This window comes from Rhinatrema bivittatum, chromosome 1, assembly GCF_901001135.1.
Source record: "Rhinatrema bivittatum chromosome 1, aRhiBiv1.1, whole genome shotgun sequence".
NCBI classification, from domain to species: domain Eukaryota; kingdom Metazoa; phylum Chordata; class Amphibia; order Gymnophiona; family Rhinatrematidae; genus Rhinatrema; species Rhinatrema bivittatum.
This window is the reverse complement of record NC_042615.1, coordinates 704,271,718-704,759,304: the sequence shown is the minus strand read 5'-3', so window position 1 is coordinate 704,759,304 and position 487,587 is coordinate 704,271,718. Positions and strand designations below refer to the sequence as shown.

Below are 487,587 nucleotides of genomic sequence, written 5' to 3'. Positions count from 1 at the left end.
TTGGCAGAAGTGACTACGTTAATACAATCCAAGCAGCCCTGGAGGTAGCAGCTCCATGCACGTTAGAGCCGTTTAAGATGTACTGAGTAAAATCATACTCAAATATTTCTTTTCTTGCGCTAAATGCTACTGCAGTAGAAGATTCACTGACTTATGTGTTGAAATTAAATCCTCCCCAAGGACATATAGCTTCTTGAGAAGCTTTAAATATTTATGTGCGTCTGCAGATTAAAGTTCGGGCTCACGGGAGCCTGCAGCCCTTAGGGATCCCTCCGCGACGGCGGGGAGCGCTCTTTCCTCAGACTCATTCATTGCTACTAACCGTCCCTAGAGCGAGCTGCTGGTGAGAAGGCTAGTAGGAGAGCAGGCGAGTTTGACTTTAGCCCACCGCCTCCGCGACGCTCTTTCTCTCTCTCTCTGCCTCGGTGGCTGCACGCGGCCCCGGGAGGTCGCCGTTGCTGTGACGTTGTAGCGCGCTCGCGCTGCTTCCCTTCGGTTGAGGAGCTGCTGCCGCCGCCGCCATGAGCCTCGCCGGTAGCGGCCTGGCTTTAGGCTTAGGCTTGGGCTTCAACCCCAGCCCCACCACTGTCATTCAGGTGACGAATCTGTCGGCTGCGGTTACCAGCGAGCAGATGAACACTCTCTTCAGCTTCCTGGGAGATATCGAGGAGCTGCGGCTCTATCCGCCGGAGTAAGTGAGGGCGGTGGGGACAGGCCTAGTTTCAGCGGCCTTGGGGGAGGTGGGTACGGGCCACAGCCGCGCCAGAGGAGAGGAGGAGAATGGGGTCTGTACTCCGAGAGAGCTGTTGGCTGTGGACATGGCTGTTACTTCTCTCATGAATTGGGGGTGGGGAATGTTTCTCCTTTTTCATTAGGGGTTGATACTGCTCGTGTTACTGTAGGACGGCTGACTGTAATCAGATAACTTTTTTCATGCTATCAGTCTGTTTCTGTCTTGGTTTTGAAGATTTTGATCTGACTTCCCCCCTCCCCCCAAGTTGTTTTTCCTTTTGTTTTGTCTAGTTTATTTGTTGTGTTGTACAATTTGGACCAAAACGTATGCCTGTCTTCTGCTGACCACATTACCATCTTTCAAGAAAGTTCCTTTCCCTTGTCTTTTTCAGCAGTATGTGCTGTGTTTATAATACCTTAGGCATCTGCCTCTTATTTTAAAATCTTGTGATAGCTGAAGAGCGGAAACTTTTAAAACTTTCGTGTTAATGCAGTCTCAGCAATGAAATAAAAAGTAGAATTAAAAAGACAGATTTTAGTGTTTCAGCTATTAATTGGTAACTGAACTATGGAAAATCTTTGTTATTGCTGTAATGGGAACTCGCATGAAAATCTTGACGTTTTAAAGGGGATAGTAAAGTTTTCAGTAACCAAGCAAAGGGACAGGATGGAGTTTGCTCTGAGATTCTTTGGTTAGCATCTGAAGTGAGGACATTTTATTTGGGTTGTTTTGGTTGGAAGAACAGAAGTCCGTGTTTGGACCTATTGAATATTTTAATGTATGATCTGGGTGAAAGAAGACAATCTTCAGATAGGGCATTAATTGTCAATGTGTTAGGTAAGTTATTAATAATTTAATGCTTTTCAGACTGATAATAGCTACCTTCAAAGTATAAACATTTAGAGTAAATAATTTGAGACATAAGGCACCATATGTGGTAGCTTGGGTAGAAAGAAAGAAGGGAAACCAGCATTTAAAGTGACTAGGAGTAGTTTAGCTAGATCTCAGGTCAGATAGTCTTCTAGGGTCCTGGACCTCAAGACAGACCTAGCCAGTTAGGTTTTTGGGTTACCCACATATGTTATATTTGCATGTATTGCCTCCATTATATGCAAATATCTTTATATGCAAATCTCTTTCATTTATATTCATTGTGGATATCCCAAAAACCTGACTGGCTAGGTATGTCCTGAGGATAAATATCCTGTTCTGTGGGGCTAGGGTGTCACTTGATGGGCACAATAGGTAAGCAGCATATGATGTTGAGTCTCAGGAGTTGCATATTTAAAGTGAACATAAGAAATTGCCATACTGGATCAGACCAAGGGTCAATCAAGCCCAGCATCCTGTTTCCAACATTGGCCAATCCAGGCTGCAAGTACCCAAAAACTAAGTATATCCCATGCTACTGATGCTAGTAATAGCACTGGCTATTTTCTAAGTCAACTTGATTAATAACAGGTAATGGACTTCTTCAGGAACTTATCCAAACCCTTTTTAAACCCAGCTACACTAACTGCACTAACCACATTCCTTGGCAACGAATTCCAGAGTTTAATTGTGTGTTGAGTGAAAAAGAATTTTGTGTTTGAAAACATTTTCTACATATAGAATAATCTATAATCCGAGTCCATGCTTTCCTGTGGCAGATTTTTCAAGATTCTGCAACAAGAGTTGGCAAGTTCTGTTGCAGACTGCTCAAAATTATCAACGATTATGTAGTAAATTTGCATACTTTTGCATATATTTGCAATTTAAAATACTTTTTTACTTTATAAAGTCATTGGCTGACATTTGTGTCTAATTTATTTGATTCTTAAGAATGAGGCGATACTATAAAATACTCATAAAATAATATGCAAACATAATATACAACAAACAAAAAAAAACAAAACTCCTAATAAACAGATGTTAAAGGCATTATGCTGGGAAAAAGAGAACAATAAATCAAGATGGAATAAGCAGCATACCTAAATTGATTCATGAAAAGCACATTTATCAGTGAGCTTAAGAACATAAGAATTGCTATACTTGGTTAGACATCAAGCCCAATAACCTATTTCCAACAGTGGCCAATCCAGGTCACAAGTACCTGGCAAGCTCACAGTAAATATGTTTCTATTATGCAGTGATTAGTGGCTATTCTTTAAGTCTACTTAATAACAGTTTATGGAGTTCTTCTTCAGGAGCTTTTCCAAACCATTTTTAAACCCAGCTACACTAACTGCCTTAACTGCATCCTCCAACAATGAATTGCAGAGCTTAATTGTGCATTGAGTGAAAAAGAATGTTCTCCAATTTGTTTTGAATGTGCTACTTACTAACTTCATGGCATGTCCCCAAGCCTTTGTTTTTTTTTTGGTTTTTTTTTTTGGGAAGACTAAATAACAGATTTATATTTACTTGTTCTATTCCACTCATGATTTTATAGATCTCTGTTAGCCATCTTTTCTCCAAGCTGAACAGACCTAACCTCTTTATTTTTACCTCATAAGGGAGCCATTATCATTTTGGTCACCCTTCTCTGTACCTTTTCTAATGCAGTTATATCTGTTTTTGAAATGTGGTTTAGGTAATTATCAGCTAGTCCCGAAAGCGTATTTAAAAAAAAATATTACTAGATAATAAACCTACAGGTTCAGGAAGAGCATTCTATGTAATAGGTTCTGCTACAGAAAACCCACATTCATGCACTTAGATAAATGTGCTGTCTTTAATGAAAGGACCTCGAGTAACCCTTTATTGATATCAAAGATCTGGATGGCTTATAGAGGTGTAGGACTGATTTGATCCACATTGAGATCTTTCAGATTGTGGTTTGGGAAGATAGAAGTGTGAAGATCCGCCAACGGGGAGAGAGGATATCTCGGAAAGGGGACCACAGAAGAGGGAAATGGAATCTTAGGCAGGAGGGGTAGAGGAGGATAGGTGATTCAGAGAGGATAAGGAGAGGGAATGAGAAGGGAAGAGTTGGGAAGAAGGATCAGGGAATGGGGGAAAATGGGAAGAAAGGGACCATTGGGGATGAGACAGGAAGAGGAGACACATGTTGGTGTTCATAGTGGGGGTGGAAGCAAGGAACAAGCAGAATCACAGTAGTCTGAGAGATAAAACAGTATGTACTATGTAAAGTAGCACATTTAAAAAACATTTTATAGATTTTATGAAGCCTATAGTGGGACATAGATCAGAAATATGGGCACTGAGACTGATTCCAGGATCAATAGTCACTGCAGGACGTTGCACAAAATCAAACACAAAAAGGCCAGGAGGAGCAACATGGGTAGATGCTGGGAAGACCAGGACCTCATCTTTGGAAAGATCAGCACACAGAATGAAATAACAGAAATACAGGAAGAAACCAAAGAATGAATGGGAAGTACATCCCAAAGAAGAGCTTGATGACTCCAGTGGCTTAGTGTAGACAGAGAAAAACAGTGGGCTCAGGATGGGACACAAGTATATGGGGTACAGTGGACCCTCGAGTTACAAGCTACCTGACATACGAACAACTTGGGTTACAACTGAAATTTTAGTTTCGAGTTACAACCAAAGTCTTGAGTTACAACCTGAATGCTGACCAAGGCCGTGTGTATCCACTAGTGCGTGCGGTTGCTTCTAATTGGGCATTTTTTCCTGTCAATCGCATTTTTTTGGGCTTGGTGGGTGGGACTTCTGCTCTGCTGTTGCAGTGATTGGCTGCTGCTGCCGATGAGGCCTGTCCATCTCAGGTGTACCCAGAGCTGCAAATGTTCACAGGAACACGTAGGCAGATCCGGCACGGCATTGCAGCAAGCAGCATCACTGGTGACCAAGGAATCTTCTGTGCAGCAGAAAGGGAGTGTAGCACTCAGCTGGCTACAGCATGGTATCAGGAGGGGAGTAATGAGTTTGCTGGGAGGGGGAAATGAGTGTTTGGAGGCCAGAGATGTGCTCTGAGGGGGTGGGGAGGGGGGGAATCCTCCCTTCCTGCAAGCCAAAGATGTCAAAGTGAATGGCGAGTACAGTATGAAATTGTTTCTGGTAGGCTAGGCACATTTTATAACTTTTTGGTGAGTACACTAGGACAATTATTGGTGTTTCTGGTAAATTAGATATATTGTTCAACCCTTTTTAATTATGAAAAGGTTAGGAAAGGGGTGCTTTGGGAGGTTCGGAATGCACTATGGGTATTTCCATTATTTCTTATGGGAAAAATAGTCTTGGCTTACAACCAACTTTACAACTAGCCCTTGCGAACTAATTGAGATCGTAAGTCAAGGGTCCACTGTAACATGTATTGCCCAGATCCCTGAAGGACTAGTTAAAGAAGAGAAGACCCAGGTAAAGGGTATACCAGATCTAGCTAAACCTTAAAAGTTCCTTATAGCATCTAAACCATCTAACTGCTTTAAGGGAATTAAGTATATTTGTTAGTCCTCCAGTTTCTTCACTTTGAATTCTCTGGAAATCCTTAGCATATATTTTTCCATCTTCTCTGCTGCTCTCTTACTCCACTTCTCTACTCATTCTGGCTCCTGATTGTGTTTCAAGCATTGAGTTTCTTTTCTTCACCTTGTGTGAAATGTCATTTGTTTTGTTTTTTCATTATCTGTTTTCATTTGCTGTATGCTACTTTGCTTTCTGAATTCCAATTTTTTTTTAATTTATTCAGTATTTATTTATTTATTTATTTTGGAACACTCTGGCATTAAACTGGCCACCTCTCACTTTTGCATTTTCTTCTTCTTGGCATTCTTCACTTGGCATAAACTCCCTTTCACTATCCAAATTTGTGGTCAAAATAAACAATCCATCAACGGAAACAGGCTTATTCTGGTACCTGATTTCCCAGTTGTCCTGTTTTGGTTCATTATGAGTGACAAAACCAACATTTATCCAAGGAAAGTCTTGCCTCACTTATCTGCTACATTTGTTTGAAGATGTGAATAAACATGGATAAAGGTGAACCAGTTGATGTAGTATATCTGTATTTTCAGAACACCATTTGACAAAATAGCTCATGAAAGACACTTACGGAAAAGAAAATCATGGGATGGGAAGCAATGTTCAATTGTGTATTGAGAATTGATTAAAAGGTAGAAAACAGAGAACTGTCAGGGCACAGTTGCCAGTTAAGTTAACTCCCAGAACAGGAGCAGGCTGAACTCAGGAACAGGGTTGGTCAAATATCAGGGACTTCTGCCTGTGCCAGCCATCTCCCTTTTGGGTTGAGCTGTTAAGTTCTTGTGGCTGGCAGGACTTAAGCTGGAGGTACACTGAAGAACAAGGGTAGAGGAGGGCACTTACAAGGGCAGCAAGGGTACAGAAAGGTGCTCACAAACAAACAAAACTGACATGTAAGACAAGTGCACCACAAACAAGATGCAAACAGGACAAACAAAACAGGAGGCCTCAACACCAAGGCCAAACGGACAAGGAAACTAAATAAAAAAACCCAAAACAAAATAACAGACAGAAAGCCAAATAAGGATTGAGACGAATGCAGAGCTAGAATGACCATAATGTAAAATACAGGAGACTCAAAGTTGAAGCAGGGAGTGGCTAGTGAGTCAGGCTTATATGGGATATACAGCAGGATCTCCAAGCCATAGTAGCTAGGAGGACTAAGTCAGCATGGACATAGCCTACTGAGGGGCCCATGCTTGTTGGAGGACAGCACTGCAGAGACAGTCCTCACAAAAGCAGGTCTAAATGGTCAGTTTTCTCAATGGTGAATAGTGAAGTGCTGCAGGGACCACTGCTTTTTAACATATTTATATATGACCTAGAAAAAGGAAAGAGTGAGGTGATCATATTTGCGGAGGATACAAAATTATTCAAAGTTGTTAAATCACAAGAGGATTGTGAGTAATTGCAAGAGGACCTTGCAATACTGGAAGGCTGGGCATCCAAATGGCAGATGACATTTAATGTGGACAAATGCAAAGTGTTGCACATATGTAAGAGCAACCCAAATTGTAGCTACATAATGCAAAGTACTACCCTGGAAAAGGATCTAGGTGAGCCTGATTTCAGTGCTGGGAACAATTGTGGAAACTATTATAAAGAATAAAATCACAAAACATTTAGATGGACATAGATTTATGGGACACAGCCAACATGGATTTTCCCAAGGGAAGTCTTGCCTCACAAATCTCCTACATTTTTTTGAAGGGGTGAATAAACGTGGACAAAGGTGAACGGGTAGATGTGGTGTATTTGGATTTTCAGAAGGTGTTCGACAAGGTCCTGCATGACAGGCCTCTAAGAAAACTAAAAAGTCATGGGATAGGAGGTGATGTCCTTTTGGGGATTGCAAGTTGGTTAAAAGACAAGAAACAGAGAGTGGGATTAAATGGTCGGTTTTCACAGTTGAGTGCCTCAGGGATCTGTACTTGGACGGGTGCTTTTTAATATATTTATAAATGATCTGGAAAGGGGTACAAGTGAGGTGATCAGATTTGTGGATGACACAATTTATGCAGAGTAGTTAAATCTCAAGTGGATTGTGATGAATTGCAGGAGGACCTTGTGAGACTGGAAGATTGGGCTTCCAAATGGAAGATGAAATTTAATATGGACAAGTGCTAAGTGATGCATATAGGGAAAAATAACCCTTGCTGTGGTTACACAATGTTAGATTCTATCTTAGGAGTTACCACCTAGGAAAGAGATCCAGGTGTCATAGTGGATAATACATTGAAATCATCGGCTCAGTGTGCTGTGGCAATCAGAAAAGCAAACAGAATGTTAGGAATTTTTTGGAAGGGAATGGCAAATAAAACGGAAAATGTCGTCATGCCTCTGTATTGCTCCATGGTGAGACCGCATCTTGAATACTGTGCAATTCTGGTCACCGCATCTCAAAAAGAATACAGCTGCACTGGAGAAAGAGCAGAGAAGGGCGACCAAAATAAGATGCATGGAACGGCTGCCCTATGAGGAAAGGCTAAAGAAGTTAGGGCTGTTCAGTTTAGAGAAGAGATGACTGAGGGGGGGGGGGGGGGGGGATATGATAGAAGTCTACAAAATCATGAAAGAACTTGAACAAGTCAATGTAAATTGGTTATTTACTCTCTCAGATAATAGGACCATTGGGCACTCCATGAAGTTAGCAAGTAGCTCATTTAAAACAGAAGAAAATTCTTTTTCACTCAGTGCATAGTTAAGTTCTGGAATTCAATGCCTGAGGATGTGATTACAGCAGTTAGTGGATTTAAAAAAGGTTTGGATAAGTTCCTAGAGGAAAAATCCATAAACTGCTAGTACTGTAGCTAATAAGTAGCTTGTGATCTATCAAATGTTTGGGTACTTGCCAGGTACTTGTGACTTGAATTGTCCACTGTTGGAAACAGGATACTGGGCTTGATGGACCATTGGTCTGACCCTGTATGACATATCTTATGTTCTTATGTGTCATTGTGGATATGTTAAAATCCTTTTCTTGGTGCATGGAAGCATCCAAGAAAGCAAATGGAATGCTAGGAATTATTAGGAAAGGAAGGGAGAATATGTCATCTTGAGCATTGTGTGCAGTTCTGGTCACCACATCTCAAAAAGATATAGCGGAGTTAGAAAAAGTACAAAGAAGGGCAACCGGGGGGTCACGTGATATGGTGAGCTGAGTAGATGTGTCTCCCTGCTCCAGGCACCATCCTCTCAAGATCGCAGAAAATCATCGGCATCCAACAATAATATCCTGAAACCGAATAGATGAAATGCATGTCTGTCGACAAATTTATGCTGAAAAACGCAAGTACTATGCCCTTGAAAAGGGGGGGAAAAGGAACGGGAAAAGGCAAAAGAATCTGCTGACAAAATGGCGACTCCCGGGTGCAACCCACCCTCCCCCCCCTTACACTGACCCGCATAACGATCTAACTACTAAACACACCAATGCAGTAGTCAACGCTTTAGATGTCCGGTTCACAGATCTCTCTTCCCATTTTCAAGAACTAAAAATACTCTTGAGGAGCTTCACCCATGCATTGACCATGCGGAGGGCCGCATCACGTGTTTAGAAGACAAGAATCTGTCGCTTACTAGGAAACTAGCAGCGCTTGAAAAAACAGCGACTGAACAAGTAGAAATGCTTGATGATTTGGAGAACCGGGCATGGCGCAGTAACATCAGAATCGCGGGTTTTTCCGAATCTGTGGAGGATAAAAACTTAGAGACCTTTCTCGAAAAATGGATGCCTGAGGCCTTGGTGCTGCTGGAAATAGAGGGCAAGCTCCGCATTGAACGAGCGCACCGGTTGGGCAAAAAGAAAGAAAATGATAAAAGGCCACGCATCACGCATAGTCATAGCAAAATTTCTGAATTGGTCTCATAAACAGTGCTTAATAAGAACATAAGAAATTGCCATGCTGGGTCAGACCAAGGGTCCATCAAGCCCAGCATCCTGTTTCCAACAGAGGCCAAAACCAGGCCACAAGAACCTGGCAATTATCCAAACAGGCTTTCCACTCGCAACCTCAACTTATATACCAATCCGTGGAAATTCTCCTATTCCAGGACTTCTCTACACAGCTGATGCAACAGTGGAAATTGATCAACCCACTCTGCTCCGAACTCTTTAAAAGAAACCATCCATTTCCAACTTCAATACCCGGCGAACCTAAAGGTTTGGCATGCAGGCAAAGAACTTCTCTTCTCTGAACTGGACAAAGCCAAAGATTTTCTATGGAATATCCAAGGGAACTGAAGGTCCTACAGGTCTTTTCATCTTCTAACTCTGGTAATTGGTGTCTTTTATGCACACACTTAGAAGGGAGAGAAATGGTCCTTTTACTACCGTTCACAAGTATATACTTTGTTTGGAAACACTGGCTATTTAGGGCACATGTTAAAGTTCCCTCTAAGCTGGGCACGTGTATCCTTCCATGTTTCGACAATATCCATGGCTCCTATTGCAGAGGCTGGACTGACCATGCTAGGTCAAGAAGGGAGACAGCAGACTGGAGCCATGCCGGAGGTGGCAGAGTATGTCACTTGACATAACTGGCAAACACAATGACTGCTTTCACTATTTCAAGTCCTTACTACAAAACTGGAATGGAAGGAAAAGAAGATGCTTCACATTATGGAGCCACATTGCACTTATAGTGCAGAACAAATTTAGATTACTGCCAGCCTTTTACCAAACTTGGGCTCGGCAGATTCCTTGCTATTTCCGTTTTGAGACTTCTGAGATTCCTACCATACATTTCAGAAACAGAATTATATCGAATTTGCTTATTCTGATCCTCCTTCATTTTCAGTTTCCGTTACCCTATACAGGTTGCTACTTTTGGTTTCGGGTATATCGCCTAAATGTAATTAGCAGTTACCCTTGAGGTTCTGACTTGTCTCTGTCCTTTAGCACTCAAAATGCATGCACACAAAAATCTTTATTTTTCGATGCTGATGTAATTATGGTACCGAAGCACATCAGGAACGTACTTCCTCTTACGTCTTCTAATGTCACGAGGAAGTAAAAAATGGGAGAGATCCCAAAGGTTGGATAAAGAGGGTCGGGGGGGTGGGGGTGGTGGTGGGGTTAATGGGTTTTCCTTTCCAAACAATATCCATAGTAGCATTGAGAGAGACTTAATTACAGTAATCCCTCGGAGACAGGTCACCAAGCGCTATAGTGTCTTATCGGTGCTGGTAGTCCAGACTCGGGTCTGCAAACTCAGGCTGAGAAGTTTTCAACCTCTATTCCAAGAAAAATCTTTCAGGTTCATATTTAACCTACTTCAAACTTTAGGCCTATATGCGAATAGCTAGTCTAAATGTCAATGGTTTGGGGAACCCTATCAAGTGCTCTAAGATCCTACAAGCGTTTGAGATCTAAAGTAGATATGGCATGCTTGCAGGAAACTCATTTAACATCTGAAGAAAGCAAAAAGTTGAAATGGGATTGGGTAGGATCCCTTTATTACTCTCCGGCAATGGGGAAAAAAGCTGGGGTGGCGATACTTCTAAATAGAAACCTCTCCTTCCAACTCACCCGAGAGATCTCAGATCCAGAAGGTAGATACATCATAATTGTGGGGAAAGTAAATGGCAAAGATGTTACTATCTGTAATCTCTATGGGCCTAACACACACGACCCAACTTTTTAAAAAAAATTAGAAAATCTTCTAACTTTACATAGAAATGGGTGGCTTATTGTAGCAGGAGATTTCAACTGTGTATATGACCTTTTGATGGACCGATCCTTCAATCTCCCAAGATGTTTTCCGCGAACCCAGAAATCCTGTTTACCTGCTCTATGTAAAACTTTACAACTCTTAGATTTGTGGAGAGTTTAGCATCCTGATGAACGAGAGTTCACCCATGTGTCTAAAGCTCACAATACTCTATCCCATATTGATTACATACTGGGCTTGTCTAACATCTTTCCCTACACCTCAACAGCTTCAATAGGATCTGCTAGTGTTTTGGACCATGCTCTTATCTGGGTTGGTTTTAATTTGGAAGGTCAACCACCCCAGGAAAATGGTGGAAATTTCCTTCTTATTTAAAACAAGATCGAGAGTTCCAGGAATTTCTCCAAACTAAATGGAATCTCTTTAAAGAAGCAAAAGCTCAGCATGTAGATGCCCCCAGTCTTTTCTGGGAAACCGGTAAAGTAGTCCTCAGAGGGGAAATAATATCATTCCTCAGGCATCGGAACAAGAAATTAAATACCCAAATTTTAGAGCTGGAAGATAAATTGCTAAAGGCTAAGAGAGTTATGATCTCTAGACCTTCTTTGGAAAATTCCACCAATTACCACACGATACTTCAAACCCTACAGGCCTATCATCACCAACGTACATCTAAGCACTTTCAAAATGCAGATCACTCCTATTTTAGATATGGGAACAAATTGGGGAAATTATTAGTGAACCTAATACGAGTCCGCCAAAGCAAAACACATATAGAAAAACTGAACACCCCCCAAAACACCTGGGCAATTAGAGGAGAAGATATCGAGGAAGTGATGCAAGTATTTTATGACCAACTATATACAGAGCACAAGTCGGGGGGGGGGGGGGGGAGACCAGTGGAGGAAGATGTTTTTTTTCAAAAAAAAAAAAAACTATTTCCCTACCCCAGGTTACAGCTCAACAGCTAGCCTATTTAAATTCCCCCATCACTGTCATGGAGATACGAAATGCTATAAAGTCTAGTAAGCTGGGGAAAGCGCCAGGACCGGATGGTTTCTCCTATGACTATTATGAAATCCTAAGCGAACAAGTGGCTACTCCGCTGGACCAATTTTATAAAGACATTTTAGAAAAAAATTCCTTCCCAGAGGAGTTTAATAAAGCATATATTACAGTGTTGCCCAAACCTGGTAAAGATCCGTCTTTACCTGCCTCCTACAGACCGATCTCGTTATTAAATTGTGATCTTAGCTAATGTACTAGCCCTATGATTAAGTTTCGTACTTCCATCACTTATATCACTTAACCAAGTAGGTTTCATTAAAGGCCGCTCAGCTAGTACGCATATCTCTAAGCTCATAATGGCCATAGCCTATTGCAAATTCCAAAAAATCTCCACACTGGCAGTAAGCTTTGATTTGGAAAAGCTTTTGATAGGGTATCATGGTACTATCTATTCTCAGTTCTCCAACGCTTTGGTCTATCAGGCAACCTAGTTAATTATATTTACTTACTATACCAAAATCCAACTTCTCACATTTTAACTAACGGGAGCAAATCCAGGGCTTTTATCCCACAACGGGGAGTCCGTCAAGGATCCCCGTTGTCCCCGTCGCTTTACATTCTCTCTATAGACCCCCTTCTTCGGACCATAGTTGACGATAAGCACATCTCGGGCCCAGAGGTTGGACACATGTCCTTTTAAAATTGCAACGTTCGCTGATGACATTCATTTTCTTAACTGTCCCACAAATTTCATTACCAAAAGTTCTAGAGTATCAAACTCTGTTCGGTTTATTTTCAGGCCTTAAAATCAACCGGGAAACGTCTGAAGCAATGGAGGTCTATGGGAATCTTAAATTAAATTGGGGAACAACTTTTCCATTGCATTGGACAGACACTTATATTAAGTACCTAGGGGTTTTGATACCATCTGAGATAAACATTTATCACCTTAACATATGCCCCAGGATACGAAAGTTACACGTATGAAACATTGGTCCAACCTGCCGCTTTCTCTTACGGGCAGAATCCACATATTTAAAATGACAGAACTCCCCAAATGGTTATATTTGTTACAAATGCTTCCCATATGGCTAAAAAAAGCAGATATAACAGCCATCAACCGAGCTCTCAGTTCATTTGGAGGGGAAAGAAGGCAAGGTTGGCATTACAACACCTGTGCCATCCAGTCCAGAATGGAAGACTAGCTTGTCCTGACTTTCAAAAATACAGCTTAGTTTGTATGATGCGTCACCTGAGAGATTGGATGTTGGGCTCCTCCTACTTCTCGCCGACCACCTATCTACAATGTCTGTTCGCTAGTCATTCCTTATCGGCCTTGGTCCAACTTAATCCTTCACAACTTCCTGACTACGCTAAACATTTCCTAATTTTAACTTCCAGGAGACAAGCCTGGTCTTACCTGTGCAAAATACTTAAAATGGGGTCATCTCTCACCCCTATATGTGGCAACCCATAGTTTCCACTGGGGATTGAGAATAAAGTGTTTCGGAACTGAGCGGATAAGGGTTTAACACACATCTGTCAAGTGTTTTCTCACGATACCAATATATTATATAGCTTTCAAGAGTTACAACAACTATACTCTCTGCCCAGATCAGAGTTTTTTGCTTATTTGCAACTCAGACATTATATACTTTCCTCACAACTAAAAGTTTTCCCTCACTCTAAAAAAAACATTTACTGAAAAAGTTCTTTTTGGACCATCGTACAGTAAAGATCTCTTGTTCCAACTTTTCCAAATTGTTAACCCTAAACTTAAATAATGAAGATTTCCTTGCTTTACAACACTGTTGGTCTAAATATCCTACTCTGACATTATCTTCTGCGGACATAAAATATTATCTTCACCATATAGCCCAGATCTCTGAAAATTTAAGCTTGAGAGAACTACAACTGAAATTTATATAGCAACTATATTATTCCAAGACCAAAGCTTACACAGCAAAAATATGCTCAACACCTTTATGTTCCAAATGTGGCCTTTATGAAGGAGACTTCTTACACTGCATCTGGAATTGTCCAAAGCTTATGGCAATCTGGTCCCAGGGGAGGTCCTATTGTTCCAGAGTGTGTGCTAGCAATGCTCTAGAAGACCCAAAAATTTGGCTGTTTGGTATATACACACCACAATGCAAAATAAAATTACTAATTCGCAGAGGGCATTCCTAGACAAAGCTAGCTTGATGGTTAAACAAGCTATCTTAACAGTTTGGACCACTCCAGAGATCCCCACTCTTTGTCACTGGCTAAGTATTGTTTTTATCTCCCTTGTTAACAATTTCCATGTTTATTATTGTTCAATGTTTTGACAAAGGAAAAGCTTGATTTCCTGCATTTTTTGTTGGAATGTAAACCGATGTGATATGTAAAATCGAACACCGGTATATAAAAATAAATAAATAAAATTGGTTACCATGGAGTATATGTCAGCCAAAGAATATGCTCCTAGGAAACGGGAAATGACTATTGAGATTTGGTCACCCTTTCTCCAACTTCAATCTGCGGAGATAAGAAATACTGTAGAGACTTTGCTTTCTTAGGGGAGGGACCTGGGGAGGGGGGTCATTCTCCCCCTGGCTCTCACCACAAAAGTATTAATCCCTACCAGACACAACTCCATGTAAATCAATCAAAGCAAATGCTTGAAGGCAATCTCCTTCCTGGTACCTTTCTGAACTCTTGGTATATCTGAAATTTTAATGGATTAGAATTGACTTCCTGATATATTGGCGCTGGTCCCTAAGTTTCTGTGGTTGAATTAAAAAATACTCTCTCAATGCTTATTGGGGAGGGAGGGAAAAAGAGGCTGAAAACAAATCTACTTTCTTACTCGCATATTATAATACCTGGTTGTAACATTTAATCATACCAAGTGTTTTAATTGTATTTACCATTACCTTTTGTCCAGATGCCTTTGTTGCTTAGCATGTTTAGCATTGTAAAACTGATTCAAGTTCACGAATGTTTGGAATAACACTGACTTTCATATTAATGTATAAAGCTGCAAGACAAATGTTCATGCTATGGTTACTGTTTTCTTTGTCTAATCTCTTTTTTTTTTTTAATTATCATTGTAAGAGTTGTTGTAAAACCAATAAAAAGGAAAAGAAAAAAGGGCAACCAAAATGATAAAAGGGATGGAATAATTTCATTGTGGGGAAAGATTAGAGGTTAGGGATCTTCAGTTTGGAGAAGACACAGCTGAGCAGAGATATGGTAGAGGTCTCTAACATGAGTGGAGAGGAACGGGTAAATGCAAATCGATTGTTTACTCTTTAAAAAAAGTGTAAAGACCAGGGGACATGCAATGAAGTTACCAATTTAAGACAAATAGGAGAAAATATATTTTTTATTTAATGCAGAGTTAAATTCTGGAATTCGTTGCCGGAGGATGTGGTAAAAACTGTTAGTGTAACTGGGTTTAAAAAAGCCTTTCAGTACAGAGTCATAAGAACATAAGATTTGCCATACTGGCTAAGATCAAATGTCCATCAAGCCCAGTATCCTGTTTGCAACAGTGACCAATTCAAGTCACAAATATCTGGCACGATCCCATAAGTTTGATAGATTCCATGCTGCTTATTCCAGGGATAAGCAGTGGATATCCCCAAGTCCATCTTAATCATGGTTTATGGACTTTTCTTCCAGGAACTTGTCCAAACCTTTTATTTTGTTGTCACTTGTTAAAAAGTGCTTCCTTACCTTTTTGCTAAACCAGTTGTTATTTATGGGGATTTTCCCCTCCCCAGCTGCTGGAGACAGAGGATACCATTTTTTTCCCATGTGACACCAGGTGTAGCTATAAGGGAGGTGGTGGTCTAGGCAGTTGTTGGTAGTCTGTCACCAGCAGCTGCGGACTAGTGAGGCAGTTAAGTTATTTCCCATGGTCCTGGTTGGTCCTCAGCCTGGTTGAGCCTACTGGCTTCGGGGGCAGCAGTCCTTAGGGATTGTTTCCCCCCCAGTAGAATCCCACTCTGAGTTAAAAAAAAAAACAAAACAGGATTTTTCCTCTCTGGTTGAGTTGTTCCCCTAGGGCAGTGGTTCTCAACTGGTGTGTCGCCAAGAACACGCAGGTGTGTCGCCACACTCCCCGGTCCTCCTCCGCCCGGGCTTAAAATGCTGTCAGCCCGGGCGGAATGCGGCAGGACAGCTGGAGTCAGCGGCATCGGCATGGTCTCTTCTTCCCGCCGCCAGCCCCCCCCCCCCCCCCCGCGGCCCGGAAGAAGACGTGGTGAGCATTGGGTGCGTACGCGGGAAGAAGAGACCATGCTAGTGAGGTCAGAATCGGTCCGAGGAACAGAAGAGAGGTGCGGTCTGAAAAATGTGCAGCGCGGCTCGGAGGAAAATGAAGAAGAGCGTCAACCCCCACGGCCGATGGGACTCCTTGATCCGCGAGGCCTGAAAATGAAGGAGGTTAGGGTTGGGAGGAGGCTGCTGCTGCCGTTTAGTTCCGGGGAGGGAGGGAGGGAGTGAGAGTGAATGAGCAAGCATGTGTGTTTGAGATCCTGTGTGTTTTTGTGTGAGTGAGTGAGATAGCATGTATGTAAATGACTGAGAGCCATATATGTGAAAGAGAGTATATCTGTGATTGAGAGCCTGCCTGTGAGAGAGAGAGCATGAATGTAAGTTTACGATTGGGAACCTGTATGTGTAAGTTTGTGATTGAAAACCTGTTTGTGTGAAAGAGTATGTGTGTATGATTGAAATCCTTTGTGTGTGAGAGAGATCATGTGTATGTATGATTAAGAGCCTGTGTGTATAAGAGAGAGAGCATGTGTGTCTGTGTGTGATTGAGAGCTGGTTTAGGTGAGGGAGTATGTGAGTATGAGATTGAGAGCCTGTGTGTAAATGAGAGAGCATGTTTGTAAGCATGTGAATGAGAGTCTGTGTGTGAGACAGCATGTGTGTATGTGATTGAAAGTCTGTGTGTGTAAGCATGAAAAGATAGACAGCGTGTGTGTAAATGTGTAATTAAGAGCCTATATAAGTGAGAGAGAAAAAGCATGTATATATGTGAGCGATTGAGAGTTAGTGTGTGAGAGAGAGAGAGGAGAAAGTTGCAAGCAAACCATCCCTCCTCCTGCTAATTCAAAACAATTTCAGGTCACCTGGATATCAAACGTTCTCAAGAATACAGAGCAAAACATTTTTGTATCCTTATTATTTTTCATTACTGGGTCTTTGTGTCTGCTATTTTGAAATATTTTATTGGTATCTAGTTTTTAATTATTGGATATTCCACTTATCCGTTGTTTTGAAATAATCTGTTCTTTTTGTTAGTATGGTTTTACTGCTACTGATTTTATATTTCTTGATTTGTTTTATAAGGATGTGTGATGTTTCTTTTTTCCTTTATTACACTGCATACAGAGACTCTGGCTTGTTGCAGTTTCCAATTCAGTTTTTTCTGCATGCTTCTGCATTTTGGTCTCTTTATTCTTTGTTAGGTGAGGGTCAGCACGTGATTTAGGTGAGGTTTTCTGCTGGCGTGTAGTTTCTGTGTAGGGCTCTATTGCAGCCTGACATGGTCCGTTTTCCTAATAGGAGATGTATTGGTGTCTTAAGGCCTGGTGTAATATTTCAGTGTTGCCTTTTCTTAAGTAAGGTGGTTACTGTTTAAGTGCTGGAAATTGGTGCTGTTTTGGTGTGGGATGTTTACTATTTATGCAATTTCTGTTTAGACAGAATATTTATCTTTTCCTTGTGTCATTTTAAACAAAAATAATTACCAGACCTTTACTTTTTATTTCCGCCGTGAATTGTAATGAGCAGTGTGTCACACATGTGAGCGTGGCCTGTCAGGTGTGTCACGATGGGAAAAAGGGTTGAGAACCACTGCCCTAGGGGACAGATCATGCATTCCTGGCAGGGATTTCCCTGTCCTTAGTAAGCCAGGGGAACGGGAGTGAATTGCAAGAGCTGGCGGAAGCACTCTGGAGTTCACCTTCAGACAAAGCCCTCAGGCTCTCTAGATGATGTTGAGAAAGGCCGGGTTGTCCTGCAGCGATTTTGTAATCATGACTGTGGTGTTAGGGAAGTCTGCAGCTTTCTGTCTGTCCTGTGGGTGAAGTAACCTGTGGGTAGCTTGAGATGCTCAACGCTCTCTCCAATCTGGCTGTCGATAAGCGTTTTGAGTGGCAGCAGCTTAAAAAAATAAATAGGAGAGAGTTGTCTGGTGACCATGAACAGAGATCACAGGTATGCAGCCTGCTGCACAAGGAGACTCAACGGTAGCAGGCTCTTCTGTCTCTTTTGCGATAAGAACATGGAGCAAATAATTGAGGTAGCTATCACAGGTGCCCTCCCAGGAAGAATAGAGTGAAAGAAGTGGTGCATGCTTGAGTACAGCTTTGGAGCTAAGGATGTGGAGGCAGAAAGCCTCCAGATCTCATTTGCTCATTCCCTCTGCTCTCTCTTATGAGGCCTCATCAGCAGCTGGGTACTAAACCCTGGCCTGCTCTTAACATTGTTCCACTGGTCCTTTTAGGGGACTGCCACTGGGCTACTGGGGGCATTATCTCCAAAATTTATGGTCCTCCTGCATCAGGCATTACTATCATCCAAAATGCCTCCTGACTGAGTTTCCATTCCTCAGGGTCTATCCTGTTTCTACTCAGGAAATCAGCTTGAACATTCTTGATTCACCACAAAGTGAGACAGGAGATGTAGGTTTAGATTTAGATTTAGGGGAGCCTATAGGTCATTTCTTGGAAGGGCCAGGTGAAAAGGGAACTGGTCCCATACCAGACCTTTGTATAGAGCAAAATGTTTTAATTGTAAACCGGTATGACCTTCGGAATAGCAGTTGAAAAATATTCTATAAATTAAATAGATACAGGGGACTATCAGCAGTGGACTTGATGGTAACCTGAGCAAATACTGCTGGTCGGGTTTTTCAGTTGTCTGAAGGAACCAGGCTCCGGCAGGATAGATGCCTTGATAAGGCCTTGGCTGAAAGACTGTGTGTTCCCACCATGGCCCTTGGTAGGAAAGAGACTAAAGAAAATAGAAGATCATCCTTCCGTGGTAATTCTGATAGTTCTGGACTGTCCATGGGGACCATGGTATGCAGATATAAGGCTATTAGTGGGAGACCAAGTTCATCTCTCTAGGACTCAAGGGCTATTAGGGCAAGGCCCAATATCGATGGAAGACCTGTCTCCATTTTGCCCTTCAAAAGGCATGCCTACGTAGGAAGGGCTACTCATCCACAGTCATCTCGACTGTGTTGAGGGCACAAAAGTACTCGCTCGCCTATATTCACATTTGGCACCTGTTGGAGAATTTGCCAGAACTCATACAGGCTCCCTCTGGAAGGCAGGCATTGCTTGCATTCTGGACTTCATCCAAAAAGGACTAGACAAAGGCTTATTGCATAGCTCCTTGAAAGTACACCTGGCAGCTGTATCTTGCTACAGAGGGCCAATTAAGGAACTGCAAGTAGCTGCACTTCCGGACATAACCCATTTCCTCAGCATATTTGGCACCCCTTTAGGACCCTGGTCCCACAATTGGACCTTAATCTAATTCTTAAGGCACTAATGGCTCCACCTTTTAAGTCTATAAGTCTTCTGTAAATGATCTCTCATTAAAGATGGCCCTTTTGGTAGTTATATGTTCAGCTAGGCATATCTTGGTGATACAAGCTGTCATGTAGGGACCACTATTTAGTATTTGTGCCAGATTCGATTTCCTCCTGAGTGGTTCCATCATTTTTACCTAAAGAAATGTCCCCATTTCACCTGAATCAGATGATGTCTTCCAGCCTTTAAGGACAGCAAGTCACAAAATAAAAAATCAGAACTTCACATATTTAGATGTTCTGAGCACAAACTCCTTTTGGAGGATGGATAGACTGTTTATACTGCATGGAGACCCTCCAAGGCTATGACAGCCAGATGAATCAAGGAGGCCATATACACAGCAAACCCACGTAGGAGTAAGCAGGCATCAGACATACTTCTTGTGCGTTCCACTAGAGTGCAAGTAGCGTCCTGTGTAGAAATATCGGTGGCCCCAGAAGCCATTTATAGGGCAGCTAGTTGGTTGTCCTTGCATTCTTTTACTGAACATTACAGACTGGACACTTAAGCCAAGACAGATTGCTGTGGGTGTCCTGAGGCAGCTCTGTCTTCTTCCACCCAGGGGAAGTAACAGCTTAGGTATTTCCCAAGTTTAAAGACTGGTCTAGCAGCAAGAAAAGGAAGGTGAAATTTAATCTTTCTTGTTAATTTCCTTTCCTTGAATCCTGCTAGATCAGTCCAAACCCCACCAGAAATCAATGCAGCCTAAAAGCTAGGTGCTATTTGTTTATCTTTCTACTTTCAGTTCCTATCCCCACTGTGGTGGGGTAGAAACTTCTGCTTCTCTTTAAACAAAAATAGATATTGTCCAGTGTAGCAGGGAAGTGTAAGGAGAGGGAATGAGAGAATCTTTCCCTCCTGCTCCTTTATGTCTGACTAAAATAGGATAGGGTGATTAGTTCATTTTCATTCTGACAGAAGGTAATTGGCATCTGCCTAGGACCACATATCTGGTGTCTAAAGGGGGAAAAATAAGATGTGTCCTCAGTCTCCATCAGCTGTGCAGGGGGAAAATCCCATGTCTAAGGACTGGACTAGTAGGACTCAAGAAACGGAAATTAATAGGTAAAATTAATTTTCACCTTTTAGTTTAGGGTATCATTAAAAACTACCAATAGTGCTTTTACATTGTGATAACCTTTCATGGTGGTAATGAGAATTTTCTTTTAACAGCAGTACCTCATTCAAATCTGGCTAAATCTGAATGAGACTCAACTTTATGGTGTTCTGTCTCTTCGGCTTAATAATTTAGCGGAGGGGAGGTTTCAAGATATATTACAGATGTGCTGAGTAGAATCGGGTAGAATCATGGTAGCGCCAGTCCTTAAGAGAAACAAAAATGAAAAGTAATTTTAAAAAGCTGAGGTGAGAAGAAGTTGAAACTGTTTCTCCGTTGACAAGCTGGCATGAATTTGTCGTGATGTGGGTGACATCTGGCAGCACTGCTTACTTTCTTTGCTGGTAGAGCTTTTGCTCTTGGAGGAGAAGTCCATTACCTGCTATTAAGTTCACTTAGAGAATAGCCACTGCCATTAGCAATGGTTACATGGAATAGACTTAGTTTTTGGGTACTTGCCAGGTTCTTATGGCCTGGATTGGCCACTGTTGGAAACAGGATGCTGGGCTTGATGGACCCTTGGTCTGACCCAGTATGGCATTTTCTTATGTTCTTATGCTCTGAGCATGTGCTGGAATTCCCACACGGGCATTGCCTCATGAGCCCCCTGAGTCTTGTTTTGTCAGGGCACCAGCATGGGCATATTCTCTGTCTAATTATTTTTGTAAATTCTTCATATTTTTCCTCTTAAAAATAGACTTGCTGCCTCAGCAGCCCACAAACAACACTTTTCAGTGTTACCTTTGAAAAGAAAAAAATGTTCCTTCAGGATGACCAAGAAGAAAGCTATCTTGAGTGGCTTTAAGGACTGTATTTGTGGTAGAAAAATGACTTATCACTGATGGATATGACCTGTGCTAGTGCTGTTTGGGACTGGATCACGACCAGGCCAAATGTCCCTGCATTTCCAAATGTTGAGGACCTGGAAAATGGAGGGAACTCATTTCTCTTTTCCCTTTTCCTATTTTCTTTTATTTATTTAAAAGTGTTTATATACCGCACCCTTGGGCATTTACATGTCCGTCTAGGCGGTTTACAAATTTACATACATAATAAAACAACTTTACAATCTAAAAATATTGAATCAAAGAATTTGGATTAAATTAATTAGCAGTATAGAGGGGTATCAGTTATTGAGTTTGTAAGCATCATTAAACAGGTAGGTTTTTAACATTTTTTAAAATTCTTTGCGATTAGAAGTCGTTCGGATATAGTCAGGAATGGAGTTCCACAAAGTCGGACCTATAACCGAGAAGGCCCTTTTCCTTGTTAAGGCTAAACTGGTTGTTCTAACCGAGGGAATCTCTAGTAGACATTTGTTTATAGATCTTAGCTGTCTATATATGTAACATTATTCAGATCCATATAGAATTGGGGTTGTAGAGTAGGTTATGAATGGTATTCAAGATTTTATATTTGATACGATGGGTTATAGGGAGCCAGTGTAAGTGTTGTAATATGGGGGTGATGTGTTCTTTTCTTGGTAAATTAAAAATCATTCTTGCAGTTGCATTTTGAATTAGCTGTAACGGATGTAATGTGGATAAAGGTAGTCCTATAGTGCATTACAGTAATCTAAATTTGATAATATTAAAGCTTGAGTAACAGTTCGAAAATCAGATGGTAGTAGTGGTTTCAGTTTTTTGAGCATGTGTATTTTGAAGAATGATTTTTTAACAGTTTCAGAGAAGTGTTTGGTTAGTGATAATTTAGAATCAAGTTATACCTAAATTTCTTGCGTGATTTTTTATGATTATAGATTGTCCATCAAAAGTAAACGTATTTGGAGGACGTTGAGCAGAGTCAGGAACAGATTATAAATAAATTAATTCAGTTTTTGCTGCATTTAGTTTCAATCTGTTGTGGGATAACCAGGTTTTTATTGTTTCAAGGTAAATTTGGAGTAATGGGAATGTATTTTTCCAGGAATCAGTACTTGGTACTTATTCGCTCTTTTCTCCTTGATCTCCCTCTTTTTCCTTCTTTACATTTGAGGCATGCTTAGATTTTTTGCATATTTACTTTTTATATTTGTGTTATATTTTTTGCATACCTCAATTTTTCTGTAACAAGGAATTCTTGTTTATTTGAAATGCATGAAAAAATAAAATAAAAAAAAGGAAAATGGAGAGAACTGCATATATCTTGGAGAAGCCACAGTTGTTCCTTTTGCCGAAGCATAGTTTAATCTGCCTCCCAGAGAACAGAGTTGAGCAGGAGCTCCTCCAAAACTTCTCCGCCTTAGCTAAATCCTTGGGGGTCAAGTGGTCTACAATGTCCTATTTGGGTGCAGGTTGCCATATTAAACTCTTAGTACAAACAATTTTTATTGATTTTCACAGCAAACACAACATTGAGGAGGGCTGGTTCCTTAACCCAACCTCAAAACAAGCAAACTACAGGTGGATAATTATTTACAAGCCAATCCTTTATGCTGTCAACCCCCCCGCCCTAAATCCCTCCCCCCCCATTCCCTGGCTCCGTGTGCAAGGTATGAAAGAAATAGTATCAAACACATAATAAGAGTACAGAAAAAAGATCTGTGAGACAACCAAGAATGACCAAGAACACAAGTGCTTAATCATTAAGTACTAGACTCCGAGCGCGATGGGGGAGTCGTTGCAGATAAGGATTCCAACCTCCAGGAAAAAGCGGCGCCTGCGTGGTCCTTCTCGGGATGCTAAGTGTTCCTTATTCATCATGGCATGGAAGCCGTTCCTCCAGGCCCAAAAAGAGGGTGGGTCCTCAGAGCACCACACAGAATCATTTTTTTTCCTACTAAGCAAGCTTTTTGCAATAATAAGCGATAGCCAGGATCCCTAATCCGAATAGGGGAGATACAGCCAAACAAAATCCACAGTGGGGACACTGGGAAGGCCACATCCAATACATCTGCCATATAATCCGCCACTTTCCGCCAAAAGCGGTATATTGATGGGCAGGACCAAAACACATGCGAGAGAGTACCAATAGTGTTACAGCGGTTACACATTGCGGATAGGGTTATATTTTGTTGGTGGGCCACCTGAGGTGATACGTAGGTGTGGCAGAGAAATTTGAATTGCAGCTCCCTATAATACATGTTGTTAGAGATCCTGGCTATATGCCTGAAACAAATTCTCAGAATAAAAGGGGTAACAACAAATTCCCCATCTTTGTTCCACCGAGCCTCCAAGATAGAGCAGATGTCAATCCGCCTCCTAATTCGTAAAACTTTGTGGTATTCCGACAGAGAAGTGTCCTAAATGTGTGATCCCTTTTGCCTCCCACTGTTGAAATGCGCTAGAGTGGGACCCCGGTGTAAACTCGGCGTTCCCGTGTATGGGGAGAAAAAAGGAACATAGTATAGGTATGTGTATTTGTTTGGCTAACCACAGCCAAGTTTTACGTAATGGTTTATATTAAACTCTTAAATTTGTTACTGTATGCTCCAGATGAACTTGGTTAGAAAACAAAATTGATTCTTGAATTACTAAACACGTAAAGCTATAAAGTTTTATATTGTTTCCAGTGTTTATATTTTGTATTAATAGATCTTAATTAAAATCCTTGCACATATTTTTAATTTAGATATTATAGGCTAACTAATTCCTAATTAAAAATAACTTTAGAACTTAGTATAATTTTAGAAGTTAACATGTTTCTCACCACGTTGATATATCAGCAGTTGTAGGAGCTGGGAGGATAAACATTGCTAACAATTTTGTAATGGATTTGACAGCTGCTTAGTAAGGATTGTATTTATTGCTACCTTTAACATATGGCTTGGGGGTAACCTGCAAGGAGCAATAGTTACTACATGGGAAGCTTGCTGGGCAGACTGGATGGGCCATTTGGTCTTTTTCTGCCATCATTACTATGTTGTGTTATGTAGGTTTCTCTTTGCTTGCAAAGCAGTCTGCTGGTCTGGAATGTAGTTACGGAATTTCAGGTCATTTTTTTTGTAGATCAGGCAGGGATGCAGCAAACTCTGTGTAGGAATCTCAGCAGTGGTGCTGCTGTTAGTCCTTAAGGTGTCTGCTGTTTGTAATGTGTCCTATCTAGTAGCCAGATTGTCATAGTGCATATCATTGGAAGACACCTTTGTGCTGTTTTTTTGTAAAAGCAAAGAGTTCATCTTTGCATCAATGAGTGCATAGTCTCAGAAATGTTGAGAGAAGTAGCAAGCCAAATAGTGTCTGAGCTGTTTTCTTTTTTTCTTTAGACAAGGCCAACAATCTAACAGCAGTGCCAAGAGGTTTTTTTGGTTACCAAGGCAGCTTTTCTTTTTCTCAGTCTTAAAACATAGAGCAGAATATCCAGTTTCCTTTGTTGCTCTTCCATCTTTGATTCAGAGGGAGCAGGTTACTTTAGCACATACTTTCTGGCAAGTGTGGTCTGAATTGTGGCTACAGTGTGCATGGGAATAATGCTTAGTACACTGGGCCTTTAGCGGCCAACAAACAAATAACAGGTGATAACTTTTTACTGGACTAACTCAGTGGTTGGCAGCATCTTTTGGAATAGTGCCAAAACCTCATTACATCTAATAGATTTTGTTCAGGAAGGGTGGGGGGAGAATGTTCCCCCTTTCCTTAAATGAATCTGCCATATTAGGGTAGGGATGTCCATGCAAAATGAACCAAGGAAGAGGATGATCGAGATGTTGAAAGTAGATTTCAAAACTATCCAGGAACAAAACATGGGAAATGAAAATGATCAAATGCTTCAAAACAGATAGAAAGGAACTTAATTTTTGAACTCATTTCCAGTCTTTCTAAATTCTGCTGTTTATCTGTTTCCCACAACTTTCTCATTGTTTTCTAAACATGTTACTTCCCTTAGCCTTTTAGTAACACCTTTTTGGCTTTGAAAACACATTGATGTTGTAATATAATCTACAGTTTACTTTTATATTTAAGTAATATTTTGTTTTATATTATACTGGCATAATGAAGGGAGCATAGTGCTTAATGGCTAGTTGGTAATGTATTGATTTTATCCTGTAAAAACGTATCACCTACTACTTGCGTGTTTGTCCTTATTTCTAAGAAAGAAATATTTAGAGAATTGATTCTGTTTAATGTAGGTTTTTATTCATTAAATATTATAACATAGGCATACTGGCTTCCTGTCCATCTTCTCCCTCTCAGTTAAGAAACACATTAGAGATTTAAATGGTATTTAAAGGTTGCAGCTTGCTTTTATTACAAAAAGTTGTATTTACATTCGCAAAACTGTACCCCGAGCCAAGCGTTATCCTTGTGGTTCAGCTGCTCTCTGTGGATAAGCTGTGTAGTCTGCGTCTCTCACTGATCCTGCCATCATAATAGCTAGGCTGGCTAGAATCTGGTTACCTGCCATCTACTATGTTTTTCAAGCAAAGTGCCCCTCCACCCCCCTCCCATCCCAGTGTGGCTGACCCCCAGCAAATGTCAGTGGCTGGGGCTTTCCTTATGTGGCTATACCAGTCATGTCTATGGCTGTTGGAGACGGGGCACACCTCTTTCATGGCCTCATTCTGGGGTATTTGTGGGGGGGGATCCTGGCCCAATACCAGTAGCCTCTGACTCTGGTAACACGAAGACATGAAGGATGTAACTCTGACAGGCTGATACAGTACAGTGCACTCCGGAGCGCACTGTTAGCCTGCTATTGGACGCACGTTTTCCCTTACCCCTTATTCAGTAAGGGGAGGAAAATGTGCGTCCAACCCACGGCACCTAATAGCGCCCTCAACATGCAAATGTATGTTGATGGCCCTATTAGGTATGTGCGCGCGATTCAGAAAGTAAAATGTGCAGCCAAACTGCACATTTTACTTTCAGAAATTAGCGCTGACCCAAAAGTCAGCGCTAATTTCTTCTGGCACCGGGAAAGTGCACAGAAAAGCAGTAAAAACTGCTTTTCTGTGCACCCTCCAACTTAATATCATAGCGATATTAAGTCAGAGGTCCCGAAGAGCGAAAAAAGTAAATAAATAAATAAATTCGGCCCGCAGCTGTCGGGCCGAAAACCGGACGCTCAATTTTGCCGGCGTCCGGTTTCCGAGCCCGTGGCAGTCAGCAGACTCGAGAACCAACGCCGGCAAAATTGAGTGTTGGCTGTCAAACCCACTGACAGCCGCTGCTCCTGTCAAAAAGGAGGCGCTAGGGACGCGCTAGTGTCCCTAGCACCTCCTTTTGCCCGTTTCTACCGCCGGGCCTAATTAGCATACAGAATCGCGTGCACTGGCGAGTGGCAGACTTTACTGTATTGGCCCATTAGTTAGGACACTGCCCTGTCCTAGTTAAGTCCTTCTTGCTCCTAGGTTGTTAACCTCTAAGGGTTGATTTCCCCCCCCCCCCCCCCCCCCCCCCCCAGTGGGAGCATTCTTCTAGAGCCTACCCTGGTAGAAACCTGATGGCTACTCCTGTACCCTGAGGGTCTGTGGAGCCTCCAGGCAATGTCAGTTCTCCCATGTACCCTTAGGGTCTATGGAGCCCCTAGAGAAGAGTTCCTGGATCCTCAAGAATCCAGCAGCCCATTTGAGGAAAAATAATGAATGGACTGGCAGGGCTGTCTCTTTGTCTGCCCCTCCCCTTCCCCCTCCTCTTTATTGCCCCAGCAAAGGAACAGAGAAATAATTGAAGCCAGGGCTGATTAGCAGCAGGTACTGGCTCTCTGGAGGTGGTGAGTAAGCAGCTGTACCATTTGTTTGCAGTGGTGCTGGCTGGTATTTTGTTTGATTGCAGCTTGGGGGTGCACGCAACTGAGAGAGATAAACAACTGAATGTGCTTATTCACTGTGGGCAGGGGAAGCTCAGCTCCCCACGATCGTACTGCTCTCCTGGTTGTTTCTGGGGCATTGCAGTTATGCATGTGTAACCTTGTAATATATATTTGTGTATAGTTCCCCATAGTATATTACCACGATGGATGTTACCTTGTTCAGGCTGTGCAAAGATAGTACTGTAAACACCAGCAGTTCAACGTAACTCAGCTGCAATAGTGAGATGGTTCAACTCGCTATTATACCATAGACATACTGCTGAAAGAGACAATACTTAAATGGTAAGTTTTAAACAGTCACGCAGGTGTACACACATACACGTATGCTGGCTTGTACGAATGGACGTGGACATTTTCTGACATAAGTACATATATGCACACATGCTATAAAATTGACTGTTCGTGCGTACATTTGAACACAATTTTATATGGACGCGCACTTGTGTGTACAGATGCCAGCGGATTTTAAAAACATGTGCCAAGGCAATAGCCTTTTTTTCCAGTTTGCCTAATTAATGGATTGGACTTCCTATCCCCCTCCCTGTTATTGTACTCCGTCCTGAACATAGGAAGGGCGGGTAGCAAATGTTTTAAAATAAATATTTAGTTATACTTTTACCTCTGACCCTTAAAACCCTGCTGAGTCACCTAGTTTTTTTTGTTTTATTTTAATGCTTACATGCTGTTCATAACAAAAGTAAAGTTACACAGTAGGGGACTCTTGACTCACAGCTGTGAGCCATGCACTATATTTAATGGATGGGGCCCATTCTTCTCTTCTTATAATCCCTCCTGCCCTTGTGAGCCATGGTGGAAATTTTCCCATTGCAGCTCAGTTAGTCCAGGCCAGGATAGAGAAACATTAGATGGGCCACAGGCAATATGTTTGTGTCCCTTTCATCCATGGGTAAGTTGCCTTATGAATAGTTATAGAAAGTTAGAAATGCATCATTAATCCAAGTAGGCAAGTTCCATGGGAAGGCAAGTGTAATGGGGGGGGGAAGAGCTCAGCAAGGTTTCTGTTTTCAAAAAAGGCAATACAAAGAGCTGAGAGAATTCTTATAAATATATAATTATCTCTGTATATAAGGATAGGTAGCATAACAAAAGGTCAAGTTGACTAAGTGGGGAACATTTCAGCGATATAAAATTCAAACAAGAATCTCTCAAAGCAGAAAATAGGGCAGATTACAAGGAAGCAGTATAAAGGAATAGCACAAGCTTCTAGGGACATAATCAGAAATGCTTAGGTCCAATGTGTGATACAGTTGAAAGGGGCACAAAAGGTAATAAAGTATTCTATAAATATCTTAGAGATCTGAAGTGAACCAAGGAAAGAGTAGACCTCTTAGTGCATGGAGAGGAAAATCAAATAACAGATACTGAAAAGCAGGGGAGAAAAATTGAGGAGATTTAAATGCAGTCCAAAAATTTTAGGAGCGAGGAAATTTTTCCTTATTTTCTCTTATTTTTTGCTGTTTTGTGATTATTTTGATTTGTTTTGTTAGGGGGATTTTTCTTAACTTTTTTTTTGTCTTATATTTTATGTATTTTTAATTTGGGGTTTTTTTTTTTTGCTGCTTTACTTTTTTTTTTCTTTTCCTGTTCCCTTCCAGGCACTTTTTACACTATTTACACTTCTTCAGCTTCTTCCTTTTCCTCCAACCCTTCCCCAGCTTCTTTACCCACCCCAGCCACTCTTCCCCCATCTTCCTCATCCATTTCCTTCAGGCATACTCCTGCTCTTCACTTACCTCCTTTCCAGTTTTGTTTTTTTTGTGTTTAGAAAATTTTTATTGGAACAGAAATTGCATAACGTAACAATAGATAAAGCCATGTCAGGTTAAACAGATTCTACACACAAGCATAAAACAGGGAATAACATAAAAACCATCCGTTCCAGTTTTAACAAATAGAAAATGTGCCCTGCAACCCTCCCACCCACCCAACAGCAAGTATCTGATCAGAGAAAAAAAAAATAGTATGGAAATACATGAAGATGGAAATAAAGGGGTAAGGTATAAGCTCGAACACCAGGAGATATATTATATATGAATCAGCAGATACAACATACAATTCTATGATTCATTATCTGATCCGCAACATCCCCTATCAGCTACCTCTGAGAATCCAACCATCGGGTATATGGGTCCCATACCGTATGAAAAGTACTCAGTCTGTTTTGGTGAACAGCAGTGAGCCTCCCCAACTGATAACCATGATAAACTCTAGATTGTACTTTGGCTAAATTAGGAGGCTGTTTCTGCTTCCAATGTAAGGCAAGTTCCATGCGACCAGCAATAAAAGCCTGCTGCACAAAATGTAGTTGTCCTTTGTTTTAATGTCTCTAGTGGTGATAATAAAAGAATATGCCAAGGTTCGACAGTGACTTTAACCTGTAAAATACTGGACACCCAAGCAACAATCCAGGACCAATATGGAGTAATGTGCGGGCATTGCCACCAGATATGAAAATAAGTGCCAAGGCTCCTGCAGCCTCTCCAACAAGTATTCGGTACAGAAGAGCAAAGCGGTGCAACCTATCAGGAGGATAATGCCATCTATATAGATCTTATTATAACAGTTTGTCTGTAGACTGGAGGAAATAGAACATTTTTTCTCCCGCGCCCAGCAACACGGCTATTTTCTAACTCGTCGTATTCCTTTCCAGATAATTTATAAATATATTGAAAAGCACAGGTCCCAGTACAGATCCCAGAGGCATTCCACTGCCCACTCCCCTCCACTGAGAAAATTGTCTATTTAATCCTACTCTTTCCTGTCTTTTAGCCAGTTTGTAATCCACAAAAGGACATTGCCACCTATCCCATGACTCTCTTACTTTTCCTAGAAGCCTCTCATGAGGAACTATGTCAAATGCCTTATGAAAATCCAAATACACTAACTACATTTACTGGTTCACCTTTATCCATATGTTTATCAACCCCTTCAAAAAAGTGAAGCAAATTTGTGAGGCAAGACTTGCCTTGGGTAAAGCCATGCTGACTTTGTTCCATTAAACCATGTCTTTCTATATGTTCTGTGATTTTGATATTTAGAGCACTTTCTACTATTTTTCCTGGAACTGAAGTCAGGCTAACTGGTCTGTAGCTTCCAGGATCGCCCCTGGAGCCCCTTTTAAATATTGGGGTTACATTAGGCACCCTCCAGTCTTCAGGTACAATGGATGATTTTAATGATAGGTTACAAATTTTTACTAATAGATCTGAAATTTCATTTTTGAGTTCCTTCAGAACCCCGGGGTGTATACCCATCCGGTTCAGGTGATTTACTACTCTTTAGTTTGTCAATTAGGCCTACCACATCTTCTAGGTTCACCGTGATTTGGCTCAGTCCATCTGAATCGTTACCTATGAAAACCTTCTCTGGAATGGGTATCTCTCCAACATCCTCTTCAGTAAACACCGAAGCAAAGAAATCATTTAATCTTTCCGCGATGGCCTTATCTTCTCTAAGTGCCCCTTTAACCCCTCGACATAGTGAAAGCATTCTTCACAACTCACCGGGAACACCAGGTGTTCCAGGTTTACAGTTTGCTTATTCCACACATTCTCTGCTTACTACCCTGCCACACTCTTTGCCTAGAATCATACTGTGGTGCCACCCTTTTCACATCTGTCAGCATTGTCGTAGAACATTGCATCACTGACCTGAAGGAGGCGCAAACATAGGTCCGCCCACCCCACATTGACCATCTTTTCTGCCATCTGCTCCTTTGTCACCCCATGCACCCTCACTCTAGTCATGTGCTGGCCCTTTGCTAGGGTAGTCCCCAAGTAGTTCCATGGGAATACCTTCAGCTCCATCTCCAATACCACCAGATCATACCTCTTTCTGGAAGATTTCTCCTATTCAAAATTTCTGGAAAAGATGGGGATGCCTTTGAACATCCATGTATGAAAAGACCTGCATCCCGGGCAGACATGATGAACATTCTTCACATCTTATTTGTCCCCTCTGAACCAGTAGCCCTACCCACCCTTTTGCTCCTAGACACTATGTAGATGAAAATATGGGAGCCAACCTCTTCCACTTTGACAGCAGCTAGAAAATTAGACCTTCAATTTCTTATGCAGAAATCTCTGGGCTACAGCATAGGCCAGTTACCCCAACAGTCAGTAGTAGTCAAATCGACTCTTAAGGAAGCTAAAGAGGCTTTATTCAAACTCTTTACCAGGAAAAGACAGGTGAAGAGATAATTTGAAATGAAGTTGGCAGTAGAGGCAAAGGCTCATAACGAAAACTTTAAAAAATATATCCGTAGCAAGAAACCTGCGAGGGAGTCGATTGGACTGTTGGATGACTAAGGGTTTAAAGGGGCTCTTAGGGAAGATAAGGCCATTGCAGAAAGACTAAATTAATTCTTTGCTTCTGTGTTTACTACTGAGGATGTTGGGGAGATACCAGTTCTGGAGATGGTTTTCAAGGGTGATGAGTCAGATGGAACTGAACCAAATCACTGTGAACCTGGAAAATATGGTAGGCCAGATTGACAAACTGAAGAGTAGCAAATCACTGGACTGGATGGTATGCATCCTAGGGGTCTGAAGGAACTAAAAAATGAAATTTCAGATCTATTAGTTAAAATTTGTAACCTATCATTAAAGTCATCCATTGTACCTGAAGACTGGAGGGTGGCCAACATAACCCCAATATTTGAGGGGGGCTCTGGGGGCGATCCAGGAAACTGTAGACCGGTGAGTCTGACTTCAGTGCCAGGAAAAGTAGTGGAAACTATTCTAACAATCAAAATCACAGAGCATATAGAGAGACATGGTTTGGAACACTGTCAACATGGATTTACCCAAGGGAAGTCTCGCCTCACAATCTGCTTGCTTTTTTTGAAGGGGTTAATAAACATGTGAATAAGGATGAATTGGTGGATGTGCTGTAATTGGATTTTCGGAAGGTGTTTTGACAAAGTCCCTCATGGGAGGATTCTGGGAAAGCTGAAGGGTCAGTGGATGGGAGGCGATGTCCTTTCGTGGATTGCAGACTGGTTAGAAGACAGGTAATAGAGAATGGGATTAAATAGTCAATTTTCTCAGTGGAAGTTGGTGGGCAGTGGAGTGCCTCAGGGATCTGTGCTTGGACCAGTGCTTTTCAGTATATTTATAAATGATCTGGAAAGGAATATGATGAGTGAGATGATCAAATTTGTGGATGATACAAAATTATTTAGAGTGGTTAAATCACAGGCGGATTATGATAAATTGCAGGAGGACCTTGCGAGACTGGATTAGAGCATCCAAACGGCAGATGAAATTTAATGTGGACAAATGCAAGGTGTTGCATATAGGGAAAAGTAACCCATGCAGTAGTTAAACGATGGTAGGTTCCATATTAGGAACTACCACCCAGGAAAAAGATCTAGGCATCATAGTGGATAAAACATTGAAATTGTTGGCTCAATGTGCTGCAGGAGTAAAAAAAAACAAACCCCAAAAACAAACAATGTGAGGAATTATTAGGAAGGGAATGGTGAATAAGACAGAATGTCATAATGCCTCTCTATCGCTCCATGGTGAGACTGCGCCTTGAGTACTGTGTACAGTTCTGGTCACCGCATCTCAAAGATATAGTTGTACTGGAGAAGGTGCTGAGAACAGGGACCAAAATGATAGAGGGGATGGAATGGCTCCCCTATGATGAAAGGCTAGAGAGGTTGGGGCTGTCAACTTGGAGAGGAGACTGCTGAGGAGGGATGTAATAGAGGTCTTTAAATTCATGAGAGGTCTTGAGCGAGTGGATGTGAATCGGTTATTTACACTTTTGGATGGTAGAGGGCCTAGGGGTCACTCCATAAGGTTAGCAAATGCCACATTTGGGACTAGTCGGAGAGGGTTTTTCCCACTTAATGTGTGATTGGGCTCTGGAGTTTGTTGCCAGATGTTGTGGTTAGTGCAGTTAGTATAGCTGGGTTTAAAAAAGGTTTGGATAAGTTCTTGGAGGAGAAGTCCATTAACTGTTATTAAGCAAGTTGACTTAGGGAATGGCCTCTGCTATTACTGGCATCAATAGCATAGGATCTTCATAGTGTTTGGGTACTTGCCAGGTTCTTGTGGCCTGGTTTGACCTCTGTTGGAAACAGGATGCTGGGCTTGATGGATCCTTGGTCTGACCCAGCATGGCAATTTCTTATGTTTTTACGTTCCTTCAGCAAGAAAGTGTTTCAAGAAACCATGCTAGTATCCTGCATTGTCCACCATGAATTCTAAATGGTGCAGTATATACATAACCACTTATAAGATCTAAAGCCCTTCATTAAAATGGACTCGGGGAGCTTTTGTCTCCATAACCTCTGCTCAGTCTCAAGGAGGCAGTTTGCCATTCTTGAGGGCAGTATATTTAAGTCCTTTGATACCTTAGCCAGAAGATGCCTTTAGAATGGAATGGCTATAAGCCAGTTCCATTAGGGAAGATGTTTACGAAAAATTAGCCATGTCTCAGAACTTATTTGGTGTAAATCTACAAGAAAGTTTCACAAATTAAAGAACAGAGTGTGGCAGTTCAATTATTCCCCACACCCGACTAGCAGAATCAGCACAGGTGTCTATATTTCGCCTTTAAAAGACATTATCCACGTCAGGCTTATAGACCGCTGTAATATTATCGGCTACCGCCTCTGCAATTTCAGAGACAACAGTCGGAACTGCCATCTTGCGAGGATTCAGATGAAGACCACATAATAATCCCAACCAAAACTGGTCCAGAGTTTTTAGTATATCTGATTCTGGAAAACTTCAAAAGAGTAGGGAGCAGAATACAATCTCAATTGAAGGCTTGGAGGTCGATTGCCAAGGATTAGTGGGTTCTCTCAATTAAATTTCTCCAGAAACTCAGACCACCTGCACCGCATCTTGGAGATGGTCAATTTGCCTCAGCAAGAACAACTGCAGTCAGAAGTTCAAAATTTATTCTTTCAGTGGGTGATCAAGAGACTTCCCCCAGAAGATTTGGAATCTTACTCCCAATACTTCCTCATCCCAAAAAAGATGGTTGGTCTGTGCTCAGGTCTCGATCTCAGAATTCTGAATACCTGTCTTCCACAAGAAAAATTCAATATGAACTCCCTCAGCACTGTTTTGCTGTACATACAGAAGGGAGAGTGAATGGGCTCCCTGGATCTTCAGGATGCATAAGCTCACATTCCCATTCATATCTCCTGGTGGTACTTCAGGTTTCAAGTGGGACAAATCCACTACCAGTACAGTGTGCTCCCTTTTGGACTCTCAGCCATCCCCAGAGTGTTTACCAAATGTCTGGTGATAATAGCGTCTTCCCATACCTAGACAATTGGTTGATAATAGCATTCTTGATACAGAAGTGCTTCAGTCCCTATGTAAGACAATCTAGCTTCTCCAGAATCTGGGTTTTCTCATCAGTTTTGAAAAGTCACACCTAACCCCAACTGATACCCTGCAGTTTATAGGGAATATCACCCTCCAAGTCAGAGCATTCCTACCGCATGACAGGCAGTTAAACCTTTGTTGCCATGTTCTGGAGTTACTACCCAAGTGAACCACAACAGCCCATTAAGTTTTGGTGGCCCTAGGTCATATATAGGCTATAATACATGTAGTCCCCCACACATGACTTCATATGAACTGTCTACAGTGGGGACTTAAGTTGCAGTGGGATCAACTACTTCAATTACTCCATACCTTGGTGACCATATCACCAGAAATGAAAGAAGAATTACATTGGTTACAACCACAAATTTAGTTAGGAGTGCTACTCTATCCTACACCTTACCAAATAACAACATTGGTGACTGTTATCTCCACAGAAGGTTGGGGGAGTGGGGCACATGTCCTTCCTCATCAAACCCAAGGAACCTGATTTCCATATGAACAGAAGCTTCAAATCAATTTACTCAAATTCAGAGCAATCAAAAATGCTGTATGTACATTTTCCCATCTCTTCAAGGGAAAGAGCATCTTGATGCAGAAATTCAAGTCTGTGTTTTATGTCAACAAACAGAGGGAGACAGGCTCATGTGTCAAGTGAACCTCCAAATTTGGCACTGGGCAATTGACCATCAAGAGACCCTACAAGCAACGTATATGTGGCACGCACAATTCAAAACTGTCACCTGCATTTCTAAGGTCCTTCATGGGTTACCTTGCTTTTCTTCCTCTATTCAGATATACTAGCTGGCTCGTAGTCACTGCTCTTTCTCCCAGCATTTACTAGAAACCCTCCTCTTTTAAACAAGCATGGCTATCGGCATCTTTATAAGCACATTTTTTTTTTATTCTGGATCCAGCCCTATGGAATATCCTGCTGGAAATCTGAGCAGAAAAGGACCTGCTTCGCCTTTTGTTTACCCTGGCTTTCCCTGACTGATGTGATTCCTTTCTGCCTCCTGCCTTTCAGGTTTCCTGTAGCTTTTGCTCCTTAATTGCTAGTGCTGCTTAATATTTAATTGTCTGATTTTTATTTTGCATGTTTTTTGTACTCTGCTGAGATTTGTGGATCAGTGTAATAGAAGTTTGTATAAAAGAGAGAGAGAAATCTTCCTGGTCTGGCCAACATGGTAGCAGACGGCCTCAGCATATTCCCACCACATGAATGGTCTCTTAGACAATCCACTGCTGACAGACTCTTCGGATTATGGGGCCATTCGAAGATAGGTCTTTTTGCAACAGAATCTGTCAAACTAGATTGATTCTGTTCAGTCCTTCTGAGCCCATTAAGAGTTGCTCAAGAATCATTTCTGCTTGATTGGGCACCAGACATAGAAACATAGAAATGATGGCAGAAAAAGACCAATTGGCCCATCCAGTCTGCCCAGCAGGCTTCCACACATATTTTAAGGGATATAGCTAGTATGCAATTATGTGAAGAATAATGACTAGCTATGTAGAATATGTCCTGGAGGGAAGGCCTGTTCATAATCTTGGCCCTACAAGGAGCCAAGATGCCGCCGCCACCCCCCCCCCCCCCCCCCCCCCCCCCCCCAATTGTGCCAGCTCCCTGGTCTGCCACAGGGCTGGGATTGAGCAAGGCATGGAAGATGGTGCCAGAGAAGTTGCTGGTGACTGTCTAAGTATGTAAATGATCCCCTCTGAAGAAACCAGCACTGTCTGCGTAGCACAGGTGCTTTTGTCCTTTGTAGTGCAGAAGATTCCTTTTTTTTAAATTTAAAAACATTTATTATCCGCCCTTCCTACGTTCAGAGTAGGGTACAATATAGAACATTTAGATGTTCAGAGTGGGGTACAATGTAACAGATATACAGACAAAGAGAGAAGGGGAAGAGCAATTCAAAATCTTAGGGGGGGGGGAGAGAGCATATAAGCACCAAGGAAGTGAGTTTGATTGTGTTAGGGGGTTAGAGGAGAGGGGTGTGGAAGACTAGGTAGCATCAACTGAAGGGGGATGAGTTGGGGGAGGTAATCTGTTGTCATCTAGGTTGAGGAATGCTCTCTTGAAGAGGAAAATGTTTAGGGCTTTTTTGAAGAAGGATTTTTCTCAGACATCTTATTGTCTCTGGTAGGCTGTTCCACTGGAGTGGTCCTGCAGAGAAGAATGCACGGTCTCTGGTTTCCTCAAGATGGGTGAGCTTTGTAGGCGGAGAAACTAGTAGCATTTGGTTGGACGATCTGAGTTGGGAGGGGGCGTGGATTTTTATTGTTGAGACCCAATGGAAGTTTGTTATGGATCGAGGAGTGGATGATCATTGCAAGCTTATATTGTATTCGGTAGGAGATGGGGAGCTAACGAAGAGATATGAGTACAGGGGAGATGTGATTGTGCATGGGAGTGCTGGTAAGTACTCTTGCTGCTGAGTTTTGTAGCGGCTGAGTGGTGCATAGAGAGGTAGGCCTGTCAGGAGGGAGTTGCAGTAATCTATACCTGAAGAGATTGAAGGACCAACCTGAAGTCCACATATTCGACAAGGGGCTCTCGTTATGGAGTATCAGTCCACTGCATTCTACAATTGCTGTTGGCAGTGACGAGCAACCATCCAGATACCATTAATTAGCTTACAGGCATCTGTTTTTTCAGAGACACCCTTTCCACCTTTTCAACATTATCAGGCTTCTCCTACTCTGCTGCAGCAGCTGCCCACTAGAGTTCTGCAAAAGGAAAGGTGTTGGCCAAAGGCTCAACAACTGTCTCAGCCTATATCTGGGGCTAGTTTTATTTCACTGAGACCTAACTCCGTGCTTTCTCTGGTGGGTGAAAGTCAGTCCTTTCTTCAGGAGTAGATCTGCATCACCAGGGATAAGTGGGTCCTGAGAATTGTGGTGTATAGTTATCACTTGTGCTTCTCTTCATCCTCTTCCATCTCAGTGGAGATCACTTCTCAATCTTCTGTCTTTAATTCAGACTCTTCTCATTTTGCTCAACAGCAGCTGGAAGTAATCTCTCTCCTTCAGCAGAAGGCAATAAAGCTGGTTCTGCCTAGGAATGTGGCCGTGGATTCCACTCCTCGTACTTCTTAATCCCCAGGAAGTCAGAGGGGTTGAGACCCATCCTGGATTCGCAAAAACTAAACAGATTGATCCAAGAGAAGTTCAAATGAATTTCCTGCAGAATTTTCTGCCTTTTATTCAGCCGATGGAAGTATTTAATTTTGAGCTGGTGGATATACTGTATCTGGATTTTCAGAAGGTGTTTGAAAAGTCTTTCATGAGAGAATCCTGAAAAAAAATTAAAAAGACATAGGATAGGAGGCAATGTCATATTGCGGATTGCGAGCTGGTTGTTACCTCACGACGCGCGGCGGCAAGGAGAGCCCCGGCGTCCATGCCTCCCTGCCGAGGTCTTCCGGCAGCAACGCGACCCGAAGCAAGCTCCGCCCACCACGGCGCGTCTTACTTCAAACCGGAAGTTCCTGCGTTTGCACGGGAACTTCAACTATTTAAAGAACTGAGCCCAGCACAATCTTGCCTCAGCTACAGGCTTGCTTGTGCTGGTGCTCCTGTGGGAATCTATTTGCCTTTGTTCTGACCTGGAGTGTTTCCCTGGACTTCCCTGTTTGCTGCCTGCCCTGATACCGGACTGGACCTGGACTTCCCTTTTTGCTTCCTGCCCTGATACAGGATTGGATTTGGACTGTGTTTGCTGTCTGTCTCCCGACTGTTCGGGGACTAGAGAGACGTCGCTCACTAACAACGCTACCTTGGTCTACCATTCCATGAAGGTAAGGCCACGGTCTACTGTGGATTCACATCCAAAATCATAACACTGGTTAAAAGACAGGAAATATACATGGTCAGTTTTTTCCTCAATGGAAGAATTTAAATAATGGCTTGCCACAGGGAGCTGTACTGCGATAGGACTTTTTTTTTTTAAACATATTTATAAACGATCTGAAAAGGAAACTGAGGTGATCAAATTTGCAGATGATACAAAATTATTACAATTTATTAAATCACAAGCAGATTGTGAGAAATTGCAGGAGTACTGTATGAAACTGAGAGGCTGGGCATCCAAATGGCAGATGAAATTTAATGTGGACGATGCAAAGTGATGACATAAGAAAAATGAATCCAAACTGTAGTTACACAATGTTAGGTTCCATAATGGGAGTCTCCACCTAGGAAAAGGATCTAGGAATAGTCATGCACAATACATTGAAATCCTTGGCCCAATGTGTAGTGGTGGTCAGAAAAGCAAACATTGTTAGGAATTGGTAAAGAAATGGAGAATATTTCTCATCGTTCAATGGTGCTACTGTATCTAGAATACTGTTTGCAGTTCTGGTTGCTGCATCTCATAAGATATAGCAGAACTAGAAAAGGTTCAAAGAAGTACAAAAAATGATAAAGGGGATGGAATGGATCTCCTGTGAAGAACAGCTAAGAGGTTTGGGCTCTTCAGTTTGGAGAAGATAGCAAAGTGAAGATATGATAGGTCTATAAAATCGAGTGGTGTGGAAAACGTAAATGCAAATTGGTTGTTTACTCTTTCAAAAAAAATAAAAAGACTCTGGGCATCCCATGAAGTTACTAAGTAGCACATTTAAATAAATTGGTGAAAATATTTTTTTTTCGTTCAAAGCACATTTAAGTTTGGGAGTTCATTGCTGGAGATGTGGTAACGACAGTTTAACTGGGTTTGAAAGTACTTTGGACAAGTTCCTGAAGGAAAGTCCATAAATTGTTATTCACCAGGTAGACTTTGGAAAAACTATTACTTATCACTGTGCGTTAGCAGTATGGGATCTATATGCTATTTGGGATCCTGTTAGGTACTTGTGTCCTGGATTGGCCATTCTTGGAAATCAGATACTGGTCTTGATGGATCCTGGCTCTGACCTAGTATGGCAGTTCCCATGTTCTTATGGATGTGTTCCCTGGATCTGAAGGATGCTTATGTGCACAATCCAGTTCACCCCACCTATCAGAAGTTCCTCAGGTTCATGGTGGAGGGTATGCACTACCTGTACTAGGTGCTTCCATTTGGCCTATTGGCTCTAAGAGCATTTATGAAGCATCTTGCAGTAGTTGCACAACTTCATTAGCAGGGAATCTGTGTTCCCATATCTGAATAATTGGTTGGTGATGGGCCCATCTCTAGAGGGTGTTCTTAGGTCCCTCAGCATGGAAGTCCAGCTACTGTAATCAGTGGGATTCCTGGTCAACTTTGCAAAATCCAGTTTGAACCAGTCCCAAAAGATTCATTTCATCAGAACATGGATAGACTTGTTTTAGAAGGTGTTTCTTCCTATTTTACAAGCTACAGTTTTGATGAGTCTTGTGAGTTACCTTCTGTGACAGGACCAGATGTCAGTGAGATCAATTGCTTTTGGGCAAGAGAATCTTGGTCTAGGTGGACAACCAAGTGGCTATTCTGTATAAATAAGCAAGAAGGCATGGGCTTATAAGCAATTTAAGAGGAGGGTCTCTACATCTGGTCATGGGCCAGTCATCATAATGTACATCGCCAAGCGACATACCTTTTGGGAATCCAGAATACATTGATGGATCGTCTAAACAGTCAACTGCATGAGTGATCCTTGGATCCAGAGGTCATGAATGGCTTGTTCAGTTGCTAGACATACTGATAATCGACCTTATCTCAGAGGACAATAGGAAGGTAGAGTTCTGCTCCATGCATTTTTGCAGCTACAGATCAGCGCCTGATACTTTCATGCTAGACTGGAGTGTCAGTCTACCCTGTGCATGTTTGTCAATCCTCCTCATTTATTTATTTAAAATAATTTAATTGCTCACACATAGTATCATGACAGTTTACAATATTAAAACAAACCTAGAAATAAATTACATAAAACAGCTGTACTTCAACAATTCTATTATAAATAATCTTCCTCATTGTCAGGACTGTACAGAACATTGTCAGAACAAAGCAAGAATAATCCTCATAACTGGCCTGGCCACGAAGTGTGAATATCCCCAAGGGAATCAGTCTCTGATTCCCTTGGGGATATTCAACTACTGTTGAACATGCAATAGTATGGTTCTTACTCCTTCCTAAGGCAGTAGAGGGTGTACTGATTTCAACCAGAAAGCCTTCAGATTAAATCCTACAAAGGGGAGGGGGGCAGCTCCAGTTCTCAAGAACCACAAACAGGCCAGACATTCCAGTGGGAGCACTGAGGAGAGGATCACCTTGCTGGTTGCTGAAAGGAATCAGTACGTTTTTGCTTGGGACATTGTCTTTAAAAGTATTGGGGCAAAGTTAACTATTTGGGAATATCATTTAGTGTGTTTGTGCTTTTAATAGTCAGTAAGGTAGTGAATAAACAAGTTAGACTGTTTGTATTTTTAAATAGTAAGGCAGCTAGTAAGCAGTAGTTAGTGTGTTTATTTTTAAAAGTCTGTAAGGCAGCTAATAAGCAGAACTGAGTGTTTCTATTTAAAAAAACAAAACGTAGTCAGAAGCTAGAAATAAGCTAGGAGCAGTGTATACCTAAGTAAAAAGGTTGAAAAGTTGTTTAGTTACTCACCTTAGAAAGGTGTTGAGTAGTGTGATTTGGTTTGAATAGGTACCAACATTTGTTAATCAAGAGAGCAGTGAGTCATTCTGGCTGACTAACTGAAGTTAGACTGTTTGGATTTTCCAACCCACCCACCCCTAGCTCGTCCTTTAATTTATAGGCAGGTGCCACTTTCACAAAAAATAAAAAAACAACAAAAACTTTGAGAGTTTGATCAGTCCCCTGTAGGCCACTACCAGACATATAGTGAATTCACTAATACATTTAAAGGACATTAATTAGACACATTCCTACTCCCATAGCAACCTAAAACTTAACTAGGAACTGAACAAAATTGAGATGAAGGGAGCAGTCCAGCAGCAAGAGGGGGTCTTCCCAGTCTTTTGCATCGAGTGTCACATGTATGATTTTTTTACCCGTTGGTGAAAAGTTGTAATGTACATGTGCATGCGATGCAAAGAGCTCCTGGCTCTCAGAGAACGAGTCCGATCTCTGGAGGCTAGAGTGGCAGAACTGGAGGAGCTGAGGCAGACAGAGAGGTATATAGATGAGACCTTCAGGGACATGGTAGCCAAGTTCCAACTTCAGACTGGCATACCTGGTGCTGCCTTGGAGGAAGAAGGTCTCATGATTGGAGAACATCAACCTGGTGAAGCAGGAAAGGATCCTGTAGCAAGGACCTGCTCTCCAGGTGATGCACTGTCCTTTTGCACCAAGGATATCTCCCCAAGGCCTACAGCCCAGGAGGGAAGGGTTAGGTCGGCCGTCATAGTTGGTGATTCGATTATTAGGAATGTAGACAGCTGGGTGGCTGGTGGGCGTGAGGATCGCCTGGTAACATGCCTACCGGGTGCGAAGGTGGCGGACCTCACGTGTCACCTAGATAGGATTTTAGACAGTGCTGGGGAGGAGCCAGCTGTTGTGGTACATGTGGGCACCAACGACATAGGAGAATGTGGGAGGGAGGTTCTGGAAGCCAAATTTAGGCTCTTAGGTAGAAAACTTAAATCCAGAACCTCCAGGGTAGCATTCTCTGAAATGCTCCCTGTTCCACGCGCAGGTCACCAGAGGCAGGCAGAGCTCCGGAGTCTCAATGCGTGGATGAGATGATGATGCAAGGAAGAGGGATTCAGCTTTGTTAGGAACTGGGGAACCTTTTGGGGAAGGGGGAGTCTCTTCAGAAGAGTTGGACTCCACCTTAATTAGGGTGGAACCAGACTGCTGGCACTAACCTTCAAAAAGGAGAGAGAGCAGCTTTTAAACTAGAACAAAGGGGAAAGCCGACAGTCGCTCAGAAGCGCATGGTTCGAAGAGAGGTATCTTCAAAGGATACTAATGATGCATTAGAATTAGGGCATCCCGACAGTGAGGTTCCAATAATAAGAAAAGTAGTCCAAGTGCCTGTAACAAAAAACTCACCTGAGCTAAAAAGTTCTAACTTATCCCTATCAATTAAAAAGCAGAATGAAAATACAAACAAAAAACAAACTTTGAAATGTTTGTATGCTAATGCCAGAAGTCTAAGAAGTAAGATGGGAGAATTAGAATGTATAGCAGTGAATGATGACATAGACTTAATTGGCATCTCAGAGACATGGTGGAAGGAGGACAACCAATGGGACAGCTAACCAAATTGGTAGTGCGGTAATAATGAGAGACTTCAATTACCCCGATATTGACTGGGTAAATGTATCATCGGGATACGCTAGAGCAGGGGTCGGGAACCTTTTTGGCTGAGAGAGCCATGAACGCAACATATTTTAAAATGTAATTCCGTGAGAGCCATACAAGACCTACCAAATTAATTTACTACAACCCCCTACTCTCCTGACGCCCCCCAAGACCTGCCAAAAGTCCTTGGTGGTCCAGCGGGGGTCCAGGGCTCGCAGACAAACCTTTAATAAAAAAGTAAAAATCTAACAAAACCCCCACCCTCCTGATGCCCCCCAATACCTCCAAAATTAATTTACTACAATCCCCCCACCCTCCTGACCCCCCCAAGACCTGCCAAAAGTCCCTGGTGGTCCAGCGGGGGTCCGGGAGTGATCTCCTGGACTTGGGCTGTCAGCTGCCAATAGTCAAAATGGCGCTGACGGCCCTTTGCCCTCACTATGTCACTGGGGTCTACCAATGGCAGCGGTAGCCCCTGTGACATAGTAAGGGCAAAGGGCCGTCGACGCCATTTTGATTACTGGCAGCCGACGGCCCTTTGCCCTTACTATGTCACAGGGGCTACCGCCGCCATTGGTCAACCCCAGTGACATAGTGAGGTAAAGGGCCGTCGGAGCCATTTTAACTACTGGCAGCTGACAACCCAAGTCCAGGAGATCGCTCCCGGACTGCTTTTGGACCCCCGCTGGACCACCAGGGACTTTTGGTAGGTCTTGGGGGGGGGGGGGGTCAGGAGGGTGGGGGGTTGTAGTAAATTAGTTTTGGAGGTCTTGGGGGGCGTCAGGAGGGTGGGGGTTTTTATTAGATTTTTTTTTTTTTTTTATTAAAGATTTGTCTGCGAGCCAGATGCAGCCATCAAAAGAGCCACATCTGGCTCGCGAGCCATTTGTTCCCGACCCCTGCGCTAGAGAGATACAGTTCCTGGATGGAACCGAGAGATACAGTTCCTGGATCAGAAACCGACAAGAGAGGGAGTAATTTTAGATCTAATTCTCAGTGGAGCACAAGATTTGGGGAGAGAGGTAACTGTGGTGAGGCCGCTTTGCAATAGTGATCATAATATGATCAAATTTGAATTAATGACTGGAAGGGAGGGGGGGGGGACAGTAAGCAAATCCACGGCTCTCGTGCTAAACTTTCAAAAGGGAAACTTTGATAAAATGAGAAAAATAACAAAAGTAAAAAGTGTGCAAGAGGCATGGTCATTGTTAAAAAAAAAAAACAAAAAAACCCCACATTCTAGATGCACAGTCCAGATATATTCCATACATTAAGAAAGGTGGAAAGAAGGCAAAACGATTACCGGCATGGTTAAAAGGGGAGGTGAAAGAAGCTATTTTAGCCAAAAGATTTTCATTCAAAAATTGGAAGACGGATCCAACAGAAGAAAATAGGATAATGCATAAACGCTGGCAAGTTAAATGTAAGACATTGATAACACAGGCTAAGAGAGAATTTGAAAAGTAGTTGGCCGTAGAGGCAAAACTCACAGTAAAAACTTTAAAAAATATATCCGAAGCAGAAAGCCTGTGAGGACCGTTAGATGATCGAGGGGTTAAAGGGGCACTTAGAGAAGATAAGGCCATCGCGGAAAAATTAAATGATTTCTTTGCTTCGGTGTTTACTGAAGAGGATGTTGGGGAGATACCAGTACTGGAGAATGTTTTCATGGGTAATGATTCAGATGGACAGAACCAAATCACGGTGAACCTCGAAGATGTGGTAGGCCTGGTTGACAAACTGAAGAGTAGTAAAACACCTGGACCGGATGGTATACACCCCAGAGTTCTGATGGAACAAAAAATTAAATTTCAGACCTATTAGTAAAAATTTGTAACCTATCATTAAAATCATCCATTGTACCTGCAGACTGGAGGATAGCTAATGCAACCCCAATATTTAAAAAGGGCTCCAGGGGCGATCCGGGAAACTACAGACCGGTTAGTCTGACTTCAGTGCCAGGAAAAATAGTGGAAAGTGTTCTAAACATCAAAATCACAGAACATATAGAAAGACATGGTTTAATGGAACAAAATCAGCATGGCTTTACACAAGGCAAGTCTTGCCTCACAAATCTGCTTCACATTTTTGAAGGAGTTAATAAACATGTAGATAAAGGTGAACCGGTAGATGTAGTGTACTTGGATTTTCAGAAGGCGTTTGACAAAGTTCCTCATGAGAGGCTTCTATGAAAAGTAAAAAGTCATGGGATAGGTGGCGATGTCCTTTCGTGGATTACAAACTGGCTAAAAGACAGGAAACAGAGTATGATTAAATGGACAATTTTCTCAGTGGAAGGGAGTGGGCCGTGGAGTGCCTCAGGGATCTGTATTGGGACCCTTACTTTTCAATATATTTATAAATGATCTGGAAAGAAATACGAGTGAGGTAATCAAATTTGCAGATGATACAATTGTTCAGAATAGTTACATCACAAGCAGATTATGATAAATTACAAGAAGACCTTGTGAGACTGGAAAATTGGGCATCAAAATGGCAGATGAAATTTAATGTGGATAAGTGCAAGGTGATGCATATAGGGAAAAATAACCCATGCCATAGTTACACAATGTTAGGTTCCATATTAGGTGCTACTATCCAAGAAAGAGATCTAGGCGTCCTAGTCGATAACACATTGAAATCGTCTGTTCAGTGTGCTGTGGCAGTCAAAAAAGCAAACAGAATGTTGGGAATTATTAGAAAGGGAATGGTGAATAAAACGGAAAATGTCAATGCCTCTGTATCGCTCCATGGTGAGACCGCACCTTGAATACTGTGTACAGTTCTGGTCGCCGCATCTCAAAAAAGATATAATTGCAATGGAGAATGTACAGAGAAGGGCTACCAAAATGATAAGGGGAATGGAACAGCTCCCCTGTGAAGAAAGACTAAAGAGGTTAGGACTTTTCAGCTTGGGGGAATATGATAGAGGTGTATAAAATCATGAGAGGTCTAGAACAGGTAGATGTGAATCGGTTATTTATGCTTTCGGATAATAAAAAGACTAGGGGGCACTCCATGAAGTTAGCATGTGGCACATTTAAAACTAATCGGAGAAAGTTCTTTTTCACTCAATGCACAATTAAACTCTGGAATTTGTTGCCAGAGGATCTGGTTAGTGCAGTTAGTATAGCTGTGTTTAAAAAAAAGGATTTGATAAGTTCTTGGATGAAAAGTCCATTACCTGCTATTAATTAAGTTGACTTAAAAATTAGCTATTGCTATTACTAGCAACGGTAACATGGAATAGACTTAGTTTTTGGGTACTTGCCAGGTTCGTGTGGCCTGGATTGGCCACTGTTGGAAACGGGATGCTGGGCTTGATGGACCCTTAGTCTGACCCAGTATGGCATGTTCTTATGTTTTCAGGATATCCATAACGAATATACATGAGATAGATGTGCATGCACTGTCTCCATTATATGCACATCTATCACATGCATATTCATTGTGGATATCCTGAAAACCTGGCCCGTTTGTGGCTCTCGAGGACTAAAATTGGCCATCCCATTCCTACCGTTTCAAGTGGAAGAAGTACTGTAAATGGTGTAGGGCAAGTAAGCTGGATCCCTTCTCTTGTGGCCTGAAGGACTTACTTCATTATCAGTTTTTCTTCTCGTTGTCAGGCCTCTGCACCTCTTCAGCTAAAATTCATCTTTATGCCTTTGAGCTGTATCTTCAGTGGTTGAAAGAGGCTCCAATATCTTTCCAACCTTTTAGAGTCAAAATTCATGAAAGGATTATGGTATTCCAAGTCTCCGGTAAATAAATCTGTAGTATCGTGGGAATTTAAAGTAGTCCTTGCTCAACTTATGAAATCTCCTTTCCAACCTTTTGTTTTAGTGAATATGAAATTTCTTGCCTGGAAAGTATTTTCTTGTAGCCATCACTTAGGGTTGAAGAGTAAAGGGTGAATTTTAAAAGCCCTACACATGGCCAATCCAGGAGAAACACGCATGACTGGGATGCCTGCATCCATGCGCTATCTTCCAGTTCGCGAATACTGAAGGTTTTGCAAAAAAGGGGTGGTCCAGGCAGGGCATGGGCAGGCGGGGACAGCGCCAGCAAGTCAGTGTCGTGCAGAAACACTTGCTGGGATTAGATGACCGTGTAACCTGCTGCTACGGACTGCAAGTAAGCATTAAATCAAAAAAATCTAGGGTAGTCAGTGGGGTTTTAGGGGTCAGGGCTGGTAGGGTAAAAGGGAGGCAAGTTAAATAGAGGGTTTAGGAAGTTCGCTCCTTTACAGGGACAAACAAGGAAATGGGGCTATGCGTTGCCGCTCGTACCTACTAAAATCCCCCTCCATGCAATCGAGGCAGGATTTGCGAAATTGTGTGCTCATGAGCACGCGGATAGCCGATTTTATAGCACGCACACATAAACGCACACTTTATAAAACCAGTGCACACATGCGCGTGCCAGCAAATGCACACACATGCGCCTGCGTGCGACTTTTAAAATGTGAATTGCAGGCCCTGTTTTCATATTTCTCCTAGGACAAGCAGGATGGTAGTCCTCACATGTGGGTGGCATCATCAGATGGAGCCTGGCACGGAAAACCTCTGCCCAGCATGTCAACATCCTCTTCAGTCTTCTTTTCCGCGAATGCTATCGCCTTGCAGACGTGGAGCTCGTGCTTTTTTTCTTCAGAAAACTGTTTTTTCAAGTCCATCTCTTGTTCTTTTCCCACACCGGGTGCCTTGATCCTTTCCCGGCCCTAGTTAGAAGTATCTTGGTAAGTACAACGTTCTTTGCAGTTGATTACCGACTGTGCCATCTCCTGGTGGCTGCTGGCCATTGACCGCTCAATGGTTGCTATTTTCCATGGCATCCTCTGGTTTCTGCCGCTGCCCCTGCCCCTGGACCATGTCCATCACAGACTCCCATGAAGTCTGCATTTTGTGCCTTGGGGCCTCGCATGATTTTCATGGCTGCTTTTTTTTTGTTCAGATGGACCCCCAAGGGTCGCCGAGCACGCCTGGACTAGATGGACAAACCTTTTGGGGCCAGGAAGTCCGAACCCTCCACATAGGTGTCGGGGGCATCGACACCTCATGGTAAAGAGGACCCTGGAGGTACTGACCCTGTCTTGTCTTCTCCTCTGCTGATTTTCCCAGCTGGAAGTAGTTGCTGGGGATCAGCCCCTGTCCATCTCTTCCCTCTCTAGGTCTGGATTGTCGCAAATGTCCTTGGCATAGGGGAAAGACCGGCCCGAGCATCGGGAGAAATCGAGGAAGCACAGTCATGAATCACCTTCCTCCCATAGCTCCAAGCTCAGCAAGGCGCCGGCATCTTCTGCAACACCACCGAAGTGGGCCCTGTGTCGACGAGGCATTGACACCCGTCTAGGCCCAAGGTCTAAGGCAGTCCCCACAGATAGTGTCGGGAGCCAGTTACGTCACTGCCACCTCATGCTGTACTGTCAGACAGCATTTGAGGAGGAGTTGGAGTGTGCTTGGTGGTGGGACAAGCCCTGCAGGGCATCAAGCTGCTGGCCTCCTCAGGGCCTCCGCCACCATTGGAGCTTGCACCATCCATGCTGGTGCTGTTGCTGGAGTGCACGGTTCTGCTCCTCCATGCACTGCCACCGCAACCCACGCCAGTGCCTCGGGAGCAGTCGCTGCCATGTGGGGCACCGGTGAGGTCATGATCAGAGACCATCCCCATCAGAAATTCCTCCGATGAGGAAGGGCCTCTGGCTCCGGTGCTGCATCCCCCGACCAGTTCTGTAGCTGCCGAGCCTTGAGTTACTGGGTCCTTCAACCCCGTTGATGCCCCCCAGGACCCTTGGTGCCTCAGGGCTCTCTGTGTCCTTGGCGCCCCAACCCAGGACCGTTCCTTATGCTCCCCTGCCAGTGTTGCCAGGGAGCAAGACCAATGCCCCTTACAACCTGTGAGAAGATGAGCCTTTTGTCTCTTCCTCTGAGAAACTAATTTCGGAGCACTCCCCTCCAGAGGATCTGACATTTGCAGGCTTTGTATGAGCAATGGCAGAATCAGTCCCCTTGCAGCTCCTGACTGAGTAAGACTCCAGGCACAAGATGCTGGAGATCCGACGGTTCTTGGATGCTCCTAAGGAGATTGTTGCAGTTCCGGTCCATGATATCTTCAAGGACTTGATAGTCCAACTCTGGAAGCATCTAATCTCAGTCTCTCCCTCTCCCCCCGTGTAGTGTACCTAGTACAACCAACTATTGGATTTGAGCGGCATCATCTACCCCACCAGTCTGTGGTGGTGGAGTCAGCCCTTAAGAAAGCAAAGAGGTCTCGCACCCATGCCTTGGCTCCACCAGGCTGTGAGCATAGGGCCCCAGTTGCACTGGGCCGCGAGGTCTTCCAGGGATCTATGTTGGCATCCCACATTGCCTTTTACAATTATATATGAGCCAGTATTCCAGAACCCTTTGGAAGCATGTTCAGGAATTGGATAGACTACCCCTTCGACAAATCCAGGAAGACTTCCTGAAAGTTGTGCAGCAGGGATTGGAATGCGACAAACATAAGGTTAGGTCTGCATATGATGTCTTTGAGTCAGCGGCAAGGGTAGCCACGGTGGGCATTGGGGCTTGTCGTATGGCTTGGCTTCGAGCTTCCGATCTCCGACCCGAAGTACCAGGCCATATTGCTGACCTGCCTTGTACTGGAGAGAATCTCTTCGGCGACAAGATCAAGGAAGCAGTAGCACAACTCAAAGATCATCATGAGACCCTGCAGCATCTCTCAGCTAGCACCTCGGACCCACAGTCCTTGGGTAAGAAATCCTCAAGGCAGGGACCGCGATGCCCTTTTTACCGGCTGAGAAATTACTACCCCCTGCAAGTAGGGCACGGTCTCAGTGAGCCGGACTGAGGGCTCGTCCTAGGCAACAGCATGTCCCCAGAACTCAGCCAGCCCCCCAGCAGACTTCTGCCACAGGCTTTTGACTGGCTGCGAGAGAGTCCAAGCCTGCTACCAATGCGATGGACCTTCCAGTCGGATGTCAGCTCATATCCTTCATGGACTGTTGGACGTCCGTTACCTCTGATCAGTGGGTCCTCTCTATCATCCGCCAGGGGTACCAGTTAAATTTCTAAGAGGTTCCCTAGACTCTTCCCCCATGCCCCTCTTGGGGGGTCCTCAGCAGATCAGGAAATACTACTCAAGGAGTTCTCTGTCCTCACAATGGCAAAGGCAGTTGAACCCATTCCTCCCAGTCAGCGGGGAAGCAGCTTCTACTCCCAAAGAGGATAGGAGGCCTTCATCCGATTTTGGACTTAAGGGCCTTGAACAAATTCCTCACGTGGGAGAAGTTCAAGATGGTCTTGCTGAGTGCCCTTATTCCTCTCCTGCACCAGGGAGACTGGCTTTGCTCCCTCGAACTACAAGAGGCAAAAAACTCATAATAAAAACTTTTTAAAATATATCCAAAGCAAGGAACCTGTGAGGGAGTCGGTTGAACCATTAGATGACAGAGGAGTTAAAGGGGCTCTTAGGGAAGATAAGGCCATTGCAGAAAGAATAAATGAATTCTTTGCCTCCGTGTTTACTAATGAGGATGTTGGGGAGATACCAGTTCCAGAGATGGTTTTCAGGGGTGATGAGTCAGACGAACTGAACGAAATCACTGTGAACCTGGAAGATGTAGTAGGCCAGATTGACAAACTAAAGAGTAGCAAATCACCTGGACCGGATGGTATGCATCCTAGGGTTCTGAAGGAACTCAAAAATGAAATTTCTGATCTATTAGTTAACATTTGTAACCTATCATTAAAATCATCCATTGTACCTGAAGACTGGAGGGTGGCCAATGTAACCCCAATATTTAAAAAAGGCTCCAGGGGCGATCCGGGTAATTATAGACCAGTGAGCCTGACTTCAGTGTCGGGAAAAATAGTGGAAACTATTCTCAAAATCAAAATCGTAGAGCATATAGAAAGACATGATTTAATGGGACACAGTCAACATGGATTTACCCAAGGGAAGTCTTGCCTAACAAATCTGCTTCATTTTTTTTGAAGGGGTTAATAAACATGGATAAAGGTGAACTGGTAGATGTAGTGTATTTGGGTTTTCAGAAGGCGTTTGACAAAGTCCCTCATGAGAGGCTTCTTCGAAAACTAAAAAGTCATGGGATAGGAGGCAATGTCCTTTCGTGGATTACAAAGTGGTTAAAAGACAGGAAACAGAGAGTAGGATTAAATGGTCAATTTTCTCAATGGAAAAGGGTAAACAGTGGAGTGCCTATGGGATCTGTACTTGGACCTGTGCTTTTCAATATATATATAAATGATCTGGAAAGGAATACGACGAGTGAGGTTATCAAATTTGCGGATGATACAAAATTAGTCAGAGTAGTTAAATCACAAGCAGACTGTGATACATTACAGGAGGACCTTGCAAGACTGGAAGATTGGGCATCCAAATGGCAGATGAAATTTAATGTGGACAAGTGCAAGGTGTTGCATATAGGGAAAAATAACCCTTGCTGTAGTTACACGATGTTAGGTTCCATATTAGGAGCTACCACCCAGGAAAAAGATCTAGGCATCATATTGGATAATACTTTAAAATCATCAGCTCAGTGTGCTGCAGCAGTCAAAAAAGGAAATAGAATGTTAAGAATTATTAAGAAGGGAATGGTTAATAGAATGGAAAATGTCATAATGCCTCTGTATCGCTCCATGGTGAGACCGCACCTTGAATACTGTGTACAATTCTGGTCACCGCATCTCAAAAAAATATCGTTGCGATGGAGAAGGTACAGAGAAGGGCAACCAAAATGATAAAGGGGATGGAACAGCTTCCCTATGAAGAAAGGCTGAAGAGGTTAGGGCTGTTCAGCTTGGAGAAGAGACAGCTGAGGGGGGATATGATAAGAGGTCTTTAAGATCATGAGAGGTCTTGAACGAGTAGATGTGACTCTGTTATTTACACTTTCGAATAATAGAAGGACTAGGAAGCATTCCATGAAGTTAGCAAGTAGCACATTTAAGACTAACCGGAGACATTTTTTTCACTCAACGCACAATAAAGCTCTGGAATTTGTTGCCAGAGGATGTGGTTAGTGCAGTTAGTGTAGCTGGGTTCAAAAAAGGTTTGGATAAGTTCTTGGAGGAGAAGTCCATTAATGGCTATTAATCAATTTTACTTAGGGAATAGCCTATGCTATTAATTGCATCAGTAGCATGGGTTCTTCTTAGTGTTTGGGTAATTGCCAGGTTCTTGTGGCCTTGTTTTGGTCTCTGTTGGAAACAGGATGCTGGGCTTGATGGACCCTTGGTCTGACCCAGCATGGCAATTTCTTATGTTATGTTCTTATGTTCTATGCTCACATAGGAATTGCCCACGCCCATCGAGGTACCTCTTGTTTGTGGTGGGCGAACACCATTTTCAGTACAGGGTGCTGTCCTTCGGTCTGGCTTCGGTACCCTGCGTCTTCACAAAGTGCCTTGCAGTAATGGCCATGTATCTGAGCAGGCGGCGAAGGAAGGTTTTTCCCTTCCTGGACAACTGGCTTGTCAAGGGCGCGTCCAGGCAGGGAGTGCTGCAGTCCTTGCAAGTCTCCATTCGGATCTTGGAGACATTGGAGTTTCTAATCAGTTACACCAAGTCCCAAATGGTCTCGTCCTCACACCTGAACTTTATAGGTGTCAGGCTTGATACGGCTCTGGCTCAGACATTTTTGCTTAGGGATCGGGCAGTCAGCTTGGCGTCTTTTGGAGGGCGCAATCTCGCGGAGCCACCAGATCTCTGTGCATAGCATGTTACATTTGCTAGGACACATGGCCGCGACTGTCCATGTCACTCCCTTTGCTTACCTTCACAATGGCAGGACGCAGTGGACCCTACGATCTCAGTGGCACCAGGCCACTCAGGACCTTTGGGCGTGCATTCGAGTCACTCCTCCGCTTCAGGACTCCATCATGGAGAATGTCTCTTCCCAACTTAGAGGTGGGGGGGGGGGTCCCATTCCATGTTTCTCTCACTCAAGTTGTAGTCACCACTGATGCCTCCCACCTGGGTTGGGGGGCACATGTGGGAGGCGCTGCGGGCGGTCTGGTATGATCTTTGGATGTTTCGAGATCTTCTGACCAGCAAGGTCGTGCTTGTCCAGACTGACAATCAGGTAGCCATGTCGTACTTCAACAAGCAGGAAGAAATGGGATCGTTCCTGCTTTGTCAGGAGGCAGTCCAGATCTGGTAATGGGTTCTGTCCCAGAACATCCTTTTGCGAGCCAGGTACCTGCCGGGACAGGCGAATGCGCTGGCGGACGACCTAAGTTCCTTCTGGCTGCACAAGTGGTTCCTGAAGCAGGAGGTACTGGATCAGATCTTCCGTCCCTGGGGGACTCCGGATGTGGACCTCTTTGCTTCCCCTTGCAACTGGAAAGTAGGCCAGTTCTGCTCCCCAGCCGGGGGGAATGGCAGGACGGTGTAGGACGCCTTTGCTCGCCACTAGGGCAAGGGCCTCTTATATGTGTATCCTCCGCGCCCACTGGTGTCCAAGACAGTTCTAAAGCTCCAGCAGGACTGGGGGACCATGATTCTCATCACTCCTTATTGGCCCCGGCAGATCTGGTTCCCACTCCTGCAGGATCTTTCCCTGTGGGAATCGATCCATCTGGGAACGTCCCTGGACCTCCTGATGCAACATCAGAGGAGTCTGTGCCATCCCAACCTCCAGCCCTTGTTCCTCACAGCCTGGATGTTGAAAGGGTGACCTTGCAGCCCCTGAATCTCTCAGAGGGAGTTTCCTGGGTCCTATTGGAGTCCAGAAAGCCTTCTGCTAGGAAGTCTTATGGCCTGAAGTAGAAGAGATTTTCAGCGTGGTGTGGCAGCCAAGGGTTGAACCTGTTCTCCTGTTTCACCTCCAAGCTGTTGGATTACCTCTGCACCTCTCGGGCGCTGGCTTGAAAACCGCCTCTGTGAGAGTGCACCTCAGTGCAATTAGAGCCTACCACCAAGGGGGTGGATGGATCACTCATCTCGGCACAGCTTGTTGTGGGTCGTTTCATGTGAGGTCTCTTCCAGCTTCAAACCGCCTCTCAGACCCCGTATGGTTTCCTGGGACCTCAACATGGTCTTGGCCCACCTGATGAAGGCTCCCTTTGAGCCTTTGCGCTCATGTGACCTGAAGTACCTGACCTGGAATATCAATTTTTTTGGTAGCAGTCACCTCTGCAAGCAAGATCAGCGAACTTCAGTTGTTGGTGTCATATCTACCCTACACAAAGTTCTTCCATGATAGGGTGGTTCTTTGCACACACCTGAAGTTCCTACCAAAGGTGGTGACTGATTTCCACATTAATCAGTCCATTGTCTTACCAACCTTCTTTCCTAAGCGTCATTCGCACCGGAGTAAGCGAACTCTGCGTAGCCTAGATTGCAAAAGGGCCCTAGTCTTCTACTCAGAACGAACAGCAGGCCACAGACAATCTATGCAACTCTTCATTTCTTTCGACAAAAATAGATTGGGTGTTGCTGTATCGAAGCAAACCTTGTCCAACTGGCTTGCAGACTTCATCTCTTTCTGCTATGCGCAGGCAGATCAACAGCTGGGGGATTGTTACAAGGCTCACGCCATACAGGCCATGGCAGCTTCGGTGGCCCACTTGATTACAGTCCCTTGGATGAAATTTGCAGAGCTGCAACATGGAGTTCCTTCCATACTTGTGCTTCTCAATTACTGTTTGGACAGAGAAGGTCGACGTGACAGCCATTTCGGTCAGTCGGTCCTACAAAACCTTTTCAGTAACTAAACCCAACTCTTCTGACCTTATACCCCTTGTTCAGGCTGACTCCCTCTGTTGCCACCAGCACTAGTTTGTTGTGCCCGTTGACACCTAGTTAAGTGCTGTGTGTCCCTTGCACATATGGGAACAGCCTGAAACTAGGTATTTCTCCCACATGTGAGGACTACCATCCTGTTTGTCCTAGGAGAAAGCAGAGTTGCTTACCTGTAACAGGTGTTCTCCTAGGACAGCAGAATGTTTGGAGAAACCCAGCTCCATGGGGTGGTGGGCTGGTTTCCTGAGGACAATGTTTGTTTTATTTTTTCGTAAATTCTGTTACAAGACTGAAAAGGGACCCCGTGTAGATAGTGGCACGCTGGGCATGCTCAGTGAGCCTAGTCAAAGTTCTACAAACTTTGACAGAAGTTTTCCAAGCCGGGCTCCATCTGATGTCACCCACATGTGAAGACTAACATCCTGCTGTCCCAGAAGAACACCAGATACAGATATGCAACTCTGTTTTACCATACCTGCATTTTTTTCACAATAGTATTGTTCTGCAAACTTGCCCTAAGTTCCTTCTAAAAGTGGAGTCTGCATTCTGGATTAACCAAATTATTGTGCTGCCATTGTTCTTTCCAAGATTGCATGTGCAGAAAGAACGCTGTTTGGATTGTACGGAGCCCTGGAATACTACCTAAGGAGGACTCTAATTCACCATCAATCTTCTTAATTGTTTGTGTCCTTTGATACCAGTAAATTGGGAAGGGCATTTGCCAGTCACTCTATCCAGTTGGTTAGTGGACAGTATTGCACATTATTATTCACTGGCTGGCGTACAGATTGCAGAATGTCAAGACTCAAGTGAGAACCATGGTGACTTCAGTTGTTCATTTTCAGGCCATTTCCACTGAAGACATATGCAAAGCTGCTACCTGTTCATACCTTCACGCCTTGATACTGTCTCAGCAGTTCTGTGCAATTTGTTCACTAGTTCTCTCCTTGTGGGGATGTTTGGAGTATTGCTCTGCAATGCAACGTTCAGCTGCAGACTCCACACACATGGCTGATTTATACCTGCTGCTTGATGGAGAAAACAAGTTTGCTTACCTGTAAACAGGATTCTTCATAGACAGCAGGATGAATCATCCATTAGAAATGTGGTGAAGAAAAAAATTGTTTCATCCATTCATTTTGTGGGGATTCCAATTCAGTTTAGTTTAGTTTAGTTCCAATTTAGTTTTAAAAAAAAGTATTCATTTTTTTCATTTGATTTGTTTTTCATTTGCCATTAAAGTCAGTGGGGAAAGCATTATGGGAAGATATCAGAAGGAGAAAAGAACTCTACGCTTCCTAGATTGTGGCAAAGTGGCACTAACACTGGCATGAAGAGCCTAGTGCTCCATAAATGGGCAAAGGGGTACCAGCATTGGCAGTTCTCCAAGGCATCATCAGAGGAGCAAAGAAGAAAGCTAGTATGGCAAGAACACGCTAAGGCTCCAAAAGAGGGCACCAGTAACAGTGACATGAACTCTTGATGGCATCATGAGAGGCTAACCTGCACCAAAAGTGGCAGCAGCATCTTAAGGCACCATGAAAGGGGGGGGGGGGGGGAACAAAGCAGGAGAGGTGACAGGTTACAGCAACCTTTGCACAGAACATATTGTAGTCAGTCTTCAAGATCACTGTTACTCCCAGGCCTTTTGTTAACATAGAAACATAGAAGTGACAGCAGAAAAGGAACCAAATGGTCCATCCAGTCTGCCCAGCAAGCGTATGGTAGCATCTGCCGCTCCATATAGGTCATCCCAAACTTATCAGTTTCCCAGACTATCAAAGTCAGGGCCCTTGTTGGTTGAAGTCTGAGTCCATTCCCCGTTTCCTCTTGCCGTTGAAATAGAGAAGAGCAGTGATGGAGTTGCAACCAAAGTATCAGGCTTATTGGTTAAGAGTAGTATTGGCCGCATCAGCAAGTTACCCCATGCTTATTTGTTTTCCTAGACCATAAAATTCAGTGTCCTTGTTGGTTGCTGTCTGAATCTAATTACCCTTTTCCTCTTTTTCCCCCTGCCATTGAAGTAGAGAGCAGTAATGGAGTTGCATCAACAGTATGAAAGCTTTTTGGTAAAAGGCAGTAATCATCACAGCAAGTTACCCCCCATGCACTCTTTTCTTCATTTCCATCCTTTAGCCTTTAGGGATCCACACTGTATATCCCATGCCCCTTTGAAATCTTTCACTGTTTTTTGTCTTCACCTCCTCCTTTGGAAGGGCATTCCAGGCATCCACCACCCTCTCCGTGAAGAAATATTTCCTGACGTTGGTTCTGAGTCATCCTCCCTGGAATTTCATTATATGACCCCTAGTTCTACTGATTTTATTTCCAACGAAAAAGGTTTGTCGATTGTGCATCATTAAAACCTTTGTTATGCGCTTAAAACGCTTAGTATCTGAAGGTCTGAATCATATCACTCGTGCAAATCCTCTCTTCTAGGGTATACGTATTTAGGTCTTTCAACCTCTCCTCATAAGTCATTTGATGGAGACTCCCCTGTCATTTTGGTAGTAATATTAAAAATCAAAACCAAAGAGACTCAAATCCATAACAAAATTACTTCTAACACTTTTTATAGGGTGAGCAGCCTTCGTGATAATTCAGACAATGCTGCTCAAATGTGCTTTACTTTTGGACTTGGCCATAGAAGCAGTCCTGTGCTTTTCCCCTAATGTCTGCATATTAAAACCCTGGACAATAAAAGTCAGGGCCCAGTGTTAGCTGTTATCTGAATCTTATTCCCCTTTTTTCCTCCCGCCATCTGAGCGGAGAGCAATATTGCAGTTCCGTCAAAATCATGAAAGCTATTTGGTTAAGGGTAGTAATTCCCATGTCTTCTGTTAAGGGAAGTAGCTGCTGCTCCATGCAGGTTACTCCCATGCACCTTTTCCTTCATTTCCATCTCTAGCCTTTAGGGATCCACAGTGTTTATCACATGCCTTTTTGAATTCATTTACTGTTTTCAGCTTCACTACCTCTTCCGGAAGTGCATTCCAGGCATATACCAATCTCTCTGTGAAAAAATATTTCCTGATGTTGGTTCAGAGTTATCCCCCCCTGGAGTTTAATTTCGTGATCCCTATTTCTGCTGTTAGCTTTCCAACGGAAAAGGTTAGAGGACCATATATCATTAAAAACTTTCAGGCATCTGAAGGTGTATATTATATCTTCATTGCACCTCTTCTCTTCCAGATTATACATATTCAGATCCTTCAGCCTCTTTTCATAAGTCTTCCAATACAGATGCCACATCATTTTGGTCACCCTTCTCTGGATCGCCTCCGTCCTCCAGATAAAGTTTCACCAATGACCTGTACAAGGGCATTATTGCCTTTTTCTTACTGATTTCCTTTCTCTGTGCAGCCCAATATTCTTCTGGTTTTAGAAATCACCTTGTCACATTGCTTTGCTGCCTTCAGATCGCAAGACACAGTCACTCCAAGGCCCTTCTCCCAGTCCATGTACATTAATCTTTCACCCCCCATCACATACAGCTCTTTTGGATTACTGCACCCCAGATCAATGAATGACTCTGCACTTTAGTGTTGAATCCCAGCTGCCAAACCTTTGACCACTCTCTAAGCTTTCTTAAATCACATTTCATTCTCTCTACTCCTTCAGCATGTACACACTCGCAGATCTTAGTATCATCCGCAAATAGACAAACTTTACTTTCTATCCTTTCTGCAATGTCACTCACAAAGGTATTGAAAGAATCGGTCCCAAAACCGATCCTTATGGTACTCCACTTAACACTGTTCTGTCTTCAGAATTGGTTCCATTTACCTTTACATGCTGACTCCTGTTAATCATTGTTTGTTTGTAACCCACTCCAGCACCTTGGCGCTGAGTCCCAAGCTTCTTATTGTATTCATGAGCCTCTTATGCGGGACTGTATCAAAAGCTTTGCTGACATCCAAGTAAATCACATTGAACACTCTTCCTAGATCCTATTCTTTAGTCACCCAATCAAAAAAAACGTATTCTGATTTCTTACAGAACCTTCCCCTAGAGTATCCATGCTGCTTTCGGTCCAGCAACACACCAGTGTGTAGATAATTCACTATCCTTTCCTTCAGCAGATTTTCTATTAATATTACCCCATCAAGGTGAGGCTAAGCAGCCTACAGTTTCCAGCCTCTTCTCTGCTAACACTCTTGTGTTAGCAGAGAGGCTCTTCTTCAGTCATGTGGCATCACTCCTGTTTCTAGGGTTCTCTTGAACAGTTTTTTCAGTGGAACTGCCAGCACATCTCTGAGCTCCCTCGGTATCCTAGGATGTACCTCATCTGGCCCCATGGCCTTGACCACTTTGTTTCCCATAGATTCTCTTCTGTCTACTGCACCATTATCTATGGTCTTCTCAACCAACCAGCAATGGTCCTGCACCAGGGTTTTCTTTAGTGAACACCTAAAGTATTTAATATTTCTGCCATTTCTTCATCTCTCTCCACACATTGTTCCTTGTCACCTTTCAAATTCTCTGTACCCTTTCAGGCCTCCCTTCTTTCTCTGATATATCTGAAAAATATTTTGTCACCTCACTTTACCTCTTTGACGATCTTTTCTTCCGCTTGACCTTTTGCTTTCCTGATTTCTTTCTTGGTTTCCCTAAGTTTCATCCGGTTTTCTTCCCTGTGTTCTTTTTTTTTTTGGGATCCTTTATACATCTTCAACACTGTTTTTTTGGCCTTAATTTTTTCTGCCATCTCCTTTGAGAAACAGATTGGTTTTTTTTTCCCCTCTTATTTTTGTTTACTTTTCTAATGTAAAGATTTGTTGCCTTTGTATTAGCTCCTTTTAATTTAATCCACTGTTCCACCTAATCCATTTTCTCCCAGTCTTTTAGTTCTTCCTCCAGAAACATCCTCATTTGGACAAATTCCATGTTTTTTTAAACTCTTTATTTTTCGTTTTTATATTTTTCCACCATACGTTACAGTGATAGCACATTTTCTATATTACGTTACTATGCAGAAATCGTACAAATGTTAAACATCCTGTTTAGTCATAATCACAACTACTAAATCTCCCTAATAAACGTTCCCTTCTTAATTCCCCCTCCCCTTTTTGTAACTTATCCTCAACTTATTCCTCTAGCTCTTTTTACCACCACACCCAATATGGACCCCATAGAGTCTCATTTCTGTCTAGCTTATCTTTTAGTATAAAAGTCAATTTCTCCATCACTGCGATTTCAGCCATCTTAGCCCTCCACTCATGCACCTTTGGTTTAATTTTCCAACAGTGTGCGATCGTCAAACGAGCCGCATCAAGATGTCCTGCCAGCTCCTGTAGCCTCTCATTATTCTTCTTTGGGGCCAGCAACCCAACAAATATAATTCCGGACTCTCTTCCATGTGTTGGCTGCTGATTCGCTTGATACACTCAGTCATTTCAGTCCAGAAAAATTGCACCTCCTTACATCCCAACCACATATGTGTATAGGTCCCAACCTACCCACATCCTCTCCAGCAAATATTATTGTTGTTAAATTTAGCGAAAAACACCAGTGTATGGTACATGGGTACTTTCTATGTAAAAGCTTGTATAATAGCTCATAACATTTTATTACATATTGTAACTTTGAGACCATAACCATATTTATTTCCAGTCTCTCTAATCACACATCTCCCCCCCCCCCCCCCAAAAAAAAACCCAAAAAACCCACTACATTCCATTTATGAATCAAATCATTTCCAATTTCTGTCCCATAAACAGTTGATCTAATCAAATCAAATGTCTAGTTCTGGATTTACAGCTGATTATCCCCTCACTCTCTTCCAGTGATTCTGCTAGTGCAATCATAGGGCCAGAGCTCTTTTTAACTGAACATATAAATACTTAGTACTTGCAGGTATATTGAATTCCCTCATTAATTCAGTAAATTTGTTAAATCTTCCATCCGTCTAGACCTGCCCCAGAAAATGTAAATTATTAACCTCCCATTAGCCCATATCAGGAGAGAATGTGCATGGAGAAAGATGTGGATTCCACAGTAAAGATGTTAAATATGTACCCGATTCTTCCCCTGTGCACCACAAGTGCTGTGCCTGTCTCCATACCCATATGGAGTACACTACTATGGGGTGATTGAGAGATCATCCTCACATGAGTCTCCCTTGGCATATTTAGCACCTCTTCCAGAGTAACCCACGATTGCTCTGTATCTACTCCCAACCATTTCTGCAAGCAAGTTAATCTTCATGCCCAATAATACTATTGTAAATAAGGGAGACCCAACCCTCCCACATCTTAGTTTAATCAGTGTATCATATTTGACACTAGGTGTCTTTCCTTTCCAAATAAAATTGACAACTGTGCCTCGCAGAGCATTCAGTGTTGATACTGGGCCATTGCATGGTAAGTGCATAAAGGGATATACCATTCTAGGTAATATAGCCATCTTTACCAGATTCACTCTACCCATCAATGAAATGGGCAGAGAAGACAACTTTCAGCTCAATCTTTATTTTTTTAATACTGGGATTATAGTTATTGTTATATAAACTGAGGTAATTTTTGAAAATCCAGATACCTAAATATTTAAATCCCTGTCTAGCCCTCTGAAACTGCTCAACTTCTTGCGGAATTTTCCTGGGAAGACCTACCAACATCAGTTCTGATTTTGAGTAATTAACATACCCAGAAATTTTCCCGAATCTGCCAATTAACTCCATCAGGGCAGGCAATGATTTTGTTAGCAGTCAGGTATATGAATGTCACCCGCATATGACACCTTGTGATGACTACTTTATATCCTCAGAACATCTGATTGCATGAGCCAGTGGCTCCATGGCAACATCGAACAACAGAGGAGACAAGGGGCACCCTTGTCTGGTCCCCCTTCCGATCACTAATGGGGCAGATACAATCTCATTTGATTCCACCCTTGCCAGTGGCACTGAATATATATAGCCCTCAACCATTCAATAAAACTCTCTGGTAGATCAGTGTTGCAAAATAGAGAACAAATAAGGCCATGGTACCCTGTCAAGGGCCTTGTCTGCATCTATTGAAATTACCGCTCCTGCAGTAGCATTTTTAGTGGCTAAATGCATTAAATTTAGTAACCACCGAGTGTTCACAGAGGAGCACCCCTTTTATAAATCCCGTTTGGTCAAGATGGACCGAATGGGGCATAGCATCCTTGAGCCTGAACAGCAAAACCTTTGCTAATATCTTCATGTCCATATTTATAAGGGAGATGGGCCTGTATGAAGCATATTCCAGAGGATCTTTACCAAGTTCTGGTATAAGCACTATCTTGGCCTCAAAAAAAGGTTCCTGTTCTGGCTCCTGGAGAACGAAAGTAATTAAACAGAACATAACTGTGAGACCAACTTTTCTAAAAAGGCCTTATAATACTTCAGTAGAAAACATCTGGTCCTGGAGTCTTCCCCCAGCCAAAGATTTAATTACTCTTATTACTTCCTCTGTCACATCCTCTGGAAAAAATAAAATCAAAACCCCCTTCTCTTCCAGTTTAGGTAGGTTCAAGGGATCCAGAAATGCATTCATCTGTTTCTCCTCCAGCTCTTAACTGTGCCTGATGGAACTTAGCAAAGTGTGTTGCAAACAGTCCATTAATGTTAGATGGGATTCTTTTGAGGTCTCCCTTCTCGTCTCTGATGCCATAAATTGCAGTCTACCCTTTTTTAACCTTTATCTCTTTTGCCATTAATGACTTTGCTCCCCCCCCGATAATACTTTTGCTTCATAAACCACATTGGCTTTTCTATATTACAAATTTGCAATTCCTTTAGTTTAACCCTAGTTAGACTATGTTTATTCTCTAATTGAGTAATTTGTTTTTCTAACTGTTTAGTCCGTCTTTCTCTATTTTGATGGCTGGCATACAAAATCGTGTGCCTTCTAACCACCACCTTCATAGCTTCCCACATTAATGAAGAATTATATTCAGAGGGAGGATTGTGTACCTGAAAATCATTGATCACCTCAGCAATCCTTTCTCTGAAGGCCGCCTGCCCCAACAATGCTCCATTTAAACTCCAACCCCTGTCAGACCTTACCCCTCCACTTAGACTAAAATGTGCCATCACCTCATGATGGTCTGAGATGGTACTGGTTAGAATATCTGTATCTACAGATATCCCCTAGTTACATACAAAATAGTCTAGCCGACTGTAAGTCTAATGTCGAGGTGAGAAATACGTATAATTTCTACCTGTTGGGTTTCTAGTTCTCAGCACATCCTCCAAATTAGAGTAGCATTATGTTCCGGAATCCTCCTCCCTGATCCCCCTGATAACCTGTGTTTCTCAATCTATCCATTCTAGGACCTGGGCTAAAATTCCAATCACCTCCCACACTGAGTCTAGTGCCATCATATCCAGCCAGGACTCCACTTAGCTTATTAAAAAAAAAGTAGACTGTCCTATATTGGGACTATACACATTGACCAATGTAATTTGCTGTCCATATAAAATACATAACGTCCCTCAGGATCACAACATATTCTATTAACCTGGAATGGCAAAGTCTCTTATGAATTAAAATGCATACACCTCTACATTTACAAATACCATTTAAAAAACATACCTCTACCAGACCTATCAGAGAGTCCTACAGAGATTCACTACAGGTTCCACCTGCCAAAACCTTTCACCATACGACGCTCAGAGACAGGGCTTTCTCTGCTGCAGGACCTACTTTGTGGAACTCCATCCCACCAGAACTGAGACAGGAACCCTGCCTTCCTACATTTAGAAAAAGACTCAAAACCTGGTTATTTATGAAAGCCTTTCCAGACACAAATTGAACTTTCTCTCAACCAAATCAACTTAGACCTCCCCTCAGGGTAAACATAAACTTTGACAACTCCATAATGTTATTTCTCATTTAAATGGGCAGGTTTTATTTTGCTTTTATTATATTTGCTTTTATTATATTACCTTGTTACTCTTTTATCTCATTGTTAATTTTCTATCGCTTTCATTACATTCCAAGTTGCATTATGTCCCTGTTTTATTGTAACTGCTATTTCTTCTTTTTATCACATGTTAATGTTCAAAGTTTTTTTCGCCTCTTGTCACACCCTGTTAATTGTAAACCGACATGATGCGACTCCCATCGCGAATGCCGGTATATAAAAAATTAAAATAATAATAATAATACATTTAGATGAAAAAGATGCACTCAGCTGCTTTTTAATTTATCATGTTCCTGAGGTATCAAGTGTGTTTCCTGCAGGAGGCAATTGCTGCATCCTTCTTTAAATATTTAATTATTTTGGTCTTCCTTACCAGTGTAGATGTCCTCTGCACGTTTAAAGAAACAATTTGCAAGACAGCCATTTGCTCACTTTATTAAAATCAATGAACAAGATGTTATGTGTAACATACATAACATAGTAATGATGGCAGAAAAAGACCAAAATAGTCGGATGGCACTACTGCAAAGCTCCCTGCTTGTACATTCCAATTCACTCCTGTTTTGTCACCTCGACCTTTCCATTTTCTGATATCTTTGTTTATCACAACCCCAACCACCCGTCTGCCCCTTAAGCTTTCCTTCCATTTAACCTCCCCCTCCTTTCCCTACTAAACCATCAACTCTCTCTTCCAGTCCCACTCCCTACCTTCCCCCACACCTCTTTTCTCCCACACTCTACAGCTCTAGATAGCATGGATTATCCTCCAACACTCCCAAGTATTTCAACTTTCTCTGCAGAACTCAAGCTGCAGTCTCCAGAGAGCAACAATCTGTCCAGAGAAGCAACTTTCATCTGGAGCTAATATACAACCAAAGCAACAATAAAAACAACCCCCCCTCTCCCGAAAATCAAAATATATAAAAAAAACAAACCCCCAAGTACATTAAATACAAACAAGATTAGCACATTCCTGTGCAGGATCTGGGAATCTTCCTGCGTAGTTTGGTTGCTTAAAACAAGATGGTAAAATGTTAAGCGCCAAACACGCTTATGGCGCTTCTCTATGGTCACAAGAATACTATACTTAGATTTTGTAGAAAGTGTAATTTTTTTATTGAGCAATATAAGTATTCTTGGGAGCTGCTGGCTGCCAGTTCTGACAAACTGACCAACCAGTATCTCATCTGTATACATGAATTGATCCTTCTTTTATAGGTAAAATACAATACAGTACTAGGTCAGAAATTCTTAAGTTGCATGATCATCTGGAGTATCATTTACATAGGTTGCCATGTCAACAGTATGATAAATTATCCCTAAATTACCCTGGCCAGTTCTCCAAGTTGGGGCCCATTTACCATCACTCTTTAGATAATCCTTTGTTCTGTTAAAATCTTGCTCAGGGCAATCTTCATATCTTAGGCTGTGTTTACAGATGCCCCTGTAATCGACATTCTAGTCTGAGGTTCTGATCGTTGCCTTCTGCTCTTGTGACCCTATAATTAGACATAACAAATTGTCGCCAGCTTCAAATGCTGTCCAAATGTCCTTGGAATTTCTCCAGGTCAGGCTCAGTAGGGCATTTAAATTTCACATAGCCAGAAAGGCTAAGATAGCAGAGGATTCTGGGTCAGTTTCCGTCTCCATCTATCCCATCTGTTCATTGCACTCCAATACTGTGGTGTACTCGCACTGCAGAACGATACCTTTGTATATCAAAAAATGTTTTAAATTGGATATGTCTGTGATCCAGGTTATTAACCCTTAACTGAGATGCTCAGAGATGCAGGACTCCCTCAGCGCCCATCAGCAAGCTCCAACTCCGACATCCTGGTACATCTTTCAATATTGGGGGAAAAAACATACGCAGGTCCTGAAAAAAAAAAAAAAGGCAAGTCCGAAAAATAAAACATTGCCAACAAGTAATTTCTTATGTAAATTAAATCTTGGTCCATTTTGCTTCCTGGTGATCACCCTCCATATCTCAGAATGGCCTCCTGCTTCCAAAATATTGGTCAGCTTGTGACCAATATTTTTAAGGATTAGGCAGACCCTTTACTGCTTCCACTGTCTCAAGATATGTAGCGTTTTACCTCTAGTGAACCTGAGATGAGCAGGGTATAACATTACATATGGCATATTTCTTTCCCTCAGCGCGTGCTTTACTTCCTGAAATGTTGCTCTTTGTTTTTGCACAGTCTGAGAGAAATTCTGGAAAATGAAGATTCCTTTCCCCTTATGGAGAATTTCTCTTTGCTGTCGAGCCTTTTCCATGATCTGTGCTTTATCTATTTAATTTTTATTTATTTTAGATGTATATTTCACTTTTCACACTTTTTTCAGCGCTTCAAAGTGGATTACATTCAGGTACTATAGGAATTTTCTTATCCCCAGAGGGCTTACAGTCTAAGTTTGTTCCTACTTATCTGTGCAGCTAGATTACCGCATGTGGCCTCCTGGTGCCGGTGGGGCCACCAAGGCTTGATGAGCCCACTCAGTTTTTACAAGGCTTTTCTTATACTCCTTTCCTAGTATCTCTGGCAGCCATTTTGAGAAGAACTGTACCAGATCCTTCCCCTTCTTTGTCTTCTGAAAACTGACAATTCTAATATTTTTTTCTCCACCCATGATTTTCTACGTTGTCCAGCTTCTCCATTAAGACTTCATACTTCCTCTCTAGTGCTTCTGTTTTCACTCACGATTTCGTTGCTGGCATCTCGATTGTCATTATCTGGTCCTCCACCTCTGATCTGTATTGCATTTTCATTAACTGAGGATACCAATGTTGCCACTTTTTTGACAACCACCACTAACTTCGTGGTAATATCTGCCCATAATTCTTTTTGAAAACTGTTCAAACATTTCCTGTACTGAATTCTAGAACTCGGCAGGGCAGGCCACTCTTCCTCTGAGTCTGTTTCTCCTGCAGGCTCTCCTTTATGTTCCAGTTTTTGCTGCTGTTCTTTGCTTTTTTTCATTTTTATCTGCACAGGAATTGATTTCTTGGACATTCTCCTCTTAAGTCACTTCCTTTAGTGCGGGAAACCAAATTTATTTAACCAAATATAATTATCGCGGAGGGAGCTTGTCACCACTAAGTCTTTCTATCGTCAGCGCATCACGTGACTCTGAAATTCCATATTTTTCAAATTAAAAAATCTGGTAGACGTGATTTATCTGTATCTTGTGATATTAAAGCATACCATCTGATCACCGGAGTTCATATGGGCATCTCTAATATATGTAGAGAAATTATCCCCGTTTCTGAGCACTAGGTCATGAGTTCTATTACCATTTGTTTGAGCAAGCTCCTTAAAGGGCATACTGTGGTTTTCTTGACATAGCTCAATGCCTCATATATGACTCACTGGGAAGGCTGGCCACTAACTTTCTAGTTAGTAACAATTACTAATACCTTCTCCCCATTGGTTTCTATGGGCCATAAACTTTAATGACCCATAGAAATGAATAGGGAAGAAAACAAATAAGATTTGTTTAATTTTGGGGGACCTCCTCCATTTGTTTCAGAGACCCCTGAAAAAAATGATTGAGGTCTTATTCATTTTGGAAAGCCCATTTGTTTTAAAAGAATACACATCCCTTACAGCCATACTTAGTTCCCATCTCTTGACTACCTTGCTAAAGCTTTAGCTCTGGAAGAGACTGCAGCTCTCATGAGTCAGTGTGCATGTGCGACCTCACATGTGCTCAGCAAGACCTTGTTGGTGCCATTAGACTCCATCAGAGTCATAAAACTTTGTTGGTGCCATCAGATAACATTACCTAGGCATTATGGATCATTCATCCTGCTGTCTAGAGAGAGCCCTTTTAGAAGTAAGCATGCTTGCTTTATATGTAAAATCCATATTTCCTGTCAGATGAAAGGATCAGTAAATGGAGATCACTGTTGTCTTTTCAAAACTTAAATGTCAAAGTACTGTTTCCGTTATCTCTTTCCTCTGGTATATGTGCTTATTTTTCATTGTACTCATCTTTTCATGACGAGTAGTCTCTCTTGTGTCCTTAGTATGTCAGAACTTAGAAATGCAATTTTTGCAGAAATGGTCAAAACTATTAACTCAATTAATTCATATATATATATTATTTTCACCAGTGATAATGTGTTCACATTAGTTAAATTGATTTGGCAGAAGCTACTTTGATACACAATGTAATTTGTGTCAGCAAAGAATATTTGAGGACTTCCACTATATAGCAGTTTGACCTGCTCTAGTTTTTGTATTAAGCTCATTAGATATGCCTAGCGCTTTACCTGCAGACTTATAGCTTCTCACTTGAGATTGTACGGTTTATTATACTCATGAGAAAAACTGCAAGAGCTCAACCTGCTAACAGTGGATGTCTTAAACTATTGCCTGTGTATCAGGAAAGGACTTTTTGTGAATGAATGCAAACTGAAAACATGTTCCCAAGACTAATTGTTCTTCCTTTTATCTTGCAGCAACGCACCTCTTGCATTTTCCTCCAAAGTATGTTATATTAAGTATCGTGATCCTGCGAGTGTTGGTGTGGCCCAGCATCTAACTAACACGGTTTTTATTGACAGAGCTCTGATAGTTGTGCCCTGTGCAGAAGGTTGGTATTTCAGTCATTCTTCCGTAATGTTAATCTCTGTCCTGTTCAATTACTTATTAGCTTTCACTGAAGCTGGCAAGTGTTTGATCTCTTTATTTTTTGCAAGTTTTGAATGTGTGTGTATCTGTGTGGGAGACAGCTCTCTATGGAAAGTTTAAAAACTTGTGCAGGACACTTTTTTATAACTTGTCTTGGATTCAAAACTAGGGAATAATACAAAATACATCAGAATTAGTTTGACACTGGCATCTCAAATTTAGTATTTAGTCGCCTGTCCTTCATGGACAAGGTTTGTTGCAGGTCCCAGGATTACATTCTAAAGTGTTCCTAGTAACCAGTTTAATGGACTTATTTGGAAAGGTTCAGTGGGTAACTGGAATTGGATAATTCAGGGTTTATGGTCATGCAAGGCATAAATCTTGAACATCACAGTGTATCTGCCTTAAATTCCATTTGTATTTTATGACAATCCCTAGTTAATTTCTTAATTACTGTGACAGTTACATAAATCTGTCCATGTCGATAGGATTTGGGTTGTAGAATTGCAAAAGTGCACTCAGTAGTTGCCAGATAACAGGCATAACTTGAGATTACTCAAAGAATATACAAACTAACACTGTTCTAAAGGTTTGAGTATCATGAAAACTGATTGGTTTCTAAAGCTCAAGTGCCAGAATAATTTCTCTGGGGTTTAACTGAATGCACTTTAGCAATTTAGGGTTCAGATACACGATAAAGCTGAAAATATTAAATACTTTATGTGAAGACAAAATATGTGAATCAATATTAGAAACTTTCCGTTTAAATCAATTTATTACAGACTTTATGTGGGAATGTTATATCTAAATACGAGGATATGTATTTTATTATTTCTTATGCTTAGCGTAAGACTGCCCATAAGATTATATTATTTATGCCACAATGGAACCAAAAATTGTAAAGCTAGCATTAATTAGCTTCCCTGGAGACAAGGAGGTTCACCAGCCTTATAAGAGGGTCATGTGACCTTGGATGGCAATGAGTAGACTGAACTTGTCAGAGCTTTTTGGCAAAGACTGGCATTATTTACTTCGCATGCATAGGTCGTCTTGCAATACTGTGATTTCATAGCCACTCTGTTTCCCTTTTTCGGCAGTTCAGTGGTATGATTTCCTAGCAGACTGTTTCTTTAGTGTTCATGCTATTTTTTTCCTGGCCTCAGCCAATAATTTTTTTTTTGTTTTCCTTCATAGTTTCCTATTTAAGCTTTCAGCCTTCATTAATCTTTGTCACCTTTAATGTTGCTGAATTGCCCCTGATATTTTTCAGCAGGATATGGAGTGTTGGTCGGGCAGAGGTCTTTTTCTCTCAGTTTTTCACCATGTCAGAGAAGTAGGTCATTGGCTTCATATTAGTCTCAGTTGCATGTGAAAAATGTCCATCACTCAAAGGCACAAAGAATGTCACACCTTATTTGGGAAGGACCATGGCAATGATGGCTATGAAATCTGCTCCAGGATGCTACCTAGAGCAATTAGGTTCATTAGAAGCTCTATCCTTCTGGGACCAAAGTCCACTTCCAAGAAGCTGGTCTCGAAAGCTCATCATACAACACAGAAATTTGACTACAGTCATGCTGGTGGCACATCTTTGCACAAGAGCTCTTCAACTTCTCCCTTGCTTCATTTCAAGAGTAGACCTGAGAGTGAAGCCAAGACTTGGTCTCTCCTGTTGTTCAGCAAGGTCTCCAAAAATTCATGCCAAGTACTGATTACAGCAAGCATCAAGCGGAGGCTCCAATGCATCAGTGCAGCGTCATAGTGGATAACACATTGAAATCGTCGGTTCAGTGTGCTGCGGCAGTCAAAAAAGCAAACAGAATGTTGGGAATTATTAGAAAGGGAATGATGAATAAAACGGAAAATGTCATAATGCCTCTGTATCGCTCCATGGTGAGACCGCACCTTGAATACTGTGTACAATTCTGGTCGCCGCATCTCAAAAAAGATATAATTGCTATGGAGAAGGAACAGAGAAGGGCTACCAAAATAAGGGGAATGGAACAACTCCCCTATGAGGAAAGACTAAAGAGGTTAGGACTTTTCAGCTTGGAGAAGAGACGGCTGAGGGGGGGGGGGGGGGATATGATAGAGATGTTTAAAATTATGAGAGGTCTAGAACGGGTAGATGTGAATCTGTTATTTACTCTTTCGGATAGTAGACTAGGGGGCACTCCATGAAGTTAGCATGGGGCACATTTAAAACTAATGGATAAGTTCTTGGAGGAGAAGTCCATTACCTGCTATTAAGTTCACTTAGAAAATAGCCACTGCCATTAGCAATGGTAACATGGAATAGACTTAGTTTTTGGGTACTTGCCAGGTTCTTATGGCCTGGATTGGCCAGTGTTGGAAACAGGATGCTGGGCTTGATGGAACCTTGGTCTGACCCAGTATGGCATTTTCTTATGTTCTTATGTTCAATGAATGGCTTCGAGAGATCTGTTCTGACAGAAGTTCCACATGTTATGAAGCAGGTACCCCTGGAGGTTACCTCATTTTCCTGTGCCAAGGCTGCTCTGTTATAGGCTCCCCAGGATAAACCCAATGCCTTCTAGAGGGCCAGTGAGGGTATACATTTTTCTAATTCCATCATTCTTTTTGTTCAATATGGAGTTGGAAAGGAGAATCTTTCTCAAATTTAAGTGACATGTCATCCGTGCCAAGGTTCAATTACTGAGTTCCTCAACCCCAATAGGTGCATTAAACAATACATTTTGGAAGATGCTCCAAAATTCGTTGATACTCTTAACTCTAGAGAGGTAAAAAGAATTTCACAGCCTTATGAAGCTAGCCAAATGTGAAAAAGCCACCTATTTCAGATGATCTGATGATTTTTTTGAAATGGCATTAGGAGCCTCTGCAATGACCATAGACCAATGAATCTCAACTTTTCATGACTGTTCTATCCCTTTCCAAAGTTCGAGATATCTTGATTAACCCTAGCATTGCAAAAAATTCATATTCACAGAAAATGCTATTTTTATAGTTCAGTATAATATTTGGGTTTGTTTTTCAATTGGCATTTAACTGCCAAACATACATAGAAACATAGAAAATGATGGCAGAAAAGGACCAAACGGTCCATCTAGTCTGTCTAACAAGCTTATGGTAGCATCTGCTGCACCATACAAGTCACCCCCTTACTTAGTTTCCCAAACCATCAGTCAGGGCCCTTGTTGGTTGCTGTCTGAGTCCAATTCCCTGTTGCTGTTGAAGCAGAGAGCAATTTTGGAGTTGCATCCAAAATATCAGGCATGTTAAGGGTAGTAACTGCCACAGCAGCAAGTTATTCCCATGCTTATTTGTTTTCCAAGACTGTAAAATTCAATGTCCTTATTGGTTGCTTCTGAATCTAATTCCCCTTTTCCTCTTTTTTCCCCCTGCCGTAAAAGAGAGCAATAATGGAGTTGCATCAACAGTATGAAGGCTTATTGGTTAAGGGTAGTTCTTTTCCATCCTCTAGCCTTTAGCGATCCACAGTGTTTATCCCATGCCCCTTTTAAAACTTTCACCATTTTTGTCTTCACCTCCTCCAGAAGGGCATTCCAGACATCCATCACCCTCTTCGTGAAGAAATATTTCCTGACGTTGCTTCTGAGTTGTCCTCCCTGGAATTTCATATAACCTGAATTCACACCAAATCTAAAAGAAAGTGACATCAATATGATGGAGCTGAAGTAGCTAGAGGGTACATTCCTTGAGGTGCTTTATTTCTTTTTGACAAATTGGTGCCAGTTTGAAGCTTGTGGGAAGAGCTGTGACAGGGAAGGGAGTGTCAGATAACCTTTAACTGGGCCATCTCACTTGTGTAACTGGTGAACCTACTCGTCTTCAGAGAAATCAAAGTTTCTTACCCTTTAAAGGTGTTCTCTGATACAGCAGTTTATCAATCACACAAACCCTCCCTTGTCACCCGAGTGATATTCTTTCCCTTCTATAAGCCTTGGCTTCCTAAATCTGTTCTGGTGATATTCCAGCCAATTAGGTTTTCAGGTTAGGGTTTTCAGGAAGGACTAAGGGGCATTCCATGAAGGTAGCAAGTAGCACATTTAAAACTAATCGGAGAAAATTATTTTTCACTCAACGCACAATTAAGCTCTGCAATTTGTTGCCATAGGATGTGGTTAGTGTAGCTGGGTTCAAAAAAGGTTTGGATAAGTTCTTGGAGAAGTCCATTAACTGCTATTAATCAAGTTTACTTAGGGAATAGCCACTTCTATTAATTGCATCAGTAGCATGGGATGTTCTTGGTGTTTGGGTAATTGCCAGGTTCTTGTGGCCTGGTTTGGCCTCTGTTGGAAACAGGATGCTGGGCTTGATGGACCTTGTTCTGACCCAGCATGGCAATTTCTTATGTTCTTATGTAAATTTGCATATGCTGGGCCTCCAGTGTTTGTAAATTTATTTCATGCATGACGTAGATATCTTGAAAATCTGACTTGCTCTTGGCCACCAGGACAAGTTTGGAAGCCCTATTACAAGCTTGGCTAAATAGGACCTGAGAGAATAGAACAGTTTAGGAAATCCCCTGCATAAGCTGTAAGGTTTAGTCTTTTTACCAGAAAGCTCTGGAAAGTTTGTTCCACTCAGCACCACATATGTTCTTGTGACCCATTTGTGTGACTGGTGAACAGCTATTTTTGGAGAACACCCATTGCAGGTAAGCAATTTTGCTTTCTCAGTACAAAGGTGCATGTGATCTACACAGGTTACAAATAAACAGTTTGAATGGTGGACGTTGAAAATCATCCCCCAAAGAAAAAAAACAATGTTTAGAACTTGCCTTCATGATTACTGATTCCTTGGAAATATTGCTACCCATACTGATTGTAACTTAAAACAAAATATAAATTTTATGGGGCTCCTTCAGGGCTCTAAACCACAGTGTAATACTTATGCTATGTCTTAAGGTTATGTTTTGTAATCAAGGTTTCACTAAGCAACTGGATTTTTCTAAACCACTATTTTCCCCTAGTGCAATAACTGCTATGTGGTAACCAGAGTAAGCCCACAAAATGTCACTTGAGCTGTATGTTAAATTGGTTAGGTACTGGGCGGGGTATACACAGTTGGTACTTGATAATGCTGCTGCCAAAGTTTGATGGAATTGAAAAAAAGATTTTGAACTAATCTATTTTTCATTTGGGCTACTTCTGTACCTCTATATTCTGAGGAACTGTTAGCTTTGAAAATAGATCATTTATATACAGATTCCTCCTTTACATTTCAAGTAGCACTAAAAGAACCTAATACTACAATATTATTTAAGTAAAACTAAAGCAGCTGTATTGATCAGTATTCAATTCCATCTTACAGGGCTGTGGTAAACAATTTTTTTTACCCCTTTCAGTCAAAATGGGAGAGAGCCCATATTGTGTAGGTATCACAGTGTATAAGTTTGTCTGTTTCTTTTCCCTCATTTCTCTATTGCTTTCCCAAACCTTTTTACTCTGGTGAGGGGGAAGGGCCAAAACAATAAAGGCGGCACCTTAGCCATCACTTCTAACTTTTTTTTTTCTGTCCACATTTGCTGGTAGCTGGAGTTTAACTATTAATTTGGTTTTATATGTTCTCTCTGTGTGATATGTGCATTATTAGATGACTAGACTGGCCCAGGCAGACCTGTTACACTTGCCTGAGTAAGGCATTGTTTGCCATGCCACTAAACCTGCCGTGCAGTGACACCTTCATGGGGAAATGAGATCGGAGTCTGGCCGCTGAAGATGGACGCCTGTCTCTGTTCTTATTTTATTTTACTTTCTTTTCTCTTTTATTTTGTCCCTTTTTGTTTCATTTTTTTACTTTTTTTTTTTTTTTTTTATTCTCACCTTAATTTGAACTGGATTTCCAGTTCTGTATATCGATGATCTGTAATAATTTGCAAATCTGTTTTGCATTACATGAAAATAGAGAGGCGAGGGTTAGCTGTATTTAAAGAAAAAATGAGGAACACTGAAGTTTAATCAAAGGACCAGGAACAGGCCCAAAAAATCCCCCAAAATCTGAAAGGTCTGTCAAATTGAGCATTTACAAAAAAAAAAAAAAAAAAAATCACAAAACCCAGTCAACATAAAAATGGGAATAAAGAAAATTGATTGCTCAGGAGACTGGCATGGATTTATAGAGCTTTTCACTTCTAGGTCAATGGTTAAAATCATGCCTGTGCAAAATGATTTGGCGCTCTCCATCCAGGTGCCTGTAGACTGGTATCCACAGCTCTCTAGATTAAGGCACATTAGCAGGGCAATGTAAGGAAACTTGTGCTGCTGTATCCTGTGTTGTCCCTGTACCGTGGATTCAGTGAGGGATTTTGACTTCTGACGCTTTATGAACCTTCATAAGCAATTAGATACACTAGAAAGAATTAAAGCTGACAACTGCCTGTAAAGGCTCAGAAAAAAAGTATGCAAAAATCCCATCACCACACTTGGCATAACAGAAATCAACAAAACATGAAATGGAATGTCATAAGAATAGTCCAAAATTTGAAAAAGACTGCTTTGCCTAGTAAATATGGTAGTGAAAAAAATTGCACATTCCAGCTGTTAAATGTCATCTGTCTCAAACAGATTCAAGAACTTGCTTTATTCAAAGTATGAAGAAAAGCTGCTCATATAACTCCCAGGAGTATTGCCGTACTTCAGTAATTAATTTCTGTATGGAGATTACACTATCTCCCATCTTTTATGCATTTCTGTTGTGCTCAGTGTAGTAGGAAGATTTTTGCATACTTTCTTTCTGTATATTTGTGGTAAACTTTTAGTTTTTTTAAAATTGATGTTTGTGTTTTATTTTTTAAATTGTCACTCCTGATTCAGTGAACCTTTCTGATTGTGCCATACATTTAGCAGAACTATATTCTGGGCTGTTCATTTTTTGTTTTGTCTATATTAGTAAAGTATTGCATAGTATAGGGGCATTGGGACTTGACTTTGTTAGATAAGACCTTCCATTTTACATCCAAGTTCACTTGTCTCAGAAAATGCTGACTCAAATTCATTGTTTAATGCCAGATCTGAAGCTGCCAAGATGGTGGCCAGGAATCCATTCCTGCTAATGTAGTGTCAAGAGTATTTATCAGAATTGCAACTGATTAATACAGTGAATTTCTTTCAGTACAGAGACAATTTTTATTTCTACTTTTAGTGTGAACTTTGAGATGAGACACTTCAAAACAAGTATGTGAGAATCTAATAACATGCTCTCTTTCCTCAGTTCCTATCAACTCTTACATAGTATATCATAGTTTAGAAACTGAGGACTGCACCATATGGAGTAATTTTCAAAAGGATTTATGTCCATAAAAATATACATTTATAGCAATTTTCAAAAGCTCATTTAAGTGGTTAAAGTGCATTTTATGCATGTAAACCCCAGTTTCAAGCTCTCAAATCCTTTTGAAAATTACCCCATATGTACAAATTATTTTTTTTTCCCTGTCGCATTTGATGTGACTGTAGTCCTTGGGAAGCACTACTTGTAAAACATCCTTTGCATTGCACTTCTACCTAGTGAAGGGCTATTTTCATTAAGCTGATTAAAAGTATAAAACTTTTTCAAAATTTCTTCCTTCATCAAACTTTAATTTTAGTAATTTTATACTAGAAAAACAAATACACTTTGTCTAAGTCCCAGTCACTTTTCATGTCTGATCTGAACAGGGCCACAACATTTGCACAAATATATTGGTTCATTTTGATAATAATGCTGTTCTTGCAGAATCATTTAAATGGTTCCGAAAAAGAATTCATAGCAGTACTTATTGTAATGATCCTTAGACAGCAAATTCTTACTCTGATTGCTGCCGGTCCCTTACTTCAGTTTAAAGAGTAATCTAAATTATTCTGTGCTTTATCTAAGAACAGCTTTAGAATAAGGGAGTTTTGTTCAACTAGGAGAATGAGCCTGCCATGATGATGGGAAATTTTTAGATTCAACTAGATATTCATGAAGAAGGGATTCTTAATGCTACTGAGGTATCTGTGTTGCCATTAGCAGCAAAACTGTCAGTGATGTCAATTCCCCTCTTTTTTTTTTTTTTTTTTACAATAGAAAAGGACAGATCCATGACATTGTGCTACTATTTTTGGTATAAAATGGATGCTCCAAGGAGCAGCAGGAACTTGCTAAGATAGAATTTGCTGTGTTTCCTTGCAGGCACATTGACTTGATTGTACAATAAGCATTTCATCATGCAAAATTACTGTGAAAATAAGCTACTCACATTAGTTCAATCTTTTTTTTTTTTTTTAAGAATTTAAAAACACAACAATCCTCGGAGAGCAAAATAGGGTAAACAACATTTTTTTTTAAGGATAATATTGATAAGTTAAAATCGAATCAGACTTTTTACCAATAAATATTCAGGAATTTTATTGTATGAGAGCCATTTTGTACCTTTTCTTTTTTTAGAAGTTTGTAAAGTTAATGTATTTAAAGGTTCTCCTGTGCATCTCGTTCCTTTTTGTTCAATAAAATCAAAGGAAAAGATCTCGTGAGACATTTGAGGGTTAGAGGGTTTTTTTGTATTTTTAATAACATGGTATTTATCTTTTTTTTTTAATATGCTATAAGATGAGGCTTCCACTGCTGCTGTCACATGTTTTCAGTTTGTCAGAAAGATATTGGCGGGTTTGAGGATGCTTATGCTTTAATGCTATTGGATGATTTTTGATAGGAGTGTTACTATCCATGATCTGTCAGCAGATTTTTAAAAAATCTATTACCTGAAACCATGGGAGAGGAGAATAATTCGAAATAAAGATAAGAACAATGAGAATAGCCAGGCCCTGAAATAATTTGTAAGAAATGAGTAAATAGTGAAAGAGAGAACAGCAGTAGACTGGTTTTGGGTGGGTGGGGTTTGAAGATGTCCAGTATACTAGAAATGAGAAATCAAATTTTATTTGCCTAAGAAGTTTGTGCATAACTTACTGAAATGAATGAAAATGAATGCACATCCCTGTTTATAAATACTAAAGCACTTACAGTTCAAGTCATCCCCTAGGAGATGATCCTCATGTACACATTCTTAGAATTTTACAAGTAGCCCATGTCAGCAACTGGTCTCCTTTTAGAAAGCATTTTTCATATTTTTAACACTTTAAAAAAAAAAGTCAGCACCTATGAATAAGGATGAGATTGAAAATATAAAGGATTATAATGTTCTGGATGGCTTCCTTTCCCAGTGCATCTTATTGTGAATCTAAGCTAACATATAATGTAATTGTTTGGGTAGATATGAAACTTCAGTAACCTTAATTGTCATTTATAAGATCTGAGAGCATTCATTCAATGGCAGATAGCTTGTATAAATAGTGCCCATAATAACGTTTAATTCAACTGCACCTTTAGATACATTTTATTTTAGGAAAAGGATTGATCCCGTGCTAATGTGCGTGCACTTGACCATCATTATTCATCTTTTTCTGTATGATAGTGCTGTAGTATTCTCAGCCACAAAGCAAATGTAAATACTTGTGGCACAGAAAAAGGTGCAGTGAAAACCTTAAGTGTAAAACATAAAAATTCTACCATTTGTGTTTTGGATATCCAACAAAAAGCAAAATAGGTTCTTTATAGTTGTAGCAAAAAGACCCTTGCACGAGTCGTTTTTTTTTCATCTGAGAATGAGTTGTTTACAACATACAGCTAACTGAACCATGCAGTTAGTTTATTGCCGCCCCCCCCCCCCCCCCCCCCTCCGATAGTTCTTTTTAAGGACTTAGTGATTTTGCTTTATGTTTGAAAACATTTACTGGTTCCACTTGAAAGAGGGATCTAGAAGTGTTTAGTAGTTTTATCGTACATTAATGAGTTTTTTTGGAGGCTTCAGTCCCAATTTAATTTGTACCACAATTAAATGAATTTGAATGTTAGCTCAAGTCATCTTCTAGGAGATGCTTGAATACACAAAACCACCACACAATTGGCTTAATTAACAATAGGGGATAGCTACAGTGACTATATTGAAAATATATACAGAAACTTCCAAAGATCTAATGTGTACCACAAATGAATTTGTCTAGTGCTATTGATAACCTATAAACAAGCACTGGATTCATCTTCATATTACAAGAAAAAAGTGAAGTCTAGTTTGAGAGCCAATGATTATGCTTGAATATCCACTAGATAGATTTGGTAGGAGGAACGTAGCTGAATAACACAAGATGCTGGTGAAGAGACAGTTCAAGCAGCGCGTTTTTTTTTTTTTTTCTTTCACAAATTTGGTTATTTGCCATTTCTGGGGATTAAACTTTAAAAAATGTTCTTCTTTTCTGTATCTGATGTTCTGTGTGCTATTAGTGATGCAGCCAACACGAACGGTTGTCATGTGTAACACAACTTTCGATCACCGTGAAAACACCGCCCTGGGAAAGCGTCCATGCTTGATATCGTTTGGTTCATGAACATTAAGTTTCCAGTACAGGTGACCCATAGCTCAAAGTGTTAAATAATTGTCTACATTATTCAGTTTTTAAAATAATATTGCTAGTCTTTGAAGTTTTGATCACTTTTATTTTCCTCGTAGTGCAGGGTAAAAAAAAATAGAGGAAGAGTTAAGTTTTTGTTTTTTAAATTTTTAAGGCTCTGGTAGTGTTTATTTTTTCTTTTAAAGTGCAAGGGTAATTATGTTAGAGAGAGAAATTAAGGTGATGTATGTATTTGCCATAATGCTGGCTCTTTGCCTCTGCAGGTAAAATTCCAGAGGAAGCTAAAGCCCTGTCGTTGCTGGCACCTGCTCCTACCTTGACAAGCTTGCTTCCTGGTGCAGGCTTGCTTCCTATACCAACTCCAACTCCAACCCAGTCTTCTACTCCTGCTCCTCTAACTTCAGTAGGTGGTGGTTAATCTCAGAATGTACAGTCAGTGCTTAACAAAAGCTGTCATTGGTCACCTAGTGGGAACTTTCTATAATACAACAAGGTGGATTGCTATGGTTGAGACCAATTACAAACTTTTTGAAAAAGTATATATGTAGTATAGGCCAGCCAGTGCTTTGCTAACATTTTTCATTGAATTTGCTCAATTATATTTTGGTTTGCCAGTTCGTTGCACTGTACTATTAAGTTTGGAGATGGAGGGAGAGAATGATTTATATAACATACCTTCTTATGAGATAAATATTTTTTAAAACCCTCTTTTCTAAGAACTTAAAACAGCTGCCAGAAGCAAGGAAGACCAGAATTGAGGCATTCATCACCATGCTTAAAAGCCTGTACTTAATTCTGGATTTAGGCATCATGCGCCAGACATTGAAGGCTAAGTCTGTCGTGCAGAATTTGTTTGAGGTGTAGAATCCAGCTCCACAAGTAGCTGGATCCTTCTGGGCCCATTGCTTTTTGTCCCGGGTTGGCCCATAGAAAAATTGTAAAATGGAAAAAGGCTGGTTTCAAAAAAAAAAAAAGTTTATGCTTATTGGCACTTGTTCCTCCCTTTTCATTTGGGGCAGCATGTAGCTAGGGATTACCCACATGTGAGGACTGCCATCCTGCTTATCCTTTAGATAAAGCAAAGTTGCTTACATGTAACAGTTACGCTCCTGGAACAGCAGGATTACAGTTATGAAACCAACCTACCTCCCCTTGGAGTTGGGTTGGTGCAGAGTATAGTAGCAGCTCAATTAAATTTTGATATAAGGGTTATGGGCCGGGATTCATTAGATGTTGCCCTATGAGTGAGGACTGATATCCTGCTGTCTTTGGAAAATACCTATTACAGGTAAGCAACTCTGCTTTATTGAAAGGTGTTTTTCTTTGAGAAATCTTAATGCATGCCTGTGGATGCAAATACAGTTTCTGTATCCGTATGATAAAGTTAGATTCCAGCTGAAACCTTTCCAAGATCCTGAATAAGTAGAACCAATTGACCGATCAAAGGCCTTTTTTTTTTTTTTGCCAACAAAACTGCTGGCTTACCCTGCTTTTTCGCTCACCACATCAGATTGAGAAATCTGAGAAAATTGTCTGAGGCAAGTCTTCCTGGTACAAACCCTGACTGTGGATCAAGGTCTGAGCAACCAAGCCCAATGTATTAGCTAATACCTTGGCCAATATCTTCAAATCTCTATAAGGGAAATAAGGCAATATGACCCACACAGCAATGCATCCTGACCCACCTTAGCTGTAATTGTAATACCTGCTACATTCGCATTGGAAGAATTTATTCCTTCACTACTGAGAGAATTAAACACCGCAACCATTCGGCCTATCAGGACAGTCTGAATTTAGCTGTACAGCGTCTAATCCGGGGGATTTGCCCAGCTTCATATCTTTAATAACTTGCATTTCCTAGTGTGTAGCCAGATGGACTCGGGATCATGGGATTATATGCTCCCCTGCTAGCAGATGGAGACGGAATCAGGTTTCAAAGCTGATGTCACCTTAGCAGTGACCTCAGCCCCTTCAATATCTCTACGTCTCCTAGCAGATGTGGACGTGCTTTCCTTATCAGGATCACTGTACTATTTTTAGAAGAAGAAATTCTACCTTTAAATTGGAGAAAGATTGAGTCCCGGTCTCATGCGGTGATACTTAAAGGTCCCTTCCCCAGTTGAGAATTCCTGTGGCGATTTCTGAGATCCCTCAGAGGTGTGCCTTGGTCTGGTAGCTGGTTCCCGCCATGTATGTTGCTGCTGAAGTAGCTGAAAGGCAGTGGGTGCAGGAAGCCGAGCGCAGCGGTGATGACCAAAGTGCTCTCCCCCGCAGCCGGAGACTGTCTCTGTACTCAGCCAGTAAGTGCTGAGCCCAGGTAAGTTTAAAAAAAAAAGAAAAAAAAAAAAGAGGGGTTTCGGTAAGACTTCCTTCAGTCTCCTTGCTCGCGTGCCATACCATGCTCTTTGCCCGGAGCTCCGCTGCGGCCACTGCTGCTGGGAACACAAGGAGGAGAGGCCTGCGCGATCGGCGCCCGGACCCGTCTGGGTAAGACCTTCCTAATCCCCTTGCCCCCAGCGAGTCCAGCCCCCGATCGTGCCGCCAGTCATCCGCTCCGAGACCCGCCCACAAACCTGGAGACAGCCAAATAGCATCCAGAGAGGGGATTTTAAACTTGCTGTCCTGCAGGCGCCGCGCCTCTTTGCCCGGAGCTCCGCTGCTGCCGCCGCCGCCACCGCTGCTGGGAACACAAGGAGGAGAGGCCTGCGCGATCGGCGCCCGGACCCGTCGGGGTAAGGCCTTCCTAATCCCCTTGCCCCCGGCGAGTCCAGCCCCCGATCGCGCCGCCAGTCATCCGCTCTGAGACCCGCCCACAAACCTGGAGACAGCCAATAGCATCCAGAGAGGGGATTTTAAACTTGCTGTCCTGCAGGCGCCATGCGCCTGCGTCACGTGCCGAAGGAGCGCGACAAAGGGGCTGGCCCCTTTGTGCGCCCCTTCGTGCAGCCACTGAGATTAAAAGAAATATAACGGAAACCTCTACATACACCTCACCAAGTCCATCAACTATCCTCGGATCACACTCAACCTCAGCTGCCATATTGACCTCGCTCATCCTCCTGCTACAACTCGGACCACACTCATCCTCCAGCAACCACCACTCGGCCCTCCTTCAGCCTCATTCAACTTCATGTATCTCATTTCTCACACACTGGTAGGACCCCTGAGAAAAAAGATAGCAGCTACATACAGCCACTGAGTTCTAGAAGCAAAAAAAAAAAAAAATCCTACAGAACAACTTCCACCATCCACCTTTCGGACTGCACTCAACCTCCAGCATCCACCACCAGGACTGCACTCAACCTCCAGCATCCACCACTCGGACCTTTCAGTCTTTTTCAACTTCCTGTTCTCTTCTCCCGTTTTTCCTCTCTTCCTCTCCCTCACCCAATCAGAGATGGTGACATTCAACAACCCTCATCTACAAAATAGACACAGCCACCTTATAAACATCCCCCTATTGAAGAACAACAAAAACTTACTTTGTCTCACCTTCCTTCTCATCAACGCTCAGTCCTTGTCCAAAAAACACATGTTAATTTCCGACATACTACAAGAAAACAATCCTGACTTCTTTGCCATAACTGAATCCTGGTTAAAAAACACCGACCAAGTAATTCTGAACCAATTTACCCACAATGACTACGATACCTTTTCAATTCCCCGTAATTACAAAAGAGGAGGAGGCCTGCTACTCATTATAAGAAAACCCTTTTCTATGAAAATAATCCCACATAACCTCCCAAAACAATTTGAAGTTACTCTCTTCGACTCCCAATATCTACAAATCTGCCTTGTATATTGCCCACCCAAACTCCTAGACAGCAACATCTCCCCGCTCATTGAATTTCTTATTTCAAACATCAACACAAAAAAACCTTCTATCATCCTTGGAGACTTCAACCTACACACAGATGCGAAACCCTACTAGACATGCTGTCAAGTCTAAACTTCATCCTTCAGGTGAACAACCCTACTCACAAAGCAGGTCACACACTCGACCTGATTTTCACCAATAACTTCTTCACGAACACTTCCATTTCTCACATTCCAGTTCCATGGTCTGACCACCATCTCTTACGCTGCAAGTCTCAAACTACAACAACACAACAAATAATAATTCTACAAAAAAATCCTTCAAATTCCGTCCTCCGTTTCAAACTAATCTTCTCCTTCAAGAGCTAGGACTTCAACTAGCGAATCTAGATTTATCAAACATAAACAACGCTATCCATTCCTGGTCTGCAATCACTGAAACAACCGCTAACATCATTAACCCGGAGAAGATCAAACATCTAAAGAACAAAAACGAAACTCAAAACCCCTGGTTTAACACCACCTTAAAAAACATGAAATCAGCTCTCAGGAAAACAGAGAAAGAATGGCAAAAAAATAAGCTACCTGCTACACAACAAAAATACCGTACACAATTAGCGGCCTACAAAAAATCAATCCAAAACACAAAACGGAACTACTACGGCTTTAAAATTATTAATTCCTCTAACCAAACCCAAATCCTTGTTCAACTTTGTAAATAACCTCATTTCTGATACCTCCACCTCCAACGCAACCATCACCAATAAAAACCTAAGCCAAGATTTAGCCTTCTTCTTTAAGGACAAAATCTCCAAAATTACAGATACCTTTAACTCCACTTCAAGCTTCAATTTTCAATCATCAACAATCAACATTCATCCGTGGCTCGATTTCAGACCTATCTCCATCATAGAAACAGAAAAAATGCTGAAGAAAATCAACCCTGCACGACACGAACTTGACACCATTCCCACCCGAGTACTTAAAGAAATCGCTATCCTTTAGCTCCAACAATTTCAGCAATCATCAGCAAGTCACTCGAGGAAGGAGAGCTGCCTCCCAAGTTAAAAATCGCCACCATCACACCTTTATTAAAGAAAAAAAACCTCAACCCAGACGACCTAAACAACTACCGCCCAATTTCCAACTTACCCTTCTTCGCCAAAATGATAGAGAAAGCAGCTTTGAAACAACTCAACGAACATCTAGACGATAACAAAATTCTCTTTCCCTCCCAATTCGGCTTCAGAAAAAACCACAGCACTGAAACCCTCCTACTTAACCTCTCCAATACCATCCTAAGAGGACTTGACAACAAAAAAGGATACCTTCTGATTCTTTTAGACCTCTCTGCAGCCTTTGACACAGTGGATCATAAAATTCTTATTTCCTGTCTAGAATCCATAGGACTAGCTGGCAAGACTCTTAGTTGGTTTACATCCTTCCTCAATAATAGACACTTCAAAGTTTCTCACAATTGCTCATCGAACCCCATCCCCCTCGAAACAGGTGTACCACAAGGATCAGCACTTTCACCCATCTTATTCAACATTTACCTGACCCCTCTTTGCCATCTCCTCTCAAGACTCGACATAACATATTACATGTATGCCGATGATATACAATTCCTCATACCAATTTCCTCCTCGATAGAAGATGCTATGTCTAAAGCAGCCTCACACCTGGACACAATCAGAAACATGCTAATTCATCTTAAACTATGTCTAAATACCATCAAAACTGAATGTATCCTAATCTCCAAAAATAATCCTGATCATAAAACAATTCCACCCTTCCTCTTTGACAAGACCCTCGTACATCTTAAAGAGAGCGTTAAAGACCTGGGATTTTGGTTAGACATCGACCTAAACGTCAAGAAACACATCGCTACAAAAATAAAAGAAGGCTTCTACAAACTTCAAATTTTAAAACATCTAAAACCTCTGCTTCACCCCCATGATTTCAAAACTGTCCTACAAGCCCTCCTGTTTTCCAGTTTAGACTACTGCAACTCCCTTTTGATTGGCCTTCCAAAATCTTCTTTGAGACCCTTGCAGCTCCTTCAGAACGCTGCAGCCAGAATACTAACAGGTAAAAGAAAGACCGATCATATTACACCTGTCCTCAATCAATTACAGTGGCTCCCTATTGAAAAAAGAGTAGAATTCAAAGTTCTCTCTATTCTTCACAATGCAATATATAAAGCCGAATACTCCGCCCTTGCTGACATCATTCATTTACATAGCTCTCACCGAACAACAAGATCTACTAGTAAAATTCAACTAGTAATTCCCTCACTTCCACAGGCCAAATTATCCTCCACCAGAAGCAGAGCCCTTTTCATTGTTGGCCCAAAACTCTGGAATTCATTACCTCATTTCCTCACCAATCAAGAAAACTTAAAATCCTTCAAAAAAGACCTAAAATCCTGGCTACTCAGCCAATCTTTTAAAGACTGAACTCTATGACTTAAAGTATATTAACATAGCCTGCTATCTTTCATTATCCCCCTCATTCAAATTCCCTGTTTCATGATGCAGATGTCCTCTGTCTTTGATGTTCCCAGATATCTGTCCACCTACCCAGGGTTTCCACCCTGTGTTATCCTGTAATATTCATTCTCTTGTTATGTTTTTTTGCTCATTACTGTTAACTTTTGAAATTTTTTAAATTTCAAACATCGTTCAATGTATCATGTTGTTTTTTGTATGTAAACCGGAGTGAAGGCAACTCTGCTATACCTCGGTATATAAAAAATGCTAAATAAATAAATAAATACCAACGTCATTCCCGATCCGTTGGTATAAAGGGAAGTGGGCATCAGAGTGAGTTGAGTGGCCACACAGTGGGCTAGGCCCCACTTCAGGCTTAGTCGGCACATCGTGTGGTAGGCTGCATTTGCACCATCTTACGTGCGTTTTTGTGCACCTTGCATTGCCCTCCATACAGCGTCTGTATGTGGGGCACATACCGGCTCTGTGCATGTCACATGCATACGTACGCGCACAACTTCTTAGATGCAGAATTCTCAAGCGCACGGGCTATGCATGTGCCTTGCCGCAGCCCGCTTAGGTGCCCAAAATCTGTGCGCACAAAAATCTTCAAGAGTCAGCCGGCTGAATTCACAACTGTCGTCTCTAATGGCTCCGGCAACAAAGAGACGTAAGCACCATGCGCTGCTTGTCATATTAGGGCTACTCAGTCTAACCTGGATTTTTACTTATGTCAGCACTGTGAGGAGGCCCAGGGAGAGTTGGCCTCCCCAGACTTTACCAAACCCAGTTCTTCCCATTCTGAGGATGGGTCAGCCACAACCTTAACTGGAAGTACCCCAGATCTGAATAATCCCAGGGCTGGGTCTTCCGAAGGAGAGGGAAATTCAACAGCACCTACTCCTGTTCTTCCTGGGCTGGGTATAGACCCGGCGGCCTTTTCATGGGTGGATTTTTTTCAAGGCCTTCAAGCCTTCATACGAGCACAGTCTATTTCACTTGCCCCAGTCCGGATGAAACCACAGCTGGTAAGTCCTCCCTCTCCCAGTCCTTTGCCATGCTGGGCTTGATGGACCCTTGGTCTGACCCAGCATGGCAATTTCTTATGTTCCTTATGTTCTTTTGGCAGACCTCGAGACATGCCTTGCCTCACCAAGGGTGTTCCTGGCAGGGACTTGGACAGCACGGATGAAGAAGGGGATCCAGATTCCTTGGAAAATGGAGAAATCGCTCCAGGTTTAGAACCATATTGGACCATGTTACGTTTTTTCCATAGAGATGAATTGCTGGTCCTGGTTTCCCAGACTCTGAAGATGCTGGGAGTTCCTGGGGCGGACTCCATGACGGAACCTAAAAAGAATCCCATTCTGGTGTCTCTACAGAAAGCCTCTTGCAATTTTCCGGTACTGGAAGCCATCCAGGAGTTGATTGACCTGAAATGGGACGCCCCTGAAGTGAGTTTTAAAGGTGGTCGAGCATTAGAGGCTCTATACCCACTGGATCTGGCAGCGAGAGAACGCCTGCGCTTCCCTAAAGTGGATGCGCTGGTCTGCTGTTTCCAAGTGAACTATCCCAGTGGAAGGAGGAGCGGCCTTAAAGGATGCGCATGATAGGCGGATAGAGTCTATCTTTAAGCAAGCCTTTGACGCGACAGCAATGACCTTACAGATTGCTTCCTGTTGTGCCCTGGTAGCTCGCTCATGCCTCCTCCTCTCCAGAAAGATGGATGACTCAGGGGCATATTCCAGAGAAGCTATGGAGCCTGAAGCTGCCATTTTAGCTGACGCGGGCTCTGACCTAGTCCATATCTTTTGGCCAGAGGCGTGGCCTCAGTGATAGCGGCCAGAAGACAGCTATGGCAGAGAAATTGGTCAGCAGACGCGACCTCTAAAGCAAACTTCACAAAGAAGCCCTTTAAGGGATCTCTTCTCTTCGGAAGCGAATTGGAAAAGCAGGCCAGTAAGTGGGGTGAGTCTCCATTGTCCCGGCTACCGGAAGATAAGAGAAAGCAGTCACAGCACCCCTTATCTATGAGGGGGTTGATCCAGGGGTGCCCAGTGCTTTCAGCCCTACAGAAACTCTGCATTCCAGAGGCCTCTGTCCTCTGGGAGGTCTGTCCTTTCAAAACAGCCCAAGAGACAAGCCGGATCAGTTTCGGCCTGAACTCCCCAATGAAGTTTTGCCGACCCAACCACGGAACGAGGATATAGGGGGTCAGATATCCTTTTACCAGTAGTGGGCCAAGATCACGTAGGACAAATGGGGACTGAATGTCATATGAGAAGGATTTGCACTGGAGTTTTGCAGCACTCACTGGGACATGTTCATGATGTCTCCTTGTCACTCCCAGCACAAGAAGCAGGTAGTGGAGTCTACCTTGATAAGGCTCCTCAGAATGAGGGATATAATTCCAGTACCTGCACCCCTGAAAATACAGGGCATTGTTCAATCTATTTCATCATACCCAAGAAGGAGGGTTCCTTTTGACCCATCCTGGAAATGAATTATACCGATGGGTAATTCATTTCCATATGGAAACTCTGCACTCCGTGATAATGGCCATACAACCAGGAGAGTTCTTTACCTCCCTGGACCTCTCCGAGGCCTACCTTCGTATTCCAATCCGACAAGAACATCAGCATGTCCTACACTTTGTGGTACTGGGCCACATTATTAGTTCTGGGCGCTGCCCTTCGGCCTGGCCACCGCCCCCAGAACATTTTCCAAGATTATGGTGGTCGTAGCGGTGGCAATGAGGAAAGAGGGAATCCCTGCATCATCAGTACTTGGACGATTGGTTGATCCGGGCAAAGTCCATGGAAGAGAGTCTCCAGATGATCAACAGGGTGATGTCCCTGCTTCAAAAGCTTGGTTGGGTCGTAAATATGGACAACAGCAGCCTCAAGCGTTCCCAGTCCTTGGAATATCTGGGAGTCTGTTTCGATATCAAGCAGGGCAAGGCTTCCTCCTGCCTTTGCGAATAAGGAAGTTGATATCCCGTGCATAGGTTCATGAACACGATATGCCCCAAGGTGTGGCGCTGTCTTTAGGTCCTCTGTTTGGCATCAACCCTGGAGGTAGTTCCGAGGGCGAGGACACACATGTGGCCACTTCAGTGCTCCCTGCTGTCACGTTGGAACGTGCTGTCTCAAGACTATTCGATTCGCCTCCACCTACGGATGGAAGTATGTTCTCGGCTCTAGTGGTGGCTGCAGGAAGGCTCCCCTAGGCAAGGGTGTAAGCCTGTCCTTGCTGAACTGGCTGGTCCTCACGACAGACGCGAGCCTTCGGGATTGGGGAGCTCACTGTCAGGAACTGACGGCGCAGGGGCGCATTGGACCAAGGAAGAAGTGCCCTGGAACATAAACCGCCTGGAACCTCGGGCAGTCAGATTGGCTCATCTACAGTTCAGCCACTTATTCCAGGGTCAGGCGGTTCGTGTGATGTTTGACAACGCTGCAATGGTAGCCTACATCAACCGCCAGGGGGATCTGAGAGCCAGCAAGTGTGTCTGGAGATAGATTTCCTTATGGACTGGGCGGAGTTGAATCTACTGATGATCTCTGCCTCCCACATCTCAGGAAAAGACATCATCAGAGCAGACTTTCTAAGCAGGGAGATTCTGGTTCCAGGAGAATGGGTGTTGTCGGCCAGAGCCTTTCAGCTGCTGGTAGCTCGCTGGGGGCCTCCCATCCATTGACCTACTGGCCTCATCTCACAATGCGAAGGTTTCCTGATTCTTCAGTCGCAGAAGAGATCAGTGGTCCCTGGAGATTGACGCCCTTGTTAAGGCTAGGCCAGAAGAAGACTTATTATTTGCTTTCCCTCTGTGGCCCCTGCTGGGTAGGGTCATTCGCAGGATTGAGTGCCATAGGGGAGTTGTCCTTCTAGTGGCTCCGGATTGGCCTAGGCGCCCGTGGTATGCAGACATGCGGAGACGCCCCCCCCCCCCCCCCGTGCCTCCCACCGCACAGGGACCTGCTCCAACAAGGTCCGGTCCTTCAAGAGGATTCGACTCTATTTTTGTCTTACGGTTTGGCCCTTGAGAGAGTACTTGCCTCATGAAGCGTGGATATTCGGTGGCAGTAATTACCACCTTGCTCCGTGTGAGGAAGTTCTCGATGTCCTTAGTTTATATGTGGGTCTGGAGAGTATTTGAGGCCTGATGCGAGGATCATGGTGTTGCCCTCACTGTCAAAATCCCTCTGGGTCTGGAATTTTTACAGGACAGCATGAATAAAGGGTTGTCCTTAGGTCCAGGTAGCGGCGCTCTCCTGTTTCAGAGGCGAGGTGAATGGAACCTGCCTGTCGGTGCATCCATTTTCTAAAAGGGGTAAAGCACCTCTAGCCACCCCTTTGGTGGCTGGTTCCCTTGTGGAATCTTAATCTATTATTGGAGTTTTTGGCAGGGCCCTCCTTTCGGCCACTGCGCAGTCTGCCTTTATGCCTGTTATCCTTGAAAACGATTTTCCTGGTGGCGATATGTTTGGCTCGTTGCATCTCTGAACTAAAGGCATTGACCTGTCAGGAACCGTTCCTCCAGATGACCCCAGGAGCATTAAAATTTCGTACAGTTCCATCCTTCTTGTCCAAGGTACTCTTGGCATTTCATGTGAATCAGTGCATTTCCTTGCATTTCCTAGTTAGGCACAAGGACACGGAAGGATACTGTCTCTTCCACCATTGAAACGTCAGTAGGATTTTGGTGCGGTATCTGGAACTTTCAGAACCGGTGCACAAGACTTGTTCTTCATGGTGGAAGGAGATAGGGCAAACCAGCTTCAAGGGCTACCATAGCTCGCTGGATCCAGGAGGTGGTCGTGGGAACTTGTGATTAGGCAGGAAAGCCATTAACCTTTCAGGTTAAAGCTCATTCCACTATGACTCAGACAGTATCTCGGGAGGAAGCTAAATTGCTGTCTCCCATCAACATTTGCCAAGCAGCAACGTGGTCATCCTTGTACACCTTCTCCAAATTCTATCGCCTAGGCGTTCAGGCCCGAGAGGACGCAACCTTTGCAAGGGTGGTGCTAACCAGAATGCGGGCAGCCTCCCGCCCCGATCAGGAGTAGTTTTTATACATCCCATTGGTCCTGAGTTCATCTGGCTACATGCTAGGAAATGGAGAAATTACTTACTTGATAATTTCATTTTCCATAAAGTAGACAGATGGACTCTGCATCCTGCCCACGACTGCCCAAGAACGGTTGCCAAGGAATCGTCCTTGAAATGAATATCTATTTCAAGTGCTTATGGGGTAAGCTGTCACCCAATCCCTAGATCAGGGCATCTATAATCTTGCTGGGATTCAGCGTTTGTTTGGTTGAATACAGTTAGTTATCCATTTTCAGTCAAGTTTTAATCAAGGTTTTTCAATAGTATGTCCACAATGGCTTTTGAAGAGAATACTGAAGGCTGAGGTCACTGCAGGGGTGTATTTTGTTCCTTCCGCAGCAGCGGAAGGAACAAAAAGGAAAGGGAACCGGTGAGCCCTTTAAAGGGCTGAAACTGCTCCTGCCGCGCCCTTTCTCCCCCTGCACCGCCATCCGGCTCTTCCCCCTCGGCCCAGGTCGGCCCTCCCCGCGCGGTCGGCGTCGGGCCATCGAGGCCAGGGGAGGTGGACCTGGGACCAGCCTCTCGCGAGGCCCCGAGGTGATCTCTTTAAAAGGAAAAAAAAATAAAAAAGCGGCCCTTGAAATCGGGATGGCGGCAGCGGAAGGAACAAAAAGAAAAAAGGAAAGGGAACCGGTAAGCCCTCCCCGGAAGCCCTGACGCCTCCCCAGAGCCCTTTAAAGGGCTGAAACGGCTCCTGCCGCGCCCTTTCTCCCCCTGCACTGCCATCCGGCTCTTCCCCCTCGGCCCAGGTCGGCCCTCCCCGCGCGGTCGGCGTCGGCCCATCGGGGCCAGGGGAGGTGGACCGGGACCAGCCTCTCGCGAGGCCCCGAGGGGATCTCTTTAAAAGGAAAAAAAAAAAAAAAAAAAAAAGCGGCCCTTGAAATCGGGACGGCAGCAGCGAAAGGAACAAAAAGAAAAAAGGAAAGGGAACCGGTAAGCCCTCCCCGGAAGCCCCGACGCCTCCCCTGAGCCCTTTAAAGGGCTGAAACGGCTCCAGGCGTCGCGCTCCTTAGGCGACAAAGGGGCCTGCCCCTTTGTGCGCCCCTTCGTGCGCTCCAGCACATAGAACCAAAAGCCGCCCACGCTATTCTCCTTCGGCTATTCCCACCTGCTCCTTATTATAAGCACCCTACATCCTTTCTCGTCAAGCATACATCCCTGCCACTCCGGCACCCAGCATTCGTCCAGCCACTCCAACATCCAGCAACCGTCCAGGCACTCCAGCATCCAGCAACCGTCCAGGCACTCCTGCAATCTTCCAACGATCCTCACTGCCAGCAATCACTCCAGCACCCAACGTCTCCTGCACCCCACACTCACATCACTCAATTCCTCCAGCAGCTATATTTCCCCCCACAATCTTAACCGTCCTCCACTTTCTTCAAATAAAACATGATTCAAACCTACCCCATACCGATTATCCCTCGCTCACTCCCCAATAGAGCGAATTCACCCCTGCTCAATACACGCTCAAAGAGATCCCTGATTCCAATCATGATCTCCCCACTAACACAATTCCTAGGTTTATCTTTAATCACCTTAACCCTTCTCAACTCGCAGTCGCTCTCAAAAAAATCTCACATGCTCAACGACTACCTCATGGACACCCAACCGGACATCTGTGCTATTACCGAAACATGGCTGAAAAACACCGATACTGCCACAATTAACCAACTACCAATACAACAATACGACATCGTCTCTATCCCCAGACCTAAAAAAAAGAGGGGGGTGGGGTGGGAATAATGTTAATTGCAAAAAAAGAACTGAGGATATCCCAGCAAGCCTTCAAATCGATGACCAAACTTGAAATCGGACTATTCAAATCCTCTCAGCTTCAAATCTGCCTTATTTACGCCCCCCCCCCCCCCCCCGGGGCTCCTAGAAGCTGACCCTTCTCCCCTCATCGAAGTCATAGCCAAACACCTCAACATTAACGCACCTGCTATCATTTTAGGAGATTTCAACATCCATGTTGATTCCCCCTCTCCATCATCCAACTGTGAAGCCCTTCTCTCCTCCCTCTAAGCGATGGGCTTCAAACAAATTATAAACAATCCCACACACAAGGCAGGCCACACGCTTGACCTGATATTCACGAATGAAACCATCTCGCCCATCTCCCCACCTTCTTGCACCCCCATCCCTTGGTCAGATCACTCGCTAATAGTGACAGAATTAACTATAAAACAAAAAAAGACTCCCATTGCTAAGAACTCCTCAATCCAATTCAGGAAATCTTGTTCCATGGACACTCTCAACAACAGCCTTGCCAAAGACCTAACCAAACTGGACCTCTCTGATGCTGACACCGCTATTAACTCCTGGCAAACCATCACACACTCAGTAGCTAATTTAATCTGCCCTTTATCTTCAAAAGTTATCAACCCTGCCCGCACGAACAAAAAACCGTGGTTCTCTACTGAATTAAGAAAACTAAAACAAGACCTACAACACAAAGAACAATGCTGGCGAAAAGATCCCTCCCCTACCTCACTGGCTTCTTACAAAACAGCAATGAACTTTTATAGGACATCCATTACTCGCACTAAACGAGATTTCTACGCCAAAAAAATACATGGCTTCCTATACGACCCAAAAATTCTGTTCTCATATGTTGCAGCCCTCACCACCCCTATACCCCCTACCTTCCCAGAAGAAGCAGCCCAAAGCAAATCCACAGAGTTGGCAATCTTCTTTGACAACAAAATCAAAAATCTTCTTGCCCCGCTGGCAACATCCAACACTTCATCAACTCTCTCGCTCCCACCAAGCCAAAATCATTCACCAATCATCCACGAACAGACACTAGAATCTCTTTAACCTACATCAGCCCTGGAAATCGAATCAATCATCAAGAAAATGAAACCTCCTTCATACCAATTGGACCAAATACCGACCAAACTACTTCTCACCATTCCTAACACCATTGCTAAACCTCTGGCTGACATTATAAATTGTTCCCTCAATCAAGGATCCGTCCCTGACTCTTTAAAAATTGCTTCCCTGAAACCCCTACTAAAAAAAACTCAACCTGGACCCAACTAACCCTGTAAATTTCCGCCCCATTGCAAACCTACCTTTTATAGCCAAGCAAATGGAAAAGCTGGTCAACATCCGACTCACAGACTACCTTGACTCTCACAGCATTCTCTACCCTTCTCAATTCGGTTTCAGGAAACGCCTTAACACAGAATCCCTCCTTCTTTCTTTAACGGACAACATCCTGATGGGCCTTGACAAGGGACAATCATACCTGCTAGCCCTACTCGACATCTCCGCGGCATTCGACACTGTTAACCATTCTATCCTTATCAACCGTCTAAAGGAAATAGGCATCTCTGGCTCTGCACTGCTCTGGTTCAAATCTTTTCTGAACAACAGGCACTACAAAGTTTAAAATTAATGACAAAGAATCCTACCCCATACCTTCAAAACAAGGAGTACCACAGGGTTCTTCACTTTCCCCTACCCTGTTCAATATATATCTACTCCCTCTATGCCAGCTACTAAACAGCCTCAACCTTACCCATTTTATTTACGCGGACGATGTGCAAATCATAATCCCCATCTCGGACCCCATCTCCTCTACTCTAAATTTTTGGAACAGCTGCCTACACGCCATCAACCTTCTTCTCTCGAGTCTCAACCTGGTCCTTAATACCTTCAAAACGGAACTCCTGATTATCTCTCCTAACGATGACAACCCCTTCGCCAATAATACAATTATTCCACTAGCTAGCCAGGTTAGAGACCTTGGGGCCACCCTTGACTCTAGAATGAATTTCAAAAAGTTCATTAACGCTACAACTAAAGAATGCTTCTTTAAGCTACAGGTCCTGAAGAAGCTAAGACTGCTCTTACACTTCCAGGATTTCCGTTCAGTGCTGCAAGCCATACTGTTTTCAAAGATCAACTATTGCAACGCTCTACTACTCGGTCTTCCCGCCTCTTCTACTAAACCTCTACAAATGCTGCAAAACGCAGCAGCCAGGATCCTTACAAACACACGTCATAAGGACCACATCACACCTATTTTAAAAATCCTTCATTGGCTACCCATCCAATATAGAAATCTATTCAAGACTCTCACCATCATCCACAAATCCGTATACCAGCAATCCACACTCCAACTCTCCATCCCTCTCGAACTACATACTTCCGTAAGACCGATCAGATCCGCCTACAAAGGTTCTCTCATGGCCCCCCCTAACAAATCCTCGGTCCACAACTCCATTCATAAGCGAGCACTTTCGACTGCGGGTCCGCTCCATTGGAATTCGCTTACCCCAGATATACGCCAGGAACAATGCCATCTCGCCTTCAGAAAAAAACTGAAAACCTGGCTGTTCACTCAAGCTTACCATTGAAGGAACCTTTTATCAACCACATTGACTCTCACCCTGACCGCTTCCCTAACTCCCCCTCCCCGTCCCTGCCCCGCCACCTCCCCCCTACTTACCTCTCCATGTTTCCCCCGTCCACAAGATTTATGAACAATTGTGAATAATTGCCTAAGATTAACCTACAGCCAAGCTTAATCTAGCTGATTAGGTATCGCTTTCTTTTGTTTTTCATTGTTTTCAATGACCATTTTACCACTCTTCAGTTATCATTTTAAAATATCTTTCCTGTCCTCCAGCTCCCTGTTTGATGTAACTTTTACCTTCTATATAGTTGTTAATTGGTTTCCCCTGTTCTATTGTAAACCGGTACGATAAGACCGCGTCTTGAGTATCTGTATAGTAAAAGAATTTAAATAAAATAAATAAATATTTAAGATGGCGTCAGCTTTGAAACCTGACTCCGTCTCCATATGCTGGCAGGGGAGCATATAGCCCATTGATCTTGAGTCTATCTGGCTACACTAAGGAAAATGAAATTATCAGCAAGCCGATACAGTACAGTGCACTCCGATGGAGCGCACTGATAGCCTGCTCTTGGACGCGCGTTTTCCCTTACCCCTTATTCAGTAAGGGGAGGAAAACGCGCTTCCAACCCACAGCACCTAATAGCGCCCTCAACATGCAAATGCATGTTGAGGGCCCTATTAGGTATGCGCAGGGGATACAGAAAGTAAAATGTGCAGCCAAGCCGTACCTTTTACTTTCAGAAATTAGCGCCGACCCAAAGGTAGGCGCTAATTTCTTCTGGCACCGGGAAAGTGCACAGAAAAGCAGTAAAAACTGCTTTTCTATGCACCCTCCGACTTAATAATCATGGTGATATTAAGTCGGAGGTCCCGAAGAGTAAAAAAAAAGTTAAAAAAAAAATAAAAAAATTTGAATTCGGCCCGCGGCTGTCGGGCCGAAAATCGGACGCTCAATTTTGCCGGCGTCCGGTTTCTGAGCCCGTGGCTGTCAGTGGGCTCGAGAACCGACACCGGCAAAATTGAGCATCTCCTGTCAAACCCGCTGACAGCCGCCGCTCCTGTCAAAAAGGAGGCGCTAGGGACGCGCTAGTGTCCCTAGCGCCTCCTTTATCCCATTTTTACCACCGGGCCTAATTTAAATACTGAATCGCGCGCACCCGCAGACTTTACTATATTGGCCTGTAAGTAAGTAATTTCTCCAGTATTTCCTCGGCCCTTATGTTGTTATTAGGCAAGCCTCTGCACTCCTTTAGGGCCGGTAAAGGAATTTCCTTGAGAACATAAGAACATGCCATACTGGGTCAGACCAAGGGTCCATCAAGCCCAGCATCCTGTTTCCAACAGTGGCCAATCCAGGCCATAAGAACCTGGCAAGTACCCAAAAACTGTCTATTCCATGTTACCGGTGCTAGTAATAGCAGTGGCTATTTTCTAAGTCAATTTAATTAATAGCAGGTAATGGACTTCTCCTCCAAGAATTTATCAATCCTTTTTTAAACACAGCTATACTAACTGCACTAACCACATCCTCTGGCAACAAATTCCAGAGTTTAATTGTGCGTTGAGTAAAAAAGAACTTTCTCCGATTAGTTTCAAATGTGCCACATGCTAACTTCATGGAGTGCCCCCTAGTCTTTTTATTATCCGAAAGAGTAAATAACTGATTCACATCTACCTGTTCTAGACCTCTCATGATTTTAAACACCTATCCTCCAGTCTTCAGGTACAATGGATGATTTTAATTATAGGTTACAAATTTTTACTAATAGGTCTGAAATTTTTTACTTTTGTAGCTGCTCCTTTCAGTTTTTTTCTGACAATTTTTCTCATTTTATCAAAGTTTCCTTTTTGAAAGTTTAGCACGAGAGCCGTAGATTTGCATACTGTTCCTCTTCCAGTCATTAATTCAAATTTGATCGTATTATGATCACTATTGCCAAGCGGCCCCACCACCATTACCTCTCACCAAATCCTGTGCTCCACTGAGAATTAGATCTAAAATTGCGCCCTCTCTCTGTTCCTGAACCAATTGCTCCATAAAGCTATCATTTATTCCATCCAGGAACGTTATCTCTCTAGCATGTCCCGATCATACATTTACCCAGTCAATATTGGGGTAATTGAAGTCTAGCTAAATCAAAAAGAGTCAGTGGTAAACCACACAATGTATATTCACCAAAAAATAGTGGAAACCAAAAAGTAATTTTTAATATAGCCTAGAAGGTGTTAGCAAGCCAGGCGTTGTGAAACTTAAAAAGTAACCAACCGGTCTACTAATCATCCACCTTCAAAAAATCTTTTTCATGAAATCGTATTTTTTAAAGTTTTTTTTAAATTTTCTTAAAATGTCCTCAATTTTTCAAGACGAGATTACAGTGAGAGACTCTTCAACATTCATTTTCAACGAGCCAAACACGGCCCGTGTTTCGCTGTGTAGCTTCTCAGGGGCTTGCATTGGTATGAATAATATAGAGTCGCATCACTTCTACCTAAAAACAGCGTGATCAATATTAGTATCATGTTTCATCAAAAGGATAAGAATAAAAAGTACTTATCTGAACATAGATCAGGCTACCATTCTGGAACGGACGTAACGTCTCAGTGCCTCTTCGCCAGAAACAGAGGAAACGAAGCCGAGGCTTATGCCTCTTTAAATAGGAAGTCATCAAATGACGTCATTAGAATGCGAAACTTCATTGACAGTCCTTTTGCACAGCTGGTATCCAGTAAGCAAATTTTGATAAACATAATAAAAGATATCAGCATACATGTGAACACCATACCATTATCCAAGAAAAACATATAGATCAAGTTCAGTATTTAGCCCACCCGGGGCAACAGTATTGAGTTTATAAATCCATCGCTGTTCTTTCTGTAGCAAGAGTGACTCACGGTTACCACCGTGCCAATGCTCAGGAACATGATAAATAGCACAGAACAAAGGGTTATCAAAATTGTGTCCAAAATCCAAGCAGTGCATCACCAATGGTTCATCTACTCTGGAGTTTTTAATATTTGATCTGTGCTCAATCATTCGAGTTTTCAAAAGGCCTCTGCTTCGTTTCCTCAGTTTCTGGCGAAGAGGCACTGAGACGTTATGTCTGTTCCAGAATGGTAGCCTGATCTATGTTCAGATAAGTACTTTTTATTCTTATCCTTTTGATGAAACATGATACTAATATTGATCACGCTGTTTTTAGGTAGAAGTGATGCGACTCTATATTATTCATACCAATGCATGCCCCTGAAGAAGCTACACAGCGAAACACGGGCCGTGTTTGGCTCGTTGAAAATGAATGTTGAAGAGTCTCTCACTGTAATCGCGTCTTGAAAAATTGAGGACATTTTAAGAAAATTTTAAAAAAAACTTTAAAAAATACGATTTCATTAAAAAGATTTTTTGAAGGTGGATGATTAGTAGACCAGTTGGTTACTTTTTAAGTTTCACAACGCCTGGCTATATTAAAAATTACTTTTTGGTTTCCACTATGTTTTGGTGGGTAATTGATGTCTCCCATTATTACCGCACTACCAATTTGGTTAGCTTCCCTGATTTCTCTTAGCATTTCACTGTCCGTCTCACCATCTTGACCAGGTGGACAGTAGTATACTCCGATCACTATAGTCTTCGCCGACACACAAGGGATTTCTACCAATAAAGATTCAATTTTGCATTTAGTCTCATGCAGGATGTTTATCCTGTTGGACTCTATGCCATCCTGGACATAAAGCGCCACACCACCTCCCGGGTGCTCCTCTCTGTCATTGCGATATCATTTGTACCCCGGTATAGCACTGTCGCATTGGTTGTCCTCCTTCCACCATGTCTCTGAGATGCCAATTAAGTCTGTCATTCACTGCTATACATTCTAATTCTCCCATATTACTTCTTAGACTTCTGGCATTAGCATACAAACATTTCAAAGTTTTTTTGTTTGTATTTTCATTCTGCTTTTAATTGATAGGGATAAGTTAGAATTTTTTAGCTCAGGTGAGTTTTTAGTTACAGGCACTTGGACTACTTTTCTTATTGGAACTTCACTGTCGGGATGCCCTAATTCTAATGCATCATTAGTATCCTTTGAAGATACCTCTCTCCGAAACATGCGCTGCTGAGCGACTGTCAGCTTTCCCCTTTGTTCTAGTTTAAAAGCTGCTCTATCTCCTTTTTAAAGGTTAGCGCCAGCAGTCTGATTCCACCCTGGTTAAGGTGGAACCCATTCCTTTGGAAGAGTCTCCCCCTTCCCCAAATGGTTCCCCCGTTCCTAACAAAACGTCTCATCCACGCATTGAGACTCCGGAGATCTGCCTGCCTCTGGTGACCTGCGCGTGGAACAGGAAGCATTTAAGAGAAACTCTTCCATCCCTACTTCATCCATTACTCTTCCATCCCTACGTCATCCATTACATTTTCATTGGTGTATAACTCCTCCTAGAATCTAGCAAAATGCAGTCCAGTGCTTTTGGAGTTAAACAAGAGTTTCCCATCTTTAATTTTTGTAACATGATTGAGTAGCTCTCTCCTTTAATCTCCTGGCAGTAATTGCCCTCATTTGTTTCCAAATTAAAAAAAAAGACTTGTTTGGATAAATCTAATTGATGATCAATCTTAGCAAGCTGCAATGATCGCAATTCCTGTCTCGCCTGTTCCAGTTTGCCCCATATATTTTGATCTAAAGATCTCTTATGTAATTCCCATTTGGCTATTTTTTTGTAATAATTCCAGATGAGCTCCCTCTTTTTCTTTCTTGACAAATGTGGTTCTAGATATCAATTTATCTCTAACCACGGCTATCATACATTCCCACAAAGTAACCAGACTTCAGTCCCCAGTCTCATTCTTTAAAAAATATTCCTTTATCTCTTTCGCTAGCTGTTCCACGTATGTTATATCAACTATTAAACTGTCATTCAGACGCAGAATTTCCTACCTTCACCATCCTGGGAGATACCAAAGGAAACCCAAATAGGAGCATGGTCTGACCATGTAATACTTCCCATACCCACATTCACACTGTCCTGTCTACCAATGTTTTGTCAATTAAAAAATAATCCAATGTGGAATAGGACAGGTCAAATTTAGAGAAGATGTATAGTTGTGAACTGTAGGATATTTGAGACACCAGATATCCATCTACCCTCTGTCAGACATCATATGTTTAAGGGCTGAATGACAAATCTGGGATCCCATTGCCTCTCTTAGAATTATTAAAAATGGTAATGAGTAAGGTTAAAATCCTCACCGATGATCAAATGACCCTCTGTCAATTCAGACACCATCCCTGAGATCTTTCTCAAAAAGGAAACATGCCCTGTATTGGGGGCATAAATATTCACCATAGTAAGAGTATTACGAGCAATCAGCTTAGCCGCTATAAATCTCCCCTCCATATCTTTCAAGGTTGCCTTAACGTCCACCACCAAATGTTTTGAAAAATAAGATTCCCACCCTACAATATTTGTGGTGTACCTTTGCAGAAGCTAAGTATTGCTTAGGGAACTGCTGAGACCTAAGTACCCCTTCATTGCGCTCTCTAAGGTAAGTCTCCTAGCAAAAGACTACAGAGGCCTTTAAATGTTCCAGTTCCTGGAAAAATAGTTGCCTCTTACCAGAAGAATTCAACCCTTTAGCAAAACAATTCTTAATGTACCCATATTGAAAACCAATCCTCAAACCTGCAGTGCATAGAGAAGCACTAATGCCCCTCTCTCCCCTATACTAATACTAGTTCTAATTTCGATATAGACTCACCCAGTTTCAAAATTTCCTCACACTGCACCCCCTCTACAGTATCACCCCAGCCAAATCTCTCCATTCTCCCCCTCCATCCCACCACTTCCTGTAGTGGCTAATTTACTGTATAAGGAATAACATCATCCGGGTCTGCCATTCCCATCTAACCCCAACCACCAAAACAGAATAATAATTCACAATCTGAATCATGCTTATGATCAACATCCCCAGTGAAATAGCCCAAGCAACAGCTTCAAAAATAAAAAAAATAAATAAATCGGCTGAAACCTTAAGGCAAGCTAACAGCCATATAAACGGCCTTTATAGACACACATTCATTCAAACTGGGCTCTCTTGTGAAGAAGACAGCTGAGGAGTAGACAGTCCACTCGATTGGTACTTTAGCCACTTTCTTCCAGTTGCCAGTCTCTGCCATCTGGAAGGCATCATCCCTACTTGCACAGTTCTGGTTTCACGTTGACTGGACACTACCTTAGAAATTTCTAACCCTGCAGCCTTCATGATCTCCCCGTTCAGACACCGTGCAAAACGTGGAGGTGATCCCCTCAATAGTGAAGCTTAGAACAAATCGGAAAAGCCAACGATAGTGCATATTTCTGTTATGTAGCTCTTAAGGACTTCGTTAAAGTCTCTCCTCTTGCATATGGTGATAGAAAAGAGATCCTGGAAAACCTCAACTTTGTCCTCTCTAATTAATGGGATCATGTTGCTGTGCTGCCATCAGCATCTTTTCCTTTATGGGAAATTCATGAAAGCAAGCTACAATGTTTCTAGGCAAGGTACCATGAGGAGATCTCAAGACCCGATGAGCCCTTTCCAGCGGCACCTTAAATGGAGCAGCATCTTGTTCCTCCAGGCCCAAAAGCATCATGCAAATGCTGTCTACCATCTGAAAGTAATCTCCAAACTCTGAAACTTCAGTGACTCCCAAAATCTTAAATTGACTCTTATGTGATTTTCTTTTTTTTTTTTTTAATTTATCTATTTATTTGAATTTTTCAAATTATACAGAACAAAATTCAGAAATAACATTATAGATGAGGTTTTACCTAGGAAATTTTTGGATTATAATAAAGAAAACATACAATCCCCATTCTATATATGTACAATAATACAGGTAATTGAGAGGGGACAAATGTCTAAGCAGAATTACAGGAAATATAATAAACTTATACAACACGTGCTTCAGAATGACTAGTGTTACTTATACTCTGTCAACTTCCCCTTAAAGATTAATCAGAGTGAGAGTCGAGAAACACACAACTGTTCTGGCTCTCCAAATCTATATCTTGAATTTCTATATACTATTGTACACAAACATTGAAATTGCAGTGTATACTTAGCTCCTTCCCTCATTTCTAAAAATGTTTTCCTTTTGATTTGAGTAGCCTTTACAATATCAGGAAAACTTTTTATAGGGTAGCCATAAAATTTCAACGATTGATTATGGAAGAATGTTCTTAAAATTAAATCTCTTTCAGCGGATGTTGCTAGTTGTACAAATAATGTCGCTCTATCTTCCACTACTAATTCGTGGGATTTTTCCAGGATAGATGATAAATCAAACGTGACTTCTTCCTTCTCTTTCTGTTCTCCAGGATGTCTTATTCCAGTTGGTTAAGGGAAATACATTTTTTCAATCTTTGGTAAATCTTGTTCTGGAAGTTTTAATACATTAAGAAGATAGCTTCTAAAGAGCTCCCGATGTGCAAGTAATCTCATTTTAGGAAAATTAAGAATCCTTATTATTTCTTCTGATTAAATTCTTAAGGTTTTCCATCTTCGCCATTTGAATATTCTCTGACTTTATCAGATTAGCTTGAATCTTTTCCATTTCCACAATTTTCTTTTTCATTCCATCCACAGCAAATTCAGTTTTTTCAATTCTTCCTTTCAGAAGTTGATTCTTAGAGATACTTTCTTTAACCATAGCTGTTAGGGATATTATTGCTTTTTCCATAGAAGAAATAGCCTTCAGAATGTCCTCTATTGTTGTGTTTGAAGGCATAGATTTGGGAGCTCCACAAATCACGTGTATCTCTCCCTCTCTTCCCTCTCTCTTCAGGGGATCAGCTCCCATGATAGCTCGCTGCAATGCTTCATCGGCTAGGCCTCTGGAGCCTGATGACTCAGTGCTCACCAAGGGTAATGCCTCACGTTCACTCCCTCTCTGAGATCCTACCTCTAGCAGTGTTGGTGTTTTCCCTTCCAGCAAGGTAGATATTATCGGTTCAAATTCTTTCCCCTCAGACGGGGGAGCTGGAACAGTTGGCGCGCCGGGGTTCAGCAATGTTTTCAAGGCCAGGGGGCTTAGCGTCTGCTCATCGCTAACTCCTCCAGCGGCCCCCTCCTTCCGGCGTCGACAACGCTAGTCTGGCAAATGCTTCCTCAATCCGGGGTTGCCGCGATAGTGAAACTGGAGATGAGGTAATGTCTTTCAGCTTTGCTTTTCGTTTCGTGTGCGGCATTTCGACAAGGAAATAGTTAAGTTTCAGGCGATATCTAGCAAAGCAAAAAATTCACCTCGGGAGCTCAGCATTTTACCGTCCTTCCTCGGCAGTCATTTTGTCCCCTCTTCCCTCATTTGATTTTCTAAATCTTTGAGACTGTCATGGAGCCCTGTGTAGCAGTCACCTTATCGCATGCCTCATGAAACTGCATCACCTCATCTGCACGGTCATCTGACCTTATCTCGGACTCTTCCACTCGTCTCCCCCAACTCCAGCAAGTCAGTTTTCATTCTCAGCCGTGGAGCTTACAATTTCCTCTCTTATCACCAACATATCATTGCGCAGCTCTGTAAACCACTGCTAAAATCCTTGTCTGGAGGGAGCCTCTCCTGCATCGGTAGATGATGCTCCAATCTCTGCTTCCTGTGTCTTGCAGACAATGAGCGCCTCACTATCTAGGCCCTCTGCCCCGTGCATCGGCATACTGGCATATGAAAACTGCTTCAAATTTTTTTTTCGTTTACTGGGATGCCATTGCAGCGATCAGCAAACTCTCTCCTCACACCAGCTGCTGAAGGTATTCTAATCAGATTGCTCTAGATCATGGATGATTGTAGATTTGGTCAGGAGCTACCACCTGAAGCAGCCATTACGCATGGTAACGTCACTTCCAAGGGTGGTGATCTTTCTTGAAAAATCAGACAATGCTGCTTGACGTGCTTTGCTTATGGACTTGGTTGTAGAATCCTGTACTTTTTCCCTTATTTCTGTGTATCAGTATTCCATACTGTAGAGGTCAGGGCCCTCTTGGTTGTTGTCAGAATCCATTTCCCCTTTTCCCCCTGTCGAAGTGGGGAGCAATGTGGCAGTTGCATTAAAAGCATCAAGATGCATTGGTTTAGGGTGGTAGTCTCCATGCCTTCTGCTATGGGTAATAACTGCCACACCAGCAAGTTACCCCCCACACCCACACTTCATTTCTGTCCTCTGTCCTTTAGAGATCCACAGTGTTTATCGCATGCTCTTTTGAATTCTTTGACTGTTTTTGTCTACACCACATCCTCTGGAAGAGCATTCCATGCATCCACCACCCTTTTCTTGAAGAAATATTTCCCCACGTCTGAATCTTCATGTCTGGAGTTTTATTTTGTGACCCCTAGTTCTATTGTTCTTTCCAATGGAAAAGGTTTGAATTTCGTGCATCATTAAAACCTTTTAGGTATCTATCTCCACTGTACCATCTCTTTTGTAGGATATACATTTAGGATCTTTCAGCTTCTCATAAGCCTTCTGATATACTCCCCACACCATTTTGGTCTCTCTTCTCTGGCTGCCTCCTTCTTGTCTCTATCCTTTTTGAGATACGGGCTCCAGAATTGAATCCAGTACTCCAGGTGAGGCCTCACCAAAGACCTGTACCAAAGGCATTATCACCACCTTTTTCTTACTGGTTATTCCTCTCTATGTAGCCCAGCATTCTTCTGGCTTTAACTATCGCTTTGTCATTGCTTTGCCACCTTCAGATTGCCAGACACTATCACTCCAAGGTCCCTCTCCCAGTCTGTGCACATTAGTCTTTCACCCCCATCACATACAGCTCTTTTGGATTACTGCACCCCAGATGAATAAGAACATAAGAAATTGCCATGCTGGGTCAGACCAAGGGTCAATCAAGCCCAGCATCCTGTTTCCAACAGAGGTCAAACCAGGCAATTACTCAAACACCAAGAAGATCGCATGCTACTAATGCAATTAATAGCAGTGGCTATTCCCTAAGTAAACTTGATTCTCCTCCAAGAACTTATCCAATCCTTTTTTGAACCCAGCTACACTAACTGCACTAACCACATCCTCTGGCAACAAATTCCAGAGCTTTATTGTGCGATGAGTGAAAAAGAATTTTCTCCGATTAGTCTTAAATGTGCTACTTGCTAACTTCATGGAATGCCCCCTAGTCCTTCTATTATCCGAAAGTGTAAATAACCAATTCACATCTACTCGTTCAAGACCTCTCATGATCTTAAGACCTCTATCATATCCCCCCTCAGCCGTTTCTTCTCCAAGCTGAACAGCCCTAACCTCTTTAGCCTTTCCTCATAGGGGAGCTGTTCCATCCTCTTTATCATTTTGGTTGCCCTTCTCTGTACCTTCTCCATCGCAACTATATCCTTTTTGAGATGCATGACTGTGCTTCTTGGTGTCTAATTCTAGGTGCAAAACCTTTGACTACTCTTCAAGCTTTCTTAAATCACTTTTCATTCTCTTTACTCCTTCAGGCATATCCACTCTGTTGCAGATATTGATATCATCTGTATCCCTTCCGCAGTGTCACTCACAAAGATGTTAAACAGAACTGGTCCCAAAACCAAACCCTGTGGCACTCCTCTAAATATTGTTCTCTCTAGTGGATAAAATTGTCGGCTCCATATGCTGCAGCAGTCAAAAAAGCATACAGAATGTTAGGAATTATTAGGAAAGGAATGGTTAATAAAACGGAAAATGAAAGTAAAATAGCCACTATTAGACATGAAAGAAGCTTTTTTGAAAGTAAAATAGCCACTATTAGCCATGGTAAGACCGCACCTGGAATACTGTGTAAAATTCTGGTTGCCGCATCTCAAAAAAGATATAGTTGTGATGGAGAAGGTACAGAGAAGGGCAACCAAAGTGATAAAGGGGATGGAACAACTCCCCTATGAGGAAAGACTAAAGAGGTTAGGGCTGTTCAGCTTGGAGAAGAGACGGCTGAGGGGGGATACGATAGAGGTCTTTAAGACCATGAGGGGTCTTGAACGAGTAGATGTGAATTGGTTATTTACACTTAAGACTAATCGGAGAAAATTGTTTTTCACGCAACGCACAATAAAGCTCTGGAATTTGTTGCCAGAGAATGTGGTTAGTGCAGTTAGTGTAGCTGGGTTCAAAAAAGGTTTGGATAAGTTCTTGGAGGAGAGGTCCATTAATGGCTATTAATCAATTTTACTTAGGGAATAGCCATTGCTATTAATTGCATCAGTAGCATGGGATCTTCTTAGTGTTTGGGAAATTGCCAGGTTCTTGTGGCCTGGTTTGGCCTCTGTTGGAAACAGGATGCTGGGCTTGATAGACCCTTGGTCTGACCCAGCATGGCAGTTTCTTATGTTCTTCGATCCAATTCTCTTGTCACACAATCCAAAAAAAAAAAAAAAAAATCAGATTTGTCTTAACAGAACCTTCCCCTAATGCATCCATGTTGCCTCTGGTCCAGCAACCGATTGATTGTAGATAGTTCACTATCCTTTCCTGCAGCAGGGTCTCCCTTAATTTTCTCATCACCAAGGTGAGGCTATCCGGCCTGTGGTTTCCAGTCTTCTCTCTGCTACCACTTTTGTGAAGTGGGACCACCACTGCTTTTCTCCAGTCCTGTGGCACCATTCCTGTTTCCAGGGATCTATTGAACAGGTCTTTCAGCAGACCTACCAGCACATCTCTGAGCTCCCTCAGCATCCTGGGATGTATCTCATCCAGCTCCATGGCCTTTTCCGCTTTCACTACCTAGCTTTTCCCATACATTCTCTTTTTTTTAAACGGAGTTTTGTCAATCCCATCCTCATCTATGGTCTTGTCAACTATCAATGTTCCTTCTCCAGGGTCTTTAATGAACATTGAACTGAAGTATTTGTTTAATATTTCTGCCATTTATTTCTTCATTTCTCTCAATATATTGCTCCTCTTCACCTTTCAATTTCAAAGTACCACTTCTGGCGTCCCTTCTTTCTCTGATTATATCTGAAAATTGTTTTGTCATCTCACTTTACCTGTTTGGCAGTCTTTTCTTCTACTTGATCTTTTGCTTTCCTTATTTTTCTTTGTCTCCTTAAATTTTAAAAGATATTCTTCCCTGTTTCCTTTTTTGGGATCCTTTTATACTTCTTAAACAATGTTCTTTTTGCCTTAATTTTTTAGCCACCTCAGTTTCTTTTCCTTTTACTCTTGTTTACTTTTCTAATATATCTATCTGTTGTCTTTTTAATAATGCCTTTTAATTTGGCCCACTGTTGATTCACTTCACCCATTTTATTCCAGTCTCCAGTTCTTCCTCCAGGTACGTCCCCATTTTGATGAAGTCTGTATTTGTGAAATTTAAAACTTGGGTGGTCTTGTGACTTCTCTGTATCCTATTCATTAAATCAAACCATGCCATCTGATGATCTCTGCTGGTCAGGTGAACCTCTACTTAAACATTAGAGACATTATCACCATTAGTGAGCATTAGATGCAGTATCACACTCTCCCTCGTGGGTTTCATTTCCATTTGTTTGAGCAGAGCCTCTTGAAGGGCATCCACGATCTATCTATCTACTTGTAGATTCTGCAGATAGGATGCTTCTGTCCATATTAGGCAAGTTAAAATCTCAAATGAGCAACACTTCTCCCTTCTTTCCTACCTTTGGGATGTCTTCAGTGAGTTCTCTGCCTAGTTATTCTGTTTGAATCGGTGGCCTATAGATCACATCAGTAAAAACGGAAGCAGCATTTTTTTTTTTTTTTTTTTTTTTTTTAAGATCCATAATGCTTCTTCTCGACCCCACGTCCCTTGCAGTTCAGTTGTTTTTGACATAAAGAGCTATTCCTGCCCCTTTTCTGTCCTTTCTTAACAAGCTCTAGCCTGGGATGGCTGTATCCCAATCATGAGAATCTGTGAACCATGTCTCCATAACAGCAACAACATCCAAGTCTGCCTCCATCATTAGAGCCTGCAGGTCTGGGATTTTGTTGGTCAGACTATAAGCATTTGTAGTCATAGCTTTCCAGCTGTTCTTCCTAGTTGCCTTTTCTACTTTTTTTGAACTGATTGATTTTGTTACTTTTTCTTCCCTCTTCCTGTTTTGCTTGAGGGTGACATGCTAAATTCACTGGCCACCTCCTGCCACCCCTGCTCCCTAGCTTAAATGCCTGATAATGTATGATCTGATTTTTTCACTTAGCATCATCTTTTTTTACCATAGACAAATATAGGCCATCCTTACCATATAACCTTTTATTGCTCTTTACTCACCCCAGCCTCCAATGTATCTAAAGCTACTTTCCTTACACGAGCAGAAGTAAAGCAAAATATATTGGGCTAACAAAGAATATTTATATTAAATTAGACCATTAAACTTGGCCAAACAGGAACCAGGTAAGCTGTGCAACCCTCAACCAGACCACGTGCTAATATTACTATGTTTCAATTTAGTAGCTTTGGGCTTGATATTCATTGCTGTGCAACTGATTACACCACACCCAGGTGATCTAGTCGGTTGAATCCTGTGTTCCCTTCACAAAGGGATTTTAAAAATAACTAGAAAGATAATACCTGGTGGATTGCCAGGAAATTGGACCTTAAATACAGAGCAATAGTTTCCAGGGTTTGGCGTTGATTAACTACCGCACCAGTTAGTGGTTGTAGAGTCTGCATTGAAATGATCAAAAAGATAGAATTCTTTCCAACACCCTCTTCCCGCTCCCCCCAAGTAAAGACCCTGGGCTATTTAACAACTTCAAGAAGGAAGTCTTTCAGAGCTCGATGCTCAATACCTGTATTATAGCCCACCAACTATACATTGTACAATACTTGCACGACTATTGAGAAGCTGAAATCTCTGATAGACTTTTTCATCAGAGGAGCAGGAAAGCTATCAGCAGGTGCTGCTGGATGTAGAAGAATGCAAGCATCATATCCTACAGTCATTGTATGAATCTTTTGATACCGCAGCAAAATTGTCTGCGGCAGCAGTTGGAACATGCTGAATGGATTGCTTGAGAGCCACCAGCCTACATGAGGTTGTGCATGAAAGGTTGGCTGATATCCCGTGTTCAGGAGACAAGGTCTGAGAAACTGTCTTATATTAAAGAGCAGCATATGGCCATTCAGTCATTATCAGTGGGAACCAAGCAGCCTTCTTCGTTTAGATGTTCTTACTTTACTTATAAGTGTTCCAGAGATGCCTTTTCCACCAATTCCAGTGGTATTGCACCACTTATGTTATACTGCAATGACAGCTTCCGGCACAAGAGCATTCTTGTGAGAGACCTTATCCTTAAGTATCATAACAGGCCCAGTCTAAAACTAAGTTGCATTTTTGATGAGTCTCTGTCTTCAAATGACTCCTCTATTGTGAGGAAGGATGCCTCCTGTTTCTCGAAGAGTGGCAGTAGGTCACCATGGATCATTGGGTCCTTAAATATTGAATCTGGGCTTAGATTGCTCTTCTCACGATTCTCACCACTTCACTGTTTGGCCTTCAAACCGGATCCGTCTCACTATACCCAGCTCCGTCTCAAGGTAGAGTCACATCAGCCAGTGAGCAATAGAACCTTTCCCTCTGAAAGATCTGGCAAGAATCTTTCACTCACTATTTCCTTATCCCCAAGAAGCCTGTGAGATTGAGACCCATCCTCGGTTTACAAAGACTAAACTAGAGCATATTATGGGAGACGTTCAAAATGAATTCCCTCCACACTATCCAGCCCTTCAAGCTGAAGATTGGATATGCACTTTGGATCTGAAAGATGCATATGCTCACATTCCCATTCATCATTCTCCTTGGAAATACCTCAGGTTCATAGGAGATTGTTCTTATTACCAATACAAGACCCTGAGGGTCTTCATGAAATCCCTAGCAGTAGCAGCGGCACACCTTTGTCACCAGAGAATTTGTCTCTTCCCTTACCTGGATGACTGACTGGTGATAGGACCTTCCCAAGCAGGTGTGTTGGACCACCTACATAAGATAATCCAGCTCTTTCAAAGGCTAGGCTTCATTATCAACTTTGCCAAGTCTAACCTCATCCCTACCCAGAGAATGTTGTTCGGGGCATGGATAGTCTCATTGGAGGAGAAAGCCTTTCTCTCATCGGATCAGGTGTTTTGTCCTTGAACTCTGGTCCAGAACTTACTACAGTGGGATCAAGTCTTGGCTCAAGTAATTCTGGTTGTCCTCTGTCATATGGCAACAGTGATGTATGTGGTCCCCATGACATGCCTCAACATGAGTTACCCAGTGGCATCTCCATACTCAGTGGGATCAACTGCTTTAGCTCTTGTCACACCCTGTTTAAGGTTACCACAGAGATGAAAATGTCTTTCCTTTGGTGGCTGGGTCCTGGAGGAAGGTGCTCCTTTCTAAATTCTACCTCACCAAATAATTTTGGTGACATATGTCTACCAGGGAGCAGAGAGCACATGGGTTCATTCTGAATTCAGGGGATCTGTTTGATGACAGAATATCTGTTTCAAATCAACATCTTGGAGCTACAAACCATTCAACATGCACTAAAGGTATTCTTTAATCTCCAGGGAAAGAGAATTCTGATCCAAATCGACATCCGAGTGGCAATTTATATATAGCAAAGGGGTGCAGGGTTCTGGATCGTTTGCCAGGAATCTGAAAAATTTTGCCCCCACGAGAGGTCCCTGGATCATGGTTTGGCAGATGGGCTGTTTGAACAGAAGGGTCACCAAATCGGCCTCTTCACATCAGAAGACAACCGGAAAGCTGACAGCTTTTGATCCCTTCTTCAAAGCAAGTTCAGATCTCTTTTGGATGCTGTTCTGCTCAAGTGAGATGCAGATCTTATGTATGCCTTTCCTCTGCTTCTGTTGGTGATGAGGTCAGTAGTGAAGGTACACAGAGGCTGGGCACATCTTATCCTTATTATTCTAGCTTGGCCCAGGCAAACATGGTTCTTTTACCTGGTTATCAATCTGCCTGCTGATTCTGCCTCCAGGATGCAATCCAGCTTTACTGACTAGGAGGAGAATCATCTGTCACCCAAATTTCCCTTTTTTCTACTTGAAGGTATGGATGTTGAGCCCTCGATAGCCTCATCATTGCCACTATCTAAGGAGGTTGAGAACATTATTTCAACCAGGAATCAGTCTTCCAGAAAATTGTATAGTTTTAAATGGAAGTTTTTCATCTTGGTGTCGGGCAGGCTCTTTGAACCCATTTGCCTGTGTTCCAAAAGATCTGCTTCAATACTTGTTCTCCTTCTCATCTTCGAGTCTCAACAGTGTCATCGCTGCTTACCATCCTCAAGTGCATGGAAAGATTATCTCTATCCATTCTCTGGCATTGAAGTTCATCATGGCACAACTGATGAGTCCTCTCCCTATGAGCTATTTGAATCGATGTCATTAAAGATTCTTACTTGGAAAATGGAGTTTCTAGTCACTATCACTTCAGATAGTAGAGTTGACGAGCTCCAGGCATTGGTTCATTACCTACAATTTTTCCAAAACAGTCTGGTGCTCTGCACTCACCCTAAGTTCCCGCCAAAAGTGTTTTTGGCTGCTTATTTGAATCAAGCCATTGGTTTTCCCATGCCTAAGACCTCATGCACATAAAGGGGAGCAGGCCATTCGTTCACTGGACTGTAAAAGGACTTTGTCCTGTTTATCTGAAGAAAACACAACCATGCTGACAGGCTTCTCAACTTTTTGTCTCCTATGATCCCAATAAACTGGGAACAGCTGTTGTCAACTGTCTGGCACAGGGGTCGGGAACCTATGGCTCGCGAGCCAGATGTGGCTCTTTTGATGGCTGCATCTGGCTCGCGGCCAAATCTTTAATAAAAAAGTAAAAATCTAACAAAGCCTCCCACCCTCCTGACGCCCCCCCCCCCAAGACCTCCAAAATTAATTTACTACAACCCCCCACCCTCCTGACCCCCCCAAGACCTGCCAAAAGTCCCTGGTGGTCCAGTGGGGATCCGGGAGCGATCTCCTGGACTTGGGCTGTCGGCTGCCAGTAGTCAAAATGGCGCCGACGGCCCTTTGCCCTCACTATGTCACTGGAGTCGACCAATGGCGGCGATAGCCCCTGTGACATAGTAAGGGCAAAGGGCCGTCGGCTGCCAGTAATCAAAATGGCGTCGACGGCCCCTTGCCCTTACTATGTCACAGGGACTACCGCCGCCATTGGTCGACTCCAGTGACATAGTGAGGGCAAAGGGCCGTCGGTGCCATTTTGACTACTGGCAGCCGACAGCCCGTCCAGGAGATCGCTCCTGGACCCCTGCTGGACCACCAGGGACTTTTGGCAGGTCTTGGGAGGGGGGGTCAGGAGGGAGGGGGGTTGTAGTAAATTGATTTGGTAGGTCTTGGGGGGCATTGTAGTTAGTATGGCTCTCACAGAATTACATTTTAAAATATGTGGCGTTCATGGCTCTCTCAGCCAAAAAGGTTCCCGACCCCTGGTCTAGCATATCATATCGTACATTGCTATACTCTGGCCGCCACAAACTGTGATCCGTGGCCACCTCACTGGCTGACATAAGAACTGTGTCCATTGAATATACCTGCAAAGCTGAAACTTGCTCATCCATACCACTTTCACATCTCATTACTGTTTAGACAATCTCTCTAGATGTGACAGTATCTTTGGGTAAGAGGTTTTGTACAGCTTTGTTTCTCTTTGGGGCATCCGGATTGCTTTTTAAAGTGATCTGCTTATAACCTTCAGCATGGGACTTCTATGCATCATGGCTAATTCAGCCCTGCTTGTCAACAGAGAAAGCAAGTTTGCTTACTGGAAAGAGGGTTCTCCATAGACAGCAGGATGAATTAGCCATGTTTAATTCTCGGTGTTGCCCTGGAGAGTAGACTACCAAACTAAAAGTAAGCTCTACAATCATCTTCAGAGTGTGCATGTTCAGTAGTAAAAATTTAACTGAGCTAGAGAGATGGGTCTGTTTGGCACCATCTGATGAAGTCACCCATGTGTCATGGTTATTCCTTCTGCTGTCTATGGAGAATCCTGTTTATAGTGAGCAAACTTGCTGTACTAGAGAAAACGAGTTTAATGGCTTGTAATGCCTTTTAGAAAATTGGCAAAAAAGAAACATAGTGCGGAGCTTTCAAGACCTCACAGGTCCCTTCTTTAGATGTCATGTTGCATCAAGAAATGTTTTGTTAAACCAGTGCTTTTCAACCTAGTCCTTAGGGCACCCCTAGTCAGAAAGATTTTCAGGATATTCTCAGTGAATATGCATGAGATAGATTTGCATGCATTGCATCCACTTTATACAAATCTGTTTTGTGCATGTCATTATGGATATCCTGAAAACCTGACCAGTTAGGAGTGCCCCGAGGACTGGGTTGAGAAGCACTGTGTTTAGATGACAATGTTTAAGAAACTGTACTTACTGAATAGGCATTGAAAATCTGACTGTATCTGGCATGGAGCTGGGTAAATCGGAACTTTTATCATCTGTGTCTTAAGAGAATGTAATGTTTTTGTTTTTGCAGCTGAGTGTCACATTTAGCACTTTGGGAGCAGCTTTGCCAGCGACTCTGGACCCTAACCTTGCAGCCCTGGGAGACATTCCTCAACCGCCACTTATGGGAAATGTGGATCCTTCTAAGGTTGATGAAATTAGGAGAACAATTTATGTTGGGAATTTGAATTCTCAGGTAACTAATTTCACCTTCATAGTGAAAGTGTAAAAAATAGATGTTTACTACTTGCCTAGAAGACAATGGTTATAGTAATTCCATAAGAGGAAGTTGGAAGGTAGAAACCCAAAACTTAAATATACTTCAAAAAATTTAAAACTGATTTCATAGTTTTATTTTCCTGCTTTGATAAATACAGTTTTCATTATCTCTTTTGTATATTTTTATAACATAGATTTCTATCTCTTTTTAGACTACAACAGCCGAACAGTTGCTTGAATTTTTTAAGCAAGTTGGTGAGGTGAAGTTTGTGCGTATGGCTGGTGATGAGACACAACCAACACGATTCGCATTTGTGGAGTTTGCAGACCAAAATTGCGTGCCTCGTGCCCTAGCTTTTAATGGGGTTATGTTTGGAGATCGGCCATTGAAGTAAGTGGTTGTATGGAAGATCTTGAGAGAATGCCATGTAGACTTCAAGGTGTTCATTGCTAATCTGTCATGCTATAATGAAGTTATGTCTGGAGCTGATTTTAAGAGTAAGTTTCAAGGCATTGATGAGTCATGGAGTTTATTCCTAGTTGTCTGACAGTAAACGGCTCTAATGGAGATGCATATTTAGAGTGCCTGACCTGTATCTTGTATTTTCGGAGAATCGTGTATAGCTTTTAGAAAAACTGTGTTCATGTGCAGCAGAAGAGATGGGTGACCAGTGGACCAACGGTTATACCCTTCTGTATTTGTCTCACATCTAAAAGGTGCCTCCTTACCCTCTTCCACCTCAGTGTCAGTGCCTTGAGATTAACTCTATCACCTATCTAGGGCGCAAGCCAAATTAGTCTTTGAAGTCCAAACTCATGCTTTTGGCACTGTAGGGGTAACCAGTATTAAGAGTTAAATTCTGAGTTATCGATAAGAATTTACTGCAATCAGAACAAGTATTCATATGCTTATCAAATGTCAGATTTTAATTAGGGTTTTTATCCTTTAAACATAACAGATTAATAATAGCAATTGCTTGAACAGAACATATACAGTTGTGCTCATAAGTTTACATACCCCTGGCAGAATTTGTAAGATGTGTAGCATTTTAAGAAAACATGAGTGATCAGACAAAATGTATCTTATTCTTAGAATTTCAAATTAAACTATTATGCATTACAGAATAGCACGATCATAAAAAAGAAAAGAAAAAACCATAGCAATAACGGAAATAATAAAATGGTCCTGTTCAAAAGTTTGCATACCCTTAGTTCTTAATATTGTGTATTGCCCCCTGTTGCATCACTGACTGCTTGCAATCTTTGGTGATAGTTGTGAATGAGGCCCTTTATTTTCTCATGTGGTAAAGCTGCCCATTCCTCTTGACAAAAAAGCTTCTAGATCCTGTAAATTCTTTGATTGTCTAGCATGAATTGCATATTTGAGTTCTCACCAGAGAGGTTCAATAATGTTGAGGTCAGGAGACTGTGATGGCCACGCCAGAACCTTCACTTTCTTCTGTTGCAGCCACTGAAGAGTTCGATGTGATCTTATGTTTCGGATCATTATCATGTTGGAAACTCCAGGTGCGCCCCATGCGTAGCTTCCTATATGATGAATGCAAATTTTTGTCTCCAGCATTTTCTGATAAGATATTGCATTCATCCTGCCATCAATTCTGTGAAACTCTCTGTGCCACTGGAGCTCACACATCCCCAAAACGGTAGAGATTCACCTCCAGGCTTCACAGTAGGGATGGTGTGCTTCTCTTCGTAGTCCTTATTGACTCCTCTCCAAACATAGCGTTTATGGTTGTGACCTTAAAGTTCAGTTTTGGTCTGGAACAAAGTAATTTGGAGTGCTGAGAAGTTTGGATGCTTCTCTAGGTGCTGTTTGGCGTATTGTAAGCGGGCTGTTTTGTGGCATTAGTGCAGCAATGGCTTTTTTCTAGCAACTCTACCATGCAGCCATTATTTTTCAAGTATCTCTTTATTGTGCATGCTGAAACACCCACACCACTTGGCTTCAGAGAAGCCTGTATTTCAGTAGAAGTTACTTGTGGGTTTTTCTTTGCATCCTGACAAATTTTCCTCACAGTTGTCTGAAATCTTTCTTGGTCTATCTGACCGTGGCTTGGTATTAACAGAACCCATAACTTTCCACTTCTTGATCAGAGCTTGAACAGTACTGACTGGCATTTTCAAATCTTTGGATATCTTTTTATATCCTTTTCATGATTTATAAAGTTGAACTACTTTTACTGGAGATCCTTTGTCAGGTCTTGTACTTTCCCATGTTTCATTAACTACCAAAGTCAGTGCAGTCCTGGATAAAATGCACAAGGGTCTCTCAAGAGGTAAGAAACTCATTGACTATTTATTCATAGACACTAATTACAATTAAACAAGGCACAGGTGTGGATACCTACCCCTTCATTGCCATATCAACGTGTATGTGTCAACTTGAGGGTATATTTTCAGCCCAAACATTCAAGGGTTTATAAACTTTTGTACAGGACCATTTTATTATTTCACTTATTGCTATGTTTTGTTTAATGATTGTGCTATTCTGTGATGCATAATAGTTTAATTTGAAACATTAAAAATAACACGTTTTGTCTGATCTAATGTTTTCTTAAAATGTTACACATCTTAAAAATTCTGCCAGGGTAATGTACATTTATAATCACAACTGTATATAGTGCCTTGAAAAATCCTTCACAGCCTTGTATGTTTTTCACATTGTGTCTAAAAAAAAAAAAAAATCCAAATAAAAATTCATTAAAGGAGTTTGTCATCGATTTAAACATCATATGCTACTCTTTCATTGTGAAAGAACAATTACAGGAATATTCCAAAACTAATTAAGAATAAAAACAAATCTTGATGATATAAATCTTCATACACTCAATACATGATGAAAGCATCTTTTGTAGCAATAACAGCTGAGCTGTTTAGGGTAAGTGTTAATCAACATTGCACAACAGGATGGAGACATTTTAATTTTACCTGTTAATTTCCTTTCCTTGAATTATTCTATACCAGCTCAGATGTGTGGGCTTATGCCCCCCCCTGCCAGTAGATGGAGACAGAGGTGCCTTGCTGTGGGGAGAATAATTTTGGAGATGAGGTCAAGGGAAGTGGTGGCTCAAATGAAAGTCCACTGCTTCAGACCCTATCCACTGCCACTCCTGACCTGCCCTCTTCATCCAGGAGGGATTCAAATGGAGCACTGAGAAGACCTTTTTATCTGCTGAGGAGATGATATCATTTCCATCAGCAGCAGGGACCTTGCTTTTGTCACAGATAGCAGAGGGCCCAAAATCCCAGCCAGATTGCCAGCCAAAACCTGGGACAGGATTTTCACTGGATCGAACTAGGTATAGCCAGAATTCCAGTGTCTGTGCTGGAGAATCTTCCTGTTGGGAAGGCTGAGGTTTTACTTGAACCATTGGCCCTGAATAATCTCAGATACTTGGTTCTCAGCATAGTCAAGAATGGATCTAGATTGCATCTGTTAGAAAATTCACCAAATTACCCACCGAGAAGCTGTTGGTCTACTTCTAAGTGTCAGGATCTGCTACAAAAGGAGCTCTTCCCTTTTAGAGGCTAATGCAGTTAGCCTCTAAAAGGGAAAACCCTGCCCTGCTAATGCAGTTAGCCTCTAAAAGGGAAAACCCTGCCCTGCTAATGCAGTTAGCCTCTAAAAGGGAAAACCCTGCCCTGTTTTCATTAGCGAAAACAGGGCAGGGTTTTTATTCCAGGTGTTTCCTGATCCGAAAGAGAGCAGGGGTACTCCATTTCATCCTAGACTTAAGGGCTTTGAACCAATTCCTAGTAGAAGAATAGTTAAAGATGGTTTCTCTGGTCACCTTAATCCCTTTTCTAGACTGACTGTGCTTCCTGGATCCAAAGGATGCTTTCATCCACATAGACAGGTCACAGATTTGTAATAGGAAAGTATTACTTCCTATATTGTGTGCTGCCCCTTGGCCTGGCATCAGCACCACGTGTGTTCATGAAACGTCTTCTGGTGGGCTGTGCATCTATGCAAACTGGGGATGCATGTATTTCCCTACCAGAATGATTAGCTAGTCAAGAGCAGATCTCAAGGATGTGCTATAGAATCAATGAGCAAAATTGCCTGGGTTGATGGAGTTGCTGGGGTCATAAATTACACCGTCTCACTTGATCCCATCATATCAGTTGAAATTTATAGGTGCTCTGCTACCGGTAGATATGATTCCGGTAAAAGCTTTTCTTCCACAGGAGAGGATCATTACATTGATAGTCACAGTGGAGGGGGGATACAAATGAGTTAGTATGGGACATGTTCAGAATGTTGGGCCTCAAGGCATCAACAGTACATGTCACTTTCCTAGCACATCTTCATATGAGATAGGCTTAATGAGCTTTGAGGTTACAGTGAGTTCAGGTTACTCAGGATCAAAAAGACAGCATCCACATAACCCAGCAATTCAGGGATTATATTATGGTTGCTGATTCAATCAAATTGGGCCAAAAAGAATATCCTTTCAAATTCATCTAGTGCAAATTATCCAAACCATGGATGCGTCCAACCTGGGCTGAGGAGTTCATGTAGAGGAGCTTCTTTCTCAGGCCTTCGGTCTGTTTGTGAAAATTGAATTAGATAATCTTCCAAGAGACGAGGGTTATATGATGCATTCTGAAGGCTTTCAGAGATTAGCTGGCCAACAAAATTGTCCTCATTCTACTTGAACAAGCAGGGAGAAGCAAGCTCATACCTCTTGTGTCAGGAAACTTCAGATGTGGAACTGGGCTATTTCTCAGGAATGGTCAGGAAGGCTACATTTTCCTAGCGTGTAGCAGATGGACTCAAAACAAGTGGGAATAGTGTGCTCGTGCTAGCAGTTGGAGACGGATCTGACGTCAGCCCGGGTACATATACCCCCACAGGAAGTGCAGCAATTCAGTAATTTCCGTCTCCAAAGCAGTTTGGAGCTTCCCACGCTCGCTGAGCGTTTTTCCAAATTCTAACGACTAAATTCTTAGAAGAAACCTACCTGAAGGTGATACCATTCGGTCACTCCCCCAGTTGAGTTTCCAGAGGTGAATTCCGTGGTCCCTCGGAGGTGAGTGCCTCGGTCCGGTGGCTGGTTCGCGGCAGGGACCTAGCCCCTGAGTGAGAAGGGCTCGGGCGCGGCTTGGCCCCCGAATGAGACGAGTTCGGGCGTGGCCTAGAGGCAGCCTCGGTCCCGGCGTGGACTTGGCCCCCGAGCGAGACGAATTCGGGCGCGGCCTAGAGGCAGCGGGTGCACCTCCTCGAGCGCGGCGGTGACGGTAATCACCCTCTCCCCCCGCAGCTGTAGACCGCCCAGGTCGCAGCCGGGAAGCGCCGAAGACAAGGTAAGGCATACATTTTCTTGTTGGTCTCCGAGGAACCGAGGAGTAGCAGAGTCTGCCTACATGGCAACCCGCCAAGGGGGTCGCCATTTTGCCTGTCTGCTTGCCGACGCCTTCTGTCCTGGTTCGCAATAAGCACACATACTGTTAGGCGCCCGTCGCTTAGCACATACTGTTAGGCGCCCGCTGCTATGAGCATAGGCGCCAGTTGCTAAGCGCGCGTTGAGAGGCGCACATCTTTCGCGCATATTACAAAGCGCAGACTCTAGCTGGGTTAATAGACGAGATGGAGTGTAAGAGAGCCCATGCGTCAGCGGAGCCGGCACCTCCAGAATCAGGCATAAGCCTCTGCTCTGCATGCAACCTCAGAGCCACACAGTGCGAGGAAGCAGACTCCCTATGTGCCCAATGTGAAGAGGCCCTGGGAGCTCCAGGCCAGGACTGGTCGCAACCCAGCGTACTTGCCAGTTCCTCAGGGAACACCCTGGACCTAGCAGGCAGCGGGGAGCTGCCAGGGACCTCGAGAGACCTGGTGCCCCTAAGGCCAGATTCGGCCTCACTTTCCTGGGTGGAATTATTTAAGGGGATTCATGCCTTTGTCACAATGCAGGCTGCGCCCCGAACGGGTCCATATGTACCGGATGACCCGGCCCCTGGACCCTCAAGGCCTAGGCACGGCCGCTCGCCACCTGGAAGCCCCACTTATGGGGATTCAGATTGCCCTGAGGAAGACGAAGAGCCCCCCGAGATGGGAGAATTTCCCTCAGGGATTGAACCATATCGAACCATGAGGCGCTTCTTTCTGAAAGCGGAACTTCCAGGCCTGATCTCTCAATGCCTGTCGGAACTGGCTCTTCCGGGCCATGACACCCCGGGGGAACCGAGAATGAACCCCCTGTTAGAGGGCCTGCGTCAAATGACTCACCATTTTCCCCTCCTACAAGCAGCACAGCAGCTAATCGATCTGGAATGGAATGCACTGTAGGTCTCATTCAAAGGGGGTCGGGCCTTGGTTGGCATGTACCCCTTAGACCTTGCAGCTAAGGAAATGCTGGCGTGCCCTCAGGTAGACGCCATAGTAAGCGCAATTGTGAAGCGCACCACCATTCCAGTGGAAGGGGGGACGGCCCTCAAGGATACACATGACCGGCGCATGGACGCCATTTTGAAACAAGCCTTTGAGGTGGCAGCCATGTCCCTACGAATTGCGACCTGCTGCACCGTGGTGACGCGTTCCTGTTTATCACAGGCCAGGAACAACACCCCGGGAGAAGAGATTGAATCAGCTCTCTCGTTTTTCACTGACGCAGTGTCCGATCTAGTCCGTACGGCAGCCAAGGGAGTATCATCCGCAGTGGCAGCCAGGAGGCAGCTCTGGCTACGTAATTGGTCGGCCTACTCCTCTTACAAGACACGTCTCACGAGAATGCCCTTTAAGGGATCCCTCCTGTTCGGCAGCGACCTCGAGAAACTGGCCAATAAATGGGGCGCTTCTCCATTACCCCGTCTACCAGAAGACAGGCCAAGGAGGAGCCAGTGCCCGTTTCCTAGACCATCCAGAGGTAGAAACTCGCAGCGCTTTCAACCCATACAGGACTCGCTACCAAGCACCCCGTCCACAGGCCAGGAACCAGTCTTTTCAGACTAAGCGCAACAAGAGGGGAACCGACTCTGGTTCGGGTCCCGGCCGCACCCCACAATGACAATCAGCCGACCCATCCGGGGGTAGCAGCCATAGGGGGCAGGCTAACCCTCTTCTACCACAGGTGGGTCGAGATTACCTCGGACCAGTGGGTCCTCGCCATCATCCGAGAAGGGTACTACCTGGACTTTCTTCGGCTCCCACCAGACAAGTTTGTGGAATCTCCTTGTTCACCCCTCAAGAGGACGGCACTAGAAGTTACCTTGCAGAGGCTCCTGTCCCTAAAAGCCATAATCCCAGTGCCTGCAGGGGAGATACATTCTGGGCATTATTCCATTTATTTCATAGTGCCCAAGAAGGAGGGCACTTTCAGGCCTGTCCTGGACCTCAAGTCAGTCAACCGACACCTACGGGTCCCCAGCTTTCGCATGGAAACCCTACGGTCTGTCAAGAATGCAGTACAGCCAGGGGCTTTTCTCACATCCCTAGATCTGTCTGAAGCCTACTTGCATATCCCAATCCATCGGGATCACCAGCGCTATTTACGCTTCAAAGTCCTGAATCAACACTTCCAGTTCCGAGCTTTACCCTTCGGGTTAGCCACCGCGCCGCGAACCTTTACCAAGGTCATAGTAGTAGTGGCGGCGTCACTCAGGAAGGAATCCTCATCCATCCCTACCTGGACGATTGGCTGATCAGGGCAAAGTCCCCGGAGGAGAGCCACCAGGCAACCAACAGAGTTATTTATTTATTTATTTATTAAGGCTTTTATATACCGACTTTCTTGATACAAATCAAATCAACTCGGTTTACAATGAACTAAGCAGAAAATATAATTAACCAATCAACAAGAGATAAAGGAGCATAAAGTTACATTATAACAAGGATGCCTTAACTTGGAGTAGGAAATAAAGAGGGGGTGTTATATCTCTTCTTAAAGAGGGTGTTAAATAAAGAGTTATATCTCTTCTGGAAAGCCTAGGATGGGTAGTAAACTTGAACAAGAGTTCCCTACAGCCTTCTCAGTTGCTGGAATACCTAGGAGTCCGATTCGACACCCAGGAAGACAAGGTCAGTCTGACCGCCAAGAGGAGAGCAAAGCTCCGGAATCGTCTGCAGGCCCTGCTGAGCGCCACCAGGCCCACAGCTTGGGATTACCTACAGGTCCTCGGCCTTATGGCATCCACTCTGGAGGTGATACCATGGGCGCGGGCTCACATTGAGACCATTACAACGCGCCCTCCTATCTCTGTGGAGCCCACGGTCACAGAGCTACACCGTACACTTACCTCTACCAGCCAGAGTGCGGAATCAGATACGGTGGTGGTTGCAGCCCGGCCACATGAGCTGGGGGTCAAGAATGTCCTCCCCAACCTGGACCCTGCTCACTACAGATGCCAGCCTGAACGGATGGGGAGCACATTGCGAAGAACGCACCGCCCAAGGGCGGTGGAACAGAGAAGAGTCGGGGTGGAACATCAACCGACTAGAGGCACGGGCAGTCAGGCTAGCGTGCCTGCGATTTGCCCACAGACTTCGCAACAGAGCGGTGAGAGTGATGTCAGACAACGCCACCACGGTGGCATACATCAACCGACAGGGCGGAACCAGAAGCCAACAGGTATCCCTAGAAATAGCCCCCCTGATGACTTGGGCGGAAGCAAATCTCCAGGACATCTCCGCCGTTCACATCGCCGGGAAGGACAACACCACGGCAGACTTCCTCAGCAGAGAAATCCTAAATCCAGGGGAATGGCAGCGGTCGCCCACAGCTTTCCAGATGATTGTGGATCAGTGGGGGACGCCGGGCATGGACCTACTAGCAGACAGGTCCAACGCTCAAGTACCCAGGTATTTCAGCCCCAGGCGGGATCCGCTATCCCAGGGGATCGATGCCCTGGTACAGCCATGGCCTCAGGGGATCCTACTATATGCCTTTCCTCCATGGCCCCTGCTGGGCGTCATTGTTCACAAGATTCAGCGGCACAGAGGCCTAGTTCTTCTTCTTTGATCCAGCGAGCGATCCGCTGGATCAAAGAAGTTATCAAGGCAGCCTACGTAGAAGCAGGGAAACCACCGCCTCTACGGGTCAAGGCTCACTACCAGAGCGCAAGCAGCCTCTTGGGCAGAAACTAGGATGCTGTCGCCTGCAGAGATATGTAAAGCGGCGACGTGGTCCTCCCTCCATACCTTCTCCAGATTCTACCGTCTGGACATCCAGGCCAGGGAGGACACAGCATTTGCGAGGGCAATCCTGAACGGACCTCGGGCAGCCTCCCGCCCAGTCCGGGAGTAGCTTTTGTACTTGTTTTGAGTCCATCTGCTACACGCTAGGAAATGTTGAGATTACTTACCTGATAATCTCCTTTTCCTTAGTGTATGCAGATGGACTCAGCATCCCGCCCAGCTGCCGGTATACATGGGGATTCACCGACTCACGGTAAGCCATGTTTTCTTATAATAGGGCATCCACCCTGCCAGGTGTCGACGCCTTCCGGTTGAGAACACTGGCGGTCTCCAGCTGCTATCAATCGGTCAGGGTAATCCTGTTCATTTAATCGATTGGTCAGCTACAGCTTTTTGCAAGGAAGATTACTGAATTGCTGCACTTCCTGCGGGGGTATATGTACCCGTGCTGACGTCAGATCCGTCTCCAACTGCTAGCACGAGCACACTATACCCACTTGTTTTGAGTCCATCTGAATACACTAAGGAAAAGGAGATTATCAGGTAAGTAATCTCAACAATCTGGCAGGCGAAGAGAATGTCCTGGCAGACAAATTAAGTTGGTTCCTGGAACCTCATGAATGGTTGCTGGACACGAGTAGCAAACCAGCTATTCCACAAGTGGGGACAATAGTAGTAGATGTTTTAATCTGAGCAGAAAGGTCCAAAGATGCTTCTGAAGAGAGATGGAAGTCAAGCTAGCCTCTAAAGTCATCTTCCTAAGTTGGGGAGAGGATCTTCTGTATGCTTATCCTCTAATTTCTCTGGTAGCAAGAACCCTCCTAAAACTCAGAAAGACAGGGGTGTGATTTTCATTGTTCCTTGTTGGCTGAGACAAATTTTGTTTCCATGCCTATGGGAGAGTTTAATCATAAATCTTATCAGGGTGGGGACTTACCCATTTCTCATCACTCAGAATCAGGGATTGCTGTGTCATCCCAGTGTCAGATTTGTAGCTCTCACAGCCTGGATGTTGAGAGAGTAGCATTCCCTTAACCTTTCTGAAGATGTGTATCGTATTCTTCTATCTTTTTGGAAGAATTCCACAAAAATTCTAGGTTAAAATGGGGGTTTGCCCTTTTGGTTTTTTTTTTTTTTAATTTTCTCACAGAACAAGCAGGATGGTAGTCTTCACATATGGGTGACATCATCAGGATGGAGCCCAATCACGGAAAACTTCTGTCAAAGTTTCCAGAACTTTGACTGGCCCCTACTGGGCATGCCCAGCATGGCACTCACCCTGCAGCCAGCAGGGGTCCCCCTTCAGTCTTCTTTTTTCCACGCAGCAGTAGCCTCGCGGTTTAGGAGCTCTGAAGAGATTCCTGACAGGAATTTTCCTCACGGAGTTAATTAAAATTAAATTGCCCCACAGGGGTCCCTCCTCTAACTTTTCTCAGGCCGCGGTACTCCGGTAAGGTTTTCACTGTTTTTCGTCGATTACCATCGAGTTTGGCCCTCGCGGCCTACTGGCTGTCGACCGTACCGCGGCTCGATTTTTCTATGGCCATGGCGTCGGTGCCCGGACTGTACTCGCACCATGTCTTATCACAGACCCTCATGGAGTCTGTGTAATGTGTTTAGGCCGTGAGCATGATGTCCTGACTTGCACCAAATGTGCCCTCGTGACACCAAAAGGTCGCAAAGCCAGAATGGAGAAGATGGGACTCCTTTTCCGTGCTCACACCCAGACGCCGTCCATTGCATCGACGTCATTGGAACTGGCACCGTCGAAGTCTCACCAGCATCGACATCCGTCCGGTGACCGCCCGCCATAGACGTCTTCACGGCCATCGACTCCTGTTTCTCCCCCTCAAGATCGAGGGGATCGTAGGGAGAAACATCGCCATCGGCATCGTAAGTCTCGGACCGTTGAGGGAGTGAAATCATCGACTTCGCCACCGTCCTAGCCACCATCGAAGAAGCCCTGTCCAGGAATGGCACCGACCACTCATGTGACCGGGACATCGAGGCCACCCTCACCCGATCGGGGTTTGGGAGTAGCGATTCCGCCTGTAAAGGTGGTCCCTCCGACTGTGCCTCAGCCCTCCCTCTTCCGTCACGGAGCCAGGGCTGATTGCCCCAGGTCTCCGGGAAGAACTGGACCGGCTGGTCCAGGAGGCCATCAACAAGGCGATGCAATGACCAGGTTCCTCCGGCACCGAGAGTGGAACCGGTCACTGACCCGATTCCAGCAGTGCTGGCACCGCTGCTCTCCCGGATGGAGGCGCTCATGACTGCCCTTCCACCGGTGATTCCCGGGTCTCCGATGGCTCCGTTGCACTCCCCGATGACAGCTTCATCGGGAGGAGAAACACCGTTCCGCATTCCTCCTTCGGGGGTATTGCCTCAGCCATCGATGCCATGTCGTCCCTCGCCACCGATTCATTCATCAGGGGCGAAATGCACATTGGCGCCATTGATGCCTTCGATGCCGGCACCGATACCCCCCCAGGGCGTCCACGGTGCCCCTGGTAATTCCTTTGATTTTCTCGGAGCCTCAGCCGGACCCTTCGGGTATCCAACCCCCTTCTCGTCCTACAGGTCAGCCTGCTGATCCTTAGGACACCTGGGGTGATGATACTTCCACAGACACCGATGACTTACCTTCACCTCCCTCTCCTACTGAAAGTAGAAAGCGTTCTCCTCCAGAGGACCTATATTTCATTAATTTTGTGAAGGAAATGTCGGAATTGGTCCCTTTTCAGCTTCAGACTGAGCAAGATGATGGAGCTTCTCCAGTTCCTGGATGCCCCTAAAGTTAACACTTCTATTCCCATTCATCAAGTTCTTCTTGACCTCCTCAAAAAGATCTGGGAAAACCCTGGATCCATTGCCCCAGTACACAGAAAGGCTGACACTACCTATCTAGTACAGTCAGCCCCTGGCTTTCAAAAATCTCAGCTCGACCACCACTCAGTTGTGGTAGAATCAGCTCAAAAGAAAGCAAAAAGGACGAAGCCTCACTCCTCTACCCCTCCTGTCAAGGAACACAAGTTCCTAGACAATATTGGTCGACGAGTGTTCCAAGGGGCCATGCTCATCTCCACAATTGCTTCTTACCAGCTGTACATGACCCAATACAACAGGGTCATTTTCAAGCAAATACAGGACTTCTCCGAAACCCTGCCTGACCAATTCCAAGAACATCTTCAAATCCTTCTCAACAAGGGGTTTGAGGCAGGAAAGCATGAGATAAGAACAGCTTACGATATTTTCGACACCATTTCGGCAAGATGCTGGGCCTGGCTCAAGTCTTCTGACCTTCGCCCAGAAATACAAGACAGGCTCTCTGACCTACCCTGTATAGGAGATAATCTGTTCGGTGAACAGATTCAGCAAATAGTGGCTGAATTAAAGGACCATCATGAGACCCTCAAACAGCTCTCATCGATACCTTCTGACTTCCCTTCTAGACAGCCCTTCAAGAAGGACTCTAAGAAGTCATTCTTCTCCCAAGGAAGTACTGTCCTCCACCAACAAGGTCCCGAGTTACGAGGCCTTATCAAAAATCTCAGCCTCGCCAGCCCCAGAAGCAAAAGTCACAAGCAGCTCCCCAGCCGGGGCCTGCTTCAGGTTTTTGACTTAGCCTTGGAGAGCAGCAGCCTGTTCCTCTGCCAGGCATACCAGTGGGAGGTCGATTGTGCCACTTTCACGGCAGGTGGCAATAAATCACTACCGATCAATGGGTGCTAGCAATCATTGCTCAGGGTTACCACCTGAACTTTCTTGCTCTTCCACCGGAATCACCACCTCTACAAGCGTGGAGAGTAACCAACCACTCTGTCCTTCTGGAGCAGGAGGTTTCCCTTCTACTCCAGTTAAGGGCATAGAACCCGTTCCTCTTTCGCAAAAAGGCCTAGGGTTCTATTCCCGGTACTTTTTGATCCCCAAAAAATCCGGGAGGCTTCGTCCAATTCTGGACCTACGTGCCCTCAACAAGTACCTTCACCGGGAAAAGTTCAAGATGGTAACCCTGGGCTCGCTTCTACCTCTTCTACCAAGAGGAGACCGGCTCTGCTCTCTGGACCTACAGGACGCATACACCCACATTGCGATAGCTCCAGCTCATCGCAAGTACCTCAGGTTTTTAGTAGGCCCAAGGCACTGTCAATACCGGGTGCTTCCATTCGGCCTAGCATCGGCACCACGAGTCTTTACCAAATGTCTCGTAGTTGTCGCAGCCTTTCTCAGGAAAGAAGGTGTTCACGTCTTCCCCTGTCTAGACAACTGGTTAATCAGGGCCCCAACCCAGCAAGCCGCTCGATCGTCCCTGGATTTGACCCTACACACTCTAATTTCTCTAGGATTTCTAGTCAATTACGAGAAATCCTATTTAGTCCCATCTCAAACCTTGTCGTTCATTGGGGCAGACTTGGACACCTTACAGGCAAAAGCCTTTCTACCTCAACAACGAGTGCAAACCCTCGTGTCCCTCGCTCACTAATTCCAGTCTCAGTATACAGCAACAACTCGGAAATTCCTTGTCCTTCTCGGACACATGGTGTCCTCAGTCCATCTCACACCAATGACCCACCTAGCCATGAGAGTCATGCATTGGACTCTGAGGTCACAATGGATTCAAGCGACTCAGCCTCTGTCAACCATTGTCCACATCATCGACGCACTCAGTCTGTCTCTCGCCTGGTGGAAAGATCAGAACAATCTCCTCCAGGGACTGCCTTTTCACCTGCCAGATCCTCAACTCATTCTCACCACCGACGCTTCCAGCCTCGGATGGGGAGCTCATGTGAACGATCTACAATCATAAGGATTTTGGTCTCCAGAGGAAGCCAAACACCATATAAATTTCCTGGAGCTTCGAGCAATGCGATATGCTCTCAGAGCTTTTCAGGATTGCTTATCGAATCACATCATCCTGATTCAGACGGACAACCAGGTGGCCATGTGGTACATCAACAAGCAGGGAGGCACAGGCTCCTTCCTTCTGTGTCAGGAAGCTGCGCAGATTTGGGCGGAAGCGCTCTCCCACTCGATGTACCTCAGGACCACCTATTTGCCGGGAGTGCACAATGTCTTGGCAGACAAACTGAGTCGTGTGCTCCAACCGCACGTGTGGTCTCTCAGTCCCTCGGTAGCGACCTCTCTCTTCCAGCAATGGGGTCATCTCCAAATAGACCTCTTTGCGTCCCCTCAGAACCACAAAGTGGACAATTGCTGCTCCCTCATTCAGAGCGAGCGCTCTCAGCCGAGAGGTGCATTCTCCCTCTCGTGGGCAACCGGTCTGCTTTATGCATTCCCTCCACTTCCTCTTCTCTCGAAGACGCTCGTGAAGCTCCGTCAGGACAAGGGAACCATGATCCTGATAGCACCTCACTGGCCATGCCAAGTGTGGTTTCCCATACTCCAGGATCTCTCCATCCGCAGGCACATTCCCTTGGGAACGCACCCGCTTCTAATCACTCAGAATGACGGATGTCTACGCCATCCCAATCTTCAGGCCTTGTCCCTGACAGCATGGATGTTGAAAGGTTAATCCTTCAACCACTTAACCTTTCAGATTCAGTTTCTTGTGTCCTGATTGCTTCACGGAAGCCTTCCACAAGAAAGTCTTATTCCTATAAATGGAAAAGGTATACATCATGGTGTTCTTCGCAATCCCTTGATCCCTTTTTCCTGTCCAATCCCAAGGTTTTTGGAATATCTCTGGCACTTATCGGAATCAGGTCTAAAGACCTCTTCCATCAGAATGCATGTCAGTGCGGTAGCCGCCTTCCATAAAGGTGTCGGGGATGTCCCTATATCGGTTCAACCCCTCGTAACACGTTTTCTTAAAGGCTGCCTCCAATTCAAGCCACCTTTACGTCCTCCGACCCCTTCTTGGGACCTTAATCTGGTTCTCGGGCGGCTCATGAAACCACCATTCGAGCCTCTTCACTCCTGTGACCTAAAATATCTCACATGGAAAGTGATTTTCCTTTTGGCTATCACTTCAGCTCGCAGGGTTAGTGAGTTACAGGCCCTAGTTACCTATCCGCCTTACACTAAACTCCTGCAGGACCGGGTGGTACTCCGCACTCACCCTAAGTTTTTGCCTGAGGTAGTTTCGAAGTTTCACATTAATCAATCCATATCTTCTTTCCCAGGCCCCACTCCAACCCAGGGGAACAGGCTCTGCATACCCATGACTGTAAACGGGCTCTAGCGTTCTACCTAGACCGTACAGTTGCCCACAGGAAGAGCACTCAGTTATTTGTCTCTTTCCATCCTAACAAATTAGGGCAACCTGTGGGTAAGCAGACTCTCTCCTCCTGGTTGGCGGACTGCATATCTTTTTGCTATCAGCAAGCAGGCATTCCTTTCCAAGACCGTGTTAAAGCACAGTCTGTAAGGGCCATGGCGACTTCAGTAGCACACCTAAGATCGGTGCCGCTTCCTGACATTTGCAGGGCTGCCACCTGGAGTTCTCTCCACACTTTCGTAGCTCACTATTGCTTGGACAAAGCCGGAAGACAGGATTCCATCTTCAGCCAATCTGTCCTGCTTAACCTATTTCCAACGTGACGTACCAACACCCTTCTGCCTGCCCAGTGGGGTTTAGGATGCCCTCTCCCAAATTCCACCCTAGTTGTTGTGCCTGTTGCACGCCGTTGGGTACATTTGGTGCATGTTCGGACATCCTCAGCTCGGTACTCGCCCATATGTGAGGACTACCATCTTGCTTGTCCTGTGAGAAAGCAAGTGTTGCTTACCTGTAACAGGTGTTCTCACAGGACAGCAGGATGTTAGTCCTCATGAAACCCGCCCGCCGCCCCACGGTGTTGGGTTTGTAACGTTTTGCTGTTTTATTTTTTCGGCACTGCCTGTAGCTATCAAATAAGACTGAAGGGGGACCCCTGCTGGCTGCAGGGTTAGTGCCATGCTGGGCATGCCCAGTAGGGGCCAGTCAAAGTTCTGGAAACTTTGACAGAAGTTTTCCGTGATTGGGCTCCATCCTGATGATGTCACCCATATGTGAGGACTAACATCCTGCTGTCCTGTGAGAACACCTGTTACAGGTAAGCAACACTTGCTAAATGTAGCTAATGCTTTTCCATTTGTAGCTGAAGGCAAGTATATTCAGATACAGTAGATATTTTCCTGTCTTTAAAATGGCTTACAATCTCAGGTGAATTTTCAAAGGAGTTATTCATGTAAATGTGACATACTGTTGTAGCAATTTTCAAAAGCCATTTATCCACATTAAGTGTACTTAATGCAGGTAAAACCTATTGCCAATTCAATGGCATATATTGTAGCAATTTTCAAAAGCCCACTTATACAGTGGAAGTGCATTTACAGATGTAAAATCCAGTTTTAAGAGTGTAAATGCTTTTGAAAATCAGACCTTTTGTTTGTATGTGAAGTGAAGGAAAGACATTAAAACCTTACTCCTGTTTCATAGAAACATTGCTTGAATACCTTCTACATTTTTTAGTCTAGTCTGAAGACTAAATCCATTAGTTCGCCTCACTGCAGTTGGCACTCATCACTGCCATTTAGCAGGTAAATTCATCTCTTTGCAGCCTTTAGTTCGATTTATACGGTGCTTGATTTGGTTGAAGCTTCCCATCAAGCCTTCTCTTTTGGGAAATGATGCAACATCAGAAAATCAAGAAAGGGAAGAGACTGTTTAGCTACAAAATCTGGGGAAAACTTCCTTAGTAAAGCAAATGGCACAAATTACCAGGAAAGCCACACTGAGGGGAGACTACTGATTGTGACTAAAGTTTTAATCTTAAAGCAAATTTTACAAGAAACCCAAAATATCACCCAGCAGCAAGATCAAGTTCAAGTAGGGAATGAAATAAAAGCTTATGTCACAAAAAATGATACGGACAGATGTACTAAATCTGACAAGGATCAAATGCTTCCACAGAAAGACAGACATCTCCCATGCCATTCTGCCTTGCTGATATACTGCTTATCCCCTTATCCTTCACCTTAGGTGTCCTCCTTCCAATTAGCAGTGTTTGCTGCTGCTGCTGCTTTGCTTACCTGCCATGTCCCTGATATATTACTTGGGGGTCATGATGTTGTTATCCCTATCTGCCGTGCCTATTAGGTATTAGCATGGGAATTTTTATGTCTCTGTCAGGTCTATCCAGTACCGAGCGGTAGGAAGAGCTGCGTTAGTGCGGCGGCACCCGCGGTTGCCGCACGCACAGTGCAGCACATCTACCGCTCGATCCTGAACACTAATTTTATGTAAATGTAAACCGCGTCTAAGAAGGGCCCGTGAAGCCTTAGGCCCGCGCAACCCATTTTACTGGATAGAGCGCCTATACAGTATCCTGGGTGCGCGGGCCTAACGCTTCACGCCACGCTGGTATCTGTCATTTCAAATGTCATTTGAAATGACAGATACCAGGAAGTCGGGACTGCCAATCCCCCCTCCCCTCCTCCCGAAGCAGGGCGCGAAAAGCAGCCTTGCTCCGGGAGGAGGGGAGAACCTGACAGCGGCGAAGCAAAAAAAAAAAAAAAGCGAAAAACCAAAAGCAAAAAGTAAGTCACTTCGCTTCTTCCCTGCTCCGGGAGGAGGGGAGAAGCGGCGAAGCAACTTATCTTTGCATCCCCGATCGGACTTACTTTTTTTGCAGCCGTCCGGCCATCTGAAGAAGGTATCTTCCCCTCCCCGGGGAAGATGGATGCCAGCACGGGGGAAAGCGGCCCCTGTGCATTCAATTGGCTGCTCAAGACGTGACGTTACATGCCGTGACGCCAAACGTCGTGACGTCACGTCTTCAGCAGCCAATTGAATGCACAGGGGCCGCTTTCCCCCGTGCTGGCATCCATCTTCCCCGGGGAGGGTAAGATACCTTCTTCAGATGGACCGGACGGCTGCAAAAAAAGTAAGTTTAGGCAGGAGAAGTCCGATCGGGGATGCAAAAGTAAGTTGCTTCGCCGCTTCTCCCCTCCTCCCGGAGCAGGGCGCGAAAAGCAGCCTTGCTCCGGGAGGAGGGAAGAAGCGAAGCAACTTACTTTTTGCTTTTAGTTTTTTTCGCTTTTTTTTTTTTTTGTGCTTCGCCGCTGTCAGTTCTCCCCTCCTCCCGGAGCAAGGCTGCTTTTCGCGCCCTGCTCCGGGAGGAGGGGAGAAGTGACAGCGGCGAAGCGACTTACTTTTTGCTTTTGGTTTTTTCGCTTTTTTTTGCTTCGGGAGGAGGGAGAGGACTGGGGCTGCCCCGGAGACCGGCACCCATGATCGCGGCCGGGGCAGGTGAGCGGGGGCTGGGGGAAAGCTTGCCACCTACCCTTACCCCTGCCTCTACTGCAGGGGTCAGGTAGGCGGTAAGTTTGCAGGTTAAACGCGCGATAAAACGGCAGGGAAAGATAGCGATAGTCGGGGCACGGGTTACGGGATGCTAGGGAATAGCTAATTTGCTCGTTTGCATGCAATATCCATGCCGCGTGCGGAAGGGGTTGGCCGGGGATTTTAGGACGCGGTAGGAGTAGGTTAAAGTGGATTCGGGATCGCAGGAAGGGATAACGCGGCCGGAAAGTGAGTAAAACGCGGCTTAGGAGCAGGGTAAACGCGGCCGCACTTTACAGGATAGACCTGTGTGTTAGCTGTTTGGATTTTGGATTGAGAACTGGTTAAAAGAAAGAAAACAGAATGTGGCTAAATGGTCAATTTTCTCAGTGGAGAAAGGTAAATAGTGAAGTGCCCCAGGAATCTATTCTAGGACCACTACTTTTTAACATATAAATGACCTAGAGATGGGAACGCTTGAGATGAACAAATTTGCTGAAAATACAAAATTATTCAAAATTATAAAATTACAGGAGGATTTGTGAGAAATTGCAAGAAGGACCTAGCCTCATTGGGACAGGCCCTATCATCCTTCATGGTGCAGAAGATTCCTATGGCATAATCATTTGTTTTGTCCAGACCCAGGGTCAACCAGGGTGCTCGCTATGTAGTGCAGAGCTTGCACTCTACAGCAAAGTCGGCTGACTTTGTGTGGCATGCCAAGATGCCGTCAGTTGGAGCAAAGCACTTCGCATAAGTCCTGGTGTTCCATTGCTGAGGCTAGAGTGCAGCAAGAGGTGCAGCCAGCACTTCCATGGTCCAAAGGGCCATTCAACAAGAGGTGTCTGCAACTGGTGTAGAGTGTCTTTGAGCCAGCCCTTGGCATGATGGATGCAGCTGCCACTGTGCAGAGTTCCTCCATGGCTGTACAGAGAGCCCTTAGTGATAATGAACCGATTTGGGTTTCTGAAGATAGTGTATCTCTTCCAACTCCAATGCAGAGGTTTCTCATCTTGTTGGGGGCCCAATTGTTGGAGCTAGTGAAGAATTTCTATGCCATCTTAAGCCCTGGATACCAGAGAGACAAATTAGAACCTCTCCTGTCCATGAAGTCAGAAATTTTCCCACATAGTGGGACCGGCCAATATCTTATACCAGTGCATTCCTTTCTTCAAGAGCTTCCATAATTGGAAGTAAGTCCATACCATAGGTGGTGGATTTTCTTCATCCAGGGCAATTCCCTCAAGAGTCAAATAGAGATGCAGTGGACTCCATTTTGAGTTTTTACCAGATGTTTACCCCTCTGATAAGAGGATGTCTCCTTCTCAGTTTGCCCTGATCTCTTTGAGGGTTTGGCTGTGTTCCCCAGTAGTCAGGAGAGGAGGAAGATTCTCTGGGGATTCCTTCAGACCCCTTACCATACTTAACTCAGCATACTCCTCTACCAGAGGAGCTCTCCTATTCCAGGTTTTTGGATAAGTGGGCAAAGATGCTATCTAGATGCTATCTATCTGTCAGGAAGAGAAAGAATGGATGACTTTGGTTGACTTCAATTTCTTCACCCTCCACCGGATTTCACAATCTCCTTAAGGATCTCCGGATGAGGATGTAGCAGATGTTGACATTGTGCCTGCTGATTAACTGGAAACTGGATTTACAATGCAAGTTCCAAGCTTCCCTATGTTTTGAGGTTACCCAAATGCCATACCACTCAGTAGTGGTGGAATCATCGTTGAAACATGCTAAATGCACTCATGATCACTTAACACACCACCTGGGAAGGCCCCAAAGGCATTGAACCTGTTTGGGAATGTCGTCCAGTGGTTCATTCTGAGTGCCTGGTGCAACTCATCAGCTCTACTTGGTGCAATATCTACACAATGTGTGCAAATGTTAGTCTCTGGCAGATTAATGAAATAACTGTATATAAATAAAATAAAGATTCTGCAAGCCCAGAGCAAGTGGACTTCTACCATGTAGTAGAGGAATGTGAGAAGCACATCATCTATTCTATTTATGAAGCTTTTCATATTGCAGCCAGGACTTGGACTGCGCCTGTAGGACCCTGAAATTTGCATGGTTGGAACAGAGTGACCTCCAAGAGGATGTGCATGCACGTATTGCAAATGTGTCTTATAGAGGGGACAGTTTGTTTGGGGACAATGTTCAGGTGACATTGGCTCTTTTTTTTTTTTAAACTTATTTAAAGAAACATAGAAAAAAAACAAAGTATGACTACAAAGTTCAGACTCTGATACATCTCAAGGTACAATAAGGATGCAATTAACAGTACAAAAGAATACAGAAAAGCATTCCCACAGAGAAAACAGAATATGTACATAGAAATAAAAATGTTAATGTTAAGAGCCTGTACGCTGCCTCCAGCTCCAGTATGTGCCCCATACTGCATTATATTGTATAATCTTGTCTCAATGTGTATATGTAATCTTATCCATCAAAGCAATTTCCACTAGTGTAGAATACCAATGGGAGAGTTGCGGGCACCCCATCCAAAAGAAAGCAATAGTGAGTTGAGCAGCATGTAAACAAAGTCCCTCCAACCTCTGTTTATTCTTGTCCAAGTCCAAAGGACTCCAATATCCCAAAAGGCAAAATTGTGGAAGTAAATCAAAAGGGGAACCAATAATATCTTGAATAATCACATATATTTCTCCCCAGAATTGTTGTACATTAGCACATTCCCACTACACGTGAATATAAGTTCCAAGAACCCCACACTGCCACCAACAATGAAGGCCAGGGGAACTAAACTTGGAAAACTTGGAAAAGAACCTTTGTTCTATGTAATAATTTATATAAAAGCTCCTGACTCTTATTAAAAATGGAGATTTTTCTACAGATCCTCATATTAATTGCCAATCATTTTCATCTAGTTCTAGTTGGAGATCACGATTCCATTGTGCAATAAGCAGTGGATTATTATCCAGATCACCATCGCCATATGCAAGGTAGCGATATAATTTTTTAATACCCTTGGACAGAGGCGTTTTCTGAGTCAATATTTTTTCAATAACCTTTCTTTCTCATAGATGCCCCCCCCCCCAGCCCTCTCAAAAGTCAATTTGCATGTATGCAGATAAATGAGTACGTACTCGTAAACTAAATTTACTCCGAATATCCTCTAATGTAGTGAAAGAGCCCACCCATAATTGATCTAAAAATCTTAAGCCCTGTTTAAACCATATTTCCATATCAGGTACAAAAGTAACGGGCAAACAGAGAAAATACTGGAGAGAAGGTCTCTTCCAGTCTATTTAACTTTTTTTTTTTTTTTTTTTAAGACCTGTCTATCTTAAGAGAATGAGCAATAAAAGGGTGCCCCCTACCAATTTTATTAAGACTATTCACCCCAGGTGGATAAAATAATAGGCTAGCCAAGTTATGATTTAAAGTTTGACTATGTTCCAAATCAGACCACACAGAGAACACTCCTCTGGTCCAAACCATCCTCTAAGACCCTTCAAACTGGCAGCAAGGTAATAAAGGAAAATGTCAGGAGCCTCAAGCCCACCACAATCCCTGGGCAACTGTAAAGTCTCCATTTTAATTCTTGCAACCCGTTTATTCCAAATGAATGAAGAAAGATAACCACGTAACAATGTAATAAACTTGTGAGGCACATCACAAGGAAGTTGTTGAAATAAATTTTGGTAAGATGGTCATCTTAATCAAATTAACCTTTCCCAATAAAGAAATAGGCACCTATCCAAATCAGATCGAATCTTCTGTTAAAGAGGTTCATAATTCAATTTAAGTCTTGAGCATTGTCAGCCTGTCCTCCATTAGGGCCATACACAGGCATAAAAGTAACAAGGTGCTGTAAAGTGTACCTACAACAATTACATATCGTCCCTCCAGATCTGAAAGTTTGTGGCACAGTGAAAGGAAAAGATTTATGTAAAAGAATGCATATCCCCCCTACTACGTGAAGTATATGGAGCAGAGACCACAGTGCCCACCCATTCTGTTTGTAGAATGAGATGTTCCTCCCTGGATAGATGGGTCTCCTGAAGGTAAGTAAGCTAGGCATTATTTTTATGCAAGAACTGTAAAATTCTGGTGGTTTTGATTGGTGACTACCCCAAACATTTAGAAATGGGTTATGGGAATGGGTTATGGCATTGGTTATGGGTTATAATACGATAAGAAAGAGACAAATTTCAAGGAAACCGAAAATATTCCAACCATCGTATCAAAGCAAACACAATAAGAATTATATCATGTTTATAACTTTCTTTTAAAAACCAAAACCACTGCAATGCCCTGCACCATCCAATTCCCATAACCCATTTCCAATCAAATAATCACCCATATCCAAGAGCAAATCCACTCTCCCAACCAAAAACCAGGCGATAAGATTCCTTTGAATAATAAAGAAATTCTTCCGACAACCCAGTTGCAATATGTGTAACAAATGTTCCCGCCCTCCCTTCCTCCCAGTTGTACCAGGCTGAGCTAACTAACCCAACAGGCTTGGAATTTGCACAGAATTATCAAGAAAGAAAAAAATAAATTGAAAACACAAACAATACAGAAAGATTAAATAAAGAATTCTGGTAATAAGTAATTGCTGCACAGAAAATATCTGATAGAACAAAAAGAATAAAAAAGGAACAAGCCAGATAGACCAGCCAGCATTGTCTCCAAATTATGCAAGTCTTTGCAAAAGGTATCACAAAAACTGAGTCCCAGTGTATCAAATAATAATCTTGGGGAAGAAAAAGATGAATATCCATCCCCTCAAATGACATGACAATGCAGTCGAGGGCACTAGCCATTCAGCAAATACGCATAACCGAAAACACTGTGAACAGTATCCAAGAACAAACCAAAGAATACCTGAATAATCAAAATTTTTCTGCCATGGAAAAAATAATAAAAGAAAAACAATCCATGGGAGGGCCAGGACACACCATTGCAGTGTCCTACCCATGCCAGAAGAGGCACAAAGCAAGCCATTAATCATGGGGCCCTACCACCCCCACCATGTTAGGAAAATTTTTAAGGAAAAAAAGTTTTTAAATCTCGAGTTTTCTGGAGCCATATTGCTTCAGGTAATCCACTTTCCAGCTGCATGTGGTCCCTCCTGTAAAACGTTTAGCACATCAGAAGAGTCAGAGAAGCAAGATTTCCTATTATGAATAATTTTCAATCTAGCATGGTACAACATTGCATATTGCACCCCTCTCTCTCTCTCACACAACTGCTTTTTGTTACCTCGCGGCGCCGGGTGGGGAGGGTCCTCACCGCCGATCAGCGGAGACTGCCGGCAGCAGCGCGGGCCGACGCGACTCGCGCGCAAGCTCCGCCCATCAGCCGACGTCAGACGTCCTCCCAGGGATTGCGTTTGCGCGCGAAAAACTATTATTTAAAGAGCTGAGTCCAGCACAGCATTGCCTCAGCTATAGGCTTGCTGTGCTGGTGCTCAGTTGCGATTCTTGCCTTTGCCTGACTTCTTACCCGGAGTGCCTGGACCTGCCTGCCTGCTGCCTGCCTTCTGACCCGGAGTACCTGGACTTGCCTGCCTGTCGCCTGCCTTCTGACCCGAATTGCCTACTGGACCTGCCTGCCTGCCGCCTGCCCTCTGACCCAGATTGTCTACTGGACCTGCCTGCCTGCTGCCTGCCTTCTAACCCGGATTGTCTACTGGACTTGCCTGCCTGCCCTCTGACCTGGAGTACCTACCGGACTTGTCTGCCTGCTGGCTGCCCGCGGACCGGAATTGGGACAGGACTCCGCCTTCGCGGTACTGCGGTAACGCAGTACTGGGCGACTATCCGTGCTGCAGAAACCAGGCATGACCGCGGCAAGGTAAGGCTGAGGGTTATTTGGGGATCCACTATCTACAAATCGTAACACTTTTAACATCAGAAAAGCCTGTGAAAAATCTTGAAAGAGAAAAACGGACATTTACATGCATGAGTGCTCTTTTTCCGAGCAGCATCCAAAACTTGCCGTTTATCTCCAAAATTATGGAGGCGAACAATTAAAGCTCTGGGCCTCCCGCCGAGACCTATGCTAGTGCCAAAGATCGATGTTGGATCTACTTTAATCCACCCATATTTGATTAAAAAGGTCCAGAAGAGAGAGCAGCCATGTTGACACATATGTCGCTGTGTCAGCCTTCGGCCCATTGAAGGCCAACAATACGCAAATTTATTTGCTGCCCTCTATTTTCTAGGTTGTCCTGGCGATTATCCATCGAAGAGAGCTTTTTTCCCCCAACATATCAATCTTGCATCCATAATTTGCAAATCCATCCTTCAAGTCGTTTACCCAAATTTTTACTATATCGAGGAGTTCTTCCTGTTCTTTTACCAAAGAGACTAGCTGAGCCACCTTCTCTACCACAATTTTAAGTTTAGAGTCAATGGAACTCGACAGAGTATTAGATAAAGTCTTGAAAACCTGTCAGTCTCCGGAGATTCTGCGGGTAAGTCAGAGATAGTCCTTCTCCCCCTCCAAGTGCAGAGCATGCATTGGGTCTTTCTCAGAGGCCTCCAAAATTATAGTATCTTCTAATTTATCAGCTCACATCTTCTGAATAGAGCACTTAGGAGTGGTCTTAAGAGCAGTTGCCATGTTTAGCTTCCAGAAATAGTGCAAAAAATACTGAAAAATAAGATCGGCCAGTGGGAGCCCTCCCAAATGTGCTACCGCTCAGACTAGTGCACCACTTGACCCCCTGAGACACCGACTCTTACTAAAGATCATCCGTCCACTTTTCATCCACTATCAGTTGTGGCAGCAGATTAACCTAAGTGTTTAATCTATTAATTCAGTCTCCTATTCCATTGGGAACATTTTTAGACTCTAATCACTCAAGAGGAAGGTGGGGGAGTTAGTGTATAGCAGTGAATGATGATGTAGACTTAAGTGCATCTGAGACATGGTGGAAAGAGGATAACCAATGGGATAGTGCCATACCAGGGTACAAATTATATTCAGTGATTGGGAGAAACAACTTAGTTGGGGGGAGGGAGGGGCTTTATGTCCAAGATGGTATAGACCCCAACAGGATAAGGATCATGCAGGAGACTAAATGCACAATAGAATCTTTATGGGTAGAAATCCCATGTGTGTTGGAGAAGATTATAGCGATAGGAGTATACTACCGTCCACCTGGCCAAAATGATGAAATGGATGATGAAATGCTAAGAGAATTTAGGGAAGTTAACCAAATTGCTAGTGCAGTAATAATGGGAGATTGCAATTACCCCAATATTGACTGGATAAATGTAACATCAGGACATGCTAGAGAGAGAGAGAGTTCCTGGGTGGAATAAATGACAGCTTTATGGAGCAATTGGTTCAGGAAGTGATGAGAGAGAGAGTTATTTTAGATCTAATTCTTAGTGGAGCACAGGATTTGGTGAGAGAGGTAATGGTGGTGGGGCAGCTTGGTAATAGTGATCATAACATGAATAAATTTGAATTAATGACTGGAAGGGGAACAATATGTAAATATACACCTCTAGCATTAAACTTTCAAAAGGGAAAATTTGATAAAATGAAAAATAGAAGAAAACTGAGAGATGCAGCTTCAAAGGATGAGTATGCAACAGGCATGGACATTGTTTAAAAAAAAAACAATCTTAGAAGCACAGTCCAGATGTATTCCACTCATTATGAAAGCTGGAAGGAAGGCCAAACAATTGCCAGTATGTTTAAAAGGTAAAGTGAAAGAGGCTATTTTAGCCAAAAATCTTCCTTCAAAAATTGGAAGAAGCATAAGTATTGGCAAGTTAAATATAAAGTTTGAACAACAGTATACTGGTATTCTTTACAGCGCATCTCACTGCCAACAAAATTTGTTGGACCCTAAATCTCTAGTCGGAATTGACAACAGACTCGTTTGTGATATCGAGTTACTTTACTTTTATTTAAACAACATTTCTATTTGGTTTATGTTTTTATATTTCTCACAGGACAAGCAGGATGGTTGTCCTCACAAATGGGTGACATCGAGGATGGAGCCCACCACGGAAAACTTCTGTCAAAGTTTAAACAGAACTTTGACTGGCCCCTACTGGGCATGCCCAGCAAGGCACCGACCCTGCAGCCAGCAGGGGTCTCCCTTCAGTCTTCTTTTTTCCGCGCAGCAGTTGCCACGCGGTGAAAGGAGCTCTCTTACCACGTTCCTGACAGGAATTCGGTATTTTTCTTTCCGAAGAAAATTTGCCCCTCAGGGGTCTCCCTTCGACAAATTTTTGTCACCTCCGCGGAAACCGGTAAGTTTTTTGCCTTTTTTTCTTCGACTACCGTCGAATTTGGCCCTCGAGGCCTGTTGGCAATTACCGAGCCCGCGACTAAATTTGGCCTTAAGCCATGGCGACGGGGTTCCGTCGATGCCCGGATTGTACCCGGACTATGTCAATCACAGACCCCCATAGGGTTTGTGTTTTGTGTTTGGGTAGTGAGCATGATGTCCTGACTTGCACCAAATGTGCCCTAATGACACCTAAGGGTCGCAAAGCCAGGATGGAGAAGATGGGGCTCCTCTTCCATGCACCCACCCCAACGCCATCGATTGCATCGACGTCATCGGAACCGGCACCGTCGAAGTTGCACCACCATCGTCAACCCTCCGGTGACCGTCCACCATCGATGACTTCTCGGCCGTCGACTCCTGTCTCCTCCCCGGATGGGCGAGGAGACCAGAAGGACAAGCATCGCCATCGACGGCACAAGTCTCGGCCTGTCGAGGATCCACAGTCATCGACCTCTGAACAAGCCGAGCCACCGACTAAGAGGCCTCGTTCAGACTTGGCACCGTCCACGTCTCGTTCGCAGGCATCGAGGAAACCCTCACCCTCTCGGGGTGTGGGAGCCGTGATCCCACCGGTTACGGTGGTCCCTCCGGCTCTGCCTCAGCCTCCCTCTCCCGTCGAGCCGGGTATTGTTACCCCTGGTCTCCGGGCAGAACTGGACCGGCTGGTCCAGGAGGCCATCGAGAAAGCGATGCAAAGATTCCAACCTCCATTGGCACCGTCTCCGGCACCGATACCGCCACCGGCATCGACCCCGGCACCGACTCCGCCACCGAGGAAGGAACCGACCACCGAACCTTTGGTGGAAGCGCTGGCACCGCTACTACAACGTATGGAGGCACTTGTACATGCCCTCCCATCGATGATTCCAGTAGCACCGACAGCGCCATCGTCTCCGACTGGATTTTCATCGGCGGGAGAAACACTGTTCCTGATTCCCCCTTCCGGGGTGGTCCCATCGGTGCCTTCTCGTATATCTCCACCGATTTATCCTTTGGCTCCATCGGTTCCAAGACCGGCACCGACTCCATCGGCAGCACCGAAACCCTCGATGCCGTTCCCAGTGCCGATTGTACCACCGGTTCCTCCAAGGTTTCCTTCGATGCCTTCGGATCCTCAACCAGGTCCATCGGGGCTTCAACCCCCAAGTGATCCCTATGATACCTGGGGTGATGATACATCTTCTGACACAGATTTACCATCACCGCCTTCTCCTACAGAGAGTAGAAAAAGATCTCCTCCAGAGGATCTCTCCTTTATTAATTTTGTAAAGGAGATGTCCGAAATTGTACCTTTTCAGCTGCAGTCTGAGACCGATGACAGACACCGGATGATGGAACTGCTTCAATTTTTGGACGCTCCAAAAATCATCGCTTCCATCCCCATTCACCAGGTGTTTCTCGATCTCTTAAAGAAAAACTGGGAATCTCCTTCATCTGTATCACCAGTTAACAAGAAGGCTGACTCCACATACCTCGTCCAGTCAGCACCAGGCTTTCAAAAGCCTCAACTGGATCATCGCTCTGTTGTGGTTGAGTCCGCACAAAGAAAGGCCAAGCGTCTAAAGCCACACTCCTCCACTCCGCCTGTCAAGGACAATAAATTCCTGGACAGTGTGGGACGGAAAGTGTACCATGGAGCTATGCTGATTTCTCGCATAGCCTCATATCAACTCTACATGACGCAATATAACAGAGCCATCCTTAAACAGATGCAAGATTTTGCTGACACATTACCTGACCAATACCAGCCACAGCTTCAGGCCCTTCTTAACAAAGGGTTTGAAGCGGGGAAGCACGAGATCAGAACGGCTTATGACATCTTCGATGCCTCCACAAAGGTTTCAGCTACTGCCATCTCGGCCAGACGTTGGGCTTGGTTAAAGTCATCCAACCTTCGCCCAGAGGTCCAGGATCGTTTAGCGGATTTACCCTGCCTAGGGGACAATTTGTTTGGAGAACAAATTCAGCAAATAGTAGCTGAATTGAAAGATCACCACGAGACGTTGAAACAACTTTCTTCTGTTCCGTCTGAGGTTTCCTCCAAACAACCACTTAAGAAGGACTCTAAGAAGTCGTTCTTTCGGCCACGCCGTTACTACCCTCCATCGGCCAGGCCTCGTCCAGCTCGATCCTCTGCTAGGCCTCAGCCGCGTCAGCCTAGGAAACAAAGGCCTACTGTAGCCCCTCCTCCTGGGCCTGCGGCTGGCCTTTGACTCCCCTGTAGGGAACACATGCCAAACCCCTCTTCCAGACATTCCTGTAGGAGGTCGACTGTACCATTTTCTACAACCTTGGTTGCAGATCACCTCAGATCAGTGGGTGCTAACAATTATCGCACAGGGTTACCACCTCAACTTCATAACTCTTCCGGCAGACTCCCCGCCTCTTCAAGCGTGGAGTCTATCCACCCATTTGGCTCAATTAGAACAGGAAGTATCTCTTCTTCTGCAATCAAATGCTATAGAACCCGTTCCTCCCTCTCAACGAGGCAAGGGATTCTATTCCAGATACTTCCTAATACCAAAGAAATCAGGGGGACTACGTCCCATTTTGGACCTTCGAGCCCTCAACAAATACCTTCAAAAAGAGAAGTTCAAAATGGTAACCCTAGGCGCGCTGCTCCCTCTGCTTATACCCACATTGCGATCACACAATCCCATCGCAAATATCTGCGGTTTCTAGTAGGCCACGACCATTATCAATACCGTGTCCTACCTTTCGGTCTGGCTTCTGCCCCACGAGTCTTTACCAAATGTCTCGTAGTGGTAGCAGCATTCCTAAGGAAGGAAGGTGTCCACGTCTACCCCTACCTGGACGATTGGCTAATCAGGGCCTCCACCCAACAGATAGCTCAATCCTCCCTAAAATTGACAATTCAAACACTCCTTTCCTTAGGGTTTCTTGTCAATTACGAGAAATCTTGCTTAGTCCCATCTCAAACCTTATCCTTCATTGGGGCAGACTTGGACACCTTACAGGCAAAGGCTTACCTTCCTCTTCAGAGGGTCCACACCCTAATATCCCTGGCTCGCCAGCTCCAGTCTCAGAACACTGCCACGGCTCGCCAGTTCCTCATTCTCCTAGGACACATGGCATCCTCGGTTCAAGTCACTCCCATGACCCGACTAGCCATGAGAGTAACACAATGGACTCTACGACACCAATGGATTCAAGCTTTTCAGCCTCTGTCCTCCATAGTCACAGTCACACAAGCGCTGCGCCTATCCTTAACCTGGTGGACGACTCAGGTCAACCTCCTTCAGGGCTTACCTTTTCTTCCACCGGATCCGCAAGTAATCCTAACCACCGACGCTTCTCACATCGGTTGGGGAGCCCATGTGGACGACTTTCAAACCCAAGGGTTATGGTCCAAAGAGGAAGCCAAACACCAGATAAATTTCCTGGAACTTCGAGCAATCCGCTATGCGCTCCGCACTTTCAAAGATCATCTCTTTCATCAGATAATCTTAATCCAGACGGACAACCAAGTGGCCATGTGGTACATAAACAAGCAGGGAGGCACAGGCTCCTTCCTTCTATGTCAGGAAGCTGCGCAGATCTGGGCGGAAGCCCTCTCCCACTCCATGTACCTCAGGGCCACTTACCTGCCGGGAGTAGACAATGTATTGGCAGACCAGCTGAGCCGTGTCTTCCACTCACACGAGTGGTCACTCAATCCTCTGGTAGCGACCTCTCTGTTTCACAAGTGGGGTTCTCCCCGCATAGACCTCTTTGCGTCCCCTCAGAACCACAAAGTGGACGATTACTGCTCTCTCATTCGGAGCCAGCACTCTCGGCCGAGGGATGCATTCTCCCTCAAGTGGACAACCGGTCTGCTCTATGCATTCCCTCCACTCCCTCTTGTGTCAAAGACTCTCGTGAAGCTACGCCAGGACGGAGGAACCATGATCCTGATAGCACCTTACTGGCCACGCCAAGTATGGTTTCCAATACTCCAGGATCTCTCCATCCGCAGGCACATTCCTCTGGGAAAGGACCCGCATCTGCTCACTCAAAACGACGGATGCCTCCTCCATCCCAACCTCCAAGCCTTGTCCCTGACGGCATGGATGTTGAAAGGTTAGTCCTTCAACCATTTAACCTTTCAGATTCCGTTTCTCGATTCCTGATAGCTTCACGAAAGCCTTCCACAAGAAAGTCTTACTCATACAAATGGAAAAGGTACACATCATGGTGCACTTCTCAGTCCCTTGATCCCCTTTCCTGTCCAATCTCCAAATTTTTGGACTATTTATGGCATCTCTCTGAATCAGGTCTTAAAACCTCTTCTATCAGAATGCATGTCAGTGCGGTAGCCGCCTTCCATAAGGGTATTGGGGGTAATCCTATTTCAGTGCAACCCCTAGTAACACGCTTTCTTAAGGGCTTACTCCATCTAAAGCCACCCTTGCGTCCTCCGGCCCCATCCTGGGACCTTAACCTGGTTCTTGGTCGTCTAATGAAACCTCCTTTCGAACCTCTGCACTCCTGTGACTTGAAATATCTCACTTGGAAAGTGTTATTCCTTTTGGCTGTTACTTCAGCTCGCAGGGTTAGTGAATTACAGGCCCTAGTTACCTATCCGCCTTACACTAAGCTCCTGCAGGACCGGGCGGTACTCCGCACTCACCCTAAATTTTTACCTAAGGTAGTTTCAGAGTTTCATATCAATCAATCTATCGTACTACCTATCTTTTTTCCCAGGCCCCACTCCAACTCTGGAGAGCAGACCCTGCATACCCTAGACTGTAAACGGGCTCTAGCTTTTTACCTAGACCGTACAGTTTCTCACAGGAAGAGCACTCAATTATTCGTCTCTTTCCATCCTAACAAGTTAGGACAACCTGTGGGTAAGCAGGCTCTTTCCTCCTGGTTGGCGGACTGCATTTCTTTTTGCTATCAGCAAGCTGGCATTCCTTTTCAAGACCGTGTTAAAGCACACTCTGTGAGGGCCATGGCGACGTCAGTGGCACACCTTCGATCGGTGCCGCTTCCTGACATCTGCAAAGCTGCAACCTGGAGTTCTCTCCATACCTTTGCAGCCCACTATTGTTTGGACAAGGCTGGAAGACAGGACTCCATCTTCGGCCAGTCTGTCTTGCGTAACCTTTTTCCAACCTGATGTACCAACACCCTTCCACCTACCTGGTAGGGTGCGGATGCCCTTTCCCAAATTTCTCCTCAGTTGTTGTGCCTGCTGCACACCGTTGGGTACATTTGGTGCAGGTCGGGACATCCTCAGCTCGGTACTCACCCATTTGTGAGGACAACCATCCTGCTTGTCCTGTGAGAAAGCAAATGTTGCTTACCTGATGTAACAGGTGTTCTCACAGGACAGCAGGATGTTAGTCCTCACGAAACCCGCCCGCCTCCCCGCGGTGTTGGGTTCGTTTTATTTTTACTTTCTAGGCACTGCCTGTAGCTTTGAAAATCAGACTGAAGGGAGACCCCTGCTGGCTGCAGGGTCGGTGCCTTGCTGGGCATGCCCAGTAGGGGCCAGTCAAAGTTCTGTTTAAACTTTGACAGAAGTTTTCCGTGGTGGGCTCCATCCTCGATGTCACCCATTTGTGAGGACTAACATCCTGCTGTCCTGTGAGAACACCTGTTACATCAGGTAAGCAACATTTGCTATTTTCCGTTTTTCATAAAAACCAAAATTTCCAATATGCTGATGTGTTTTAAGTCCTTCCAACGAATAATTATTCAAAAGTAATGTTGAGATGAAAGAACTTCCCGGTCACAATCCCAAAAAATCTTAATTTAAAGCATGATACTTATCATCAAAGGAAATGTCAAAATCCCGACACGGCCATGTTTCGGACCGAAGGTCCTGCTTCAGGGGAATGACTTAATAATCCGAATAACTGTGTCATTTCGTCATCCAAGTGATTCCATCAGCATCTCGAATTGGCTGTACTTGTGCAGAAACTTTCTCCCTGCGGTCTGCACTCAGACTCGCATAGTTTGAAAAATGGCGACAAACCGGAACTTTTATGAGCCTCAACCGGAAACACAGCTGCAACCTCGGTTCTCAATCAAATCCCCTTCTACACTTAGAGGCAAACTAAACAGGTCTTCCATCACGTCCTCTATGGCAGTACACGCCCCTCAACGTCACGATTCAATCAATACAGAAATCCTCAAGACCGTACTGGTCCACGTAAAAGAATAAGTCCTCACTCAGGTCCACTTATCCACATAGTAAAGAAACTAGGCAAGTCTTATATCACGTCCTATGTTAGAATACACGCCCCTCAACGTCATCACAACTCTATCAATACAGGAGAAAAAATATATGAGAAAAAATATCCCCGACATCGTGCTGATCCTATCTTATTTCTATTTGAAAATTAAAAATTAAATCAAGGAGTACCAATTCATTTTTACATTCAGGCTATAAGGATCCACGATATTTAAGGTGAAAATCCAGTAGTGCTCATGACGATTCAGCCATAGTTGTACATCCGCCCGCCCCCCCCTCTGGAATTCTGTCGAGCCTGCTCCAAGACCGACCACCGTAGATCAAAAAAACTGTGATTCTCCCTTACACAATGTTAAACAAGCGGAGCTGTGATCTTCAAAGTTTTAATACAGCTCCAATGTTCAATAAGTCTAGTAAGTTGGTCCGCCCAACATATACCAGATTGCATGGGCATTGAATAACATAGATGACACCCGCAGAATCACATGTGGTAAACGTATCTCGATGCACCATAATACCCGAATGTGGAGCCTGCCATTGCTCACCCGTAAGTGCTAGATTGTACATATCACAATTACCGCAGATCTGATGTCCACCAGATAAAGGCTCCATACGGGTAGAAGAAAAAGTAGATTTCACAACTAAATCCCGAATATTCTGGCCTCTAAAATATGCAAATCCGGGTCCAGATTGAAAAACCTGGTGCAAAGATAAAACTTGCCAATGCGAACGTATGATTTTAACAACAGCATTCACATGTTTAGAAAATCTCAATGTACATGTAAGGTTCTGGTTATAAGGGTGTTGTTGATATTGAAGTAATAATGCCCTATTTATTTTCCAAATATAATTGCAAAACAGGGAATTTGAATACCCCAGTACAAAGGTTGTGTTTAAGGATGAAGTAGCCCAGATGAACACAGACAATTCCCAGATATGAATGACTCTAAATTGCCTGTATCATTTGCTAACAAGCAGATTGTAAATAGAAGATTTCTTGACATGTTTGGAAAGAAGTTACTTAAGAACAAAAGAATTCTCACAGGACAAGCAGGATGGTAGCCTCACATATGGATGACATCAGGATGGAGCCCAATCACGGAACAATTTTGTCAGATTCTAGAACTTTGACTGGTACCACTGAGCATGCCCAGCATGCCACCAACCCTGCATCCAGCAGGGGTCCCCCTTCAGTTTCTTTTTTTTTTTTTTTCCACGCAGCTTTGGCACGTGGAGTGAGGAGCTCTCTCACGGATTCCTGACAGGACTTTTTCCTCAGGAAATAATTTCAAAATTTGCAAAAGTTTTCATCCCAGCTGGGGCCCCCTTTTATATACCATCGATACCCGCAACCATCCAGTAAGTTTTTACTAACATTTCGGTCGGTTACAGACTGTTCCTGCTCTTAGGCTCGATGGTCATCGACTGCACCGTGGCCTAAATTTTTCGACGGCAACGATGGTGACGGGGTTTCGTAGATGCCTGGTCTGTCCTCTGACAATGTCCATCCCTGACCCTCACCAGGTTTGTGTACTTTGTCTGGGCCCTACCCTCGATGTGGATACATGTACCAATTGTGCCCAACTGACCCCCAAGGGTCGTAGGGCTCGTTTGGAAAAGATGGCTTTATTATTTCATACCAGGCAGCTTCCTTCAGCTAAGGATGCCAAGTCATCGACACTGTCGCCTGAAATCTCGCCATCTGTCGGACACCGATGACTCCCGATCGTCATCGAAGGCTTCGGCTTCTGCTTCTTCAGCGCCGGACACGAGCAAGGGCAAGCATTGGGACAAACATCCACATCGAAAGACCTTGCCGTCTGATCCTGGCGCAACGGTGGCTTCCACGTCAGCTTTGACCGAGCCACCGAGAAAGAAGGCCCGTGCCGAGGAGCCCCCCATCCTCCTCTGGCCCGGGTACACTGAGGCGTTCCCCACCTTCGGTGGGAATGGCGGCTGAGACTCCACGTTTATCCCAGAACAAGCAGGATGATAATCCTCACATATGGGTGACATCATCGATGGAGCCCTATTACGGAAAACTTCTGTCAAAGTTTCTAGAAACTTTTGACTGGTACACTGAGCATGCCCAGCATGCCATGATCCCTGCAGCCATAGGGGTCTCCTTTCAATCTTTCTTTTTTTCCGCGTTGCTGTAAGCCTCGCGTTACAGGAGCTCTGTCAGTTTTTCTCACTAATTTTCCTTACGGAAAAAAGTAATAAACTTTCCAAAAACACCACTCCATCAATGTCTTCAGTTGTCACCGAAGAAAATTCCTGCCGCCTCTGAAAAACATCGAGGAAAGAAAAGATCCAGTGAACATCTGTCTCAGTCCCCATCGGGATCATCAATCGTATCATCCTCGATATCGATTAAGGAGCATCGAGAGAAGCGACACCATCGTCCTTGTCCAACAGGAGCACCGCTTACCGCATCAGCATCGAGCCGATGATGAAGCAGGTCTGGGTACAAGAGCCTTCATGCCCCTCTGTACCTGAGACACCGAGGCGCTCTCCACAAGCACATCCAAATGTGGAAGAGCCATTAGCGCCTGTCTTTCCTTCCCCTGTGCCAGTGGACCCAGTCTGTTTCCAGGGAAGAAGTGACTTCCATGATTCAGCAGGCTGTCACCAAGGTTTTTCAAAGATTGCAACCTCTACCGACACTGACATAGACACCGGGTACCGCTAGTACTGGCTCCTCTGCTCAGCAGACTCGATGCCTTAATTGGTGCCTTCCCACAGCCTGCACCACCACATCGATGGATCCTCCGATGACTCCATCCATATCAAAGGATCCTCCGATGCTTCAGCTATACCTATACCAGGTTCATCGGAAGAAGATGAAGGGGACTCCGATCCCTTACCAGGTCCATCGGGTTTGCAAAAACCCCATAAACCATCGATGCCTTCGATGCCGATTCCTGATCAGTTGATACCCTCTCATCCTGGTCCATCGGGCGATGTGTGCCATCGTGCCGTCGATACCATTCGATTCTCCATCGATACCTTTTTTGCCTTCATCGATGCCAAAACATATTCCAGGAAAATCATCAAGATCTGCATCAATGCCAAAGCGCCCTCATCCACTGGATCCACTTGGGTCACATTTCCAACCCCACTACAGCCCGTGGGAGGACGTTGACACAGACACGGATACAGAAGACCTTGTATCTGAGCCTTCTCCACCAGAAGAAAGAAGGAAGTCCCCGCCACAGGACCTTTCTTTTGCAAATTTTATCAAGGAGATGGCAGATACCATTCCTTTTGAGCTGATGACTGAAGAAGACACCATAAATATATGAAACTGGTACAATATGTGATTACTATAACAATATACAGAGTGATCACATATAAAGTGAGTTTTATGACGTATTAAACCCTCATTTCTGAGCATACCATACATATATGCTGAATAAGCGTCTTAATATTCAAAACACTTTGAAGATTTAGTGTTTGCTCAATATATTTTATAATCACAGGGTTTTGTTACATCATTTCTCACGCTTCAACTTGGAAATGCTTATATGTAGAGTAGCAATATAATTTTATGATCTTTTTAAAAAAAATTTTTTGTTCTAAATTTTTAAATCTTTTTAAACTTTACTATTCCATTAGTGCAAGGGAAAAAGGTTTTTTTTTCAACTTATCCTTCCCAGTAAACGTCCATAGCCGAATCAGCCAATATCGCGGCTCACACCGGTCTTCTCTTGGCAAATATTCCGGCGAACAGTCCAACTTATCTGGGACTGAACCGCCCGATTTTAAGTGCTCAAGATGCAGTCCGTTCTTAATTAACAACTGCTTTAAGAAAACGCCAGACACCGCTGGTGTTTTCACGACCTTCATCAGGGGCTATAAATTTCTTTACGTCTGGAACTGGAAGAGCAAAAACCTATAACGCCACACTAAGAAGATTTTTGCTAATGCCTTCAAAGACTGCCACTCACACAAGACTATGCTGATACAAACAGACAACACAAGTAGCAATGTGGTACATAAACAAACAGGGAGGCACAGGCTCTTATCTGCTATGTCAAGAAGCAATGCATGTTTGGGCCTGGGCTCTCGAGCACTCCATGCATCTCAGAGCGACTTTTCTGGCAGGCATACAAAACATCCTAGTGGACAATCTTAGTTAACTTTTCCATTCCCACGAATGGTCTCTGGATCCCCGTGTAGCAAGCAAAATCTTTCAACGTTGGGGTCACCCAACCATAGACCTCTTTGCGTCCAAACTGAACCACAAAATGGAAAGGTTCTTCTCCCTCCACAGCCATCGACAAATGTTCCCCAGGGATGCCTTTGCTCGCCCCTGGAACACAGGACTTCTATATGCGTATCCTCCGATTCCTCTTATATCCAAAATTCTCGTGAAGCTACAGCAGGACAGAGGGTCAATGATCCTCATAGCCCTGTTTTGGCCTCGACAAGTATGGTTTCCCATACTCCTCGACCTCTTGAACAGAGAACCAATTCTCCTGGTCACAGCACCCACTCTCATAACTCAGAACCAGGGCATGTTGCGGCATCCCAGCCTACCAACCCTTGCCCTAACAGCTTGGATGTTGAAAGCTTGATCCTGCAACCGCTCAGTCTTTCAACTCAAGTCTCTCAGGTTCACGGAAGCCTTCCACACGTAAATCTTACCGCTCCAAGTGGACTAGGTTTACCGAGTGGTGCACACAAAAAGGTATTGACCCTTTCTCCTGTCCCACTCTTTCTCTATTAGACTATCTGTGCCACCTCTCAGATTCTGGTCTCCAGACTTCTTCTGTGCATGTACACCTGAGTGCCATTGCAGCATACCACAAGGGAATAGGGGATGCCCCAATAACTGCGCAACCCCATGCGAGTCGCTTTATGAGGGGTTTACTTCAACTTTAGCCTCCCATTCGACCACCAGTTACAGAATGGGACCTGAATGTAGTGCTTGCAAGTTTCATGTGGCCTCTGTTTGAGCCTTTGCATTCCTGTGATGTAAAAGTTCTTACATGGAAAGTACTATTCCTAGTAGCCATTACATCTGCTGGAAGAGTCAGTGAGTTACAAGCTCTTGTCACATACTCACCTTACACACGGTTCCTGCATGACCGAGTGGTCCTCCGCACTCATCCCAAATTCTTGCCTAAGGTGGTATCAGATTTTCACCTTAACCAATCCATAGTTTTGCCTACTTTTCCCCAAGGCCTCACTCTCACCAGGATGAGAGAGTTTTGCACACCTTGGACTGTAAACGTGCACTCGCTTTTTACCTAGACCTCACTGCAGTCCATAGGAAATCCACCCAACTCTGTTTCTTTTGACCAAAAAAGACCAGGAGTTGCAGTGGGCAAACGACTATCTCCAAATGGCTAGCAGACTGTATCGAATTCTGCTTTGAGAAAGCAGGCCTTCCTCTCCAGGGACGAGTAAAGGCGCACTCAGTTAAGGCTATGTCAACATCCATAGCACACTACCGTTCAGTACCCATTGCAGACATCTGCAAAGCTGCGACTTGGAGTTCTCTGCATACTTTTTGCAGCACATTACTGCTTGGATAAGGAAGGACGACAAGACTCTGCCTTTGGGCAATCTGTCTTGAAAAATCTATTTCCTGTATAATACCCAACTCCTTCCACAACCATCTGCTGTGATTCAGCCTGCCTCATCTTAGTCAATGGCACCTCAGTTGTTGTGCCTGTTGCACGAGTTATGTGCCATTGACCTATTACTGGATGAGTCAGCTTGTAGCTTGCTAATCACCCATATGTGAGGACTATCATCCTGCTTGTCCTGGGATAAAACAGAGTTGCTTACCTGTAACAGGTGTTATCCCAGGACAGCAGGATGTAGTCCTCACGAAACCCACCTGCCACCCCGCTGAGTTGGGTCAGACACGTTTTATTATTTTATTTTTTCGCTCGCACTTATTGCTACAAACGAAACTGAAGGGAGACCCCTGTGGCTGCAGGGATCATGGCATGCTGGGCATGCTCAGTGAGTTCAATGTGCCAATCAAAAGTTTCTAGAAACTTTGACATTCGTTTTCCGTAATAGGGCTTCATCGATGATGTCACCCATATGTGAGGACTACATCCTGCTTTCCTACGATAAATCCTGTTACAGGTAAGCAACTCTGCTATACCTGTGGACACTCCGGCGACACCCATCCAGCCTCCCACTCCGGACCTGGTCTTAACACCTGTGTTCCGTAAGGAATTGAACCGGATGGTTCAAGAGGCAGTGGTGCAGATTCTCCATGGTCATCCAGTTCCCTCAGCACCAATGCCGACGCCAGATCCCACACCACCGATGCTCGCACCGCTACTTGACAGACTGGACGCACTCTTTGGTGCTCTGCCTTCGGCACCGATGAAAACACAGATTCCTTCTGCTCCGTCGATGCCCATCCATGTCTCCTCCTCCTCTGAGGAGGATGCAATGATGCCATATCAGATTCTGAGGCCTTCTGGAGTATTACCACCGAGGCGTCCACAGATGTCACTGAGTCGTTCGGTGCCCCATCTTCCTCTGATGCCACACCGAACTTTACCGATGCCGTCACTGATGCTACCAGTGCCTCCTCCGATACCTTTGGTGCTCCAACCTCCTCCGGCTGGGGAGGTCCTTTCCTACCATCTGGAGGCCCATTGGATGCTGGAGACCAACCCTATCAGCCCTGGTCAGATGATTCATCGGATACAGGAGATATCCCAAATGAACCTTCACCACCAGAGGAAAGGTGGAGGTCCCCGCCAGAAGACCTCTCTTTCATAAATTTTATCAAGGAGATGGCGGAGACCATTCCATTTACCCTCCAGACTGAACACACAATGCTAGAAGTCCTTCAGTTTGTTGATGCACCTAAAGAGGTAATGTCCATCCCTGTCCATGAGGTCTTCCTAGACCACCTTCAGCGCAACTGGGAGCATCCAGGAACAGTCCCACCTGTTAATCGCAAGACTGATGCTACTTATTTGGTCCAGTCAGCACCTGGCTTCCAGAAAACTCAACTGTCCCACCATTCAGTGGTGGTAGAATCCACCCAGAAGAAGGTCAGAAGACAATGGCTTCATTCTTCCGCGCCTCCAGGGAAGGAGCAGAAATTCCTCGATGCTTTTGGTCGTAGAGTCTTTCATGGGGCCATGCTAATCTCTCGTATTGCGGCTCGCAATACAACAGGAACCTATTTAAGCAGCTTCAGGAACTTTCTGATTCCCTCCCTGACCTGTTCCAGGATCAGCTCAATTCTATTCTTAAAAAAGGCCTTGATGCTGGCAAGCATGAGTTGCGCTCCGCTTATGACATCTTTGACACTGCTTCCAGGGTCTCAGCGGCTGCGATAAGTGCCAGGAGGTGGGAATGGCTGAAATCCTCAGATCTGCGTCCAGAGATTCAGGAGAGGTTGGCAGACCTCCCCTGTATAGGAGATAACCTCTTCGGCAAGGAGATCCAGGAGACAGTCGCTCAACTCAAAGATCATAACGAGACGTTGCGTCATCTTTCTGCTGGGCACACAGAGTTCTCCATATCTTCTAAACACCCATTCAGAAGGGAGGCTAAAAGATCTACCTTCAAAGCACCATTTCCTCCAGCTCGGGCTTGTCCATCCAGACAATATCAGAAGGCTCAACCTCGCCAACCTAGGCCTCAGAAGACACAGCCACCTCCACAACCTGGTCCTTCGGGATTTTGACTCCCCACTAGAGAGCAATTGTCCACTCCCATCTCTGCCACTAGTCGACCGTCTCTGCCACGTTACCAACACGTGGCAAACGATCACCACGGATCAGTGGATCCTGTCAGCTGTAGCTCAAGGTTACCATCTAAACTTCCTCTCCATACCGTCGGACTCTCCACCTCGTCCGGGATGGAGTTCCACCGACCACGCTCCACTTCTAGAGGACGCAATAAGATCCCTCCTTCAAGCCAATGCAATAGAACAAGTTTCCCCTCTACAAAGGGAAAAGAGTTTCTACTCCCGTTATTTCCTAATACCAAAAAAGTCGGGAGGCATTTGCCCAATATTAGATCTTCGTGCCCTGAACAAGCATCTACAAAAGGAAAATTTCAGAATGGTAACCTTAAGCTCTCTACTCCCTCTACTCCAACAGGGAGAATGGCTTTGATCTCTAGATCTAAAAGACGTGTACATGCACATAGCAGTTACCCCGTCTCACAGAAAATACCTTTGCTTCCTCGTCGGAAACCAGCAATTCCAGTACAGAGTGCTACCGTTCGGTCTTGCATCGGCACCTTGTGTCTTCACGAAATGCCTGGCAGTAGTAGCAGCGTACTTAAGGCGACTGGTTTTATGGTTATTGGTGTTTGGGTGGATCCTTGGACACTGTGGCAGCTGACCACGCCAATGGGGTGCAGTCCCGTAAGGGACCACGGTGTCAGGCTAGACTCTGGACACACAAACACAGATTGAATCTTTATTTAAACAGTTTTGGAAACCATCAGAGGTGGAAGTAGTGAGTAGTAGATGTTGAGCCTGGCTGGGCAAGTAGCCCACAGGACGCTGGAACAGCGGATCCTCTGCTTGGCTGTGCTGTAGTGGAAGGAGACTGAGAGTTATGAGTACACAGTGAGAAATATACAGAGTCCCAGGTAGAATAGGTGAAGCTCTGAGACAGGGAGAGCAGGCCCTCGAGGAGCGAGTACCTGATTCCTTAGAGCAGGGAGACTCAGTGGTATTGTGCTCACACAGCGGTTCCACTAGATGAGAGATCTGGCACTGGAACAGAAGGCAGGCCCTCGAGGAGTAAGTATCTGATCCCTTAGAGCAGGGAGACTCAGTGGTATTGTACTCACACAGCAGTTCCACTAGACGAGAAGTCTGGCACTGGAACAGAGGGCAGGCCCTCGAGGAGCGAGTACCTGGTTCCAGGGAAGCAGTACTGTGGAATAGATGGTAATTGTACTCACAGATGGATACTGTTAGTGAAGTCTTCCAAGTAGAAAGGATTGTAGATGCAGGCAGCGACTCAGGGAACATGGGACCTCAAGGAGCGAATACCGGTTTCCTGATAGCGCCTGAAAGAAGCAGAAGAGGCCCCCGAGGAGCGGGTACCCCGTTAGTAGTAAGAGTGCCAGAAAACGCTGGAGTGGCAGAGTAGCTTCGGTACGGAGAGCGAATCCCATCCGTACTAATCCGAGTTGTTTCTAACTCGATTAGCTAGCAAAAGAGGTAATCTTAAATATCCGGCAGCGTGACGTCATCTCAGGGGGAACGCCCCTGAGGTTTGCGCCAAAGAGGAAATAGAGATGAGGGCGGCATGCGCAAGCGCGCCCTATGGTACCTTGAAGGAGCATGGCGGGAAGCAGCACCAAAGCCGGTCTGGGACGCTGGAGAGGACGGCAGACAGACGCCGTGGCAGCCAGTAGTCCGATGTGAGCCGGAGGAGCCGCAAGAAGAGTAAGGTAGGCGGGGCGAAGCCGTTGCAGACCGGTCGCAACAACTGGGCACACACGTCTATCCTTATCTAGACGACTGGTTTCTGAGCGCCCAGTCTGCGGAGGCGGTTCTTCAATCCTTCCATCTCACTTTGCGACTACTACTGTCCTTGGGATTTCTAGTCAATTATCAAAAGTCCAATCTGTCTCCGTCTCAGCTCCTTTTCTTCATCGGAACGGATCTCCACACTATCCAGGCAAAAACATTTCTTCTCAGGGACTGTGCTCACATGCTCACATGCTTGCCATGCTTGCACACACTATGCAGACTCGCCGAACCACGTCTGCTCGTCATGTTCTCATTTTGTTGGGTAACATGGCATCCTCGGTCCATGTTACACTGATGGCTCGACTTGCCATGAGGGTAACACAGTGGACCTTAAAGTCCCAGTGGTCTCAGGCCCATCATCCGATGTCCAACATTGTCCATGTCACCAGACGGCTTCATCTCTTGCTGGCTTGGTGGATACTGTGTCATCTGAACCTCCAGGCTCTGTCGCTGACAACCTGATGTTGAAAGGCTAATATTACAACCACTCAATCTCTCGGACCCGGTATCCCATGTCCTGGTAGCTTCACGGAATCCTACAAGGAAATCTTACCATTCCACGTGCCCCACTATGAGGTTCTTAGACTACCTCTGGCATCTCTGAGTCTGGTCTCCAAACTTCCGCCATTAGAGTTCATGTCATTGTGGTAGCCGCTTTCCATAAAGGTATAGGAGATGTCTTTATCTCAACGCAACCCTTGGTGGCTCGCTTTATGAGGGGTCTGCTACACCTAAAACCCCCACTGTGTCCTCCAGCCCTGAGTTGGGACCTCAATGTGGTTTTAGCATGGCTGATGAAACCTCCGTTTGAGTCTCTGCACTCCTGCAAGCTGCATTATCTCACTTGGAAATTGCTCTTTCTTCTTGCTATAACATCTGCTCGCAGGGTCAATGAGCTACAGGCGCTGGTGACATACCCACCTTAAACGAAATTTCTCCCTTTATCGTGTGGTGCTTCACACATCCGAAATTTTTGCCAAAGGTAGTCTCTGAATTTCATTTAAATCAATCCATTATCCTACCTACTTTCTTTCCCAGACCCCACTTACATCCAGGTGAGCGGGCTCTGCATTCCTTGGATTGCAAACTTGCGCTAGCCTTTTATCTGGAACACACTGCAATCCATAGGAAGTCCACCCAGCTCTGTCTCATTTGATAAAACTAAACTGGGACCTCCGGTCCCACCATGGAGCAATAAAGAGGTGGTATTACATTTTCAGTTGTTTTTGTAATCTAAATTTTTTTTATTGAATGTTACAGAAAAAGCATTTACAGCGTTAAGATGTGCAAACAGACATCCGTTTTTCACAAAAGAATTCTCCAACCCACCACCTGATAATTAACCCGTTAAAATAACAAATCAACACATTCCTAGATTATAAAGCATAAAACTGTAGTAATCAATATTAATCAGGCATCATCACCCAGAGCGCTCATAATTAAATACAAAACTATGAAAAAAATACCTTTGAAAAAAAACCTCAATCTCCCCAAATGCCAATCATCAAACAAAAAGTAAAGAATTGAGAAATGGGAAGACAGATAAAGGAGTGTGGACCTTGTTAGTCAGCTAGGCCTTGGGAGTTAAGTCACGAGACAAAAGGACCCCATATTGTCTCAAAAGATAAGCAATTGTGGCGCAATGCAGTTAGAGAAGTCAATCAATAGTGGTTATGTAAGCGATGGATTACCATCTGGACAGAAGCCACATCCACAAATTCCAGAGCTTAATTTATAACAGTTCTCCTGTAAGTTTGCAGAGAGAACATTTACTGGCATACAAAAAGGCTAGATCCTATTCTTCCAGGCTCAGAGATTTCCCCAAGTCTAATTCCCAAGCCCGTAAATGTTTAAATAGCTCATGTAGCCATCCATTAAGAAGACTGTAAATTTTTATACTAGTCCTCTAAATTTATCTGTTTGGTCATAATAATTTTCAAATAGGGATTTACTCTGCTCGCTTCTGAGAGTCTGTAAAATGTTTAATTTGAATATAAGGCAAAAAATCCACGTTTCCCATTTGATATTTATCCATTAATTTGTTAGTATGTATAAAATTATCTTGAATTAAAAGGTGATCAAAGCAAATAGTACCAAGATCAGACCATGTTTCAAATACTCTGGAATGTAAGCCAGCTGGAAAGGTATTGTGAAAGAGGTGAGTGAGATAGAAGTAGGAACTATTACCAGCCAGTTTAGACTTCCATTGATATCACATCCACTTAGTATTGTGTAAGGTAAAGGGGAAACACCGCAATGGTCACCAGGAGGATCTAGGCTGCCATGGGAGGGCGGGTAAAGATATCACACCCACTAGAGCTTGTTCGAGCATAGCCCACTGTTTAACAGACCTCTTCCTATGCATATCTACCAGTGATCTGAGCTGGGAAGCAGCAAAATACCATATAAGATTGGGGACTCCCAAACCGCCCCGCAGCTCCAGCTGAAACAGGATTAATCAAGCAATCCTCGGCGAGAATCTCCAAATAAAAAAAAAATCTCCTTTTGCCAAGAATATAGGATAGCAGTTGAGATAAAAATTGAGAGAGTTGTAAACAAAACAGGGAAGGATATTCATTTTGACAATAGCTATACATCCCAGCCAGGAGAAACTATCTCTATGCCACTTCTCCAGATCCTTATCTATGACCTTCATCAATGGAATGTAATTCAATGTGAATAAATGTTATTTAAGGACCTGCTTGGCCCATTTAAAGGAAAACTGCTGTTTAGTATTGTTGACCTTTGTACTAAATTAATATTCAAAATTTCAGATTTATCAAAGTTAACCTTGAAACATGAAACCCCACTGAATTGATCTAATTCAGCCACAGTACCCGCCAATGAAGACCAGGGGATCAGTCAATACGAACATGTCAGCAAATAGGGATAACTTAAAATGTAGATTCCCCAATCTAACCCCTGTAATCTGAGATGACGTGCACACTCTTGTGGTCAAAGATTCCAAAAATAAAGCAAAAGGTAACGGAGTCCAGAAGCAACCCTGCCTATCCCAAAATTATCCCCAAATTCCCTATTAATCTTTATTGTAGCTCTCAGTAATTCATATAGTTTCTCTATTCATTGAAGGAAAAAAGGCCCAAAGTGCATTTTTTCTAATGTTTTAAATAAGAAGCACCAATGCACCATGTCAAATGCTTTTTCAGCATCAATGGACAGCAAGACAGATTAAATATTTTCCCTATTAACCCACTACAGAAGTTCGATAATTTTGCGGACGTTGTCCTGAGCCATACAATTTGGGTATAAAACCTACTTGGTCAGAATGAACTAGTGATGGCATAATCTTGTTCAGCCTTTCAGCTAGAACTCTAGCCAGTATCTTCAGATCTAAGTTAATCAATGAGATTGGTCTACAAGACCCACAAAGAGAGGAATCTCTACCAGGTTTCGCTATGACCGAAATCCTGGCCACATTGAAGTTCACTGGACGTTTGTCATGTCTAGGACCCAGACCTCTGTGGGCTCGTTCAATTTTAATAGGTGGTAATGGATGATCCTGTTCTGTAGTACCAACATCTTTGGCAGTGAGTTAAAGGCGCAAATTTTTAAAGCTATGGCTCCGGTATCTGCATGTTCCGCAGTTTTGGGAACCCTCAAATCTGCAAGTTACAACGCTGCAATCGATTCTCCAAGTCTTCTGTTTTGTAAGCAAGAAGTGCATATTCTGTATGCATTAGCTTCTGTTACGCAGTTAATTTATTGAGTGCGTCGCCGTGGCTCTCAGCTCAGATGTCTAGCTCGTCAACTCGTGACCCCGAGGACAGCGAGAACTTCCTTTATCTTGGAGATTGAAGCCAGTTGATTGGTTTTGTTTTTCATATCAGACCTCAGTTCAAGAAGCCAGCTCCGTAGCTGGCTTCTTGAACTGAGCTGGCCCAGAGCCGTTAGGGAGAGTGATCGGGGAACTTTCATGTTCCTTCCCGCTGACATCGTTTGTGGCCTTTGCAGCCTGCTCACCGACCTCCCTGTTAAGCCATTAATTTCCACTCTAACTTATTAGGCAGGCAGACCAAATCTGCAGGGTCATTCATCAAAATGCGTTTTGGCATTAATGCCCACGATAATGCCATGATGCATGCAATAGTAATGGTAGCATGGCGTGCGAATGCAAATTTTTCAAAGAAACATATAGAAACATAGAAACATAGAAATGACGGCAGAAGAAGACCAAATGGCCCATCCAGTCTGCCCAGCAAGCTTCCCTCATTTTTTCTCTCATACTTATCTGTTTCTCTTAGCTCTTGGTTCTAATTCAAAGTGAAATATCTAGCTTGATTAGAGGTTGTAGGGGTAGTAACCGCCGCAATAAGCAAGCTACACCCATGCTTATTTGTTTTTACCCAGATTATGTTATACAGCCCTTATTGGTTGTTTATCTTCTCCCCTGCCGTTGAAGCAGGGAGCTATGCTGGATATGCGTGAGGTATCAGTTTTTTTCTTCTCCCCTGCCGTTGAAGCAGAGAGCTATGCTGGATATGCATCGAAAGTGAAGTATCAGGCACATTTGGTTTGGGGTAGTAACCGCCGTAACAAGCCAGCTACTCCCCGCTTTGTGAGTGTGAATCCTTTTTTCTTCTCCCCTGCCGTTGAAGTTATGCTGGATATGCGTGAAGTATCAGTTTTTCTTTTCCCCTGCCGTTGAAGCAGAGAGCTATGCTGGAAATTCGTGATGTATCAGTCTTTCTCCCATGCCGTTGAAGCAGAGAGCCATGCTGGATATGCGTCGAAAGTGAAGTATCAGGCACATTTGGTTTGGGGTAGTAACCGCCGTAACAAGCCAGCTGCTCCCCGCTTTGTGAGTGTGAACCCTTTTTTCTTCTCCCCTGCCGTTTAAGCAGAGAGCTCTGCTGGATGTGTGAAGTAACAGTTTTTCTTCTCCCCTGCTGTTGAAGCAGAGAACTATGCTGGATATGCATTGAAAGTGAAGTATAAGAATGGAGTGATCAAGCTAGTTGAAAGGCATCAGGATTAGAGGAAGGTGGAGGTAGTAATTTGGTTATTTGGTTTGGGGTAGTAACCGCCGTAACAAGCCAGCTACTCCCGTCTTTGTGAGTGCAAATCCTTTTTTCCACATTTCCTCTTGCTGTTGAAGCTTAGAGTGATGTTGGAGTCACAGTAACCATGTGTATGTTTATTGAATAAGGTTATTGTCTCCAGGCAGTAGCCATCATTCTGGCGAGTCACCTACTCTTCATTGGCGGCCTCTTGACTTTATGGATCCACAGTGTTTATCCCACGCCCCTTTGAAGTCCTTCACAGTTCTGGTCTTCACCACTTCCTCCGGAAGGGCATTCCAGGCATCCACCACCCTCTCCGTGAAGAAATACTTCCTGACATTGGTTCTGAATCTTCCTCCCTGGAGCTTCAAATCGTGACCCCTGGTTCTGCTGATTTTTTTCTTATGGTAAAGGTTTGTCGTTGCCTTTGGATCATTAAAACCTTTCAAGTATCTGAAAGTCTGTATCATATCACCTCTGCTCCTCCTTTCCTCCAGGGTGTACATATTTAGATTCTTCAATCTCTCCTCGTACGTCATGCGATGAAGATCCTCCACCTTCCTGGTCGCCCTTCTCTGTACCGCTTCCATCTTGTCTTTGTCTTTTTGTAGATACGGTCTCCAGAACTGAACACAGTACTCCAGGTGAGGCCTCACTAAGGACCTGTACAAGGGAATAATCACTTCCCTTTTCTTACTCGATATTCCTCTCTCTATGCAGCCCAGCATTCGGGATTGGGGAGGGGTTTGGGCGAGATTAAATGAAGGGCATTTTCGCACTGTGCGATAGTGTAACGCACATTATCGCATGCTTTTAACACTGGAAACTACACTTTTTCCTGGCGTTAAGCTATGCGATATGCCTGAAACGGCCATAACGTAATTTGCAATAAAGATTGCAAATTGCATTTCGGCCATTTTTGGGCTTGGGGAGAGTAGTGGAGTGTAGAGAGAGAGCATCTCTGGGGAGGCCTTCACAGTATTCAATTATGTATAATCACTATAGGAGGGAATTAAATTAGCTTGATGGATTCTATCAAGCTAGGGTGAGAGAACATTATAGAAATCTCAACTTTATGAGACTTTCCTCACTCCAAATGGCATCAAATCTTCACTGAGGGGTACTGTGCTGTTCCTACGTCTCACTCTGCATGTAAAACTGGCCCCGAGTTTAAGAGGGAGGCAAGATGGCGGCATAGACGAGGTGGTAGACGCTAGCTCTCCAGTGTGTCTTGGAAATTAAGTTTTTCCTTACAAATATGCTGTCAAAACGCAAGAGTAAGGTGAGAGTTTACCCCTCTCTACCCTTACATTCACCAGTTCAGCAGGAGATCTTCCGCTATGTGTCCTCACCTGCACTAAATCCAGGAACCAAGGATCCAGACGAATCGAGCCGTTTTGGAGGACAGCCCGATTTTACTGAGGAGGCTTCGCTGAGTCCAAACCTTAGACCCCCATTGGCACAGAGGACGGGAGAGGAATGCCTGGGAAACGCCACTGATGAGGTTACTCCTTCCGAGTCGGAGACGCCGACCCGAGCAGTTGGAGTAGGAAACCCAGTCGCAGAGGTAGCTGATCAGAGTGCAGAAGAAAGGGAGAGAGATCTGGCTCTGAGTGATATAGCGACTGGAGGAATAGAACAAACTACTGGTGGTGAGTTCGTGGATATCCTCACTCGACCCGCCGTGGTCACGCTAGAATCTATGTGGGACTTAATGGCTGAAATGGCTACAAATATAAAGAGACTTGAGAAAAAGATGGACTTATAATAGTGGAAAAAATCAACAAGATATCCTGTTATTGCAGAAATCTATAAAAAAAAAAACCTCAGAGGAGAGAATCAAAGTTCTTGAAGAGAAAGAGAAAAAAAACTTGGAATTTCATGCAGCCGTGGCAAGACAGAGCTTTGTTAGCACGGCGTATAGAGACTTTCGAGAACAATACCAAACGTTTAAATTTACGTTTTATAAACTTCCCTAGAGTTGTGGGGGAAGTATCTTTGAGTATTCTTCAAAAGTTTCTTAAAGAAGTCTTAGGCTTCGAAGAAACTGATTTTCCTAATATTAACGTTTGTTATTTTCTTCCTAGGAGAGTTTCAAATTTAAATACGCCAGATTTACCATTTCAGGGAAACCTTACAAATTTCTTAGAAAACTCATATCAAGTAATAGATTGGGGCACATTATTAGTTTCCTTTCAGCTCGATCCAGTATCGTCCGCTCGAGGATTGCCCGTCTGTAACGTGCTCGTAGCGCACAATTCGGGCGCGCAAGGCAGTTCGGCGATACAGTGTCCAGTTTCACGCGTCCGTATCGCTTCTGAAAACAGACGCATAACCCTTTCCGCACCCGGCATGTAAATGAACGAAAAAGCTGTATAATGAAGGAATTAGCTATTCCCCTGCGATACTGTAACGGGCGCTGATATTATCTCCTCCGTAACCCGCTGTTCTGCTGCGGCCTTAACCTGCTAGTTTACCGCCTCCCCCTAGTAGGAGTTAGTGTAGTGTAGGGTAAAAACATTGCTTACCCGCCCTGGTCCCGTCCGGTCTCCTGCAGCCCCGTCCGGACCGGACGGGGCTGCAGGAGACCGGACGGGACCAGGGCAAAAAAAAACAAACGAAAAAGTAGCAAGGCTCGGGCCTGCTATGGTAAGTGTAAAAAGTGTAAAAAACAAAAACCTGTGTGTTATATAAAAAAATAAAACAATTTTAAATACCTGTCGGAGGGCCGTGGGTCCAGGCGACCGGTGGGGCGGCGGGCAGCCATCAGCGGCATCCGGTAGTCCCTTCTCCCTTCCAAAATCGCCAAAATCGCACGGGCGGGTCGGCAGCGGGAGGGGGGCGGCAGCAGGATCCGGGAGCGGCGGGTAGGCAGCAGCGGGGTCCGGGGGGTCCGGGGCAGCGGCAGCGGGGGGGGGGGGGGGGGGGCGGCAGCGGGGGGGGGCGGCAGCAGGATCCGGGAGCGGCGGGGGTCCGGGGGTGGCAGCGAGATCCGGGGAGCCAGCAGCGGCAGCATGTTCGATCGCGCAGGCAGGTAGGTGGCAAAGTAAAGATGGCCGCCAGCACGGGAAAATCGTGCAATTGGCCGCTGAAGACGTGACGTCACGACGTTTGGCGTCACGGGGTGTGACGTCACGTCTTCAGCGGCCAATTGCACGATTTTCCCGTGCTGGCGGCCATCTTTACTTTGCCACCTACCTGCCTGCGCGATCGAACATGCTGCCGCTGCTGGCTCCCCGGATCTCGCTGCCACCCCCGGACCCCGCCGCTCCCGGATCCTGCTGCCGCCCCCCCGCTGCCGCTGCCCCGGACCCCCCGGACCCCGCTGCTGCCTACCCGCCGCTCCCGGATCCTGCTGCCGCCCCCCCCCCCCCCCCCCCCCGCTGCCGACCCGCCCGTGCGATTTTGGCGATTTTGGAAGGGAGAAGGGACTACCGGATGCCGCTGATGGCTGCCCGCCGGCCGCCTGGACCCACGGCCCTCCGACAGGTATTTAAAATTGTTTTATTTTTTTATATAACACACAGGTTTTTTGTTTTTTTACACTTTTTAAACTTTTTTACACTTCCTGGTGCCTGTCATTTCAAATGTCATTTGAAATGACAGGTACCAGCGCACCCAGGTTACTGTATAGGCGCTGTTACAGCGCCTATACAGTAAAATGGGTTGCGCGGGCATAACCCTTCCCTAACGCTTCACAGCCGCGGCATGCATTTGCATGCGATTAGAGGAGAGTATCGGGGAGTTAGTGAAGAGAACTGTGCGTGCGGGGAGGAAGGGTGCGCCTGACACTACCTCACTGTTTTTACCGCGGCCTTACTGGATCGAGCCGTTTATAAGTTACTTGGACCTGAATAAGGTCATGAAGAAATATTTCTCAAAGTATCCCATCTCATTCTATGATAAACCTGTTAAGATTTTCCCTGATCTTGCTTTAAATACTCAGCTACGGAGAAAAGAGTTTTTAGTTCTCTGACAGGAGGTTATTTCTTTGGGATTCTCGTTCACACTGAGGTTTCCATGTAAATGTTTGGTAAAAAAAACCAACAGGATAAGTTTGTGTTTTTTATGCCTGAACATCTGAAAAGTTTTATTGAGCAAAGGAAAATAGTCACTTCGTCCCTATTGTCTAGCTAAGAATATATAGTGCAGGATGCTATGTTAAGCATTTTTCTGTGGATTTAATTCTTGAAGTGAACTCCCTATTAGTTTATCTTAATGCCTCTTTTAGGGATTTGCTGGTGTAAGTACTAATTACTATTGATTATATAAAGTAAGTTTTAGAGTTCGATTTATAAATTGATGTGATGGAAGTAATTTATGTTTGTGAAATGAAAACTCTATTTATGTTATGTTATTATGTCATGAGGACGGCTCCTTGCCTCCCTCCTATTCTCTCTTGTATATTGTACTCTATCTTCGTTCTCCCTTTTTTATTTCCTTAACTCCCAGTTAAGGCATCCTTGTTATAATGTAACTTTATACTCCTTCAAATTGTCTCTTGTTGATTGGTTGGTTATAGTTTCTGCTTAGTTCGATATAAACCGAGTTGATTTGATTTGTATCAAGAAAGTCGGTATATAAAAGCCTTTATTAAATAAATAAAAAAATGTTTTTCTTAGAGCTGTTATAAATGGAAAATCAATAAATAGATAATTGAAAAAAAAAACAAAAACTGGCCCCAAATCCCTAAATCACCACCAAAAACATCACCTTGAGTTATTAGCTGGCCCTCCTATAGTGATATAAATATTTGAATACTGTGATGGCTTTATAAAGAGTCGTTCTCTTGCTCTCTCTTGCATAATTGGGCTCACAAGCCATTGATTTTGCACATTATACCATATTAATGAATTTATTTAATTCCATTTTATGGTTCGGTGCCCTGGTTTAATCAAGAATTAACTGAGAAAAAACAAGCTGTACGTAAGGCAGAGTATAAATGGCGAAAGAATCGCCTATTTTCAAAAGTTTAAAATATATTGGAGAAATTACTTACCTGATAATTTCGTTTTCCTTAGTGTAGACAGATGGACTCAGGACCAATGGGTATAGTGTACTCCTGTTAGCAGTTGGAGACTGATCAGATTTCAATCTGACGTCAGCTCCTAGTACATATACCCCTGCAGGAAGTGCAACTCTTCAGTACTTTCCTCGAAAAGCATTGTGGATATGTGTGTGACTGACTGATTAACTTAATAATATGATTAACTTAAATAACTTCATAACTTGTTAGAACGTTTAAAACTTGATTAACTTGAACTGGTTGATTGACTATAGCTGGAGACAGCCAGTGTACTCAACCGGAAAGCGTCGACACCCGGCAGGGTGGATGTCCTAGGTAGATGAAAACATGGCTTACCCTTGATTCATTGACAAAAACCATGTATAATGGCAGCCAAGGGTGGGATGCTGAGTCCATCTGTCTACACTAAGGAAAACGAAATTATCAGGTAAGTAATTTCTCCATTTCCTAGCATGCAGCAAATGGACTCAGGACCAATGGGATGTATAAAAGCTTCTCCCGAACCGGGTGGGAGGCTGCCCGTGGTCCACTTAGAATTGCCCTTGCAAATGCCGTGTCTTCCTGAGCCTGCACATCCAGACGGTAGAATCTGGAGAAGGTATGGATGGAGGACCACGTTGCCGCCCTGCAGATCTCAGCAGGTGACAGCATTCTAGTTTCTGCCCAGGATACCGCCTGGGCTCTGGTAAAATGGGCCTTGACCTGTAGAGGTGGTGGTTTTCCAGCTTCTACGTAGGCCGCCTTGATGACTTCTTTGACCCAGCGGGCAACCATTGCCCGCGAGGCCGCTTCTCCCTGCCTCTTTCCACTGTGAAGGACGAAAAGGTGGTCCGTCTTTCGTACTGGTTCTGACATTTCCAGGTATCTGGATAGGAGTCTCCTGATGTTGAGGTGGCGTAGACTACGGGCTTCTTCCGAATTCTTCAAGCCATCCATCGTTGGTAGTGAGATGGTTTGGTTAAGGTGGAAGTGTGAGACCACTTTGGGGAGGAAGGAGGGCACCGTGCGTAGTTGGATGGACCCCGGGGTGAGTCTGAAGAACGGCTCACGGCAGGACAGTGCTTGTAGTTCCGAGATGCGGCGGGCCGAACACAGGGCCAGCAAGAACACAGTCTTTAAGGTTAATAGATGGAGGGACAGGCCTTGGAGGGGTCTGAAGGCGGATCCCGCTAGGAACTCCAAGACGAGGTTGAGGTTCCATTGAGGTACTGGCCACTTCAGTGGTGGGCAGATGTGTTTGACTCCTTTCAGGAAGCGTGATACATCTGGGTGCGAGGCTATGCTGTTGCCCTCGCTCCCGGAGCTGTAGCATGACAAAGCTGCCACTTGTACCTTGATGAAGTTGAGGGACAGACCCTTCTGTAATCCATTCTGTAAGAATTCCAGGATCACGGGGACATTGGAGGAGCGTGGCTTGACATTGTGGCCTTCGCACCAGACCTCAAAAATTCTCCAGATCCTTATGTATGTTAGAGATGTGGAGAACTTGCGTGCTTGGAGGAGAGTATCTATTACCGCCCCCGAGTATCCGCTCTTTCTCAGGCGGGCCCTCTCAATGGCCAGACCGTAAGAGAGAATTGAGCTGGGTCCTCATGAAGGATCGAACCTTGTTGTAGTAAGTCTCTGTGTGGGGCAGGGGTAGTGGATTCCCTGCCAGTAGTCTTCTCATGTCTGCGTACCAGGGTCTTCTTGGCCAATCTGGAGCCACCAGAAGAACTAGTCCCCTGTGTCGCTGTATCTTGTGTATGATTGCGCCCAGCAAGAGCCACGGCGGGATGGCGTATAGCAGGGTCCCCGGTGGCCAGGTCTGTACCAGGGCATCGATCCCCTGGGACTGCGGATCCCGCCTGCGGCTGAAGTATCCTGGTACTTGAGCGTTGGATCTGCTTGCTAGAAGGTCCATGTCTGGGGTCCCCTACGATTCACTATCATCTGAAAGGCTGTGGATGACAGCTTCCATTCTCCTGAGTTTAGACTTTCCCTGCTGAGGAAGTCTGCTGTGATGTTGTCTTTCCCGGCGATGTGGATGGCGGAGATCTCCTGGAGATTTGCTTCCGCCCGCGCCATCAGGAGGTCTATTTCTAGGGACACCTGTTGGCTTCTGGTTCCGCCCTGTTGGTTGATGTAGGCAACAGTCGTGGCGTTGTCCGACATCACCCTGACCGCTTTGTCTCGGAGTCTGTGGGTGAACCGCAGGCAGGCTAGTCTGACTGCCCGCGCTTCTAGGCGGTTGATGTTCCATCCCGCCTCTTCTGCGTTCCACCGTCCTTGGGCGGTTAACTCTTCTCAGTGTGCTCCCCAGCCGTATAGATTGGCATCTGTGGTGAGCAGGGGTCCAGGTTGGGGAGAATAGTCTTGATCCCCGGCTCATGTGGCTGGTCTGCAGCCACCACCGTAGTTGGGTCTGGATTCTGCCCGGAGTGGTAGATGTACGGTGTAGTTCTGGGACCGTGGGCTCCACCGCGATAGAAGTGAGCATTGTAGGGGCCTCATGTGGGCTCGCGCCCATGGCACCACTTCCAGTGTGGATGCCATCAGCCCGAGGACTTGCAGGTAGTCCCATGCTGTGGGACGAGGAACGCTCAGCAAGGTCTGCAGCCGGTTCCACAGTTTTGATCTCCTTGTGGGAGTCAAGCTGAACTTGTCTTCCTTGGTGTCGAATCGGACTCCTAGGTATTCCAGCGACTGTGAGGGCTGTAGGGAGCTTTTGTTTGTGTTGACCACCCATCCTAGGCTTTCCAGTAGTGTTATGACTCTGCTGGTTGCTTGGTGGCTTTCCTCCGGTGACTTTGCCCTGATCAGCCAATCGTCTAGGTAAGGGTGAACGAGAATTCCTTCCTTCCTTCCTCAGTGTTGCCGCCATCACTACTATTACCTTGGTGAATGTCCGGGGTGCTGTGGCTAACCCGAAGGGTAGTGCCCGGAACTGATAGTGACGATCCTGGTCCTTGAAGCGTAGGTAGCGCTGGTGCTCCCGATGAATTGGGATGTGTAAGTAGGCCTCTGAAAGATCCAGGGATGTGATGAACTCTCCTGGTTGTATTGCACGTATGACGGATCCTAGGGTTTCCATGCGGGATCCTTAGGTGGCGGTTGACCGACTTGAGGTCCAGGATAGGCCTAAATGTACCCTCTTTCTTGGGTACGACAAAGTAGATGGAGTTATGTCCAGTATTCATTTCCTGTGTAGGCACCGTGGTTATGGCCTCGAGGGCCAGAAGTCTGGATAGAGTAGCTTCCACTGCCGCCCTCTTGAGGAGGTCGTGGCAGGGGGATTCCACGAACCTGTCCGGAGGGGTTTGAAGGAAATCCAGGTAGTACCCCTCCCGGATGATGGCTAGGACCCACTTGTCCGAAGTTATCTCGACCCATCTGCGGTAGAATAGGGCTAGTCTGTCCCCTATGGCTTCTTCCCTTGGATGGGTCGGCTGATTCTCATTGTGGGGCGCGGCTGGGGCCTATCCCCGAGCTGGCTCCTCTCTTGTGCTTGTTCCGAAAAGACTGGTTCCTGCCCGTAGGGCGGGGTGCTTGATAGTTGCTCTTGTAAGGGTTGAAGTGCTGCGAGCTTCTGCCCTTGTCGGACCTGTGGAAGGGACACTGGTTTCTCTTAGTCTTGTCTTCCAGCAGGCGTGGTAATGGGGAGTCGCCCCATTTGTTGGCCAGTTTTTCTAGTTCGCTGCCGAACAGGAGGGATCCTTTGAAGGGCATCCTTGTGAGGCGCGTCTTGGACGAGGCGTCAGCCGACCAACTTCGAAGCCAGAGTTGTCGCCTGGCCGCCACTGCGGACGACACTCCTCTGGCTGCTGTGCGCACTAGATCGGAGGCAGCGTCAGTGAGGAATGATACTGCTGGTTCCATGTCTTCTCCCGGAGTGGCGTTCCTGGCTTGTGATAAGCAGGCACGTGTCACCACGGTGCAGCAGGCCGCAATGTGCAGGGACATGGCTGCAACTTCAAATGACTGTTTTAGGATTACTTCCAGGCGCCGGTCATGTGCATCCATGAGCGCCGCTCCTCCCTCCACTGGGATTGTAATGCGCTTGGTGACCGCGCAGACTATGGCGTCCACTCTAGGGCATGCCAGAAGCTCCTTGGTCGCTAGGTCCAGGGGGTACATGGCTGACAAGGCTCGTCCCCCTTTGAATGTGGACTCCGGGGCATTCCATTCCAGGTCAGTTAGCTGTTGTGCCGCCTGTAAGAGAGGAAAATGGCGAGATGTCTGGCGAAGGCCCTCCAGCAGGGGGTTTGTTCCAGGTTTCCCTGAGGTGCCTTGGCCCGGGATAGCGAGTTCCGTTAGACATTGGGATACGAGGTCCGGGAGCTCGTCCTTTGTGAAGAAGCGTCTCATGGTTCGGTGTGGCTCTGTCCCCGAGGGAAGTTCCCCCTCCTCCAGGGGCTCGACTTCCTCTTCGGAGAAATCCATGTCCCCGTAGGTGGGGCTTCTGTGGGGTGGGAGCCTGTGCCTAGACCTCGAGGGTCCTGGGGCATGAGGGTCCTCCGGTGGAGCATGTGGCTGATTAGCCAGAGGTTCAGTTTGCATCTTGACAAAGGCGTGAATCCCCTTGAATAACTCCACCCAGGATATCGACGCTGGGTCTAAGTTGAGGGGTGCAGGTTCTCTGGGGGTCCCCGTCTGTGGGGTGGACCCACTGGGGCCTGCTAAGTCCGGGGTATCCCCTGAGGAGCTAGCACTGGGCCCTGGGTGGGACTGGCCCTGACCTGGATCTCCCAGGGCCTCCTCACAGTGTGCGCACAGGGCGTCAGCCTCCTCGCTCTGTGCGGCTCTGATGGTGGCATGCAGGGCAGAGGCCTTGAGCTTTTATTCCTGTTTCTGGAGGCGCCATGTCTGTGGACACGTAAGCTCTTGTGCGCTGCAGTGTGCCTGAGATGTGCGTGCAGATATGCGCCTAGCTGTAGATATGCGGCCATCTCTTTGCGTGCAACTTATGGGCGTAAGGTTTTATGTGCGCGTAAGTTTATGCGCACAAGGATTTTTGTACGCTTAGCTTGATTTGTGCGCTCGGATTGAATGGCGGGTGGTGCGGCGAATAGGACCAAGATGGCGACGGCGAGCATGTGGGTAATATGGTGACATCCTCGGAGGGTCTCCACATGGGCGGACCCTTGGAAATAGCCGGGGCCTGGCCCTGCTAGGGCGGATCAACCCGGTGGCACTGGTTCCGATCGGTGACCTGTGCTCCTCCTCGATCCTCGGAGACCGGATTCAAACAGAAGATTTCCACCTTACCTTGCCTTTGGCGCTTCCCAGTTTCGTTCCGGGCGGTCTCCGGCTGCGGGGGGAGAGGGCAAATACCTTCACCGCCGCGCTCGAGGGGTGCATCCGATGCCTCTCAGCCGCGCCCGAGGATCGGGGGCTAGGTCCTTGCCGCAATTCGGCCGCCGGAACGAGGCTCACCTCCGAGGGACCACAGAAATCTCCTCGGAAATCTCAGCTGGGAGAGGGACACTTTAATTTTGGTTTTCTTCTTTGGATTTGGTTCAAACGCTGCGAGAGCGTGCAGATAGTCCCTAACTGCTATGGAGATGGAAAATACTGTAGAGCTGCACTTCCTGCAGGGGTATATGTACTAGGAGCTGATGTCAGATTGAAATCTGATCCGTCTCCAACTCCTAACAGGAGTACACTATACCCATTGGTCCTGAGTCCATCTGCTACAGGGGTCGGGAACCTTTTTGGCTGAGAGAGCCATGAACGTCACATATTTTAAAATGTAATTCCTTGAGAGCCATACTAACTACAACCCCCCACCCTCCTGACCCCCCCAAGACCTGCCAAAAGTCCCTGGTGGTCCAGCGGGGGTCCAGGGCTCGCAGACAAATCTTTAATAAAAAAGTAAAAATCTAACAAAACCCCCCACCCTCCTGACGCCCCCCTCCAAAATTAATTTACTACAACTCCCCATCCTCCTGCCCCCCCCCCCCAGACCTGCCAAAAGTCCCTGGTGGTCCAGCGGGGGTCCGGGAGCGATCTCCTGGACTTGGGCTGTCGGCTGCCAGTAGTCAAAATAACGCCGACGGCCCTTTGCCCCCACTATGTCACTGGGGTCGACCAATGGCGGCAGTAGCCCCTGTGATATAGTAAGGGCAAAGGGCTGTCAACGCCATTTTGATTACTGGCAGCCGACGGCCCTTTGCCCCAACTATGTCACAGGGGCTACCGCTGCCATTGGTCGACCCCAGTGACATAGTGAGGGCAAAGGGCCGTCGGCGCCATTTTGACTACTGGCAGCCGACAGCCCAAGTCCAGGAGATCGCTCCCGGACCACTCCTGGACCCCCGCTGGACCACCAGGGACTTTTGGCAGGTCTTGGGGGGTCAGGAGGGTGAGGGGTTGTAGTAAATTAATTTTGGAGGTCTTGGGGGGCGTCAGGAGGGTGGAGGGTTTTGTTAGGTTTTTACTTTATTAAAGATTTGTCTGCGAGCCAGATGCAGCCATCAAAAGAGCCACATCTGGCTCGTGAGCCATAGATTCCTGACCCCTGTGCTACATGCTAGGAAATGGTTATATTTTAATTAGCTTAAAAAAATATTCTAAAGAGCTGAATAGCTCTGTTAATAGACCACGAGTTATTTCATATGGTTAAAAGCTTAACTAAGTTGTTAAGGCAAATGTAGACTGTCAACAGTTTGACAATTAATGTGTGACCAAGATTGATTCCCTTTTGGAGAAAACAGGTGGCCAGACATCTTTACCAACTTTTAGTGAATTCTCTGAAACTCCATCATCTTGGAATAATTTCCATTATGCTAGTTGCAAAAGTTCTTAATTTAAGATGGTCTTTCTGTCCAGTTGATCCATGACTTTATTGGTTGATAAAGATCTTTTTCTAAAAGTTGTTGAAATTGTGAATCATTCCTTGCAAAATGGGATTTTTCCAGATGCGAAAGCAATCATTCGTCCAGTTTTAAAACACTGGTCTCTTCCAATTGATGAATGCTCTAGTTATAAGGCCAATTTAAAACTTACCCACCTTGGATAAAGTATGTTAGAAAAGATTGTACTTGTATAGCTTGTTTTTAGATGAGCCAAAAAAAATTTAGCTCACATTAATTTGGACAAAGTACGAAGACCTTTCTAGTCTGAAGTTTTTAATTTACAAAATGCCAGATTTTCAAAGGCATGCGTGTGAAAAATTCAGGGGTTATGCGCTTGGCCGTGCCTTGTGCACGCTGCGTGCATTTCCTAAAGGGCTTGGCTATGTGCGTAACCCCCGATACGCGCCGAAGTGCCGGGCCAGATGGAAAGGGGTGGGGTCTGGGCAGGGGGGCGGGCTGGGACATTGCGTGCCGGTTGCCAGCCGGTGGGCATAACTTACTTCTGCTCAGCAGAGCAGGTAAGTTACAAAACACAAAGAAAAGGGTTAGTTAGGCTAGATTTAGGGGTGGGGTGGAGAGGGGAAAAGGGAGGAAGGTTAAGTAGAGGGGAAGGGAAGTTACCTCGAATTGGAGCAGAATGAGAGGGAACTGGGAAGAAGCTCGATCACATCACTGCGCATAATTGAAACTCCCACCCTCGCATGCAGAGGAGGCCACCCGCCCGCACATGCATGCGCGGACATTAAAATGCGGCACATGTGTGCACGCAGGAATTGTATTTTATAACTTCAGCACAGATTCCTGTACGTACCCAGATCAGTCCAGACAGTGGGTTGAGCCTCCTTTCCAGCAGGTGGAGACAGACTAAAACTTGAAGGATGCCCTATATCAGGACAGGCTAGCTAGATTAGATTTGTGCCTGAGGAGGTGAAATCCAATGAAAAAGGGACCCTGGATTTGGCGGGGGGGGGGGGGGGGTGAGGGAAGGTCAGGACCCCCCCTTCCTGGGCACCTGCGGGGACCAAATCGGGGGTTAAATCAAAAAAATCTGGCCCCCTAGCCCCAGGGAGCACTGAAATCGGCCCCGATGAAAAATCCAAGATGTCCTGATATAGAGCATCCTATATCAGGACCCCTTCAGTATTCATCTGTCTCCAGCAGGTGCAGCATCTCCCCTTCGGTTCTCTGCTGTAGGCTAGTCAGCCTCTTCTTTCTTTTTCGGCTCAAGCAAGTAGTTCTTTTGATTCCCGCTTGTTTTAGAAACAAAGGAAAAAATCTATGAAGGAAATTTTGCCTTGTTTTAGTGCTTTTACTGTTTTTGTCTGGGAGATGTCCGTCTCCCAGCTCTTGCCCGGCTCAGGGGGGCTTTGCCCCTTTTGCAGGAGGGGGTTCCCTGCATAGTCCTGAGTCCGTGGACGCTTCCAGGTGTGGGGACCGACGCTCTCCGGGCCTCGTTCCCCCTCTGGCTGCCGAGAGGGTTTTTTAACCCGCTGCTGCACTCAGTAAAAAAAAAAAAAAAAAAAAAAAAAAGGAGTTTAAAAGTTTCAAACTTTCAATAAGTTGCAGATACTCACCCACCTCTAACTTATTTGCAGCAGTTGACCAGCTTTTTTATTTTTTCTGGTCAGAGTAGGGCTAGAACCGGCAGCCAGAGAAGCAGAAGGCAGCAGGTTTCCCGCCTGCGCTCTCCTGCTGTGCAGGCTGTCAGTCAAGCTTTTTTTTTTCAGCTTTTTTTTTTCTTCAGCTGCGGCTTAGCTATGTCTCGGCTGGCAGCCTGCCTTTCTTGTGGGCTGCCCTCTTCGCGTTTTTCGCGGCAGGGCCTCTACACTGCTTGCCTGCCGGGGGGGGAAGGTCCCTCCCCGGCAGGACAAGCAAATTTAGCCCGGGGTTCCACTCCTCCCGGCATGGCTAGACCTTTCCCGGGTCGGCAGAGCCCGGGAACGGCTGCCATCTTGGATTTTTCATCGGGGCCGATTTCAGTGCTCCCTGGGGCTAGGGGGCCAGATTTTTTTGATTTAACCCCCGATTTGGTCCCCGCAGGTGCCCAGGAAGGGGGGTCCTGACCTTCCCTCAACCCCCCCCCCCCCCCCCCCCCCCCCCCCCCCCGCCAAATCCAGGGTCCCTTTTTCATTGGATTTCACCTCCTCATGCACAAATCTAATCTAGCTAGCCTGCATGAGCTGGACGAAAGCCCCCCCCCGCCAAAAATCCCTCGTTCAGCGCCATTGACCACTGGACCGGCCGCGGAGCCCCAGGGACCAGTGCGGGTGGTCCCGGGGGTGCTCCTCCTCCCCCCCCCCCCCGGTGTCTCCCGTGTCTTCGGACCCCGCTGCTTCTTCGGATTCAGCGGATGCCCCCCCTAGAGGGGGATGACCCTAGAGCCCTCCGTCTTTTTCGTAAGGAGAAATTAGAGCCCCTCCTCCCTTTTGTTTTGCAGGAGCTGGGTCTGGAGAGTCCCTCCGTGGATAATCTCATGGCCTCGCTCTCTAAGGATATGAACCCGGTTCTGGGAGGGCTCCGGGCTCCGGCCTCGGTCTTTCCCTTCCACCCCATGCTTAAGCTCCTTATCCTGCGGGAATGGGAGGCTCCTGAGGGTGCGCTTCGGGGTGGGGCGTGCGATGGATAAGCTCTATCCCCTCCTGGAGGAGGGCTTGGAGCTGTTGCGATATCCATCGGTGGATTCTTATGTTTCTGCAGTGGCCAAGCACACCACGATTCCGGTGGAAGGTTCCACAGCCTTGAAGGATTCACAAGATCGTAAGCTGGAGGCTCACCTGAAGCGCATCTTCGACGTTCTGGCCCTCGGGGTCCAGGCGTCTTGCTGTAGCAGTCTCATGATGCGAGCGGGCCTCCAGTGGGTCCAACAGTTACTCTGCGCCCGGGAGCTTCCGCCAGGTGAAGCAGAACAGGCCGAACGTCTGGAGGCAGTAACCGCTTACGTATTGGACGCCCTCTACGATCTGGTCCGTGTCCAGGCAAAGGCAATGGTTTCAGCAGTGGCGGCCCGGATGCTCCTTTGGCTACATCACTGGTCGGCTGATCAGTCCTCGAAGACCCGGCTGGGCACGCTGCCCTTCAAAGGTAAGATGCTCTTTGGTGAGGATCTTGAGAAGCTTATGGACTCCTTGGCTGACACAAGGTCCATAAGTTCCCAGCGGACCGCCCTAAGTCTTCCCAATCCTTCGCGGCCTCTCGCTCTCGCTTCAGGGGCCAGCGTCACTTCGCTCCTCGGGGGCGGGGCGGTTCTGCGAGGGGGTCTTCTCGTGCGCAGTCCTGGTCGCAGTCCTTTCGTGGCAGACGGCCCTTTCGCGAGGGCCAGCCCGTGCGTGCCATCGCTAAACCTGCCACGCAATGAAGTTCAGCCGACCCATTCCTCGGTTCCTTACCTCGGCGGATGCCTCTCCCTGTTCTTCGAGGAATGGGTCAAGATCACGTCGGATCAGTGGGTCCTCGACATTATCAGAGATGGGTACGCTTTCGACCTCGTCAGGGAACTTCCAGATCTCTCTCTTTTCTCGCCTTGCGGCTGGGTCAAGACGGACGCGGTGGTCCAGACTCTCTCCAAGCTTCTGGATCTGGGAGCGTTGGTCCCAGTCCCGGAAAGGGAAATTGGCGCCGGCCAGTATTCTATTTACTTCACCATGCCCAAAAAGGACGGGTCCTTCCGCCCAATATTGGTCCTCAAGAGGGTCAATCGGGCTCTCAAGATCCCTCACTTCTGCTTGGAAACCCTGCGGGCGGTCATTGCGGCGGTCCGCCCCGGAGAGTTCCTTGCTTCCCTTGATCTCGCAGAAGCTTGTTTTCATATTGCCATTCACCGCGACTATCAGAAGTATCTCCGATTCCACATTCTCAACCAGGACTTCCAGTTTCAAGCTCTCCCCTTCGGCCTCGCGACCACTCCTTGCACCTTCACGAAGGTCATGGTAGTAGTAGCGGCGGCCTTGCACCGGGATGGGATTCTCGTCCATCCCTATCTGGACGATTGGCTCATCAGGGCCAAGTCTGAGACCTCTTGCCGGCGGGCGGTGGATCGCATTTTGGAGCTCCTTGCCTCTCTCGGGTGGATAGTGAACTTTTCCAAGAGCAAGCTTCAGCCCTCTCAGGAGTTGGAATTTCTGGGAGCCCACTTCGACACCCGAGTAGGCAAGGTTTTCTTACCTCGGGCGCGAGCCCTCAAGCTGATCTATCAGGTCCAGACTTTGATTGCCCTACCTTCCCTGACAGCCTGGGACTATCTCCAAGTCTGGGGATCCATGGCTTCTACCATCAACCTTGTCCCCTGGGCTTTTGCTCATATGCGTCCGTTACAGAAAGCTTTGCTGTCCCGTTGGCAGCCAGTGTCGGAGCAGTTCCATGTAGTCCTTCCGTTCTTGGATTCTACTGCCGGCGAATTACAGTGGTGGCTGTCTCTTCCTCATCTTCTGCAAGGGATGCCTCTTCAAGCTCCACAGTGGACGATAGTGACCATGGACGCCAGCCTGTTGGGCTGGGGTGCTGTCTGCCTTTCTCAGTCCACCCAGGGGGAACATGGTCGCAGACTCAGTCGCGCTGGCACATCAATCGACTGGAAACTTTGGCGGTCTGCCTGGCTCTTCAGGAGTTCCTTCCCCTGATCCGCGGCAAGGCGGTACGAGTCCTGTCCGACAACTCCACCACAGTCGCCTACATCAATCGCCAAGGGGGTACTCGCAGTCCCCTGGTAGCCTTAGAAGCCAGCCGTCTCCTCGCTTGGGCGAAGCGTCACCTACAGTGCTTTGCGGTCTCTCACATCGCCGGAAGAGACATTGTTCAAGCTTACTTCCTCAGCTGGCAGTCGCTCGATCCGGGAGAGTGGGAGCTCTTGGATGCGGCCATGGCTCTGATAGTGGACAGGTGAGGTTGCCATGAGGTCAAGGAGGTCCTCCTCACCTTGACCTCATGGCGACTCGGTGCAATGCCAAGGCCAATCGGTTCTTCAGCCGCTGGAGGGAGCACGGTGCAGAGGGCGTGGATGCTCTTGCTCTACCTTGGCCAGCGGACGTACTTCTGTACGTGTTTCCCCCGTGGCCACTGGTGGGGAAAGTTCTCAGGAGAATCGAGCTCCACCGGAGACCGGTGATTCTCGTCGCTCCCGAGTGGCCGCGAAGGCCGTGGTTTGTGGATCTCATCAATCTAGCGGTGGACGGGCCCCTGCACCTCGGTCATCTTCCTCGTCTCCTCCGGCAGGGGCCTGTATATTTCGTCCAGGCCGATCGCTTCTGTCTTGCGGCCTGGCTTTTGAACGGCGTCGCCTGAGGCGCAAAGGTTATAGGGAGGAGGTCATCTCCACCCTGCTGCGAGCCCGAAAGCAGTAGACTTCTCTGGCCTATGTGCGCATCTGGAAAGTTTTTGAGTCTGCGTGTACGGAGGCGGGTGTCCCTGCGCGCTCCGCCTCGATTCCTTTGATTCTTTCTTTTCTTCAGAAGGGTCTCTCTAAGTGCCGCTCCTTCAGTTCTCTACGCGTTCAAGTCTCTGCGCTCGGCTCTCTCCTGGGTCGGGTGGACGGTCATGCCTTAGCAGCTCACCCTGACGTGGTTCGTTTCCTGAGGGGCGTTAGACACCTCCGCCCCCCCCCTCTCGGGCCACGTGTCAGTCGTGGAGTCTCAACCTAGTCCTTCGTGCTCTCTGTGCGGCTCCCTTTGAGCCTCTTTGCCACGCTATGTTCAAGGATCTTACTCTAAAGACTGTCTTTCTGGTCTCTATTTCCTCTGCTTGCCGTATTTCCGAGCTTTAGGCACTGTCCTGTCGGGAGCCCTTCTTGCGTTTTTCGGATTCCAGGGTGTCTCTCAGGATGGTTCCTTCCTTCTTACCTAAGGTTGTCTCCGCTTTTCACGTCAACCAGTTGGTAGAACTCCCCGCGTTCTCACCGGAGGAGGTCGCGGGTAAGGCTGGTGGCGACCTCCGTCGGCTGGATGTCAAACGAATCTTGCTTCGTTATCTCCAGGTCACTAATGACTTCCGCGTATTGGACCATCTCTTCGTCCTTTGGAGTGGTCCCAACCGAGGTAAGCAGGCTTCTAAGACCACAATTGCGCGTTGGTTGAAAGAAGCCAATTTCCTCTGCGTACCTTTGTCAAGGTCGTCCGCTTCCTGAGGGTCTGAAAGCCCATTCCTTGCGTTCTCAGGCTACTTCGTGGGCGGAGAGTCAATCTGTCTCCCCGCAGGAGATTTGCAGGGCTGCCACTTGGACGTCTCTGCACACTTTTGCTCGGCACTACCGTCTGGATGTACACGCTCCGGTGTTCGGTTTCTTTTGGCGGCAAGTGCTTCGAGCGGGACTGTCTCGGTCCCACCCAGTTTAGGGAAGCTTTGGTACATCCTACTGTCTGGACTGATCCGGGTACATACAGGAAAGGAAAATTAGTTCTTACCTGTTAATTTTCGTTCCTGTAGTACCACGGATCAGTCCAGACGCCCTTCCCTGTCTGTCTTCTGTCCTCTCGAAGCTTGTTTTCTTGCAGGTCTGCAGATTTTCATATATTTCTTTGTGCAAGATTACTGAGCAATTACACCGGAAGCCTTGGTCGTTTTCTTATACCAAGTTGATGCAAGAGCATATAGGTATACCATGTTTTTATGCAATATTCTATATTTGCTCCGTTGAGCTTTACAGTTACTTGCTTGATCCTATTCTTGGGTTTGTTGTTTTATGCTTTTACATGCATTATACTGAAGGGGTAGAGGATAGGCTCTGTCCTGATATAGGGCATCCTTCAAGTTTTAGTCTGTCTCCACCTGCTGGAAAGGAGGCTCAACCCACTGTCTGGACTGATCTGTGGTACTACAGGAATGAAAATTAACAGGTAAGAACTAATTTTCCTTTAACCAGTGCCTGAGGGAAATCCAAATCCTGGATATCAACCAATCTAATGGTCTTAAACCCGCCACCAGAAACATGTCTAGGAATAACAATTGAGAATTATTTAGCATTTGTAGACTTTGTCCGTAATCTGAATTTTATTTTCATTCTGCAATGACCTGTGTCCCCTATATAAATTGTGCTTATTAAGCTACCCAAGTTATTTTTGTCTAAAAATGATTTTAGAATTCTAGTTCAAGCTTTTATTTTGACCACAGTTGATTATCATATTCTGATACCACCCATACCTCTTCTCTTCATTCACATAAAGTCTAAAGGATGTAAATGAAGAGAAGAGGCATGGGGGTAGATTGCATGAATTACGGCTACTACCTGGAGATTAATACCCTTATTCAATAAACACACTCACTGTCAATGCAACTCCGGCATTGCTCTATGCTTCAATGGCAAGAGGAAATGTGGGAAAAAAAGGACTTGCATTCACAAAAAAAACAGGACGTAGCTTGCTTGATGCGGCGGTTACTATCCCAAACCAAATAAGTCTGATACTTCACTTTAATGCATATCCAGCATAGCTCTCTGCTTCAATGGCAGGGGGGGAAAGAGGAAAAGAGGATTTATATTCAGGCAACGACCAACAAGGAATGAATTACATAGTCTGGGCAAACAAATAATTATGGGAGTAGCTTGCTTGTTATGGCGGTTACTACCCTGAATCAATTAAGCCGTATACTTCACTGGGAATACAGCGCAACACACTGCTTCAACGGCAGGGGGAATAAAGAAAAGAGGAATTATATTTAGACAACTAACAAGGACTGAATGGCACAGGCTGGGTAAACAAATGAGCATGGGAGTAGCTTGCTTATTGCTGCAATTGCTACCCCTGACCAATTGAGCTGGATGTTTTGCTTGGATGCAGCTCCAGCGCTGCTCCCTACATCGATGGCGGGGGTGGAGGGAAACTGGAACTAGGGAGTTGCTGATGGGGGGCCAAGAGTAACAGATAAGTATGAGGAAAAAAAAAAGTGTGAAAGCTTGCTGGGCAGACTGGATGGGCCGTTTGGACTTCTTCTGCCGTCATTTCTATGTTTCTGTGATTATGGTATTACCAAAATACTGTTACGACTATTCACTTGTTACAAAATGCTGCTGCTTACTTAATAATAATAGCTAAGAGAGCACATTTTACCAATACGTGCACAACTGCACTGGCTACTTGTATAACAAAGAATTAAATTTAAGATCTTACTGCTTGTGTTTAAGGTGATCAAGGAAGATGGACCATCATGTTTGACTAATCTTATTCTGATATACCAACCTTCTTGTTCTCTACATTCAGTTTATTATTGCACTTCCTCTCTTCTAAAAACACATTCTCCTGCCTTTTCAATAATTTGCCCTACATTATGGAATTCTCTATGAAATAATTTTTCATTTTTGACATCTGGTCGCCGCATCTCAAAAAAGATATAGTTGCGATGGAGAAGGTACAGAGAAGGGCAACCAAAATGATAAAGGGGATGGAACAGCTCCCCTATGAGGAAAGGCTGAAGAGGTTAGGGCTGTTCAGCATGGAGAAGAGATGGCTGAGGGGGGATATGATAGAGGTCTTTAAGATCATGAGAGATCTCGAACGAGTAGATGTGACTCTGTTATTTACACTTTCGAATAATAGAAGGACTAGGGGGCATTCCATGAAGTTAGCAAGTAGCACATTTAAGACTAATCGGAGAAATTCTTTTTCACTCAACGCACAATAAAGCTCTGGAATTTATTGCCAGCGGATGTGGTTAGTGCAGTTAGTGTAGCTGGGTTCAAAAAAGGTTTGGATAACTTCTTGGAGGAGAAGTCCATTAATGGCTATTAATCAGTTTTACTTAGGGAATAGCCACTGCTATTAATTGCATCAGTAGCATGGGATCTTCTTAGTGTTTGGGTAATTGCCAGGTTCTTGTGGCCTGGTTTTGGCCTCTGTTGGAAACAGGATGCTGGGCTTGATGGACCCTTGGTCTGACCCAGCATGGCAATTTCTTATGTTCTTATCAAAATTTTCTGTAAGTAGTGAAAGGATGTTTATGCTAATAATCTCTTCCCAAAATTCCGTGCTCTCATCTACAAAAAAAAGTTCTGAATGAACTGTCCTATTTTTATTTTCAATCAATTTTAATAAAATATGTTGAAGAAAGAGGATTAAACGAAGAAGTGGAGTGGGCGAGTCTAATCTGAGACATAATGAGAACTGACATATGTTCATTTGGGACAAGCGGCTCTTTAATTTTGACACCACCAATCAGCAATTGCTTGCGAACATGACGTAGCACGTAATACGGATCCAACACCATTGGTCGAGTTGTGATCTGCTGACTAGCTTTTAAAGCACAAAGAAAGTGCTAAAAAATAACGCCGCCACTCGGAGCTTGTAAGCCTGAGAGAGAGAACGGATAGCCTGAACAAAAAAGCCATGATTTTTGGATTAACTGTGGAATATACAACAACAGGAATGGACACACTCCCCTGACGAAGAAAGAACGAAACGCAGCTGTGTCGGGAGATAAGTCTCTAACAGTTTTATTTGGACAGTGGCAGTCTAATATATAAGAACTTGGCGTTCATAAAACCCTTTTAGGGATATTTAAAGTAGATGGCGTATAGACAAAATGGAGATTGAAATATAATCTTTCACGAGCATAGGGATAAAGGAATTTAGCTATTCAATGAAAGTTAAAACGATATTGAAAGCAAAAGAAAAAAATACAAGTTGTATTATCCTGTCTATGCAAAGTGGAGATTACAATTGTTTTTAAAAAAATTTTTTTTTGATATAAATATCACATTAAAAATTATTTATAAAATAAATAAAAAGGACAAAAGGAGGAAGGAGGCAAGTTAATGATTATACTACAAGAAGGATGCAAGGCCGTGGAGGCATGCACCAGTAATATGAAACTTACCTCTTTCTTCAACATATTTTATTAAAATTGATTGAAAATAAAAATAGGACAGTTCATTCAGAACTTTTTTTTGTAGATGAGAGCACGGAATTTTAGGAAGACATTCATATTTGGATTTCTCATCACAAGCGGAGAGGGATATCGATTATGCTAATAATCTGCCATTTGGATGCCAAAGTTCTTCCAAAGCTCATTGCTCAATTCCTTTTTAGGTAACTACCAATTTTAAGTGGTACAAATACCTATACAATTGCAACATGAGACCTGTTATGGATTCTCTGGATGAGGTGCATGGAGTCTGTCATTCAGCATTCATTAACAGAGAAGAATATGAGCATCATCTTATTCGCTCCGTCTGCGTCTTTTCATTCTGTGGCTAGGAGGTCAGCTGCGGCTATCGGAGCCAGAAAATAGCAATGTTGCAGACTAGCAGCCCAAGAGAGGATGTCCAAGACAAGCTAGCAGCATCCCGTGTTCAGGAGATAATGTATTTGGTGACAGTCAGGAAGTCCATGACACAGATTAAAGAGCAACATGTGAGAACCCCCCCCCCCCCCCTTAGATATGACTGTCTCAATACGCCTTATGTTTTAAGCGCATTCCCACAATTGTAAGTAGTCAGGATCTCCGGGAAACCCAATATAAATTCCTTATGCACTTCTAATATTCCCAAGTACGAGCTCATCATCCCAATCTTGCTGCTTCCTCTGTGAGAAGTGCACGTAAGCCTTGGGTATACTGAGTCAAACATTTTTGGGATGTGTGAAAACCCAGTTCCCTGTACGTACCAGGATCAGTCCAGACTGCTGGGTTATGCCTCCCCTCCAGCAGATAGAGTCAGAGAAAACTGAAAAGGCACCCCCCTTACATACCGGTGTGCCACCTGCGTCCCCTTCAGTATCTCTCTGACTCCAGCAGATGCAGAGGCATGACCTGCGGTCCTAATCCCTGTCAGAAAGATTTCAAATTATTTAAATTTGTATGACCAGGTTTGGTTATGGTTATTTCTTTGTCTATTGCCTTTGACTAGATCAATTAAAAAAAAAAAAAAAAAGTGCAAACTTTTAGAAATTTCTTTCTAAGGCAGGCTAGGCAGGGCATTGCCCTTAAGCCTTCTACCCTGAGATTTTGGCCGCTAGCCCGGTGACAGAGGAGACTATTTACCGGTGGGCCGGTCACTTTTCTCCTCTCTATGGTTGCTACCTTGCCCCAGAGAAGATTTCTTCCTCTGGTCGTGTCTATTAATTAAAACCAGAGAGGTTTATTCCTCTGGTAGCTGTAAAAAATAAATAAATAAATAAATAAATATTTGAGGTTCCAAGAGCCCTATCAGCAAGGTAAAATATTGCATTTCAGTGTTTTACCTGTCAGAGCTTGCGCCTGCCACGTTTCCCGGGCCTCCAGAAGGGGTGGACTTTTTTCACCCGATCTGCAGCGTTAGTTTTCGCGCCATTTCATGCCGCGTGGGCATTCTTGTACAGCTTGTGGGGACTCGGGGAGCCGGCTTTCCCGCGAGGGTCTCTGCTCCCGCTGTCTTCCTGGGGGCGAGGGACCCTCGCGGAAGCCGATGTCAGGCAGGAGCTCCCACCCGCGTAGCGCCTCAGAGGCGCCGGCAGCCAAATGTTTTTGGCCGGGCACGCTCAGAGATGCAGCGGTGGCCATTTTGGATGCATCGGATGCCAATGCAGAGCAGTGCTGGGGAGGAGGTGGTGGATCCTTCTCTCTCCCCACCGGCATTAAGTCCAGAAAAAGAGCACGATTCGAGCGCTAATACAGCCCCTCCCTCGAATTTGACTCCGGGGGGGGGGGGCGTTAAAGAGACAGCCCCCTTTTTCATCTCGGTTCATTCTGTTAATGCATAAAGCCTACCTAGAGGCTGAGGCAGACTTAACTAATGCAGGGGCTGTGCCACCCAGACCTTTACCTCCTGTTCCGGACATGGGAATTTCTGGGCCACGGATTCCTATTCCTGCTCCGGTTACCGAACTTCCCAGGCCCTCGGCACCTGCTGATCCTTCTCTTATGGACTTGGCCAATTTGGATGTCAATAGAGATGCAGATTCTGCTACCCCAGTGGAAGGGGATGATCCATAGGTGCTGCGATTATTTAGTAAAGAGGAGTTGGATCCCATGATTCTGCATGTACTCCGAGAACTGGGAGTTCCCCCACCTCCAGCCGTAGACTCCTCCCTGGGGGATTTGGTTTTATCCGGACTTCGTTCTCCTCCCCAAACTTTTCCCTTTCATTCAAAACTTTTTCAAATTGTTTCTAAGGAATGGGACTTTCCGGAAGCATCCTTAAGGGTCAGTAGGGCCATGGAAAAGCTCTACCCGTTACCCCTGGAATCTTTGGATCTCCTCAAGATCCCTCAGGTGGACTCAGCGGTTACGGCTGTCGTCAAACACACTACAATCCCTGTCACTGGGGGAACTGCCCTTAAGGATCTTCAGGATAGGAAATTGGAGATTTTACTTAAACGCATTTTTGAAATCTCAGCCTTGGGGGTAAGGGCGGCTGTCTGCAGCAGCCTTATGCAGAGGGCTACCCTCCGCTGGGTTCAACAATTGCTCACGTCACAGGAAATTCCTCATGAGGAGACTGAACAGGCGAACCGCATGGAGTCGGCGGTCGTTTACACGGCTGACGCGTTATACAATCTTCTCAGGACTTCCGCTCGCACGATGTCCTCGGCAGTCTCAGCCAGGAGACTGTTATGGCTCTGCCATTGGGAGGCGGATTCTACCTCTAAGTCTCAGCTAGGTTCCTTTCCTTTCAAGGGTAAGCTCCTTTTGGCGAACAGCTGGAGCAACTTATTAAGGACCTGGGAGACAATAAGGTCTACAAGCTCCCGGAAGACAAACCCAAGGCTTCTCGGTTTACAGGGGCCTTCCGGGGATGCTTTGTGTCAATGGCGTTTTCGTTCCGGGAGAGGGTCCTCCTTCGCTTTGCGGCAAACACCTTCCCTATCTCAGACATGGGCGCATTCCTTTCGTGGCAGGCGACCTCAGCGGGGTGGATCCTCACACACATTTGCCACTCCTAAGACTTCACAATGAAGGGGCGCCGACCCATTCCTTCATCCCAAGGATCGGGGGACGTCTCCCAATTTTACGAGGAATGGGTCAAGATAACCTCGGACCAGTGGGTCCTAGACATTATAAATCACAACTACGCTTTGGATTTTGTTCGCCCGCTTCGGGATTGTTTTCTAATATCTCCCTGCGGCCCTTGGGAGAAGCAACAAGTTATTCATCAGATGTTATCTCGACTGTGGGTGCTGGGAGCTATAGTCCCAGTCCCGGCAGCCGAGCATCGGACCGGTCGTTACTCCATTTACTTCGTGGTTCCCAAGAAGGGAAGGATCTTTTTGGCCAATATTGGATTTGAAAAAGGTCAACCTACAGTTGAGAATCCTGAGATTCCGGATGGAGACCTTGAGATCAGTCATTGCAGCCGTCCACAAGGGAGAATTTTTGGCTTCTTTGGATCTAGCAGAAGCGTATCTTCACATAGGAATACGGGAACATCATCAAAGGTTTCTGCGATTCATGGTGCTGGGTGAACATTACCAATTTTGCGCACTTCCCTTTGGCCTTGCGACGGCTCCGTGTGTGTTCACCAAGGTGATGGTGGTGGTAGCAGCGAGCCTTCGAAGGGAAGGAATATTGGTGCATTCCTACGTAGATGACTGGTTAATTCGCGCAAAGTCGGAAGAGCTTTGCAAGGCAGCGGTACAGGCAGTCTTGCATCGTCTACACTCCCTAGGATGGGTGGTCAACTTTGCCAAGAGTCACCTGGTTCCATCTCAAGTACTGGAATTTTTGGGAGCGCGCTTCGATACAGCAGTGGGGAAAGGTTTCCTACCACTGGCACGAGCGGAAAAGTTGATGACCCAGGTAAGAACCTTGTTGGATCTTCCTTTGCCAACCGTGTGGGATTACTTGCAGGTTCTTGGTTCTATGGCATCTGCCCTGGAATTGGATCCTTGGGCCTTTGATCATTTACGGCCCGGTCTCGTTGGGACCCCAAGTCGGAGGAGTTTCACTTGCCATTGCAAGTACCAGTGAGATCCAGCCTCGGATGGTGGTTGGTTCCACATCATTTGTTTCAGCTGGTGGACCTGGAAACTCCTCAATGGATCATAGTCACAACAGATGCCAGCTTGACTGGTTGGGGAGCGGTTTGTCAGTCCCGATCGACACAGGGCCCAATGGTCGCCGCTCCAAGCGAAGTGGTCCATAAATCTGTTGGAAACCAGAGCAGTCAGGTTAGTGCTGTCCCACTTTCTACCAATTGTTCGTCACCGAGCAGTTCGGATACTCTCCGACAATGCAACCACCGTCACTTACATCAACCGTCAGGGGGGCACAAGGAGTCACCCGGTAGCCTCCAAAGCGGCCAAGTTGATGGCTTGGGTGGAACATCACCTGTCTCGCATAACGGCGTCACATATTGTTATGAATGTGGACCCTTGTTTCGCGGTAACAGCTACCATCGAAGGGCGAGGCCTGTTGAACTGAAGACTCTTGCTAGAAGACTTCACCCTGGAAGCACGCGACCCCCCAAGGAGAAGCCCGTAGGGGTCCAGCCGCTGGGACTTAGGCGACTCCTCTGAAGACTGTAAGAGGTCTGGATGCAGGCGCCTCCTGCAGGTCGTGGGTTCCAGACGGCTGGCGCCTCCAGCAGGTCGTGACAGTCTAAGGATGAAAATAGAAGAAAAATCCAAGTCCAGTCCAATGTTCAGAATACCAGCGGGATCCGAATCCAGTCCAGGGTCGAAGCAGGAGAAGGGTCCGCAGCCATACCAGGGTCGAGGCAGGAGAAGGGTCCAAATCCGTACCGGGGTCAAGCCAAAGAAGAATCCAGAACCGAACCAGGAACCAGCCGGGAGAATACACGAACACCAAGGCAAAGACTGACTGCACAGCCCTTGCCTTAAGTACAGGAAGCAGGAGGAGGAGCTTCAGGAGGAGCCATGACACTTCCTGTCATGGCCCCTTTAAGAAATCTTCTTAGCCGCGCGCAGGGCCCTAAGGGCTGAGGGGGAGGAGCTGAATCGCGGCGGAGCCATGCTGCAGGGTCAGCGATGGCGGCAGCTGAAGAAAAAGGAGAGGAAGCTGCCTGCCCAAGCAGGCATCCGCAGGCCACCTCGGCGATCCGGGTAAGTTACCCTCACTGTCCTTGCTTCCTCTGGGGTTGCCTCCGTTGTGGCCGACCGCGGCCGGCGGCCATGACACCCGGTCCTGGCCGCGGCCCGCCGCTGCCGACGCGGCTAACACATATAGCCGGGGTGGACAACATTCAGGCGGATTTCCTCAGCAGGCAGTGGCTAGATCCCGGAAAATGGGAACTATCGGACGAGGCGATGCGGCTAGTAACACGCCGGTGGGGAATCCCTCGACTGGACCTGCTGGCAACTCGCTCGAACACCAAAGCAGCTCGGTTTTTCAGCCGCAGAAGAGAACACGGGTCCGAAGAAGTGGATGCTCTAGACATTCTCCTATACGTGTTTCCTCCGTGGCCCTTGGTGGGCAAGATTCTTCGGCGCATAGAGTATCAGCAGGGACCAGTCATTCTGGTGGCCCCAGAGTGGCCGAGACGACCGTGGTTTGCGGACCTGATCAACCTGAAGATAGACGGTCCTCTACGTCTAGGTCACCTATCGAAGCTACTGCGTCAGGGTCCGGTATATTTCGATCAGGTGGATCGCTTTTGTCTAGTGGCCTGGCTTATGAGAGGCGACAATTAAGAAAGAAAGGATATCCCAAGGCGGTTATTACTACTCTTTTGAGGGCTCATAAGACGTCTACATCTCTTACCTATGTTAGAGTGTGGAAAGTGTTTGACTCTTGGTGCAGTGGGTTGAAAGTGTCCCCCCATAAGGCTACCACATTCTCGCCTTCCTTCAGGATGGTTTGAAGAAAGGCTTAGCCTATAGCTTGCTTAGAGTGCAAGTACCAGCTTTGGGCTGTTTACAGGGTAAGATTGGTGGGTCCTCCATTGCTTGTCATCCCAATGTGGTTCGTTTCCTACGAGGAGCTAAGCATTTGCACCCACCTGTACGGGCTGTTTGCCCTTCATGCAGTTCAAATTTGGTACTCTGCGGTCTTTGCAACGCTCCATTCGAGCCTCTTAAACGGGCCACATTAAAGGATTTGACTCTAAAGACTATTTTTCTGGTAGCCATTTGTTCGGCCAGGCGTATTTCGGAGCTCCAAGCTTTGTCGTGTAGAGAACCGTTCTTACGCATTTCGGATTCGGGCATCTCTCTTCGTACGGTGCCTTCCTTTCTTCCGAAGGTAGTTTCAACTTTCCATGTCAATCAATCTGTGGAGTTACCGGCCTTTTCAGTCGAGGATAAGAATTCACCTCAGGGTCGGGAGATGCGGAAGCTGGACGTTCGGGTACTTCTTCAATACTTAGAAGTTACTAAACCTTTTCGGCTGTCTGATCATCTTTTCGTGTTATGGGGCGGTCCGAAGAAGGGGTAGTAAGGCTTCAAAGGCCACTATTGCCCGTTGGCTAAAGGATGCAATTGCTTCCACGTACATATGTCATGGACGTCCGGTACCGGATGGGCTTAAAGCTCATTCTATCCGATCCCAAGCGGCGTCTTGGGCTGAAAGCCAAGGTGTTTCTCCTCAAGAAATATGCAGGGCAGCAACTTGGAAATCATTGCACACTTTTGCTAAACATTATCGTTTAGATGTCCGAGCTCCGGATGTCGATTCGTTTGGTAGCAGTGTGCTTCGAGTGGGACTCTCTGGGTCCCACTCCATTTAGGGCAGCTTGGGTACATCCCAGCAGTCTGGACTCATCCTGGTATGTACAGGGAAAGGAAAATTAGCTTCTTACCTTATAATATTTGTTCCTGTAGTACCTAGGATCAGTCCAGACGCCCGCCCAGCGAGATTTCGTTCATCCAGTAGAGACCGCTCGCCAGTATTTCTCTCTTACATTTGCAGATATTGGTGTTTAGAAGGTTGACTTTCCAAAAGTTCTTCAGCTGTGGTTACTTTTGTTCTTGTTCGAACAGAAGGCATTTTGTTATACGTGTTACTCTCAATCGATTTTACTGAGGCAGGTTACTTTACTTGATCTAGTTATTAGTTATGGACTCTTCTGCTTTGTTATTAATTATACTGAAGGGGACGCAGGTGGCACACCGGTATGTAAGGGGTGTGCCTTTTCAGTTTTCTCTGACTCCATCTGCTGGAGGGGAGGCATAACCCAGCAGTCTGGACTGATCCTAGGTACTACAGGAACGAAAATTATCAGGTAAGAAACTAATTTTCCTCTTTTCTGGAAAGCTGTAATTGCTTATATTTCCCGAGTAGTTGGGATTCTGTTACTTTTATGAACACTTATCCTCCTATTTGATCAGTTGAGGGGCGTAGCCTTGGGGCAAAGGCACAAATGATTATGGATTCGGAAGGTCTTATTGTTAGCCAGGAAAAGAATTTTATTTTACTGGGTGGGGACTGACCCACCAAATTTGGTTTATTGGAAAATTCAGATTCACCTTCTTTGCCTCAATGAAAAAATAGTTGAATGGATTGATATATCTCATAAATCTTGATTGTTTTTACCTGTTTGGGATGTTTATATTCAATCCCTACCCCATAGAGCTCACAGCTCTATGCTCAATAACCTTTCTTTGCCCTCTGCCCAGTAATTTCTTCTCTTTTTTTTGCTCATATTCTCTTTCGCTAAGGTCCCGTGGGGGTGGGGTGATTGGGCCTATTCTTCCCTGAGGGCAGCTGTGAAGGTTCCACCAGCCTGCTGTTTCCTTGGATGTACTACTTTCTTCACCCGGCACGTGGGATTGGGGGGGGGGGGGGAGTGGGGGTTGCTGGGGATTTATTGTTCTGTTGCTCATCTGTTATGCTTGTATCGTTGACTGTAAGGTTTTGTGAAAATTAATAATATTTAAACATAAATAGCAACATGTAGTTCTTAGTTCATATCGAGTGACCAATCTGTTCAGAGACATCCATTCTTCTCATATAAGAAAATATACTTCCAGTGATGCCCCTTCCTCAATTATCAAGATTACCAAGCTCTTCCTGTACAGCAGCAATAGCAGAGGACACCCATATGAATGGTGTCGGCCAAAGCATTCCTAGCAGGCTCCAGTGAAGGCACCCAGTTTTTGACAGCCTGTGTTTCCTGCCACTTCTAGTGGGCAGGAGAATTCAGTTGTTCCTACCAGAATGAAAAATCTCCAGAGATTGCAAATGCTCGATTGAGGAACATAGTGACCGTTTGCATTTCTCTCATCTTCCATCTTACTCTGCCCAGCTCCATCTTGAAATGCTCACGCTAATTCATCAACAAGTTATAGAACTAGATCTTCCCTCTAAATGTGGCAGTGGGTTTTACAGCCATCTTTGATTTACGAAGATTGAAAAAGTGCCTGAAGAGGGAAAAATAAAAATGAATTCTCTCCACATTATCCTCCCCTTCATTCAAGCAGGAAACCTGGATGTGCACTCTGAACTTGAAGGATTCATATGCCCATATTCTAAATGTTTTTCACTGATTTTTTTTTTTTATACTGAAATTCCCAGCAAAAATAAAATAACTGAAAACTAAGGGGGTCTATCTGTATTTCACATAATTCTCACTAGTGGTACCACTACAGTGGTGCTGAATTAAGATTGAAGTGACTTTACTTTGTTTTGTGATGCCTTTTCTTTTTTATTATGATCAAATTTAAATTATTTGCATATTGTTGGATTAATGCATAGCCTGTGTTTATTAATATACTGTTTTTATTGATTGTATACTGCATTTTGTTGGTATTTGCTTGAAAAAGACTGGTTATAAATGAATTAAAATATGATTCTGAATTTCCAGATTTTTTAAACAGTTTTGCTGATGTAGATATTATAAACAATTTTCAAGGGATTTTGTTTTAGCATGTACATTTCCCATATTTCAGTCAACCTGACCATATAAACCTAGGGTAAACATTTTGCTGCTTGCCAAATTACTATGCAGTAGAAATTGCAGAGGAACACTTACATTTAATATGTTTTTTAGTAGATTCAGTTTGTGTACGGCTGTGGACTTTATACATTTTACACATTATTTTCCTTTAAACATTGGAATATGATGCATTCTTTCTCCAGGGTTTGTTGATATGTTACTTTTGTATTGCTTTTGGAACTTAGGATAAATCACTCCAACAATGCAATAGTGAAACCACCTGAGCTGACACCGCAGGCAGCTGCCAAGGAACTGGAAGAAGTGATGAAGAGAGTTCGAGAAGCTCAATCATTCATATCAGCAGCTATTGAGCCTGGTTAGTATCCTGAATTACTTGCCTTACATGTGAAGTTTTATGAACGTTAATCTGTTCTTAAAACTAAAAGCCTGCTTTATCAGAGAATTTTTTCATTGACACACAATTCCAGTAAACCTTTAACCAGTCAGGCTCTATTTTAAACACATGCTATAGTGGCAGCTTTTGGAGGAGCATTGTTCATCTAATAGAGAAAAAACAATTGCAGTGATTTCACTTAAATGCAGCAGACTGGGTAAAAGTATCCTCATGTAATGAACCCATGATAACCAGAATTTCTTTTCAAGTTATCGTTACATATTTGATTTTTTGTGAAATAACACCACAAATATCTGTGTTGCCACCTTATATTATGAGATTTTAATCCAGTTTTGGTTTTTATTTTATTAGCTTCCATCCCAATACTTTCCTTGGACAATAAAGGCCAGGCTGCATTTGTCTAAGAGTGAGAAAATCAGGGTTGCCCATTAACACGGAGAGGGGTTGCATAAATGTTTTTCCTTATGTGATGCTCTTAAAGTAGTGCTGCAAGAGAAATTGGTTTCTCAAAGGACAAGCATCCAGTGGTTTCCAGCCAGTGAAGATTATTCCAAAGGTTTTGGCATGCTTTACGGAGTATGTGTGCCATCACATGGGGCCCTTTCAGTTTCAAGTTTTATGTGGAACATCATGTTGTGTGATTCTTACTTTGAGAAATTTGAGAATGTTTTTGTGTATTTTTATCACTGAGCCTTTCTGTTCATTTTGTCACCACCCCTTAGGTTCACTAAGTAGGATTTTCGATATTTCTAAGGTGTGCTAGACATGGGACGAGTGCTAGACATGGGACAGCACAACACACGCCAAGACTGGCGTACTAAATTTCTACAAAACATAAGAACATAAGAAAATGCCATACTGGGTCAGACCAAAGGTCCATCAAGCCCAGCATCCTGTTTCCAACAGTGGCCAATCGAGGCCATAAGAACCTGGCAAGTACCCAAAAACTAAGTCTATTCCATGTTACCATTGCTAATGGCAGTGGCTATTCTCTAAGTGAACTTAATAGCAGGTAATGGACTTCTCCTCCAAGAACTTATCCAATCCTTTTTTAAAGACAGCTATACTAACTGCTATAACCCCATCCTCTGGCAACAAATTCCAGAGTTTAATTGTGCGTTGAGTAAAAAAGAACTTTCTCCGATTAGTTTTAAATGTGCCCCATGCTAACTTCATGGAGTGTCCCCTAGTCTTTCTGCTATCCGAAAGAGTAAATAACCGATTCACATCTACCCGTTCTAGACCGCTCATGATTTTAAACACCTCTATCATATTCCCCCCTCAGTCGTCTCTTCTCCAAGCTGAAAAGTCCTAACCTCTTTAGTCTTTCCTCATAGAGGAATTGTTCCATTCCCCTTATCATTTTGGTAGCCCTTCTCTGTACTTTCTCCATCGCAATTATATCTTTTTTGAGATGCGGCGACCAGAATTGTACACAGTATTCAAGGTGCGGTCTCACCATGGAGCGATACAGAGGCATTATGACATTTTCCGTTTTATTCTCCATTCCCTTTCTAATAATTCCCAACATTCTGTTTGCTTTTTTGACTGCCGCAACACTCACTGAACCAACGATTTCAATGTGTTATCCACTATGACACCTAGATCTCTTTCTTGGGTTATAGCACCTAATATGGAACCCAACATTGTGTAATTATAGCATGGGTTATTTTTCCCTATATGCATCACCTTGCACTTAACCACATTAAATTTCATCTGCCATTTGGATGCCCAATTTTCCAGTCTCACAAGGTCTTCCTGCAATTTATCACAATCTGCTTGTGATTTAACTACTCTGAACAATTTTGTGTCATCTGCAAATTTGATTATCTCACTCATATTTATTTCCAGATCATTTATAAATATATTGAAAAGTAAGGGTTCCAATACAGATCCCTGAGGCACTCCACTGCCCACTCCCTTCCACTGAGAAAATTGTCCATTTAATCCTACTCTCTGTTTCCTGTCTTTTAGCCAGTTTGCAATCCATGAAAGGACATCGCCACTTATCCCATGACTTTTTACTTTTCCTAGAAGCCTCTCATGAGGAACTTTGTCAAACGCCTTCTGAAAATCCAAGTATACTATATCTACCGGTTCACCTTTATCCACATGTTTATTAACTCCTTCAAAAAAGTGAAGCAGATACCGGGGGGCGTTTCCAAGATGGCGACATAGACGGTTTTGTGCTGCGCAGCTCCCAACTTGCTATTTCCTTCTTCTAAAACCTTGATTATTTCCTCAATTTTTGAATCGTTATGCCGCATAAACGCAAGGGCAAGATCAGGGTGTTCCCGGCGGACCCTGGCCAGGCAGTGGAACAGCGCTTAATAACTCAGTACACAACCGACCCACAGCAGCAACCGGCGGTGAGCCCTATTGGCGGATCGCAGGGAGAAGCTACAATTTCGCCGGGGGAAGTCACCTTAAGCCCGCCGGATTCTAAGCAACCTCTTTTCGCTTCCTCACCGAAAGTAACCACTCCTGCACGGATACTGAAGGAGGGAGAAAACTCCATCGGCGCTGTGCCCGCGGGAAGAAATGGTGAAGTTTCGGGAAGTCTCCTTACCCACACCCGGCAGAAACCGTGGGATCCCCCGGAGGCTGGGGCATTTGGAGGTGTGGCCTCTGCGGCTCGAGAGGAACGCGGTACACCAGAGGAGTTTGGACTGAACAGCATGGAGGTCGAGGATTTTGTCAAGCCTGAGGTTGTTTCTTTGGATTCCCTTTGGGGAATGATGGCAGGTATGTCCAAATTAATCAAGGAACAAACCTCTCAAATTGTAAATCTGGGGAGGAAATTGGATTTGGTGTCCGGAGATAGTTGCTGTGCACAACAAGAACAGACACAAGCAACTGAGGCACTAAACCAGGATATGAAAAAATTACAGAACATATCCGGGAGTCTAGTGCGAGACTCCCTGAATTCATCAAGGCGTTTAAAAGCCGTGGAAAATTTCCTTAGACATTTGAACATCAGACTTCTCAATTTTCCTAAAATATTGGGTGAATTACCGATTGTGACCTTTAAAAAATATCTTCAAGAGACCTTAAAGATTCCACTGGAGCAAATACCTCCTGTGAAGAAAATCAGCTTTTTGATTCAAAGAACTGGTAATGTTTCATCGAGAGAAGAGAATAGGCCTGATATTGCGAACCTCAGTTACTTCAGTAGAAATAATAGAAAGAGCTGTGCTGTTCATATCATTATATTCGGAACAGGATTTCAGTATGATAATGAGAGCTTACTTTAAAATATGAAAGAAATGTATTTAGGTCAACTGATCCGAGTATTTCCTGATTTATCCCGGCCGACTCAACTGCGTAGAAAAGTTTTTCTTTCTATGAGAGCGGAAGTCTTGGCACTAGGAGCGAGTTTCCATCTTCGCTACCCTTGTAGATGTGTAGTAAAGATTTCTAATAATGTTTGTTTTCTTTAACCCAGATCATTTGAGAGAATTCCTGATTAGTAAGAGTCAGCCTCCATCTACTTAGAATAAAAGAGTAATCTGTGTAGGAACTATGTTTGTGTTTACTTTGGTAATTGACCTATGATCTTCTCAAGACGTGACGTCACGACGTTTGGCGTCACGGCATGTGACATCACGTCTTGAGCAGCCAATTGCACGCATAGGGGCCGCTTTCCCACGTGCGATGTGTCTGTCTGACAGCTGGAGGCAGGAGCCGTGGTCGTCGCCGATGTCCGGAGGGGGGGGGGGGCTGCAAAAGTAAGTCACTGCGTTGCTTTAAACTGCCCCCCCCCCCCCTCCTCCCGGAGCAAGGCTGCTTTTCGCGCCCTGCTTCGGGAGGAGAGAACAAGGGACTGCAGGCCCGAGCGTAGGATTGCCCAGTCGTCGTCGCTGATGTCCAGGGGGGGGGGGGGGCGCCTGCAAAAGTAAGTCGCTTCGTCGCTTTAAACTGCCCCCCCCCCCTTCCCGGAGCAAGGCTGCTTTTCGCGCCCTGCTTCGGGAGGAGAGAACAAGGTACTGGCAGGCCCGAGCGTAGGATTGCCCGTCTCTCCCCTCGCTCTCTTGCTACTTTTTTTTCGGGGTTTTTTTTTTTTTTTTTTGCTTCGGGAGGAGGGGACAGGACTGGGGCTGCACCGGAGACCGGACGCGGCCAGGGCAGGTGAGCGGGGGCTGGGGGAAAGTTTGCCGTCTACCCTTACCCCTGCCTCTAACGCTGGGGTAAGGGTAGGCGGTAAGTTAGCAGGGTAAACGTGCGGCAAAACGGCAGGGTAAAAAAGCGATAGTCGGGGCGCGCGTTACTGTATGGGAGGGAATAGCTAATTCGCTCGTTTACATTTAATATACATGCCGCGGGTGGAAGGGGTCACCCGGGGATTTTAAGAGGCGGTAGGGATGAGTTAAAGGGGATAGTGTATTGCGGGAAGGGCTAACGCGGCCGGAAAGTGAGTAGAAGGCGAGTTAGGAGCAGGGTAAACGCGGCCGCACTTTACTGTATCGATCTGTAAGTTAGTTTACGCTGAGTATTCGAGTTATGCATAATAGATCTGAGTACTCTACTGCTCAGGAATCAACTAGTCTCCCCTCTGGCTGATGATCTCTATATGAAAAGAGAGTCTCCTCTGAAGGACTTCTCCTTTGCCAATTTTATAAAGAGAATCGTGGAGACCATTCCATTTGATTTACAAAATGAGAGAATTGTGGAGACCATTCCATTTGATTTACAAAATGAGAGCGTCCAAGGCAGAATTACTCGATATGTTCCAATTTGTGGATGCTCCCAAGGGCAATGCCTGTCCATGAAATCCTTCAGGCAGTGCCCATCCACAAAATTTATTTATTTATTTATTTATTTATTGTTTTTGTTATACCGAGTTTCATGATAGGCACAGAGATGGTTGAGAATGAGTAAACCCTTCCCTCTGTGTGCCACCATAATGTACTGCATTGAGAAGGCTTCCAGATTTGAGAAGTAGCGGTCAGTGGTCAAATCTGCTCTCTAAAATGCCAGAAGATCTAGTACCCACTCCTTCGTGCCCCGGGGAAGGATTATTGTTCTTTTAACTAGATTGGGAGAAAAGTTTATCAGCGTTGTTATGCTAAATGCCCACATTTTTTGTATTAGCTCTTTATGTGCCAGTATATGCAACCATACTGAAAGAAATAAAGGGAGTGTCAGAGCACCTCCCTCAGGAGACATGTGATACCTTAGATTCATTAATGTACCAAGATATGGAATGTAGAAAACACACATGGTCCAATCATTCTACAGAGTTTTTGAGACTTTGAGTTTGTCTGTGGTAGGCATTGATGCCCGCAGACTATAGAACGGCTGTGGACCTCCCGACAAGATGCCCAGGAAAGATACTGACATACCATGCAATGGAGAGAATCTTTTTGGAGATAAGGTCAAGGAAACGGTAGCTCAAATGACACTTTAGACCTTCTCCACTATCCCTCCAGACCCACCCTCCACATCTAGGAGGTATTCACATGGGGTGCCATGGAGACCTTTCTATCCTCCGAGGAGATGGTACCCACCACTCCCTTACCCCATGAGCAGAAGGAACCTCACTCTGTGCCAGACAGCAGAGGGCCCAAAAGCCACCTCCTGCGGCCCAGCCAAAACCTGAGGTAAGGTTTTGACTGCATTCAGGAGAGCATAGCCATGATCCCAGTATCTGTGCAGAGAACTGTCCTATCGGGACGGCTGAGGTTTTACATAAACTGTTGGCCTAAAATGATCTCTCACACTGGAGTTCTCAACATAATCAGAAATGGATACAGCAAATTGCCTTCTGAGAAGCTCTTTGTCTGCTTTTCAATAACAGGAACTGCTGCCAAAGGAACTCTCCTTGGCCAATACAGTTAAACTGTCTAACAGAGAAAAGAAGACAGGGATTTTATTCCAAATACTTCTTTCTTCTAAACAAGCAGGAAGGAACAAGCTCATACTGCTTTTGTCGGGAAGCTGTCCAGATGAGGAACGGAGCAGTCTTTCAAGGGATGGTCGCAAAGGACACATACCTGGCAGGTAAGGAGAATATCCTAGCTGACAGATGGAGTTGCATCCTAAAACCTCATAAATTGTTCCTGGACAGCGGAGTAGCAAATCAGATATTGTATGAGAATACCTATAGTAGATCTGTTTGCATCTCCTCTGAGCAGAAGGTTCCTGAATTTCTGCTCCAGAAGGAGGAACTCAATGCAAACTAGCCTCTGATGTCCTCTCCCTAGACTGGGGGAGAGGGTCTTCTGTATGCTTCTTCTCCAATTCCTCTAGCAGCAAAAGCCTTGCTAAGACTGAGACCAAGAACCATGATCCTCATAGCCTTGTATTAACTGGAACAGATTTGGTTTCCCCTCCAGGACTTAAATATAAAGGAACCAATGAGATTGGGGAATTCCCTTACCCTCATCACTCAGAATCGCGGAACACTGTGTCATCTTTTCAGCTCTCTAATATTCATAGTCTGGGTGTTGAGAGGGTAGCATTGAACTCCTTTAACCTATCCGAGAATGTCTTGAATTTTTCTGGCTCCTTGGAAGGATTCCACAAGGAAATCAAATGAGTTTTGCCTTCTAGTGTGAAGGATGGATTCTACACTTTTTCTCCTGTTGCACACAAAAACTGATTGAATACCTTCTGCATTTTTCAAGGTCTGGTCTGAAGGCAAACAACTGCACAGAGATGAACCTTAATGGCGTTAATCACCATCTGGTTGAAGATAAACCCATCTCTGTATAGCCTTAGGTCATCAGATTCATGCCGGACTTGCTTTAGGTGAAGCCTCAAAGCATCGCACTTAACCTTTAGACCTCAATGTAGTGTTTGCCACCTTGATGAATATTCCCTTTGAGCCACTAAACTGCTCTGAACTGAAGAACCTGGCCTGGAAGATCATATTTTTGCCAGTGATAGAGCCACTTTATACTGAATTTGTTTCATAATAGGGTGGTTCTGTACATGTATCCTAAGTTCCCTCCTAAGGCAGAATCAGGCTTCCACTTTAAACAGGCATTCGTAATGCCAGTATTTTTCCCAAGCCACATGTCCAGAAATGTGAACAGGCCTTACAAAGTTTAGACTGCAAGAGAGCTTTAGGCTTCTGTTTAGAGCAGTCTAAAGTCCTTAGAAGATCCACTTGGCTTTTTGTTTTTTGCTCCAAATAGACCTTGAATTGCCATAATCAAATGCATACTGTCTAATTAGACAGCAAATTGCAGTGTTTTCCATTTCACCTGGGCAGGCTTGACTCTAGAAGGGCATGTCAAGGCTCACAGCGTTAGAGCTGTTGGCTTTGCAAAGCATGATGCTTGCCTAGCTATAGTTGCTATGCAAGTTTTCTGTTTGGGTGCCATAAGTTGATAAGAGTGTATTCTTCCTGCCAGTAGATACTGGAGGATAGGGAAAACTACAAAACTCCAGCCACTGATATCTTTTCTTTCCTCCCTCCTTTGGCCTCCCTATCTCCTCATCTTTGTGATTTCACTCCCTCCTCCTCTTTCCTGCGACCTCAATTCCTCCAGCTCCTGCAATGTCATCCTCTTCCTCCCACTCTCATGGAATGAGAAAAAAAGTATGGAGGTGAGATACTATGAGGAGAGAGGGAAGGGGGAAAAGTCTGCACATTGCCAGGTGGGAAATTTGGGTTTCATTCTAGAGTCAAGCTGACTCTGGAGGCAGCATTCACAGCCCTTAGGTGAAGAGAGACTACCATCATACAGCAGTAACTCATAGTGATGAGATTCAGGTTGCACAAACTCTTGGTTTCTAAAGAATCCATGGTTTGTGGCCCCTAGCCAAGGACTCTTATTGAGATGTGTTCATCTGTGGGGAAGGTGTCTCCAGGAAAATTTCCCACCAGGGGACCTTTTCTCCTTGTGGTTATATCCCAAGGGCTATTCCTCTTAGGTTTGTATGACTGGTAAAGAAATTTCTCAATCTTGTAACTAAGCAATTATCTTTATTAAGTAAAAGTAGGAAATAAGAGGCAGTTAAGAATGCGAGAAATACAGTCAGTTCTCGGGAGTAGATTGAGACAGTTCCAACAATGACTTGCCTCAGAATCTACTCAAAAAATACATGGCATACAGCTTTTTTATATACAATCATTCAGGCCGATACAGTAAAGTGGCACTTTCTACTCACTTTCCGGCCGCGTTAGCCCTTCCTGCGATACACTATCCCCTTTAACCCATCCTTACCACCTCTTTAAATCACCGGGTAACCCCTTCCGCACGTGGCATGTATATTAAATGTAAACGATCGAATTAGCTATTCCCTCCCATACAGTAACGCGCACCCCGACTATCGCTATTTTACCCTGCCGTTTTGCCGCGCGTTTAACCTGCTAACTTACCGCCTACCCTTACCCCTGCGTTAGAGGCAGGGGTAAGGGTATACGGCAAACTTTCCCCCCAAAAGGAAACCTCTAAAAACCTAAAATCCCCTCCTCCCGAAGCGACTCGACATTACTTTTTGTTGTTTTCTTACTTTTTGTTGCTTTCAGCTCCTTCCCTTCTCTGCCGTCCTCCGGAGGGGGCAGCCGGCGGTGAAAGCGGCTTGCAGCGTTCCCCCCTGCGCAGGTCCTGGCTCTCCTGGCTCGGCCATCATCAAATTGTCATGTCGGGTGAGAGCCCACTGTTCTGTGCCCTCTCCAGTCACGGCGCAAGTGAAGCGTACTTTCATTGGCCTGAGCGCCCGTCAATTTGGGCGCTCCGGCCAATGAAAGCACATAGACGGGCGCGCGTGACGTCACAACGTGCGTCACGCCCGTCTGTGTGCTTTCATTGGCTGGAGCGCCCAAATTGACGGGCGCTCCAGCTAATGAAAGCACATAGACGGGCGTGCGTGACGCACGCGCGCCCATCCATGTGCGCCCAAATAGACGGGCGCTCAGCCAATGAAAGCACGCCCGTTGGTTGACTAACACGATATGCCTCAAAGTATGGAGCTTTCTTCAGATCCTCAGTTTGGTGTCGACCTTGGAGGTAGTACTATGGGCGAGGGCACACATGCGGCCACTTAAACACTCCCTGCTGTCAAATTGGAACCCGCTGTCTTAAGACTACTCAATTCACCTCCATCTACTGATGGAAGTATGTTCTCGGCTCCAGTGGTGGCTTCAGGAAACTCACCTGGGCAAGGGTGTAAACCTGTCCCCGCCAAACTGGCTGGTCCTCACAACAGATGTGAGCCTCCAGGGTTGGGGAGCTGACTGTCAGGAACTGACGGCCGAGGGATATTGGACCAAGGAAGAAGTGCTCTGGAGTATAAACCGCCTGGAAGCCTGGGTGGTCAGATTGGTGTGTCTACAGTTCAGCCACTTGATCCAGGGTCAGGCGGTCCACGTGATGTTGGACAACGCAACAGCAGTAGCCTACATCAACCACCAGGGAGGAACCAAGAGCCAGCAAGTGTCTCTGGCGATAGATCTCCTTATGGAATGGGTGGAATTGGGGAAACAATCTCAGCCTCCCACATCACAGTAAAAAAAAAAATGTCAGAGCAGACTTTCTAAGCAGTGAGAGTCTGGATCCAGGAGAATGGGTGTTGTCGGCCAGAGCCTTTCAGCTGCTGGTAGATCGTTGGGGCCTCCTGTCCATCGACCTGCTGGCCGCATCTCACAATGTGAAGGTTTCCCGATTCTTCAGTCTCAGAAGAGATCAGCGATCCCTGGGGACCGACACACTTGTTCAGACCTGGCCAGAAGAGGACTTGCTATATGCCTTCCCTTCGGGGCCACTGCTGAGCAGGGTCATTCGCAGAATCGAGTGCCACATGGTGTTAGTCCTTCTTGTGGCTCCAGATTAGCCCAGGAGCCCGTGGTATGCACACATGAGGAGACATCTGGTGGAGACCCCCCTGTGCCTCCCACTTTACAGGGACCTGCTCCAGCAAGGCCCGGTCCTTCACAAGGATCCAACTCTATTTTGTCTTAAGGTTTGGTTCTTGAGAGGGTTCGCCACATGAAGCAGGGATATTCGGCGGCAATAATTACCATCTTGCTACCCGCACGGATGTTCTCGACATCCTTAGCGTATGTGCGGGTCTGGAGAGTATTTGAGGCCTGGTGCGAAGAACATGATGTTGCCCCTCGGATGGCCCAAATCCCTCCGGTTCTGGAATGTTTACAGGTCAGCTTGAATAAAGGATTGTCCCTTAACTCCTTGAAGGACCAAGTAGCAGCTGTTTCAGAGGCACAACCCGCCTGTTGACGCATCCGGACATAGCTAGTTTTCTAAAAGGGGTAAAGCACCTCTTGCCACCCTACGGTGGCCGGTTCCCTTCTGGAATCTTAATCTAGTATTGAAATTTTCGGCAGGGCCCTCCTTTTGGCTGCTGCGCAGTCTGTCCTTATGCTTGTTAACCCTGAATACGGTGTTCCTGGTTGCGATATGCTCAGCTTGTCGCATCTCTGAACTACAGGCATTGTCGTGTAGGGAATCATTCCTCTGGATTTCCCCAGGGGCATGATAAAACAAGGAGGTAGGCGATCTAAAAAAGCCGTGGGGGCAACACAAACGATAGATGCCAAGAAATGTCTGTTAAGATGCTTTATTAGGAGACTTGTTAATCCAATACAAAGAAGCCTGACTCAGGCCGAGTTTCACGCCCCCCTGCCTGAGGGGCTACAATAAACAAATGACGATTACAACTTAATGATACAAGACATACATAACTCACCAAAAAAATATAAAATCATATGAACAACTAAAAGGTAACATAGAAAAAAATTGTATGAAACATGTAAAATGAAACACAAAAATTGAACATATTGACTAAGCATGTGTAATAAAGAATGTAGTTTACATTTAGAACCAGTATGTGATTATATGACAAAATAGATGATTTTACCTGTATAAGAAATATCTTATAAGCGTATGATTATCTTGTGCCAATGAATTTTTCTAAAACACTGTGAACTGTGTAAAAAATATATAATTATGATTAAAAGACTGTGAATTGTGTAAAAAATATATATTTATTTATTTAGGTTTTTTCTATACCGACATTCATGAGCAGATCACATCATGCCGTTTTACATTAGAACAAGTGGTGCATAGAACAATAAAACTATAACTGGTGCATCAGGGTTGCAGTTACAATGAAAAAAGGTAATAGAACTGGGAGAAGGACAAAAGAGCAGTATAGGTTAACATAAGTTAATTATTTACAGTGCTAGGTGGCTACATTGTTTGGGAGGAAATGGAGGTGGTTAAGAATTGTCTGGGAAGGCTTGTTTAAATAACCAAGTCTTCAATCTTTTTCGAAACGTTGGTAAGCAAGGTTCTTGGCGCAGATTCGTAGGGATGGAGTTCCAGAGTGAGGGTCCAGCAGTTGAGAAAGCCCAGTCTCTTGAAGTTGTATGCCGGGTGGATTTTGTGTTCGGTATCTGGAGGGATCCTCTGTAGGCTTCTCTGGTCGGTCTTTGAGAGACATGTAGGTTAAACGGATATTGAAGGTCCAGAGCTGTAAGGTGATGAATGGACTTGTATATGATGGTGATGGACTTGTAGATCATTCTGAAGTGAATGGGGAGCCAGTGAAGATTTTTTAAGATTGGTGAAATGTGGTCTCTTCTTTTGGAGTTTGTGAGAATTCTTGCAGCCGTGTTTTGTACCATCTGTAGGGGTTTTGGTGTATGAAGATGGAATGCCCAGAAGGATGGCGTTGCAGTAATCTAATTTTGCGAAGATTATTGCTTGTAGTATAGTTCTAAAGTCCTGAAAGTGGAAGAGCGGTTTTATCCTTTTCAACACTTGGAGTTTGTGAAAGCAGTCCTTAGTGGTGCGGTTTACACAAGCTTTCAGGTTCATTTTATTGTCAATTATGGCTCCTAGGTCTCTGACTTGAGAAGATAGAGAGATGTTTGGTGTGTGGCTTGAGTAGTTGTTGTTTTCTGGAGCTGTAAGTATTAGTTCGGTTTTGGAGGCGTTTAGAATGAGATTCAGGCTGGAGAGTAGGTCATTAATTTTTGATCTGCAAGATTCCCAATATTCGAGGGTTTTGACGAGGGATTCTTTAAGGGGAATTACTATCTGAACATCATCTGTATAGATTAGGTGTTTGAGTTTTATATAATATATAAAAAATTATGATTAAAATTGACACGCAATACCAACTAAATCAAATGAAAAGATAACTGACAGTTGTGACTGTAAAATGTCGTACCTATATTTAAATGCATCACAAAACCACAATCTATGTAACAATAAACTGATAAGCGATGTAATAAAAAATATATATATTAGGTGAAAGTGGTATATGCGAACTTATGGTGAATTAGTGAAAAAGTATGAGACTGAAGCAGATGCAAGTGTGAGTAGATTAACAGTGAAGATGAAAAACTTAAGTTACTATAATGTCTACGGCTGCCAACATAAAATAAAAAAATGCTTACTTGGAGTGGTATAACAGTAGCATAACTGGTCTCCTGCAAGACGTGATTGGAAGTTTTAAGGAGACAGTGATTATCAATGCGCAGTGATGCGCGCCGAGGCTGACTGGCACTCAAGGCTGTGGGCATATAAACTGAAGAAATAAAAAAAATGGCAAAGAAATTCATTGGACACCACAGTTTCAAAAAAAGGGGGGAAAAATGCATGGGAAGGCTGCCGGTCAGTCTGTGCAAAAAAACAAACAATAGTGTAAGTATGAAAACTTTGTGGAAATAAATTGAAAAGCTGTTCAGTGAAGACTGACTCATCGCAAAAGTCTGCACAAGAAAAAATTAAAAATGTATTAATCCGAGAAAACGTATGATGGCAAGCCTGTCAACCTGAAACTTACTCAGAATAATGTATCAAGCAGCGCGCCGGTCTCCTCAGCGGAATGAAAGGACAGAACTGAGCGTAGTGAACTTAAGATGCTGTAACTCGCGCCAAAACTGTCAATCATGCATGTGGGCGTGACCCAGTCTCCCCGTGTAAACCAACTAAGCTTACTGAACCGGATTTTTTAATTTTTTTAAAAAAGGAATTAACAATTAGAAAATACAAAAATTAAAAATTGTGAATAAATGAAGAATCGTGTTTTATAATGTGAATGAGATAAACTATATAAATAGCTATGGACAAATTGCATCGCTATTGAATTCAAATAGACCTCAGGAAGGGCAGTCTGACTGTGGATACCTGGTGAACAGTGCGGCGGAACGAGATAACTATACCACAGGGATATGGTAATGCACACAAACACATATACCTCTCAATAACTCAAACGATTCACAATGAATAAAGTGTAAGCTCCTATGGATATCAAATTGTTAATCACATAAAATAGCATAGAAAGTATAGCTATCTTACTGAATCCCACAGTCAGGATAGGGTAAACGTGCAAGATGAATTAAACAGACAGTACAACTAAATGAATCCAGTATACTACCAGGTTGTCAAATACTGTAAAATCTAAAAATGTAAAAAAGGTGTGCTTGACTAAGACAAAGGTTTATGACTAATGAACTAAAAAAATAACTGTGAAGCGTCTCAACTAAAAAGTAAATATAATAAAAATGTGAGAGCCAAAATTAAAAGGAGGAAAAGTGGGGTCAAACAATGTGAAATCAAAAAATATTGGAAATTAAAAAGTGAATGCAATGAATTGTGAGAGCCAAATGAAAAAAGGGTATGTGAGGCTCATTAAAAAAATTAAGCATGCTTGAGACTAAAAATCAAAAACACACACAGCCTAAAAAATCAATAAATAAATACGTAAAAATTATTAAAACAAATAGATAAAATCATCTATAAAACAGAGCAGCAAGATATTATAGGAAAACCAAATAATCGACTTCCAAATTTAAACCATTGGGTTCCATTGTATTGAACTCAAAAATGTACCTTTGTTCTAATTGAAGTAACAATCTGTCTAAATCTCCTCCTCGTGGATTGAGGACAGGTTGATGCAACACACAGAATTTGAAATCGTTAAATTTGTGATTCATTTGTACTGCGTGGGTTAATCACTGTCTGCTTAAAACTTCCAATCACATCTTGGAGGAGACCAGTTATGCTGCTGTTATACCACTCCAAGTAAGCATCATTTTTTAAATTTTTTTATTTTATGTTCGCAGCCGTAGACATTATAGTAACTTAAGTTTTTCATCTTCACTGTTAATCTACTCACACTTGCATTTGTTCAGTCTCATACGTTTTTCACTAATTCACCATAAGTTCACATACACCAGACTGCTGGCGCTAACCTTTAAAAAGGAGATAGAGCAACTTTTAAACTAGAACAAAGGGGAAAGCCGACAGTCGCTCAGCAGCGCATGGTTCGGAGAGAGGTATCTTCAAAGGATACTAACGATACATTAGAATTAGGGCATCCCAACAGTGCGGTTCCAATAATTAGAAAAATAGTCCAAGTGCCTGTAACTAAAAACTCACCTGAGCTAAAAAATTCAAACTTATCCCTATCAATTAAAAAGCAGAATGAAAATACAAACAAAAAACAAACTTTGAAATGTTTGTATGATAATGCCAGAAGTCTAAGAAGTAAGATGGGAGAATTAGAATGTATAGCAGTGAATGATGACATAGACTTAATTGGCATCTCAGAGACATGGTGGAAAGAGGATAACCAATGGGACAGTGCTATACCGGGGTACAAATTATATCGCAATGACAGAGAGGAGCACCCGGGAGGAGGTGTGGTGCTTTATGTCCGGGATAGCATAGAGTCCAACAGGATAAATATCCTGCATGAGACGAAATACAAAATTGAATCTTTATGGGTAGAAATCCCTTGTGTGTCGGGGAAGACTATAGTGATAGGGGTATACTACCATCCACCTGGTCAAGATGGTGAGACGGACAGTGAAATACTAAGAGAAATTAGGGAAGCTAACTAAATTGGTAGTGCAGTAATAATGGGAGACTTCAATTACCCCAATATTGACTGGGTAAATGTATCATCGGGACACGCTAGAGAGATAACGTTCCTGGATGGAATAAATGATAGCTTTATGGAGCAATTGGTTCAAGAACTGACGAGAGAGGGAGCAATTTTAGATCTAATTCTCAGTGGAGCACAGGACTTGGTGAGAGAGGTAACGGTGGTGGGGCCGCTTGGCAATAGTGGTCATAATATGATCAAATTTGATTTAATGACTGGAAGAGGAACAGTGTGCAAATCCAAGGCTCTCGTGCTAAACTTTGAAAAGGGAAACTTTGATAAAATGAGAAAAATTGTTAGAAAAAAACTGAAAAGGAGCAGCTACAAAAGTAAAAAAAAAATGTCCAAGAGGCGTGGTCATTGTTAAAAAAAAAAAAAAACAAAACAAAAAAAAAAACCATTCTAGAAGCACAGTCTGGATGTATTCCACACATTAAGAAAGGTGGAAAGAAGGCAAAACGATTACTGGCATGGTTAAAAGGGGAGGTGAAAGAAGCTATATTAGCCAAAAGATCTTCATTCAAAAATTGGAAGAAGAATCCAACAGAAGAAAATAGGATAAAGCATAAACGTTGGCAAGTTAAATGTAAGACATTGATAAGACAGGCTAAGAGAGAATTTGAAAAAAAGTTGGCTGCAGAGACAAAAACTCACAGTAAAAACTTTTTAAAATATATCCGAAGCAGAAAGCCTGTGAGGGAGTCAGTTGGACCATTAGATGATCGAGGGGTTAAAGGGGCACTTAGAGAAGATAAGGCCATCGCAGAAAGATTAAATGATTTCTTTGCTTCAGTGTTTACTGAAGAGGATGTTGGGGAGGTACCCGTAATGGAGAAGGTTTTCATGGGTAATGATTCAGATGGACTGAATCAAATCACGGTGAACCTAGAAGATGTGGTAGGCCTGATTGACAAACTGAAGAGTAGTAAATCACCTGGACCGGATGGTATACACCCCAGAGTTCTGAAGGAACTAAAAAATGAAATTTCAGACCTATTAGTAAAAATTTGTAACCTATCATTAAAATCATCCATTGTACCTGAAGACTGGAGGATAGCAAATGTAACCCCAATATTTAAAAAGGGCTCCAGGGGCGATCCGGGAAACTACAGACCGGTTAGCCTGACTTCAGTGCCAGGAAAAATAATGGAAAGTGTTCTAAACATCAAAATCACAGAACATATAGAAAGACATGGTTTAATGGAACAAAGTCAGCATGGCTTTACCCAGGGCAAGTCTTGCCTCACAAATCTTCACTTTTTTGAAGGAGTTAAACATTTGGATAAAGGTGAACTGGTAGATGTAGTATACTTGGATTTTCAGAAGGCGTTTGACAAAGTTCCTCATGAGAGGCTTCTAGGAAAAGTAAAAAGTCATGGGATAGGTGGTGATGTCCTTTCTTGGATTGCAAACTGTCTAAAAGACAGGAAACAGAGAGTAGGATTAAATGGACAATTTTCTCAGTGGAAGGGAGTGGACAGTGGAGTGCCTCAGGGATCTGTATTGGGACCCTTACTTTTCAATATATTTATAAATGATCTGGAAAGGAATACGACGAGTGAGGTAATCAAATTTGCTGATGACACAAAATTGTTCAGATTAGTTAAATCACAAGCAGATTGTGATAAATTGCAGGAAGACCTTGTGAGACTGGAAAATTGGGCATCCAAATGGCAGATGAAATTTAATGTGGATAAGTGCAAGGTGATGCATATAGGGAAAAATAACCCATGCTATTACACAATGTTGGGTTCCATATTAGGTGCTACAACCCAAGAAAGAGATCTAGGCGTCAGAGTGGATAACACATTGAAATCGTTGGTTCAGTGTGCTGCGGCAGTCAAAAAAGCAAACAATGATACTTCAGCTGTGAACTGCAGTCCCAGGGTATCGATGCTCTGGTACAGACCTGGCCACCGCAGACCCTACTATACGCCTTCCCGCCATGGCCCCTACTGGGCGCAATCATTCACAAGATACAACTACACAGGGGGCTAGTTTCTTCTGGTGGCCCCAGATTGGCCAAGAAGACCCTGGTACGCAGACATGAGAAGACTGCTGGCAGAGAACCCCCTACCCCTGCTTCCACACAGGGACCTGCTACAACAAGGTCCGATCCTCCATGAGGACCCAGCTCAATTCTCTATTACGGTCTGGCCATTGAGAGGGCCTGCCTGAGAGAGAGCGGATACTCGGGGGCTGTAATCGACACTCTCCTCCGAGCACGCAAGTTCTCCACATCATTAATGTACATAAGGATTTGGAGAGTATTTGAAGCCTGGTGCGAAGACCACAACATCAAGCCATGCTCATTTAAAGTTCCCGTGATCCTGGAATTCTTACAGAACGGACTACAGAAGGGACTGTCCCTCAACTCCATCAAGATACAGGTGGCCGCATTGTCAGGCTACGGCTCCAAGAGCGAGGGCGACAGCATAGCTTCTCACCCAGACGTGTCACGCTTCCTGAAAGGAGTCAAACACATTTGTCCACCACTAAAGTGGCTGGTACCTCTGTGGAATCTCAATCTCATTTTGGATTTCCTAGCGGGAACCGCCTTCAGACCCCTCCGAGGACTGTCCCTCCGCCTGTTAACCTTAAAGACGGTGTTCTTGCTGGCAGTTTGTTCAGCCCGCCACATCTCTGAACTACAAGCACTGTCCTGCTGTGAGCCATTCCTCAGGCTCATCCCGGGAGCCATCCAACTACGCACGGTTCCCTCCTTCCTCCCCAAAGTGGTCTCTCACACTTCCACCTTAACCAGTCCATCTCGCTACCAACGACGGATGGCTTGAATTCGGAAGAAGCCCATAGTCTACGCCACCTTAACATCGGCAGACTCCTATCCACATACCTGGAAATGTCGGAACCCGTATGAAAAATGGACCACCTTTTCGTCCTTCACAGCGGAAAGAGACAAGGGGAAGCGGCCCTCGCGGGCAAGCATTGCCCGCTGGATCAAGGAAGTCATCAAGGCAGCCTACGTAGAAGCTGGCAAGCCACCACCTCTACAGGTCAAGGCTCATTCTACCAGAGCCCAGGCAGTATCCTGGGCAGAAACTAGAATGGTGTCGCCTGCCGAGATCTGCAGGGCGGCGACATGGTCCTCCATCCATACCTTCTCCAGATTCTACCCTGGATGTTCAGGCTCGGGAGGACACGGCATTTGCAAGGGCAATTCTGAGTGGGTCATGGGCAGCCTCCCACCCGGTTCGGGAGTAGCTTTTATACATCCCATTGGTCCTGAGTCCATCTGCTACACGCTAGGAAATGGAGAAATTACTTACCTGATAATTTCGTTTTCCTTAGTGTAGACAGATGGACTCAGCATACCACACTTGGCTGCCGTTACGCATTGTCTTTCAAATGATTCAAGGATAAGCCATGTTTCATTTACTTAGGGCATCCAACCTGCCGGGTGTCGACGCTTTCCGGTTGAGTACACTGGCGGTCTCCAGCTATAGTCAATCAACCAGTTCAAGTTAATCATGTTAATCAAGTTTTAAAGTTTAACCAAGTTATGAAGTTGTTCAAGTTAATCAAATTATTAAGTTAATCAGTCAGTCACATATTTATCCACAATGCTTTTCGAGGAGAATACTGAAGAGCTGCACTTCCTGCAGGGGTATATGTACTAGGGGCTGACGTCAGATTGCAATCTGATCCGTCTCCCACTGCTAGCAGGAGTACACTGTACCCATTGGTCCTGAGTCCATCTGTCTACACTAAGGAAAATGAAATTATCAGGTAAGTAATTTCTCCAATAAAAACTTTTTAAAAATCATCCGAAGCAAGAAATCTCGGAGGGAAGTCTGTCTGACCGTTAGATGACTAAGGGGTTAAAGAGGCTCTTAGAGAAGATAAGGCCATTGCAGAAAGGCTAAATTAATTCTTTGCTTCTGTGTTTACTTATGAGGATGTTGGGGAGATACCAATTCCGGAAATGGTTTTCAAGAGTGGTGAGTCAGATGAACTGAACCAGATCTGAGAACCTGGAAGATGTAGTAGGCCAGATTGACAAACTAAAGAGTAGCAAATCGCCTGTACCGGATGGTATGCATCCCAGGGTTCTGAAAGAACTAAAAAAATGAAATTTCAGTTCTATTAGTTAAAATTTGTAACCTATCATTAAAATCATCCATTGAACCTGAAGACTGGAGGGTGGCCAATGTAACCCCAATAGTTAAAAAGGGCTCCAGGGGCAGTCCAGGAAACTATAGACCAGTGAGCCTGTCTTCAGTTTCGGGAAAAATAATGGAAACTATTCTAAAGATCAAAATCACAGAGCATATAGAAACTTGGTTTAATGGAACACAGGCAACATGGATTTACCCAAGGTAAGTCTTGCCTTACAAATCTGCTTCATTTTTTTGAAGGGGTTTTTAAACATGTAGATAAAGGTGAACCAGTAGATGTAGAGTATTTGGATTTTCAGAAGGCATTTAATAAAGTCCTTCATGAGAGGCTTCTAAGAAAACTAAAAGTCATGGGATAGGAGGCGATGTCCTTTCGTGGATTACAAACTTGTTAAAACATAAGAACATAAGAAAATGCCATACTGGGTCAGACCAAGGTTCCATCAAGCCCAGCATCCTGTTTCCAGCAGTGGCCAATCCAGGCCACAAAAACCTGGCAAGTACCCAAAAACTAAGTCTATTCCATGTTACCATTGCTAATGGCAGTGGCTATTCTCTAAGTGAACTTAATAGCAGGTAATGGACTTCTCCTCCAAGAACTTATCCAATCCTTTTTTAAAGACAGCTATACTAACTGCTGTAACCCCATCCTCTGGCAACAAATTCCAGAATTTAATTGTGCATTGAGTAAAAAAGAACTTTCTCCGATTAGTTTTAAATGTGCCCCATGCTAACTTAATGGAGCGCCCCCTAGTCTTTCTATTATCCGAAAGAGTAAATAACCGATTCACATCTACCCGTTCTAGACCTCTCATGATTTTAAACACCTCTATCATATCCCCCCTCAGTCGTTTCTTCTCCAAGCTGAAAAGTCCTAACCTCTTTAGACTTTCCTCATAGGGGAGTTGTTCCATTCCCCTTATCATTTTGGTAGTGCTTCTCTGTACCTTCTCCATCGCAATTATATCTTTTTTGAGATGCAGCGACCAGAATTGTACACAGTATTCAAGGTGCGGTCTCACCATGGAGCGATACAGAGGCATTATGACATTTTCCGTTTTATTCACCATTCCCTTTCTAATAATTCCCAACATTCTGTTTGCTTTTTTGACTGCCGCAGCACACTGTACCGACGATTTCAATGTGTTATCCACTATGACACCTAGATCTCTTTCTTGGGTTGTAGCACCTAATATGGAACCCAACACTGTGTAATTATAGCATGGGTTATTTTTCCCTATATGCATCACCTTGCACTTATCCACATTAAATTTCATCTGCCATTTGGATGCCCAATTTTCCAGTCTCGCAAGGTCTTCCTGCAATTTATCACAATCTGCTTGTGATTTAACTACTCTGAACAATTTTGTGTCATCTGCAAATTTGATTATCTCACTCGTCGTACTTCTTTCCAGATCATTTATAAATATATTGAAAAGTAAGGGTCCCAATACAGATCCTTGAGGCACTCCACTGTCCACTCCCTTCCACTGAGAAAATTGCCCATTTAATCCTACTCTGTTTCCTGTCTTTTAGCCAGTTTGCAATCCACGAAAGGACATCGCCACCTATCCCATGACTTTTTACTTTTCCTAGAAGCCTCTCATGAGGAACTTTGTCAAACGCCTTCTGAAAATCCAAGTATACTATATCTACCGGTTCACCTTTATCCACATGTTTATTAACTCCTTCAAAAAAGTGACGCAGATTTGTGAGGCAAGACTTGCCCTGGGTAAAGCCATGCTGACTTTGTTCCATTAAACCATGTCTTTCTATATGTTCTGTGATTTAGATGTTTAGTACACTTTCCACTATTTTTCCTGGCACTGAAGTCAGGCTAACCGGTCTGTAGTTTCCCGGATCGCCCCTGGAGCCCTTTTTAAATATTGGGGTTACATTTGCTATCCTCCAGTCTTCAGGTACAATGGATGGTTTTAATGATAAGTTACAAATTTTTACTAATAGGTCTGAAATTTCATTTTTTAGTTCCTTCAGAACTCTGGGGTGTATACCATCTGGTCCAGGTGATTTGCTACTATTCAGTTTGTCAATCAGGCCTACCACATCTTCTAGGTTCACCGTGATTTGATTCAGTCCATCTGAATCATTAACCATGAAAACCTTCTCCATTACGGGTACCTCCCCAACATCCTCTTCAGTAAACACCGAAGCAAAGAAATCATTTAATCTTTCTGCGATGGCCTTATCTTCTCTGTGCCCCTTTAACCCCTCGATCATCTAACGGTCCAATCTGACTCCCTCACAGGCTTTCTGCTTTGGATATATTTTAAAATGTTTTTACTGTGAGTTTTTGCCTCTACAGCCAACTTCTGTTCAAATTCTCTCTTAGCCTGTCTTATCAATGTCTTACGTTTAACTTGCCAATGTTTATGCTTTATCCTATTTTCTTCTGTTGGATCCTTCTTCCAATTTTTGAATGAAGATCTTTTGGCTAAAATAGCTTCTTTCACCTCCCCTTTTAACCATGCCGGTAATCGTTTTGCCTTCTTATGCATATAGGGAAAAATAGCCCATGCTATAATTACACAATTTTGGGTTCCATATTAGGTGCTACAACCCAAGAAAGAGATCTAGGTGTCATAGTGGATAACACATTGAAATCGTCGGTACAGTGTGCTGCGGCAGTCAAAAAAGCAAACAGAATGTTGGGAATTATTAGAAAGGGAATGGTGAATAAAACGGAAAATGTCATAATGCCTCTGTATCGCTCCATGGTTAGACCGCACCTTGAATACTGTGTACAATTCTGGTCGCCGCATCTCAAAAAAGATATAATTGCGTTGGAGAAGGTACAGAGAAGGGCTACCAAAATGATAAGGGGAATGGAACAATTCCCCTATGAGGAAAGACTAAAGAGGTTAGAACTTTTCAGCTTGGTGAAGAGACGACTGAGGGGGGATATGAGAGTGGTGTTTAAAATCATGAGAGGTCTAGAACGGGTAGATGTGAATCGGTTATTTACTCTTTCGGATAATAGAAAGACTAGGGGGCACTCCATGAAGTCAGCATGGGGCACATTTAAAACTAATCGGAGAAAGTTCTTTTTTACTCAACGCACAATTAAACTCTGGAATTTGTTGCCAGAGGATGTGGTTAGTGCAGTTAGTATAGCTGTGTTTAAAAAAGGATTGGATAAATTCTTGGAGGAGAAGTCCATTACCTGCTATTAAGTTCACTTAGAGAATAGCCACTGCCATTAGCAATGGTAACATGGAATAGACTTAGTTTTTGGGTACTTGCCAGGTTCTTATGGCCTGGATTGGCCACTGTTGGAAACAGGATGCTGGGCTTGATGGACCCTTGGTCTGACCCAGTATGGCATTTTCTTATGTTCTTTCCACCTTTCTTAATGTGTGGAATACATCTGGACTGTGCTTCTAGAATGGTATTTTTTAACAATGACCACGCCTCTTGGACATTTTTTTACTTTTGTAGCTGCTCCTTTCAGTTTTTTTCTAACAATTTTTCTCATTTTATCAAAGTTTCCCTTTTGAAAGTTTAGCACGAGAGCCTTGGATTTGCACACTGTTTCCTCTTCCAGTCATTAAATCAAATTTGGTCATATTATGATCACTATTGCCAAGCGGCCCCACCACCGTTACCTCTCTCACAAAGTCCTGTGCTCCACTGAGAATTAGATCTAAAATTGCTCCCTCTCTCGTCGGTTCCTGAACCAATTGCTCCATAAAGCTATCATTTATTCCATCCAGGAACGTTATCTCTCTAGCGTGACCCGATGATACATTTACCCAGTCTATATTGGGGTAATTGAAGTCTCCTATTATTACTGCACTACCAATTTGGTTAGCTTCCCTAATTTCTCTTAGCATTTCACTGTCCGTCTCACCATCTTGACCAGGTGGACGGTAGTATACCCCTATCACTCTAGTCTTCCCCGACACACAAGGGATTTCTACCCATAAAGATTCAATTTTGTATTTAGTCTCATGCAGGATGTTTATCCTGTTGGACTCTATGCCATCCCGGACATAAAGTGCCACACCTCCTCCCGAGTGCTCCTCGGAAACAGAGAGTAGGATTAAACAGTCAATTTTCTCATTGGAAAAGGGTAAACAGTGGCGTGCCTCAGGTATCTGTACTTAGACCAGTGCTTTTCAATATACTTATAAATGATCTGGAAAGGAATATGAGTGAGGTTATCAAATTTGCAGATATACAGAATTATTCAGAGTAATTAAATCACAAGCGGATTGTGATAAATTGCAGGACTGTGCGAGACTGGAAGATTGGGCATCCAAATGGCAGCTGAAATTTAATGTGGACAGGTGCAAGGTGTTGCATATAGGGGGAAATAACCTATGTTGTAGTTACACGATGTTAGGTTCCATTTTAGGAGCTACCACCCAGGAAAAAGATCTCGGTATCATAGTGGATAATACATTGAAATTGTCAACTCAGTGTGCTGCAGCAGTCAAAAAAGCAAACAATTTTAGGAATTATTAGGAAGGGAATGGTGAATAAAACAGAATGTCATAATGCCTCTGTATCACTCCATGGTTAGACCGCATCTTGAGTTCTGTGTACAGTTTTGGTCATCGCATCTCAAAAAAGATATAGCTGCACTGGAGAAGGTACAGAGAACAGCAACCAAAATGATAAAGGGGATGGAACATCACCCCTATGAGGAAAGGCTAAAGAGGTTAGGGCTGTTCAGCTTGGAGAAGAGACAGCTGAAGGGGGATATGATAGAGGTCTTTAAAATCATGAGAGGTCTTGAACGAGTAGATGTGAATCTGTTATTTACTCTTTCAAATAATAGAAGGACTAGGGGGCACTCCATGAAGTTAGCAAGTAGCACATTTAAGACTAATTGGAGAAAATTCTTTTTTTACTCAATGCACAATTAAGCCCTTGAATTTGTTGCCAGAAGATGTGGTTAGTGCAGTTACTGTACTGGGTTTAAAAAAGGTATGGATAAGTTCTTGGAGAAGTCCATTAACTGCTATTAATGATGTTGACTTAGGGAATGGCCTGTGCTCTTACTGTCATCAGTAGCATGGGATCTTCTTAGTGTTTGGGCACTTGCCAAGTTCTTGTAACCTGGTTTGGCCTCAGTTGGAAACAGGATGACATAGCATGGCAATTTATGTTCTTATTTGCCATTCCCTTCCTAATAATTCTTGACATTGTTTGCTTTTTTGACCTCCACATCGTGCTGAGCCAGTAATTTCAATATGTTAGCCACTTTGATGCCTAGATCTCTTTCCTGGGTGGTAACTCCTAATGTGGAACCTAACATCTTGTAACTATAGCAAGGATTATTTTTCCCTATATGCACTTGTCCACATAAAATTTCATCTGCCAATTGGATGCCCAATCTTCCAGCCTCACAAGATCGTCCTGCAGTTTATCACAATCTGCTTGAGTTTTAACTGCTCTGCATAATTTTGTGTCATTTGCAAATCTGGTTACCTTGTCAGTCATACCCCTTTCCAGATCATTTATAAATATATTAAAAAGCACCGGTCCAAGTATAGATCCCTGTGGCACTCCGTGTACCTTTTTCTACTGTGAAAACAGACCATTTAATCCTACTTCCCTTGGGTAAATCCATGCTGGCTGTGTCCCATTAAACTATGTCTATCTTGTTGCGGTCTGGTGGTAAGGTCCGTATGCGCCTGACGCAGCAAGCACAAGAAGATGCGAAGGAGAATTTCCCTCAGTTGGAGATGGAACAGCCTATTTGGCAGACACCTGTTTTTGGTTTAGAGTGGCTTCTGCAGTGGCCGCTGGAAGTTTTCTATGGCTATGAAATTGGCCTGCTGATTCCATCTCTGTGGTCAAGCTTGTCTACCTCCCTTTAAAGGACAGCTCTTGTTCAGGGAAGAGAAAATAAGAAAAAAAAAAGATCCAGAGGACTAGGCAAGGCCTATGTCATAGTTTGCTTTCCCATAGTGGGTAACAGGAGTCTAGAAGGTTCATAGTATGAAATGCTAATGGTCAGAGGTCTAGGACCTTTACCCAGATATCAGTCCTTTTTTTTCAAGAGAAGGTAGAGAGGCATCCTCAGGATTCTTTCATGCTTTGCAAATAGTGCTTAGGGGCCCTGTCTCCAATTCCAGAGATAGATGGCCATATATCTCTATTTTATTGATGGTGGATCCAAATTACTTTAGATTGGGGGGTCCTGGACAATATGCGAGATGGATAAACTCTGGAGTTCTCTTGTTTCGATTCAGGAACCTTTATGGTTTCCCCTTGTTGTTCCACCAATAAAACAAAAAGAGAAGCTGTGCGGATGTCTCTAGCAAAACGTATGAATTGAAACCTGTAGTGCCAGCTCCAAGGAATCAGGAAGGTCTTGGTCGCTACTTAATTAACTTTGTGGTTTCCTTAAAAAAAAAAAAGTGTGTATTGCCCCATTCCAGATCTGAATCAACTTGTTGAGGGTGGCTCACTTCAGGATGGAAACTCTACAATCAGTGATTGAGGTGATACGAAAGGACAATTTCTGACATCTCTGGACTTGACAGAGGCTTATCTTAACATTCCAATCTGGAAGGATCAGCAGAGCTACCTCTAATTTGTAGTGCTGGGATACCATTTTCAGTTCCAGTCAATACCCTTCAGGTTGACAACTGCTCCAAGAATCTTTTCAAAGGTAATGGTGGTGGTGGCTGTGCTGCTGCACAAGGAAGATATTTTGGTGCACCCTTATCTGGATGACTGATAAGAGCAAACTCATGCCAAGAGATTGTATCAGCCACTCAGCAGTTGATAAATTGTTATGAAACTTGGGGTGGATTGTCAGTTTCCCCAAGAGCAATTTTTAGCCATCTCAGACATTGGAATATCTGAGAACTCTGTTTGATGTGTTCATCTGACTAGAGAATTCAATTGTGTGGCCAACTCCAGGTGTTTGGACCAACCAGGAGTCCAGTGTTATGGTACTATCTCCCAATTCTCTGTTCCATGTTGGCAATTTGGATCTGTTGCTGTGGAATCCCCAGTCACAGGTGTCTAAGCTGCCAAAAGGAACAAGATGGAGTCTGCAGTGGTGGATTTGACCGTAAGCGCTTTGAACAGGGTGAGAGTGGAGATATGCAGACTTGATGAACCCAGTCTAGATTGTAGATTGTAAGCTGCCAGTCTGTTGGGCTGGGGAGCATACTGTCAAAAGCTATTTGCTCATTGTCAGTGAATGCCTGAAAGAAGCAAGCTGGTTTATCAGCTGTTAGAGGCAAGGGCGATTTGAGTGGCTGTCTTGGAATTTTTCACTTTGGATAGTGAGATGGGAGGTCAGGGTAATGTCCAACAATGCCACAGTGGTAGCTTATATAAACCATGAAGGAGGTACCCAAAGTCCTCCGGTATTACTGAGAGAGACCTTCTTCTTCAATGGGCTGAAGTGTATTTGGAGGACCTGTTGGCATCTCACATTGCAAGCATGGACAGTGTGCAGGTAAACTACCTCAGTCGCCATGTAGTGTACAAAGGAGAATGGTTTCTCAAAGAGCATTTGATCTAATTGTCAACAGATGGGGTCTGCTGAATCTAGACTTGATGGTGACCAGAAGGAATGTGAAGGTGCGCATATTTTTCAGCCAAAAGAGGGATGCTATTTAGACTTAGTGTGATGCCGTAGTACAAGACTGCTGACTGAGCCACGCTTGTTCGTATTTCCCCCTTGGCTCATAATTGTCCGGGTTCTTCAGAGGGTCACTTGTCATCTAGATCTAGTGGTGCTAGTGGCTCTGGGTTAGCCAAGTCGACCGTAGTATGCGGATCTCGGGCAACTTCTTTGTGGCCATCTCCTATGTCTGCCATTGCACAAGGAATTGCTGTTCCAGGGTCCTACGTTTCATGAGGACCCTGATCGATTTTTCTGTTTGGCCCTCAGGTGGGCCTATTTGATGATTAAAAGGTATTCTCAGTCTGTGGTGGCTACTGTCATGAAAGCTAGTACATTTTCCACTTCCTTGGCTTATGGCCACACATGGCGAGTGTTTGAGGACTGGTGTTCTGGATGCCAGTGTGCTCTTGGGAGTGTCTGTTCCATTGACTTTGGAATTTTTTTGCAGGAAGGCCTTACTAAAGATTTGTCTTTTAACACATTGAAGATGTAGGTAGCAGCTCTTGTGCTATAGGAGGCATATTCAAGGTAGACCAGTGTCTTCTCATCCAGATGTATCTCATTTCTTGAGAAGCATGAAGCATATTGGGCCTTCGCTTCGAATTCCGGTCCCAAACTAGGATCTGAATTTGTTTAAATCTTTTATTAGATTTTCAAGCACAAACAGTCAATGAATGAATAGAACTCAGGAACACCAGGTGACTCTTACCAGTGCCCCAACAGATGACAAACCCCAACCACCCACTGAACCCTCCCTCCTCCCCACGGAATGAATAAGTCCTCAAACGGGTTCCAAAGAGACAGTCCCAGAAGTCATTCAAAAGCAGGCTCCTTGTCTTATGAGGGAGGGACTGTATGTAGAGATCCCAAATTGGTAGGAAGGTCCTGGTCTTCTTAGTTGTATCCACATGTTCAACATACTTCTCAGAGGCATAAATTGTGAACTAATGCACGCCACTGAGATAGTGTGGGGGGGATCTACCTTCACCCAATTCTGTGAGAGCTTTTTTCCCCCAATAAAAGTACTTTTACGAATCCACTATTTTACATAAGGTTTCCCCACTGCCATCCCAGACAAAAGATCAAACAGTAATACCTTGGGACAAAGAGGTAATTTAACGTTTGTCACACTATAGATATAACTTGCTATATTATCCCAAAAGCCCATGATACAAGAGCACAAGCAGAAACAATGACCTAAAGTACCCTCCATTTGAGTGCACTTAATACACATGGCCGTAGTTTCCAACCAAAACTTCTGTGCTAATGTCTGGGAGACATACCTTGATACAAGATGGACGTCAGTATGAATATTTTTTCACTGAACAAAGTAATTCTTTAAGAAACAATTAATTCAAGCAAAACTTTTGTTAAGGGCGTCTTACCACCCTGTGGATACTGAAGTCAATTTTTGAACTTAGTCTTTTCACCGCTAACGGGTGCACTTTAATCATAGGTCCATAGAAACACTTTCAATATTTTTTTGTGAATTTAAAATTTTTTTTAAATAAAAATGAGAATTCCCGCCCCCCCCCCCCCCCCCCCCCCCGGTTTGGCATAACCCAACATATATCACATTTCGCACATGCTGCCTCAGGGGCCGGCTTCTTTGCCGTGTTTAAAGTTTGAGACATGCTCTATTCTTCGACATTCCTGAGATACACCTTATTATGGTGAAGAAGCTGAACCCCTGAGGCAGCGTGTGCGAAACGTGATATGTCGGATTATGCCAAACGGGGGAAGTATCTCATTTTTATTTTTAAAAAATTTAAAATTCACAAAAATATTGAGTGTTTCTATGAACCTATGATTAAAGTGTACCCGTTAGCGGTGAAAAGACTAAGTTCAAAAATTGGCTTCAGTATCCGCGGGGTGGTATGCGGTCCTTAAAAGTTTTGCTTGAATTAATTGTTTCTTAAAGAATTACTTTGTTGTTCTGTGAAAAAATATTCATACTGATGTCCATCTTGTATCAATCTCTATATCTCGTCTAGTATTTTTGACTCTATATTGTGTGATAGACATAATACCTTGCCAAAAATTTATATTGTGTTTCTCGCAAGTCCATCCGGCTAGTAATATAACAGAGCTTCCTGAGAACATCATATGTAATGCTCACCTGGAAGTTGGAGCCCCAGGTCATTAGCCCACCCCAGTATCGATGATTCGTATGCACACCTAGGTTTACACCCTCTAATTTGTCTATATAAAAAGGATATAGTCTGGTCGGGTCTTCAAAGTCAAAAAGGTCTGATAAGAAATGCCTGTGCGCATGAGACCAATCTGCCCCAAGGAGCATATGTAATGGCGTACTTGCACATACTGAAAGTAATGTTTCATTCAAAGAAAATTCTTTCTGAAGATCAGGGAATGATTTTATCTGACCCATATCATCTAGGAAATGGGCTAGCAGAGAAACACCTAAAGTAGCCCAGGTTGTGAATTCTCGGGAGTTAAGACCAGGTGGAAAATGTACATTTCTTGTGAGTGGTAGAAACTGAGAAATAGTAGGCCTAAGGCGAAATAAGGAGCATAATTGATGCCAAGCGTGCATGAGAGGGATAACTAGAATATTTCTGGGAAAATCTGGCAGAGCTGATCGAGACGAATGCAATACTACTGGGCTAAGGGCTCCTAAATAACTGCGTTCCAAGGGTAAGGGAACATAATAACCAATATTGAAGAGCCAATCTGCCACAAGATGCAAGTTAGAAGCAAGATTATAAGCCTTAATATCAGCGAGCCCCATCCCAGCAGTATACCATTTACACATTAACTTAGGGCTATGCGAGGTTTCTTCCCCATCCAGAGGAAATGCCAAAGCACCCGGTAAAACATGTGGGTGTTTTGGGTTATTAAGATAGATGGAAATGTTTGTAAAAAATAAAGCCATTTAGGTAAAATAAACATTTGTAAAAGGGCTATTCTACCTGCAAGAGATGCTGGGAAATCATGCCAATATTGTAAAAGTGATTGCATAGTCTGTAGTAACTTATTGAAGTTGAGTTGATAAATGCAACTCTGATCAGCATGCAGAAAAATCCCCAAGTACCTGATGGACCCTGTGACCCAGTGCATAGGGAAGTTTTTCCCCCATAGTTGCATAACTGGAGAGAGTGGTAACGCTTCTGATTTATCAAAGTTTCATTTCATCCCAGCTAACGAGCCATAATTGGAAATTTCCTTAAGTAATCTTCAAGGGAGTGCACAGGGTTAGTAAGATGCAGAAGGATATCATCTGCAAAGGCTGCGAGTTTAATTTCGGATACGGGCCCTTCTTGCACTCTTGTAGCAATTCCCTGAATGACACTGTTATTCCAGAGGCTACATAATAGAGGTTCTAGGGTCAGTATAAAAAGTAAAGGGGATTGAGGGCAGCCTTGCCTCGTACCGCGCCCCAAGAGAATATCAGACAGGTAGCCATTCACATAAAGGGCCGCTCTAGAGTAGTGTTAAAGGGTATGGACCGTTTTCACAAAAAAAAAAAACCCTCATACCATAGGCCTGTAAAGTGTGCAGCAAAAATGGCCATTCCAACCCATCAAAGGCTTTTTCTGCATCTAAACTCAATACCAACAACTGCATCTTATGTTGACGGTTCCACTCCATAAATGCCAGAAGCCGATGGATATTGGTGATACTATATTGGCCAGGAACAAATCCGACCTGATCCAACCCAACAAGAACAACTACCATGTGGCCAAAATATTGGCTAAAAGTTTTAACATCAAAATTTAAAAGGGAGATTTGGCAATACGAGGCAGTCAATTGCGGATCTCTGCCTTCCTTAGGTAACACCATAATCATTGCCCTATTCAGTGCTAGCGGAAATAGTTCTATCAATGTCTTGAACATTTCTCCCAGGGATAAGGCTACCTGCTGGGCTAGGATTTTATAGAATTCAGAGGGAAAGCAGTCTAGTCCTGATGCCTTGGATAACTTAGTGGCCTTAATAGTATCTAAGATCTCTTGTAGCTGTATAGGCTGGTTCAGTTGAGCCAATTGATCATCAGATATCTTAGGGGGAGAGAGAGATTGTAAATAGGCCTGAATCTGTGAGGTGTCAACCTGCAGTTCTCTATATAAGGCCTGATAATACTCCTGAAAAACTTGGCAGACTACCAGAGTTCACTAGCTTCCCCCCCCCCCCCCCCCCCCCGCATCCCTCACAGCTGGAATGAATCTAGTACCCATCCAGCGTTTTACTAAATTTACCAAAGGCTTCCCTATCTTATTACCAAATTGATACAACACAAATTTATAATACCTAGTGCTTTTCTTTGCCCGCTGGGGCAATAGTGTATTTAACGAATCCCTAATTGAGAAAATAGCAAGGGTATGTGCAGGAGTGGGGTCTGCTTCTATTATCCGTTTCGCATAGGCAAGTTGTTTTTCAAGAGCAAGTATCGCTTTAGTTAAAGCTTTTTTTACATGCAGCAACATACGAAATTGTCACCCCTTAGTACGACTTTGGCGGTTTCCCAGAATAAAATGGGAGGCATGCATTATTGTCCACGAAGAGTTCCCATTTCTTCTTGAGATAATCGTGGACTCCCAAATCGGAATATAAATATTTGGGAAACTGCCAGAGCCGATCACCATCTACAGACCGAACACAGGTGTGTGATCCGAAACTATAAGAGGACCTGTTTGAGCATCCTGAACCTGAGTAACTAAGCTCGCACTAAGCAAGAGATAGTCAATATGGGAATATGTATGATGGGCCCGAGACACATGCATGTATTCTTGAGCACCTGTGTGTAGCATGTGCCAAATATCCACTAATTCCAAGTTCTTACAAAGGTAGTCAATCCCTCTTCCAGATTTCATGGTAAAACCACCGCTAACAGAAGAGCGGTCTAATTGTCTATCATGGACATAATTAAAATCCCAACCAGTATTAATGGTGTATCAGTATATGCTAAATGCAGGGTTGCAAGATGGACAAAGAAGGTGTGATCATAGGTATTAGGGGCATAGATATTACAAAACATGATGGGGTGCCCAAATATCGTATCTTCAACTATAAAATAGCGCCTTCCTGGGTCTAAGATTACCTTGGAATCAACAAAGGGGACTTGTTCCCAACTAAGGCGATCCCTGCTTTGCGAATACCAGACTGGCAGCGTATACCATCCTCACCCATTGCTTATTCAGCTTAGTATGTTCGGTAATAAGTAAGCACGCCTCTTGTAGCATGGCTATCTGGTCTCCCTAACGTCGCAGGGATTGGAGGCATTTAAATCGCTTGATAACACAGCCCAGACCTCCAACATTCCAAGAAATAGAACGAATAGCAGAAGTTGTCGTAATAAGAACTGAGAGGTAATATGATTCAAGAGACAATACTGTATCTTATAACAGGGTTGGACACCCCCCCCCCAGCCTAGGCCAGACCCCAACTGAGCCCAGCTCAATAAGTTTGGAAACCCAGTAATACCCCACATGCCTTCTGGAGTCTTAACTCTAATTAAAGAACCCCCATGAACAACAAGAATCCAACTACAAAACATATCTCAAACCACATGCTAGCTAATAGCTAAGGAGGCCATGTGAAACATGTGGCGGTGCCTCACTCCCCCTTCTAACAGTTCGAGTAACAAGAAAATGGTCTCAAGAAAAACATAAACGAAGTGTATAAGGACATGTCCGCTTTTAATAATAGACATATTATAGCCCGCAAGAGCATCTAAGCCGACAAAATGGCTCTCATAGAGCTGAATCCAGAGAATCAAACAGGTTCCACAGGTGAGCTCAAGTCCTGCAAATGAGGGCGGAGAAAAGTTTGGGCCTCTGCTGCAGAATCAAAAGAATGGGAAGCATTCTGAAAAGTTATTCTCAACTTTGCGGGAAATTGAAGAGTAAATCGTTGTAACTAAGTCCCAAGCACCCCCACGTGTACCTATGCATATCCTCTCCCCCCTTCTTAGTTTTCCTACCCTCCCCCCCTCCCGCTTAGAGCTACTATCCTGACAGCCCCGCTCCTTCCTGAAAAAACTAAGCTAAGTTAATTTCTGAGCTAATTTCTAATTTCCTTTTTCTCTAGGTTTACTTAAGTTATTTTTGATTACTCCACCAGTTATTTGTAACTTATATTGATTACCTTGATTATTCGTCTGGTTATTTGTAACTTTCCCAGGTTCAGTTTTGATGTAAACCGGTGTGATAAGACCATTGTCCTGAATGTCGGTATATTAAAAGCATGTAAATAAATAAATAAATGGCGCTTTATGAGCATCGAGCACACAGGAACAAACTCCCGCTGCTTCGCGGAGACTGCCGTAGAGTAGTCAGCAAACAGGAGAATCGGGTGGTTTTCATACTGCAGAGCTCCCTGTTTGCGGTAGCAGTGTAGATGTTCATGCTTATGGAGGAATTTTAAAAATTTTGCTATTACAGGCCGAAGTCAGCCTGAATCAGAAGGCCTCCCCCCTAGACAGTATGCACGCTCAATTGTTATAGGCCCCAGCGTGATGGGCAGCTCTAACGCCCGAAGAAGCCAGGCCTCCAGAATGGTGCGAAGGTCATGGCCTGCAGTGGACTCCGGCAGCCCTATAAAGCGCAAGTTATTGTGCCTTGATCGGTTTTCTAGGTCTTAGAGCCAGTCAGAGGCCTTCGCAAGAGATGCAGCTACCATAGCAAAGGCGCATTCCAGATATTGCACCTGTTCATCCACGTCCGTGAGATGCGTCTCCACTTCCCCCAGCCTGGTGGTATTGGCGTCTAGAAGCGTTTGCAAGATGTCAAAGCGCTCGAGGATTGCCCCCATTTTATCGTCCAGGGCTTGCAGAATTGTGCCGGTTGCATCAGTAAGGTTGCCTTCGCCGGCTGCTGGAGATGGTGGATTTGCTGGTGCCCGATGCAATCTTAAAAAGTAAGCGGTTCTTCTCTTTTCTCGCTGGTTTAGCAGCCATCCAGTACACTAAGTAGCGCCAAACGCTCCAAATAGATGTCGGAGAGATGATAGAGGCACTTGCTCACCCATTTGAGAGCAACAGTCCACTCAAAGTAAAAATTGTTAAGGAAGGAGCGGGGCCCTAGAGCGACTGAGAACAGGTGTTGTCGCTCACATCACACCACATGACCTCCTAGGATCTGAATTTAGTTTTGTCTTTTTTTGGTACGATCTCAATTTGCTCCCCTTTAAATCAGTATCTCTGTGACTGCTTAACTTGATGATTTTCCTGGTCCTCATTTGTTCAACTTGGAGAATATTGGGGTTATAAGCCTTTTCTATTAGTTACAAAGAATAGGACTCAAATTCGTATAGTTCCCTCCTTTCTTCTGAAGATTGTTTATAAATTTCATCTGTCAGGCAATCTCCTTTTGTGTGTTTCATGATCAGCTAGATTCTGAGACCAATGCCTCTTTGTCCCTTGGATGTGTGGAGGCATCTTCTGCGATATCTCAGTAACACAAGTGCCTTCAGAAAGTCGGACTATCTCCTTGTCCTGAATAGTGGAACATGTAAAGGAGAGGCAGCCTCTAGGGCTACAATTGCTTGATGGTTTAAGGAGCTAATTTCAGCGGCATACATAGAATCTAGTATTTCTATTCCACGAGAGCACAGGCGACTTTGTAGGGGGAGTTGTGATTGGTTTCACCTTTGGAGTTATGTAAAGCAGCGATCTACCTATCTTTGCATATTTCACTACGCATTACCGCCTGGATGTCAGAGCTAGAGAGGAGGCTTCTTTTGCCTCCACAGTTTTGCAGTGAGCTTGGGCAGCATCCCCCCCCCCCCCCCTAATAAAGGAGTAGTTTGGGTACAATCCTGTTCATCTAGACTGGTCTTATTGGATGATAAAAACATGTTGGATGTTTACTCTTTTACTACAGGTGAGTGATTCTGTATTTTACTATTTGGAATCTCTTCCTTTATTTGTTTCCTTCCTCTGCTGGAAGTCCACTGGTTATGGGGGGGGGGGGGGGGGAAAGACAGAAAAAACCCAAAATAGTATTATGTTTAGGTTTTTAGTTGTGTTAAAGTTGTTGTTGGCTTGTTACATAAATACTGCTAGGCTGATGTCAGCATGGATGCAAGTCTGTTGATTCTGTCTTCATCTGCTGGTTTTCGTGCATAACTCGTTCATCTGGACTGGTCTGACTATGTTCAAGGAAAATAAATTCAGGTAAGAAATTTCACCTTCTTGTCCGAAACTGTGTGTTTTTTGTGTTTTTTTTTTAATTATTTGTACTATTCTCATTGTGTTTTCCTTTATTTTAGTTTTTATTGCCGTTCTTTTTTTTTTACACTACAAATCCCCTGATTTTCCCTATCGCTATACCATGATTAAGTGTTTCAGTGATATTTACGTCTTTTTTAGTCATTAAGCAAAGTTGAATATAGATGAGTAGAATAATTTGATGTTACAAATTGTGGTTTGTACTACTGATTGCAATCTTGGATTTCACAAAACAAGGACCATTTATCAGATTTTAGAAAAATCCTTTTATCCATGATCGTTCTCCAGAATGTTGATTTGAGTTGATCTTGATTTTCTGCCTTTCTTAGCCCTGGGTCCAAGCTATGCCATATTGAGCTACATTCCAGTATTAACATTTTTACCTTAAAACTTAATTGATTGATTGATAGAAAGTCTTTTGAGTTATAAAAGCTTCCAATAACTTGCAAGCCACGAGTTGAGTATAACAGATATTGATTAACATTTTGTCTGTGACGTTTTAATAGTATGGTGGTAAGAGATTACATAGTTATACTTTGTGCATTTGTAACTACATTTTATAGTATTTAAACTCAAATTTTAAGTTGGACTAAAATTTCACTATATGACTTTAGGTTGGCAGAACAGATTTAAAACAGAAGTGAGGAGTTTTGTATCTGAAAAATTAAACAGAAGAAAGATTCTATATATAAGATCTGAATTTACAATTCAAAATATATATTTTGTTTGGCTCTGTTTTGTCATTTTAATGAGCAGAGGATGGTGGTGATTTTCTGTCATGTCATGTCACCAGCCCGGAACCTTTTTGAACATGCTTCTTTTTTCCTATTGGGTGCTAAGTAGAGGTTGCTGCTAGGCCTGACCCAGTCCCCCCACCCCCACACACACAGAAAATTACCATTGGCAGAGATGTTATCTGAATTTTTTTCAGCTGACTTTTGCTGAGAATGTGTATAGTACTAGTATATATTAATGTACATTACAAGTAAAATAAATAAAATAACCAGTTTGATTTAATGGCTTCTCTTGCCCCCTTCTCCCTTACTTTGATAGAGGTTAGAATACCAGTGTTGTCCTCTGTTTGCCTCTGCACTGAAAGAAAAAGAGGCACTTACAGAAAAATAACACTTTTCTGGAAGACAATAAGTTGCCAGTATATGCATTTTAACACATGCTACAGCTGTGAGAAACAGCTCCAAATATTTTGAGATTTTTAAGGACTAGTTTCTTTGATTATATTGCAGTTGAGTAGTTTTAAACCCATATGGCTAAGAAAATGAGCCAGTATATCATGGCTGTTTTGTTGAATATATATGAACATTTTGTAGATGAATTCCAATGCAAATAATAGAATATATTTGAAGAAATCATATGCACTACAGCAGCAACATAAATCCTATTGCTTATCCCAGGACAAGCAGGATGCTAGTCCTCACATATGGGTGACATCATTGATGGAGCCCTATTACGGAAAACTTTCTGTCAAAGTTTCTAGAAACTTTTGACTGGCCCTGTGAGGCCACTGAGCATGCCCAGCATGCCATGATATTCTCTGCCACAGGGGTGTCTCTCCAGTCTTTGTTTTTCCGCGCTGCTGTAGGCATCGCGGAGCAGGAGCCTTGTGAGATTTTCTCAGTGTTTTGCTGACTAAAAGTCACTTTTTCTCAAATATATTCTCCCACACAGGATCTCTCTCTCAGGTTTCCACCGGCTGAAGAAAGAAAAGTTCAGGATAGTTTCTCTAGGCTCCATGCTTCCACTTCTTCAAACAGGAGATTGACTTTGTTCTCTGGATCTACAAGACGCTTACGCTCACATTCCAATATTCCCGCCTCATCGCAAGTATCTTCCCTTCATGGTGGGTCATCAACACTTCCAGTATTACCATTTGGACTTGCCTCTGCTCCCAGAATATTCACCAAATATCTGGCAGTAATAGCAGCACACTTGCACAAGGTAAGTGTCCATGTCTTTCCCTATTTAGACGACTGGCTCATCAGAAGTCAATCTCAACAAGGAGCTCTGGCTTCCCTCAGTCGAACAATTACTCTACTTCACTCCATGATCATGGGTTTTCTCATCAATTATCAAAAGTCCCACCTCATTCCGTCTCACCTGCTTCAATTCATAGGAGCAGAATTGAACACAATACTTTCAAAAGCTTTTCTACCCAGGGATCGGGCAGACACACTTTCCCTACTGGCAAATTCGATGAACTCAAAGAAACAAGCAACAGCTCATCAGTTTCTAACCTTACTGGGCCACATGGCATCCACAGTTCATGTCACTCCTATGGCAAGGTTAGCCATGAGGGTAACCCAATGGACTTTAAGATCACAATGGATTCAAGCCATTCAGCCACTGTCCTCTCCAATTCAAGTAAACCACCAGCTACGTTCATCTCTACTTTGGTGGGCGAACAGGGACAATTTGCGCAAAGGCCTTCCATTCCAGCAACCAGTCCCACAGATAACTTTAACTACGGATGCATCCACCTTAGGTTGGGGAGCTCATATAGACAATCTCCAAACCCAGGGTACTTGGACAAAACTCGAAGCAACATTTCAAATCAATTTCGTGGAACTTTGAGCTATATGTTATGCTCTGCATGCGTTCAAGGACTGCCTTTCACACAAGACTGTTCTGATCCAAACGGACAATACAGTAGCCATGTGATACATCAACAAACAAGGAGGTACGGGCTCGTATCTCCTTTGTCAAGAAGCTGCACAAATTTGGAGCTGGGCCTGACACAATCAATGTTTCTCCGGGCCACTTATCTGGCAGGCATTCACAACATAGTAGCAGATTGACTCAGTCGTCAGTTCCAACCACACGAATGGTCCCTGGATCCCTTAGTAGCGACCAGGATATTTCAACGTTGGGGACAACCAACAATAGACCTCTTTGCGTCACACCTGAACCACAAAGTGGACACATTCTGCACTCTATACAGACAGAATCACCAACTAGCCAAGGACGCCTTTGCTTGCCCTTGGAACTCAGGCCTTCTGTACGCGTATCCTCCGATACCGCTAATAACCAAAACTCTAGTGAAGCTACAACAGGACAAGAGGTCCATGATTCTCATAGCCGTGTATTGGCCTCAACAAGTATGGTTTCCCACACTTCTAGACCTCTCAGTCATAGAACCGATTCGCCTGGGTGTAGCTCCCACTCTCATAACTCAGGATCAGGGTCGGTTGCGCCATCCCAACCTTCAATCCCTATCCCTGACAGCATGGATGTTGAAAGCTTGATTTTACAACCACTCAATCTTTCAACCAATGTATCTCAAGTGCTTATAGCTTCACATAAACCTTCAACACGAAATAATTATTCTTTGAAATGGAAAAGATTTACTTTGTGGTGCAGGCAAAAGAGTATTGATCCTTTCTCCTGCCCCACAACTTCTCTACTAGACTACTTATGCCATCTTTCAGATTCTGGTCTCCAGACATCATCTATAACAGTACATTTAAGTACAATCTCAGCTTACCATAACAAGATGGGAGATGCACCAATATCTATACATCCTCTTGTCAGTAGATTTATGAGAGGTTTAATTCACCTTAAACCACCAATTCAGCCACCTGTCACTGAATGGGACCTGAATTTGGTTTTAACAAGACTCGTGCGTTCTCCTTTTGAACCCATGAATTCCTGTGATCTTAAATTTCTTACATGGAAGACTGTCGTCTTTATAGCCATTACATCGGCTAGAAGGGTTAGTGAGTTACAAGCACTTGTCACGTACTCACCCTATACAAAATTCCTACATGACAGTGGTTCTCCGGACACATCCAAAATTCCTTCCCAAAGTAGTTACGGAATTCCACTTGAACCAATCTATAGTTTTGCCCACATTCTTTCCAAGGCCTCATTCTCACCAAGGAGAAACGGGCCTTACATACCTTGGACTGTAAGCGTGCGCTAGCCTTTTACTTAGACTACACTGCAGTCCACAGGAAATCCACTCAACTCTTTGTATCTTATGATCCAAACAAACTGGGAAAAGCAGTGGGTAAACATACTCTATCCAATTGGCTAGCAGATTGCATACAGTTTTGCTATGAAAAAGCAGGCCTTCCTCTCCAAGGACGAGTAAAGGCGCATTCAGTAAGAGCAATGTCAACCTCAGTAGCACACTATCGTTCAGTGCCAATTATTGACATATGTAAAGCGGCAACATGGAGTTCTCTTCACACCTTTGCAGCTCATTATTGTTTGGACAAACAAGGACGACAAGATTCAGCATATGGACAATCTGTCTTAAAGAACTTGTTTCCAGTTTAATCCCAATTCCTTCTACATCCAATCTGCTATGATCTTTGGCTGCTTCATTTTCAACAACAATACTTCACTGTTGCTTCACTACAAAATGACTCAGCCTATAGCTTGCTAATCACTCATATGTGAGGACTAGCAATCCTGCTTGTCCTGGGTTAAAGCAAAATTGCTTACCTTGTAATAGGTGTTATCCCAGGACAGCAGGAAGTAGTCCTCACGAAACCGACTCACCACCCTGTGGAGTTGGGTCTGATACGTTTTATTATTTTATTTTTTGCTAAAGCTTATTGCTACATACGAGACTGAAGAGAGACCTCTGTGGCAGAGAATATCATGGCATTCTGGGCATGCTCAGTGGCTTCACAGGGCCAGTCAAAAGTTTCTAGAAACTTTGACAGTTTTCCGTAATAGGGCTCCATCAATGATGTCACCTATATGTGAGGAATACATCCTGCTGTCCTGGGATAACACCAATTCAAGGTAAGCAATTTTGCTTTCTGTGGTATTTGGATATTATCTAGCAGTTGTGAACTGTTACTTAAAAGTTGCATCAGCAGTGTATAGGGAGAGAAGGCCTCTTATGTTTATGATGCATGGGAATGTGGTATGGAAGTGTTTTTAACTTAAAGTAAAAATGTAACTGCAATGTGTTTTAAATCATTAGTATTTAGCGAGAAAATCAGAAGATAATATTTAAACATTCCTTAAATGGACCATCATACCACCCTCTGCGGATACTGGGACCGCTTTTATAGGTTTTCTGTTTTTTTCGCATTGGGGTCTTTAATCATAGGTCCAAGCCACTCACGCAAAAATAGCTTTTTGATTTTTTTAGTCAGATAGCGTCTTCAAGCAGTTTTTCTGCGCTTTAAGCAAGTGGACTCATATTACATATTAGAGCTAGCATCTACAATTAAGAGATACAATTTCCTGTTTTGTCACTGAGGCAGCAAATGCGAAAAGTGAAATCATGTCGGGCTTTGCCTAAATGGGGGAATTTTCTCGATTTTTATTCTAAATTTTTAAAAATTACTAAAAAATCAAAAAACTATTTTTGCGTGAGTGGCTTGGACCTATGATTAAATAAGACCCTAACGCGAAAAAACTGGAAAACCTATAAAAGTGGTCCCAGTATCCGCAGAGAGTAGTATGATGGTCCGTTTAAGGAATGTTTAAGTATTATCTTCTTATTTTCTCTCTGAATACTAATGATTTAAAACACATTACAGTTACATTTTTGCTTTAAGTATATGGGATATCATCTGCACATATTGACTATTTATAGTGTGATCTATGATTTTGAGTGTTTTTAACTTATACACTCCAATTTATCATTTCTACTCAAGAGTCTGGAAAGAGCAGTGAGAAAAAAAGTGTCCGATCACATTCACAAACTCATTCCCGATCCAGATCTCGTTCCAAATCCCGATCCAGAAGGAAACGATCCCGTTCAAAACACAGGTAAGTCTTTTCTTTTCTTTTTTTTTTTCATTTCTTTCCCAACTGAAGAATTTATTTGTTCAGTTGAAGTATTTTTTATTTTTTGCCAATGCTTAATGAATTTTTATTTTATTTCTGAAGAGCAAAAGCTAGGTGTATGTTAAACTGTGGAGGTGCTTGGGCAGTAGACAAATTTAAACTTTCTGCTAAGAGACTGTGATATAGTGCATATCATAAACTACAATAAGAGCCATTTGACTCACCAGGTTTTCTGGTTACACCTGCCTACACTGTTCAAGCTTAGGATATCTTCCAGCTATATCTGCCTTACACAAACGCCTTATCTTTAGTTGTGGAATGTCAAGCTTGCCTACTGCCTATACTAGTAGCCTTCCAATTCCCTCCAGTTCTGTTTAAGATCATTCCATTGTTCTGCTGTTACCTCATGCTGGTTATCCCTGCCATCTCTACCTGTGAGTTCAAGAAGTCATACTACCATTCTGCTTTAAGTCATACTACCATTCTGCTTTAAGAAAGGGAGATGGCACTTGCAATTAAATTGGTGCAATCTACAGAAAAAGGAGAGTTGATTAGTGATTTAGTCATAAGGCAAACTAGGAACATAAGTGGAGGGAAAAAGACTGCAGTAGTGGTCTGTGGCATAAATTCTGCTTGATCACCAAAGACCCAACTGAACACTTTTGCCAGGACAGCCCACCAGTGGAACAGTGAGGCTAGTGGGATTCCTCAGGCTCCACCAGCTGAAAATGAGGAGCTGCTGGTGGCTAAAGCAAATCCCCCTGCCTCCACTCCCACATCCATTCTCACCTAGATCTCCACACCCCTTCCCACTTATAGACTTCTACACACTCCCTTTTCCCCAACCTGCCACACACACACACAACTCAGAGAGACCCCAACACATACATAGAACTACTTTAACATACACACATGCAGGTCCTTGAGTCATAAATGTGTTCTTTATGTTGACGTGTTTCTAGAAATCAGTTTGGGGAAAGGCAAACAGAAGACAATTTTAAGACTGCATGTAAATGCAATGTTCACAGGTACTTTTTACCAGAGACATGCCAATTTTCAAAGGGTAAAGTTCCCTTTTAATAATTACCAATGAAAAAAGAAATATAAATATACATACGTAAGTGCAAACTCCTCAACTCTGCTCCCAGGAATGCCTCCCCCTCACTGCAGAAGTGGTTATTGAAAATTGTCCTCATGTTTTGTTTTTAATTTAATCCAATTTGTGCTGAGCTATCACAGCGGTGGTAAATTACTGCATTTGGGTTTTTTAAAATTATTATTTGCATTAATGGAGTGCCCACTTGAAGAGTAAAGTATTTTCTACTAATTCCTGCAGGAGCAGGTCTCGTAACAGATCCCGCTCTAGACACAAAGAGCGGCGCAAATCCAAGAGTCCTCACAGGAAACGCTCCAGATCTAAGGAACGAAGGAAGTCACGTAGTCGCTCACGGTAAGTGCCTCTGCATTTTTATGTCCTTTGCTGAACTGTTGTAGAGTAAGTATATATAGGGATCTTCTTTTTCAGTTTATTTTTCTTGGGAATTTCAATGTTATAAAAGCAAATTGGTTGAAAAATGATTGTTATAATACACAGGAGAAAAATCAGTGGAAAAGTCAATTTTCCAATGATTTTTTTAAATATGAAATTCACAAGAAAAATAAGTTAAAAACTGAAAACAAAGTTTACTTCATAACAATTAGATATTTGTATTATTTTATACCCTTAGTTAAGAAGAAAGCTTTTGTATATATCCTTTCCTGTTTAGCATGTTACTGTATATCAGAAACTTATTCCTGTTTTTGCTGTATCCTAGACTAATTGGCTCTGTTCAATTACACATGCTGTCTGAGCAGCTTCTGGGGAAAGCCCAGCAGCAAGTTAGAATTCAGTAACCTGGAGCAAGTCTTGAAATAGCAAAAATTTTACTAGGCCATAGATGGAATTTTAACAAACCAGATTGTAATAGAATCATTATGACTGAAAATCTACTTTTGTAGCGTTCTCCTACTAAAATGTGTACATTAAAATCTAATAGTCTCCAGGTATGCTGTTGGTTTTGTATGGTCTCCTTAAGGAGGGCAGTAGATGCTTATCTCCATATTCCCCATGGGCTTTTCAGAGTTATGTTGGGGATTTTTCAGGAATTCTCCTAGATATTCACTAATTTTATTTATGTTTAAAATACATTAAATTCTCAAAAGCAGAAAATTCCAGAGACAGCATAAGAACATAAGAAATTGCCATGCTGGGTCAGACCAAGGGTCCATCAAGCCCAGCATCCTGTTACCAACAGAGGCCAAAACAGGCCACAAGAACCTGGCAATTACCCAAACGCTAAGAAGATCCCATGCTACTGATGCAATTAATAGCAGTGGCTATTCCCTAAGTAAAATTGATTAATAGCCATTAATGGACTTCTCCTCCAAGAACTTATCCAAACCTTTTTTGAGCCCAGCTACACTAACTGCACTAACCACATCCTCTGGCAACAAATTCCCGAGCTTTATTGTGCGTTGAGTGAAAAAGAATTTTCTCCGATTAGTCTTAAATGTGCTACTTGCTAACTTCATGGAATGCCCCCTAGTCCTATTATTCGAAAGTGTAAATAACCGAGTCACATCTACTCATTCAAGACCTCTCATGATCTTAAAGACCTCTATCCTATCCCCCCTCAGCCATCTCTTCTCCAAGCTGTACAGCCCTAACCTCTTCAGCCTTTCCTCATAGAGGAGCTGTTCCATCCCCTTTATCATTTTGGTTGCCCTTCTCTGTACCTTCTCCATCGCAACTATATCTTTTTTTTAGATGCGGCGACCAGAATTGTACATGGTATTCAAGGTGCGGTCTCATCATGGAGCGTTACAGAGGCATTATGACATTTTCTGTTTTATTAACCATTCCCTTCCTAATAATTCCTAACATTCTGTTTGCTTTTTTGACTGCTGCAGCACACTGAGCCGACGATATTAAAGTATTATCCACTATGATGCCTAGATCTTTTTCCTGAGTGGTAGCTCCCAATATGGAACCTAACATTGTGTAACCTACAGCCTGACAAAAATACTGGCAATTCCAGCAAAACGCCATTAATGTAAGGGAAGAGAGACCCAGTTCAGACAGCATCGGGATGTAGAGGTTGCCTTACCTAAATAGATTGACTGTGCTTAGGGTTAATCATGCCATATTTACCCTAGGATGGATTTTGTTCCTAATAATCACTGCCTATCTTCAGCTGTTGAAAGATTTGTTTATGCTAGCAGAAGCAGATTTCCTGTAAGTTATGTATAGTAGGTCACAAAGTGGAATCATTCAAATGTGAAAGCCGAAACCACATATCCAGTTGCTTGACTAAGTCAGATGGACAAATTCATATCCATTTCATTTCTGAAGAGCAAACTGTCTGCCATCTTTGTGTTTTTTCATATTGCTCTAAATTCTAGCCAAGGCACCCCCAATTAATAGAAAGTTTCCTGTCTTGCTGCCATTCAAAATGGATCTAGTCTCTTTATGTATTGCAAGAGGAATTCTGAGCTGAATTTTAAAATGTTTTCATTAGTTTCCTAAAATAGCAGCTTCCCACAAAATACTAACATTTTATTTATTTTTGGAATTCTGTGTTTAGACAGCGTATGTAATGCAGTTTACTGTGTTGATTTGTATGAAACAAGCTTTTTGTCAGTTTCATAAACTCTGTAGCTCATGCATGTTATACATAGTATACAACTTTATTATCAGGTAGAAATACTATTGTTTGCTTTCTTTTGTAGGGAAAGTACTATCTGTATAGATTTTACATATTCTGCTCCTTAACTCAGTAGGAGTTGCAAACAGGTTTAATTTTTTTTTTCTGGGGTTGTTCTTTAAAGTTCAGTTTTTCTTAAGGTTTGGAAGCAACATCCTTGCAATCATCCCTTTCTCCTTACTGGTGCCAGAATATATTTCAAGAAAAGCTTCTGTCAATGATGATAGGGTGCTTTTTTATTGATGAAGCATTGCTAGTGCTAGGAATTACTGTACCATTAGCTTGTGTTTCCTCTTGCTAATGCTGGTCCTCTGCCACATCATATACCTCTAGCTACTGTTCCTTAATCATTCTTGCTATATTCGATGCTGCCTTGGCACCTCCAGCCCCACAGTGGGAGAACTGAGAGGAGAGGATCAGTAAGTTTTGCTTGGGAACATGGAGAAATAAACTGTTGGGGTATATTATTTAGTATGTTTGTGTGTTTGTGCTTTTAATAGTCAGTAAGGCAGCTATTAAGCAGAAGCTAGTGTGTTTGTATTTCCCAAACCTCCCATTCCTCTCCCAACCACCCTGAGCTCATCTTTTAATTTATAGGCAGGTACCACTTTCACACTAAAAAAAAATAAATAAATTCAGCCTTTTAAAGTCACAAATTCCCCTCACCTTATAGAGAGTTTGATCATTCCCCTGTAGGCCACTACCAGACATATAGTGAATTCACTAATACATTTAAAGGATGCTAATTAGACACATTCCTACTCCCATAGCAACCTAAAACTTAACTAGGAACTCAACAAATTTGAGATGAAGGCAGCAGTCTAGCAGCAAGGGGGGGGGGGGGGCCCTCCCAGTCTTTTGCATCGAGTTCACATGAATGATTTTTTTATCCACCAGTGAGAAGTTGTACGTGCTCTTCCAATGCAAAGAGGTCCTGTCTCTCAGAGAACGAGTCCAATCTCTGGAGGCTAGAGTGGCAGAGCTGAGGCAGACAGAGGTATATAGATGAGACCTTCAGGGACATAGTAACCAAGTCCCAACTTCAGACTGGCAGCCCTGGTGCTGCCTTGGAAGAAGAAGGTCTCATGATCGGAAAGCATCAACCTGGTGCAGCAGGAAAGGATCCTGTAGCAAGGACCTGCTCTCCAGGTGGTGCATTGTCCTTTCACACCAAGGATGTGTCTCCCAGGGCTACTGCCCAGGAGGGAAGGGGTTAGGTTGGCCGTCATAGTTGGTGATTTGATTATTAGGAATGTAGACAACCGAGTGGCTGGTAGGCATGAGGATCGCCTGGTAACATGCCTACCTGGTGCGAGGGTGGCGGATCTCACGCATCATCTAGATAGGATTTTAGACAGAGTGCTGGGGAGAAGCCGGCTGTCGTGGTACATGTGGGCACCAACGACATAGGAAAATGTGGGAGGGAGGTTCTGGAAGCCAAATTTAGGCTCTTAGGTAGAAAGCTGAAATCCAGAACCTCCAGGGTAGCATTCTCTGAAATGCTTCCTGTTCCAGAGGCAGGCAGAGCTCCGGAGTCTCAATGTGTGGATGAGAAGATAGTGCAAGGAAAAGGGATTCAGTTGTGTATGGAACTGGGGAACCTTTTGGGGAAGGGGGGAGTCTTTTCCGAAGGGATGGGCTCCACCTTAACCATGATGGAACCAGACTGCTGGAGCTAACCTTTAAAAAAGAGAGAGAGCAGCTTTTAAACTAGAACAAAGGGGAAAGCTGACAGTCGTTCAGCAGCTCATGGTTCGGAGGGAGGTATTTTCAAAGGATACTAATGATGCGTTAAAATTAGATGGACCCAAAAAGCAAGAAGGGAGGTGATCTATGAAAGCTGTTATGGTGTAAACAAGAGATAGATGCCAAATGTCCTTTAAAAGTGTTTATTACAGTAGAGACATATAAAAATGCCAGACTCTGGCCGAGTTACTCCACTCAAGTGGTTGCCTCAGGGGCTTGCTGTTCAGAACTCAAACATAAATTGTTCATACATCAGTCTAATCTGAAGTACATTAATGGTTGGTGAAGCATCCACAGTGGGTGCATATCATTTATGCCCTGTCCAGATGTACTGTCTCCACTCTTACAAATATTTATGAACAATTTATGTTTGAGTTCTGAACAGCAAGCACCTGAGGCAGCCACTTGAGGAGTGGCGTAACTCAGCAGAGTCGGGCATTTTTTCACGTCTCCACTGCGTTAAAATTAGGGCATCCCAACTGTGAGGTTCCAATAATAAGAAAAGTAGTCCAAGTGCCTGTAACTAAAAACTCTACTGAGCTAAAAAAATTCAATTTATCTCTCAATTAAAAAGCAGAATGAAAATACAAACAAAAAACACACTTTGAAATGTTTGTATGCTAATACCAGAAGTCTAAGAAGTAAGATGGGAGAATTAGAATGTATAGCAGTGAATGATGACAGACTTAATTGTCATCTCAGAGGATAACCAATGGGACAGTGCTATACTGGGGTACAAATTATATCTTAATGATAGAGAGCAGCATCCAGGAGGTGGTGTGGTGCTTTATGTCCAGGATGCCATAGAGTCCAGGATAAAGACTCTATCAAATCTTTATGGGTAGAATTCCCTTGTGTGTTGGGGAAGGGTATAGTGATAGGAGTATACTACCGACCACCTGGCCAAGATGGTGAGACGGACAGTGAAATGCTAAGAGAAATAGGAAAGCTAACCAAATTGGTAGTGCAGTAATAAAGTGGCGATTTCAATTACCCCAATATTGACTGGATAAATGTATCATCTGGACTTGCTAGAGAGATAAAGTTCCTGGATAGAATAAATGACAGTTTTATGGAGCAATTGGTTCAGGAACCGATGAGAGAGGGAACAATTTTAGATTTAATTCTCAGTGGAGCACAGAATTTGGTGAGAGAGGTAACTGTGGTGGGGCCGCTTGGCAATGTGATCATAATATGATCAAATTTGAATTAATGACTGCATGGGGGACAGTAAGCAAATCCATGGCTCTAGTGCTAAACTTTCAAAAGGGAAACTTTTGATAAAATGAGAAAAATATTTAGAAAAAAACTGAAAGGAGCAACTACAAAGGTAAAAAGTGTGCAAGAGGCATGGACATTGTTTAAAAAAACCCCAAAAAACATCCTAGAAGCACAGTCTAGATGTATTCCACACATTAAGGAAGGTGGAAGGAAGGCAAAACGATTACCGGCATGGTTTAAAAAATGAGGTGAAAGAGGCTATTTTATCCTAAAGATCTTCATTCAAAAATTGGAAGGATCCAACAGAAGAAAATAAGATAAAGCATAAGAGATGGCAAATGAAATGTAAGACATTGATAAGACAGGCTAAGAGAGAATTTGAAAAGAAGCTGGCCGTAGAGGCAAAAACTCACAGTACAAACGTTTTAAAATATATCGGAAGCAGAAAGTCTGCAAGGGAGTCAGTTGGACCATTAGATGATCGAGGGGTTAAAGGGGCACTTAGAGAAGATAAGGCCATCGTGGAAAGATTAAACTATTTCTTTCCTTCGGTTTTTACTGCAGAGGATGTTGGGGAGATCCCCTTTCCGGAGAAGGTTTTCATGGGTAATGATTCAGATGGACTGAACCAGATGTGGTAGGCCTGATTGACAAACTGAAGAGTAGAAAATCACCGGGACCGGATGGTATACATCCCAGGGTTCTGAAGGAACTCAAAAATGAAATTTCAGATCTATTAGTAAAAATTTGTAACCTATCATTAAAATCATCCATTGTACTTGAAGACTGGAGGGTGGCTAATGTAACCCCAGTATTTCAAAAGGGCTCCAGGGGCGTTCTGGGAAACTACAGACCAGTTAACTTGACTTCAGTGCCAGGAAATAGTGGAAAGTGTTCTAAATATCAAAATCACAGAACATATAGAAAGACATGGTCTAATAGAACAAAGTCAGCATGGCTTTACCCAAGGAAAGTCTTGCCTAACAAATATCCCTCACTTTTTTTTGAATGGGTTAATAAACATGTAGATAAAGGTGAACCAGTAGATGTAGTGTATTTGGATTTTCAGAAGGCATTTGACAAAGTTCCTCATGAGAGGCTTCTAGGAAAAGTAAAAAGTCATGGGATAGGTGGCAATGTCCTTTCGTGGATTGCAAACTGGCTAAAAGACAGGAAACAGAGAGTAGGATTAAATGGACAATTTTCTCAGTGGAAGGGAGTGGACAGTGGAGTGCCTCAGGGATCTGTACTGGGACCCGTGCTTTTCAATATATTTATAAATGATCTGGAAAGGAATACGACAAGTGAGGTAAACAAATGTTCAGATAATACAAAATTATTCTGAGTAGCTAAATCACAAGCGGAGTGTGATAAATTGCAGGAAGACCTTGTGAGATTGGAAAATTGGGCATCCAAATGGCAGATGAAATTTAATGTGGATAAGTGCAAGGTGATCCATATAGGGAAAAATAATCCATGCTATAGTTGCACAATGTTAGGTTCCATATTAGGAGCTACCACCCAAGAAAGAGATCTAGGCGTCATAGTGGATGATACATTGAAATCTTTGGTTCAGTATGCTGTGGCAGTCAAAAAACCAAACAGAATGTTGGGAATTATTAGAAAGGGAATGGTAAATAAAACGGAAAATGTCATAATGCATCCATCGCTCCATGGTGAAACCGCACCTTTAATACTGTGTATAATTCTGGTCGCCACATCTCAAAAAAGATATATTTGCAATAGAGAAGGTACAGAGAAGGATGACCAAAATGATAAAGGGGATGGAACAGCTCCCCTATGAAGAAAGACTAAAGAGGTTAGGACTGTTCAGCTTGGAGAAGAGACAGCTGAGGGGGGATATGATAGAGGTGTTTAAAATCATGAGAGGTCTAGAATGGGTAAAAGTGAATCTGTTATTTACTCTTTTGGAAAATTGGACTAGGGGGTTCTCCATGAAGTTACATGTGGCTCATTTAAAACTAATTGGAGAAAGTTCTTTTTCACTCAATGCACAATGAAACTCTGGAATTTTTTGCCATAGGATGTGGTTAATGCATGTTCTTATGTTTCCCTCCAGCTGATGCCCTTCTGATCCCCTCACTCTATCCCTAGTTGCTGCACCCCTCCCCTCCCCATGCTGCCTCCCTTTGGTCTGCAGTCAGTGAAGCCACTGCTTGAGATTTCCCCTCCCCATCAACTTTATGCTACTGCTACCACTGTTTTGGCTCCACTTACCTCATGTCATTGTCATGATTCAGTTCTTTCTCCTAGGACAAGCAAGATTGTAGTCCTCACATATGGGTGACATTATCAGATGGAGCCTGGCACGGAAAACTTCTGTCAAGGTTTCTAGAACTTTGACTGATCCACTGAGCATGCACGGCCACTTGGGGACCCCTTCAGGTTTTCTTTCCGCGGTGCTGTTACCTCGTGGTTTGTGTAGCTCTGCTCTGTTTTTTTTTTCAGAGTTCTCTACTGCTTTTTGCAGTTTTTTTTTCCTTCGCATCTGTGCCAGGGTCCCTCTTCCTTGTTCCCCCTTCCCCGTTAGAGCGGCGCGGTAATTTTTTTTTTTTTTTTTTTTTGCATTTTCTTTGTGGTCGGTTCCAGGGGTTTTTGGGGTCTGTATCCACCCTCATGGGTTCATTCTCCCCATCAGGAAATACTACTGTCCGATCTTTCTACCCTCATACAGGCCAGGGCAGTCTATCCTGTTCCTCTTCGACAGCAAGGGACAGATTTTTACTCTCGATTATTTCCTGATCCCCAAGAGGACTGGGGGGACTCCATCCCATCCTGGATCTGAGAGTTTTAAATCATTTCCTCAAACAAGAGAAGTTCAAAATACTCTCCCTCAGCACTCTGATACCCCTCTTATGTTAGCATATGCATCAAGGATGCATATGCTAACATCGAGATCTCCCACAGTCACCGGAGATATCTCTGCTTTCTAATAGGCACCAGGCATTTTCAATACAGGGTCCTGTATCCAATGCAGGGTTAGAGGCAGGTGGCAGGCAAGGCAAAGTCCAGTATCCAAAGCAGAAATCAAAGCAAGGCAGGAGACACACCAAGCTGGACCTATTGCAAGACACTGGCAATCCTTCAGAAGCCTCCTTATATAGTCCTGGGTGAGGAAGTGGTTCCTGGGATCCTGGAACCTACTTCCTGTTGCTGCTCGGGGAGGAGCCAAGCGCCTGTGTCAGGTTGGGGCTAAAGCTGCCCCTGCGGGAGCCATGCTGCTGGCTCCCTGCTGCCTTAGCCGATGATGAGGACCACACAGAGAGTACCGAAGAGACCCGCCACTGCCGGTCGGTGGGGTCAACCCCCACCGATTGCAACAGAAGGCGGCAAGCAGAGGAACCGAGGAACGGGTAAATGATCGGGACAGGTGGCAAGCAAGACAGAATCCAGGGACGAACTGAGGTCAGAATTCAGGCGAGCAGTCAGAGGAGCGGAGCAGGGAACCAGGAACAGGAGGCAAGGCAGGACCAGGAACACCCGGACGGTGAGCACTCTGTTTGTTGGTCTACCTGAATAGGGTATTAGGAGCCTAAGTTTTCAAGCGCCTATTGCAAGCACAGCTAGGCGCACAGTTCTCGAACGCCTGTTGGAATATATTGAGAACTCTATGGCGCCGGTAGCAAAGGAGTCTAAGTGCCTTACCCTTTGTGCTGTTTGCCATATTCGAGTCTCAGCCTGGTGTCCCCTCTAACTTGGGTCAGCACTGGATTTTGCTAATTCCGCTGTTCCCAGCATGATGCAAGAATGGAAAAAGCTGTCAGAGGTTTTGCCTAAATTTGGGACTCTCCTAACTGGCTCGTCAGTGGGGGAAGGTAGTTCAGTGGGTGCTGGATCAACATCCCCTGATTTTGGAATGAATCCCTCTGCTTTTTCTTGGGTGGAATTTTTTCAAGGGCTACAGTCCTTTCTTCAGGCATAGTCGACTGCCCTGGTTAATCTTAATAGATCAGGATAGCAAGCTGCGGATTCCTGAGCAGCGTTGAAGGATGTACAAAATAGAATTATAAAGGCCATCCTTAAACAGACCTTATGTTTGACAAAATGTTTTGTTTGGAAGAGTTATTATGCTATGTGCCCACTTTGTTTCATCTGGTCCTGGATGGTTTGCTATCATTGTTGAAACCATGAATTTTACTTTATATCAGAAACTTCTCGAAGAGAATGTCAGGCCATCTGTCCATGAGCTAAAACTGGGCCATACATCAAGTCAATGACCCTAAGCTATCAAGTACATTTACTACAGAATAGATAAAGAAGAAGAAATCTTATGTTTTGGATTGGCTGAGTCAAAGTCCCCATCTTAACCCTATTGAAGTGTTGTGGTAAGACTTGAAGTGAGCTTTTCTTGCAAGAAAGCCCTCAAATGTCAGAGTTGAAACAGTTGGTAAGGCAGAATGGTCAGAATTCCCCAAAGCGAAATGCAAGAGATAGATCAACAGTAACTGGAAATATTTAGTTGAAGTTATTGCTGCTCAAGGAGGAGCCACCAGTTACTGAATGAAGGTTCACATACCTTTTCACACAAGGAGGCTTACTGTTGAATCTTTTTGTTGAATAAATCAAAATATATCCTTTTATAATTATTATTAATATTAGCATTTAATCGTTTACTGCTGAGGCTCTTAGCGATTTACAACTAGATGTTTGTAATAAAATTTAAAAAAGGCATAAGTTGGGCTTAATAAAAAAATAAATGCAATAAATCCAGAAACATATTAATAACTAAAGATCAAAACATAAAATAAAACCTAAAAGGAACTAACCCAGTCCTTGCTGGAATAATAAGAACAGTAAAATATAGGTAGGTTAAAAAAAAAAAAGTATCTGCAGTTCAAACAATCATGCTTAAGTACTAAAAGCTTGCTTAAATAAGCAAGTTTTAAGCATTGCCCTAACAATGCTTTGTACAAACAGTCGAACATAATAATTTGGGCATTTTATTCCATATTGGTGGTTCAGCAAGAAAAGAACACTCACGAGTTTCCTCTAAGCATGCCACAATCTACTTTGAGATGATCTAAGCTGTCTTGATTTCAGCATATCATATACCCATAAAATTGAATCCAGTTTATGCAAAGAACGAACCAATACGTTGTTCATATGTTTGAATTGGCATCCAATATAGCATATGTAAGATATGTGTAAAATATCATCTTGTTTTGCCAGAATTTAAGCATGCTACAGTATTCATCAGTAACTGTAATGCCTTATCTGCTGTGCATGGACTCTTACATACACAGCATTACAATAATCAACCAAAGGCAGAATCATGTTCAAGCGTGCATAATGTATTCAGTGGGATTATCTTTATCTTATCAGGATTTAGATTAGGATTTAATCATGTTTTGATTATAAATTGTGCTAAGCTACAGACCATCCTAGGGGGTTCACAGAGTTTCCTTACCACTGTATTTAGTGTCATGGAAGCGCATGTATGTGCATTCATAAGTATGAAAGGGAAAAGACTGTACACAGACTATGGCATAATGGGGAATCTGATATTTTTCCACAGCGATAAGAAGAAAGACAAAGAAAATAAAGTGAAAGTCAAAGAGAGAGAGCGATCCAAAGAGAGAGATGATAAAAGGACTAAAGAAAAGAGGTCAAGAACACCCTCTAAAAGCCACTCTGCTCCCAAGAGGTCTCGCAGCATGAGCAGGTCAAATTTTGGATATTTTTAACTGAATATTTCATTAATGCTGAATTATGTTAAGAATAATGCATCTTTCTATGGAGGGAAATTGTATATGCACAATCAAATAAGAGAGCTAAATACAATTAACAAAACCTGTAAATATTGGTAAAAATTATTTTAATTTAAGTTCAAGTAGTTTCATTTTGATTTTATGCAGCTTTTGGTAGTTAACCGATAAAGGTGTTCATAGTGCTATAAATGTTTGCAATACATAATTATCATTTTATGGTCTCTTTATTAAATGAAAAATTGAAACTAAAACAAATTTTCTCTGAAATCTACTGTTTGTCTTCCATGATAAAGGCATAAATTTCTATTTACTTTTGCTGTATCAGTAACAGACTACAAATACATTTACAGTATTTTCTTATCAGAACTATTGAAGTGTAAAAACATATGTCCTTCATTGACAGACAGGCATGAATTAGTCATGCATGAGTGGTGATATCAGTGCTGTCATGCACCCAGCTCTCAAAGCTCAATAAAGCTTTACTAAGCATACGCGGGAGTTCTGCACACACATGCTTTCTTGTGAAATTCCCAGTCTTTCTTTGTCCAAGTTATCGCACATATACTTCCCAGTCTCTTGAAATTTTTCTAACTTTTTGGGGGTTCGGGCCTCTATTCTACCCTATTGCTTAAAAATACTTTCATTGCTGTCTTGGCAGCTTCTCTTATGATGTGTCCTGTATGAAGGATAACCTGCTTGGGAACAAAGTTAGAGATGGTGGCTCTGATTAAGGAGCATCAGGCTACCCTACAATCATTGTCACTGCACTGTGGAGCCAACTGATTCCCACCAGTGCAAGTACATTTTACAAGCAATCATTCTTGCAAAGATGTCCTTTTACTTCTTTGCAGCAACTTCACATTCTGCCCTCTACAGCAGCAGCAGCTTCCTGCTTGGAAGCCTAAGCTGGATGCCAGTCTTTGGCTCTGAAGCCCACCTCCTCTGGTAAAGGGAAAGGTCCAGTCCTTCCTCTCAGAATGACACTAGGTCACCAAGGACCAGTGGGTTCTGAAATTTGTAGAATATGGCTACTCTTTGTGCTTCTCTCCACCTCCTCCGACACAAGGGATTTCAATTCAGTGCCATTTCAATATGTCCAGCTGCAGTTGGAAGTAGTCACTTCTCCTGGAGAAGACTGTCAAATCTTTACTTTCCCAGGAGTGTGGCCAGGGATTCTATTCACTGTATATCCTATGCGAAGCCTATGCACAACTCGGATGACCTTTTGGAACATTTCAGGCATCGTTGCTAGCTGAACCCCTTCACTAGCAAACCGCCCTGAGGACAGTCAAGCCATCAAATTGTTGTTCCTGCAAAACGCTAGCCCAGTTATCTCCTTTTTATCCCCATTTAGTTGGATCCTAGTTTTGCTCTCCCTGTTCAATGTAATGCATCCTTTTGCAACGGTTATTGTTAGAATGTAAACCGAGGTGATTTGTAACTTGTTACATGAATATCGGTATATAAAAGTGCCAAATAAATAAATAAATATCCTAATCTCCAAAGAAATCAGGAGGATTGGGGCCTATACTTGATTTGTGAAGGCTGAACAAACTGCTTATTTGGGAGAAGTTCAAGATGAACTTCATTTCATTCAACTGAGGAATAGGATATCTGCTTTAGATCTAAAGGAGGCTTATGTGCATATCCTTATTTATATAAACCACAACAAGTGCAGAAAGTATTGCTTAGTCCAAGTATCTTCTGATTCATACTTTATTGTATCTTTACATCATTCATATTTAAGCAGCAACTCCACTGTTTAGAACTACATCAAATCGGGTCCCTGACACGGACCCGTGTTTCGCTGTAGCTGCGTCGGGAGGGACATGGAATTCAAAACAAATCTGTAAATAAACATTCAATAAGGACTAGGTGAAAATAGGCAATTAGACCGATAACATAAGAACTTACTAAAATCTAAAGGCACAGACATATCCGTATTTTCCTCGGTAATCTTTTTGCAGGGAGTGCATAGTAAAATGGAGTTCCGGGGTTTTAAAGCCATTGAAAATGGCGCCAAACAATTACACCAATCAGATCACAGGAATCAAGAACCAATCAAAAGGAGGCCTTAAGGTCTAAGTAAACAAATGCCATTCCAGTTCTTTATTAATGACCACCCACTGAAAGTTCCTCAGATTCATGGTGAAGGACACATACTACCAATACAAAGTGCTCCCTTTGGCCTCTAAGTGGCCCCAAGGGTGTTCACAAAATTCCTGCAGGTGGTGGCGGTGCAACTTCATCAGCAGGGAATCTGAACAATTGGTTGGTGATGGGCCAATCCCCATTAGGGATTCTAGAGTCTCTCAAGAAGACCATGCAGCTTCTCTAGTTCCTGGGTTTCCTGGTCAAATCTAGTTCTGATTCATTGGATCCAGTTCATAGAAAATTGGCTAGTCTCTCTTCAGGAGAGAGTTTCTCCCAGCTGAAAGGGCCTCTTTACTGAAGAGTCTTGTGAGGTCTCTCCTTCAGCAGTACCGAGCATTAGCAAGGTTAGTCTTTGTCTTCCTCAGATACATGTCTGCCATGGTTCATGTGATTCCTCTGACTTGTATATGTGAGGACTTCAGTGAGACCTTCAGAATCAATGGCATCAACTCTGTAAGCCTTTATCCCACCACATCTTGGTGACCCTCCCAGAATGAGATCATCTCTTCGGTGGTGGATGGAGCCAGATGTTCTAAAATGTCTCAAGCTATGGGTTTCACGGCATCAAGTGATTGTCTGCTGACATCTCCACTGAGGGGAGCAGGTACATACTAGTGTACCATGGACACAAGGGATGTGGTCTCCAGTAGAGAGTCATCTCAGATCAACTACCTAGAACTTGAGCCATTTACTATGTTCTGAGAGCTCTCTCACCTTTGCAAATAGAATGTTTAAAACCACTAGCCATAGAGGCTTTTTTTATTAAATGTTATAAAATATAAATCTTAAGTCAAATAAAGTACCTTATGTAGAGGCAACATGCTACACAAGACACCAGCATAAATCCCTCTCAAATGATTTTACTGATGACAAAGCATTATATATAGGTCTATATTCAGACACAGTCTGGATAGCAAAGATAGCCAGATAAATTTATCCTTCTCACTTTGGAGGCATATTCAATAGTGCAGCCGCAAAATTGAATACAGCCGGCTAACTTAAGTAGTTAGCCAGTTAACTTTAGGACGGTTCTTTGACCTGCCCAGACTTAGCCAGCTAAGTTAATAGCTAACTCTGAATATTGAAGTTAGCCAGCTAACTCATCTCCTCCCAGTTATGCCTCCAGAAAGTTCCTCACTTGGGTGGCTAAATTCTAGCTGCCTAACTTATTAGCCAGCTAGAATTTAGCCAGGTAAAGGCTGAATATTGCCGGGTAAGCCATTTAGATATACAACTGTAAATTCTATGAAAAGTTATGTATTTCCAATCTCTAAGCTAGGTTACATAATTGTCAACATTTCTATGATTGTCTTTCTATTATAAACAATCTGAATGACCATAAGGTAATTTAATTCTTGTCTCGCATGTAAACTTTTTCTTAGAATTTTCCAGCATTAGCAACCCTGTGTGTTCTAAGAATATTTTCTATAATCTTAGATGGAATGTCAGTTGACCTCGTCGTTCTAGATATGTTTCTATAATCTTAGATGAAATGTAAACTAACCTCATATCAGTTCAAATTGTTCTACAGCCTTGTAGGTCAGCATCTTTATTTTATTTTATTTATTTAACAGTTTTATATACCGAAGTTCTGGTAACAGAGTTACTAATCATTTCGGTTTATATTACAACAATTGAATTGACAGTATATAGCATAATGTCTTACAATGAACAAGGTAAATTGAACTCGGAAAAAATAAATAATAACTTAAATGAACAAGGAGAGTATAATTTAAATACAATATATTTTGAGGAAAAGTGAACATAATTGCTGGTACTGATTTTGTTGAGACGGAAGTCGGCGGTCATGGAGATTCAAAGCTTGGTTATTGGGATTAAGAGAATGCGTGGTTGAACAACCAGGTCTTGAGTCTCTTTTTAAAGGTGGGTGTCGATTGTTCAATTCTAAGGTCAGGAAGGGAGTGAGTTCCAAAGTTTAGGGCCAGCGGTGGAAAGAGCTCTTCTACTTAGTGATGTTTTGAGCGGATGGGCCCTTAGCATGCCTCTCTGGGCTAATCTCGTCGGACGGGAGGTGATGTGAAGCTGTAAAGGGATGGTGAGGTCAATTGGAGTGGAGTTATTGATGACTTTGTGGATTATTGATTTTTTATCTTTATGTAGCTTATAGTGCCTGTCTGTCTAGGTAAACAAGTACAGGGTTGTAGCACAAATGTCATGCATGATGTTATATACTTGCTAGCAATTATAAAGGTAGCTGCTTATGAAAAATCAAAAATTTAGGAGAACAGGAATAATGACTTCTTGTGTGACATGTCAAAATGTGTTTCACTGAGACTAAGGGCCTATGAGACTTCAATGTTCTACATAAACCATGTATGTGCAGACTCTTATGCTCTCTGCCAGGAGGCCATCCAGATCTGGTTATGGATATATAGTCACAATGCCCATATCCAGGCAACTTTTCTTCCGAGAATCCAGAATATGTTGGCAGACCGCCTTAGTGGTCTATTATAACAACATGAGCAGTACTTGGATCAAAGAGTAGTGGACAAATTATTCAGTCGCTGAGGAAAGCTGATAATCAACCTGTTCACCTCCAAAAGAAACAGGTTGAAGTGTTCTTCATGCATTGAACAAGCACAGATCAACTTCTGGAACATAGGTCTCCTTTATGCATATCCACTGATTCCTCTAATTACTAGGACTATTTAGAAGGTCCTATGGGACAAGGCAAGAATGATCCTTGTACCAGCCTGGCTGTAGAAAGTGTGGTTTTCAGATCTAGTCTATCAGTGCAGTCTCCAACTTTGTTGGGGATATCTCCAACACTTATCACAAAGGAGGAAGGCAGGCTCTGCCATCCGATTTTGGCATCCCTGGTCCTCATGGCATAAATTTTGAATGCACAGTAGTCTCCTCTTAGTCCCTTCTGAAGGAAGTGGAGAATGTACTGATTTCAGTTAGAAACCCTCCAACTAGGATGTCCTACAATTTTAAGGGGAAGAGTTTCTCAACTAGATGGGAGACCAGCCATCTGGATCCCTTCTATGGTCCAAGGGATTTGCTTCAGTATTTATTTTTCCTTTCGTCCTCTGGCCTTAGCACCTGTTCATTCAAAGTTCATTTCAGCGCCATTGTGGTATATCAGCGGCAGGTGGAATCTGTTCCAATCTGTCTCCATCCTTTGGTATCTAAATTCATGAAAGGTTTGTGTTACGTCAGGCCTCCAGTCAGCAATCTTCTGGCCTTGGCACTTCGGTGTAGTACTAGCCCAACTCATGAAACCTCCTTTCGAACCTCTAGAGCCAGTTGAGTTATTTCTTACTTGGAAAATGGTGTTCTTTGTATCTGTCACTTCAGCTCAAAGAATGAATTGTAATGAATTGTAAGCTGTGGTTGCCTACTACCTACAGTTCACAACAGGGTGCTTCAGCACACTCGCCCTAAGTTCCTTCCAAAGGTGGTGTCTGAGGTTCATATTAACCAAATTATTGTGCTGCCTTCTTTCCGAGACCGCATCTGCACAGAGGAGAAAGGGCTCTCGACTCCTTGGATTGTAAGAGCCCTAGCATATTTGAGAAGATCACAGCCTTGTCAAGTTTCTTAGCTGTTTGTATCCTTTGATCGCAATAGATTGGGAATGGTAGTAGCCAAGTGAACTTTGTCCAGTTGGCTGTGGACTATATCATGCTCTGTTATGTGCTGGCTGATTTACAGGTTACAGGCTCTAAGGCACATCAAGTGAGAGCCAGGGTCTCTTCAGAGGCTCATCTCAAGGCCACTTCCATTGAAGATATCTGCAAAGTTGCTAGTTGGTCATCTTTGTATATCTTCATGTCAAATTACTGTCTGGACAGCAAGTCCCAAGGTGACAGTAACTTTGGGCAAGCAGTTGTGTGTAGCCTCTTCTCCAAGAAGGTCACTCTCCACCTGGTGGGTCCGGGTTGTTTTTAAGTGCTTCCACAATACAATTCTGAGCTTGGGACTTCCCACTCATTGTGGCTGATTCATGCCTGCTTGTTAACAGAGAAAGAAAGTTTGCTTCTCTGACGACAAGCAGAATGGCAGTCCTCACACATGGGTGACATCGGATGGAGCCCAGTACATAAAACTTATTTCAAAGTTTCTAGAACTTTGACTGAGCCTCATTGAGCATGCTAAGCATGCATTATATCACAAGTCCAGGCTGGGTCCATTCAGTCTCCTCTTTTCTGTGGAGCCTGTTGCAGTAGGGTGGGAGCCTCACTTTGCCAACTTTTGGCCTATTTTTCAATTTTTAGGGGGGTTTTTTGTGATTCTTTTTCACTGCCTTGCGCAGTCGACGCGGGGTTCTCTTGTTAGTGTCCTACATAAGTTTTTCGATTGTTTATTGGTAAGTTTACTTTCATTGTCCTTACCACACAGAGCAGAGGTGCACTCTGTGCCCAATGGCCCCTCCATCAATTTCGATGTCTTGTCCCTTTTATTTCGTGACGACATGTTCACATCGGGTTTTATGTGGTGCCCAAGTGTGCGAGGACCATGTCTATGACAGACCCACATGATAGATATGTCCTCTGCCTTGGGGGGAGGGGGTTGCAGCAAGTGTGCCAAGATGACCCCAAAGCATAAGGTCCAGCTCAATAAGATGGAGTGCCTCTTCGGGCTGCCAAAGACCAATCCAATCACATCAGCATTGAGGGTCTTTGGAGCTGCACTGATGAACATCAACATCGGTAAGACTGTCCGCTCCAACAGGGTCGTCAGCTGATGGAGAAGCCAGAGACCGGCCATAGTCTGGTTTGTTGTCCTCGACCTCGGGACTGAGGAAGGACCGTGCCTAGCTTTGAGGGAAACTGAAGAAGCATCAGCATCAGTCCCCGTTTAGGCACAGTGTCTGGCATGGGGATGCAGCAGCACATACTGTTATGCCCCCAAAGCCATCCCTTAGAGAGGAGCGCCAGTCCTCCATTGATGCCAGAGTTGTGCCATGGACTCCATTGGCCCTGATGCCAACCACTGATCCTCCTCTCTGTTCTGAAGAGCACCTGGTTACACTTCCTGTGTCCCAGACTGCTTTGGCATCAGCGATGTTCGAGGAGGAATTGGAGAGATGCATGCAGCTGGCCCTCGAGAAGGTGATGCACGTCCTCTGCATTGCAGCACCGATGACACCGGCACAGTCCTCGAGCCACTGTTAGAATCCCTGCATGGACTTATCAGCATGTTACTTACCCAGCCAGTGTCTGTTCCTAGGGCACCGCTGCCACCTTCTGCCAATCCAATTGATATTGACAGGTCCTCAGAGGAGGAAGCTCCCCCTAGACCGGTAAAGGCACTGGAGTCTGCAGCCCCACTTCTAGTTCCATCGGTGCCTCCACCACTGGTCAAATGTCGAGTGCCCAGGACCCTATCCCCGGTTGATGATAGTAGAAATGAGGGCATATATGATCCTTGGGAGTATGACTTATCCATGGTCTCTGACTATACTTCTTATGGTCTCTCCTCAGATGCATCTCCTCCAGAGGAGTGAAGGAAGTCCCTATCCGAGGACCTCTCCGTGACAGATTTTGTCTGGTTGATGGCAGAATCCATCCCCTTTCAGTTAATGAGTGAAGAGGATACCAGGCACAAAATGCTCAATATCCTCCTGTTTGTGGAGCCTCTCAAGGAATTTGTGGCAGTCCCAATACTAAAGCTGTTTTATGGTGTTACTTTTGAGAATGTGGGAACACCCCCCTCACAGAGCCTCCCATGAACAGGAAGGCGGACGTGGTCTATCTGGTCCAGAAGACTCTCGCATTTGACAAGGGTCAGCTGCTCCACCAATTGGTTGTAGTCGAAACTGCTCTCAAGAAGCCCAAGTGTTCTCTGACCCATTCCTCAGTGTCCCCAGGGAAGGATCACGGCGATGGTCGTTCTTGGGAGAAAGGTGTTCAGTGCCTTATGCTCATTGTCTGCAAAGCTGCCTACCAGCTCTACATGTGCCAATATATACGGGACATGTGGAAGCTGGTGCAGGATATTGCTGAGCAATTGCCTCAGCAGCAGCAAGACACACTCTTGTCGCTGGTGCATAAGGGCCTAATATGCAGAAAACCTAGACCTAAAATGTTTTGAAATGGCTTTGAGGGTTTCTGCAGCAGGAATTAGCACTCACAGGCTTGCATGGCTGCGTACCTTGGATCTCAGACTAGAGATGCAGGAGCGATTCACTGACGTGCCATGCACTGGAGAGAATCTCTTTGGAAATAAGGTTAAGGACGCGGTAGCACAACCTTTCAGCAGCTCTTCACCAGCACTCCAGAACCGCCCACTTCATGCAGGAGGTCAGGGCCAAGCAAGTCGTCCTTCTGATCAAGGAGGTACTATCCTCTGCCCTCTCACTTCCATCAATACCAGGACTCTTATGGCCGTCTCGGGCAGTAAAGAGCCCTGAAGCCCAGCCTGACACCTTAGTCAACTCCAAGGATGGGGTTTTGTCTGGATCATAGGTAGTGTAGCCCAGTCGTCTGTACCTGGGGCGATGGATCTGCCATTCAGAGGAAGGCTGCGGTTCTTTGTGAACTGATGGCCCAGTGTAACCTCAGACTAGTGGGTTCTGTTCATCGTCCATGAAGGGTACCAGTTGACTTACTGGATGCTCCACCCAATTCCTCTGAGCTTGTTTTGGGGCTCGGTAGCGTATCAGGTGATACTAATAACTGAGCTCTCCTCCTTAACGGCCGGGGCAGTCAAACCCGTTCCACCAGAGCAAAAAGGGCAGGTATTTTACTCCAAGTACTTCCTGATACCAAAGAAAACAGGAGGACTCCGTCCCATCCTAGACCATTCCATCCTAGACCTAAGGGCCTTGAACAAATTCATTAAAAATGAAAAGTTCAAGATTGCTTCTCTGGGCACCTTGATCCCCATCTTGCAAAATGGGGACTAGCTATGTTCCCTGGATCTAAAAGTAGCGTACACATACATCAATATCTTCCCAATTCCCCGGATATATCTTAGATTCATGGTGGGAAAACAGCACTTCCAGTAATTCATGCTGCCATTTGGGCTCGCATAAGCCCCATGTGTCTTTATAAAATGTCTGGCTATAGTGGCAGCGCACTTTTGCAGACAAGGAGCTTGCATCTTCCCATTTCTGGACGATTAGCTAGTCAAGAGCACCTCTTGGGCAGGGGTCGATGGGTCCATTTGCTTAACCATCTCGATGTTGGAGACCCTAGGTTAGTCTCCAACACCCGGATGGAGACCACCCTGCTAGAAACGGTTCAGGCCCTGTGACATTAACCTGATGACCATTGCTGCAGGGATTCAACAGAGCCAGCAGGTGTCAGCTTGGCACATGTTGAGGATGTTGGGTCATATGGATGTGGCAGTTCATGTCATTCCCTTGGCACATTTACACATGTGAAAGACCCAATGGTCCCTAAGATCGCAGTAGGTCAGGCCATGCAGAACTTCCAGGTTCACATTCGACTCGCCTCATCTCTTCAGGACTCTGTCTTAGTGGCGAGTAATTTCAAATCTGGAACAGGGGATTTCCTTTCAAAGTCCTTCTCCCCAAATTGTTCTCACCACTAATGTGGCCACCCTGGGTTGGGGAGTTCAGGTAGATGGGCTCAGTACTCAGGGTCTGTGTTCTGCTCAGGAATATCTTTATCAAATCAATTTCCTAGAGTTCCAGGCAATCAGGTATGCATTATGGGTTTTCAGAGATCGGCTGTCCAACAAAGTTGTCCTGATCCAAACCGAAAACCAAATGGCAATATGGTATGTCAGAAAGCAGGAAGATAAAGGATCGTAACTCCAATGCCAGGAAGCAGTTGAGATTTTGGTCCTATCCTGCAGGATGGTGCTCAGGGCTATGTACCTGGCTGGAGCGGAGAACATGATAGCAGATACTGTCATGCCTTAGACCCTATGAAGGTTCTCTGGACCAAGGGGGTCATGAATCAGATCTTCCACTTATGGGGAAGCCCGGATGTGGATCTGTTTTCTGCACCTTCAACAAGAACATTCCTCAGTTCTGCTCTCTGTATAGGACACATGGAAAACCAGCCTCCGATACCCTCACCTGCCATTGGGGCGAGGGTATCCTCCAGCTCCACTGGTAGTGAAAATTCTCTTGAAGCTTTGCAAGGACAAAGGGACTATGATCCTCATATCCCTTCTTGGCCAAGACAGGGCCTGTTTTCCACTCCTGCAGGAGGTGTCCATCTAGAAACTGATCAGTCTGTGGACTTCTGCAGATCTCATCACATAGGATCGAGGCAGGTTGTGACATCCCAACCTCCAGGCCCTGTTGCTCAATGCCTGGATGTTGAGAGTTTAATATTACAACAGCTCAATCTCTTGGAAGATGCGTCTCAGATTCTAGTGGCTCCAGAAATTCTTCCACTGGAAAGTCCTGTGGGCTGAAGTGGAGGAGGTTTTCCATGTGGTGTGAGCAGAAGGTCCTAGATCCATTCTCCTGCTGTTATGCGTGCCGCCCGCAGTAGCCCCGCAGCGTGGCCCTCTCACCTCTTCAGAAGGACTCCAGCTGCTGGCTCCTCTTCACTTGTGGTGGTGGGCCGCCAGTTCCGACCTCGGGTTGCCTCTGGCCCTGCCACATTGCCCAGGATGTCCCTGCTCGTCAGGCCTCTCCGCGTGACCCACAGAGAGATGCCGCCACCAGCGCCGCACCCTTCCTAGGTGCGCGCATCAGTGATTCTTTTAAAAGGGCCTGTGGCGGGAACCTGGCTGCGGACCCGGATGCTGACGTCAGACCCTTCAGCATATAAAAGCTCAGGCCTCGCTCCATAGCATTGCCTTTGGAACAGGTCTCCTCATACTCCGTGTACTCGTTGCTGTTCCTTGGATTGTGTCATCGTGTGTTCTTGTCTTCCTGTGGTTCCCAGTTCCTGTTCGTCTATGTGTTGGATTGGCTCCTTGGACTTGACCTTCGCCACGCCTGTCCACTCTTCAGCTTCTCTCCAGCCCCGGACCTCTGCATTGCCTGACCACGCCTGTCTTCTCCGCGCCTTGACCACTGCCTTGCCTGACTAAATTTGCCTGCTCCATATCGTGACTATTGTTTGGACTGACTATACTTGCTTTCTCCATGCCCTGACCCTCGCTTTGTATGACTACGCTACAGACTCTCCTTCATCCAGAGTTCTTCGTTGCTTGCCACAACTACTATTCACAGCTGGCTCCGAATACAGCCTGTCAGTGATGCCTCTCCTCGCCTATCCTCTGGACGTGGACTTTCAAGGCTCAGGCCTTCCTTTGCTCGGGTGCCTTCAGTTCTCTATTGTTCCTTTGATACCTGAGCTCTTGTACCGAATCCAGTCCAGGATTGAACTACGCCATCTACTGACTGCTGTCTCTGGGCTGTACAGCTACTCATCTCTCGCTAACCTCGAGGCTCACCTAAGCCCCGGCACCCAAAGGCTCAACCCGAGGGGAACAAGGGCTGGTATAGGTGAAGCTCCAGCGGCCTCTAACTTCAGCCTACTCCACCTGCTGACGGTGAGGACCCGTAGGTCCTCGCCTACAGGTTGGGTCAACCCCACCTCAGCCCAAGGGTCCACCTTCGACGCAACACCTGCTCCACACAAAAACTTCTTGACTACCTTCTATATTTATTGGAAGATGGCTTGAAGACCAACTCCTTTAGAGTTCATCTAAGTGCAATTGGAGCGTACCACCATGGTGTAGATGGTACACCTTTCTCTGTACAGCCTATAGTTGTACATTTCATGCAGGGCCTGCTTCAGTTGAAGCCTCCCCTAAGGCCTCACGCTGTGTCTTAGGACCTTAATGTGGTATTAGCTCAGCTGATGAAAGCTCCCTTTGTCGCTGCACTCTTGTGAAGTGCAGATGACTTCCTGGAAGGTCATAATTTTTATGGTGTCTCTTCAGCATTCAGGGTCAACAAATTCCAGGCCTTGGTGACTTATCCATCTTACACTGTTTTTTCATGACAGGGCGATCTTATGTCTGCACCCTAAGTTCCTACCTGAGGTGATTACGAGCTTCCAACTTAACCAGTCCATTGTCCTGCCAACATTCTTTCCCAGGCCCTATTTGCACCAAGGCAAACAAACCCTGCACAGTTTGGACTGCAAAAGACCCTAAGCCGTCTATCTGGAGCGGACCGAAACCCCTTTTTGTTTCTTTTGACAGGAATAAGTTGGGCATCGCCATTGCCAAGCAGACGCTTTCCAATTGGCTAGCAGACTGCGTCTCTTTCTATTATACTAGGTGGGACTGCATCTTGGGGCCATGTTTTTCCTGACACTGAAGTCATGCTAACCGGTCTGTAGTTTCCCGGTTCGCCCCTGGAGCCCCTCTTTTTTTTTTTTTTTTTAATTTTTAATTTATTGCATTTTATTATATTTGCAAGCATCCACTTGTGACGATTTCTTAAGTGCAGAAAAGAAAAATTTGAGGATTAATGTGATAATTACAATAATTGTCATTTCTAAATATTGTTTACTGTACTTAATAAAATAAAGAAAAAACAGGAGAGCTTAGGAAAAGCGGAGCATACATCAATTAGGCAATATAAATACTAACTAAACGTAATGACAGCCTAAACAGATCCAACACTTATTTCTTACTTATCACTCAAACATTGGGTCTAACTAGGAGAGTTATGAGAATCCAGGAAAGACCTAAGCTGTAGAGGTTCCATAAACATATAATTATGATCCTAATAAAAAATACAACACTTACAGGGGAAACGCAACTTAAACCTTGCTCCCATCTGTAGCACTTCCCCCCTCATATTTAGAAATAATTTCCTTCTCAGCTGAGTTTGTTTTACCAAATCTGGATAGCACCATATTTTATGCCCAAAAAATAAAGCTTGGTTATTTCTAAAGTATTGTTTAAAGATGTTATTTTTGTTCGTTAGAAATGCAAAGGTGACTAATAATGGTCTCCGTTGCGCTATAACCATCTCTTGAGAGGATTCAAGTAAAGTTGACAAATCAGGCAATGTCTGTTCTTCAACATTTTCTCGATTTGCTTCATTCATATAAAGGTAATATGCCTTAGTTATCACAGGCTTTATTTCTTTCAGTATCTTCAGCACTGTGAAACATACAACTTAAACAGTTCTAATGGGGCAATATTCCTCAATACAGGAAAATTATGTGCTCTCATATTTTCAATTTTTTCCAATCTTTTGTTCACCTCATTTTCACTCAGAATAATCGTAGTCTGTACTTTTTCCATGTCAGTTATCCGGACTTCCATTCTTTCCATTTTTTGATTCTGTTGAGCTATTTCGTAGGCATTTTGATGATTTTTAACTGCTAGTAAGTCCCAGGGATTCGAGGGATTGAAGCGCTCCCCATATTGTGGAAAGAGATATTTCCGCTGTAGGTTGTATTATAAATTTTAACTTAGGAGATTCCTGATCCCCATTTCCAACTCCTCCACCCAATGCTGCCCTAGCGCCATTATCCAGGCCAGCCAAGTCAAGCCTTGCGGCAAAGTCCAGTCCCTCTCCTCCATTCCCCCCCCCCCCCCCCCCCCCCCCCCCCAGGACTGTACCTTCGTCTGCTGCTCCATGCTGGTAAGTCCTTCAGTTGTTGTACTCTGCCAAGCCGCTCCTACCCCATCCTGTGTTTCCTCCAGCAGGGTGGCGGCTTCCAACTGCCTCTGTATATCATCCCGGCCTGGAGGTGCTGATCTCATCGGTGATCCAGGGCTTAAAGATATTTTAGTCAGAGAGGACGGCTCTTGCTCCATGGCCTGCCCCTCAGCGACCAAGTCACCCGGTGTTAGTGATGGTACCGCCGGGAAGAAACTTCCTATATGGGGCTGAGATGTTTCCAGGGGTGTAGAGGTACTCAATACACCCCGTACCTGTGCTTTTCTTTTTAGTATGTGGCATGTTTGAAATCCAATAAAACAGGAAATGTCAGGAGGTTCTCTCCAGCGTGTCTGCTCAGGACGCCATCTTGAAAAGCTCTCCCGATGTGTCAGAGCCCTTTTTAAATATTGGGGTTACATTAGCCACCCTCCAGTCTTTAGGTACAATCAATGATTTTAATGATAGGTTACAAATTTTTACTAATAGGTCTGAAATTTCATTTTTGAGTTCCTTCAGTTTTAGCACAAGAGTTAACCCTGTTGCTGTCTTTGATTAGCCACGCCATATAAGGATTTAATGGGAACCTAGAAAGTCTGGAGTGCCCCACCATAGATTTAATGTGTTTATCACTTAGAAAGTCAGTCAAATAATATTGGGTTTACAATTGTTCTCATACTAATATTTTTACCCATCTTAGTTTTTGGTACAGAGGCAGGCCTTAATTGCTCAATTTTATTTTATTTTTTTCAGTTTAAAATATACAGCAATGTCACAAGCTTGTAAAGGGGCATTCTTAGCCATATTGGTGGCATTGATAAGAGCATAAGTTTATAGTTCCTTTATTAGTTGCAAAAGAGCTTTTAAGCAGTTGGTCCTCTGAAGAATCTTACTAGATTCTTTTCTGTTTCTTTGCCTAATTAATTTTTTGGGCATGTTTCAGGCAAATATTGTAAACCTGTTCACTAATATATCAAGCTGGCATGACAGAATACCTATGATTACGGAGTCAACATGAGTGGGGAAACATGTACAAAAAGAAGACTGACTTGCCCATGGGCCTTTGTATTGCCTACAGAGGAAAGAGATGCACACTAGAATAAATGCATGTGGTCAATTTGATCTCTTCTGGTGTTTATCTCTTCTCAGTGTACAATGTATGTCATCAGACAAAGTTTGCATCAGGCGCTTAATATAGAAATGCTTGGCTTGTGCTTACACAGAAAAGAATTGTTATGATTAAGGGGGCAAGAGTAGTATTCCAAGTCTGAATGTTCTAGGACTTTGTTACTGACTTTGTGTGACCTTGGACAAGTCATTTTATTTCACTATACGTCATGTTTTCCTCCTGTAATTGGTTAGTAGCAACTTGAATAACTTATCATGCAGAATCCCCATTTTATTCTCTTTCTAAGGAGAAATGTGTGTGAAGTTTTGACTGCTGCTCCTACTTAAATGTTAATACTGTTTCTCTAAGTAAATCAGTTATTTGGCTATCAGCCAGCATTTTAATGCATCTTAACATAAAAATAGAGACAAGCCCATCTAATCTTTGCTTTTCCTTTACACTCTGCTGTAAAGTAGACTGGGAAGGCTTTTTCCATTGATATGGGAAGACTCTTCACTTTGCTATCTGGGCATCATGCTCACCCACCCCTATGTGTGAAATATACAGATGTAATTTTATGGCTGCCTTGGAGCATGCCCAAAAACTGTTACAAAACTGGAGAGAGTTTCCCTTGTTCTTATTGGGATGGTGTGCTTTGGTTAAAATGGTGGTTTTGCCAAAAGTTCTTTACTGTCTTCAAATGTTATCACTTTGGATAAGTTATCAGATGTCACTAAATTTCATTCTTTACTCATATCGTATATCTGGGAAGGCAGAAAACCACAACTAAGCTACAGGACATTGTTTTGATAATTCTAAAGGGGGGCTTGCATTTTCTGATCTCTGCTTATATAATGTTGCTTGCTTATTTAGGTATATTCAGGAGTGGTCAGCAGTGGACACTGAACCCTGAATCAATTTAGTGAAAACTTATCTCTACTGATTTACTAACTTACTAACTTATTGCACTTGCCTAATAATAGGCTAAGGGGGTTAAGCTGCTCCAGCCTTTGGATGGCTGCTCTCTGGAAAACCTGGCATTGGTGGCGGAAAGCTATGAAGCACAGTATTGGCAGTTTACTGTTTAATTTTCAGGGGCAGTCTGGATTTTCCATTGGGGCTTTCCTCTGCAATTTTCAGGGATTGGGATGATAGGGGGTTATACTGTATGGGCCAGTTGGTTGACTCAGATACTGGTGTCCTGATTAAATTTCAACAGCTCCAAGATACTTGGTTGCTCCGTGTGGGACACTTTTTTTTTTTCTTATTTACAAGCAAGACTTTACAGTTTGGCCATGAGAAAGGAGGGGCTGGCATTGTCTACTGTTACGGGCGAGAGGACAGTTTTTTTTTTACATAATCCCCAAGTTCAACAAAGTCTCTGGATGGGTATGTTGAAAAATGGTTTGGTTGGCAACCATATACCCAAGCTGATGAGCGCATGGAGCGCCAACCTGGGGGAGAGCTGGGTGATAGAGAACTTTTCATGGCCTTTAAATCAATATATCCAGATGCTGGTGTCAGCTAATATGCGGGAGTGTACATCATTAGAGTGCTGGGTGCTCAAATGAAATTGTGGGACTCTGACTTGGCCATGCTGTTTGGGTGACGTCATCAACAGCTCTCTCGTGGATAATGTTACAGGAAGCAAAGCTTCGAATGGTGTTGCGCCTGCGTGGCTTTTCCCCTCCACTCCGTGCAGCAACACTGTGTATCCCAGTCTGCTGCCAGCCGGTCTAGGCGGTAGTAAGAGGAAAAAGTATGGATTGATGACCAGGTAGCCACCCAGCAAATGTCTTCTATTGGTACGCCTCGGAGATGAGCGATGAAGGATGCCGCAGCCCACACTTGGTGTGCTTTGGCTGAGCCCTGTAGCGGAGCATGGGTAGATTCATGGGCAGAAACGAATGCAGTCTGTAATCCAATTGGAGATTGTTCTCTTGGAGACTGCTGCACCCAGTGCATTCAGATTAAAAGACACAAGGAGCTGTGAAGAGCAGCGGTAAGGTTGAGTTCTTTGTTTGTAATAAGCTAGAGCTCTCTTAAAGTCCAAAGTGTGAAGCAGCACTTCCCTCTTGTTGCCATATGGCTTGGGAAGAAAGGTAGGCAGAGAAATAGCTTGATTGATGTAAAAAGCTGAGACCACTTTTGGGAGGAATTTGGGATGTGTCCTGAGTACCACTTTGTCAATGTAAAATTGTAGATAGGGCGAGAAGTGTACTAGGGCTTGAAGTTCACTTAATGAGCTGATGTGATTGCTATTAGGAAAGCTACCTTCCAAGTGAGATACTTCAAGGAGTGGAGTGAAGTGGCTTCATGAGCTTAGAGAGGACTATGTTCAGATCCCAAGGCACTGATGGTGTCTGAACTGGAGGACAAAGGTTGAGAAGGCCTTTCATGAATTGAGATACCAAGGGATGGGACGCCACGGAGGAGTTTCGATCTGTCGTGGTAGGCGGCTATAGCACTGGGATGAACTCTGATGGAAGAAAGGGCTAAACCAGATTCTGAGAGATGAAGCAGGTAGGCCAGGAGTTCATTCAGTGTGGAGGAAAATGGGGAGATGCTTCTCCATAGACGAGTCGTTCGCCTGCATGAATGCATCTCGGCGACGACCGGGCAGTGCAGTTTGTTCAGGCCGATGCTTGCAAGAGTCAGACAGCACTTTCGACTCAACTTTTAAGGGGGGGGGGCGCGATGTTCTGGTCTCGACTTAGGTTTTGAAGGTGCCGAAGCTACCTTTATACCTATTTTTTGCTTGGGTTTTGGTTTGGCCTGCAGCTCCAGTGAAGCAGAATGTCGAGGGACATCATGGGACTTGCTATCCGTCCCTGATGAAGATTGCGTTGTGTCATGGTGAAGGCTTGTAGGAGCCTGAATGACTTTTCTTTTTCATGGAGCCAGGCAATTTTTTCAGCCCATTGTCTTCTGGGCCTCAGGGACATTCAACCACAATCTTTGCATGCCACCTGGTTGTGATCTGGGCCCAGGCAAAGGTAAGAGTAGTTGTGGTGATCAGTGTCGGACATAATGTGTCCGCACTGACAGTACTTGAAATCCGGTTTTTTAGACATGACTGAGCACTGAAAAGTGCTTTTGGGGATCGCTGATGCAAAGAAATTAAGATGATGAGAAAACAAGAAGAAAAATGGCCCACACGAGGAGATTGAGAGGAGATGAAAAAAACACGTCCTTATCCAAGCATGGAGAAAATAGCACTGAGGAAACTGATGGCTTGCTCCGCGCGGGAAGAGCCACATAGGCACAACACCATTCAAAGCTTTGCTTCCTGTAACAACGTCCGCAAGAGCGTTGTTGAGGTCACCCAAACAGCATGGCTAATTCAGCCTGCTTATCAACAGAAAATTCTGCGATCAGCCAAACTATTTGCAGTGGAAAGAATTGATGCTGCAGATAGCTGGAATGGAACTTTTAAAGCAATGAACTGTACTCATGCCACGTCAATTGGCAGCAAACAAAGGTTATTTTCAGTTATGGTTCTTGGCGTGCAAGCATTTTGGACACATCATTTGTAGAGTCTATTTTTCTAGGCCATACAGATGTGTTTTTCCGCTTCATGCTATTGTAGTAAGTGTCTGTGTCTGGTTGGTTGATTTGTCTGTGTGTGTGTGTGTGTGTGTGTGTGGTATGGGTTATGTTTGGGGGAAGACTCTACTATTTGTATAGGAAATTCACTGATTGAGTTGGTTTTCCAAGTGGGAATAATGTTTATTTTGATTTTCCTAGTCTTTTTGTGATGGTATTTGCAACTCAATAAACAGTTTAAAAAAAAAAAACTATCTAGTTTCATTCCTGGTGCAGTATCATAGATCCTTGTTTAACTAGCTGGTATCTGTGTGTATCCTGTGCTTTTTTGAATTCTATTTAATGATTTGTCTTCACTGGGAGGAAAATTGTTGCTGAGACTTGAGGTTGAACAAGGATGTTTAAAGCTTCAATCTCCCAACCAAGCTATTTTAGCGCTTGCTAGTTAGTGTCTATGTTTAACTAATTGTAAAGTAGCTTGAGAATTATTTTCTGATTCAACCTCCCTCTAAAGAAGAAACAACTTTGCTGTAGGAAGATTCAGACTCATGCCACCAGAGAGGATGTAGCCTTAAAATCCAGCAATTTAAACTGGTGAGCCACCTACCACCATCTAATTGAAGAAGAATATTTAAGCAGATGGAAGGGCAGAAGATATTTAAAATTTGGCCGGGGTCATAATAAAGGATGCATACAGTTTTATAAGAAGAAAAAATACCTTTGCAATGAGAGAAAAAAAACAAAGGATAAGACCAGTTGATATTTTGAAGGCTAGTTAAAACTGTTATAAGCCACATTTTGTGTTTACATGAATACTTGTTTAGATGATAAGCACTGTCTATTTAATGAATAACCATGAACACTTTAAATATGGAATTAGAAAACCACATCTTAAATATAATACATGCATTTTATTATAACTTAACTCCTTTCCCTCACCTTTCAAAATTAATTGCCCTTTTACTGTAATGAGTTGGATTTGGAAAATTACATTTGTACTCATTTTTTTTTTTTTTTTTATATTCTCTATTTATTGCTCCTATATTTCTCAAGGAGGCAGACACTGCATGTTTTGGTCTGAGCTATAGATCTTTAATTTTGTTCAGTAAATTTTAGCTTAGTGCTGACAAGTATTTTAAAGAAGTTAATTTTTTTGTGTAAATTCACAGAAACTGCTTATCCAAGGTGGCAGCTTAGATTTAGGAAACTTTATTAGTATGATAATTTCTGCATGTGTTTTCATAGTAAGAAGGAATAGCCTAATGGTTCAGGCAATGAGCAGTTAACCAGGGAAATCAGAGTTCAGATAGTGCTTCTCCCACTGATATTCTTTGTGACCTTGGGCAAGTCACTTTATCTCCCATTGCCTCAGGTAGCTACTAAGATTGTAAGCTTTTGGGTGTGCAGTACTTATACATGAAAAATGTTATAAACCACCTTAAACTAAAATTGGAAAGGCAATCTAGAAATACATAATCAATAAAAAAAAAAAAAATAATGTGGTTAATAAACAGGTCAATACAGTAAAGTGCGGCTGCGGTTACCCTGCTCCTAACCTGCTTTCTACCCACTTTTCGGCCGCGTTAGTCCAACCCGCGATACACTATCCCCTTTAATCTACTCTTACCGCGTCCTTAAAACACCGGGTAACCCCTTCTGCCCGCGGCATGTATATTACATGTAAACGATCAAATTAGCTATTCCCTCCCATACAGTAACACGCGCCCCGACTATCGCTTTTTTACCCTGCCGTTTTGCAGTGCGTTTAACCTGCTAACTTACCGCCTACCCTTACCCCTGCGTTAGAGGCAGGGGTAAGGGTAGGCGGCAAACTTTCCCCCCAGCCCCCGCTCACCTGCCCTGGCCGCGTCCATGGGTGCTGGTCTCCGGGGCAGCCCCAGTCCTCTCCCCTCCTCCCGAAGCAACGAAAGCGGAAAAAATAAAAAAAGCAAAAAAAAAAGTAGCAAGAGAGAGAGGGGACGGGCAAGCCTACGCTCGGGATTGCCAGTCCTCTCTCCCTTCCTCCCGGAGCAAGGCGCGAAAAACAGCCTTGCTTCAGGAGGAGGGGAGAGAGGACTGGCAGTGTAAAGCAATGAAGCGACTTACTTTTTTTGCAGCCCCCCTCCGGAGACGGACATCTGCAAAGACGACCGCGGCTCCCCTGCCTCCAGCTGCCCGCGATGATGGACACCTGCACGAGCGAAAGCGGCCCCTGTGCGTGCAATTGGGCCACTCAAGGCGTGACGTCACGACGTTTGGCGTCACGGCATGTGATGTCACGTCTTGAGCGGCCCAATTGCATGCACAAGGGCCGCTTTCGCCCGTGCGATGCGTCCATCTTCGCGGGCAGCTGGAGGCAGGGGAGCTGCGGTCGTCTTTGCTGATGTCCGTCTCCGGAGGGGGGCTGCAAAAAAAGTAAGTCGCTTTGTTGCTTTACACTGCCAGTCCTCTCTCCCCTCCTCCCGAAGCAAGACTGCTTTTCGCACCTTGCTCCGGGAGGAGGGGAGAGAGGACTGGCAATCCCGAGCTTAGGCTTGCCCGTCCCCTCTCTCTCTTGCTACTTTTTTTTTCGCTTTTTCACTTTTTTCCCGCTTTCGTTGCTTGCTTTGGGAGGAGGGGAGAGAGGACTGGCAATCCCGAGTGTCTGAGAACTGTCCACTTCCTGGTACCTGTCATTTCAAATGACATTTGAAATGACAGATACCAGCATGTCCGTGAAGCGTTAGGCCAGCGCACCCAGGATACTGTATAGCGCTCTATACAGTAAAATGGGTTGCGCGGGCCTAATGCTTCACAGACGCTTCTTAGACGCAGCTTGCATTTGCAAGCTATTTACATACAGTATCGAGCAGTAGGTGAGCTGGACTGTGCGTGCAGCAACCGCGGGTGCGCCCGGCACTAACGCAGCTCTTCCTACCGCTCCTTACTGTATCGGCCTATGTGAGAGAAGAAAAAAATAACAGTAAAATGAAATTACAGAGCTCAGAGAAATCAATAATAAGGACAATTTCCAGGTTCTGGTACTAATCAGTTTTGTCTGTCACTTTAAATTTCTGGTCTGGTGCAGGATCCAAAATATTCTGCTACTCTAGCTGCTGTTTTTCTTGTTTTTCCTCAGGGTTATACAACATTTTTCATGTTCATTCTTTTGTGGGACGTTTTGATTTTCTATCAGCTGTGGGAATTGTGCATCTTTTACAACTTTGTACTTTGCACAGTACAGGAGAAAACTTCTGCTTTCTTGGGGTTTCCATTTCAGATTTTCTTTGCATATTTCTAATTCATGGTCACTTTATCCCCTATTTATTCAAAATAAAATCATACTGAACCTCAAAACTAAGCAATTTGTTGAATTTAGACTTTTCATTCTGTGTAAATATGCATTTCATAATCTTTTAGCTCTGTTGTGTTTAACTGATTTTGAACATTTTTGATTTACAGAGAGAGGCACAGGAGAAAGAGTAAAAGTCCATCAAGGTCTCCAAAAACATCCAAAGCTATAAGAAGAAAGTCTTCCAGGTCACCTTCTCCTAGAAGGTAAAGTATTTATAGACTGATGTCAAAATAAGCCATCAAAAAAGTAATTACAATTTTTCATTCATCAATATTTTGAAGTAGAATAGGGAGGTAACACCATATTTTTCTCGCCTTAACACAATACTGAATCGAACACTCTGGAAGCTCTTGACTGCTTCCATCCCTATAATTTCTTCATTGATTTTCTTATGGATAATAAAAACCTCTCCAAAGATAGGGACATCCTGTGAAGTGTAGGATGTGCGTAACTGAGATGTGTGATAGTACAGTGTGTGTTCTGAGTTTGGGTGTACTGTATGGTAGTAGAGAGGGGATTTGATAATTCTAATTCAGAGAGGGGGAGGGCAGAGCTGGAGAATACAGCCAGAGAAAGGGCAGAGCTTAATTTCCATATGTGCTAGTAGGCAGTGGATTGGACAATACAGAGAGAGGGGCGGAAGTGAAAATTCAGGGAGGGAGACATAGGCCTGGATTTATCAAGATGCACAAAATATCGCATGTGATAGGAAAAGGGGTGTGTTTTATGATAATAGGCAGTTTATTGCAATTTGCACGAATACCTATGCGAAGCGCTATCTTAGTGCAAATTACGATAACTTTTTCACACTTTGCGATAAGTGCCAGAATTGTATTTCCTACATACAACCACTGGGGGAACATGTTTAGTAGTTTTAAGCTCCTGGAGAGCCAGCCTAGCTATCAGGGCCCTCCTACAAGCACTGGGGAGGGAGGGGGGGGGGGGAGAGAGAGAGACTAGTCATAATGCCCTCACACCAGATAGGTATTTATATCTCTATGGGAGGCCCACCTAGTAACTCGAGGTGATGTTTAGGTATTAGTGTAGGGGTTAGGGGCCACTTTGCTATTAAGTTCACTTAGAGAATAGCCACTGCCATTAGCAATGGTAACATGGAATAGACTTAGTTTTTGGGTACTTGCCAGGTTCTTATGGCCTGGATTGGCCACTGTTGGAAACAGGATGCTGGGCTTGATGGACCCTTGGTCTGACCCAGTATGGCATTTTCTTATGTTCTTATGTTGTACGAACAGAACAGTGCTCTCTTGTGAAGATTTTGATGACCTTGAGAGTGAGGAAACTCAACCAAAGATGAGATTTGTGCAATGTTCTCTCAACCTCCCAGTGGTTGTAGGAGGGCCCTGATAGCTAGGTTGGCTCTCCAGGAGCTTAAAACTACTAAAAACGACACTTGCGAAAACATCGCAAGGTGCGATAAAGCAAATGAAAAAGGTGTACTTAAAATTTGCGTTAAAGCCGTGCAATACTGCTTCGCAAAACTGTGAACCCAGCCGACTTGGCCACAAATCCCGCCCCAATATCCTCCCCTTTTTCTCATTTGCATCGCACCATGTGTTATGGTGCTTTCACACACGTTAATGGCGTTTTCGCATGTGTTAAAGGCGTTTTTTGCATATGAAAACGCCTTAATGTATGCGAAAACGCCATATAGCACTTTGATAAATGACCCCCATAGATTGCTGTCCAAGCATACACTATTTAGTTTGTGGCATTTAATTTCATATCTGTGAAGAATTTGAGGTGCCTGATATGTTTTATTTAAATAATGTCATACTTAATGAAATCTGAGGGCAACTCTTATTTTTGTAGTGCATCATTTTCCCTAAATGAAATGTGAGCTATATTGTTATCTGTTTATTTTAATTATTTAAGAGCAAGGTAACTGAATTGTACTGTCTGCAAAGATTGTATTTTAATAATCATGCCAGTAGGTCACATGTTGCATTTGTTTAGAAAGGACCTAGGAAACAATTCGGAAGCCAGTCCAGTTGGCTGTATAGCAGTAAAGATATTGAGAATCGGATAATGGAAAAAGCCCTTTATTGATTAGCCCAACTCTGGCCGAGTTTCGCTCTTTATTCGAGAGCTGCCTCAGGGGCAATCAATGTTAGCAGGACAATGTGCGCCTGCAGGGCTGTAGCCACAGTATATGTGCATCCACTGTTTAGTCATGAATCTCTACTTTGAACTATATGGCAATGCCATGTAGCGCCAATTGTGAGGATCAATTGCGGCTGAATCTTTGATGACACACTCTGAAGTTACATATTTCCTTTTTGTGCACTGAATGAAGTGATCCTCACAATTGGCGTTACATAGCATTGCCATATGGTTCAAAGTAGAGATTCATGACTAAACAGTGGATGCACATATACTGTGGCTATGGCCCTGCAGATGCACATTAGATCCTGCTAACATTGATTGCCCCTGAGGCAGCTCTCGACTAAAGAGCGAAACTCGGCCAGAGTCGGGCTAATCAATAAAGGGCTTTTTCCATTATCCGATTCTCATTTGTTTAGAAAGGTACTTCTCCCAAGTGCTAGAATTTTCCAAAGTTTATGAATCACTAGGTGGCATTGAAACCACCAAGAAGTCATTTCCTTTTTGTTGCTCATCAGAGAAGTAAACTATCCTTTCAGCCCCTCTCCCCAATTCAGTTCATTATTTATTCAAATTTCTTATATATCCAGGATTTTGCTATCTTTACTTCATTAGATTGAAAGCTTATTTATGTATTCACACTTTTCACCAACATTTTATCAATCTTTTGAATGTTTTTCTCAGCCTTTTTCCTAGAGTGTAGCAGATGGACTCAGGACCAATGGGTATGGTGTACTCCTGATAGTTGGAGGGATCAGATTTCAATCTGATGTCAGCCCCTAGTACATATACCCCTGCAGGAAGTGCAGCTTTTCAGTATTTTCCATCTCCATAGTAGTTAGGGACTATCTGCACGCTCTCACAGCGTTAGAACAAATTCAACGGAGAAAACCCAAATTCGGAAGAAAACTTCTCGGAAGACGAGCCCAGCTCTTCTGTGGTGATACCCTCTGGTCCCTCCCCCAGTTGAGAATTCTCGAGGTGATTTCCGTGGTCCCTCGGAGGTAAGCCTCGGTCTGGCAGCCGATTCACAGCGAGAACCTAGCCCCCGATCTTGGGAGCAGCTGAGAGACAGCGGGTGCACCCTCGAGCGCGGCGGTGAAGGTATTTGCCCTCTCCCCCCGCAGCCGGAGACCGCCTGGAACGAAACCAGGAAGTGCCGAAGACAAGATAAGGTAGAAATCTTCAGCATAGACTCCGGTCTCCGAGTTTCGAGGAGTCGCACAGGTCACCGGCCGGGACCAGTGCCGCCGGGTTGATCCGCCCTACCAGGGCCAGACCCCGGCTAGTTCAAAGGGTCTTCCCACGTGGAGACCCTCCGAGGTGGTCGCCATATTGCCCACATGGTCGCCGTCGCCATCTTGGCCCTATTCGCTGCCCTGTCCGCTGTCTCGATCCGGGCGCACAAGGCTAGTTAGGCACATAAAGTACTTGTGTGCATAAAGCTACACGCACAAGAGCCGTGCGCATAAGATATTCGCGCATCACGCGCCAACCGGGCTGAGCTCATACCTGTGACTTGGGCGCACAACCCGCACGCACATCTTAGACACGCCGGAACACATAAGGGTTTATGCGCCTATAGCCATGGCACCACCGGAAATGGAGATCAAGACTCAAGGCCTCTGCCCAGCATGCCATATCAGAGCAGCACAAAGTGAAGATGCCAATGCCCTGTGCACTCAGTGCGAGGAGGCCCTGGGAGATCCAGTCCAGGGCCAGTCCCATCCAAGGCCAAGTTCTAGCTCCTCAGTGAGTACCCCGGACCTAGCAAATCCCAGCGGGACAGCCCCTCAGACGGGGACCCACAGGGACATAATGCCCCTTAGTTTGGATCCAGTGTCTATCTCATGGGTGGAATTCTTTAAAGGGCTACACACCTTCATCCACATGCAGACGGAGCCTCTGGCAAAACAGCCACAGCCTCCACCAGAGGACCTTTATGCCCCAGGCCCCTCTAGGCCTAGACAAATGTTTCCACCGCCCAGAAGCCCCACCTATGAGGACACGGACAACTCTGAAGAGGAAGCAGAGCCCCTAGAAGAGGGGGAACTCCCCCCAGGGACAGAGCCTCACCGAACCATGAGGCGCTTCTTCACCAAGGACGAGCTCCCTGACTTGGTCACCCACAGCCTGAAGAAGCTCGCTATCCTGGGCGCAAGTGCTTCGGGGGAGCCTAAGATGAATCCCCTGCTAGAGGGCCTCCGCCAGACCTCCCGCCATTTCCCTCTGTTACAAGCCATCCAGCAGCTGATCGACCTGGAATGGAGTGCTCCAGAGTCCACATTCAAAGGGGGACGAGCTATGGCAGCCATGTACCCCCTGGACCCGGCGGCCAAAGACCTTCTGACATGTCCAAAAGTGGATGTCATGGTCTGTGTGGTTTCGAAGCGCACTACTATCCCAGTGGAGGGAGGAGCAGCGCTCAAAGATGCTCATGACCGGCGTCTGGAATCCATCCTTAAACAGTCCTTTGACGTCGCCGCTATGTCCCTACAAATAGCGGCCTGCTGCACCGTAGTGACACGTGCCTGCCTCTCTGACCACGAGCAACACCCCCTGGGGAAGCCATGGAACCAGCAGTATCATTCCTTACGGACGCTGCTTCCGATCAGGTGCGCACAGCGGCCAGAGGAGTGTCAACTGTGGCTGCCAAGAGACAACTCTGGCTCCGAAGCTGGTCGGCCGACACATCTTCCAAAATGCGTCTCACAAGGATGCCCTAGTAGGGATCCCTCCTGTTCGGCAGCGAACTAGAGAAACTTTTCCAACAAATGGGGCGAGTCCCTATTGCCACGCCTACCGGAGGACAGGAACAAGAGAAAGCAGCGACCCTTCCCCCGGTCCTCCAGGGGCAGAGGTTCACAGCACTTCAATCCATACAGAAGCAACTATCAAGCGCCCCGCCCTACGGGCAGGAACCAGTCCTTTCGGAACAAGCACAACAAGAGGGGAACCAGCTCAAGTCCAGGCCCCAGCCGCACTCCACAATGAGATTCAGCCGACTCGTCCAAGGGAAGAAGCCATAGGGGGCAGACTAGCCCTATTCTACCACAGATGGGTCAAGATAACTTCGGACAAGTGGGTCCTAGCCATTATTCGAGCGGGGTACTACCTGGATTTCCTACGAACCCCTCCGGACAAGTTCGTGGAATCCCCCTGCCACGACCTCTCCAAGAGGGTGGCAGTGGAAGCTATACTGACCAGACTTGAGGCCATAACCCCAGTTCTCCACAAGAAGTAAATACTGGGCATTATTCCATTTATTTTATCGTCCCCAAGAAAGAGGGGACGTTCAGGCCCATCCTGGAACTCAAGTCTGTCAACCGCCACCTGAGGATTCTCCGCTTCCGCATGGAAACCCTATGCTCAGTAATAAAGGCGATACAACTGGGAGAGTCTCACATCCCTGGATCTTTCGGAGGCCTACCTACACATCCCAATTCGTCAGGAGCACCAGCGCTTCCTACGCTTCAAAATCCTGGACAGTCTCTACTAGTTCCAGGCACTACCCTTCGGGTTAGCCACAGCACCCCGGACGTTCACCAAGATCATAGTGGTGGTGGTGGCAACACTGAGGAAGGAAGGAATCCTCGTACACCCTTACCTGGACGATTGGCTGATCAGGGCGAAATCCCCACCAAGCAACCAACAGAGTCAAAACTCTAATGGAGAGCCTAGGATGGGTGGTCAACACAAACAAAAGTTGTCTGCAGCCCTCACAGTCTCTGGAATACCTAGGAGTCCAATTAGACACCAAAGAAGACAAGGTCAGCCTGACTCCCACAAGGAGATCAAAACTGAGGAACCGGTTATAAAACCTGCTGAGCGAACCCCGCCCCACAGCATGGGATTACCTGCAAGTCCGCGGGCTGATGGCATCTACACTGGAAATAGTGCCATGGGCGCGGGCTCACATGAGACCCCCTACAGTGCTCGCTTCTATCACGATGGAATCCACTGTCTCAGAACTACACCGTACGTCTACCACTCCTGTGCAGAGTCCAGACCCAACTATGATGGTGGCTGCAGGCCAGCCACCTGAGCCAAGGAACAAGACCCAGGAGAATGGAAGCTGTCGACCGCAGCATTCCAAATGATAGTGAACTAGTGGGGAACACCAGACATGGACCTCCTGGTAAACTGGTCCAACGCCCAAGTACCCAGGTACTTCAGCCGCAGGCGGGAACCTCAGTCCCAGGGGATCGATGCCCTGGTACAGACATGGACCAATAAAGCAGGAGGGTAGGCTATCTAACAAAGCCATTTAGGGCAAGTATGCAGATTAGACACCAAGGATAGTCCAAATTTGAGCTTTTATTTGAATGGAGACAAATATATGTTTGTGCCCGACTCAGGCCGAGTTTTGCCCCACCTGCGGCTGCCTCAGGGGCTGTTTATGAATGAACAATGTGTATACCTGATTATTCTCAAATTGAATGCATCAAAAAATCTGGTAGTCAGATGGTCTAGATTTTTTCGTATTCTGATATAGTCTCCGCTCAGATTTATCTGGGAATTTGAGAGGAGACTATATCTGACTAACATAAGAAAATGCCATACTGGGTCAGACCAAGGGTCCATCAAGCCCAGCATCCTGTTTCCAACAGTGGCCAATCCAGGCCATAAGAACCTGGCAAGTACCAGATTTTTTGATGCATTCAATTTGAGAATAATCAGGTATACACATTGTTCATTCATAAACAGCCCTTGAGGCAGCCCCAGGTGGAGCGAAACTCGGCCTGAGTCGGGCACAAACATATATTTGTCTCCATTCAAATAAAAGCTCAAATTTGGACTATCCTTGGCGTCTAATCTGCATACTTGCCTGGTACAGACATGGCCACAGGGGACTCTTTTATATGCCTTCCCGCCGTGGCCCCTATTGGGCGCATTCATTCACAAGATACAGCTACACAGGGGACTAGTACTTCTGGTGGCCCCGGACTGGTACGCAGTCATAAGACTACTGGCAGGGACCCCCCTGCCACTGCCTCCACACAGAGACCTGCTTCAACAAGGACCTATCCTCCACGGGGATCCAGCTCAATTCTCTCTTACGGCCTGGCCATCTAGAGGGCTCGCCTGAGAAATAGTGGATACTCAGGGGCTGTAATCGACACCCTACTCCGAGCACGCAAGTTCTCCATATCTTTAACATATATAAGGATTTGGAGAGTATTCAAAGCCTGGTGCGAAGACTACGACATCATACCATGATCAATTAAAGTTCCCGTGATCCTGGAATTCCTGCAGAACGGGCTACAGAAGAGTCTGTTCCTCAACTCCATCAAGGTACAGGTGGCTGCATTGTCATGCTAAGGCCCCAAGAGCGAGGGCAACAGCATAGCTTCTCACCCGGACGTTTCACGCTTCCTGAAAGGAGTCAAACACATCCACCCACCCCTAAAGTGGCCGGTACCTCTTTGGAATGTCAACCTGGTCCTGGATTTTCTAGCAGGAACCTCATTCAGACCCCTCCGAGGTCTGTCCCTCCGCCTGTTAACATTAAAGACAGCATTCCTGCTGGCAGTTTGTTCAGCCCGCCACATTTCAGAACTACAAGCACTGTCCTGCCATGAGCCATTCCTCAGGCTCACCCCGGGAACCATCCAGCTTCACACGGTCCCTTCGTTCCTTCCCAAAGTGGTGTTGCACTTCCATTTTAACCAAACCATCTCGCTACCATCGCCAGATGAGTCGAAGAATTCGGAAGAAGCTCATAGCCTGGCCGGCCCCACCCTGTGGAACTCTATGCCCCCAGACTTGCGCACTGAAACATCTACTCCCAAATTTAAAAAAAAGCTAAAAACCTGGCTCTTCTTACAGGCCTACCCCTCCCTCAACAACCATCCTCCTGATGTCCCCCCAAGTGGTGTATAATGCATTCCTGGTATCACCATTTACAATGTGCTTCTGCTGACTCTTCTCTCATCTCCCTTCTCCCCTTTGATTTCCTTATATATTTACAGTGCCTTACATGTATTACCTTCACAATGTACGTTTGTTAACTTCTCCTTCATCTGCTCCCAATTTTAGGAACCTTCGTTCCTTGTAAATAGTTACCCAGTTTCTGTTTGCTGATGTTCTTCTATTATATGCAAAGTTTACTGTTCTATGTAATGGCAGTGCCAAAAGTTCTGTTTAATGACACTGTCAAAAAGTTTTAGTTTTCTGGAAACCGATACGATGTGCAAACGGCTATCGGTATATAAAATCATTTAAATAAATAGTCTACGCCACCTCAACATCGGCAGACTCCTATCCAGATACCTGGAAATGTCGGAACCCGTACGAAAAACAGACCACTTATTTGTCCTCCACAGCGGGAAGAGACAAGGGGAAGCGGCCTCGCGGGCAACCATAGCCCGCTGGATCAAGGAAGTCATCAAGGTGGCCTACGTAGAAGCAGGCAAGCCACCGCCTCTACAGATCAAGGCCCATTCTACTAGAACCCAGGCAGTGTCCTGGGCAGAAACCAGAATGCTGTCATCCGCCGAGATTTGCAGGGCGGCGACATGGTCCTCCATCCACACCTTCTCCTGATTCTACCGCCTGGATGTCCAGGCTCTGGAGGACACGGCATTTGCAAGGGCAGTAGTAAGTGGGTCACGGGCAGCTTCCCACCCGGTTCGGGAGTAGTTTTTATACATCCCATTGGTCCTGAGTCCATCTGCTACACGCTAGGAAATGGAGAAATTACTTACCGGATAATTTCGTTTTCCTTAGTATAGACAGATGGACTCAGCATCCCACCCTTGGCTGCCGTTACTTATGGAATTTCGAATGATACAAGGGTAAGCCATGCTTTCCTTCACTTTGGACACCCAACCTACCAGGTGTTGACGCTTTCCGGTTGAGGGCACTGGCGGTCTCCAGCTATAGCCAATTCAACCAGATCAAGTTATAAAGTTTATCCAAGTTATGAAGTTATTCAAGTTACATAAGAAACATAAGAAAATGCCATACTGGGTCAGACCAAGGGTCCATCAAGCCCAGCATCCTGTTTCCAACAGTGGCCAATCCAGGCCATAAGAACCTGGCAAGTACCCAAAAACTAAGTCTATTCCATGTAACCATTGCTAATGGCAGTGGCTATTCTCTAAGTGAACTTAATAGCAGGTAATGGACTTCTCCTCCAAGAACTTATCCAATCCTTTTTTAAACACAGCTATACTAACGGCACGAACCACATTCTCTGGCAACAAATTCCAGAGTTTAATTGTGCGTTGAGTAAAAAAGAACTTTCTCCGATTAGTTTTAAATGTGCCCCATGCTAACTTCATGGAGTGTCCCCTAGTCTTTCTACTATCCGAAAGAGTAAATAACCGATTCACATCTACCCGTTCTAGACCTCTCATGATTTTAAACACCTCTATCATATCCCCCCTCAGTCGTCTCTTCTCCAAGCTGAAAAGTCCTAACCTCTTTAGTCTTTCCTCATAGGGGAGTTGTTCCATTCCCCTTATCATTTTGGTAGCCCTTCTCTGTACCTTCTCCATCGCAATTATATCTTTTTTGAGATGCGGCGACCAGAATTGTACACAGTATTCAAGGTGCGGTCTCACCATGGAGCGATACAGAGGCATTATGACATTTTCCGTTTTATTCATCATTCCTTTTCTAATAATTCCCAACCTTTTACTTTTCCTAGAAGCCTCTCATGAGGAACTTTGTCAAACGCCTTCTGAAAATCCAAGTATACTATATCTACCGGTTCACCTTTATCCACATGTTTATTAACTCCTTCAAAAAAGTGAAACAGATTTGTGAGGCAAGACTTGCCCTGGGTAAAGCCATGCTGACTTTGTTCCATTAAACCATGTCTTTCTATATGTTCTGTGATTTTGATGTTTAGAACACTTTCCAATATTTTTCCTGGCACTGAAGTCAGGCTAACCGGTCTGTAGTTTCCCGGATCGACCCTGGAGCCCTTTTTAAATATTGGGGATTCATTTGCTATCCTCCAGTCTTCAGGTACAATGGATGATTTTAATGATAAGTTACAAATTTTTACTAATAGGTCTGAAATTTCATTTTTTAGTTCCTTCAGAACTCTGTGGTGTATACCATCTGGTCCAGGTGATTTACTACTCTTCAGTTTGTCAATCAGGCCTACCACATCTTCTAGGTTCACCGTGATTTGATTCAGTCCATCTGAATCATTACCCATGAAAACCTTCTCCATTACGGGTACCTCCCCAACATCCTCCTCAGTAAACACCGAAGCAAAGAAATCATTTAATCTTTCCGCGATGGCCTTATCTTCTCTAAGTGCCCCTTTAACCCCTCGATCATCTAACGGTCCAACTGACTCCCTCACAGGCTTTCTGCTTCGGATATATTTAAAAAAGTTTTTACTGTGAGTTTTTGCCTCTACAGCCAACTTCTTTTCAAATTCTCTCTTAGCCTGTCTTATCAATGTCTTACATTTAACTTGCCAATGTTTATGCTTTATCCTATTTTCTTCTGTTGGATCCTTCTTCCAATTTTTGAATGAAGATCTTTTGGCTAAAATAGCTTCTTTCACCTCCCCTTTTAACCATGCCGGTAATCGTTTTGCCTTCTTTCCACCTTTCTTAATGTGTGGAATACATCTGGACTGTGCTTCTAGAATGGTATTTTTTAACAATGACCACGCCTCTTGGGACATTTTTTACTTTTGTAGCTGTTCCTTTCAGTTTTTTTCTAACAATTTTTCTCATTTTATCAAAGTTTCCCTTTTGAAAGTTTAGCACGAGAGCCTTGGATTTGCACACTGTTCCTTTTCCAGTCATTAAATCAAATTTGATCATATTATGATCACTATTGCCAAGCGGCCCCACCACCATTACCTCTCTCACCAAGTCCTGTGCTCCACTGAGAATTAGATCTAAAATTGCTCCCTCTCTCGTCGGTTCCTGAACCAATTGCTCCATAAAGCTATCATTTATTCCATCCAGGAACGTTATCTCTCTAGCGTGACCCGATGATACATTTACCCAGTCTATATTGGGGTAATTGAAGTCTCCCATTATTACTGCACTACCAATTTGGTTAGCTTCCCTAATTTCTCTTAGCATTTCACTGTCCATCTCACCATCTTGACCAGGTGGACGGTAGTATACCCCTATCACTGTAGTCTTCCCTGATACACAAGGGATTTCTACCCATAAAGATTCAATTTTGTATTTAGTCTCATGCAGGATGTTTATCCTGTTGGACTCTATGCCATCCCGGACATAAAGCGCCACACCTCCTCCCGACTGCTCCTCTCTGTCATTGCGATATAATTTGTATCCCGGTATAGCACTGTCCCATTGGTTATCCTCTTTCCACCATGTCTCTGAGATGCCAATTAAGTCTGTCATCATTTACTGCTATACATTCTAATTCTCCCATCTTACTTCTTAGACTTCTGGCATTAGCATACAAACATTTCAAAGTTTGTTTTTTGTTTGTATTTTTATTCTGCTTTTTAATTGATAGGGATAAGTTAGAATTTTTTAGCTCATATGAGTTTAGTTACAGGCACTTGGACTACTTTTCTAATTATTGGAACCTCACTGTCGGGATGCCCTAATTCTAATGCATCATTAGTATCCTTTAAAGATACATCTCTCCGAACCATGCGCTGCTGAGCGACTGTCGGCTTTCCCCTTTGTTCTAGTTTAAAAGCTGCTCTATCTCCTTTTTAAAGGTTAGCGCCAGCAGTCTGGTTCCACCCTGGTTAAGGTGGAGCCCATCCCTTCGGAAGAGACTCCCTCTTCCCCAAAAGGTTCCCCAGTTCCTAACAAAACTGAATCCCTCTTCCTTGCACCATCGTCTCATCCACGCATTGAGACTCCGGAGCTCTGCCTGCCTCTGGTGACCTGCGCGTGGAACAGGGAGCATTTCAGAGAATGCTACCCTGGAGGTTCTGGATTTAATCTTAGTTAGTCAAATTAGTCAGTCACACATGTATCCACAATGCTTTCCGAGGAGAATACTGAAGAGCTGCACTTCCTGCTGGGGTATATGTACTAGGGGCTGACGAAAGATTGAAATCTGATCCATCTTCAACTGCTATCAGGAGTACACTATACCCATTGGTCCTGAGTCCATCTGTCTACACTAAGGAAAACGAAATTATCAGATAAGTAATTTCTCCATTACATCAACATTTCAAGGTTTTATCAACTTCTTTTCAACATGTTTGTTTTTTCATTTAATTTCTAGCTCACTTGGTTTCTTTCTGTAAATGTCATGACATTGAAGTATGACTGTTGCTTCAAGTTGTTTTTCAGACTCAGGCACAAAGGTGGCCATTACAGACAATCAACAGTTTTATTGCTGGCATTGAGGAAAGTGCCTCAAACTGGCAAGTGGGGAGCTGGTGTTGGGTTGTATGTGAAAATGTGTATGCTTATCTGCCTGAAGTGAAAGAATTGTAACTGGGCAGATTGGATGGGCCAATGTAGTCTTTTTCTGTCATTTATTGCAAGGGTCTCCAAACTGTGGGCTGAATCCAGCCCATTCAGCTCATTCTTCCAGCCTGCAATCAGGCTTTTCTTTTTTAATTTTGTCAAAAAAGCAATGCAGAAGTCCCTCCTCCCCCCCTCTGACTCTTTCATTAGAGAGGGTGGTACTGCATAGGCATGGTATTAGGGCAGGAAGGAGGAAGACTGTAGCAGTGATCAGACCACAAAATCCAACAAATGTCATGTCCTTGCATCCTGTATCCTTCCTTTCTGCCACCATCCTACTGTTGCCAAGTAGATGTAGCGAGATCCGGCCACAAAAAACCCCCACTTCAGCCCATTGTCTTCTCCATCCTCCCTCTCTGCCACCATCTTCATCATACCACTGCTGCTGGGGCCAAGCAGCTGTAGCAGGGAGCAGGCCACAAAATAAAAAAAAATTAAAGGAATCAAGTATGTTAATGAGGGAATGGGGAGGCAGATAGGGTCAGGTGTGCTAGTAGGGGAAGGGGGAAGTAAAGATCACAAGGAATCTAGGTATGCTGGTGGAGGAAGACAGAAAGGAAATGCAGGTGAGGGATGGGGGACATGTTGAGGCAGATGGGAAAGGAGTAAATGAGTGAGAGGGAAGAGCTGAGTGGCAAGGAAAGGAGAGGGGATTAGGGTGAATGAGAGCAGAAGGAGTGAAGGGGAAGGAAAGGAATGTAGGGGGAGAGTGGGAAGGGAATGAATGAGTGGTAAGTAAAGGGAGGAATGGGGGAGTAGGGTGAATGAGGGAGGCAAAGTGTGAGGAATGGGAGTGAAGGAGTGAAGTGAATGAAAGGTAAGAGGAGGGAAGGGGAGGAGGAAGGGGAATGGGGTGAGCAAGAGGGAATGGAATGAATGAAAGAATTGAGGGGGATAGAATGTGAAGGGTGGGGAAGGGATGTGCCACACACACATCCCTCTGGGGGGGACAGATGCAGGGGATGGGGGAAGCCAGGGAATAGGGTTGCCAACTTCTGAGAAATCCAGAAATATTATTGGCCTGTTGCTTGCCACCCCCCAGGAACCATGTTTCCTTCTTTTCCTGCCATTTCAAATTAGCCAAAGAGCCAGATATGTTTCCATTCACTAAACTCCAAGGGGGAGCCCTCCCCCACCCCATATCCTGCTCCTCTTGATGATTTGAAATTCTTTATGCAGCCCTTCCCTTAAAACAGAGCTTTCCAAACTTTTCATGTTGGTGACACACTTTTTAGACAAACATAATTTCACGACACAGTAATTCAGTCTACCAGAAAACCAGAAGTTAAAGGTTAAACGAACAAAATGTATTTCGACAATTTATGTATGTTTCCTTAAATATAAACATAAATAAAATGTTTCCTGACACAATCTATCTCATATTAAATATTTGCGGGCTTCCACTTCCTCCATGCTGTACATTGCGAGATCGGCATAAAGAAAGTGCTACTCTTGCAAATTCCCAAAGATAACATATGACAATCACTAAAAAGTAATTTTTTTTTACTTTTGCTGTCTGATCTTAGTTTTCTAATCGGTTGGTCACAGGCTATTTTTTCCACCTTCCTTTCTTGTTTTTTTGCCAATTCCTTTTACAGGGTCTTTTTTTTCTATTTCTTTTCTCTCCATCTGTCGTCTTCCCTCAAATACACAAACAGGTTCTCATTCTCACACGCTGTCTATTTCACACATACACACACATAGGCTCTCACACTCACATGCAGTCTCACGCATCCACAGCTCTCACACTCACATGCTCTCTCTCATACATACATACACACACACTGTCTCTCTCGTGCACATGCTGTCTCACTCTCACTCCCATATGCTCTCTTGCTCAAGCACAGTCTCACTGTCACATGCTGTCCCTCTGTTCAGGTTGCCGATGGATGGGCTCTGCAGCGGCCCTGATCTTCTCTGGCCATGACGTGGGATCCACAGCGGCCCTGCTAGCTGGTTTCCTCCTCTTCTCGGGCTGCCGCAACGTGGGATCCGCAGTGGCCCTGCTATCAGGTTTCCTCCTCTTCTTGGGCCACCGCAACGTGGGATCCGCAGCGGCCCTGCTATCGGGTTCCTCCTCTTCTCGGGCCGCCGTGACGTGGGATCCGCAGCAACCGTGCTATCGGGTTTCCTCCTCTTCTCGGGCCACTGTGACGTAGGATATGTGGCGGCCCATTAATGCTGCTCTTCTGTACGCAGCAGATGCTCCTCCTCCTTCCTGCCCATGCGGCTCTGGCAACGTTTTTCTTCCGGGGCTGCGCAGGCTGGAAGGAGGGAGGAGTGAACCTGACCCTTTTCTTCGGGCTGTGGTGAAGTAAGCTCCACCACGGCCCCGTCGATCTTCCGGCTGTAGTTCCCTGCTTCCGCCGGCCCTGCAGCCCTGTGGGCCGGGTGACACATCTCCACACTGCAGGCGACACACTAATGTGTTGCGACACATACTTTGGAAAACTGTTCTAGAACAAGAGGTCATGAGATGAGGGTGAAAGGAGGTAGACTCAGGAGTAATCCTAAGAAATACTTTTTTACATAGAAGGTGGTGGATGCATGGAACGGCCTTCCAGTGGAGGTGGTAGAGGGAAAAGCAGTATCTGAATTCAAGAAAGCATTGGGTAAACACAGGGGTCTCTGATAGAGTGGAGTTTCATATGATCCCTCAAACACATCTATGCATGAGGCAAGCACAATGGCATTTAAAAATCCTGTGGAATCAATACAATCGGCCATTATCTGTCAGCATACAGATAATCAAATCTCTGGTATGATCTCTTCAGTGGTGAGTATGACTGTCCATTCCAGCAACAAGATCAAGAAAAAGTTGTAACTATGGATGCATCCTTACAAAGCTGGAGAGTCCTTCTCAATTTGTTCTCAAGGAAATTGAAAAAAATCCAGATTTGAAATGCCACATAAACCAATTAAATCAAGGGAAATATTCAAAGCCCTATTTGGTGTTCAAGACAGGGATAAATAGTTCAGTAGTATAAATATGGATAGACAATTGTCACCATGTATTATATAAACAAACAGAGGCAAAAGATCTTCAAATCTTTGTAGGGATGTATGTAGAATTTGGAGCTAGGCAAAATCAAGGCAGATAGAGCTTTTAATGATATATCTACCATTCAAATCCAATATCCTAATTGTTACTTAAGCCGATTACTCCAATCTCACAAGTGATCTCTATAGCCCAACACAGTTTACTGTCTTTTCCATATCTGGGGAACTCTAGACATAGACCTTTTGCAACCCTGTCCAACCACAAACTGCTGGGTCTACTGCTCAAAAAGGCCAGCTTTGGAAGCTATAGCAAGGGACATATTTGCAGTACAATGGACAAATCAGTTTTTGTTTGTGTTCCTTCCAGTGCCTCTAATTTCCAAAACCATTGTAAAATTAAAGGATAAGGGAAGAACGATTCTTATAGTCCCATTTTCGCCACACCAAATATACTTTCTATGGCTTCAGAGATTAGCAACAGTTCCTTGATATGTCTTTGAATGTTTCCAACATTATTGACTCAGGAAAATGGCTCCGTAATCCATTTCACTCTGTATATCTTAGTTCTCACATCTTGGATATTGAAAGCCAGATAGTTCAGAATTTACCTTTTCCAGGTGATGTGAGAGAAGTATTTCTCATGAAAGCTGGCTTCTAGGAGATTTTATAATTTTAAATGTAAGAGTTCACTACTTGGTGTGTAACCAAAAGTGCAGATCCATTTACATGTTCTGTTTTAGATTTGCTTCAGCATTTCTTTAGCCTTTCACAGACTGGCTTAAAATTGAATTCAATAAGAGTATATTTAAGTGCAATTTCAGCATTCAGTGATAGACTTGAAGGCCACTTTATTTCACAGCACCTCATGGTCACAAGGTTTGAGGTCTTCTACTGAGGCACTCACCGTTTTAAGCAAAAAAAAAAAGGAAACACAATAAGACCTCTTTAAGGAACTCCCAAATACCTGTCATGGAAATTCTTATTTCTAATTGCATTCACCTCGGCTCACAGAGTAAATGAACTCCAAGCATTGGTGGTTCATTATCCTTATTTGCAGATATTCAAGAACATAGTGATTCTAAGAACACATACTAAGTTTCTTCTGAAAGTGGTGTCTCAATTCCATCTCAACAATTCATTGTCTGCCAGGTTTTGTTCCAAAATCACACACTTCAAGAGCAAAACAAACCCTCCATTTCTTAGACTATAGAAGAGCATTGCTTTTTAATTTAGAAAACACAATCAAAAAATATTTGCAATTGTTTCTTATGGTATATCAACAGTAGGTTGCCCAGTAAAGAAACTAACCTTGTCTGCATGATTTTCAAATTATATTCCCCACTGATGGGACTTACAGGAAATAAAGTAATGTTCAAGATTAAAGTATGTAAGATAAGTGATCTCTGTATCATCTTGATTCAGTATCAGTACTAGAAATCTGCAAAGCAGCAACTTGGTCGCCCATTCATACATTTGTTAAATAATACTGTCTTCAAGGAAAAGTCCTGAAGAGAGATTAATCACGGACAAGTATTGTTAAAAAGCTTATTCGATTAACCTTCAACTCTCCCAACTTCCAGCTTTTTCGGGTTGTAATCAATTATATTCTTTTTGAGCATAGTTTATTGCTTAATGCAATACTTAACTATGGGAATCCCCACTTGTGTGACTGGATTTGTCCAGCTTGTCCACAGAGAAAACAGAGTTGCTTACCTGTGACAGGTGTTTTTCACAGACAGTAGGACAACCCAGCACAGAATCCCACCCAATTCTCCTTAGAGCTGAGGTTTTTTTTCATTTAGCTAGGTAACATTGAGAGAGGATTTGTGTGGCGGCAGTAGGGTAAGAATTCCCAAGCATTCATTTTTCGGACTTTCTGAGCTATGAAAGAAATAGTCCAACTTAACATCGATCAGTAACATCACCCACTTGTGTGGCTGGTATTTCTTACTATCCAAACAGAGAATACCTGTTACAGGTAAGCAATTTTGCTATCTCTCTTCAAAGCCCTCTCTGCAACAGGATGATCTGGGGACCAGTGTAGTGGATTATCTTGAACCAGTGACCACCGGATGATATGGGTCAGTATTAGGATGCAAGTGATGGTTTATTCTAAGGCAAGCATCCTAGACTTCAGGAAAATTAACTTTCTTAAAATGGGGGAGTACTTCAAGGATGGATGGGAAAATCTAGGGTAAACAGAAGAGCAGTGAGAAAAACTAAAAGGAGATATAAGGACAACTAATCTTTTTGTTAGGAACGTAAATGGAAAAGAGACAGTTATGGTTTAAAGTAGTAGCTGAAAAGGTAAGGGAGAAAAGGTTAGTATTCATAAACTGCAAGTGATCGCAGAAAGAGGAAGACGGGTAACAATATGTGGAAAAATTAAGAGAAGCTGGGAAAGTAGTCGGTGAAAATACAAATAGAAAAAAATAGCAAATACAGTAATACCGGGTGACATATATATATATATATATATATATATATATCTCGACACCTGAATGGCACAATGGCAGTTTTGTACTGTCTTCTATCATCTATATATATATGATAGAAGATAGTACAAATCTGCCATTGTGCCACAGTGAACATTTTAGATAGATATAGATGATAGAAGACAGTACAAAAGTGCCATTGTGAGATTCAGGTGAAGGGGAGGAATGTGAGGAGGCTGATGAAGAAAAAGCAAAATTGCTTAACAAATATTTGATTGGTGTTCACTGTGGAAGGGTCTATAGCAGGACCACATAAACACAAATAAGATTGGAAGTGAGGTAAACCTCAGTCATTTTTCAGAATAGTGTGTTCATGAGGAGGTAACTAAAGTTAAAGTAGATAACACAGTGGGGCTGGATGGGATATATCAAAAGGAACTTAGAGATGTCCTGGCAGCTCCACTGGCTGGACTTTACAATGTTTCTTTAGAGTCTGGAGTAGTTTTAGTGGACTAGAAAAAGGGTCAGTGTGGTTCCTATTCATAAAAGTGGAAGTAAGGAAGAGGCTGGGAATTAGACCAGCTAGTCTGACTCTGAGATGAGCAAACTAATGGAATCGCTACTAAAACTGAAGAGTGCAATTTTTGGAATCCAATGGATTGCAAGATCAGAGGCAGCATAAATCTTGTCAGACGAATCTGATCAATTTCTTTGATTGGGTGACCAGAGAGTTGGATCAAGGAAGAGCGCTAGATGGTAGTGTACTTTGATTTCATCAAGGCTTTTGTCACTGTTCCACACAGAAAACTTATAAATAAATTCTGCTTGCTTGGTATGGATCCTAGAGTAACTGATTGGGTTAGAAACTGGCTGAGTGGGAGACAACAAAGGGTAGTAATAAATGGAGTTTTCTCAGAGGGAGGGGGTTGTTACTAGCTGAGTGCCTCAGGGATTGGTCTTTGGACCGGTTCTTTTCAACATTTTTGTGAGCAACATAACACAAGGGTTGTTGGGAAAGGTTTGTATTTTTGCTGATGAAACCAAAATCTGTAATACAGTGGACAACCAGGAAGAAGTGGAAAACATGAGGAGGGATCTAGCGAAGCTCAAGAAATAATCTAAGGTCTGACAGCTAAGATTTAATGCTAAAAAAAAGAAATTCAGAGTAATGCATTTAAGGTGCAAAAACCCAAGCGAAAAGGTACAGTATTGGAGATGAAATTCATCTAAGCAGAAAGGAAGAGCAGGATCTGCGGTAATTGTATCTGATGATCTTAAGTTGGCCAAACAGGTGGATAAAGTGACTGTTAAAGCTTGGCTGCATAGGGAGAGGAATGGTCAGTAGAAACAGGGAGGTGATATTGTTCCTGTGTAGGCCTTTGTGAGACCTCACTTGGAATACTGTGTAAAATTCTGGGGACCGCAACTTTAAAAGGATATAAACAGGAAGGAGTCGATCCAGAGGGTGGCTATTAAAATGGTCAGTGGTCTTCATTTTAAAGCATATGGGGATAGACTTAAAGATCTAAACATGTATACCCTAAAGGAAAGGCGAGATAGGGGAGAGAGACATTAAAATATCTCAAAAGTTTCCGTGCACAGGAGATAAGCATTTTTCAATGGAAAGGAGGCTCTAAAACGAGGGGTCATAAGATGAGGTTGAAAAGGGGTACACTTAGGGTGGTGGATATGTGGCACAGCCTCCTAGAGGAAGTGGTGGGAAAAAAAACAGTATCTGAGTTCAAGAAAGCATGTGATAAATACAGGGGACCTCTAGGAAGTATTGAGAATTATAATGCTAAATTGATTGGATGGATGGGCAGACTGGATTTATCTTTTTCTGCTATCATGTTTCTAGGAGGAAAGTGCCTTCTGCATCTGAGGAACCTTCCTTCCCAGGTTTTGTACAAATGTTGGCTAAGGCTCAAAGGAGAACCCAGGCTACCTTTACTTGGTCTCTTGAAGTACCTTGACACCTGAATGAGTTAGTAGCATCACCTATCCACCCTCTCTTCCAGGATATACATAACATGATGTGGGAAAAATCTACACATGAAGTATCATATCCAGATACCTATCTGATTCTGTATTCCTCTACATGCACACTGAGACATATTGACAATGACTGTAGGGCCTGTACTTCATGTCTGGTTAAGTGCCAACCATGTAAAAGCTGCAACTTTAACCAATAACTTACTGTAAAGTTGGAAAAACCTAGCTAATGTATAAATTATATCTTTCTAGCAGAAATAAAAAAGAGAAAAAGAAAGAAAAAGAGAAGGAACAAAGCAGTGAAAGAAAAGAGAGGGAGCAATCAAGATCCAAGAAAAAGAGTAGCAAAGAGAAAGATATAAAAGATAAGATAGAAAAGAACGATACTTCATTAAAGGTAAGCTGTCATGTGGGAAAGTCATTTGGAAAATTTGGTGGTTGTTTGCAGATGCCATTTACTTTGTTTTAAATGTAAGAGGGTAAGAAAAAGTGAGGAATGAAATGTTTCAGTATTTTGTTTCATTCTCCAGTACAAATGAAAGCTTTTGTCAGCTATTGAAATTATTGCAATAATCATATCTCAGTTCCATATCAGCCCGATTGGTGAGGTGTGCTTCCTGGGGCTGATGACTAATAGCTATGAGATTTTCTTGCTTGTAGGTAAAAAGCTGAAGGCTTGTCAGAATTCAGGACTTACATAAACTCCAACCTCATGTATAATAAAAGGTATCACAACCTGCAAAGTTTTTTGTTCAAGACCACCACTGGTACTGGAACTCTGCAGTTGAGGTTAAAAACACAAAACCTACTGCTATTCTGTTTGGTCCTGATGTAATAAGATGTGAGCTAAAAATAAATAAATAAAAAATAAGTGTGCTTTCTTTACTTATGCACTAAAATAAGTTCACTCCCAATTTAGTAAACTCATGTTATGTTAATGCATCAGGAATTTAAAAAAACAAAAAAAGTTTACTTGAAAATGTGTGCACAAAATCATGCATACGGAAACAAATGTGCAAACAAAATTTAGCATACGGAAACATGATTTCTGCATATAAAAGTTATGCCCCTAAAACCTGTGCACACAAAACATGAATTAGGAGCATAAAAGTTGTGCCTATCTACGATACAGCATTTGTGTATTTAAGTGGTTCTGCTAATATTTTATAAATGGCAGGAGCTCTACGCAAGGATGTTCTCAAGAATTTGGTGGATGTGACCTGCCTGGGTAGTGAGCTCTTTGGAGAAAATCTCAGAGAAACAATGACTCAAACAAATAGCAATTTGCATTGCAGTCTCTCTCCACAAGACCAGAACAGCAGGCTTCTGCAAGGTTTACCTTCTATACTTTGAAAAGACCATATTTCCAAAGACGCCTCTTCCAGCAATTCCAGTAATACTGGATGCCGTGTCTCCTTCTGTAACAATTTCTGACTCACACTTGACAGCAGGAACACTGTCAACCAAAAGCGGTGCAACAGGCCCAGTCTAATCATGGGCCAGATTCTTGACCGACCTTCAGACCTAGCTACTATCCTCTCCAGTAGAGGGAGGAATCCATCACCACTTGGAAAAATGGTGCAAGATCATCAGAGATTGCTGGGTTCTCAAGATTGTGGAGTCTGGCTAACGTTTGCCTTTCTCCCGACTTCCCATGCTTCCTCATCACTCAGCCTTCAATCCAGCTTGGTCTCGCTCAACGCAGCTTCACCAGGAGGTTGGCTCGCTCACTCGAACAGCAGGCAATGGAACAGGTTGTTCCCCATCTCCATAGTCAAGTGTTCTATCCTGCTGTTTTCTCATCCCTAAGAAATCTGGGGGCTGAGACCAATCTTAGATTTAAGAAGTCTCAACAAGCATATACTCCAGGAGAAATTCAAAATTAATTCCCTTTCACATAATCCTCTTCTTCATCCAGAAAGGGGAGTAGATATGTGTTCTGAATCTAAAAGATGCTTATGCTCACACTTCTATCCATCCCTCCCAATGGCAATACCTGCCCTTTTTTGTGGATTCTTTTCACTGTTCATACAAAATGCTCCCCTTCAGCCTCTTGGCTGCACCGAGGGCCTTCATCAGATGCCTAGCCATAATAGCAGTCCATCTTTGCTGTCAGGGCATCTAAGTCTTCCCTTACCTGCACAAATGGCTTGTGATGGCGAACTCCCAAGAGAATGTTCTAAGCTCCCTGAAGATCTCCATATATCTTCTACGGTCACTCAGCTTCCTTGTGAATTTCAAGAAATTGACTCTGATTCCCTCCCAGAAAATCATGTTCCTTCCATTAGATTGATCATAAACGCTCTGAGCAATGGCTTACAGACTGCCGAATATAAATTAGTCAGCTGCCAGAGAGGTGCTGTTTGTTCCTGGTCACATGACAGCAGCAATTGACGTAGTATTGCTGACCGACCTGCACATCTAAAATAGTGCCTTCATTTCCAATGGGACCAGCTAACTCAGTCCATAAAAATGAAAGTGGAGATTTCATCAGAAATTAAACAGCTATAGTTATTTTGATTTTGTTCCTTTTTATTAGGCTGTTCTTAAGTTATTGTTCAGAATGCTAAGCCAAGGTCTGCTGTACTTAGTCTGGATGTACCACAAGGATCGGCCCTATTAGCGATTTTATTTCGACATGTTCCCTCTGTGACAACTGCTTTTGAATTTAGAAGTGGGTTATTAGTCTTTCTAAAATAAGAACATAAGAAATTGCCATACCGAGTCAGACCCAAGGGTCCATCAATCCCAGCATCTTGTTTCCAACAGTGGCCAATCCAGGATATAAGTACCTGGCATGTACCCAAACACTAAGTAGATCCCTTGCTACTGATCAGTAATAGCAGTGGTTATTCTCTAAGACAACTTGATTAATAGCAGTTAATGGACTTCTCTTCCATGATCTTCGCCAAACATGGATTCAGTGTCCTTATCCAATACCTGCCAGACACTATTATTATCCCAGGACAAGCAGGATGCTAGTCCTCACATATGGGTGACGTCACTGACTGAGCCCTATTGCGGGAAAAACTTCTGTCAAAGTTTCTAGAAACTTTTGACTGGCAGCCTGAGGCTACTGAATATGCCCAGCGTGCCATGATATTCTGTGCCACAGGGGTCTCACTCCAGTCTTCATTTTTCCGCGCTGCCCTCAGCATCGCGGTGACAGGAGCCCTGTGAGATCTTCTCACTAACTTTGACTGAAAAAGTCACTTTTTTTCTTTTTTCCCCATTTGGGGTCTCACAAAATCTCATTTGTCACCGGACGATGACAAAAACAATTATTTGGATTTTTCTCTTTTCAAGATTTCTCTTCTCTTCTCAGAGATTTTCTATCAGCTGTCGATAGAGACATGGCTTCGGGCTTCAAAAAATGCCCGGTCTGTAACCGGACCATGTCTATAACCGATCACATCTCGAATGTGCAATCTGTTTAGGAGAGAAACATGAAATTTCTTCATGTGTACAATGCCAGGAAATGACCCCGAAAGGCAGAAAGCTGAGGCAAGAGAAAATGTCACAGCTTTTCCACCTCCAATCAGTGCCTTCACCGTCTACTTCGACGAAATCTTCACCAACAGGGGTCACTAAGAAAATTCTTCTTAAAAAAATGGCGAATCGAGGGATCCGGCGATGCTCCATCACCATTACCGTCGACATCATCGACCAGGTCAGTATCGAAATCGAGGCCTAAACACAAGCACCGACGTCATCGATCCTCGGAGTCTCCATCGCTCCCTCCCCCGGGGAAACAGACTGCTAAACGGCATAGGTCATCTGAACCTCCGCTGACCTCCGTATCCTCTATTCCCTTGCCGACACCGTCTATATCGACGTCTGCATCGACATCCCAGATACCATCGACGCCAGACTTAATCAGCCTAATCAGACAGATGGTGGTAGAAGCCTTCCAGGCACAAGTTCTGGTGTCATCGCCCAATGGCGGCGCTCGAGCCGATGCAGACGGGTGCGCCGGTGCCGGCGGTCCGCCGATGCCGGAGGGCGCATTGCCACCTCCAACCATGCCGATGGTTCCGCTGATGCCAATGATGCCATCGACATCAACCTCGATGCCGCAGACTTCAGTGGCATCGGAGACATCGATGTAGATTCCTTTTTCGACTGCACAAGCTCCATCGATGCTACAACCTTCGATGCCACTGATGCCTTCGGTGACCGTTCCAATCTCGATGTTCTCTTATCTCCATACATCGACTTGGACCGTTCCTTCTACTTCACAGCTGAAGCCGGTTTACATGACTGCACCCACCTTACCTCCTCCTCACAAGGCATCGGCATAGAGACTTAAATCATCAAAAAAATTAAGACATTCGATGCCAAAACACCCACCTGCATCTTCTGAAGCTTCAAGTGCAGAAGCAGCATTGCATGGTATCCTGACAAAAAGGTACCAAGAATGACTTGCTTCCTTGCCTGCTAATCCAGTGGAGGAGGACGTAGAGGATGTTGTGTCTGAACACCCTCTACCTGGACCCTCAGGTGTACCTACGATTCCTAGGACTACACCTACTCACCAACCTTCTGGATATGACACTTGGTCAGACACTTCATCAGAGGTCTCATCAGAGGACTTCATGTCTGATCCCTCCCCACCTCAACCCAGAAAACAATCACCTCCAGAGGATTTCTCTTTTTCTACCTTTGTCCAAGAAATGGCGGATTCTATCCCATTCAATTTGCAGGCAGAAAAGGATGACAGACAGCAAACTCTGGAAATACTCCAGTTTGTAGATCCTCCCAAACACAATCTCGCAATTCCTATCCATGAAGTGCTCTTACAGTTACAACAACGCATCTGGGAACATCCCTGCACAGTTCCTGCAGTGAACAAAAGAGTGGATTCTACGTACCTAGTGCAATCAGCACCAGGTTATCAAAAACCACAACTGCCCCACCACTCTGTGGTCGTAGAGTCTGCGCAGAAGCGTTCCAGACGTACAAGAACCCATTCATCTATCCTGCCAGGCAAGGATAACAGATTTCTAGATCAAATGGGTCGGAAAATCTTTCAAGGAGCAATGCTGACCTCCAGGATCTCAGCATACCACCTCTACATGACCCAGTACCAGAGGAACCTCTGGAAACAGATGAAAGAGTTTGTGCCATCCCTGCCTGCACAATATCAAGAGGCAGCACAAAACATCATTAATAAGGGGTTAGACACAGGAAAACATGAAGTCCGCGCCACCTATGATGCCTATGAGACAGCTTCGAGAGTTGCTGCATCTGGCATTACTGCCAGAAGATGGGCCTGGCTCAAAGCTTCCGACTTAAGGCCAGAAGTGCAAGATAAGCTCGTCGACCTTCTTGCCTTGGGGATAATTTGTTTGGCACCAAGGTTCAAGATACAGTCGCACAACTACATGAACACACTGAGACCCTGCGACAATTATCTTCTCTTCCGCATGACCCATCAACACATACTAGCCGCAGGGCCCCACGAAGGGACACTAGGCGCCCATTCTATAAACAAAGGAGATATTATCCTCCTTCATCCAGACCGAGGCCTCCCAGGTCCCAACAGTGACCACAACAGAGGCAACAAAGAACAACTAGGCCTCAACCAGCTCCACAAACTGGACCTGCCACTGGTTTTTGAGATCATATCCAGAGAACAAGGCTTCTGCTCCAATCCTCGACCAACACTACCAGTGGGAGGAAGACTGTCCACTTTTTACAATGCTTGGACGTCAAGAACATCGGACCAATGGGTCCTCTCAATTATACACCGAGGATATCAACTCAACTTCATAACCATTCCTCAAGATTCTCCACCGAATTCCTCTCATCTCAGCAAAAATCATTTGCTTCACTTACAAACAGAATTATCCACCCTCCTGAAAGCCAGGGCTGTAGAGTTCGTGCCCCGGCTTCAGCAGGGCAGAGGATTCTATTCCCGTTATTTCCTCATTCCAAAGAAAACCGGAGGCCTATGACTAATCCTAGATCTCAGAAATCTCAACAAATTTCTAAAAAAAAGAAAAATTCAGGATGGTCTCTTTAGGCACCATGCTTCCCCTTCTTCAAGCAGGAGATTGGCTTTGTTCTCTGGATCTTCAAGGCGCCTACACTCACATTCCAATATTTCCTCCTCATCGCAAGTACCTGCGCTTCATGGTAGGTCATCAACATTTCCAATACAGAGTACTGCCATTTGGACTTGCCGCTGCTCCCAGAGTTTTCACAAAATGTCTGGCAGTAATAGCAGCCCACTTGCACAAGCAAGGTGTCCATGTCTTCCCATATCTAGATGACTGGCTCATCAGAAGTCAATCTCAAAAAGGGGCTCTGTTTTCTCTCAATCAGACAATTACTCTACTACACTCCACGGGTTTTCTCATCAATTACCAAAAGTCCCATCTTACTCCATCTCAACTACTCCAATTCATAGGAGCAGAACTGAACACCATCCTTGCAAGAGCCTTTCTACCCGAAGATCGGGCAGAAACACTATCTTCATTAGCAAACTCGATTCACTCCGGACATCTGGCAACAGCCCATCAATTTCTAACCTTACTAGGCCATATGGCCTCCACAGTTCATGTCACTCCTATGGCACGGCTTGCCATGAGGGTTACCCAATGGACTCTAAGGTCACAATGGATACAAGCCATTCAACCGCTTCATTATCCAATTCAAGTAACCCACCCGCTAAGATCATCTCTACTTTGGTGGGTGAACATGGGCAACTTGCGCAAGGGCCTAACCTTCCAGCAACCAGTCCCACAAATAACGTTAACTACAGATGCATCCACCTTGGGTTGGGGAGCTCACATACACAATCTCCAAACCCAAGGCACTTGGACAAAACTCGAAGCGACTTATCAAATAAATTTTCTGGAGCTTCGAGCTATACGTTATGCGCTACATGCATTCAAGGACTGCCTTTCACACAAGACTGTTCTCATCCAAACAGACAACACAGTGGCCATGTGGTACATCAACAAAAAGGGAGGTACGGGCTCGTATCTCCTCTGTCAAGAAGCTGCACAGATCTGGGACTGGGCCCTGAAACACTCAATGTTCCTCTGGGCCACTTATCTGGCAGGCATTCACAATGTAGTGGCGGATCGACTCAGTCGTCAATTCCAACCACACGAATGGTCCCTGGATCCCTCAGTAGCGACCAGGATATTCCAACGTTGGGGATAACCAACAATAGACCTCTTTGCGTCACATCTGAATCACAAAGTGGACAATTTCTGTTTTCTACGCACAAACAAGACCCAGTCAACCAAGGACGCCTTTGCTCGTCCTTGTAACTCAGGCCTACTATACGCGTATCCTCCGATACCTCTCATAACCAAGACTCTAGTGAAGCTTCAGCAGGACAAAGGGTCCATGATATTCATAGCCCCGTATTGTCCTCGGCAAGTGTGGTTTCCCATACTCCTAGACCTCTCAGTCAGAGATCCAATTCGTCTGGGAGTAGCTCCCACTCTCATAACTCAGGATCAGGGTCGGTTGCGCCATCCCAACCTTCAATCCCTATCCCTGACAGCATGGATGTTGAAAGCTTGATTTTACAACCTCTCGATCTTTCAACCAATGTATCTCAAGTGCTTCTAGCTTCATGTAAACCTTCCACACGAAAGAATTACTCTTCCAAATGGAAAAGATTTACTATATGGTGCAGACAAAAGAATATAGACCCTTTCACCTGCCACATAACCTCTCTGTTAGACTACTTATACCATCTATCAGAATCTTGTCTCCAGACTTCATCTGTAAGAGTCCATTTAAGTGCAATCTCAGCTTACCATACTAAGATAGGAGATGCACCAATATCCACACAACCTCTTGTCAGCAGGTTTATGAGAGGTTTAACTCGCCTTAAACCACCAATTCGGCCATCAGTCACAGAATGGAACCTCAATTTGGTATTAACAAGACTCGTGCGTTCTCCTTTCGAACCCATAAATTCTTGTGATCTTAAATTTCTCACATGGAAGACTATCTTCCTCATAGCTATTACATCAGCTAGAAGGGTTAGTGAGTTACAAGCACTTGTCACGTACGCACCCTTTACAAAGTTCCTACATGACAGAGTGGTTCTTCGTACACATCCAAAATTCCTCCCTAAAATAGTTACGGAATTCCACTTGAACCAATCCATAGTTTTACCCACATTCTTTCCAAGGCCTCATTCGCACCAAGACGAACGGGCTTTACATACTTTGGACTGTAAGCGTGCACTATCTTTCTACTTAAACCGCACTGCAGTTCACAGAAAATTAAATCAACTCTTTGTTTCCTATGATCTGAACAAACCAGGGAAAGCAGTGGGTAAACATACTCTATCCAATTGGCTAGCAGATTGCATACAGTTTTGCTATGAAAAAGCATGCCTTCCTCTCCAAGGGCGAGTAAAGGCACATTCAATATGAGCAATGTCAACATCAATAGCACACTATCGTTCAGTGCCAATCCTTGACATATGTAAAGCAGCAACATGGAGTTCTCTTCATACCTTTGCAGCTCATTACTGTTTGGACAAAGAAGTACGACAAGATTCAGCCTATGGACAATTTGTCTTAAAGAACTTGTTTCCAGTTTAATCCCAACTCCTTCTACATCCAACCTGCTGTGATCTTCGGCTGATTCATTTTCCACAACTATACTTCACCATTGCTTCACTACAAAATGACTCAGCCTCTACCTTGCTAATCACCCATATGTGAGGACTAGCATCCTGCTTGTCCTGGGATAAAGCAAAATTGCTTACCTTGTAATAGGTGTTATCCCAGGACAGCAGGATGTAGTCCTCACGAAACCCACCCGCCACCCCACGGAGTTGGGTCTCATACCTTTTATTATTTTATTTTTTGCTAAAAGCTTATTGCTACATACGAGACTGGAGTGAGACCCCTGTGGCACAGAATATCATGGCACACTGGGCATGCTCAGTAGCCTCAGGCTGCCAGTCAAAAGTTTCTAGAAACTTTGACAGAAGTTTTTCCTGCAATAGGGCTCCGTCAGTGACGTCACCCATATGTGAGGACTACATCCTGCTGTCCTGGGATAACACCTATTACAAGGTAAGCAATTTTGCTGACATTATGAATGCACTAGGACAGGGGTCAGGAACCTTTTTGGCTGAGAGAGCCATAAACGCCACATATTTTAAAATGTAATTCCATGAGAGCCATACAATATGTTTAAAACTAAATACAAGTAAATGTGTGCATTTTATGTAAGATCACACTTTTAAAGTACAATAAGTCTCTGAAAATATTACACCAGGCCTTAAGACACCAATACATCTCCTATTAGGAAAACGGACCAAGTCAGGCTGCTATAGAGTCCTACACAGAAACTACACGCCAGCAGAAAACCTCACCTGAATCACGTGCTGTCCCTCACCTAACATAGAATAAAGAGACCAAAACGCATAACAAGAAGCATGCAGACAAAAACTGAATTGGAAACTGCAACAAGCCAGAGTCTCTGTATGCAGTGTAACAAAGGAAAAAAGAAACATCACACATCCTTATAAAACAAATCAAGAAATATAAAATCATCAGCAGTAAAACTGTACTAACAAAAAGAACATATTTCGAAACAGCTGATGAGTGGAATATCCAATAATTAAAAACTTATATAAAACATTTCCAGATACCAACAAAATATTTCAAAATAGCAGACACAAAGATCCAGTAATGAAAAATAATAAGGATACAAAAATTTTTTTGCTATGCATACCTGGGAACGTTTGATATCCAGGTGTCCTGAGATTGTTCTGAATTAGCAGGAGGTGGGGTGGTTTGCTTGGAACTTTCTCCTCTCTCAGTCACATACCAGCGCTCTCTCTCACACTGGCTCTCAATGACACACCTATACACACATGCTCTCAGTCACTCACATATACAAATGTTTTTTCTCTCTCACTTATATAGGCTCTTAATTACACATTTACACACATGCTGTCTATCTTTTCACGCTTACACACACACAGGCTTTCAATCACATAAATACATACTGTCTTTTTCTCTCACACACAGACTCTCATTCACATGCTTACAAACATGTCCTCTCTTTCTCTCATTTACACACAGGCTCTCAATCACATACTCACATGCTCCCTCACCTAAATCAGCTCTCAATCACACAGACACACATGGTCTCTCTCTCTCATTTAAACACAGGCTCTCAATCACATACTCACATGCTCCATCACCTAAACCAGCTGTCAATCAGACACAGACACACATGATCTCTCTCTTACTTATACACACAGGCTCTTAATCATACATACACATGATCTCTCTCACACACAAAGGATCTCAATCATACACACATACTCTTTCAAACAAACAGGTTTTCAATTACAAACTTACACATACAGGTTCCCAATGGTAAACTTACATTCATGCTCTCTCTCTCACAGGCAGGATCTCAATCACAGACATACTCTCTTTCACATATACAGGCTCTCAATCATTCACATACATGCAATCTCTCACTCACACACACAGGATCTCAAACACACATGCTTGCTCGCTCATTCATTCACTCTCTCTCTCCCCCTTCCCCCCCCCCCCCCCCCGGGAACTCGCGGCAGCAGCAGCAGCACCTCCCAACGCTAACCTCCTTCATTTTCAGCCCTCGCGGAGGCGAAGGCGGAGTCCCATCGGCCGCGGTTGAAGATTTTCATTTTCCTCCGAGCCGCGCTGCAGTCTTCTTCCCGTCGGACACTAGCGTGCCTGCGCGGGTCTTCCCGCGCAGGCACCCGATGCTCTCCACTTCCTCTTCCGGGCCGCGGGAAGAAGAGAGCATGCCGGTGCTCTCTTCTTCCCGCGGCCCGGAAGAGGAAGTGGAGAGCATCGGGTGCCTGCGCGGGAAGACCCGCGCAGGCACCCGATGACTCCAGCGCTGGCACCCGGCTGACACCCGATGACTCCCGCGCAGGCACCCGGATGACTCCAGTCGGCGTGCTCTCTTCTCCTCCCCCCCGCGGCCCGGAAGAGGAAGTGGTGAGCATCGGGTGCCTGCGCGGAAGAAGAGACCACGCTAGTGTGGTCTCTTCTTCCCGCGCAGGCACCCGATGCTCTCCACTTCCTCTTCCGGGCCGCGGGGGGGGGGGGGGGAGAAGAGAGCACGCCGGTGCCGCTGACTCCAGCTGTCCTGCCGCGTTCCGCCCGGGCTGACAGCATTTTAAGCCCGGGCGGCGGAGGACCAGGGAGCAGCTGGGTCAGCGGGGAACCGCGAAGTATGGCGACACTTGTCTGCGAGCCAGATGCAGCCCTCAAAAGAGCCATATCTGGCTCGCGAGCCATGGGTTCCCAACCCCTGCACTAGGATTTAAACTAATAACAGATAAACACACACACAGAGCCAGACACTCTCTTGATCTAACATTCATAAACATCAGCTATCTTGAAGATACAAACACAAGCTGTACACAAATCCCATGGTCAGATCACTTCCTTCTTCAATCTACATTAATACTCTCAAAAACAACAGAAATACTAAAAAAAAGGAAGCTATGGTCATTACATACCGCCCCCCATTTAATACCAAAACACTGAAAAACAAGATACAAGATGAACTTAAATCATTTAATTACCCTGACAGCAATACAGCAACAACAGCCTGGATCAACCTGACAAATAAATTAGCGGATAACATAAACCCCAAAAAAACCATATGCACAAAGGAATCGAAACAAAAAAACCCCTGGTATACCGAACACATAAAGGAAATGAAGCAAAAACTTAGGAAAAAAGAAAAATATTGGAAAAACAATAAAACAGCTGAATACCTGACTCAGTACCGAAAACAATTAGCATACTACAAAAAATCAATTCTCGAAGCTAAAAAGTTACTTTAGCACAAAGATAGAAAAATACATGAATAACTCAAGAACCCTATTCAAAATAGTCAGACTAACCAAAGATACTTTGAACTCCCCAGATAACTTACCTGAAAATAGAAGCAATGAAATAGCTCGATTTTTTTTTAGTGACAAAATCGAGAACCTATGAACCAAAATACCAAAGGCACCCAAACAAGAGAATAAAATGTGTAAAAGAGATGTGACACAATGGTCCAAATTTGATGAGATATCAAACCTTGAGGTCGAGAACATGCTTAGACAACTAAACCCCGCCCCACATAAAATAGATGCACTACTCATATCAGAACTAAAAAAGTTTCCTGACATCACCCCTACTTTGCGAATTATAAACTGTTCCCTAGAAGAAGGTTACATGCCCAGTATACTAAAAGGAGCAATTATCAAACCAATATTAAAGGAAAAAAAAACATGGACCCCCTAACACTAGCGAATTATAGGCCAGTCTCCAACCTACCACTGATTGCAAAATTAATTGAAAAAACTGTTCAATTTATTTTATTTTTTTATTTTGTTTTATATACCGGCAACCGTTTGCACATCGTGCCGGTTTACAGATAACTTACAACCAAAGGATATATAGGCAAAGCCTTTACAAGGAACAGTGTGTAACATAAACGCAGTAACATAGTAATTAACTAGAAAAGTAAGATAAATAAGGGGAGGGAGGGGTGGGGGTAGACGAGACAAAGGAAGGGGAGGGGGGGTGAGTGGATACATAAGGAGAAGCTATGTACAGGGGTACAAGGAACAATTGATGTGTACACAGGTTATATACAAAATTGTATAAGCGCAGAGGAACAATAATTGAGGTGGGAAAATGTATGCGGTTGTGCTGAGTAGCATTTTTTAGGTTTGTAGTTCCTTAGAGGGGGTGGGTGTTGGGTGTAGGTCCTGTGGGGGGGGTGTTGGCGAGAGATGGAGTTCGGGTAAGGGTGTTAGTAGGAGATGATGATGATTGGGGGTATGCTTGGAGGAAGAGCCAGGTTTTGAGTTTCTTTTTGAAAGTGGGTGTGGAGGTTTCTGTGCGTAGGTCAAGGGGCATGGAGTTCCAAAGGGAAGGGCCTGCGAGGGAGAGGGCCCTATTAGTGGTGGAGATGAGTCTTGTGAATTTTATAGAAGGGGGGATGAGGGTTCCACAGAGAGAGGAGCGAGTGGGTCTTGTGGAGGTACGAGGGAAGAAGGGTGGGTTTAGCCAGTTGTAATGTTCGTTAGTAATACTTTTGTGGATGAGGGTAAGGGTTTTGTTTCAAAAACAACTATCTGAGCACTTAGAAAATAACAATATCCTATACCCATCACAACATGACTTCCATAAGCACTATAGCACTGAAACTCTTTTATTTGCACTAACAGATAATATACTAAGAGGATTCGACAGTGGAAAACATTACATTCTGGTATTACTGGATTTATCAGCAGCATTTGACACAGTGAATCATGAAAAACTAATCAAAAGACTTGAAGAAATAGGACTATACGGTATCACAATCACATGGTTCAGGTCATATCTACCAACAGAATATTTCAAGTACAAATTAATAACACTCTATCTGAAAAAATAACCCTAAAAACAGGAGTTCCACAGGGATCGGCACTTTCAGCCACACTCTTTAACATATACCTACTTCCACTATGCCATCTCCTCGCAGAGCTAGGAATCACACATTACATTTACGCCAATGACATTCAATTAATCCTACCAGTAGAGGACACCATTGAAAAACGATAAGTTTAGCCATTATGTATCTTGACATAATAAAACTACTACTAAACCAAATGGAACTGGTAATTAACATCGATAAAACCGAATTCTTACACCTAGAAAGAGAGAATATAAACATTACGCAAACTCCAATAATACTCGACAGCAACCAAAAAATCGATTTAGCCGAGAAGGTACGCAACTTCAGTGTTATAATTGATACAGAGCTAAACCTCAAACAGCACATAAAGAAGGGTATGCTAAACTTATGGTACTTAGAAAACTAAAACCATTACTGTCTCTGCCAAACTTTCGCACTGTGCTTCAATCACTAATATTTGCAAGCACTGACTACTGTAATGCACTACTGCTTGGTTTACCTTACACTACGATAAGACCACTGCAAATATTACAAAACTCCGCAGCGAGAATTCTTACTGGAAAAAGCAAAAAAGATCACATCAGAGTTACACTAGCCAAACTGCATTGGCTACCCATCGAAGAAAGAGTTCAGTTCAAAGCAGTTTGCACAATACACAAATTGATTCACGACGAAAAAGCAGAATGGCTGAACGCAGCACTTCGAGTACACGTACCACATAGAAATTTAAGATCAGCAAACAAAGCTTTCTTAACCATTCCATCTGTAAAAACAGCAAGACTAACCCAGGTTAGGGAATATGCACTATCTCTGGCTGGTCCCAAATTATGGAACACTATGCCCCTCAATCTAAGACTCCAGAGAAATTATAAACTTTTCAAAACAAACCTCAAAACCTGGCTTTTCAAGCAAGCCTTTTACAAAGAGAACAGCGCAAACAAATAAGGAAGAGCAGGCATAGAGCACCCATCACATAATCTCCAGATACTTACCTGGAAATTATTTTTATCCCACAGATAATCAGTCAATAATCCGAAATGATGAAAATCAACCACATGTACTCTCCCATGAGATTTCCCATCGATAGCAGGGCTGAATTAGCCATGCTGTCATGGGATCTGTCGTTCAGGTCCGGGAGGTGGAGCTTTACCAAGCAGAGATTTAGATTTTAGCTCTCTGCGGCTGCGCGTGTGTTCCCGCGCAGGAAAGTAACAGATTCTCCTCAGTCTGTTCTTTCCGCGAGCAGGATCGCATGCAGGGCTGACTTTCTCCTCAGTGTTTATTATTTTTTCTCAGAAATGTAAAAAAAGTCGGGATTTAAACCCTGTACCTGTGGCAAGGTAATGTCGGTCACAGATAGCCATGACCGATGTTACTGATGCCTGGGGCCAGAGCACAATTTAAAAAATTGTGAATTTTGTGCCCGAATGTCCCCAAGAGCCCAAAAACAGCGGGCTTATAGGATACGGGAACTTTTCAATTTTTTGAAGCCATTGGAGGCTCATTCCTCGCCTGGCCCCTCGACAGCAATGGCTCCATCGCAAAAATGAACGTTGTCATGGGATCCTCAACCCTCTAGGCTTGGAGGTAAGGACTGGCCGAGATGACATAGGCCATCGGATCCGAGAGGATCGAGAGAGCCTCAACGATTGCAGGAAACTTCGGCGCCCACAACTTCGGCGCCCACAGTACCTTCTGCGCCCAAATCACCGTCAGCGCAGAAAACGACATCGGCACACAAGACATCCGCGCACAAGGCGCCGAAGACATCTGCGCGCATATCGCCGGACACTTCTGCGCACTTGGCGCCGGAAACAGCGGTGCCAAAGACATCTGTGCGCATGGCACCGAAGACTTATGCGCACAAGTCGCCATATGTGCACAATCTACCGAAAACATTGGCGCACATAGCGCCGAAGACATTGGATTACACGGTAGCAAAGAAATCGAAGCACAGTGGACCACAACAGTCCAAGCACCCATATCATTCAATTCTACATGGGTTAAAACGAAGACATCAGTCTCCAGATGTACCTCATTCCACCTCTTCAGATTCCAGTTCTACAGAGGTGAAATCAAAACGTATAAGACGATCGCCGTCAGGAAGTGGGAATCCATACAGGATCATCGTCACACCATCACCATAGGCGATCATGTCACTCACATCAAAAGGCTGTGAAGACGAGGGACACATGGGAAGTGAGTCCTTCTACTTCTAGGTCATCTCACACACGAAGTGCAGGCATCTTATCTCGTAGAGACATAATACAAATCACTTCCTCTGCTGCATCTACATCCTCATATAATTCTGTTAAGACCACAGAGGGCAAGATGGGGAAGTATGATGTGCCAAGTGCTTCCCTTCAAATTCCTCCGGGGCAACCTAAAGCATGTGAGTTACCAAAACAATCTGGTCGTTCAGCAATGCCTCCTTAAACAAAAGAGGCATTTTTTCAATTATCCCAATCATTGGCAGGGTTTTATGAAACTCTTCAATCATCCTTTAAGATGTCTAACGAACTATCTGTGAGTTCCCCGGAACACAGTATACATTAGAGATGTGAATCGTGTGATCGATCGTCTTAACGATCGATTTTGGCTGGGGGGGGGGGGGGAATCTGATTGTTGCGGTTTTGTTTTTTTTTTTTTAATCGTAAATTGGGGGAGGGTGGGAAAACCGGCACACTAAAACAACCCTAAAACCCACCCCGACCCTTTAAAATAAATTCCCCACCCTCCTGAAACCCCCAAAATGTTTTAAATTACCTGGGGGTCCAGTGGGGGGGGGGGTGTCCCGGTGTGATCTTCCACTCTCGGGCCGTATTGCTGTATTGCAAAATGGCGCCGGCCATATGGCCGGCGCCATTTTGCAATACGGCCCAAGTGCAGGAGGTCGCTCCCGGACCCCCGCTGGACTTTTGGCAAGTCTTGTGGGGGTCAGGAGGCCCCCCCAAGCTGGCCAAAAGTCCCTGGGGGTCCATCGAGGGTCCGGGAGTGATCTCCTGCGCTCGTGACGTCGGGGGACAGGAACCAAAATGGCGCCGTAGCTACCTTTGCCCTGTCATATTAACGCAGCCGTGGCCCGAGAGTGGAAGATCACACCGGGACCCCCCACACTGGACCCCAGGTAATTTAAAACATTTTGGGGGGGTTCGGGAGGGTGGGGGATTTATTTTAAAGGGTCGGGGTGGGTTTTAGGGTTGTTTTAGTGTGCCGGTTTTCCCGCCCTCCCCTTCCCCTCCCTCCTCCCCCGATTTACGATTTTTGACGATAAATCAGGGGAATTCCTATTGTATTGCACCTCTAACGATTTTTGACGATTTAAAATATATCGGACGATATTTTAAATCGTCAAAAAACGATTCACATCCCTAGTATACATACCTCTAGAGAACCGTCGGTGGAGCCTCCAACATTCCCAATAGCAAAAAGACAAATTTCACAAATTCAACAGCAAAATACATCTATCGATTCTCTGTCTCCGCAAACATCCCCATCGTCATCTACTGGATTCCCATTAGATCCGCAGGAACAACCGCACGAACCATATTCCCTTCCAGAGGACCTGACATACCCAAAATGTTTAGAAAAATTGGGCACGATATTACATCTGGAGGTACAAAAGGAGACAAGACCTTAGGTCAGAAAACTTTGCTCTCCTAAAGATTTTCGATGCTCCAGGAGAACCAACATCTCTTCCACCACAGGAACTATTACATACAGTCTTAAATCGTGGGAAACACCTTACTCTGTCAGCGGTTTCAAAGAAAACGGGTATAAAATTTCATATGCGGAAAACATCGCCTTACTCTATGCCACAACTACCACATGCTTCAATTGTGGTAGAATCTGCAATGCAAAGATTCAAAAAAGCAAAATTGCATACCTCATATCCACCGGGCAGAGATAACTGATATTTAGATGAGTTTGGTAGAAAGATGTACCACAACTCAATGTTGAATGCCCGTATTATGCACCATCAATTCTACATGGTACAATACCTATATGAGTGCATACAAGCCACAAAAGGTATGCTTTCCTCGACGGCAGATCAGATACCATCGCCTCTTCATGACATATGAGGAGTGTTCTCGACACCACCTGCGGTCGATATATGAGGGATTTGAAACATCTTCTAGAGCGTCTGCAACAGCCATCGCAGCCCGTAGGATGGCATGGTTACATTCTAGTACGATATGAGAAGATTTACACGAGAAACTAACAAACCTCCCGTGTACAGGAGACAACCTGTTCGGAGAACGATTTCAAGACACAATCGGCAAATTAAAAGAGGAAGCTCTAGCAGTCCAATCCTTAACGTCACAACCTCACTACTCGACCACGCATCGTTATATAGGATCTGCTTGTAGACAATCCTTTGCCCGTAGGCCTTACAGGTCTCATCAATCCTTTCGTACACAGACGTATCCATCTTACCAGCATCCTCTGCCGCAACAACTCAACGTAGGGGTAAGCCGCGTAACCAAAGACAGCAGACACAGCAACCGGCTGCTGCAGTAAAATCAACAATAAACAATAAAGTCTAGCTCAAATGAAAAGGATTGTATATGGTCATTTCATTTGAGCTAGACTTGTTTATTGATATCTCAAGTGTCTAGCATTCACTGGACCTTTTTTTTGAGCAGTAAAATCAGCGCCATCGTTTTCATAACCCAGCCACCACCACTACATCATGCACCAACTGGCAAAATTCATTCTTGCCTGGCAGCCTGGGAGAGAATAACAACCGATCAATGGGTTTTAGAGAGAGTACGACATGGCTACCAACTCCAATGTACCACAAAACCCATACTACCTCACCTTTCCACTCTAAAGAGTCAAAGCTTCCAACCACAACTGGGGGAGGAAATTGCTTTGCTTCGCAAACAGCAGGCCATTCGGATTTTCCCGAAAATCCGACAGACAGGGTTTTATTCCCCATACTTCCTCATACCCAAAAAGTCGGGTGGCCTTCGCCCCATATTAGATCTACGGGAATTGAACAAATTCCTGACCAAAGAGAAATTCAAGATGGTATTGTTGAAATCAATCCTACCTCTGATTCAACCCAACGACTGGATGTGTTCCATCGATCTGAAGGATGCTTACACACATATTCTAATCCATCCATCCTCTTAGCATTACCTATGCTTTCGCTACGGCCATTAACACTACCAGTACAAGGTTCTTCCCTTTGGACTATCAGCTGCACCCAGGGTTTTCACCAAATGCATGGTTGTGGTGGTGGCTCATCTTAGACAACAGGATATGACCATCTTTCCATATCTGGACAATTGGCTAATAATAGCCTCGACCCCGGACATCTTACTCAATCACCTTCGACGAGTGATACAGTGCTTACAGGAATTGGGGCTAGTGATCAATTTTCAGAAATCACATCTCCAACCAACGCAAAGGCTACAGTTTATAGGAGCAAGCCAGGACACCGTTCGCAACCGGGCATATCTCCCAACAGAAAGAATAACACAACTACGTCAACTTCTCTACTCGTTGAACAACACTCAAAGGCCATTGGCGAGACAAAGTTTGGTAGTCCTCGGCCACATGGCGGCGGCTATTTTCACGGTTCCCAATACCAGGCTACACATGAGACGCCTGCAATGGGGACTAAAACGTCAATGGAAACAACACTCACAACCATTGACACAGAAGTTATCATTGACCTCTGAGATGAAACAGGACATAACATGTTGGCTCCTAGACTCCACCCTTCCAAAGGAGCATTATTCAGTCCTCCTCATAACGCTGTTCTAACCACAAATGTATATTTTATTTTTATTAAAGGCTTTTCTATACCGAATTTCTTGATACAAATCAAATCAGCTCGGTTTACATCAAACAATTAGGAACTATAACCAACCAAACAGTAAATACAATTTGAAGGAGAGTAAAGTTACATTATAACAAGGATGTATAACTTGGAGGAGGAAAAATAAGAGGGGGACGAGAGATTAAGATATACATTGGGATGGGGAGCACATCTCGAGATTTATGAAACCCAAGGGTTATGGACAATCTCTGAGCAGACTCTACAGATAAATTTATTGGAGCTCAGAGCAATTCGAAATGCGTTACAAGTGTTTCAAGATCACTTAAAGGGCTGCAGGGTCATGATCTACACAGACAATCAAGTGGCAATGTTTTATATCATCAAGCAAGGAGGGTCCGGTTCATGGTCCCTTTGCAAGGAGACCCTGACAATCTTCAAACATGCTCACCAACATTGCATACATCTGCAAGCAACTTACCTACCAGCAGTAGCAAATACAAGAGCGGACAGACTAAGTCGCATCTTTCATCCTCACGAATGGACACTCAATTCGCCCAGGACATCTTAATTCAGTGGGGGCCGCCAGCAATAGATCTCTTTGCAACAGAGATCAATGCTCAGGTTCCCAAATTCTGCTCGATAAGACCAAGTCAGTTCAGGATCGCCCAGGATGCCTTCCTCATTCCATAGACAACAGGCCTCCTGTATGCCTTTCCTCCCATACCATTCATAACATAAAAAAATAAATAAATAAACCCTGCGCGTCATGACATGGACACCATCCCAACCTGAGCGTTAAAGGAAATTGCTCATCCCATAGCCCCAACAATAGCAGCAATCATCAACAAATCTCTTATGGAGGGCGAGCTTCCTACCAAACTAAAAATCGCTACAATCACGCCACTACTAAAGAAAAAAAACCTTAACCCAGAAGATTTAAACAATTACCGCCCAATTTCAAACCTACCCCTCTTTGCTAAATTGACAGAGAAAGCGGTTCTGAAACAACTAAAAGAACATCTTGACGACAACAAAATACTATTTCCCACACAACACAGTTTTAGGAAAAACCTCAGTACAGAAACCCTTCTACTCAATCTTTCTTGACACCTTACTAAGAGGCTTCGATAACAAACTAGATCACCACCTGATCCTTCTCGATCTGTCAGCAGCCTTTGACATAGTGGACCACAAAAGGCTTATTTCTAGTCTGGAATCCATCGGGCTCGCTGGAAAAACCCTTAACTGGTTTACCTCTTTCCTCAAAAACAGGTTTTTCAAAGTCTCCTACAACAGCATTTCATCTGAGGCCATCCCTCTGGAAACAGGAGTTCCTCAAGGATCGGCTTTATCGCCCATTCTCTTTAATATCTACCTTCTACCTTTATGCCAACTCCTATCAAGCCTTAACATCATTTTCTACATGTATGCTGATGACATACAATTTCTCATCCCTATAACTTCATCCTTAGAAGACGCAATGTCAAAAGCAGCCTCACACCTTGATGCAATACGAAAGCTACTAAACAACCTAAAATTATGCTTAAATATGAGCAAAACAGAATGTATTCTAATTACAAGAAAAAACTCTGGTACAACATCCACTCCACCCTTCCAATTTGACAACATTCAAATTCAACTTAAAGACACCGTTAAAGACCTTGGTATTTGGCTAGATAATGAGCTAAATTACAAAAAACACATCACAACAAGAACAAGAGAAGGCTTCCACAAAATTCAAATACTCAAACACCTAAAACCGCTGCTCCACCCCCAGGATTTCAGAACCATTCTTCAAGCCCTCATCTTCTCCAGTTTGGACTACTGCAACTCCCTTCTAATAGGCCTTCCTAAATCAACCTTAAGACTACTGCAGTTATTCCAAAATGCAGCTGCCAGAATTCTGACTGGTAAAAGAAAATTCGATCACATATCCCCAGTACTCTACAACTTACAATGGCTACCGATTGAAAAAAGAATAGAGTACAAAATCCTCACAATCCTACACAAGACAATTCATAAAGCAGACTACACTGCCCTGGACAATATTATACATTTACATAAATCATCACGTACAACAAGGTCAACATATAAAATTCAGCTGGATGTTCCTTCACTACCAGAAGCCAAACTATCCTCCACAAGAAATAGAGCCATCTCCATCGTCGGCCCAAAATTATGGAACTCATCACCTCAATTCGCAAGAAAGCTTTAAATCTTTTAAAAAAGATCTTAAAGCTTGGCTTCTCACACAGTCTTGCAATGGCTGCTCACCCAATGACAGCAGAGCATAAATCTTTGATCACATCTACTGCGCGATCCATTTTATGCTAGCAATCCCCCTTCTACGACGACCGCCCCGACTCACAGAAACCTTTCTCGTTTTTGTTACGGTATCAACCGTCCCCCTACAAGATTTGTATACAGTCATTTATCTAATGTATATTGTATTCATTGACTTAAGTTATTGTTCTGATTCAATTTCCATTATACTGTTATGGATTTAAATGTAACTGGTTTGTTATAATGTAAACCGGAGTGAAGGCAATGTCTGCTATACCTCGGTATATAAACGAATGCTAAATAAAATAAATAAAAAACAATTCATCTGAATTATCACCCTTGAAAACCATCTCTGGAACCGGTATCTCACCAACATCCTCATTAGTGTAAACAGAAACAAAGAATTAATTTAGTCTTTCTGTAATGGCCTTATCTTCCCTAAGATGTTAGATGACCCATCGGTCATCTAACAGTCCAAATGACTTCCTCACAGGTTTCTTGCTTCGGATTGAGTTTTTGCCTCTATGGCCAACTTCATTTCATATTCTTTCTTATCCTGCCTTATCAATGTTTTACACTTAACTTGACAATGCTTATGCTTTTTCCTATTTTCTACAGATGAATGCTTCTTCCAATTTTTGAAGGATGTCTTTATGGCTAAAATAGCCTCTTTCACCTCACCTTTTAACAATGCCAGTAATCATTTTGCCTTCCTTCCACCGTTGTTAATTCATGGATTACATCTGGATTGCGCTTCTAAGATTGTATTTTTACACAATGTCCACACCTGTTGTACACTTAACCTTTGCAGCTACACCTTTCAGTTTTCTTTCTAACTATTGTTCTCATTTTATCAAAGTTTCCCTTTTGAAAATTTAGTTTTAGAGCTGTAGATGTACATATTGTCCCCTTTCCAGTCATTAATTCAAATTTGATCGTTATGATTATTGCCAAGTTATCTCTCACCAAATCCTGCTTTCCACTAAGAATTCAATCTAAAACAGCTCCCTCTCTCGTTGGTTCTTGAACAATTGCTCTGTTAAGCATTCATTTATTCCATCCAGGAATTTTATGCCTCTAGCATATCCTAATGTTACATTTACCCAGTCAATATTGGGGTAATTGAAATCTCCTGTTATTACTACACTGCCAAATTGGTTAGCTTCCCTGATCTCTTAGCATTTCATCATCGTTGTCTGATAATTCTGGCCAGATGGATGATAGCATACTCCTATCACTATAGCTCTTACCCAACACCCATGGGATTTCTACCCATATAGATTCTACTGAGCATTTAGTCTCTTGTATGATCTTTATCCTGTTGGACTCTATACCTTCCCGGACATAAAGTGCTTCTCCCCCCCACCAAGTTGATGATCCCTATCATTTTGATATAATTTGTACCCTGATATAGCACTATCTCATTGGTTACCCCCCTTCTACCAGGTCTTTGAGATGCCAATTATGTCTATCTCAGCATTTATTGCCAAACATTCTAACTCTCTCATCTTACTTCTTAGACTTCTGGCATTGGCATACAGACATTTAAATGTACGTTTTTTGTTTGTATTAACAACCTTCTTTTCAGTTGATATGGATAATTTGGACTTCTTTAGCTCAGGGCCAAGGATTCTACTTGAGGTAGTTCCCCATCCTGAAAAGAAATGGCAGCTTGCACTCCATTCTCGACCTCAGGGCGCTGAACAGATTTCTCGCAAGAGAAAAAGTCAAGATGGTCTCTCTGGGCACGCTGATCCCCCTCCTCCAAAAAGGAGACTGGCTTTGCTCCCTGGATCTGAAGGAGGCATACGCACATATTGAGATTGTCCCCAACCACAGGAAGTACTTACGCTTCCTGGTGGGGAATGCACATTTTCAATACATTGAGCTGGCATCAGCCCCCCACGTCTTCACCAAATGCTTGGTGGTGGTGGCTGCCTACCTCAAGCGTAACTCGGTCCACGTATTCCCATACCTGGATGACTGGCTCGTCAGGAGCGACTCCAGCTCTGGGGCTGTACAAGCTCTGGTCCTGACGGCTCAGACAAGTCGCACCTCTGTCCGTCCCTGCAGCTAGACTTCATCGGCGCCAGGTTGGACACAGCACAAGTGAAAGATTTCTTGCCCAAGGACCTGGCGATTGCCCTCTCCTCGCTGGCTACCCTCATCCGCAACAACAGGAGGGTGCCAGCCAGTCTCCTGCTCCATCTATTGGGCCACATGGCGGCCTCTGTCCATATGACTCTTTTAGTCCGCCTCCGCATGAGGAGCCCTCAGTGGGCCTTGCAGTCCCAGTGGTGGCAGGCATCTCAGGGTCTGGAGGCTCCGATTATAGTCATGGACCCTTTCAGGCTATCTCTGACCTGGTGGGAAGCCCTTCCCAATCTAGAACGCAGGCTTCCCTTCCAGCCCGCGCCGCCCCAAGTGACCCTTTCACTGATACTTCTCCTCAGGGATGGGGAGGCCACACGAACGGCCTACACATTCAAAGCCTTTGGACTGCCGCCGAAGCACGTTGCCAGATAAACTTTCTAGAGCTTCAGGCGAAACTGTACCCCTTGCGGGCATTCCGGGATCAGTTGTCATCCAAGGAAGTTCTGATCCGGTCGGACAACCAGGTCCCGATGTGGTATGTCAACAAGCAGGGCGGCATGGGCTCGTTCCTCCTCTGCCAAGAGGCAGTGCAGATCTGGAACCGGGCCCTCTCCCAAGGGATGTATCTGCCAAGTCACCTCAATGTGCTTGTGGACTGTCTCAGCCGGTCCTTCCAGCCGCATGAGTGGTCCCTCAATCCGGCAGTAGTGGCTGGCCTCTTCTGCCGCTAGGGTACGCTGGATGTGGACCTGTTCACACCCCCCCTCAACCACAAGGTGACCAGGTTCTGCTCCTTAGTAGCGGGGAACGGCCATCCGGCCTTCGATACCTTCTCCCTTCACTGCGGGCAGGGCCTCCTGTATGCGTAGCTGCTTCTCCCATTCCTCTCAAAAGTTCTGTTGAAGCTTCAGGAGGACGGGATGACCATGATTCATGTGGCACTCTTCTGGCCTCGGCAGATTTGGTTCCCACTCCTCCAGGACCTGTCTGTGCATGTGCCCATTCCACTGGGAATGGCACCCGACCTCATATCACAGAACCAGGGCACCCTGCGCCACCCAAACCTTCGGGCACTGGCCCTCATGGCTTGGATGTTGAGCGCATGATTCTTCAGCCCTTACAGCTCTCAGACAGTGGTTCCTCGGTCCTGATCGAATCCCAGAAACCTTCGACCAGGAAGTCCTACACCTCAAAGTGGAAACACTTTTCCATCTGGTGCGGAGTCCATGGGTTTGGACCCTTTCCCGTGCCCTCTACCCCGGCTGCTGGACTACCTGTGGCACTTGTCTGAGTCTGGGCTCCAGACCAGTTCCGTCAGGGTACACCTCAGCACTGTCAGCGCGTACCACCGAGGTGTCGCTGGTATGCCTGTTTCGTCCCAGCCCCTCGTTGGCTGTTTCATGCAGGGTCTCCTCCAACTGAAGCCCCCCTCTTCAGCCACCGGCAGCATCCTGGTACCTCAACATTGTCTTGGCGAGACTGATGCAACTTCTCTTTGAGCCCCTACAGTCCTGTGATCTGACGTTTCTCACCTGGAAAGTCATGTTAATGGTGGTGATCACTTCCACTCGCAGGGACAGTGAGCTTCATGTCCTGGTTACATAGGCATTGTACGTGATGTTCTTCCACGACTGTGTGGTCCTGTGTGCACATCCTAAGATCCTGCCCAAGGTGGTGACTGATTTTCACATCAGTCAGTTGATTTTTTTTTTTACCCACCTTCTTTCTGAGGCCACATTCCCACCTTGGGGAACATGCTCTCCACACCCTGGACTGCAAACGGGCGCTAGCCTTCTACGTAGATCGCTCAACGAGTCACAGTCCACCCAGCTCTTTATGTCATTTGACCCCAACAGACTGGGTGCAGCGGTGGGTAAGCAAACCCTTTCGAACTGGCTGGCAAATTGCATCACCTTCAGCTAGCCAGCAGAGTGAAAGCTCACTCTGTGCGGGCCATGGCAGCGTCTGTAGCCCATTTGTGGGCAGTCCCTGTCGCAGAAATCTGCTGGGCTGCAACCTGGAGTTCTCTTCACACATTTGCAGCTCACTACTGCCTTGACAGGGATAGCCTCCAGGACAGTGCCTTTGGTCAGTCCGTCCTGTGCAACCTGTTCCAGACCTGAACCCAATTCTTTCTACTCGTGCTCCTTGTGGAACCAGACCACCCCCCGTTTTCCCCACAGTGCCGCAGTTGTGTCGTGCCCGTTGGCACCTTGTTTGGCCGCTGTTGATCTCTCTGGTTTAAAGGGGCAGTCTGGAGCTCTTTACTCACCCACATGTGAGGACTACCATCCTACTTGTCCTAGGAGAAAACGCAGTTGCTTACCTGTAACAGGTATTCTCCTAGAACAGCAGGATGTTAGTCCTCAGGAATCCCGCCCGCCTCCCCACGATATTGGGTTCACCGGTTTGTTTTATTTTTTCGCTTGTTTCTTTTGCTATGTTACGAGACTGAAGGGGGATATCGAGTGGACGCACGGATAGTAGCAGGCTGGGCATGCTCAGTCTGCTGGCCATTGTTTCTAGAAACTTTGACAAAAGTTTTCCGTGCTGGGCTCCATCGGATGATGTCACCCCCATGTGAGAACTAACATCCTGCTGTCCTAGGAGAACACCTGTTACAGGTTAGCAACTGCGCTTCAAATGTTCTTACCATGATAACCTTGTTAATTGAAACCCTTATGCAATAGCAGCTTCAGTAGAAGGAATACATCATGGACTCACTGTATTCTTTACTGGGAGGGGGGGTTAGGAAGGGTTTGGGGCGGCGGGATGTCATCATATTTGTTTCTATGTCATAGTGGTGGAGAGTGTATCAGAAGCCCTACACTCTCTGTGTCGTTTATATGATGTTGTTTATATCCTGTTGGAAACAAAAATTGTTGTAACGTAAAAGGGTATAAATTAAACAATTTTGTGGGTTTTGAAACTAAATGTACAAAGTAGAAACAATAAGACTAATTCAGAATCTATGCATGTAAAATAGGTGAACACCTAGGTTCCTTAGCACAGTTAATTGGCTAGTTAGAATCATGTACTTAAGTAATTCAGTAGCAAGTAAACCACGCTACAGAGCAAATCTGTATGACTGAATTTGGGCATCCTGTCCTACATAACAGTCCAAAAGATTTTGTTTGGTCTTCACCATAAAGATTAATGGGAACTCATCATGCCATGATCAAAAGAAATTTCAGAGGACCTATGAAAAAGAGTAGTTGATGGCCATCTGTTGACAAGACCATTTCTAAATGTTTTGTTCTGTCAAACAGTCTACAGATGGAAAAAATTGGAAAACTATAGTGTCTCTCCACAGGAGCAGTGGTCCTACCAAGAGCACCCCAAGAGAAAACTGGAAAATCATCCAAGGTCACAAAGACTAACATCTTAAGATCTGCAGGCCTCCCTTACTATAGCTGATGCGAGGGTTCATGTGTCAACCATCAGGAAAAACTGAATGGGAATGGTGTTCATAGGAAGATAGCTAGGAAGTAACCACTACTCTTTTAAAAGAAAATTGCTGCCTGCCTTAGGTTTGCCAAAGAGCATCTGGATGACCGACAAAATTTCTGAAGTAATGTTCTGTGGACAGATGATTCAAAAATACATTTTTGTCACAATAAATGTTTTGTCTGGCAAAAGTAGGAACCTTCCAAAGTAAGAACCTCATCCCAACTGTCAAAACGTGGTGGTGGAAGAATGGTGTAGGATGCTTAGCTGAATCAGGACCTGGACAGCTTGCCATCATTGATGATATGAATTCTGGTTTATACAGAATATTCTAAAGGAGAATGTTGGGTCAAAAGTAAGCAATGTAGCAAGACAATGATCCTAAACATTCAAGTAAATCTACTACAGAATGGCTGACGAGGAGGAAATTTCATGTTTTGCATTTGCCATATCAAAGTCCTGACCTAAACCCTACTGAAATGTTGTGGAAAGACTTCAAATGTGTCAGAGTTAAAACAATTCTGTTTGGAAGAATGGGCCAGAATTCCCCATGGGCTTATGTGAGAGATTGCTCAACAGTTACAGGAAATGTTTAGTTGACAATATTACAACTCAAGGAGGTGTCACCAATTAATGAATGAATAGTTCACATAAGTTTTCACACAGGATACTTATTGATTGATATATCCTTTTTGTCTGTTTATTCAGTGTGGTAATCTTTCTCTCTTATCAGGGTTTAGATTTCACTCTGATCATGTTTTGATTATAAATTGTGCTAAAACAAACCAACCTAAAGGGTTCACAAACTTTTTCTCAGCAGTGTAGTTTGGTGTAGTAATGCGTTTTGAGTTTCACTGATTAGTAATATGAAGAATCTGTTCTTATGGAGCTATATGATGTTTGAATTGACAAGTTAATATATAAAAAGGTTAATACAATTCATAATTGATAGGTGAGAGTTCTAAAGCCAGTGCTGTTATCTTTTGAGACTGTGTAAACAGATATATAAAGGATAGATTTTTGTTGCTCTCTGTATAAGCAGACAGTAGTTGAAATGATGTCTTAGAGAATTGCATGTGCACAGTGCATACACTGCAGATTTTAAAAGCATGCACACATGCTTTTTCTGGAGGACTTTTTGATGCTGCCTTCAATGGTTCTTAGAACAAATATAAGGCCTTTCTTTTACAGAAAATATTTTGGTTGATTGGAAGAGAATGACTTCCACAAGCAGCATTTCCTGGTAAAACTTTGTCTTCTAAATTGTACAGGCAATCCCCTATCTATCTTCTTGAATGTGGATTACACCTATTATATATCACTGGAAGAGCAAGTTTGCTTACCGTAAACTGTGTTTTCCGTAGATAACAGATGAATTAGCCATGCTGTCTGGGTCGTTGTCCGGGCGGCTAGGTGGTGGAGCTCTTTCGAACACTGAGTCTTTTCAGTGTAGTGTGCCTGCTTGGATCTTTCTGCACTGCCTCGATCTCCCTCAGTCCGTATCCAAGCAAGAGGAAATGGAGCAATAACTGTCTGGGCAGGAGGGTCAGCATGGCTAATTCATCTGCTATCTACAGAAAACACCGTTTACGGTAAGCAAACTTGCTCTTTTCCCGTAGATACAGCATGAATTAGCCATGCTGCCTGGGAATCCCCAGCTGATGTTTTGAGCACAAAATTCTCTGATCATATCCTAATGATGAGTTGAGGTAGTGCGCTCAAGAAAGTAGAGAAGATAGGCGGACAGTTCTTTCAAAAAGTGCCCAATCTGAGAATTGTTTTGCCCATGTCTGCATCAGCTGTGGTTTGCGTGTCGAAAAAGTAGTGAGCTGTGAACACGTGCAGTGAGAGGACCAGGTGGCTGCTCTGCAGATGTCTAGAATAGGCACCTCATGAAGGTGAGCTATTGAAGCAGCCATAGCACGGACTTGGGTGAGCCTTAGGGGAGGCAGACAAGGTCTCCGAACGTTTCTGGTGCAGTTTGAGATCCAGGACAAAAGGGTCATTTTGGAAATCGGCAGTCCTGGGGCATTAGGGTTAAATGACACAAAAAGCGGCATTTATAGTAAGCAAGTGCCCACTTACAATCCAGCATGTGCAGTTTATGCTCGCCCTCATTCTTATGTGGCTTTGGGTAAAAGGTCGGAAGGGCAGTGGATTGGTTGAGGTGGAAAACTGAAACCACTTTAGGAAGGAAGGCAGGATGCGAACGCAGTGTAACTTTGTCGTGCTAGAACTCCAGGTAGGGCACCAGGGCCTGCAGCTCACTGACCTGTCTTACGGAGGTGAGGGCGACCAGACAAAGCACCTTCCAGGAGAGGAACCTGGGATGGCAAGTGTCCAGTGGTTCAAAGGGCGGTAGCATCAATTGCTCTAGCACTACTTTTAAATCCCATGGAACTGGAGGTTTCCGGATTGGAAGGCTGAGACGTAAAACCCCCTTCATGAATCTTGAGATGAGCGGGTGACACGAGATTGGAGCTTCATTGTGCAGAGAATGGTAGGTTGCTTTGGCACAGAGGTGAACTCTGACAGAAGCCGTGGGTAGTCCCTTCCGTTAGAGAAGATGGAGGTAGTCCAGTAGTCGCTCAGGTGTATGGGTGAATGGGTCCATTTTGTTTTCTGAGGAAACTAAAATATCCTGAAGCTGAGGTGAAAGGTTCAGGTGGTGGAGTACCAGCCTTTCAAGCTCCACGCAGTGAGATTCAGAGATGAGTGAAGTGGATGAAGCATGGAGCCTCCCTCTTGGGTGATGAGGCTTGAATTGCTGCCCAGGGGAATCGGACGGTCCACTTATAGTCAAACTAGATACGTGTACTTCGGTTGCCTGGGCACGCTGGAGCGATGACAATGTGGTCTGCATTGTTCGTGATGTATACTGTGCGAGATATTTGAGGTATAAGGGGGGAAGGCGTAGAGTAGACCCCCTGTGCAGTCGATGAGGAATGCGTCCTGCGCTAGTCGGGAACTGGCATACACCGAGCAGAAGGTCTGTATCTTTCAATTTTGTTCTATAGCAAAGAGATCGACGCGTGGCAGGCCCCAGGTTTGAAAGATACTAGATACTACTTGTTAATTGGTACTACTTGTTAATTACTAGATACTACTTGTTAATTGGTTTCCCCTGTTTATTGTAAACCGGTACGATAAGACCTAGTCTTGAATATCGGTATAGTAAAAGAATTTAAATAAATAAAATCTTTCCGCCATGTCCTAATGGAGTTCCCACTCGTTGGGGCGAAAGATTCTCCTCAGTCTGTCGGCTTTGGAGTTGTTGATGCCGGGTAGGTATGTGGCTTGTAGGGTGATGGATTTGCTCTCTGCCCATTCCAGGATCCCCACAGCCTCCCTGCAAAGGTTCCAGGAACCAGACCCTCCTTCCTTATTGATGTAGAACATGGCGACTTGGTTGTCCGTATGGACCATGATTGTCTTCCCTTGGAGTACTTGTTCTAAGGCTAAAAGAGTGTTTCAAATGGCTCAGAGCTCCAGGAGGTTGATCTGTTGTGATCGTTCCCAGGCCTACCACAGGCCTTGAGTCTGAAGGTGGACTAGGTGAGCGCCCCATCCTTTAGGAAGCATCTGTGGTGAGGACGGTATGATGATCTGGGGGCTGCAGAGGTGCTTCTGTCGTGAGAGCACCTCTCACGACAGAAGCTTCTGTCCAAATCCCGTTTCATGCTGGGCGTGAGGGTGATAGGATTGGAGAACTGGTTCCATTGGGACTTCAGACCCCATTGTAAACAACGCATGTGAAAGGCAAGTGTGGGGAATGACATAGATAGATGCTGCCATGTGGCTGAGGACGGTCAGGATCTGGTGAGCAGGGGCAGTGGTGGCCTCCTGGAGGCGGCCAGTGAGCGATGTCAAAGCAAGGGCCCGGGATTTCGGGAGGAAGGCTCTGTCCCGAATGGTGTCGATATGAGCCCCAATGAATGTAAGACCTGAGTGGATTGCAGATTCTATTTCTCGTAGTTGACAAGCAGCCCTAGGTTGTCCAGGCAGTATATGGTTGCAAGAAGATTGGTCTGTAAGAGGGATGGATTGGGGGCCACCAGTAGCCAATCATCCAGGCAGGGAAATATTTGAATACACAGTCATCAGAGCTGAGCCACCGCTACCGCTAGGCATTTCGTAAAAACTTTGGGGGCTGAGGAGAGGCCAAATGGGAGCACCTTGTATTGGAAATGATGGCCAGTGGCCGTGAAGCATAGGTACCACCTGGACGTGGGATGCATTGGTATTTGCGAATAGGCATCCTTGAGGTCCAGTGAACACATCCAATCATTGGAGCAGAAGGGAAAGATGGACGAGTGACTTCATTTTTAATTTTTTTCTCGTCAAGTGTCTGTCAAGAGAACGCAGATCTAAGATGGGTCGTAACCCTCCCGACTTCTTGGGTGTGAGGAAGTATTGGGAGTAGAAGCCCTGGTGGAACTACGCAGAGGGTAGCTCGCGAATGCACTGTTGCTGAAGCAAGTTCTTGATTTCCTGTTGCAGGGGTGTGCAGTTAGGTGTTTCTGGCGCACCAGGTGCGGAGTGGATGGGATGGATTGAAAATTGAGGGTGTAGCCTTCCTGTATGATTTGTAAAACCCAAAGGTTGGATGTGATCACCTTCCATGTTGGAAAAAAGTGGGAGAGCCTGCCCCCCACCGGAAGCGTTAGCAATGGGTTTATCCGCCCTAAAAACTCTAAGGAGGCTTAGGGGGGTTGGAGTCCTGAGGCAGACGAGGAATGCGTTGGCGTTGTCGAGTCCCCTGTTGGGAAGACTGAGGACTTGGTGCATATTGTGCAGGCCGGTAGAATGGGTAAGGACGTTGCGGATACTAAGGCTTCCTATAGGAGGAGAAGTATCGCCTAGAGGAAATGGTATCAGAAGGGAGTGGACAGTGACATGGCCACCTTCTACTCCTTCAGCTGAGCTACAGTCTCTCTCAATTTGTCTCCAAAGAGATTATCTGGGAGACAGGGAAGGTCGGCAAGTTTTTTGTGTACGTCCTCGTGAATGGCACTCACTTGAAACCATGCTAAGTGTCGGGCAGTGATGGCATTGGCCTTGGACTTAGCCGAAGTATCGAACTCTTCATAAACAGTTTGGATGAGGTGCCGTAATCCTTCCTCTAAGTCGTGGAATTGTTCAGGAGGTCGTTGGTCTGGGGACTCCTCCTGAAGCAGGGGCTTTAGAGATAAGAACATAAGAATATGCCATACTGGGTCAGACCAAGGGTCCATCAAGCCCAGCATCCTGTTTCCAACAGTGGCCAATCCAGGCCATAAGAACCTGGCAAGTACCCAAAAACTAAGTCTAGTCCATGTTAACCACCGCTATTATTAGCAATGGTATTATATAAGTCAACTTAATTAATAGCAGGTAATGGACTTCTCGTCCAAGAACATATCCAATCCTTTTTTAAACACAGCTATACTAACTGCACTAACCACATCCTCTGGCAACAAATTGTAGACATTTGTACAGGTACTGAGTAATATAGAACTGGTGCTGTTGAAGTTTTGCATTCAGCATCCCAGATTGGAAATCCCTTTTTCCAAAGTCATCCAAGTATTTGGAATCTTTTCCAGGTGGAGTATTTGAGTGTAGAGGTAATTTTTTGGTCTTCTGCATAGCAGACTCAACTACTACAGAGGAATGAGGAAGTTGAACTGTGGAATAAAATGGTGACTGCTGTATACGAAATTTCAAGTTCATTTTGTGAGAGGTTGGTCGTCCCGCAAAAGGAGATTCCCAGGCCCTGGTCATGACAGTGTGAGAGGGCTCCATAGGTGATTCAAATATTTTCAGGATACCCAAGACTTCTGCTTTCAGGTCAGGAATTTTCCTGGTCTCAACATTGAGACATTGCCCCACGTTTTCCATGAATTTGGAATACGATAGATCCTCTGGTGGCGACACAGGCCTCTAGTGGTTCTGCAGGGTCAAAGGGGTACCTTGTAGAGGATTCTGGTAAAGTGAAAGGTTGGGGGAAAACATCCCCAGGAGGAGAAGTCGGTAGAGGTGGGCTGGGAGGAGAAGGATCTGGACTGAGGCTTTCCTGTGGCGATGGAGGGGCTTCCAGGGGTATCTTGGCTGGACATTTTCCCTGTTGCTCAATGGTAGTAATAAATTGAGAAAGTATAAGGGAAATCTGAGACATTGCCTGAGAGGCCAAGGGGTCCTGAAGGACTGGCATAGGATCTCTGTGAGCATTGGGTACTGGTCTAGGCACCCTGTGAGCACCGCTGGGTGCCTAGGCACCACAGGATGTCTGTGTCTGGACTTCTTGGTTGAAGTAGATCAGTAGGAGGCTGCTTGTCTCTTTTGCAAGGGTTCCTGGAGTCCTGATTTCTTCCTATACTGTGAGGAAGTGGACAGGCCAGAGTAAATCCTGGATGAGGCCGAGGAACTGTGAGAGGCGGCTGGAGAAGAAGGCGCCACATCGGAGTCTACCACTAAGAGTGGGGAAGATTCCCTGGGTCATTTGTGCCCTGACGATGGCTTTTTTGGTGTTTTGGTGACACTGTGCGTCGAGGGCATTGACGTAGATTTGCTTCGGTGCGTTGTCAATGTTTTGTGTTTGTGCTTTGGTGTTGAATCGCGTGGTTGGCTCACCGAGTCAGATGAGTCGGTGATGCGTTGGGGGCTCGAAGCTGCTCGGCACCGATGGCATCTTCAGCGCCGTCGACACATCTCCTGCTTCGGCGCCGGTCCAGACAAACCAGGAGGCCCTACCGAGGAAGCTCGACGAAGCGTCAACGTTTTGGAGGTCCGGGGGGTCCCGGAGAAGAATTAGTCAAGTCTTCGGAAGGGGCACACGATCCCGATGCCACTTCCCACAGTTTGGCAATCCTGGCAGCCCTTTGGCGCTGGGCTCGGGGGGGGGACGGACATGCAGGTTGTCTAGTCGTGTTCTGGACCGAGGCAGGTGTAGCATCTGGCGTATCTGTCAGACATAATTTTGCCACATTGGCAAAACTTGAATCCCGGTGACTGCGGCATTTCAATGAAAAAGCACATTTTTTTTTCTCAGAAAAAGTTTTGTGAGGAGAAGAGCAGCTCCGCGTGCAGTTAGGCGCGCAGAAAAAAAACGGACTGAGGGAGATCCGGGCAGCGCAGGAAGATCCAAGCAGGTGCGCTACACTGAAAAGACTCAGTGTTCTAAGAGAGCTCTGCCACCTAGCCGCCCGGAGGACATCCCAGACAGCATGGCTAATTCATGCTGCTTATCTATGGGAAAATAAGACTACTCAAGCCTATCATGCTCAGATGAGGAGAGAAGGGATGGCAGGAATTGGAGGGGGTTATTTTCTTAGTTAAGGTATTTGAACTCAGATGCGTATGGATTCCTGAGAGCTGTTTTGCTAAATATACTTGATAGCCTTGCTTGTGATCTTAGACTTAGGCAGGATTCTCATCCCTTCTAGACTACATATACAGTACAGTATGGATTATAAAGAAGGATGTTTATTGACAATGTAAACTTGGTCTATTAGACTCTGAAAGCATACTTTTATCTAGCTGAATTTACATACATATCTCTTAGAATTTTGGATGTTTATTCTTTGTGTATACAGACCTAGATTTAAGCATAGGCAATTTAGGCAACTGCCTCCAGTGCCCATATTTCATAAGTGCTTGGGGGTGCCTCAGTCATGCCATTATCTGGGCCTCCTACCACACCACTGTTCTCTATAAAACTCCTACAGGAAAACTTACCGTGGGGCCTGTAAGCTGGTGCTCATAAGCTTTGCGGTTGCCCCTGCTCCTTGCATGGATTTCTGTGGTAACAGGAAGTCTGTGTGGGAGAAGGTTGTGGGGCTAGGTCCTGTGCTGTGATTTCTTGCAGGAATTTTGAAGAGCACAGTGCTGCAACAGCTCCAGGTGAAGGGGAGATGTAGAAGAAGATGAGTGCAGTCTGAGAGGGGGGGAATGCCCTTTTTGCCTATGAACACCCAAATTTGAAAACCAGCTCTGTATGTATACAGTGTCAAGCATTGTAATGGCTTGTTTTATGGTAAACACAATAACATTTAAACAAAATTTAACTTTTCACCTGTCTTGCTAGGAGAATGATAACAGCAAAGAGGAACAGAACACAGAGAACAATAAAGAATTGGAATTGGAAGAGAAAGAGAAAGAGGCGCACGAGGAAGATGAAGAGAAGCTTCAGCAGAATGGGAACTGTCAGCTTACTGAGGAAAATATTCCTTGTACTACAGAAGTGGTATAATGCAAGGAATCAACCTTCAGCCAATGGGAGTTTATGCACCCTCAAAATGGAAAGAAATTACAGAGCAATGCAAATGACCCGGTTGATGTGTACTAGCAGCTCTTACCCGAGACAGCTTTGTTGTTGTTTTTCGGTTCTGTTGTCTTTTTAAAAGCAAGAAAATATACAGACTAGTGCTGAGAAAAAGGCTGAGACTCATCAGAACTGTTCATGCCGTATGTAAGAATTCTAGTATCAACGTGATGGCTACGTTTTATAAACAAAAAAAATGGTTTTGTGTTAGTATTTGCCAACTGCTGCTAAATTTCTCCATTTCCACATTTATAGGTTTACCATCCAAAAAGTAGGAGATATACACTGGCGGTTGTTAAGATGTTAGTTTTCTGGCTTCTGAATTTTGTATTGTTAATGTTGATTTTATTTCCATTTCCATATTTACTGTTTAACAACATGCTAGGAATATTGTGACAAAATATACATTGACCCCCATGTAAATAAAAACTGTTTTTTAACCCTCATTTACAGTTAAAGTGAAACACCACAAAAGTAACTTAAGTTTGCATTTGCAGTTTGTGTATTTTTTTTCCTGCGTATTTGAATCTGAATCTTATGAGGTCAATTGGTCATTAGTATTCATAAACTGTGAAGAAAAACTGTAATATACCAGTGCATGCTGCAATTGATATTAAAAAAAACATAAATCACCATCTTGCATACTAAACAATAGTTTGTATTTGAAAGTGAACACAGTAGTTTTAATTTCCTGCCAATACTAGAATTTGTTTTCATTTTTAAAAGTATTGCAATTAATCTAACTCACTGCAGGTGGTATAGGTGCTGTTCTGAAAAATACAAAAAAAATCAATTGTTTCTTCAAATTAGAATAAATGGGAGCACAAGCTGCAGCATTAGTGCCTTCTTAAAACACAGGATCCTGTTTTCTAGAACTTTACATGTACGCATGCCTTTCGGTTTATTTACACATGATTTGGGTGGAAATTCAGCTGAAAGCCATGAACAATGATGTTAGTGTGTTACGGACGCTTAGACTGTGACACATTTTTTAATGATTAGCACTCAAAGAGTTGACTGGTCATGTGGCAAGGTCTGATTTATAGCTTGAAGTGAAATTGCAGTTTTGGGACCATCCTGTTTTTTACTGTGATAGCTAAAACCAGTTCTATCTAAATCAGAGAAAAGCCCTTTACAAACATTCTTTGTATTAGATAGCCTTACTGAGTGCTTAGTTTATCCTTTATTGCTGATAGTATAGCTTGGAAGGAATTTTATGAGAATTATGTTTTTAAAGACTGATTTCACTTATCTGAATGTTAAATATAAATTCAATTATAAGGGAAATGTGAGTGTGGAGTATTACATATGTATTTGCCATGAAGAAAAAGCCTGAATGTTTTATGATCAGTTTGCTTAGCACTGCAAACACTGAAATCAAGGGTAACTATATTTTAATACAATCAAATTACTGAATTGCCTTACTTTATTAGGAATGCAGGTGGAGAATAGTGTGCAGCGAGTTACATCTGTGGTGTTAACATGTTGAGTCATAGGCACTCAGTTTGATTTTTCTCATGGTTTAACTATGAAATCTATATTTGTGTGAAAAAATAAACCCAGTTTGAAGTATTGAAGCCCAATTTGTGAAGCTGCTCAATTCTTCTTTTCTGGATATTAGACACCTACCACAGTATAAATTGAAACTGAAAAAATACTTTACTATGTAAAGTATGTCATTTGTGATCTGGCAAATCAACAGCTTATTTTGCTTTAACAATGATAGATTGTATGTCAAGGGGAAAGACTGACATTGTGTGACGTGGGGCAGCAGCTACCTAAGAGAAATAGAGTGAAGAGATTGTATACCTATTACCTTTGGTATCATTTCACTAATAAACCTTCAAGTATTTTAGAGGGAAACTGTGTATATTTTTTATGTTCCCAACTTTAAAACCAATAATTACATTCAGGAGCTGTTTTATTGTTTTTAGTCACAATTTTATTAACGTTTAAAGGATGTAATCATATTTTATACATTTCAAACATACAATCCAGTTTACCCAAAGTATTAGTGTTCTATGCTGCATTAAAAATATAAGGATTCTGATTCGAACAAGTCAGGCTGTAATATAACATGTATTTTAAAGACTCTACTAATTGCATTTAAACCTTTTAAAATAAAATTTAACATAGAAAACACCCCCTTCCATGGGTTGGCTCAATGTCAAGTGCTATGGGGAAGACCTGAGTTCAAATCCAAGGTCTGGTTTTTGATCCCAGGGCTGGTTGGAGATGCTGCAGATGCAGTGTTCACATGCACTGGGGAAAGGGAGTCTCAACAGCAAGAACAGGTGGCCAGAATTAGGGTCCATGTCAGCTGAGTTCCAGAGGGAGCCATAGTTTGTGGTGCCTGACCAAAAGCTGCCACTGTGATGACTAAGTTGGGAGAGGATATAAAAATGAGGCAAACAAAGCCTGGGTAGTTACAAATGAAGACTTTTGGTGCTGTAGCTCAAACAAACAAAAAAAAACAAACAAACCGGGAACCCCCAAATACACTTGGGGGTGAGGTTTGGTAATTTCAGAGCAGTTCTCATTTATTTAGTGCATGTCTTGTACTATATAGTATAAAGATACATTCTCACATTAAAACTAATTAAATGACTTCAAAATAGAATGCTTGGCAGCAGAATTAAAGCTGTTTTCCACAATTCCAGAGACAGGGTCCAAATAGTCGATGGATTAAGCAGTGTTCATTTTGCCTTTGCTAACATTTCTGATGATCTAGTAAATCATTTTGTTAAAGGTGTAATCCAAGATTTTTCTCTATTTTAGTAATAATGGTCCAAAAGTTTCCAAAGTTGTATGTACACCAAGCTTTCAATGCAATGTATTAGTCTAACAGAAATTAGATTTTGGCTTTCCAGATTTGTCATATTTTCATTTCTGCATATCTAGTACTTCCTTAGGAAGTTAAGTACATCCCTATTTTGTACCAATCTAGAAGATTTGTTCGATTTTTACCTTCAGCAACAGCCATAGCAATACTGGAGTTGAATCCATGTTTAGAAAACATAGGCTTAGAGAAGTTATCCATTGTCTCAGGTTTACTGCTGCCTCTTTTGTCCTTTACCTAGATACTGTCTGTTTCAACAGGCATTCTGAACATATTTTTCTTCCATTCATTTCTGTCCTGGGAAGAGACAGGTAGTTACAGCAAATATTTATAGGCTTTTTTCCTACTTTTAATTCTTATTTCCTTATCTTCTTGGTAGAATAGTCCACACCTGGGTTTAGCTCCCCTGCAACAGATGGAGGCAGAAAAGATTCTGATTTGCTAACATCACTGCTTGGGTACAATGAAGCCAACAGCAACACATTTCTCTAGCTCAAGCAGGTGGAAGATGGGTTGAGGAGATAAATTGCTCCCAGAAAGTGTCACCTGACAGCATAGCAACCAGTGCAATAGGGACAAGCAGGGAGATCGGTGACTTTTCCTTTAGCTTGATCCTGGAAGGTGGTGCAACTTTGAAGGATGCTTTGGATAGAAGGATCAAAGTGGGTCTGAAGTTGTCCTTCGAGGTAGCCACTCTGATTCTACAAAATATAATTTGCAGTAGTTTTATGTCTTGGGTATGTCTGAATTGGATACAACAGCATCCAGTCGAAAAGTCTTCTGTGGGTGTTTCTCTCAGAGAAGCAGAAAGACTTGAATCGAGTAGCTTATATGAATGATGTGGTATATGATCTAATCATACTTGAGCAAGGGACATGGCAGCCTCACTAGCCACTTGTAGCTTTTTGTGCTCACATAACCGGTTGCCATATAACTTCATAGAAGACTATATTGAGAAAAATGCCCTTTAAAGAGAAATTTCTCACTTGGTCAGATTCTGGAAAAACAAGTAAAGCATTATAGTGACAAGTATCTAAAGTGTTACTAGAAGATAGACCTAGAGGTCCAAAAGAGGAAGCTTCAGTTGACCTAAATTTAGAAAAACAAGACAATTAGCTTTATTCAAGTGAAAATCCCTTCAGGAGTTTATGTAGTTCTTTCTGGTATTCTTCAGTGTTGTCTGAGGGCAGGAGCTTGTAAAATGTGTTGGAGAGTTGTTGCTTTGCTTCTCATGTATAGTCCAGTCTTCATGACAACCATGGCTCCTCCTTTGTCAGTGAAGTTTATATTTTACATTATTTTAGTGGTCACTTTAGTGTAGGTTTCTGTGTATTATCAAACAATATTAGCAATCCTGAATTTTTTATATATGCATAACTTCATTTGCAAGTGCAGAAAAGGGAGTCTCTGTACTGGCAATGGATAATCATACATTATCAAACAGTTCCAAATTATTTTATATAGTAAAAAGAATGATCAAGATATGTATAATAAAATATTGGGATCAAAACACATGTCCAGTGCTTCAAGGTAAATATTTTCTAATGTAATATCACAATAACCTTTGTAAAATACATATTTGCATAAACATTTGATATATATTTGTATATTGATATAATTGATATAAATCATTTTGCTGAAATGTTAATATGTAAAATGTGAACCTTGTTAGCAAAGATATAGACTTGGATGGTTTGGGTTGTTTTTCTTCCAAAATGATACAAGTTTTTTTGTTTATCTGAACCAAGGACAATAATATAGACATCCAATTAGCTAAGAAAATTATGGCACTGTATAAAATGGAGATTTTCCTAGCGTGTAGCCAGATGGACTCAGAACCAGTGGGTATTTTGCTCTTCTGGTAGTAGATGTGAGATAGTCAAATTTCAAGCTGACATCATCCTGGGTACATATACCCCTGCACTGAGCTCACTTCTGTTTCGACTGTTGCTGCCCGATGTCTCCACTCCACCCTCCTTACCTCTCTGTTGACTCCTCCCATGGTTGACTGACGTTTGGCTGCTGCGGCGTCCACCTGCCGTCCTCTCCGGCGTCCCCGGTCCGGCTTGGGCGCTGCCTCCCGCCATGCTGTCCAGCGTGGTCAGCAGCCACAGTGTCCAAGGGTCCACCCAAAACCTTACAAACAATAACCACCTCCTCAGTACCTCTCCATCTCCTAGCAGATGTGGGTACTATATCACAAACTAGAATAATTTTAATTACAGCAAGAAGAAAGAAAATTACCTTTAAGAAGATTGAGCCCTGCTCTCCTGCGGTGAAACCTAAGGGTCCCTCCCCCAGTTGAGAATTCCTGAGGAGATTTCCGATTATCCCTCAGAGGTGAGCCTTGGTCCGGTATCCCGGCGTGGACTTAGCCCCCAGTGTGGCTGAAAGGCAGCGGGTGCAGAATCTAGCACGGCGGTGAAGGTATTTCCCTCTCCCCCTGCAGCTGGAGATCGTCCGGCACGTGGCCGTTAAGCGCTGAGACCAGGTAAGGTAGAAATCTTTAAATTCAAGTCTCCAGTGTCCAGAGCTCGGATTGCCGTACAGAAAGTTTTCTTCCGGTGAGGTTTAAAGGGGCACCGATGGGTTGAGCAGCCCTGCTTGGGCTAGGCCCCGATTTGGTGCAAGGGTCCACACATGTGGAGACCCTCCGGGGGCGCCATCTTGTGAGCTGGGTCGTCTGTGCCATATTCCCTCCTCGACCGGCAGTACGCACGGGGCAGGCCGGACGGTCGACATGCCTAACTTGCGCGTGCCCAATATAGACGAGTGCACAACTAAGCACAACCACGCACACAGACACGTTTTTGAGGGCAGCCATGTGCACAAACTTGTGGAAAACAATGGCACCACTGCCCAAAAAGGCCAAGGGACACTCCCTTTGCACAGCCTGCCACATAAGAGCTGCGAAGCCTGATTTGGAGTCATGCCTATGCCAGCACTGCGAAGAAGCCCAGGGGGAACCAAAACCTGGACCCCTACTGTCGGGAGAGTGGTCTGGAACTACTGACGATTGCTCCCTGGACCTATGTATCTCCGGCATGCCCGCACCACAGGGAAGGCACCTCTGGGGCCCCTACTCCACCTCTCCCTGGGATCAACATGGACTCGGACCTTCTCCTGGGTGGAATTTTTCAAAGGGCTGCAAACCTTCGTTCAGGCGCACCAGGCTCAACCCCTACCAGGAGCTCTAGATCTTCCTAGTCTGGCTCGAAAGCCTCGAGACATGCCTCGCCTAACCAAAAACTTCCCTAACAGAGATCCAGACACCTCTGATGATGAGTGACTCCCTGGAGGAAGGAGAAATCCCTCCAGGGATGGAACCATACCGAACTATGCTTCGCTTTTTTCCACAAAGACGAATTACCTGCCCTTGTTTCCCAGATCCTAAAGACGCTGGGTATTCCAGGCATGGACCCTATGGTGGAACCAAAGAAGAACCCCATCTTGGTGTCCCTTTGTAAAGCCTCAAGCTACTTTCCAATGATGGAAGCCATCCAGGAACTGATTGACATGGAATGCCCCAGAGACCAGCTTCAAAGGGGGGCGGGCATTGGAACCCCTATACTGCAGCCAAGGAATGCCTGTGTTTTCCGAAAGTGGACGCTATGGTCTGTGCCATCTCAAAGCGAACAACGATTCCCGTTGGAGGAGCAGCACTGAAGGACAAGACAAACGATTGGAATCCATCCTTAAGCAGGCCTTTGACACAACAGCAATGACCCTGCAGATTGCTTCCCTCTGCGCACTGGTGGCACGTTTCTGTTTGCTCCTCGAGAGAGAGAGACGGATACCTCTGGAACTCATACCGGAGAGTCGATGGAACCTGCAACGTCCTTCCTCACTATCGCAAGCTCAGATCTAGTGCACACCTCAGCCAGGGGCATTGCCTCGGTAGTGGCAGCCAGAAGACAACTATGGCTACGAAATTGGTCTGCGGACGCGACATCTAAAGCGAATCTCATGAGAATGCCTTTTAAAGGATCTCTTATTCGGAAGTGAATTGGAGAAGTTAGCCAACAAATGGGGCAAATCTCCAGTATCTAGACTACCGGAAGATATGAATAAAAGATCTTGGCATCCCTCCCTCAGAAGAACCAAGGGCAGAGGATCGCAGCGCTTTAGACCCTACAGGAACGCACAGTTCCAGGCACCTCGCCCCTCCGAAAGGTCCCAGTCCTTTCAGAGCAGACAGATCAAGAGGGGAGCAGGACCAGGGCAGGCTCCAACCATGCCCCACAATGAGAAGAGGCCGACCCAACCACAGGAAGAAAGCATAGGGGGTCGACTAGCCCTCTTCTACCAACGATGGGTCGAGATAACGTCGGATCAATGGGTCCTAAACATCATTCGAGAAGGGTACTCTCTGGAATTCAGCAGCATCCCTCGAGACATTTATGAGATCACCCTGCCACTCCCACTCCGAGACTGGCAGTAGGAGCCATACTAACAAGACTACTCAGTCTGAAGGCAATAACTCCGGTGCCCACACCCTAGCAAATTACTGGGCACTATTCCATCTATTTTATCGTTCCCAAGAAGGAAGGGTCATTTCGGCCCATCCTGGATCTCAGAAAGGTCAACCATTATCTGCAGATACTATACTTCTGCATGGAAACTCTGTGCTCCATTATAATGGCAGTACAACTAGGAGAGTTCATAACCTCCCTGGACCTCTCCAAAGCCTATCTTCACATTTCAGTCCATCAAGATCACCAGTGCTTCCTGCGCTTTGCAATAATGGGTCACCATTACCAGTTTTGGGCGCTTCCCTTTGGCCTAGCAACTGCCCCCAGGACCTTCACCAAAATTATGGTAGTCGTGGTGGCAACGCTGAGGAAGGAAGGAATCCTGGTACATCCTTACCTGGACGACTGGCTGATCAGGGTGAAATCTCTGGAGGAGAGCCGGCAGGTGACCAGCAGAGTCAAGAGCCTACTGCAGGAGCTCGGATGGGTCGTGAGCAAGAGCAGTCTACAGCCCTCTTAGTCACTAGAGTACCTGGGGGTCCGGTTCGACACCAAACAGAACAGAGTCTTCCTCCCCCCTCCAAGGAGAAGGAAACTGATCGCACAATTGCGACGATTGATGACCAATGCACGCCCCAAGGTATGGGGCTACCTTCAAGTCCTCTGCTTCATGGCATCAACCCTGGAGGTCGTTCCGTGGGCAAGGGCCCATATGCGACCAATCTAGTGTTCCCTACTGTCATGATGGAACCCACTGTCCCAGGACTGCTCAATTCACCTACAACTACTAGAGGTTTGAACCCAGCTCCAGTGCTGGCTACAGGAAGACCACCTAAGCAGATGAGTAAGTCTATCCCCACCGAACTGGATATTGCTCACCATGGATGCGAGGGTGGGGAGCCCACTGTCAGAAACTGACGGCCCAGGGACAATGGAACAGGAAAGAGGTGGAATGGAACATAAAGTACCTGGAAGCACAAGCAGTCAGACTAGTGTGCCTGCGATTCAGCCACAGACTCTGTGGCGAGTCAATCGGTAATGTCGGACAACGTGACAGTTGCTTACATCAACCGCCAGGGAGGAACCAAGAGCCAGCAGGTGTCTCTCGAAATAGACCCCTCATGGCATGGGCGGAGATAAACCTACAAGTGATCCCGGCCTCCCACATCGTGGGAAAAGACAGCGTCTCAGCAGACTACCTCAACAGAGAGAGCCTAGACCCAGGGGAATGGACACTGTTGGCCAAAACCTTCCAACTGATAGTAAATCACTGAGGCCTCCTATCCTTTACCCCGTTACATCCTTCCCCCCATTACCCCGCACCTTTCTATGTGCTCTGCCCTCTGTCTCCCCACGTTATATGATTTCACCGTTTGTTATAAAGTGCTTCCTTCGGTTTGTAATCGTTGCTCCCCTTTACCTCATCCCTTACTCAGTTCACAGTTAAGTCGTTCCAGTGTTACCAATTTGTATTAAGTTGTTATCTTGTAAACCGGAGTGAAGGCAACCCGCTATACTTGGGTATATAAAAGCCTCGAAATAAATAAATAAATCGATCCATGGATCTCCTGGCCATCCGTCTCAGTGCCCAAGTCCCCAGGTTCTTCAGTCGCAGACAAGAGCCACAATCCCTAGGAATTGATGCCCTTGTCCAGACCTGGCCAGAGGAAGACTACCTATACGCCTTCCCTCCATGGCCACTATTGAGCAGAGTCATCCGCAAGATAGAGCATCACAGGGGACTAGTTCTGCTTGTGGCCCCGGACTGGCCAAGACAACCATGGTATGCAGACATGCAAATACTCCTTGCGGGGAACCTTCTGTGCTTACCTCCACACAGGGACCTTCTCCGCCAGGGTCCGATCCTCCACGAAGATCTGTCTAGATTTTCTCTTACGGTCTGGCCCTTGAGAGGACTCGCCTGAAGAAGCGCGGTTATTCAAAGGCCGTGATTGACACCCTGCTCCAGGCGTGCAATTTCTCCACATCCCTGTCTTACATATGAATCTGGAGAGTGTTAGAAGCCTGGTGTGAGGATCACAGGATTCTCCCGTGGACAGCCAAAATTCCCATGATTTCCTATGTTCTGTATTAAATGCATAATTTTACCATTTCATTTATGTTGTAGTGTTCCTGCATCCCGTTCCTATAGGACGGGATGAAGAAAGAGTTGTCACTTAACTCTCTCAAGGTCCAAGTTGCTGCGCTGACCTGTTTCAGAGCCTAAGTGGATGGCATCAGCCTATCAACCTATCCAGATGTGTCCTGCTTCCTGAAACATAGAAACAATGTGGGTAAAATGGGGTTAAACAGCTCCAACCACCCCTAAAATGGCCTGGGCCCCTATGGAATCTCAATCTAGTATTAGACTTCCTAGCTGGGGCTTCCTTCAGACCAACATGCGGTCTGTCACTACGCCTCTTAACATTGAAGACGGCATTCTTGGTGCAATATGTTCAGCTCGTCGCATCTCCGAACTACAGGCACTATCCTGTCCGGAACCGTTCCTTTGGCTCACGCCTGGAACCATACAACTGTGCACTGTCCCCTCCTTACCGAAAGTGGTTTCATGTGAACCAAACCATCTCGCTACCATCTCCAGATGAACATAAGGACTCGGAAGACTTACGCCTTCTTCGCCATCTAAACATCGGCAGACTCCTAGTCAGATACCTGGAAAGATCGGAACCTGTGTGCAAAACGGACGACCTGTTCGTTCTTCACAGCGGGAAGAAACAAGGGGAAGTGGCCTCACGGGCGACCATAGCTCGCTGGATCAAAGAAGTAATCAAGGCGGCCTACATAGAGGCAGGCAAACCCTTACCCCTACAGGTTAAGGCTCACGCTGTGAGAGCCCAGGCAACCTCCTGGGCGGAAACCAGGCTGCTGTTGCCAGCCAAGATGTCGGGCAGCGACGTGGTCCTCCATACACACCTTTTCCAGGTTCTACTGCCTGGATGTTCAGACCTGGGCGGACACAGCCTTCGCAAGGGCAGTACTAAGTGGGCCACGGGCAGCCCCCCGCCCCGTCCGGGGTAGCTTTTGTACATCCCATTGGTCCTGAGTCCATCTGGCTAAACGCTAGGAAATGAAGAAATTACTTACCTGATAATTTCCTTAGTGTAGACAGATGGACTCAGCATCCTGCCCACGGCTGCCCCAGAAAAGGGAGAACCTCGTGGCAAACCTCGAGACTAAGCAAATATGGGTAAGCCACGGCCTACCCACAGTTGTGCGGTGTTGGTGTTAATCGGTTGAGTGCACTGGTAGTCTCCAGTTTGGAAATCAGTTGAACCAATCAAGTTTTTAAGCAAGTAAGTTAAACAAAGATATATCCACATTGGCTTTTCGAAGAGGAGACTGAGAAAGTGAGGTCAGTGCAGGCGTATATGTATCCAGGATGATGTCAGCTTGAAATCTGACTCCGTCTCCCATCTGCTAGCAGAAGAGCACAATACCCATTGGTCCTGAGTCCATCTGTCTACACTAAGGAAAACAAAATTATCAGGTAAGTAATTTTTCCATTCTCAATTTTTTTTTTTTTTAGCAAGACAGTGCCATTTTGCTAAACATTCATTAATGTTTTTATTTATTTATTTTTACTAAATTTAAATGGAGTACTGCACCATAAATGAAATGGTAAATGCATAATTTTAATACAGAACAGAGGAAACATAAACAAGTTCACCTCTACTATTTAAAGATAGCTAATATTTAGGAAGACTGCTACAGAAACATGAATACATTTGAAGTCACTTATCTGCATCACACTACACTTAAGGAAAAAAAAATTACCTGGTTGAGAAGCATGGACCTTATACAAAAAACAATGTTGAAAGAAGATAGATCTCAAAATTAATTTTGTACACAAATGGCTTTGTGCCCCCTGAGATGGCTGCATATATCAAGATATTTATAATGCTTCAGAACATCTGCTTTCTGTATAGATTCTTCATGTTTTACTTTGTAAGAGAAAGTGTAAAAACACACGTCTGATCTGTTTTAAAGTCTTTCAGATCTGATATTGATTTCTGAGACAGATAAAATAACTTTTTTTTTCCTTTTGGACTTTTTCTATATATATAATAAGGGTAGTGGTTTCTTTTCATTGTTTATAGATAGATATGCTAGTAAAGATAAGAGATGTGAAATCTGAAAAATTTGCTTTCTTTTTAAGTACAAAAAAGGATACATTTTAAAAAATACAGGAATTTCTCTCACCAGAAGTATAAAATCTCCCCATTTTAGAACAAATTAATACAATAATAAATCACTTCCCTGTTCTTTCTCTGCTTCACAGAATTGATCAGAATAAGTATGCAAAAATCCTCTGCCCTCTATCCTGGCATTTAAACCTATATATTTTATCACTTCAGTAATAATCTGTTTGATCATTGTCACTTTCATTTACCATCATTGCATGCTTTTCTCCTTAAAAAAAAAAATCCATAATAGTAATATTTTCACATTAAGTGAAGAAGAAATGTAGTTGCAGAGGAACCCATGAGAGAATCAAAAATGTTTCACAAAAAATTAGAACCACAAATCTTACCCCAAACACCAATGTATTCCAGTTACCTCAATGTGTATCCACAGCTCTAAAACAGTGGTTCAACTGGTCAATCACACTTAAATACAATTCTCTAGCCAACTATATATGTAGGCCCCTTACTCTAAGGGTCTGTATTTGGCAACAGACTCTAGTATGGTATAGGGTCACCTTGCTTTTTATTATAACTCCTTTTTTTTGTTTTTCTGTCCATTTAATAAAATCTTTATCTCTAACAAATCACTAGAGCACTTAGTTCTTAATTTTGAGGAACAAATGCTGTATACCTCACATTGGTTTAAATATGTAATGTTGATTAAGCGATACATAGATGACATTTTTCATTGGGTTTCATCTCTAGAAAATTTAAAGCAATTTTTGGTATGGCTGAATACCTTGAATAGACACTTACAATTTACAGCACAGTTTGATCAACGATCTATTGCTTTTTTGGACATTTTGATTCAGCGGGATGGGGTAAACATTAAAACTACGCTTTACAGGAAAAAGACAGATTGGAATAATTATTTAAAATATTCAAGTTTTCATCCTATGAGATTAAAGAATGGACTACCAATCTCCCAATTTTTGAGGTTGCGGCGAATCTGCTCAACAGTAGACGAGTTTCGAGTACAAGCATCCGATTTGTCAGAGAGATTTGCCCAGAGAGGCTATCCTAGAGCGGTTATCAAAAAAGTGTACAAGAGGGCTTTATATGCCAATAGGGCCCTGTTGTTACAGTACCAACGACGCCCATTCTCTCAGAATACAACATGTACATTACAGTATTCCAGACAAGTTAGTGCAGTAGTAAACATCATTCGGTCCCACTGGTAGGTCTTAGCCCTACACTCGGTATTTCAAACAGGGCCCAGGTTTGTGGTTTTTAGGGGCCAAAACATCAGAGACATGATAGTGAAATCTACCTTTGTCTCCACATTGATGACACCAAAGATGGGGGCCCCCAGATATGTGGCCACTGCGACATGTGTGCCCTTGCTGTTATAGGTGATCAGTGGCAGGTGCCGAATTCTGATAGGGTCATAAAATTGAATATGCTCACAAATTGTGACTCGGAACGGGTGATTTATGTCATACAGTGCCCGTGCAAACTGTTATATGTAGGTCGGACCAAGTGGAAGATCAGAACAAGATTGATTGAACATCGGAGCTGTATAAAAACTGAGAAACTTACAGCTCCGTTAGTACAACATTGCGTCCATTTACCTCATTCCTTCACAGATTTGCAGTGGTTGATCTTAGAACAAGTACAAGTTGGCCCACGGGGAGGAGATATTCAATTGCGCCTAAACAAGCGTGAACAGTTTTGGATTTATAACTTACATACAATAGATCCGCTTGGATTAAATGAAAAGATCAATTGGTATTCTTTAATCTAAGGGCCAATGGAAGTGGGGGATAAGAAACTGCAATAACCTGATGCGTATCATCAGAAGGGGGATTCGATAGCCCGCAGATTGCATGACTTTAGAAAAGTCATGATGGAGGACTACGTGGATAAATCATTTCTAGAAGATGACGTGATGGAGGACCATGTCTTTGGTATAGTTCTAGAATAAGGACGTGATGGAAGACTGTGCGAGCATATGAGGGGGTTACATGGATAAATCATTTTTAGAAGATGACGTGATGGAGGACCATGGCTTTGATGGAAGAATATGCGAGTGGATCGATTCGACTAGAAATGGCTATAATGCTAAAAAAGACTGTGTGTAGTTAAGAAAGGAAAAGTGCGATAGATTGAAACTTGAGGAGTATTATTAAGGGTTTCCAGTGAGTTAGTTTAACATTGAACAAGTGGAAATGGATATATAACCCGACGTGAAAGAAGACTTGTCTTTCAATGACGCAATTTTCGGTTTAAAGGAACCTCTCTGCAGGACGCCATGTTAGGAGTGAGCGCATCTCAGGTGAGACCGCGCAGAATGAAAAAGAACACAGAAGCCAAGAATCAAAGAAGTTGAACATTTTAAAGAACTGAATTATGGAGGGTGTTCTTGGACGATTGTTATGCGGATACTGAAGGAAATCCCCTGAGGCAGGACGCTGTCTGAAACACGATCGTGTCGGGATTAGAATCATGACTGGATGAGTATTAACTTTCTTCTTGTATCTTGCAATATTGAGCCAAAGTTGGTGCTTAAGAACTAAGTGCTCTAGTGATATGTTAGAGATAAATATTTTATTAAATGGACAGAAAAACCAAAAAAAGGAGTTAAATAAAAAGCAAGGTGACCCTATACCATACTAGAGTCTGTGGCCAAATACAGACCCTTAGACTAAGGGGCCTACATATATAGTTGGCTAGAGAATTGTATTTAAGTGTGATTGACCAGTTGAATCACAAAAAATTAGAACATTTTGTAATTAAAAATAGGCATTTTGACTGCTAAATCTAATGCAGAGCCTGGAGTTAATGACTGGGAAGGGAAGAGGCGACACCCTCAGAAAGCAGGTCTATTGGTGCCAAGGGAAAAGACTGGAAAAATAAAACTAATTGAGGATACCTTCTCTGAGATTTCCTGCTGTGGAAATGTGATGTGTTGTGGCTTCTGTTTTAAATCCTTGTCAAGAAACTGAGTGGCAGCTCCTGTTTTTATTTTCCTTTTACCTTTGGAGCTTTTCCCTTTTTTACATTGTCATATGCTCAACAGACATAATAAGCACCAAACAGGATCAATAAAGCAATACAAAAACCCCCCACCTGTTCTTATTCAATAATCAGCAAAAATATTATCCTTACCCTCTACTGTGAAAGCTCTTTTATATTTGAGATCAACACAACACGATATGTCGGTATGCCTAGGCTCACCCAGTTAATGCTCTCCCAAACTACCCTGAAAGAGAGCCAGCCCCAGAACCACAGGGTGGATTATAAAACTGACTGCTATTTTAATGAATGGAACTCACATGCCCCTATGTTCTAAGGGAAAACCCAACTATATAAGCAAAATCACAGACACTAAACAACCTATAACTTAAAACCTAAACCCAAATAAAATAATTTCTCTCACTTGCCAGTATGTGAAAAATAACCAAATCAAATGGAGTCCTGCATGTGAGGAAAAGGGGAAAAACAGGAGCCTCCCCAGTCCACAGGAAGTAGGCAAGATAGCCTTTACTCACTAACAAGGAATGCCATTGCTCCCCCTGCACACTCCATGTCTCATCTGGGTCTCCAAAACTTTATGGGGTACCATAATAAACAATCAGCGGCTTAAAGAAAGATCTTTATTTATATGAAGTATGGAATATTCCAAGAGTGTGAGATTACCAACAAGATATGATCAGAAGCAGTCTTGAAGAATATTAGTGACACAAGCATATAAGCTTTGCCATACTGGGTCAGACAAGGTCCATCAAGCCCAGTATCCTGTTTCCAACAGTGGGCCAATCAGGTCACAAGTAGCTGGAAGACATTCCTAAAGGTCATAGATACATTCTGTTTATCCCAGGGATAAACAGTGGTTTTCCCCAAGTCCACCTTAATAATGGCTTATGAACTTGTCCAAACATTTACTAACTCAGCTCTACTAACAGCTTTCACCATATCCTCTGCCAACAAATTCCAGAGTTTAATTATGCATTGAGTAAAAAAATATTTTTTCCTACATCTCATAAATGTATCACCTAATAGCTTCATTGAATATCCCCTAGGCTTTGGACTTTTTGAAAGAGTAAACAATGGATTTGTGTTTACCTGTTTCACTCCACTCATCATTTTATAGGTATCTATATCTCCCCTCAGCTCTTCTCCAAGCTGAAGAGCTCTGACCTCTAGCCTTTTCTCATAGAACAATCATTCCATCACCTCTTTCCCACAGTAGAGCACCAGAAAGCTTATCTGCACATTTCTCCCAACAGAGGACGCTTCGAGGACATTGCAAGCCATCTAGAGTTTAGTTTCCACAATCCAAACTTCCACATTCCTTCCTACACCCCCTACTGTCAGCAGCAGAAGATCAGAGGGCTGGGATGAAAGCAGGAACAAAAACAGGACCTTCAGATCATCACAGAATCCTAAATAAGCATTCAACCTCTTGTTTTGTAAATGTATTTATTTGTATTTTGTTCTATTTTTTAATTATTTTGCGTTTTCACTATGAAGGTTCCATGTAAGCCACATAGAACCTTTGATTATAGAGGAATATAAATACTAAAAATAAATCTTTTTAGTCATCCTCTGTACCTTTTTCTTAATTTTGCTAGATCATTTTTGAGATGCAGTGACCATCAATGCACACAGTATTTAAGGTGTGATTGCTCCATGGAGCAATACACCGGGATTATAATATTCTCTGTTTTATTCTCCAATCCTTTCCTAATATTAGCATTCTGTTTGCTTCTTGGCTGTTGCTACTCACTGAGCAGAGGATTCCAGCATATCCACAATGAAGCATAGATCCTTTTCCTGGGTGATGACTCCCAATGTGGAATCATGCATTGTTAGCTATAATTTGGGTTGCTCTTCCCTACATGCATCCCTTTGCACTTTTCCACATTAAATGTCAACTGCCATTTTGATGCCCAATTTCCCAGTTTTGCAAGGTCCTCTTGCACTTTCTCACAATCCTTGTGATTTTGTATCAGCAATGTGATCATCTCACTCATTCCCTCTATAGGTCATTTATAAATATGTTATAAGCAATATTCCTAGTAAAGATCCCTGGGGCACTTCTACTATTCAATTTTCTTTATGAGAAAATTGATCATTTAGCCCTAGTCTCCTTTATATCTTTCAACTAGTTCTCGATCACCAATAGAATATTGCTTATCCTATGACTTTTTCATTTCCTCCTGAGGTACTTATTCCCACATGTTTATTCATGCCTTCAAAAAAATGTAGCAATGAGGCAAGACTTCCCTTGGCTAAATCCCTTGTTGACTTTATCCCATTTATACTGTCTATATGTCAGTAATTATGGTCTTAGAATAGTTTTAACCATTTTGTCGGCACTGACGTTCCGACTCACAGGTCGTATTTTCCCGGATCACCCCTGGAACCCTTTTTAACAACTGGTGTTCTCCCAGGACAAGGAGGATGGTTAGTCCTCACGGATGGTGACCATCATCAGTTCCCTGAAATAAGAACATAAGAAATTGCCATACTGGGTCAGACCAAGGGTCCATCAAGCCCAGCATCCTGTTTCAACAGTGGCCAATCCAGGCTACAAGTAACTGGCAAGAACCTAAAAGTAAGGTATATCCCTACACTACCGATGCTAGTAATAACAGTGGCTATTTTTTTAAGCAACTTGATTAATAGCAGGTAATTGACTCTCCTCCAATAAACTTATCCAAACATTTTTTAAACCCAGCTACACTAACTGCACTAACACATCCCCTGGCAAAAAATTCCAGAGTTTAATTGTGCATTGAGTGAAAAAGAATTTTCTCAGATAAGGTTTTAAATGTGCTACATGCTAACTTCATGGTAGCGCCCCCTAGTCCTCCTATTATCTGAAAGAGTAAATAAAAGAGATCACATTTACTGTTCTAGACTTTCATTCAGGGTGATCCAGTACCGAGCGGTAGGAAGAGCTGCGTTAGTGCCTACGGCACCCGCGGTACCGCCCGCACAGTGCAGCTCACCCTTACCGCTCGATCCTGAAGCCTAATTATATGTAAATGTAAGCCGCGTCCGAAAAGCCTTAGGCCCGCGCAACCAGGGAACTGGATAGAGCGCCTCTCTATACAGGATCCTGGGTGCGCGGGCCTAAGGCTTCACGCCACGCTGGTATCTGTCATTTCAAATGTCATTTGAAATTGACAGATACCAGGAGCAACCGGTGGCGACAGCGCAGAAGCAACGGCGAAACGACTTGTCAGTGTCCCCCCCTCCTCTCGGAGCAGGGCGCGAAAAGCCGCCTTGCTCTGGGAGGAGGGGGGACACTGACAGCGACGAAGCTTTCCCCAGCTCCGGACACCAGCGAAGCCAGAAGACAGCGGCGGAAGAAACGGCGAAACGACTTTTCAGTGTCCCCCCTCCTCTCGAGCAGGGCGGAAAAGCCGCCTGGCTCCGAGAGGGAGGGGGGACACTGACAGCAGCGAAGCACTTACTTTTCTGAAGCCATCATCAGGAACACATGCGATCGTAGCTCCTCCCGATTGAAGACAAAGATGCCGCCTGCACTGGGGAAAGCGTGCAATTGGCCGCTGCAGACGTGATGTCGTGACGTCACGTCGTCAGCAGCCAATTGCACACAAAGCCGGACACACGTTAGACCTTATTCTTCGTCAATTCAGCAATGCAACATGGTCCAAGCACCCCACCTGCACGAAGGGTACCATGGTCAGATCACTCCCTCAGAACTTCCTCATATCTCAATAAAAGATACCAGTCCATCTCACATACCCTCACATTGCTTCACTTACAGAAAAACATGCACCACAGAAGATCTGAGCAATCACTTAGCATCACATCTCACCCAAGTAGACTTCACAATCCGAATTCAGCAGCGCTTCGATCTTGGAACATCATCACGGAATCGATAGCCAACAAGCTATGCCCTCTAACAACAAAAAACCTCACCCCAACTCCGCCAAAAGGCAACCATGGTTTACCCTAGAACTAAGAAAGCTTAAACTACTGCTAAACAAAATGAGGCTAAATGGCGCAAAAACCCATGCACCATCACTCTATCTACCTATAAATTAACTCTTCACCATAACAAATCCAATACATTAAGATCCAAGAGGAACTACTATGCATCCAAGATCCACCACCTAATCTTCGACGCTAAAGCCGCTTTAGCTACGTCTCTAACCTCACTCAAATAAACCCTCAGAAATCGCTCTCAACCAAGCCAAATCTAAAAGCGGAAGAACTAGCGCTATTTTTCAAACAACAAAATCAGCAAACTTCTAACCCAACTGCCCCCTAACAACCCGCTTCTACTTCACACCCACCTCAGACCGCGCCTTCAAAAATTCACGCTTAGAAGAACTGGAACTCACCTCTTCCATTGAGATCCAAGGTATACTACGGAAAATGAAACCATCTTCTCAACCCTTGGACCAACATCCCTTCGAAATTGCTTCTATCAATTCCTGACTCCATCTACAAATCCCTGTCAGACCTCATAAATTGCTCAATAACGCAAGGATCTTACCCAGATGACCTAAAATTGGCCTCTCTCAAACCACTACTCAAGAAACCTAATCTAGATCCTAATGACCCAAACAACTACCAATCCGATCGCCAACCTCCCCTCATAGCCAAGATTATGGAGAAATTGGTGAACACCCCAACTCTCAAACTACATTGAAGAAAACAACCTCCTTAACCCATCACAATACGGTTTCCGCAAAAACACTAAGCACGGAGTCCCTACTCATTTCCTTAACAGATCACCTCATCCTGGGCCTCGATAAAGGTCAAGCCTTCTTACTGATCCTACTGACCTTTCTTCAAGCCTTTGACAACCGTTAATCATTCATTACTCATTACCCAGTTAGCCTCCATAGGTATCTCAGGCACAGCTCTATCTTGGTTCATATCATTTCTCAGCAATAGAGGATACAAGGTAAAGATACAGAACAAAGAATCCTCTCAACACCCGTCGTCAGTAGGAGTCCCACAGGGGTCTTCCCTGTCTCCTACTTTATTTAACATTTACCTTATACCGTTATGCCAACTTCTCACCGACCTCAACCTCAAACACTTCCTTTACGCGGACGATATCCAGGTCCTGATACCCATTAAGGATTCCTTCGCAAAACTCTGGCTTACTGGGATACATGCCTTCAAAAAATTAAACTCCTCCTCACCAGCCTAAACCTGGTATTAAATTCTGGCAAAACTGAACTCCTGCTCATCGCCTCAGAAAACAGCACCATCACCTCTGCACAACAAGCCACGCCAACAATCACACAAGTGAGAGACCTAGGAGTCTTAATTGATAATCGCCTGAATTTCAAAGCCACTATTAACAAAACCACCAAAGACTGTTTCTACCAACTACAAGTGCTGAAAAGAATTAGACCACTTTTCCATGCCCAAGATTTCAGAACCATTCTACAAGCAATCATTTTTTCAAAATTAGACTATTGTAACACCATCCTACTTGGCCTTCCCGCTTCATACACCAAACCGCTTCAGATGGTGCAAAATGCAGCTGCACGAATTCTGACAAATACCAGGAGAAGGGACCACATAACCCCCATTCTAAAGAGCCTCCATTGGCTACCTATACACTTTAGAATAATATACAAGGCCATTCTTGACCACATACAAAAACATCAACCAACTGGCTCCCATTGACCTACAGATCCCGCTCCGACTACACAATTCGTCAAGACCGACAAGAGATGCATACAGGGGATCGCTACAGGTACCTCCGTCCAAATCCACCAGACACTGCACACTAAGAGACCGGGCTTTCTCTACAGCCATTCCACCTTTATGGAACTCCATCCCCTCAAATCTCAGAACAGAACCATGCATCTCAACTTTCAAAAAAAGACTAAAGACCTGGATATTCACACAAGCTTTCCCGGACGCCAATTGATAGAACACCTCCAAGCCACCCCTTATCTCCAACTATACCATGGTTAACTAATCTCCAACATGGTTAACTAATCTCCAACTCTGTTAACTAATCTCCAAATACACCATGGTCATCCTTATCTTCTATTGTTTACCTGTGTGAATTTAATAACCTTTCCTTTCTCTTCCTTCTCAGCCAAGTTCTTATTACCCTGTTATATGTAACTGCCTTTTCAACACCATTGTTATAGTTATGTTTACTATGCACCCCTGTTTTATGTGAACCAGCACGATGTGACTTCTGTCTCGAATGCCGGTATATAAAAATCTGAAATAATTAAATAAAGTAAGCAATTCTGCTTTTTTACTGTGCAACATGTGTTCTCCGAGGGCAACAAGATGTCAGTCTTCACCACTCGGTGACATTATCCGATGTAACACAACACAGGATCAGTCCAGACGGTGGGTTATGTCCCCCGTCCAGCAGATGGAGTCAGAAGAAAAACATTTAGGGGAGGTCCTATATAATCTCCCCTCCCCTGCCTCAATTCTCAGTATCGTTCTGACTCCAGCAGATGTGAGCAGGGGACACGGTGGTCCCCAGCACTTTAGCTTAGGGTTCTAGGTTTTTCTTTAGAGGGATCAGGACAAAAAAAAAAGAAAAAAGAATTAAGTTAAGGTTAAAGTAGAACAGACACAGGACAGAGAGGTGCCTCTGCCCTCCCTGCCTGGCTCATGGCTTGCTGACAGGCTGGTTTCTCAGTGTTGCTACTTGCCTCTTCTCTCTTTCCCTTCTCTGTGCTTGGGGTAAGTGTTCTGGGTTTTTATTACAGCTTACCTGGAAGCCTATGTGGCCGGCTGCGGGCCAGGACCTGGGGTGCATGTCTGTGGTGCTGATCTCTTCCCCCTCTGCCCTGTTCATTCGTCGTCGTCCCCCACCGCGGAGCGAGAGGCCTCCCGACCCGCAGCCCCGCGAAGTGACATTCCCCGGGGCCACCTGCCGTTGGGAAGTCCAATTCCCCGACGGTCTCTTCGAGTCAGTGGAGGCCGGGCCCGGTCCTATCTTTAGCTTCGTCTCTGCAGGTTTTTGCCGCTCGTCCTCTTCCTCCTCCTCTTCACCGATGCAGCGCTCAGTGCCCTGTGAGGCCGGGGGCCGTCAGGGGGAATGCCGATCCCGGGAGGGGCATCGCTCGAGCTGTCCCTCCGAGGGGGAGGACAGTCCCCCTCCGGGGGATGCCGCAGGACCGAGCCAGGAGAAAGCGGCAGGCTCTGTTCCTGCTGAGTGCGGAAACGGTGGCCATTTTGTTACAGGACTCAGATGCTGGCTTTTCAGAAGAGGAGACAGAAGGCCCATTTCAGCAACGCTGCCGGCTCTAGCCTCTGGGATGGAATCGGAGCCGAGTGGTCAGCAGGGGGAGCCCCCGGGTGGGTGCCCCTCGGGAGTTCCTGCCTTTTCGCCAGAATTTGTGGTTTTAATGCATAGGGCTTTCTTGCAGAGCAGGGAGTCGCCGGTGGGGGCCAGAGGTCCCCCTCCCACCAAGCTGGCGTGTCCAGACACCCTTCTAGGGGGCAGATTCCTCCAGGCCAGTACTCCACGACTCGAGGAACGACCAGGACCCTCTCGAGAGCCTCTGGTGACTCAGTCAGCGCCGCGTTCCTCTTCAGGGGGGGGGGACGACACTCCTCTGGACCCGGACGGGGAAGACCCCATCTTGGCGACCCAGTTGGAGGGCGACGATCCGAGAGTGCTCCGCATTTTTCAGGCTGGGGAATTGGACAACCTCATTCCCCACATCCTGCAGGAGATGGATATCGATCCTCCTCTGGATCCGGTGGGGCCCGACCCAAAGCTCAAGAAGGGGGATCCTCTCCTGGCGGGCCTTTGGCCCTTGGTGAAGACTTTTCCCACACATCACACCATATTACAGCTAATCTCCAGAGAGTGGGATGTGCCGGAGGCCAACCTTAGGGTCAGTAGGGCCATGGAAAAGTTGTATCCCCTTCCGTCAGACTTCCTGGAGCTTCTCAAGGTTCCCGCCATGGACACCGCGGTCTCAGCAGTCACTAAGCATACCACCATTCCTGTTACGGGGGGTACAGCGTTGACGGACATCCAGGATAGGAAGCTGGAGGTATACCTGAAACGGGTCTTCGAAGTCTCAGCGTTGGGGATGCGGGCTGCGATTTGCATTTGCTAGCACAGCGAGCGGGGCTTCGCTGGGTTCAACAGCTGCTCACTTCACAGTCCTTGCCGGATGCAGAAGCGCAACAGGCGGACAGGTTGGAGGCCATAGTCGCCTACGGCACTGATGCCCTGTACGATCTCCTTCGGGTCTTAGCCCGTTCGATGGTTGCGGTGGTATCAGCTCGTCGGCTCCTGTGGCTGCGAAACTGGGATCCCTCCCCTTTAAGGGCAAGTATCTTTTTAGGGAAGACCTGGATCAAATCATCAAGTCTCTGAACGAAAATGCGGTCCATAAGTTACCGGAGGACCGTCCACGTTCTTCCAGATCCTTCAGTTCCTCCAGAAGCTGGTACCGAAATCAGCGCCGGCCGCGATCTATGAGGCAACAGCCGCCCCGGGCACCTCCTCTCGTTCGCACACCTGGAACCGGTCCTTTCGTGAACGCCATCAAGGTAAGGAAGGGCAGGGTTCGGGCACCTCCCTGAAGTCTTCCCAATGATGCCAGGAGGATCCGCGAGTCGATTCCCCGGCTGGGGGGGTCGACTTGCTCTCTTCTACGAAGAGTGGGTCCAAATCACGTCAGATCAATGGGTCCTGGATATTCTAAGACACGGCTATGCCTTGGATTTTGTACACGTTCCCCGAGACAGGTTCCTGTTCTCCCCTTGTGGGTCCCGGCTCAAGCAGAGGGCAGTTCGACAGACCCTCGATCGTCTCCTATCGTTGGGCGCGATAATGCCGATCGCGGCCTCCGAGCTCGGTCGAGGTCATTATTCAGTTTATTTCGTGGTTCCCAAGAAGGAGGGTACTTTCCGACCCATTCTGGATCTCAAGACCATCAACAAGTCTCTCAGGGTACCTCGATTCCGCATGGAGACGCTTCGCTCGGTGCTGGCTATGGTGCACTCAGGAGAATTCTTGGCCTCGCTGGATCTTACGGAGGCATATCTTCACATCCCGATCCATCAGGCCCATCAGCGCTATCTTTGGTTCAAGATCCTGGGGCAGCATTTTCAGTTCTAGGCACTACCCTTTGGTCTGGCCACAGCTCCACGTGTGTTTACAAAGGTCATGGTGGTAGTGGCGGTGGCTCTATGCAGAGAAGGAATCCTCGTACATCCCTACGTGGACGACTGGCTCGTTCGGGCGAAGTCCCGAGCGCAGGGCCTTTGAGCGGTCGACAGGGTGGTACGACTTCTCCACTCGCTGGGGTGGATCGTCAATTTCGCGAAGAGCAAGCTGGTGCCATCCCAGTCGCTGGACTTCCTAGGGGCCCATTTCGACACAAGGGAGGCCATGGTTTTTCTGCGGCCGAGAGGGCGCAGGCGCTTCGCGAACAGGTTCACGGGTTCATGGCGCTCGAAACGCCCAAGGCGTGGGACTACCTGCAGGTGTTAGGAACCATGGCCTCCACCATCGATCTGGTCCCGTGGGCTTTCGCTCACCTGCGACCTCTCCAGAGGGCCTTGCTTTCCAGGTGGAAACCAGCGACACAGGACTACCAGGTGGTCCTGCCAATCCCGAGGTCAACATTACTCAGCCTCCGCTGGTGGCTGGACCCTCATCGACTGGCCCAGGGTGTGTCCCTGGAGGCCCTGGACAGGTTGATAGTCACCACGGATGCCAGCCTGGGCCGATGGACGGCGGAACAGTCATGCTGGCCCATCAACCAGCTGGAGACCAGGGCGGTCTGCCTAGCTTTGCGGGGGTTCTTCCCTTTGGTGCACCGTCGAGCGGTCAGAATTCTGTCGGACAATGCGACCACGGTGGCATACATCAATCGCCAGGGGGGCTCGAGAAGTCGTCTCGTATCCTTAGAGACTGACAAGCTGATGGAGTGGGCGGAACTCCACTTACAGTGCCTAGCGGCGTCTCACATTGCGGGCGTGGACAACGTACAGGCGGACTTCCTCAGCCGACAACACTTGGACCCCGGAGAGTGGGAACTCTCAGAGGAGGCCATGGGCCTGATAGTCAAGCGCTGGGGGATGCCGCGCATGGATCTGATGGCAACCGCCAGAAATGCAAAGGCTGCTCGTTTCTTCAATTGCAGACGGGAGCACGGCGCAGAAGGGGTCGATGCGCTGGTCCTCCCGTGGCCGCATCAGTGTCTCCTGTATGTGTTTCCGCCGTGGCCACTAGTGGGAAAGGTCATCCGAAGAGTAGAGGTGCATCAGGGGCCAGTAATCCTGGTGGCGCCGGAGTGGCCCCAGCGGCCATGGTTCGCAGATCTTCTCCATCTGACGCTGGAGGGACCGCTTCGTCTCAGTCATCTGCCACATCTCCTCCGTCAGGGACCAATATTTTTCGAGGGGGCAGATCGCTTCTGTCTTGCGGCTTGGCTTTTGAGAGGCGCAAGTTGAGACGTCGCGGTTATCCTGAGCCTGTCATATTTACTCTATTGCGGGCGCGTAAGACGTCCACTTCGGTCACTTATGTTCGGGTGTGGAAGGTCTTTGAGGAGTGGTGCGTATCCCACGCTATCCAGTCGACCCAGGCCTCGGTGGCACAGATTCTCTCGTTCCTACAGGCGGGGCTGGACTTGGGCCTGGCCTATAACTTGCTCCGGGTTCAGGTGGCGGCCTTGGGCGCCTTTCTTCATAGTGGGAACAATATTTTACTGTCTTCCCATCCGGATATCATCCGTTTCCTTAAAGGGGTGAAAAACTTGAAGCCTCCGATCTGTCCTCCTTGTCCGTCGTGGAACTTGAACCTGGTGCTTCGTGCCCTCTGTGGTCCACCTTTCGAGCCTTTGAACACAGCCACCATCAAGGACGTTACGCTTAAGACTATCTTCCTGATAGCGATCAGCTCGGTGCGGAGGATCTCCAAACTGCAAGCGCTATCCTGCCGGGAGCCATACCTCCGGTTTTCGGCGGGCGGAGTTTCTCTGCGCACGGTACCATCTTTTCTGCCCAAGGTGGTCTCTGCTTTTCACCTCAACCAATCAGTGGAGCTGCCCTCATTTCCTTCGGCTGATTCGGGGGACCTGCGCAAATTAGATGTGCGGCGATGTCTGATCCACTATTTGGACAACCATTATTAAATCAAATTGGTTACTTGATGCCTCTGTAGTAGTCTCTTCTCTTCTTGGCTTTGCTAGTCTAGTTTCTGAGAATTAAGGCAGGGGAGGGAAGATTATATAGGACCTCCCCTAGAAGTTTTTGTTCTGACTCCATCTGCTGGACGGGGGACATAACCCACCGTCTGCACTGATCCATGGTACTACAGGAACGAAAATTAGCAAGGTAAGGAATAATTTTCTTATGGAGCTCTGTCACGGAACACTTTTATCAAAGTTTCTAGAACTTTGACTGGCACACTGAGCATGCCCAGCATGCCACTAACCCCATGGTCACATGGGGTCCCCCTTTAGTCTTTTTTTCCATGCAGCAATTGTCTCGTGGTTACTAGAGGTCTGTGAGATTTTTTTCCTGACATGGAATACTTTGAAGTTTTTTTTCCAATTTTTCCCCGCTTTGGAGGTCCCCCATTGCGCACAGATATCTCCGACATCCTGTAAGTCCGTTTCGCTTTTTTGCAGTCGGTTCCCAGCTCTTTACCTCCCGGTGGCCGATGGTCACCGCACACCGCCTCTTTGTCAAGGCGACAGGTTTTCAGAAGTGCCCGGAGTGTCCGTGGACTATGTCTATAATAGACCCACACGACATCTGCGTCCTGTGTCTCGGGCCTTCCCATGATGTCCGTCGATGTCCAAGCTATACTCAGGTGACCCTCAAAGGCCGGTGCACCCGCCTGGAGAAGATGGAACACTTGTTTGTTTCCAAGCAATCTTGGTGCCAGGTGCATCAGGTCGTGGGGATCACTCTGACTCGGGACTTTCCCCATTGAAGTCCTGTCAAGAAGACTGAGGAGTGGGAGACCATCCCTCACCGGTATCGACGCATTCGAAGACTTCCGCCTCGGCGCTGGAGAAGGAGTGGACAGAGCACCGTAGGAAGCATCGCCACCAGCACCAACGGTCATCACTGTCCGGTGCTGGCACCGACACTGTAGCACCATCGGCCTCGGCCGAGCCCCCTTCAAGGAGGCCATAGCGAGAGGAGGCCCCATCCTCCTCTGGACCCGGGAGCCCACGTCTTTCCCCACCGATATCGGTGCCGGGCACCGAGCCTCCGCAGACCCCCATAGACGCTCCGGTGACTCCCAGCCTGCCTCCTACTCCAGGGTCTGTTTTGTCCGCTCCCTCCTTTCAAGAGGAGCTGGACCGCATGGTCCAGCAGGCAGTGCTCAATGCCCTTCAAGGCCTTCAACTGCCACTGATACCGGCCCTCATACTGGCATCGGAACCAGCATCCTCCATGTTGGCACCTCCTGGAAAGGCTGGACATGTTGCTCGGTGCTTTGCCAATACAGCCCATACCGGCGGGGCCACTCTGTGCCCAGCCATCCACTGACGCCTCCTCCAGTCTCAATCCCGATTCCAGGCTTCTCAGAAGAAGATGATGCGGCTCCTCGCCCATCTCCATGGTCAAAACCGCCGATGCCGGAGCCTGTCCCCGGGCCATCGGGCCTCGCAGGTCCTAGGGCCATCGAGGCCGGCACCACTGCTGTCCATGTCACCTCACTGTCCATCTGTGCCCGCACCCTGTACCCTGGGTTTTAGCCTCTCTCCTCAACCTAGGTGCTTCACCAGTGAGGAAGAGGCCCCCTATGACCCATGAGGGGACTCCTCTGAACATTCCTCAGAGGCCTCCGAGGAGCTTCTTTCAGAGCCTTCACCCCTGGAAGAGAGATGGCACTCACCTCCAGAGGATCTCTCGCTAGTTTCGTCAGGGAGATGGTGGAAACCATTCCTTTCCAGCTGTCAACAGAGGAAGACACCACCCCAAAATGTTGAAGGTCCTACAGTTTGTAGACGCTCCTAAGGAGGTGATAGCGGTCCCGGTACATGAGGATCTTCTGGACCTCCTTTGCTGTCTGTGGGATCATCCAGGTACGGTGCATCCGGTCAATAAGAAGATGGATGCCACCTACCCTAGTGCAACAGGCCCTGGGTTTTCAGAAGAGCCAGTTGCCACACCAGTCGGTGGTAGTGGAATCAGCTGAGAAAAAGGCCAGGAGGACCCGCCCTCACTCCTCCATTCCTCCAGGAAAAGACCAAAGAGCCTTAGATGCCCTAGGTCAAAGGGTTTTCCAGGATTCTATGCGGATCACTCTCATAGCTGCATACCAGTTATACATGAACCAATATAACAGGAACCTCTGGAAACAAGTTCAGGAGTTCTCGGAGATCCTACCACAGCAGTGTCAGGAGGGCCTGGGACCCATCCTCCAGAAAGGATTGGAGGCTGGAAAACACGAAGTGAGGGTGGCCTATAACGTTTTTGAAACAGCGTCAAGGGTGTCAGCAATGGGCATTAGTGCCAGATGCTGGGCCTGGCTAAAGGCCTCAGACCTTGGTCCAGAGGTCCAGGAAAAATTGGCTGACCGCCCCTGTACAGGAGAAAACTTGTTTGGGGACAAAATCCGTGACACAGTGGCCCAAATTAAGGACCACCATAAGTCCCTGCGTGAGCTATCCACTACCAACTCTGATGCCTCCTCAGTGCCCCATAAAAGTCCATGTAGTGATACCAGGAAGCAATTTTACCAGCAATGGAGATACTACCCTCCAGCCTCCCGTGTTCTTGTAGCTCGGTCCTCCCAAAGAGGGCACCCTCGCCAGCAAAGAGCACCTAGAGCTCAACCAGCTCCCCAGCCTGGTCCTGCAGCTGGGTTTTGACTGGCATCCAGAGAGCAGAAACCAGTCCCCTCTGCCCACACTGTCTGACCCACCTGTGGGAGGTTGTCTCTGCCACTTCATCAACCATTGGTTCCCACTAATCACCGACCAATGGGTATTGTCCATCATAGCTCACGGTTTCCACCTGAATCTCCTCACTGTTCCTCCAGAATCCCCACCTTCCCCGGCGTGGAGCCTTGGGGAACTCGCAGCGACCCTCGAGTTAGAACTCTCGGCCCTGCTACAGTTCAGAGCTGTGGAACCAGTTCCTCAGGCTCAGCAGGGGTGGGGGTTCTACTCCCAGTATTTTCTCATCCCAAAAAGGACAGGCAGCCTCCGTCCCATCCTTGATCTTCAAGCCTTAAACAGATTCCTTCACAGAAAAACTGTTCAGAATGGTGTCCTTGGACACCCTACTTCCGCTTCTGCATCAAGGGGAATGGCTGCTCTCTGGATCGCAAAGGTAAAGCAAGACAGACCAGTTGCCTTAGGTAGGGATTATTTATTCACACAATTATCTTGATAAAAGAGCCCAACTCTGGCTGAGTTTCGCCAAGGCTGCTTCAGGGGCTTTTGGGGAGATGATGTTATGTGTGATTTTCCAAGATGTAATTATGGAAGATTGTGCTGAATGGAATCACGGCGGATTAAACTTCAACCGTACGTTATGTACATCAGTATTTCAGTTCAAATACTAAGATTGTGCAGTTTAGCGATCTACTCCACCATTGTTGGCTGCTTTCTCCGAAACTCGGCCAAAGTTGGGCTCTTTTATCAAGATAATTGTGTGAATAAATAATCCCTACCTAAGGCAACTGGTCTGTCTTACCTTACCTTTGCCTTCGCCTTCTGGCTTTGACAGACCACCTTCCAGTTTGTTTTGTGGAACCTTGTCTGCTCTCTGGATCTATAGGACGCTTACGTGCACATTGCGATTTTTTCACCTCATCGCAAATATCTGCGCTTTGTAGTTGGCCACCGACACTTCCAGTACAGGGTTCTCCCCTTTGGGCTAGCCTCCACGCCCCAGGTCTTCACGAAGTGTCTAGCAGTAGTGGGAACACATTTGCGCCGGAACTGGGTACAAGTGTTCCCATAGCTGAAAAATTGGCTCATCAAGAGTTAGTCAAAAGAGGGAGCCCTTCAGTCCCTCAACATGATGTTAACCCTCCTCCAGTCACTGGGGTTTCTTGTCAACTACCCAAAATCCCTGCTGACTCTGTCCCAGCGGCTGACCTTCATAGGAGCAGACCTGGACACCATGGTGACCAAGGCATTCCTCCCCAATGAACGCATAGCCACCCTGGCTGGGCTGGCCAGATCCATCCACTGCCGGCGGATGGCCTCTGCCTACCTGCTCCTGAAGTTGCCTAGCCATGAGGGTCATGCAGTGGACCCTGCAGTCTCAGTGGCACCATGCCACTCAGAAACACTCGGCACTCATCCAGATAACCCGATCCAGCTCTCCCTCGCCTGGTGGGTGCAGGAATCCAACTTGAGCAAGGGCCTTCCCTTTCAGCTCCCGGCGGCTCAGGTGACCTTGCCCATGGACGCCATTAACCTAGGCTGGGGAGCCCATGTCAATGGCCTACAGACACAAGGGGTATGGTCGAGAGTCAAGGTGGCAATGCGGTATGCCTTCTACGCATTCCAGGCCTGCCTGTCCAACAAGATCATCTTGATCCAGACTGACAACCAGGTAGCCATGTGGTATGTGAACAAACGGGGGCACAGACTCCTATCTACTCTGCCAAGAGGCAGCACAGATTTGGGCCTGGGCCCTATTGCGTTCCATGCTCCTGCGGGCCATCTATCTGGCAGGCACCGAGAATGTAGTGGCAGACTGCCTCAGCCGGACATTCCAGCCCCATGAGTGGTCCCTGAACCCTTGTATAGCGGCCAGGATCTTCCGTGGGTGGAGTCAGCCAGACGTAGATCTCTTTGCATCCTCGCAGAACCACAAGGTGAACCAATTCTGCTCCCTACACAGGGACCGAGGGAGACCAGCTGTGGATGCCTTCACCCACTCCTGGAGTGTGGGCCTCCTATATGTGTACCCTCTGATTCCAGTAATAGGCAAGACTCTTGTGAAGCTACAGCAAGACCGAGGCTCAATGATCCTCATAGCCCCGCATTGGCCGCATCAGGTCTGGTTTCCCATTCTCCGCGACCTCTCTTTCCAGGAGCCCCTTCGCCTGGGCACCTTGCCTGACCTCATCATGCAGGATCAGGGCAGGCTGCGCCACCCGAACCTCTGGTCGCTGTCCCTAACAGCCTGGATGTTGAAAGGCTAATACTAAGACCTCAACCTTTCTGATAATATCTCGCGGGTCCTAGTAGCTTTACAAAAGTTTTCCACGCAGAAATCATATCAGGCGAAGTAGAAAAGATTCTTCTCTTGGTGCACACAGGAAGGCCTTGACTTCTTCTCTTGCCCCACACCGAGGCTTTTGGACTACTTCTGGTGCCTTTCGGAGTCTGGTCTATAGACAACCTCAATCTGGGTACATCTGAGTGCCATTAGTGCCTACCACCGAGGGGTGGGTGACACCCCAGTCTGTGCAGCCCTTAATAGAGCGCTTCATGAGAGGCTTACTTCAACTGAATCCTCCATTATGTCCTCCTGTTGTGGCCTGGGACCTCAACGTAGTGCTGGTGTGGCTCATGCCGCCTCTGTTTGAGCCCCTGCGCTCCTGTGAGTTCAAGCACCTCACTTGAAAGGTTCTCTTCCTCGTGGCGGTTACTTCTGCTCGCAGAGTCAGTGAGCTGCAGGCCCTAGTGACCTATCCACCTTACACGAGATTCTTCCACGACAGGGTGATACTGCGCACTCACTCTAAGTTCCTGCCTAAGATAGTGACTGACTTCCACTGAAATCATCGAAGACTTATTAATAATTGCGCCTGTTTGCCAGCATGTGTTCTCTACGTGAGAACGCGCAATTTCCATAGCAGGCCCCACACTGTGGAACAAACTACCAGCAAAACTCAGAACGGAACCCTCATCACAGAACGTCAAGAAATCCTTAAAAACATGGCTACTCCTGACAACAATTAACCCATACTACTGGGCTCCAACCCCAAGCAACCAGCCCTCTAAACCCCCCCCCCCCCCCCCCCCACTTAACCCACCAAGAGAACCCCTTAACACCACCAGCAAAGGTTCTCTCAATCTTGAAACCATCCGCTATTACAACAATAATGCCAAGGAACTAAATACCGTTCATCAGTCAAGGTTTTGTTAAAATGTTAATATTGTTAAACTTTTCACTTAAATGTAATTTTCACAATGTTACAATGTAAAAATAATATGACCGCTGTCACATTATCACTCAAGTTCTCATGTAAACCGATGTGATACCCATGTTTGAATGTCGGTATATAAAAAACAAATAAATCAGTCCATTGTGTTGGCCACCTTTTTCCCGAGGCCACACTTGCACCCAGATAAGTGGGCTTTGCATACCTTGGACTGCAAACGTGCTCTCACCTTTTATCTAGGCCACACCGCAGCCCACAGGCAATCCACCCAACTCTTTGTCTCCTTCAGCAAGAATAGACTGGGAGTTGCGGTGGGCAAGCACACCCTCTCCAATTGGTTGGCGGACTGTATTGCTTTCTACTACCAGCAAGCAGGCCTTCCGCTTGAGGACCAAGTGAAAACGCACTCAGTGAGGGCCATGGCAGCCTCAGTGGCACACTTCAGGGCAGACCCTATCTCCAAAATCTGCATGGCTGCAATGTGAAGTTCCCTTCACACTTTCGCAGCCCATTACTGTCTGGATAAGGACGGTTGACAGGATAGCTTCTTTGGCCAGTCTGTGCTCCGTAATCTGTTTCCAGTGTAACAACCCAACTCTTCCTACCTAGAGCCCAGTATGATATTCAGGCTGCCCCGTTTTTGTGCCTGTTGCACGTTATTGGATGCTGCTTGTTCCGGGGACAGCCTGCAGCTTGCTATTCACTCATCTGTGAGGACTCCTGCTTGTCCTGGGAGAAAGCAGAGTTGCTTACCTGTAACAGGTGTTCTCCCAGGACAGCAGGATGTTAGTCCTCATGAAACCTGCTTGCCACCCTGCAGACTTGGGTTCACTTACGTTTTCTTATTTTATTTTTCGCTCGTGCTTTTTTGCTATAAAACAAGACTGAAGGGGGACCCTATGTGGCCACGGGGTTAGTGGTATGCTGGGCATGCTCAGTGTGCCAGTCAAAATTCTAGAAACTTTGACAAAAGTGTTCCATAACAGGGCTCCATCTGATGATGTCACCCATCTATGAGAACTAACATCCTGCTGTCCTGGGAGAACACCTGTTACAGGTAAACAACTCTACATTGACCACCCTCCAATCTTCAGGTACTGTAGCTGATTGTAATGATAGTTTACAGATTACTAACAGTAAGTAGATTAACTAGATTACCACCTCCAGTTATACACCAATAAGCTAATTTGCATAACATTTTCTTATTTGGTTGGTATAATTTAACTCATATATGTTAATGAGACTGGGATTCTTATACATCATTGTATTTCTTGTAAATTGAGCCCAGAAGGCAGGAACAAAACTTAAGACTGAACTTGACATACTTTTTTACTTTTAACATACATTCTAGCATTTCAGAATATTCTGACATATGAGGAAATTCCCTGAAAAAATGGGGCAAATCCCTCTTAGGCATTTTCTTTACAGGCCAAAATACTTGGCTCTTTATTTCACTGTCTGAATTTATTTTACTTTTAAAATAAGAACCAAAGACGGGATGCAAGTCTTCTTTATTTTATTCCATATCAGATGCATGCATTTGTCAGGGGCAAGCTACCATCAAGAAAAAGGGAACTTGGCTTGCCCATGCAAAAACAATTAAATCGGCTAACTGTTACTATGCTCTCTAATATTAATATTTATATATTTAATACATTGCTTATATGATACAAGGGTCAGCTAAAGCAGTAAATAACATGTTTATCAATTCCTGGAATACTATGTGCTTCTGCCCTATACAATATGTAAAAAGGAGCCTTTATTGAAGCTTGCCCAACTCTGGCTGAGTTTCACTCTCTCAAGAGCTGCCTCAGGGGCTACTTTTTTTTATATATATATCGGTTTCTTCGATTTTGAAAGATTCAGTGGAAGGTCATCACGGATTGTTAGTAACCACTCTCAGTCGATCCCGCATATCATATTATATCTATTCGAGAACACATGCTGGCAAAAAGGCGCAATTATTAAATTCTAGCTGTTTAGTGCCGAATTGCATGTAGCATAACGACTTCCTCCATTCAGACCATCATTATGAACATCGGCAGGAGACTGAGCACATATCAAAGACTTATTAATAATTGCACCTGTTTGCCAGCATATGTTCTTGAATAGATATATGATATGCGGGATCGACTGTATCAATAGCACTGAGAGTGGTTACTAACAATCTGTGATGACCTTCCACTGAATCTTTCAAAATCGAAGAAACCAATATATATATATATATATATATATATATATATATATATATATATATAAAAGTGGCCCCTGAGGCAGCTCTTGAGAGAGCGAAACTCAGCCAGAGTCAGGCAAGTTTCAATAAAGGCTTCTTTTTACACCGATCTCCTTCGTCTTTTCGCTTATCAGCTACATTGGATCAGCTTCTGCTTTGTTTTTTGGGTCTATTCAATATGTAGCAATGCTAAGCTATGTTACCTTATGTTTTCTTGCCTTAAGCAGTTTCTGCCGTATTGGTAAGCCCCACTGCGCAATCTCAAATTGTTAGCAGCTGCTGACATCACCTAACAAAGTATTTTGACTAGAAAATCCAGCAAATTATGACATGTCAGCAACCTTGAATAGTTCTTACAAGTCTGATCAGTGCAATTTCACAGTGCGATTATGATTTTCTACTTTACTAATTTAGCCTTATAGAAAAACTTTTCAAAGCACTCCTGTAAGAGAGGTGATCATTTTCTCTTGAGAAAATTTGCAGAGCAGCCACACGGGCTTTATCCCAGGACAAGCAGGATGCTAGTCCTCACATATGGGTGACATCAGTAATGGAGCCCTATACGGAAAAACTTCTATCAAAGTTTCTATGAAACTTTTGACTGGCACCAGAGTGCCTACTGAGCATGCCCAGCATGCCATGATATTCCCTGCCACAGGGGTCTCCCTTCAGTCTTCTTTTTTTCCGCGGAGCCGTTAGCCTCGCGGTTAGTAGGAGTCCTGTGGAGATTTCTCCACAAATTCAAACTTTCAGAAAAAGTTAGAAAAACTTCAGCCGCAAGGGTCTCCCTTTAGAATATCATCGTGGTAAGTTTTTCATTACTTTGTGGTTCCGTTCCGAATTTTTGACCGTTTTTTCCCGGTCATCGGTCGTCGACGGCTGTCCGACCTAAAAATGGCTTCGGGATTCAAAAAGTGCCCTAAGTGCACTAGAAATATGTCTATTACAGACCCCCACCAAGACTGCGTTCTTTGCCTTGGTGAGAACCACGATGTTAGGGCCTGCCCCTTGTGTGCCGCCATGACATCGAAGAGACGTCGACTCCGGATGGCGAAGATGGAACAGCTCTTCAAAATTCAGCTTTTACCTGCGGCATCATCCTCAACGCAATCGTCTCCGGCTGGATCAATTCGTAAGGTGGTGTTAAAGAAACGAGTCCCAGGTGAGTCGGGAGACGCTTTTATTTCCTCCCCCTCTCCATCGTCAAGGCCATCGACATCGGGAAGCGAAAAGGCCAAAGAAAAAGAAAAGCATCGGCATCGAAGGCCGCACACATCGACCACCGATCCGATACCCGTGGTGCCATCGAGGGAGACGGAATCGACGGCTAAGAAACCTCGGTTGGACGTGCAGGCTTCGGAGCCTTCGATACCAGGGCGATCCCCGCCGATACCGGTGCAGGGAACCGTACCTCCTCAGGGCTCTGAGGAGGTACCAGCATCGCCACTACCGCCTCCCGCCATGGCTGCTCTGATCTCACCATCCATGCGGGTGGAACTTGATGTTTATATTCGTCAAGCGGTATGGGATGCATTCCTCGAAGCGATACCGAGGCCACAACCATCGACACCAGCGATGCCATCGATGCCGATTCCGGTACCGACGGATATTTTGTCCTCGATACCGATGTCACCGGCCATTCCGGCACCGATGCCGTTGATGCCAATTCCGGCCATGCCGACACCGATGCCGTCGATGCCGATTCCACTGCCAGCACCGATGAAACCATCGATGCCGATTCCAGAGGTCTCTATCTTTCAACCTCTGATGGAAAAGTTGGACACCCTAATCCAGGCTGTATCCAAGAAGCCCCAAGATATAGATGAAGGCACGATTCCAGAACCAATACCTGGTCCTTCTGGTATTGTTCCACCTCGGAGGCCACAATCTCCAGGGTTTCCTTCCGTTCCATCGATGCCTTTCAGACCATCAGGTCATCCAAGAGACACTGCAACTGATTCTGACACAGATGTCTCTACAGACGAGGACATGTTATCTCACCTTCACCTCCAGAAGATAGGAGAAAGTCACCTCCGGAAGATCTTTCTTTCTCCAATTTTGTAAAAGACATGTCAGAGACTATACCTTTTCAACTTCTCTCTGAACTTGACACCAGACAGAAGATATTAGAGGTGCTACAGTTTGTAGATCCACCCAAGGAAATACTGGCTGTACCAGTACATGAGGTGCTGCAGGAGCTCATGTACAGATTGTGGGAGCATCCTGGATCAGTAGCATCAGTTAATAAACGAGCAGATGCTACATACCTCGTCCAGCCAATCCCTGGATTTCAAAAGTCTCAACTACCTCACCAGTCGGTGGTAGTTGAGTCAGCCCAGAAAAAGGCGAAAAGACTCAAGACACATGCTTCCACGCCACCAGGAAAGGAAAGTCGATTCCTGGATAGTCTAGGCAGAAAAATCTTTCAGGGTGCTATGTTGGTTTCAAGAATAAATTCTTACCAGTTATTCATGAACCAATATCAACGCAACCTCTGGAAGCAGGTCGAAGGCCTTACTCATGATCTCCCAGAACAATACCAAGAGGTATTCTCACAATTCGTGCAAAAGGGCCTAGAAGCAGGCAAGCACGAAGTCAGGGCTACATACGACAGCTTTGAGACTGCTTCTCGGCTGTCAGCCTCAGGAATTACGGCTCGTAAATGGGCTTGGCTGAAGGCTTCTGAGTTAAGACCAGAGGTACAAGAGAGATTAGCTGACCTTCCTTGTTTGGGTGATAACCTGTTTGGAGACAAGGTTAAGGAAGCAGTGGCCACCATAAAGGACCACACTGAGACTCTCAAGCAACTTTCACTAATCCCTCAAGAGTCACAACCACCTTCTAGGAGGCTTCCTAGAAGAGATATCAGGAGGCTTTACTACCGCCAACGACGCTACTACCCCCCAACAAGCCGGTCAAGACAAGCTCGTCCAACTCAGCGTCCTCAGTCTCGGCAAAGGCCTGCTAGGCCTCAACCACCTGCTCAGACTGCATCAACATCAGGCTTTTGAAATACAACCAGAGAGCAGAAACCCCTTTCACAATCCACTTCCAGAATTACCAGTGGGAGGTCGCATAACCTATTTCCATCATACCTGGACCTCCATAACAACAGACCAATGGGTACTTTCCATTACAGCTCAAGGGTACCGATTGGATTTTCTCACTGTACCAAAAGAAACTCCACCAATCAAATCTTGGACAGTGAACCACCACTCCAAAATCCTAAAAACAGAATTATCCACCCTTCTGAGAGCCAGGGCCATAGAACCAGTTCCCAGGCCTCAGCAGGGCAGAGGATTCTACTCCCGCTATTTCCTCATTCCAAAGAAAACCGGAGGCCTACGTCCAATCCTGGATCTCAGAAATCTCAACAAATTTCTCAAAAAAGAAAAATTCAAGATGGTATCGTTAGGCACCATGCTACCTCTTCTTCAAAAAGGGGATTGGCTCTGCTCTCTGGATCTTCAAGACGCCTACGCTCACATTCCATCTTTCCTCCTCATCACCAGTACTTGCGATTTCTGGTCAAAGGACAACACTTTCAATACCGAGTGCTCCCATTTGGCCTAGCCTCAGCACCTCGAGTGTTCACAAAGTGTCTAGCAGTAGCGGTGGCACATCTTCACAAACAAAAGGTGCATGTATTCCCTTATTTGGACGATTGGCTCATCAGGAGTCGAACAAAGGAAGGAGCTCTCACTTCCCTCTAGCTCACAGTCAACTTACTTCACTCCTTGGGATTTCTCATCAACTACCAGAAATCCCATTTCACACCATCTCACCTGTTACAATTCATAGGTGCAGATCTAAACACCATAATAGCAAAAGTTTTTCTTCCAAGAGACCGTGCTCAAACACTCGTTCTCCTGGCACACTCTTTTCAGACTCAATCTCAAGTTACAGCACATCAGTGCCTTACCCTCCTCGGACACATGGCCTCCACAGTTCACATCACTCCTATGGCCAGACTGACCATGCGACTAATGCAATGGACACTCAAAACTCAGTGGATTCAGGCCATTCAACCACTGTCCACTCACATTCAGATAACGCAGGAACTGCGTTCCTCCCTCCTCTGGTGGACGTCAATGAACAACTTGCTCAAAGGTCTACCTTTTCAGCAACCAGTTCCCTAAGTGACTTTAACTACAGATGCGTCCACTTAGGCTGGGGAGCACACATTGGTCATCTGAAGACACAAGGGACATGGACAAAACTCGAAGCCTCTTTTCAAATAAACTTCCTAGAGCTTCGAACTATACGTTATGTGCTACATGAGTTCAAGGACTGCCTTTCACACAAGACTGTGCTGATTCAAACGGACAACACAGTAGCCATGTGGTACAGCAACAAACAAGGAGGAACAGGTTCCTACCTCCTTTGCCAAGAAGCAGCTCAGATTTGGGACTGGGCTCTAGCACACTCCATTCTTCTAAGAGCCACTTACCTAGCAGGCATCCGCAACATAATAGCCGATCGCCTCAGTCGTCAGTTCCAACCACATGAGTGGTCCTTGGATCCAACGATAGCAACTAAGATCTTCCAGCACTGGGGTCAACCAACAATAGATCTCTTTGCATCCCATCTGAACTACAAAGTGAACAATTACTGCTCCCTGTTACAACAGGAGAACAACCTACCAAAGGACGCCTTAGCTCGCCATTGGAGCCCAGGCCTGTTATATGCGTATCCACCGATACCACTTATAACCAAAACTCTAGTGAAGCTACAACAGGACAAAGGGACCATGATACTCATAGCCCCATACTGGCCTCGGCAGGTATGGTTTCCCACACTGCTAGTCCTCTCAGTCAGGGATCCAATTCGCCTGGGAATAGCTCCCAATCTCATAACTCAGGATCAGGGTCGGTTGCGCCATCCCAACCTTCAATCCCTCTCCCTGACAGCATGGATGTTGAAAGCTTGATTTTACAACCACTCAACCTTCCAACCACTATTTCTCAAGTGCTGATAGCTTCACGTAAACCTTCCACTAGAAAGAATTATTCCTACAAATGGAAACGGTTTACTTTGTGGTGCACTCAGAAATCTATAGATCCTTTCTCTTGCCCCACTACTTCACTACTAGACTACCTATACCATCTTTCAGACTCTGGTCTTAGGACTTCATCTGTAAGAGTTCATTTGAGTGCAATCTCAGCTTACCATAACAAGCTGGTAGACACACCTATCTCTACACAGCCTCTCGTCAGTAAGTTTATGAAAGGTTTAACTCACCTTAAAACTCCACTTCATTCCCCAAGCATACAATGGGACCTGAACGTAGTATTAGCCAGGCTCATGCGTTCTCCATTCGAACCCATAGATACCTGTGACCTTAAATATCTTACATGGAAAACTGTATTCCTCATAGCCATTACATCAGCTAGAAGAGTCAGTGAACTACAAGCTCTTGTCACATACAAACCCTTTACAAAGTTCCTACATGACAAGGTGGTCCTCCGTACTCATCCTAAATTCCTTCCTAAAGTATTCACGGAATTCCACCTGAATCAATCTATAGTTTTACCAACATTCTTTCCAAGGCCTCACTCTCACCAGGGAGAAAGAGCCTTACATACCTTGGACTGTAAACGTGCACTATCCTTATACTTAAACCGCACTACAGTCCAAAGGAAATCTAGTCAGCTATTTGTATCTTATGATCCAAACAAGTCAGGTAAAGCAGTGGGAAAACATACTTTGTCAAACTGGCTAGCAGATTGCATACAGTTTTGTTATGAGAAAGCAGGCCTTACTCTTCAAGGGCGAGTAAAATCACATTCAGTCAGAGCAATGTCAACCTCGGTAGCACACCTTCGCTCTGTACCTATTCTGGACATTTGTAAAGCAGCAGCATGGAGTTCTCTTCACACCTTTGCAGATTACTATTGTTTAGACAAAGAAGGAAGACAAGATTCAGCCTACGGACAATCCGTCTTAAAGAATTTGTTTCCAGTGTAATCCCAACTCCTTCTACATCCAACGTGCTGTGATCTTCGGCTGATTCATTTCAACAACAATACTTCACTGTTGCCTCACTCCCAAATGACTCAGCCTCTAGCTTGCTAATCACCCATATGTGAGGACTAGCATCCTGCTTGTCCTGGGATAAAGCAAAATTGCTTACCTTGTAATAGGTGTTATCCCAGGACAGCAGGATGTAGTCCTCACGAAACCCACCCGCCACCCCACGGAGTTGGGTCCGATACGTTTTATTATTTTTATTTTTGGCTAACGCTAATTGCTACAAAACAGACTGAAGGGAGACCCCTGTGGCAGGGAATATCATGGCATGCTGGGCATGCTCAGTAGGCACTCTGGTGCCAGTCAAAGGTTTCATAGAAACTTTGATAGAAGTTTTTCCGTATAGGGCTCCATTACTGATGTCACCCATATGTGAGGACTACATCCTGCTGTCCTGGGATAACACCTATTACAAGGTAAGCAATTTTGCTTTTTCTGCATACTTTTTCTAAATATCATTTGGATGTGGAGGCTAGAGAATGGGCAGATAGGAGTCTTGGAGGCAGGATTCTCCAGCTCCCTCTCAGAGTAATCAGAAGTTGGGTACATCTCAGGCATGCTGGAATAGTCTGGTCAGAGGATAAGGAAAGAAAAATTAGGTTTCTTACCTGCTAATTTTCTTTCCTTGAGTCTTTCCAGACCAGTCCAGGATCCCTCCCAGTTCTAGCTGGAATCCTGTTGTATCTTTAATTCAGATATTTTGTACTATGGTTTAATGTTCTCCCCTGCTCATATGGGGGTGAGTTTACTATGTTTATTGCTTTGATACCATTATATTTATGTATTTATGTATGTATTTATTTATTTAAAAACTCTTCTATACCGTCGTTAAGTTGGAGAACCATCACAACGGTTTACATATAGGCATGATAACAATTATGAGTGGTATAGATTACAACTTGAGTATGTGCCGACATAGTTCGGTAACAATATAGTGCAATAAGCTAAAAGTTAAGTGAGCTAATCAATTTGGTATGACATTTTCTCAACGGTATAAGATTAACATTACTATGAGTTTGTTCGGTGCGTCCAACTTAATCAATTGTTTTTCTCCTTCACTTTGTCTTTATTCGAAGGCTTGTTTATAGAGCCAGGTTTTCAGGTTAGATTTGAAGATTTTCAGATTTCTCTGGAGCCTTAATTCGAGAGGCATGGTGTTCCATAATACGGGGCCAGCCAGTGACAGTGCTCTTTCCCTAACTTGAGTGAGCCGTGCTGTTTTGACTGAGGGGACAGTAAGTAGGGCCTTATTTGCAGATGTTAGGTTTCTGTGAGGGACGTGTACGCGCAGAGCTGTGTTAAGCCAGTCGGCTTTTTCCTCATGTATTAGCTTATGGATTATACATAGAACTTTGTATTGTATTCTTTGTTCTATTGGGAGCCAATGTAGTTCGGCGAGTGTTCCAGTTATGTGGTCCCTTCTTTTTTTTCCAGTTAAAATTCTTGCGACGGAGTTTTGTAGTATTTGCAGCGGCCTAAGTGTAGATTGTAGTAGCCCAAGTAATAGTGCATTACAATAGTCTGTGCTTGCGAATATCAGTGCCTGTAGGATTGTGCGAAAGTTGTTTAGTGTTAAGAGGGGTTTCAGTCTTCTAAGAGTCATTAGTTTACCATATCCTTCTTTTATTTTCTGAGAGATGTGCTGTTTCATGCATAGCTCAGGGTCCACTATAACCCCAAGATTCCGTACTTTTCTTGCTAGTTCCACGTCTTTCATATTTTTTATTTTGATTGTAGTTTGTGTTGGGTGAGTGTTTTTTCGTTCGAGGTGTAAGTATTCAGTTTTGTCTATGTTTATTACTAATTCTTAGCTGCTGCTGCAGGCTTCAATGTATCCTATAGGGAATGATGTCAGTGAATCAGAATCTTCTTTGTCTCCTTTTGCTGGTAGGGAAGCTAAACCTATGTGTGTTGGACTAGTCTGGTAAGACTCAAGAAAAGAAAATTAGCAGGTAAGAAATCTAATTTTTCCTAGGCAGGTTAATAAGGCAAGGTCTCTTAAATCATAAGAACAAAAGAAATTGCCATACTCGGTCAGACCAAGGATCCATCAAGCCCAGTATCCTGTTTCCAACAGTAACCAATCCAGCTTACAAGTACCTGACAAGTACCCAAACACTTAAGTAGATCCCATGCTACTGATGCCAGTAATAGAAATAGCTATTTCTTAAGTCAACTTGATTAATAGCAATTTATGGACATCTCCTCCAAAAACTCAACCAAACCTTTTTTAAACCCAGCTACACTAACTGCACTAACCACATCCTCTGGTAACAAATTCCAGAGCTTAATTGTGTGTTGAGTGAAAAAGAATTTTCTCTGATTAGTTTTTTGGGTTTTTAAAAAATTTTTTATTTATGACTTTACCAATAGATACAAAGTATTTATATCATCAAGAAACACTTATAAGCCAATGTGAAACACCACTATTCAAAAAAAGAAAGAGAAAAAAAAAATAGAAGAAATACAATTATCAATGGCTTATTACTAAATCATATTCAGGCCGATACAGTAAGGAGCGATAGGAAGAGCTGCGTTAGTGCTGGGCGCACCTGCGTTTGCCGCACGCACAGTCCGGCTCACCTACCACTCGATACTGTATTAAAATCGCATGCAAATGCAAGCCGCGTCCAAGAAGCGTCCATGAAGCGTTAGGCCCGCGCAACCCATTTTACTGTATAGGCGCTTTATACAGCACCTATACAGGTGCGCTGGTACCTGTCATTTCAAATGACATTTGAAATGATAGGCACCAGGAAGTGGATCCCAACTTTAACCAAAGAAAACCTAAAATCCCCTCCTCCCGAAGCGACTCGACATGTAAAATATGTAAAACATAAAATCCCCTCCTCCCGAAGCGACTCGACATGTAAAATATGTAAAACCTCATGCATACCCATCCATGTGCTTTCATTGGCTCGAGTGCCCGTGCACTACGGGCGTGCGTTCGTCCATCTTCGCCGGCGGGGGCCGCTGGAAGCCGCTTTCGCCGCCAGCTGCCCCCTCCGGAGGACGTCAGAGAAGGCTGAAAGGGCTGAAAAAGAAACAAAAAGTAAGTTGGTTACACTTATTCACATATTTTACATGTCGAGTCGCTTCGGGAGGAGGGGATTTTAGGTTTTACATATTTTACATGTCCAGTCGCTTCGGGAGGAGGGGATTTTAGGTTTTCTTTTGGGGGAATGTTTTCCGTCTACCCTTACCCCTGCCTCTAACGCAGGGGTAGGGGTAGGTGGTAAATTAGCAGGTTAAACGAGCGGCTAAACTGCAGGTTAAAAAGGCGATAGTCGAGGCGCGCATTACTGAATGGGGGGAATAGCTAATCCGATCGGGCGGAAAGGGGTACCCGTTGATTTAAAGAAGCGGTAAGGATGGGTTAAAAGGGATAGTGAATCGCAGGTTGGACTAACGTGGCCAAATTGTGAGTAGAAAGCGGGTTAGAAGCAGGGTAACCGCGGTCGCACTTTTCTGTATCGGCCTGTATATAACCTAACTGCGGGGGGGGGGGGGGGGGGGGGGGGCTGCAATATATATGAGGAGGACAAGGAAATTTAAACCAGGAAAGGGTATAGTCCTGAAATACAGAGCTACCTAATATAGCAAATTATTGGAAGCCTGAGAAATTTAAAGATTAAGTGGAAAGTGAATCAAGAAAGGCTTGCAGCTGCTCCGGGGCAAAAATAAATAAATAAATAACAATCGCTATCTTTTTTAACAATGCATTTACAAGGGTATCTTAATAGGAAAGTTAGCACCTAAGGATACTGTTTCTTGTCTCATTATTAGAAATCCCTTTCGCCTCTCCTGAGTAATTTAAAAAATATCAGGAAACATTCGCACGTTAGAGCCATGAAAGGGGGAATTTAAATGTCGAAAATGACATGACATTAATTTACTAATGTCCTGTTCAGCTATAAGTGAAACAAGTAAAGTAGGATTATCATTAATCTCGATACTCGAGGATTCAAAAAAAGTAGTTAGGTTTTGCATATCTAAAGGAAGTCCTGCAGGATCAGTTGATGTACGTCTCTCAGCAGCAGCAGCAATAGGTATAAAATATGCTTTATTAATCGGTGGTATCTCAGACTCTGATATAAAGAGTACCTCCCAAAGATACCTCTTGAAGGTAATTACTGGTAGTTTTCCCATAACCCTGGGGAAATTAATCAGTCTAAGATTCAAGTGACTGTTCCAATTTTTCAGCATTTCCAGCCTCCGAGACAAGGCTGCTCTATCCTTAACTGTAGCCATGTTAAAATTATGAATTTGTTGAATTTGTTTCAACTTTGGCTACAGAAGCCTTCACACTATAAAGTGAATTCTCCTGGACTTGAATTTTAGAATTCGAGGAGGCAGTTGATCCATTTTACTATTGCAAGTTTTCACTGCAACTGAGAGCCCAGCAGTTAATTCCCATAGGGCCGGACTTTAAAAGGGTTACGAGCATAAGGTATGTGCGTAACCTTTTTAAAACGCCCCTGCGAGCGGCTAGCCTATTTTGCATAGGCTCAGTGGCGCGCGTAAGTCCCGGGGCTTTGCAAGGGGGCGTGTCGGGTGGGCTGCGCGAATTTTGGGGCGTTCCAGGGGGCGTGTTGGGGGCGTGCTGCCGGCCCAGGGGTGTGGTCGAGGCCTCCAGACCAGCCCCCGGGTTGGGTGATGGCGCGCCAGCAGCCCACTGCCGCGCGCAGAGTTACACCTGCCTCTGGCAGGCGTAACTTTCCCAACAAAGGTAGGGGGGAAGGTTTAGATCGGGGGTGGGGGGGGGGGGTTAGGTAGGGGAAGGGAGGGGAAGGTGCGGGGGGTGGAAGGAAAGTTCCCTCCGAGGCCGCTCCGATTTCGGAGTGGCCTCGGAACGGGCAGCGTGGGCAGGGCTCGGCGCGTGCAAGTTGCACAAATGTGCACCCCCTTGTGCTCGCCGGCGTACTTTTGTTCGCACGTGCGTAGATTTATAAAATCTACCCCATAGGGTCTCCAAAGTTACGACCACAGGCTTAATAGGGGGTGCAAAATGCTCACCCGAAGTAGGGGGGACACAGTCAGAGGATGACCAAGTAGATAGACCAACAGGAGTCGAAGAAACCTCCCCTGTTGAGTCTCTTCCTGTCCCTGGCTGTGCAGATGCCGACAGCTCTCCCTCCTGCAGGGCGTCTTGAGTCGACACACCCCTAACTGCCAGAGGTCACGTGTCGGGGGGGGGGAGGGGGCTGAAGGAAACTTCCACCCCAGGTGATATCGGCTCTCCTGAGCTCAGCAGGGGAACCCCCCCTGAAATATGCAGCTCTGGGAGTCATGAAGTTGGTGATAAGAGCCTGCTCGGTGAGTTGAGTTGAAATAGAGGGAAAAACCCTCACTTTACCTTTATGTTTAGGTGGCTTAAAGTTTAAATGAAGCAATATTAAGAGAAAAACTTAGGGCAGCTCTTGTTCACAGCTCATCTCAGGACGCCATCTTGCCCCGCCCAGTGGAGTAGCATCTGTCCTCTGATTAGTTTCAAAAGTGCTACTTGCTAACTTCATGGAGTGCCCACCTAGTCCTTCTATTATCTGAAAGAGTAAATAACCGATTCACATTTACATTCATGATTTTAAAGACCTCTATCATATCACCTTTACACTCGCCCCTACCTCTGACGGGCCTGCACCGACCACGTGACCGCTGCCGTCCACCGAGGCCGCCTAACCCACGCCCCCAAACCGCAGCAGCCAATCGGGGACCAGGCGCCCCGGTGACCACATTTCCCCGCGACTACCCGGCCTCTTAAGGCCGCGAACGGAACAGAGGAGCCCTTTTACCTGCGATCCGTCCACCAGCCTCCACGTGGCTAAATCCTTGCAGGAGGACCCGGAAAGGGAGCTGGGAGTGAGAGCCTCGCAGCCGGCGCTAGGTCCATCGGGGTAAGGCTCCTTTACACTCGCCCCTACCTCCGACGGGCCCACACCGACCACGTGACCGCTGCCGTCCACCGAGGCCGCCTAACCCACGCCCCCAAACCGCAGCAGCCAATCGGGGACCAGGCGCCCCGGTGACCACTTCCCCCCGCGACTACCCAGCCTCTTAAGGCCGCGAACAGAACACAAGTGTCGCGCACCAAAGGAGCGCGACAAAGGGGCAGGCCCCTTTGTTCGCCCCTGAAGTGCGCCCTTGAAGTGCACCCACTCAATCGACTCCAGACTCAGACGACTCCAGCACCCGCTCAGACGACTCCAGCACCCGCTCAGGCGACTCCAACATCTAAAGCAGCTCAAGCATCTAAAATGCATCCAGCCTTCCCAATCCCAATTTTACATCACTGCTTATCACAGAAAAGAATTCCAACCAGACAAGCACACTATCGCAACCTAAAAACACTTACACCAATCTTAGTTGCTCCGATAACCCAACTCCTAGGCCTCACCCTATTCACCCTATCTCTATTCAACGCGCAATCACTGACCAAGAAATCTCTAATCCTCAATGACTATCTCATGGACGCTAAGCCGGATATTTGCGCAATAACTGAAACCTGGCTGAAACCCTCAGACACTGCAAAAATAAACCAGTTACCGACGCTAACCTATGACATTTTCTCCCTTCCTAGACTGAAAAAGAGGGGAGGGGGAATTCTCCTAGCAACTTAAAAAGACCTCAGGTTCTCGCACCATCCGGTCCACTCAGATACTAAACTCGAAATTGGCTTCTTCACATCACACCAACTTCAAATTCTACTCGTCTATGCCCCCCCCCCCCGGGCCTCATAGAAACTGATGCCTCCCCTATCATCGAAATAAGCACAACGCTCCTCAACCTGGATGCCCCAGCAATAATCTTAGGAGACTTTAATCTGCACATAGACAATCCTTCACACTCTTCCAGCTGCCAAACACTTCTCCTAGCCTTCTCAGCGATGGGCTTCACTCAAATAGTCAACAAACCTACACATAAAGCAGGTCATACGCTGGACCTGATCTTTATCAACAAAGGCATAAAATCGTCCTCCCTTCCGAAAAGTAAGAAGGTACCCTGGTCGGATCACTCCTTGATCTCTACCTCATTCTTGCTGGAACGAACTAGCACCCCTCTTACACCTTCACCTTCCTTTCCTTACAGGAGATCATGCCCCTCTGAAGACCTCAATAATCATTTGAGCCAACACCTTCCCTCTATAGATCTCACCGACCCCCAACACTGCTCTCTGCTCCTGGAATGCCATCACAGAATCCATAGCCAACAAGCTCTGTCCTCTAACAATAAAAAAATCCCACCCAAATGCCTCCAAAAGACAACCCTGGTTCACCAACGAACTTAGAAGGCTCAAACAAAATTTAAGACAGAAGGAAGCTAACTGGCGGAAATCTCCAAGCGCCAGCATACTCTCTGCCTACAAACTCACACTACACCTGTATAAGTCCTCCACCTCTAAGTCAAAAAGGGATTTTTATGCGTCCAAAATACACAACATGGTCTTTGACGCTAAAGCTCTATTCGCCTACATATCCAGCCTCACTCAAGTCCCCCCCCCCCCCAGAATGCCCCAGTATTCAAGCTCAATCTAAAGCAGAAGAACTCGCACTGTTTTTTCAAAACAAAATCATCAGCCTTCTTACCCAACTACCCTCTAAGATCGCCCCCCTACCAGCGGCTCTACAGCCTCCCATCAAAAATATTCACCTCGAAGCTTTCGAACCCATCTCCTCCTCTGAAATTCAAGTCATTCTAAGAAGAATGAAACCATGCTCTCACCCAGTGGACCATATTCCCACTAAACTTCTCCTCACAATCCCAGACTCCATCTCTAAAACACTGGCGGACATCATCAACTGTTCTCTCTCCCACGGTTCCTTCCCAGAAGACCTCAAACAGGCCTCACTCAAACCACTCCTAAAAAAACCTAATTTGGAGCCAAAAGATCCCAACAATTACCGCCCAATAGCCAATCTTCCCTTCATTTCGAAGATTATGGAAAGGCTTGTGAGCTCTCAACTATCAGAGTACATTGAAGATAATAAACTTCTATCCGCCTCGCAATATGGATTCTGCAAAAATCTAGGCACGGAATCCCTCCTTACTTCCCTAACAGACCTCCTCATCCTAGGTCTCGACAAAGGTCAATCTTTTCTATTGGTCCTTCTGGACCTTTCGGCAGCCTTTGATACCGTCCACCACTCCATCCTCATCAACCAGTTAGCTGCCATAGGAATTTCTGGCTCTGCTCTCTCCTGGTTCAAATCGTTTCTCACCAACAGAGGTTATAAGGTCAAAATCCAAAACAAAGAATCATCACGGACTCATCCATTGAGTCCCACAAGGCTCCTCTTTATCCCCTACACTCTTTAATATTTACCTTCTACCACTTTGCCAACTCCTCACCAACCTCAACCTAAAACACTTTCTCTATGCAGACGATATCCAGATCCTGATCCCCATCAAAGACTCATACTCAAAAACTCTCGACTACTGGGAGTCCTGTCACCTAGAAATCAAACGCCTCCTCAATAGCCTAAATCTAGTACTAAACTCCTCCAAGACCGAAATATTACTCATAACTCCTGAAAACAGCAATCTCGCCGCCTCTCATCCAACCAACCCAAAAACCACCCAAGTGAGAGATCTAGGTGTGATAATCGACAATAAGCTGAACTTCAAAGCCTCCATCAATAGAACGACCAAAGACTGCTTCTACAAACTTCAAGTTTTAAAAAGAGTAAGACCTCTCTTCCATGCCAAAGACTTCAGAACCATCCTCCAAGCAATCATCTTCTCAAAGTTAGATTACTGCAACGCTACTTTACTTGGTCTCCCTTACTCATACACCAAACCGCTCCAAATGGTACAAAACGCAGCAGCTCGTCTACTAACAAACACCAGGAAAAGAGACCATATTTCCCCAGTTCTAAAAGACCTTCATTGGTTACCAATTCATTTCAGAGTCATCTACAAATCCATCTCTTTGATATACAAAATTATCCACCAACACACCACAATTGACCTACAAATTCCCCTCCGCTTACACAAATCCACAAGACCTACCAGAGAAGCATACAGAGGATCCCTCCATGTTCCCCCTACTAAAACCACTAGTCACAGTACCTTAAGAGATCAAGCCTTCTCCACAACAGGCCCACCTTTATGGAACTCCATCCCTCCAGATCTCAGAAATGAGCCTTGCCTCCTAACCTCTAGGAAAAGACTCAAGACATGGCTGTTTAGGCAAGCTTTCCCGAACTCCAACTAATGCGCCTCGCCAGCAATGATATCCTACACAGCAGCCGTACCTCATCTCCTTATATATAATTAATTTCTTCTATCTTTCTTTATTTCCTCTACCCCAGTTCAATAGTCCTTGTTAATTGTAACTGCATCTCTTCATCACATTTATCTATGTTTTTTGTTGTATTCATTGCACCCCTGTTTTTTATGTAAACCGACATGATGTGAACGCTTCATGAATGCCGGTATAAAAAAACCTTAAATAAATAAATATCACCCCTCAGCCATCCCTGCTCAAGCTAAACAGCCCTAACCTATTTAGTCTTTTCTCATAGGGGAGCTGTTCCATCCCCTTTATCATTTTGGTCACCCTTCTCTGTACCTTTTCCATCACAACAATATCTTTTTTGAGATGTGGCAACCAGAATTGTACACGGTACTCAAGGTGCAGATTCACTATGGAGCGATACAGAGGCATTATGACATTTTCTGTTTTATTAACTATTCCCTTTCTAATAATTCCTAACATTCTTTGTGCTTTTTTGACTGCTGCAGCACACTGAACTATTTCAATGTGTTATCCACTATAATGCCTAGATCTTTTTCCTGGGTGGTAGCTCCTAATATGGAAGCTAAGATTGTGTAATTACATCATGGATTAGTTTTCCCTATATGCATCACCTTGCACTTGTCCACATTAAATTTCATCTGCCATTTGGTTGCCCAATCTTCCAGTCTCGCAAGGTCCTCCTGCAGTTTATCACAATCCGCTTGTGATTTAACTACTCTGAGTAATTTTGTATCATCTGCAAATTTGATTGCCTCACTCATTGTATTCCTTTCCAGATCATTTATAAATATGTTGAAAAGCACCGGTCCAAGTACAGATCCCTGAGGCACTCCACTGTTTACCCTTTTCCACTGAGAAAATTGACCATTTAATCCTACTCTCTGTTTCCTGTCTTTCAACCAGTTTGTAATCCACGAAAGAACCCCACCTCCTATCTCATGACTTTTTAATTTCCTTAGAAGCCTCTCATGAGGGAATTTGTCAAACTCCTTCTGAAAATCCAAATACACTACATCTAGTGGCTCACTTTTATCCACATGTCTATTAGCCCCTTCAAAAAATGAAGATTTGTGAGGCAGGACTTGCCTTGGGTAAATCCATGCTGACTGTGTTCCATTAAACCATGTCTACTCGTTCAAGATCTCTCATGATCTTAAAAACCTCTATCATATCCCCCCCCCCCCCTCAGCCGTCTCTTCTCCAAGCTGAACAGCCCTAATTTCTTCAGCCTTTCCATTCCCTTTATCATTTTGGTTGCCCTTCTCTGTACCTTCTCCATCGAGATACGGTGACCAGAATTGTTCCTAATATTCAAGGTGCGGTCTCACCATGGAGCGATACAGAGGCATTATGACAATGCTTATACTTTTTCCTATTTTCTTCAGATGAATCCTTCATCCAATTTTTGAAGGATGAAGGATGTTTTTTGGCTAAAATAGCCTCTTTTACCTCCCCTTTTAACCATGCCAGCAATCGTTTTGCCTTCCTCCCACCTTTCTTAATGCATGGAATACATCTGGACTGCGCTACTAAGATGATATTTTTTAATAATGTCCACGCATGTTTTACACTTTTAACCTTTGCAGCTGCACCTTTGTTTTTTTCTATTTTCCTCATTTTATCAAAGTTTCCCTTTTGAAAATGTAGTTTTAGAGCTGTAGATTTACGTATTGTGCCCCTTCCAGTCATTAGTTCAAATTTGATCATGTTATGATCACTATTGCCAAGTGGTCCCACCATCATTTCATCTCTCACCAAATCCTGCATTCCACTAAGAATTAAATCTAAAATAGCTCCCGCTCTCGTTGGTTCCTGAACCAATTGCTTCATAAAGCAGTCGTTTATTCCATCCAGGAATTTTATGTCTCTAGCATGTCCTGATGTTACACTTACCCAGTCAATATTTGGGTAATTGAAATCTCTCATTATTTCTGCACTGCCAAATTGGTTAGCTTCCCTGATCTCTGAATATCTAATGCATTTGTTTGCTTTTCCACGTACTCCTGAGGGCTTTGTTGCAAATAGGCATTCCACTCCATTTTGTTCTTTATTCCATTTCTCAGGCTTCCCTGACATTGGTTTTGTCATAAAAGTGAAAACTAGAGGGCAGACTCAGAGTGCACATGCACTGAATTCCAGAAAAGGTGGCAAAGGTGGCAAAATGTACATAATTTTCTGTACTTAGGGCCAGGGCAGCAAGAACACTTAGACTCAGTAAAAGGTATAACGTAAATTTTATTTGGCATTAAAAGTGTTCCTGGGAGATGCTGCATACTGGGTGCCCTTTGTCTTTCAAAATCACCAGCATCTCCTCTAATACAGGAAGTGAACCTTCTTTTATAGTTAAACATACAGTATTGCCGAAACTTCTAGAATTACGTGACTGCCCAAAGACTCATTTACAGAGACACATCATGCTGTAGTCATGACAACCTATCCTCTGAACTGCCCTGACAGGTTTCCCCGGTGTAGCTCATTTGCCCCCCCCACTCTCCAGATACTCCTTTTGTCCTGTAAATGATCTTGTCCAGTGAGGTTTCAACAGGATAGTGCCTGAAGCTCCCGCGTCGGTTCCTTCATTGTGACCCATTGAATAGCCCGTCCCTTCATGGTGCCAGCTTGTCTATCTGCTCAGAGACATTCTGCAAGTCATGCTCAGAAAGGCACTCAGAGTTCATTCAGCTCTGACAGGCCACAGGACAGCAGAGGCGTCTGGGTATTTTTCCTTCTCAATATTGGTTGTCTGATCAGGCATATTCTTCATTTCCCTCTTGTGACACCGTCAATGGAAAGGTGACACACCCAAGTACCAAAGGTGAAGGCAGAACAATGAAAAGTGACTATGGCAAATGAGCTAAATATGTAAGCTAACAACTAACCTTGTGTATGTGTTATCCCTCTAGATTCCCCCTTAAAGTAAATGAGACTCATAGGCAGACATGTACTCATGAATTGACAAATAATAATCAGCATAACTAATTTTCACTAGGTAGCCATTAGCTCTATAATTGAGCTATACAGATACCTGCGTTATAAAAAGGACCTACTTCATAATAGCAAGATCACATATGTTATCTTTCAGAGTCAAGTAATTACATAATAGTGGTATAACAGATAAAGATAATAAGAACAAAGAGATCAGTATGAAAGTATTATGTTTCTCATATAATACTAGGTATACTGGACAAGTCTTTTCAAGGAGTACTGTTATTGTGAACAACTACCCAGGATAATATTCATTAAAATGGCAAGCAGGGATATAATCAATGCACATTACCAGAAAAGTAAAGAAAGCCAATAAAATAGAAGAAAACCAAGAATTAGCAGAAGGACTCATACTGTGTAGTGCATACATAATGTGGGATGAGTTATAAAGGTGTTGCAAAGCATAAGACATATTCTGGTCATAGACTGCAGTGATGAAAGATCCAAATCATCGAAAGCAGAGGCATATGCATGGTAGGCTAAGGCATAGCAAAAGTCCAAAACATCATGCTAGTTCTGTAGGGTATTGATGGTGCTATGCAGTATTATGACAACAACCTGTAGCAGTGAAAGCAATCACTGTATGGACAGTCCTAATTCAATTGTGGCAGTCACCTGTCTAAGAGATGATACAGCTGTGGATGGCAAGGTTTCTAAACCAGTTTCAGTCAAGGGGTATAAGTTATTAAGGTAGATGAGGGCTAGTAATACTGCTTCGTCTTCAGGTACTTCTAGAGAAGTGGGGCTAATACCCTTCTTAGATGATGGTAAGTCTAAGTGTAATTGGGGATAATCATAAAAACAAGAAAAAGCTGACTCTGTGAGAAAGTCTTTAGCATATGATGTGATCTAAAACAAAATAATGTACTTTGCAAGATTGATAAACCATCAGTGTGAGTCTTTGCACAGGGAAAGGAAGGAATGTAATACAAATAAAAAACAGAAATAAGGAAAATTATATCTTCCCCTTTGGAATCCTAAATGGAAACAAACTAGCTTATAAACAGAATATTTTAAGTCACAGATAGGGTTTATAGTGAAAGGGCCAAGATAAGAAGAAAAGAACAATGAGCAATTAATATGCCGAAAGACATAGTAATAGAATGTTGCAGACCCCTATGACAGTGCTCCTCATATGTAAGGTATGTATTTGTTTCAAGGAGAACAATCTCATAATAAATATCACAGGCTACACTAGTAAGAAATCTTTGTGAAAGAGAGTGAAACAGTCATTAGGTAAAATCTAATAGATAGTGTCATAGGAAAAAGATATTCAAAAAAGGTGCAGCGAAGAAATTAGAATAAAAAATAGAATATTGAGATATTAAAGATCAGCAAAGTGATTACCATAAGTGCAAGCTGCAAAACAAAAGAAGAAGAATAGCTTATAACTTATGCTGGTGTGGAAGAGAAATATATATAGATCTCCCTCTTGAACCCTGAATTATCATATTTGAATCACATTGAGACACATCACCTTCTATGTGATCAAAGCAGCTTCCATAGATACAGATAAAGAAAACCCTAGTACATAGTCATTTAACTGATTCAGCATAGGAATACATATAAGTATTATAAATTCTAAGACTGGAAAATTCTACCAAATTTGGAACATACAAACTAATAAAAACAGCATCACTTCAGATGATATCATTAACTTGAACACCTAAGTACTGGCCGAGAATGAAAGAACCTAGATTCTGCATAAAATCACTCCCATAGAACAAAGAGAAAAGCAAAGATCAGGTATAAATTGTAAGCATTGCAGTCCATATAGTATGTAAGAACTTCTGTGGCCAAGGATAATTTCTGCAATCAGTGCATATATAGTTCTTAGTAGGATTCAGTGATGGCAGAGCAGAATCTCTTAGCTCATTAGATTAGATGCATGTGTATGGATTCAAACCTAAATAAAAGTAAAACAAATCCGATTAAGTAGTAAGAAAATACTATTATTCCATGTACTCCCTATATTTAATGTGCAAAATAATCCCCACATTATTTCAAAACATCATGCAATGGTCCAGACCACAATCATAAATACTCAGACATTACATTAAAACATATACTTCACAAAACTGACTACATAATGCATGTATTCATTCATTCCACCTTCAACACATAACAGACCACATGACATACGTTTGAGCTCAAAAAATTAAAAAGTACTTTAAAAATATAAAAGAATTGGATCGATCCATAAAAGAAAACAAAAACTCAGGATTAAAATTAAAATAGATCTATTAAAAATGAAAAAGGAATCAAACTGGAAAAAACTGTAATCTTCATCTTCCATGGAACAGAGACAGATGTGCTTTGTGCTTTGATACCCTGGAAAGAAATCTAGTATATGACAGTTAATATAATGATTAAAATTAAATTTGAAAAATGACATTACAGGTTCCTTAAAAGTCAAACTGCTGTTATACCTTAATTCAGCAAAAAGCAGTCATAAAGCTACTTTCCTTTCTATGATGGTCCACCTCTAGGAGGCGCTGTCCCCTGTGATAAGAGCTACTTCCATTTACAAATCTAAAACCTTTTTTCTTCTTCTATGCTATAAACTTCTAACAAGCAAACCCATAGTAAGAGGTTTAAATGCAACTGACTCACATTTTTTCTCTACTTCAAACAAAACATTCTAAATTTCCCACCACACAGTCTTCTGCATATTCATTCTGACACTGTAACACATAGTTAACTTACTGACAAAGCACTTTACCTACCTGCATCAGCATGAAAATAAATCTCTTCCCTCTTTAACATTACTATGTCCCTATGAATGGCCTCAAATTCACTTCCGCCTACTTTCAAACAACCCAAAATTCCCATTTTCAAACTAAACAGATCAATCCATTAGTCCCTCTTCTATCACATACTCACTCTATCCTCTAACATACCTAACCAAACATTTTACAATATCAAACAAAAACCTCAAAACTCTTACATCAGCAGAACTGTACAATTCATTTTAAAAGTGACTCACTCCCAGGTTTTTTTTTTCTTTCTTCTCAAACACATTCCTAAGGGGGGGGGGGGGGTCATCTCCTCTCCCGCCAAACAACTGTTAGTCTTCATATAAATAGGTTAGTTAAGTGATAAAGCACTTTACATACCCTTATCCAATGATAAATCAAATCTGATTATGAATGGCTTTAAATAAACACAGTTTCATGTTTTCTTTCTTACCAAATGAACATCTGTAATTTCTCAAAAATGAAACACACCTCACATTGTGCTAAAATCTCTTCACAATAAACTCTCATTAATAACCCAGTTCTAAAACTTAGATGCAAATATGAGCATCCCTACATTAATGGTGGGAAATAGAACCAAAAAGCTAAGAGAAACAAATAAATATAAAAGAAAATATGTGTGAAACTGTCTGGACAAACCAGACGGACCACTTGTTCTCCCTCTGCCATCATTGCTATGTTTCTATGTTTACTATAAACATGAGTCCTTGTAGCCAGCAAGGGCTACATCACTCAGCCCTTGAGGGGGAGGGGGGAGAAGAAAAACAGCATAGAACTGAAAGATTCCTTTCTCTGTTTAATGAACTGCAGCAATTAAGTCAAAATGTCCCTATTTACAACACTGCCAGCATTTCACAAATGTCCAGATTTAAGTTTAACTACAATCACTAAACTTTTTGACAAGGAAACATTTTACACAAAATCTTAACCTATATAAATAGATACACACCGACAAAGAACATAGGCTTCCTTGTTAAAGCTAATCAGAGGAGGAAAAGAAAGAAATTAACCACATGTAGCCTGCTTTAAAAGATTAAAGCCGTTAGCATCTTCCTGTACAAAAAACAAACAACCAAACTTTGGTAAAAATCCACTAACTAAAAACTCCTTATCATACTAATTATAACTTTCAAACTAACCCACTTTAACTTCAAACATTTCATAATTCCCTCTTCTACCTTCTGAAGCTACACCATCACCACTGCTCCCTCTGCAGCGTCCCGTCTCCTCACAAACCGCTGCTTCTAAGCCAGGCAGTCTGAGGACAAAAGACCCCTGTTGCTACCTAACCCTCTGTTTTTTCAACTGTTCAATCTGAAAATAGCAGAACTTAATTTGGATTTTAATCAAATCAGCAACTCATTTCCTGTCTCCCTAACATATATTAAAGAACATTTTGCAAAAAGTATTCTAATCCCGATGTAACACACAATCTATATACACTGTACAACAGATAGAATAAAACATTGATACTCACAGATTTTTTTTTTCTGAAGAGTATTTATATACAAAAATGGATCCTGCAGCTTAAAAACTTCATTAAACATCTTCTCTGAGCTCATCTGTCATCCGGGTAACCCTCCAGTCCACCTGGGAAACACTATCTTCGGACGTAAAGCCAAATTAAAGTCCAAGAACCTAGTATACACTTTTGTCCACCAAAAGTAACACTACAGCAAAGACTAATAAGAATAATAGCAAACAGCTATTGGGCCCCACGTTGCTGACGCCAAAAATGTACATAATTTTCTGTACTTAGGGCCAGGGCAACAAGAACACTTAGACTCAGTAAAAGGTATAACGTAAATTTTATTTGGCATTAAAAGTGTTCCTGGGAGATGCTGCATACTGGGTGCCCTTTGTCTTTCAAAATCACCAGCATCTCCTCTAATACAGGAAGTGAACCTTCTTTTATAGTTAAACATTCAGTATTGCCGAAACTTCTAGAATTACGTGACTGCCCAAAGACTCATTTACAGAGACACATCATGCTGTAGTCATGACAACCTATCCTCTGAACTGCCCTGACAGGTTTCCCCGGTGTAGCTCATTTGCCCCCCCCACTCTCCAGATACTCCTTTTGTCCTGTAAATGATCTTGTCCAGTGAGGTTTCAACAGGATAGTGCCTGAAGCTCCCGCGTCGGTTCCTTCGTTGTGACCCATTGAATAGCCCGTCCCTTCATGGTGCCAGCTTGTCTATCTGCTCAGAGACATTCTGCAAGTCATGCTCAGAAAGGCACTCAGAGTTCATTCAGCTCTGACAGGCCACAGGACAGCAGAGGCGTCTGGGTATTTTTCCTTCTCAATATTGGTTGTCTGATCAGGCATATTCTTCAGTACTCCACCCCCAGCATGAAGTGGTTTGCCCTAATCTCTGAGGATTCAGGCCAGATTGTGATTAAAGGGATGTTAATGCAACAACAGGCTTTATCTTCATCAAAAAACTGAATTTATCTTCCAGCTTCTTAATTTCAGAGTCTGGATCAACTTTTCTTTCATAAACATTTTCTTTCATTAAAACAACATATGGTTTAAACTTGCACACTAGGAAGATAATTTTTCATATCACTGTTCACATTTCAGCCACAGTCTTTATTTGAAAGCAGACAGCAAAATGCTTAGCATATGTCTTGCCTTGCAGTCAATTAAACAGGCTTTCAGCATCTCTTAACTTCAGACCAGAAGAATTCATCTATTACAAGGTACTAACATCTTCTGTTCAGTTACAGTCTTATATAGTGGGTTGGCAACTCCCAGAATTCATTCGCTTTTGGCCGTATACGGACATCCTGGATTTCAATTAGCAATTTACTAATAGGGCACCTCTGAAGAGAAGTGACGTTAATTAACCTTTAGATTTGTTCGGCGCTCTCCTATGGGACTCTGGCTCTAGATCCCTTCCTCTGGATCCAGATGTTTCCAGTTTGGTGTTATTTCTTTTGGTGTCTCTATTCACTACAGTAAGCTAGGGACCCTCGGGGTGGCCTGTTGCTGTGATGACTGGGTAGTGTTGGGGGGGGGGGGGCGGGAAGGGGGAACCATAGGTAGTTGAGATTGAAGGCTCATTTGCAGTTCCAAATGAGCTGGAAATGCAAAGAGAGTGGAGAAGACTGAGTCAAAACATGAGAAAAAGGCTAGAATCTTAGCAAGAGGGTAACCAAGCACCCTCCTCTCATACTTTTTCCTTATATTATCCAAGAAGTTAAAACATTGTCCTTTTCTTTACTGGACAAGGTCAACTTGTTCATCATGGATGTAGGTTTCCTGGAGACTCTCAAAATTGATACATTGGGGGTTTTTGGGGTTTGTTTTTTTAGCATAGTCTTTTCCCCCTCTTTTTTCTTTTTTAAAAGAGGAGATATACTATCTACATTTACAGTTGGAATGAAAATGCTACTCATGTCCCATAAAGATGTATAAAAACAAAAAAGTTATATATATATATATATATAAGTAGAAATCCCAGTGTTACGTAGGAGAGACACCAGAAGTGAAATTAAAACTGTAAATAGTAAAGCATCAATGCAGACACCGAATCTTTGAACACAATTGCATTTGTAACTGCAGGTGGGAAAAATGGAAGGAAGATCTCTCAGCAGCTGAGTCTTCCCTTTCACATACTCCTATTGTTTTGCAGTTCTGAGGGAAGTTATGCAAACAAGGTCCACTTCACTTGGTTTTTGAAAACCTGTACAGAGGATCGCACAACAAAGGAACTCTTCAAAGTTAAGGGGGAAAATCACATAGAATAGTGCAAATTATTTTGAAGACTAAAAACCATCTATGATTGAGGGGTTCTGCAGGTTTACTTTTCAGTGGCCAGTAATAAGATGGATAAAAGACCTCTAAAGTGAACAATATATTTGATGTGAGAAATCTAAAATTGTTTTTATATCCCCCCCCCCCCAGGTTAATATAGAGTAGCCAGAATGAAATATATGTTATCTATTTTATAGATAGGGTGGCAAGAAGACACAGAAAAGGGAGGGGGACAAATTGTGTATATTATTCACAAGCATTCAACGCATCTATATCAGGCTTCCCAAACCTGTCCTGAGGACCCCACAGCCAGTTGGGTGTTCAGGATATCCACAATGAATACGCATGAGAAATTTGCATGGAGGAGGAATAGCCTAGTGGTTAGAGCAGTGGGCTACAAACCAGGAGACCAGGCTTTGAGTCCCACTGTTGCTCCTTGTGACCTTGGGCAAGTCATATTACCCTTCATTGCCTCAGGTACAAAACTTAGATTGTAAGCCCTCTGGGGATAGGGAAATACCTGAATGTAAACCGATTTGATATCTTAGATTGAATGTCAGTATATAAAAAATAAATTAAAAAAATGACAGTATATAAAAAAAATATGCAGATTTAACATGTGTATTCATTGTGGATATCCTGAAAACCTGACTGGCTGTGGGGTCCCCACTATAGGTTTGGGAAGCCCTGATCAATATTGTAATCAATGTTGGTTTAGCTGAGAGAATTGTTTTTTTTTTTTTATCTTTTCTGCTTTAACTCATTTCTCCAATCATGTCCCTCTTCCTTTTATTCACTTTGGCATTTCCTGCCTTCTCCAGTCCTTTTCATCTTACTGCAAATCAGATTATCCTTTTCAGTGTACCCCTCTAAAATTCTTAGCATTGTTGCTATCTTTATTTTCAGACATTTTTCTCTATTGCACACCTGTTATCAAACCATCCCTTATGGAAAAGATTGGCAACTATTTATCAGAAGTTCCCAACAGGCCTGCTTTTCAGGGTATCCACACTGTTTGTTTTTTTATTTAAAATATTTATAGCCCGCACCCTCCAAAATTCAGGGTGGGTAATAGTACATACATAATCAAAAGTCAATAAAACATACATAACTCAGTATATGTTTACAAATAAAACAAAATAAACAGTTTCTAATACCATAATAAGATATTAATCTAATGTTCTGAAAGTCTCAATAACTAAGACTGATTTAAAATCTTTAGCTTACCTGCCTTATTACGTACTTGTGTTGGAAGAGCATGCCCTGCATTAGGGCCTGGAATAGAGAATGGGAGACGTCAATTACCCCAATATTGACTAGGAAAATGTATCATCGGGATATGCTAGAGAGATAAAGTTCCTGCATGGAATAAATGACAGTTTTATGGAGCAATTCGTTCAGGAATCGACAAGAGAGGGAGTAATTTTAGATCTAATTCTCAGTGGAGCACAGGATTTGATGAGAGAGGTAACAGTGTTGGGGCTGCTTGGCAATAGTGATCATAATATGATCAAATTTGAATTAATGACTGGAAGGAGGACAGTAAGCAAAGCCATGGCTCTCGTGCTAAACTTTCAAAAGGAAAACTTTGATAAAATGAGAAAAATAGTTAGAAAAAGCTGAAAGGAGCAGCTATAAAGGTAAAAAGTGTGCAAGAGGCGTGGGCATTGTTAAAAAAATACCATCCTAGAAGCACAGCCCAGATGTATTCCACACATTAAAAATGGTGGAAAGAATGCAAAATGATTACCGGCATGGTTAAAAGGGGAGGTGAAAGAAGCTATTTTAGCCAAAAGATATTCATTCAAAAATTGGAAAGGATCTAACAGAAGAAAATAGGATAATGCATAAGCGTTGGCAAGCTAAATGTAAGACACTGATAAGACAGGCTAAGAGAGAATTTGAAAAGAAATTGGCCATAGAGGCAAAAACTCACAGTAAAATCTTTTTAAAATATACCCGAAGAAGAAAGCCTGTGAGGGAGTCAGTTGGACCGTTAGATGATCGAGGAGTTAAAGGGTCACTTAGAGAAGATAAGGCCATTGCGGAAAGATTAAATGATTTTTTTGCTTCAGTGTTTACTGAAGAGGATGTTGGGGAGGTACCTGTACCAGAGAAGGTTTTCATGGGTAATGATTCAGATGGACTGAACCAAATCACGGTAAATCTAGAAGATGTGGTAGGCCTGATTGACAAACTGAAGAGTAGTAAATCACCTGGACCAGATCGTATACACCCCAGGGTTCTGAAGGAACTAAAAAATGACATTTCAGACCTATTAGTAAAAATTTGTAAACTATCATTAAAATCATCCATTGTACCTAAAGACTGGAGGGTGGCTAAAGTAACCCCAATATTTAAAAAGGGCTCCAGGGGCAATCCGGGAAACTACAGACCAGTTAGCCTGACTTCAGTGCCAGGAAAAATAATGGAAAGAGTTCTAAATATCAAAATCAAAGAACATATAGAAAGACATGGTTTAATGAACAAAATCAGCATGGCTTTACCCAAGGCAAGTCTTGCCTCACAAATCTGCTTCACGTTTTTGAAGGAATTAATAAACATGTAGATAAAGGTGAACAAGTAGATGTAGTGTATTTGGATTTTCAGAAGGCATTTGACAAAGTTCCTCATGAGAGGCTTCTAGGAAAAGTAAAAAGTCATAGGATAGGTGGTGATGTCCTTTCATGGATTACAAAGTGGCTAAAAGACAGGAAACAGAGAGTAGGATTAAATTGACAATTTTCTCAGTGGAAGGGAGTGGGCAGTGGAGTGCCTCAGGGATCTGTTTTGGGACCCATACTTTTCAATATGATAAATGATCTGGAAAGAAATACGATGAGTGAGGTAATCAAATTTTCAGATGATACGAAATTGTTCAGACTAGTTAAATCACAAGCCGATTGTGATAAATTGCAGGAAGACCTTCTGAGACTGGAAAATTGAATATACAAATGGCAGATGAAATTTAATGTGGATAAGTGCAAGGTGATGCATATAGGGAAAAATAACCCATGCTATAGTTACACAATTTTAGGTTCCATATTAGGAGCTACCACCCAAGAAAGAGATCTAGATGTCATAGTGGATAACACATTGAAATCATCAGTTCAGTGTGCTGCGGCAGTCAAAAAAGCAAACAGAATGTTGGGAATTATTAGAAAGGGAATGATGAATAAAACGGAAAATGTCATAATGCCTCTGTATCGCTCCACGATGAGACCGCACCTTGAATACTATGTACAATTCTGGTCGCCGCATCTCAAAAAATATATAGTTGCGATGGAGAAGGTACAGAGAAGGGCGACCAAAATGATGAAGGGGATGAAACAGCTCCCCTATGAGGAAAGACTAAAGAGGTTAGGACTTTTCAGCTTGGAGAAGAGACGGCTGAGGGGGAGATATGATAGAGGTGTTTAAAATCATGAGAGGTCTAGAACGGGTAAATGTGAATCGGTTATTTACTCTTTCGGATAATAGAAAGACTAGGGGGCACTCCATGAAGTTAGCATGTGGTACATTTAAAACTATTCGGAGAAAGTTCTTTTTCACTCAACGCACAATTAAACTCTGGAATTTGTTGCCAGAGGATATGGTTAGTGCAGGTAGTGTAGCTGTATTTAAAAAAGGATTGGATAAGTTTTTGGAGGAGAAGTCCATTACCTGCTATTAATTAAGTTGACTTAGAAATTGGCCACTGCTATTACTAACATAGAATAGACTTAGTTTTTGGGTACTTGCCAGGTTCTTATGGCCTGGATTGGCCACTGTTGGATACAGGATGCTGGGCTTGATGGACCCTTGGTCTGACCCAGTATGGCATGTTCTTATGAGATGTCTAGGAGATTTTGACTGGAGAAACGTAGGGACCAAACTGGGGTATAAATTCTCAGTGTTGTTAATCCAGGGAATATTCGTGTGTGTTGATATGTTGGTGGATAGGTAACGAGTGCAGTGATCTTAATACTGATGTAATGTGCTCTTGTGAATTTATACCAGTTAATACACATGCAGCTGCATTTTGTATCAGTTGACACGATTATTTTGTGTCATCTGGAAATCCATGCAATAGAGAATTGCAGTAATCAACTGAAGAGAAGAGAAGTGATTGCAGAACTGTACAGAAATTTGAAGGTTTGAGTTGACCAGAGATTTAATGTGAGCATGCATTGAGAGGGAGGAGTATGTCATGATTATCAAAGTGAAATACAATTGGAGTATCTGAAATTGGAAACCTTCTAAGAATCAGGATTTCTGTCTTATCAACATTTATGGAGAGTTGATTATGATGTAACCAACTTCTTACTAATGACAAACAGATTGTCTAAAAATAAAAAGTACGGGCCCATGAAGATTCTAGTGGGAAGAAAAATTGTATATCATTGGCATAGAGTTTAAAAGAAACACTCAGGGTGGATAATAGCTAGCAAAGTGGGGCCATGTAGGAATTGAACAAGGCTGCTGATAAAGTGGAACCGTGTAGCACTCCAGTTTGAAAACTGTACCATGGTGAGTATTCTGCGTTCAGTGTAACTTGTTATAGTCTATTTGAGAGAGAGGATTATAACCAGTTTAAGACTACCTCATATACCGGCCTCAGCCAGCTGGGTAAACAAAATATTGTGGTTAATAGTATCAAAAGCTGTTGAAATGTCGAGTGGGGGAAGGATCGAATGAATATCACCCCAGGAGAAACTTGACTGAGGGAGGAACCTTTAGGTATCACCTCAGGAGAGCAGTGCATATATAGTCTCCTTTGATTTCTTCTTTTCTCTTTATCTCTCTTTTTTTTTTTAAGCAATCCCCCAGTAGGGAGATGTATGTCCACCATCTATTGGAGACAGAGAATACTGGTGGGCTGATGTCACTGCGCGGTATATATACTGTATTGTCAGCTTAGCTCCTTCTCCATCTGCTGTTAGAGGTACATAATCCACTTGTTCTGGATCCACCTGTCTATGCTAAAGAAAAGGAAATTGTCAGGTAAATAGTAATTTCTCAGTAATTTGTACCAGAATTAAAACCTCTATGAATGGTGTCAAAACTAGAAAGCAGAAATTATTCTGTGCTATGGTGTTTGTAAAAACCAAGTTGGTGCTGATTGAAAATGGTGTATTCATCCAGAAAGAGAATTGCTTGAACACTATGTTTTCCAAAACATTTTCCAAAAAGGGTAAGGACAATATAGTATGGTGAGAAGTTGCAGGGATTTGCTGATGGTTTCTTAAGTATGCCTGTTTTAAGGCAACTGGCTCATCATTAATGATTTTGGTTACCATAGCCAAGATATTGTCACTGATTACTTTTAACAGTACTTTCAGACTGAGAGCAGCACAAGGAGCAGGATTTAGACTCTGATTAGCATTACATATCTCTCTGTGTGTTACTAAGGAAAATTGATCCCAGCAGGTTTCCCCAGTAGTGCTGGAGTCTACTATGGGGGGCAGAAATTATTCAAAGGATTGATGACTTTTAACTACTTTTTTCATTAAAAATAAAAAAAAGACAGCAAAGCATCACAAAGAGTCAAATCCTTCCCAGGGGCTGGAAACAAAGAATTCAGTTTAGAAAAGTTAGTTAAGCGCTTCACAGTAACAAACAGCTCCCAGGAACTGGAGGCACGTTTTAGTATTCATGAGTTAAAATAGGCTTTTTTGGTCTGATTGATAGCCATCCTATACTGCTCTAATCATCAGACATATTTACATACATTTTGACTAACAGTCTACTTAATTTGTATATTTTGATTAGTCTGAAAACCAGACTTGTATCTAGGAAGTTCTAGGTTGCACTAAAGTTTATTTTGCAATGTTGTTTTTTTTTGGTTGTTGTTTTTGGTTTTTTTTTACTGGAAACGTAACTTTGAGCTACTGTTCCATTTTCACCAATAATGTCAAAAGGGACTACACAATAAGACAGTTCAGATCATAAGTCTTGCTGTCAAATTCTGTATTTTAAGAGCACCAAGAGACAAAACTTTCAAAGCAATAAACAAGAAAAATGTCCTTTTGGAAAGATATATATATAATTTGTTAGTCTGATACCCTAGAAGCACTAAAAGTTTACCTCTGGAACATTTGAGCTTGGTGCTTGCATTTCATGTCTTGCTTCACTGAAGAACCTACAAAGATTTCTGCTGAAAAACAAAACTACTTAAAATTAAACGAAATGAGCAGGAATTATACTTTGCCTGGAGGAAGACTTGAGTAGTTCCAAAAGATTGTATCATTAAAACATTCATTAGCTTATAAAGGTAGTATGTCTGCCCAACTACTTTATTGGTTTTCTTTGAACTTAATTAATTTATCCAGAATTTGCATACCAGGAACCACCTATAGATATTATTCTACATCTCCATATCGTCTTTCTGAGAATCAATTTTTCAAGCTAGCGAAGAATTTGAGTTTCCATCCCCACTTGATAGCAGACATTTACATTTTTCTTGGCAATTTAGAGCTTATGAAGAGTGCCAGATTAGCATCCTGAGAAAACAGTCATATTTTAGCCACAGACAAGATACAGCATGGGTATGATTCTTCATTTAAAGGTGGTGGTGGGTTTATAAGTGTTTTTTTTGTGCAACCGAGATATCCCATATATTCTTCAACACTGAATTTCATCTAATTTCAGAAAATACAACCTGTGGCAGGATATTTTTTTATTGTTAAGTAAGAAGACCAAAAATGCTGAATCCAGGCTAAATGATTTATCTGAAGACAAGCAGATTCAAGCTGTACAAGTAGACCATATGCCCATGCTCAGCATTCTTCCACAGTTTTCAGGAAAGACCGAAAGGCCTTTAATACTCATTAAAGCTGGATTAAAGCATACGGCAGTTCTAAACTATGTCAGGTTTAAGAGGCCCTTAGTATTATTAAAAAATGTAAAACTTGAAATTAAGTAATTTTTTTTTTATTCAGAGGATTCTAATAATACGAGGCTGTAAGCTGTAGTTTGCACCTAAAACTGGCACTGGTGTTGCCCTGCTGCTCGTTTGAGTTCCTTTTTCTGTGCTAAATTGTTGGATATGCCTTTCATTTTCAATGGTTCTATTGTATTTTCTTGCTTCACTTCGTCTCCTTGTTCAGGCTTTCCCAGAGTTAGATTTCTTTGCAATTAAGTTTATTTTTTCCTCATTGCTAGCAGAGTTGGAGACCTTGCCAGCGTGAGCAAAGCATCTTAAATCCCACAGTAACCCAATCAAAACCAGGGCTGAGTTTTGACTGAATCCAGAGCAGATGATTAAAATTCCAGCCTCTATTTATTTATTTATTTATTTAAATGATTTATATACCGGAGGTTCCAGTATAATATACATATCACCCCGGTTCACAAGGAACAATAACTGTCGCTACATTTAGCGGTTTACATAGAACAGAATAAGAATAAAACAGGAGTTTTTACAATTGAACATTGAAAATTAAGTAAACAAGTTTTAACATTGTACAGATTAATCGAAGTAGGTTACATTTTCTTCAACGTGTTCTTAGCTCTAGGGGAAAGCTTGTTTGAACAGCCAAGTCTTAAGTTTCTTTTTAAATGTAGGGTGGCATGGTTCAAGACGAAGGTCTGGAGGTAGCGAGTTCCAAAGTGAAGGGCCTGCTGTGGATAATGCACGTTTCCTCAGAACGGATTTCGCCGGTTGAGTGATTAGTCTGTTCTGATAGGCGCTTCTGGTTGGTTTCACGGATGTGTGTAGTTGAATTTGAAATGTTAGGTTGAGAGGTGCGATGTTGTGTAAGGCCTTATGTATCATCATTAAAGACTTGAACTGGATCCTGAATTTAATCGGAAGCCAGTGGAGATGGTGGAGGATTGGGGTGATATGATCTCTTTTTTTGGCATTTGATAGAATTCTTGCAGAGGCGTTCAGGACCATCTGAAGTGGTTTGATGGTGCATGCTGGTAGGCCTAGGAGGAGAGAATTACAGTAATCCAGCTTAGTGAGAATGATGGCTTGTAGAACCATGCGGAAGTCTCTGTATAGGAGGAGTGGTTTAAGTTTCTTTAATGTTTGAAGTTTAAAGAAACATTCTTTTGTTGTGTTGTTGACGAATTTGTTGAAATTGAGTCTGCTGTCTATGATGACTCCCAGGTCTCTAACTTGTTGCGTGGTGGAGAGCCCTGCAGTGTCCGGATGTTGATTAGTGTTATAATGTGAGGAGGGGGTATAGTTTTCCGGTGCTATAATGAGGATTTCAGTTTTGTTTTTGTTTAGAACCAGGTTGATGCTGGCGAGTAGATTGTTGATAGCTGATAGACATTTATTCCAGTATGATAAAGCTTTGTGTAGGGAATCTTCTATAGGGATGAGGATTTGAATATCATCCGCGTATAGGTAATGTCTTAGCTTAAGGTTGGTGAGAAGTTGACAGAGTGGGAGCAGATAAATGTTGAAAAGAGTCGGGGAGAGGGATGATCCTTGTGGTACCCCCCTCTTGGATTCGATGGTATGAGACTCTTTGTTATTTGTTTGTTATTTGTTTGTTATTCTGGAGGATCCTCCTGTAGGGTGGAAGCTGAAAGTTTTTTTTGTAAACCATATTCCTGTTGTAACCTCAGGCAGCTGGGTCTTCCAGCAGTAATGAATGCTTACAGATTATATCTATTGAAAACAGGGACTGATCAAGGCAAGCTGCTGCCTGAGGTGAGGAAGAAAGATGGCATGCCCCCTCCAAGGCATGGAGCTGGTCAGATCAGTGAGGGAGGGGTCCCCCTTGGAATCTAGCTCTTTAGTTGATTTTGAATACCTGGAAAGCATTGGGGCAGGGCCAGGTTCCCAGAGGAATAGCAGTTAAAGTGCTAATGATATTTATAGGAAGCTGATAACCTTGTAACATTCCCAGGAACTCTACCACCTGCCTCCTACTCTTCCCCAATATTTGCCCCCTGGGGAAATGGTAGATGGGTGAATGTGTGTCTATGTATGAAGCAGTCTTGCCGGGGCAGTGCAAGGATATTGAATCCTAGGCGAATTTTACAGTCTTGCACTCATGCCTCCTTCCTCCAATCCCCGGCCCTCCCCACCCTAAAATTATGCATTTATTATAACAGATTTACATGAAAAAGTACAGTCTTCTGAAGTAAAAACATGACTGACAACAGGTATGTTATATTTACAGGCACTATTGTAGTGGAGCAATTGGTTCAGGAACCCACGAGATAGGGAGCAATTTTAGATCTAATTCTCAGTGGAGCACAGGATTTGGTGAGAGAGATAATGATGGTATGGGCTGCTTGTCAATAGTGATCATAATATGATAAAATTTGAATTAATGACTGGAAGGGGGACAGTAAGCAAATCCATGGCTCTCATGCTAAACTTTCAAAAGGGAAACTTTGATAAAATGAGAAAAATAGAAAAAAACTGAAAGGAGCAGTTACAAAGGTAAAAAGTGTGCAAGCGGCGTGGTCATTGTTAAAAAATACCATCCTAGAAGCACAGTCCAGATGTATTCCACACATTAAGAAAGGTGGAAGGAAGGCAAAACGATTACCGGCATGGTTAAAAGGTGAGGTGAAAGAGACTATTTTAGCCAAAAGATGTTCATTCAAAAATTGGAAGAAGGATCCAACAGAAGAAAATAGGATAATGCAAAAGTGCTGGCGAGTGAAATGTAAGACATTGATAAGACAGGTTAAGAGAGAATTTGAAAAGAATTTGGCCGTAGAGGCAAAAACTCAGTCAAAACTTTTTAAAATATATCTGAAGCAGAAAGCCTGTGAGGGAGTCGGTTGGACTGTTATATGAGCGAGGGGTTAAAGGGGCACTGAAGATAAGGGCATCGCGGAAAGAATAAACGATTTCTTTCCTTTGGTGTTTACTGAAGAGGATGTTGGGGAGATACCCGGACCGGAGAAGGTTTTCATGGGTAATCATTCAGATGGACTGAACCAGACCACGGTGAATCTAGAAGATGTGGTAGGCCTGATTGACAAACTGAAGAGTAGTAAATCACCTGGACCGGATCGTATACACCCCAGGGTTATGAAGGAACTAAAAAATGAAATTTCAGACCTATTAGTAAAAATTTGTATCCTATCATTAAAATCAACCATTGAACCTGAAGACTGGAGGGTGGCTAATGTAATCCCAATATTTAACAAGGGCTCCAGGGGCAATCCGGGAAACTACAGACTGGTTAGCCTGATTTCAGTGCCAGGAAAAGTAGTGGAAAGTGTTCTAAATATCAAAATCACAGAACATATAGAAAGACATGGTTTAATAGAACAAAGTCAGCATGGCTTTACCCAAGGCAAGTTTTGCTCACAAATCTGCTTCACTTTTTTGAAGGAGTTAATAAACATGTAGATAAAGGTGAACCGGTAGATGTAGTATACTTGGATTTTCAGAAGGTGTTTGACAAAGTTCCTCATGAGAGGCTTCTAGGAAAAGTAAAAAGTCATGGGATAGGTGGTGATGTCCTTTTGTGGATTACAAACTGGCTAAAAGAGAGGAAACAGAGAGTAGGAATGAATGGACAATTTTCTCAGTGAAAGGGAGTGGGCAGTGGAGTGCCTCAGGGATCTGAATTGGCACACGTACTTTTAAATATATTTATAAATGATCTGGAAAGAAATACGACGAGTGTTATAATCAGATTTGCAAATGATACAAAATTATTCAGAATAGTTAAATCACAAGCATATTGTGTTAAATTGAAGGAAGACCTTGTGAGACTGGAAAATTTGGCATCCAAATGGCAGATGAAATTTAATGTGGATAAGTGCAAGGTGATGCATATAAGGAAAAATAACCCATGCTATAGTTACACTATGTTAGGTTTCATATTAGGAGTTACCACCCAAGAAAGAGATCTAAGCGTCATCGTGGATAACACATTGAAATCGTCAGTTCAGTGTGCTGCAGCAGTCAAAAAAGGAAACAGAATGTTGGGAATTAGAAAGGGAATGGTTAATATTATGGAAAATGTCATAATGCCTCTATATCGCTCCGTGGTGAGACCGCACCTTGAATACTATGTAATATTTTAGCCGCCATATCTCAAAAAAGATATAGTTGCGATGGAGAAGGTATAAAGAAGGGTGACCAAAATGATAAAGGGGAATGGAACAGCTCCCCTATGAGGAAAGACTAAAGAGGTTAGGACTTTTCAGCTTGGAGAAGAGATGGCTAAGGGGGGATATGATATAGGTGTTTAAAATCATGGGATGTCTAGAACAGGTAAATTTGAATCAGTTATTTACTCTTTTGGATAATAAAAGGACTAGGGAGCACTGTATGAAGTTAGCATGTGGCACTTTTAAAACTAATCAGAGAAAGTTCTTTTTCACTCAACGCACAATTAAACTCTGGAATTTGTTGCCAGAGGATGTGGTTAGTGTAGTTAGTGAAGCTGTATTTAAAAAAGGATTGTATAAGTTCTTGAAGGAGAAGTCCATTACCTGCTATTACTTAAGTTGACTTAGAAAATAGCCACTGCTATTACTAGCAACGGTAACATGGGATAGACTTAGTTTTTGGGAACTTGCCAGGTTCTTATGGCCTGGATTGGCCACTATTGGAGACAGTATGCTGGGCCCTTGGTCTGACCCAGTATGGCATGTTCTTATGTTCCTAAAAAAGACACTTGGAACCCTTATGGTATTAGGCCTATTGTAAAGTATGTTAGGTGTGAGCTTGGTCCTCAGAAACCCATGAATAAACTGAATTACAAATTACAATATAATAAATATCCTATACTAAAACAGCACTAACTGCCAGCACTCAAACAGGAACAACCCCACCCATGAAAAGCAGCATTGAAAATATTGCACCAGGTCCTTAAAGACCAATACAGCTCCTATTAGGAAAACAGAACAAGCCAGGCTGCTATAGACCCTTATACAGAAACTATATGCTAGCAGAATACCTCACCTTGGTCAAATATGCAACACATAGACAGCCCTCACCAAATAAAGAATAGAGAGACCATAAAATATAAATAGAAATGTGCAGACAAAAACTGATCTGGAAACTGCAACAAGGCAGATTCCATATGCAGTGCAATAATGCAAAAATAGAAAACCCATCATTCTTCATTAAAAAAAAAAAAAAGCCAATACAATCAAGAAATATAAAACATCAATCATATAAAAATATATTAAGAAAATGAATATTTCAAAATAGCTGGCAAATAGAACATTCAATAATTAAACTCATAAAACATTGTAAAAAGCTCCCCAAAATCAAATATTTCAAAAGAGCAGACACATCAAATACCACCAATAATTAGAACTAATAAGGATTAAAGAAATTCTGAATTCTCCATACCTGAGTACCTTAGATTTCGAGTCACACTGAGGTTGTCGTGGATTAGTGCAAGAAGGAGAGTTGCACATAAACTTTGTCCTCTCTTTCATATAAACATATTAACACACATGCTCACTCACACTCTCACATGCTCTTACACACATTCTTCTACCCCACCAGAACGGACAAGTTGCAGCAGCCTCCATCTTCAACCCATGCAGTCAATGGGATGACTTTTCTTTCCTCTTGGTGTATAGGCAGACGCTGCTCTGCTCCTTTTGGGTGAAGTAATTGCAGTTCCTCCTCACTTGCATGGGCCCATGTGACAGAACTTCCTATGCTGGGTCTGCATGGGCAGGAAGAAGCCTCAATCATCACAATCCTGCCTCTGCTGTGCTGCCCTCAAAACTATGATGCTTTAGGCAGCTGTCTACTTCTAGTGGCCCGCCTGCATTCCTCCCATCACAGACCCCCCCTCCCCCCCCTATATTTTCTTCTGTCTCTAATCCCACCAGTCCCGCTCACGCACCACCTTGGATTCTTTTAACCGCGTCAGCATTCCCAGTCAAGCACCGGACCCATGGCCTCCACCTCTCCATGCCTCCTCTGACCCCTCCCCCCCGCTCACCCCCCTCAGCCCCTCCAGTCCCTCCCTTACCCCGGCAGCTCAGCACTTGCCTCCTGCGCCGCCCCTTACCCTTCCCGCGCACTCAGCCATCTCACACATTCGCCTTCCCTTACCGTTCCCATCATCACACCCTTCCCTTCCCCCTAACTTCTCCTTTCTTCCTACTCTTCCCTTTCTTTCCATCACCCCCTTCCTTCCATCTCTCACACACTTCCTCTCTTACTTACACCTCCCCTCACTCACAACACCCCTTCCTTCTCAACATTCATTCCATTTCCTTCTCGCTCACCTCCTTTCCCTTCCCTTCCCTCCCTTTTCATTTAGAACAGAGGGGAGGAAAAGGAAGGAGAGCTGAGCTGGGAAGGACTTGAATACAAGGTGAGGCAGCCATGGCAGGAAGATTTTGGGGACATTTTATACCGCCTCACAATTTTGCCACCTGAGATGGCTGCGTCACTCTGTCTCATGATAGGACCAACCCTAATTAGAAAGCCCTCTGAATAAATCACCCAGAAAAGAGCTAAAGCTCACTCAGCACCAGGACCTATTCAGGTTGAAAATCTCCTCTCTCTTAAAGGCCAGAATGGTTGAGTCTGTCCCACTGCTGGGGCAAGAATGAGGATTTTGTTCTAGGGACGTCCAAGTTCCCAAAACTACTAGAAATTATCATCCAGTCTTAGACGTCAGGGTCTTGAACAAATTCCCTTCAAGATGGTCACTCTGGGCTCTGTAATTCTCTTCTTAAACAAAGGAGACTGACCGTGTTCTCTGCATTTGCTAGGGTCCACACATGGAGAAGCAACCCAAGAATATGGAACAGGTAATCTATAAACTATATAAAGAACCAGGGCTGGTGCTAGCTTTTTTGCTGCCCTGTGCGAACAATTACTGTGGTGGCCCCCCACCCACCCTCGTTCATTTATTCTTTGTTCCAGGCCCACCAAAAAAAAACACCCAGCTCCCTTCAGTGATGCAAACTTTAAAAACGGACACCATCCCCCACCCCCACCCCCACCCCAAACTCATGGCTGGTGCAAGGGTATTAGGGACCCTAGGCGAACCTTATAGCCTTAAACAATGCCCCCCGCTCCATTCCACACACACAGTTAAGATTTATGCATTTATATTATAAATGAAAAATATCAAAGTATAGTATTCTGAGATAAAAATATCACTTACATTATATTTACATGCACTGCTGTGTTGCTAACTAGAAATCCTTACAATAAAGACACTTGGAACACATATGATATTAGGCCTATTGTGATGAGTGTTGTGTGTGGGTTTGACCCTTTGAAAGCTAGAATACACTAATACACTTCCTATTAGAAAAATTCCTCACCTCAGTCACATATGCAGAACATAAACAGACCCTCACCAAATACACAATAGACGACTGAGGGGGGATGTGATAGAAGTCTACAAAATCATGAAAGGACTTGAACAAGTTAATGTAAATCGGTTATTTACTCTCTCAGATAATTGAAGGACTTTGGTTCCTGCCGCAGAATTCCCCGGTCACAGAGAAATCCCTACAGATTTGTGGGGAACCATGATGTGTGGTGGCAGGTTAATCTCATGGTACACCTCCAGTCCTTGTGTAGTGATTCGGCAGAAAGGTAAGCAGCAGCACTTCAGTCCATGCCACCCGTACCCAACTTGCACTCTGATCTGTGTGGTGGTATTGTGTCCTGTCTGGTCAAATCACAAGTCTTGCCTAAGCAGCATGAGAAAATAGATGTAGCATTAATTGCTATTTACTACTGCTCTCTTGCTAGCAGATGAAGAAGATCAAATAAGGGGGAAGAGCAGGAATGAAAGAGAGTGGAGAGAATCACCCTTATCGAGAAGGGAAGGCAAAGCAAAGGATCAGCCTGTAGGTGAGGAAGATAGGATCAGCCTAGGAGTTTCAAGGGAAAAGAAAGGATTGGGAGGGGAGGAGGAGGGAAAAAGGGAGAGAGAGAGAGGATTTTATTTATTTTAAATATTTTCTATATTGCTTTTCTATCAACAAGAAAGTTCAAAGCAGTGTACAAAAATAAAACATATAGTAAAATACAGTAGTACACAATAAAGCATAACAGCATAAAACAAAATCAGCCATACCCCAAGACACAAAAGAAATAAATTAAAAAAAGCAACAGATGAAATCATTGCCAGCAAAAACCAGACAAGAACCTGATAAAATAATCTAGTAAGCATCAAAAACATAAACCATCGAGATTGGGATATCCCCTTCAAGCCAGGATGGTGAGTGGATAAATGATGAGGGGAGGGAACAGGAAGAGAGAGAGGATGGGGAGAGAAAGACAAGATGAGGGAGGAAAAGGGGGAAAAGAATCCTATGACTGCAATTTTTAAATAACTTTGCACTGGGCATTTCTAAATGAATTTATGATGATAAAGAATTTAGTGAACTCTCTATTCATTCATGAAATGTATGTTGAATACCTCATGTTATTTTAGCATGGGAAACAATAGAGATTGTAAAATGGAAGTGAAATAATGGATATATTTTCCTGTGTGCAAAAAAAAAATTGTTTTTGGTGAGTTTGAGAGATGATGATAAATTGATCAACCCTGCTAGGTGCTTCTATCACTGGAAATTTTGATCTCCCTCCTTTTTTTTTTTTTTTTGTGAGAGTTCATCTAACATGTTTTATTCATTTTTGAGAGTCTCACTATTTTTGTATACATAGAAACACAGAACATGGCAGATAAAAATTATATGCCCACCACAGCTCCTTCTCAGCTCTACAATTCTTTCCTCTCTGTTAGAGATCCTCTATCCCAAAGCTTTCTTGAATTCTATTCTGATACCATCTTTGTCTCCACCACCTCCACTGGGAGGCTGTTCCATGGGCCCACCACCTTCTCTGTAAAGAAATATTTCCTCAGATCACTGATCCTCTCCTCCAACTCTATTCAAGCCCAAGAACACCTACATCAACAAAAATGTGTGGCACAAAAGCCTCCATGGAGCAGGTAATCCAGATATGGAGAGGACTCATATGGCCTAATAAAAATCTAGGAAAGCACTGCAAACCCCACAAATCTCTCTTCCAAATTTGAAAACAAAGGGAGAGAGGGGGCAGCTATCTAAGCTCTGCATGCTGCCTATTGATTACCACTCTCTGGGGCTCATGATGTAGCTAGGAAGAGGAGGCATGCATGATTACACAGGTTCTCCGAAAGGAGCTTCTAAACATTTAGGGGTAGATTTTCAGAGCCCTGCTCGCCTAAATCCGCCCAAAACCGGGCGGATTTAGGCGAGCAGGGCCCTGCGCGCCGGGAAGCCTATTTTACATAGGCCTCCCGGCGCGCGCAGAGCCCCGGGACTCGCGTAAGTCCCGGGGTTCTCGGAGGGGGGCGTGTCGGGGGCGTGTCGGGGGGCGGGCCCGGTCGTCGCGGCGTTCCGGGGGCGTGTCGGCAGCGTTTTGGGGGCGGGTACGGGGCGTGGCTACGGCCCGGGGGCGTGGCCGCGCCCTCCGTACCCGCCCCCAGGTCGCGGCCCGGCGCGCAGCAGGCCCGCTGGCGTGCGGGGATTTACGTCTCCCTCCGGGAGGCGTAAATCCCCCGACAAAGGTAAGGGGGGGTGTAGACAGGGCCAGGTGGGTGGGTTAGGTAGGGGAAGGGAGGGTAAGGTGAGGGGAGGGCAAAGGAAAGTTCCCTCCGAGGCCGCTCCGATTTCGGAGCGGCCTTGGAGGGAACGGGGGGAGGCAGCGCGGCTCGGCGCGCGCAGGCTATACAAAATCGATAGCCTTGCGCGCGCCGATCCAGGATTTTAGTGGATACGCGCGGCTCCGCGCGTATCTACTAAAATCCAGCGTACTTTTGCTTGAGTCTGATGCGCAAGCAAAAGTAGGCTGATCGCGCTTCTTTTAAAATCTACCCCTGAACAGCTACTGTTGGCGACTTTTGTTGCTGCAAAGTGCTAACAGGAGAGTCCAGGTGCTGGCCTGGATCTACCATCAGGCAGAGGTAACTTTTCCATAGCACACCTGATCAGGTCTGAAGGCACACCAGTTGGGAAACACTGCCTTATGATAACTCCTGGTTCTATCCCCTTTCACACTAATCCTATGACCCTTCATTCTAGAGCTTCCGGCCATCCAGTGCTCCCTCCATGTGACAGGGGCCGGCCAATGGCACGGATATCCTGTCACATGGTAAGGGCAAAGGGCCATCAGTGCCATTTTGATTAGTGGCAGCCGACGGCCCGGGAGCGGGAGATCGCTCCCGGGACCTCCACTGGACTACCAGGTACCTGTAAAAAGTTTTTTGGGGGGTCGGGAGGGTGGGGGAAGCTAAGGGATTAGTTCTAAAGGGTCGGGGTGGGATTAGGGGTTATTTTTGTGTGCCGTTTTTCCCGCCCTCCCCCAAAACGATAACCTCCACGGACAATTTCGTGGGGTTTTCCTATCGGTTTCTAGGAGCCCCCGATTTCTGACGTATGATATTTTCAATCATCAGAAGCCCGATTCACATCCCTAGTTCCATCCCTTTATCAATTTGGTGGTCTTTCTCTGTACCTTCTCCATCGCAACTATATCTTTTTTGAGATGCGGCGACCAGAACTGTACACAGTATTCAAGGTGTAGTCTCACCATGGAGCGATACAGAGGCATTATGACATTTTCTGTTTTATTAACCATTCCCTTCCTAATAATTCCTAACATTCTGTTTGCTTTTTTGACTGCTGCAGCACACTGAGCCAACGATTTCAAAGTATTATCCACTATGATGCCTAGATCTTTTTCCTGGGTGGTAGCTCCTAATAAGGAACCTAACATTATGTAACAACTATAGCAACACCATGCACTTGTCCACATTAAATTTCATCTGCCATTTGGATGCCCAATCTTCCAGTCTCACAAGGTCCTCCTGTAATGTATCATAATCCCCTTGTGATTTAACTACTCTGAATAATTTTGTATCATCCACAAATTTGATAACCTCACTTGTCGTATTCCTTTCCAGATCATTTATAAATATATTAAAAAACACCGGTCCAAGTATAGATCCCTGAGGCACTCCACTGTTCACCCTTTTTCACTGAGAAAACTGACCATTTAATCCTACTCTCTGTTTCCTGTCTTTTAACCAGTTTGTAATCCACAAAAGGACATCGCCTCCTATCCCATGACTTTTTAGTGTTCTTAGAAGCCTCTCATGAGGGACTTTGTCAAATGCCTTCTGAAAATCCAGATACACTACATCTACCGGTTCACCTTTATCCACATGTTTATTAACCCCTTCAAAAAAATTAAGCAGATTTGTTAGGCAAGACTTCCCTTGGGGAAATCTGTGTTGACTGTTTTCCATTAAACCAAGTCTTTTTATATGCTCTACGATTTTGATCTTTAGAATAGTTTCCACTATTTTTCCCGGCATTGAATTCAGGCTCACTGGTCTATAGTTTCCTGGAGCGCCCGTGGAGCCCTTTTTAAATATTGGGGTTACATTGGCCATCCTTCAGTCTTCAGGTACAATGGATGATTTTAATGATAGGTTACAAATTTTAACTAATAGATCAGAAATTTCATTTTTTAGTTCCTTCAGTACCCTAGGATGCATTCCATCTGGTCCAGGTGATTTGCTACTCTTTATTTTGTCAATCTGGCCTACTACATCTTCCAAGTTCACAGTGATTTGGTTCAGTTTGTCTGACTCATCACCCTTGAAAACCATCTCTGGAACTGGTATCTCCCCAACATCCTCATTAGTAAATATGAAAGCAAAAAATTCATTTAGTCTTTCTGCAATGGCCTTATCTTTTTTAAGAGTCCCTTTAACCCCTCGGTCATCTAACGGTCCAACCGATTCCCTCACAGGTTTCTTTCTTCGGATATATTTTTTAAAGTTTTTATTATGAGTTTTTGCCTCTACAGCCAACTTCATTTCAAATTCTCTCTTTGCCTGTCTTATCAATATTTTACACTTAACTTGACAATGCTTATGCTTTATCCTATTTTCTTCAGATGGATCCTTCTTCAAATTTTTGAAGGATGTTTTTTTTGGCTAAAATAGCCTCTTTCACCTCACCTTTTAATCATGCCGGTAATCATTTTGCCTTCCTTCCACCTTTCTTTTTTTTGTAATGTAATGTTTTATTGATCAGATTTCAACATTATAACAATGTACATATGTATGCAGAGATATAACGTTGTGAGAATCAGTATCAATGCATAAATGTCAAAAATGTTTTACACAAATGGAAAACAATAAAATAGCCCGAATAAATACTGATACACAAAATACTTGTTGAAGTTTCATCGTTGCCAATCGGTACAGAGGGTTGTCCTTAGTGTGTGGCTGGATAGGTAGCAGGTAACCCCCCCCCCCACACTGTAGATATAAATTCCATACTTTATGAAATCTAGGCAAAGTGTGGTGTTTCTGGGCAGTAATCTGGTACAGGGTACACATTGTGTTGAATAAATTAAACAGGTTGACCATTGTGGGTATCTGTGCTTGTTTCCAGACTGCTTCCAGTAAGCACCGTGCTCCTAAGCAGACTTGATTAAGCAACAAACTCTCGCCCTGATGAGCATCAATTAGGGTGTTTAATAAGGCTTGTTCCGGCGCCTTCCACCTTTCTTAATGCGTGGAATACATCTGGACTGTGCGTCTAGGACTGTATTTTTAAACAATGTCCATGCCTGTTGAACACTTTTAACCTTTGCAGCTGCACCTTTCAGTTTTTTTCTAACTATTTTCCTCATTTTATCAATGTTTCCCTTTTGAAACTTTAGTGTTAGAGCTGTAGATTTACTTATTATCCCCCTTCCAGTTATTAGTTTAAATTTGATCATGTTATGATCACTATTGCCAAGTGGCCCCACCACCATTACCTCTCTCATCAAATCCTGCGTTCCACTATTTAGCACCTTAAAACATAGTGTACTATTTATACTTAGACAGCATTGCACTATTTGTGCACTATATCTTACTTGGGCAATGTTATTTAACTACTATAACCTACTGTACCAATTGTTTATATTTAACAAGTATGTTAGACTATAATTACTATGTTGTTCTATATCAAAAGTTCTATCCGTAACACGCTTTGAACTCCCTGACTGGAATGGTGAATCATAAATAAATGGTGATGATAATGATAATGATAATACAGCATGGCTGTCCCTATCAACATTTGGCAGATTGAAATCACCAGGCCATAGCTCTTCCCCTTTCATAGCAATTTTGTTAATGTCTTCAACTAAATTTCTATCCGTTTCTTCTGCCTGTGAAAGACATCTTACTCACTTATTTATTTATATTCTGGTTTATGACACTACAATGTGAATTACATTTAGGTTCTATAGGTATTTTCCTGTCCCAGAGGGCTTACATTCTAAGTTTGTTCCTGAGGAAATGGAGGGTAAATTGACTTGCCCAAGGTCACAAGAAGCAGAAGTGGGATTTGAATCCTGGCTTGTAGCCCGCTGTTCTACCCACTGCACTACTTCTCCACTCATCTATATATCATGCCAAATATAAATGGATGTTCCAGTCCTTTTTTACAGATTAACTCACAATGCTGCCTCTTTATCTTGTAAGCCCTCATAAGCCCTGTTATTTTAATATTTTTAAATATAGCTCCATACCCCACTCTGTTTCTTCTTATCCTATCTTTCCTTTATAAAGTATAGCCTGGTATAACTATATCTCAAGCATGGTTCTCTGTGTACCATGTCTCAGTGACTTTCACTATATCCAAACCAGCCCCTTCCATGACTGCCTCAACATATGGGACTTTATTTCCCATATTATGAGTGTTAGTGTACATAGCTTTCTAGTCACTAACATTTTTTCCCATTTCTCTACAAGTATAGATCCTAAGAACCATATATCTGGAAAGAAAAGAGAATATCCTGGCAGATAGACTCTATCATCAACTCTCAGCTTTACAATTCTTTCCTCTCTGTTAGAGATCCTCTGTGCTTATCCCATGCTTTCTTGAATTCAATTCTGATACCATCTTTGTCTCCACCACCTCCACTGGGAGGCTGTTCCATAGGCCCACCACCTTCTCTGTAAAGAAATATTTCCTCAGATCACTGATCCTGTCCTCCAACTTTTCAAGTCCATGACACCCCTCAGAAACAGAATCTTTCTTGAATGGGACCCACCTGACAGGAAGATACAAGTTTTTTGCTTCAGAAGGAGATAAGAAAGCAGATAAGCAGCAAATGACTTCTCCTTACACTGGGGAACAGGACTTCAGTGTGCATATCCTCCCATACCTCTAGAAGCAAATACCTTAATAAAATTCAATGATACTGTGGTAGCTCGAGCGGCAGGCAGCTTGATAATAGCCAGAGGAAACGGGAGGCAGACTCTGTCTGTTCCTTAAGTGCACTTTATTTACAGTGAAAACAAACTTAAAAACAATTATGGCAGCATAGCTTTACTTCAGGAGTCAAAATAAACAACACAGCTCACCTTACTTCAGGTATTGCCCAGTCCTTTAAACATAGCAGGTCCTTGCATATGGAAGCTCTCTCTCTCTGCTCCCTGGGGCCTCTCTAACTCATCTGGGCCCTGCCAACTTATGTTAGGCTGAAGGGATCCTCCCTGGACCCAAAATCCCTTGTAGGGCTGATCCTTGAGGAAGGCCTGGCTAGATCTCTTTAGCTGGTCATGGTAGTTTGAGGGAGTTTCCGGTATACTCCCTCACAGATATACATAGCTCTCTTTTGGCCTTGACAGAGCTAGTTTCTGCTCCTATATGATCTGTCCATGAAGAAACTACTAAAAATGGTAACTTGCCCAACTCTATTCACCCAAAACGAGAGATGATTGCTGTATCCCACGATATAATCCAGGCTGTGTAGCTTTCACAGCCTGGATTATAGGGGGACACAATAAGTATCTTGGTCTCTTTGAAAAAATGTCTGAAGTCATTCTGACTTCTAGAAGAGTCCACCAGAAGGTCGTACAGTTTTAAACTGGGGAGGTTTGTACTCTGGTATGAGACAAAGGCCCTAGATCCCTTCTCTTCTCTAACACAAAAACTGCTTGAATTCTTTCTGCTTCTTTCAGAGTCTGGCCTCAAATTAACTCTGTCTGGGTTCATTTCAGTGCAAGTGACACATTTCACGACCATATAGAAGGAAACCTCATTTATTTACTGCCTTTCATTGTCAGGTTTATGCAGGGCTTGCTTCAACAGAAGGCTTCCATCAAGTAGCTGAAGAAAGCCCTTAAGTACCTGCCCTGAAAGGTCACATTTTTGGTTGTGGTCGCTTTAGCCTACAGAATTGGTGAGCTCCAGGCTCTAGTAATTATTCAGCTTATGCTAAATTTCATCCCAAGTTCCCACCTAAAGTGGTGTCTTATTTCCATTTTAATTAGTCAAATATCCTGCCAAAATTTTCCCTAGGCTACATCTCCACAAAGGTTAAATGGGTCTTAATTCCCTGTATTACAAGAGAACTATTGCTTTCTACCTTAAATAGCCTAAGTCCCATAGAAAATCCATTCAATTTTTTTGTTTCTTTCGATTCTAAAAGGTCTGGTAGTACAGTGATAAAATGCACCATTAGTAACTGGATAGTAGATGGCATCTCTTTTTGTAATGCACAAGTATGTCTGACGTTAGTGGGGATTTCCAAGGGCCATGATGTTAGTGCCATGGACGATGATGATAATATAAGGTCTGTCTCCATTAAGGAGATTTGGATGACTGGAATATGGAATTTAGTCCATATATTTATATGCTATTACTATCTGAATTTAGCTTCCCTGTGGCATAGTAAATTTCGACAGTCCATTCTCCCCAGCCTGTATTCCCCTAGACATCATAATATTGGTTTGGATTGTCTTTCTTGAAACAAAATGTTAAAAAAAAAAAAATCCACCAGAATAAAATGGAAAAGGCTTTTTCCCAAAACAAAAATATTTCCACCCATTGGCAGTTCTTGCTTTTCCCTTTTCTTGTTGAAGATAACCCATTATTACCAATTATGTGGTTCAGCTGAGAATTGCTTGTCTTCAGTGAAAGTGAAGTTGCTTACCTGTAACAAGTGTTCTTTGAAAACAGCAGTTTACCAGTCAAACATGCCTTTCTCTCTCTCTTTTAGTGTTGTTCTATATTAATAGAGCTGAGGGGTGGAGCCACAGCAGAATTCCTGCACATGAGCACTAAAGGCCTTCAGGTCTTTCCAGAAAGCTCTGAAAGGATCAACTGTTCAGCACTGAGGACTGTTACATGTCCCAATTGTATGACTGGTGAACTGCTATCTTTAGAAATCATCTGTAACAGGTAAGCAGCTTCCTTTAATGCAAAAAGGATTCAGAATAATACTGAGCTTTCTGACGATTATGCAATAAAAATGTTACATGTGTTCCTAATAAGAACTTCATTGACCTCTGAGCAGGGGTGAAAGAATAAGGATAATTTAATATGCAAAGTAAAAATTATGTATAACAGTCATAGAAAACAACCAAAGGTTATTTATATGACTATAAGGTAGAACATGAAACCACAATCAATACTAGCATAAATTCATCATAGGTAAATATTGACTGAAAAAAATGATACAAAAATCATAAAAAATAGGATGTTCCACAAACACATGAAGAAACAATGATTTAATTTTAATAGCTAAAATAAAAATATAGTTCAAGGTAATAATAGTGCAAACTTAATTTACAGAGGTAACAGACAATTAAAATTACAATATTTACCAAAAGGTTAGTTCAAATTCATGTATTTAGTTGAATTGAGAGCCAGGGAGTTATATAATAAGCTAGTCTGTGACTTCTTGTATTAAATATGATCATTGGTGATGGTGAAGGTCCTGATCCAGTTATGTAGACAGCTCCTGGGAGACTGGATGAAACATACATTTAACCCTAAAAAAAAGCGACATTAGTACCTGGTCTTAATTCCTTGGCATTAGACTGATTGTCTGCTGATGAGTCAAAGATTATTTTCTTAGACCCAATTGGTGAGTTTTTCAAACCTCAACAAGTTATCAAATGGAGCACATGAATAATCACTATTATACTGTTAAAATTTCTTGCACTAGAATTGTTCTAGTTCGTTATTAAATTTCTGTAGATCAGTCTGCTTTGACCATATCACTAATAAGCAATATTAAATTTTATGGTCACTTGTGGAGAACATATCCCCAGCTATTCAAAAATTCTTTGGTGAGAAATAAGGGGGAGGAGTCAATATGGGGCATGTGAGTAGCGCTGGATCGACCTGCCCATCCTATTTCTTCTTGTTTCTTCATTATTCACTATCGATATGCCTCCTAAACGGAAGGGGAAGAGTTTGGGTGTTTCCCTCAGCACTCCCTCTCCCTCTGGGGCAGCGCACCGCACCATCCCCTAACTTGCTGCTACCTACCCGGTATCAGGGGCGGAGGTCCCTGCTGACAGGCCTGGAAGAGGAGCCTCCATCTCATCTGGGGAGATTTTCCTTAGCTCCCCCGTCCTAAGAACACCTTCGGTGCTTTCTTCCTTCCACCCTCCTGGTTTGGCGCTTGCAGGCTGGCTCTGGATCGGTAGCAGAGGGAGTTGCCATGGAGATTGGGAGTTGTTCAGCAGCGTCAATGGCGGGGAATGGGTTTGACAGCCTCAGCACTGGATGTTTTCAGTGGAGGTGAGTCTGCTATGAATTTGACATTGAGTGCTCAAACCATTATGGAACCAACCTTTATTTCTGAGCAGAGACTTATATTATCCCATTCCCCAAACCATCTGTGGTGACTTTAGACTCTCTATGGGAATTAGTGGCCCAGCTGGGCTCTGCTTTTCAAGGTTGTTCTTTGCAAATTTCTGCAATTTCAGCAAAGTTGGATGCCCTGACACAAGATAATAACTCCCAGCTTATTGAACACTCCAATAGGATTCAAAATCTAGAAGATCAAGTGAAAACTGCTCAGAACTTTCAGTCATCTATAATCCAGGAACGTTTGTCTCTGAAGAGGAAAGTTGAATTTATTGAAAACCGTTTAAGATGCCTGAATGTAAGGTTTTTGAACTTTCCAAGAATAATTGGTGAACAGCCACATGTTACTCTTCGGAAGTACATGACTGACATACTGTGTATTCCCTCAGAAAATATTCCTTCATTTAATAAAGTATATTTTCTTCCATTTACACGTTCAAGAGAGAAAGCTGTACAACACCAATTGGATTTAGAGAACTTAACTGAATTCCTGGAATCTTCTACTGTTGAGATTTATGAAAGAGTAACCTTACTGGTCTCATTTATATATGAGCAAGATTTAGGATTGGTTGTGTGTAACTACTTTCAGAATCTGGGGGTCAATTTCATGGGCCAGTTTGCCCACATTTTTCCTGACCTGGCTAAGGCCACCCAAGAGAGGAGAAAGGGCTTTTTGATCTTGCGTCAGGATTCTCAATCTCTTGGTGCAACCTTTCATTTAAGATACCCCTGTAAATGCATCATAAAGTTTAATAATGATACATACATCTTCTTTGTCCCTGAACAACTTAAATTGTTTCTGGATTCTCGTAAAGGTTGTTGCCTACCTCTTTTCCCTTATAGAGTCTTATAACGTAGGTAAATAGTAAAGGTAGTATACACATGTTAAGCTGCTTCCTTTATTTTTAAATTTCTTTTTGATGTGCTCCTCAATCAGTCCTCCTCCATGCTAATTTGATTTGTGGTCTGAAATAATATATATGTTTCTTATAAAGACATAATATTATATATAGATTCTTTTCTTTTTCTGTACAAAGATGTTATGCTATGTAACTATGTTAAAATTAATAAAAAGAAAATAAAAAAAAAATTAAAAGAAAATAAGTGTTGCCACATGTTGGCCAGTGGTTGGAGTTACCATTGATGCGGTACTGTTTTCTGTACTGTGGATACCTATGTTTTCATGGTTTTTCTTTCATACAGCACTTAATAAAATTATTTGAACATAAAAAAAAAATTATTTGGTATATAAGCAGGAGCTTTTTGCATTCTTAAATTCGGTGAGATACAATTTTTTTAAGGACTAGGTAAGAAATCTTTCCCCTAAAGTCTGTTTATTCATATATTCTATGAGCTGATGTGTTATCAATAGGAAGTCCTCGCATTTCACAAGCTAAGAGAACGTTATGAGGGAAAGATGTTTCATTCATTAAGAATATTCCCATTTTGTACAGTTTTTGAAAATATGGTGCTAAGATTCCTGGTCTTCTCACAGTATCTGAACAATAATGTAACAAAGGGTGAATTAGAGGTTAAGTCTGTGATCCATTGTCTATTTCTAAAATCAGATTCTGTGCAATAAACAGTGACAGATTAAGGAGAAGGGGAGGTCCATACAGGGACAGGATAAACAGTATTTATAATCAGTAATATCGCAAGAGTAGAGTAAAGTAGGAGGATGGAGACCATGGCTGAGGTCCCATGTAGGGCCCAAGATTCCATCAATCCATCCCTGGCAATAACAAGCTCTATTTTCTGAAACTTGACTAGAGAAAGATTTCAAGGACAAGGGACAATTGTTTTTTATCCATATTCCTGTGAAAGAAGCAGTGGTCTAATGGACAGAGCAATGGGTTGATCCTAGAAATAGACAATAGGCTGACAACCAGGGAAACTATGGTTCAAATTCCACTTCCTCCACCAACTTTTCTTTTGAACTTGGGCAGATCAATTTATCTCAAGTTGCCTCAGGCACTCACTTAAAGGTGAATTTTCAAAGAGTTGCCTGCATAAAAATCAGCACATATGCATGTAAATAGCTTATACACACATATAAGTTATTTTAAAAACCTCAAAATACACAGGTAAGGGTCTGTGAGTAAATCTGAACATGTATAAAACAGGGGTGTTCCATGACCGGGCCAACATTTATGCGAGTAAGTTTCTGTTTTATAAGCAATTTATGCATGTAAATTTGGCAGCTTAATCATGTATATTTGCTCCTGCTCGATATCTGGAGTAAGTGATTGTAAACGATCTTAAAAGTGAAATACTGACTAGGTGGGGGATCTGGGTGAAATAGGGGACTTCAGTTTGAAGAGTCAGAAGGGTCTCGATGATCTGCAGATGGACTGGGCCAACTGGTAGACTAATTGGTAAAACTGATAATTTAATTGTTGCATGCATGTTAGAAAATCTCCCTACTTGCTGTGGGAATCCCTAGACGCTGACATCATCAGCCAGAGACCGCGAGGATAAAACCCCATGGTGTAGAAGTGAGTGTGGGACTGGCGATTGCAGTGAGAGAGAGGCTGCCATTAACTTGCCTGGCCATCGAGGAGAACCTGAATTGCATCCAGCACAGCTGTGGGAATCCCTAGATGCTGACATCATCAGCCAGAGACCGTGAGGATAAAACCACGTGGTTAGCAGCGCACCGCAGCCGCCGGCGCCCGCCTAAGCCGCGCACGCCCCTTTGGCGTGCGCGGCTTAGATCAGCTTCGATCGCCTGCAGATCGCCTGGAAATTGTTTTTTATGGGGCGAAAAAGGAAAGCAAAGTTCGTGACGTCATCTCCTTCACAGCAGATAACCGGACCCATGGACGCTCATGTAAGCAGAGGAGGTATGCCCCGAGGGGACAATGAGGGGGACTTTCTCAATGTCTCCCTAAGTCCCGGCATTAGACCAGCCCCACAACAACCCCCAGGGGAAACAACAGGAAGTTTTTCCGCTGAAGGAGAGGTTGCACAAGTAAGTGACTTTAGTTTACATTTAAAGTCACCGAAAAATGCACAACCCCCCGGCCCAGAGCTACAACAGCAGGGTGCAGGAATGGGGCCTCTAACGGTCAAATTAGACAGCCCACGGTTGAATACCCTGGATGAGTCTAAAATAACCCTGGGGGATGTGTGGAGGTTGTTGGTTAAATTAGATTCAAATATGATACAGATGAACTCATCCTTTACTGCTATTGCAAATGGTAATAAATCCCTTATACAGGATCAAGAGACACGAATAAATAATGTTGAGACAACCATTAAAGATTTTACATTAGAATTGCAAAATGTAAAGACTTTAGAAAGTTACCATACGTCTGATAATGTTGTGTTACATGCTAATTTAGAAAACTTGGAAAATTTTATGAAGGTAAGAAATTTACGATTTGTCAACTTCCCCATTACTAGGTTAATGTCACCTTTAGAAATGTTCTTTAAATATGTTAGAGAGTATTTGGTATGTGAGGAGATGCCTTTAATATCAAAGATTTATTATATTCCGCTGCAGAGTGGAAATATACCTAGAGTGGGAGAGGAGAATACTTTGGGTCTTGGAAGACTCATTAGACATTATTAATAAAAGAACAACGTTGCTGGTATCCTTTGCATTAGAGAGGGATAAAGAGCTCATTTTGGATAAATTCTTTAAGAATAAAGATGTGATGTTCTGTGGACAGAAGGTTTATGTATTTCCAGATGTATCTAGGCCTACTCAGGCAAGGAGGAAAACGTTTCTATCCTTGAAAGCAAAAGTTATGGAATTAGGTGCGTCCTTTTACTTAAAGTATCCGAGTAAATGTTATATTAACTTTCAAGGGAAGAAATTTGTGTTCGCAGAGCCTTCGCATCTGGAAATATTCTTGAAGGATAAAAATGAGGTTAGTTTGAATAAAATAATACCAACAGTAACATCTGATGAAATGGTCAATAATTGAAACAAATTAGGCACCCTCTCCTTATTGATTATTATTTTTTAAGTTTATATAATGCTTAGTCCCCGCATTATTTGATTTTGAAGACAAATTGTATAATATTTAAATGAAAGAATATTTTATATGTAAGAGTTATGTTGTCTATCAAAATTCCTGATTATGCACAGAATTGTGAATATCTATGTTTCTTTTTGAAAATCTCAATAAAAGATTAAATTGAAAAAAAAGAAAATCTCCCTACTTATAGACATGAAAGCCATCTTACGGGGAGTAAATGTATCTAATTTACATGTGTCAAATCTACTTGCATATAACTTTAAAATTAGAAGTAATAATACGTGGGTATATCAGTTGTATATACTTATTCGGTTAAGTTCCAACTTATCCGGCTAAGTAACGCTTTGCTGCTGCTTATCTGGATAAGTTCTGAGTTACCTGGCTAAGCCGTGGCAAAGCGACTGATTTAGCCAGATAAGTAGCATTTTTGTTATTCACTGCCTAGTTCTCTCATATAAAATGTAGTTTGCACAATAAAATATCCCACGGTAAGTTATGGGTTCTGAACCTAGACAAAATTAGGGTAATTTTAAAACAACGCAGGCAAGACCAAAGTCTGTGGATACCTTTTACTCACAGACTTTACCCAAATTTTTAAAGCAGACTTAGCACTTAAGTCCATTTTGAAAATTCCTGGGTTGGCCTGGTACACCACAGGCATACACACACAAAGTTATACCCGTTCTATGTACAGTGTAAGTTTGTGTAAGTGGATTTATGTATATACTTTTTAAAATTGAAAGAATGCATGTCAGTCTTATCTCCACCCCAATTCTGCCCTCGGAATTCTTCTTGCAGCCATGCACAAACGAATGTGCAAAATTGGGTTTTGCACATACTTTTGTGTGCATTGGCCCCTGGTTGATTTTGAAAAAGGCCGTCTGCATGCAATTCCTTTTGAAAATCAGTCCTAATAAGGGCTTTAGGAAGGAGTGACACTATTTTTCACTCTAAAGTATCATGTTACGATAATCCCCCTTGAACAGTTTTCATTGATTCTAGAAAACACATGCCCACTAGTTATTATTGTTATGTAGGGTGTCTTTTGGCTACCAGTCATCCTTTTTTTTATAGAACTCCGATTTCAGCTTTGCTGATTAGTTTGGAAACCATAGAATCATGGAGCCTTTTCTTCTTGGTGAATTTATTGCTTGTGAAAGGTGACTCATTAATAGCTCTGGAAAACAAAGTGCTTCATTTGTCCACAGAACAGGTATAGCATGAGCCATAGCCATGGAAAACTTCCCCACTACGTCCCAGTCATAATCCCTGCTTTGAAGGGAGCACATCTAGGGGTGAGAGGGTAATTCAATCTCTGTGCCTGCGCAATCTTTCACCTCTCTGCAAGAAAGTCTGAGTTAACCAGAACTTAACCCATGTAACTATAAATATTATATTTCTGTGTATCACTCCATATTAGAAGCTCTACACTGAAAGCAAAGTACCTTTAAAGCAGTGCCTTGTTTTCTTCCATTGGAAAAGAGTTGCCATTATGTAAATCTGTTTGGCTAGAAAACTACTATTGGCCTCCAGAAGAGACTGAGATTAGTTCTACAAATGTTGCCTCAGCCTGGGGGAGGTGCATGTTTGTTACCTGGCTCTGTTTCACATAGTCATGAGGCACAGAGGTGCCCTGTTGCCTCATCTTGCCGACCTTACTATTCTGATTCACTTCCATACTGTTTTCTTTGGGCTTTGGTAAATTTTCAGGCCTTTTCTGCATAACACTGTGCATGAAGAACTCAGTGGTACTATAATCACTGGATAGAGTGGCAGTTGGTGACATGACAAAGGCCTGAACTTCTGGTCTCTGATTAATTTCTGATGTTTCAGGAATGTTTGAGATGTTATGGTCACCTTGAACCCTTTCTGAATGGCTTGTTTCTGAGTCATTATCTTCACTTTCCTGGTTCAGTGGGTGCAACATCAAAGATGTCTTGGGATTCTTCTCGTCAAAGACAAATAGGCTAGCAGCATCATGATCTTGTTCTTGAAGCAGAAGTTTCAAAGTGGGCTCCAGTCCAGCCTGCAGATGGTACAAATGAATAAAAAGTAATCAAGGCTAAGTATTAAATAGAAAATGGGAAGCACAACCAACGACATTCAGAAAGATAGCTGTGTTAGTCTATTACAGGAAAATGGGAAAGAGGAGGGTGACACCTCTATAAGGTGCTATCAGCTTCTTTGTCATAGTAGACAAAGGCTAAACAAAGACACGGAAGGTTACATCAAGTGCTAAACACAGACAGCACTGTTTTGTCCCAGAAAATGTTTGCCAAGCAAGAGGTCCTAAGTACTACGAGGCCAATATTCAAAAAATGCTGAGATTCAAAATTTAGGAACCTAAATTAGGTACCTAGGTTAGGTGTCTATCTTCAGTCAAACTTTGGATCCTAAATTGTTGGCTGAAAATTCATCTAAATTTGGGATGCTAAAATTTAGAGCACTAAATTTAGCCCTGCTATTCATTTGTCTAGATTTAGGGGGTTATTTTCTAACCCTATCGCACGCGAAAAGTCCCTTTTCACTTGCAATAGCTAGATCAGGTACATTTGCAAAATGTACATGATTAGGGACATTTTCCTGTAATAGACTAATTAAGTACATTTTCCTGTAATAGGTGCATTTTCCTGTAATAGACTAACACAACTATCTTTCTGAATGTCGTTGGTTGTGCTTCCCCTTATCACGATGCCGCTATTGGGTGCGAAAGCCGGCAGCGATAACACCGCAGTGGTGCGATCGCTGCTGGCTTTCACAGGCCCACCCCGTGCTTCGCCACCCCCCCGTTACCACGTGAACCAGGAAGGTGTGCGAAGAAAGAAAATCCAGCCCTTAGTTAGCTAAGGGGGTCATTTATCAAAGGCTTATCACAGGAGATCACATGACGCTGTGCAGGGGAGCGGATGTAGTTCTCCCTTGCTGGCTCCCTACTAAACCATCCAGCCTCATCTAGGGCAGCCCATGCTTTTATTCAGGGCTTAGAACACAGCATTAAGAATCTAAAGCCTTCATGGGAATATTGCTGGTGGTAATGTCAACGAGGACCGCTAAGAAAGACAGGGAGAAGGAAAGGGAGAGAACCCGGCCTGCAGATGCATTGTCTGATGATGACACCGAAATGGCTGACTCACCAGTGCCGGCGAATTGGGCGGATATTCGGGCAGCAGTGGTCGCAGCCCTGGAGCTGAATTTAAAAAACTTTCCAACCAAATCTCTGATCTTACTGTCTCCATCGCTGGCTATGACACGTGTTTTCAAGAGCTGGAATAGCGGGTGTCTAAGACGGAAGATGGCCTCCAGACCACGCGGTCCGATCTTGCCAAGTTACAGACAGCGATCGCACAACACACAGACCAGTTAGAAGATCTGGAAAACTGGTCCCGCCGATCTAATCTATGTTTTGTGGGGCTACCGGAGTCGCTGGACAAACGGGACCTCCCTAAAATATTAGAAGCATGGCTGATGCAAGAGTTCCATCTCTCTGCAGCGCGCAGTCCCCTACGCATTGAGAGGGCCCATCGTTTAGGCCAGAAACGTGTGCAACAAGACCGACCGAGATTCATAATTGCAAAAATTTTAAATTTTGCACATAAAGCGGCCATCCTGCAAGCGGTATGTGGCGGGAAGTCCTTACTGTTTGAAGGCAAGAGAATCTTAGTCTTCCAAGACTTTTCTGCAGCTTTGTCTTCACAGCGCTGTGTGCTATCGCCATATTGCGCCCAGCTGCATAATTTGGGGCAGCAAGGCGTTTTAATTTATCCGGCCAAAGTTCGCATCTCCACCCCAGGAGGTCCCAGATGGTTTTCGGAGGTCGGAGAGCTACGTGCATACATAGCGACGTTGGACCAATCTGTTGCAGGAGTTGGAGAGAAATCTTGATGTTTCATGGGCCGCCGAAGTTTGCAGGTTGTTTTTCTCTTTTCTTGCTTTTTGTCCGGCCTGCTACATGAATGCTGCCCTTTGACTATCACATGGAATCGACTCTGGTTCTCAGTTTTCTGCACGTCCCTTTAGGTGTGCTCTTGGTTCGGGCACTGGAAGTTTAAGCGGCCTTGCGATGCTGTAGTTTCCTATCTGCATGTTTCACCGGGTTGGAGGCTTTTAGTGCTATTGTTTTTCTCTACAGTGCTGCTCTTCCCCTTGGTGTATGCTTACAGCTGCCTGTTCTATTTACAGCCCTTTGAGTCAATGCTATTATATGAAGTTATGTTGTGTTCAATCTATTCTTACTGTATTTTACAATTTGCTGTCCTGTGTGCATTTCTTCTCTTTGTTGGGGTAGGGGGATGGGGGGGCTGGAGCCTTTAGTGATCTCGTAAGGAGGGGGGGTTAGTATGAGAAGTCAAATGGTAGGGGGGGTTGGAGGGGGTGGCAGGGAAGGGGTGGGGAGGGGAGGGAGGAGGGGTAGGTTTTCATGAGCAGGGGTTGACTGGGGGTAGTAGGGGGTGGGAATGGGAAGGCGGGGGGAGGGCAGGGGTGGGAGACCATGCTCTACGTCTATTTCTTGTCCACGAGCAGTGGGAGTTACAATGTCCGAAGGTTGGTCCATGCTGGGACGGCCATCCCTCTTCTTGAAATGTCAGTGTCTTGGTCAGTCCTTATGGTTGGTCTCGGTAGCTGGGTAGTCGAGGTACTTTGATATATTCATGGAATGTCTGTGGGATTAATTCCTCCATTAAAAGGTCTAAGATCCTGCAGGCCCTGAAACGGAAGGCAGCTGACCTGGCCTTCCTCCAGGAAACTCATTTGACTGATGTGGAGCATGCCAAATTGAGACAAGGCTGGGTGGGATCAGTGCATTTTGCGACTGGTAGTTCCAAATCCGCAAGGGTGGCCATATTAATTCGGAAAAATCTCCCTCTTAAAGTTCTGATAGAAATCAAAGACCCCCAGGGTCGGTTTTTGATTTTAGTGGCTGAACTTAACCAAGTCCCTATGGTGCTTTGCTGTGCATATGCCCCCAACACCCATCAAGCCTCCTTTTTTCAGGAGCTGTATAAGTTACTTCTTCCATACATAGCTCAAGTGGTGGTGGTTGGAGGGGATTTCAATGGCCTAAAAGATCCTGGGTGGGATAGGTCTTCAACGTCCTCCAACCCTGGTGTTCCAAGTAAGGGGATTCATCTTTTGGAAACGGTTTTGCTTTTAGTAGACTCTTGGAGGACCCTGCACCCTTTTGAGAAGGACTTTACCCATCTCTCCAGGGCGCATGCGACGGAATCTCACCTGGACTAATTTTTGATTAGTGCACATTATTTTTCTCAGGTTGCCATGGCAGGAATTGGGGATATTATTCTTTCCGATCATGCTCCGATTTGGTTGAATTGATGGGGCCCATGCCAATCCCGCAAGAAGGCACTGGCGTTATCCCTATTTTCTAGCAGAGGATGTATCTTTCCCAGGAGTGCCTGAAGGAGAGGTGGGCAGATTTTGCAAAACTGAATGCCCAGCATAGTGGGAGCCCTATCTTGTTTTGGCACACTGCTAAGGCGGTTTTGAGGGGCGATATTATTTCTTACTTAGCCCATAGGAGGAAATCCCTGGATAAACGGCTTTTATCACTAAGTGCGCAAGAAAGCCTACATCTGTCTGCAAACGGCGATCAATTCCCTTTTGCATCAATGGGCGAAAAAGAGTGTCCAGTATTATCAGTTCAAGTTGTATAGACATGGGAATAAGCCTGGGAAAATGTTAGCTAATTTGGTCAAGTCTGCAAGGGGCTCCCGTCATATTCCCGCCATTAAGACGGCTGGAGGCCGGGTGGTTAATACTAATTCAGCTATATTGGAGTCTTTTCACGATTATTATTCTACGCTTTATAAGTCGGAAGGTTGGAACTCGTGAATTGGGATGATTTCTGTGAGAACCTGAATCTCCCCTCCATTACGTTGGCGCAAAGCAGGCACTTGAATGAGCCCATAACGGATGAAGAAGTACGGCTCGCTATTCAAGGTGCTAAGAAATTGAAGGCTTCTGGTCCAGATGGATACAGTTCTGAGTTCTACCAGTGTCTACTTGAACCCCTGGCAGGTCTTCTCCCCTTAGGGTTTAATGCCTTGATGGAGCTGGGGACCTTTCCCGCTCATGGTAATATGGTGCATGTGACTCTCATTCCAAACCCGGGGAGAGATCACCTACTGCCGGCCTCCTATCATCCTATTTCCTTGTTAAATGTGGATCATAAACTGTTAGCCAAGATCTTAGCTGCTCGTCTGGGGGGTAACTTGCTGCATTTGATTCAGCCAGGTCAGGTGGGCTTTGTTAAGCAATGATACACACTCACTAATATCAGGCGGGTCACAGCAGCCATGGTGCTTTGTAGGAGATCAGATATTCCATATCTTATGGTGAGTCTGGATGCCGAAAAAGTCTTCAATAGGGTGGAATGGGGCTATATGTTTCGGCTACTTCACTCAATGGGATTTAGCGGGTTTTTTTTACCAGGGTATTCAACTACTTTACCAAGACCTGGTTGCTTCAATTTTGGTCAATGGGGAGTCCTCCAATCCCTTTCCTGTATTGCGTGGAACTCGACAAGGGTGTCTGCTGTTCCCCTTGTTGTTCTTACTCACCCTAGAGCCTATGCTACTGGCAATACAGGCTTCGCCAGTAATTCATGGAGTGCTGTTTCACTCTAAGACCCAGCGGGATATTTTTAAGTATGCTGCCTTCGCTGATGTTTTACTTTTCCTCATAGCCCCGCAAAGGTCGTTGCTTGTTCTTCTCGACCTGGTTGCGGCTTTTGGCATGTTTTCCGGTTTCAGAATTAATTGGGCCAAATCGTAGGCTTTGGCCTTTCCTTCTACCCTTCGGGAGAGTTGGGGTGGCTCCTTTCCCTTGAAATGGGCAGGTGAGTCCATTAAGTATCTTGGGATCCATCTGTCTACTGATTCGGCGGCTATTTATTAGGGGTGTGCATTCGGATTGACCGCATTAGTGAAACGCAACTCTTTTTTTTTTTTTACTTAAAAAATTGATTCGACATAAACGATCGGATTTCCCACATATCGAACATAGATATGTTCGATATGTGGGAAATCGCGATTGTTGAGCCAAAATAAAAATATAAACCCCCTCACCCTCCTTAATCCCCCCCCCCCGACTTACCACAGCTCCCTGGTGATGGAGCGGAGTGAGGACGCCATTTCTGCAATCCTTGGCGAGAAGCATGTGACGTCGGCGGCACGTCGAGTGACGCCGCGTCACTCGACGTGCCACCGACGTCACATGCTTCTCGCCAAGGATTGCAGAAATGACGTCCTCACTCCTCGCTCGATCACCAGGGAGTTGTGGTAAGTCTGGGGGGGGGATTAAGGAGGGTGAGGGGGTTTAAATTTTTTTTTTGCACATATGTACATATACCCAACTCATTGGATTTTTTTTATGTCCATATTGGCCGCAAGTGGGACCCCCTTTCGGACATAAAAAATATGAACATAAAATTTTGCTCTGCACATCCCTACTATTTATGCTCTTAATATTTCTGGTTTGCTTAAACACACACAGGACAAGTTATGTACATGGCATGACCTCCCCCTGTCTCTTGGGGGACGTATCAATTTATTTAAGTTAATCATTCTGCCCAAGTGGCTATTTATGTTGCAAAATTTCCCGCTCTCTCTCAAGCGCCGTGTCCTGGGGGCTATTGATCGTATGTTACGCTGTTTTCTTTGGGGGGGGGGGGGGGGGGGGGGGGGGGGTAGAAAAGCTCGGGTTCCCTTGTTGTGGCTAAAGCTGAAGTGGGGGCCAGTGGGATGGGGGTGCCAGACCTTCTCCGTTATAACCATGTGGCCAACCTACGAGTGGTACATGATTGGATTTTGGGGGATTCCATTTTCATGGATATCCTGGCAGAGAGCACCTTGGTGGCCCCTTTGGATCTCAAATTTGTTCTTATGGGCCCCCGGCATGCTCTTCCGAGTGTACTACTGCAGGACCCATTAATTAATCCCCTTCGGAAAGCATGGTGGTTTCTGATCAACCAGTTGGGGCTCCCTACACTTTGCGCCTATCTTTTACCCATCATGGGTAATCCTGAGTATTCCCTGGGCTCTCATACCCTCAGTTTTCGAGAATGGCGACAGAAGGGTATTAACCAGTTGGATCATGTCTTGGATGCCGCCGGTAATATGATTTCATTTGCTGAGCTATGGGACATTTACGGGTTAACTGGTGGGCAAATGTTTGGATATTTGTAATTATGCCACTATGTACATTCTTTACCGCACTCCACGAAGGTGCCAGCATACTTTCAGGCACTGGCTAGTTTTCTTCAGCTTGAAAGACAGCGTGCACCTTCTCTATCTGTGTACTACCAGGGGTTGCTCAGTGGTCTCTCTCAGAACACATACCTGACATCAGTGGAACAGTGGGGCCACGATGGGGTTTTCACTGTGCCTGTAGCAGCCTTTGCTGCATATATGAAGAATTTGCCTAAAGTAACTGGTAATATGTATTTTAGGGAAATGCAATTCAAATTTTTGAGGAGAGCATATGTTTCACTGCAAATAGCCTATCATGCTCAATTGATCCCAACAGTGAGCTGTTTACGCTGTCATCTTTCTATAGGGACCTTGTCCCATGCTTTTTGGGCTTGCCCATGTATCCAGCTGTACTGGGGTAAGATTTTGGGTTATTTGCGGCGTCTTTTGAATATTCATCTCCCGCTTTCCCCATATATGCTCTTATTTGATTGCATTCCTCGACCGCTTGTTCGGGGGATGGGCCCCCGTTTGTTTATTAAAAAAGCTTGTGTGGTGGGGAAGAAGATTATTTTACTCCAGTGGCGGGAGCTGCCCTCTCCATCTTTTTGGACGTGGCGAATACATCCACATCGCATGATGCAAATGGACAATTTGGCCTCGAGATCATCCCCGTCACGCTGTCGTCAGTTCTTACAAATTTGGGACGCTTATTTACAAGCACTACCACATGGTTCCAGAAGCCTGGTACTTAATGACTAAACCACGACTGGACCTTGTTGAGAAATGCTGCTCGTGGATATCCTGTGGAAGTATTTGGACAAGGAAGGGGATACTAGGGTAGGGGGGAAGTGAGGGTGGGGGGATATCATCTGTGGGTTCTCTGTGGGAAAAAGGGGGAGAGGGATGGTACTATCATTGACGTATGTGTACATTACCAGGGGTGTATAAGAAATACTACATCTCAGATTAATTTGGTATGTTCAGGTGTGTCTGTTTAATAAAAATGTTTTACACTAAAGGCATGCGATAGAATGCAAATTAGGGGAGGGGAGGAGTCGGGGCATGGAGGGCCGGAGTCAGCAGTGTCTTCGCTGCCAGCGATAATGTTACTAACATTATCGTCGGCAGTAGCGCGCCGAATAGCACCACCTTTCACAGTGGCGCTATTCGGTGCGGCAGCCAGCACACCGCCGTGGTGCGAAGGCTGCAGGCTTTCGCAGGCCCGCTCCCCCTTCGCCGCCCCCCGTTTTCGCAGGCTTCATCATTCTGCGAAGAATGATGAATCCTGGCCCAAGTTAGATGCCTAGTGCTTAAAATCAGTGCTAAGCTTCTAACTTATTTTCCCCATTCTAACTCCAGCTGTATAGCCACTCACTATTTTGATCCTAAATTTAAGAACCTCATGACACAAGGATCCTAAATTTAGGCACTGATCCCTGGTAAATTTTCAAAAGAGCCAATTTAGGGGCTTCCCAAAGTTAGATGCCTAAACCCTTTCAAAATCAGCCTCAAGGGACCCATGTTCATTATGTCTGAAATATAAGTTTGTGGTACTGCATAGAGTCCACACAGACACTTACAGTGTGTTAAACAGTGGCATAAAATACATGTGTTAGTTGCAAGCCTCCCATGTGCGTTCATTTTGGAAATGTAGGTGGACGTGCATAGTTTCCAACCACCCCTCCAGAACGTCTAATTTCTATATGGCTGAAAGTACACACGCAATGGAAGTGGATGCAGACTTTCTGGCAGCTAAAAAACCCACTCAGCTGAATATGGTTAATTTAGGTGAGTTAACTTTTTTTTCACCCACGCAAAAGACACCTAAATCATAAAGAGAGTAATTTTCAAAGGCACTTATGTAAGTAAAACCCGGTTTTATGTGCTCAAGTGCCTTTCAGAATTGCCCCAGAGGGTACATGTGGTAAAGCTCATGTGGAGTAGGATTTCCTGTGCACTTATGCACGCTAAACAGGCTTTCTGGGGAGCGGAGATGGTATGTGATTGAGATTTATAGGAACGCTTTCAATTTTCATACGTATGCAGGTAAAAGGAGGTGTGGTAAGTTCTGCCTGCTTCCATGCAGGTGGGCCCCCCCGCACACAACCAGTACAGACCGTGTTTGAAAACTGCCCTCCCAAAATGTGGGTAAAATGATGCACGTTGTTCTACAGTGGGCATAACATTTTACCCACATTGTCTGGAGGCATTCCTAAGGACACATTGGGGCAGGTTTTCAAAGGCTACGTGCGTAACCTGAGAAAATCCGCCCCTGCGCGCGCCGAGCCTATTTTGCATAGGCTCGGCGGCGCGCGCAAGCCCCGTGATGCGCGTATGTCCCGGGGCTCCGAAACAGGAGCGTTCCGGGGGCAGGGCCGTGGGGTGCCGTCCTGGGGGCCCGCATGTTATAAAATCAGGCGTAGATTTGTTCGTGCCGGGTTGCGCGAACAAATCTACGCCTGCGCGCAGGTTTGAAGATCTGCCCCATTGAGTTCAAAGAAGGGAAATAATGCACATAAATGACATTTACAAGGGGAAAAGCAGGTATAAATTGCTTTGGGCATGTCTTACCTGGGCAGTAATCAAAGCAAAAGTATGTGCACACCTTTGCTTTGATTATTGGTGCAAATTCCACAGGTTAAAAGTAGCTGGGGACTTTGCATCAATATGGGCGGTTTGATTATTGCCCCCTGTGCCTGCAAACACTACTCATACCTCTAGAAGAATTCTCCCAGTTATTTCTATAGCATCGCTGTGTTCTGGATTTGGAATATCTGACCAAAACCAGACTTTCATCCTGAAAAAAACACATATTAACGGGTAAATTTGTTTCAGTAGTGTAAATGGCTGGAAAAATTGTGCTAAGGGTAACATGAGAGTTCAAACATAAATATGCCCAAGAGATTCAGAGTTATGGGCTGCCATGGCCAGCATAACCCAGCACCCTCTTGCTATGCTGTGATGTTGCACATGGCACAATTTGCCACTTAGAATCACAAGACAGCAGAGGGCTCCAGACCTCCACCTCAAACTCAAAATCTTGCTGGTCTCTTTCTGCCATTTATCCTTTCTTTTTTTTTTTTTCATATTGAGTGGCAGTGCTGCACTGAGAGGACAAAAAGTGCCAAATACGGAAAAATCAGCCTCATATTTAAAGTTCTTTTTTTTTTTTCTGCTGCAGCATCTACACCAGAAGGAAAACTGTAACATAACTGTTGCTGTCATACCTACTGGCCTTCCTTTCACCACTGTTGCAGTGAAAGGCGACAAATCATTTCTTATGTTAGCAGTTTTGCTTCTCATGGTGCCAATTCATCCTCATCCACCTCATCTGGTTTTATTTTCATTTTTGGTTAGGATTCCCTTAGATTTCCCACATATGGAAGGCTACTGCTAGTACCCATAGTCAAAGAGCTAGTACTCAGTTTCCCAGTTAAGTGATGGCAGAGAGAGGAATGCACCCAGTGAAGTGATATAGAGAGAGGCGAGCTTTTATCTGTGTGCACAGCATCAAGACAAGACATTTGCAATAATCAGTGTAGCGTGCCATCAGTGTACCTGCAGAGAAAGACTGTCCCCCAATCACACAAAAGCAAGAACACAATCTATCTTGATTTCATCTTCACTGCTGTGAAGAAGATAGCTGGATTTAGAGCATTGCCAAGTACAAAAGCAGAAAGGCTGACATTCCCTAAAATGACTGCTGCTTACACTCAGCTTGAGAGGCTAGCACAGGAAAGAAAATGTCCTTTCCGATGCTTGCAGGGCTGCTACCATGAAGTACTGTAATTCTAGCTCATCCCAGTTTGGGAGATGAGCTTCTTAACCACAGCTGGCGGTTCCTCTCTTGCGAAGACACAGGTAGCATCTTGTGCATTTAAACCCCCCCAGCATTAGCTCATGTTTCAGTGATCCTGCATCGGGTGGATCAAATAAAATTAGATTAAAAAATCCCTTGATTTGCCAAGTATTCAGCTCTAATCATCCATACAAGGCATGAAGAGGTTAATTTTGTAACCATGTAAAGCAGGGCCTTCCCAAACCTGTCCTGGGGACCCCACAGCCAGTCGGGTTATCAGGATACCCACAATGAATATGCATGAGATGAATTTGCATACGCTGAGTCTCCATGGGTATGCAAATGTGCCTCGTACATATTCATTGTGAACATCCTGAAAACCCGACTGGCTGTGGGGTCCCCAGGACAGGTTTGGGAAACTCTGATTTAAAGACTATTTGGCCCAGTACAAGGCCCTTGTGAATCTTTAGCGCCACCTATTATGGGGTAAGCCTCACAGGTTGAAAAACAATGAACTATTCATATAAAAATGTTAGCCTAGTTTTCTCACCACCTCATTTTGCATGGGCAATTGGCTTCCTTTGCTGTCCAAAGGCTATGGGAGAAGCCTCTGCTGACCAAAGCTCTTTAGTGCCACGTGTGCATCGGCAGAATTTAGACCTGCAGGGAGCAATATTCCTTTCCTCTGCCACTTTACACACCACCTGTGCAGTACCCCTAAACCTTTCTTAACAGGAGGCTTGAATTTCGGTGTCCTGTGTGGCAACATAGCACCTTGACTGAATGTTAATGTCTTCATCTCCTATTGCTGCTCCCATTACATGTAAAGTAAACTGTTAAGGGTAGTAACTGCCGCCCCATACAGGTTACCTCCATACCTTTAACAGAAGGCATGGGGGTAACCTGCATGGAGCGGCAGTTACTACCCTTAACAATAGGCATGGGGTAAGCTGCACAGAGAGGCAGTTACTACCCTTAACAATAGGCATGGGGTAAGCTGCACAGAGAGGCAATTACTACCCTTAACAATAGGCATGGAGTAAGCTGCACAGAGTGGCAGTTATTACCCTTAACAATAGGCATGGAGTAAGCCACACAGAGTAGCAGTTACCACTCTTAACAGTAGGCATGGGGTAACCTGCACAGAGCGGCAATTACTACCCTTAACAGTAGGCATGAGGTAACCTGCACAGAGCAGCAGTTACTACCCTTAACCGTAGGCATGGAGTAAGCTGCACAGAGTGGTAGTTACTACCCTTAACAGTAGGCATGGGGTAAGTTGCATAGAGCAGCAGTTACTACCCTTAACAGTAGGCATGGGGTAAGTTGCATAGAGCAGCAGTTACTACCGTTAAAAGAATGCACAGAGGTAACCTGCTCAGAGCAGAAGTTACTACTCTTAAAAGAAGGCACGGACGTAACCTGCATACAGTGGCAGTTACTACCAAATAGCAACTTGCTGGGCAGACTGGATGGACCATTTGGTCTTTATTTGCCATCATTTACTGTTTTTACTATGTAAGTTAACACAATTATGCTTCCTCTGGTCTGATCTTTTATCTATAACTTGTAAGTTTTTAAAAACTTATGCTGGGTTTTCTTTTTAGTACCTCTTGGGTCTGACTGTAGTAAAAAATAATGCGTGTAGTTTTCAAAAAGTGAAACTACATGCATTTAAGTCTCCCCTGGCCTAACCTTGCCCTGGGAATACATCCATGGGAAATGTGGGTAAAAGTAAACATTTGGAACACCGATTGTATTTTCACCTGTATACAAGGCAGGAATTTTCAAATAGCACTTGTACTGGGCCAAATAGCCATTTGCATGGGTAAATGGCTTTTGAAAACTGTCCTCTTCATGCCTTGTATGGATGATTAGATCTGAATACTTGACAAATCCAGGGATTTTTTTTTTTTTTATCTAGTCTTATTTGATCCACCTGATGCAGGATTGCTGAAACATGACAAAATGTGGGGTTTTAAATACATAAGAAAATGAAAAAAAAATGTTATAATGGGCATTCATTGAATTTAGATTGCGTGAATGATTGTGAAGACTAGATTGGTTTTTTTTGGACTAAACATTATTGTCTCTTTGACACTTATATATATGCATATATATAACACATATATATATAACATATATATGCATATATATAACACATTGTGTGAAACTGGTGCCATTTAACTATTTTGATATGATTTCTCTCTGGTGCTAGGATTAGAAATCCAGGCATTGGTTCAATTCAAGACGATCAACTTTTTTTGCTCTTAACTTTGCCTAAAAGTGATTCAGATAAGATCTGGTCTCTTCTGACACAGTTGATTAGCTAGGGCCAGATTTGCTGCAAGGTTGGTTTCCATTGTGTGCTTAGTTTCTGCTGCTTCACAAAACCATTTACAACTGACGGCAGAACCGAAGACTCATCAGCAAGTAGCCAGAAAGTAAGCCTCCCTTGCCAAGCAAGGTATTTGGCAAAATTCAAGCTAGGTAATCTGATTTATTGAAAGTAGGATAAGTAAAGGGAATTCGATTTATTTTGCAAGTGACCAGTGTTAACATACTTACTTAAGAACAATTCCAAGAAGTATTATGTTAAAAAAAAAAAATTCTATTTACCTTTTAAACATTGACATAAAAATGATTGAGATTCCTATTGATATGATGATGACACACACTCCAGTAACAATGATTTCTTTGTTCAACTGACTCTCATCTATTGGGAAATAAATAGAGTATAAAATAAGATTGATGGTAGCTTATCTGATATATAGAAGAATATTGATTATTGAAAAAGACGCTACAAGCTTAAGGAGGAAACCACACAGGAATTTCTGAATTCAAGCAATAGTTTTACATTTAAATTATTTAACAAAGCTTTGAGTGAATATCAACTATTGCAATACAAGAGCTGATTTTTCATGTGGAAGTACCTGTTTTGAAGCAATGGTTTTAGGTATCTATGTAAAATATTACTAGGAAGCTTTTTTTTTTTTAAGAAAGCTAGGATTGGATACAGCATATAAAAGTTCTACAGGACCCAGCCAATGGTTATTCACAATTGTGGGGAACCCTGGCTACAAGAGCTATGCATCAACTTCCTCTTTTCTCTGGTGCTGATGGGACAGCTCCAGAGAGAAACAGGAAGCTAATAGGCCTATAGGAACCCTCAAAACTGGGGTCTGAAGCTGATTACTGAAAACTCCTTCTCTACCTCTTCTCTCCATCTTTCCCATTTTTAATCCCTTCACCACCCCATCTCTTCAGCTCACCTTCATATCTTTCCTATCCAAGCTCTTTCCCTCCCCCTCTTTCCCAAGTCTCTCCTTCACTCTTTATTCCTCCTAACCCATAAGGACCCCTGTCTGACTATTGCCTCTTCCAGTGTCCAGCTACCCTGTCTCATCAACCACCCCAATTCTCCCTCTCCCATCAGCACTCATTCACTAAACTCTCACCTCCCTCAGTATTTCACCCTCATCTGACTCTCTCCCTCTCCCAGTATTCATCTCCCTCTGACTCTCACCTCCTTCTAGCATTCAACCCCCAGTATTCCTCCTCTCTGGCTGGAGTCACAGCAGCCTGAGCCTGGCAAAACTCCCAACACTGCTATCTCTGCAGCGGTTCTTCCTCTTACTGTCCCAGCAATGCACACTTCCCACTTTTAAATAGGAAGCGGGTGCCCCAGGGACAGTAGTGTAGCTCTTTCATTCCCTCCAGGGTGCACGCTGTCTGCACTTTATTTCTGGGGCCAATAGCGCTGCCCTCCACTCCCATTGCCCCTCAACTTCTTTGAGCAGCAGCTGAGGGAGATCCAACAGCTGCAGGTGGGAGGTCAAGAAACTCAGAATCTCCTGGAAATCTCTGAAAATTGGGCTGTTTGTAGCATCAATACCAAGGAACAAAGTAGATGAATGCCAGAAAAAATTACCAGATCCCATGGTACTGAAAAGTCGTGGAAGGCTCAGGTTGCCTTCACCTGCCCCGGTGATTCCTGCAACCTCTACTTTGTAGGTTGTGTGTTCTGAAAGGTTTGATAACAGATGACTCGTGTAATTGGGAGCATTCAGAGTAACACCTGTCACCCATAAAAAAAAAAAAAAATCAAAAGAAGAAAATTACAAGTCCATTTTTATACAATGCAGAATTCTTAGTGCTGTGTTAGTCTTGGACACTCTGGATTTTTTGTGGGTGATTTTTTTTCTCTCCAAAGATAATATTGTACATGAACTTTTGAGACCTCAGGGGGGTTCCTTCTTCAGATAAAATGCCCAAGACAATCTGTAACTTACCTTTGATTTTGCATCTTTTTCCAGTAAACTATGCTAGTGTAATTCAAGTGTGATGGTCATTCCTGCATGGCAGGAGAGAAGATTTGAATTTATCAAAGTGAAACCTGGAAAAGCTTGTAATGTGCCGCTCTATAGCACTTTATTGGTTCTGCAAGCTGGGCTAGCATAGACAATAATTGTGCCCTAGGCCAGTGGTTCCCAAACCTGTCCTGGAGGACCCCCAGCCAGTCGGGTTTTCACCACACCCACAATAAATATGCATGAAATAAATTTGCTGCACTGCCTCCATAGAATGCAAATTTTATTTCATGCATATTCCTTGTGGATATTCTGAAAACATCACTGGCTGGGGGTCCCCCAGGATTGGTTTAGCAACCTCTGCCCTAAGCTATAAAAAAGGGACAGGCAACTTCTTGCTCTTGACTATCAATTATTGGTGACATTTTCTGATTTACCAATATGTGCATATTAAGGCAATTTTCAAAACTGCACAGGCAGGTGCAAAATTCAGATTTGACACCAGTTCTCAAAGGAAAAATATGCACATATTTTCCTTTTGAAATCTGACCAAGAAAAAAGTACCTGCAGAGATTTGCATCTGCTTTTCCTGCAGGTACTTTTCCCAGCCAAAACATACATTGCTTTGAAAATGCAAACTATGCCATTGTGGTCTCCCCCAGCCTAAAACCTGCCCTTTGAATGCCTCCAAGAAAATGTGGGTAAAAATACACACATGTGGAACAACCAGGGTTGCCAGCTGGCTCCAGACTTTCAAGACAGATTGATCTAGTCCTGGTTTTATCCCATTGCATGCAGAAAATGTAGTTTTGTTTTTCTTAAGGCATGCATAGGTAAATCAGAACTACAGGTCCCTGCATGCAATGGGGTAAAAGCAGGACTAGATCAACCTGTCCTGAAAATCAGGAGCCGGTTGGCAACCCTAGAAACAATGAGTGTACTTTTACCTGCACACAGACTGGGCAATTTTCAAAAAGCCCTTTTACTTCATTAGTTCTATTAGATCACCTATTTGTTTTGACTATCATGAAAACTGGAGTGATTTGTCTTTTGATAAATATTCATCAGCAGCACAAATGATGTTACTGTTCAGGGGAAAAATCTGCCTATGCAATCTGCAAGAGAGAGGAAGATGAGTTTTATTTTTGTAAAGTAGTTATGATTATCAGTACAGCTGCCCTAGCAGCAGGCAAGGAAATGTGCATGATCTGGAGATAAGACTAGCACAGTATACCACAGACACCTAGCAAGAGGGCTAAGATGTATCAGCATTATATTCTTCCTCTCAGCTCTTTACTGATGATGATGATGTATCTTTCAGCACAATATCTGCGGTTACATCAATTTCAAAGAAGTAACTTCAGCACTTTTTATTGTTAATTACTTTGGCAGCGCTTAGTGCCTTATAACTGGACTGATGAAACAACAGCAACAGGAACAAAACATAAAGTAAGATGTGCATATGTCCCAATATAGATTTTCCATTTTTGAGCTATACTTCTGAATGTAACATGACTACATATGCTCTGGAATCAGCTCCTGCATGTTTAAGAGCCACCAGTGGTGTATATTCTTGCTGTGAGGTGCTAAGAGCAGTGAACTGGTCTGGTCAGCTATCAGTGAATGGCTAGTCAGTGAAAGAGAGCAGTGAATAAATTAATACAAGGGTCCCCAAACTTTTCAAGGGAAGCAGGTGCAATTCTATAATGAGGTAGGGTGAGTCAGCTGCTATGGGCGGCAAGATTTCGAGGTGGCAAAATTGCCCCCTGAAACCTTCCTGCCACAGCCGCCTCACCCTTCATGTAGAAAAACTCTGGTGGCAGGACTGGCAGCAAGGAGCAGCGACATGCTGGCAGGATTTCCACTCCCTGCAGCAAATGTGTCCTGTGGTGGTGCGGAATTGTGACTTGCTGGCAGGGTTTCCCCCCTCCTAGCAAAAGAAAAGTCCTGTGGCAGTGCTGGCACAGGTGAAAGAGTGCAGCATGGTGGAGAGAGAGCAGAGCAGCGCAGTGGCTGCAGCCCAGAATCCCGGGGATCGAGGTGGGGTGTGTGTCTCTGTGTGTGTATGAGAGGTTGGTAGGGGTGGTGTGTGTGAGTGTATGAGAGGGTAGTGGTGGTGATGTGTGTATGAGAGGGTGGTGGGGGTGGTGGGGGTGGTGTGTGGGTGTGTGTGTGTATGAGAGAGGTGTGTGTGTGTGTGAGAGAGAGAGAGGGTGGTGGGGGTGGTGTGTGTGTATGAGAGGGTGGTATGGGTGATGTGTGTGTATGAGAGGGTAGTAGGGGTGGGGTGTGTGTGTGTGTGTGTGTGTGTATGAGAGGGTGGTAGGGGTGATGTGTGTGTGTGTGTGTGTGTGTGTGTGTATGTATGTATGTATGAGAGGATGGTGGAGGTGATGTGTGTATAAAAGGGTGGCAGAGGTGGTATGTGTGTGTATGAGAGAGTAGTGGGGGTGGTGTATGTGAATGCGCGCGTGTATAAGAGTACCTGTATATATGTGTGTGAGAGAGGTTAAAGTCTGTGCACCCTCCTCCAATCTATGACATTCTCAGGAGGACTGGAAATCTAAAGTTCCCAGGTATGGAGAGTGGAATATTTTATTTTTATCCCTGTTAGTTTTAATTATTGAATGTGATATATCTGCTGTTTTGAAATATTTTATTAGTGTTTGGTAATATTTTAAACATTTTTATACATGTTTTTATTGGCTGAATTAATCAGCAGATTTGACCTTTTTTTTATCGGTATGTTAATGTTTTATATTTTTTTAATGTGTTTGCATTGCTTACAGAGTTTGGTTTCTTGTGATTTCCAGTTCAGTTTTTGTCTGCACGTTTCAATTTATAATTTATGATCTCTTTATTCTGTATTTGGTGAGCGTCTATCTGTGTTCTGCTTGTGTGACTGAGGCTTTAGGTATTCTGCTAGCATGTAGTTTCTGTGCAGGGATTTACAACAACCTGGCTTTGATCTGTTTTCCTAATAGAAGATGTATGAGTGTTTATGACCTAATGTAATATTTGCAATATGGCTTTTTCATAGGTTGAGCACTGGCAGATATGATATGGAAGGCTTACTATATTGGAATTGTAGTTCAGTTTAATCCTGGCTTTCTGTGGGCCAACTCCACACCCAGTGCATTTTACCATAGGTCTAATACCAAATGGGATCCAGTAAACTGTCTTGATTACTATGAGAAAAGTATTTTATTAAGTCTATTAAACTATTATTATTGAAAGTGTGTTTTTTTGCAGTGTATGTCTATATAATATATATACTGTAAGTGATATTTTTACTTCAGAAGATTGTACTTTGAAAGTCTATTTTCCATATGCAATCTGCCTTTTTAGGTTGGGGAAGTTAATACATAAGTTTTAATGCATAAGTTTTAATTATGTGGGGAGGGGAGGGAAGTGGGAATGAAAGTCTGTAAGGTTTGTCTAGGGCATGTAATACCCTTGTATAAGCCCTAAGAGAGAGTGTGTCACACACACAGACTCCCACCATTCACCAACCTCTCACACCCCCAGGGGGCAGATCCTGGAGAAGGGTGGGAAACAGGCAATAGGGAATGGAAGAGTCCTATTTCTAGACCCAGGAAGCGGAGCAGCCACGCCATTAAACATTTCTCCGGAGGATGCCAAAGACTGAAAACAAAAAAATAACAGGCCCAAAATCTGAGTGGTTAGAGCAATGGGCTGCAAAATAGGGAAGCCAGGGTTCAAATCCTATTGCCATTCCTTGTGACCTTGGGCAAGTCACTTCACCCTCCATTGCCTTCCCCTTGCCCTGGCCCTTGGTGATTTCACCTGCACCAGGCCATGGGGGGGACGCCATTTCATCCTTCGCCTCAGGCAGCAGATTGCCTGAAGGGAAGGGTCACATAAGTAATTTCAAATCAGCAAGATGTCTGGGGGGTAGTTCCCCCCCCCCCCCAGGGCCGGTGCTAGCTTTTTTGTTGCCCTGTGCGAACAAGTAGTGTGCTGCCCCTTCCCCTCGTGATTCATTCATCTCCTTCCAGTAATCTAAACTTTAAAATCTGACATTCCTCCCTACCCGCATCCACTCCTTCTCCTCTCGAACTCATGGCCCATGGAAGAGTATTAGATGGCCTAGCACCCCCCTCCCCCACTCCGGCCCTTAACAAACACACAATTAAAAATTATGCATTTATAATATCATATTTTGCATTAAAATAACATTCTGAGTATACTCTTCTGAGGTGAAAATATCCTTACAACAACCTGTATATTATCTTTACATGCACTGCTGAGGTGCCAACCAGAAAATCCTGCAAAAATACCCATATGATATTAGGCCTATTGTAATGCATGTTGAATGTGGGCTTGACCCTCAGAAAGCCATTAGTAAACAATTATAGCAAACCCCCAAGGCCAAAACAGTACTAAAACATGCCAGCATTCAAACAATAACAATCTTGCCTATGAAAAAGTAACACTGCAATTATAACAACAGCTCCTAAAATACCAATACACCTCCTCTTAGGAAAATGGAACAAGCCAAGCTGCTATACAACCCTACAAAGAAGCTACACACTAGCAGAATACCTCACCTTTGTCACACATACAGAACACTAACAGACCCCACCAAATACAAAATAAAGAAACTATAAAGTAGAAATAGAAATGTGCAGACAAAAACTGAGCTGGACATTGCAACAAATGCAAAAACAGAAACATCATCATTCTTCATAAAATATCAAATAATAAAATCAAGAAATATAAAACATCAATTATAATAGTAAAAGCATATTAATCCTGAAAAGAAATATTTCAAGACAGCTGAAAAATAAACATCTAATATTTAAAAACTTATTTAAATTGTTTTTTTTAATTTCCCAAACACCAGTAAAATATTTCAAAACAGCAGACATATCAAACATCCAATAATTAAAACTAATAAGGAATAAAAAAGTTCCCACTCTCCATACCTGGGGATTAGTGGTGGAGGGAGGGCACACAAACTTTCTCCTTTCTTTCTCTCATACATGCTCATGCTCACACACTTATGCTTCCTCTCTCAGATGCACATATGCCCTCACACACACACACACACACACACACACACACACACACACACACACACATATATATATTTTGTCTCACACACATGGGCTTCACCCTCTTTTCTTTTCTTCCAGTTGCTCCCCTGAGAGATCTGGGCCTGTCTCTTCACTTTGGGATCACAAGGTAACCTCCACTCCAATTCAGCTGCCAGTGGGATGCATTCTGCTGGCAGCCCAAAGTCACTTCTCTAATTAGTCCATTGGCAGACAGGATGGGGTCCACCGCGCGGATCGAGGCCTCACTACCTTGGCTTTTTCCTTTACTTCTCATCCCCTTACCTCATTACCTCGGCTCTTCCTCCCCTTTCCCTCACTATCTTTCTTCTTTCCCTCACTTTTCACCCCCTTCAGAGGCTCTTCCCTCCCTCCCCTTCTCACACTATCTCAATTCTTCCTCTATTCCTGTCCCTCTAGATTCTTCTCCTCCCTAACTAATTCAGCTGATTCCCCTTTCTCACCTTATTTCCTCATTAACTCAGATTTTCCCCCTTTCCCTCCTCTCCTTCCCTCCATCCCTTGCTCCTTCCTCCTCTTTCCCATCACTTTCTCCCCCTCCCTCCCTATGCTCTTCCCCTCATCTTCTCATCCAGTCACTCCCAGGCTCTTCCTCCTCCCACTCCAAGTGCAGGGACTCCCTAGCACAGTTTATTACAGTCAGGCTACCCCCTCAGCCCGCACCAGCCAGCACCAGGAGCAGCACTTGAGTGACGTCATCTCTTGCTGTTAAAGAGCCAGCCTCGTGGTAGGAGCTGTGAAATATTGCCGCTCCTCTCGCGAGACGGACCCCGCAGCAGCAGGAGATGACGTCACTCAAATGCTGCCGCTGCTCCTGCTTCTGGCTCACACAGGGGATGTGCTTATTTTTCCCTACATCAGATCAGGCAGGGGTTTGTCAAGCCTTCTACGCATCCTGCAGCTTTTTCTTTATGGCGGCTGCCCGTGGGTTGGAGTCCTCCAGGTGGCTCAGCAACCTCTGCTCCATTTTGGCCACCAGTGGCCCCAGGCTTCCACCTCCTCAGAGCTGCTGTCCTGTGCCAGTGTACAGCTTGCACAGTGCATTGCGCTGGCCCTGGATGCCCCTCAGAATTAGCTGAGTAGAGGGTTGTAGGGAGGGAAATTCTCCTCTCAGAATTTGCTGGGATATTAGGGTTGTATTTGAGGATTTGAAACAGTGGTGGGAGGTCCCAAGGTTAACATTGGTGGGCAGAAGGTTTACAGATCTGAGCCCTACTAGTTGTACTCTAAGTGATAAATAATGCCTTAGGGGTAGATTTTTAAAAAATACGTGTGCACGTCCATGTGCGCGTGCTACCCGGCGCGCACACATGGACGCGCGGTTTAATAACATGCGTGCGCCGGTACACGCATGTTATAAAAATTGGGGGTGGCGCGCGCAAGGGGGGCTCACTTTAGTAAAAGTTGCGCGGCGACGCATCGTCGGCCTTCCCCAGTTCTCTCCCAGTCCACTCCAATTAAGGAGCGGACTGGGAGGGAACTTCCCTACCCCTTACCCTAATGCACAATTATCAACGAGAGTTAAAAAGAATATCCTGCATTAAAATGGACATGAATTAAAATGCAATGAAATGTTCAAAAAATTGAGAAACTTAAAAAAACTGAGAAAATTAAAAACGGTATCAATAAGCATAGGGTTATCAACAATATATGGGTTAACCTATTTAGTTATATCGAACATTTGTGTTGATGAGAAAATGTGTCCTCTGATTCAAGGATGGACAAAGACAAACAAGAGACACTGGATGAGACAGCTGGGCAGGACAAGACAGGCAGGGCAGAACAAGGCTGGATGAGGCAGGCTGTGCAGGAAAGGCAAGGCTGGAGCACAGGAACAAACAGGAGCAATCAGAAATGCAGGATAATCAGGAACGCAAGAGCAACACAGTTAACACATATAACTTTGGCTAAAGTGAGCTCCCCCTTGCGTGCGCCACCCCTGATTTTATAACATGCGTGTACCGGCGCATGCATGTTATAAAATCACGTGTCCATATGTGTGCGCCGGGTGGCACGTGCACATGGACGTGCGCATGTATTTTTTTAAAATCTACCCCTAAGGCATTATTTATCAATTAGAGTACAACTAGTAGGGTTCAGATCTGTAAACCTACTGCCCTTGCTGAGGCAGTAAGAGGCCTTACGTGAAGCCCTTAAATATCCTGTGCCAGGTGTCGTCATCTGAGAGTACCACCTCTCCACACATGCCTAAGGGGAGCTCAGGAGGTGGCCGAAGCAGGACAGCGTGTGGACAGCATCTGAGCCATGAGTGGAGCAGGGCCTTGCCAGTGAGTACGGTCTGTCGTGGGAGAAGGCTGTCAGCATCTGGTGTGAGTGCGGCAGCTCATGGGGACATCCCATGGATCGCCAAATGTAACATACACACATACGTAGACAGGATTTTTCTGACTTACACACACACACACACACAGAAACAGGTTCTCTCTGACTCACACACACACATACCACAGCCAGGTTAACTCTGACTCACATACTCTCTGACTCCCACACAGACTCTGACTCTCTCTCTCTCTCACACACACACAGGCTCTCTCTGACTCAGATTCACACACACACACACACACACACACACACGCACACACATATATACAGATAGGCTCTTGCTGATTCACATAATGCAGACATACATACACACACACACACAAACAAACAGGTTCTCTCTGACTCTGACACACACAAAGACAGGCACTCTCTGACTCACACACACACATACATGCAAAGGCAGGCTCTCTGACACACAAACACAGACACACTATATGCAAGCACACAGAGACAGCCTCTCTCTCTGATTCATAAGAACATGCCATACTGGGTCAGACCATGGATCCATCGAGCCCAGCATCCTGTTTCCAACAGTGGCCAATCCAGGCCATAAGAACCTGGCAAGTACCCAAAAACTAAGTCTATTCCATGTTATTGTTGCTAGTAATAGCAGTGGCTATTTTCTAAGTCAACTTAATTAATAGCAGGTAATGGACTTCTCCTCCAAGAACTTATCCAATCCTTTTTTAAACACAACTATACTAACTGCACTAACCACATCCCTGTCAACAAATTCCAGAGTTTAATTGTGCATTGAGTGAAAAAGAACTTTCTCCGATTAGTTTTAAATGTGCCATATGCTAACTTCATGAAGTGCCCCCTAGTCTTTCTATTATCTGAAAGAGTAAATAACCAATTCACATCTACCTGTTCTAGACCTCTCATAATTTTAAACACCTCTATCACATCCCCCCTCAGCCGTCTCTTCTCCAAGCTGAAAAGTCCTAACCTCTTTAGTCTTTCCTCATAGGGGAGCTGTTCCATTCCCCTTATCATTTTGGTCGCCCTTCTCTGTACCTTCTCCATAAGAGAAATGCTGTTTTCAAATCATGAGGCTATGATACTATGATTGGGCCCTGACACTCATAGCCTCATGATTTAAAAACAGCGTTTCTCTTATGAATCAACAAAAAAGCTAAGTAACATTCATTTGGAATATGTTACTGTTATATGCATTAATGTAAATATGGACTAACAAATGTATAAATGGACTAACAATTGATGGTGAAATCACAAGCAAAAAAAAATCATTATTGGACCTATGATTATAATTTTGGCATTGAATAATCTCTGCTAATATGCAATGAGTTTTATGCCTATATATGAGGTCCATTGATAATGAGATAAAAAATCCGTAACACGGTGTTGTTGAATTATTGCACATAAGTGGGACTTTTGGCTATTCCTTTTGATTATTATTTGATACATGGCTATTATCCTGTTATAAAAAATAATAGTGAGAGATTTCATATTTCTTCACATATTTAAAGTGGGAAAAGAGTGAAGCCATCACAGGAATTCCTGAATAAAGTCCAGAGAGTCCAGCTGGGGAAGGAGTTTAACCCATAGAGACAAAAGGACTCCTTTGATAGACTGGGGGTTGAAACTGGGCAAAGGGCGCAGTGAGTGCTAGTGATGGTGGTATTTGGGGTATCCATAAAGAGAAGGGGGTGGGGGGGGAGTATGGCCCTAGAGCCATGACCGGCTGACGGAAAGCCAGAAAGTGTCTACTGGGGAATCAAGTCACTTCCCTGGATGGTATTCATGATATGTGAAGATGCTCACCCCAACGGTTCTGAGCTGAGGGGGAGGGTTTGTAAAGGAGTGGCCCTACTACCCCTCCTTAATTTGTGCAGGACTAGGCTAAAGGCCTGGTTCACCCTAAACCCTACAGAGGAAGAGAGCTCTCTGGGCAGGAACCTGCTGGGCAGAATAAGTGAAGAGCCCAGTTGGGGAGACCCAATGTTGCCAGGAAAAGCCCTCTCCTGAACCCTCTCTGGTAGAAATTATACTGTGAGTACACTGCTGAGAAGTAAGCAGTCTATATTGTATTTGCTGAAAAGTGTTCAATAAAGTTGAAAATGCAAGAAGAAAGGCTGGAGTCAGTGTGGGTCCTGCCTCCAGACTATGAAAGTTTACTCAGCTATCCCACAGTGCTAAACTGTGTTATCACAGATGAATGCTTTCTACCTCTAATTAATGTACGTTATAGGTTAATAATTGAGCAATAAGACATGCTATGATGATAATGTGGCTAAGAAAATAGGCTCCGCTTGTTTCTTAAACTGTAAGTCCTAGAATTAAGTACACAAATGCAGAATCTCTGTTCTAGACAAGGGCACTAAGCTGACCAGCAACTCCATGTTCAGGATGTGGCTCATTCTGCCTTTGATTTGATCCAGCAAATCTCACAACTTGGACACCTCATCTAGGTTTAACTTATGCATAATGTTCCATAAATATGTTCCAGCATGACTTAGAATTGAACCTTGTGGGTTTTTTTTCTTATGATAATTGGGATGCAGCCATTCTCGGGACCCACACCCCTATGCTAGTTGCCCCAGATCTCCAGATCCTGGTAAAGTGTATACTTCCCTCACTTCCATGCCTGGGCCCTAAGCACACATAATGGTCCATTTTCAAAGCCATTTACCTGGGACAAAATGTCTTGGCTGACAATTTCCCTCATTTGCCAGGTTAAAGTATACACCAGCTTTCACAAATTGTGTGCTTTTAGCTGGATTTGAAAAAGCCCTGCGGAGACACATTTAGGTAAGGGAATGTAAAACAGTACATGTAGATTTGATTTCTAATGTACAGTATAGGCACTATTTTGCTCCACTTGGGCTGCCTGCCCTCAGGCTGCAATGAGGGATGGTTTCCCTTTGAAAACTGGCTACAATGTATGTGGGCTAATGTGCCGGTTTGCATTGTAAAACAACATGGGCTATTTAAAATTGGCCTCATAGTTCCTAATGGTTAGCCTGTTTTTTGTTTCAAGTTCCTTGAACAGCAGAATTTTTTTTTTTTTACACAAAGCTCAATTGAATGGATCTTTCCACTTCAGTGGACAGGAAGTTTCAGAATATAAGGGATCATAATGTGAGGCTGTAGGGTAGACGGCCCAGATTTGCAAAAATTATTTAATGGAGACTAAGAGAGGAAGGGGCCAATAGGTAAGCAGGCTTCCCATTTCTTCCCTTCCCACAAAGAACAAAACTCAGAAAAATGGCATTTACAAGGTGAATGCTAAGTACAGGACATAGAGCAGGCAAGAACAGAGCAGTGCCTCTTTCAGATATTTACACATAACATCACGGATGTGCTGCCAGATTATTATCAAGAGGCTTCTACCAGCTCTGCTCCATTTGGTAGGACACTGTTTGCATAAAATTATTTAGCCCCCTACTACATTTTTGCATATAATAAAGAATAAATTGTGCGTAGAACACACAACTTAATGTAAACCGCCACCATTACCATTAGTACTCATGCAAGACGGGGACAACTTGTGATTCTCTTTGATTGCCATGGCTAGGCTAAGCAAGATGTTACCAATTTACCATAACAAATCATTTTCCAGTGATCCCTCTGTAGGGCAGGGCTACATACCTAATGCCACTTCTGGTGTGATTTATAATGGGCACATGAAACATGCCCACATAGCTAAAGATCCTCCTGGAGGTAGGGAGGAGGGGCTGAAGATAAAAACAATTACTACTACAAATCCTGCAAGCAAAACCAGTGCATTCTGAATGTATTCTTATCTATTTGTTTTTTTTTAATTGTGTATGTTTTATTGTAAATCACCTAGAGTCTCGGAAAAGGTGATAAATAAATTTTAACCTTTAATCTTTACCCATTTAGATTATTTTACTCCATAGGAGACAAAAACACATTCTAAAAGTAAAAGAAAACATTATTCTCATAATAAAGAATAGAAAAGTTTGCCTTTTACAAATTAAAATTGTGGTCTTAAAATACCCAATGAAATTGTGGCCAGAAATGTATATGATTTCTCAGTTCAGTCTCACATGTTTGCTGAATGCTTTAGCAGGATTTCTCTGCAGTTCTTGGGCAACAACTCATTTGCTGGATTGTTATATACACCATAATGACTTCTGTGTGCTCCACATTGATCAGGAAATCACCTTGACTCACAAAGAAACAGTGTGCTCTCATCAAAAATTAAATAAAAATTCCTCTCTATTCTGAATAAAATCACAACAATTCTTCTGATTATTCCCTATAATTCAGTTTACCTAATGATAGTTAAATGTCTGCTTCTATCCCAATACTATTCCACTAAATGGAAATAAAATAAAACCGGAAGTTATCTAAAAATTACTTTACTCAACTATTCCTGTTCAAACACAGCCAGAACATAGATTGAATTTAGGCTAGCTGCACTAATCATCTCACCTCTAATTTACTTAAGTAATTTCTTACCAAGTTAAACTCAATGATAACTTTTGCAAAAATAAACTTTTTTCTTTTATTTTCAACAACCCAAAAGCAGGTTACAGATAACATCTTTCCTCATGGCTATCTCTTTTTTTCCTTGAAACAAAGACAAGCTCATGATTTTTTACCCTAGACTTCAAAGAGGCAGTTGTGATTGGTTAATAAATATCATTAGTATGCAATCCCTTGACTGTTACTGGCTAAAGGGATGAATAGGTAATGTATCACTTAACTAAGTGATGTAAGCCATTCATCAATAGTTTTTGGATAAGATACTAAAGTTTACTATTTGCCAGTCTGAATTTCAACATTGTCTGATAGGCTGCCAAAGATGAGTTAATTATAATATCCAATTCTCTGATGATATAATATCATCAAGATGGCACAGCATTGGCTTCCAGTCAATAGGTCATTTACTTCTCTATAGGGTTATTTGAAGTTACATATTTCCAAATCTCTTTCCCCCCTTTTCTCTAGAATTTCACATTGCCAGATGAAGAGCATGAGTTGGCCAGCACTGCCATGGTCATGAAGTCATAAACAAGGGATGGTTACATGTATTTTATATCTTTTAAAAGGACATTTGATCCCCTCCTACTGTGAAGCATTTCCTCTTTCAAACGTAAGTAAAGCAGAAGTTTTAAGGGATCCTTTTCATATCTCATCTGTAAATAGAAATTAAACCTGAAGTATGACTTAATCTTAGTATCAGAGGGAAAACAAATTAATAAATACTCTTGTCACTGTTTTACTCAGTACATAGTCACGTTCAAATCAAGCAATTCTTGGTAAGTTCTAAAACCTTTCAAAGCTTAAAAGAAGAATAATACACAAATATGTTGCATATGAGTTTTGAAGACCATATACTACTACAACTACTACTACTACTACTTAACATTTCTATAGCACTACACGACTATTCGCTGCATACTATAAACATACAAAAAACATATAGAACCCTTCTCTAGATGTACATAGACATTTCTATTATGACATCTAAAGAAAGAATTTAAGAGATCACAGAATCTCACGTGCATCCTTTTTAGATAATTCTTATTCTGATTTAATAAATGTTATCTCAACCTCAAAGAATCCAGTTTACTGTAGATCAATATGGTTACAAGAAAATGGCATTACATGTTCCAGTGTATGAACTACATAAGAACATAAGAAATTGCCATGCTAAGTCAGGTCAAGGGTCCATCAAGCCCAGCATCCTGTTTCCAACAGAGGCCAAACCAGATCACAAGAACCTGGCAATTACCCAAACACCAAGAAGATCCCATGCTATTGATGCAATTAATAGCAGTGGCTATTCCCTAAGTAAACTTGATTAATAGCAGTTAATGGACTTCTCCTCCAAGAACTTATCAAACCTTTTTCTAAACCCAGCTACAATAACTGCACTAACCACATCCTCTGGCAACAAATTCCAGAACTTAACTATGCGTTGAGTGAAAAAGAACTTTCTCCGATTAGTCTTAAATGTGCTACTTGCTAACTTCATGGAATGCCCCCTAGTCCTTCTATTATTCGAAAGTGTAAATATCCGATTCACATCTACTCATTCAAGACCTCTCATGATCTTAAAGACCTCTATCATATCCCCCCTCAGCTGTCTCCTCTCCAAGCTGAACAGCCCTAACTTCTTCAGCCTTTCCTCATAGGGGAGCTGTTCCATCCCCTTTATCATTTTGGTTGCTCTTCTCTGTACCATCTCCATCACAACTATATCTTTTTTGAGATGTGGCGATCAGAATTGTACACAGTATTCAAGGTGCAGTCTCACCATGGAGCGATACAGAGGCATTATGACATTTTCCGTTTTATTAACCATTCCCTTCCTAATAATTCCTAACATTCTGTTTGCTTTTTTGACTGCTACAGCACACTGAGCTGATGATTTTAAAGTATTATTCACTATGATGCCTAGATGTTTTTCCTGGGTGGTAGTTCCTAATATGAAACCTAACATCATGTAACTACAGCAAGGGTTATTTTTCCCTATATGTAACACCTTGCACTTGTCCACATTACATTTCATCTGCCATTTGGATGCCCAATCTTCAAGTCTTGCAAGGTCCTCCTATAATGTATCACAATCTGCTTGTGATTTATCTACTCTGAATAATTTTGTATCGTCCGCAAATTTGATAACCTCACTCGTCATATTCCTTTCTAGATCATTTATATATATATATTGAAAAGCACCGGTCCAAGTACAGATCCCTGAGGCACTCCACTCTTTACCCTTTTCCACTTAGATTAGGATTAAATGGTCAATTTTCTGTTTCCTGTCTTTCAACCAGTTTGTAATCCATAAAAGGTCACTGCCTTCTATCCCATGAATTTTTAGTTTTCTTAAAAATCTCTCATGAGGGACTTTGTCAACGCCTTCTGAATATCCAAATACACTACATCTACTGGTTCATCTTTATCCACGGCCCCAGTGACTCTGCAAACAGGTCTGTTCCACTCCGAGGAGATCTCCTTGCTCGTCCTAGAACGAGCGGTGCACCCGCTAGTGTTGGGACTCCCTTGGTTACGTCAACATTCTCCCATAATCCAATGGGATGACTTCCAGCTGGTCCGTTGGGGTCCTGCCTGCCTGTCTACACCTACCACGTCCACCCAGGCCTCTGCGCATCTGCTCTTCGCACCTTCTCCCTGAACCGTATCAAGGCTTTCTAGATGTCTTCTCCAAGGAGATAGCGGAGATCCTTCCCCAGCACCGGCCGTTCGATTGCCCCATCGATCTTCTGCCGGGTACCACGCCTCCTCGTGGCCGAGTGTATCCTTTGTCACTACCTGAAACCAAGGCGATGTCCCAGTATATCACAGAGAACCTAGCCAAGGGGTTCATCTGCCCGTCTCGCTCACAGGCTGGCGCCGGATTCTTCTTTGTGGCCAAGAAGGATGGCTCCCTCCAGCCGTGTATCGATTACCGCGGCCTGAACGCCATCACCAAGCGGGATCGGTATCCTCTCTCGCTCATCCCAGAGCTTCTGGATCGCCTCCAGGGTGCCTGTATCTTCACGAAGCTGGATCTCAGAGGGGCCTATAACCTCGTCCGCATACGCCCAGGGGACGAATGGAAGACGGCGTTCAACACCAGGGACGGGCATTACGAGTACCTGGTGATGCCCTTTTGGTCTCTGCAATGCCCCCGCTGTCTTTCAACACCTCATGAATGAGATTCTCCGAGACATGCTCCATTCACATGTCATAGTCTACCTGGACGATGTGCTCATCTTTTCTAAAGATATGGATTCCCATCGCCATCACGTCACGCAGGTTCTTCAGGTCCTCCGAGACAACCACTTGTATGCCAAGCTGGAGAAGTGTATCTTCGAAGTTGAGTCTCTGCCCTTCTTGGGCTACATCATCTCCTCTACCGGCTTCCGCATGGACCCAGAGAAAGTAGCGGCCATTACTAAGTGGCCCCAGCCCACGGGACTCAAGGCCCTCCAGCGGTTTCTGGGCTTCGCGAATTTTTATAGACACTTTATCCCGCATTACTCGCACCGAGTGGCTCCGCTCACGGCCCTGACCCGCAAGGGAGCTGACGCCAAGAACTGGCCTGACGCTGCGGTGGCAGCCTTCTCCGACCTCAAAGAGGCGTTTCTCTCCGATGTTTGCCTTCGGCATCCGGACCCCTCCAGACCATTCATCGTGGAGGTCGACGCCTCCAGTATCGCGGTCGGGGCGTAGATGGGAATACCTACTGGCGTGGGAGGGCTGCGGTGATGAAGATAACACCTGGGAACCCAGCCGCAATATCCTTGACAAGAGCCTTTTGCAACAGTTCCATCAGGACCATCCAGGAAAACCAGGTCCTCTCAAGAGGGGCCGTAAAGGGGGGGGGGTACTGTTGCGGTCTCCACCGCTTCCCCTCCTTTAGCTCTGAACAGGGCTCACCTCTGCTGCTGGAAACGCCGCTTTCCGCATGCCCGGGACGCCTACGGCTCTGATGGTTCCTCGTGGCGGCCGCCATTGCTTGCCCGTCTCCCCGCTGCCTCGCGCGCGCGTGAGGACGCACACTATGTACGCACAGTTCCCGGAAGTCTGGCCCCGCCTGTGCTAATTACACCACACCCGAAGCCTGATATAACCGGCATCCGAACGCCTTCTCTTTGCCTTGCAACGAGGTTCACTACTGCCTAGTAGTTCTGAGTTGCGCTTCGTCTGTTCCTCGTTCCTGACTGACCTTTGGATTGCCTTTGACTTCGCTTCAGCCTGCCGCCTGCCTCCGACCTTGGTCCGTTCCTGACTTCGCTTCAGCCTGCCGCCTGCCTCCGACCTTGGTCCGTTCCTGACTTCGCTTCAGCCTGCCGCCTGCCTCCGACTATGGTCCTTTCCTGATTCCGCTACAGCCTGCTTCAGTTCACAGCTAGCTACAGACTCCATTCCAGTCTACAGCCTGCTCCAGTTCACAGCCAGCTACAGACTCTGTTCCGGTCCACAGCCAGCTACAGACTCCATTCCAGGCTACAGCCTGCTCCAGTTCACAGCCAGCTACAGACTCCGTTCCAGTCTTCAGCCGGTTCCCGCTTCAGTACTCTACGAACCCTGCCTCACGGTCCAGCTTACTACAGGTATCGCTGCTGCCCACTGTCCTGTCATCAGCTGGCCCTCGACCTGCACTGCCGGCCTAGAGATTGTTCTTCACTCTTTTGACTTTTCATACTACACTCCCTGCCCAGGCTTATCTGCCATTGACTCTGAGCTGATATCCCAAGTCCCAAGGTTCCAGGACCCTACGGGCTCCTCCTGGGGGGCTCCTGGTTCCCGGGTGAACACCGCCAGCATGTGGCTCCGCCTCCCGGCCTACCCTGTTACCCTGGGTAGTCCGGCCCAAGGGTCCACTATCCTGCCTGCAGCACCCAACTGCAACACTGTTTGAAGCATTCATTTATTACATCCAGGAACTTTATGTCTCTAGCAAGTCCTGATGTTACATTTACCCAGTCAATATTGGGGTAATTGAAATCTCCCATTATTATTGCACTGCCAAATTGGTTAGCTTCCTTGATTTCTCTTAGCATTTCATCATCTGTCTGACCATTTTGTCCAGGTGGAAGGTAGTATACTCCTATCACTATACTCTTACCCAACACACATGGGATTTCTACCCATATAGATTCTACTGAGCATTTAGTCTCTTGTATGATCTTTATCCTGTTGGACTCTATACCCTCCTGGACATAAAGTGCCACACCCCCACCAAGTTGATCCTCCCTATCATTGCGATATAATTTGTACCCTGATATAGCACTGTCCCATTGGTTATCCTCCTTCCACCAAGTCTCTGTGATGCCAATTATGTCAATCTCATCATTTACTGCTAAACACTCTAACTCTTCCATCTTATTTCTTATACTTCTGGCATTAGCATACAGATATTTCAAAGTGTGTTTTTTGTTTGTATTAACAACCTGCTTTTCAATTCTTAGGGATAATTTGGAAATCATCAGCTTCAGTGATTTTTTACATATAGGCACATGGACTATGTTTTCTTTTATTGGAACCTCTCTGTTGGGATGCCCTAACTCTCCTGTTTCATTAGTATCCTTCAAGGATACATTTCTCCAAACCATGCACTGCTGAGTGACTGTCGGCTTTCCCCCTAAAAGCAAAATTTTATTTCTACGTTTGTTGTTCATTGTTCCATTTTGTTTCCTAATTATACTGATCTCAGTCTTTTCTTTGCTCTCATCTTGACAGTCTTTTCTTATACTTCTTTTCTAGGCTCTTCTTTCTATTTTACTTTTCTTCCTATACTATATTATTTCCTATACTATATTTGTCTCTGATATCCATCTGTCTTTTTCATCTTATTTGTCTCAATTTCTCTCTTCTCTATCTTTCTCTATCTCCCTTCCATCAGCACTTCTTTACTTCTCTCTATCTTATCATCTCTGTACCTCACCCTTCAATCTCCATTTCTTGCCCCTCCTTTATCATTTCATCTCTCTCACACTTCGAGTTTCCTCTTACTCAACAGTCTACCTCTCTGTCAGTCATGTTCATTGCCTCTGTCAATCTTCCAACTCCCACTCAGTGGTATCCTCTCTCCCCTTTGGCTCTTTCACTCATCAATCTCCCCCAGGCTCTCCCTCTAACATTCCTCTAGTTATCTATCTCTCTCTCCTCCACTTCTAGTCTCCTGCACTCTTTCCCCCTCAAATCATCCCCTTTCTGGCTCTCCTCCTTTGGTTATTCCTTTCTGCCTTTGGCTCTTCCCTTTTCAACCACCCTCCGATTTTCCCCGCTCTGGTTCCTTTTCCACAGTATCCCCCTCTTTGGCTCAGTTTTCTTCCAATGATTGTTCTGTATTAGCTCTCTGCCATTTCTCCCTCTCTTGCTGTCTCTTTCCCTCATCATCCCTTCTATGGATCTTTCTTCCTCCCAAAATGTTTTCTCTCTATTTTATTTATTTAAATATTTATTATCCACCTATAAATGAACATACTGTGAAAGGCAAATTACACCACATAAAAAATATAAAAACACTCTAGTTTTCTCCTTGTCAATCATCCCTTTTCTGGTTTTCCCCTGCTGACTCTTCCCCAACAATCTTTCTCCCCTATTCCCCTCGCTCCTTTTCCCCTCAGTTATCCTCTTCTCTGGCTTCCCTTCATCTCCCTTTCTCTTGCTCTCTCCTTCTATCGTCCTCTTTTCAATTCTTTTTATTTCCTCCCTCCCCCATCTAAAAAAATATTACTCCTTTTGGGCTCTCTTTCGCTCTATGCTGTGATTGCAGTCTCAGGTTACAAAAAACTAAAATATTCGTGTGTTTATGACCACCACACTGCTTTTCTTCACATGCTTCTTGTTTAGAGAAGAAATGAGTGCTGCAGAAATGGGAAGAGAAGAGGTAGTGTGGGGATCATGAACATACTCATCACTACTTGTCCCTGTGCTGCTGCTAATGGACCTGGATCTGTACCTGGCATGGTCAGGTCTCCAGCCAACTGTAGCTTCAATATTCAGGGCCCTAAGGTTGGAAGGCATATAGACAGCCTGGGAATCTCCTAGAAGAACCAGGAAATTTGGGCTGTCTGGGAAGAGGTAGCCTTAGGAATAATATAATAATAATGACATTCTGTTATGAATGACAGTTGTTCCTATCCTTTATTCCCTCCTTTTAATGTTCCCTTCCTTCTCCTCACCCCCCCTCCCTTCCTTCCCCATTTCATTTTAAAATACATATTTTTTATGAACTTGCGATCGAAATATGGCACTTATGTCAAGTTTGTTTGTATGCGATACTTATTGTCTTTTTGTGGTTAATTATATTATTTTAATCGCTTATATTATTTATTTTACAAATTGTGTTTGTTTTTGTTGTGAAACGTTTTGATCAAATATTATTTTTGTAAAGGCAGTATACAAACAATTTTAAATAAATAAATAAATACATACATTTCTTCATAGAAATGGTAATGGAAAAATGGAACAGTCTCCCAGAAAGGAGTGAATACAAATATGGCATCAGAATTTAAGAGAACACCAGGAGAAGCATAGAAGGTCCTTAATTGTGGGGAATGGAGTTAAAATAGGAGACAAAAGCATGTCCAATCACGGGATAACAGTGCGCTCCAGTGGAGCGCACTGTTATCCCGCGATTGGACATGCGTTTGACATGCTAGCTTTACCCCTTATTCAGTAAGGGGTAGTAGCGCGTCGAAAACGTGTGTCCAACCCCCCCCCCCGAACCTAATTGCGCCCACAACATGCAAATGCATGTTGATGGCCCTATTAGGTATTCCCATGTGATACAGTAAGTAAAATGTGCAGCCAAGCTGCACATTTTACTTTAAGAAATTAGTGCCTACCCAAAGGTAGGCGTTAATTTCTGCCAGTGCTGGGGAAGAGCACAGAAAAGCAGTAAAAACTGCTTTTCTGTGCACCCTCCGACTTAATATCATGGCGATATTAAGTCGGAGACCCCAAAAGTTTAAAAAAAAGTAAAAAATTAAAAAAAAAAAAAAGTTAAATGGGCCCGCAGCTCGCGGGTTGAAAACCGGACGCTCAATTTTGCCGGCATCCGGTTTCCGAACCCATGGCTGTCAGCGGCTTTGAAAACCAACCCTGGCAAAATTGAGCATCGGCTGTCAAACTCGCTGACAGCCGCCGCTCTTTTTGCTGCGGACCCTAATTTAAATAAATTAATTTAATGTATCGCGCGCACAGGAGAGTGTCCTGTGCCTGCGCTGGGAGAGCGGGTGCTCGCCCGCTCTCCCGCGACTTTTACTGTATCGGCCCGTTAGAAAGTTGTCAGCTTCGATAAGTTAACAACACCTTCTTGGGAAATGGTAATTAACACAGGAGCTTCAGGACCTTAACATGGGTCCCGAGGCTCCTGTGTAAGATTTAAAAGGCCATAAAAAGGAAAAAAATCTTGCGCAAAAATGAAAAATGAGAGGAGGTTTAAAGCTGACTCCCAGCTCACTCTGGGGTGCTGACCTGATCTTGTTCCAGAGCACTGTAACTCAGCCTTGTGGCCTAGGTCCGATCCCCAGACCTTGCCCCTATCACATGATTGGGACAAGGTCAAGTCAATGTCATTTTGAAAAATGGTGCCCACTGGGGCTAGGGGGTGCCCAGGCCCCATCACTGGATCACTTTCCAACTTTTGAGGTTTGGGGGTGCAGGAAAGAGGCTTGGGGGGTTGGGGATAAGAGTTTCTACTTGATGCCATTGATTTATTTATCACTTGGGGGAGGGAGATGAGAGGAAAGTTTGGGGAAGGGCATATATCCCAACATTTTATTTTTACATGGGGAGGTGGAAGGAAGAGGGGTCGGGACATATTTAGAAGGAAAGGGGGATGGGAGGGACCGTTGGTTTGTCAGGGCTTCCTCAAGTGGTGGCCCTGGGGTGAGCTGGGAGTCAGCTTTGAATCCCCCTCACAATGTTTTCTATTTTGAGTAGGATTTTTGTTATGCATGTCCCTTTAAGGCAACGGCGGTCCCGTGAGGTTGGGGCTGCCGTTGCACCTGAAGGGTCTCAGTCACATTACCTGCAATGTTTTTGCAGGGGAGGGGCCGACTATTGTGGTGAACACCCCCCCCCCCCCCCTTTCCATGATAGTGGCTTTAGACCTAAATTTGTCCCTGAGGCAATGGAGGTAAAGTGACTTGCCCAAGGTCACAAGGAGTGGCAGTGGGATTCGAACCCTGGTTTGTAGCCTAATCACTAGGCCTCTCCTCCGCTCTAAATGTAAAATTGTCTGAATAGAGCATATTTTCCTATTGCAAAGGACAGAGAGAAAGTCTGACCTGGAGAAAAGTGACAGACAGGACAGACAGTTTACTGTATGTTTAGAAATTATGAACTTACCCCAAGTTCTCTTCTTTGAAGTATCTGTGTAATATATTCTGTACCCCTGCAGAAAACCCAAGCAATCTTTTTCAGGAATTTCTATCCATTTTACTATCGCTGAGTGCTTTGTAACGTTCTGAATAGTGACATTCGCTGGACCTATCCAAGGAACTGAAAACAGATTAATGACAAATATATATATATATATATATATATATATATATATATATATATATATAAACATTGAAGTATGTCATTTAATTCTGATGTTATTTGCCTTTACGGTAGAGCTACAAGTGTTAGCCTCACTTCTCTTTGCAAGCTCATCTGTCTTTGTCGGTTCTGGGTAGAATCCCCTGAGGCTCCTTTTCCCTCCCACCTCGGAGGGCGCTGTGCACAGTGCTGGGAGAATATCTCTTAAAGATACAATACTAGCTCAGGGCTTCCCATACCTGTCCTGGTGACAGCTGCAGCTACAAGTCCACTAATACAAGGAGGTAAGACTAATCTGCCTCTTATAGCAAGCAGCTAGTTCAGGGCTTCCCAACCTGTCTGTTTTCAGAATATCTGCAACGGTTATGCAGTATTTATTTATTTTAAGTTTTTCTATACCGGCATTCGCGATAAATATCGCATCATGTCGGTTTACAATTAACAAGTAGATAGGGAACAAAAAGGCAATAAATAACATTGATCTAAGTAATAATAATAAAATAATAGTAATGGTAGTAAAAAACATTAAACAAGAGAAGGCTAAGGAATGCAGTTACAATAAAACAAGGGAGTAATATAACTTGGATCAGAGAAAAGAAGCAGGGGTTTAAATATAGTAGTATTAGTTACTTATAGCAACTGACTAATTACTTAGTTGAACAAAGTTTAACAGTAAATATTAGGGATGTGCATTGATTTTTTTTTCATAATTTTGTTTTGGGTCCTTTTCTGTTTGATTTCACTTTTTTTTTTTTTAATTTTATTTTTATTGAAATTTTTTACCATATCTAATAGATACAATGTTCTAAGAATTATAAAGAAAAAAAAGAGGAAAATTAACAATTCTTACATTATAAATTTTTGAACATTCTGTATACATTGTCAAATTATTATTGGCAATTTGGAGACCAAGATGCAAATAAAGCGGCTTACAAAGAATTATACATTCTTTCATTCAAACTTAGGGCCTTATTTTCCAAGGCTATTGCAGGCTAGTGCTAACAGCGCCAGCCTGCGATAGCTAGCGAAGGTAGCGCATACCTGCGCTACCTACATCGGGGCGGAGTTGGCCCCAGAAGAGGAGGAGTCGGGGCGTCACCGGGGCCAACTCTGCAAGGACGGCGCGGACAGCGAAAAGGCAAGGGCCTTTTCACTGCCTATTTCGTGCCCAATAACTACACCTTCTATGGTGTAGTTATTGGGCGCAATGCCGGCAGTGATCGCACCGCGGATGTGCAATCGCTGCCGGCTAGCGCAGGACCGCCGCCCCATTTCGGCCCCCCGCCCCTCATTACCGCAGTTTTCTAAAGTATCGCAGGCCTGCGATACTTTAGAAAATGAGGCCCTTAGTGTAGTTACCACGTGCACTAATTTATTTGTCAGCCCAACAGTGGAGTTCTCTTAGGAATGAGTATCCAAATACTATCTCAACTGATCAGGATCATTAAAAACATATTTCAAATTCTGATATTCAATTAAATAACAACAAGGAAAGCGTAATAAAAATTTTGCCCCTCTTGAAATGGTCTCTTTTCTCATTGTGATGAATTTTTTTCTCTTGATTTGAGTGTTTCTTGATATGTTTGGGAATACACGAACCTGGTAGCCATAGAAATTCTCCTTTTGATGATGAAAAAACATTTTCAACACCGAGTCTCTCTCAGATGTGAAGGTAAATTGTACCAGTAAAATGGCTCTAGTGTCTATGGACATCTCAAATGACTTTTCCAAAATATCTGATAGATTCACATCTATATCCAAATCCAAAGGTTTTCCTTGTTGTTGAATGTTTTCTTCTCTAGGTTGAGGTAAATAGTACAGCGTAGAGATTGTAGGGAGCGGTTGTTTGGAATATTTCAAAATATTAATCAAATAACTCTTAAATAAATCATGAGATCGATTTTATTTTAGGAACGTTAAGGATTCTTAAATTTGACCTTCTTAATGTCGTGTGCGGCCTCAAAAGGCCTTGCATTCTGTTGAGAACGGGGTGTTTAGTGTGCCCTTGGGCCTCAGCCCGACCCAGACCTTCAGGGCCAAGCCAAGGGTTGACGGTGGCTCTGCATGGCTGACGGTCTGACCCTCTGCCAGGCCGGCAAGCTCCCATGGCCAACATCCGAGGATGATGGAAGGTGAATGGTCCTCCGACCATTCCGAGCCCTTTCGGACCTGCTGTGAGCAGCAGGCCTGGCCTGAGGTTGAGGACAGACGGACCTTGACACGAAGACAAGACTATGAAGATTGATGCAACGGCATCACATGGCACGAAGACTTGGGTTGATGAGACGGCATCACAAGGCACAAAGACTTGGGTTGAAGACATGACACCAGGACTATGAAAACGTGACACTAGGATCGATGCAACGGCATCGCAGACGAAGACTTGACACCAAGGTTGATGCGAAGACATCACGGACCAGTGGTCGATGCGACGGCATCCTGGACCAGGGTCGATGCAACGACATCAGAGACATGACGCTGAAGTGCAGACATAACAAGGAACTTGGAATCCAGACGAGACAAGAAGTAGGGAAGGCAAACATTGGCACTGTCTCTCAGGGCGCCCTACTCAGGCCATCTGCGGGACTGAGTCGCGGACCACCCTGTCCCACTGCATGTCCTACACAGCCCTTGCAGGCTGGTCACGGACCACGAGGAGAACGGGACAGCGCAGGAAAGATCTAGGACATGACGGCTCAAGAGCGCAGGACACCAGTCCACCTGCAGGCCACTCCAACCCGGGAAAGATGTCGTCCGAGGGAGTCCAGCCCACAGGACCAGAAGGCTCAGGAGCACCAGATGAAGACACAGGAACGAACATTCAGGAAGGCAGGAACACCAGGATGTAGAAGATCATCAAGACACCAGGACACCTGGACGAGGACCTCAGGCTATGAAGACATGACGTGGCATGACGAGAAAACAAGACGAGATGAGGAGCTCCACGAAGACACTAGAAGACCTGACGGAGCTCTGGCAGGCTGGAGCCTCCAGAGTGAAGTAACTCCGATGCAAGGCCATGAACAGACTGATGGAGCAGCCCTTTATAGGGCTGAAGCAGGAAGTCCCATTGAAGGTGGGGCCAGCACACTTCCTGTGCCTGGCCCTTTAAATTCTGAAGACAGGCGTGCGCCGGTGCCTAAGAAGAGAGCAGGAGCTGTGCAGGACCGCGAACAGTGGCCTGCACCGACGCAGAAGACAGAAGAGGCAGGGCTGAGCCTGAACGCAGGCTCCGAAGTCGGCAGTGGCTCCAGCTGCTGCAGGAGGCCCTGGGGGCGGCTCCAGCCGCTACTCCAGCCCAGGGCTGCGGCCTTAGCGCCGCAAAGATGAAAGGCAGCGTCGGGGGTGGTCCCAGCCCTGAAGAAGATGAAGAAGGCCGTGGCTCGGGCCGCGAGGCAGCCAACACTCCAGGGCAGCCTTCGGGCCACGTGGGAAGGCCGACGACGGTGTCCTGCCGCATCGGCTGAAGGCACAGCATGGGGTGAGTGAGCCTGCTCGCGGGGGAACCCGCAGGCAGGAGCGTTCATAACACTTAATTGATTCTCTACTGCTTCTATTTTATTCATTTGAAATTTTTCAGATCTTATTAAATTACTTTGAACCGCCTCCATGCCTACTATTTTTTCTTCCATTGTTTTTAAAGATGTTTCCACTTTTATCACTTTATTTTCCAGAACCTGAGTCTTAATTATACTTTCCTGTAGCATGTTTGTCTGCATATTTATAGATTTATTCATCTCCAGTAACATAGTCCAAATTTCTTCAAGCGTGATTTTCTGGGGCCTTATCAAGGGGGGTTGCAAATTATTTTTAAATTTTGAATCTCATTTCCTACCTCCTCCGGACCCTTTCCGACATCGTCATGGTACTGTGCCTCTTCATTTTGGCCCCTGGAACCCCGAGTCTCTGGGTTCTCCGAAGGGCTCCTCGACCCTTCTCTGGGTGCCAAAACTAAACGAGGCCGATGTTTTCTCCAGTAGTAAAGTTGGTAAGTCCGTTCTTTCCAGGACTCCAGACGGTGGCTCAGTGGTATCTGGCGCGCTGGGGCTAAGGGATGTTTCGTCAGCCATGGGGCTTGGCGTCCGCTCCACGCCAACCTCCCCAGCGGCTCCTCCCTCTGACTGGAACGGCACGGGTCTCACGAACATGGCCGCTATCCAGGGTTGCCTTACATCTGCAACTGGAGTTGAGGTAATATCTCTAACCTTGGCTTTCCTCTTTGTATGAGGCATAATAATTCCAAAACAGCTAAGGAGAGAAGGTAAATCAGCCGAGGTTGAAATTTTCTAAGAAACCGGAGCTGCATAATACATGGCGGCCATCTTGGTCCAGGACCTGTTTGATTTCACTTTAAAATTGTTTGGGGGTGTTTATTTCATATTTCCCTAATTTCGGAGTTACTGCACACTAATAGGATGTTAGCGTGTGCTAACTGAAAATGTTACCTATATGTTAAAAAGTATCAATTGGGGAGCAGTTCATTAGCTAGAGGTATGGTTCTGCATTCCCATTGGCTGTCTCCTTAATTACTTGTTTGTGCTGCTAAGATTGCAAGGTGGTGTTTGTGAGGGGATGGCCAGTGCCTGGTAACAAGTACAAACAAAAGTGTTGTAATAATAGCATCAAATTCTAGCTAGCAAAAGCATGTAATGCAAATACATATTTTGAATTTGCCAATCCCTTTGTATTTTAGGACAGGGGCTCTGGTATTTTGGGATATGCATACTTTGAATTCCCCTGGTGTGTGTTTGGGTAGTGGTGGGTGACTGGTGAGAGGTAACATTTTCAGTTAGTGCGTACTAAGTTCCGTTAGTGTGCACTAACACAAAATACTAATTTTTACGAAATGTCATCATTTTTTATTTTGTTTCATGGTGCTCCTGAAACAAGACAAAATAGACAATTTCATTACTGCTGTCTATTTTGTTTAGAATGAAAGCACATCCCCAGTAAATATACAGCATAAATGCTTGGTGCCCTAAAATTGCTAATGTCTCTAAATGTGCCCATAACATTTGCCAGTGGGGCCCATGCTGGAGTGGCTTAGTGGCAAGTGGGGTTTTATTTTTCTTGTCTTTGATATACACTCCTCACTCAGCAACTCAGTGCAATTCCTTGGACAGCACAATCCTGCCTTAAAAATGCAGTAGAGTCAGCATTTCTGGGGGAACCAGGAGAAAACTCTAATCACTTAGCTATTGTTTTTCCCACTGGGCAGGGTGCAGCAGTCAGATCCCCCTTTCAGTCACCTCCGGTCTCTGGATTTTTGGAACATTGGGTCAATGGCTCCCTCAGATCCCACCATGGCAGGAAATGGCTCTCCTGGTCTCTCACAGCGGGGCTCATCCTCTCTTTGCTTTCAACTGCTCAGGAGATTCAAAATTCCAAAACAACTTTTTTTCCCTTTTCATCACTCATTGATGCAAAGGTTATTCGGCTCCCATTGGCTTCTGGGGTCAGCTAACTCCTTGTTTCCCCCTGCAGCTTCCCCCTCTCCTTTCCAGCCCATTTCCTTTGCCTGTTAAATCTTTGGTGGTGGGTTCTGTAGACTGCAGCTCAAAGATATAACAACTGTTTTAGCTCCAGTTTTTTTTTTTCCTGAGCCAAGTATCAGGTTGAATGCTGCTCAACCTTTTTACCAAACTCCTGGATTGTTTTCCTTGGTTCTTGAGGTAGAGACCACAAATTAACTCGTATGCAATAATGGAATGTAAACACGAATCAACCAACCTCAAACCCTCTCTCACTAATTCCTGCTGAATATTTATCATACTATTACCATTCACAACTGTGTCATATTTATTCATTTGATTACCTATGTACCGTTTTATAGTCTTATTTTTTCACTTGCTATTCTAATGTATCAATAGGCTGAAATGTAAATATTGTGCTGTTCAATTTCTCCCCTTCCATCCCAAGTTTATTTTCCTTGTTTTTTGTAACTTTCCCTCTCCCTTTTTCTGATTCACTGTATTTAAAGTTCAAGGTTCTTATTGAAAATATTGTTTTTTACGTTACGTTATGCTTTACACTCCTTGTTATTTGTAAACCGGGTTGATGTGATGCCTATCATGAAACTCGGTATAACAAAAACAATAAATAAATAAATTAAGAAAAGGCAAGTGTGAAACACCACTTGAAGAGGGGAAAAATCTCCAGTTTGACTTCCTTTCCCAGTTCATAGTCATGTTATAGCTTAAGTTCAGGGGAACAGAGAGGCACCCTTTTGACAGCTGGGTCACACATATTCATAGAGGTCAATATTCAAATGCTAGATAACTGGATAAATAGGACTTATTTGGCTATCTAGTGACTGCCAAATATCCAGTTATGTCAGCGGTCACTAAATAACTGGAAAAGTCACTTATTCGGATATTTAGTTAGCCAGAAAAGCTGTGGGTGAGCAATGGGTGCATCAGGGAGGTGCTACTTAGCTGGATAAGTTATCCAACTAAGTAGCAATATTCAGCCTTGAGCAGGTCTAACTTAGCTGCATAAGACTTATCTGTCTAAGTAGTGCTTTCTACAGGGATATTCAGCAACATAGCTATGCTGCTGAATGTCCCATCTGAAATAGCCACAATTGTCTATCCTACTAAGGGCCTTATTTTCCAGAAGGATCACACGCGATAAGGGACGTTTCGCACGTGAAAAGTCCCTTATCGCATGTGATACCAAGATGGGGGTGGAGTCGGCCTCAGAAGAGGAGGAGTCAGGGCGTTACCGGGGCCGACTTCGCAAAGACGCTGCGGACGACGAAAAGGTAAGGCCCTTTTCGCGTCCTAGTTTGCACCCAATTGCTGCACCTTCTATGGTGGTGCTATTGGGTGTGAAACCGGCAGCGATCGCTCTGCGGCGGTGCGATCGCTGCCGGCTAGCGCAGGACCACCCCCCATTTCGGCCCCCCGCCCCTCATTACCTAAAGTATCGCAGGCCTGCGATACTTTAGAAAATGAGGCCCTAAATTAGATAAATGGATAGCTTTTCAATATTGCCCCCCCTAGTGGATATCCTAAAAACTGGACTAGCTGTTGGGTCACCACAACAGGTTTGGAAAGCCATGAACTAGCTCCTTGTTAAAATAGGCAGCCTGGTTTTACCTCCTTGCTTTATTGGACTTGCAGTTGTACTACAAATTCATTCATTCATTCATTCATTCATTCATTTATTTATTTATTTATTTATTTATGTATTTGTGGTTTTTATATACTGGACTTCGTAGGATAACATCAGTTCGGTTTACATTATAACTTCAAAATCAGCAAAACAGAGGCTTTACATAGAACTATCTAGATGATATCATAGAATATCAGGAATCAAATACAAAACTGGCTCAGAAGCTTAGCCCTTCCCAAGCTTGTCCTAGTGACACTACAGCCAGTTGGCTTTTCTGGATATCCACAATGAATATGCATGAGATACATTTGCATATGATGAATCTTATGCATATTCATTGCGGATATCCTGAAAATCCAACTGACTGTGGGATTTTTAGGATAGATTTGGGAAGGCCTGCTCTAATCTCTCCTGTCTCATGCCAGAACAGAGGAGGATGTGTGAACAGGGAACAAGATTCTTCTAACCTGTGAAATTTCTTCTCTCTGGAAGGCAAAGGCAAATATTATTTCATATAGGGAAAGAATTCAGTACAAACCCAAACAAATCTCTTAGTGGATTCAAACAGTCCACAAATTATAGTCCATTATGAGGATTTGTTTAGGTGATCACAATCACACAAAAGAATCACAATCACAAGCTGAAAGTATCATGAATAGTGATCTTTGGATCCTATTACTTGATTCAACCTATTGCTATATTTAACAAATATTATTGATATATAGTAAATAGCACATACACACAATACATAGATAATACATCCTGTGTAAGCTAAAAAAAAAAAAGTATTACATAGTTTTGGATTTAGCATAGTAGGAATATTTTTTCCCCATTTCCATGACTCCCTGACCCTCTGTTGGGCTTATCAGTGTGTAGCTTCCAGATAGGATGGAGCAGATGATTAGGGAGGCATAAGGGGGTGCAGCAACCATGGCTAATCCTGAAAATATGAAGAAAAATAATTGTTTGCTTTAGTGGTAAATAGCCCTATACTTGCTTTAAGTCAACTATTTTCATCTTTTGTTTACTGTACCGAAATACTAGCCATATTAGTTGTATGATTTTTTAACTCTTTCCATGGAGAACAGCATTGGGGGAGAACTGAGGTAGGCTCCATGGGTTTTTATAAACTTTAAATGCTCATAAATCTCTGATGCACAGACTATGTACACTCAAAAGGGGTGGCTCAAGCCCTGACTGAATAGAGATAATGATGGCCAGCAGCAAAGGGATGAGAAAATCGATCCCAACTGCCAACTAGCCCGGCTAGTGGCACTGAGGTAACAGGTGACTACACAATCACTACTGTGGATTTCCTGTTTTGTGGATGCTGAAGGATTGGGAATAAATTTGGAAAGATAGACATTTTTAAAAGGACAGAAAGAAAAAAGACTTTGTAAATACCCCCTTCAACGAAATAGATGTAGGTCATGCCAAATGTAGTCTCATTCTCTATTTCCCTAAATGCTGTACAGCTGCACTCCTTGTAAGTGTGAATCATTATTTTGTAACGTTTCTTTTCTTGAAAGGGACCTGGAAAATGAGCACATCCAAACCAACATGTCAGATGTAGATACTTATTAAATATGTAAATTAAAATATTCTAGTTTTTGATGGGTCAGAAAGAGAAAAGGCCTCTTTTCTCTTCATTTCCTCTTCTAATAGTACAAAGTAACTTTGCAAAACATGATTTATTTACTTAACATCAACTAAGCTTTTTATTTAGTAAAATAAAAAAAATCCCAAACCTTATTTCCTATGAAAACACGTTCATTTTTTGTATAAACTTAAGGAAAAAAACACTTTTTCTTAGGAATAAACCCTTTTTTAGTGTCTAAAATAGAAAACATTAAGTAATAAACTATGCACATCTACATGGATTGTTTCACTGAACACAGTCTTGTGTAATTATATGTGCGCCACACACAGACCTTTTGAAGCCCTCACAACATCTTTGTGATTTCCAGCCTGATAACTTTTTGACCAGCACAAACCTAGCAGAAAAGTTGCTAAGAGAAAACCTGACCTGCCTGGGAACCATCAGGGGAAACAAGGCTGACATCCAGGTCAGGTTTTCTCTTAGCAACTTTTCTGCTAGGTTTGTACTGGTCAAAAAGTTATCACCCACAATATTACTTCCTAATTTGTACCAGGGCTGAACAAGTTTTTGTACAGTGTGGCTACCTAAGTTTTGTGCTCTTCTTCTCCAGCTTGTTTGCCAAGTACCGTAATATTCCCATTCAAGGGTACGAGGTTGCCACATCACAGCAACATCAAATCTTGATGCTAGATTTTGAGGGTTTGCTGGGATTTTTAGGGCTTCCAATCCCTAATAGCTACAGAGGGAACCACATGAGCCCAAAAGTTGAAAGGTCACCCATCAACATCGACCATTGGCTGGTAAGAGCCAGCCTTGGAGTGACCACAACCTTCCCTTCTTCTCCAGGCATGAGCACACCATCTATGCTGTGTGCCCAGGCCCAGCTGGCCCCATCAGATGGGGGATATGAACTCATTTCCCCTGAGCTCTAGCATATCCTACATGGCTTGTACTACAGGGCTAGACTAGCCCATCCTGCGTTCATTTTGCTTTTATGTTTCTGTTTCTTTTGTGTTTGTGTGGGCACAGTCTCATTTTTTTCCAAGTCACTGTTTTCTTTGCTCTGTTTAACTAACTTGTTTCTCTCTTTTTCATCATGTCTATCTTCCATCTCCTCATTCCATTTCCCTTTCACATATTTTTTCATATGCTTTGCTTCTTTATCCCTATTCTCTCTGGCATCTTTTCCTGTCCTTGCTGTTTATCCTAGAACATAAGAATATAAGAAGTTGCCATACTGGGTCAGAAAAGGGTCCATCAAGCCCAGCATCCTGTTTCCAATAGTGGCCAATCCAGAATACTTGGCAAGTGCCCAAACATTAAATAGATCCCATACTACTAATGCTGGTAATAAGCAGTGGCTATTCCCAGGGACGGGAACTTTAAAACGAGCATGCGAGCACCCATATATATATATGTGTATATGAGCGTGTGGCCACATACACTGAAATCACATATATTCTGCGTGCAGGTACGCACATGTTATAAAATAGGCTTAGTATGTCTATATATGCTCCTATTTTTAAGCATTTACACACACAGCAGGGATTTGTCAGCATTTATACACGCACAAGTGAGGACATTTTATAATCTGTGTGCATGAAAGAAATGACCAGTTTAACCAGTCGTTTTTTAGCCTGCACTCCCCCAGTTTGCCCAGACCCTTCAAGCAGTTCCTATGTGGCTATAAATACTTTGAATAAAGCTTAGTGAATCAGTCCCTTAGCTGGATATCACTGAATATTAGCATCTGCGATAAAAAGGGGTGCAGTTAGGGAAATTTCTGAAATACCACATTGTGTAGGCAAGTTGCACAATGTGCAATATGGTATCGCATGGCACATCATTTTACACATCAAGCATTATTTTCTTTGTTTATATATATACCAGCTTCCTGCAGCTGCCTCTTTAAGGGTGTGTCAGGCATGGGAGAGAGAGGAGAGGAAGTGAGTTTTTGGTTGGAGTTTAGTGAATTTAGTGGATAGAGATTTTTTGAGTGAGTTGTCCTGTCTTCTCTATTCATCTGTTTACTTTAACCTCTGTCTCTTGTCTTTGTGTGAGTGGAAGTTTTTCCTTGTCAGTTTTTCTTTGTATGGTAGTAGAGGTAGTAGCTTGCTGGGCAGACTGGATGGGCCGTTTGGTCTTCTTCTGTCGTCATTTCTATGTTTCTATCTACATTAATGGTGGGGGTAGAAGGGAAATAGAACCAAAGAGCTAAGAGAAACAGATAAATATGAGAAAAAAAAATGTGTGAAGCTTGCTGGGCAGACTGGATGGGCCGTTTGGTCTTCTTCTGCCGTCATTTCTATGTTTCTATAGAGGAGTGGTGGTGGTGATGGTGGTGGTGAGGGGTGAAGTTCTGGAGAGGATGGAGCATGAGATGCATGGGGGGAGAGGAGAGGCGAGGCGTGAGGAGAGGAGGGGAGGAGAAAAGGAGTGGTAGGAGGAGTAGGAGTAGGGACAGGGACAAGAGTAGAGATAGGAAGGAGGGAAAGGATAGGCAGGTGAGGGTGGTAGGAGGAGGATAGCAGGCTAGGGATAGACAGAGAGGGAAGGGTGGGGGATTTGGGAGGGCAGATGCAGGGGGGAAGGGAGGGGAGTGGGGAATGGAAGCTAGAGCGAGGATAGTGGCATATCTCTGGAAGCGGAAGTGGCAACTCAATCAGTGGCATACTAAGGGGGGGATGAATGGGGGGGGGGGGGAAGGCTCCGGGTGATAACGGGGAGGGGTGCCATTACCGTGGTCCCACAGCAGCATGGAGAAGTAACGTACTGGCGAGGTTCCTACTCCCTGCCAGCAAAAGTGAGGTCCTGCAACATAAGAAGAGGCTGATAGCCTGTTCAGACTGGGTGTCTGTTGCAGCTGGCTGGGGAATAGGCTGTTTTGATATGTATATTTTTTTAGTATGGTTTTACCATTCTGACTGATTTATATTTCTTGATTGTATTGTTTTGAAAAATAGTGATGTTCTGCTTTTCCATTATTGCTCTGCATACAGAATCTGGTGTGTGGTTTCCAGTTCAGTTTTTGTCTGCGTGCGTGTGTGTGTAAGTGTGTGTGTACAAGAGAGAGAGAGGAAGCATGTGTGTGGGTGAGAGATAGAGGAAACGTGTCTGTGTTGTGAAAGAGACACAGAGGAAATGTGTGTGTGTCTCTCACACACACATGCTTCCTCTGTCTCTCTTTCCCACATACACACACACAAACACACACACATACACACTCCTTCTGTCACTCACCAAGCGTGCATATGTGTGTGTATGAGAGAGGGAGCACATTGTGTGTGTATGTGTGCATGTGTTTCCCCAGTCTATGACAATCCTAGGATGAAAAATATGGAGAGCTGGAGATTTTTTAAATCCTTATTAGTTGTAATTATTGGGTGTTATTTGATGTGTCTGCTGTTATGAAATATTTTATAGATGTTTAGGAAATTTTAAAATTATATATGGGGAGGGGTGCCAAAGAAAGTATCCACCCCAGGTGCTAAATACTTTATGCATGCCACTGAACCCAATCGTGGACTTGTCTTCTCGCACACAAATGCAGCATTGAGGACAAGATGCTAATCGCTGGGGTCCTAGAGAACTACAGCATGCTCTTCAGGAACCACGTAGTGGACATCCAGGGCAGCCAAGTAACAGATCTGGTGTACCATTGCCCAGGCCATATCCCAGCGCAGTGGAATAAAAAGGACCGGAGAGCAGCTGGCCCACCGCTACCGTGACATAAAGGGCCAGCGCAAGACTAAGGTAGCAAGCCATAACAAATATCTGCGACAGATGGGAGAAGGAGCTCCTTGCCCCATCATCTTGACCCCAATGGAGCAGTGCCTGATTGAACAGCTGGGACTGGACATATTTGAGGGGATGGAAGAGGCCCTGGACACCACGCAAGCCAGAGCCAATAAGTTCACCTCACCTGTAAATGTAAAGTCTGCTACAGAAGTCCACATATTTTGGCATAAGATGCTCACATTGACTGACTGACTGATGCAAAATGCACATCTGATGCCAAGCACTACATGCACATTTCTTTGCATTTAAGCTTATGTTTCCTTCTTTGTTTCCACAGCTCTCACCCAGGAAACTGCCGGTCCCAGCTGTGAAGCCCTAGGACCAGTAGCACAGCAGCAGCAATAGCAGCAGCTCAAACTGCAACCTTGCAATTGGGCACTCACAGTGGAGTGAGGAAGAGGAGGAGGAGGAACATCTGCAGCAGCAGCCACCAGAAAAGCACTGATGAGTTCCACTCTTGGCTCACCCATCAACTGGACAAGAATTGAATCCTCTACGACCTGATGCCATGGGACCAAGCTGCCCTGTCCGCACCTGTCTCCAGCATGCCCATCCACAGCCAGATCTAACAGACACCCAGCCTGAACAGGCCACCAGCCTGGATAAGCCAGTTTTGGACCCCCAGACAGTTCCTCAGCCTTCAACTGCAGCACCAACAGCAGCACAAGATCCACCATTCCACAAAATACTCCACTGCAATGAGAGAAGGCATGGGCTCCACCTGCACCATATACAGGCACAGCTGGTACTGTTGAGGACGGCTCATATCAGGAACACCAATGCTATGCAGGTGCATTCAACAGTCCTTACGCAGATTCTTACCACCACTGCAACCTTCAACAACTTGACATCTGCTATCATGCAACTAATTCAAAGATTGCCAGACTCTCCACCTGTGCTATTCCCATCCTCCCAGGAGTCAACTCTACACAGTAGTCCCTGGCTGTCAGGATGGCCCAGGGATAGGCCTTCCAAACTTATGCCACCCCTAACTAGCCAAAAGTCATGAGGCCCCCAAGTTGTAAAGATGGCAAAGGGTAACAAATTTCACTCAAAGATGACTAGTCCAAATAAGCCAGGCCCGTCCTTCTACAGAGTTCCTGTGCTGGCTAGATGGAAGACACCTGTTGAGCCCATCCTTACTACTGAGTTCCTGTGCCAGCCTGCTGATAAGGTTGGTCTACAATCTGCCTTTATTGTCCTGCTGCTTGCTTGTTAAGTCCTCTTCTATGCTCTGCCCATAGTCCTGCCTCATTGATGCAGTCTCTTGTCATGATCCTGCTGCTGTCTCTTATCCTTTCTTATCTAGTTCTGCTGCTAGTGTCTCATCTTCTTTCATCCTGCTGCTGTCTCCATGCTGGTGTCTCTTTTCATCTCACCTTGCTGCTTTCTCCATGCTGGTGTCTCATCTCCTCTCATCCTGCTGCTGCCTCCATGCTGGTATCTCATCTCCTAGAGCTGCTGCCTCCATACTGCTATCTCATCTCCTGGGGCTCCTGCCTCCATGCTGTGCTCTCTGGTCCTGTTCCTGCTTCCTCCATGCTGCTCTCTCTGGTCTTGGCTCTGCCTCCTCCATGCTGCACTGTCCAGTCCTGGTCCTTGCTATATGAACTTTGCTGCTGTGGTCCTTAGGCTGTCCTCCTTTGAGTGTACTCCTTCAACATGGACTGTCTGGGCTTTTTTGAACTGTGCTGCCTTGGCCCTTTAGACTGTCCACCTTTGAGTGCACTCCTTCAGCATGGACTGTCTGGGCCTTCTCTTGCCAGCATGTAGTTGTGCTGGCATCAGCTCTAACCTTAGAGCTGTACTGTACCTATTAGGTTGCCATTTCCGCTTTCTAGGTTCTTTGCAGTAATCATGATTTTGCTAAAGGATAACATCATAACACTTTATATGTCATCTTGCCATTTGTAACGATGTATGTACATGTCTCCACAAAATATGGTGGTAATTTCAGTTACAATGTCATGTGCTATTTGATATCTTGTCTTTTCAGAATGTGATTACCAAAGATGTTGACCAGCTTTGAATCTGTTGACTACAGTTATTTAATAAAGTGGTTCCATGCTTTGAAACTTCACTCTCTAGTTGTTTCATTATATGGGTTTTGTCATAAGAGTTCACTAGGTAAAAGGTTTGGGCACACATGACCTTGCATGTGAGAGTGCCATAGGCTATTTCAACTAGGCACATTTCTCACATGCAAGACCATATGGCCTAGGCCCTAAAATGTAAAACTCATTTTATGTTCTCAAGAAAGACAGCAAGCACCAAATAGGAAACTCCTTACTGTGGAGCTTCACAAGTGGCTGTTGTTGCCTTATCTAGAAAACATATTCTTAGCTGACTCTTGGGTACATGGGCATGTGTGAGATGGGCACTATCTAGCTAGTGGTCACCTCCATATGCTGTCCGGTGGAAGAGGTGTAGAGATGCTTGGCTAGAGGTGCTGTACCAAGGTCTTCACTCTGTTGATGACCAATAAGTTGTCTAGCTATGCTAATGTTGGTGACCAATAGGTTGTCTGGCTATGCTAATGTCATAGTACAGCTAAACAAACCATTAGCCTCTTCCACTGTGACCTTCCTCTGATCAAACAATGGGCTTTCTTTCTAAGTCTAGAACCTAATGCTGTCATCACATTAGTCAGAAGCTTACTTGAAAAATACATAAAGCACTAGGGCTATTTCATCTCTAAGGAGCAGAAATGTGCAGCTGCAGGTTCCAAGCCCAGAGAGTACATAGGGTACATGTAAATCTTGTGGGGTGTTAGTTGATGTGACAGTCATCACCCCACAAGAGATTATTTTGGGCCCCAAACTTGTGACCTTATTCCCCTTAAAAGGCACTCAATAAAAAAGCTTTTTTTTAGGTATGACAGTTTAAAAAAGATGTAATTTACTTGCGGACTGCTAGAAGAACATGTCATACCAGAAAATGGCCTCTATGAAAAGCTCATAGAGGCTGCTGTGTGACCACAGAGGATGAGTCACAGAGATGTGGAGGATAGAGCTTTCCCAGTGGCCAAGAGCAGACAGTGATGAGGCCTGCTGTTGCTTGGGACCAGGCAGACTTCAGTCTGGCTCCAACCCTTGCACTGCCTTGGGTTGGTGGTCTGTACAAACCTCTTTCTAAGGCTGATCCCAAGGGAGGGGAAGGTGAGGGGAGGGCGAAAGAAACTTCCCTCCGAGGCCGCTCCGATATCGGAGCGACCTCGGAGGGAATGGAGGCAGGCTGCGCGGCTCGGCACGCGCAGGCTGCCCAAAATCGGCAGCCTTGCACGCGCCGATCCCGGATTTTAATGAATACGCACAGCTACGCACATACTCTTGTTCGCGCCTGGTGCGCGAACAAAAGTACGCGCTCGCACAAAATTATAAAATCTACCCCAAAATCTTCTATCAATTTATTCAAATATAGTACACCACCACATCATGGTCATTAGATAATACTGAATTTGGTTATTTCTGACCTTTACTGGATCTGAATTGACAGACACAGAGGTCTTTAAGATCATGAGAGGTTTTGAATAGGTTATTTACAGAGGTCTTTAAGATCATGAGAGGTTTTGAATAGGTTATTTACCCTTTCGAATAGGTTATTTACCCTTTCGAATAGGTTATTTACCCTTTCGAATAATAGAAAGACTAGGGGGCATTCCATGAAGTTAGCAAGTAGCACATTTAAGACTAATTGGAGAAATTCTTTTTCACTCAACACACAATAAAGCTCTGGAATTTGTTGCCAGAGGATGTGGTTAGTGCAGTTAGTGTAGCTGGGTTCAAAAAAGGTTTGGATAAGTTCTTGGAGGAGAAGTCCATTAACTGCTATTAATCAAGTTTACTTAGGGAATAGCCACTGCTACTAATTGCATCAGTAGCATGGGATCTTCTTAGTGTTTGGGTAATTGCCAGGTTCTTGTGGCCTGGTTTGGCCTCTGTTGGAAACAGGATGCTGGGCTTGATGGACCCTTGGTCTGACCCAGCATGGCAATGTCTTATGTTCTTATGTGTCTGCAGATCAATGTACTTAATCTTCCCTTCAGGTTAACCGATTAAGGCAATATGAATTTATATTTCAGAGCAACTAAAAAGCAGTCAGCAAACCAAATTTATAGGCACATGTAACATATAATGCTAAAATAATACTGTTCTGAAGAGGAATAGATTAAAGTTACCTTGTAGTGCATAATTTGTCCTCTTTTCATATATTATCCTCATATACATGTCTGATATACTGGTGCCCCATTCAATCACAAAACAGGGGGAATGGAATGGGGGATTCCAAGTGAGAAAAATATTGTTTCCTTGAACTGTGGCATTAATTTTTCCTAGCTGCTCTGAAAGAAATATAAAAGAGAGTTATTGAAGAGCAAGAAAATAAAGATAGACATTGACATCACATATAATAGCAATGACCATTGTTGTATATCTGTAGGATGAGTGTTTTTACTTTTGTTGTTTTCAGAAGCGAAAAGACATAAATTATGAAAGGAAGACTGAATCTGTAAAGGAGGCCATGGCCAAAACCCCAGGGGGCTTGTTCAGCCAGGTGAAAGTGCCCACGTTAGCGTTAGCGAGGCTGCAAATTTTAGACTCATGAGAGGTGTGAGCAGTTCTCTGCTGCTGGGAGTGTTTACTTTGTGTCATCATTAGCAAAGGAGTCAGTGAGCACAATTCTGCTTTCAGTGTCACACCGATACCACTACTCTGCAGCCCTGGCACAAAATGGATGCTCCCATTAGCAGAAGTCTCTTGAAAATAATTTAGCTTAGGATCCACTTGGCTTTCAAAAATATTGTCCATTCATTTCACTAGAGTAGGCGTTAAAGTACCATAGAGTTTAAGCATGAGTGCTCCCATTTACAATAATTTATAAAGATCCAATGGCTACGCAGTCAATTAGCTGGAGTGAATGGTGCGCACATATATAATATCTGTTTACACAGTGTTGCTATTCCCTTGTTTTTAATGGGAAAACAACAAAAATCCCTCAAGAAGCCTGATGTGGGGAAGCTAAATGTAAACATTGTAGGGAGATGTCTCATGTTTTACCACTGAATCACCAAATATGAATCATAACAGCCAAGAATTTTACAGGCCCAATACTGGCAAGTCCCAAAAGCAGAGGAAAAAGAAGAAACCTTGCCCTGATGAGAACTTTACACTGAAGGATACTTTATCTAGATCTGCCTGGTAGTTTTCCCCTTGAAGAAATGATGAGGGGGGAAAAGACCTGCAATGCAGTAAAGACCTTCCATCCACCATGTGATGAGCTTATGCATATTTATCAGCTGGAAAGTATAAGACAAGAGGGCAAATAAGGAGGGAGGAGGACCCTGGGAGAGAGACCCTGAAAGGGGAGTGAGACCCTGAAAGAGTGAATCCTGAGAGCGACCCTGGATGCAAGATCCCTGAAAAAAGCAAAGGAACCAGAAGAGTGAAAGGGGAGCCCTAAGCAGACCAGCACCCCTTGCTATCGAGGAGGGAGAAGACTAGGTGTGGCTAAGAGACTGGGGCAGGAGACAGGAGACTCCCTGCTCAGGTGCGGAAAGTGACACTGAGTCTGAGGCGATGAGGGGCAAGAGTAAGCCCCAGACAGCCCGGCAAGTACCAGAGCCAGAAGCCAGTCTCCTTCCTGGATCACCGCAAGCTCTGCCAGTACCAAACCCCAAGAGTCAAGTCTCCTCACCTGCCCAGACTCTCTAGTGCTCCAGCCGGAGCCTGCTTCAGAGGTAAACAGAGGTGATCGCCTGAAGCTGTACCAGGGGAAACTACGTTAGCCAGTAGTTAATCTATTAGGCAGGCTAAGGTTTATGGCATGTTTGTTACCACCCATGATACAGAACTTTCTTTAGGGAAAACTGGTGCTTAGTGGTCAGGATGTTAGAGACAGGAATTGTTGTTATTTTCTAAATGCTATATCCTGCCAGATCTGATAAATAAAAGTCTGTTTCTGAGGAGAATACGTTGTTTTCTTCTTGAGCTTAGGATCGTGAAGTAAGGTGGGAGGGCAACTGAAAGTGTCCTGTAGCAGACAGGTTCCTGCACCCCTAAACTTGCTTAAAATATCACCAGAATCATTCAAAAACTGATACAAGTAAGAGATTTGGCAGAAATGTTCTCAAATGTTTATGGTTTTAGAAAATAACATTAGACACAAAAAACCCCCCACAGTATGGGTAACTAAAAATAAAGATGGCCTAGTTATATTAACATGGCCGCATTTTTATAAGGGTATATAATATAATGGGTATATAGGTATTTATATAATGTTACACTGTTGGGAACGCTAGGGGGTGGTCCCTATTCAGGAAAGAGAGTGTGTCTTTGGGCCACGGCACAGCCCCAGAAGAGGGCTCCAGAGAAACATCAAGGCAGACGAGACATATCTGAGCACGGGCGAACAGACTGAAGACTCGGAGCACTCTGGCCTCTGCTGAACCTGAACGTACCAGAAGAGATCCAGCAACACAATGCTGGTCTCTGGAGTAACCCTCCGGCCACACGATAGCCCATTCAGACCTGCCACCTGGGAACAGCAGGTGCGACAGAATGAACAGAGGTCGAGGACAGGCGATGATTCTGGAACAAGGACGAAACAAGGCCCTTGGAGACTTGGACGAGACAAGGCACTTGGAGACTTGGATGAGACGTAGGTACTTGGAGACTCAGGCCGGTACTGCCCTTCAGCACGCTCTACACAGCCCCCCGAGGGCTGGTCATGGACCATGCTGTCCCACTGCGCGCCCTACACAACCTGAAGAGGATGGTCGCGGACCATGTGGAGAGTGGGACAAGCACAGGACTGAAGCTCAGGATGGAAGAAGAATCCGGGCAGCACTTAAAGGAACCAGGCCGGAACAGGGCTCCAGTGACCGAGAACAGGACTCAGGCTCAGATTCAGACACGGATTCAAGCAAAACTCAGGATGGTCATCGAGGTGGAATCCGGCGGGGCGAGACAAGGCTGGGAAACCCGGATCCAGGAACTAGAAGATCAGGGACAACTGGACACAGGGACTGAATTACTGGAACAACTGGAGACAGGAACCGAAGAACTGGAACATCTGGAGACAGGAACATCTGGAGACAGGAACCAGAGAACTGGAATGTCAAGGCACAGGACAGACAAGAACACAGGATCCGAAGAGAGACCAGGTCCAGCACGAAGGCAAGGGAGCTCCCACGAAAAACAAGGACCTTGAAGGAGAGACGATGGACCTCAGAAGCCTCCTGGAATGATGAGATGGAAACCAGGAATCCAGGAGCAAGCAGGCTCCTTGTGAAAACAACGAGGGACTGGCGAGGAGCCTTTTTATAGGGCTGAAGAGGAGACACCGGGAGACGTCATTAGACAGGGCCGTGAGGCATTTCCCACTGCGGCCCTTTAACTATTGAAGAGAGGCATGGCCGCGTGCCGGGGCCAAGAATAGTGTCAGCAGCATCCCTGCCGCAAAGAAGACAGAGCAGGAGAGAACTCTGGTGGCAACAGGCCATGAAGAAGAAGCTGAAACTTTGGCAGCTCCTTAGCAAGCATTAATTACCTTCCCAAGGAGAAAACTCGAATGTCATTAACAGAGGATGTAATCTAAAATTTATCAGATTCTTATGTTTGAAGAAGTTGACCCAATAGCAAGATATAAGGATCGTTGGATCAAAGATTTAGGGAGGAAGGTCGATGAGGAGGAATGGGAGCACATAGTATGGAGAGTCAGACGGGGAAAATTCTGGACGTATGCTTGCAAAGAAGAATGGCTACAAAATTATTTATTGCTGGTACTTAAATCCGATGCAGTTGCATAGAGTAAATCTGAGTGACTCAGACAAGTGCTGGAGGAATTTGGGGGAAATGGGATCCTTTTTTATATGTACTTGCCCTTTGATCTTGATATTTTGGAAGGAAGTTCTACCATGGATTCGGGAGGCAACAGGGATACAATTGCCATTTGATCCGGGAATAATATTACTAGGCCTTCCATTATAAGGTAATATGTCTTCTTGTCGGCGGGGGCATTCCATTAGTGATACATCTGATTGTTGTGGTGAGGCATGTGGTAGCTAGATTTTGGAAGTTACCAGTTAAATCTTCTTTTGAAGAGTGGATTCAAGCAGGTTGGTCTGTATTTTCTATGGAATTAAATTCATATCTTATGTGAGATACATACCAAGGTGTGCCTAGAATATGGGATCCTTTTTGAAATTTTCTGGTAAAGAAGTGGGATCTGTTTCAACTGGATCCAATGTCGCTCAGAGCTGCCCTCTTGGGCCTGGATTCACCATTCTATCGCAGAATGGTGAATCCAGTGAAAACAGGGGGGCGGGCCTGCGAAAGCCGGCAGCCTTCGCACCACCACGGTGTTTTCACTGCCGGCTTTCGCACCCAATAGCGCCACCGTGAAAGGTGGCGCTATTGGGCGCGCTACTGGCAACAATAACGTTACTAACCTTATCGCCGCCAGCGAAGACACTGCTGAGTCTGCCTCCTTGCCACCCCTACTCCGACCCCAGCATGCTATTGCATGCAATAAGCCTTTGAAAATGACCCCCTTGGGGTGGTAAGGAATTGTGAATTGCTGACGATGTAATTCATATTTTGGGAAGTATGTTTTCGCTCCTGTTTTGCAGGGTCTGAAGTTTGGACCCCTTACCCCTTTCCCTAGTTCAGTTCTAAAATCAAAATTGGGCTCCCCATCCTTCACCCATCCACAATCCTTAAGTCCCAGCCCCCCAACCCTAAAATCCCTTGCCAATGTATGTACCATTTAGGATTGAAAACTGTATTGACCTTTTGCAAGAATACGGTATAGAAATGCTATTAAATAAAATAAATAAAAGTAAACACTCACCGGCTCCCAGCACTTATAATTATAATGAATGCCACCTTATATTGTTGTCCCTTTGGATTTTTACATGTCTAACATTTTATTCCTTAATGTTTATAATTATTCAACATTCAGGCACTTTGTCATGCTTGTATCACAATTTGAACAATGCCTTCCATTATCTGCCCTACTGGGCAACAAACTGCTTATGTGTAAAAAGTTTTTTGTTTTTTGCTTTTTTTTAAAGATCCTCCATATCTGGAAATGGCTATTTACCTGAGTAAAAGGGCTTTTTGAAAATTGCCCACACTGTAAGCAGGTAAAAATAGGTGCGTTGTGCCAGAACTTGCATACTTTTACCTGCAGTGGGTGGAGACATTCTCAAGACAGGGTGAGAGCCGGGGAATGCAACAATTCGCTTAGTTTTGCATTTTCAAAAGCAGACATTGTTTTTCAAGGAAATTTTATCCACAGACAAAGCAAGTACAAATCTCTGTGGGCAGTTTTCCCTAGGCAATCTTCAAAGGGAAAGGATACATCTACTTTTCCTATGAGAACTGGTACAGAGTTCACAGGATTAAAGTACTCTCAGGCTTTGCTCTTGCCAGCACTATTTCGAAAATTGCCCTCTTAAAGTAATGGGAAATATGTGTGCTTTGCTTTAAACAAATGGAAAATATTTCCCAATAGACCAAGTTAAAAAAAGGTAAGAGACATGGTTCCCCATCTTCATCATTATTTATCACCATTAAAAAGGCCATTATATATGCTGTTTCTCTAGCAGAATGGGATGAATTAATATTTAGGTCACTATGCATGCCTTGAACTTAAGGTAGACAGGCAGGACTTTGGTGAGTGACAACCATCATATCATCTGAAGAGCACCACACTGGAGAAATGCCATACATACCTCTTACAATTGCATCTGGGATCATATAACTAGTGTTTGGGGAAATCCCAGCTTTATTGTATGCAGCAATGTTGATCCTGAAATTGGCCATGGAGAGATTAAAAACCCATTCAGACTTTTTTAGTGTATCATTAAATTCGTGAGGCCTTTGTTCCTTGCATTGTTGATGTAGTCTTTCAATAAATATGACATATCCATCCACGTGTCTGTTTTGTTCAAACATCTATGTAAAACAGAACAACCATACAGTAACTGAATGAAAACTATTTTTAACTCACTTTTTATTACAATGGAAATTTGTATTTAAATAGCGGCTTTCATCCAAAAGCATACATACCAAAGTTCTCTGCAACTAGAATATGCATGTGGATGCCTCTGACTTATACAATAGCTTCCACAAGGGAAGGGGAAGAAGGAACAATGCTATTAGACTGTTATTACTGTTATTACCATTACAGATGGCTAAATGTAAACACATCCTAGCTTGATGGTACCCTGTTATAGAGTCCATCAAGCTAGGGTGAGAGAACATAGTAGCAATTTCATCTTCTTGAGACTTTCCTCACTCTAAATGACGTCAAATCTTCACCAAGGTGTACTGTGCTATTCATACATCTCACTCTACATGCGAAACTGGCCCCTAAATCCTATACCACCACTATCACCTCACCTCGACCTATCAGGTGGCCCTCCTATAGAGATATAAATAGGTGCACACAGGGAGGCCTTCCCCAGAGGTTCGTTCTCTCTCTCTTTCTCTCACTCTCACGTTGCAGAGTGCACAAAGTTTACTGCACTATGTTCGCGGTAACTTACTGCATGGTAATAACTTACCAATTTCCATAAACACACCCCTTTTTGGATAATGCATGCTACCCAGATATGAATTCATTTTATGAAACTATACATCACAATGATTTCAAGAAAAGATTAATAGAATATTCCCCTTTAGAAGTTTTATACTCCTACTAGAATGGAAGTTAAAGCTTTTAGAGCAATGATGTGTGCTACACTTTTTGAAAGCAAGCAAGCGGGAAAGATTAGGGGTGAACATGCTGAAAATAGTTTTGGGGTTTTTTTCATATTTTTCCTTATATTTAGTAACCCTTCATTTTGTTTCCTTTTTTTTAATGTCAACATTAAAAAACACTAAAATACAGGCTAATTTTAAAATGAGCGTGCGTGTATTCATATATGCGTGTTTCGACGCACGGGTGGAGATACACTGCAATTTTAAATCGTGAGTGCACTTGCAAGTGTATTTTTTAAAATACACCTCCCGGAGATCACGTGATGTGGTGAGCAGGGAAGGAGGCTGTCTTCCTAGCTCCGGGTTCTGCTCTCCCCAAAAACTAACAATTGAACTGAAAAACAACCGAAGAACTCACCAAATATACCAGAGAGACCGCGGTAACATCGTGCTGCTTCCTTTGTGCAAGTGAGAAAGAGCTATGAGTGCCAAGCTGGTGAGAAAGGACAAAACAAAAATCGCCGAACCAGAATCTAAAATGGCAGACGCTGGCACCGGCCGTGACAGCGCGGCGCTTGATGAACAGGCTGTCACCCGTATCACGGACGCAGTTATAAAAGGTCTTGAGCCTAAATTTGCTGAGTTGTCTGAGAGATTTGGGGCCTTAAAGGAAGCGATGGGTGACATTGGGCGTAGGATGGACATAATGGAAGGTCGGGTGTTGGCGGCCGAGGAAGACAACATGGCGGCGGCCACGCGGCTGTCGGCGGTGGAACAGAGTGTTAAAGCTGCGGAACAAAAAATTGAGGATCTTGAGAATAGAACCCGAAGAAACAACTTGAAATTTATGGGCTTGCCAGAGAATATAACTGAGATGGAGCTTAAAAACATTTTGGAATGTTGGCTGCCGAAAGCGCTAAATCTCCCATCATTGGAAGGCAAGCTGACGGTGGAAAAGGCGCACCGACTGGGGCCAAAAAGAGACTCAGATCGACGTCGCAGGTTGGTTATAGCCCGCTTTCTTGATTGGGCACAGAAGAACATGGTCTTTGCCGCTTTCAAAAAATCCAGAGAGCTCCATTATCAAGAAGACAAAATCATAATCTTTCAAGATTTTTCAGCTGCAGTTGCGGCTAAAAGGAAGCTTTTTTCACCGACCTGCAGCACCCTATTTAATAAAAATATCCGGTTTGCGCTGCAGTACCCAGCGGTCTTAAAAATTTGGAACGAGGGCCAGCTTTATTCCTTTGACATTCCTGAGAAAGCAGCAGACTGGCTCTCCAATCTGGCAATATCAAAATGAGACTTTAGCCTAGGGAGGATTGCAATTCTAAATAAGTGCGGTACCACAGGTGAAATTGAAGACGGTTACGGGTTACCGTATGCCAGTAGCAAATCTCTGTTATGAATATTAGTATGTGTTCCATGTTCAAATGTTTTTTACCTTATGCTCCACGATTATGTGTAATCCCTGTCAGGGGAGGCCTATAGGGTTTAAATGTTACAGGTTATTAGAGTTGTTAGGGGAGGGCAGAACCGGATCACATTACCACGGATCTCCGGCCCCATAAGGAGTGGGGAATATACTCTGAAGAACTGATGGGGAGTTGCTCAGAAGGAGTAACTAGTCGGGATACTGTTGGAGGGAGGGGGAGGGGGTCGGGGCAAGGGGGGATGGGTTTTTGGGGAAGACATATTGTTACTGGTCAGAGAAGAAGGGTCTTTTTGAAAAGGTGTACCGAGATAGATTCAGGGTCAAGCATGACAATACTTGTTGATTACGATATGCCAGAAGTATGCGGCGTAGTGGTGAAACTGGGGGTCCAGGCTGGGGGGCCCACCAGTTGGGATTCTCGGAGCTCTAGGATCAATGTTCTACTGCCAATAGTGAAAAATGAATAACTTAAAGGTACATTCGTGGAATGTGGGAGGCGTGGGTTCCCCTGTTAAACGCCAGAAAATTCTTAGTGCCTTGCAAAGACAGAAGGCAGAGATTGTGGGGTTACAAGAGACTCACCTAACGGAAGCAGAAAGTAAAAAACTGAAAAGAGGGTGGGTGGGGCACTGCTTTTATGCCCCGGCAGTCAGAAAAAAGGCTGGAACTGCGCTTCTGCTACACAAAAACCTGAGGTTTGAACTACTCCACCAATATGCAGATGCAGAGGGCCGTGTGTTAATAGTAGTGGGGAAACTACAGGGGAGGGAGGTTACTTTGTGTTCGGTATATGCCCCAAACCAATATTCCCATAACTTCTTCCAAGCCCTTGTGGGGAAGATTATTCAACTCCAGAGGGGTCAGCTAATCTTAATGGGCGATTTTAACTGTGTCCATGACTCAGAACTGGATCGCTCACAGTCTGGGGCAAGAGTCAGCAACACAAAGGGGAAAGGAATTGCTTATTTGTGCACGGAACTTAACCTTCTGGACATTTGGCGAACTTTACATCCTACGGAACGTGATTATACGCATGTGTCTAGAGCACATGCGACGATGTCTAGGATAGACTATATTCTGCTTTCGGACGCCATGTTCCCCAGAGTGCTGGAGGCATCTATAGTTGATGTGGCGATATCTGATCATGCACTGATTGGGGTGGTAGTACACGATGGTAATCCCTCTTTGCAGAAAAGAATCTGGCGCTTCCCTGCCCATTTGGCAGATGATCTGAAGTTTGGTGACCATCTCCGGACTAAATGGAAAGAATATGCCGAACATAATAAGGCACACATGGATCATCCCGGACTGTATTGGGAAACGAGCAAAGCAGTCATGAGGGGTGAGATTACTTCCTATCTGATAGCACAATCAAAAATTCTGCATAAGAAAATTTTGGAAATGGAACAACAATTAGCCTGGGCCAACAATTGGCCCAGGCTAAGCAACGATTGAGCTTACGTAGCAGTGGTGAGAATCTGTCGGCCTATAGGGAGTGCCTACAAACACTCAACGACGTCTTACATCTTTGGGCGCAAAGGACATTATTGGCTGGGGAACATAAACTATTCCGGTATGGAAACAAAGCCGGTAGACTTCTAGCCAATCTCGTCCGGCTGCAGAAGGGGAAAACGTACATAGACAAGTTAAAGGATGCACGGGGGAAGCCCCTCACTACGAGTGAAGGAGTGTGTGCGGAATTCCGACGATTTTACCTGGCATTGTACCAAGACGATAGAGCGGGTGGTTCCTCTGAGGAAAATGCCTTCTTTCAAGGCCTAGACCTTCCCCAGGTCACTGAAGATCAACTGAACAAACTGAATGAACCCATCACCCTGGAGGAACTTAAAGGGGTTATCAGGCTCAGTAAGAGAAATAAGGCGCCTGGACCAGATGGCCTGAGTGCTGAATACTACAAAATCCTCAAGGACTCGGCATCTGAGGCCTTGCTGGCATTCTTCCATGAGGCTCAAGCTTCTAAGCGGTTCCCGGATGGAGTGACTAAAGCCTTCATTACGGTATTGGAGAAACCTGGCAAGGACCTGTCTAATCCAGCAGCGTATCGACCAATTTCTCTGCTAAATTGCGAGGCGAAACTTTTTGCTAAAATAATTGCGGATAGACTCAGTATAGTCTTTCCCCATCTGATTATGGAACATCAAGCGGGGTTCGTCAAGGGTCGGGCTATCAGTACCAACATGACAAAACTATTGGTCGCTATGGCGGAGTGTCAAAATAAGGGGCTTGGGGCGCTAGTGGTGACATTCGACTCGGAAAAAGCCTTTGACCGTGTGTCGTGGCCCTATTTATTTTCGGTACTGGAACGATATGGTCTTCGAGGGGACATTCTAAATAGCATTTCGTTGCTATATCGCAATCCAATATCGGCGATTTTTGCGAATGGCCAAGTATCGAAAGACTTCAGATTGTATCGGGGCACACGTCAAGGTTGTCCACTTTCTCCGCTCCTGTATATCCTATCGATTGACCCTTTGTTACGTAAGATAGCGGCTGACCCTCAGATTATGGGGTTTACTATTGGCAACCAGAATTTTAACATCTCCGCGTTTGCAGACGATGTATTGGTCTTCCTCACGACTCCCCAACTTGCCTTACCCAAGGTCTTACAACATCAGAGGGCGTTTGGGGCCTTTGCAGGATTGAAAATTAATACAGATAAATCTGAAGCAATGGCATTAGGGCCCAACGTACGAAGAGACTGGGTAGGACCATTTCCCTTAAAATGGGTAGACAAGGACATGAGATATCTCGGGATACGTCTTACCAGAGAAGTTCAACAATTGCACAAGGCGAACATTGATCCTCTGTACCAAAATATGTATACTAAACTGACGGGGTGGGCAAACTTACCTCTATCTCTAACGGGAAGGGTATTTCTGTTAAAAATGATGGAGCTACCGAAATGGATATATGTTCTGCAACAATTGCCACTCTGGTTAACAAAAGCTGAAGTAATGCGTATACATAGTTTAGTGCGAAAATTCTTATGGGGATCTCATAAAGCGCGCCTGCCGTTGTCCACATTGATGCTGCCCAAAGCTCAAGGGGGTTTGGCATGTCTGAACTGGCGGGACTATAATCTCACATGTCTCCTCCGTCATATTTATGACTGGATTAATGGCACCAGCATATACTCCCCCACGCAGTTCTTAGTAGAGTGGATGTACCCTTATAGGCCTATCAACCTACTGCAGGTACCGGGGACGGCCCTACCAGACAAATTTAAACAGAATTTGCTTCTTCTCTCTGGTAGGGGAGCCTGGAGATACTTATGTAGGAATAAACTGAAGATGGCAGGCACCATATCACCCTACCTGTCTTTTGTAGGAAACCCGCAGTTTCCTGGGGGAATGACATCCCCGGTTTTTCAGTCCTGGGCTGCCCGGGGGCTTGATAGTCTCCAATGTTGTATTGATCCTAACTTACTCACCCTAAAAAGTTTTCAAGATCTTAGAGATCAGTACGGATTGGCCTCTCGGGATTTTTTTGGATATCTGCAGATTCGACACTACATACTCTCCCTGAATCACGTACTTGCAGATTTCCTTAAGGCGCCTGACCTTCAAACGTTCTTTATTCACATGGGGCGCAAGTCTAACTCGAGTGGGATGTTCTCTAGGATATTGAAAAGTATGGAGGACACTTCCGTTATAGAGGGTATACGGGACAAGTGGGTGAAAAGGGCTAATCTTAGTCTGAGTGTAGACGATATAAAACTATGTGTACAGGAGTGCCACAGATTGACTGAAAATATAATACTTCGTGAAGTAAGTTACAAAGTATTGCATTGTATGTACATGTCTAGAACCCAGATGTATGCCGCTAAACTTTGTGAATCTGCTCAGTGTTTGAAATGTGGTACACTGGAAGGAACTTTGTACCATTTATTGTGGGAATGTGCCGAGGTGGTATCTTTTTGGAACTCGCTTATTTTGGAAGTGAGCGGGATAATTGACTCTCCATTGCAGGGGGACCCTAACTTTTGCCTTTTAGGTATACCAGCTTCCGATATGGCCGATTTGGACGCAGCGGATGTCACCTTCGCACGGAAAGCTATGCTTATTGGGCTACAGACTATCATGGCTAAATGGATATTGGCGGATCGTCCGGAGAGGGCCTAGTGGAGGTCTCAGATGGTAAACTTAATGCGCTTTGAATACTTATCGGCAAAACGATCATCGCCGCAAAGGATGTGCCTATGGGAGGCGACCTGGCTTCGGTTCCAGAACACTCTTCCACAGGGTCTACTGTCCTCTCTTAAACTTCAACTGTCTATGGATTACAAAGAATCAAACCGGGAGTCATGCGGGACCTGAAGTGAATGTACTTCCCTTTTCTGACCTAGACTGTGTGACAGGGGGGGGGGCGCGGGGGGGGGGGGGGGATGTGTTAGTATTTTCTGTGTTATTTGCGGATGTCAGTGTGAATTTGTTCTAAAAAATTTCAATAAAGAAATGCTATAAAAAAAAAAATACACCTCCCGGGTGAAAGTATGGGTCTAATCTTAAGAGATTGCTCGAGAAAATGTACCTCGGGCATCTTTCCTAGGCTTTGCTGGCTTTTATGCACATAGGCAGGTGGATTTTAAAACATGCTCGCGTGAGGGACAACCCAGTTTTTCCAATAAGTCCACCAATTTGCCCATTTAATATCGAGGTCTTCAAGACCCCTCTGGTTCTTCATCCCGCATGCCCCCCCCCCCCCCCAGTTGACCCAGACCCCTCACTCTGTCCTGTAATCCCTAAAACTTGAGATCTACAGACTTGCTCCTCATCTGGAGCAGCAATAAAGTTATGTGGATAACAAGCTGATGCAGGCCGCGGTCTCCAGTTTTAAAATGTGGAGTTATGCTCGTAACTGTTGGCCCCACTCTGGAATGCCCATGCTCTGCCCCTTTTCCATCCTCTTATGTTTTGATGCACACATGGTATATATGTGAGTATTTCACAGCTTTTTAAAATCCGCATTGCTCACACATTTTTGCGCAAGCAACGCTTTTAAAATTAATATCTCTAGGTCTGATTTTCAAAAGCATTTACATGCTTAAAAATTAGTTTTCTTTATGTAAATACACTTTACTCATGTAAGTGGTTTTGAAAATTACTACAATATATGCCTTTGAGTTTTCCATAGGATGTATCCACGTAAGTGCACTTTGGGGTAGATCTTAAAAGGTTGCGTGTGGGTATACATGTCCACGCGCTACCCAGCATGCGCAAGTTATAAAATCCGGGGTTGGCACGCGCAAGGGGGTGCACAATTGTGCACCTTGCACGTGCTGAGCTGCGAAGCCTTCCTCCATTCCCTTCCCCCTAACCTGACCTTCCCACCCCTTCTCCTAACCTTTCCCCCCCTAGCCCTACTCTAACCCCCCAAATTTTTGTTGTACCTTTTGTGCCTGCCTCCGGGCAAGTGCAAGTTGCGTGCACTGGCCAATTGCCAGCACGTGATCTCTGACAAATGGCCGCTGTGCCAGGAGCCGCTGACCTTGGACCACCCCCCGCCCCTCCCGTCCCTTTTTGCAAGGCCCAGGACTTACATGTGTCCCGGGGATTTACGTTCGCTGCCAGGCCTTTTGAAAATAGGCCCGGCAAGCATAAATCCAGAGGATTTACGCACGTAACCTTTTGAAAATCCAGCCCTTTATGCGGGTAAATGGCTTTTGAAATTTTCTACAATAGTAGTTTCATTTACACATGTAACTTCTTTTGAAAATTCTCCTGTTGGTATGTGCTATTTGCAAATAATGCAAGCTAAAATGACACAAAAGAAAAAGAAAATTTGGGGGGGGGAGGTGTCATTTTAATTTAGAAATAACACAATACATCTAAAATATTGCTGCTATTTTTTATGTCATGCACATCTCTGGGAAAGATTTGCTGCTGGTGAATAAATAAATTCTTTGCAGACTGTGATACCTTTTATTTGATAGAAAAGGGCCCAAAAATACAAACCAAAAAAATTCTGAAAACACATCACTTTTACAAAGGGCTGCAATAGCGAATCATATAACTCATCTTATGTGATGCAAGTCAAAAGTAAACCCTAACAAAAAATGCAGAAAATACCAGCAAAATCTGGGTCATGATAATATCGCAAGCTTATAATGTGGGAATCTGCTTTCTTGACTTGGTAATCATTGGCTCGGTGACCTCAAACAAACAAATGATTGCCAAAATGTCAAAAATTAAACAGAAAAAATATAATACATAAGTCCAAAAATATATGGCACATTTGCATTTTGAAAAAAAAAAAGCACTATGTCAAGGGGTAAATCATTGAGTAGTTTTTATCCTGTAAATTTCTTTCCTGCTTTGGTTGGGACTTGAACACTCCATTAGCAAGCTCATTGAGTTGCAGATTTATCTATCATACAAAGACATTTTATTACTTTTTTGTGTAATATAAATAAATGAAACCTTACCTCCCATCTCACAAAAACTTCTCGTCTGCCTAAGGATATCTGCTTAGCAATGAGATTTCTAACAGTTGGTTTTTCAATCAGTTCTGAAAAGGAAGAACTGAGAATATGAAATACTCATAAGCATTAAGTGAAACAGGATAAAAATTCTGCAGGAAACAAAATGCAATGTTGAATCTTTATTGATAGAAATTCCAGGTGAAAAAGGGAATAAAATAGTAATGGGGGTGTATTACCGCACACCTGGTCAGAATGAACCAACAGACAATTAAATGCTAAAAGAAATTAGGAAAGCTAACCAAATCAACAGCACAGTGGTAATGGGTGATTTCAATTACCCCAGTTTTGACTGGGTGAATGTTACATCAGGTCATTCTAGAGAACTTAAGTTCCTAGATGAAATAAATGACTGCTTCATGGAACAGCTGGTACAAGAACCAATAAGAGGGGAAACTATTTTAGACCTAATCCTTAGTGGAACACAGGGATTTGGTGCGAGAGGAAACACTGTTGGAGCCACTTGGCAATAGTGATCACAACATTATCAAATATGACTTAATAACTGGAGGGAGCACAAAAAAGAAATCTAATATGACAGCATTTAACTTTCAAAAAGGTAACTATGCTAAAATGAGGGAAATGATTAGGGAAAAACTGAAAGGAGCAACTGCAAAGGTTAAGAGTTTCATTCTGGCATGGATGTTGTTTAAAAATACTATCTTGGAAGCCCAGAACAGATGTATTCCACGCATTAGAAAAGGTGGAAAGAAGGCTAAACGATTAATGGCATGGTTGAAAGGTAAGGTGAGAGAGGCTATAATATCTAAGAAAAAAAAATCTTTCAAGAAATGGAAAAGGGATCTGAATGAAGAAAACAGGAAACAGCATAAGCACTGGCAAGTCAGATGCAAAGCACTGATAAGGAAGGCAAAGAAGAATTTCAAAAGAAGCTTACTGTGGAAGCAAAAACTCAAAATAAAAAAACCTTTTCAGGTACATTTGAGGTAAAAAGCCTGTGAGGGAATGAGTTGGACCATTTAGATGATCAAGGGATTAGAAGAGCACTTAGGGAAGACAAAGCCATAGCAGAGAGACTAAATTAATTCTTTGCTTCAGTATTCACTAAGGAAGATGTAAGAGATATATCCATTAATATAAGCACTACGTCAACAATCAAATATTTAATTATTTCAGAATTTTCAATTTTCAAAACATGATCACATTATTTATATATCGGGTATGATAGTTTATAGACCTTCATACCATCTCACAGTTGTTTGGATATCTTTGCTTAAACCGCTTGCAGGATCATCTTTAATCATAGGTCTTTCCTTCACCCATATCAAGAGATTTTTTCTTTTTGTATTTTTCAAGAGATTTTTGTTTATATAAAATATGCTGTATGCTTTTTCAAAGCAAGCTATTGAAATCCTCTTATCGTTTTACTCTAAAAGAGGCAAGTTCAGAATACTTTCTTTTAGGTGATAACAGAGTACAGTTCGACGTGATCACGTTTCGCATCCAAAGCTGCCTCAGTAACCTCCCTAGTATCGGGTTTACTCTCCATTAACAACAGAGAGTAAACCCGATACCAGGGAGGTTCCTGAAGCAGCTTTGGATGCGAAACATGATCACATCGAACTCTACTCTGTTATTACCTAAAGGAAAGTATTCTGAACTTGCCTCTTTTAGAGTAAAATGATAAGAGGATTTCAATAGCTTTGAAAAAGCATACAGCATATTTTATATAAACAAAAATCTCTTGAAAAATACAAAAAGAAAAAAATCTCTTGATACAGGTGAAGGAAAGACCTATGATTAAAGATGATCCCACAAGTGGTTTAAGCAAAGAGCAGAGATGCCCAAAAAACCACGGGATGGTATGAAGGTCTATAAACTATCATTCCCGATATATAAATAATGGGTTCTCGTTTTGAAAATTGAAAATTCTAAAATAATTAAATATTTGATTGTTGACGTGGTACTTATATTAATTTGAAAAAAATGTTTATTGTCAACTTGAAAAAAGGAGTACTCACTGTATAGAAATATATCCATGCCAGAAATGATATTGAAAGGTGATGATTCAGAGGAACTGAAACAAATCTCAGTGAACTTGGAAGATGTATAAGTCAGATTGACAAAGTAAAGAATAACAAATCACCTGGACCAGATGGTATAGATCCCAGAGTGCTGAAAGAACTGAGAACTGAAATTGCGGACCTAAAACTGGAGAGTTGCCAATGTAATGCCAATTTTTAAAAAGGGATCAAGGTGTAATCCAGGAAATTACAAACCAGTGAGTTTGACATCTGTGCCAGACAAAATGCTAGAAGCTATCATAAAGAAAAAAAATTGCTGAACATATAGATAAGCATTATTTAATGGGACAAAGCCAATATGGATTTAGCCAAGGGTAGTCTTGCCTCTCAAATTTGCTATATATTTTTTTCAGGGTGTAAATAAACATGTGGATAAAGGTGAGCCAGTTGATATATCTGGATTTCCATAAAGCATTTGACAAAGTTCCTCATGAGAGACTTCTTAGGAAATTAGAAAGTCATGAGATAGGTGGCAGGGACCTATTATGGATTGCCAATTGATTAAAAGATAGAAAACAGAGAGTAGGGCTAAATGGTAAATTTTCCCAATAGAAAAAGGTAGAGTGCACCAGGGATCTGTTCTGGGACTGATGTTTCTTAATATATTTATAAATGACCTGGAAATGGGAACAAGTGAGGTGATCAAATTTGTCAATGACAGAAAATTATTCAAAGTTGTCAAATCACAAAAGGATTGTGAGAAATTGCAAGAGGACATTGAAACCTGGGAGACTGGGCATGCAAATGGAAAAGTAAATTTAATGTAGATAAGTGCAAAGTGATGCAATTAGGGGAGAGTAACCTAAATTATAGCTACAAAAAGCAAGGTTCCATATTAGGAAAAGGATGTAGGTGTCATCATTGAAAATACGTTGAAATCTTCTGCTCAGTGTGCAGCAGCAGCTAAAGAAGCACATAGAATGCTAGGGATTATTAGGAAACGAATGGACAATAAAACAGAGAATATCATAATGCCTCTGTATCGCTCCTTGACGTTACCTCATCTTGAGAATTGTGTTCAGTTCTTTGCACCACATCTCAAGGAAGATATATCTGAATTAGAAAAGATACAGAGAAGGGCGATCAAGATGATAAAGGGGATAGAATAATTCCCTTTGACGAAAGGCTAAAGAGGTTAGGACTCTTCAGTTTGGAGAAGAGAAGGCTGAGGGGAATATGATAGAGGTCTATAAAATAATGAGTGGAATGGAATGTGGAATGTTTACTCTTTCAAAAATTACAAAGATCAGGGGACACACATGTTACTGGTCAATACATTTAAAACTAATAAGAGGCAATATTTTTTTACTCAGTGCATAATTAAGCTCTGAATTCATTGCCAGAGGATGTGATGAAATCTATTAGTATAGCTGCATTTAAAAAAGGTTTGGACAAGTTCTTGTAGGAAAAGTCTATTAAAAATTATTAAAGTAGAGTTGCAGACATCCACTGCTTATTCTTGGGATAAACAGCTTGGAATCTATCTACTCCTTGGGATCCTGCCAGGTACTTGTAACCTGGATTGGCTGCTGTTAGAAGCAGGATAATGGGCTTGATGGACCCTTGGTCTGACCCAGTATGGCAAGTCTAATGTTCTTATGGTTTCATGAATTTTCTTCCAGTCAAAACAAAATCCTAATATGCAGGCTTTACGTTTATAGTTATACCAGTTTTCAAAGTGGATTTATATGCATAATTCTTAAAAAATGAATCCACTAAGACTCCCCGCACTGAGTTATACCTGCTGCTATGTTTAGGGAGTTTTACAAGTAAAATATGCATGCATACATTTTAAAATAAAAAAAATAATTTATCTAAGTAGTGACTCTGCCAAGACTCCAGCCCCAGAACACCTCTCCCAATGTGCAGGTAAATGTATGCACATACATTTCAGAAAAAGCCATTCTGGTAGGTGAAAAGCAGTGTTTTACCCACTTAAATGCCTCTGAAAATTACCCACTAATAGGGCACTTTTCAAAGGCATTTTTGCTGGTAGAACAGTATCTTATGCAGGGAAATGGGCTCTTGGAAAATCATCTGCCCTCTCTTGCATAGACGTAGGTGCATCGCACCAGTGCATTCGTACCTTTACACGCAGAAAAGCAAGGAATTCCTGGGGGCAGAGGCAGGGAGGGGATAACACTCAGGCACAAGTGCACACGGTTCTGAGTGTACTTCTGTGCCTATGTGCCTGCGTGTGTAATTTTTCTGGAAAAAGCACCCACGCAAATAACCGAAGCAGGTCTATATGCGTATTTTTCTTGAACCAGTTTTCAAAGGAAAAATTGTGGCTTTGAAACCTATTATAAAGTCTGTAGATCAAATTGCCCGCGTCTGTGCATAGTTTGAAAGTTGCACTAAGGGGATAATATTGTAACATTGCACGTAAGTTAGCTGGCAAATATGCACATAAGTTACAGAAGTTTTTAAAGGGGATTGACACACATCAGGCCGCCTTGAAAATCATTCCAGCAAAACTACATGCACACAATTTCTCCTGCTGTTTGGTGCGTGTAATTGTGCCAAGAGAATTGATGCACATGCTTTTTAAAATCAAAGCATATGTGCATAGGTCCCAATCCCATCCAGACCCCATCTTCTAGAATGCCTCTTCCTTATTTATACAAGTATCTCAGACAATGTATATGTACATACTTTTACAGGTGAACAATTTTCTAAAGGGTCAGCTCTGTGGGTGAAGCAGTACTTTACCTGCAGAAGTCCCTTTGAAAATTATCCTCCCTAGTACATGAAGTAATCTGCAGGCTGAACTGTCTATAACCCAGCGAAAGGGTCCCACGCCACATTTTTATTTTTACATTTAGTAGAGTTAGGCAGAAGGAGATGAAACTGTTCAAAGTTACACAGACAGCCACTGAGTTGCAGATGTTCTCCTGATTTCCAGTCCCTTTCTCTATAAATCTGATATTAGTTATAGCTATAACAGCTTTTTTCTTCCAATACACATAACAGAATAAATAAATAACCTGTTTTGTTTGCTTACCATGGGGGATCACAATCTCCTTACCCCAACCACAGTAGAAACATGCAGCATTTGGAATGCACCTAAGCTGAGCAACAAATGATGATGATACATTGGAATCAGTTATAGTCAAAGTGATTTCTTGATTTGTGTCTTTGTCCTGCAGAGCAATGTAGAGAAATCATGTAAGGAGAAGTGCATTGTGCATTGTAATGAGAAATTATGTTTGTCATCAATTTTATACTTTATAATCCAGACCTGATGTAATAAAGCATTTTTCTCATTATGGGGAAAAATATCACAAGCCAATCAAATTCCCAGTTTCAAAATATAATGGGTTAAACCGCGCGTATCTTATAAAATCTGGGGTCGGCGCGCGCAAGGGGGTGCACATTTGTGCAACCTGCACGCGCCGAGCCCAGCGCGCACTGCCTGTTCCCTCCGAGGCCGCTCCTATTTCGGAGCGGCCTTGGAGGGAACTTTCCTTCGCCCTCCCCCTACCTTCCCCTCCCTTCCCCTCCCTTCCCCTACCTAACCCACCCCCCCGGCCCTATCTAAACCCCCCCTTACCTTTGTCGGCAAAGTTACGCATACTGAAAGCAGGCGTAACTTTGCGAGCGTCGGCCGGCTGCCTCGCTCCGTGGTCTGGTCCCGGGGGCTGTTCCGGAGGCCGCGGCCACGCCCCCGGAACGCCCCCAGGGCCGAAACCACGCCCATGTCACCGCCCCCGAAATGCTGCGCCCCGCCCTCTAAATGCCGCGTCATCCCGTTATGCCCCCGCCACGCCCCCGACAGGAAGCCCCGGGACTTACGCGCGCTGGCGGCCTATGCAAAATAGACGCGCCAGCGCGCGCGGGCCTTTTAAAATCCGCCCCATAGGGGTTACACGCGCCGGGCCTATTTTCAAAAGGAGCAGGGTGGATCCAGGGGCGGGGTGGGGCGTGGCCAGCGATACGGGAGGTTTCTTTAGGGCTGGGGGACAGGACAGGGAGGGGAAGACAGGGAAGGGAGGGGAAGGTAAGTTCCCTCCGAGGTCGCTCGGATTTCGGAGCGGCCTCGGAGGGAAGAGGGAAAACCAGCTTGTCTCCCCGAGGGCTCGGCACGTGTAAGTTGCACTAGTGTGCACCCCCTTGCACACGCCGACCCCTGATTTTATAACATGCCCGCGGCTGCCGGGTAGCGCGCACAAATGTAGGCCTCGTGCGTAGGTTTTAAAATCTGCCCCTTAAGTTCCATTTCTTCTGGTCTTTCAAAAGGCCATTTAGGTGATGCAATTGGTAGACAGGCTCGTCATGAACTTAATGTAACGTACTCATCAACCAATATCTCCTAGAAGGCTCGTGAAAGGTCCATTAATAGTGAGAAATATTTATGATTGTTTATTTTTATTGTAAACTGCATTGATTAATATAGAAAGGCAGTATAATAAAAACATGAATAAACTAAACTAAAAAACTAAACTAAAAAATTAAATGAGACTTATTTATTTAGAAGTGCTTTTAGTACATTCACAAGATTGATATTTACAAATATTACTCCTGTCTAACTGAATTTTCTGAGGTTAATTTCTTGCCATGGGAGGGGTCTGTCACTTGATTTTAACTGTGTCATGGAAATTGATACAAACTGAACCTTGTAGGTAAATCCCATATCAGTCTGGCCAAGGTGCATTAGGCTTTCTCCTATAAAAGTTCTATAAAGAGATGGCTTGACTTGGAAAGTCTGACTTGAAATGCCTTCTCAGAGCATCCACAGGAATGACTGATATATGCAAAAGCATAGAATATGATGTCAGAACATGACCAGAAGGCATTCATTTTCCTTTTCTGTTACAATACTGCAGACCCTACTTGATCTCTGACTTTACCCTCACTATGCCTTTGATGTACATCTCTTTGCTTATTCCATGCTTTCTTGAATTTCAATATAAAATTGCCTCCCCAACTTCCACTGAGCAAAGGAAAGAGGGGGGGGGGGGTTGATCTATTATATGTCTACCACTCTTTTTTTTTTTTTTTTTAGCAGAATCCTTTTTATTAAGAAGATATGCAGCTCATAGGCAGAACAGTAGCATACAAATACAAGGCAAACCCAGAGATAGCGAGTAGTCATTGAGAAAATTGAGACAACCATCATGTCCTCCCCCACTGCTCTGTCATAATTACCAGCATGCAATCTTCATTTTTAAACCAATGAAAGCAGCCCCATTCATCCACTGACTCACTCAGACAGCCCCACCTTCCAGCCATTCATCATCAGTCCAACTTTCAATCCACACATCCTATCTACTCCCTAAACCCTCCCCCCCCCCCCTCCCGTCCCCAGGAGACCAACAACTTGTATTACCACTCTTTTTGTAAATAAATATTTCCTTAATGCTACTCCTGAGTCTATCCACTTTTCATCATTAGGTCATACATCCTTGCACAAAAACTTCCTTTCCACTAAAAAAAATGTATTAGTGACTTCCAGTTCAAAACTGAATGTTATTTTATTGGCATCATTTTTTGGTACTTGTTTCACAGTAAACAAATCCAGATGATTCTCTTCAGGTGATGGTCATTTATTTCTCCCTATAATTAATTTTGAAGCAAAGTATGCAGTTATTGAGCTTTTACTTACAAAGTTCCAAGTTCCAGATGACATTTCTTTGTATCGTAACAGATATAGTGCCTGACTATTTTCTTTCCAATTAAATATTATTTTATGTGATGACTGGCGGGCATGTACATCAGATGGTGCATCACATTTTACTAAAACAAAGAAGGAACTGTTAATACACACAAAGTAAAAGGACTGTTTCATAATTCAAACACACCACAGAGCTGATGCTCTAAAACGACACTAAAAATGAATGTTAATTTAGTGTACGTTTTTAATTCCAGTGATAAAATTAGGTTTGCTACCAATGTAGCAACCTGTTTACATATACAGTAAAAAATGTGTGATAAATATTTACAAGTGAATTTTCCAAGAGGTATGTATGGATTACATGTGTAAAAATAGCATATACTAGTAGCATGTATGTGTGTATATGATATTTTATAAACCTTGCAAGAATTCATGTGGCAAAAAGTAGTGATCTAGGGGTGCTCTGGGTTCATAAGTACACACACAATCCACTATTTTGTAAGAGATATGCACGTTAAATACCGAATTTGTCCAAATAAGTTTATATCTGCTAATTGACTTGCACAATTGAAACTGGATGTATGTAGTGCATGGGTGAGAGGTCTGGGTGAACTGGTGGGGGTATCAAACGACCTAGTGAATCCAAGCATGCTTCATGATACACTTTGGGAAAAAGCTTGCCAGTGAAGCAAAAACTATTAAAACCTTTTTCAGGTACATTCAAAGCAAAAAGCCTTTAAGAGAGTCAATTGGATTGCTAGAGCATAGAGGGAAAAAGGGGAGAACAAGAAAATAGCAGAAAAACTGAAAGAATTCTTTGCCTTGGTTTTTACAGAGGAGGATGTTGGTAACATACACCTGAAACATTTGTTAATGGTGGAAATTCTGAGTAACTAAAACAAATTATCTGTGACAATGGAAAATGTAATAGATCAGATTGACAAACTAAAGTGTAACAAATCACCAGGACTGGATGGCATCCACCCCAGAGTTCTAAAAGAACTAAAACATGAAACTGCTAACCCGTTACTAGTAATCTGCAACCTTTCATTTAAAAGAGTTGCAATTCCTGAAGACTAGAGTGTGGCCAATGTGATGCCAATTTTTAAAAAGGGCTCTGGGGTGATCTGTGAAACTATAGACTAGTAAGCCTGATAGTGCTAGGCAAAATAGTAGAAATCATTCTTAAAAACAAAATCACTGGCCAAATAAATAGACATGGCTTAATGGTGAAAAGTTAACATGGTTTTAGAAAGGGGAAGTCTTGTCTTACCAATCTTTTAGAATTTTTTGAAGGTGTAAATAAATATGTAGATAAAGGTGAGATGGTTGATATAGTGTATTTGGATTTTTTGAATGCATTTGACAAAGTCCCCCATAAAAGACTCATAAGAACATAAGAAATTGCCATCCCTAAAGAAGGAGTGAATCTCATTGAAGAAAGGAGTAGAACATCTTGCGCATCTGATGAAGACATGCGAGCATCTCTAGATTTTTATGGGATGAAGTTTTTATTATGAATGAATGAGGATGATTGTGATGTGTGTGTTTATTGGGATTACATGTCCATTCTTTGTATGTGTGTAATATTGTAATGAGTTGATTATATTGACATATCCACTCTAGTTAAGGGTGGTATGTACTGTTAATGTTGGATAATGTATATGTAATAAATTCTGTGATGGCGATTCAGATATGTAACAAAGTTCTGACAATATTTTTGTAATAAATATTTATATTTTGTTTATAAAAGTAGAAAATGCAATAATTAATAAACAATATTGTACAAAATATATGAGCTGTGTGTGTAAAAAAAAACAAAAAAACATTGAGTATACATTGTGGGATATAATTAGTGGGTTTAGGTTTTTAGGATTCCCAGTATGATGTATTGTAAGTATAATAAGGGAATCTAATAAATTCTCTCATTGATTGGTACCATAGAAGGCCACCATGAAGGAAGACAGCTTCTCTCTTTTCCAATTGTGTTTTATAAAACTCATTGGGGCGGATTTTCAGAGCCCTGCTCGCGTAAATCCGCCCAAAACCGGGCGGATTTACGCGAGCAGGGCCCTGCGCGCCGGGAAGCCTATTTTACATAGGCCTCCCGGCGCGCGCAGAGCCCCGGGACTCGTGTAAGTCCCGGGGTTCTCCGAGGGGGGCGTGTCGGGGGCGGGCCCGGTCGTCGCGGCGTTTCGGGGGCGTGTCGGCAGCGTTTTGGGGGCGGGTATGGGGGCATGGCTACGG

At 43.9% G+C, this 487,587-nt stretch overlaps 2 protein-coding genes and 1 long non-coding RNA gene across 4 annotated transcripts; 1 reads left to right on the top strand and 2 right to left on the bottom strand.

Annotated features, from left to right (window-relative positions):
• Positions 1–354: 354 nt before the first annotated feature.
• Positions 355–323,487, top strand: SREK1 (splicing regulatory glutamic acid and lysine rich protein 1). 2 transcript variants are annotated; one of them, XM_029575998.1, is made up of 12 exons: positions 355–691; positions 68,064–68,197; positions 78,935–79,074; positions 112,945–113,109; positions 113,345–113,523; positions 191,413–191,543; positions 232,024–232,138; positions 233,493–233,606; positions 244,403–244,549; positions 266,372–266,467; positions 286,513–286,654; positions 321,396–323,487. In XM_029575998.1, exons 1-12 carry the CDS (start codon positions 522–524, stop codon positions 321,558–321,560), a joined length of 1,698 nt encoding a protein of 565 aa, XP_029431858.1. In that variant the 5' UTR covers positions 355–521; the 3' UTR covers positions 321,561–323,487. The 2 variants fall into 2 exon arrangements, with proteins under 2 accessions (XP_029431858.1, XP_029431851.1); XM_029575991.1 differs by having other exon boundaries at positions 286,510–286,654.
• An 85,382-nt stretch (positions 323,488–408,869) lies between these two features.
• On the bottom strand, positions 408,870–424,841 carry LOC115075527. Its single transcript, XM_029575978.1, has 4 exons — positions 424,706–424,841; positions 423,394–423,490; positions 419,691–419,772; positions 408,870–410,794 (listed from the first exon to the last, which is right to left on the bottom strand). The coding sequence occupies exons 1-4, from the start codon at positions 424,713–424,715 to the stop codon at positions 410,288–410,290; spliced, it is 696 nt and encodes a 231-aa protein (XP_029431838.1). The 5' UTR covers positions 424,716–424,841; the 3' UTR covers positions 408,870–410,287.
• A 21,499-nt stretch (positions 424,842–446,340) lies between these two features.
• On the bottom strand, positions 446,341–463,354 carry LOC115075521. The gene is made up of 3 exons (XR_003852545.1): positions 463,222–463,354; positions 455,051–455,179; positions 446,341–446,488 (listed from the first exon to the last, which is right to left on the bottom strand). It is a non-coding gene; the product is annotated as an uncharacterized LOC115075521 (long non-coding RNA).
• Between the last annotated feature and the right edge of the window lie 24,233 nt (positions 463,355–487,587).

Coding starts and splice junctions, on each gene's coding strand:
- SREK1 (XM_029575991.1), top strand. CDS start 522: ATGAGCCTCGCCGGTAGCGGCCTGGCTTTAGGCTTAGGCTTGGGCTTC. Junction 113,110..113,344: donor TTGGGAATTTGAATTCTCAG/GTAACTAATTTC, acceptor ATCTCTTTTTAG/ACTACAACAGCCGAACAGTT. Junction 244,550..266,371: donor AGGTCTCGCAGCATGAGCAG/GTCAAATTTTGG, acceptor TTTGATTTACAG/AGAGAGGCACAGGAGAAAGA.
- LOC115075527 (XM_029575978.1), bottom strand. Junction 419,773..423,393: donor TTTATGTCAATGTTTAAAAG/GTAAATAGAATT, acceptor TGTTTTTTTCAG/GATGAAAGTCTGGTTTTGGT. Junction 410,795..419,690: donor CTGGGAGAATTCTTCTAGAG/GTATGAGTAGTG, acceptor TACCATCTGCAG/GCTGGACTGGAGCCCACTTT.